The 472,500-nt window shown below is 39.5% G+C and overlaps 2 protein-coding genes across 7 annotated transcripts in view; one reads left to right on the top strand and one right to left on the bottom strand.

The window, feature by feature from the left end:
* The first annotated feature begins 21,710 nt into the window (after positions 1–21,710).
* Positions 21,711–313,919, top strand: NTNG1 (netrin G1). 6 transcript variants are annotated; one of them, XM_081949289.1, is made up of 8 exons: positions 21,711–22,282; positions 29,270–29,973; positions 146,356–146,993; positions 215,586–215,758; positions 221,110–221,136; positions 272,762–272,929; positions 281,221–281,358; positions 312,475–313,919. In XM_081949289.1, exons 2-8 carry the CDS (start codon positions 29,728–29,730, stop codon positions 312,708–312,710), a joined length of 1,626 nt encoding a protein of 541 aa, XP_081805415.1. In that variant the 5' UTR covers positions 21,711–22,282; positions 29,270–29,727; the 3' UTR covers positions 312,711–313,919. The 6 variants fall into 6 exon arrangements, with proteins under 6 accessions (XP_081805415.1, XP_081805417.1, XP_081805416.1 ...); XM_081949290.1 differs by lacking the exon at positions 272,762–272,929 and adding an exon at positions 254,670–254,735 and having other exon boundaries at positions 21,712–22,282; positions 312,475–313,918; XM_081949291.1 differs by lacking the exon at positions 281,221–281,358 and having other exon boundaries at positions 312,475–313,918.
* A 35,069-nt stretch (positions 313,920–348,988) lies between these two features.
* VAV3 (vav guanine nucleotide exchange factor 3) overlaps positions 348,989–472,500 on the bottom strand; it is a 207,487-nt gene continuing 83,975 nt past the window's right edge. Inside the window, exons 3-27 of the mRNA XM_081946409.1 lie at positions 471,179–471,237; positions 470,687–470,752; positions 469,290–469,398; positions 468,387–468,479; positions 465,716–465,784; positions 463,786–463,889; positions 459,368–459,467; positions 456,955–457,050; positions 454,711–454,779; positions 453,988–454,074; positions 446,620–446,705; positions 444,960–445,092; positions 444,373–444,482; positions 416,994–417,095; positions 415,524–415,621; positions 408,385–408,407; positions 402,906–402,951; positions 388,206–388,342; positions 383,184–383,249; positions 377,947–377,981; positions 375,816–375,932; positions 374,191–374,278; positions 364,497–364,626; positions 354,245–354,396; positions 348,989–352,040 (exon numbers count right to left, since the gene is read on the bottom strand). Of these exons, the coding sequence (XP_081802535.1) occupies positions 351,999–352,040; positions 354,245–354,396; positions 364,497–364,626; positions 374,191–374,278; positions 375,816–375,932; positions 377,947–377,981; positions 383,184–383,249; positions 388,206–388,342; positions 402,906–402,951; positions 408,385–408,407; positions 415,524–415,621; positions 416,994–417,095; positions 444,373–444,482; positions 444,960–445,092; positions 446,620–446,705; positions 453,988–454,074; positions 454,711–454,779; positions 456,955–457,050; positions 459,368–459,467; positions 463,786–463,889; positions 465,716–465,784; positions 468,387–468,479; positions 469,290–469,398; positions 470,687–470,752; positions 471,179–471,237 (2,217 nt within the window). The 3' untranslated portion in view covers positions 348,989–351,998. The remainder of the gene's footprint in view (positions 352,041–354,244; positions 354,397–364,496; positions 364,627–374,190; positions 374,279–375,815; positions 375,933–377,946; positions 377,982–383,183; positions 383,250–388,205; positions 388,343–402,905; positions 402,952–408,384; positions 408,408–415,523; positions 415,622–416,993; positions 417,096–444,372; positions 444,483–444,959; positions 445,093–446,619; positions 446,706–453,987; positions 454,075–454,710; positions 454,780–456,954; positions 457,051–459,367; positions 459,468–463,785; positions 463,890–465,715; positions 465,785–468,386; positions 468,480–469,289; positions 469,399–470,686; positions 470,753–471,178; positions 471,238–472,500) is intronic.

The raw sequence follows: 472,500 nt of genomic DNA, 5'->3' as shown, positions 1-472,500 counted from the left end.
TTTCTTTTTGGATTAGGTTAGTGATATTGTTTCTTTGGAATCCGTTGGATGTTAGTACGTTGGTGAGAGTGTGTAGTTCGGTTTTGAGGTGTTGTTTGTCAGCTAAGCGTTTTGTTCTGGAGATGAGTGTCTTGGCTACAGAGTTGATCTGTGCTGGGTGGTGGTGTGAGAGTGCGTGCAAATAGCGGTTTGTGTGTGTTTTCTTCTGGTAGATGGTGTGTCCTAGGGATCCATTGGATTTCTTATAGACTAAGACATACAGGAAGGGGAGTTGGTTATTGGCTTCTGTTTCCATGGTGAACTGTATTTTGGGGTGTAGGCTGTTGAGGTGTGTGAGGAAGTTGTCCAGTTTATCTTTCCCATGTGGCCAGATTATGAAGGTGTCGTCTACGTATCTGAGCCAGAGTTTGGGTTTGTGATCGGATTTTTCTAGAGCTTGGGTTTCAAAGTGTTCCATGAAGAAGTTAGCAATGACCGGTGAGAGGGGTGATCCCATGGGTGCTCCTTCTATTTGTTTGTATTTTTGTCCATTATAGATGAAGTATGTGTTGGATAGGCAGTGGTAGGTCAGATCTAGGATATGTTTGGGGGGGTTGTATTTGTTCATCTCCAGAACAAAACGCTTAGCTGACGAACAACACCTCAAAACCGAACTACACACTCTCACCAACGTACTAACATCCAACGGATTCCAAAGAAACAATATCACTAACCTAATCCAAAAAGAAAACCCCACTAAAACCCAAGACAGTGAACAAGAAAACGGCAAAGCCCTCCTCCCATACATAAAAGGCACCACAGACAGAATCAGCAAGATCCTCCACAAACACAACATCAAGACAGCATTCTACACAAACCGAAAAATATCCACCATCCTAAGAAACCCCAAAGACAAAATAGAGTTAGAAAATCAAGGAGTATATGAAATCCCATGCACCACCTGCCCCACCACATACATCGGACAAACCAACAGAAGAATAAAGGCACGCATTGAAGAACACAAAAACGCAGTCAGAAAGGAGGAACCAACTTCTTCCCTGGTCCAACACCTCAAAGCCACAGGACATGATATAGACTTTAAAAAGACCAGAACTATTGCCAAAATTGAACACTTTAACAACAGAATAATCAGAGAAGCTATTGAGATAGAAAAACGACCACACAGCATGAATAAACGAGATGATACCTCCCGCCTACCAGCCATTTGGAAACCCGCCCTCACTGACAAACGAGTCCCTAACACAAAGAATGATACCAGACCCACACTCATGAAAACCACACAGGATGTCACTATCACACATCCACGCAAAAAGCAAGCCCAAACCCACACCGATAATGACCACAAACCAGAAGCCCGACCACAAACCAGAAGCCAGACCACAGCTGCATTATTAGCCACTTTAAACCCCTCCAATCCATACATTAAGCAAACTGATGCCCACCACGGAGATGTGGTACGACCACAAACGCGAAGCCAAACAACAGTAAAGCAGCTCACCAGCTCAAATCCCTCTGCAACTCAGACTAACACAAGCACAACCAGGCCCCCACCCAAACAGAACACGCCCCCATCCAATCAGAGCACAGCCAAACTCCCATCCAATCAGAGCACAGCCAAGCCCCCTACCAATCAAAATACACCTCCAACCAATCAGAATGCAGCCAAGCTCCCACCCAATCAGCACAAACCCCCACTGGCAGTTAAAAGGAGGAACCGGCTGAGATCTCACATTGCTCCTGGAAGCACCAAGCCGGAAGCACCAAGCCGGAAGCACCAGCCTGAAGATGATGAATGAGACTTCATCGAAACGTCGTGAAGATACTTCCAATTCTACGCGGGAGAAAACCCGAACAACCAAAGACAGACAGACAGACAGACAGACAGACAGACAGACAGACAGACAGACAGACAGACAGACAGACAGACAGACAGACAGACAGACAGACAGACAGACAGACATACATATATATATATATATATATATATATATATATATATATATATATATATATAATCTTGCTGCCGTCGTTAGGTTCAAAATCAAATTAGTCTCTATAACAGTACAATCTGAAACTATACCTAACAGGAACAACTGGGGCATGAACTTCATCCTCTTTTTCAAAATATTTTGAATAGCCCACCATATTTTTATCCAAAATGCTTTAACTTTTTTACAAGTCCACCAAACATGGTAATACGTGGCACCAACACAGTCACATCTCCAAAATTTAGATTGTAGATTCGGATACATACAGGCTAGCCTTTTTGGATCTACATGCCATCTGTACAACATTGTAAAAATTCTCTCTCAAGTTCTGAGCTTGTGTAAATTTTACATTTCTTACCCAAATCTCTTCCCATGTTTCCATCATTATTGGTTCTTCAAAATTTTATGCCCATTTTATCATACCATCTTTAACTAATTCTGTTTCTGAGTCTATTTCTATCAATATATTATATAACCTCCTTCTCCCTCTTTCACACGCACAAACATGAGAGAGGGAGAGAGGGAGAGAGACAGAGACAGAAAGATAGAGAGACAGAGACAGAGACAGAGAGACAGACAGAGAGAGAGAAAGAGAGAGAGTGGGGGAGAATTATTCTTGAGGAAGTTTCAGCAAGGAAGCTTATATTCCTTAGTAATTTTCGTGGCTAAATGGTGGCTCTGAATCAATATTTAATTGTTCGTGTTCTAACATCCAACAGATGCGCAAAAGGAGAACAAGTGTGCAGATCTATCTAAACACCAAAATATGTAATTAATAAATTTCTCATTGCTTCTGTGACAGTAATTTAAAAAAAGTCACGGAGCAGCAAATGTTGTTATTGTTTTCTTATAAATGAATGAAACAGGCTAATTTTTGTGCGATACTTGTAATATCCTGTTTTTAAAGGATATGTTTTTAAAACAGCTCAAAATCTTCAAGTTAGAAAGAAGATTTCACAAGTTTAACCTGGATAATATTAAAGAAGATTGGATGAATTCATGGACTACTGTCTATCAAAAAGTTATATATGGGTGGTGTTCTGTCCCAAGCCTCTAATACAGTGGTTCTCAACCTTCCCAATGTCGTGACCCTTTAATACAGTTCCTCTTGTTGTGGTGACCCCCATCCATAGAGGAGCGGTGTCTCGGTTCCTAAGATCATTGAAAATGTGTGTTTTCCGATGGTCTTAGGCGACCCTTGTGAAAGAGTCATTCAACCCCCAAAGGGGTCCTGACCCACAAGTTGAGAATCACTGCTCTAATATATACTGATACAGACTTGGCTGTCTGCCACAACTAAGGAGGGAGATAAGGAACCCCTTGGCTAGAAGCCCAGAAAATTATCTCTATGAAAACAAGGCTTGAACTCACGAATTTTTCCCAATCTTTCACTACGCCTGGATTAGTAAACTGTTGTTTCCTGAAAAATTCCCCTCCCGTCGCCCCACCTATAAGCTCTCCGTGAGGGACAAGTCAGTAGCCACCTGTTTCCTATTTCCTTCTATGAGCCTTTTTCCAAAGCTGCTTCCTCCTCCTCTCAACCCTATACATACGTATGTCAGGGACAGCCTTCCTCTGTTCTTTCTCACTGCTCCCTGACTCAGACGCCACCTGGTGGCCAACAGGCCTCTTTAGTCCCTGCTCTGACTCCGAAAAACCCCCAGAGTCTTCCTCAGCCTCCAAAGCAGTCCCATAGTGTTCATCGCTGTCAGAGTCCAGCAACAGCTCAGCTCGCTGCTGTTGGGCCACAACAGGTGGTGGGTTTAAGAAAAGCACAGTGTTGGATGCAACATTGTAAATTGGCCTTTCTTTGTACATGCCTGTGATGTGCTGGGCATGCAAGGGAGCAGGCCTTCAAACCAGAGGTGAGTTTCATGGAAGTTTACCAATGGTTCAACACACGCGCGAACACTCGCTTTGTGAGTGCACGTGCCTTCCTTGCATGCACTTTGCTCGTTCAGGCGGCTTGCACGCATGTGCACAGCTTTGAAAACATGGCTAAATAGGATGGTATAGACCCTGGGTGGGTGAGTGGGCAGGTCGCCACTACCAGTTCACCTGAACTGGTCCGAACCGGCTGAATACCACCTCTGCTTCAAACAGTGTCCACCATCTTCTCTTCTCTTCTCTTCTTACTCATACAATAAGTCCACTGTGCTATGAAGGGATTGAAGACATAGAGTTACCATTGCAGTGGTGGGTTCCGGATATCCATTGCAACTGGTACAGTGCAACGGGTCCAGGCATCCATCACATGCACGGGCGCAGCACAAGCATGTGTACTTACCACCTGCGATGCTCCAGCTGCTCGGCGGAGCATCGCCCAGGGGCTCTACGCTCCGTGCACGTGCGCGGAAGTCCCGATTGGCTCAAATACCGGTAAGGAGGGCAGGTAGATGGGGGGGCGCTCCAGAGCACCTTACCGGGGCGTATCGATCGTATCCCACCACTGTACCACTGGGTTAATCTGCTGATAAATAACAATGGGGAAAGAGTGTAACTTATCTTGGAAAGCAATCCGGAAGTATCTGGTTGACTATCGCAAGAAACAAAATGACGGAATGAAATGGACATTGTCCAACTAAAGACATTCCGGAATGGAGAAGACAAGATAATGCCAATATTATCAAACATTATCTCCTATGTCAGGCAGCATTTTAAAAACACGATGAACTACCAGCATGCTGTAACTATTTTTCTTAAGAATGAGAAACAGCCTTTCGAGCCATTGCACCCATCATACAAAGAAAATTGTACAAGGAGATTGACTTAGGAGGAACAGGGAGGATTCTGGCAACCTTTTGTATAATTCTGGATTGCTGATAGTGATACCCAGTCCTTCAAGGGTACATTTTAAACAATTTTAAGGTTAGGCTGCAAAGAGCTGAATTATCTCTCTCCATGTTCTGCTGATAGATGTAGTTCCATCAGGGTAAAGACTTAATTGGATACACTCCATTATCAATTATTAAACCCCATTTTTATTTTTAGTATGTTCCAATTCAAATCTTGGAAAGGCTAAAATATTTGGAGTACTTATATTAGTTTCCTTGCAGATTGCAGCATGACTGTACTTCCTTTGTGATCTAAAGCTTGAAATGTACAGGACTGAAAAAGGCTAAATCTTTCAATCTCTACTTATATTAAATTCAAGGAGCATTTATTTAATATTGCTGTTTTTTATCCCATACTCCCCACCCCCCCCCCCAAGAAATAATCATTATCTAAACAACATAAGTTATTTCATAACTCCCTGGAAGCAAACCTTTCTATGTTGGGGTAGCCTCTGGATGTAATTTCAAACATAATTTTGAAAAAAGCAACAACCAAAAACTCCAAACAAAATTAGCCAAGATCAGCAAAATACTTGCAATAAACATTTCCTATAGCTAAATAATCTAGCTTTAATCTCTTCTGGGATGTACATTTCCATAGCCATAGGACCTTTTTAACTACAAATAAATTGAAAACATGGAAAACGAAAGCAAAAAATTTTTTTTTAAAAAAAGTAACATTTATTTTCTGTGGTATATTAAAAGCTGTACAAATATGCTCCTCTTCTAGTAGTGAGATGTTACAGACTAGCACTGATGATGTTGCCTAGTTTGGTAATGAAATGTCTTCAAGGAAACTACCAAATTCAGAGAGCATTAAATACCCCTCATTTCAATCCTGAGCTACAAATATTTTCCTTTATTGATATTCTTCTTCCTCCCTCCTCTAACTCCACATCTGTCTATTATTTGAACTGGTTCTGCTAAGCATTTGTTCTTGGTAACCTGCAGTGCACACTAGATCCAGGAATTCCTCTTCTCAGAGCGATTTCTGCCAGTCATTCTTTTTCTTATGGGATTCAGAAATAAGCTGCTGAAGGCAATAAAGGCACAGGTCTAGATCAATATACAAATAATCATCTATTGACCGGCCAGATTGGAAATGAGTGAGGCCAGAGGAATCGATAAGATATCCCATGGGGTACATTGTTCATGGGAACATGAGCAGTTACTGATGGAAATACTTCAAGAGTTGGGTGCAATTACTAATCATTAATCTTTCATGCCCTTTTTCTCATTACAGGTACACTAGAAATCTTTCTGCATAATTGTGTTTAATGAAACAAATGATACATATTAAGCAAAATTGTTACATATATATGTGTATGTAGATAGATAGATAGATAGATAGATAGACAGACAGACAGACAGACAGACAGACAGACAGACAGACAGACAGACAGACAGACAGACAGACAGAAGTGGATAGACAGAGATAGAGATAAAGATAGATATACTCAAATATTAGTTTGATGATTTTTAATTAAAACAATTAACTCACTCTATTTGAATTCATAAGATGTTCAAGCTGAGTTACTGCTGCAATAACCTGTTGAGCCCATACATTATTTTCTAACGCTATTATGTAGTATTCCATTCAAATGCTATTATGTAGATGAATAAATCTATGTTAATAAAAAAAACATTTCAGCTTGGAGAGAGGAGAAACAAATTCTAGCCCTTTTCATCTCTCCTTTCATTCTTCGGTCATCAAATTTTTAAAGACATAAATGAATACTATTAATTCAACAAATAGAAAGAGATAATTGAGGGGGAAACACTCAGCAGAAAATTGGGCATCTTAATTTTAAATGAGATCAGTTTACCCTTTTTTTAGTGCAATGAAGAACACAAAAGTGCCTCCCCCTCCAAGATTTATTTGGTCCTGACCCTGTGGACATTTCAGAAAGTTTTTTAAAAAGTGGTATTTCCCCAAGTGTAGAAGTCGGGAGACTTCTGGGTTCATAAGTTGCTGTTCTCAATTGCTATTATGTATATGTATGATGTATAATTGTATTATTGTTGATTATGTTTGCGTTCTCAACTTTACAGCAACTATCAAAAGCACTATCTCAAGATTGATAGTTAAAAATAAGTTTGGAATTCTGTGGTTGGTCACACAGTCAGCCACAAATTTAGACTAGATTTGGCATTTTTATCCACCTACTAGCTCATCACCTGGCATTGTCTGAGTATTTATTTATAAGGGGGAAATGTCAAGACCAAACATTAGAACATAATTTCTAATGTTGGATTTTCCCCCTTACCAGAGGAAGCCCCCTTGTAGAGTACTGTGAAGACGTTACCATGGCAACTCCACTGCGCTGTACAGTAGAAGCCATTTTACAGCAGTACAGTAGAATCCATTTTAAGGGACAATGGACTGTTTAAGGGACAATGGGCTGAACACACAAACCAATGGGTGTCTTATCTCCACAGTATTTTTTTCCAGAGCGTAAGTCATCTGTGTACCAAATCTGGTTGAAATTGCTCCAGACGTTCCATTCCAGAGTTATGCTGGAACACACACACACACACACAGAGAGAGAGAGAGAGAGAGAGGGAGGGAGGGAGGGAGGGAGGGAGAGAGAGAGAGAGAGAGAAAGAGAGAGAGAGAGAGGGAGGGAGAGAGATTGAATCATTTCCAAGGACATGGGTTAGGCAGATGCTGTTGTTTGATAGTGTTAAGGGTATTATCATAGGATGTAAACTGTTCCAAGTAATTGTCTTTTGTAATTGATGGATGATGATTTTGTTAATCCTGATGGTGTTCAAATACTGATACAGTTTTTCAGATTCCACCCAAGGCACCTGTTACTATTGGTACTCTCCTAACTTTCTTTTGCCACAGTCATTCTACTTCTATTTTCTTTTTTGAGACTCTAGAAAGAGTGCAGAGAAGAGCAACAAAGATGATTAGGGGACTGGAGGCTAAAACATATAAAGAACGGTAGCTGGAACTGGGTATGTCTAGTTTGATGAAAGAAAGACCAGGGGTGATATGATATCAGTGTTCCGATATCTCAGGGGTTGCCACAAAGAAGAGGGTGTCAAGCTATTTTCCAAAGCACCTGACGGTAGAACAAGAAGCCATCGGTGGAAACTAATCAAGGAGAGAAGCAACCTTAAACTAAGGATAAATTTCCTGACAGAACAATTAATCAGTGGAACAACTTGCCTCCAGAAGTTGTAAATGTTCAATTTGTCTGAAATGGTATAGGGTTACCTGCCTAAGCAGGGGGTTGGACTAGAAAACCTCCAAGGTCCCTTCCAACTTTGTTATTCTATTCTATTCTATTCTATTCTATTCTATTCTACTCTACTCTACTCTACTCTACTCTACTCTACTCTACTCTACTCTATTCTTTGTGAGTCTTTATATTTTTATCTTATTTATTTACTTATTTAAATTAATAAATACCAGGCAGACACCAGTAAAATATCAAAATATAAAACAGTATATAAAAATTAAAATATTAATTACAAGTTTAGAATTAAAAATTTTAAATATCAAAATTAAATCTGTGGAGATTTTTCTGTGGAGTCCTTGGTGCTATTGATGTTTTCTTCAAATGTTTTATTACATCTTGCGCTGTCAGTGTTGGTGGGGCATTGTTTTGTCCTTAGTAGTTCCTTGTTTAGGGTATTGTTCACTGCTTGATTGTTTGATTGGTGTTGTTCCTGGTTTTAATCCCTGCTTATCTGGGTATTGATTGTTGGCCAGAAGGTGTCCTGGACTTTTTGCTTCATTTCTAGCTTTTGTATTGATTTTTTTTTGAATAGTGTGTAAATGTTGTTTATCTCTGTGTGTCTGTTGATGGCTGTTTTTTTGAGTGCTAAGCTTCCAGGAATTTCCTAGTGTTCTTGGATTTAGCTTGCTCAAGGATGTTCAGTTTCCAGTTGAAATTATGGTTAAGTCTACTCGTGTGTTATGAGATCAATGAGTTTTCATTATGTCTTCTGTTTTGTCTGAAAGTCTTGTCCCAGCAGGTGCCAGCAATCAACTGACTTGGATGCACACATATATACTCTTGGGAAAATTGTTGCAGTAAAAGTAAAACTTTATACTGTATTCTTGGCAGACTAGATCTAGCCTCCTTTGATACTGCATTTCTGAAGAAATAAGTGTGTTCTTGCTCAAGTCAGCATGTCCTGATATATATAGCTGCCTTACTCAAAGAATGATCTAGTTATCATCACAATAAGCAGTGATATGCTTAATCATGGTTTGTTGAACACTGCACAATTGACAAGATTCACATGTCATATTGAGTCGGGAAAATCTTGCAACTCGTGGGTTTGTACAACTTGCTGAAGAAAGCCAAACAACATTTTAGTTTAATTTAATACTGTATGTAATATGCTTAATATGGTATTGTTATAAAATCATTTTGCTACAAAGGCTCTTTTTCACTATATTCCAATTATGCTTTTAATATATCTTTAGGAGACAAATAGGTTTTTAATATTGTGGATACTTTTGGGTGGCTTTACATTTAACTAATCTGGTAAACTACTTCCAAGATGTAATCATATTAATATATTATGCTACAAAACAACAAAGCAATTTGTAGTGCCTTAAAGAGCAACATATGTATTAAAAATCATAAGATTCCCTGCTATTCTTATAAAGTGGGAAAACTGAGAAAAGCGCAAATAAAATGCTGGATGAACGGGTCATTTTTTAAAAAAAATTCTTAATGGAATCTTATGCCAGGATACTGGCATATGCCAGGATACTGCATGATTTGCAGTTGGATGTGGCTTGCAAGTTAGCATCTGCATTAGAAACCCTCCTTTGCACAGACTAGTGCAGGTATACTTGGAAATACAGGTAGCCACTGTTCCCTCTAAGGTGCGCGGCTGCGTGGCCGCGCAGGTGGCAAGAAAACACTGTGCGGCAGTTTCCAACTGCCGCGCAGTGTTTTGTACTGTCATAGGCGCCGGAGGCTGGGGAGGTCCTTTGCAGACGGCTAGAACTGTCCACCCGCAAAGGACCTCCCGGGACTTGTTTTGGTGAGCGTGGAGCGACTGACGCTAGTTCAGCAAAGCAAGCCCGGGGAGGTCCTTTGTGGGCGGCCAATCCTAGCTGCTTGCGCATGGCGCTGCGGCTAAAAGAAACCCTCAAAGCCCCTGCCACTACCAGAATATCTGCTGCCGCCTCCTCCTCCTCTAACAGTACCACATTTGCTGCCCGACGCTGCGGCAGATTTGCTGACAGTGAGAAGTGAAGCCGCCAAAGCTCCCGCCGGCACCCCCGCCCATGGCAGCGGCGCCTCCCCCTCTGTTCGGAACACCTAAGCTGAGCCCCGCGTTACCCCTGCCCCTCCTCCTCTGCTGTGCTTTTGAGGAGCCATGAGGCCGCAGGAGCCAGTAGGAAGGTGGCGGAGGGGGCGGGAGCAGGGGGAAAAAGGCCTCATGGCTTCTCAAAAGCATGGCGGAGGAGGAGGGGGCAGCAGGGGTAACACGGTGCCCAGCTCAGGTGCTCCGAGTGGAGGGGGACGCACCGCCGCCGCTGCCACGGGCGGGGGCGCCAGCGGGAGCTTTGGCGGCTTCACTCCAAATGTGGTGGTGCTGTTGGAGGAGGAGGAGGAGGAAGAGGAGGCAGCTGTTATTCTGGTGGCAGCAGGAGCTCATCGGCATCTTCAGCAGCAGCCCTGCCCCCTGTGAAAAAAACCGAAGATGGAGCAGATCCACGCAGATGACGTCGCCGCAACATGACTGGAAGAGGAATTCTGGGAGTTGAAGTCCACAAGTCTTAAAGCTGTCAAGTTTGAAGACCCCTTGGGTTTTTTTTTTTCCTAAAGGGTTAGGGATGCAAGGATCTTGTAACTTGACAGCTTTAAGACTTGCGTGCTTCAAATGCCAGAGTTTCTGACCCAACATTTTGGTTGCTAAGCAGGAGCATTGTTAAGTGATACTATATAACACTTTTAATTAAGCGGGTACCTTGAATAAACATAACTTTGAGTTTCAAATAATACTGATTTTGTTGTTGTCTTAGGTGACACCTGTGAAAAAAATTCAGGTGCTGCTCAGGCATAAAAATGTGCCGCTCAAGCACTATACTTTTCTGCTCACACGGAAAAAAAATTAGAGGGAACATTGCAGGTAGCTCTCGACTCATGACCAAAATTGAGCCTAAAATTTCTGTTCCTAAGTGAGATATTTGTTAAGTGAGTTTTGTCCCATTTTACGACCTTTCTTGCCATAGTAGTTAAGTGAATCCCTGCAGGTTGTTAAGTGAAACCATTGACTTTGCTTGTCAGAAGAGACCCCTCAGGACACTGCAACGGATCATAAATACGAATCAGAGGCCAAGCATCTGAATTTTGATCACATGACCATGGGGGTGCCACAATGGTTGTAAGTGTGAAAAAATGGTCATATCTCACTTTTTTCAGGGCTGGGGTAACTTTGGATGGTGACTAAACAAACTGTTGTAAGTCGAGGACTACCTGTCCAAGTGGGCTTTTGCTTGTGCTTCTAACTAAATGAACCAAAGCTCACGGAATTCCCATTAGCAAAGACTGCAAACTAATGCTGGGAGCCAAGTCTAGACCTTCTGAATCTTTTTTAAAAAGTTTCAGCTGACAAAGCGGTGATGGACAGAAGAGCTCTATGTGCTCTTGGATGTATCTGGTGATCAGTGACGTGCGGTGAGGTTTATGGCTTGTGAGGCTGGTGACGTCATCAGAAAGGTGGGGAATGGGACCACGTGTGCAGGAGGCTGAGGCTGCTTCAGCCTCCCTCCTGCACACATGGTCCCATTCCCCGCCTAGGATTTTCTGGGTCCCGAAAATTAATCAAATCTGACCCCGCTTAGTTTTCTTGGAATCAGCCATGGCCTTCTAAACACTACGTTCAATATCGTATCACAAAATAATAATTGTAAAAAAAAATACATCTGCTTTTTCTCTGTGTCTCTTTCAGCAGCGCAATTCTTAACAAGGCGCCGGCCACGACTCGTTTTCCGAGCAAGCTGGCAGGGAAATGGTAGCTTCCGGTCCGAAAAGTCCGTCACACTTTCCGCTTTCGCTCACTGCGAGGAAGAGAGCCGTTCGTGCATGCACATTCACCCTGAAACCATGAGGTCCGGCGTCAGAACCCGACAGAAGGCGGGGAATGGGACCACGTGTGCAGGAGGGAGGCTGAGGCTAGAGGAGCCTCCTGCACCTCCCTCCTGCACATATGGTCTCATTCCCCAAGGCTCCTCAGAGCTTTTTCCCTTTTCCCTTTTTTTTTCTTTTCATGATGAGAGTGGTGAGGCTCTGCCTCCCCTGCCTCCCCTGACCACATGTCCCTGCTGGTGATGGGTGCTGCATATAATATATTGCTAATTGGGATTAAAAAGATTGAACGGTAAAGACAAATTTGCAATGTAAGAGGAGGAAATGCTAAAGAGAAATGTACAGTATTGAGGCAAATAAGGAATATAAGGAAAGGTAGAAAAACAGTTGTGTCGTGTATCTCTACAACTCCGAAAAAATGGAAAGGGTGTAATAAAATTGAATGAAGGTAATTTGAATAATACATGGAAAAACATTGCTGAATACATTCAGGAAAGTGAAGGCTTACGTTGATAAAAGAAAAAAAAACTAAAATACATGTTACAGTCTATGAATTAGTGTCGTCTAGGTTATGAGTAGAATATCCATAGATACTTACAGCTGGTAAATGGTGATAATAAAAGAAACAGATGAGTATGGGGACAAATTGTGCAACATTCTGGATAAATACAATTCCAGAGAAAATAATATCTAATAGTTGATATGAATAGTTGACTGGGAATGAGACAAGAAAATACAAAAAAGGGATCCATCATTTAGAGACCTAAAAATGAACAAAAATGGTGATTGCTGGGTGTGTATTTCCTTAGAGAAAAAGACAATTTCGATTACATTGTTTAAACATAATTTTAATTTATGCTTGATTGTTTTATTTATGTGTTAATGCACAGTGTGATGATTAGCATCTTAAAACATTATTTATTTGAATGTTTCTGATTAAATATTGAGACAATTCATGAAAAATGTAAGAATGAGGAAAGGTTATAAAGAGACCATTTTTGGAGGGAACAGAATAGATCTTGGGGGAAATGGACATGAAAGGATAGAAAAAATAAGAACAGAATGAAAATAATTTTTCAGAGTGCTGTTGTGGTTTTATATCAAAGAATGGAACAATTGTCCAAGAAGAAAAGATTGAAAAGAAAGCTGCAAATACTGTGAAAACATTGGGAAATTGTAAAGCTGCAGAGGCAGATCACATAACTCATGAACTATTAAAATATGGAAGTGGTTTGCTTATGGAAATGCTATAGAAATTATTTAACACATATCAAGACCGCATCGGTGTCTTATCATTGGAAGGAAGCCATTTTTGTTCCCCTCTACAGACAGAAGGATAACCAGAATAAAAGCAAAAAAATGTTACTGGGAAGGATATGGAAGAATTTTGATTGAAAGTATATTTTTGATTGAAAATATTAATTTGCAAATATTCACTTAGCCTTTCATTGCATCCTACGAGTGTATGGAAACTGATAGTGAGCAGAATTTGAGAATGACAATATAGCCTTGTGCTGGATAGAGAATGTGTGGTGTGGGTTTTTGTTGTTTTTTTGTTTGCTCTTCGGAGATCATTGAGAAATGTTTTGATGGTGTTTCTTAAGGAAATTGCAAGATAAAGTGAATAAGCTTCAAATATGGAGTATTTTGTGTGAATATGGAATTGAAGGTATTTATAAATGTATAAGAAATAACTTGCACTGGTATTAAAACCATGCTGCTTGGGGATATAAGTGCATGTACACTTTTGTATACAGATTGTGCTGGATTGTTAGCTGAAAAGCTGAACAATTTTCAAGAGACGTTGGGTTGCAAAGAAAGGCTAAAATTATGAACAAATTGCAAAAAAAAATATAACTCAACCATTAAATAACTTTGGATACTTTGGTAGAATGTTTAGTAAAAATGGGAACATGTGAATGCCAATAGAAGGGTAATAAGTAATATGTGGTCCGTTGCAAACAATGAATACTTGTTGAGCCAAACAAAAATACCCATGTACTAAACATGCTTCTTTTCTATATGGAAGTCAAAATTAGGTTTGTAAGAGAAACATATAAACTGAAGCCAGTGGGAGTGGGGTATGTATGTGAGGTATGAGAAAAGTATTATTATTATTATTATTATTATTATTATTATTATTATTATTATTATTATTATTATTATTATTATTATTTAGCGTTTATATACCGCCCCCTCTCCCGAAAGGGACTCGGGGCGGTGTACAGTCCGTATCAAAATACAACAGATTAAAACATAGAAATAACTACATAAATACATGTATGAGAGGAGGATAAAATATGCCAAACTGTACAGCTAAATAAATAAATCGATACAAAAGTTTAAAATATCAGGTTCAATTTAAAACACTATCCCTCTAAAAACCAGTAAGAATGTGTATGCCAGGAGGTAGACGTTATAAATTATGCCAAACCAGCCAGTCGGAACAGGTGTGTCTTCAGTTTCTGTCGGAAGGAGCGGAGGTCAGTAGTGGTTCTAATGTCGGGGGGGAGGTCATTCCAGAGGGTTGGGCCCATCACAGAGAAGGCCCTACTCCTCGGTGTCGCCCGTTGGCATTGCCTCGTGGACGGCACCAGGAGAAGGCCCTCTCTGTGAGAGCGGATTGGCCGCAGGGATGTATGTGGGAGGATGTGATCCCGCAGGTAACTAGGCCCTATGCCATGGAGCGCTTTAAAGATGGTGATCAGAACCTTGAAACGCACCCGAAAGACCAGTGCAGCTCGCGCAGGAGAGGTGTTACGTGGGAGTACCTAGTACTCCCCATGACTACCCGCGCGGCCGCGTTCTGGACTAGCTGCAGTCTTCGGGCGCGTCCCAAGGGAAGCCCCATGTAGAGAGCGTTACAGTAGTCCAGGCGAGACGTCACCAGTGCATGAGTGACTGTGCGTAGGGCATCACGGTCCAGAAGGGGGCGCAATTGCCGCACCAGGCGAACCTGGTGGAACGCCCCCCTTGCCACGGCTGCCACATGATCATCCATTGACAGCCGGGCATCTAGGAGGATGCCCAAATTGCGCGCCCGTTCCACAGGGGGCAATTGTTCGCCCCCTATGGCCAGTGATGGAATCAGCTGGCTGAACCGAGGTGCCGGTAGCCACAGCCACTCAGTCTTGGAGGGGTTGAGTTTGAGTCTGTTGTCCCCCATCCAGACCCCGATGGCTTCCAAACACCGGGACATCACTTCGACAGCCTCGTTGGGGTGGCTTGGGGTTGAGATGTACAACTGAGTATCATCAGCGTACAGATGGTACTCAACCCCAAAACCACGGATGATCTCACCCAGCGGCTTCACATATGCGTTGAACAAAAGGGGCGAGAGGACCGACCCCTGCGGCACCCCACAAGAGAGTGGCCTCGGGGTCGACCTCTGCCCCCCAGTCAACACATATTGCATCCGGCCGGAGAGGTAGGAGCCGAACCACCGTAAAACGGTGCCTCCGACTCCCATCCCCTCCAGCCGGCGCAGTAGGATACCATGGTCGATGGTATCAAAAGCCGCTGAGAGGTCTAATAGGACCAGGATAGAGGAGCAACCTCTATCTCTGGCCCTCCAGAGATCATCCACCAACGCGACCAAGGCTGTCTCGGTGCTGTGCCCGAGTAATACAACAGGGGTGTCAAACACAAGGCCCCTGGGCCAGATCTGCCCCGAGTGTGGTCAGATCTAGCCTGCGAGGCCATCCTGGAAAATGTAAGGGGCAGCCCATGTCACATTGGCCCCATCTACCCAACAGGAAGATGAAACATTGGGCCAGTGTGGCTTCAGCCCAGTCTACCCAGTTCAAAGAGGAAACATGCTAGCAGTTTGGGGAGTGGCATCAAGCTGGCCATGCCCACGCAGTTGGCCACACCCACTCGGCCCCCTGAAGTCAACCACAGCCCTGATGCAGCCCTCAATGAAATTGTGTTTGACACCCCTGTAATACAAGAATAAACGAATACATTGCCTTCAATATGCACAGAATGTAAGTAGTAGGCAATAAATATGCTGAAATGGTTGGCTCATATAGGCACAATGAATAACGATTGAACCATGAAACAAATTTATAAAGAAAAAATTTAGGAAGAAGAACCAAGAAAGCTGTGGTTGGATAGAATTAAAGAGATCCTTTAAAAGAGAAAGATGAGCAGTTTAATGAACAAAGGACAATATATAAAACTGTATGGACATGGTGGAAGACACAATGGTTTGCAAGTGTAGAAAGATTTGGAGATGTAGATATGTACCATGTTTCTGCAAAAATAAGACATGCCCCAATAATAAGCCCAATCAGGCTTTTCAGGGCATGTGCTAAAATTAGCCCCCACCCCACCCCCTGAAAATAAGACCCTCCCAACTACTTAAGCACATGCGCAACCGGTCCCCACCATTTCCACTGGTTGCTTTACATGCCAACAACTGAGGTGAAGAGGTGAGACCCGAGGGGGGAAGGGGGGACATGCCCCATGCACCACACATGCCCTTACTGTACCTACTGGTACAGCTGGCTGGGCAAAAAGAGCAGCAGGCCAACAACGAGTCTTGTAGCCCATTCCCTGCCATGCAAAAAGGGCCCACTGCAAAAAGAGCAGCAGGCCAGCAACAAGCCTTGTGCCCTGTTCCTTCCCACGCAAAAAGAACACCTTCCACCCTGCCCTAATGGTAATGGCAGCCTGGCTGTTTCCTTTTCCTGCCATCCCTTTAGCAAGGGATGCCAGTGGGGCGGTGGGAGAAGAAAGGCACACAACTTACCTTTCCAGCTCCATCATGTTCCTCGCCATTGTGTCCAGGGAAGCACCTGGTAAAAAAAACCTTCTCGCAAGTTCAAGAAGTTTGATTGAACTCGCAACGGTATTTTTTTTAACCAGGCGCTTCCCTGGACACAATGGCGAGGAACTCAACAGAGCTGGAAAGGTAAGATGCACACCTCGCTTCTCCCCCCACCCGCCACCCCTCGCTAAAGGGACAGCAGGGAAGGGAAGCAGCTAGGCTGCCTTTATCATTGGGGTGGGGTGGGAGGGGGTGGGCTGTGAGGCGTGCATCTTACCGGAGACTGGCAGCGCGTTCCTCGCCATTGTGCCCAGGGAAGCACCTGGTAAAAAAAAAACCTTCTCGTGATTTCAAGAAGTTTGAACTCGCGAGAAAGTTTTTTTTTACGTGTTTCCCTGGACACAATGGCAAGGAATGCAGCTGGAAAGGTAAGGTGTACCCCTCGCTTCTCACCCTTACATTTTTAATTTCTTGGGTATGCTATTTCTTGCTCCTTGTCTAAGTTGCACTGCTTATCCAAAATTGAATAGCACTATGGCATTGATGGGTATGTGTGTACTGTACATAAGAGTTTTAGTCTGAACAACCAATATCAAGAAAAGTTTTATTGGCTAGGAAGAACAGAAAAAAATATGTTCATTTTTAGTTTCGGGTAAGACCTGTAAAGCACATGATAATATAATGGAAACTGTAAACATAGCAAAGACAGGATTGTCAGGCAAGCAAGGAGCTAATAAAATAGTAATCAAATATATAATCTAAATTCAGCAAAACAAATAGCCAAGAAACATTTGTGCTACAGAACTATGGAAATTACCACTGCAACAGAAAATTGAGATTAACACAGCAGGATCCATATATAAAACCTGGCATATATTAAGAGTACGAAGCTGAGGAATTTATATTGATGGACAATTGCCAAACACATTAACAGAGCTGGTAAATTGGAAGTATCAATTTTTAAGACTGTCAAAGACAGACATCTATAATAAGTAAGGTAAGAGGAAGTCTGCCGTGTTACTCTACGGCAGGGGTGTCCAAACTTGGGAACTTTAAGACTTGTGGACTTCAACTCCCAGAATTCCCCAGCCAGCCATGCTGGCTGGGGAATTCTGGGAGTTGAAGTCCACAAGTCTTAAAGTTCCCAAGTTTGGATACCCCTGCTCTACGGTATTAAAAACAAGCGGGATAAAATTATTCATTGATACATAAGTACTGTACATGCTTATTTTCTCAAGACATCATGGAAGAAAATTCACATCTCCACCCCGGGAGACTTGACCAATGAGATTGAGAACCCAGACCTGTGATGGCGAATCTATGGCATGTGTGGCACAGGTGGCATGGAGAGCCCTCTTTGTGGGCATGCCAGCTGTCGCCCCAGCACAGCTTCATTGCGCATGCATGTGCGCCTCCTGCCAGCCAGCTGATGTTCAAATCTCTGCTGCTCATGCGCGGAGGCAGGGTTCATGCAAGGGACACGGGTGCATATGCAGGGGTGCTTGCATTGCATTTTGGGGGCTCATGTAGCACCCCCATGCCCCGTCTTGGCTTCCAGGTTGGTGCAAAGGCATTCTGCACCAACATGGAAGCCAAAGCAGGGTACGGGGGCACCGCCAAGGCCCCCCTTGCCCCGTTTTGTGCCTGGAAAGCGTCCTGCACCAACCTGGAAGCCAAAATTGGGTGAGGAGGGGTGGGGCACATATGCGGCATGTGACAACAAAAAGGTTAGCCATCACTGACCTAGACAAATAGAAGATACAAAAATATATCTAGGAAAGAGAAGAAGACAATGGCTAGCAGTAAAACGGATGGACTCAGTTCCAGGGGCAACTAAATGCACTGTTGAGAGATCTGAAAGACCTGGAGATAGATAGATAGATAGATAGATAGATAGATAGATAGATAGATAGATAGATAGATAGATAGATAGATAGATAGATAGATAGATAGATAGGAGAGGGAGAGGGAGAGAGAGAGAGCACCATGAAGAAAAAAAACTTGATGGCATATAATTAACAATCAGGAAAAAAATCCTTCTAGTAATCTTTTTTTTTAAAAAAAACCTCCCTGGTACTTTTTTCTCATCATAAACCTTTCTCCCTAATCCAGGAAGAGATCAATTATTTAAAATAAAATGCTGTCTGGAATTTGAACTGGTCAATTGTCTCTTCCATTTTTTTTTTCATTTTCAATTATAGAGTCCCAGTCTGAGATTCAAATAATCCATGGAGAACACCTGATTTTTGTGCATCCCAAAAACTGCCACCATTCTTGTTAGCATACCTATTTCGATCAGTATAGCTTTTGTGAAAAACAACACATTATTTCAATTGAGAAATTTGTTATTTATATTCATATATCTTATTAGCTGGTGATTTTACTTGCAGGGTGATAAGTACAACTAGAATTTGCCTCTCTGTCTCTCTCTCCCTCCCTCCCTCCCTCCCTCCCTCCCTCCGTATTTGGGAAGAGAACAGCACTAAGGAGAGGATTTTTCTGGATTTTTAAATGTTCAAATGAAATTTCATTCTGCCGTGTGGATTATTGTGAGATATCAATAATTTTGCTAACATGTGATAGTTGTAATATAGTGATTATATTCATGGTGTACTGAAATTAAAACGTCCTCCCTTCCTCTCTCCCTTCTTCGCACCTTGACTTTCTCCTTGCCTAAATTAGATAACAATTTACTCTCTTGAATAATTTTCTTTATGTCCCACTAAGTCTGGGAAAATACTTAGCAACTTGTCAGCTGGGCAATTGTGGGAGTCCAACCAAAGGTTATGAAGTCCAGCCAATGGTTAAGGAAGTCTGCCCCAACTCTTCCAGGAGCATCTGATTTTTCCACATGCTTAGTGCAATACTTGACATTTAAACTCAAGCACTATTAAAAATACATATGTAGTTCGGCTGTGAATATTGGTAAATGGCTACTTAAGATTCACAGCAGTAAAAAACAGCCTGGCTCCACTTCACTGACAATTCCATATTGTGTGGCCTCATCAAGTTCAGAACAAATTGTGACGTGTGCAGGGAAATAAAGCAAGAGCCATAAGAAGGCTGTAAGATTTGGATGTAGAAATCACTGAGAAATTGCTCTGAATTTAGGCCGGTTGAAGAGACCAAAATAAATAATAAATAAAGTTCAGATAACTGTATTTGTGATATTCTTCTGCCATAAAGGAAATTTTTATTTTGTTTGTGAACTGTAATTGGTTTGTAGTAATATTTTTTTTAAATGATCATTACATACATTACCTTATTTAATCTATATTTTATGGGATTATTTTGCAGTTTATTGTAGTATAATGTTTTTATAATTCCATTATCGTTAGTTGTGTTGAGCATCACCAAATGATATGCCAAAGTACACAAACCAGAAGCAATGAATTAGCTTCTAACCAGAATCAAACGTTTTTGTTGAGTTTGACTATAGGCTGAACATGAATATGTAAAATCAGTAGGATTTAAACACGCTTCACTTTATCTGAAATATACAGTTCAGTTTAATATCAATACTAAGGTTTGCTCACCGGATAGTAGTGCTACAGAAACAATAAGAGTTCATATCAAATTAATAAAACAAGTCCCAAAAATCTCAGAGAATTCATTTTATTAAATAAGTCTCTGAACTGGGGAACCTTTACAGATTCGTTGCTTTCCAGATTGATCAAGCTGTAACCAGCGAATTTCAGCTGCCCAACATTTTCACATGCCTTGAAAATATACAGTACGCACATTTCTACCCCGGAAAAATCATTGAGACTTTAAAAATGCTTAACTTTAAGAGTGTTGTGGAAAGATGATTTTGCTGGCTATTCATTCCACCAGATTAAAAGAAAAAGCGAAGCCTCGAGACTATATAAAGCAGGCTGTTGCCTAGGAAAACTCCTCATTCGATTTCAAACCAATCAGAAATGAATTAAGAAAAGTAATAAGCACATGTGACACGATCCGTAGTGAATGGTACACCAGGGGCTTAGACGTGAGAGCGGTGATCTACCCCTTTCCAGATCGCCGCTTCTTGCCTTCGTCTGGCTTTGGGCCGGGGTGGTGGTGGGGGGGGGGTGCGTGGGGAGGTTGTTGTAGCACGCACAGTACAACTCGCAGGCAACAGTGTCAAAAGATTTCAATTCGTTGGCCGAACGTTATAAAAAAAAGGGAAAGCAAAACTTTGACCGGTGTTTTAAAAATCGGTCTTTTCGTTGGCTATACAGAAGGTCCAAGAAAAAAGGAGGACTTTGTAGCTGGGTGACCTAAGAAGCTTTAGACAGGTTTCCTTTGCAGGACTGGAGGTCAAACGTAGGGGTTGCTAAGACGATCGCCTACACGGCCAAGCAGGCGATCGGAGACGGCTAAGTGGAGCGTCAGGAATGGGGATGGGAGGACGGAGCTACCTCGCGCAGGAGCCTCTCGGCTTTAGGACCGCTCGGAGCGCTCCCGCTCCTGAGGTAGTATAAGCTTTGCAATCTCTTCTACTCTACTGGCAGTTTGCAGAAGATCGCTTTTAAGTGAAACGGCAGGGCCGCCCCTCCCGCGCTTGCCTCTCTCTTTCTCTCCCTCCCTCCCTCCCCTCCCTCCCACCACTCCCCAATTAATTTCCTGTGCTTAAGTTTGCGAGCTCCTCTTAGCCACGGCGAGAGCGAGGGAGCGCGGCGAAGCTCCTGCCGCCGCGGTCTGTCGGGAAGATCGGCCACCCAGAAGAAGGGGAGGCTCGGCGCCGACGGGGTGCATGCCTCTTTCCTCCTCCTCCCCCCCACTGATGGGACTTTTCTAACCGGAGCTCCGCCACGTTCCCGGGAAGCCCCTTCGATCCTGCCCGGCAAACAAACAAACAACCCCCCCCCAAAAAAAACCATCAAAAAAGGAACTCCGCGGCTTCCAGGCTAACCGCGGGGATTTGGGTGCCTCCCGCGCTTCTTCCACCGTCGGCGATCGGAAATAAAATGAACGCTGGGGGGATCCCTCAGCCCCAGGAGCAGCAGCCGCGGGAGCAGCCGCGCCACCCGGAGCTGCTGCGGCAGGCAGGCAACCAGCGACCGCACCGCGCCTCCCCGTCAAAAGTTTGATGCCAAGAAGTGAACCGGGCACAAGGAAGGGCGAAGGCGGGGCTGGAGCGGGACGGCTAGTGGAGGCTACCTAGACCTCTTCTTTCCTTCCTCCCCCTCCCCCGGTCCTCATCTCTCCCCCCCCCTTGCGCCGCCCTAGTCTTCACTCTGGTCCGATCCCTGCCTTGTCCGCCGTTCGGGGAGGACTCCCGCCCCGTCGCCGGCCCAACCGGGCTGATCTCCAAAGGGGCAGCGCCAGAGGAGTGGCTAAATCCAGGGGGCGCGCGAAAGAAGCGCGGCTCGTCCGCTCGCCGGGTGGTTCCAGCTGGGCTTCGGGCTTTGCTTAGCCACTCGCCCGCGGAAGTCTCTTTCGCCTCGGGGCTGCAACTTTTGTTGCCTAAAAGCGGGTGCGACAAGAAGGAAAAGGGGCGGCAGAACCAGCCGCCTACATCGCCGTTGCTGGAGGGTAGGAAGCCGGATAAAAGCCAGCGCTGCCATCCAGGGTCCGGAGCAAAGGCGGCGGTTGGCTTCCGTGGCTTCGACAAAACGCAACGATCGGCCAGAGACGGTGAGTAAACCCAGCTGATTTCCCCCGGCTTTTCTCTCTCGGCCCTCCCTCCGGGTGCGTTAGCCGTGAGGTTCTTGAAAGGGGCGGACGGTAAACTTTCCGAGAGGGGCCTTCGCACCTGACACTCTTCCCAGATTCCAGGGATGGGATCGGAAGAGTTCGGAAGCTGCCCTGGGAAACTTGACTGCCTTACTAACGAAACTCCGCTGGAGCCCTTTTTGATCCCTGCCTAGGACAGGATGGAGTGAACCCGCCCCAGAGGGTTGGAAGGAAGGTGGATAAGGTGATCGGGCGGTGGCATTAAATGCAGGACTGGAGCTTCTGAGATCCGCTAAAAATTCAAATCGAGAAGAGCGAAAGAGAGTCTCCCGGCTTGGGTTAGCTTATACACTATATTCACACTATATTCATTCATTTATTCATCCATCCATCCACCCATCCTTTGGAATGTTGACTCCCTTCACAATTGATGCCCTGTATAGACTCCTTGCCTGTTATAGGGATCGCTCTTTTGCAAACAGAGTGATAGCACAATTAATGCAATTTTGTTGCATCTTTCTCCTCCTCCTCCTCCCCCTTCGCAATAACCAATTAAGAGATTTTAGAAGAGAAAGGGGAGATAAAACTTAGATACAAATAGAAACTGCGCCCTCTAGCGTTCATTTGGAAGTCTTCCACAGGGAAGGCACTCCGATTGGTACTTAGGCAAAAAAAAGGCGGAAGAAAAAAGCTGCCAGCGGGGATTTCAAAGCCTTTGTTCCTAGAAAGAGGCGTTTGGCCCTTTTTATATCCCAAATATGTGGAATGGTACACAACTGGCATCTTTCCCTTCCAAGCAATGAAGGTATAAGCTGGCTTACAGACAGTGCACCACCTTCATCTGTGGCCATGGATTCCTGAACTGTATAATCACTGCATTTAAAGAAGACTGAAGGCTCACTTTTATCAGGGATTTTTTTTAAAAAAAATGACAATTTTAAACTAAAAAAAGTTACAGAATATATGACAGGCAACAAGGAATGAAAAGAAGGCCTTTGAATAGAATGGCCGGTAGCTGAGATGATATTGAACAGAAGTATGTCATGCTTCTGAATCTGAATATTTTTTCCTGTTTTGGTGTCTGCAAATAAAGCCTTTTTTTCCTGAAAGAGCAAAGAAAAATAGGATACAAATACAGCAGCAAAATACTGGAGGAGATTGTGTTATCTCAGTCCTTAATTCAGATCTAAAATATCAATCTGATTTAATAAAGAGGAAATGTATCCAGCCCTTCAAAAACACCAGATGATGGAAAGGAGTATTCAACAGCTCTAATGCTTAACATTCGTGATGCTTAATGCAAGCAGTTGACAATTAAGAATTATATTAGCCTTTCTTTTTTCCTGGTATTTCTGTTTACCAAATACATTTCTTTCAAAAGCAGAATAAAATGTGGATATTATTAGCAGCAAATCTGTTCTTTTGACTTTGTCGAATGCAGTTGACTCAAAATGCTTTTTACTGTTCCACCAGAAATAAGTGTTATTTATATCATTGGAGAAATACTAAATATTTAATATTAATAAAGAAGAAAGATTAAACAAGCCCACAATGGAAGAAGAGTTTTAGGGCAACTTAAAAACTCCCTGCCTTAGAAAGTTGGCACAGTAAATGACACCATTTTGAAAGAGTTTGGGTCCTGCCTGAAAAATATGTCAGCAATAAACCCTTTGCAGTTTAATAGATGGACATTCATTCTGTGGCTGTGATCACAAGTAAATCATAACCAGAAATGCTGTTTCAAGACCGACATGCAGAATTTTTATTTGCAAAATAGGGACTTCTCAGCTCTTTGATACTCAATTCTTTGCATACCATTAACTGCTTAAAATTTGGCTGGAAAACACCCAAGAATGATACAGGAAGTTATCCAATACAGAAGGTTACCTACCCTGGCTGATTTACCATTGTGACATAAGAATGCTGGTGGACTTGTAATTGCAGGTGTTTTCCATCTGTATTTGAGGGGTAATTTCATTATATGTCATTGAAAATATGACATTTCTAAAGAAAGGACCTGTGGTTAAAAGAGGAGGGGTGATTTGTGAAGAGATAGGGGATACCACATTCCCTGTTCCTGAAACTTAACTAAGAATACTGCCTTGAAGTGAAAACCAGTGGATTCAGCCTTCGTTCTGCTTTTTGAATATTAGTGATGTGCCACAATTGGTAGCATTTTTGTGTGGTTTCCTTTCCTTGTAATGCTGCAGGCAACAGAAAGTTGGAATTGTCTGCCATGGGATAAGTATGACTCATAGTCCTACTTTTATGATAAATCTTCCTTGCCTTTCTTCTTCTCCCTTGCTACAAGTTAGAAGTGTAAAACCTCATGGACGTTCCCAAGGAGAAGATACTGTAGGTATATTTTCCATCAGTAAAATTTGTAAAAACAACTTGGTCTTACTAGATAATTGGAAGCCCATCCCCGCCACTTACCCGAATGGATCTGACATTATTTCAAGCCTGAGGGCATGAAACACATATTCATATTGCCCCGCATTCACTTGTTCAGCAAACTAATTTAGCATTTATGAAAAGCAGTAAGTTGGCTTTAAATGCAGAAATTATAAATGTATATATGCATGTGTGTGTGTATGTGTTATATATATGTGTGTGTGTGTGTGTGTGTGTCTCTGTGTGTGTGTGTGTATGTGTATATATATATATGTATGTATGTATGTATGTATGTATGTATGTATGTATGCATGCATGCATGCATGCATGCATCCATGCAAAGAGGAGTGTCTGTCAGTGTGGGACTATAGTTATGTTCTGGATTGTGTTTATAGCATTATTACTGTTGGTCTTCAGAATTCATAGAGATGGAACATAATCCTTAAATTATAATTGACTAATTGCTGTATGGATTCCTCAAATGTTATGTGTACGTGTGTGCTTTTATTAAAATAACTATTTTGCCTAAAGGAAAGGGCTACATTCAATTTGGTTCATGGATAATAATGTTAACAAAAGCTTCAAAGGATAAGCCTATTTAGTAACAGTAGGATAGATTTCCAAATAATACATATAAAACTGTTACTTGGGGCTTTACTTTATTTTTCGAATTCAGCTCCATGTATATATATATATAGAGAGAGACAGTCCTCACCGGGGAGTTCTATTGATTAACTACCCAATCAGCTTCTTAGTGCCAGTTTCTATTATGAGACAATGATCTTTGTGTGTCTGTGGGTGTGGATCTATGTGTGAGAGAGAAACACAGAGAGAAATATGCTATTTACAGGGACCAGATTACTACAAGATGCTTCATTTGTCAGCAGTTGCTAATCAGAATGGGAAGTTGGTTGTTTTTCACAGTTAATTGCGTCTGGGATATTGTTCGGGGGTATCAGCGGGTATCTGCAGATTTATGTAAACAAGGATTCGTGTGAGACTCCTCAGAATGCCCCTAAGGGGAAGCCAGGTTGTAGAAGCACTGGTAAGGGTTAAAAACTATTTAGGGGTGATGAGCTATTAGTAATAAAGGACACTCTAGGTCTCTGTATGTCAGAACTCCATTGAATATCGTTAGCATAATTCATTCCCCACCCTACCGCTGGATTGCAGTCACCTTTTCTTCAGTCTGAGAGGCGAGATTCTAGGGATCACTTTAGTTTCATACAGCAGATTGTGTGATCACATGGTAAGCAAAGGTTATAACGCTAGAGAGGGTTTAGCAAAATAGTCTTCTGTCAGTTTTTAACACTTGTTTTAGAACTGATCAGATATGAACAGAAGAAAAAGCCTGGAACAAAATCCTACTTTATTCTTCTTTATCACAACTTGAAAGTCTGATCTTAAGAAAGCTCAAGTAGACATCTCCATCTCTCAGTCATAACTATTTGGATGGCCTTGACATAAAATTCAGTTCCACAGAAATGTATTTAGGATGGAAGTGAAAATATTCAAGTTCATTTCTACATTAAAGTGATTATTCCATCGTGCTCCTATTTAATGAAGATCTGTATCTCGTGACTTACAGTCTACAAATGCAACATGAGGCGTATTCTGCTGTTATTAAAAATTCTCATGATCCTTAGCATATGATCTTTAAGCCAATATCTTTCCCTGTGTCAATGAGAGCTCATTAATTATGAGATACTGCCGACTGCTAAGCTATGCTGCGTTAGCTCTTGCCAAACCATGACATTTTTAATACATTAATAATATGTCTGAAATGTAATGGAAAACTATTAATCACACCCTGGACAGGTGCCAGAAATTTAAGCTGTAATTGGTTGTTTCTTGTCAAGCATGCCAGTTGCATGTTCTGATGCTTGAATCACCTGCATAAAGGTTTCAACTTTTCTCTTGTCATCTTGTTGAATGTGATCAGTTCTGTGTAATTACTACAATCATGACTTTTTACTTGCTTCAACAGTAATCCATTATCTAGGGGGGGGAGTATACTCTAGAGTCTAGAACATTTGCACCAATGTTGCATTTTAGTGCAAATCTTCTGCCATTTTGCTTGTTGCTTTCATCTATTTGCATCCTGATATGAGTCTTCAATTATTTTATTGTAGGTTGTTAAAATATATGCTGCTCAGAAGTAAAGGTGTATTGGAAAGAACTGGACTTAATACCACTATAAAATAGTACAGAAATATATAACTTCTCCGGACTTCATGAGATGCTTCTCCTTGGCAGTTTGTTATTGTACAAGACAAGGAACTATTTATTTCTATTTATAAACATTAACATTAATTTAAAATGCAGGCTTTCAGTCCAAGTAGTCATTTGAAATTCTGTTTCTGAATGATCAGATAGTCGCAGATGTAAGTTGCTGATCAGTAGGTAAGATTAAAAAAATGTAAAGAAGCAAACAAAGAAATATCTTGAAGCTGAAGGAAATGACATGGTTTTTAAAAATACCTTTGAGCTCTTTAAAATCCTAAGTTTGCTAACTTAGGTAGTAGAGTGTGGCATACTTCATTCCTGAAAAGAAGATAAACTTTCTAATAGAACACTGGTTTGTGAAATGAATAGGAAACTCCATGTGTCCATAAGGCAATTATTGTAATTTGCTATGGAAACATTATTCAGCCATCTGTTGGCATTGCATCAGAACTATAGCTAGTTTCAGATGCAAGATAATGTTATAGCTGAATAAAAGGAACCTCTTTACAGATTCGCTTTGCATGCCAGATTCTCTCTGCCTGAAAGTAGGCATTTTTGGCAAGAGCTATTATGCTGCACAGGTCATCAAAATGCTGTGTTCTTTTTATACATGTGATATCATAAGTCATTTTCTTAACTCATCAGATCATCGGATCCCAAATAGGAAAAAATATTGGTTTGGGGGAAAGAGCACAACTGCTTCCAGATGTTTTCTGCCATGTGTAGGAATTTAGTAAGAAATTAGTGTGATTCCTTAAAATGTTAGTTAGGAATATAATAATATGATTGCGCACTTACTGTACTTTTCAGTGATTGTGGGGAAAGGGCTTATTACAAATAATTATTAAGCTAATACCTAGTAAATGTTGCTTTATTTTTAATACGTTAAAGTGGTTAAAAAACCAGGATGCTGGTAAAAGTATCAACTTTTACCAAATGTTTTTGTTAGAATTTGTTCTAGATTGATATAATCAAAATCTGTATATTCCAGTGATCCGTTATTTCACAAATAGTTAAGACCTTTAATATGTTTGCCATAATTTAAGTGGCATAGTTTGTAACTCAAACAAATATGCACAAATGCATTGCATACGGAGGAGAGTGGGGGGAGACCCCTGTAGACAGTTCTTTTATCACAACTTAATTAAAATCTGGTTAGAGAGGAAAGTGTTGAGGTTGGATTGAGCCTGAGGGCTGTCAAGTAGCCATGCCTTGTGTTTAAATGTCTTGCAAAGTTGACAGAGGTCAGTGCGAGAATTTCTTTGATGTGCCTTTTCTATCACTTAAATTATCACCGAGCGGTTTATGTCCCGCTCCAGTGAACATAGAGGGTAGATTGAGAAGATTGCTTTCTCCTGTGGAAATTGACACATAAAGGGACTTTAAAATAACAACAACAGCCAGTCTATATAAGAAATTATTATTATCAGCTGCAAATGAGCCAACTGTTATTTTTCTCATTAAACACAATTAAACGAAAGCAGAGCTCTTCCAGTACTAATGAGGAAAAAAAAATCCAGAGAGACAGAAGTGGGCTCATCAGATCACTTATTAAGCTAACAAAAGCTGAGATGTGTAACAGATATTTTGAGCTCTCAGAGGTCTTCTTTTGAAGAGATGAAAAGCACGCAAGTTGTTGTCAGTCCTTTGTCATTGTAATAAAAGCTTTGACACCTTTGGTAGACTGGGGATTGTATCCCGATTTGGCTATGAAATGTGTGACTGGTTTGAGTGTCAGGTTTTGACAAGATGAAAATAATGTTCTTGAGGGGTGGGTAGGTAGGTGGGTAGGTAGGTAGATTGGTAGGTAGGTAGGTAGGTAGGTAGGTGGGTGGGTTGGGTGGGTAGGTAGGTAGGTAGGTAGGTAGATAGATGATAGATGGATGGATGGATGGATGGATGGATGGATGGAAGAAAGAAAGAAAGAAAGAAAAAGATAGATAGATAGATAGATAGATAGATAGATAGATGATAGATAGATAGATAAATAGATAGATAGATAGATAGATAGATAGATAGATAGATAGATAGACAGGCAGGCAGGCAGGCAGGCAGGCAGGCAGGCAGGCAGGCAGGCAGGCAGGCAGGCAGGCAGGCAGACAGACAGATAGATAGACAGATGAAAATGAGAGTGAAACCCAACATAATTTTGGTGATGAGTGATTTAGACATTTGGTTTGTTTTAGAAAAGTTCCTCCTGTAAAGGTTACCCTGGTTTTTTTTCCAATTTACCTTGTATTGAGGAAGGCCCTCAAAATGTCAACATTTCAAATATTTTCTATTGCATTGATCCTGGAACGGTAACTCTTACTTTTATTGTTTCTAAAGGGGTTCTGGTGCCAGAAGAAAAGAATGATTGATGGCAAACAGACTGTAAACACTTATCATTTTGGCTCCATCAGCTGATTCATCTGTTTTGCTGACTGTTCCTCATGAGCTGGAAAAAAGGAGGATCGCTCGGGATTATTGACGGTACAGCTGTGGCCTGGCAACACTGCTAAATTGTTACCTGGTTTTGGACATTATCTGCATAAGTGATTAAAAGTCCTGAAACTCCTGGAAATGTAGCAAGCATCCTTCACTTGGCTTTGAATGACGTATAATATGCTTGGCTTCCACCAAAGTTTCCAAAATTAAAAACACAGTTGTTGTAACTTAAGCTCTTCTCTCCTTTGGAACAAATTTTGCAATAACGTTGCCTCTCTCCGTGTATATTTATGTATAATAAAGACTGCACTTAGTTCCATATTGGTGATTGCTGTCAAGGCACTCGAAAGGATATAGAGATGTATTTGTCAAGATTCCTCTCTCTCCATGCCCTATGGGTTACTGTGTCTTCGGTAATGCAACATTATCCTTCAGTTTGGGGACATTACGATGTGTGCAAGACACATATTTATATGGATGAAGACAAGATTTGGGATTATACAGCCTGTCAGCCTGAAGCCATAGATATGATGAAACACGTAAAAGTAAACCTGGAGCCACCTAATATAACATGTGGAAACCCACCAGAGACCTTCTGCGGAATGGTAAGGCAAAAAGTATAAATCTTATCTTTAAGCATAGAGCACAGATCTCTCAGAGAAACAGAATAATGTCTGTCTGCTGCATCAAGACCAACATATTTAGTTTAGGACTGGCTGGCATTGTTTGTCATGGGACTGAGAGGAAGCATTAGAAGCTTTTAAAGCTGAAGAGTTAAGTAGTCCTTTTAGGTTTAGTTGAATGAAGGAAAGTGGTCCTTGAGCCAATGGTTTTCTTTTATGGCTTTTTTTTTTAGGCCTCAGAACCACAGACATCCCTTAAATGACTGCATATATTAATAAGAACCCCCACAAAGGTTATTATTAAATCTTTAACTTTCGACACATTGGAAAGGAAAAAAATATTAGTTGCCCCTGTAATAATGAACTGTATATAATTAATCAACTTAATTTTTTTCTTACATTTAACTTAAATCTGTTTAGTTTGTGTCATGACCTATATAATTTTTTAAAGTTTTGATTTGGCTCAAAAGGCATTGTTGTTAGATTGGATGATAAATTTGTTTTGGTTTTTTTCCCCAGCTTTTTAAAGATTAAGCCATAAATGATTTTTGGATTTCTGTACTGTGCCAGGTAATATTTTATATTACGACAATGGCTTCTGCAGGATTTGCGTGGCTCTTAGGAAAATAATCCAGCAACCTGTAGCTATAACAGTTGGGTTTTTCAGAGCTGATTAAAATGTACCATTTTTTTTCTTAAATATATAGTATTTGATTATGTGTTCCTGCTATTTTCTTTCTAACTGCAAAGTATGAAGTGTGCTTCTCTGACATGAGCTGAATATTGCACACTGAATGGAGGATGCCTCTCTAATTCAGGTGATCCTTCTGAAAGAATAAATAGGGGGGAAAGTGACAGATTCAGTCAAAAAGCCTGTGCACTGTCCAGTATTCATATCTTGTCAAACCAAGATTGACAACTCCAGCTGAAACCAGTCCTGGAGATTTTATTTCCTCACAAAAAGTAGGCAGGTGGCACTTTTTACATGTATGCGTGCCTTTTGGCATTTGTGTTTATATAACTTGTAGAAGCTATTCCAAGGACAAGACTAAGACAGTCTCTTCCACATTCCCCATCTGTCTCTCTTTAAAATGGATAGTGTTTAAAATTGGGTGACCCTCTATAGACTCTCGCACTCAAAGCAACCAATTCTTGCACACACAAACATACAAATTCACGCATACATTTCCATTCCCTCCTTTCTGCAGGAATAGAAGAAGAAAAAAATAAACTTCAGGATGCTGATTTTGTGAGAAGGAGAATTTGCACTGGGTAGGAAAGAAAAGAGAAATCCATGAACAAAAGAAGTGAATGGCAGAAGTAGCTAGACGGGGGGGAAATCTCATTTTGACATTATAAAAAGGGTAAACATTCAGTGGCAGCAGGGGTGAGCCTCATAGCTCCAAGTTACTCATTTTGGAACACAGTTTAGTAACTAAATCCGTAGTCTTTTGTACCTCCTGCCCATTCACGGTCTGTCAACAAGTTGCAACCAGCAATTCAGATGGTCCTTTAACATCTGTCATCTTGAAGCAGATAATAATTAATTTTATAAACTATTATATAAAGACTATGTTTGTATGCTTTGTAAACTACTTCAATATTAAACCCCGGTACGTCAAAATTTTAGGACAAAGGCAGAGGAAATGGACAGAATAGGGAATGGAATTGCAAAAGTTAATGCTGTAATGATTGATTACTCATAACATGTTGTACATCAATTTTGACTCAACCTATATTCGCTCTCGTATTCTGAGAGCAGAGTAGCACACTTCTGTCAGAAGCCTCGTTGAGATGAGTAAGATTTCCGCAAGAGTGATGCTAGACATGGCACTTAGTCATTTCATTTGGAATAGGCAGCCGAACATCCTTCTGGATTGTACTCATCTCTGACCCACTATATTTAAATTATGGCATACACTTATGACATGTGAAATAAGCTTTTCTGGAGAACTGTTGGAATGTGCATTTTTGTAGAAAGGCTAGTTCTTAAGTAGAACATAATGCTTTGCAGACCTCTAGGTTAAAAAGCTATCAGCCGGTGTCAATAATACTGGTCTATAAAAAATTACAGTCTGATTCAGTATAAGGAAACTTCATCCAAACTATTTGATCTTGTGGAAAGGAATGAGATCTATTTAATTTTGGACATGTGAACTTTTTAGGAATAATTTCATACCAATAATGAAAGATTGCAGGGAACTTTCACAAGATTTTTTTAAAAATAATACAAGGTATTCCAAATCACATAAATTAAACAATTTAGATATGATAGATTGCATTTTCTTTAAAATACTCCTGGAATCCTGATGCACCCTTCGTTAGAGTCTTTGGTACCTGTAGCTTCAAAAAGCAGAACTGTATTACTCCCAAGTTGCAATCTCAGCAGGAAGAATGAATTGGGGGGGTCATTAATATAACATGTATTGAGACGGGCATCTCTTTTGAGTCTTGAGTTGCCAATTAAAATTTTGAGTGCAGTGGCTCTAAAAAGTGTGAAATGTGTGAATGGTAATCTACATTTATGATCTTGGTATATTTCGTTATGCCTGTGACAAAGAGGTTAGGGAATTCATTCAGAGAATATTGCCTGGAAAGGCAAGTACTGTAGCAAGATCCCTACTGTGTTGTCTAGTCAGCTATATTATTTAAGGAGAGAGATTTTGTGCTCAAAGTTCTCCTGAGTTTTGTATGTATTTATAAACTAGGGTGATACATACCGGCAATTTCACTGTATGAGATCATTCTTAGCCCATGACTAGATATAACTAATACTTCTATCTGCCTTTCAGGAAAACAGAAAGAATCCTAAGTTCCTGCTGTTCAAGTGTGGGCTAGTTAGACTTAAACTTCTAGGGCAGCGATGGCGAACCTTTTTTGGCTCATGTGCCATAAGGGTGGGAGTGCAGGGGGGTTGTGCATGGGCATGCCACACTCATAATGCAATGTGCGACACCCCCCCCCCCAGTGTGCATGTGCGCATGAGAGATGCTCCCCCCCATTTTTTGCATGATTTTTTCGCCTTCCCCAAGCTTCAGAGGCTTTATAGGAGCCCGAGGAAGGCAAAAACAGCCTCCCCCCCTTCCCGGAGGCCCTCCGGAGGCTTCAGGGACCTTCAGGAGGCTTCCCTGAAGCCTCTGAAGGGCAAAAAATGACACTACGAGCAAACCGGAAGAGATTTCCTTTTTAGTCTTCCAATTTTGGTGTTGCATATATGAACATTTTTGGTATTTTCTTAGATACGTCTGTTAAGTCCTCGAAGCTACGATGCCATTGACTATCATTGTCAGCCCCTGATTGGTTGAGACGCGAGCAGCCAGCTGGCGGGAGAATGCAGCCATTCTATTGGTTCAGCGTCTGACAGCTCTGGTATAAAAAGGGTTGTCAGCTGTCAAATGCTGCTGTTTTTCGGTTCGAGGTTTGCCTTACATTTTGCCTTGTTAAACCGTTAATAAAGTTGTGTTAGCTTCAACCTACCTTGCCTCAGTTTCTGCCTGCCTCATTCTCCCTACAGAGAAAGGAAAGATAATATAGAGAAGAGGTTGGCAGAGATAAAAAATAAAGTGCTACTATCTGCAAACTTCCAATGCTAACCTGTAATTCACAAAAAAACAGATATAATATAGGAAACCTTGGCTAACATAAAGTAGAGCAGCAAGGCAATTTGCAATAGTTTCATTATCCCTTTTGTTCCTGAAAAGTTCATATGGACAACTTGAAGGCACCTGCAGATGGACATATATGATTGTATGACTCTCGGAGCAGAAGTGCTGAGGGTGGCAAGCCTTCAAGTACCACTGTGGATTTCACCGCCAATCAAAACTAAATTAAGAAACAAAGCTTATAAAAAAGAAAGTAAAAGTCTTCCCGCATGTAATTTTGGCACGGTGTTATGAGCTGAACCTCCAATGTTTTCCTTAGAGATTTTCAGCACCATTAATACTGTGTGGCTTTCATTACCAGTACATTTGCATTTGCTGAGAAAAAAATGACGAAGTAAAGGACTACCTAGTATCATGATGATGTTTACTGAAATAATTAAACTATCAGATACCTTCCAACAGACTAGCTTAGAAGGCAAAATGAAAATGGGGTTTTATTTGGAAATGCCTTAATAATACATGCATGCCTTCTGCAGAACAACGAATCGATACAGGGCTGTTGTGGCAATATCAAGAACAAATCTACTTTGAGAGGCTGCTAGCTGGTATTTTTTCCCAAAGAGGAAAATAACCAATTCAGATGCTGCGCCTCCCATTTTCTTTACAAAAGCTCTTCAAAGTGTGAGCTTTAACATCTCCCACGCTAGAAAAGTACTCCCCAAATAGATTTTTATGTTTTCATGAATGAAAGTCACACGACCTCTAAGTATTGTATCAGCGTTCTATTAATGGCTGACTTTTTTTTATGAGACACTTTTCCGATATTATTTATTTGTTGGGTTTACTTAACAAGTTTGTAGGGCCACCTATCTCAACCAAGCAAGAAAAGAAAGGACATCCATGGATAAAACAGCCAGATTAAAAAGCCAGAAGGAAACACAGATTTTTTAAAAAAAATTGAGGCTCCTTGTAAAACTGTAACACAACACAGAAAGGAGTTACATACTGGGCTGCCCTAGTGTGTTGGTTTGCTTTTTTTATATATATAGTCAAAAGTGATAGTAAAGTTTTAGTACCTTTTTAAAACTGGGCTTCGAGGATTATGAGCTGTATGTGTTTTCTGCCATGTTGTAAGGTGAATGATATATGAGTAAAACCAATTAAGTAACCTTTATTTTCTTTTTAGGTTGAAAAACTGGAGTAATCACATTTATACGCATGTGACAATTGAAAAAGTTTGCTGTCCCTTTCCAACGCTGCATGATTGACATTAATTTGGGGCCACATCAAAGCATTGTAGCATTTCCTCCATGTGACAAAAATCTGCTCACTTAGGATTTCCTAGCTTTACATGTGTAATAGTTATTTGCTTCATGCAGGCATGAATTAGCTACTGACTTTGATTGACATCTGCTGTAGTTAGAACTGAATGCCTATGCTTAGTATCAGACATACATATATTTATTGGATTTATACCCTGCTGCTTCTCCAGAATAAGCCAAACAATACATCCGTGAAGTCAGCTGAGCTGAAAGATAGTTGACTAACTGAACAGAATAGAATAACAGAGTTGGAAGGAATCTTGGAGGTCTTTTAATCCAACCCCCTGCCATTTTAGACAAATGGTTGTCCAGACCTTTCTTAAAAGCTCCCAGTGTTGGAGCACACCAGCTTCTGAAGGCAACCTGTTCCACTAGTTGATTGTTCTTCCTCTCAGGAAATTTCTCCTAGGTTGCTTCTCTCTTTGTTCTGTTTTCATACATTGCTTCTTGTCTTGCCTTCTGGTGCTTTGGAAAATAGTCAATAGAATGACCTCTTCTTCTTTGTGGCAGCCCTTCAAACATTGGAACACTTCTATCATATCACCCCTAGTTCTTCTTTTCACTCATTTCCTGCAACTGTTCTTCATGTGCTTTTGGCTTTGACTCCTTCATCACCTTTGTCGCTCTTCTCTGCACTCTTTCCAGAGTCTCAACTTCTTTTTTACATTGTGGTGATGAAAACTGGATGCAGTATTCCAAGTGTAGTCTTAGCGAGGCATTATAAAGTGGTAGTGTCGCTTCTCATGATCTTGATTCTATCCCTCTGAAAACTGGATGCAGTATTCCAAGTGTAGTCTTAGCGAGGCATTATAAAGTGGTAGTGTTGCTTCTCATGATCTTGATTCTATCCCTCTGTTAATGCAGTCTAGGATTGCCCAAAGTCAACCTGTCCATGAGTTTTCACGAGGGAGAGTGATTTAAATGAGTCTTAATACAACCATCCATGGCTAGAGATGTATATATGACCATGTTTGACTGTATGCATATGTAATATAGGCAGATGCTTATGCAGATGGCTACCATTCTCTTTTTGGCAAGTGTACTATTGCCCTTTCTATGAAATAGGTAAACAGGTTTTGTTCATCTTGTTATTTTAAATGCTTTTAACAATTATTTCAGTAGGTTTCACTATCTTATCTACCAGCATTGCATTGTGAACTATCTGAAATACATAGCAGGATGAAGAAGGCATGTAAATAATTTAAATAAAAACAAAAGAGAAGAAAGATACAGTATTATTGTAACATTTTATGGGGTAAGTGACATGTTATTGGATAGTTTTGATTCCCCACAACAAACCACAGGAACCTTGAAAGAGGAAAAAAACCTGTGCTGTTTGCTAAGCTAAAGGAAAATAGTATATTGAATTTTTTTAGGCTGAAGTCATAATTTTGCTGATCATTGCTTCCAAAGCAGATTAATTCCCAGCAAAGTAAAATCTGCTCCTTTCCAAATAAAAGTTGACCTGTACAGTATACGAGCTATACAGTACCATCTGCCTTCAGATTACTATATTTCAGTAACATTCTTTATATTTCTTTAACATTTAAATAATTTTTTCATGTGATGTGGGCCCCCATAGAGAATTTACTATGCTACGAGATGATGGAAAGGCAGAAATTGCACATACTGTGAACGTTCTACTTATCATACCAAAGTGTCATATGTGATGTCCTTGGGTAGATGGATAGGCATATGACACCTCTCTATGCAATTGTCAGTGATGTCCCACTGGGCTTATGAGTTGAGATATGGCAAGCTTCTGTGCTGCACTCCATGTTTTTTGCTTCTGCATTGTGGAGGATAAGTAAATAAGAGACAGGAATTTGTCCAATGAATGTACCAATGAAATATATCTAATTCTTTCATTGTTAAATGTGTGTTCTTTTGGTATACACAGAATATGTTTGTTAATAATACTCTATTCAGATTGGGGCTTTTATCTATTGTTTCAAGTGACATTTGGGGGTGGAATTTGCCAGGGGGAAAATACTTCTTTGACCCCTAAAGTGAACAAAAGTGAATAAAGAAGTGAAATTATCTCTTACTTATGAAAATTAAAGTTGTGCAATCCAGAAAAAAGCTAGATTCAGCTAGTTTTTATTAATGCACTAAAAAAGAACCTCTGTAAATTATTAAGATTATGTTCTCATGAATTTGGTGCTACAGGTACACACACTCACACAGACACAGACATAGATACACTCACCAGTGGTGGGTTGCAGGTGGTATGCCCTGGTATGGGCTTACCAGAGCATGCCCGGAGCACCAGATACTGTTCCGGTACGGTGCTCCAGAGGGCCCACCCACCCGCCTGAGCTCCTTACCAGTCTTTTAAGTCTTTGGCGCTTCCGCATATGTTCATGGTGCGTACAGCACCTGCGCGATGCTCCACTGAGCAGCTGGAGCGTTGCGGAGGCTCGCAGAGGTGCTAAGATGCATGCGCGCATACCGGTTGGAACAGGATCCGGAGCCCACCACTCACACACACAGAGAAACAAATTGGGACTCTCTTTTTAAAGAAAAATAATTAATCTTATAATTAAAGAGACATTTCTTCCCAGGTGATCTAAGAAAGCAAAATTTTACAAAGAAGTATGCTTCTGGATTTAAACAATGTTTTGCTGAGTCAAATCCTAGGGAAAATCTTATTTTAAGTAAAAGATCTGCTAAAGAAATCTGACACGCTGAATAGTCCTTCCTCTCGGCCATTCATTGATGTTTTCCCTGGCAGCTAACACCAGTTCCTTGACCTATGTTGAGTCACATATTGCAATTTAATTTGGCTTCTTGGAATCTGCTTCCGTTTTGGTGATCTATTATATAAACTGGTATATTGGCTATTTTTGACTTTCTGATCAACCACACCACAGTAAAATAATGACAGGAATTCGCTCATCTGGTTTTTGTGCTTCAGACACTCCATCAAGGAAGAATATCACAGAAGACCATTGTATGGTCTCCCTTGACAAATTTACTTTTTAGAACTAACTATTTCAGTCATGAATAGAAATCAACATCTGTGTGGTTTTGATACATCCTTGCTACAAATTCATGGAAACATGAGATTTTATTTTTTTTTCATTTCTTTTATTTTGTGGTAGACTTGGATTAGGAGATGGAGGTGCTTCTAAGATTCTAATAATTTCAATTGTTTGGCTTTGGGTGTTTCCAAGAATGGCTGCTTCTAACTGTAATTCTACAGACTTTGAGATTCTTAAAGAAAGTCTTGCTAAGGGTTTCTTCATACTTATTTATTTAGCAAATTTATGTGATCAGAGACATCACTTCATTGCCAGATAAGGACCAATATGGATAAGGGAATCTACTTATGTGGTTTTGTAGCTTTTTAATAGACCAAGCATGGGGTAAAAATCAGAGATGGTATTCAGCCAGTTCTGGCAGGTTCTAGAGAACCAGTAGTGGAAATTTTGAGTAGTTCGGAGAACCGGCAAATAGGCTGGCCTCGCCCCGAATGCCTCCCAGCTGATCTTCTTCTGTTGCCCTGAACAGGAGAACAGAGCTTTGAAGCAGGTTAGTGGGGTGGGGAGGGAATGGGGATTTTGCAGTATCCTTCCCCTGCCACGCTCACAAAGCCACGCCCACAGAACCGGTAGTAAAAAAAATTGAATCCCACCACTGGTAAAAATGTATTGCTTCCATGTTATTCGAACCATTGATTCATATTTCTCTATACTGCTTAAAATAAAACAGATTCTAGAAGATAATCCTTTTTTCTGTAAAGTTATCAGCTGAGTGACAGACATAATTTCCCAATCTTTACTCAATATTTTACTTTGAAAATTGACAGTAATCTGGAATACTTAATTTAATGGAAAGATGAAACAAAAAAGAGCTTGGGATATAAAAATGTTAGTCTCTTAAGAGCAAAAGGTTCAGCAATATCCTGAGGCTGAATATCCATAAACACATCGTTTCTTAAGGTTATATTTTTAGTCCATTTTTTTTTGCCTGTAGAATTTAATAAATCCACATGGGAACTGTCACTTGGCAGTGACATTGTCTTGATATTTAAATCCTGATACTGTGAGTGTAATTATAAAGAGTAGCCTTTGAATGAATTTTAATAACACGTATGCCCTATGAAGAGAGTACTTTTTTACGCTTTTCCGAGATTTATTAATCTCTTCCTTTTACTTATGGGCTCAGTTATTTTAAAGCTTTAGAGATCAGTCTGAAACCCAAATCTGTACATAGATAATTTAAGTCCTAACTATGGATTTCAGTATTGCAAAAGATAAGAAATGAAAGCCTCAGAAAAAAAAAGATAGATCAATTAAATCTCAGTAAAATTTCTGAAGGTTACATCTGAAATCCAATTATAGAAGTTTCCATGTGTATCACCCCAAAAGGTAAGATCATATATGCAGAAAAGATTAGATACTAATTTAAATCCTATTTTCTAATAGTTGAAAATATATGCAATGCAAAGTTGAAATTGTGGAATTATTGCACCCTAAGATTGATTTTGACCTTGTACATGTTTCATTACCCTCCTTGGTAATAAACAGTGAACTAATAGGAAGTGGGACTTGTGGGTTCTTTAAAAAGTCAGCAAAAGTAACTTAATGTACTTAATATAATGATGATGTGCCAAAGAAAGTGACAAACATCTATAAGATGAAAATCAAGTTTAGAGAACATCGAGAACAAACATTAGCCCTGCTTAGATGAGATCTATTAAAAGTAAATGCTTTGAAGGTTTGTTTTGTAACTTTAAGCCTAAAGATGATTTAATTTATGAATTATACATATGTATCTCTCCTGGTATTGAAAGCACCCTCATTTTGGTAATGGGATAAGACATAGTTATCATGATAAGTAGCCTTCCCACATTCTAGTATCACTTTCTGTAGCAACAGCAGACATGTGGCATTTACATTAGGACTCCTTGGTCAAATTCCTATATGTTTCCGCTTGTAATCTCGCTACAGCTCCTCAAAATGCCTGTGTTTTCCCCCTATTTTTTAAATCCATCTTTAGTTAACCCTGATTTAAGAAAAAAAAAAGTGCTGCAGATTTTAATTACACATTTGTTCCTTTATGCCAGGAGGCAGAAGGAAAGCCTTTTATAACTAGGTAGTTAAAAAGCCATTAAAAAAGGACTTTATGATGAGAAAAGCATCGTTGTGCAAGCATTTCCATAGTGCCTTCTAACATTTATATTTGTAATACGGTTGAAAGCTATCCTCTGAATTAATCAGTTTGATTCTTTTGATTCTTATCTCATCAGGAATCATTCATTTCACTGAACGTTAGGAACCATGCTGCTCATAGTTCATATTTACAGAAGATTGAAGTGACATGGAGCAGAGAGGAAGGAAAGAAGGAAGGGAGGGAGGGAGGGAGGAAGGAAGGAGTTGATGACAATTATCTAAACGTATTAATATAATTTTTAAACATTCAGGCACTGTTGGAAATGTAAAATAGACATAAAATTTTGGATAAGATTGATATGTATTATACATGCACACATAAAAGAAAAAAAACAACAACTTGCCATTATTGTTACAGGCTGCAAACAATGGGGTTGGAAATTTTGATAAATATTTCAATATTCATTATTTTGATAAATATTTCAATAGGTGTTGTTTATATTGGAATAGGGCAGTAATGGCTAATCTTTTTGCTGTTATGTGCCAAAAATGTGCACCCCTGCGCATGTGCACCGACCTCACTGCGTTCCCCCCTACGCATGTGTGCAACCCCCCCCCAGAGCCTGCACCCATAATGCAATGTACATGCAACATCCCTGGCACACCCCACCCCCTACATATGTGTGTGTGACCCCCCCCCACATGCCCTGGGCTCCCCTGCCTCCCTCCCAGCATGCGTGTGTGACTGCCACGCCCCGTTTTAGGCCTAGTAGACCTCCCTGCAGCCTCCTGGAAGCAAAAATGGGCTGCAGGGGCGCACTCCCTCTCATCCCCGCTTATGGGCCAGTGACCTCCCTGCACATGCACGCATGTTTCCCCCATGCGTTCCACCCCGTGTGTATGTGTGGCAGAGATCCAAAAATCAGCTGGGCAGTGGGAGGCGTACACACATGAGCAGCGGAGCTGAGCTGGGGTGACAGCTCATGTGCCCGCAGAGAGGGCTCTGCATGCCACCTGTGGCATGAGTGCCATAGTTCACAATCACGGGAATAGGGGATCCCCAGAAAATCCCAGGGGTATAGGGCTGACTGAAGACTTTGGGGGAAAGAAAACCTCAGAAAAAAAGTAGTAGCAAACCACTTCGGTTGCTGGGAAAATTCGAGGGATGTATCATGAATCGAGCTCAACCGATAAGAACCTTATCTTCTCCATAGTGAGGGGGGAGGAGTCTCCAGGATGGGTTGACCTTGTCCTCTCTTGATTGGACTGAGTCGGATAAGGTCTTTTAGCCACGCCTTGGTCACCAGGCTCCACCCAGTTATCGACTCAGTCTATCTATGGACGGCTGTGTTCATCATGAGATCCTGAAGAAACTTAAAGGAAATTTTAAATTGCTGCAAAAGCGATCGGAATTGCCTCCACGCTGCCTGATCAATGACCAGAGGCTGAGGAAACCCCCTGTCGGGGTAGAAAGCCCGTTCAGCAACTGCTAAGGCGGCACGCAGCCCAGATCACAGAGTGAGACCCAGGGTGCTAAGTGAGGACTCTCACCCAAAACAGGCAAGCGAGCTCCGCAGAGGCCACTTCAGCATGGGCAATGCCCAAGGAGGCTCTAAGGTCACCGGAGTGCTCCCCTCAGAGGTTGAGCGACGAACCACTGCGTTTTAAAATGCCCTGGAGTGCCTGCGCTGGAGCGATCACCAGAGAACAAGGTGAAAGCAGGAGAAGCTCAGAAAGAGCTGCAGGAGGCAGGGGGAGGCGAGAGAGAGACCCCCCCCCCCCCAGCGGCAGCAGAAGCCTCATGGCAGCCTACAAAGGCACAAGCCATTTCCATGTCCTCCAGCAAAGAGGAGCCTTTTGAATTTGGAGCTGGGGGCCATTTTGAAACCACGTGGTCCAAGATGGCAGCCCCCAGCAGCTCAGAGGAGGCCGGCAGGAGCCGAGCTCTCAGCCCTGCAGCAGCAACCACCGGAGGCACTGAGGAGCCTTTAAAAAGGTTAGAGACCATCGCAGAGGCATTAGCCAAGGGCGGGGGAGGCAAGCAAAGGCCAACAGGAGGATTATCTCCATCAAGGAGGCTAAAGAGGCAGGCGGTGGATCACCCCCCCCACCCGCCGCCGCCTGGAACCTGAGGAAAGGTTCCCAGGTTTATCTTCATCTGGCAGGGCTGCAGAAGGGGACCCCTCCCTCCAGGTGAGAATTCCCTTCGCCTTTGCCCTCCTGTGTTCTGGCTCCTTGCTATCATGATTATGCAAGCCCTGCCCAATCCTCTTCTGAGGGCCTGCCTAGCCAGAGAAGCCCAGACAGGGCAACGAGGCTCAGGCTCACATAATTGTGAGGCTTCCCTTAAGAAGGTCTTCCCTTTAAGGAAAAAAAACTTCCCCTTTAAGGAAGAGAAAAGAAAGGGAGGGGGGCAGAAGGCTCTCAGCAATTGGCTGTTAACAGCAGGAGGCCACAGGTGAGAGCCAGCTATTAGCAGCACAAGCCGTTTGTTTTTTGTTTCAAAGTCCTGAGGGCAGGGCTATTGTATTTGCCCCGCATTTGAAAAGAATGGGGAGGAGAAGCCCCACGTGGCCCAAGATGGCAACCCCCCCTTGGAGGACACAGGCAGGAATCAAGTCCTCCCTTCTAAAGCAGGCAGCCCCACTGGAGGGGCTGAAGAGTCTCCAAACTGGTATTATGTAATTTTGTAAGCAAAGATGCAAAATCTCTATTCAATACAATACAATAGTAGAGTTGGAAGGGAGGGACCTTGGAGGTCTTCTAGTCCAACCCCCTGCCAAGGCAGGAAACCCTATACAGTTTCAGACAAATGGCTATCCAACATCTTCTTAAAGACTTCCAGTGTTGGGGCATTCACAACTTCTGGAGGCAAGCTGTTCCACTGATTAATTGTTCTAACTGTCAGGAAGTTTCTCCTCAGTTCTAAGTTGCTTCTCTCCTTGATTAGTTTCCACCCATTGCTTCTTGTTCTACCCTCAGATGCCTTGGAGAATAGTTTGACTCCCTCTTTGTGGCAACCCCTGAGATATTGGAACAATGCTATCATGTCTCCCCTAGTCCTTCTTTCTCTTAAGCTAAACATACCCAGTTCCTGCAACCGTTCTTCATATGTTTTAGTCTCCATTCCCCTAATCATCTTTGTTGCTCTTCTCTGGACTCTTTCTAGAGTCTCCACATCTTTTCTACATCATGGTGACAAAAACTGAATGCAGTATTCCAAGTGTGGCCTTACCAAGGCATTATAAAGTGGTATTAACACTTCACGTGATCCTAATTCCATCCCTCTGTTTATACAGCCTAGAATTGTGTTGGCTTTTTTGGCAGCTGCTGCACACTGCTGGCTCATATTTAAATGGTTGTCCACGAGGACTCCAAGATCCCTTTCATAGTTACTACTGTTGAGCAAGGTACCACCTATACTGTACCTGTGCATTCTGTTTTTGTGGCCTAAATGTAGAACCTGACTCTTTTCCAGTGACTCTGGTGGGAGGGGCTACTTTGTTGTAGCCCCTCCCACCTTCGTCACTGAAAATCAGCGTTCAGGTAAGGACCAACGCTCATTCGTTAATTTTTTTACCTTTGGGGCAAGCCTTTCTTCATTGTGAACCTTAGCTTTCCTCACATCAACTTTACACACAGTCTAGTGGCTGACCAGCAAACTGTGTCTGCATCTACAAAGTTTTGCTATGCACTCTAGAGGCCAACAAGTGAATTGAACTCAAAGAATTCATAATACTTTAAAAAAAATCGAGCTAGTCCTAGTCATAGAATCATAGCACCCTTCTAGCCATGGCAGAAGGGTTAGACAGGCCAGTCCCCATGCCGGAAGCCACCACAAACTCAGAATGGAGGTCCGACTATGAGAAATCGCAGTAGCACCTCAGATAGCCTATGATCTTAGACAGCATTCGCTGAGGGCAGAACATATAGCAGGGGTGGAGAACATCAGAGCCGACTGGTTCAGCCGGACTGAGGTGGACAACTCAGAGTGGAAGCTGCAGCCAGCAATTGTCGAGGAGCTGGCAGAGTGCTTAGGACACCCGGAGGTCGACCTATTCACCACCCCTCTCAACGTCCAGCTCCCGAGGTTTTACTCCAGGTACCGGACATAGGGGGCAGAGGGGGTAGACGCTCTCTGATGCTTTTGGCCCTGGAGGCTCCTCTATGCCTATCCACCCTTACCCTGATCCCCAGGGTCATACAAGGAATCTTGCGGGAGTGGGCAGAGGTGGTGCTGATTGCCCCACACTGGCCCCGAAGGCCTTGGTTTGCCGATTTCCAATTCCTCTTGGTGGACAGGCCCTGGAGAACCTCCCAGGAGAGGATGTCCCTCAGTCAGGGGTCACTGGAACACCCGGACCCTCAGTGGCTCCAGCTAACCGTTTGGCGCTTGAGCAGAGCACCCTGAGGGAAGATCTTCCGGCAGGGTTATATAGACTATCCAGGCAGCTAGCAGACCCTCCACGGAGCACATTTACGGCTCTACATGGCAGGCCCTTTCAACATGGTGCATCTCTAGGGGCCGTGATCCGGTCCAGGCCACTGTTGCACAAGTTGTGGACTTCCTCCAGGTGGGGCTGGACAGAGAGTTGGCTCCCAACACATTTAGGAGACAGGTCTCGGCCATTTCATTGGTACTCCTGGGGGGTAGATCTCAGACACGGACTCACCATCCGATGGTAAGGCGGTTCCTCAAGGGGACCTCCAATCTTAAACTGCACACGGTGCACAGGTACCCTTCCTGGGACTTACACAGGGTGTTGGATGCTCTGATAGGCCCTCCGTTCGAACCATTACGTACTGTCTCTCTGAAGTTCCGGACACTTAAGATGGCCTTTTTGGTGGACATCACCTCCGCCTGGAGGATATCCGAACTGCAGGCTCTGTCTACCAGGGAAGATCTCTGCATGTTCCACCAGGACAGGGTAGTACCAGGTTGGACCTCTCCTTCATTCCCAAGGTGTGCTCTTGTTTTCATCGCTCGCAGGAGCTGATATTGCACATTTCTGCCTGGACCCTTCTCACCCATTAGAGAGGAAGTGGCACACCTTGGACGTGAGGAGGGCTCTGAGGATTTACCTCAGAAGAACCAGGCCGAACAGGAAGTCAGAGGTCCCTTTTGCTTCCTTCCAGCGGGGGTCCCTGGGGAACAAGGTGACCTCCACCACAATAGGCAGGTGGTTAAGAACTTGTATGGCTTCTGCCTATCAGGCACGGGGTTGGCAGACACCAAGTTCTATCACAGGGCGCTCTACACAGAGCGTGGCCACTTTGGCAGCCTGGGTCATGCAGGCCTCAGTATCTGAGATCTGTAGGGCAGCCACGGCGTACTCCCCCTCGCCATTCATGAGGCATTACAAGTTGGATTCCTTTGCTTCTGCGGAAGCCTCATTTGGACGTAGGGTGTTGCAGGCTGTTCACAAGGTGGGGGAGGTCTCACCAGGCATAGGTTTGGGCATATACTCAAATGTGTAACCCTCCCTAGGGACATGTAGGCTTTGGTACGTCCCATCCTGGAGATTCCTCCCCCTCACTATGGAGAAAGGGTGTTGGTACTTACCTGATACGCCTCTTCTCATAGTGGGGGAGGAGTATCCAGCCCCTCCCTGATATGGGTACGTTGCGAAATTGTTATGTCGTTTGTTGAACTGTAGATAAAGGTTTGAAACTAAAAGTTTAGAGTGGATGACACCGCGAGTCAGATAGAGTTCTTCGCCGATAACTGGGTGGAGCCTGGTGACCAAGGCGTGGCTAAAAGAGCTTATCTGACTCAGTCCAATCAACCCATCCTGGATACTTCTCCCCCACTATGAGAAGAGGCGTATCAGGTAAGTACCAACGCCCTTTCTTCAGTATTCCTGCCTGCTGAACGATGTCTCATCTGCACATTTCTGTGCAAAGAAATCATGCTACTCCAAATCAATTTTGCACCTTAGATACAATAACTGCAGTAAGCATAATGCACATACTGTCATCAAACCTACAGATGCTCCTAAGAAACAAAATGCTAATATCAGTTATTGTATGCATAGCTTTTAAGAATGACAGAAATAATTTATCACCACTATAACTTGAGACCCTGTGTGTACATCCTTGCCTTAATAGAATTTAGGCTACAACCTTTTACCTGTTTATCTGAGGACAATATCTATCAAATTTACTTCTGACTAGGATGCTACAGTATAATATCAATAGGAGGCAATTAAGAAAGAGAGGCAGTTTGTTGTAGTTGTTAAAGCATTAGGCTAGAAACTGGTAGTCTCTGAGTTTTAATCCTGCAACCAGCCTGGCGACCTTGGACCAGTCATTCCCACTAAACTCTCAGGAAACCTTGATGAGAAAACTGTAGGGACTCATCCAGGCAGTTGCCAGGAGCAGAAAAAAATATTGAATTAAAGGGATAGATAAGATAAGATAAGATAAGATAAGATAAGATAAGATAAGATAAGATATGCAAACAGGATGAGTAATGGAACTGCAATCTGTCAGGATTTTTCATTCCAACTATTCTCTGTTGATCTTGCTTTTTGATAGAAAATCCCCACAATTTGAAATACTATCTCTTAAGAGAAATAAGACAAGAGTCACTAGATGGCATAGCACTTTTAGGATTTAACATTTGGTTATTGAAAAGGGATATCAATTGGTTGAGTGTGGCAAATACTTTTGATATCATCAATAGATTTTAAACTGTATGTATTTATAAAACGATGGGGTTAATTGAAAAAAATACAAATTGTTATTCCATTGCATTGCATTTTTTTTTTTTTGCTCTTCCTTTAAAAATAATATAGTTCTTTTACTCTCAGCAGTCTTGTGAAATATGGCTGAGTGTATTTGACTAACTGAAGGGAAAGGTTTCCCTGTAATCTCCAGTCTCCTGGTCATAGACAGGCAACCTGATGCTCTCCGGATATTTTTAATCCCAATTCATGCAACCCTTTGGCAGCTGTTACCATAACTGGAACTGGTCATGTTTGGCCAACATGCCTATTCCTATTCTAATTAGTTGTCACTAACGAGCAGTGAGAGGGACGCGGGTGGCTCAGTGGCTAAGACACTGAGCTTGTTAATCAGAAAGGTCAGCAGTTCAGCAGTTTGAATCCCTATAACCGCATAATGGAGTGAGCTCCCATTACTTGTCCCAGCTTCTGCCAATCTAGCAGTTCGAAAGCATGTAAAAATGTTAGTAGAAAAATAGGGATCACCTTTGGTGGGAAGCAGAGGTGGGTTGCTCCTGGTTCGACCTGGATTGGGCAAACTGGTAGTAACGGTGGCGTGAAGCTCCGCCCACCTGCTCGGATGCTTCTGCGCATATGCAGAAGTGTCATGCGTGCATACGCGAGCAAGTGTGCCTGAACCAGTAGAAAAAAATGGCAACCTATCACTGGTGGGAAGGTAACAGTATTCTGTGTGCCTTCGGCATTTAGTCACGCTGGCCACATGACCACAGATATATCTTTGGACAGCACTGGCTCTTCGGCTTTGAAATGGAGTTTAGCACTGCCCCCTAGAGTTGGGAACGACTAGCACATATATGTGAGGGGAACCTTTACCTTTACCTAACGAGTAGTGATGATCGTTCTTGGAGATGCCTACAACTGTAACAGGCTGCCAGTGGAAATAAATTTTAATGGTTTTTGCCTTGCACTGGATGGCATGAATCGGGGGGTAATTTATCTATAAAATTTCATTCTTAGAATATATTAAAATTGAACCTGGTTTTCTTCAGTTCTTGTGCATCGCCTTGGGGATTTGGCTGATTTCCATAATCATATGTTTTTAATATATTTTCAGTGCCACAAAACTAGGAGGTGTAATATTATATATATTAAGGTAGATGCACCAGGCTGAAGAAGACTTTTCTATCCATTACAACAGTGTATCTAGCAGTCAGTATATTTTTTACTATTTAGCATAGTTTACTGATGCTTTTGCTAGATGTACAATTATGAAGCATTTATCATCATTACAAGTAGTGTAACTCTAGTAAAAATGCAGAATGTGACATCTAAAGCTTAGGATGTGACACTCAAAGCTTCTCTCTATTTGATAGTAAAGAGAGAACAGAGACAGGAAAGAGATGCTGATGAAGGACATAAAAAATGCATTGAGCAAAAACATATAAAATGTTGCAATGAGTTCTGTACTTCTACCTCCTTAAATCAGGAAAAATATTACATTTTCTCCCCTGATTTAAGCTTACCAAATTTAAACTGCCAGCTGTACTGTAAAAAAGAAATGAGTTTTGAGACTCTTTTTTTTCCAGCCATGATTTCTTTGTCAGCTTGGGATAAAAGTGTTTCTTTCTAGAGCTGCAAAGAGGACATCTGATAAAATCTCTTTAAGCCTGTTCTATATTCTGTTGCCTAGATAAACCTTTTCTTGTAAGTTTCTTTAGCCTACATACTGATCTGTCTCCAGCAATTTCTGGAAACTTGTACACAGGATAAAATTAAAGTAGCTCACAGATTGTATCAACGCTGATAAAAAGCTATTACAGGTAATCCTCAACTTACAACCATTCATTTAGTGTCCAAACTTACAACAGCAATGAAAAAAGTGACATGACAATTTTTCACACTTATAACCATTGCAGCATCTCGCTCCATCACAGAGTCAAAATTTGGATGCTTGGTTCATATTTATGATGGTTGATATTTATGACGGTTGCGCTGGGGTGAAACGATCACCTTTTGTGACCTTCTGACAAGCAAAGCCAATGAGGAATCCAAATTAATTTAAACTGTGGCAAGAAAGGCTGCAAACTCACCTAAGAACTGTCTTGCTTAACAACAAAAATCAATTGTGGTTCTAATTTGAAGACTACCTGCAGCTATATGTTGCAGGAAAAGTAGCTATATATTGGTGGAGGTGATATGACATTCTCAGCTGATTTTTTTTCATCTGATATGGAGATACTGATGTATTCTCTGGGGAAAAATAATATATTTAAGTCATTTATTTGTATATTGAGTTGTATGCCGCCCCGAGTCCCTTTGTGGAGAGGGTGCGGCCTATAAATTGAATAAATAAATAAATAAATAAATAAATAAATAAATAAATAAATAAATAAATAAATAAATAAATAAATAAATAAATTTCTTACTGCATATTATAGGATTGAAAAGAAGGTACATTTTTGGTTTAGGTAGCATTATTAATGAATGCCAGAAGTCAGGGGACAGGAGTAAGCAGCATTAAACACAGTGTATTGTCCTGCTGTTGAATTTATCTATCAGACAGCTTATAATTTCAGATATGATATGAGCGTCTGAACTGGAATTCAAAAGCTGGCTTGAAATTTAACTCTTACTGCTGTTCCCAGACTTCTATTTATTGCTTAAAATAACTAATGTGACCCAGTGGTGGGATTCAGCCAGTTCGCACCACCGGGAGAACCGGTTGTTAACTTTCTGAGCAGTTTGGTGAACTGATTGTCGGAAGAAATCATTAGGGCAGAGAACAGGTTGTTAAATTATTTGAACCCCACCACTGGTGTGATCCAATATAATGTTAGAATAGTTCTAACCAGAGACACCTGTTGGAATTCCCAGTTGCCACCACTACTCCTAAATATCACTCCAGATCAGAATTGAAAGCTATCCAAGTTAAAGCCTTATCAGACTGTGAAAGAAAGTAGTATTTGGCAGGATGGTGCTTGAGCCTTTGATCGCTTGAGGCTCAACCATCCCACCCTCATGTTTGGCTAGTAAATTAAAAAACCAAAAACAAGCCATGATGATAATCCCATGGCTTTCATTATAAGGTTGGAGGAATTTTCCCCAGTGTGTTGAACTACAATTCCCAGAATTCCTAGCCAGCACTAGGAATGTCCATTTCTGCATGCATTTTCTCTAGAAGGACACATTTAGAAACACCTTCTCATCAGGGGTGAAATTCAAATTTTTTTCCTACCAGCTCTATGGGCATGGCTTGGTGGTCATGTGACTGAGTGGGTGGGCGTGGCTAAGTCAATGTCACTTCTTTGCCCTAATGACCTACAAAAAGAAGAAATACCAATTATGCACAAAACAATAAAATATCATTTTTGAGTCTTATTGTTTTTATGTAAGTATTTGTGTACCTCTTTTATTGTTTTGTCTATAATAATTGGTATATCTTCTTTTTTAATTTCACCCCTAATCTATCTACTTGCTTTCCCCAACCTGGTGCTTTCTCGTTTGTTATTAAACTACATGTCCCAGCATCCTCATAACCTCGGGGTTAACGGGAGTTTCTGTGTGCCTAATAAAGTAGACAAGAGCTGATAGCTGGATAGAGTTTGTTTTCCTGTTTGATAAGACTCTTATCTGTGATTAATATGTATATGTATATATACATATACATATTATAGACATAGGGAAATTAGGGAATTGTGTCTTCAAGGGTAGACTATAGCCAAGTCAGCTCAAAATTGCCACCAATATTTTGCGTCTTTCCTTTAACCTGGCAACTTTAAGACTTGTGGACTTCAACTCCCAGAATTCCCAAGCCAGCATGGGAGAGGCCATGGGTGGGGCCAACCAGCGGCAATTTTTACTGGCTCTGTGAATTGATTCAAATTGTCCCTACCATCTCTCTCAAGCTGGGGCGAGGTGGTTGAATTTAACCCCTGGTTCTGATGCATGGAGCTGAGAAATGTCTCAGAATTGTTGGATAAGTATCAACCTGATGAATAGCTTTCCTAGTAATGAGGATAAGGCCAGTCTGGATCACAATTTGCAAACTTTGGAGTTTTCAAGCAACCTTACCTCTGCTATAAGAGAATGCTGTAGCATAGTGGAAGAGACAAACTCATAAATATGTTAGATGCACACTGTTAAAGACAGACAGGAACGCTTGGTGAGATTTTTCCACCGCCCTCCGTATCTCATATTTGGAACCCTATCACTAACTAATGACAGGGAAGAAAGAGAGGGAAAAAGAAAGGAAAGAGCTTCTTAACCACTTTATTAACCAGAAGATAGGGAAATAGCTAGCTTTTCATTTTAATAAGATGTCAGCTATCACCCTTGCTATCCTGTGCATCTTAATGCACTTGGCTGATTTGAGATTTAGGGCTTTGTCATTGCTCTGCAATGCATTTCTCTAATTTCTTTTGACACACGGTGTTTAAATCCCCAGAAGTATAAGAGGAGGTAGGAAAGATTCCTTCAGAGTGCCTTGCTGTGAGTGTGCTCATTTGCATTATTCATTGAGGGAGAGCATTGATTTGCATCTCGTTACGGCTGTCGGCGTTTTAAGGCAGAGACAGTTCTTGAGATTACTACATTTTTACGATATTAATATTGCTCATTAGGGATTAAGGTATTGCCTTGGCCCAAGTTTTGTCCTATATCACACCAGCTTCCTCGGGATGACATTCTTTATGTGAAGTGCAGTTCTCTACTCTTATATGCAAGCTATTTTTTAATTACTTGGGTTTGTAGATATTGTGCGCGTGTGTGTGATGGAAATATCACTCTGCTAGTTTGTGCCTCCAATTAAATGATAATTGCTGGTTGCTTGCTATTTTTATAAGGCAATACTTCAGATGCACATATCTCTCTAGTGGCAGTGTTTGCACACTGTTTAATAACAGCTTGAACACTTTCCGCTGCTTAAGGTTGTCTGGAATAAATGCCTGTTAAGGTTTGCATGTATTCAGTTCAATAGGACAGCTATTTGCAAAGATTGAGGATATAGATAAGGAATCATTCTCTCCTCCCTAACTCTTGTTAATGAACATATATTGTGCACCGCATATTCACTCCCAACTCTTCATTCAGAAAACAAGAGGGGTAGGTAGATGGGTGTCAGAATTATATGTGCCATGCTCTTTTTTTTAATTGCAAGTGGCTTTATTGAACTGTGCCATGGCTAGTTTATTTAAAGAAGCAAAATGACAGCTCTTGGCTTATCTGTAAGTGTGTGGGTTTTTCAGAAAATAAAATAAAAGGAGTCAGGACAAAATATTCAAGCTGAACTGGAAAGTATATTTAAATGCCACCTCACGCAACCTGCTAACACTCCCTTCCCCTCATTTTGCTTCCCTAGTTGTGTTTCAGCCCTGTGTGTGCATGTGTGCGCATGCATCTGCAAGAGAGGGAGAGGGAGACAGACAGACAGACACAGAGAGACAGAAAGACAGAGAGATGACAATGCTGAGTACTTAAAATGTCCCACTTCGAAAACAAGATAATTTTTCACTCTTACAGGACGTCCTTTAAACAGAGCCAAGCGGGGGGAGCTCCATTGGCAGTGCTTAGCTCTCCGGGACATATAAACAAGAATGGTGATCCTGGAAATACCAGGATCCCAAATATTTTAGAACGTTGAACACAGTTTCAGCTCAGATTTTTTATTCCCATGTCAAGACCTGTAAAACTGCTGTTACAGTCTAGCTATCATATTTCCCACTAGCTGCAGTGACCAAGCCACCTTCAAGGACAGTCCTATGTAGATTTGCCCAGAGTGACTGCACAGTTAAATATTTGTGTAAATCTCTGTACAGTATCTGCTATTTGAAGGAAGACCATTCAAAATACATAGGAATCATTTGAGATTGGGGGAGATTTCCCACACCTAAATGAAACAGTTTAATGTTTATTATTACTGTTAACCCAGTCATATCCTGCCTGAGCTATCCATCAGCAACATTTCCCACTCTTTATTTCTCATTCCCAGATTGGGACATCATGAATTCTAAAGCCTCAAATCTGGACCATTTATCCTTTTTCTGGCACATTTGAGTCCTGTCCTTTCTGCTAGAGATGTGCACAGATGGAGTAGGAGGTGAGGTTGGCAAAGATCTCCTTTTAGAGCTAGCACAACCTCTCACGAAAAAAACCGTCATTTCAAGGCTCAGTGGATACTGAAGTGTGTGTTAGTGTATCCTGATGCACACGTTGCAATGACACACAGGAAATGTGCTATTGTAATTGAAGAAATGAAAGTCAGTGTAACTTCAGTCCTCATAAAGGTTTTGTGCAGAGAAAATAAGTAGTTGCATTCACATCTGGCCAGAACACAAAAAAATGGGAAAAGCCCGTTCTTGAGAAATAGACATATAACAACTTGGGTGAAAGTCAAGAACAGTTCATTAAATAATTGGTCTGAGAAAATAAGATCAAACGCATTGATTACAGGTCACGTACAAATCTCTTCTCTTTCTCTGAAATTTTTGGAAGAAAACATATCATTGCTTTATGAGATCTGAATGCCAGAGCAAGATTAAGATGTATTGTATGGCTGTAGGATTCCTGATAATCCCATCTGATAGTTAATGAAGCAGGAATCTTTCTAAGAGTTTAACAAATCCCCATAATGTTCCTAATTAGTACAATACATTTTTATTTGGATATCGGATACCAGAATTTTGTGGATAGCTTCCACCCACATAAATCCATCAGTTGAGTGGTGGTTAAAAGTTCTTCATATGCCAAAGAAGGCCCATCGTTCTAGAAAAGTCTGACATGAATTTTAACTTAAAATCCTTCCTGGCTTGATCCACTTGAGTTAACATCCTGTGGCTAAGTGTTGCTTTTGGCATATTTCTCACACTGTGGGTCAGGTCACATTCCTCTTTGAGATCTTCACGGCTGTAGAAAACCTAAGGATAAGAAGAGAATCGTCTCTTTTGGACAGATGTGGCCTGATCTATCTAGGACAGCTGGCGATAGCCTCACAAGTACATCAGTAAAAACTAAATTATGAAAGATACCCTAAAAATAGTAGCTGCTTTTTCAGTAAGCTGCTATCAGCTGCCAAAGTCCACTCAAGTTAAAGAAAGTGGGGGAAAACCAGAAGTCCTCACCTTACGACCACAATTGAGCCCAAAATTTCTGTTGCTAAGTGAGGCAGTTAAGTGAATGTTTCACTTAAACTTTCCTTGCCACAGTTGCTAAGTGAATTCCTGCAGAGGTTAAGTTAGTAACATGGTTGTGAAGTGAACTTGGCTTCCCCATTGACTTTGCTTGTTAGAAGGTCATAAAGGGGGATCACATTGCAACCCTCCAAAATATGAGTCCGTTGCCAAGCATCTGAATTTTGATTGCATGACCATGGGGATGCTACGAAGGTTGTAAGTGTGAAAAATAGCCATGTCACTTTTTTCAGTGTCATTGAAACTTTGAACAGTAACTACATGAACTTTTATATGTCGAGGACTACCTGTACATAGAAATGTTGCTTTTCTAGACCAGATTTGGAATGGTCTGTGTACAAAATCGGGGTTTCAAAGTGACTTTTGTTGCTTTGTTATTATGGCAACTATGCTAAACTACAGGTTTCAAAAGATCCTTGCTATGGAGACTGATACTGTAGTAGTTCTACTCTCATCCTATTTGTCTGGAGTAAATAGACACACTTTGCAGATTTTCCATATGCATTGTTGGATGAAGGCTTCATTTCTCAGCCAAACTCCCACTGAAATGAGTGGCATCTTTGCCTCATTAAGAAGTTCAGAACCAAACCTGCAATATGTAAAATCCTAGGGCATGTTAATTTTGCATATCCCTTTTGAAAGGAAGAATTCAAAAAAAAAAAAAAAAAGGCATGTTGTAATTCTGCAGCCCTACCTCTTCGTTGTTCACTTCACATCCTTTGAAATGCCAACTTCTTTTTGACAAGACCAGTCACAATTATTCCTTCCATCCTGAACCACATGACTTCATGAAGGAAGCTACTTCTATCAAATGCTCTGCCACAAAAGTTTGCTTCTATTCCCTTGCAAATAAATTCTTTGGGGGGAAAAACATATTGGGATGACAGAGTATATCCAGAGCACGAATTGCCAAAATCAAAAGGACAAAATAAGCTAGGTTTGAACTTTAGATTGGTCTTCCAAACTAGATAGGCAAGCTTACTTGAATTTGGAAGGAGATGTTGACATTACCTCTTCCTTGTCTCTTCTGGTAGAATAAGCATATAGCTCAGGTATGAACCACACCTACAGCAATATTTGGACATATTCCAGTTCACTGGATGAAATTCATCCAGTTTTCAGATCAATTGAAGCTACTATTTCCATAATACTTAACAAGATTGGTTAAACTACAAGAATTTCCACTTTGCTTTCTGATATTGAGAGTTGAGATAATACATATGAATACACAATGCTTATTGAGTGTATATAGATACTATACTATACATAGATGATAACAAATATGGTACTGTAGTTAAAATATGAGACTACCATCCAAGTTCAAATGCACACTCATGAAGATTCACTTTCAGTTCAATCTGTGTTGTTGGGATAAGATAAATGCAAATTCTCATACAAGCCATTTTGTGTATCTAAAAAGTTGTGGGATATAAACAGTGGTATATTAACCACTAAGCAAACTAAGCACGTGCTTAGGACACCAGGCCCAAAGGGGGCACCACAAAGTTGAGGGGAAAAAACCCAATGAAGATTTGTACAGTATGTACAAAGGAGGGGTACACCAAGATTTGTCAGTGCTTAGGCACCAGTGAGCCTTAATCCATCACTGGATAATAATAATGCGGGGGTGGGGGGCAAAATTGTGCAAAAAAAGGCCAATTTTTCACTCATTTCTATTGATGGTTAATTTGTCTGAATGCCACACTTCCAAGAATTCCTTGGCATTTGGCTTGGTTTAATAAGCTAGTAATTTCTTAGTTGGACTATGGTTGAGTCTGTCTATGTGTTGTATGATTAAAGAGTGTAGAATTAATTTGAGGCCGATTTCCTCTTTTTCAACCAATTATCTTTTTGCCAGGAGAAATCAATGGCTAGTAAATGGGAAAACTCTTCCGAATTAGCATTTCACATGCATTCATTTTTGTACTGAGCAGGGTTAGGGTGATTAGAGATTAGAGATTCAGCTTATGCAACTTTAGACTGTGAATAAACTCAATAAATAAAGGATTCGAATATTGTGGAATGTCCAATAGGTTCAGGATCCAAAGGCCATATTTTATGGAGATGTGATGGATTATGCATGATGAAATAGAATTTGTTGTATGAGATGTAAAGGACTATTCTAGAAGTCAGCTGCTCTCATCACTCACATGTTGGGGGATGAAAGAGAGACTTGTAAGATTTATCCTTACTTGAATCATATACAACATCACCTGATCCCTCATCTCGAGTTATATTATCTAATCCCTACTTATTCAGGTGACTTTCCAATTTCATAAAACACGTAGATGTTTTATGTGTCTAGATGTGTCTTCCAGGTACCTCTGACTAACCTGGAAATGGATATATGAATAGCTTTATATACAATGGCTTTGTAACATTAAACATTTCTATCACTGTTAAAGGAGGGTCAGCTGGAAAGGAGGACAAAGCTGAGTATTCTGAATAATATAACACTGAACAGGGCAGTTGTTGAATGATTTCATTGGTTGTATTTATATATTGATGTTCTGCAAGCAGTATGAATAAATGGTTGGTTTTATGAAAAGTTGGGCTTAAGAACTAGTTTCTTTCGGGAAAGGACCCAATGAGCTAACTCAGTGATCGCTAACCTTTTCCGGACCAAGTGCCCGAAGCGCACACAGACAAAAACCCAAAATGCAATGTGTCCCCCATGCATGCTTCCCCCTGCGTGTGACCACTCCGCACATGCCATGCCCCCCAAGCATGTGCATGCGATCCCCATGCGTGTGCACCACCCCTCCGTGCATTTGCACGTGACCCCTGCACACGCCCCACCCACCATGCATGCACGACCCCCAGCATGTGCCTTGCCCCCATGCATGCACATGCTACCCCCTGCATGCCCCCTGTACAAGTGTAGCAGAGACCCGAAGGCCAGCTGGCTGGCAGGAAAAGCGCGCACATACACGTTAGAGCTGAACTGGGGTGGTGGCTCATGTGCCCTCAGAGAGGGTGCTGCGCACCACCTCTGGCATGTGTGCCATAGATTCGCCATCATGGGCCTAACCGGTGGCTCTGGGGATGTTAGGAGAGATGTTGCTGTTGCTGACTCCTAAAAGCATCTAAGTAAATACTGGAAGATTTTTAAGCCACTACCATTTGAAGTCTTTTCCTCAGCATTTTCATTTCATTTCATTAGATTTCTAGACCGCCCCCTCTCCCCGGAGGGACTCGGGGCGGTGTACAGGTATAAATTTAAAAAATCCATCCAGACAATAATATACATAATTAAAATTAAATTAAATAACCCCATACAATTTATAAAAATTAAAAACTAGCCCATAAAACCAATCATAAAATTTAAAAACCAAAACTGAGGTGGGAAGGCTGGAATTAGGCCAGGCCGGCTAGCTGGAACAGGTGTGTTTTTAGCTTCTTAGGGAAGGAGCGGAGGTCCGTGGTTGTTCTAATGTCAGGGGGAAGGTCATTCCAGAGGGTCGGGCCCATCACAGAGAAGGCTCTTCCCCTAGGCGTCGCCCGCTGGCACAGCCTAGTGGACGGCACCCGGAGGAGTCCCTCTCTGTGTGAGCGGATAGGCCGAAGGGATGTACTCTTAGGGATGCACTCTTAGAAGACAGGTTAAGAAAGGCGAGTTATGTTAAAGAGTTGTCAATTGGGAATTGAAATGGTTGCTTTGATGGCTATGTTATATTGCCCTGTGAATTTTGCAGAGATTTCTATATAGTTTGGTAACTCGATTGTCAAAACTTTTTTCCAGTCACTGGTATGAATTCTCTGTCCTCTAATCTTTGACTGAATGTTTAATATCATCACCACTTCTGCCGATATTTTAGAATGTGTCTGCAATTAACAGCTAACTTATTTCTCTTTAATTGTCTTCACCTGCAATTATGATACCTGGTCATAGTGGGACAGTATAAATTCAGTTGGCTTTATATCCATTTTTAGTGTTTTTTTAGATTTTTCTCCTTTGCCAAGGCAAATGGTTGCATTTTATTTATTGTTGATTTGTGTTTTATTGTCTTACTATCTAGTGACATGATCATCAAATGAAATGAATGGTCAGCTTGCAGCATGTATTTTATTCCAGCACATTTGTGAATAAACTCACTGTGATGTATATTATGAAATATGCCTTCTAAATATCCTAGAACAGAGTATATTGGAATATAATTTTTCAACTTCTGCATTATCAAGCTATCTCCCTCCTCAAAAAAAAAGAAGAAGAATGGATGACAAATAACTGATCATTCTGCAGAGTTGAAAACTTATCACCACTTACTGCTCTTGGCTCCTGTACTACCTAAGTAGACAAGAAAGCAATATTTATGACATATTTTATTCTAGGGGTTGTAGAAATAAACACCGATGCACTATCTTTCTTATTATTGAAAACACATTGGACAAAATGCATCATTTTTTCTGAACTGAGCTCAGGGATTTTTGCCTCTTAGTTTGATTTGAAATAATGACAACTGTAATGTTGCATGCCCCTCCCCTCCTATAACCTTCCAACACATTAATTAAACCAAGAGAGAAACTTCTTTTTCTGACTGTAGCCAGAAAATGTTGTTTCTCACTGCTGGAGAAATGCTTGAAGGTAACTTTCATTAGAATCCCATTTCTTCCGGCCATACAGGTGCAATGAATGAAATGGAATTAATTAAAACTGTGGACATGTTTATCCCCTACAGGTGCCATTAAAAGGTACTGGTGGAGATATTTTTCAAGTAATTAAACAGGCATTTTTCTGTTTCCTAATGAGTTATCGGTCTCCTCTTTTTTCATTGCATCAAGCAGGATTCATCATCCCTGTGTGATCAGGGCACAGGAGAGAGTGGAAACAGGAATGTGTGACTGGGACAGCTGATTTTGTTTTGATTCTTGCCTGTGTTGTAGGATATAGTAAGAGCTGGAAATTATGCTTTATGTAGTATTTACTACAGAGATGGTAACTTGAGACTCCAAGATCGGTGGAACTGTGTAACTTCTTCTTTTCCAGTCATTTAGAACATAGTTTCTGATAGTCTCAGCAAATCCTCCCTATTTTAAGATGGGAAACATCTAAAACCTATTGTGAACATATATACTATAAGTGACTTCCGGTTTGCTCGGAGGATCGTTTTAAGTGCTCTGAAGGCTTGAGGGACCTTCAGGATGCTTCCCTGAAGCCTCCGGAGCAGTCAAAACAACCCTCCAAGCAAACTGGAAGTCCACTCCCGAACTTCAGGTTTGCTCGTAGGGCCAGTTTTTTGCACTCCGAAGGCTTCACGGAAGCTCATGAAGCCCCCGGAGGGTCTATAGGGGGACGGGGGAGGCTCTTTTCACTCTCCCAGGCTCCTATAAAGGCTCTGGAGCCTGGAGAGGGCAAAAAATGGCTTTACAAAAGGGTGAACTCAGCTGGCCAGCGCGCACATGTGCGCTGGCCAGCTGACAGGGCAGAGCCTCACATGCTCTGACAAATGGCTCCGTGTGTCACCTCTGGCACGCGTGCCATAGGTTCGCCATCACTGATATATAGAATCGTGGTGGCGGAGTGGTTAGAGTGTAGTACTGCAGGCTACTTGTGCTGACTTCTAGCTGCCTGCAATTTGGCAGTTCGAATCCCACCAGGCTGAAGGTTGACTCAGTCTACCATCCTTCCGAGGTGGGTAAAATGAAGACCCAGATTGTGTGTGTGTAGGGGGGAGGGACAATATGCTGAGTCTGTAAACCAGTTAGAGAGGACTGTAAAGCGGTATATAAGTCTAAGTGCTATTGCTATAGGTAGTCCTCAACTTACCACCACAATTGAGCCCAAAATATATGTTACTAAGCAAGATGTTTGTTAAGTGAGTTTTGCCCCATTTTATGACCTTCCATGCCATAGTTGTTAAGTGAATCACTGCAGTTAAGTTAGTAACGTGGCTGTTAAGTGAATCTGACTTACCCATTGACGTTGCTTGTCGGAAGTAAAAGGGGATCGAGTAACCCCCCCCCCCACAAGACACTGCTATCGTCATAAATATGAGTCAGTTGCCAAGTGTCTGAATTTTGATTGCATGACCATGGGGATGCTGAAATGGTTGTAACACTGAAAAAAATGGTGTTAAGTCACTTTTTTTTGGTGTTGTTGTAACTTCAGTCACTAAATGATCTGTTGTAAGTCGAGGACTATCTGTATAAGGGATATCTGGTGGGGGAGGGTTTTCTCATGGTCCAGATGGCATCTGGATTCACGCCATTGAAATCCTACTCCCTTTTTTTACATTCATTACATCTCTAAAGAAGGGGCTGAGCTTTGATGATACAAGTGCTATTTTGAGTTTATTGACTGCTTCCCTCAAAATATAATTTTGAGAAAAATAAAAAAAATACATACTGAATCTAGATTTTTTTTTAAAAAAAAACCACCCTTGAACCTTAGAAAATCTTGCCCACTCATGTGAAACAGCACCATGCATTTTGCGTCATCATCCTGGACATTGCATTTTCCTTCTAACAAGAAACATTACATGCAGTTCCTGCTCCAGAAAATATGGCCAATTCTTGATTTAATGCCATAGATAAAAAACCTCACTGAAACATCTGTTACAGTCCCAGTTCCATATCTTAGGTAACATCAATGCTTGGCCAAATTGGGGCACTGATATTCACAGGAGCCCTTTATTCCTGTGAAAGAGTGATATTGTTGTTTCTTTTGCACCTTCTAGTCATTAATATTTATTAAGAGGGAAGGAGGACTAGGAGAGCGTTCCTATCTTCTGTGAGTAGATGTACCAGCTCTTTTAAAGAATTTTTTTTTCTTTTTACAGTCCAGTAATCCCTTAATTCAGCATAGAGTCAGGGCAACTAAATGCAGCTGGGCATTTACTGCCCGGATGCCCTTCTTGACACCTACATGAATTTTACAGCACATTTTCTCTTTGTGTCCTGAGAGGAATATCTGCTGCTATCTAAGGTTGAACTTTCAACCTTCTGAATGGGAGATCGGCATCTTCACCACTAGACCACCACAAAACTCTTTTAAAGAAGAATTGAATGATAAAAATAATGATCAAGAGGAAAGGGAGCTCAACTCCCTTCTGTCTTTTTAATTTTTTTGACTAGCTTGCAGGCAGTGTAACAGCTCTCCCATTCCTTCTTTTTCTTTTTTTTTTGAAACAAAGTTTTATTGGTTTTTTGGTGTTTTACAAAAGAAAAGGTATGGGGAAAGTTACAAATTGTGGCAGCCGCAAACTGCGGTAGGTATACCCCCCCTCCAGACTCATAGTGTACATTTGCATAGCATTCAAATATTACATAATAACATATAGTCAGTGTGGTAAATTCATTAATAATTTCAATCAATTTATGTCATGTGGATTTTCTTACTTATTTGTGTGATCTGAGCTTTCTTGATGTCGCCCCATCTCCCCCCGTTGGCAGTGCTCCGGCCCCTCCCGTGTCTTGTGCATCTACTGGGATGTCTTCTGGTTTTTCAAGGAGTAATTTATTTTTTTCCATAAAGGCCTGCACGTCCATGGGTGTATTAATTCTGACTCTTGTCTCCTCCCAGAATATTAACATACCTTCAGGCAGCAACCAACGAAACCACACCCCCTTCTGGTATAATTTATTCGCCAATTGCGAATAATATTTTCTTTTCTCCCTCACTTTCTTGCTCTCCCATTCCTTCTTGTTTCTTAACAAGCAGTTGTCTGTGTTCATTGTAAGAACTTCCCTCTTCCTTTCCCCCCCAATAAATGCTCAAGGGGGAACAACTGTTTGCTTAAAACAGAAGGAAGAGCACTTTCATAATAAGATGCAGGTATCAGAAGTCAAAAGGACCTGCCTTACCTTTTCCTACAATTATAGAATTTGCAAAGAATTCCTTCCCCCATTCAACAAGGATCTCTAAAGAGATGCTCTCTATCAAGGAGAGACTACCTAGACTTCCCAAAACCCCTAAGTAGCAGTAGGCAAGGCAGCTGGGGAAGCCTGCCCTTGCATCAAGAAAACAGATGAAATTGTTATCTCAGAAGAAAAGTACTTTTGCTTGGCTTGTCCTTATTTTTAGTAAAGCTGCAATACAATAACACACTCTCAGCAGCTGCTTGTGGGTCTTCCACATTGATTTTATTTCCATGTCAGGAAGAAGTGCCAAAGTGCAGATGTTATGCCAGTTAAGGAGAGTTCTGTAAAGATTTTCCATTTGACCATCTCTCTGTCCTTGGTTTGTTGTTTTGAAAAAGAAAAAATGAATCTTCTAACATTTTTTTTGAAAAATTCTGCTTAATTGTATCAGAGGATTTTATATATGAAGTAGTAGCTTGACCTTGAAAAACCCTGCATGGCTACCCCAAGAATTACTATGAAAATTGCTTGTTGCAGTCCAGCAAACTAATATTAGGCACCCCATTTCCATGGGTAGGAGCAGTGGTGGTATTCAGCCAGCTCTGACCAGTTCTGGTGAACCAGTAGCAGAAATTTTGAGTAGTTCAGAGAATGGTCAAATACTACTGGCCCTGCCCCCATCTATTTGCTGCCTCCTGAGTCCCAGCTAATCAGAGTCCCAGCTGATTGGCTGAGTCTTCTTCTGTTGCCTTGGACAGGAGAACAGAGCTGGAAAACAGGTTAGTGAGGTGAGGAGGGAATGGGGCTTTTACAGTATCCTTACCCTGGAGAGGGGTGGAGATGGAGATTTTACTGTATCCTTGCCCTGGAGTGGGGAGGGAAAGGGGATTTTACAGTATCCTTGCCCTGGAGTGGGGTGGAGATGGAGATTTTACTGTATCCTTGCCCTGGAGTGGGGAGGGAAAGGGGATTTTACAGTATCCTTGCCCTGGAGCGGGGAGGGAAAGGGGATTTTACAGTATCCTTGCCCTGGAGTGGGGAGGGAAAGGGGATTTTACAGTATCCTTCTGCTGCCATGCCCACAGACCGTAAATTTTTGAATCTCACCACCAGGTAGGAGGACACCCAAAGGGAAATGTATAAGAATTGAGATGGGCTTGCAAATTACGGGTTGTACATAACTATGTTAAATAATAGTGGAGTTAGAATGTAAAAGGTTTATATTTCCTTTAATGCCTGTGGTTATTAACAGAGACTTCAGTATGGGATGCAGGAAATATACTAATGAAATATTTATTGTAAAGCATCACAACAAACTGCTTTTCAAAAATAGACTGGACAACCATTTGACCAGAAGGGATCTTGGACTAGAAGGGATTTAGCCCTATGATTCTATGTTCTAAGTCAGCATGCTTGGAAGACATTATGACAAGTATGTGGCTTCAAAGAATCATAGGTCTGGTAAAGGGAAAGCCTATGGGGGAAAAGAAATCTAGAAGCATTTGGGAGGGAGGTTGATTAGGAGAAATTTATTTTTCTATTCGTTGTTCTTTTTTTTTTGTCGTCCTCAATTGAAAAATTAAATAAGACTCCTGGTTCTACAGAATTTGTGTAAATCTGTCCTGCTCTCTGAGTCTTTAAAACATATTCTACTTTGACGTTATTATTCTCAGTCATAAGCTACCCATTCCCTAAGGCTCCAAAATCAATCTTCTCAAACCTTGTATCATCCAGATCCCAGAAGACCTAGCTGGAAATCTTGAGAGTTCCTTTTACAAGGCTGAAGAGCACAATAGTTTGGAAATACTACTTTAGAGCATAGAACGCACTCAGATCTCATAGCACAGGACAAGGTGTGGGAGAAGAACAATCTGAACTGGAAGGGAGAGTTAAAGAGGTCATCACTTTAGAGTCACTGCATTGGCACAAGAGACTTATGTCCAGCCTCCTGTGAATTTTGTTGACCCCTATCTAATACCAGTTCAGCTTTAATCATTAGTTAACTAGATTCTTGCATATTATACTCTTCTGTGTTTTGAACTCAACAAATGTTCCTGGTTATTTATACCTGACCCAAGGTGATGGAGCCGTTTTCTTATTCAGGATCACTGAGCTTGCTAACCAAAAATCTAGTGGGAGAGAAATATAAATTAACCAGTCTTATATTTTGAAAGATATTTTAATATATTTTCAGTCAGTGCGATGTATTTCTTAATGAGGCTTACAACATTATTTTATCTGTTTGTAATTTCCTTGTTAGTTCCTTTGAGTGCTTTTTAAGTAGAAAGTGGCATAAATATTTTAAATAATACACTCTCATATGCATCGTAACAGAATATAGCTGTAGGGATATTATAACAAGAATGTGTACTTTACAAAAAACATGAATGAAGAATTTGAAACTATACCCATGTCTTTCATAATTTAGATTTGTTGCCAGACACCTTCAATATATTTGAGTTCTCTTGCTTTAGGATAGGATGTGAATGTGTTCCATTAACAGAGTTTTGTTCTGTTATACCTATCATCATCTTGCAGTGTTCTTTAGCAACAAGTGAAGAATTTTTGCTGAAAGCTATGCTTTATTTACGGATGAACAAATCAATCAATTTTGGGCTCACATGATTGTTTATTCATTTGTCCATTCTGTCCTCACTTTTTTTTTTTTTTTGCAATTTTTCAAAATCTGCCTAAAATGTATTTTAGTGAGCATTTTTAAAATATTTTCCTCTTGAAATACTGTATGTATGTTAAATACTGCTGGGGCAGGAGTTCCAGAACTTACTTCCGGGTCCACTGGTGGAACCTCTTCTAACCAATTCAGTAGATTTGATGAACCAGTTCTACCGAACCGGTGCTATCCGGTAGGAACCCACCTCTGGCTTGTAGGCAGTCTGGGCTTACACACAGCACCAGGTTTTTCTCCTGCAGTTTATACCTAACTTATAATGATGCCTGCAGGTAAGCAGACTTCCTGGGAAGGAGGCAGGGATGGGGTTATAAACTTTAATAATGCCTGAAAGGGGCTTATATCATCTGGGGATATATACTGCACATCTTTTTAAATCTGGTCCATTTAATTTTGCTTTTTTCTGTTTTTTAAGCTGCTGGAAAAGCCACATTCATTGTCATTTGCATTTTTTACAATTTTTGAAATGTTGTATGCAACATACTCTTTCAGTAATACCCTTGTCACTGGGAATTTCTTAGCAGAGAGTAATACATGTTGGTGGAACCCATTCTCTGATGTTTGATGGATCACATTGTTTCTATTCCTTTGAAATCTATAGCAATTTTCCTTTATATTCCTACCTACTGAGCTTTCTAAATCTGTACATCCTACTGGAAACAGAATTCTGGAGCAGATAGATTCCGAGTGAGCCAAAACAATCACTGCCTTTCTCTTTTAAGGAAGATACAGCTACTTTCTAATGACAATAATAGTAGGTATAAAAAAGGGAAGAGAAATAGCATTAAGGCATAATGGAGCATAACGTTACATATAGGCATAATGATTATTGAGATGGCCGCATAAAGTAGAGATGTACTTATAATCAGAATTAAACCAGAACGTGACAAATATAGGTTTGGCATTTCTTATAGTTTCTGCAAAAATAATATCCATTCCTCTGCTTTTCTGGTTTTATTGTTATCATTTTACATTTTTTTTAAAAAAAAAGTGCTTCCCCAGTATCCTGTTACTTAAAAGCAGCTTATAAAGAAGGGAATAAAATATGAATGTCAAGAAACATGTGAGCTTTATGGTTCAGGAAATAAGGATTACACCACATTACAGAATGAGAAAAACTCTCCTCCAAAATTTACTTGTCTGCCCCACTGCTGAATGAACATGAATGCACTATGTAAGAGTAGAAAATACCAGTAGACACAATCTTCATAAGATTGACTTGATTTCATTGAAGTCAAGAGGGTTTTTTTTTTAAATCAGAGATGGTATTCAGTCTGTTCTCTCCATTTCGGGCAAAATGGTAATGGTGGCTGTGGGAGGTTTTGCCCACCCACTCCGACGTAATGCGCAAGCATTATGTAGCTCACATTTGCGAACCAGTAGGGAAGATAAATTAATCCCATCACCGGTTTGTATGCTAAAGTACGTGTGTATAGTATGTGTGTGGGTCACCTTTTTCCTCACTAGAATCAGAGTGCTTCTCTGGGCCCATTGAACTGTCTGGCTATTCTTCAAACACAGTTAGAAGGTAATATTAAATGAGTGTTTTCCATCAATTATAAAGGCAGTGAGACCATTTCTAGTGATTTAGATAGACTCAGAATTTGAACCAACTTATTCTGTAAAAGGGACTGTCATAAGTCCATTTTCCTAGTTGACGGTGACTCATTTATAGAACGGGTTTTAAAACTATTTTAATTTTTTAAAAAAGAAATCTATTCAACATGGCAGGGTGGATTAGAGTGAGTTAATGAAGCAAAAGTGTTTTCTGTCTACTGTTCCTCCCTCCCTTTTAATGTCTATGCACTTGACTATGTACTTGTATCAATAAGTATTCCCCAAACATTCTTAATAGCATCCAAACTTTCTGAAGCATAAAGTGAGTTTTACCTGGTAATCTACATTGTAGATGAATGCAGCATAGAGAGTTTCATTAAGAGGTAGGGGAAACTTTCTGGGAAAATCAATTTTAACCGTTGATGTATGATGTTCTTTATTGGAAAAGAAAGTGCTTGCAGCATCTCAGAAAACATTCTGCACACACCTCAACCCTTTTAGCATACTTCCTGACAGGCCAAATCTAATACAAGCCCTTAAATTCATAAGTAGAAACCCTGACCTCATTGCATATTTAAACCAACAGCTCCAAGTGCCACTCAGTAAGCTACTGTACTTCACAATTTATCAGTGAGTACTTTGCTTCCGTACGAATTACTTTTTTGTTATAATGTAAAGCAGTCCTCATTTTTTTTAAATTCATGTATAAGTGACTATACTCACATAGAACTTGTGCATTCCCCCCTTGCCCCTCATTTCTTCTCCTTTTGTCATACTTTGTTTAGCAATGACCTTGTTACATTTCTTGCTCCCCAGAATTAGAATTGCTATGATTTATTTTGTAGTAGGTTTGCTAACAAAATAATAATAATAATGAAAACAACAATGCTTCCTTGTGCATAACTGTTTGCTTCTCCCGGAGTGAGGGGGATATTTACTCTTATCACACCAAAGTATTTGAACCAGCTCTTTCACTGCCTAACACAGGGTTGTTAAACTAGTGGCCTGCAGGCTGGATGCGTCACACAATGGCCACGCCCACCCCCAGTGTAGCAAAGGGGAAAAAAGTTGTGATACTTTACAGAATGACAACCTGTTGTCAAGTGGTGGGATTCAAATTTTTTTTACTACCGGTTCTGTGGGTGTGTCAGGGAAAGGATACTGTAAAATCAACATTCCTTCCCCACTCCATGGGAATGATACTGCAAAATCCCCATTCCCTCCCAATTAGCTGGGACTCGGGAGGCAGAGAATAGATGGGGCAGGGTCAGTCAGAAGTGATATTTACCTGTTCTTCAAACTACTCAAAATTTCTGCTACCAGTTCTCCAGAACTGGTCAGAACCTGCTGAATACCACCTCTGATGTTGCGAGTTTGACACTCCTAGCCCAGCATGAATCAAAACTAAAAGCAATATCTGTATCTTAAAGAATGCTGTTTGACAAAGCAACCTGCCTATTTACTCTGGACTATTCAAAACTACATTTGACAGGATGACTTGTCCTTGATCAAAGGAGACTTTGAAATTAGAGTACACAATTTTTGCAGAGCACTGAAACAAATGTCAAGCATTTGGGGGGGGGGTGTATATCCTGTGACTTCTAAGAGCTCTGATGCTTCTCTGAAATCCAAGATGGCAACCCCAGGAGAATGTCCCAGTCATTGATACAAATCATTATGTATATAGTAATTACCTTAAGCATAGATTAAAATAAAATAGGCCCTTTTCAAATGTTTTTCGTAAGTTATATGAGTAGAAAATAGTTCTATAATCATTGCTTTCTCCAACAATTCTGAATTGATACTGTTTAAAGTAGGGCTATCAAACTCACGGCCTGCAGCCCCCAGCCCGGATGTGTCAAGCACTGGCTATGCCCCCCCCCCACTGGCGGGTTTTCATTTTTTTTACTACCGGTTTGCTCGCATGCACGCACATATGCAGAAGCATCTGGGCAGGTGGGCAGAGCCTCCCACCGCCACCACTACCAGTTCGCCCGATCCGGGCTAAAACAGGAGCAACCCACCTCTGGCCCACCCCCAGTTTAGCAAGGGGGGGAGTCGCAATACGTCACATAACAGCAATGTGACGCCACGAGTTTGACACCCCTGGTTTAAAGAATATAGTCAATTTTATGTTAACAAGAGATCATCATCATCATCATCATCATCATCATCATACCTTAATACTAGGAAAAGTAAACATTCTTGGCTTTTCCATAACTTAGTATAATATATGCAATGATTAGTTTTTCCTCAAAACTTTCAGAAATCATGCTTTACCAAGAAGCTTTTGTTGAATTTTGAGAGCCACTGACTGGGATCCTGACCTGTATGTTTGACATCTTCACAATTTTTAAAGCCATCAGCATTTGGGTTGCGCACGATTGTAATAACCAACACTTCAAAAATCCAGTGATGTGTTTATGTTTGACCTGTTTGCAGCTTGACAATATTTAAATCAATAATAATGCTATTAGAAGGGGAAAATCAAATGCAAAATAATTCTCTAGGCTTTGTTTGTATAATGACACTTGCACTTTTGATGAATTGTTAATGTAAACATCTTTTTCCCTTGGTTCTGTTCAACTTTTTTTAAAAATTTAATATTTACAGACTCTGCTTGGATTGAACACGAGGGGAAGAAACTCATGTAGGCATTGTGGTTTGGGGAAAAAAAGGTGTTGTGTTTTCCACAAACACATCCCCTCTCTGCTGCTTATTAAAGCAGCCAGCAGTTTTCAGGTCTACCTGTACCTGTACAAAAAAAATGCTCCTGATTCAAGGAATGTGCTCCATAATATCAATGCAACTCTTGAAACACCAGCACTTTTTGTTCAAGCTCACATGAAAATCTGGGGGGGGGGGGGGGGGGAAACAGGTGACGACTAGATGAGATCAAAGTACTTCTGAATCATTTTTGAAAGGTTCATAATTTTAATGCTTTGTACTTTAGAAGTTTTCATTTCCATTTGTATGTCAACTACAGTTTTTCATGGCAACTGAGCCCTAATGTCTATGGTGAATATTAAGAAGCAGTGTGTCAGGCCTGAAAGCCATCTTTTGCATTGGGCCTTCAGACCCGCCAGAATTATTGCTATGGGAAAATGGGAGGGGGGATTATATAGAGTATAAAAGATATATATAGTCTAAATAACTATATATCTCCTTTCTCAAGAGTAAAGGAGATCTTCTCTGCACCAGTGGAGTGATATGACTGGGAGGCATCTCCAGTTTAGATGGTGCCGGATTGGACCATGTGATGGACGTGTGGGTGCGGGGCAGGGACTTGAACTTTCTTTTGGGTGGGAAAAACCTGGAAGCTTTCAGATTCGGGTTTTCCCAGATGTGCCAATGTGACATCTCTAATAATATGGAACTTTGAAGAAACTCAAGCCTCAGAGTCTTCTTTCATTGGGGGTGTTACTTGGAACCCTGACACCGTGTGTTAAACACAGAAACTTTGAACCATGGGTTGTTTCAATCTTGAGTGTCTCTGTACATGAATGACAAATGAGAACTAAACCAAGATTTACACACCTGCCTTGGTTTGTAATTTTAAAGATGAAATGTGAGGTAATTCTAGGAAATGTAATTTTATCTGGTTTATAGGAATCACTTGGGTTAAGTCTGATAAGACTATACCAGTAAAAAAACCAGTTACAGCAGACATATGATCAAAAAGGCCGTTGCTGGTGAAATTTAGCATACTGGTTTATTCACTCACTGGTTTATAGAAATACTGTAGTTAGATGTTCCTTCAATCATTCTACCATATTTTTAATCTATTTGTTAAACTTCTACGCTGCCCATCTCAACAAGGAAACTTTAGGCAGCTTAAAATCATTCAATAGAATACATTATAAAATATGAAAACAATACACAAAGACCATAAATTTAAAAATTGGTTAAAATTCAATTGACATAGATAGAGAAGATGGGAGCAAAGTGTGTAAGGAGAGGAGGTGAGATCTGTCTATTAACCACTTCCAGGATGCCACTTTCCCTTTGGGGCCACAGGCCAATTAGCAGAGCCAGCCTTCAAGCATTTTCAGAAGCCCAAAAGGGTGGGTGCAGATCTCACCTGGGGAGGGGACACCACAATGTTCCAGAGGGCAGATACCAGAAAACACACTTCTCCTAGACCCGTGATGGCAAACCTATGGCACACATGTTGCAAAAGTCCAGCTATGAGATGACCAGGTTGTGAATGACTGAGCACAGGACCTGACTAATCCAGAAAAGGGCTATTGGAGTTTAAAGCTACACAGAAGTTCTGGTGGTTTTTTGAATCCTTCAAAGTTCTGCTTATTCTGTCCCTTTTCAAAGTGGGGGATATTTCTAGCGCTCAAGCTTGCAAAAAAGTAGTTTTAACAAGAAAGAAAATGAGTTTTTACAAGCTGAAAGTTAAACGAAAATTGCAAAAAAAATGCAAATGGTTAATGCTTAAAAGAGTGTAAGTAGCTGAAGATCCCCAAGTGTTTTCTGGATTGCCATAACATATTGATTCCAAGCCTATTAGGAGGTAAATAGGTTCTGGCTTAGAAAGGCAATAAATGTTTGGCAAAAGTATGCTTTTGCTAGACTTGAAGTAAGAAAGACAGTTCTTAATTAAAGCAGACAGCCTTACCAATTCATATTTTATGCATTTGTGGAGCTTTAATACAGCCACAACTAAAAGGTTGGTTCAGGAGCTTTGAAACCTCTTGTAACCTTTTAACAGAGCACTTTTAACTTAATTGATGCGCTTAATGCTACTATGACGAGGCCTATCCAACATGCTAAAGATATTTCAAGTAAAGGCAAATGAAATATTTACTCCAGTTCTCTTCTATACTTGCATATTTTTTCATTTTTCCCCACAGAGGGCATAATAGAATAATTCCAAACATCTGTAGTTGGAGGAGAGTTTTATTGTTTTTAGTGGGATTTATCCTATTTACTCTAAGCTGCTGCAAGATCCATTCCAGAGTTATACAGTGAAGAGTTCATCCATATCTGGCTTGACAGGACCCAAAGGCAGCCCACTAACGATGTCACCCATCACTCAACCCATATCTAACCTGCTCTTAAGGCAACCCACAGGCTTTAGGTATTCCAGTGAGAAAATTGTGTTTTTCTCTCTTTCCCTGGCACAAAAGTTCCCAAGCAGATAATATAGGTTACAGGGAAGAGGAACTTTGGATAAAGTTCCTCTTCCCTGTAAAGCAATTAAAGCAATTCAATCATTAAGTGAAATGATTGCTAAGTGAAACTGGGTTTACCAACTTATTTCAGCTCTTCATTGAACACTGCCTGAACATGGTCAATTTGGCTGTGGTGTGGGAGAGGTTGGACACCTGGGTGGAGGCATTTGATATAAGTATAATGACCTTCTTTTTCCTTTTGATTCAAAAGAGCATTTGTGTGGTCCAAGCCTTGTCCCAATGTGCATCCTACATAGTGCTTGTTTGTGGCTTTTTTCCTGGGTCAACAGGGCTGTAATTTCAGCTAGGGAAATCACAAACGTCTTTTCTCACAGAGTCATATGGTGTATGGTCATATGGTATATGGAGCTGTATGGATAGCAACACAGTATGGCTAAGGTCCAGTTGTGTCTTACTCTCATATTATCAGGGCAATGCAGTTTATGCCGTTATGATTTCTTCCTGATTCTGAGAAAAACAAGGGGAGGCAGATGTGAGAATAAGCCTCAGAGTGGCTCCAAAGACGATCCTCAAATTACTATTTCAGAATGACTGACTGGAATATATTACTCAGATATTGTCTGATTTGTGTATTTCAGACCTTTCAAATCTCAGCTACAGCTCCTACCTAATCAGTCCTGAATGGCCTGAGGTCTGTTTGTCTGAAAGATAATTTTTCACACACAGGCTTCAGAAAGCCTTCACCATCTGAAATTCTGCAGGCATCTACTGGGAACAGGTGTATTCAAAGCACATCTGGATACTCACCCTGACGTTGTATTCCCAAAGCAAAATTTTAAAAAGTAGTCTGTTAGGAAAACATTTGGGATCTGCTGAAATTTAGTGTTCTTCTTCACTGTTCCATTTTGTTTTTGTCCTAAATGATATTTTGTCTTCTTTTGTTCTCCTTTCTGTTTCTCCAGCAGGTATGTATCCTGTTTTATTTACTTCTTTTTTTAATAAATTTAATTTTTTTAAATTTAAGTTTTTATTTTACTTTGCATGTTAGCCATTCATGAATGCATTTTAACTGAAATACAATAAAATCAAAATGAAGTCCATTGGGAGAAAAAGATTGTGTGTGTGTGTGTGTGTGTGTGTGTGTGTGTGTGTGTCTGATTTTTATTTTATTTTTTTAAATAATCATGGGAAAATCAAGCCAATAGTACTATTGGTAGAATCCTCCAGTTCAGCATCTGATATTTCCAGGTAAGGTAGCAAACCTTGGAAGAGCCACTGTCCCTAGTTAGGTTTAGGATCAGGCAGCTTAGATTATTGGCTGTAGGTCCAGATTTGGCATCCATGGGACTTATAAATTGTCTTATCACTAGCTACATACATACGTACGTACATACGTACATACATACATACATACATACATACATGTTCTGACCCCCCCCCCATGCCTGTGAATAAACCAGAACAAAGGCTTGGCTGTTTGCTACTGTTTAATTACTGAGATAACGAATCCTTTGACTGAGGGCCCAGACAACTCACGTTCAAAAGAGTAGCTCTGCAGCAACCAAGATAATTCAATGAAGCAACGCAGATAGTCCAAACGAACAGACACAGATAGAATACACAGATAGATTTTTTTTAAACTACTAATTCGAACGGTTGTTTCCTGCAAATACCCCCTCCCAACGCCTCACCTATAATCTCTCTTTGGAGGGGCCAATCCACAACCACCTCTGCTTAATCATCTCCTGTGAGTCTACCTACGGGGTTGCTGCTTCCATTTCTCAGCCCTTCTTCATCTAGCATCAGGGACAAACTGCCTTTGATCCTCCCCACTGCTCCATGCCTCAGGCGCCTCCTGGTGGCCAACCAGCCTCTCTGGTCCCTGCTCTGAGTCTGAACCCTGCACAGGGTCCTCCACATCGTCCAGGGCAGACTCATATGGTTCCTCGCTATCCGAGTCCATCAGCAGCTCAACCGGATCCTGCTGGGCCACAACACATACATACATAATGTCTCACTCAGCAACAGAGGTTTTAGGCTCAGTTGTAGTCGTACGTCAAGGACTATCTATACTGGCATTCTGAATTACACTGAAACTTTAAAATACGTTTGGCTGAACTCTGCCCAAATTCAAATAGAAAGTTATAACTCGCGTCCTTTACTTTGGGCTGGTTCAATTGATTTTAATAATTATTATGTGCGTTGTTTTAATATTTTGACTTTTAATTATGTTACTTTTCAAATGTTCATTATTGCACATCTTCTTAAGATGAGACGTATTAAGAAGTATTAAATACAAAATGCCTACCTTTTTATGCATCCATTTTGATTTGGTAGGACACATTTGAAATGGATTTATAAAAAGGGTTTCGTTAAAAACTTAAGTATATTCCAGACACAAAATTGCAAAAGAAAAAAAAAGGATTACTTGCCAAGAAAGAAATTCTTATTGCGAGAAATTACTTTGCATCGTATAAACTAGTTTTAATTTACTTGCAGTGGTTGCATCTCTTCTCATTTGCATTCCTGAAGGCGGAATTCCGACAGTAGGATTAATGGAGAAGTCTGCTTCCCTCAGACATTGTTGTCTAATGGATATTGTGTTTTAAGTGTCGCAAATTGTCCCACCACCCTGAAAACAGTCCTAGTCCTAAACTAAATTTAATCAATTTTGGTACTGGTAGTTCTTGACTTAACAAGCATTTCTAAATTTGACGTTACAATGGCCCTAAAAATGTGATTTATTGTAGCATCCCGAAATCATATGATCATCATTTGTGACTAGCTTCTGATAAGCAAAGTCAATGAGAAAACGAATTCACTTAATGACAGCATGATTCATTTAACAACTGCTGTGATTCACTTAGTAAAATGGTATGGTAAAATTGGGCATGACTCATTTAACAACTGCCTTGCTTAGCCACAGCAATTCTGGTCCCAAATGTAGCCGTAAATCAAGAATTACCTGCATCATCAGTGACCACTGTATTGTACCCATATGCTCTAGATTTGAAGTATTCAAACTTTTATTACAAATTTTGTATAAGTTTGACATGATTAATCTGAATGAAATTAATAGATAGTGTCATAGGGGGCATGACTGCTTAGAAGATATTTTTCAAACTGAAGGGTAGTTTTCAGAATGTTATGTAAAATTAGACAGTCTTTGATTCAATCGAAAAAAAATTCTCACTGTTTTAAGGTAGTAATATATAAACGAACAAGATCATTTAACATAAATTAGTTATTTTTGCTTTGTAAAGTTAATAGACATACAGAGACTTGATTATTTAGAAAAGTAAATTAATGGAAGGTTTCTAGTCAGCATATTTCTAGTTTATAAATGCTTAAGAATGGTTGAAAGGGAGAAGTCAAATTCCACAGCTTTTTGTATTTTTCTTTTTCCTTCTTTTCCTTTTTTAGTATCACAAATTTTCTACACTCGTTTTGTTTGTTTATTTGTTTTTATGAACCTGTATAAAATGTTTATCCATATTCATAAATATAGGCACAGAAACACTCATACCCACACAGAGAAAGGGAGAGTAATACTGGAACATGCTGGAGATTTTAATATCAAGTAATTTAGCTTAAGATAAAAACCCTTATTATAAAACCAATACCTTGGTGTACACACTTCTTTTATTTTCTCACTCATTCCTAATGTTCTATTTAATTTTGAAGAAAAGGTTAATTAATCATAATGGTTGTAATATTAATATCCAAAATTGTAATTAATGTTGAAAGACTATCCACTTATTCATTACTCTGAAGCATCAAAATAAAAGAATATCAGGTTAAGTATATTATGTAAATATTATACTGAAATAATACACTGTATTAAAATTGAAAAGATGGCATAATAGACGGCCTATATCAGGAGTGTCAAACTCAATTTCATTAAGGGCTGCATCAGGGTTCTGTTTGATATGGGGGGGAGGGGTTGGCAGTGGTGGCTGAGGGGCGTACCAGCTCAACATCACTTATGTGATCAAATGCCCCGTTTGCTAATACTTTGTTTTGCTAGCACTCTGCTAGCAAAAATGGAGCTCGTGAGGGCTGTGCATGGCCTTTCCGGGCTCCATTTTCACTGGCAGAAGGCTGCAGGAGGCCGTCACAGCTGAAAATGGAGCCCAGAAGGGGTGCTTGCGGCCCTCTCAAGCTTCGTTTTCACTGGCAGAGGCACCACGGGCCAGTCCATTGCTGTTTCCAGGGCGGCACCACGGACCAGATCTAAGCACCCTTGAGTTTGACACCCCTGGCCTATATGGTTAGAGTTAATAATGTTTTAATGGATTGAGATAGGTTTATATTAATAGCTTCTGGTTACATCTCCGGTTTTTTCCCATTTTACTCAATTAATTAGGTTGCAATTGTAAAATGTTATATTTTTGGTTGTAGTTTATCATTTCTTCTAATTGTTATACTTTACCAAAAAGTATTAAATTGTAAAAAATAAATAAGGAGGGTGACAATCAGAGATAGAGATATGTTGATAGGTTATGATACGATCCTTTCCAGAAGTCATCTGTTTTCTTCCAGAGTTGAAACAAACAATACAATTTGCTTCAAATACAATGGAGCATACCGTCTTTTTTTTTAAGTGTAGTGTAATTATTGAAAAACAAGCTTGCTTTAGGTGTCAGATATCTACGTAAGTTGATAGTTGATTATACAGGCTGCTCTCAGGGTATCAATGCTAAGGAAATGGAACTGTACATCGAGGACAGGAGTTCCTAACCCCCAAGCCATGGCCCACTATGGCCCATTGAAACTGGGCCTCAGAAGTGGTGGCTGAGTGCACATGTGTGCAGGTCCACTTGCACAAGCAGTGTACTTGCACGAACAATGTACACACAGGTCCATTTGTGCAAGTGGCAGACAAATGGAGCTGTGTGGATACATTCGCCGGCTGTTCACACATAACCATTCCCTCTCCCTCCCCACCTTGCTAGTCCAGAAAGCCGGAAAGATTGTGGATCTCTGATCTAGGACATGTCACTGCCAAGTTACAACTAAAGCCAAGGGAAGGGGTGAACAGAACCAGAAATGCATGCTGTGCAGGTATCACTCCCCCTGGACTCCATTTATATTATCACCTCAGATTTGCTAGCAGTTTCCGCAGAGGAGAATAGAATGACATTGAAAATAAAGGACAAAGAGGAATCAGTGTAGTACAGACATGGGGGCGATTTTATGATTGGCTTGAAAAAAGATACAAATAGAAAGGAACAAAACACAAAACAAATAACTCACACGACACATTATTAAATCAGGGGGAGGGGAAATAAGAAAGTATGAAAATGTAAAAATACAGGCAGAAAAATGATATGAATTGATAAATGTTAAATAGCCATTATAAGAATGTGTATTTAAGGATGAATTTGAAAGGGGAAAAAAAAATTTTTTAAAGGATTTGTTAGCAGTTTCCAGACAGATTGCAGTGTAGTCTTGCAAATATATATTATGTACCACAGAACCCTTCCCCATAATGCAGTTCTCTGATAAATTGGGGAGGGGGGTATTTATTACCCTACGGTAATATAAGCAGCCAATAAATTTTACAAATAAATGAAATAAATAAATATAAAGCAAGCCCAAAAGATATGTGGTTAAAAAGAAATTAAGGACCAGCAAGGCAAGCATAGAAAAAACTGTTAGAAAGGGAATAGCTAAGGAGTTACAGAAAGATATTGTGACTACTTGTCTGCATTTTCCCTGTGTTTGTTTTTGTAGTAGCAGGTAGAATAAAAACCAACAATCACTTAAGCTGAGTTTTCATTCCAAGCCAATATTCATAACAATCATTTTGAGTATTGGGGACTAAATAATGAGTGGATAGACCCTTAGATCATGGCAATGTTTGATGATGCCACAAAAGTTCAGTCTACATCTGGGGTGGGTTCCTGCCAGTTCTAACCTCTTCTATAGAAGAGGTTCCACAAATCTACCGTGTCATTTAGAACCGGTTCCAGCTCCCTCCCCCTGCCCGTCTGCACCACGCTTGCCCCGCCCACCGCTCACTGATTGGCTGGCTCACCAATCGCCCCACCCGCCTCTAAGAGTCCTATCTAAACCTTAAAGTCTTAAAGCTGTCAAGTTTGAACACCCCTGGGGTTTTTTCCTAAAGGGTTAGGGGTGCAAGGGTCTTGTAACTTGACAGCTTTAAGACTTGCACACTTCAATGCCAGAGTTCCTGGGCCAACATGACTGGAGGAGGAATTCTGGGAGTTGAAGTCCACAAGTCTGAAAGCTGTCAAGTTTGAACACCCCTGGTTTTTTTTTCCCTAAAGGGTTGGGGGTGCAAGGGTCTTATAACTTGACAGCTTTAAGACTTGCGTGCTTCAAATGCCAGAGTTTCTGAGCCAACATTTTGGTTACTAAGCAAGAGCATTGTTAAGTGAGTTTCACCACATTTTACAAGTTGGCCACACCTACCCAGTCACATGGCTGGCAAGCCCCTCCCACAAAGCAGGCCACACCTACAGAAGAGGTTCTAAAAAAATTGAAACCCACCACTGATCTACATCCAGAGGTGGGCCCTTTACTATATCATCTACCAATTGTCATATTTCCCAATACATTTCATCTCTAAGCAGCTGCTGTGGATGGTCCTGACTGATTTAATAGAGGAAGCAATTAAATCTGTTCACCTAGACAGAAATCTGTAGGTAGTTTGTCAGCTATAGAAGTAGAACTGTGCTTTGTAGCATAATTAATTTCTCAGTGCTCATTACAATTAGCTCCACATTTTGGAAAGCTAGCACTGTCTTGTTTGTTTTTTTCCCCTTACTGGGATACACCATTTTCTCGTTATTGTTTCACAGATCTATTTCTTCAGCTTTGCCCCTCAGTCTTGATCATGTTCAAAAAAGGTCAGTTCTCCAGTTCACTGAGTTGACCCAAATTGTGCTTTTAGCTGTTGCCCAAAAAGGCTGCCTGGAAGTGCACAGTAAGAAAAGAAAGCTACAAGGCAGATCCCCAAGTTCAGAAAAGAATGGACTTCATCCAGCATGTGAACTGAAAATTAAGCCTAGTGCCTATTTAATGCCCTGATAAATAACCAGTTCTTCCTTTAAATTCACAATTATGCCTACATCTTTGTATTTAGTATCTGACACCAACGGGCTGAAGTGCCACAAAGCGGGCTGAAGTGCCACAAAACAGAACAATCATCTACAAATATATTGTATGCTATGATCTCCTGTCCCGAATAATTTATAACTCTGATTGTCTTTTGCAAAATGTGGAAATGCTGGTAGTCCTCAACTTACAATAGTTCATTTAGTGACTGTGTTGAAGTTACAACGCCACTGAAAAAAGTAACTTATGACCATTTTTCACACTTATGACCATTGCAGCATCCTCATGGTCATGTGATTTACATTCAGATGCTTGACAACTGGCCCACATTTATGATGTCTACAGTAGCCTGGGTTTCACTTTTTGCAGCCTTATGGCAAGCAAAGTCAATGAGGAAACCAGATTCGCTTAACAGCCATGTTACTAATTTAACAACTGCAGTGATTCACTTAACAAATGGGGCAAGAAAAGTCATCCAATGGGGCAAAACGCACAACAAATTTCTCACTTAGCAACATCAACCTTGGGCTCAATCGTGCTCATCAGTTGAGGACTACCTGTAGGTGCCTGGGGAGTGCCTCAAAACAATCTCTTAATGAATGAAACAAACAAATTTATTGCCAGACTCACATATAAATGACTCTAGGTGGCCTACACATTACAAATCCACACCCTAAAAAGCCTTACCTCTCCCTCAAGCAGCAACACAATCAAATCAATCATTGATCGGTCCCATTTTCATTCATAGTCCCTGGGCCTGCTGATAAAACTGTATCTTTGGGGCCTTTCAGAAAAGCAACAAAGAGGGGCCCAACCATATCTTGGGAGTGGGTTCATGTACCATAGGGAAAGGACTACCACCCTTGTGGACCAACCAAATGCACACCCATAATCAATGGGAACTGCAACTTACTCTGCCTTACTGTCCTGATAGGCTGATTGAAAGTAATGGCGGAGAGGTAGTCCTTCAAATAGTCTGGCTGGTATGTTTTGCCCAGGAGTTTTTTTTTAACGAGTGTGAATATGAATTGTCCATTTCTTATCTCAATTGTGCAACCAAAATTTGGAGCATCTTGCTTAATAAACAGCATACAGTACCTGGGAATTGAGTTTAGAAAACCAACAACTAAAGCTGAAAGGGGCATTTTATACATACTTATAATTCTCCACAACTTTTAGGAATAGAAGCAAATTCAATGATGAAGCACATACTTCATATATGAAAGTCTTCATATGCCACTTAGGCTTATATACCGCTCCATAGTGCTTTGCAACACTCTCTAAGCGGTTTACAATGTATTCCCCTCAACAATCGTATTTTACCAACCTCAGAAGGCTGGAAGGTTGAGTCAACCTTGAGCTGGTCAGGATCAAACTCCTGGCAATGGGCAGAGTTAGACCACAATATGGCATTCTAACCACTACGCCACCATGCGTCACCGGTAAGGTAGCGAGGGATGAAAGTTGCACCATGTTAGGACATGGAGCCAGATATTCAGATGTAAAAAAAAAAAAAACTTAAGGCATGATGCAGAACAAAGAAGAATGATGTAATTGATGAGAAAACCCAAGAAAATTATCTTTTTGCCAACTTCCAGAAGAAATCAGGATATGCTCACATTGAATCATTTTTAAAACCATTTAGCAATTCAGGGTACTGGCTGGTTTAGTTCTTCATTCAAAGATCTGGATTAACCTTGCTAACTAATTTCACTAATATTTAGGGGTACGTGAACCTCATTGGAGGTGTCAATTCATAGACCAGTTCCATATGAGAAGAAAGATTAGGTTATTATTTATTTAATGAAAAATAAATCTTCCAAGGGAACTTTTGATAAACAATAAGGTGAGAAGATTTATGCCATGATACATCAGAAGATTTGTGCTATGATACATCAGATACATCAGGAAATCTCATATTACAAGAAAAAACTGAACAATAACCATATTTCATTATAATAGTTCCATTTGGCCAAAGGCCAAGTATATCTATACTGGTATACATGTATAAATTGGGGGGCAAGAAGAATTGAGTTTCCTCCCATTTTTAATTCAGAAAACAAGTTTTTGTATTCTAGCAACGGCTAATATGGGGTAGTCTACCACCTGTTTGGTGTTTTTTTTTTCCTCTTCCTATTCTGAGATATTGTGGGGCCTTTAATGCTGATTCAAGTCCTGGCTGGAGTAATCCTTTTGATTATGGATTGCAGGAAGTCTAAATGCAATTTCCTGCTCAGACATTCTAGCCAGCCATTCAAGCTACTACCTTCTTGAGCTGAAGTGCTTGGACCGATCTGCTCTTCCCGATGCCAGTGGAATTAAATTGGTTTAAATCAAAGCACTTAAGTTTAATTGGGGTGAGGATTTGGTTTGTGCATCTTGACAGCAACATATATATGTGACGAGAGTGGTGATGCTGCATTTTCTCAGCTTGCGATCAGTTTCAGTGGGAATGAAAGCTGGAATGGCTTTGAGGAATTGTTCTACTTTAGCCATGTGATCCCCCCCCCCCCCCGCTATTCATCTTCACTAATAAATAATTTATATCAGCAGAATGCAACAGGACTAGGGAAGAAAAGAGCACCAATGTCTTTCTGTATCCTTTCCCCTTTAGTTCAAGTTCAATGTTGACCTTTTAAGATTTTGGAACTTTACCTCCCCATTTCTATAAACTTCATTCTGAAGCTTTGATGGCTTTGTGTAGGATCTAAAGCTATCTACATCTTAGCTTCTGTTCTTTTTCATTTCTTTTGCTAATAGTAAAACTGTAGGAGTTTGATAAACTATTTCAGAGGCTCTTAGCATATACGTATTTTAAAAAGGAAAGAGAGAAATTGTAAAATAAAATGAATTTGAAACAAAACTGCCTGAACTGTCATAGTGGGTTGCTTTTTTAATAGCACAGCAGAAAACAGCTACTTCAGGACCAGAGTGGTAGTAGCATTGCTTTGAATGGGAACAAGAGTTCTTTAAGCTTCTTCCATTCTCCATTTCCCAGTCATTCACAAGTGCTGTTGGGTGCTTGGTTGGCAAGATTTCACTTTCATTGAAAAGTGGCTGAATACAGCTGGACATTCGCCAAGTGTTAATGGCTGAAAAAAAAATATACAGTCATCTTTAAATGAAGGCTTTCTTTTCACTCTCCATTGAGTGAAATGAACTGAGATATGATGGAATCTGAAGATCTTCTCTGAAAACTCTTTATATCCATCCCCCGGAGCCATCTGCTTACTTCATGATGACAGAGAAAATAAAAGGTAACAGGAGGACTTTAAGCCACGGTTGGAGGATCAACATAACCTTGATAGTCCTCGTTTATCAACTACAATTGGGATTGTCAGTTAGGTCATTAAATGAAGCCATTATATTTGGAGCTGTGGATGATTGGTGACATTATTGAAAGTATAAATGTACAATATGAATTAATGGGAATCCTTTGATTTAATCTTTGTTTTCCCTTCCTAGAGATAGGCGATATTATAATTCTATAAAGACTTATTGTTACCTAATAGATAATTATGGATTCAAGGAAATAAGGGCTGTCACAAATGAAAGAATATTAATGGTAATCTGAACACATAATGCTCAATGACAGTGAAATATTTAGTTATGTTTAATGGATAACCAGTGACTTTATCTTTAATTGTAAAAACTGATGCACAAAAACTTGTAATCAAACAACATGCTTGATGAAATCAAGGAAAGTTGTTTTTTCTACTTGCTTTTGTTCTGTATGTGTTGTTTTGTTTTTTTAAAGAAAAAAATAAATAAATAAATTTATTTTAAAAAATGAAGCCATCACTAAGTAAAATATCATGATTTTACTGTCTTACTTTAGCTTTCTTTTCCTTTACAGACCCTTAAAAATAAAAATGTGAGGACTGTTGCAAAGTTGCAACATTTTCATCAGGGTCGTAATGGCAAATGATTGCTAAATGAGGACTACCTGTACTTACATACTGACATATTTTCTTATACTTTTATTAGTGTATAAACAGATGCAGGAGCACATATACAATTTAACTTTATATGTGCATGTATATACGGTATGCTTGATGCAATGTTTAAGGACTGCACAGTCCCATCAAATGTTGTACATCTGAGAATATAAATAGTAGATCAAATAATGAAATGTCATGGAAGCAGTGGTAGAAAAAATCCATAACATATTAATACGAATTGTAATGCTCACAAAAATGTGTGTTCAGGCTTTAATTTTAGGCTAAGAAGGATATTTCAATTTATGGTTGTTTGTTCATTTTCAATATACATTGGTTCTGTGGCTCCCCTCAATTTGAGAAGTAGCTTCCTTTATTCAGAAATTTATTTTCTTATTTTGGTTTAAAAATCTACAACTTTGTTTCCGAAAAATTGGGCTTTTCAATAGCTTCACCTTACCTACACATTTAAATTGTATTAGATGATACATTTACTCTGACCAATAAATGCATTGTAGAAGTCTTACATGTACTATGATTTTTAAATGAACTATTGCTCTTTTCATCAAAAACCATGCTTTTCTCAGCATTACCTGAAATCCCTTTGGAATTGTTTATCTTCTTTCAAATATCACCTTCTAGGAGACTAAGGCAAGGCACACTGAAATTTTCACCTTGGAACATCAAAGTAACTATCTGAAACAAGCAAAACTCAGCTGAATCTGGACCTGAAGCTTGTGGCAGAGAAACTTAATTATTAGATAGCTGAATATTTTTGGGGGGGAGAGTGTGAATCGCATTGGGTTTTAATTTATATTAGGAATAAGGTCTCAATGTATAGAAGGTGCATAAAATGAAATTAAATTCTCTGTTGTTTTTTTCTGAGAAGTTTAAATAGCAAACTATAGAAGCTTAAAAGTGAACCACACATCTATGCATTTGGCCTTGATGTCAGAAGAACAGTTGTGCTTGCGTTTTCTTAATTGCAAGTATAAATTCTCTGTCTATCCAGAACCCCAAGAAAGTAGCATTGTATATCATGTTGAAACCAATTGCTTTATTCTAGCAAAGGTGGACGCAGCTCTTCTTCACATCTCCTGAATGAACACCCAGAAGTTGAAAAGAACACAGGTAGTCCTCAACTTACGATCACAGTTGAGCCCAGAATTGATGTTGCTAAGTGAGAAATGTGTTAAATGGTGTTTGTTCCATTTTACGACTTTTCTTGCCACATTTCTTAAGCGAATCACTGCAGTTGTTAAATGAATCACACGGTTGTTAAGTGAATCTAGTTTCCCCGTTGACTTTGCTTACCTGAAGGTCACCAAAGCTGATTGCTTAACCATGGGACTTTGCAACTGTCATAAATGTGAGTCAGTTGTCAAGCATCTGAATGTAAATCACTCTGGCCATGGGGATGCTGCAACGGTCGTAAGTGTGAAGAATGGTCATAACTCACTTTTTTCAGTGCCGTTGTAACTTCCAACAGTCACTAAACAAACTGTTGTAAGTCAAGGACCACCTGTAGTAGATGAATTCAGGGCAGAGGTGAGTTCGGACCAGTTTGATCGAGTAGGTAGTAACTCGGCTGGCCACGCCCCAGAACCAGTTCTATCGGCGGCACCATAAGTGCCACCATCTTGTTTTTGGCTTCTGCGCATGCGCAGAAACAGTTTTTTTACCTACTGTGCATGCACGTGCACAAAGCGTGCACGACCTGAAACACGTCCCTGAGCGAACTGGCTGTAGAAGAAGCCGGAACTGGCTGTAGAAGAAGCCGGAACCCACCCCTGATCCAGGGTGTGTGTTCCATTCTGTAATACGTTTGAAACTCTCATGTGTTTTGGTGAATGTCAGAAGAGGGCTGAACAATACACTTGTAATTAAAAGAAGAAAGTCTGTTAATCAGCCTATATTGAACCAGAAGCCATGACACTATCTTTCCCGGGCTATTGGTCTCATTTAACATTCACAAGCCATGTCATTTGGTGATGTCTATACTATTTTCCCTTCAAAGTATACCTGTCCTTTTTTTGTTCTACTTTGACACCGGCTCTATGCTTTGCTTCGCTCTGAACATGAAAGCATGAATGCCCTATGCTGTTTGAGTCATCTACTCCACCTGAAATTAGCATTCCCCTGTGTCAGCCAGCATGTTTTTGCAGAACGCAGCATCATAGTAATGTTGACAGGTTAAGAAGCAAAAAAAAAAAAAACCACCCAGCGTACCACCAACATGCCAACTGAGGCAGATGATATTCATTGTGATTCGTGTCAGGGCTTAGATTAATTATTATGTTTGTGTAGTGTGTTGGTTAAGTGGTTGCTTGATTGCTGCTCAGAAGATTGATTAGTTATTGCATTTACCTTGTGGCTTCTGTGAGAAAACCGCCACTTGCATTTTGTCCATTAAAGCTCAGCATTGGGAAGGGCAACACATTCATAGCTGCAATTACCGTACATCAATCCATCTTGTAAGTTGTGTGGTCTTTGGAGGTTTGGGGAACCGGAGAACCATCTGAAATCATTGGATACCATATTGATGACTTTTGTAATTCTCCTTGTTTAACGGTACACTATTTCATCCAATATAAAATCCTCGTTTTGTCATAACTTACTGTATTTTTCAGAGTATAAGACGCACCAAGATTTTGAAGAGGTAAATTTTAAAAAAATTAGACCCAAACCCTCTGCACTCCTCATTTTTTTGAAAAACGGGGCATGCAGAGAGTTTGAGAGGCCTGCAAAGTGTCCCCACAGGCTGGGGGGAAAACAAGCAAAAAATGGCCCATTTATTGCAAAAACTGGCTTGTTTTTTGCCAATTAAAGGGCATGCATAGCCTTTAGGGGGCTTGTAGAGTGCTCCTGCGGGCTGGGTGGGGGGCAGAAATGAGCAAAATATGGTCCATTTTTTGCCAATAAAAGGGCATGCATAGCCTTTAGGGGCCTTGTAGAGTGCTCCTGGGGGGTTGGGGGGGCAAAAATGAGCAAAAAAGGCCAATTTTTTGCTCGTTTTTGCCCTCCACAGCCCCCAGGAGCACTTTGCAGACCTCTTAAAGGCTATGCACACCCATTTTTGTGAAGGGGTGAGGTTTTGGGAGGCCAAAAATGCTGTTTTCAGTGTATAAGATGCACCCAGATTTTCACCCTCTTTTTTGGGGGGGAAGGTGCGTCTTATACTCTGAAAAATACAGTAAGTATTTTTCTATTCATTCTATGATTTGAATCTAGGATATATGATTTTTTGTAACATTGGCCAGTCTTTTATTGTAATAAACTTTAACTGATTTGTTAACAATCATGCATATCCTTCAGAACAGAGACGGAGTGATGAAAACGTGTATACAGATATTCTTTGACTTACAACAATTCATTTAGTGACCATTCAAAGTTATAGGAGCACTGGAAAGAGTTAAATGACCTTTTTTCACACTTATGACCCTTGCAGCATTTCCATGGTCGCATGGTCAAAATCAGGGGTGAAATGCTACTGGCTCAGGCCGATTCACCCAAAGGGGTAGTAAAAAAATACTAAAAAACAGTTTTTTAAAAAGTTCCGCCAATCGCGTGACACAGCTGATTATCGCACAGCTGATCGTCGGAACTTTTTAAAAAACTTTTTAAGCATCTTTTTACTACCGGTTTGGGTGAACCAGTATTAAAAAAATGCTGTAAAAAGTTTTCTAAAAGTTCTGACGATTAGCTGTGCGATTATCAGCTGTGCCATGCGATTTATATTCACTAGAAAGCAGGGTTTCCCCCCCTCCCTCCCTCCCTGATCTACTTACCTTTGCAGACTTAGAAAAGGCTTCTTAGCACCTGCAGTGTACCAGTAGCAGATTTCAGAGCATTTCACCCCTGGTCAAAATTCAGAACCATGGCAATTGAGTATTATTTATGATGGTTGCGGTTTCCCAGGGTCACGTGATCACTTTTGTCACCTTCTGACAAGCAAAATCAATGGGGAAGCCACGTTCACTTAACTACTGTGCTACTAACTTAATAACTGCAGTGATTCACTTAACAAATGTGGTAAGAAATATTGTAAAATGGGGGCAAGTGTCTTGCTTAGCAACATAAATTTTGGGCTCAATTGGGGTTGTAAGTCGAGGACTGCCTGTACTATTAATAATGAGATATGTTAGTTGTTTAATAATCTTTATTTATTTATTTTTTGCCTTCTTGGAATGTAAAAAAAGAATTATATTCCATTAAGGCAGGTAGCAGTGGCTTTTTCCACAACCACAAGTTAGGAATTGTGCTTGGTGTCCAACCTATTTAATCTTTCTCTCTTGAATTAGATTCTACAGTTCAAAATACGAGTGGCACCATCTCCATGCAATGCATTGTAAGAAGCCTTTCCTTGTGCCGTAATTTACACTGATAATTATGATGATATCAACTCACAATCGTACGATTCCTTTCAAAGAGCTTCCTTTACATAAGAACAATATATGTTTTAAGTAAACCCATAATAAATAAATAATTTTCATGGAGTCTCAATGTTTCTATCTTCAAATGTTGAATCTACGAGGTTACTGTATCACTGCATGCATCTATGGTGGTTTGTTTTGCTGCTTTAAGCAATACATACAGTATGTGCTGAATATATAATGTCGAATTTAGTGGATGAAATTCCCAGTGTCCTGACATTATTTTGTTATTTGCATAGTGTGATGCAAAGATGTCAATTTATGTTAATTCATATAAATTTCTGCCATAATGCAAATTATGCAAATTGATGCAACCAAAGTAATTTGCATGATTTGCATAATAAAATAATCACAGATTATTTACTTTCCAATTTAACAGACAGTGGGCAGTAATAGACACTCCTTCTTCTGAAATGAGGTTGAACGCTAACATTTTATTCCTGGTTAAATTTATGCTTGCCTTCATCCACAGCTAGGTGAACTAAATAAGATATGCCTTCCTCCTCACATAACATCCCCAAGCCTTAGATTTGTCTTCGCTCCCATTTTGGAAGGCAATTCACAGCTGAGCGGCTATTGCTGTATTTTTCTTCTTCTTTGTCTTGTCTTTTTCTTATGGCTCACAAGGTAAATTTGGAGAAAAATGAGAGTGCAGATAGTCCTGATTTATCAACCGCAACTGAGACAGGCAGTTGCCTTACTGGCATCATATGAACTTCCTGGTGGTTTCCCCAGTGACTTCACTTGTCAGAAGATGGCAATGAAAGTTCCAAAGGGCGATCACATGACTGTGGGACACGACAGCCATCATAAATGCAAACCAGTTTGCAAGAGCCTCAATTGTGATCATATGGAGATGCTGTGAGAGCAACTTCAAGGACCAATCACAAATTTCCTTTTTCAGCAGGTCATAACTTTGAATGATCCTTGCATTAAATGGTCAGTAAGCGAGGATTACTTGTATCATTATACTTTGTGCTAGGAGCAAAGGAGTGATCCGAAGTCCTAAGAGCTATCAGTTAATAATGTGGGGCAATGGATGATCGTTGAACTGCGTTTGACCTCATATCTTACTTAATTGAAAGGAGCTCATTCTTGACTTTATTACTCATTAGAATAGGAAAACTGTACAGCCCAGTCATCGATTTATGACCGCAAACGAGCCCAGAATTTATCTCACTACTTGAAAATTTTGTTAAGTGAGTTTTGTCCCACTTAATGACTTTTTTTGTTTAAATTTTGTTTTAGCCGGACATTAAGAGACTTGTACATAACTTCAAGTGCCTTCACTATTCCAATCAGTCATAGTCTAAAGACACAATATTAAAATTTTAAATTTCACATTTTTGGGGTGACTTTTTTGCTAATACATTTCTAGTTTTTTTTTTCTTTTTCTTTTAAATTGAAACAATAAAAGAAAAGCATCCGATCCCATCTTACTCCACTCTGCCCCTTGAGAAAAAGCTTGCTAGGGGAAAAAATCACTATTTTTGCTCCCAGACTTGATGGCATTTTTATAAATAATAGCAATAGCACTTAGACTTATATACTGCTTCACAGTGCTTTACAGCTCTCTCTAAGCGGTTTACAGAGTCAGCATATTGTCCCCCCACAATCTGGGTCCTCATTTTACCCACCTCAGAAGGATGGAAGGCTGAGTCAACCTTGAGCTGGTGAGATTCAAACTGCCAAATTGCAGGCAGACTGCAGTCAGCAGAAGTAGGCTGCAGTACTGCATTCTAACCACTGCACCACCAGTGCTCAAAGTAAATAAATAAAATGGATTTGAAGTCTGTGCCATTTGACAAAAAAGCATCCTGATTTTGAAGTCATTTTGTGCAACTCTTCATTGTTTTTTGAACAAGCTTATATATTTTAACCTGCAGACACTAAGCTGCAAACTTTTATAATGGTCTATGTGCACTCATCCATGTACATTAGCTATTTGTCATAGAAAGCAAACAAAAAGAACCTTCGTAACCATTCTTTGCTTTTTCTTGTCATCCAAAGAGCTTCGTGCCTCATGCTATTCTGCCATTAAAGGAGAACTGCAGTAGTTCAGGAGACCAACACTGTCCCAGCCTTTGGTAGGGTGAAAGAGCTCAAGAAGGCAAAATCTCAAGAAACTTGGCATTTGGTCAATTATATGACCATTGTGAGATAATGGAATGGAACAAAACAGAACAGAATAGAATAGAATGAGAATAATCATCTCTTCCTCGTTCTGATCCTTGTTCTATCCTGATGTTATTTTTCACAGACCTGCTATTTCCAAATCAAGCAGAAGCAAGCCCAATTTTATTGTTCGCTTGACAGTGTAATCTGGAAAGAGAAAAGAGAATACAAAACAGTTCTAACCACAAACCTTTGTTATTCCTGCTTTTGGCACTGTCAAATGACTTGTGGACTTCTGTCCTTTATTTATCCCTTTCAGCAAAGCTCCAAAGAATCACTTCATACCTTAGATATTTAAGGGTAAATTTAATGAATAATGGGATTATGCTGTTCCCCACACTTAGAGATTGCATACAATTTAGCTTTGTACTTTTACCCTTTCACTTCATACCTCTCATAGACATACAGAGAGAAAAGGAGACAGAGGGAGGGAGGGAGGGAGGGAGAGAGAGACTTTTATTTCAGTAGTGACCAATTTGAAGCATGGTATAAGTATATCCACTCTTCTATATGAACATGAGGCTACTGGAGTGTAACAGATTGGCAGTTTATCGGAACTACAAAAATATAAAGTATGCATTGTGACATTATGACATACATTTAATCATGTTTTCATCAGGACAGTTATAGCACAGGCCTACGATTTTGCATTATCATTGCATTATCGCACATAATGGCTTAGGAATCCCCTAAAATTAATGAAAACTGATATCCAGTGATATTTTAGAAGATTGGAGCATGAGATTGGAACTGTCTTACATTATCATGACATTTTATTTTTTTAGGATGGATTTCAGCTGCATTAGATAGCTCAGAGACCTGGGGAACCCCAAGCCCCTAAGGGCACTATAATACCAACTCTTAGAGTGGATAATAGAGATGTTTTTCTTCCAGATAGTCTTAAAACAGGAGGTTTGATGTTTTTGTAGTACATCAAGTGGCTCCTGAGGCTGTGATGGTATGTATTTTTGCCTTGACTGTATGTATATAAATGTTAAAATTGTTCTGTGCGCTACCAAAAAAGATTACTAAAGGCTACTCCAAATAAGGAGTTGAAGAAAAGGAAGGGAGGGAGGGAGGGATAAATATAGCAATAGCACTTAGACTTACATACCACTTCATAGTGCTTGACAGCACTCTTTGAGCAGTTTACAATGTCAGCATATTGCCCCCAACAATCTGAGTCATTTTTATCAACTTTGGAAGGATAGAAGGCTGAGTCAACTTTGAGTCTTGTCAGGATCAAATTCTTGGCAGTGAGCAGAGTTTGCCTGCAATACTGCATTCCAACCACTGCACCACCATGGCTTCTATATAATTAATTGTCTATGTCAATATACCGTATTTATTCGAGTATAACGCGCAAAATTTTGTACCAAAAAAAGGAATCAAAGTGTGGGTGCGCGTTATAAACGAGGGCTGGGGTTTTGAGGGCGCAGGCGAATTGTAAATTGTAAATTTCCGGACTGCAGCCTCGATCCCGGCCTCAGGCGGCGCTGCGCCATGCTCAATAGTCGCAACTCAGCTGCCTGCCGCCTTTCCCCTCCTTTGTCTCCCAGCTATTGCCGCCGCTGCTGCCGCCGTTCACAGGACCCACGAAGAGGGTGAGAGGCAGGTCCTGTGAACGGCGGCAGCAGCGGCGGCAATAGTCGCAACTCGGCGGCGGGCCGCCCCGGCTGGGAGACAAAGGAGGGGAAAGGCGGCAGGCAGCTGAGTTGCGACTATTGCCGCTGCTGCTGCCGCCGTTCACAGGACCCGCCTCTCACCCTCTTCCTCCAGTCGGCAGGAGGAAGAGGGTGAGAGGCGGGTCCTGTGAACGGGTCCTATTTCCCTTAAATGTGAACCATTTGGGGCAATTGCAACAGAATTTCTACTTATAGCATAAATGCACGCAGATATTTTACTGGGAGTAGCAGGTACAGTGATTCTTAGAACTTATGGTAAAAGATAATTTCCCCCCATTATACTGATGTCATATTTTCTCTTCTCCATGTGCCTCTGCTTCACTACATTGTCAGTGGGATTTTTTCCTTAATAACCTATTTCCTTAATAACCCATCTTCCTTCTAAGCTTTAAAAAGCTAGACATTTTCCAAATTTCTATTCTATACATGTATTCAATCAAAAATATTTCTTTTTGCATATGCAACAAAATCAAAAGAAAATCATTTTTTAAAAGATTCCGTGAGATATAGACAGCAAACAAAATGATATAATACATTTAGCATATAAACAAAATGTAATGAGAATTATACTAAAATAATAGTACTTGCATTGGTTCAGTAAAAGTTAATGAAATAGATAAATAGACCCTTACAATGCTTGGTGTGAAACAAAATTTTATACCGATTTTTAATCGAAAATTAGGGGGTGCGCGTTATACACGTGTGCGCGTTATACTCGAATAAATATGGTATATGTACTTGTGTTCATCTTAATTATCCTAGTGCCTGTTACATACTGTACATCATACATTTTTCATTCCTCAATAAAACATAGCTGATTGTTTATGGAGGTTTTTTTGTAAAAAAAATAATAATAGTAATTTTGCTTTGATGTGTCAAATCTTGCCAGCAATGGAGACCCCCATGGGACGTGCTCCTTAGTATGGACATGCTTCAACTGCCCAGATCAGATTGCTCATTTTCACCCAAAAGATGAAATTGCTCCCTAGAGGAAATCAATTCCTCTCCGTGACAGAGTATTGTTCCAGAAGAAGACAAGTCCCATCAGATGCAGATGCAGCCAACATTAAACCCTCATGTCTTTCTGTTAGTTGAATATACTACATAAGACAGCGGTATAATATTCCCCCCCCCCCCATTATATCTCATTCTTTAAAAGCAGGAGCTCAGGTAGCTTCAGTTACTTCATCCTGGAGAAGTGTTATAGTCATAACTGTCAGACTGTGGGTCTTGCTTAACTGGAAAGCCATAAATCATCTTTAGCAGCCTGATTTGCCTTCCATATTCTTTTACTTTTTTCCTATGCTGTTAGCTTTGGACATCGTGAAAAAAATCTCAAGCTAACATGCAAGAAAAAAAACCATAGGCTCCTCCAGGAAATCTTGTCACAACTGTCTGCATGCTAACTAATTATTCCTCTTGCTATCCTATGATGTGAAGGATTGTACTTCAACATCAGCAGGTTCACCATCCAAACTGCTAATGTGATTAGGAAAAAAAAGAGTGCTTTTTATTTGTGAATCATGTGTTCTACACCCCCAAATGTTTAATCTGTAACTGAAAGTACATGCATAAGTAATACATTATAATTGCAACTTCATTTTAGCAAAGAACATGCTCATATTCTTGTTCTTTTGCAAGAAATGCATACATTCCCTTCAATTTTACTCATTCACACACATGCACACATAATGCATAAAATATTCTCAGCACATTAATTACCCTTGTAATGCTTTCTTCTTCGTATTTGGCCCTGGTAATCACTCTTCACAGTTCATTTATTTCTTAATTCTCCTGCTTTCTTCATTCTTTGCACAAAGACCTGCACGCAACGTTTTGATGTACGCTTTAGGCAAGTTTTAAAGTTGTCTGGAAGGAATTGTGAGCTGTGTCAGACAATGTGTTGTTTAGACCTGGGAAATCAGTTATAGTTAAAACAAAGAGTTGTTGTCTCCTGATTCTGCCATAGGCTGTACATGTGTAGCAGCAAGAGGTATTTTTACTTACCTATATATTGTTCAATGGGAGATTACATATGGAAATGTGTAATCTTGTATTTTAAAAGCTAGGCATCTCTTCTGGGAGAACAACGGGGATAATTTTAGTCTCTCCTCACTTATTCTTCCCAAACCACAACCCATGAGGGGAGAGGCAAGGGGGGTTGATAAAGAGCTACACACTTGGACCAACATGCTTGTCCCCAGTGTATCACACCCCTGTAGAATCAATGTCACTGTTGTACATGTTGGAACATTTTCAGTCTTGATGGAAACATATTTGGCCTTCTGGGATTTGTTAAGGAGAGGCATGAGGTTTAGTACAAAGACTGCTAGAGCATAAGAATGAGGGATGAGGAAGGCGAATGTCAAACAGAACTGTCACCAAGACTTTAAATTTTAATCGGTTTCTTTCTGATGACTTGAGTTCTTCACACCCTCTTTTTCTTGCTTCATACCATTATCGGGTCTCTATTTCAGTCTTTAGTGATGCTGCTTACAATTATCACTGTTATGTGTCAAAGTGAGATCCCCCCCCTTTCTCTCTCCTCCACACAACAGCAACAATTGAGTTGAAAATACATCTAAGACACTGTAGCCTAACTTTTTAACCTGGTGCCCATCAGGCAAATCCTGGAGGATATTAGGTGATTAGCTTAAAGCACCACATAGAAAAGTTATTCTTACCAGTAAAGCATACTACATCTTCGATATCTCTGTTCAAAGCACAGACGATCTTATGAAGGAGATGTGATTTATTCAAAATTCCAACTCTTTCCTCAACAAATATTTGCATGGTTTGGCATCTTATTCAGGTTGTTGTTGTTGTTGTTAGTTGCAAAGTCATGTCCGACCCATCGCAACCCCATGGACAATGTTCCTCCAGGCCTACCTGTCCTCTACCATCCTCTGGAGTCCATTTAAGCTCATGCCTACTGCTTCGGTGACTCCATCCAGCCCTTCTTCTTTTGCCGTCAATCTTTCCCAGCATCAGGCTCTTCTCCAGTGAGTCCTTCCTTCTCATTAGGTGGCCAAAGTACTTGAGTTTCATCTTCAGGATCTGGCCTTCTAAAGAGCAATCAGGGATGATCTTCTCTAGGAATCTTGTTCAGGTATGTTTTTTTTTTAAAAAAAGGCTGTGGATTTCTATAACAACTGTGCAGATTTTCTTCAGGTAAAACAGGGTTTTTCAAACTCTGTTCTTTGGAATTCTGGGGTTCCATGAAAACTTGACAGTTTTGTCAGAGACCAAAGGCAAAATAAAAAGTTGACTCTAAGGCAGGCAGGGGCATCCATTGCAATTTTTTTAAAACCACAGCGAAAAGAGAGGGGCTTGTCAGCTGACATTGAGAATACCTATCTCCAGGGATGTTTGTGCTCATATGAACATCATTACCTGTGTGTCTGAGAAGCAGGCAGAATGGGTTTTGGGGTTTTTTTAACAAATAGGTTCCACGGCCTAAAAATAGTTTGAAAAAGCCTGAAGTTGGAAAGTTTTCTCCTGCTGTCTCCAAAATACATACTGTACATGCCTCCTTAGAGCAAGGCTAGGCAATTTTATGTCTATAGAAGCTTTGGATTTCAATAACCCATTGTTTGGGCCATTGAGTCTAATTAACATTAAAGGCAAAAAAATATGGAGATTACCACTTCACGTATCCTTGGAACATCCAAGGTTTAGAGTCAGATTAAGTTGCACTATAGAGAATGGGTCAAAGTTGATGTGAAGGAGTGAAGTTGGGTTTGCTGTCTGATTCTTTTGGAAAAGCAGCCAGACAGAAATGCTTCCCATTCCCACTTCCCTCATGCATTCATATAGATTCTCTCAGAAGCATCTCAGCCAGGGTTCCAGCTGCCTGTAATCACTGAGCCACACCCTGATGTTTTCAAGGATGTGCTGATGTCCAGAGGCAGCTATACTCCACCCTGGCCCTTAGTTCACAAATCAAATGCTAAGAGAGAGTAGAGAGCGGTATAGGAGGAAAGGAGATCACAATCAATATGCAGACAAGAAAGTGGAGCAACATCTGGAGATCAACAGCTTTTTAGCTTTTTTTAAATATTTTTTATTTTATTTTTAATTTTCAAAACAAACACAACACATCCTTCTTTGCATACTGTAGAAAGTGTATCAGTTGGTTACAAAAAGGCTTTCGTGCATCTCTTCCAGTCAACAAACATAATTCATTTTAACTCAAGTATTTTAACTCAGATATTTATACATGTTACCATCATCATACCTTCATTTTCATTTGACTATAATTGTTTAAACGTCCATCATAAAATATACCAAGATTTAATACATAACCACATACTGACATTTCATTTACTATTTCTAAAATCCTCCAATAACACTGAATCCATATGTCCTATTCCAACTAAACATCCATAATATTTAATAACAAAATTTTCTAATCCTCATTTCCAAATCACTGTTTACAATTTACATCCAGTTTCCTTATGTTGTACCCATACCTATATATACCTTGTTATCATTATCCCTCCTTTATTTAACTATATCCTGTATCATAACATTTTCCCCCTAATAATCAAGACTTAACTGAATCTAACTTAGTTCATTTTTATTAACCTTTATATATAATCCAAAAGAATTTCTAATCTTCCTTTCATGGGTACCATTCAATATTCATATCCAATTATTACTTACCATAACACTACACATTGTATACATTATTATCATTATCAATTATTTATTTAACTATATCTATTGTCACTAAATTTCACTAAGTTTAATTAGTTTTAAATTATACTCTTCCATCTATCAGTAGCAAAACAGTCTCATATCTTCTGCCATTTGTAGTGTCAGTCCTCTAATCATCTCCTTAATCAACTTTGTATGGACTCCTCTTAGCAACTCCTTGCTTATAAAGTCTCTCATGTAATTTCGATGCCCTTCTTCTGTTTCCTTAATCAGCTTATCTTTGATTGTCGGTAGTGTTATCAATGATATTGCTAATAAAATTTCTATCTTTAAATCCATAAATTCTTTTGTTTTTTCTTCTTCTGTATCTTGCCATCTGGAGTAGATTTCCCCTCCATTTAATTCTTCTTTCAGTATTCCACTCTTTCCATTTTCAAAGACAAACCAATCACCATAAATATCAGCAAATTTAATTTCTTTATATTCATTTTCCTGTTTGATTTTTAGGATTTTAACCACCACTTTTTCCACTTGATAAACATCTCCAACTTCTTCATCATATTTTACTGTTAGATGCTCTAAGTCTTCCAACTTCTTCTCTATCCTCTCATACGTGTTTGATAATTTCTGTATTTCTAAAAATATCTTTTGCAGACTTAAAGTTTCTTTCTGCTGTTGAAATTATCTCCAGCTACAAACACTGCTGCTCTAGCTTGGAAGGTTTTAACAAGATTAAGCATAGACTCACAATAACATTTTATTTTCACTTTTCTCTGGTTAAAGATATACTTCAAAGGGACATCTGTATGCTTTTCTTCTTATCACTCTCTATAAATAAGCAGTGAGACCTTGGAATGCCAAGCCAGGATAATCAGTGAGAAAAGTAAGAGTGTTTCATTTCCAATACACAAACCTCCAGCCTCCGAGTAGCAGTTTTACTGTTGCAATTTTCTTTGTTTCTCTTTGTATCTTTTTTGTATTTTGAGTTTAAAAAAAAGTCCGATTCTTGAATGAGTTAGAAAAAACACCCACAGTAATGAAAGAGGAGAATTTTAGTCCATATGTTACAAAGAATAATAAAAGGAAAAAAATAGAAGAAAACTTAATCCATTCATTTTAAAAGGCTTGCATAAATTCCATCCATGAAGATAGCATTTAAAAAGTAAGATAACCCACTGTCCAAAACCATTCCAAACTTAATTCCGCCACTTATTTCTTCTGTTCTCCAATTTAAATTAATTTTAAGTTTTTTTATAGGCAGTCTCTTTTAAAACGGTAAAAATTCCTCATCAGCTGGAAACACTTTCTCTTTCTGTATCCTTCTGTTTTGGAGCCACCCTGACTACATCAGCCTAATGGCTGGATTTTTTGTTGCCAGCTTGAAGAACTTGTCTTGGATCTATCAGGGACTTTGCGATGTATCTGAGATCAGCAAGATGTATTCTTCCTGTTCACCGTCTCTACAGGACGGTTTAGGTCCGATTGGACCACCCAGTGGCAAAAGTATCAGCTGTGGTCTCGGCGCATCGAGACCACACATACATATCATTGCAACGTTGGCTCCTCCCCCCCCCCCCAAGATCAATAGTTTTTTTCAGCAGGCTAATTAACTGGCAGCACCAGCTTCGGTGACCTGCATATCCTGGTGGTACTCCTGTTTGCAGCTTAGTGGGAGCTCAGTAGCAACAAAAAGAGGAATAACCACATTGAGATAGCACCTCATCCCACACAGTATTAAGTTTACTTTTTAGTCATTGCACCTTGTATAACAAAATTAAATGCCATCTTCAGTGTACATCATACATTTAAAAAAACTATTTAAAAAACACATATTCTACACAATTGAATTGAAACCCACTGATACTGCATTAATATTGCACTATACAATAGAATTCAACATAGTTACTGCTCTGGGATAGAAGCTGTTTTTCTGCCTATTTGTCTTTGTCTTTATTGTCCTGTACTGTCTGCCAGATGGTAATAGTTCAAAAAAAGGGTGCCAAGGATGAGATGGATCTTTAAGAATGTTTTGAACTTTCTTAAGGCAGCAGGAGCTATAAAGCTCTTCCAAGGGGGGGGGGGAAGGGAGACGGCAATGATGTTAACCCTCTGGAGTGCTGTCCTATTTGCCATTGTGCAACACAGATGCAGTAAGTTTTATCCCACTTTTGTTTGAACTAAGTATTTTAAAAATTGAGTATTAAAGGTATATTTACATAACAACATCCCCTTGCAAGTCTTAGAAAGGTAGAGTGCAATAGTTTATTGTTGGAGAAAGTGTTGCTGTAATAAAACATTGCAAATAGACTTGCTATGCTACAGTGTGTCCAGTCTTTGAAAAGCAAAGAACCCTGACATTTTGTTTAAAATGTAGCATTATAATTGCCTCCATATACATTGTAATTGCTTGGCCTATCAGCACCAATATCTATCACTCTCTGAAGTAGTAAACTATTTCCATGCTTATTACTTAGCCACATTATAAAATCACCAAAGAGAAGAACCTGGAAACATTTGAGAGCATATTTGAGAAAATACATAAGAGAAGAAACATTTACTTGATATATTTTAAAACCATCTCTTAGGAGATTTTGGCATAAAAATCTAAATATTGCAAAGTTAATTAAATATAATGTTAGTTTACTTTATTTATTTGTTTATTATTTATTTATTTATTTATTTATTTATTTATTTATTTATTTATTTATTTATTTATTTATTTATTAGCGTTTATATACTGCCCCCTCTCCCGAAAGGGACTCGGGGCGGTGTACAGTCCGTATCAAAATACAACAGATTAAAACATGGAAATAACTACATAAATACATGTATGAGAGGAGGATAAAATATGCCAAACTGTACAGCTAAATAAATAAATCGATACAAAAGTTTAAAATATCAGGTTAAATTTAAAACACTATCCCTCTAAAAACCAGTAAGAATGTGTATGCCAGGAGGTAGACGTTATAAATTATGCCAAACCAGCCAGTCGGAACAGGTGTGTCTTCAGTTTCTGTCGGAAGGAGCGGAGGTCAGAAGTGGTTCTAATGTCGGGGGGGAGGTCATTCCAGAGGGTTGGGCCCATCACAGAGAAGGCCCTACTCCTCGGTGTCGCCCGTTGGCATTGCCTCGTGGACGGCACCAGGAGAAGGCCCTCCCTGTGAGAGCATTGCACCTCATACAATGAAATTAAACGCCATATTCAGTGTACATTATATACTGAATAATGAGATATCACTATTGTTATTTGCAAAGAATAAACTGAAATAATCAGTTACTTCTTTATTAGTATCTTGTGAACATAGTCTATCCATAGAAGACATCATTTCTCACATTGTAGCTACTAGTTTCCGGTACCATTCTTCAAAAAAGAAATCTGGAAAATTTCCTGTGTTATAATGTTTAGTGCCATATTGTAAATCCCCTGTATTAATCAAAAAAACAAAGGCAGATTTACATATTTCCCCCTTTTCCTTTTCTGTCTGGAATCTTTAGTCCTCTGCCAAATTTCTGACTTTATAAAGTCTCAAGTCTCTATTATGACTTCAGATAGAAACAAAATGATTTCCAAAAAAGAGCTGTTTATTCTACACAAGTCTCAAGAATCTAAATTTGTTCGGATCTTTAATTCATTTATAGTTTTATAGAATCAAATACTTATTTTAGCTTTTTGCTTTTTATTTCCAATTCTTTAAATTCTTAAACGGATGGTTAACTTTTTTGTTTTGTTAAAGAATGAAAGTAAACTCACCAGGTGGTTTTTCAGATTCATAGTTCTCAAAATGTCTAATAGCCTTAAGGTAGTTAAATAGGCAATTTTTAAAAGTAATTATACAGTGAGGTTTAGCATACCCAATGTCCTTTAAAGGATCTCCTGCAGTTGTGAGCATGATGACTAAACTTTTCATTTTCTGGCACTCAAACCTGCAAGAGACCCCTGTCCTGTGGTCCAGGGGTGAAATGCTACTGGTTCAGACCAGTTCGCCCAAACCAGTAGTAAAAATGCTAAAAAATGCTACCAGTTCAGGCAAACCGGTATTTCTGACGATCAGCTGTGACATGCAATTTATATTAGCTAGAATAGTCAGATTTCCTGCTTTCTAGCTAATTTAAATTGTGTGGCACAGCGGCTCCCCACCCCCACCCCGTTCTACTTACCTTTGCAGGCATGCTCGGTAGCAGGCTCTGCTACCCGCCCGGACGTCATCACATCATATTTTTGACACTTTGTGCAAGCACAGAAAGTCCTGCATATGCACGTAGATGGCGGGTGCACTCACATTTGCAAACCAGTAGCGAAGGTAAGTTGATTTCACCCCTGCTGTGGTCTCCTCACGAGGAGCAGCGATCCAAAGCACCTGTGGCTAATCTCCCATTCGTATCCTTATTCAGAGAGATCCCATAGAACCATTCTGCTCATACGTCTTTGCCACAATCTACATCTTCACACTTTCAGAAATATACTTAGTCCCCCATGCCTCCCCTGATATAACATGATTGATGTAAATGAACTCAATTAGTTTATTTACCTTTATTTCGGTTATTATTTGCAGTTGGGCTAATCACTGTGGTTAAATATTATTGAGCTATAATAAATGTGTATATCAACTTCTATTACATATAATTAGGTATAATTAGATAGGGTATAAATAGCGGTGATTGCATGGAACAGGAATTCCAGGAGATGTAATTGGAGAATTAAACGGTGACATGATTGGAGGAAACGTCAGATCAGTTAGTATAAAATGTGAGAAAAGATTTCTGCACTTCCCTTTGTGTGGAAATGGAGAATTAGAGATAAATCTACGCATCTCAAGGTTTTTCAAGCCTATTCAAATCTAATATTAAACAGGCTTTGTGCAATATGAAAACATTTAGATTTTAACTACAATAATCCTAAAACAAAATAATTTAACCATGCTTCTTAAGAATTCTGGGAGTAACCCCAGGAAAGCGGCAGGTTTAAGAAGGCTGCACTAAGATATGCTTGAGTGTATATCTGAACTAGCCATTCTTTCCCATAAACAGGAAAAAGCCATTCTTTCCCATATACATGAAAAAGAAATGCAGCTTCTAATGTACTATAACCGTGATAGAGAACCTAAGGCACATGTGTCACAGGTGGCACACGGAGCCCTCTCTGCGGGCACACAAGCCGTTACCCAGCTCAGCTTTACCATGCATGCGTGCATGGCTACTACCAACCAGTTGATTTTCGGGTCTCTGCTATCTATGCAAAAGACATGTGCACATGCATGGGAGGATCATGTGCGAATGGGGGGGATCATGTGCGAAGGGGGGAGCGCAGTGTGTGTGTGCCATGCCCCCGTCCCCCATTTTTGGTTTGCTAGCCCAGAACGGGGCATGGGGGGGCCCGCATTCCCGGGGAGAGCACTGGGGGTTGTGCGCATGCTCAGGGGGAGCATAGGGTGTGTGCACACATACACTGGGGGTCGGGGTGCATTGCATTATGGATGTGGGCACATGCATACACGATTTCGGCAAGTGAGGAGCCATCACTGTACAATAAGGAGTCTTTGTTTAGCGATCACATCTTACAGTTGCAGTTATAACATTGATGAAAAAGCAACTTGTGGCCAATCCTCGCACTTATCACCTTCACAGCTCTGTAAAGCAAAGAAAAGCTGAAGTGAGATCACAAGCACTGTTGCAGTTTCACATAGAGACCATTTTGCTTACTGACCAAGTTGCTGGTCCCCAATCGTGAGCACTAAAAAGAGAACTAACTCTATTGTTGCTAGTGGCTTTTACTTTACAATTTTAAATTGTGATTTTTAAATTGCAATTTACAATTGTAAATTGAACCTCACCAGGGTACAGAGATTATATCCACCAGCACTAGAATGAGGACGTTTTCCATTATCAGTCCAGAAACCACGACCAGCAATTCAGGGAGGGATTATGCTGGATGGCTCGCACACTAGCAGAATCCTAAACTATTCTTTACAACTCAATATAACATATAGACACTCACACCCAAATATCTCAGCAGTAGATTACCCAATCATAGATAAGACATTTCTCATAATCAAGGCCCCTATCTCCCGAACCTTGGCATCGAGCCTGTTGAAGGAACTGATAGCCAGCTGGACAGATGTCACACAAGGCAACATCATCACCTTTACCTAGACATGTTTCGGTCATGAATTGACCAGCAGATTGGTGGATGAAGATGTTGACTAAAGAAGGAAAATTATATTTTGGCACATCGGTGTATAAAACCTCACTATAAAAATGCATATATCATCAATTCAATGTTTTCTGTAGAGACTTGCCCTTCACTCAAAATCCCCAAGAGCTCTGCACACACTTAGTTTCTGAACATATTCATGAAATTATTGCTTATGACCTAACAAGCCCTACATGGCATGAAGCCATGCTACCTTACAGAACCGGCTTCATCCAATCACATTGGCCTGCCCTACCTGGCTAGGCAGGGAAGGTATGATGCAGACCTTGTCAGTGAAAGAACTCTGATTGGCAGGATCTACGAAAAGAGCCTTCTCTGCAGCTGCCCCACCCTGTGGAATATTCCTTCCCCTTCCCCAAAGGTTAGTGGGCTCCCACCCTCCTGGCCTTCTGAAAAAGGGCCAAAATATGGCTCTGAGGTCTTGCATGTGGAGCCCAAATAAGCACATAGTCACGGGTTTGGTTGCTGCCATGATTTATGTCCATTTGCCATTCTCAACTAATTTTAATATGGTTTTGTTATTATTGGGGGGAGGGTGGCATGGTGGCTCAGCAGTTAAGATTCTGGGCTAGTTGGCTGGAAAAGTGGCAGTCCAGGTTTGAGACCCAAGCGCTATGGGAAGGATGAGCTCCTGTCCTCGACCCAGTTCCTGACTACCTAGCAATTTGAAAGCATGAAAATGCGAGTAGATTAATACAGTAGGTACTACTTTGGTGGGAAAGTAACAGCACTTTGTTTCCTGCTGGCCACATGACTGCAGGAATATCTTCCGAGATCACTGGCTCAATGCCTTGAAACAGAGTTGAGCACCAACCATATAGGAGTAAAATCCACAGGGACTGGAAAGCTATTTTACGTTGTCACTAAAAGAGTGAAATTCTGTGTGGTTATAGTAAGGAATTGGGGCAGGAATAAATAGGAAGAAGGGGTATCTGTCATAGAAAATGCTGTAAATATTATGAAGCAATAAGAGTGCTGGAAGGATTACAGGCAAAAGATTACAGGCAAAATGAACCTATGGCACTTTTGATGCTGTGATGTAGAATCTGGTTATCTGTAAAAAAAAAGGGGGGGGATCAGCTTGTCTCCAGGGTTTAAAAGGACTTTTTTTTTAAAAAAAGATTTTTACCCCACTTTTTTCACATATAGCAAAGATTAATATTAATAATATTATAATATATTAATACTCCTCCCTCCTTCTATTTTCCCCACAACAACCTTATAAGCTGAGCTGAGCTGAGAAACAGTGACTTGTTGAAAAACAGCCAGTTTTTCATGCCTAAAATGGAATTAGAATTCAGTCTCCTGGTTTCTAGGCCAACACTTTAAATACTTCACCAAACTGGATCTCTTTTTAAAGAATTATGCGTTTTGCAAGCATAGTTTAACATCTTACCATCACTGCTTCTATTCAATAGATGTTCCAAAGTCTTGTCTCCTTATCCCAACAAGTTTGCAGCTATGATTCAGAGGAAATTGAAACAAATACCAATAAATTGCTGGATTGTAATGTGCATAGTGACAGATAGGCTTTAATTTATACAGCGACACCCAGACATTTTGTCTCTCCTGTGACAGTATCTAAGGTGAACAGGTCGATATTATGAAAAGCTCCTACTTTTCAATTCCAAAGGTAGCTTTCATAGCACTGTGGATAAATTCTATGTTGCTGCAGTTAAAATCCATCATCAAATATTGCATCCCTGATCACTATGTCTTTACGTGGATCATTGATCATAATCATAAATAAAATAATAAAAAATATTGATTGAATAAGCACCGCAAGGCAGGCTTTCAAGAAACAGGAAGAGCTATACAGATCAAAAGAGGAAATACGACAGATGCTCAGTTGGCATTTTAACCCGCTGGTGTAGCTTGGTTCAAGACGGTATGGAGCTTGTCTGGGCTGTCAAATGATGATTAGGAAATAATTATTCAGTCAACTAATGATTAAATTAATTGGTTCAAAAGTGCCAAACTGTGCATTTGGATCTGACAAATGTTTTGCTTATGGTGCAGCAAAGCAGCACAGGATGACCTTGCTTGTAAATCAGGTGTGTAGCCAATACAGGCTCTGGGGCTGTTACATTTCTTGGAGCAATTGCCTGCTAGACAAGGTTGTGGTATGATGCCAACAAAATCACAGCATATAAACTATTCATCTGAAGCTTCTAGCAAGACTGTGTATAAACAAGATTCAACTGTCTCCTCCATTAAAATAACCCATCTCATTCTATATGCCTACTATGTCATCTAAAAGCTGTTATTCTTGTTTAATGTAGCTATATCGAATTCTATCTGAGGTTCTGGTTTGAACCAATGTTAACATTGTAAGATAGATTACTGCTGCTTTTGCCAGTGATTCTTTCTTCCTTATACCATGGGAATTTTTGAGTATAGGAACTCAATCTATCTCTAAATTATGTTAAAAATACGTTAGAACAGCAGCCTGCCAATTTTCAACTTTAAAAACATCTAGTTCACGCAGGATGTTAGTGAATATCATTAGTGGATACTCCTGTGACCAAGTGACATTTTTTTAGATGGAAAGTTTTGATCTATGTTGTCTTTCACCCTTGTGAGTTAAGCAGTGTATTATCTTCAGTGCTCTTATGGTTAAGACAAGCCAGCTGTTTCTCCTTCTGCTTTCATTTTTATGTCAGCCATAACAATGAAGGGACACTTGTTCCTCATATTGATTAGCACCTGGTTTATTTCTCTGGGACTGTTTGCATATTAAAAAGTTAGATTAAAAGATTAGGTTTCCGTGGCGATACTACATGCAGAATGACGTATTTCACTATGATAAACACCAAAAGGGTTAGAGATATGTGCCAGAATTTGAAACCAGTGTGTTGTACAAATGCAGAGATTCTTGATATTTATCTAAGATTCTACAATTCTTAGGTAATCTTCAACTTACGACCAGTGACACTTAGTGACGGTTTGAAGTTACAATCAATTCAAAAATGGGGATTTATAACCTGGATTGAAAGTTCCAATGGTTGGGCCTCCTTCCCAGTCATGTAACCAAAGTTTGGCCACTTGGCCACACTGCCACATTTAGGCTGTTTGCAGTTTCTCATGATCACACGACTGTATTTTGACAAAAAAAAATGGCACTTTAAGTTTAATCAAAACTGCTCCCATAGCAAATCATTCACTTAATGACTGTGGATTTGCTTATTGACCCTGGTGATTCACTTAAGGACTGCCCCCCCAAAATCATTAAGTTACAGATAGTCTTTGACATATGACCGACTTGTTTAACTATTATATAACTGTTATCGGCAGGCTCCAATTCAGTTGTACTGTATGTAAAGGATTTCTTGTAATTAATATTTGAATATACGAAATCATCCTCTTTTTTAATTGGAATGGGAAAAAAACCCTCATTTTCTGGATATATATATTTGGTTGGGGACTTCTGGGAGTTGAAGTCCACACATCTTAACGTTTGAGAAATAGGATCTATTGTTCTGACCCAAGTCATTTCAGACACTTTTGTCTAACCTATGTAGAACAGGCTACATCAAATTATATGAAGGTCACAAAAATACATGGATTTAATTTAGAGAATATTCACTAATATAGTGTCCGTAATTTAAAACTGATATAATATGCTGAGTCATTAATAATTGGCATATGTATGCATACAATATTTGCTGTGCATGCTTTAGAAATGATTCAGCAGAGATCCTTTGGAATGTAAAGAAGCAGAAATAGAGCTTTATAAAGGCTTGAGGGTGAGCCTGAAAGCTGTTGATTCTTTAATGAGGCAGCTCATTACAGTAGACACTACTTTAAGAGGTTAATTAAAGCAGCCATATCTTTTTGCAGGCTGACAGAGGTTCGGTGTGAATCAAAGTTTAATCAAATAACTTGTAGACAAGATGGGCAGCAGACAAATAAATAGCAATAGCATTTAGACTTATATACCCCTTCACAGTGAATTAAAGCCCTCTAAGTGGTTTTACAGAGTCAGCCTATTGTCCCCAACAATCTGAGTCCTCATTTACCAACCCTGGAAGGATGGAAGGCTTAGTCAACCTTGGTAAAGAAAGCACTCTGGTCAACATTGGGACATTTGTATTTTGAGATTTTTAATAGATGTATGATTGTATTTAGAGCCCTTCCCCCTGAATGAAATGGGTAATTTTGACACACCTCCTCCAGTCCCAGTCCCTTAGGAAGGAAAGATTCTCGACTCCATTTGGGTGAAGTGATAGGTTCTTTTACTAAAGGATGCTGACTGCAGGAAACTCAGGCTAGAACTAAATTTCCCATGTGAAAAAGTTTACAAAAACTCTCATGCCAGCCCTCCCCCCATGACTAGTTTGTCTTCAGCCAATGAAGAGCCATATAGTTGTTTGAGAATGCTGAGATGTTTGGGGCAGTCCACATTCCAACTTCGAGGTTCATGGCTTTGAGACCTGGCACAAACTGGTTCGGTGCTTCCCTGGTCTTCATCAAGCCATTAGCCTCCTCCCTATTTCTCTTTATATCCCTATACACATTTATTGCTCATTTGTTCTCCCCATGCCCTTTATTCCATAGCCTTTGACGGCAGGATGCCAGTGAGGCACCAAGCCAAAGATGGCAGACCTGATAGGTTTAGAAATACAAAATATAAACAAATAAACATTTCTATTTTAAAAATATCCATGTTCCTTGCCTTTCTGTTTATGAAGTTAGATGGACCTGTATCTGCCCAGCTACTGTTATCACAGTCATTTAATAAGGTATATTAATTTTTAAAGCCAGTGTGTCCGATTGGAAGTATTACATTTGAATAAGATTGTTCCCATAAACACAATCACAACAGTTTGCATGCTGATGAAAAAGATGTGAAGTCCATTTATACATTCAGATTTCACTGTCAAGGAATAACCTTCCCGAATTTGGCAAACTCCAAATTGTGATCTGCTGAAATCCATGCCAACTTGGCTCTCTAAGCGTTGTCTAAATCACCTTTTCTTCTGTTCAAAATAATTTCAGCTCTGGTCAGCCTTTTGCTCTGCTTACCCTCAAGGTGTGAAAGTAAGAAACATCCATCTCATGTACTAAGAGACTATTTACTTCGTGGCATATTCACTCTTATATTTTGCTTCTAGAGGAATTTGACCTGACATCTCATTCTTCATTGTGATTCATTAAAATAATATTTATTTTGGCTTCAAGGCAAAATCAAATGAAGGCAAAGTAATTTAATAGCCCAAGCGATCCCAAAACTATATGTTACAAATGTGACTTAGAGGTTACGTACACCAGTGTAACAATTCCTACAATTGGTATTCAGATAGTCATTCCGATCATCACTTGTCTTACTTTGCTACCACTTTTAGCTCCTGAATAAATCCAACAAACAGACATAAAGAAGACATTGGGATTAAAATTAATTTAACCCAGTGCTCTAGAACCAATTTTTTTTCTCACTCTACCTTCAGTTACTTTGGGTTTCTCTTTCTGAGTTCTACTATGCTGGCCTACTGTACTACGATGCAACAATACAATATCTTGGTCTGGTGTAACTCACTAGTGCAGGGGTGTCAAACTCAATTTCATTGAGGGGCGCATCAGGGTTATGTTTGACCTTGGGGGGGCTGGGGTAGGTGTGGCCACGGAGAGCATGGCACGCTCAACGTCACTCGTGTCGGGGTTGTCTGTGGTGGCCCAAACAATCTGCCAGCAAAAACGGGCTCCTGATCTGTTTTTGCCTGCTACAACCTCCTGCAACCCTCTGCCAATGAAAACGGAGCTCAGGAGGGCCGCCCGTGGCCCTCATGAGTTCCATTTTCACTGGCAGAGGCACCGCAGGCCAGTGCATCTCTGTTTCCAAGGTCAGATCTAAACACTCCCAGTGGTGGGTTTCAAAAATTTTTGGAACCTACTCTGTGGGTGTGGCCTGCTTTGTGGGAGTGGCTTGCCAGCCATGTGACCAGGTGGGAGTGGCTTGCCGGCCATGTGACCGGGTGGGAGTGGCTTGACAGTCATGTGACCAGGTGGGAGTGGCCAAGACGATGTTCCTCAATTCTATGCCCCAATGGATGATCTACAAAAAGAAGATATAAAAAAGGAAATGTATTATTTTGTGCACTTACTACTTAAATAAGATTAAAATAAGTACACAAAACAATAAACGAGCTACTTACAGAAGGTAAGTAGCTACTACTTACTACTTGTATTTCAAAGGGAATACAATACATATTTAATTTTACACATGTTAGCAGCTGCTGGAATTGTGTTTGCACAACAGTGGAAAAAACAAAGATATGAAAATGAATAAATATTAGAATGTGCAGGAATGAATAAATTGACAATTAAAATCAAGAAGGCTTCAAATACTTTTTCATGTGGGATTTGTTTTAGCAATTGCTAACTAACAGAAACAGCAATTAGAAATCTAAAAGTATAAAAGAAAACACCAATTATGTAAGGAAAGGTCACTAAAATGTATAAGAAATATTATTAGTATTTGATCATTATTAATGTGTAGATAACTGTGGGACATTACACACCCACACACACAAACTATGACAGTGCCAGGAAAACAACAAAATCAACAATGTCCCCCCAAAAGACTGCAGATGAAACCAGTTTTTTTCCCTAACCCTAAGGACAAGAAAGACAAAGCCACTGGAATAAAAACCATCAAGGCATTGTGGGAAGTTATAAAGGACAGTGCCAGGAAGCTCACAGAACCAGCAACCACCTCACAATTACCTAAACAACCAGGTATCACACAGAAACACACAAAATCTGGCAAAGCTGCCTTGCACCAACCTGGCCTGCCCATAGAAAAGAAGCCACTTTGAGACACATAATCCATGCACCAACCTGTACACTTAAAAGCAACATATTGCATCACAAATAAAACATTTGCAAAAAGGAATAACATTTCTTGTAATAAACATTCTATAAACAATAAATAAATAAAAATTCCCTAAAAATAATTAAAAAAAAAGATATTCTACACATAAATTAAAATAAAACCATTAAAATATTCTATACACAATAAATACAATTTGAGATTGTGGAGATGTAATTCTAAGGCTGGTCATTGTGGAAGGTCCTGATGAGGAGATCGTGATGACCACGAGGCAGGAGGCCTATAAATTTAATAAATGAAAAAATAAATGCCCTGTGGTCTCGAAGGCTTGCTTGCAAATATTTTATTGTCATTGGTGTGATATACCTAGCTGGGTCATGAAATGTCTGCAAGAAAACCACCAAGCTCAGGGAACACCAAGGACCCCACTGTCGTCTCCCTCCTCCCCACCACCTCTCTTCCTCCTTTCAATATATCCCACTCTTTCTAGCACTGATGATGCTACCTAGTTTGGTAATGAAATGTCTGTAAGAAAACCACCAAGCTCAGAAAGCAGCAAGGTTCCCACTTTCGCCTACCTCCTCTTTCTCCCTCTTTTTCTCCTTTTTGTCCTTTCTCCTCCTTCCCCACCCCCACTCCCTTCTAGCACTGATGTTACCTAGTTTGGTAATGAAACGTCTGTAAGAAAACCACCAAGCTCAGAAAGCAGCAAGGATCCCACTTTCCCCCGATGCAAAAAACGCCAAGGCCTTGCAAGGTCCCTGAACGTGGGCCAGCTACGCCGCATAAGCTCCCGCTGCCGTCCCCACCCCCGCGCTTTCTGGTGGCCATGCAGCCCTGCGCTATAAGCGAGCCCGGGATCCTTGCAAGGCCGCAAAAGGTCACCGGACTCACTTATGGTGCAAGGCCACGACAGCCCCCCCGTCCCATGCTTAGTTGCAGCTTACTTACCTCCTCAGAGTCGGCAGGCAGCAATAGAGGAAAAAAAGGTAAGTGGGTTTAGATAGGGTTCTTAGAGGCGGGTGGGGCAATTGGTGAGGTAGGCAATCAGTGAGCATTGGTCGGGGCTAGTGCAGACGGGCGGGGGGACAGAGCAATGGAGCGGTTTCTGGACAGGCAGGGGCGAGCGAGCGAGCAAGCAAGCGAACGAGTGACGGGGCGGGGCAGGAACTTACTTCCCGGTCCATTGACCAACCGGTTCGCCCGAACCGGTGCGGACCGGCAGAAACCCACCACTGAACACTCCGCAGGTCGGATCTGGCCCCCGGGCCTTGAGTTTGACACCCCTGCACTAGTGCAAAACCTGGAGGAGAAAAAGCTATTTTCAAAAGACCACTTCTTCCTAATACTATCATTCACATCCATATCATGCAATAGGAGAAGCTATTCTCTTTACCCAGTTTCTCCAGAGATGCAGTTGGTGGGACACGATACCTAGAGATAGTTTCTTGATTTCCTCCTTTTCAGTTTTAAGTGGTTTTATAAGGCACTGTGATTTCTGTGCTGTCTATTGTAACAATAACATAGTGTTTTGGTCTCAGTTATGCTATCCTACACATTATACTTGCTTTTTTTCATTTCATTTTTTCAAACCAATCTGAGTTGTTGTTGTTTTTAATATTCCTGCTGTCAAAAGTCTTATTCAGAGTCAAGCTTAAGGCCACAAAGTTGTCTGGGCAACAATACAGAAATGGTTTTCCATTGCCTTTGCTAAAATATTTTTTTGCTTTCTGGTTTAACCTATAGCTCTGAGAATTTTCTGGTGGTCTTGTATTCCAGAAGTAACTCTGATCTTACTTAGCTTTTTGAGATCAGTCCACAGCAGGAGACGTTGCCAGCCAACTATGCTTAGTCTAAAAAGTAGAAAACAATTATGCAAAGCCCTTTACAGAAGCAAATAAATAAATAAATAAAGTATGAAAGAAAACTATTCTGTGTGCAATTAACATGTTTAATTTACTATCCATGCATCTGTCCTTTGCAGATAAGTGGTTCTGTGAAGAACTGCAGGAATTACCAGCAATAAGCTATTCTTTTTAGATTTTGCAGCTAAGAGCTATAAGATGTATCTTCCTCATACTGTATACATCCTGTTTTTTCTTCAAGACATTCTTTAGGATTTTGGCCTTAAGTTTCATGGGGCTTCATCTTGCTCAAAATCAAGCAGTGTCTGGATACTGAGAACATGTCTACAGGAATCACTTCAATCCACTTCCCTAAAAAAACTCACAGAATGTGCCTTAGACCTTATAAACCAATATTAGCAAGAGGTCAACAATTGTCTAAGGCAGCCAGACTGAGTAGTGCTTTCTTCTGCAAAGGATGCACCATCATTTTCTCAAAGCCAGCAGTATCACCCCTCCTCTTAAGCTGGTACAACTCTTTAGATGAAACGAGGTAGGAGGAACCATCCCAGGGGACTAATCCTGCATGTGATATGACTTCTAAAAGAAGGCGCTATGGTAAATAAATAGAATATTTCATTTGACTCAAAGATGAGTCTATCCTGGAGATTTGAAAAATATGGATGAGACAATGACATTTTGGCATAGTTTGGGTAGAACTTTACTGATTCTTTCTCTGTTGCTTGCCACATTTTTAGTGAATTTTCCTTAGTTCTGACTTGGTAATGACCAGAGTGCTCATCTAACTTCATTTTAAAATAGAATAGAATAACAGAGTTGGAAGGGACCTTGGAAGTCTTCTAGTCCAACACCCTGCCTAGTCAGGAAACCCTACATCACTTCAGTCAAATGGTTATCCAACATCTTCTTAAAGACTTCCAGTGTTGGCGCATTCACAACTTCTGGAGCAAGTTGTTCCACTGATTAATTGTTCTAACTGTCAGGAAATTTCTCCTCAGTTGTAAGTGGCTTCTTCTTGATTTTATGGTACTATAGGTTTGACTTCTAGGGGGCTCCATCTGATGACTCCTCTAGGCACCATTTTGATAGTTTGAAAACTGTCTTGCGATGAAGAAGTAACTAAACTGACAGAAATTGATAAGTCACTCTTCTGCTTAATTTCTGTTTCTTAGGCCATATCATCCAATCACTTTTTCTTCCTTACACTTTTCAACATTGGCATTCCAGATCCAAATCACGTGCTTTGCATTACTGAAATGAACTTAACCATATCAATTTCTCTTCTTGTCTGCATTAAATGATGCAGCACAAAGTTGGATGGCTATCATATGAAAAGGTTGTATGCAAAGTCTAACTAATATTCTTCAATCACTGAATGTACTGTGCCCATTGTCATTGCTATAATCTTCCTGACTAGGGAAGTATTAAAGTTCATTATTTTTTGGGGGTGCTGAATACTTAACTGTATAATTGTCCAATTGTAATAACAGTATAATTGTCCAATTAAAAATATCCAACTCCAGCCTTTTTCAATTGCCTAAGATAACAATATGTTGTTGATTGGTTTCATGTTTTACCCATGTTAATCGCTCCCTTATGTTTATGTTTATACATTCTATGTCCTCACTTTATTTCTGTCTTTGCAGCTTTATGTTTTTTGAGTGGCAACATCACCAAGACTTTTATTGATTAATTATGTGTCATTAGGTCATTGTTGACATTTAGAGACCACATAGATTTTCTCCAAGATGATTCTTCCCTAACCTGGTCGTTGAGGGCTTCCGATAGCATATTCATTACCACTGTAACTGAGTCTATATCTACTTTGTTGCTGGTCATTCTCTTTTTCTCTTACCTTTCACATTTCCCTGGATTAGATCCTTTTCCAGGCATCCAGGTCTTTGCATAAAGTCACCAAAAGTAGAATAATTTGAGCCTGATCATTCTTGTCTTGAGTGATAAATCTCATTTGATTTGTTTGATGATCCATAATGTTTATTTAATTGGCTGTCTGTGATATTCTCAGAAATATTCTCTAACACCAAAATTCAAAAGTACCTGGGAGCACATTTGGTGAGCATAGAGAGCCCATTACCTATGGTACCACTGACTTTCTTTTTATTCTGCTTTCAGTCTACTCAGCTGCATGACCAATCCTCAAGACCCCATCCTAAAGGACTTCAAGCTTTCATTTTTCATCAGTCCTATACAAGCTCAAAGTTATTCTAGAGTTCTTGAAACTATGATATACTTTAGAACAGGACTGTCAAACTCAAGGCCTGGGAGCTGGAGCCGGCCCATGCGGTACTTGGATCTGGCCCATGGGGCCACTCTGGAGACAGCAAAGAACCAGCCAACTGTGCCTCTGCCAGCAAAAACAGAGCTCAGGAGTGCTCCGTTTTCAATGGTAGAAGGTTGCAGGAGGTCGTGCTAGCTGAAAACAGGGCTCACAAGGGCCATGCATTCCATCTGAGCTCTGTTTATGCTGGCAGAGGGTTGCAGGAGGCCATCCCAGCCAAAAACAGAGCCTGTTTTCACTGGCAGAGCACTTGGGCCACCACAGGTGCCCCTGACATGAGTGACATCAAGCTGGGAGCACCCACCCATGTTCCCCAAGGTCAAATGCAACCCTGATGCTGCCCTCAATGAAATTGAGTTTGATACCCCTGCTCTAGAATATGTGATTGAAGATACAGTATGAGAACCAAGTGCTGAATTCTGTGACAGTAAAGCAGATTTTTTTCCCCCATCTTGGAAGGAAAGCACTGTTTTTGCGTAACATTGGTAGTTATACTTGTGGAACATGAAAAATTGCCAAGAATAATACTTGTTAAAGATGTAATGTTGAATATAACAGAAATACAGATGTTTCATGGAGTATAGAATCAATAATACACTTTTATGACCTTCTGAGCAGCAAAGTCAATGGGACAGCCAGATTCACTTCACAAACATGTGATTAATTTAACAACTGCAATGATTCACTTAACAAATGTGGCCAGAAAATTTGTATAATGGGGCAAAACGTACTTAACAAATGTCTCACTTAGTAACATAAAGTTTGGGTTCAATTGTGATCAAGAGTTGAGGACTACCTGTAAAAAAAAACCTGCTTTGTTATTATTACTATTTTGATATCCCCCTAATCTATACCCTTATTTGATTAGAATTTACAGCTGAGAATAGATTAAAATTTTGAACTGGTATTCATCACTCAACTACAGAGAGAGGATGATCTAATTCAGTGATGGCGAACCTTTTTTGGCTCGCGTGCCACAAGTGGGGGGAGCGCAGGGGGGTCGAGTGCGGGCGTGCCGCACCCATAATGCAACACGTGACCCCCCAGTGCGCATGCGCGCACAATGCGCGACCCCCCCATTTTTACATGCTTTTTTTGCCCTCCCCAGGCTCCAGGGGCTTTATAGGAGCCTGGGGAGGGCGAAAGGAGCCTCCCCTGACCCCCCCGGAGGCCCTCCGGAGGCTTCAGGGACCGTCCGGAGGCTTCCCTGAAGCCTTCGGAGCGCTTAAAACCACCCTCCGAGCAAACTGGAAGTGACTTCCGGGTTGCTCGGAGGGTTGTTTTAAGCGCTCTGAAGGCGTCAGGGAAGCCTCCGGACGGTCCCTGAAGCCTTCGGAACGCTTAAAACGACCCTCCGAGCAACCCGGAAGTCACTTCCGGTTTGCTCGGAGAGTGGTTTTAAGCGTTCCGAAGGCTTCAGGGATGGTCCCTGAAGCCTCCGGGGGGGAGGCTCTTTTCGCCCTCCCCAGGCTCCTATAAAGCCCCTGGAGCCTGGGGAAGGCGAAAAATAGCTTTTGAAAAGGTAAACTCAGCTGGCCAGCAGGCGCATGCGCGCTGGCCAGCTGACAGGGCAGCGCCTCGCGTGCCCTGACAAATGGCTTCGCTTGCCACTTGTGGCACGCGTGCCATAGGTTCGCCATCACTGATCTAATTAGTTTAGTCACATTTGTCCTGGCTTTCTGTAAACTCCTGAAAATGGAGTTATTTTAGAAGGGCTGCCGTGAATGATAGGATGTGCTATTTTGTGGTTTTAATGATGTTAATGATTTTAAAACAGTATCAGTTTTAGTTCCTACCCTGGACATTTTATTAAATGCTTGTATTACTTTACTGTAAACTGAAGGTTTTATCATTGCGGTGAGTGTGAAAATAATAAATAATTAAATGAAATGTGCTTAAATGTTTATTTTTCAGTCTGGAAAACTTGGTATTTATTATCTTTGCAAATCTTTCCCAATAATAAAATGATGGTGGTAGTTGCAGTAAATTAATGTCTTATTATAAGCAGAAACACAATATTAACATTGTGTACCTCTCCTGTACAAATTATAAGATATACATTATCTCAATGGTTTATACTATTTTTTTTTTAGATTAGCCCAGTCATTGCTTCTTTATTTCAAGGCACTCTTGGAATGTTTACAAGATAGAAATAGCAGGAACGATCTATCCTTCTTCTCATCTTGCATTACAGTTAGAGTTATGAGAAATAGCAATTATTAAAGCAGAGAGACAGAAAGTTGCTGCCTCCAAGCCTGATTAGGGTCCATTAATTTTTCATTTATTTACAAGCTGCATGGACAGCCATCAAGAGTCTCTCTCAGATGCAGCATTCCTAGACATCAGTTACTGCAATTGTCATTCAAGAAGTGAGCGGAATACTTCATGGTATCTGCATGATATTGCTGTTCCATTTAGTACCCCAAGTTGCAAAGCAATTTAACAAGGGTATTTGGAGAGTTGGAACAAGGGGAAGGGCTTTTTCATATCACATTATTCTGGAAGATGGCCTCAAGACATTGCCAATGTAAAATAAGCCCCAGACGGACCCTCCCACTTGTAGAATTGGAACTTTTTCCCAGTTTGGCTTGCTCAGAATACTGTAGTGTCACTATAGAGTTGTGCAACAGGCACAATTTGTACTTCAAGGTTGTGTATAGCCTGCCAGGAGACAAGAGCTATATTTCTCTTCTCCACACACCCAGTTTCTTTGAATAACCAAGCAGCAACATCCCATAATAGCCAGCATTGATGTATCTTGTTCTGATCATTTCTGGATATATAAAATATCTGTCTGCCTGTCTCTCATGCCTCCTCACAGAGGACCCTACAAGAAGTGCTATATAACAACAACAACAAATAAGGGTTCTACAAGAGTAGAATAGAATAGAATAGAATAGAATAGAATAGAATAGAATAGAATAGAATAGAATAGAATTCTTCATTGGCCAAGTGTGATTGGACACACAAGGAATTTGTCTTTGATGAATATGCTCTCAGTGTACCTTAAAAATAACATTCATCAAGAATCATAAGATACAATACTTAGTGATAATCATAGGATGCTAATAAGCAATCAAATCATACTAGGAAACAATAAAGACAATATAAGTTGTAAAGATACAAGCAACACGGATATAGCCATAAGTGGGAAGAGGTGCTAGTAAGGATGAGAAAAATAATAGTAATACAGTCTTAGTAGATAATTTGACAGTGTTGTGGGAATTAGTTGTTTAGCAGAATGATGGCATTCGGGGGGAAACTGTCCTTGTGTCTAGCTGTTCTGATGTGCAGAGCCCTATAGCATTGTTTTGTTGAAGTTGAAACAATTTATGTCCAGGATGTGAGGGATATTTTCACAGCCCTCTTTTTGACTTGTGCAGTAGACAGATCCTCATTCTAACCAGTACACTGGTTAAAGATCCAAACTTATCAATCAAACTGTGGGAAGGTATCCCAGAAGACATTAATTGCAAGAAATAATAGTATTTTATTTCGACCACTTCTAAAATCTTTGTATATGCCTCTATTTTGCAGTGCAGGTAGTCCTCACTTACCGACCACAACTGGAACTGCAACTGTTGCTAAGCATCGTGGCTGTTAAGGGAAACATCATATGATCATACTGACTTACTGTGTCACTTTTGGGTGCAATTGTTAAGTGAATCATCCTGGATCACTAAGTGCAATGTCACATGGCCATGACTTGGTACTTCCTGCTGTGTGTTCTCCATGGACTTTGCTTGTTGGAAGATGGCTTTGAAGGTCTCAAATAGCACAGGATGTTGTGACTGTTGTGACATACTGGTTGCCAAGAGTCCAGATCCCATGATCATAGGAATGCTGCACCAGCAGCAATTTCAACATAGCAATGGGTCATAATCTCCTTTTTCAGTGCCATCTAAGTTCCAGTGCATGCTGAACATGTGGTCAATAATGACTATCCGTAAAGCCCCAAAGATTTAGTATGATGCCATGGTTAAATGGAAGGATGTGGTGGCTCAGTGGCTAAGATGTTGGGCTTGTTGATCAGAAAGGTCGGCAGTTCAGCAGTTTGAATCTCTAGCGCCACGTAATGGAGTGAGCTCCCGTTACTTGTCCCAGCTTCTGCCAACCTAGCAGTTTGAAAGCATGTAAAAATGCAAGTAGAAAAATAGGAACCATCTTTGGTGGGGAGATAACAGTGTTCTGTGTGCCTTCGGCATTTAGTCATGCCAGCCACATGACCATGGAGACATCTTTGGACAGCGCTGGCTCTTCGGCTTTGAAACGGAGATGAGCACTGCCCCCTAGAGTTGGGAACAACTAACACATATGTGCACAGGGAACCTTTACCTTTTTATGGTTAAATGATTGGACTAAGAGTGAACACATCCAGGTTCTAATTTATCTTCAACCACAGAAGCTCACTGAATAGTCCTGGGCTGGTCAGTTTCCCTCATCCCAATCTACTTCACAGATAGCTCTTGGGAATAGAAGGACACTCTCTATATCACATTGAATTCCTCTGCAGAAGTTGGGATAGGAATTTAAGCAATCAATAATACACAATTCAAATTCTTGGACAATTTGTGGCTCAACAAAATTTGCACATTTGTGGCATATGCTTTATCCTCTGATATCATGGCCCCTACCCCACAAGTAGATGACTATGTTTTTAAAGGAAACTTGGAATTCATTGTTTTTCTACAGCGATTGTTTCAATTCGAGGAACTCAAGGTTGCTTTGATTCTGTTGTTGACATGTTGATGAATTAATGAAGGTGAAAGATCCTGTTTACAAGATTGCAAAGTGGGTTTCTGATGTACTTATTTCCACTAGCTTTCCGGGTCGGTAATGACAGCAATTTTATGATGATTCTTAACTTTGTCAAATGCATTAATTCATAGGACCAAGAAAAATGTATATATTTATCATAATTGAGCCTGGAATTAAAGTCATACATTGTGCCGGTCATTAAGTCATCATGAGACTGAGCTGTTTTTATCATTTTTTTTGTGGGGCTCATTAAAATAAGCCATTGTCTACAAAGGGTTGTGGGGTTTTTTTGCTGGAAACGGGAAGTAAATGTCGGTTTCCAGTAAAATGAATTGTATATCGCAGTCTTAACCATAGAACACTGCAAATGGCTCTAAATCAGTGGTGGGTTGCAGGCGGTACGCCCCAGTATGGGTGTACCGGAGGCTGCCTGGAGCACCAGGTACCATTCCGTTCCGCGCTCCTTACCTGTCCTTTAAAGCCTTCGGTGCTTCCGCACATGCGCATGGCGCATACAGCACCTGTGCAATGCTCCGCCGAGCAGCTGGAATGTCGCGGAGGCTTGTGGAGGCATCGCTGAAAGGTAAGATGCATGCGCGTGCCGCATGGGTTCATGTGAAGGACGCCAGGGTCTGGAACCCAATGCTAAATGCAGACCAGATGCAAAGAACCCAAATTTTGATTATATTACTGGGGGGACAGTGATTGGAACTTTCAATCTGGGTCATAAGTACTTTTTGTGGGGCTGTCATAATTTCAAATGGTTGTTAAGCAACTGGTCATAAGTTGAGACTACCTGGTGAGAAAAGAACAGACACGTGAACAAAATGCCATTTCATTATTAATTCAGTAGCATGTTTGTGAATGAGATTACTTTTGCTAAGGATAGTCCAGTGCAATTACAGCTGGACCTGGGCAATACTCTTCTATTACGGCAATAATTAAAATGGCTTTTCTGTACTGCATTTTACAAATATCTGTATCTAAGCTGCAGAGGTGAAATCAACTCACCTTTGCTACCGGTTCGGTAGCAATGTGAGCGTGTGCGTGCATGTACAGGACCTTATGCGCATGAGCAGAGCGTCAAAATGGGATGAGCCTGCTACTGAGCGTGCCTGCAAAGGTAAGTACAACAGGGGGGATTTAAATTAGCTAGAAAGGAGGAAATTTGATGAGTCTAGCTAATATAAATCTGCGTCCCAACTGATCGTCAGAAATCCGGTTCGCCTGAACCAGTAGCATTTTTTTTTTACTACTGGTTTGGGCAAACTGGTAGCATTTCACCCCTGCTGAACTGCATGTGTGAGTTTCTGTGATTTATATCAGTTCTGGTTGGTGAAGAAAAGACTCTGCATCTCTCTTTCTCAGCATGTACCTATGTGTGCAACTATACCGTCCCAGAAAAAGAAAAAGTAAATTATCTTATTAGTAAATTAGATAATTATTAATCATTATTATAGATATTTGTTACTTTGTTTAATGCATTTTTGTAATTGATATTCAGTATCCCCGAGATTACGCAGAATAGATAGTGTATCTCATTTACCACATTACAAGCAAATGCCATTTTATACGCTGGTGAAAGACAGAAGTGAAACATAAATCCTATCAATTTCCCTAGATGAATTTAGACTTTTTTCATGAGGGATGTAGGCTTTTCTCAGTACATTAGACTGGTGTGTTGGGATGCAAATTCTTCCTGTATTTTACCACATTTATCACCAGCAGCACAATTGTATAATGATATAAACAGTTTCCTGATCCTGTATCTGTGATTCCACGCTCATTTTTTTAAAAAATGGAAAATGTTAATTATAACATAAATCCACAAATATGTATACACCGGTAGAACTCCGGAAAACAATTGATATATCATTGATACACTATAACAGTGGTTCCCAATCTTTTGGCCACCAGGGACCAGTTCCGTGGAGTGAGGTTTTTCCTCAAAGCAGAGGGGGCATGGTTTCGCACACTGCCTGAATTCTACAAATGAGACTTCATTTATTCTCATGGCCCAGTTTCTGGCATGCCGAGGACTGGTTCCAGTTCACAGACCAGGGATTGGGGACCCCTGCACTAGAACAAGTGAAGTATTGAATAATTAAGATATGCTTCTATCAAGTCAGCATCCTATGATGCCAGCATATATGAATAAAGAATGTATTACATGTAGTGCATAAATGTTTAATGTGTAATCATGTGTGGTTGATTTGACATATCTTGGGCATCACAAGTTATGTGTACTTGGAAAAGTAAAATTAGGGCAGTATGTGATCTTGCAAAATCCCCCCCCCCCAGGTACCTTAAAATGAGACACAGTTATTCTGTGTACAAAATAGAGTTTTAAAGTTACTGTATCCCTCTGTGTTTATTAGGTACAGATCCAACTAAGTTCAGTGATGGATTCTCCCAGAAAAGGAAACATCTATTTCTATCAATTTGAAAGAAAGTACAATTAAAATCAGTGAAGCTGAGTAAATATGCATAAGATGGCACTGTAACACATGGGGAAAACTCTGTTAAGATCTTCCTGTCTTGTATAAAAACAATGCACTTCTCATATTTATAATTCATTTAAATCTCTTAGAATGCAGAGCACATTTTTCAGTGCAAAACTGAAGTGAAGCCAAATTTAATATAGAAAAATTAGTGTAGTTCAGCCTTCCCTGACCTAGCTGTCCAGATGGGATAGACTGCAGTCCCATGATCTCCAATGTTTTTGTTATTGGAATAGTTAAGCAACAGACAATAAGCAAATTGCATGAAATAAATGCAGAGTTGTTTTACAGAAGTCAACTGAGTATTTCAGCCTTTTTTAAATTCAAAGCTGTTTCAAGGCTCTTTCAGAGACTATTGCTAAATGCAGCTGCATAAATTAAAGGGAATAGGAAACTCCCAAATGAAAATATTATTGAGGGTAACTAAACAAAATGGCAGAATACAAGAGTAATCCAGGAAAGAATACTAAATCTCAAATAAACAAAACCCACAAAATTCAAAAGGCATCGAGGCTGTACAGTATAAACAAAGCATAATTTGAATATGAAAAAAAAAATCTTAGAATGACTTGTGTTAATTTAATGTTAACTTAAAAGCAGGCAACTTTGTATTTTCAGTTTCTCTGGTATTATGGGTAAATGAGTCCTCTATATCTCATCATACTGGCTTTTGAATATTATGAAATATATTCAATACAGAAAGGTTCTTAGAAATTAGCATCATTTTTTTATCAAGTCGCCATAGCATGGAATTTACTAGCCAAAATTGGTGACAACACAAAGCAACTTTACTTTCACCAATACAGATGATACTGACACAACAGCTATGTAGGATATCAACTTGGAACTTAGTTCTACTCCGACAGAGATTCTGTTATAGGGAATTTATTTAACTTGGGAGATTGTTCTGTGGGTAACTTGGCCTGTTCTAAATTGGCTTTTTGCAGGCACACACACACCTTCTGTGAATGCGCCTGGTCTTACGTGCATGCACCTTGCTCACGTGCACCCCTTCCATGCATGCACCTGGCCTTCCATGCATGCGCTTTGCTCACGCATGTGCCTTCCATGCATGTCCCCGGTCTCAAAAACGTGCCTAAATAGGATGGCATAGAGCTGGGGCAGGTGCGCAGGCACACCAGCGATTTCCACTACTGGTTCGGGTGAACCAGTCTGAACTGGCTGAATACCACCTCTGATTCATTCCAATAATATTATACATTATATACCAAGAATCGCAATGTGCTTTACAGAAAACTGCTCTTGAAGACAATTTGGAAACCAGTTATGTCTACGGTCAAATTCTTATCTAAACCTGCTGGCTAGTGAATTCCAGGAGCTGGTATCCACTATAGCATAGTTACAAGGGCACTGAAAAAAAATGTGACTTACAACCAGTCCTTGTACTTACAACCATCACAGCATCCCATAATCACACAATAAAAATTCAAGTGCTGGGTGATGAGCTTGTATTTATAATGGTTGCAGCTTGTGGGGTCGGTCACGTGTTCACCCTTTGCAGCCTTCCCAGCTGGTGTCCGACAAGCAAAGTCAATTGTGAAGGTGGATTCGCTTAATGAGTGATTCACTTAATTAATTCACTTAATTATGGCAAAAAAGGTGCATAAAATTAGGGGTGATTCACGTAACAGTTGACTTGCTTAGCAATGAAATTCTGGTTTCAACTGTGATAATAAATTAAGGACTACCTGTAATCTTAAACTAGCTGAAGTTGTATAAGATGCAAAAAATCAGGACCATCAGTTAAATTCCAATTAAGCTGATTTATTGCTTACGCCTATACACAGGTACCTAGTGAACTAACAACACTAAACTGGTGCTAGATAAGAGTTAACAGAAATAAAGACAGATTGTACTTACACTATGGTACAGGTGTTAAACTCACGGCCCGCAGGCCAGATGCATCACACACTGCCCACGCCCACCCCTGGTTTAGTGAAGGGGGGGAAATTTGCGATGTGTCTTTTGACAACAACATGGCATCATGAGTTTGACACTCCTGACTTATGGAAAAGTAAACACTCTAGGCCAGTGGTTCCCAACCTGGGGCCCATGCCCCACAGGGGGGCAATCTGATTTTTAATGGGGGCAATTTGAACCTTGTTTAAACCAAGTTAATGAGCAGGAAGTTTAGGCTTCCTGCATGTGAATAGAGTTCACTTTTTGAGTAAAGTAAGAATTATATGTCACAGGGGGGACATCAGAGATGCTTAGGTGGGGCATCGCCAAAAAAAGAACCACTTCCCTAGGCTATGGGTGTCAAACTCGCAGCATCACGTTGCCGTCACATGATATTTTGTGACCTTTTACCCTTCATGGAGATGGGGTGGGCGTAGCCTTCATGTGATGCATCCCGCCCGTGGGCCACCAGTTTGACACCCCTGCTCCAGGCTGATTCCTCTCTTGACTCCCCCACCCAGGCTCTGCCATTCCTTCTCCTACAAATTGTGAAATATTGATCTTAGGTAGCAGAGAGCCACAGAAAGGAAATACATCTCACAAAGCCTGAAACAGCTACTCTATTAACACAGACCACTTAAGATGCTTGTTTTTAAAGCTTTCTAAATGTAAATACTTTACCATGCTAATTCCTACCACTAAACCTTTGCTTCCCAGCTTTTTGCTTTCCCAGATAAAATAGTTATTCTATCAGGTGCAGGTGCTTAATTTTCATTTGACCTTTTGTTAAATCCATCAGTATTCCTTAAAGAAAACCCCACTGTTTTTTTTTATAGTTGGGAGAAAACTTTTTATAGCTTTTAGTTGTTGTTGTTAAGAATAAAGATGAGCCAATTTCCATAGACCTACATCTGATTTCAAAATAATTTAAGTGGGCCAGCTTTCTTTTCTCAAGGCCTTCCTAGAGCTCAAACTACTGTTCCTTTCTTAAAACAGGCTTTTGTCAGCAAAATTCAAGCCTTGTGCCACATCTATTGCTTTTGACCTTCATTCCAGATATAGAAGAGGATTTTTTTTTAAAGAACTGCCACCATTGTGGTTCATTAATAAAAGATTTGCAAACTTTAAAAAAAAAAGAAATAAAGACTTCACTTCTGACACACTCATCAAAACATGATTTAGTTAGCTTAGGTAATAGAGAGCAACTGAATTTCTCTATCCCTTTTCAAGATCCTATTTATCATCTACTTTTTTTCCCTGATGCATATATGAACTGGCTAAGAATGTAGATTTTTATCCATTTTAAGAATGTCCTAGCTAAGTTTAAGAGAAAAATTCAGGAAAAAAGTGTCTCCACCAATATTAGTACACAGTATTTTTGGTTGATTGTTGATATCAACAAAATTCGTTGAATGCTAAATAAACATGAAATAAACTTTTTTATTTATTTTGGAACTTGCCATCATTTCTACCATAGACACTGGAGGACTTCAGGATCCTCCCTAATCAGGAAATCAGGAAAACTAGTACTGACCGTGTCAGTATTGTTTGGAATGGAGCTGAGCACAAGAGAGTCTTTAGAATAGAACAGAGCTGGAAGGGACTTTGGAGGTTTTCTAATTCAGCCACCTGCTCAAGGAGAACCTATACCAGCTCAATAAATTGTGTATACATTGATGGCATTTTTTAAAAAAAGGCTTAGTCTGTAAAATGTTTCAAAAACTAAAGACAGCATGGCATAAATGAGTGGGATAAATAAATCAGCCCACTTTGTGAAATAAGTGGGAAACAGAATTAACACACAGCCTTGACCTTTTAGTTGTTTGGATGCCTGGAGTTTCTTGCCATGAGCCTTTCTATCCTATTTTAAGAAGAAATTACAATTGGAGTATGGCTGGCTGGGGAATTCTGGGAATTGGAGTCCACACCCCTTAAAGTTGTCAAGGTTGAGAAACAGGCTCACCTTCAGCTTTATGATTTTTAATTTGTGTGTGTGTGTGTGTGCCATTCCAGTCAGTCTTGATTACTTTATGATTGGGTATATGTGGAATTGGGTGAGTTAATTTGGTGGCCATGGGATTTGGTAACAAAGTTGTGGGAAGGGAACCTTAATCCGGGTGCGGTCAAAAGGCTTTCGAGGAAGTTGCAATCACAAATTGGTTTAGCATTCTTGGACAGTTCAGCATTACAAACGTTAAGTCATTTGGGATCCTTCCATGTTGCACGCTGGTTTTTGTTCACAACGTCCTTCCAAGCGTTGATACGTTTTGAGGTTAATTTGCTACTGCCCGCCCGGCTCCCCGGTTAGATTTTTGCTGGGAGGGGGCGGGGGGGAAGCTCCTTGGCCTCTGTCTCTTTTTCTCCCTCCTCGCTTCTTGGGGCTCCACCAATGGGGGAGCAAGGCCTGCCCAGCGCCAGGCTTTGGGCTAACACAGAGGTCTGCAAAGGTGGCTGTTTTAAGACTGGTAGACTTCAATTCTCAGAATTCTGGGAGTTGAAGTCCACCAGTCTTAAGAGCCAATTTTGCAGATCCCTGGGCTAATATGATTGGTGCCCTTGGTGGACTTCAATTCTCAGAATTCTGGGAGTTGAAGTCCACAAGTCTTCAAGCTGTCAGGTTTGAAGACCCTGGGTTTTTTTTCCTAAAGGGTTGGGGGTGCGAGGGTCTTGCAACTTGACAGCTTTAAGACTTGCATGCTTCAATGCCAGAGTTCCTGAGCCAACATGACTGGAGGAGGAATTCTGGGAGTTGAAGTCCACAAGTCTTAAGGCTGTCAGGTTTGAAGACCCCTTGGGGTTTTTTTCCTAAAGGGTTAGGGATGCAAGGATCTTGTAACTTGACAGCTTTAAAACATGCGTGCTTCAAATGCCAGAGTTTATTGAAACTAAAAACAGTGTACCATCTTATGTATTTTCGGTTTTAAAAATGTGGCTCTCAAAATAAATTTCAATCGTGATTTTGGCAAGATTTGGCTCAGTTAAAAAAAAAGGTTGCCCACCACTGTACTATACTGTATCCTAATTAATCAGAAAAGAGCTTTTTTTTAAAAAAAAAAGTCTTTTTTTGTGATTTAACTTGTGGGTCTTTACTAATGTCATTGAGTCAAATGTTCATTTTATGAAATAATGTATAATACGGTTTTCTCAGTATTTAAAACAGTTTAAATCCTTCCTTAGTCATGATTTCTGAGCAGTAAGTAAAAGCCAGGCTGTAGTAATAGAGATATTTAAAGAAAGTGAATGGAACTAAGTAAACATTTCAATCAAGTCAAGTTAGGAAATTTGCTTCTCATGTCAGGAGGCAAAAATCAGTCTTTAAACAGGAATAATTATTAAATCACTATACAGATAATCCTCAACTTATGACCAGTTGCTTAGTGATAGATATAAGTTATAATAGATCTCCTTAGAGGTATTATGACCTCAATTTGAAGTTCCAATGGCCATCCCCATCCCCACCCAGAGTCATATAGTTACACTTCAGGCGCTAGGCAGCCTGCCCACACTTATGGATGTTGGGAAAGTCACATGACTGCATTTCATGATGGTTTTGACCAAAACTGGCATTTATTTCCAGTTTTCATCAAAACTGGCCCCTAGCAAACCATAGGTTCATTTACAACCAGGGTATTCATATAATGATCATTGCAAAGGTAGTAAAATTGGGTTGGTCACATAAGGTTGAGTTGGTCATGTGGGTGACCTGATATAAGACACAATTTAGTACCATAATGACAGCTTTCATTATATTTGTAACTTGACGACTGTCTGTAATTGCAGGATTGATGTAAAAAGTGTAGCCGAACATTCTAATACAGGTAGTCCTTGATTAGCAACTACAATTGAACCCAAAGTTTCTGTTGGTAAGTGAGACATTTCTTAAGTGAGTTTTGCCACATTTTACTCCCCCAACTTAATTATTAAGTTTGCAATTATTAAATTTGTAACACAGTTGTTAAATGACTCTGTCTTCTCCTTTGATTTGCTTGTCAGAAGGTTGCAAAAGGTGGTCATATGACCCCAGGACAATGCAAGTGTCATAAATATGAACCAGTTGCCAAACATCTGAATTTTAATTATGTGATTGTGGGAATGCTGCAATGGTTGTAAGTGTGAAAAACAGTCATAAGTCACTTTTCCCAGTGCCGTTATAACTTTGAACATTCACTAAACGAATGGTTGCATGTCAAAGACTACCTGTACAGCTAGCATGAATAATTTTCAACTGGAGTCCTTCATTGCCAGGAACCTTGGAAATTCTGCTCTGGATCTTCCCATTAAATAAGGGGAAATTAATAAGAATGAAGATGCTGAATTGAAGTGATGCAAACATCAGGTCCTAAACCCACTGCTGAACTAGAAGACAAGTTATGTCATCTGATACCCTGTCCTCAGCCTATTCATTCATCTTGCTTCCTTGCTGATCAGATGAAAAGAACTTAGAATAACAGAGTTGGAAGGGACTTTTGAGGTTTTCTAATCAAACCCCCTGCTTAGGCAGGAAGCCCTACACCACTTCAGACAAGTAGTTATCCAACATCTTAAAAACTTCCAGTGATGGAGCATCCACAACCTCTGGAGATTCCAGTTGTTCCACTGATTAATTGTTCTAACTATCAGGAAAGTTCTCCTTAGTTCTAGGTTGCTTGTCTCCTTGATTAGTTTTCACCCATTGCTTCTTGTCCTACCCTCGGGTGCTTTGGAGAATAACTTGACACCCTCTTCTTTGTGGCAACCCCTGAGATATTGGAACACTGTTAACATGTATCTCCCCTAGTCCTTCTTTTTTTTAAATTAGACATACCCTGTTCCTGCAACCGTTCTTCATATGTTTTAGTCTCCAGTCCCCTAGTCATCTTTGTTGCTCTTCTCTGCACTCTTTCTAGAGTCTCCACATCTTTTTTACATCAGTGGCAATCAAAACTGGATGCCGTATTCCAAGTGTGGTCTTACCAAAACATTATAAAGTGGTATTAACTTCAAGTAAAGGGAGGAAAGTTGAGGCATTGAGGAAAAGATGGTGAATGAAAGAAATAATTTCTGCCTCGTTTCCCTCTGTGCAAAATAGACAAGGGGCTTCTCTGGGTTTCAATACTGCTTACGTTTAATTTTAAGTCAACCCTAGTGAGAAGTATTGACCTAAAGACGAAGCTGAGCTGAAATAAGGAGTGTGTGTGTAATTTTAGAGATCGTTTCAGATCATTTTGTTTTTCTCAACACCTAGAAAATGGATCCTTGACAGAATTTTCTGCAAACCATTATCCATTCTTTTTTTGGGGTTGGCAACCTCCGTTCCCCTCTCTCTTCTTTCATATGCAGAACACAGGAACAGCCCTGGTTGTAGGGCCTGTAAATATTTCCAAATGAGCAACAAGCTACCAACGCAGTTCTCCTCTGGAGAAATCAATGAAATGGTCTTTCTGCTTCCTGTTTATATAAGCAGGAAACATCCCCAGAGGAGACTTGAAGAAATTTGGAATGCATTTGGATTATGGGGCAGCAATTACATGAAGCAATAAGACCAGAAGGCTGAAATGAGGATGCCAAAAAGAAAAGTAAGGGAAAAATAATAATCTTGGCAGAGATGATCTATTTCCACTCACCAATCACTACTGTTTGCTATATATCCGAGTTTAAGGAAGGTATACCTGTTTTGTGAGAAGATGAAGCTTCCTGGAAAGGCTGCTGCTGTTGTTTTTTCCTTTACAAGTCAACTACATCTTAGAAAACAAAAAAATCCCCGAAAATCCATTTGACTTGCTACTCAGGAAGCGGGTTGACAATCTGGGTGGCAGTTGCTGGGTACAAAAAGGATCTTTGCTAGAAGGATTGATTACATTTTTAATGCCTCTGTGTTAATCCCCCTTAATGTGTCTAATTCCTAAATGAATGCAATAATGGAACAGACATTTCTCAGCTTGCCAGAACAAAATGCTTTTTTCCTCTGCTAGTGATATCTAACAGGCTTGAGCGTGGAGCTAATTATTTTGACCAACAGGCAGCCTCAAGCAGATCGTAGCTGAAGATTTTCCACCTAGCAACTCTGAAACTGGATCAAATTGGGGGTGGGGGGGGAGGGAGGGAGAACCGTTTACTGCTCTTCAAAATAATATTCAAAAGATCTCTAAGTAACTGAAGAGAAAGCTTCAAAGTACTTTTGCCAACTATTAATCACGAAATTTGTGGAATTTTGTCCTGTCACCTGTTCTCTGCATTACCACATTCTAAAGAGTATGTGTGTTATTTCACAGCACCTCTGGGTGCGATTGGGGCTGCTATTAATTAGCACGTTGCCGCCAATAACATTATGATGTTATTATTTTTGCCTCATCACACTTGGAGAAGTCAGCAATTTAGTGAAACATTTTGGCAGACTGCAACAAAATTCTATTTTAATATGTGCACGCACAGAGAAGGTGAGGTCACCTACTTGCTCATACGCCCCCGTACAGTGTAGGGCTTTATGCTGGACAAGAAAAGAAGAAGCATGGACGCATTCACTGGAGGCACTGGAAAGAAAAAGCAAAAACATGTGATTTGTCGAACATTTTGTTGCAATTATTAATCAGCCTGGTGCCTTGTGGAGACATACTTCGGTTTACCCAAAAGACTGACATACAGACTTCAAAGAAACACATTTCTCTCTGGCTGTCCAAGGACGGACAGATAACATTCCTTTCCTGGCCGTAATGAAGGGGAGGTATTCATCTCTATCTCTGGCTTGTAACTACTTTTTATAATCACGTGTAGAGTGTTGCTATGTATGAAATCATAATTTTCCCTTTTGCTATTCCTTTGTTTGCTTTCTGTAACCACCCACTTTTGTAACCAATAAAAGGGACGTGTAGGCATAGATTTACGCGCTTCCATCCCGAGAACACTGTGCGTGTACTCATCATTCGGCTGGTTTCATGGAAGGCCCCCCAGTGAATCTTACACATTTAATGGGGTGTGTCTGAGAGACATATACCTGTTTGCCATCTGGAGGGGCTGAAGAAAGTGGTGTGTTTCCAACATGTCAGTCAACCATCATGTCATTTGGGGAATCCCAGAACCTGCCCTATGCTGACCTTCATACACTATATTGCCAAAAGTATTTGCTCACCCATCCAAATAATCAGAATCAGGTGTTCCAATCACTTCCATGGCCACAGGTGTATAAAATCAAGTACCTAGGCATGCAGAGTGTTTTTACAAACATTTGTGAAAGAATGGGTCTCTCTCAGGAGCTCAGTGAATTCCAGCGTGGAACTGTGATAGGATGCCACCTGTGCAACAAATCCAGTTGTGAAATTTCCTCGCTCCTAAATATTCCACAGTCAACTGTCAGCTGTATTATAAGAATGTGGAAGTGTTTAGGAATGACAGCAACTCAGCCATGAAGTGGTAGGCCACGTAAACTCGTCCAACATCAGTGTGTGACCTCACAAATGCGCTTCTGGAAGAATGGTCAAAAATTCCCATAAACACACTCCTAAACCTTGTGGACAGCCTTCCCAGAAGAATTGAGGATGTTATAGCTGCAAAGGGTGGACCGACGTCATATTGAACCCTATGGATTAGGAATGGGATGTCACTTACAGTAAGTCCATATGCGAGTAAAGGCTGGTGAGTGAATACTTTTGGCAATATAGAAGGACAGGATTAGATATCAGGTTATAAAATCAGAGGAGAGAAGGTTTTCCTTGAATTGTTTCTCAGAAATGAAGGCTTTTTCTTCACTTAATAGTGAGCTGTTGTAGGTTATGGATAAGCAATCTGACACCCTACAGGCATTGAACATCTAATCCTGTGATGGAGAACCTTTGGCCCTATCTGAGGGTATGCGAGCCATTGCCACAGCGCTGCGCATGCGTGTGCACCAGCCAGCTGGTTTAGGGGTCTCTGATGCACATGCACAGGGGGCACATGTGGTAGACAGGGGGCAGGGCACATGCATAGTGTTTGCACACACTTGCGTGGGGTTGCAGGGTACATGCATAAGGTCACATGCACATATGTGGGGTTTGTGCATGCATGCGCAGGGGAGATGCTTGCATGTGTGGGGCACAAATATGCATTACATTATGGGTGTGCGTGCACACATGCATGCTTTCAGCACTTGGTGCCGAAAAGATTAGCTCTCACTAATCTAATCCATAGCAAGGACAACCAGTGGCAAGAGACTGTAGGAAGCCAAGACATACTGGGGAACTAAAACATTCTACAATATAGAAAGTAAAGAGGATAGAAAGAAGAAAGTTCTGTTAGCAAAGAAACAAAAAGGGTAACTTCGCTTATGTCCAAACAATGAGAGTGAATTTAAAAAATGTCTTAGACATCTCCTTATTCACATGAATATAAAAGAGGGAGGAGGGGAAGCACAGTCCAACTTGCAAGGTTACATTACTAGAGCCAATCTAAATAAAAGTAGTTTTTAGTTTTCCATTGAATCGACTTCTACGCCTGGTCTGCCTCCTAGGGCTGACACAGCAACCGGCTTGTTCTCTAACTCTGGTTGAATCTTGCTTTCTTGGGTCATACAAAGGGTTAAACAAGCTATACAGTTTCATTTGTGTAACTTAAAAGGACTTACGTCAAAGAATTATTATTGTGGCCTATTCATTTTAATAGGATATAAATATAATCAACAGTTGGTTTTGTTCAGTCTTTGTGAACTATTTGGTTTAGTGTTGTATTTATTCTGCTTGTTTTGGTTCATTAGAATTTACGGATATCTCGAAAAGCCCATTTATTGTGTACTAGATTCCATTTCAGAAAAAGCGATTTTAAAATAAACTCAGAATGTGCATACATTTAGTCTGACTATAAGGGCATCTATATATCTGATCTACTTCTATGCTGCAAGTAAGTTATCAGCAATAGTTATAAAAGAAGAAACTAGAAGAGGACAAAGCAGTTAAATATGCTGAAAACACATTGTTTGGTAGCTATTCTCAGACTGTCCACTTGATTTCTGCCTCCCCCCCCCCAAGTCAGTGCGATTGTTTAACTGTGATGAATGTCAAAAATTTGGTAAAGGTGGACATTTGATATTTAGTAGCAGGGTTGGCTTTGATGCATTTGCATTGGTTGGAGGATAAGGGAATATGTGGTGAAGCACACTTGGTGACATAGAGTCTCTCCCTGACATACCGTATTTTTTGGAGTAAAAGACACACCTTTTCCCCCAAAAAAGAGGGTGAAAATTTGGGTGCATCTTTTACATCGAATGTAGCCCCACCCACCACCACCAGAGGCCAAAAACATGAGGCAGCCTGGAACAGCTGATTGGGGGTATTCCGACAGTCCAATCCACCCGCCAATCAGCTGTGCTGAATCAGACTACAGTAAGTGCTGAAGCTGGCCTGGCTGGTCAGAGTTTGCAGCAGCAATCACATTCAGAAAGCACACCCAAGTAACTGATTCAGGAGGATTCAAAATAATAATAAGATACAATGCAATACCAAAAGCAGGTTTTCCAAGGTAGCAGTAAATACAAGCAAAACACAAGCAGTTTCACTTTCAGTTCTCCACTAAGCCAGGCTCTGTCCTGCCTCCCTGTTGCTTACACAGCAAATTTCAGAGTCCAAAAAGCCCTCATTGGCTGACTTAGTTGCTATGCCTATTCATTGGCTGACCTTGTTTCCATATGTCAGCTGAATACCATGGATGCTGGTAGGCAGAGGCAAAAAATAATAATCTTCTTATTTTCCTCCCCAAAAACTAAGGTGCGTCTTGTACTCCGGAGTGTCTTATACTCTGAAAAATACAGTACTTGAATGTGACACCAGTTCATTGCATCACAAAGTTACAATGCATATTTTTCCTTTTTGGTGAGAACTGTTTAGGACTAAACATTAGTACAGGTAATCCTCAACATACAATCATTCGTTTAATAACCGTTCAAAGTTACAACGGCACTGAAAAAACCGACTTAAGACTGTTGCATCATCCCCATGGTCATGTGATCAAGAGTCAGTAACTAGTTTGTATTTATGACTGTTGCAATGTCCTGGATTGTCCCATATGGTCACCTTTTGAGACTTTCCGACAAGGAAAGTCGATGGGAAAGCCAGATTCATTTAATAGTCAGGTTAAGCTGCAGTGTTACTGCAGTGATTCACTTAACAATTGTAGCAAAAAAGGTCATAAAACAGGGCAAAACTCACTTAGGAACTGTCTCACTTAGCAACAGAAATCTTGGGCTCAATTGTGGTTGTATGTTGAGGACTACTGCATTATGCTGTTGACCATCTTTGGAAACACTGGTGAGTTGAACTCATGTTACCTAAAAGCTATTAAGAAGGAGAATGCTGACAAACATGTTATGCAATTACCGGAACAGTTTTCACAAACATGAAGCATATTATGTTAACTATTTCTCAGAAATATTTCCCTGCCCCCATTTTTCCCCCTTTCATAGCTCAGATCTTTAAGTTCTTATTCTTTCAAAAACTCAGAACATTTCTGTTATTAAGCAGGACTGGGATTTCTGCCTATTTTCTCTTGACTAGCATTACCATAAGCTCTCATTTTTCTTCCTCTCGGTAATCACCAGACCATTAACCTATAAAGCAGCATGATAAAACCAAGTTGAATGGCTTGACTTATTTCTCTGCTTTATCTGTAGTCATTCTTTGAAGTGATTTGCTTACATTCTAATTTCTGTAATGTTCTGTTAGTGAAATGACTGTGCAGAATGAATTCACATGAACGACGAGCCGTTTTTTTTTAGGTCAGTCATCTTCCATATATTACCAAAACTGGATGTTTAAATTATATTTTATGCATAAAGATAATTGGCTGTACTGTTAGGCATAATGAGATTGCAGCATTGCAGAATGCAACTTATGTTGGGGGGGGGGGAGAATCCAAGTTAGTTTTTTCATCCTTTTTTTCCCTTGGGTTGATGCTACCTTGCTACTCTTAGGTCAAGCAAGAATCATGTATTTGGTCGACCTCAGTTGTCTTCTTATTTTTTCTCCTGAATCATAGATGAGGCTGATTGGTTAACTAGGAAGACAAACCTGGAGGCATATTCCAGGTGACATGATGGGTGTGCATTCTGCTCACTTAATAGGCAATAATGTTGACACTGATGCTTTGTAACATTTATTTGAATGGACAGAAAGCAGGTGGGGCATTGTGAGCAGTGAGATAGAGAATGTCGGTGGTTTGCCTTTTGTTAGTCAGATCCCCAGATAGTGTTTTCTAATCACAGTTGATACATAATTCTACTATTTGGCTTTAGAACATGGGGACTCAGTCTTTATCTTTGATATCTTAAATTGTTTGGAGTTGTACAAGCACATACATAAACACAAACACAAACACGCAGCTGTTTCAAGATGAACCTAAAGAGACCATGTCTCTGTATCCAGAATGGACCTGAAACATGCCAAAACCTTCTGCTGGAGTTTCCTAACTACATTGGGCAAAGGCTGCAATGTCCATGCAAGCAAGGCCAAGTTTAGCACAGGGATCATCAGGCCATCCACTTGGGTAATTTCAAATCACTATGGAAGTTCCCAAATTGCTGTTGCTGCTGCTTACAGCAATCAGTAACAGAGAGCACATCTGAATCAGGTGCCAAAGACCTTAATCCCATAGCGACCCTTACATTTTGATTGCTTCTAAAGCAAGTCTGCTGTGGATTGTCCTCTAAATGGATTCTGTGTTATACCTATGCGGTTACAAGAGCTAGGATTCCTTAAAGTAGAAAGGGAAAGGTTATTACTGTTCTAAATTTTGTGGTGGGTCTTTTGCTATTACTGCACTATTAACTATCCAGGGAACATGTGTCTTGGTATATATGGAAACCTTTCCTGGTCATTGGGGAGCGAAGGAAATTATTTCAGCCTGCGCTTAATGCCGTTTCCACCATCCTGCCCTAACTATTTTCTCTGCCCATGCTCTTGATCTATGCTTTGCATGCTGATGCTCTTATTGACCCCCTTTTCACATATTTTTTTCTGAAAATTTCTCAGAGAAGGGTAGGCAGATTATTATATCCTACAATGAGATTCCTGGGACTTCAACTTATCTCTCCAGAGATCAAAAAGGTCAGCCAATTTCATCCCAATCAGATAGTGAATACTCTTTCTAGTTTCTGCCCGTGCCATTCTGTTGCTGCAGTGGAGGTAGCAGCATTTTTAGGAGACATAACAGCATGCAATCTAGATTGTCCATTTCAAAATCATATTGTTTTTTTAGCATGTGATTTTATCTGGATAGGCTTTTTAATGGGGGGAAAAAATCACAGCAACTCTACATTCAGGAGTGTGTTTGTTTACTGATTGTTGTTTATTGATTGTCTGTTGTTACTCCTGGTGTATCTGGGTGATTGCTGGCAAGGAGGTGTCCTTTTTGTTTCCTTGTTAGCTTTTTTATTGCCTCTTTTGAATGGTATGTAAACGTTGTCTATCTCTACGTGCCTGTTGATGACTGATTTGTGTGAATGCCTTCTAGGAATTCCCTAGCAGTTTGGATTTAGCATGCTCGCAGACTCGCATTTGAAACTATGGTTGGATCTTATCCATGTGTTGTGAAATTAAGAAGTTTTCATCATGTCTTCTCACTGCTAGTCTTCTGCTTCTCTTGCCTACATAGTGGCTGTTAACAATCCTTAAATTGAACATTGTAGATCAGTGGTTCTCAACCTTCCCAATGCCACGACCCTTTAATACAGTTCCTCATGTTGTGGTGACCCCCAACCATAAAATTGGTGTCTCGGTTCCTAAGGCCATCGAAAATATGTATGTCTTAGGCAATCCCTGTGAAAGGGTTGTTCAACCCCCAAAGGGGTCTCTACCCATAGGTTGAGAACCACTGTTGTAGATGATTCCTGTTTTTTCTTCTTGTGTGACTGGGTCTTCTTGTGTGGCTTTGCTTTACTTAAGATATTTGGAAAGCTATATTTAGGTGTGCTATGATATCTTCTATTGGTACTTTAGTTATTGTTAGTCTCTAAAAACATGACCACTGGAGGGACCTATGGGCATTGTAACTATCAGAAGGTCACCCAGAAGGTCACCAGCTTGACTACACAGACAATAGACTGCCTTAAAGTTGGTCTTTAAGTCTCATACTTCAAGTGCTGTATATCTCTTGTAAAATCAGTGAGAATTAAAACTTTGCCTTTAATGTGTCTTAGTTATTTAGTGCTTGTATACTTTTCTTTGTAATAATGAACCATATTTTTAAAATAGGGACAGAGAAGGACTTTATAACACAACAAAATTGTTAATTCCTAATAGCGTTTTTGTTACTAGTATAGCAGTTTCATTGAGAGACCTAGTGATATATTATGTTGAGGTCTTGGGTTAAGAATGTGGGGAAAAAACAGGTTCTACTTAATCTTCAGTGCTGAAAGCTTATAGGATAACTTTGGGCCAGTCATTCTTTCTCAACCCATCCTATCTCACAAAGTTGTTTTATAAGGGGAAGCAAAGGAGGTGGGAGCACTGCATATATCAACTTGCATTGCTGAAATAAAAATGTGAAAATAAATGAGAAACATTCTTTGTTTAATTGGATAGGTAGGCTCTCAATCAGGCACAATCATCAGTAGAGAAGGCAGGATTCACCAATATTTTTATAGTGTGTTTGAGTGTATATGTATATATACCTGTATATTAGGTTTGCAATGACTTGTTTAAGTGAGATGGGTAAAAGCCATTATTGGCAATGCAGGATTACTCACTAGAGGATGATTGGAAAGGTTTGAAACCCCAAGATAAGGAAGTGATAAGATATATGGTAGTAATTAGTGAGAAAGAGGAAGATTAATTGTACTACAATTTCTTCTCTCACTTAGATATAAAACGAACGCTCGCAGTAATTAAAGGAGCTTCTTGCCATACAGTTGAAGAAACTTCATTTAACTGCTCAATATACAACATTGTGACTCCCCAGGTCTGAAGAGCAGTTTTGGGAAATGCAGCATCTTCCAAAGATGTTGTCACAATCACTACCCTGAATTTGGGGACGTTTCCTGAAAAAGAATCCATCAGTGGGTTTCCCCCCCCCCCATTTATACTTTCATTTTATACTTATTTTTATAAATCAAAATACACCAAAACCACCCTTACAAATAATGTAAAGAGAAATGCAGTTAAGGAAAGGCAATGTGAAGAAAAGTAACAAAAAGAAAACAAATACAAATTGTAGAGAAAAAGTGGTAATAGAATGCATGTCTTGACAAATAAATAGAGAGTAGATTCACAATTCATAGAGTTGTAGTGTTGGATGGGATATTAAGGGTGATCTAGTCCAACCTGTAACCCACTGCAGGAATCCTCATGTCATCCCAAAAGCTGGGTGTCCATTTTCTCCCCTAAAATACGACATATTGGAAGACTGTACTATGTTTCTCCTTACACTGCTCTATAAGTGTACACTTACACTATACGGCTAAACATAGTAAGTTCCTTTAATCATTCTTCATAACACCATGTTTTGCAATTTTTCCACATTACGACAACAACAGACAAATGTTTCTTGATAGCTGAAATTTTTTGAAACATCCAAGTGAAAGGAACAGAGACGTCTGCTGAAACCAACCATTTGTCGAAACAATGAAACAAGTGTCACAGCAGCACAATACAAGCCCATATACACGTCCATCTTTCCTATTCACATAAAAATATTCTATTATCTAAATCAGGGGTGTCAAACTAACAGCCCACGGGCTGGATGCACCACACATTGGCCATGCCCACCCCCAGTTTAATGAAGGGGGGAAGTCGTGATATGTCATGTGACAACGATGTGACGACGTGAGTTTGACATCCCTGATCTAAATGTAGAAACTGTACCTTAATTCCTGGATCCCCAGCATGGTACTCTCATGTGGGGTGAGAGTTGGCCCCATGACCAGGTTATTTGTAGGACCAATTATCTCTATCTGCCCCATGCAGAAACAGGCCGAGGGTCTTGTTAGTTTTTAAAAATGGCATCTTTCTGGACCCAGAAAGTGTGTTCTTTTTGGTATAGTGCCTGCCCTTTGGAACAACATTTTCCCCATGTTTAAAATGCCCCAACTCTGCTAACTTTTCTCAAAGCCTTGAAAAACCTAGATCTGTTCCCAGACATGGGATTCAAGCTATTACTTATAACCCATTAAGTTGTTCATTTGTGGCAAATTGGTGTACCTCAGTTGCTATTTTATGTTGCCTGTATTTGCATTTTAAGGGTTGTTAGATGTGCAAAATTCCTAAGTTGAGAGACGTGGTCATATAAATAGAATTAACTAGCCAATAACCCAGCATTGTCTGGGTATTTATTCATTTATAGGGCAGGGGTGGGTTCCTGTACTGGTTGGTACAGTTCGCTTCGTGTGTGCATGCCCGTTGCGTGTTGCTTCTGCATGCACAGTTGACTGAAAAATGTTCTGCGCATGTGCAGAAACATGCCGGCAATGGCAGAAGAGACTGGGGAACTGGTTTGGGTGTGTGGCCAGCCTGGGTCGCTGCTAGTTCTGCGACCCAGGCCAGATCACCACTACCGGTTTTGGCTGAACTGGGCTGAACTGGGAGCAACCCACCTCTGTTATCGGGGCTTAATTTCTGGACCAAAGGTAATTTCTAATGTTGGATTTTCCCCCTTATCACAGCGAGCCCGCCTTATTGAATGCTGTGAAGCCGTTACCATGGCACTTCCACTGCGCTGTACAGTAGAAGCCATTTACGGCAGTATAGTAGAAGCTATTTAAAGGCACAACAGGTTGCATCTTAACAGAACACACACCCCTAGTGGTGTTAGGGGTGTCCCTCCCCCCCAGTATTTGTCTCCAGAGAGTAGGTCATTTGTGTACCAAGTTTGGTTGAAATTGTTTGAGGTGTTCCAGAGTTATGCTGGAACACACACACACACACACACACAGCCATTTATATATATATAGATAGATAGATAAAATAAAAATTAAATGAACTAATCATGCTGTGACTTTCCATAAGACTCTCTCCAAATTACAGATGTGTCCACTTGCCCAGTTACAGCATAAGGCAATAAAATCATGCATCTTCAAGTGCAGCAGTTAAGTAAATATATTGCCTTTAATTCTTATGGTGCAACATCTGTTATTTACAGAGACATTGTCAATGGCCTTTAGAGATTCTTTTAACAGCACAGGGCGAGGCATTGAAACCATGATTTCCTGCAAGGAATTCAAGTAATCTTGAACCTGGAAAGAAGGAAACATTTCCAACTTGGAGATTCCCCCACCCCCTTCATTTCAGGATGTTCTAGGGAGAACAGGTTTAAGTCCATCTTCAGACACATAATCTCATAGATGATTCTGGGCTCTCTGTCTAGCCAAATTCACAGGTTTGTTGTCGTGGGATGAAATGAGAATATATGCCTGGATGGAATGTTGTCATTCTCAAGCCATACCAGTTAGGGAAAAAGTTTCCACTTTTCTGTGTCTTGCATTTCCTACATGCTGGCCCACAATTGACTTGTACCTTAAGATGGAGCAAATTCATTTCCACCCAGATCTATCTGTAAGACTGTGGGGTTCTTTAAAGTGTCACAGAGTCTGTGCTGTGCATGCCACTAACAAGGTCGGGATTAAACTGCAGCCATGTGTCACAGTTTGAAATCCATTGGATTTGAGCTGCCAGAAGCAGCTGATCTGATTGATACACGGATGATTTAAGAGACATGATTTTGAGCCAACTGTAATGCTCATGGAACAGCATACTCAAGCTATACTCCCAGGCTCCAAATGAGATGGCCTTTTGCAGTGAAGGCAAAAGTGGCAGCAACTCAAGTTAATGTGGGAAAAGGTCAAGGGGAGAATAATTCACTTTCACCTTGCTGCAGAGGAAGAGCTGCAGTAAAAGCTGCCCATTTATTGGTGAGATTATATATAAACACGAAGTTCATATCTTCAGCTACCACCTCAGGCTGCCATCCAGGCTGAGCTGTTGTCATCACCTACCTAATCAAGTGGCGGATTACCTGGCCCTTGATAAATTGAAGAAGCAGCTACGGGATTGCAAGGAGGAGGGAGAGAGAAAGGGGTTGTGTTAAGTAGTTTGCTAGCCCGTAGCAGCTAATATGGAAGCAGATGTCCGGACCAAGTCCCTAAGCTTGTAGTATGCAGCACCACAAGATGGTTTGTAGAGAACAGCGTAAATATCTTTAAAGGAAGACATCCATAAAGATCCATAAAGGAATGATATATTAGAGGCCAAGGGACAAAGGAAAAAGGAGATGGTATAACTGGCATTGTTTTAGAAAGGAATTCCCACACCCTGTATGATAGGCTTCAACCCATTTGAGTTAAGGAACCACTTATATGAACTGTGCTGATAAGCAATATCCTTTCTGTGAAGGAACACAGCACACGTCTAAAGCCAAATCCAGAATTATTGCATTGTTGTTCATCTTTTGGGAGTTGATTATAGGCAGCTTGCTCAGGGTATATTAATTTTTCCTCTTAAAATCGTACTGAGTGGAACATCAGCATTTCCTAAGCACACAAGTGTGTAGAAAGGTTTTTGTCGAAGCAAGTGGCAAGGCTAAGACAATTCTTGTTCCAATAAATAAATCAGCCTTTTTGTTTTATTGGAAAAGTCCAGTCTGCTAAGGTAAAAATGACTGGGATAGTATAATATATAGTCATCGATATAATGCTGAGGGATAATGGGGAAAAATTGGATTCTGGACATAACTAGATTTGGTAGAAACACTATTATAATCCTGCCAAAATAAATTCCATTTCTGCTCCTGGAATCAGTAGAATTTATCAGTGCTTAAGCACAGCTGGACTGTGCCTTTGATTTCTTATTGTCAGAAATCTGAGAACAAAGTAAAATAGAATCTGAACCCAAGTAATTCGATTTCTATTCTGAGAATAACCAATTTTGCTATTTGTCATAAGAAAACCAGAAGTTGCCCTCTTCTAAGTCAATATTGATAGCAACTTTCTGTAGTTTCAAAACATATTTTTCTCAACTGTGCTTTGAGAAACCAAAGATTGAACCTATTATCTTCTGCATATGAAACATGTGCTTTAATGCTAAGCTGGGTGTTCCTCCCCTATGTTTCACCATCTTTAAAAAAAAATTATTATGCATAATGTTAGATCAGGTAATGGAAAGGCACACACAGGCTAACGGTAACAACAGCTCTTTATTAACCCAGCAACTATGTACAATCCAGCGAAGGTTGAGTCTGAAAGCAGCCCTTTTATAGGGAGCTGTCAGACCCTTTGACCAATGAGATTAAACCTCTGTTCCCGCCGAACAGAGGACCTTGGTGGAAACCATTATAGCTGATGCTAGTATCTAACACCCCTCCCCTCTTAGATGGAGTAATCCGACTGGTTACATAGTCACGCAGTTAGGCGGAATTTTTGGTAGCTCTGCCTGACCTGTTGGAGGGTGTTCTTTGAACAGGTCGGATGGACCTGTTTGCTCCACAGCTCCACTTGGTGGAAGCTCCTGGAACCTTTCACAAGCCGCGGCTGCAGCTTCTAGAGCCGGTTCGCTGGGAGCTCGCTGCAGGCCTGCAACACAACCAGATAAGTTCCCCGGTACCCTCGGGCTTGAGCTGCCTGTGGATGGAGTGAGTTCTTGCTCCATTTGGGTAGGGCTTTGGCTAACTCGTGCAGGAGCTACCTCTGGTTGTCTAAGAGTGGAGTTGGAGAGGCGGCCACGGAGTTGGTCAACGCGCCTTCTCCAATTCTGACTGTCCTCGAGTTCTACAAGATAAGAGCGAGGCCCGGTGATGCCTATCACTGTGGCAGGAATCCACAGAGTTCCCCCGGCATAGTTGTGGGCATAAACTGAATTCTGAATTTTGCTTGTGGAGTCAGGGGGTGATGCGGCAGAATAGTTTGGGTGTAGCTGGTTTAAGTGGGACCTTAGCTGGCAACCCATGAGAAGCTCGGAGGGGCTTCTCCCTGTAGTGGCACTGGGTGTGATGTGCTGAATTAGCAAATAGTGGTCAACCCATGTTTGCCAATCTCCCGGGCCCATCCTAGAGAGGGCCTCTTTTGCAGATCTCACCATTCTCTCCGCCTGACCATTGGAAGCTGGATGGAATGGCGTGACCAGGGCATGTCTGATTCCCTGTGCTGCTAAGAAGGTCTCGAATTGCATGGCCATGAATTGGGGCCCTTTGTCAGAGACCAGGACGTCTGGCAGGCTGTGCATGGAGAAAAGTCTCTGTAGTACCTTGATGACTGCTTCTGCTGTAGTGAATGGTCACCTCTAACCATTTTGAGTAGGCGTCCACAACTACGAAAAATGTCTGGCCATGAACTGGGCCAGCAAAGTCAATGGGCACCCTAGACCATGGTGCTTGAGGTCGCTCCCACTCCTTAGCGACCGGCTCTGGGGGAGCTGGTCTGGACTCCTAGCACCGTGTGCAGGTAGCCACCTATTCTTCAATCTCCCTGTCCATGTTAGGCCACCACACGTAACTCCTGGCCAAAGACTTCATCCTGACAATTCCAGGATGTCCTACATGTAAAGCCTCTAATACTGCAATGCACAGTTTTGGTGGAACAATGACCCGGTCCTCCCACAGCAAACAGCCATTAAAAACAGATAGTTCATCGCATTTACAATAGTACATTTTGAATTCAGACCCAACAGGCCCCTTGGGCCACCCCTCCACACCCAGTTCAAAATTTGTTTGATGGTGGAGTCTTTTGCAGAGTGGCGGGCAACGTCACTAGATTACACAGGACCAGTCTCTAAGAAGTCAATGAGCAGAGCTGGCATCTCGGGGGTTGGGTCAGCAAGAAGTTCTGGTAGTGGGCAGTGGCTCAAGGCGTCGGTATGCCCCAAAGTGGCACCTGGTCAGTGCACAAGACGGTAGGAGCAGGCAGCTGAGAAAATGGTACATCTGTTTTTCTGGAGTGATAATGACACAGGAGTAGGTCGGTCCCCAACCAGCAAGCCCAGGAACGGTTTATGGTCCGTAATTAGTTCAAAATCATGGCCGTATAGGTACTCATGGAACCTCTTTACTCCGACCACTGCAGCCAAAGCCTCACGGTCCAGTTGGCTATAGTTCCATTCAGCAGCGGGCAAGGTACTAGAGTAAAAAGTTATGGGAGCCTCGGTTCCATTGGCAGTGGCTGAGTACAGCTCCGACACCAAACGGGGAAATGTCGCAGGTCAGCACCAATGGCATGGTCTGGCTGTACTGCACAAGGAACGTGTCTGCTGAGAGAAGTCTTTTTACCATGGCAAATGCAGCAGCCTCGGCTCTGCCCCAGGACCACTTTTCATTCTTTGCCAGGAGACAATGTAAGGGCTCAGCAGTGGTGGCTTTCTGTCTAAGAAAATGCTGTAGAAATTAAGAAACCCAAGGAACGCCTGTAGCTCAGTTTGATTGCGAGGTGTAGGGGCGTCCTGGATTGCTTGAATTTTTTGGGTAATCGGATGAATCCCAGAGCCATTGATTAGGTACCCTAAGAATTCAACCCTTGGCATGTTAATTTGGCATTTTTATTTTTTGAGATGGAGGCCTTTGTCTCGGATTCTGGTCAAAACTGTTCGCAAACATTTAAAAAGTTGTGCCTCATTTGCAGCCGATATCAAGATGTCGTCGAAATAGGGGACGACTCCTGGAATCCCCTGCAAAAGCCGTTCCATGATGCTTTGGAACAGTTCTGGGGTGATACTAACACCAAATTGCAGGCGGTGACATTTGAATGCACCCCTGTGCATCACAATGGTTTGGCCTCTGCCATAGTGCCATCTATGGGCAATTGTTGGTATGCCTGTGCCATGTCCAATTTAGCGAATATTTTTCCGGGGCCTAGAAAATGTAGTAAATGCTGTACAATGGGTACAGGGTAAGCACTTTGTTGCAATGCTTTATGTGACCTTCAGCTTTTTTAGGCCGCCTGGTGCGGACTTGGCCGATTGAGGTATGGTAGGTGACTCTAGTGTCGCCCTCTGAGCGATGTGGTGGCTTCTGCCAGACCCCTTCGTTAGGCCTCTGCTGGCAATTTGGTATGCTTCTTGGCTGCCAGGTAGTAGCAGGGAGTTTGCTCTGGTACACCTTGGTGATGTTCCCCTTTCGCTCGCAGCGCTGGCAGGTAGCATCGCGGAAATGACAAGTCAATCTGGCATGGTCTCCTCTGCAGCTAGTGCAAGGTGGGAGACTCGGTTTGAATTTGCATGCCAGCTGGGTGAGGCTACTGCACATGCAGCAGCTGTCATCTTCTTCGCCTTCTGAGCTCTCAGCCTCTGCAGTCTTGTGATGAACGTGTGCGCTCTTCCATGCATCTTGTGGAATATTTTGGTGCTGCAGGGTTTCTGTTGACTTGATGGCCAATTCGAATGCTCTGGCTTCGTCCAAGGCAATTTGTAGAGTGAGGTTAGATTTGGCAAGTAACCTCCTCTGAAAATTAATGTCCCACACACCGCATATGATGCAGTCAAGAATAAGCTTGTCAAGGTCTCGGCACTCGCGGTACGCTGCGGCCTTTCGTAGCGCGCAATGTACTCATTGATTGATTCGCCCTTCTTCTGGTTGTGAATATTAAATTCGTGCTGATGGATGTGCTTAGATGGCTTGGGAGTGTAGTGTGTCCTCAGCATCTGCTGGAGCATGGACCAAGCAACCGACTGTAGCAGTGTTGGTTCTGATAGGCCTTTGGCAGTTTCGAACACTTCCTGTCCACAGTAACCAAGGAACATGTTCTTGCGGCCTTCAGAAAGGCCCATGAGGTCATTGGCTTTGAGGAAGCAGTCGAACCTCAGCATATACAAGTCCCAGTGCTCGGTGACTGTGTCATACAGAGTCAGTGGGGTGCGCATGGCCATCTTGTGTTCTGAGGGTGTTTTGAATTTACCACTCAAAAATGGCTGCTCGAAGCTGTGCTGAGCTCCAGGCTGGATGTACTTGCTGGATTGCTACGCTCTTTTTGGTTTGATTAGTTGCCTTCCAATCCCACCTTCGTCGCCAGTGTTAGATCGGGTAATGGAAAGGCACACAAGGCTAAAGGCAACAACAACTCTTTATTAAAGTACAACAAGTAAGAACAATCCAGCAAAGGTTGAGTCTGACAGCAGCCCTTTTATAGGGAGCTGACAGATCCTTAGACCAATAAGATTAAACCTCTGTTCCCGCCAGAACAGAGGACCTTGGTGGAAACCATTATAGCTGATGCTACTGTCTAACAAATAATTTGGATGTTATATTCATGCGTTGGACCAAAAGCTATCTAGGACACTGAGGTCCAGTTTTCATTTACTGAATGCTATGTAATTATCTTTGCAACTTTTGAGATTCCAGCAAACATTAACCATAATTTTCCAAGTGCATCTTGTTCCATGTATCTATAATTCTTTTTTCTCCTTGTTTACAAGCTGAAGATTATGTCCAATTCCACATTCTTTGCCTTCCTAGCTCTTAAAAAATGTTACCATACCCAACGATAGATATTTTTTACAAAAATCTATTTTAACAGATTTTTTCCATTTGCATGTTGCACATAGGCAATTTAGCTATCTTCGGATGGTCTAAATGTTTGAATAATGCTGGGGAACAACCAACATTTAAGAACAGCAGGTGTAGAAAAAGGTATTCCAGTGCAATCCAGTAGAGAAGGACAAGGGTGTAACATGAAATAATAAAAGTGGGGATGTACTGTCTCTAGAAAGCTGCCCTCGTTGTTCAGCCACCTCGAAAGTTACTTCTTCCACATTGCTCTGTGCATGGTGACTTTGCATAAATGACTTAAATAAAAGAAAACTGGATGCTTCTTGAGATTTGAGAAGTTTACTTTTATTTGTGATAATGCCAGATTGTTGTTGTTCTTTAAAATGCTGCTCTGATCTCTTTATTATTATTATTTTCCTTTTATAAAATGATGTGTTTGTAAAGCTTCTATTGAAATTAAGAAATGAAATCTGGCCTGCGGGAAGAGCTTCAAAATCCAGAATTACATCTCTGTGGTTCAGTGGTAGAACCCACTATTGGCATGAGAAAAGTCCCAGGGCGAAACACTGACAACTCAGAATAATTTCGTCTTTCTATTCTGTATAGCTAAAGGAAGACTCTGCACCAAGGGCGTCAAACTCAATTTGATTGAGGACTGCATCAGGCTAGTGTTTAATCTCGGAGGGCCGGAGAGGGCAAGGGAATGTCTGAGGGTGTGTGGTCATGGTGGGTGTGGCTGGAGTGGGAGTGGCCATGGCAGGCAGAGTGCTGCTGGAGGCCAGGGAGGCTAAAAACAGGCTGTGCAGGGGGCTCCCAGGTCCCCCCACTGGCCTCTTTGGGCTGGCAGAGGCACTGTGGGCCAGTCCTTTGATATTTGCAGGCCACCCCCGTGGTCCATGAGTTTGACACCCCTCCTCTGCACAGTTAAAGGATTTCAGGGAAATGCAAGGGAATCCAGTAAATTCATATAATTTGGTTTTCAAGAAGCATTTGCAAAGTTCACCCTCACCCATCCAAGACCGAGTGGCTATGGGTACCGGCACCTCGGTTCAGCCAGCTGACACCATCGCTGGCCATAGGGGGCGAACAACTGTCCCCTGTGGAGCGGGCGCGCAATTTGGGTGTCCTCCTTGATGCCCAGCTGTCACTGGAGGACCATGTGGCAGCCGTGGCAAGGGGGGCGTTCCACCAGGTTCGCCTGGTGCGCCAATTGTGCCCCCTACTGGACCGGAGTGCCCTGCGCACGGTCACTCATGCGCTGGTGACGTCTCGCCTGGACTACTGCAATGCCCTCTACATGGGGCTTCCCTTGGGACGCATCCGGAGACTGCAGCTAGTTCAGAATGCAACCGCGCGGGTTATCATGGGGAGTACACGTTACTCCCACGTAACACCACTCCTGCGCGAGCTGCACTGGCTACCTGTGGCCTTTCGGGTGCGTTTCAAGGTATTGATCACTATCTTTAAAGCGCTCCATGGCATAGGACCTAGATATCTGCAGGATCGCATCCTACCACACACGTCCCTGCGACCTATTCGCTCACACAGGGAGGGACTCCTCCTGGTGCCGTCTGCTAGGCAGTGTCAGCGGGCGACACCTAGGAGTAGGTCCTTCTCTGTGATGGGCCCAACCCTCTGGAATGACCTCCCCCCCGACATTTGAACCACCACCGACCTCCGTTCCTTCCGTCAAAAGTTAAAAACTCACCTATTTCAATCAGCTGGCCTGGCACTTTCTTAGTTTTACCTCCCGGGGATTTATTTTAATTGGGTTTGGGTTTTTAATTGGGGATGTTTTTAGGGTTTTAGAATATATTTATTTCTTGTACAGCCTATCTCCTCCATCCAAATGTATTTAATTGTTTTATGATTGTATTTTTATCTGCATTGACTGTACACCGCCCCGAGTCCCTTTTTGGGAGAGGGGGCGGTCTAGAAATCCAAGAAATAAATAAATAAATAAATAAATCCATTTTTTTTTAATTAATTTTATAGTGAAGGGTACTCCGTATATCAAAGAATGCCTTAAAATACTGAAATTGAGGTGGAAACTCTTTGACTTTCCAGATTTCACTGAATAGTTCCCAGTATTCTCAGCCACCAAGGCTACTGTGTGCTGGAAACTGTTCAATTTTCATTAACTGAAGAGCTATCTCTTTTCCAACCTGACTTAAACTACTGCTCCTTCCAGCATACAACATTTGCCAGTTCTTATTTGATAGGTTGAATAGCTAAGAGCTGTGGTACAGCATTGCAGGCTAATTCAGCCCACTGCCAGGTGTTCGATCCTGACTGGCTCAAGGTTGACTCAGCCTTCCATCCTTTCGAGATCAGTAAAATGTGGACCCAGATGGTTGGGGGCTGACTCTGTAAACTGCTTAGAGAGGGCTGTAAAGCACTGTGAAGTGGTATATAAGTCTATGGCTATTGATAATGGAAACCAGTTGCTCTACTCTCTCTTTTACCCTGGCGACCACACTTCTTACAGCTGTTTTTCCCCCCTTCTTTCCAGGGGAATCCCTACATGTGCAATGAGTGTGATGCAACCATTGATGAACTGGCACATCCACCAGAACTGATGTTTGATGCCGAAGGAAGGCATCCCTACACCTTTTGGCAATCGACCACATGGAAAGGTCACCCAAACCCTCTCGAAGTGAACATTACCCTGTTTTGGAACAAAACGGTCGAACTCACAGACAACATAGTCATCACTTTTGAATCCGGCCGTCCAGACCAAATGATCCTGGAGAAGTCCCTCGACTATGGTCGGACGTGGCAACCATACCAATATTATGCTACAGATTGTCTAAATGCTTTTGACATGGAACCAAAAACAGTGAGGGATTTATCTCAACAGACAGTCCTAGAAATCATTTGCACAGAAGAATATTCCACGGGGTACATGGCCAACAGTAAGATCCTCCACTTTGAGATTAAGGATAGATTTGCATTTTTTGCTGGGCCTCGGCTTCATAATATGGCTTCTCTCTATGGGCAGCTCGATACAACCAAGAACCTAAGAGATTTCTTTACTGTCACAGACTTGAGGATAAGACTGCTCAAGCCAGGAACTGGGGAATTATATGTGGATCCACAGCACTTGACACGCTACTTTTATGCAATATCCGACATCAAAGTAGTTGGAAGGTAAGAGAACATAAAGAAGTGTATGTGCGTTTTTTCTTCCAATCATATTAACTTCCTGTTTTGTTTCCTTTTCCCTTCCCTTTCTAAATGGAATTATTGAACTATTATGGTTTGAAATGTATACAACTTTTTGCCGATAGATAGATAGATAGATAGATAGATAGATAGATAGATAGATAGATAGATAGACAGACAGACAGACAGACAGACAGACAGACAGACAGACAGACAGACAGACAGACAGACAGACGGATGCTATAGATGCTATAGATGATATAGATATAAAAAAATCTATAAAGGTGGTCCTCGACTTACAACTACAATTGAGAGCAGAATTTCAGTTGTTAAGCGTATCACTTCCAATTTTATGACCTTTTTTGCCACGGTTGTTAAGCAAATCACTTGCCGTTATTAAGTTGATAACACAGTTGTTAAGCGAATCTTGCTTTCCCCGTTGTGCTTGTTGAAACCTGGCTGGCAAGGTCATAAACAGCGATCAGGTGACCGTGGGGATGCTGCAACCGTCGTAAATACACGTCGATTGCCAAGCACCCGAATTTTGATCACATGACTGTGGAGATGCTGCGACGGTTGTAAAAGCAAGTACTGGCTGTAAGTCACTTTTTCCAGTGCCATTGTAACTTCGAACAGTTGCTAAATGAATGGTTGTAAGTTGAGGACCACTTTTAATTTATTGATTTCTCAGTCTAATGATACCAAGTGGAACACCAGTTACGATTACTGTACATGAATGAACCTTAGGGCATTGTTTTTCTTTCTTAATGGCCATGTTTTCACAACAGCAATCTTTTGGGAGACATTTGACTTTCATACAGGACAATAATGGCCAAAGTTTTGCTTCCTTCCTTTTTTTCCCTCTTCTCACTTTCTATTCTTTCCCTCTTTCCTTTCTTTCTTCCTTTCTCACCAAACAGAACACATTTAAGGTCGCTCTTGTCAGAATTCTCAAATGATTGCCTGAAATAGGCATTTGAAGTCATGCCTAGGATGGGATGGAGTGATATTCTTTAAAGCTACCTGGTTGCCTTCCCATGATTTTCAGCATCAGACACGAGATGTGTGGGTTGATGATTGAGGGTTTAGCTTGGCCAGCTCCAATTGCCAAGTGGTTTAGAAGTATTTCTTTATCAAATTAAAAGTTTAAAGAAATAGGTTGTGTATACAAAGCATGCATTGGGGTTAACTCATCCAGTGCCATTTCTTGGCGTAAATTAAAATCAATATTTTTTTAGAGATATTTTTGGATATGGAAGATGTTTTAGGGCAGAGGTAAAGAAGTATCTGCAGGTTTGGCTGACTCCATTAGTCATAATTCTAGGGGGCAGTGCTTATCTCTGGTTCTAGACCATTGCGCCAGTGCCGTCCAAAGATGTTTTGCTTGATCATAACATCACACCACAGCACAGTGTGGAAAAAACATGGAACACTGTTACCTTCCCACTGAAGTGGCACCTATTTATCTACTCATAATTTACATGCTTTCAAACTGCTAGGTTGGCAGGATCTGAGGCAAGTGATAGGCACTCACTCCATCACCTGGTGCTAGGACTCAAACCACTGGCTCACAGACCTTCTCTAGCGGCCTCTTTTAAGCCACTGAGCCACTATGCCTCTGTATTAGACAGAAACAGAGGAGAGGTGCTACATTATCTAAGGAGAAGCAGTAGATATCACATCTAATGAAATAAATGGTAAAGAAAAAACGGTAAATGTCTTTTTAGTGAGGGAGATGCTTGTCTTGATGGAATCAGTCACAATGTTACTACCAGTATGAACCGTATGAAGTTGCCAGAGATTGAAGATTTGTGACAGGAATTAATGAAACGTATGTCTGGGACTGATGAAAACTTCTTGGTGGAGTCTTGTCTTTAACGAAGAGAATACCATTAAGAATGCAAGAGATGGTTTTAATTTTTGAAGAAAGCCTTTCATTGAGATTTGGGAGAGCTGTCATTCAAGAGGAACTGCTTGTGGGATCAAGCAGCTTTTCATTTTTTTTTCTGTGCCCAATCATCTATGCCTAATCTATTCTACCTCTGTGCCAATAGAATGGCTGCTAATTCCAGTGCTTGCTCCGTCAATGAGCACGTGGAAAAATTTATTAAAAAAATAAAAAAAACTGAAATATCATAAAGATAGCAGGCATGTTAGAACTGGGCAAGCAAATCCTATACTGTTTATAGCTGTGGTCCTCTTTGTCTCTGCCTTCCTAACTTGCCTTCCTCTTGATAATATTTAATTATCAACTTTCATTTTATGCATCTCTAGGTTGTGTCAGCAGTTCTAGGCCAGTAGAAATATTCCACAGGTTAGTATTTACCAATATTCTCCAATTTCTCAATTGGATGATTTTCAACAAAGGATTGCATTCCTAAAATAATGCAATAAAAATAATGCAATAAAATAAATAAAAGATCAAAAAAATAATCAGAAGTGAGATTGTTGCTTCTCAATAAGTAGTAATCAACGTATAACCGCAATAGGGACCAGAATTTCCTAAGCAAGACAGTTACTAAGTGAGTTGTGCCTTATTTTTTGCATGGCTGTTAAGCAAATCTCTGCATTTTAGTGGATCTCTGCAATTGTTAAGTTAATTGCATGGTCACTAAACAAATCCAACTTTCCCCATTGACTGTGCTTGTTGGAAGCCAGCTGGGAAGGTCACAGGTGGAGACCACATGACCACAGGACACAGCAACCATTGTAAATGCATGTCCCAAGTGCTCAAATTTTGATCAGATGAATGTGGGCATGCTGTGATGGTCATAAGTATGAGGACAGGTTATAAGTAACTCTTTTCAGGGTCATTGCAACTTTGAACAGTTGCTTGCAGTTGGCTGTAAGTCAAGAACTACCTGTAGAATATACGTGGGAGATATGCCCATGATTTCATAAGCACCGTTGCTTTTCTTTATATGAACTATGGCACTATGTTAACAGTGTTAACTTTTGAGAATTACTACCTAAGCCAGAGGTCAGGACCATACGGCCTGTATGTACCAAAGTATAAGTGATCTCACTTTAGTGCTTCCAAAGGACTCTAATAAAAATAAAATGTGGATTTTCCCACCTATATTCTTGTGAAATTTGGAAAGGTCAAAATGTCATTAGATTTTCATCAAAACCTTGTAAGATTTTTGACCATGTCAAAAATTATTTTCATTTTGTACAAGAGACCAACTGCAGTACCCATACGGACACTTTGATGCCTGGTCTTGATCATAGGTTGGAACTATTGGAATAACATATAACTAAGGCACAAGCACACAAAGCAACCCTATTCCAACATCTGCGTGTAGAACTGCGCATGAAAAGATAGGTTGCTTTTTATTATAAGTCATTTGTGAAAAAATGTAATTATGAAGCTTTGACAATTAAGTTTCGCTTCCCTGCTGCAGTGCATTGACCCAGACACATGCTATCATTTGAAAGCAAATTTGCTGTTTTATTAATCTAGTAAGCTTGTTACTTTCCTGATCACTGTTTTTTTCTTCTTCTAATGAACCAAATGATTCATACTTTAAGATTGCAGTAATTGCTGTAGCATCTGGAATTTTATGATACCAGTGGAAAATAAAAACTAAATGTAGTGATTTTTAAAGTTAAGCCCCTGTAGGGATTACCATAGTTCATTGAGATCTACTATATTTAGAAGCAATCTATATTTGTCTGTAAAAGTAGCTAGCTGGTTAATTTTTAGCTAAGAGGCTGATATATCTTCAGTATTGTCAATCCTTGTCCTGCTGCATTTAAAGTGGAAATGACTGTCACAAAGTTCAGTAAGCATAAAATTATATGAAAAGTGCATAGTAGTAAGTCATACTATGTAAGAATTATATATATAAGGTTAATTCATAACTGATCTAGACAATGCATCTATATACATACTTTGATCTTATCTATGCTATGCATGTGTTTGATCAGTGATGGCGAACCTATGGCATGCTTGTCACAGGTGGCACGCGGAGCCATTTGTCAGGGCATGCAAGACTCTGACCTGTCACCTGGCCAGCGCGCATGCATGTGCTGGCCAGCTGAGTTCACCCTTTTTTAAAGCCATTTTTCGCCCTCCCCGGGCTCCAGAGGCTTTATAGGAGCCTGGGGAGGGCGAAAAGAGCCTTCCCCACCCCGCCCCTCGGAGGCCCTCCGGAGGCTTCATGAGCCTCCAGAGTGCAAAAAAAAAGCCCTACGGGCAAAGTGGAAGTTCAGGAACGGACTTCCTGTTTGCTCGGAGGGTCGTTTTGACTGCTCCGGAGGCTTCAGGGAAGCCTCTTGAAGGTCCCTGAAGCCTTCAGAGCGCTTAAAACGACCCTCCGAGCAAACCGGGAGTCACTTCCGGTTTGCTCGGAGGGTCATTTTGACTGCTTCAGAGGCTTCAGGGAAGCCTATTGAAAGTCCCTGAAGCCTCTGGAGGGCTTCCGTGGGGCGTGGGAGGCTGTTTTCGCTCTCCCCATGCTCCTATAAAGCCTCTGGAGCCTGGGGAGGGCAAAAAAAGCATGCAAAAATGGGGGGGTCACGCCTGTACTGTGTGCATGCGTACTATGGGGTCGCGCATTGCATTATGGGTGCAACACGTCTGCACACGACCCCCCCTGCGCTCCCCCCACTTATGGCACGCGAGCCAAAAAAGGTTCGCCATCGCTGTGTTAGATCATGCATTCTTGTCTCAAAAACCATGCATGCAAGAATTTTCACAGACTTCCTTGCAAAACTTATTTTATCTTCAAAGAGTAGATTGTTTTGCAATCATTTGTAAACTTGAGGAAATCTTGAAGCATTTTTGATTGCTGAATATGTACAAGGAAAGAATTTTTGCTGAGCATATTAATATCCAAAAAATGTAGTCAGCAGTCAGTGGGACTTCTATAGGTGATTGGAGCCCAATCTTAATGTATGATCATAGTCTTATGGATCACATCTAAATACTGATGCTTTCTTGACAGATGAAACTACTATGGTATAAGCAGTCTAGTTCTAAAGTTTAGTGGTATCTATATCTATTACCAGGGGTGAAATTCAGCAAGTTCTGGAGAACCGGTAGCGGAAATTTTTAGTAGTTCAGACAACCGGCAAATATCACCTCTGGCTGGCCCAGAGTGGGGAGCACATAGGGATTTTGCAGTATCCTTCCCCTGGAGTGGGATGGGAATGGAGATTTTGCAGTATATGTGCCTGATTGGAGAAATCTATTTGTGGTCATAGAAACAACAATGTCCACTTTATCCTGAGGCTATATTGTGACATTTTTCCCTACCAGAAGTAGAAATAATTGCATTTTTCTCTAAGATTTTCATGATATTTTACAGTGAAATGGATGACATCTGATGTCAAGGTTTCTGGCACATGGAGCTATCCATTTCAACATAAGAAAAATGGAAGATTTTCTTCTCCTCGTGCTAAGAGAGAAAAAGCTATGTAACTTGTAGATGTTAATAGTACATTTGCACATGTTCTGTTCAGGTTTTTTTATCACATAGCGTATCAAGCATACAGCAGGAACATATTCTGATTTGAACCTATCAACACAGGCACTTAGTGCAAATGTGTTTTTAATGAGAAGAAATAATTCAGACTTGGAAAAAATAGCTGCGGTCCTAGTTAACATTCTTCCTGCCCTTTTTCTGGCAAGTATTAACAGTTATTAATTTGAAATGTCAAAACAGTAAAGTGCTCTTGGGTTCATAACTGTTCTTTAAATGCATAACTATTGTTTGACTAATAGTTATTTTGATTCCCTATTTGTACCTGTTGCATCAATATTGACCTATATCATATTTTATCATTCTCTTCCTGTCAAAGGCAAGCAGCTTATATATATTTTAAAGCAATATTTTGATGGAAAACTCTTCCCACCCAAAAGTTTTTTAGGTTTGGGAAAAGCAACTTAAATCTATAGCAGAGCTCAATGGTATTTCCCTAGCCCAGTGATTCTCAAGTTTTTCTTCACCCCCTTTAAATACCTTTTGTGGCCATGGACCATGACCATGGACCACGACCATAGATCACGAAGATTTAATTCAAGTTTAAATCATAGTATTTCTTCAAGCCTTCATGGACCCCCCCTGTAATGACATCATAGCCCCTTAGGAGTCTGTGAACCACAAGTAGAGAACCACTGCTCCCTAGTTCATTTATTTAGGTTAAAGCATTTGGTGTGACACAATCAATGCTCCATACAAGAGCACAAATTCGTAAGAAAAAGTCACATGGCAGAGGAAGCTCAATTACCCCAAACCTCAAAACCTTCAAAATGCAAGGGATTCAGCTTTTCATCTGAATTCTGAAGTGGCCATGTTCTGATAAAAGTTAATAGAGAAAAGGGAAACCAAGATAGGAAGAGAGAGAGAGAGGGAGAGGGAGAGAGAGAGAGAGAATTGCAGCATTTAAAAAATAATCAGCTCTCCAAAATAGAATTTACCAAAACTACCACCACAATCAACAACAAAAATGTTGCTCCACTCACTCTAAAAATTAGAGGGGATATCAGAGAGCTTTTATCCGATACCTGTTACACTAATACATATACTATAAAGGATTAGATACATCGTTATCTGCCAGGTAATCCTATGCTAACAGATTATATTTGTGACTTCCTTTTTGTTGTTGGTGGTGGTGGTCATCTTCTTACAAGTAGCTGGTACCGATAAAGCACCTCTTGTTAGCCCCCACTCCTTCATTTCAACTCCTGTATCCTTACCTGTCTCATTGATAAAATCTTAAGCAGGCTTTCAGTCCTGGATACTGTCCTTGTTATCTATATGATGGTGTGACATCTGGAAGAAGCCGATCAGAATGTTTAGCTTTTGCTTATATTATTGTTGTTGTCATTGTTGTTGTTGTTGTTGTTGTTATTATTATTATTATCATCATCATCATTATCATTACTTTTACTATTATTATTAGTTTTTCCCTTTCCTGCCAGTTCAAGTGCCAAAATTCAGAGGTTTAAAAGTGAGGATGAACTTTTTAAAAAATGATAATTCTAATATATCTCATATTCTTACTATCTGATTACAATTTTATACAAATACAAGGGGGGGAAACCAAGATGTTTTCCATTGCACTGGCCATACATTATAGAAAGTAGCTTATGCAGATATTCACTGAATGCACATATTTATTTATATGCAAAATTCCTCAGTTACCTTATAGTAAACTTTTTCAGAGTAATATTCAGTGTTAATATTTTATAATCCAGTGCATATAATGTAGAGAGAATTATACTCACAGGTGCTGTGGTTTATTTATTTAAAATATTTATATAGTTTCCCATCTTATACCAAACTCTAGGTGGCTCCCAATCAAGAATTTAAAAAAACATCAATAATAACATAAGATAAAAATCTTATTAAAAAACTGTTAAAATCATAAACATTGGAAAACCTGGCATTGTTAAGCTTCCCATATGCAGTTGGAATACCACCAAATGCATCCATTTTGATCTCCAAAATTATTTAGGGGAAAATAATTCAGGAGCTAGCCAGATGTTGTAAGATGAGCTGATCATCACTTTCCATTAATTTCTTAGGAGTGTAGCTACTTATAATGTAGCTATTTTGCCATTGTGGATCTTGCGTTACAATCTATTGTTGTTTGTAAAAAAAGATAGGGTTAGGGTTATACATAGTTAAGGATGCCAGTTTGACTTTTTTTAACACCCCCATACGCAAATGCCCTTAGGCCTAGGTCTGATTTGGAAACTAGATTAATTGAGGATGGAAGTCCGTTCTCTGAGCTTGTGGGTTGGTTTCTGAACATTTTTTTTACCAGGTTTGATAACATCACAAGAAGTATCACAAGACCCTGACCCAGTGGTGAAATTCAAAAAGTTTTACCGGTTCTGTGGGCATGGCTTGGTGGGCATGGCAGGGGAAGGATACTGCAAAATATCCATTCCATACAAATTTTTAAAATATGATTACTGGATTGCATACAGACTGTAATGTAGCATTATGTAATGAATGCATTGCTCAAGAAAATCAGGCCAATTTTCCAGGATTTTGTACTTTTTCACTTGGAACCTTGCAGATTGCTCTCTTTTGTCTCTTGGTATGTATGCAGGGACAGCTTGAGAACATAAACAGATATTTTATGATATTCAAGATCTTAAAGAGATTCAAAGTCAAACCAAGTAGTTAGCAATAACCATATTTAAGTGTACTGTATTAACTATGACTGAACTTGATATAGAGGTTTTCAGATCAACAATCAAATAACAATAACACGGACAGTTATGCCATCAAAGTGAAATTTCTCTGAAACGGTATAGGGTTTCCTGCCTAGGCAGGGGGTTGGACTAGAAGACCTCCAAGGTCCCTTCCAACTCTACTATTGTATTGTATTGTATTAAATCTTAAACAAAAACCACAAATTGCTGGATCCCAAATTTTATCTTATATCCCCCAAAAAAAGAATGCCAGTTGAATTAAATATAGTTATTAATATACATTAATAGGTAGTTAATGTCAGTGAGTGCTCAAAGTGTATAAAACTCCAATACTAATCAAGCAAAGCAGGAACAAAATAATTGTTAATTATGCTGTTTGCTCTCTGTGGCCTTTGACACAGAAGTAAGGGGGAAAGTATATGAAAGTTATCCCATAGAACTTACTAGCTAAAAACATCCTTTTCAATGCAATGAAAATAAGACTCATTATTCATTTAATATGCAATTTACTTTTGTCAATTAACTGTATTTTTCCACCATATTTGTCTAATTTACATTGCATTTCAGCTGGAAATGCTGCATTCTGATGATAAACACCTCATCTCTTCCATTGTTGTTTATTCAAGTTTCATTTGCTACCTTTTGTTGCATGCTTATTAAGATAATAAAAAAAGAGGAAACGTGGAGGTTAGCAGTTTCAGCAACTTCATTGTGTTACCTTTATTTGAGAAACCTAATAATCCTCATAAACTAATTCCGACTTATGAACAGCCTGCTTCACTAAATCAGGACTGTTTTCTCAAGTGAATAACAGAGTGCTAGTCCCTTAATTAAAGAGAGCCTCTCTTCATCTTGATCTTGTTTTAATTTACAGGGTACTACTACAATAATATCACTAATGGAAGGTACATTAAAGGGCATCAAGTAGCATTAACTGTATTAAATTATAGCACTTGTGTTAATTAACTTCTGGAGTAAGATGGTCGTAATGGCTAAAAAGGTCCACTAATGTATAAATAAAATCTGGCTGGGTGAGAATAGGAATGGAGGCAAGGGAAGGCTTCCGGCCCTCTTTTCATTATAAATCACAGATAGGAACTTTTTAAAAATAAATAAATAAATAAAGCTTAGCAATACAGATAAACATTCCATTATCTGTATTTTGCAGTCCTTGGTTATGTTGGATCAGTTTACCTAAGTTTACTTAAGTTTACTTAAAATACTTGGATGGAAAGTGTTAGATATCTACAATAGCCGCTATGGTTTCCACTAAGGTCCTCTTTTCCAGTGGGAACAGAGGTTTGATTCTATTGGTTGAGAGGTCTGACAGCTCCCTATAAAAGGGCTGCTGTCAGACCCAGACTTTGCTGGATTGTTCTCACTTGTTGCTGTTAATAAACAGCTGTTGTACTGTTAGCCTGTGTCTGCCTATCCATTGCCCGATCTAACACTGGCGACGAGGGTGGGATTGGAAGGCAACTAGGCGAACCAAAAAGAGCGCAGAAAATCCAGCAAGTATATCCAGCCCGGAGCTCAGCGCGGCGTCAAGCAGCCATTTTTGAGTGGCAAACTCGAATCACCCTCTATACGAAAAAATGGCTATGCACGCCCCACTGACTCCATTTGATCCAGTCACTGAGCACTGGGAGTTGTATATGCTCCGATTCGATTGTTTCCTAGAGGCAAACAACCTCACGGGCATACCAGACAGCTGAAAACAGAAGATGTTCCTTGTGTACTGTGGCCGGGAAGTGTTCGAAATAGCAAAGAATCTTTCAGAGCTGACACCACTGCAATCGGTTGCCCGGTCCGTACTCCAGCAAACGCTAAAAACTCATTATGAGCCGTAGCCATCCAAATGTGTTCGCCGGCATGAATTTAATATCAGAAACCAGAGAGAGGGCGAAATGATAAATGAGTATGTGGCGGCACTCTGTAAGGCTGCCGCATACTGTGAGTTCAGAGACCTGGACAACCTGATTCTGGACCGCATAATGTGCGTTGTATGGGACATTAGCTTACAGAGGAGATTGCTGACACGGTCAAACCTCAATCTACAAATCTCCCTGGATGAAGTCAGGGCATCAGAATCAGCCGTCAAATCAACCGAGGCATTGCAGCGCCAGAGTGCGACCCCAGAAGCATGAAAGAACACATGCGTTCATTGCAAGGCCGCAGAGCCCGAGAATTCTGAGGGGGAAGAAGATGACAGCTGCCGCATGCACAGTAGCCGTGCCCATCTGGTGCGCAAATTCAAGCAACATCTTCCGGCTTGTGCTAGCTGTGGTGGAGATCACGCCAGATCGGGTTGCCATTTCAGACACACGACCTGCCAGCGCTGCAGAAGGATGGGACACATCGCTAAAGTGTGCCAGAGTGAATTCCCTGAGACAGCCTGGCAGCCCAGGAATGCACCACACTGCCAGCTGAAGCCAAACCAAGGGTCCTGGCAGAAGCCCCCAAGACGTTCCGAAAGGGACAACAGAGTCAGCTATCACACATCGATCAGACAAATCCGCACCAGGCGGCCAAAAAAGCTGAGGGTCACTGTCCTCATAGAGGATTCTCCATGTGAAATGGAGATGGACACAGGGTCTTCTCTGACTATTATTCCTTGGTCGACCCTGAAGAAGGCTATCCCTAGCCTCACGAAGTGACACTTCCACACCCCTGACATCCGCCTAAGAGACTACCAGGGGAACCAAGTCCCATCGTAGGCCAAGGCTCGTTCCACATAAACTTCAAGCAGTTCAGCGGAAAACTCCCAGTGGCAGTGGTCAGCAGCAATCTGCAAAGCCTCCTAGGGCTAGATTGGCTCCAAGTCCTGGGCCTCGAGGTAACTGGTATCAACATTGTGATGAACGCTCCCACATCGCACGCTCCGAAGGAAAACGGCGCTGAGGCCATATTTAAGGAGTTCGAGGACGTTTTCGGCACCGGAAACCGATGAGTATGTGGAGACCCCAATATCATTCAATTTGGATCCCAACAAAGCCCCAATGAGGCTAAAACCCAGGAGAGTTCCTTTCACTCTCCGCCCTAAAATTGACAGGGAAATTGACATTTTTGTGGGCCAGGGAATACTAGAGCCGGTCGATCATGCACACTGGGAGACCCCTATAGTGACAACTGTCAAATCTGATGGGTCAGTCCACATCTGTGCAGACTACAAATGCACAATCAATAAAGCGCTACAACAAAGCGCCTACCCTGTATCCATTGTACAACATCTTCTCCATTCACTAGGTCCAGGAAAATTTTTCGCAAAATTGGACGTGGTGCAGGCATACCAACAATTGCCTGTAGATGGCGCTACGGCAGAGACCCAAACCATTGTGACACACGGGGGCATTCAAATGCCACCACCTGCAATTTGGCGTTAGTATTGCCCCTGGACTGTTCCAAAGCGTCATAGAACGGCTTTTGCAGGGGATTCCAGGACTCATTCCCTATTTTGACAACTTGGTATCGGCTGCAAATGAGGCGCAACTTTTGAAATGGGTACGAGCAGTTTTGGCCAGAATTAGAGAAAAAGGCCTCCGTCTTAAAAAAGAAAAATGTCAAATAAATGTGCCTAGGGTTGAGTTCCTAGGGTACCTCATCAACGGCTTTGGGATTCACACAATCTCACAAAAAAATCAAAGCCATTCAGGACGCCCCTACACCTCGCAATCAAACTGAGCTGCAGGCATTCCTCGGGCTCCTTAATTTTTACAGTGTCTTTCTAAAAGAAAAAGCCACCGTTGCTGAACCCCTACACCAGCTCCTGGCAAAAAACACAAAGGGGACCTGGGGAAAGGCGGAAGCTGCCGCATTTGCTGTGGTAAAAGACTCCTGTCGGCTGAGTCCTTCCTTATCCAGTACAGCCAGACCTTGCCGTTGGTGTTGACCTACGACACTTCACCATTCGGCATCGGTGCCGTCCTCAGCCACCGCATGTCCAATGGAACTGAAGCCCACATAGCATTTTATTCCAGGATCCTATGTGCCGCAGAATGGAACTACAGCCAGTTGGACCGTGAAGCTTTGGCTGCTGTGGCCGGAGTAAAAAGATTTCACGAATACCTCTATGGATGGGATTTTGAACTAATTACTGATCACAAACCGCTTTTGGGTTTGCTGGTTGGAGCTAGACCAACTCCTGTGTCACTATCACTGTGAATGACAAGATGGGCCATTTTCTTAGCTGCCTACTCCTACCGGCTTGTTCACCGACCTAGCTCCACTTTGGGGCATGCTGATGCGTTGAGTCGCTGCCCATTGCCAGAACTTCTTGCAGACCCTATCTCCGAGATTCCAGTCCTGCTTATTGACTGTTTAGAGACTGGTCCTGTCTCATCGAGTGATGTGGCCCACTACTCGCAAAAGACTCCACTGTAAAACAAATTATGAACTGGGTATGGAGGGGGTGGCCCAAGGGGCCTGTGGGGTCTGAGTTCAAAATGTATTTTTATAAGCGTGATGAATCGTCTGTTGTTAATGGCTGTTTGCTGTGGGGGGTCATTGTTCCACCCAAACTGTGCATTGCAGTATTAGAGGCTTTACATATAGGGCATCCTGGAATTGTCAGGATGAAGTCCCTTGCTAGGAGTTACGTGTGGTCGCCTAACAGGGACAGGGAGATCGAAGAATGGGTGTCTACCTGCACACCGTGCCAGGAGTCCAGACCAGCTCCCCCAGAGGCGCCCACTGAGGAGTGGGAGCAACCTCAATTACTGTGGTCTAGGGTACACATTGATTTTGCTGGCCCAGTTCATGGCTAGACATTCCTCATAGTTGTGGACGCCTACTCAAAATGGCTAGAGGTAGTCCTGATGACCTCCACTACGGCAGAAGCGGTCATTAAGGTATTACGGAGACTTTTCTCCACGCACGGCCTGCCCGATGTCTTGGTCTCTGGCAACGGGCCCCAATTCACGGCCATGCCATTCGAGACCTTCCTAGCAGCCCAGGGAATTTGGCATGCCTTAGTCGCACCATTCCATCGGCCTCCAATGGTCAGGTGGAGAGAATGGTGAGATCTGCAAAAGAGGCCCTCTCTCGGATGGGTCCGGGAGATTGGCAAACACGGGTTGACCATTACCTCCTAATTCAACACATCACACCCAGTGCCACCACTGGGAGAAGCCCCTCTGAGCTTCTCATGAGTCGCTGGCTACACCTGAATTATTCTGCCTCATTGCCCCTAGACACCACAAGCAAAATTCAGAATTTTAGCATAAGGGACTCAGTATATGCCCACAACTACGCTGGAGGAACTCTGTGGATTCTTGCCACAGTGATAGGCATTACCGGCCCTCGTTCTTACATTCTAGAACTCGAGGATGGTAGAAACTGGAGAAGGCACTAAGAAGTCAAATTAAATAAATAAATAATAAATAAATAAATAATATCAGCTCCTTTTCCTTTCTACTTATGGTGCAAGTCTCTTCTACTTTGTTTCTCATTTAGCCAGTCTAATGCTATACAGCATTAGACTGTATCGGCTTACGACCATAATTGAGCCCAAAATTTACATTGCTAAGTGAGACATTTGTTAAGTGAGGTTTGCTTCATTTTATGACCTTTTTTGCCACAGTTGTTAAGTGAATCACTGTAGTTGTTAAGTTAGTAGCATTGTTGTTAAGTGAATCTGGCTTCCCCTTTGACTTTGCTTGTCAGAAGGTCGCAAAAAGTGATCCTGTGATCCCAGGACACTGCCACCATCATACGTATGAGTCAGTTGCCAAGCGTTTTAATTTTGATCCCATGTCCATGGGGATGCTGCAACATTTGTGAAAAACGATCATAAGTCACTATTTTTCAATGCCATTGTAACTTTGAATGGTTGCTAAATGAACCTGTTGTAAATCAAGGACTACCTGTAGTCAAATCTTAAAGTAGGTATGAACAACCTAGGACTATCACCTGAGCCTTTACCCTGTCAGCAAAACGGAATCACTTTGTGAATCTCTTTTTTACCATCTAGTGGTTGTCCAGATTTTTACACTCCAGATATGAAAGCCATATGGAATGTAGTGAACCTTACATTTTTTAATTGTAATTGTCCCAGCTTCTTGATATTGTCTACTCTGGTTGACATTGATACAGGTTGAGTTCTAAAGCATATATGCGAACCCAGATTGTGTAGTCATGCCTTACATTGTAATTAATAGTAATGAATGTTTATGCATGGTTCGTGGATGTATTTACACATCTTTGCAGGCGGGTGAAAGATAAAAATACATTGAAAAATAGGACAGTCCCATGCTTGGCTAAGTCTTCTTGTAACTGAAATGCATATGAATTTAATACATTTTCTACTCCATTAAAGTAAAAAGTCAACAACAGCTATTTTCTATCACTGAATAAGAACGGTTAGAAAGAAATGCAGAAAAAATGCAGCAGTACTTGCTCATGCCCATATTTATCTTTTCTGTGAATTTACTTGGAAGAAGTCAGATATTTCAAATGTGAAATGATAAAACTTCCATTGCTGTCATGTCTCCTTCCTCCTTAGAGTTCAGAAGGCAGTCAAGCTGAAATCCAGGGACCGTTTTCCCAATTCTTCAATGCTGCTTTAGTCTAAAACCTAAAATATCTTCAATCCCTTTGCAATATCTAACGTTAAGCCTTTCATTTTATTTTTATACTCTTCTCTCAGCTGGAATCTCCAGTATTTGAACCCCAGGGTTTTCCAGCTGTGTCCCTGCAATAACAGCAGCTCCGGTTTTTGTCCCTCACATTATCGTTTTTAAATTTAATCTACCTCAAGGTTTGAATATGTTATCCTTGAGGGATGGAGAGTTCACCATGCTTTTCCCTTCAGTCAGCAGGCCTACAATTCTACCATAATTCTAAAAGCTCACTACTGAGATTTTCAGAAGTGGTTTCTTTCTTTTTGTGTGCATGTGAAAATTAGGATGTTGTCTGTCAAAAACATAAATATAGTTAAAGAATATTCTACCCATATATCTAATGTTATGGCGGGTGACTTGAAGGCTTTCCCTCTACTTTGTTAACCTTGTAGCTTTTTAACTTGGTTTTTTTTTTTTTAAATATATTTATAAATTTTAACCTTTTTTGAAACTCTGGGGTTTTTTTTTTTAATTGAATAACATTTAGTTTTTCAAAGAAGATTAAAATATTAAAAATACCAAAATATTTAAAAACTCATGTTTTAAACTGTGCTTTAGTCACGTTTTAATAGTATGTTGTTTGTGAACCATCAAGAGTCACTTAGTGAAATGGGTGTTATAGAAATTTGAGAAATAAACAAAAAACAAACAAATCCATTTCACATACTTTCCAGTATTTACAAAGTGTTCCATGTTAGGCTTAAGTAGGTTTTGCTAATTAGATTCAAAAGAGTGGCTGAATAGTAGTTGGCAAGATTGATCTTTTGTCCTATTTCATAAATTGGAACTATGAGGGTTGTGTCCCAGTCTCCTGGATATGAGTAGTATTATTTTCTATTGTTTTTTTTAATCATATAAGAATTTTGAAATTATATAAACAACAACAAAAAGAAATGAAAAGGAGAATAAACTCAAGAAGGAAGATAATGAGAAACTTAAGTGAGAACAGAAAAGGTAAATATATTTTCATGAGAGGTATCAAAGTAACTAAAATTGGTCTTGTTACTTGTAATGTATAGCTGTGAAGGTAGAAAATGGAGAAAGAATATGAGTACCTTTGAATTAAAGATGGGATATGATTAAGCGCACACTGTAGAAAGAACTAATGGGTCAAATGAAGAGTGACTGTTTTCTTGAAAAGATGATCAGCAAACAGAACCTCACATACTTGGGATGTGTGATGTGATTGGATTACAAACTAAAAAAAAAAGTCAATATTGAGTGAAATAGAAGGAAGAAACAATGGATATGACAAATGGACCAAAGAGATTACAGGTCTGTCTTTGGAAGTGCTACAAGATATCCCTGAAAATAGATGACATGTTGAACATAGGGTGATGAGAAGTCAAGAATTATTGCAAGGCAATAACAACTGTTATTGAACAGTACTGATTGGTATTATACAACTAAACTGATGCGACATAGAAGGGGTCAGGAAACTAATGGTGCAGACTTTTTAGTTCCACTGATGTCAGTTGAATAGAATTAGACATACATATTTAGAGGTTATTTTTAGGGGAAAAAAAGATTTTGGGAGTATAGTGATATCTGGTCTGGCATTCAGTTTTAATTGGAAGATATCCATATATTTAAAGTTATGATTTTTCAAAAGCTTTTTCATTTTCTGAATTTATTTTGTGTTTTTGAAACAAGCAAAATGTGAACAAATTACGATATTTATGTAGTGACTTACCAAGCAAATCTAAATTATATTAAAGTAACCAGAATATCTTTACAATCCCCAAGGCATGTCCCAACTTTTGAGCACCCCTAATGTTTGGAAATTGAAAGTTGAAAAATTTGACACGCCCTATGTGTGTAAACTTAACACGTTGTCAGTTCTCCTGACAAGCTTCCAAATGAACTGAAAAGTTAGTGCCACAATAATGTTAGTATTCTTAATAAAAACAAACATCATCCTGCAAAAATTGCTCCTGCGTGGATAGTAATGAAATCAGAGGTGTTTGAATAGTGCTTACTCAGAAGAAGTGCATCTTAAGTGGTAGCATAAGAGAGGTAGTTCCTGTAGCTCCATATACTGCTGAGTGTACTCCAAGTGAAGAAAATGTGTAGAACAATGACATTACTGTGTGTGATAGATAATAATATCCTTAACAGTTGCCATTTGATACCATTTGTGCTCAATCATAACTCACTGGAGAAGAGCCTGCCTATTGCTGGGAAACATTGAGGGCAAAAGAAGAAGGGGACGACAGAGAATGAGGCGGCTGGATGGAGTCACTGAAGCAATTGGCATGAGTTTAAATGGACTCCAGAGGATGGTAGGAAGGCCTGGAGGAACTTTGTCCATGGGGTCACGATGGGTCGGACATGACTTCGCAACCAACAACAACCATGGTCTATCATAACTCCACAGAAGACGCAGGGAGAAGCAGTCAGTTTTTATCAAGCAGGAATATACGTGAACTTCCTCTCTTCTGTCTTTTTGAACACACAATTGATTGGTAAATGATTCACAACCATTAGTTATATCCTGTCTATTCCAGATCAGGGTACAGCTTCCATCAATAAGGCTATATTCTCACCTAGTTAGGGTAGTATTTGCAACTCTGAAGTTCCAGCATGAGTAAACATGCTGATAATATTAAAAGCAATTCAGATTTACTCTTTACACACAACATGGTTTTATTTTAAGGTAGATCCTAGACTTCATTTTAGCAACCCATCTATTTCACGCTGTTTTGTGAAAATCAGATAATCAACACAATTCAAAATATTTTGCAGTAACACCCATAACTAGCCTAATCTTCTCCAATTCCTTAGGGATTCTGCCAGCATTTAGTATGACTGCCTCTAACAATTCTTCCAATTGAATTGCAAACTTCGTGGGGGAGGCACATTACAGGTTTGAAATATGATGTCGTGAATTAATTGACAGTTTTCATGTGATGGTAGATTTTTTTTTTAAAGTTAAAGAAAAAGAACATTAACACTTCAGGCTTTCCAAAGAAAACATTATGAATATAATGAACAAAATTGGTTGGCTTGCCTCTGTCCGAACTTGATTTCCCAGTTTTCTTAGATTACAGCTTGGATTATAAATCCTCTCTAAATGGGGATGAACTAATTATCTCTTTATTTTCCGCTGAAACTCTTCCATTCTTCTAATTTTCTATAATACTGGAGCTTTCATCCTCAGAGGCGGATGTTACTGTCCTCCTGTCCCTTACAAATTCTTCAGATCAAACATGTCCACTTCAAAAGGAGAATCTTGTTGCCTAATAGCCTGCTCATTTTCCCGATTACACATATATTTCTGCCTCTTTGTTATAGTTGTTGGATTTCTTTTAAATGGATTTTATCTATCTGAAAAAATTAATTGTGTAGATAATTTAAGGGCAGCTCAATGTATTCCTAAAAAGCAACACAACCTTACTACCAAACATACCTAGGTGTTTAATCCTCTGTAGTTTATCTTCTCTGCATTGCTTCCTTCTCACTGTGGCTAAGCTGCTGTAATAGCTCAAGCTTCTCTTTGAGCCTATAGAACAAACCTTGATCATAAACCTGTCCTATTTTATCCCCTAAGTCCCCAAGTGCTGTGGCAGCCAATTACATTAGAAGGATTAATTTTAAAAACAAAGCAAAGATGTCGTTTGTAAAAAAAAAAAAAAAGTCTAGCTTGAAAAATCATTAGCGAGGCTTTTGGCCAACTTTCGTACCATCAGATTAAGAGGAGGCCAATTTGGAACAAAAATACATTGTAGCTAGCCTTCATTTAGCAACTGCCTCGGACAGTGACCATTTTGGCTATGACATTAATGAAAATGAAAGCCTGTAACATGGACCTCCATTTACGAGCGGTGCAGGTCTGAAAAGCAAAGGAAAGCTAAAGTAACATCATAGGCAGGGTTACGGTTCCTCTTCGTGACCACTCTGCTTAACAACCGATTGCAGGTCTCAGTCGTGGTCCCTAAACAAGGAGTTTCAGAAGGAAGCATTGTAATACATCTTACAAATGCAGCATGTAAAACTATGCAACCCATCTCTACCCTCAATAATGTTTTTGGCTCTTTTTATACACTTTTCCTCTACCTTGGAAGATTCCTTTCAACCAAATCAAACCTAGTTGTATGGTTTGTTGGAGGATAAATTGGGATAATCTTTTTTTTAATTGCCTCCTGTGTCTTATAGGAAGGAGAGATATCAACTCTAGTAATATGGGGTATATGCAATACATGCATTGTCATTATTTGTATCCTAAAAAATAAAAGTGAAAACCAGTTCAAATAGCCAGGACAACAATACAGGCATCCAGTTAAAGTTGGTCATTGAACTCTTTATACCTCTATGCAGGCAATCTATTAAAAATAATGATGCCGTCAAAGCATTCTTGTAGACTGTGGGTTTGTCTGTTTTAACTGCATTGGCTTTATGCTTGATAACAAGCAAATCCCTCTTAATAAATATGCACTTTATTTATGAATATCAGAAGAGCTACCAAGACAAGGATACTTTTATTTGTATCAGAAAGCTGCTTTGAGGTTCTGATTTTGCTTCTAAAGGAACTGACTATTTTAACAGTTTATAAATTCAGGATAGGCAATTTGTTCTGGCTAATTTGAGTCTGGTCATTTGGGCAGCCAAGAAAACATATAAATAGGTCATTAAACAAATTGACCCATATTTGTTCACCTGAGGCACAAATGATCAGATTCAAATTATCCTACTTCAGATTCTTTGGGCAATCTAGGTTAGGGACAGATCATCATTTGATGATTCATTTGTTTACTTGTTTTGTCTGGCTGTGGTATTCTAAAGAGTCTTCTCCAACACCAAATTTCAAAAGCGTTAATACTATTTCCACCCTGCTGCTTCAAAGTCCAATTTTCACTTCCACAAAACGTCACGGAGAATACAATTGCTTGTACCAGTTTGACCTTTGTAGAAATAGACACATTGGTGTACCTGAATACCTTTTCCAAGACTTTTGTGGTTGCCTTACCATGTGCTAGTCTTCAGTTTATATATTTTTTTCTTTTATAGGCATCTTATAAATTAAGAAAAGCAGAATAGAAAAGTAAGGTAAAAACCACAATAATAAAAGAAACCAAATCAGATTGAAACACTCTCAACAATAAAAAAAATAGTATACATAGTAGATATTATTCAAGTGGTTATACATCTTTGGTTCTAGCATCAAAAACTCAATGGCATCAGGCAACTTGCTGTAGAGAATAATAATTACTCAGGTAGTCCTCCACTTACGGCCACAATTGCTATGTGAAATATTTGCTAAGTCATTTTTGCCCCATTCTACAATCTTTCTTGGTACAGTTGTTAAGTGAATCACTGCAGTTGTTAAGTTAATAACATGTTGTTAAGTGAATCTGGCTCCCCTATTGACTTTGCTTCTCAGAAGGTCACATAATGGGATCATGTGACCCAAGCATCACCTTCAGGTATCATAAATATTTCAGTTGTCAAATGTCTGAATTTTGCTCATGTGATCATGTGCACGAAAGTGTGAAAAACAGCACTAGATCATTTTCAGGTCTATTGTAACTGAATGGTCATTAAATGAACTGTTTTAAGTCGTGGATTACCTGTAGTAGTATTATTATTATTATTATTATTATTATTATTATTATTATTATTATTATTATTATTATTATTATTATTATTATTATTATTATTATTATTATTATTATTATTATTGAGGAAAGAGTCTTAAACTTCAGGAAGGAGGATTCAAGAGGGGGAAAGGATTATTTAGAAGCCAGAACCAAAGCAATGTAGAATTTTCAACATGAGCAATGGAAATGGTAATCACACCTAGAACTGAATCATCAATTCATTACAGTTTTAAAGTAATGATAAAATAGGTACTGTTCCAATAGGAACCATTTGATAACTATTTAAATTTGAGAGGCAAATCAGTCTTTTAAGGCAAAGCATTTCCAATGAAAAGATGAGAATGCAATGATACTCTAATCTAATATGTATTTATTCTTATATTTTTGCTTAAGAACCAAATGGTATCCCCTAACTTTAAAAAAATATGAAATTGAGTAGTATTATATGATTCTCTCCATCATGAGGAAATTAAATTTCATGATTAAATAGGAGAAAATGGAAGATTTTTTAAAATTATTAATAAATCTGGTTCTAGGAAAATTTGATAAGATTAAAATTTGATTAATGTAATACTTAAAGAGTCTTTTTAACAATTATAGCCCTCGTGGCCTCTTTTTCCCTACTAGCAAAAACACATTTATAATTTATCAAACAACTTTTGTTAGAAGTGTCATGTTCACTCATTCATAAGATTCAAATTGAACTTTACTTAAATTATCTCACTTATTACAAAAACATTCATCTTCCAAACAATACATTATTGGAATATTTCAAAAGTCATACGGAACAGGACAAGAAAAAAAAGGGCTGCTCACTTTATCATAGATGCATCCAATATAAAAGAATTTCGAATTACTTTTTAAGATAAGATTAAGTATTGTGAAACTACCAAGAAATAAGCACTAATAATAATGGGATTTTTGGGGAGGAGAGAAAATTGTGAAGAGATAAATATAGAAAGTGTGTATGTGTTAAGAGAGTGGGGAATCATATTAGAAAGCCACAAATAGTATAAAATCCAACTATATGATATTATTTCACCTGTGCGAGGTTAGTCTTTCTCCATTGTAAAAAGAAAAAAGCTCAGCCACAGTTATGTTCCGTGTTATTTGGTCAAACAGCTTATATTAGCTGCATGAGATCAACAAGAGAAAAAGGAGCATTTCCCCCCCTCCATTTCTATTCTTTTCTCACCATCAGTAGCTTAAAATGATTGTTGCCATTTGCAGACCTCTTGATTATTCTCTGTGACTTTGAAAAAGAACATTGTGGAACATCCTTTTTTAGGCTTTTATGCAATAAAAATTGAGGGAGGGAGGGAGGATATCATCCAGCAGCCAAAACTTTACAATACTTGTTTCCAGCGTGTATTCATGAGCAAATAGCAGCAGGAGCAAATGTTCTTTTTGAAATAGAGAAGATCCTAAATAAGAATACATGAATATTTGATTCAATGAAAGGAAATCCCTAAGTCCAACAGTTTTTCCTGCTGCTGTTACCATACTTAGTATACCATCAGGCGATGCTTCAACAGAGGACCAAGGAGAAGTCTTTTAAATGCATTTTATGATCTCTTATCATTTCATTGTTTTACGGTGGTTCTTCTCCATTTTCCATAGCTGGCTCTATCAGTGCTATGAGTGGCAGGGAGAGGTCAGGCCATAGCTCCTCCTTTGTAACATCTACATGAAATTATTGGGTGAGGTCACTCAATGGCACACGGTATGGTATCTTCAGTGTGCTGAAGGTACTCAGTTATAAATCTCTACCCCAGGACAGGCAAGTGATGTGACGGTGCTGACTGAGTGCCTGGAGGATAAAGATGGTCTGGATGGGGAGGAACCAACTTCAACTCAACCCTGGAAGAATGGAGAAACTTTGCAGTTTGGGTCCTCCACAGAGTCAGATATGTCATATTTGACTCTGGATGAGGTTGTACTTCTCTGAGTGGTGCACAATGTGGTATTCAGAGGAGGTATTCAGCAGGTTCTGACCAGTTCTGGAAAACTGATAGCGGAAATTTTGAGTAGTTTGGAAAACTGGTAAATACCACCTCTGATTGGCTCCACTCCCATCTCTTCTGTGCCTCCCGAGTCCCAGCTGGTTGGGAGGCAATGGGAATTTTGCAGTAACCTTCCCCTGGAGTGAGAAGGTAATGGAGATTTTACATATCCTTTCCATGCCATGCCCACCAAGCCATGCCATGCCCACCAAGCCATGCCCACAGAACCAATAGTAAAAAATATTGAATTCATCACTGGTGGGGTTCCTCTTGGACTGACAGCTTCTGCTGAAGGAGCAGTGGCGTGGCTAAGAGGGACTTTGCATAAATTTTTCTTGTATTTCAGTGTACTCTTTCCTAGATCATGAGGTCCAGCTCACAGTCATTCACGGCTTGTTCACTTCCTGTCTGGACTATTGCAATGTGTTCTACATAGGGATGCTCTTGAAGATCATCTGGAAGCCACAACTGGTCCAGAATGCAGTGGTGGACAAAGGTTTGGCTCTACATTGTACCCCTTGCATGAGCTGTATTCGTTCCCAGCTATTTTTAGCCTTCTACCAAGGCTAAAGGATACCAAGTTCTGGATTTTACCCAATATTAAGAGTAGAGTGATGGAATCCTATGGATGGTTGTTTCGGCATTTTAGAAGATAACTGAAACACCAGGGTTTTTGTAGTATATGGTTTTTGTTTTTATAGTTTTAAATTGGTGAGAGTTGTGCTCTAGAATGGTCAGCCATGCAATTTGGTAAAAAAAAAATAACACAAACTTTGCAACCAATGAACGATGCAAACCTAGAGCCATCAGCTTTCCAATTCTTTTAAAAGCTTTATGTGCTTAATGTGCACATGGATTTATAGGTACATGTAACCCCTTAGCTTGTTGGAAAATCATTCTCACAATAGGAAGTATGTAGTGTTCCTTGAAGAATTCAGTCCTGTGATTCTCAATATAAACCTGAAGAGCAAATAATGTTAAAACCAGAATGTTATTCATCAGTTTTTCACACATTTTCTGCATTCATTCTAACGTATCCCTCCTCAGTTTAAAAGCTACATCATTTAAAGAAACAGAAAAGAGCACACGTCTAGGAATAAAATGTAAATGATTACTTTGAAAGAAAATAGGTTGATAGCCCAAGACTTAATTATGTATTTAAATGTAGACATTGCACGTTTAAAAATATAAGTTAATACAGAAATAGGCTGAAATGGATATACATGATATGCAATCTAAACTGGGAAAGAAAAGTGATTTCTACCAATTTAGTAAATTTAAGGCTTTTACATTTAAAGCTAAAAGCAAAAGAGTAAAGGCTATCATTTTGTTTGTGTTGACTCTGTATGTGGGGAATGAGGACAAATGGAATTTATTGAATACATTTTTTTTGTTTTTCATGATAATACAGACTGACCTTCTTTGCCTTTTACAGATGAGCATAAAACCAACACTCAAGTTTTCACCCTGTCCACTTTTAATGTTGTAGTCTGTGCATACATTAGTAAAATAAATGGAATAAATAAGAGGAAAAAGTTCTTGCAAAATGAAATTCATATTTTAAAAAATTGCATAGAGGTCCATGCCATGTCTATATGTAAATGTGCATAATACCATATAGAATATGTAGATTCTCTTTTAAAAAAGATCACACTAATGTGAAAAACAGCAGTGAATGAACTTGTCCTTAAAAAATATGAACAGTAGAGAAAACAAAAGCAGAAAGGGTCCATCTGCTTGCTGTAACAAATAATTTCTACCTTTTTGTGTATTTTTGTCTATATTTTAATGAGAAGTGGAGATACAGTGAAGATAGAAATAATTGATGTTAATGTACAAAATGTCATAGATTCATTAGCACACAGATGTATAGTGAAATATTAATGTGATATCAGGGTTTTCAATTCAATTGTATAGAACGTGAAGTATGTTTGTTTTGTTTTGTTCTTATAGTTTTCTTATGTGTGGTGTACACTGAGGATGGCATTTAATTTCATTGTACGAGGTGCAATGACAATAAAGTAAACTTAACAAGGATATCTACTCTGGTGTGCACTTTTAAACTTGAGTAGTTCTTTGTCCATGATAGCTTTGATATGTTCAAGAATATGTGACACATAAATCATTACAAAATATGTTAAAGCAAATGGTTGCTAATAGAATCATCATCTGTTTGATCTTGGAAACTTGTGGGACAATCTAGAAAGCTTGTCATAAAACTTGGGAAGGTTTTTCAGCACCACAGAGAATAACTGTATTGCTATCTAAAGCATTGACAGTATAATACTATTTTTCTGTTGTCACTTGTATCATAATTTTTATTACAGCATGACCTAGACTTCAAGACCATTCTAAGTTAAACAATTTTCTCTCCCACATTTCATTCAAGATACATTCTTTGCTTGTCCATAAACAAGCTGGTCTATATTCTCTAGGCAGCTTTTAATCTGAAAACACAACACAGCTCACTTCTTTCCCTTTATAAGCTTACTCAAACCTATGGAAATAATAGTTGGCAATATTTTGCAAGGCATCAATGACATTTTCCTGCCCGATAATACATTACAGTAGGCTCCATCAGTGTGCACTTTCCAACTCATAATCTTTCCCTAAAGTATTACTCTTAAAGATCTCTCCTTTTCAAGGAAGGGGAAAATCAATTCTCTTGCCCCAGACATACATTAGTGGGTGCTGTTACATCTCTTCCTGATGAACATTGCTAGACAGACTCATGAGTGGCAAAGTAGTGCATTAAGAAATTGCTGGTAGGATATCTGGAGTTGAAGAATCGAGTTGCTTGAGCAAAATGCTATGATAACTAAGCAGTCATGGAAAAGTGTCTTCTTTTTTTCTTTAGATTATTTCAGGAAATGATGTATCATCAAGAAAATTTAGATTGTAACCACTACAAAGTCTCCTACTCAAGGGTGGCCCAGGGGATCAGTCTATTCCTTACTTTCTCTTTTTCATTTCTCACATGCCCTATATCTTTGCTCACATTAGGTTGCAGGCATTGCTTCTTCTTTAGTAAGTACCATGGTGGTGCAGTGGTTAGAATTCCATACTGCAGGCTACTTCTGCAGACTGCCAGCTGCCAGCAGTTCGGCAGTTCAATTCCCACCCGCTCAAGGTTGACTCAGCCTCAGGGTGGTTGATTTCATCCTTCCAAGGTCAGTAAAATGAGGATTGTTGGGGGCAATATGCGACTCTGTAAACCGCTTAGCGAGGGCTGTAAAGCACATTGTGAAGAGGTATATAAATCTAAGTGCTGTTGCTATTGCTACTTCTTCCACTGGGAAATGAAGTTGTTTAAAGAGGCAAGTCAATTGGATACCAGGGAACCTCAAACTAGGAACAAGAAACTGTGCTTGTTGAACTATTGTAGCTTGCACAGAAAAGATCTGTGGTTCTTCTCAGCCACACTGTTCTTTAGCAAGTTTTAGTGTAACTATCAGTTTAGTGAGCAGTGGGCTCCATCTGTTGTTACAATTTGCTGACTCAAGCCTGCATATGAGCATGCTGAGTTGTTTTTCTGCTTCATGGCTGTGCTTGACACTAGACTGTAAAGTAATCTCTTCATTCATGATTGAAAGGGTCCTTTTTAGTGTATTAAGTCTAGGGAGCAAGATTTTTCATAGCCTGGTTTTTCTGTTGAAAAGCTTAGGTAGAGAGAATCCAACTCTTCGTTTGAAATGTGGTTTTGGCCACAGTTTGTAAAAAGAAAATCCTATGTTTTTTCCGGATTCACATGTAGTCTCAGAAGAAGACATATTGAATTTAAGGAAGTGCCAACAGAGGGAATGTGCCTTTCTGTGCATGCTCTAGTTCACCTTTTCCCACTCAAAATCAAATAGCTGCATAGCTATAACTAGCTTTCTATACATATCTCAAAGTTATCTTTTGCAAATTCTAGCTCTGTTAATTGGAGTCAAGGAAACTCCTCCTTCTAGGTTACTCATCTTGCGGCATAGCAAAATAAATGTTATTTTTATATGTTTCTGTTTAATGTCAGTAAAGCTGAAGGTGAATTTGCAAGTTCAGTGCTTTAATGGAAGGTGTATCTGGATGTTTTAGGAATGCATTAAAAAAAATCTGATGTGTTAATGTGTATTTTTTCAAAGGCACAAATGCTTCAAAGAAACAACCGAGAAAATTATAAATGCATCAACCAAAAGAGAAAGGTTTTCCCCAAGAGAAATATATGAGATTTGATCCAGGCAGGATCCTAGACAGCTGCCAAGTGTGTAGCAAGGTGCAGAGACAGATGATAATATGAGAGGAATTTGTATGATGACTTTTGACAGGTGCATTGTTACCATTCTGCATCTAGGGTGAGATTGTCTATGGGGGGGATTTGCACATCTGTCATATTTATATTACTTTTAGCTTAAAGAAGCTCATCTATACAATTAAAAACTGCATATAAGTAAGGCAATCATGTAGGTAAAGCAAATCTTATAAATATTTATGAATTAACATCGTAAAAATGCACTAATAGTCATATAAATGTTTATGTGTGGCATGGAAACTTATTCTTGGGGAGCTAAACCCAGCAACAAAAAATGACTCTATTGTATAGCTTTGATGTATTGCAATTTTCAAATAATTGTGTATTAGGGCATTAATATCTGACTAGACAAAACATTAGGGCCTAGTTCATTTGCAGGAGAAAAATAATAAGTGCAGGATAATGATTTAATGTCAAGTCTTTGGTGCAGATGCAGGTCGAAGAACATCAGGAATAAGAGTTGAAGAGAGAAGTTGTATAGGAAGAAGCAAATTAGACATCTACCTATATTGTTGTTTTCCACTTTAAATGCTTCCTTTTTTTTGTTATTGTTGTTCAGTCACTATATTATGCCCAACTCTTCGCAATCCCGCAACATGGAACATAGCATGCCAAGCTTCCCTGTCATCCATTGATTCCTGGAATTTGCCCAAACTCATGTTCATTGTGTCAATGACACTATGTAATCATCTCATCCTCTGCTGGCTCCTTCTCCTTTTGCCTTCAGTCTTTTACAACATCTGGCTGTTTTACAATGAGTCTTCTCTTCTCATTTGGTGGCCAAAGTTTTAAGCTTCAGCATCACTATCTGTCCTCTCAGAACAATCAGGGTTGATTTCCTTTAGGATTGACCGACTTGATCTTCTTGCAGACTAAGTGGTGCTCAAGAGTCTTCTCCAACATCATAATTCAAAAGCATGAATTCTTTGGCGCTCAGTCTTCCTTATGGTCCATCCCTCACAGTCAACCATTACTTCGTTGTAAAAGTAAAAATCTGATTTCTCAGTTTGGCATATCTCAGGACATGTTCTACAGGCCCTCATTAAAGATGCTACTTAGGTATTAATCCTAGCAGAAACCAAATTTATATATTTATTGTATTTATATAGCCATCCATCTTCTCACCAACTCTGGATAGCACCCATTTTTAATTTTATGGGTTTATTTAAGAAATAATTTCAAGTAGCCATGTGACTTGTGTATGCTGCTCCACTTGCCTAAAATTAAAATCATTTTACTAAACGATCTAACAAGAGCTGCAGCAGTACTAATAGCGTAGTAGTACTAGTAGCAATAGTAATGAAATAGTGGAATAATTTTTTTTATTGTAGATACAAAAGTGGGAATTAAAATGATGCTATCATGCACTGCTGCTACAACATTTTGACAAACAGTAAGATAGAAAAAAAAGGGGGGGAATCATTGCTATCCCATATTGTTCTTTTCTGGTAATGTTTGTTCATTTAATCATTGATTATTTTCAATGACTTATTTATGCCATGTTTGTGGCACCATATTTTTCTTCATAATTGCGCTGCAGGAAGGGGCATGCAATGTGGCCCACGGGGTTTGTAGTTCTTCCACGATTCATGCTGTGCTGCTGCCTGTAATAAAATATTTTAGGGATACATTTGAACTAGATAACATTCTGTTGAAGCACAAATTAATTTCAGATGACACTGGAAGCAAAAACAAGCCTAAAAGGGGGTGGGGGTTAATAGTCAGTCTTTATAAATGTATGCAAATTAGAATAGACATATGATTGGATAGAGCAGCCAGGTGTTTCATTGGATGCAATGTTGTTCCCAATACTGGACTCTTGCTTGGTGTCGAAGCTGATAACTCACCGGACACAAGGTGTGATATAGAATCATACTTTTATTTTGGTACCAAGATATAAGGACCCCGGTTTGAAAAGCTAACCAAGGGCCAAGACTAGAATCTTACAGCAGTTTTTATAGTCAAGGGATGGTCGCGTTCAACCCTTTGCCCTTTACCTCATAATGCATGCATAACAAATAATATTGATTGGTTATTTGGATTTCACGTCACTTGTATCTTGCAAATCTACCTCTATGTGGGTTTGGGGGGTTTTCTTATAAGCGAGCTATTCTTGAACCTAACATCCTGGCTAGTGGTTTTAAGGTAATAACTTTTGTCTCGTTGTTAATGTGCAGCTCCCCCCCCTCCTTCCTATTGCAGAGCAGAATAAAAAAACAAACAGTTTTATCTGAGGCAATTCCCCCGCAACCCCCCCTCCCACTTCAGTGAGAGAGACAGGAAAGGAGCAAAGTTCTTAATTGTCAAGGCAAAGAAATAAAGACAATAGGTAAATGTTTTATCAGAATTCATATTCCTCACTCTCCATTCCATCCATACCTGGGTCCTATTGCCACATATGACCCTTCCTCTAATCCCCAGGGCATCATCTGGACATACATTCCATCATCTGATCCTTCAGTAACACATAATGTGAGTAACAAGGCCAGGAAAGTAATGAGGCAAGACTATAAATTCATAGAGGTAGTCTCAAATAGAATAGAATCACAGAGTTGGAAGGTACAACCCCCTGCCTAGGCAGGAAACCCTATACCGTTTCAGACAAATGGCTATCCAACATCTTCTTAAAGACTTCCAGTGTTGGAGCATTCACAACTTCTGGAGGCAGGTTCTTCCACTGATTAATTGTACTAACTGTCAGGAAATTTCTCCTTAGTTCTAAGTTGCTTCTCTCCTTGATAAAGTTTCCACCCATTGCTTCTTGTCCTACCCTCAGGTGCTTTGGAGAATAGCTTGATTCCCTCTTCTTTATGGCAGCTCGTGAGATATTAGAGACATGATAGCAGTGTTCCAATATCTCACGGGCTGCCACAAAGGAGTCAAGCTATTCTCCAAAGTACCTGAATATAAGTATTTTAGGAACATATTAATACTGTTAAGTTTTATTTTTTCAATCTTTCTATGGCATTACTTTCTTTTGCTTTCCCTGAGCTCTACTGCCTCACTGTACTTTTCCCTGCTTTTCCAGCTTAACAACCTTCTTTGGCCTTCCTTTGCAGTGGGGTAAGGTGCCCAATTCAACAGATCCTTTGCTTTGTGGAACATTTGGCCACATTTTAAGGTGGTGGCCCTATTGTAGGAGATATGTGGTTGTTGTACCTCTCCATTTGTGGTTTATATATTTTGTTTAATGATTTTTAATTTTTTTATAAGGGTTGTTTCTATTTTTATAACGATCATTTTTATATTGACTGTTTTTATACTCTGGTTTTTATTCAATTATCGTACATTGCCCAGAGTTACCTCTAGTGAGATGGGCAGCTGTATAAAATTGATAGATAAATAAATACACGGGTAAGGGGTTTTTGACTTGGTCTCCCCTCCCTTTTTTCACACTGGATGCTCTTGTGTTTGTCGTAACTACAAAGATCTGTTTACGTCCTGGAACATTGCAGACTCAGTGCCATCATAGTTGCAGCATCTCCTTCAAAAATTAAGGGCAGCAAACCACATAATTGTAAAATAAAAAATGCCTCTGAATATTTATAATTTTCCTGACATGTAAGCTAATAGTTCCCAGCATTTGGAATTTATCAAATATGAACTTCTTTTTATCTCAAGATGAAATCTAACAGGATTTTTCTGATGATTTTATGGTTTTAAGGGATTCCATATGGTATGAAATTGGAGTATAATTTAATGCCAGAGAACTAGTTAGCCATCTCACCATAACCCTTTTACCCATCCACCCCCCAAATATCTACAAGTAAGCAAACCATTGTGCTTTTTTGTTTTTTTGAATACCAGGTTAAACATCCCAAAACCATTTTTTTCCAAAATCAAGAATTCTTTTAAAAATAACTTTGCTAGTGGACCAGTTACTTAATAGACCTTTTTAGAGTCCAACTCTACTAACTTCCGTGGGCTTAGATCTGCTCTGTTTTGTTTTTCTTTCTTTCTTTTTCTGAGTTGAGTTCACCAAAAATGCTAACCGCAGCCCAGTTTTTCAGATGCAAATTTGTCTTAGCTATAACAGGCCTTCCTAATCCTTGGGTTGATAGGGTGATTCCATTTGTTTATTTATTTTTAGATTATCTGAGGCATTTCTTTGTAAGCAGCGGCAGCTTTTGCATTTTTCATAGCTGAGTGTGACAGAGATGGGAAACTTGAATGACATTTAAAAGGGGAGAAGGAGGGGGGAAGAAAACAGAATTTGTTTTAAAATAATAATAAAAAGACCCAAAACAAAAAAAAGGGTAGGCAAGCAAGGCAGAGCCAAAAGGTTTTCCCCTTAATATAAGCATTGTTTTCATCAGCAGTATTTCACAATCTGTTTTCCTTTATGACAGTCATAAATTATTTATAACAAGCAATCTATTCCTTAAAATGTTCAGTGGTGCATTGTTTGTTGCTGTTGGGGTAATCCTGAATGGAGAGGGGGGGATATTGATTTGAAGGATTTGAAATATAAATGAAGTTGTTTAGTCTTTTCTGGTGGATGCATTTTAAAGCAATTGGATCAAATTCAAGAGACCAATAAGATCCAGCCCTCCCCCCTCCCCCCAAAATAAAAGAAAATATTTGCGTTTCTAGTAGCAAACAACTAAGATTTTGACTTGCAAATTCAAGTCAGCTCATGTCTACCTATGAATTAATAAATATTGCTTGTATTTTTTTTAAATGGAGGAGAGTATACTCTTAGCTCTACTAACTTATTGGTTTTTATGTTACAGTAGTCCCATTCATTGTACTTAAGGTAATACTTACCTTCTACATTAAATATGAAACAGCGTATACAAGAGTCAGTGTGGTCTAGTGGTTAAGGCACCAGCCTAGAAACTGGGAGACTGGGAGTTCTAGTCCCACCTTAGCCATCAAAGCAAGCTGGGTGACCTCGAGCCAGTCACTCTCTCTCTCAGCCCAACTCACTTACAAGGTGGTTGTTGAGGAGAAAAATAGGAGGAATGTCTGTTGAATATATTTGCCACCTTGAATTATTTGTAAAAACAATAAAGGTGAAGTACAAATAAATAAAAAATAGCAAGCACAATAGCAAGATCCATCCAGTTATAACTGGGTGGTCAAATGGGTAAATTCAGAAATGTGTCCTCTGCATCAGATACCTTTTCTAGATGATGGTCGAGAGAACAAACCATATAAATTAATTCGGGAAAATGGGTTACCTTATGGTCTTTTTTTTTTTTTTGGCCATGGCGACCATAGGTGACATTCTTTCAAAGCATTTTTCATAGGTCAGTTCATTCTAACCTCCTCGTCCTGATTGCCTTCCCAATCAGAAGCTTATAACAAAATGTGAACAACTGCACTTGCAAGAGTCATTTTATTAGAGGCATCTACTTGCATATAATTTTGAGATAAGAGAAAGTCTGTTTGTTTTCCCATTTCATTTAAGATATTTTGTGACCTATGGAAATCAATGAAAAGGTCAACACTGCAAATATCAGTTTATAAAGAAAAACAATTGAAAATAAGTAGATGTATCTTCATAATTTAGAGTAACTTTGAACAACTTAAGGATAATTCACAAAGCTGAACCATATATGAATTTTTAGCAATTAATTAATCTTTTCTCTATTTTAATAATAAAAAATGAATGTCAGTTCTTACCAATAAGTGCTATGGGCAATTGATCCAAAGCTATTATCAAAATCATATACTGTAGGTCATATATCATGATCTTCTATTTTCTCATTAAAATTCTTAAAGGAGCCATTCCTTTTAGGCTGAGGCTGAATAGGCTCTGGGCTAGTGTGTCAAAGCTTAGAGGATACTGATTCTACCCATCTTTTCAAAGTATCCTAAAAATGCAAATCTTCATATCAGTAAGTAGTGGTCCCATTAGTCAGTGTGCCCTAAGGTCAGGGGTGGGTTCCTGCCAGTTCTAACCTCTTCTATAGAAGAGGTTCCATAAATCTACAGTGCCGTTTAGAACTGGTTCTAGCTCCCTCCTCCTGGCCATCCGCACATCATCAAGATGAAGAGCAAAAGGAGGAATTCTGGGAGTTGAAGTCTGCAAGTGTTAAAGCTGTCAAGTTTGAACACCCTTGGGTTTTTTTTTCTAAAGGGTTAAGGGTGCAAGGGTCTTGTAACTTGACAGCTTTAAGACTTGCATGCTTCAAATGCCAGAGTTTCTGAGCCAACATTTTGGTTGCTAAGCAAGAGCGTTGTTAAGTGAGTTTCACCACATTTTACAAGTTGGCCACGGCCACCCATGGCTGGCAAGCCACTCCCTCCCAGTCATATGGCCAGCAAGCCACTCCCACCCAGTCATATGGCCAGCAAGCCACTCCCACCCAGTCACATGGCCGGCAAGCCACTCCTACCTAGTCACATGGCCAGCAAACCACTCCCACAAAGCAGGCCACACCTACAGCAGAGGTTCTAAAAAATTCTGAAACCCACCACTGCCTAAGGGTATCATATAACCTTGAGTCATCATTGAAGCCACTACTCCAGACAATTCTGTCCAGAAGCAGGGAAGGTGATTCTAACAAAAGCAGCAAAATATTATAGATTTTTCTGTGCTTGATCCAGTGCATATTCTGGCTGATAATTGGGTGATGACACATTTTCAAGCTTTTGCCAAATGGCATAAGGTAGATTTCCCCCAAAAATACAATGTTATGTGCCCCTAGAACATCTATACATTCTCATGAGTCGTATCACTAGGACTTAGTTTTAATTTTTTCCTAAGTATTATAAAATATCAAAGTTATTGCATGGCAACATTTGAGGTTCTGATAAAAGCAGTATCGATTCTGAAGTTCCTACCATAACACATCAAAGAGGAGGTCAGGAATGTCAGGCATTTTTCCTGAAAGGTAGAAGGCTCAAGGCCTCTGATCTTCCTTTGTAGTGCAGAAGAGATGCTTAAGACACATGAATTTCTTTAGGCAATGTCCTGATTTGCATTATGAACAAAAACAATTTTTATATTTGTACTATTTGTTTGCCACCCTGAAATTTGATTTGATGATAAATGGTGATATAATGTTGAAGTTTTGTAAAAATAGGTAGTCCTCAATTTACAACAGTTCATGTGGTGACCATTCAAAGTTACAACGGCACTGAAAAAAGTGAGGTATGACCATTTTTCACAATTACAATCTTGGCCGCAACCCCATGATCATGTGATCCAAAATTCAAATGCTTGGCAACTGACTCATATTTATGACCATTGCTGCAGTGGTGGGTTTTAATTTATTTTGCTGCTAGTTCGCTCCTGTGCATGTGCAGAAGCATCCGGGAGGGTGGGCGGAGCCTCATGCCACCACCACTACCAGTTTGCAGAATCCGGGGTGAAGCAGCAGAAACCCACCTCTGCGGTGCTGTGTCCCAAGGTCATGTGATCCCCTTTTGTGAACTTCTGACAAAGTCAATGCGGAAGCCAGATTCACTTAACAACCAGGTTTTTAACTTAACGGCAATGATCCATTTAACAACCGAGGCAAGAAAGGTTATAAAATGGGGCAAAACTCACTTAACAAACGTCTCACTTAATAACAGAAATTTTGGTCTCAGTTGCGGTCATAGGTTGAGGACTAATTGTGTCTAAAAGCCAGTGTGGCTATTGCTTCTCTTCAGCTATGAATCTTTACAAATATGTTCTTTAATCTTGACTTGCACTCAGAAGTTTCTTGGCAAACAAGATCGTTTGAAAAATTTAAAGTCTGAAAATTTGCAAAGCGGTATTATGCAATTATGTATAATAGAAGATAGTCACCTGCCGTAATCCTTGGATTATCATGCTGAATGTTGCCTGAGGTAAACTTTGGAAGTGCAGAGAAGAAACATAGTTGTTAGCATAAGGATTTTTATTTGTACCGTGTTTCTCAGAAAATAAGACAGGGTCTTATTTTCTTTTGACTCCCAAAATAAGCACTTGGCCTTATCTTCGGGGAGGTCTTTTTAGTTTTGAGGTGCAGGAGGCGGCCAACATGGTCACCTCATGGCTGCTGCTGTCTTCAATATTTTCGGGGAGGGCTTATTTTTGGGGGAGGGCTTATTTTAACGCATGCGTTCATCCAGGGAGGGCTTATTTTCGGGGAGGGTGTATTTTCGGTGAAACAGGGTATCTTAGTTGAAACAGTTTTCAGATCAGTTTCTGAAAACTTTTATAAGCTGTCTCTGCACTGAGTTCTTTATACCTCTTAGAATATAGAAATATGATCATGATAATATGAAGCAGTAGAGTTTGAGTTTCCTGCAACAGTTATGTAAGAAGCCACTATTAAAGGACCATCATATTTGCTGAAATGTTTGTTTGGAATTCTGAAGACTTAAATTTTCACTTACCAGAAAGTTAGATAATTTGGTGTGCGTGTGAAAAAACCATATTATGTGTCAATAGGTCAGAAATAGAGATATTTGAAAAATACTCAAGTGTGCTAAACCTATTTATTGTGCTAAACCTATTTATTGTGCATAATTTTGTACTCTACTTGTGTTCTGGTTTTCATTTCAGTTTTGTGTAAGATTCCCTTATAGACTGAGTTAAATAAGAGAGTAAAATAGCATTGTAAATGCGATTGTATAAAACATTGTTAAAGGCAATATTGTTCAAGAAATTTGATCTTCTATATTGGTTACAAAACAATATGATTACTACGTTTTGAACTGATGTATAGATTTGAATGTAGAATGCATACGAGGCCAGGGTTTTTAAAGCGGCCAGCCATAATAAATTTAAATACTATAATCCATAACAGATCCATAAATGATACTAATAATCCATAACAGAACACAGATTTAAACAATTTAGTTTTTAAAAAACATTTTGATATCCATATTTCGGAGTCAGCTATGCAGTGAAATATGCATTAGATATGCATTTATAATTGTTTTACAAGGGCTTTTTTAAAGAATACTATTTAATGTGCAAAAAGGATGTAGTGGTTAAAAGATGAAAAATGAACATGGACCAGAACACAAATTACAGTAGTTTCATTGATTTCTAGCAATTATGACTCCTGACAATTCCCACAAGGCAATCTGACCTTGTTAGAAAGGTGTTATCAAAACCTCCAGATCAGCCAATCATTTTTAATATTGCTTCTCACAGTTGCCCGAACTTTTAACTATTACATGAATTCAGCTGAAACTCAAATATTAAATTCCACCTAATAAGTTACCTTGAGTTAAGAGGGGTGGCCAAATAAATAAATAAATACATACATACATACATACATACATACATACATACATACATACATACATACATACATACTTTCATTACTAGCTGTTAATCAAATTTTATTGTTAGTAACAATACTAACAATAAATATTTCTGTGTACCAATAAATATTTCTGTGTACCAATATACCTGGAAAAGATTTAGATTCATAATTAAAAGGATTTTTGAACTTCAACTTAAGCCATACTTGCTATTTTAAGTTTCAGCAATTTTTCCTTCTGGCTTCCATTTTTGGAAGCCGGTTGCAATATTTCTCACCAGTTGTTGGCAACATTAATTCTGTCCTTTTCTACCAGCACTGTCTACAATTTCTTGTCTGGTGCTATATTTCTCTCCACCTGTTAACATAAGACTAGTTGAAATTGGTAGGTTGAATATTTGGGGGGGGGGACTTGCTGTGAATCTAGCAAATTACCTTCGCAGGTTATTCTTTTTCTTCCCCTGCTTGTTTCAGCAGATGAAATATCTTTTAGTTTTCTTATCTCCCATTTTGCAAAGCATGACATTTTTGGGAGGGGATGGGGAGATTTTTTTGAAAATAGGTCACTAGTTCTTGCTGAGGTGGTTAAATGGTGTTCAGTTTTTATCCACTTTAGATTTCAGCTTAGGTGTGAAATGGCTGAATACTTCTTTTAAAATAAAAACTCTCCCATGTCAAAAAGAAGGATGTCAAGAGAGATGATTGTAACATGCAATAAAACTGACCATCAAATTAATTAGTGAACATGCAGCTTCTTTTCTTGGCTTTCCTAGTTCCCCAAAATACTATTGATACTATTACCATTAAAATATTAATCTGTTATTGGTCCACTGTCAGATATAGAATTTAATCCCTTCTTTATAGATAGGATGCATACTGCATAACATAGAAAGGGGGAAAGGCTGAGCTTTCCATAAGCATCAATGGATTTTCCACCCTTCCCCTCCCCCATCATTTCACATATGTGGATGGGGCAAGGAGACAGATGTTAATTTTGTTGTTTTGTTGTTTGACCTTTTCTCCTCTTCACAAAAAAACTTTTTTTATTATTATAGTTAACTTTGTTTGGAAGGAAGAAAATATTTGGTCCTGTAGGACTCTGCTCTGCCCAGACCAGGCATTATAGGACTTTTAAAGAATGTGAGTTGAAGGTGAGACATGCTTGCAATAGAGACCTTATCCTCTCTGTCTCTCGGCCTGCTCTACACCTCTGTTCCAATCCCAACCAGTTTCCATGTGTTGATCAAAAACTCTGAAAAAGAGCTCTGTTCACATTTGTGATTGGGATTAGAGCACTTGGGTTCAGAATGGGTTCAACTCACTGCAGCCAACTCGCCACAATCAACTCACCATGACCAACTCACCCTGGGACACCTGGACATGGCCAACTTGCCCTGGGATAACTCGCTGTGGGAAAAATTAACGATTCAATTTAATTATTTTAAACAATTTAAAAAATATTTTAATTTTTGTCATTCGCATTTAATTTCGTCCCTCCTTTGGCATCCTTTCTTTAACGATTTCATTCCATTATTTCTTCGATATTAGTGTAACTCTTATTCTGCGATGAGTTGTCCCATGGCAAGTTGCCTGTGGAGAGTTGGCCACAAGTTGGCTGCAGAGAGTTGACCAGTGGCAAGTTGGCCAGTGACAAATTATCATAGACTCCCCCCCCCCCCGGGTTAATTCTCAGTTACAGTTCAGTTTTAGCAGAAATACCAATGTTTTGATATAGGCTCTTATTTTTTGGATCCCAGAGTTTTGCCATCAACAAAACATAAAAGGCAGGCACTAATAAACAAACATTACAACAAACTTCAGTTGCTAATCAAGGGATCCTGTAAGATCCAATCTGGGTCAGTCACTGGGACCAAAGATTTTGTCTTGCAAGGTTTCAAACTCATGCTGGAGCCTATCCTCAACTACTCTCTAGCCCATCTTCTCTTCTCTCTAGCTAGAGAGAATTTCCCTGAAGATGGGCTTCAGCATGAGTCCAAAAGCTCAGAAGACAAAACCTCTGGTCCTAGTGACCGACCCAGATGGGATCTTACAACATTATCCTGGAACACATATATTCGCCTTCATTCACAAGGGATTCTTTGTAAAATCAGGACAAGCAATAATATTGGTTTTAATTATTTTGTTTTTTGAGTTTTGTTACTTTCATAGTGTTATGTATTATAGTTTTCCCTCTGGTCCATTCCGCTAGAGGGCGCTGTGCTCGTCGCTGATTGGTTACCTGTTTGACAGCCGGCATATATAAAGAGCTGCCAAACAGGGCTCAGCTGTTGCCAGTTAGCTGAGACGCGCGAATTGTGAAGTGCCGCGTTTGGCAACCTGTTATAATAAAAGCTGTTAACTGCTTGAAGTCCTGGCTCTCCTCCTGTTTGTCTACCCGCGTTCTCCCAGCTAGAACACATAGTTATTGCTTATTTTTAAGGCACGGTCCAAAAATTCAAATTTACAGTTTTTGAAACAGTGTGAAACTAAAAGGTGATTTTATTTTGATATTAGTACTTTGATATTGTTACAATACAGTTCTTCAATTAAAGATAACTATTGAATGTGTACATAGTAAAAATTCACCAGAAGTACTTATATTACAGAAAATATACAAAAAAGTTAAAGTGCTTATAAAATGTATTACATCTAGCTGCATTACATATTTAAAAATCATATATTGCATGATAGAGTAAACAAATGTATTTCAATATGGAAATTGGAAAAATAATAGGTTGATTCATCCATGTTTACTTTCAAAATGATATCATGCAAAATTAACATGATTTTATATTTGAAGGTACAAAGACGCAAACAAAAGTTAATAATTAAGCACCCGGGGTGGAGGGGAGTTCTTTATAATTGCCATGTGAATTACTTGAATTCTCTGCCTTCTCTGATCTCCTGTCATTTTGGAAGAATAAAAACCAAACCTCCCATGAAGAATAAATGTATATCTGAATGTAGATTGTAAGGATTGTGAGTTGGAATATGTATACTACAAGCAAAAACATGTATTCTAATACCGAAATCCAGCATTCAGCTTATCACTTCTGATATGAGAACCACTCATGCGGTGGAAGGGGGACTACTCTTCAGTGAGAATAAAGAATTTAATGTGTTTGAGGTTGTTTATAACTTTTAGAATCACTCCCAGGAGGTCTTAAACAAGAAGTTCTTTTGCCAGCTATTGAAAAGAAGCAAGCATGCAGCAAGGAGCATGGTTTCCTGCTGTGTACTTCTGTACCTTTCACTAAGTATGTGGTTGCATGGTGTGTACTGCCACAGTGGTACTGTTGTGTCAAACAATATTCTCTCAATGGTATCATATTTCTGGCTTGTAAATGGCATTGTTTAATTAGAAATCGTGGTTTGAAAAAGCTGTAGGAACAAGAGTACAGGATAAGCCAAAGTAAATCTGAATGAAGCAGTTTTTCAGGTTAAATGTAGCATGACTGTGAAGACTTCTTGAGAAAGTCATTTGCTGATGCCCCTGCCCCTAATTCTCTTATCTTTTTACCACAGCTTCCCTTATGTAAAAAATTTAATCTCTGCAATGAAGCCTGCCCCAATTGGGTTGTCTCCCTGTCTGATTTCCAATAAGTGTTGGTCGACCAAGGCTTTCCACACTAGAGTCACAGAATCTAAATTGATGAGGTTAGGACTACAAATATCTGGATAGACAGATGGCAATAAAAACCCATAGAAAGCTGCTATCATATAATAGTCATTTAGATTTGCTAGCCCTTCTGTAATGAACATGGGGAAAATCCATTTAAAAAGGTTCAGACTGAGAACGAAGAAAGGAAATATCACTGACAATCCAGAAAAGGGGGAAAATGTAAAAGAAACAATACGTACCAATTCGCAGGGCAGGAAAAAATGTCTGGACAAATCAAACACCAAGTGGTCAGTCAGCCACTTGGTATTTCTACTTCCTCTTCCAAGGTTGGCTAAATCTCCAGGGATGGGTGAAGTCTCAGTCAGCAGCACCTTGACTGAAATTTAGTGAATATTGACAGCAACCTAGGATCAGAAAAACTAGTTTCAGTGTTCAATCTTTTCATTTTGTGGATTAAAATCATGGTATTCATGACAGGTTCTGGAGAATCGGTAGCAGAAATTTTGAGTAGTTCGGAGAACCAGCAAATAGGCTGGCCCCGCCCCTGCAGCCTCCCAGCTGATTTTCTTTTGTTGCTCTGAACAGGAAAATGGAGCTGGAAAGCAGGTTAGTGAGGTGGGGAGGGAATGGGGATTTTGCAGTATCCTTCCCCTGCCATGCCCTCAAAGCCACGCCCACAGAACCGGCAGTAAAAAAAATTGAATCCCACCACTGATTAAAATGGGCTCTATGTGAATTTGTTCAGTAACTTGTGGGAAAAGCTGGGCTGATGGATCAACTGAAGTCCATCTTTCAAAAAGCAGTTCTTCATTCCATCTTTTTCTTTTTCCACACTTTTTTTGAAGCCCCTGTCCTTGTAATATGTAATAAATATTTAGAATTCTTAATTGGTGTTGCTTATTCTGGAAAAAGGGATGTAGCCTTTAGCTCAGGGGTGTCAAATTCAAGGCCCGCAGGGGTGCATAGATTTGGCCCATGGGGTCGCCATGAAAACAGCGAAGGACCGGCCTGCAGTGCCTCTGCCAGTAAAAACAGAGCTCAGGAGAGCCATGGCAGAGGGTTGCAGGAGTACATCATAGCCGAAAATGGAGCTCGGGAGCTGTTTTTGCTGGCAGAGCACTCGAGCCATCACTGGAGCCCCTGACACAAGTGATGTTGAGTTGGCCATGCCCACCCCAGCACCCCAAGGTCAAACACAACCCTGATATGGCCCTCAATGAAATTGAATCTGACGCCCCTGCTTTAACTTATCTTTCTATTTTCCACTGTTCTAAAAAAGAGTGTTGCCATGTAATCTCCTTCTTGGTAATCAAGTCACAAAGAAGCATAAAGGGGCTATTAGTAACATACTTAGTAATTGATGTTAATTTTCCAATTTGCAACTTTGAAATAAAATACACATACATAACACCTTTGGTTCAATGGACAGTAAAATGGTGAATCTATATATATTGAAATTCTAGTATATTTGGAAAATTAAATCATTAAGAAGTTATGGAATATAATGTCCAATAAAAGTATTCCCCTAACTAAATTGACATTATAGAAAAACCCAACTCTAAAAATAGAGAAAATTATGGTGATTTAAGAAAAAAATGGAGGGAAGAAGAGATACTGGCTTTGGATCAATTGATTGCTAATGATGATTAACATATGCTGTAGTAATAAATAAATATCATTTATCAGATGTAACCCAATGGCAATATTCAACAACAACGTATGTGAACAATATTCACAAACTGCAGCATTCTCATCTTCTGAGTTACTACCGTGTTTCTCCAAAAATAAGACAGGATCTTTTTTTTTTTTTTGACCCATGAAATAAGCACTTGGTCTTATTTTCGGGGAGATGGCCATTAGCGTAACAGAAGGGGTATGGTGGCTAGGGTTGTGGGAGTGGTCATTAGGTAAGGGCGTGTGGGGCATGTTCCCCCCTCCCTTTCCCCCCTTCGACCTCACCTCTTTACCTCGTGTTGTTTGCATGGCAAGCCAGAGGAAATGGCGGGGACCGGCTGCGTATGTGTTTAAATATTTTCGGAGAGCGCTAATTTTCAGGGGAGGGCTTATTTTAGTGCATGTGCTCAAAAGCCCGATTGGGCTTATTATCCGGGAAAGTCTTATTTTCAGGGAAACGGTAGAAAAACCTGTTAAATCCTTTGGAACTAAAAAAAAACTTTTGTAGGTATTTGTTATCAACAAATTAATTTGATATGCAGATGATAAGAAATGAATGGAATAAAGAATTAGAGCTCCCTTTGTTGCCTAGACAATGGAAGAGTGTTTTAATTTCTATAGCAAAAGTGTCAATGGACCTCAAATTATGACAACACAAAGTAATATTTAGAATTGTACAAAAAAAAGACTGCAAAAAACAACATTTTTTGGAGAAGTAATAAGGATAATGCTTCTTTAATACATATGTTTTTACAATGTCCTACGCTTCCTAGGTTTTGGAAGAAAGTATTTCATTATATAAATATAATTGTGGGACAAAAGCTAACATTTTCAGAGGATAATATTATTTTGTATTATATACCTAATACTTTAACAACCAGAGAACATAAATGGATTCTCTGTGCCTTATTATGGCCAATTATGTTGCAGCATTGGAAAGATAAATTTATGGCCCCTTTCACTGAATAAATTGAAGAACTGACTGCACTTGCTTCTTATGAACTAATTGCTTGTGTAGATTTAGACTTTAGATGGAGAAATATAATGAAATAAGTGACTTATTATTTCACAAAATACAGTAGGTTAAAAACATGATAATTATATAAACCCATTGATTTATCTATTGATTTATCTAATTGTGCATAAATTATATTCAATTATATTAATCTATATTACATCTAAGAACTGTGGTGGCACAGTGATTAGAATCCAGTACTGCAGGTTGATTCTGCTGAGTGACGACTGCCAGCAGTTCAATCCTGACCAGCTCAAGGTTGACTCAGCCCTCCATCCTTCCAAGGTTGGTAAAATGGGGACCCAGATTGTTGGGGGCAATATGCTGGCTCTGTAAGGCGCTTAGAGTGGGCTGTAAAGCACCTTGAAGTGGTATATAAGTCTAAGTGCTATTGCTATTGGAAACCTATACTGTGTGTGTGTGTGTGTGTGTGTGTGTGTGTATTGTGTCACAACTCCTGGTATGCCCAAATATGGGAGGGAGCATACTGCTTCCCTTTTTCTGTCTTTCGGCTCACCCTATGAGCCATCCAGGCAGAAAGCCATTATTTTTTAATGTTGCCTTTGTTACATTTGTGATTATATATATATATATATATATATATATATATATATATATATATATATATATATATATATATATATATATATATATATATATATATATATATATATATATATATATATATATATATATATATATATATATATATATATATATATATATGTTTTGTGTGTGTGTGTGTGTGTTGTATTTGTACTGATAAATAAATAAAGGGAGACTAGTATAGATCTATTTCGAGCTAATTAGCTCTCATCAGCTAGCCATACCCTTACTGGGATTTGAACCTGGGCTGTATTATATCTTAGGCAGGAGTCTTAGCCACTAAGCCACAGGCTCGCCTCCTTATCAGTTGAGCCAGGGAAATAGGTATGTATTTGTGTTACAACCCCTGGTATGCCTATATATATATATATATATATACACATACATACACACACACATACATACATACACACACACACATACATACATACATACATACATACACATGCATACACTTTAATAATAATGCCACTATTTTATTTATTTATTTATTTAGCATATGGCAAAAAATGTTAAAAAGCACATCACATTTACATTCTCAATGAGCAAATATGAAACTATTTAATCTACTTACAAATTCAAAGGTAGACTATTTCTATAGTCAATACATGATGCAGTTGCATGCAGCAAGTCTCTGGGGTTTCCCCGATATGCACTCAGAGGGCACTGTTCCACAATATGTCACAAGTTGTCACACTGTCTGCTTTGGAGCATCACAGCTACATTCTGAAGGGGGGAGCTTTGTCCATTTATGGAGGAAACTAGATATGTTGAGTCATAATCCTATTGAGGATTAACCTATTGATCATAATGCCACTAGATAACCATACAGAATTCTATAGTTGTATATATACAGAATTGTAACTATTTGCTGATAAAATGATATACTGTACTCTTTTTTGATGTCTTTTTCCATTTTTTTTTAAAGCACCTTCTATTTGCTCTTTATTTCCTTGACAATATATGTATTTCTATCATTCTACTGTGTGTTTTCTCCCACTTGTCATTATTTTAAAAAGCAATAAAGAATAAGGGGGAGATAACATTATTTCTATCTCTCTGCAAGAGCACCTGACTGTATTCCAAATATTTATTTCTTGTTCAGTTGTTATTCCGTGTATACAATTATAAATTCAGTATGTGAGTAGCAATGATACAGCCTATTGATTTCTCCCTATCTCTATCCTTCTGAAATAATCCCGCAAATTCCTGTGCCCTAATGTGTTCTTTTCCCAGCACATGTACAGTAGCTCTATTCAGTTATTCAAATAAGGCCTTACACATTTGCTAGTGCATGTGAAGGGGACTTCTCTGTAGTCACAATTGACTACTTGTGCATCTACACACTTTAGGAAAAGCAGCGTTCTACTTTGAAAACATGTCCTTCCAGTATGTAACAGGCAAGTTAACAATAGTCTCATTCCACTTATCTCTCAGACAATTTTAATAGGAAGAGGAATAAATTTCTAAATAGATTGATTTAGTTCTCTAAAACCAATCATTCATAAATCTTTCATTTATATAGACATAATTTGTTTCAGTTATCTGCCACGTTCCATCTGAACAGAAGCAGACACCAACCAGATAAATTTGTCTTAATAGCGAAATCAAAATAGAATTTATATATTCAAAGGAAATAAATTTATTTTTAAGTGGTACACAACAAAGAACAGTAGAGAGCATTTATTTTGCTTATATGATACTCTTCTAGAAGCAGTTGTTTATGTGAAACTATACTTGAAATCTTATTTACTTGTTAAATAAAGTTTTATGTAAACTTTACTCTTATGTAAAGAGTATTCAGTATATAAATTTTACTGCACAGTTCAACATTCTACATTTGCATTTGGCTTTAAAAAAAAGTTGTTCAAAATGTTTAGCCTGAATTTGATTTTGAAAAAGTCAAAATCTTAACCAGACAACAGTAGTTTAATTGCACACTGAAGCTTTTGTCTATGCTATGCTAATGTGGAGTCTTATTGGGACTCCACTTTAAGAATTAATGATAAAAAACCTCTGTAATTTCTTATTGTTTATATTCTCTCCCTGCCCTTTTCCAAGCTAGTGTGCTTTAACATCCTGTTGAGGCACTGACCAGGTCTAGTTTCCTAGGGATAAAACAGCTATTGATTTAAAGTTTCCTTTTCATTTGAGTTTTTCAGCAAAAGAGTTATTAGGTCAAATGCAATATGATGTGGAAATAGGGTAGCCATTTAAAGTATTAGCAAAGTTTTATTTCTTTCTTTCCTTCTTTCTTCCTTCCTTCCTTCCTCCCTCCCTCCCTCCCTTCTTCTTTCTTTCTTTCTTTCTTTCTTTCTTTCTTTCTTTCTTATTGTCCTTTAGAAAAGGGGGAAGGATTTAGATTTGCCAACGTAATATATTGTGTATCTCATTCAACTGTTCTTTAGAATTAGGATCAATAGTTTAAGTGATCCCAAACTCTGGTTACTACTTGAAAAGGTAAAATTCTTTTTGAGTTGAACTCAAGTTGTGTTGATTACCTGATTCATAGCTTTCTTGTTGACAATATAGAAATGATTTCTTACTGCCTTCTTCTGGGATGTCTCGTCAAATTCTGAGTCTGGCCTATGGACCTGATATTCCATGATAGTTTCCCATCAAAGCAGCCCTGATCTTCCTTCACTGGCATCCATAGTGAATCACAGTGATTCTAAAATGAAAAACGTACACAGTGATAACACAGCAAAGACTGTGTGGCCTTTTGCACCACATAGGATTGTTATTGTAGAGGCAGGAGACAGGAGAGAAATCAATCAGAATAGAGCTGGAAGGGACCTTGGAGGTATTCCAGTTCATGTCTACCCCCACCCCACTCAAGCAGGAGATCCTATATCATTACAGTCAAGTGGCTGTCCAGGTTTTTCTTTAAAACCTCCAGTAATGAAGCATCTACAACTTCTGAGGACAAGCTGTTCCACTGGTTAATTGTTCTCATTGCTTCTCTCCTTGATTAGTTTCCATCCATTGTTTCTTGTCTTGCATTCTGGTGCTTTGGAAAATAAGTTGACCCCCTCTTCTTTGTGGCAGTCACTCAAATACTGGAATAGTGCTACAATAGCATGTCACCCCTGGTCTTCTTTTTCTCTAGACTGGTTATAGCCAATTTCTGCAACTGTTCTTCATATGTTTTTCTCTATAGGGCTTTAGTCATCATAGTTAATAAACTGTCTTAGTTAAGCAAGAAATTTTGAATGGTGCATGACCCATAATTTTGTGCCCAAGAAGCATTGTGAGAAATGATTTCAAAAGTTACAAATAAGCTGTTTATTTATTTGAATTTATTAGTTATTTATTTAGAAAATACATATTACTTCCTACTCGTACGTGGTGACTCAAGGTGGCTTACAAGGACATAAAAACACAATATAAAAGAAATAAAAATAATAAAAAAGAAAAATAATAAAATAATAATCCCCCACCTGGGCGACAACACATATTCATACCAGCCATTTAATGGGCTCTGTCCCACGCTGGCACAACAACGTCTTCAGGGATTTGCAAAAGAGTGTTAAAGTGGAGGCCAATCTAATCTCCGGAGGGATGATGTTCCAGAGAGATGGAGCCACTATGGAGAAGGCTCTTCTTCTGGGTCCCACCAGGTGTATCTCTTTAGGGGATGGGACCCGCAACATTCTTTGCCTCCCCTTGAATGGAATTAGCCACACAATTCCAATGGATTCATGCAACTTGAAATGTCATAAAGATATTTATAATACTGTCAATGCTATTTATTGCTTTTATTTATCGAGAGATTTAGGATGCATAGAAATAAATGCAATTTTTGTTTACTTTGTGAAATAAATCTTTACTTGCTCATATAAACAGTCATGCGTACCTACCAACTCAAAAAGCCAGGGTAGAGCTAAATTGCAGGAGATTCTAGGTGAAAAATTCCAACAAACACATGGCCATGTTCTATGTGATAATTCCAAAATACAAAGGATTACTCAACCCTGGCTTTGCATGGTCAGTTTTTGTGCTCCCTGGCATTGTTTTCCCTTGTGTGTCATAGCCTTATTCAGTTTCACTCTGACTATCACATTGGTTTTAGCAGACATTTTGTGTTTGGTGAACCACTTTGTTGTGACTTCTTAGAAATTGCATAAGCCAGCATCTACTAAATGATCTTTACTTTTTTGAATGAGTCTCATATATGGAATCTTTCATATATGTTCCTCGGCATTTCAGGATATTTCTATTTACAAGAAACCTAAATAGATTGTCCAGCATAGGTAAACTGCTTTCCCAGACACAAAACCAGTATTTATAGATTTAAGAAGCTTATACATGTTATCCAACATTACAGCATTTTGTAAAATGAAGAATAACTGAACGAGGTCCATAATAAGCTAAAGTTACATTTTCTTTTAAAGGGACAGTTCTATAATTTTCAATTTCATGTTGATGTATTCATTGTTTAAGGTTTTCATTCATCCTCCCCAATTTCTTATGTTGGTCTAACATAGGATTTTACCCAGAGTACAAATATATATGTTCGTCTGATAGTTTATGTTAGGAAGAACTCTGAAACATCTGAGGATTGAATAAAACACACTCGAGAAATGAACGAAGATTACTTTCGCTTTTTTCTTTTCTTTTTCCTTTTTCTTTCTTTCCTCAAGCAAGAACAAATTCACCTCAAATTTTATTTCAGGCAACACCGTAAAAGTAATCAAATAGAAGATTTATTGGCTTTCCTCTTCCAATAAATTGCTTATTTTGACGACAGATCATCGTGATGTCTCCCACATATTCCAACTGTCCTAGTAAATTGTGACAGTCTAGATTTGCCAGAACTAGTTTCATATAAAACGAAACTTCCCACTTGCCTTGCAGCATGTTATTGTTTATACTCTTACAAAATGTCAGCATATACCCGCAGGACAGTTGTTTAAAGGTAGAGGTCTCCATGGCTAGGTTAGGCCAAAATAATAGGTTGGGAGACATGGAATAAAAATGGTGGATTTGTTGTAGATCAGCAATGTCTGGAAGGCATTCTTATCTCCATCCCTGAAGAACATCTTACTATCAGAGCAATTAGAAGTTTTAGGACTGCGGTTGTTTTTCCCATTTCCTGGAGTATTCTCTGTGGCTTACTCATAGCATGTCCTTCTTTCTTTGTTTGTGGGTAGGTGCGATCAGCTAAAAGGAGAACATATTTTTCTGCTCGCACTATACTTTAAAAAATAACAAATCCTTCTCTGTATCTCAGCATAAAATATAGCACAACTGGATTAGCCATTTGATATTAGAATCTGAATTTGTGCCAGTTCCATTGGCTGGGCCCTGGTGAGTTTTGTTGTTGGCTAAATTCACTAATCCATCAATTTCTTACCTTTTTTGGCTGGCTGTTTTTCAATTGCCTTGCATTAATGTATTGTATTGTGAGACACTCAGAGTTAATTGGAGATGGGAGGCAATGTAATTTGGCAATAATATACAGAGATCTGAAGACGTCTCTTAAGAGAGAAGTGTGTGGATTAGGAGGGGAAAGTGTTGTGTTGACTAATGTCACCCCCTTTCCTGTTCTCCTCCTCAAAGTTTGTCATTATCAATTATTCCCTCATGTAACCTCTGCTCTGCTCATTGGCACTTACAAGCAAGTGAACCAACTTGCTATTCGCAGTTACCTCAGTGATATTTTCAGCATTTTAAATGTCAGTTACACAGATGTAAATAGAAATTGCAAGAAGGTGGGAGAAAATGATCATACAGCTAGAGTTAATTCTGATGTGAAAGCTAAAAACCTTTGTCTTAAATACACAACACTTCCTATATCGTATGGCACTGTTTCAAAAGCATCCCCAACTGAGAGGCTTTAAAAATATCCTCCCCACCAAGAAATGCATAGAAAAGATGAGTGGACTAGTGAAGAAATGTTTCCTTCTCCTCAGCAACGCTAAGACCCAGCAAATTAAAAGTGCATATTTAGAGGAACTGTGTATTGATGTGTTCTCCACAATTTCAACTTTCCAGAGTGGAGAGATGGAAATAATCTGAGCTCTAAAAACTGACAGCACCAAAGCTTCTGGATACAAATAATACAATGAGCTGATGTTGCTTTTTCAGTCTCTAGCTTGACAAGGTGAATTGTGTGTGGGGGGGGGGGTTGTCTGCAAATTGTGCTTTGTCATCTGATTTATTAGCTGACAGTAAATCTCTTCACTTTCTCCCACTCCCCCACTCTTCCTTTAGAAAATTTTGAAACTAGATTGGTATTAAAAAAGCAGAGGAACCAGGCAATATACAAACTTAAAGATATACTCTTGCTTGCTGTTTTATTCTAACTGATCTGGTTTTTGTCTGGATTTTCCCTCACAGTTGTTAATGAGTGCACATGGCAAAAAGCCATCTGGCTGTGTTCTGTGTTGTATTTTTATTGCTTCTTCTACTGTGAGTTACTCAGGGTCAGATGGAGTAGATATGTTGAATTAAATAAACTTGAATTAAATTAAATAAATATAAAGAAGAAAGAGAGTCAGATGACCAAGATTGATTTTGCTTAGTGCACAGGTGAGAAACCAATGATTCATAGGTTGTTAGAATTCCTTAAACCATTATTTTAGTCATGCTCACTGGGAATCTATGGCACAATTAACTTTTGTTTTAAGGGTTATTTTAACACTTAACTCATCATGTTCTTTGGCACTAACTAGGCTCCATGGCTCCTCAGATTTCAGTTGATTTTCCTCTTAATTAAAAAAAGGAAGGAAACTGGCATGCTGTGAAGCAAAGCACTAGCTCCTAACCTCATCTCTTTCCAAGAATGCATCTGGGCCTGATTCTTAGAAAATCAGTTTGTGCATGACTATGTGCCAGGTCTTTGTCTGGAACTGTACCCAGTTACTCAGAAAAAAGGATCAGGGAAGTCAACTAAATAGGAAGCTTCTCCCTGGAAACCTAGTTATGATGGTGAGAAGCAACCTTATCTATTTGCTTCCCTATAAATAATTCTACCATGTTTCCCTGAAAATAAGACAGAATCTTATTTTCTTTTGACCCCCTAAAATAAGCACTTGGCCTTATTTTTGGAGAGGTCTTATTATTTGTGAGGTACAGAAGGCGGAAAACATAGTCACCTCATGGCTGCTGCTTGTTGCAATATTTTCGGGAGAGAGCTTATTTTAGGGCGTGCACTCAAAAGCCCTATTGGGCTTATTATCCAGAGAGATCTTTTTTAGGGGAAACAGGGAATTAACTAAATGACTAGATATGTCAACTGTTTTCTTAATGCTTATAACATGCCCTCAAAAATCCAGGTATGCCTTATGGCTTGAAAAGATTGGGGAACGTTGTTTTAATTTTCAATTCTTCAAGCAGACTTGATACATTCAAATAAACCTAGATAAAACGTTCCCCTTCTTTTTTTTCTTGTTTTAAGATACAGTTTAATTGTAGTCCTGTCCAGGAGTTGCATAATTTTTTTCATGTTAGAAGAGAGCAGAAAATTGTGCAATGCTACCATACGAGATCTGGAAATGGTGTTGCTCCATAAGGAATAGCCAATACATACAGAAGGATTGCCCATGCCAAATGTCTGTATTATTTTGTACCATAAAGTTTTTTAAAGAAAATGTATATGGTTGCCCAACTAATATTTGAGGGGGTGCCCTAAATAAGGGGTGGGTCAACCCATTTTCCAAGGCAAGACAGGAGACAGTGGATGGGAACTAATCAAGGAGAGAAACAATCTAGAACTAAGGAGAAATTTCCTGACAGTGAGAACAATTAACCAGTGGAACGACTTGCCTCCAGAAGTTGTGAATGCTCCAACAATGGGGGCTTTTAAGAAGAGATTGGACAGCCACTTGTCTGAAATGGGTCTCCCTGCTTGAGCACGGGGTTAGGCTAGAAGACCTCCAAGGTCCCCTATAACTCTGTTATTCTGTTACTGTTGTTTCTCTCAGTGACACTGGGTGGTAAAGAAAAAAAATAAATCAAGATGAGCTCTGTATTCTTTTCATTCTTCTTCTATTTCTCCTATCTCTGGCCTGCAGTGGAAAAAAATGAAAACAATTTCATCAAGCAACTACAACAGTATACTTCATCACAGAATACATTTTAATGTTTTTCATTTTGAATAGGTTGCATGTAATTAGACTATCTAAAGTAGAGGCTGCACCTAGCAGATTTCCACTGATCACAAGATCCTAGGGCTGGAAAGTTAAAATATACATGTGGGAAGGAAAACAAAATCAGTTTGCCAGATAGTCACCAGAATCTGATTTTAGCTTGAGAGAGTCTTCAACTTTTAATGCATTAGTTGTTTTTGATCTACTGTAAAATAGAATATTGTTTTCAGTGTAAGCTGATAGATATCTATAATTTTCTGATATCAATAATAACCATTTTAGATAAAGAATCCTGTATTCTTTGTGGTGATACCACAAAGTGTTCTTCAAAATCCCATCGTTGCACAAGTCTTGCTTATAATAATTGAGCTAAGCATCAATTCAGTTCTTGTATTCATTTATGCTTCATTCTTTCCAATACGCATGTATTTTGTTTCTTCAGAATGAATCACCTCATAATTATATACAGACAAATTAGGAGTTTAGGTCTGTCACATAAATGCACAAAAATATATAAAAATCCTATGATAGTTTTCCAGAAGGCAATGATCTTCCATACACAGCAGAAGGCAATGGTCTTCCATACACAGCAAAACTTATAATGGCAGTCCTTTCTTATATTTAAAAATGTGAAATTTGGCATATATTGCAATCACCAAAACTCTCAGTTCCTACGAAGAGATTTTTACTAGTATTTTCTGCCTTAAAACCACATAAGGAATCCTAGTGAATCCAAACTGTTTGCTGACTGTATTTTCCCCACCTCAACTGTATCAAGGCCAATTCAAGGACAAATCAGTAAGTCACCATGGAATTCTTAAAAGTTACTTTCTAGAAACATGGCAAACTAAATGAAGAAAACACTATGGCAGAAGACTGAGATTCATGACTTATGGAAGAAACAAGTATTGATAGCACAGTCCAACCTGCTTCTAAATAGAACTATTACTGTGCAATATACTGAATGCAATCTATAGAACTCATTACAAAAATTGCTTAGGATGTCAAGGCAACATTATCATCCATATTCGCCAGGCTGTATTTTATCTTTCTTTTGACCATTTTTTGCCATTTATAAGCATAATCTATTTTGACAGAGTCAACAGATTCCAACAGAAGCACACAACTGTGAAGGTGTGTATGTTTCATAGCAAGTTGTTCGCAGTATTTTTTTTAAATTCACACAACCAGCAGTGAAAACCAGAGCAAAGGCTAGTATATTATCTGTTTCTGTATGCTAAGTCCAAAGAGCATTTTATCTAAGGTCCTTTATGAAATTGTTGGCCTTAATTTTCAGCTTCCAAAAAATGTGATAAAGACAAAAAAGGAAAACAGTGTTGTGTCATATTAACACATTAAGCTACTTCCTGTCTTTACAATTATGTATGTAAAGGGACCCTTTCCACACCTTAGTGCCTTTAATGGAGAATTGCCACGTGCTAGGGAATGCGAGAAAGATCTTTTAATTAAAATGTATTTTAAAAACAATAAGTACAAGGACAAATGTGGACTTTACAAAAAATGATTTCAGGGAAAGTGACTAAATTTTACTGAAAAACAATATAATAAAATAATGACAGTGGAAAATAGCAGTAAAGGAAAAATTGCAGAAAATGCATTCAAGGAAGACACAACCATTAAAACAATAAACACTGTTCATCAAAGAGTGTTGATGGCATGAAAAACATTCAAAAACCAGTTAGTAGGTGAAGCACCAATCACGTGGAAAGGCAATGAATTGTTTTTCAGAGCTAATTGGGCAACATGTCCACTGCAGTTTTTTAGGGGAAAAAGAAAATGTTTTCTGTAAAAGGTCCCTTTCCTGTAGGAGGAAAGATCCTGACACACATGTTTCAATTTTGAAAATCAGGAATTTAATAACAAGAGGAAAACAGAAAAAAGAAGAAAAGAAGAAACCTTCCACCAACAGATATATAACAAGAGGGGAAAGATGAATAAAATCGGGTATACCTTTCTGTCTCATCATCCCATTTATTGAGGTCTAATGGTAGATTCACCTTCCAGATGTTCACAGTATTAACAGGTACTTGCCAGTACTTTGGAACTGGGTCAATTCTGTCGATTCCTTGTGGGGGTGATATCCAACTGGTTTAACAACTGGCTTGCTGAGCGCATGCTTCATATGCATGCCTGACGCATGTTGCGCATGTGTGCACAGTTTACAGAGAAATCACCTTCTGCATTACTGCTAGGGAAGAAAACAGCTGTGGTGCAGCAATCCACTCTGCCATGCCAATCAGCTAGGCTTCAGAAAAGGGAATATAGGTGAGTATAGCAGCTGGGCAGGCCCAGCTGAAAGTCGGAGCGAACCAGTTCACTCCCAGCTGATAGTCAGAGCTACCGGTTCACGAGAACCGGTAGAATTCAATCCCTGGTTCCTTGGCTTCCTAAAGCCACAGTTTTGAAACAGAACCTCAGGAGGGTGGATAATAATACATTGATAGTTTCTATTATCTGGATCTGTTCTATACTTTGAAACTCAACTCAGTATAAGTTACTTTAGGGACCTGGGAAAGCTGTTCTTTTGATATTTACAGGGGCAGTACTCAGAAGAAGCTAAGCTGAGTCTCTGAAAGGCCTACCAGCCTCCTTTGGACTGAAAGACAAGCTCAGTGTGTTAGATTTGGGCAACGAGAGAACAGACTCCGGACACGTAGTGACTTAACAGCTCTTTATTAGTAGTAGTAGTGATCCAGCTTGCTCTGTGGTCTGAGGGTTCCCCTTTTATAGGGATCGGGTACGCCTCTCGACCAATCAGAATGATACCTGGTTCCCGCCCTAGCGGCGGACCTGAGTGGAGACTTGCTGCGATATATGTTAATATCTAACACCCCTCCCTTCTTAGATGGAGTGTTCCTGTTAGTAACAAAGTATTTTAAGTATGTTGGTCTTTGTCTTACACGGGTGGATCGTCGTAGTTCGGGTTGAACTGGAGTGGTCTTGGGATCGGCTTGTTCTGCTCTCCCTCTTTCGCAGTTGTGGGTCTGAAGGCTTTCCTCGTTTGGGAGCTGTTCCGATTCGCCATCGACCGCTGGTTCTACCCTGGGTTCAAAGGTGTTGTGCTCTTCTGTGTTTGGGCTCTCGGGTTGCTGACTTTGCGCTGGAAAATAGTCCTCGTTTCCGGATCGTAGTTCTGAGTGTGCAAGGCGACCCCGGAGTTGATCGATGTGCCTTTTCCAGTTCCTTCCATCTTCTAGCTCCAGCAAATATGATCGTGGACCCGTGATACCAATTACCGTTGCTGGCATCCACAATGTTCCCCCTGCATAGTTGTGGGCGTATACCGAATCCCCTATGCTAAAACTCCGAATTCTGCTTGTAGAGTCTGGGGGCGATGTGGCAGAGTAATTTGGGTGAAGACGGTCCAGGTGAGACCGTAGACGGCGGCCCATGAGCAATTCAGCGGGGCTCCTACCCGTCGTTGCGCTGGGGGTAATGTGCTGAATTAAGAGATAATGATCAATGCGTGTTTGCCAATCACCTGGACCCATCCTAACGAGGGCCTCTTTTGCAGATCGCACCATTCTCTCCGCCTGTCCGTTCGATGCCGGATGGAATGGCGCGATGAGGGCATGCCGAATTCCCTGACTTGCTAAATATGTTTCAAATTGCATGGCCATGAATTGAGGCCTGTTATCGGAAACCAGGAGGTTGGGCAGGCCATGAGTGGCGAAAAGTCGCCGTAGTACCTTAATGACTGCCTCTGCCGTGATTGAAGTCATTAGGACTACTTCTAGCCATTTGGAGTATGCATCCACAACTATAAGAAATGTTTGTCCCTGGACTGGCCCTGCGAAATCAATGTGTATTCGCGACCAGGGTGCTTTCGGCTTCTCCCATTCCGTGGCGGTTGCTTCAGGGGGTGCTGGCCTAGACTCTTGGCACGGATTACAAGTGGCCACCCATTCCTCTATCTCTTTGTCCATATTTGGCCACCAAACGTAACTCCTTGCTAACGCCTTCATTCTAACGATTCCCGGATGCCCAACATGTAACGCTTCTAAAACATTTCTTCTCAAAGCATATGGAATAACAACTCGATCCCCCCACAACAAACAACCCTGTAACACTGATAGCTCATCACGTTTCGCCCAAAACAGTTTAAATTCCGGCCCCACGTTTCCCTTTGGCCACCCCCTCCAAACCCAAGTTTGAACTTGTTTTATTACATTGTCCCTAGAAGAGAATCTGGCAACATCGCAGGAAGAAATAGGTCCTGAGTCCAAACAGTCAATTAATAAAACCGGTACCTCGGGAGTGGGGTCTGGCAAAAGTTCTGGAAGTGGGCAACGGCTGAGTGCGTCTGCATGCCCTAGAGTGGAGCCCGGTCGATGTATCAGTTTGTAGGAATACGCTGCCAGGAAAACAGTCCACCTGGTCATGCGTGGAGATAGTGAAACTGGTGTGGGGCGGTTTCCCGCCAAAAGTCCCAACAGCGGTTTATGGTCCGTAATGAGTTCGAAATCGTGGCCGTAGAGGTATTCGTGAAAGCGTTTGACTCCAGCTACAGCGGCTAACGCTTCTCTGTCCATCTGGCTGTAGTTTCTCTCCGCTGATGAAAGAGTCCTTGAATAGAAGGCGATGGGTGCTTCGTTCCTGTTTGGCATGCGGTGGCTGAGAACTGCGCCGACGCCGAATGGTGATGCATCGCAGGTCAACACCAGTGGTAGCGTCTGGCTGTATTGCACTAGTAGCGAGAATTAAGGCGATCCAGGACGCCCCCACACCACGAAATCAGACCGAGTTGCAGGTGGTGAGCAGGCGCTTGACTGCGGCAAAAGCGGCTGCTTCGGAACGTCCCCATCTCCATGTTGCGTTCTTAGCGAGGAGTCGATGTAGTGGTTCAGCAACGGTCGCTTTCTGTCTCAGAAAAACGCTGTAGAAGTTAAGTAGTCCGAGGAAGGCCTGCAACTCGGTCTGATTTCGTGGTGTGGGGGCGTCCTGGATCGCCTTAATTTTCTTTGATGTAGGGTGTATGCCCAGACCATCGATCCTATATCCCAGGAATTCTACGCTAGGCACGTTAATTTGGCATTTCTCTTTTTTGAGGCGGAGACCCTTCTCTCTGATTCTGGCCAAAACAGTTCTGACTCTTTTTAATAGTTGCTCCTCGTTTGCAGCGGACACCAAAATGTTGTCAAAATATGGGACGACTCCTGGTATCCCTTGCAATAACCGTTCCATGACGCTCTGGAACAGACCGGGGGCAATACTCACACCGAATTGTAACTGGTTACATTTGAATGCGCCTCTGTGCGTCACTATAGTTTGGGCCTCCGCCGTGGCGCTATCCACAGGCAGCTGCTGATACGCTTGTGCCATGTCTAATTTTGCAAATATCTTTCCTGGCCCCAACGAGTGCAATAAGTGTTGGACTACTGGCACAGGATATGCGCTTTGTTGTAGCGCGACATTAATTGTGCATTTATAGTCCGCGCAGATGCGGACTGACCCGTCTGGTTTAACTGGGGTCACGATGGGGGTTTCCCAGCGTGCGTGATCCACCGGTTCAAGGATCCCTTGCTCTACTAGTTTGTCGATTTCTTTGTCTATTTTGGGGCGGAGCGCAAAAGGCACTCTTCTTGGTTTAAGTCAGTTTGACGCCACGTTTGGGTCTAGATTGAATGAAATAGGTTTACCCACATACTTACCAAGACCGGGGCTGAACACATCCTCGAACTCCTTAAAAATCTGTTCAGCGCTGCTGTTCTCCACGGCGTTGATTCCGGTGACTTCCAACCCCAGGGCTCCAAACCAATCCAATCCTAGAAGGTTCTGTAATGGCGCGCTGGCGACGGTTACTGGCAGCTGGGCTACGATGTCCTTGAACTGTATTCGGAACATGCCTTGGCCCAAGATGGGGACCCTGTTCCCCTGGTAGTCTCGTAGCAGGATGTCTGGTGTGCGTAGTTGGCTCTTTTTGAGGCTAGAGATAGCCTTTTTCATGGCGGACCATGAAATGATTGTTAGGGACGATCCTGTATCAACTTCCAGCTCGCAAGGAGAGTCCTCCAGGAGGACTGTGACTTTCAGCTTTTTAGGCCGCTTGGTGCGGACCTGACCTATCGTGGTGAGATAGGTTCGCAATTGCTCTCTCTGGGTCAACTCTATCTCAGCATCGGTATCCTGGGAATACTCTCGCTCAGCGTTCTGGTAATACGCTCGCTCAGCTATTTGTGTGTAATCTCTCTGGGAATATCCCCCTTCAGCTCTTTGTGAATACTCTCTCTGGGTAAACTCTCTTGGGGTTCTCTCTGGGCGCCCTTTTTGCTTTCGCCAAGCCCCTGGGTTGGGCTTCTGTTGGCGGTACATGGGAGGCTGCCGTTGTGAGGCAGGGACTTCGCTCCGGCACACTCTTGCGATATGCCCAAGTTTGTCGCAGTGCGAACAAACAACGTTCCTGAACCGACAGGTAGACCGGGGGTGGTTCCCTCCGCAGCTTGCGCAGGGTGGCAAGCGGAATCCGGGTTTACCCCCAGGTCTCATGTGACTGCTCCTCATCAGGTGACTGTCCTCTACTTCGGGATCCTCGAACTCTGGTTCAGTGTCCTCATAGTGAACTCTGGCGTGTCTGGATCCCGATTGGATCGCGCTGAACCCGAGTTGTATAGTTTCGGAAGATCTATCTGCTGACTCGGACGCCCTTGCTTCATTTAGCGCTATTTGTAGGGTTAAATTGGGATTTGCCAACAGCCATTTTTGTAGAGAAATGTCCTTTAACCCACAAACGAGTCTTGTCAGGATTTGTTCGTCCAGATCCCTGAACTCGCAGTGAGTCGCTGCTTTCCGTAGTGCTGCAACATATTGGTTGATTGATTCTCCCGCCTTCTGGTTCCTCGTGTTGAACTCTTGTCGGCAAACATGGCGGGAAGGTTTGGGTGCGTAGTGTGTTTGCAAAGTCTGTTGTAGCGCCGTCCATGATACCGCTTGAATTGGTGTTGGTTCGGAGAGGTCTCTGGCCGTCTCGAAAACCTCTCGCCCACAGTAGCTGAGGAAAATGTTTTTCTTACGGGAGTCTGTTATTCCCGTGTATTCGTTCGCTTCGAGAAAACACTCGAACCGGATCATGTAGGACTCCCAATGGTCGCTCATTGGGTCGAATGGAGCAGGAGGAGTGTGCATCGCCATCTTCTCTGCGTTGAATTTCCCGCGCTGCGATGTCGTGAGATGGCTGCCGGAATTTCTGCCGAATTCCTGGGCTGGATCGAATCCTGGGATTCTGGAGGTAGCTTCGTCCTATCTGTCTCTCGATCCCACCTTCGTCGCCAATGTTAGATTTGGGCAACGAGAGAACAGACCCCGGACACGTAGTGACTTAACAGCTCTTTATTAGTAGTAGTAGTGATCCAGCTTGCTCTGTGGTCTGAGGGTTCCCCTTTTATAGGGATCGGGTACGCCTCTCGACCAATCAGAATGATACCTGGTTCCCGCCCTAGCGGCGGACCTGAGTGGAGACTTGCTGCGATATATGTTAATATCTAACACCGTGGATCCAAACAAACTTCCTCCCTTGTCATGGTCTTATTGACCAGCCTGAAGTCCAGTCTGTTAAGAAACGTAGCCTCAGACAGCTCAAACAGATTCTCTAGGATAAGTAAAGTCTTTCAAGAGGAGAAATGCCTCACAGCTGGCTTTCCAGCTCTACGGTACAGTTTTTCCTTGAGTCTTTCTGCTAGAAAGGGAGTGAATTAAAAACAATTTATTTTCCCTCTCTCCGCTTGCTGGCCAAAACATTAGGGAAGCCGTTGTATTATGCTTGCCCAATTGTAATTTATAGAAGTTCCTGAATCATTCCCCTTGCCAAGAGCAAGTTCATAAAAGGCCTCCCAGGTCTGATTGTCTTTAAAATGTGCTATACCCTTTCTACTAAATCAAAAAGATCAGCACTGATGAAGTTTGTAATCCATTCAACCTTTCAACAGGATGCCTAATGCTTGCCCAATCTTCCCAGGACAGGTTTTATCTCTATCTCTTTACACAGCATTGGCATTAAAGCAAAGGTCAAAAAGGAGGATTTCTCATAAAGCTTGCCCTGTAGCTAACCTATTACCCCTCTATGTTATGAAAGCTTTTCTTTCTGTGTAATCCTAAAAAGGTGGGATTTCAGTCTCCTAAGACAAGTTGAAAGGGAGGGGTTTTGTTATCTAGTTGAGGATTGCATTCCATCTGAACTTGGGACCATTATTTGCTGAAAATGTGCTCTGTTACTAACTTATATCCTCAAAGTAAAGAATGTTCTCCTTGATATTGAGAGCTTAACACCAGTGGTGATATTTCAAAAATAGATAAATAGGAGTTCTGACAAATTATTTTGGTACATTCTAGCACCACATTCTAGCATAACATTGTTGCAAATCTCTGTGAAGGCCAGGTAAATCTGTTTCTAGGATTCTATCAAATAGACTTGATGAATTCTTTTTTAAAAAATTGCTCTTAAATCTCAATGGAATGAAAATAAATGAATGCTAATTTAAGAAATTGAAATCCAAGGGATTAAACTGGTCACTCCTAGAGGAGATCAACCCTGACTGTACTTTAGAAGGCCAGATCCTGAAGATGAAACTCAAATACTTTGGCCACCTAATGAGAAAGAAGGACTCACTGGAGAAGTGCCTAATGTTGGGAAAGATTGAGGGCAAAAGAAGAATGGGACAACAGAGAATGAGGTGGCTGGATGGAGTCACTGAAGCCAGAGGTGTGATCTTAAATGGACTCCAGAGGATGGTAGAGGGCAGAAGGGCCTGGAGGAATGTTGTCCATGGGTCACGATGGGTCAGACACGACTTCGTAACTAACAACAACAACAATTTAAGAAAAATGTTAGGGAACGTTAACAGCAGCAAGTTCTGGAACTCAGTAAAAGCAAGAATGTGAGATTGGAAATCTGATTGCTATTTTAGTGAATGCTGATTCAAAGTTCAGAGATAACATGAAGGTTGTTCTTTTCAACACTATACAAATGATCACTTCAGAAGATTGCATGTTTAAATGATCCTTCATTTAAACACATGGAAGACAGGAATGTAAAGGGAAAGACTTTGAATATGGTGTTCTCTCAAAATTCTAGTCTTACATCACCAGCACTTCTCAACAAAACAAATGATTTTATTGCTTGTAAGCTATTATAATTTAAATAAGATCAACTTCACATACCTTTTATATTTAGTTTGATTTTCCTGTTTATAGCCCAAATGAAATAAGATAAAATATAAATATATATAAATATATTTTGTATGTGTGTGTGCATGTGTGTATAATAATATAATACAATACAATACAATACAATATATAATAATATAATATATAATAATATCTATAGTCATGCTGGCCACTTGACCATGGAAGTGTCTTTGGACAACGTTGTCTCCCCTGACTAAGAAAAGGAGCTGAGCATTACCCTTTAGAGGCAGACATGATAGGGGACCATTTAATGTTAATACTTAAAGCAGAGTAAGCTCCAGCATCTAGCTAACATTAGCTAATTTCAAAAAATAAATAAGCAGTGTCAGATTAATTAGAACAAGAATGGAAATCACTAGAAAACTCCAGGACGATAGGCTAAACTGTTTCAGAATACAGTAGGGGCAAACCATGTTGTCCCATTATCACTAGATGAGCTCAACTCAAGGAAGTCTTTATTTTCTTTTTTCTTTTTTTAAAATATATTTTTATTATTTTTACATTTAAAACAATGCAATACCGCGGAGTCGAAGTGACCATACATTCACATTATATACAGCTAGTTTCAACCATTAACAATTAATCTACTTAATACATTGTCTATCCTTCTGTCCAATCACAATATATACATTTGTTCCAGTCTTGTCATCTTGTCTTATACCAATCATAAAATCTATTCCATACTTCAAAATATTCTGATTCCCCTTTATTTTTAAGTTCAAGAGTGAGCCTATCTGCTTCTGCACAGGCCAACACTTTTCTGATTATATCTAGCTCTGATGGTGTATTTTCTTTTTTCCAATATTGTGCATAGGTTATGCGCGCTGCAGTTAGTATATGTATAATTGGATAAAGTGTATCTTTCTTAAACCCCTCCGGTATTATGCCTAGGAGAAAAGTTTCTGGTTTAAACATAATTTGTTCTCCCACCATTTGTTCTAACCATGATTGAATCATTTTCCAATATTTTTTTGCCTCATTGCACGTCCACCACATATGATAGAAAGTGCCTGGTGTTTTTTTACACTTCCAACAGTTTGGGGCCAGATTTTTGAACATTTTGGAAAGCCGTGCTGGGGGGAGATGCCATCTGTAGAACATCTTATAAAGATTTTCTTTATACGCCGTAGCCAATGTTAGTTTCTGATTAAGTATCCAAAGTTTTTCCCACTTAGCCAATTCCACATTGTAACCGAAATTTTTCGCCCAGGCGACCATGGTTTCTTTGACATGTTCCTCCTCTAGCTTATATTCCAACAAGAATCTATACAGCACTTTGATCAGTCTGTTTTCTGTCTGTATCAAAAGTTTATCTAATATTGTGTAGTCTTTGGCAATACCTTCGTTCTTCCTATCCTGTGCATACCTTGATTGTATCTGTAAATAAGACCACCATTCTACTTGTACTGCTAGTGATGTCAATTCTGATCTAGTTTTGATCTCCCCCTGTCTGTTCAATAACTCTTTATATGTGACTATATTTTCCATATTGATTAAATTTGGGTGTATGTATGCTTCCATCGTAGATAGCCAAATAGGTATTTTGGTATAGTGGTCATGTTTAATTTTGTTCCATATTAGTAACAGAGATTGTCTGATGTAATGTCTACTAAAATATTTGTGTGCAGATCCTTTTTCATACCAGAGGGAGGCATGCCAGCCTGCTTGAAGGTCATGGCCTAAGGAAGTCTTTATTTTCAATGGTTGTTTTTTTTAAATTTACTCTGCAACAGAGATTTTGTTTTCTGTGTTAGCTGATGGTGGCAATCTGAAACTGGTTTACACCTGAAGTTCTGTTTTTATTGTGCACTAAGTGTATTATTGCATACAAGACTATTCAAATGTTCAAAGCCATAGCAATTCACACCTTTCCTTTTCTAAATTGATTCAGACCTAAGAAAATGTATGAATTACTTTGGATACATTCTTCTGAGGTTCATAACTACCATGCAGCAAAAATGAAGCAGCCTGATCCAGATGGGAGATATAAGGAGAAATTGGTGTCAAAATGATGCAGCAAATCTCCAGAAGCTTGGTTCTGAGCTGAGAGAGGAGATGACATTTGAGATCCAATTTAGGGAGCAAATGTATTCAGCTAGCATTGGCACTTAGTAAGTAGCAGCTTGTTCTTCCTAAAAGTTATTTATTTAACTAAACCAGCAGATGTATATGCTACTAAATCATAATTGACTCACTTTGATAAAATACAAAACACACTAAAATCTTTAGTAACAAAAAAAAAACCAAGTATAAAAAGATTTAAAATAATGCAGTTTGTAAAAAATACCTAGTGAAATTCTGCTTGAGATGGTACGCAGACATTCCACAACAAGTTTTGGTTTTTGCAACCTTCGGGAAAATAATTACAATTTTTAAAATAATTTTATTAAAAGTTTTAATTGTAAAAGATAATACAAACTAAAAAGAAAAAGATGCACAAAAGCAAAGAAGAAAGAAAAAGATTATAAAAAGCCCAAGGAAGCAACTTTCCACCCTCATTATGACAAGTATGAACCATTTCACTATCTTTTCACTTCGTCTTAATTAACAGATGTAAATATCTTCATCTCGTAACTCATCTCTCAACAACAGAAAAATCTAATAACTAAGGTCTTCTCCAATCCACGAGACAGCAAAAAGTCCAACAGATAATATCATTAATTAACATATATAAAACTCAACATTCCACACCTCAACTCGTAGCTGAAGCAAATCCACATTTAAAAGGCATGAAGTGCCCTATTAGCCTAGTCTAAAGAAAAGACTAAAGTCTAACATGACAAATAAATATAAAGAATATAAAGACATTTTATATAGTATCAGCTTAAAATACATAAAGTAACTCTAGGAGGAAATACCATGTTAACTATAAGCAATTTCAATACACAACTTTTTTTTCCATTCCAGATACAATGGCCAAGGAGCAACCTCTGACTTTCCTTGTGGGAAACCTTGGAAATAATGATTACATGGCTGGCTGGCTGTGGTGGTTCAACAACATAAAAGTGTTGAAGTGGCCACAATTTCAGTCCCACAGAAGTAATGTACTGAATTTTGGACACATTATTAAACTTTGCCCATATGCGATACATTATTTTTAAATTGTTGCCCTTTGATGCAGCTTTTCACCCACTTGAAGGTTACAAATAGATGAATGAAGAGCTTTAGTAGAATATAGATCACGGGTGTCAAACTTGATCATGTCACGTGATATCACATGATGTATGGGGACCTATTTTGTCATTGCGGAGCCATGATGCACCCAGCTCGCGCGTTGCCAGTTTGACACCCCTGATATAGATAAAGGAGTCCCCGGATCCTAATATCAACATTAGACTGAAATGTAACATGACAAATAGGGATAATTTCTCTTTTAGAGAGAACAAGTTCATAAAAATTCCTTGCTTTTAAGTAAAAGAACAGTTAGATACAAAACCATTTAAAGTACTGTCATATTAGAATACATAAAATAACTCTAGGGAAAAAGGCTTAAACATCATGTTTACTGTAAGCAATCTAATACATAATATTTTTCCATTCCAGATGTCAGCAAATCTAAAAAGAGCCACCCAAAATAACATGTCCTATTTTTAATCCGGATCCAATAAACCAAATTTGTGTTTCCAGTATTGCTCTTTAATCCATTCAGATGATTCTTGATCTTTGTTTAAATTTTTTTCACTATATTAAACAGCCTTTTTTTTTGTAAAGCAAAAAAAAAATCATTTGCTCTCTGAGATTGTCATTTTTATTTCCTTCTTAAATTTTAAAGCCATACGTGTGTGTGTGTGTGTGTGTGTGTGTGATGACAAATACATATTCAAATTCTTATTCATATTGTTCTCAGATGGACTTTTAACTTTTTCTGTAACATTTTCTAGAAACAGATTGCTCCCAAGAAGACACAATACAGCTTATACTATTGATTCAAAGCTATGTACTGCTAGGGATCAAGCAGGGATGGTAATGTAGTACTTGTCTGTAGTTCTTTATGTCTTGAGACTGATTCTAAGGTGTGGCTGCTTTAAGGTGTTTCAAACAGATATGATATTCATACTTAGAACATACAGTATGTTCTGAAGCATTTTTCAGTATGCTCTGAAGCATGCAGGTTGTAGGATTCAATCTGGGCCAGTCACCAGAGCTTTGGACTATTCTATGCATAGTATTTATGTGGTGCCTGGTTGTGAGTGGCTTTTTATTTGTTGATTAGCGTGCTGATGGTTGGCTATTAAGTCATTGGCTGTTGTTTCCCTGTGCTGCCAAGTCCTGGGCTCCTAAGTGCCTGATAAGGCAGTAGTAAATCAGCACTCCTGTTGACTGACAAGGGGCCGGTTTCCTAGGCTGCAATCATTTTCATGGCTATCTTTCTAGTTGCTCAGCCAACAATTTTAGCAGATGTATATCCTTGTTCATTGCAATGACCAATGAGTTTGGGTCTCCTCATCTGACCACTCTTATTCCTGCAAACTGTGTTCTTGCAATCTGGTAACCACTTCTTGCCTGTCCTACATAGCCACAGGGGAAATCCATGCTGGGGATCCAGTAGATTAAATTAGAAGTATCTCCCACCTCCAGGCGATCTTTGCAATGCATGACTTGTCTCTGGACAGTGTGAGATACCCAATTGCAGATCTCAAAAACTGTGTTCTACTGCTTCTGAAATGTTTTTGGTGTATGGCAACAAACTAAAAAATGGTGTTAGTGGCCTTGTGATAAACCATGGTTTCTTGGCTTCCATATTCCTGCCTGTTGATAAGTTCATCTAAAAATGGTAATTGCCTAGCCATTTTTTTTCCTCCATTTCAAATTAAATGTCTGGGAAGATCCAGTTCAGTATGATATGAAAGTCTTTCAATGAAACAATGAAATGAACAATGAAATAATCTTTCAGGTTGTTTCCACTACTTGGTCCTTTTCCTCCAAGAAACCTGAAGAAAATAAAACGTAAGGAAGTCTAGCACATTAATTGTTATTAAAATGTCGGCTATGTGCAACAATTTTAATTATAAGGTATTTGTTAATATCCCTACTATATTGAACTATTAGTGTTGTAACAACTATTCAGAAAATGACATTCTTTAAAATATGGAAGAAACATATATATTAGGTGCCTAGTTATTTAATCTAGAATTATTTAAAACTAACAAAAGTTTGCTTCATTCTGGAGGATATATATGCAAGTAGTTTGCTACTTGCTTCTGGCCAAATTTCTCTTAAATGAAAACAAAATTTGGCAGCCATTCATCGATAATAGTTTAATTAAAATTGTGCCCAGGTTTTCTGTTGCTTTTCTGTAATTACTAGTCACTCCATGGAATTAGTGTCAAATGCGCACAGAAAAATCTTTCTCAATACCTAATCTAAAATAATCAAAAGGATAACCAGCCAGGGATGCTAAATTCTTGAGCACCTCTTCAGCCTCTCTGTGAAACAAATTCTAAACCATTTGTGACATCTGCTGAAAAGAAATTGCAATGATTAAATGGGGCTTTCATGCTAAAAGCATATTTATTCTTTTTAGAGGATTTTAGCCATTTTAAGGTATTCGAGACATTTTCTGGTTTAATTCACATATATGAAATACACTTTGAATGGTAAGAGGAATCTCAAAAACTGGCCAGTAACTCAGATTAACAAGATTTTGTCTAAACTTTATATTGTCATAATTTTTTGAAATTGTTCCAAAACGATTTTTGAAATTGTCAGAATTACTTGAGTTCCCATTCCAATTATTTGTTTTACACTTTTGAAGGAGGTTGCCTTCAAGTCAGTATTGACTTCTAGTGACTGCAGTTTTCTTGGTAAGTGTTCCAAAGTTTTCAGTCTTTTAGAAGTTTTCCAAAAACTTCTGAGAGAGAATGGCTTCATGCTTAAATTGGGACTAGAACTCACCATCACTTGGCTTCTAGCCTAATGATTCCACTGAATTATTAGCTCATATTATACTAATACAAATCTTATTTTATTATAAGAACATTGAAAGAAAATAGCAACAAAAATGAGCTTACAACTCCTGAGATCTAACACGTAAGAATGAATAGGGTTAATGAGGGTTAATTAAGTCAAAGACCATTTTGTTGGGATTAACATTACATTATTTCAGAGTCATCATATAGTGGAATTCCATACTATCAAAGACAAGTTCTTATAAGATTTACTTACAGTGGGGAGACATGATAGCAGTGTTCCAATATCTCAGGGGTTGCCACAAAGAAGAGGGAGTCAAACTATTCTCCAAGGCACCTGAGGGTAGAACAAGAAGCAATGGGTGGAAACTAATCAAGGAGAGAAGCAACTTAGAACTGAGGAGATATTTCCTGACAGTTAGAACAATTAATCAGTGGAACCGCTTGCCTCCAGAAGTTGTGAATGCCCCAACACTGGAAGTCTTTAAGAAGATGTTGGAGAGCCATTTGTCTGAAACGGTAGAGGGTTTCCTGCCTAGGCAGGGGGTTGGACTAGAAGACCTCCAAGGTCCCTTCCAACTCTGCTATTGTATTGTATTGATGCTTTTCATTTTATCAGAACAATTCTCTGGTATCTGGGTTAGAAATCGGGGGAGAAGGTTTAAAAATTAAGGTAAGAGATTAAAATCATATTTTGGAGAATTACTATTTTAATTAGAATTTTGCAATACAATAAAAGTATAAACATAAAAAGAAAAATAAGAAAATGAAATAAGAAGGAGGTTATTAGACAGGTAGCTAAACTTTGAGGATACTGGTAAATTGTAACACAGCTCATATTCTCATCTCAGCACAGACTAATTGATCAGAATACAGCAGTGCCTCTTTGTCCCATGAAACATGATGGATTTTTGCCCCTCAGATTTAAACCAGTCAAATTAACTAAGAAGTTTCATGAACTTATTCATTTATTCATAACAAAACTAGGAATATTGTTTGGCCAGTCAAACTTATAACAGTTCTTTGTTCAGGTACTCTTTGTCTATCTTGCAATCTTGTCTTTGAATTTGACTGCCAGTTTGAGCTAGATTCTCTGGGTGTACTCCAGATTAACTTCTAAATTTAGAGCTATTCTGTGACAATGAGGATGGAATTAGTGTATTCTTCTCAATTTTGATCTGATTTCTTATTTGAAAAAAGTCCCGTTTCAAGAGCTCTCAGATAAGCGTTTTGTTTCAAGCATTCTTTTCTGAAGGGCTATAAAATAATCTTTATTTAAAGGCATCTTCTTTTTCAACAGCTTTTTAGTTATGATTCAATTTAAAGGCAGAAAATAATATGAAGAGAGATTAATTTCTCAACAGCAGGTTCTCTCTCTCTCTCTGTCTCTCTCTCTCTCTCCCCTCCCTCCCTCCCTCTCCCTCTCCCCCTCCCGATATCTAAGTGTAAACTCAGGTAATTCTGTGAATAACCTGTCACAGGTTATTCTGAAGAATTCTACAAAATATAATTTGGGAACTAATTATCAAGAAATATGCGTTGTTGTGCTGCCTTACTTCCACACACTACAGTAAATGGATTTTATTCAACACACACATATCCCTGCTGTTCCAAAACAGCTCATAAAATATACATTTCCAGCTTCTGTTTCGTGTAACAAAGTTTGGAATTTTGTTACACAAAACAGAAACACAGAATAAGGAACTAGACAAATTGTTTTAGCAACGCCAATCTCTTAGGGCAGGATTAAACAGGCATTGCTGGTGCGGCCCTTCACAGAGGACAAAGTTGGCTCCTTGTGAGTATTTTGGCCAACTGCCTCCTCTCTGCCTTGCACGTCCTTGGATGGGAAAGAGGCATTGGTTCCACCTCCTCATACTCGCTGGCCACTGGCAGCTGCTCATGTTCCTTGCCCAGAGTTTCTAAGCTAACCTGTTGCAGCTGCGACTTCCTTGGCTCAGGTTCAGCCTGTTGTCTGTCCAATCAACTCAGCTGTGGCTGCTCTGTTGGGCTAAGCTAAAGCCCTCCATTCCCTGATCCAAGACCCCATGCCACTCTGTGCTTGCTTCCCCTGAGGTGCCAGGATACGGCTCGTCCTCCTCTGAATTCACATCTGGAGAGGGGTCCAGAGGCAGATCCATGACAGTTGTTAGCCTCTACTCCTGAACACACACATAATACAATATATACAAAAATAAACTTCCAATTGCCAAGATTTACAACAAGACTAGAATTAAGTCAAATGTGCAGTTTTTAGAATGAGGTAGAATAATGTTGGGTTAAATATATGTAATTTTTTTTATTGGAGCACAAGACTTAGAGAATCATTTCCTAGTCCTTTTTCCTAAAGTTATTTCAATACACACAGTATAGATACATCTCTTACTGCATTTGTTCAAGTTATTTGAAATAGTTCTGGGTTGTTCGCTCTAACCAAAGTTAAATTTCAGCGTGAGAAATTTGTTTTTTATGATGTAGACTTTAGTTATTTGTATATTTGTTGCCAATCACTGAATTTCAGCCAGAACAACACTGACTGAAATTAAATTCAAAGTGTGCTAATGTCTTGCTTTTTCTTTTATCAGGTGCAAGTGTAATCTTCATGCCACTGGCTGCAAAGTTGAAAATAAAAAATTATTATGCGAGTGTGAACACAATACCACAGGCCCAGATTGTGGGAAATGTAAGAAGAATTATCAGGGACGTCCTTGGAGTCCAGGTTCCTATCTGCCCATTCCTAAGGGCACTGCAAATATCTGTGAGTATTGTGCACAACATTGCAACTGTAAAATTTTGGGGCTTTGGGTTAAAAAAAATCCTAGCAAAATTCAGAACCAAACTTAAAACATGTCTGAGATTCTATAGCTTATTGGAAAATTAAAATCTTTATGGTTTGCCCAGTGTTATGCATCTTTACTTATTTGGAATAAGTGCACTGGGCTATGTTCTTGGATAATGGTGCAAAAGAAATTGTCTGTTCAAATCAATCAATAAGGAAATTGTGACATATCTCTTCTGTTCTATCAAATTTGCAATGTACACAGACACACACACACACACACACACACACACATGTTCATACACCACAAACAAATACAGAGTTTAAATATAAGATATAGATTTTTCCTTATGAACATAGAACTGAGATAGTATTAAATGTCCAAAAATCTAATGAACTGAATTTTAAGTTGAATTTCTTCAGTCTTTGTCTAATTACTACTCAACATTGGCTCATACATGGTTGTCAAATTCTGATCTTTAAATAAAAGTGCAGAAATGGTTCAGTTTGATACTCAATACTTTGTTATGAGGTCAACGATCCAACCATTTTCTGTGATTTTGAAAGTGTGTAAGCCAATTATGCAAATGTTATGGCAGCTTCCCAATCTGACTAACAATTGTATTGCAAATGTCTCGTCATGTGGCTGTACTGTTCTTTACCAAATAATGTGTTACTGATTTTCACATGAATTTTATTTATAATGCATTAAATTGCTTGACTGAAGACTGATTGACTACACCTCTTTTTATGAGGTTAGATAGCCTGCATAGGTTACAAATTGTTTATTTTAAAAAAATGTTTTTAGATTAACTGTTATTATTCAAAGGTGAATGAGTCATGCATGAACCCAGCAGTTTTGTTAGTCTTAAGACTTTTTGTTGAATTGTGGCCAGCTTAAGATGTGTGTGAATTTCAGGCATTGTTTGTCATAGAAATGTGCTTTATTTTAATCTATGTGTCCATTGGTTCTTAAAAATCATGGTGTAATGTTCCTTATAATGGATCTGATGTCTTCTAAACGTCTTTATATTCATGTAATTACTATACACGATACACTTTGGTCCTCCTGCTTCCAAATATCAATCATTCTTGTAGGATTATTCAGTTTATGCAGTGCTGGGATTCAAATAATTTAACAAATGGTTCTCTGCCCTAATGACGAGCTGGGTAGGCGTGGCTCAGTGGTCATGTGACTGGGTGGGCGTGGCCAAGTCAACATCACTCACGTCAATGGGTGCTTCGCCTTAGCTGTTACAATGTAATAAGGGATAACTGGAGAGGCAGTTTCTGTAAGCAGGGCAATAAAGATTAGGCTAGAAACATCAGAATGTTTCCTTCCTGCCTTCCTTACAGGATTAGCCCTGTAATGTGGAAAAACCAAAATGAGATTTCTTCCAACAACCGGTTCTCCGAACTGCTTAGAAAGTTAATAACCAGTTCTCCCAAATAGGTGTGAACTGGCTGAATCCCACCACTACGTTTATGGGTATATTCAAAATTTTATTCTGAGGACCTAATAATTTTGATGAGAGGGATAAGAGATGGAGTACAATTATCTAAATCAGTGGGACTTAGTACACTTTTGACTCTAACACTACCTATACATTTCTCTCTGTGTGTTTAATAGGAATATTGAGAGTATAGATTGCAGACAAAATTGAGGGGAAAAGGCATTAAAGTACAATATCTGTCAACATCTTTGAATCCCTGGTAATTCCCTGAAGGCTCCGGATGGTGTGAAATGTACCTATGGGGAACCTGGAAGTTCGGGAATGGTGACTTCTTGTTTGTCCGTAGGGCCATTTTTTGCCCTCTGGAGCCTTCAGGGGCCTTCAGAAGGCTTCCCTGATGGCTTCAGAGGGCAAAAACCACATCTACAAGCAAACAGGAAGTGACTTCTGGATTCCCCATAGGGCCAGGTTTTGTCCCTGGAGCCTTCAGGGAAGCCTCCTGAAGGCCCTGGAAGGTGAAAACTGGCCCTACGGCAAAACTGGAAGTCCGTTTCTGAACTTCCGGTTTGCCCATAGGGCCAGTTTTTTGCACTCCAGAGGTTTCAAGGAAGCCTCCGGAGGGCAAAAAATGACCTCAAAAGAAGGCCCAAGTCAGCTGGCCAGCGCGGTCATGCGCACTGGCCATCTGACAGGGCAACACGTTGCGTGCCCTGACAAATGGCTCCGTGTGCCACCTGTGGCACGCATGCCATAGGTTCGCCTTCATGGGTCTAGAGTCATCCTCTGTAAGCTGGGCAACCATATAAATGTCTTGAATAAATAAATAAAATTTAAATATGTAAATTATGTATGTATTTATTTGTTATATATAGCTACCCATCTCACATATGTAACTTTAAGTAGCTTGCAATGAAATAAATAACATACCTACAATATAAAAATAAAACACATGGCAGCCAGGCATCATCCAACCAATTATCCACACAAGGAGATAAACTCTATACCATGTCCAGGGCCCTAGGCAAAGGCTGTAAACTAAGTTTTCAAGGCCTTATGGAGAGCCTGCAAAATCACGACCAATCTAATCCCCAGGATTAGATCTAATCTAATCTAATCTTCCAAAGAACAGGTGGTGCCATAGCAGAAAAAGCTCTCTTTCTAAGCCCTACCAGTCAACACTCCTTCACTGACTGCAAGCACAACATGATCTCCTGCTGAATTGGATAGGATGGATAGAGATAAATGGCATTTCATAAATATTTAATAACTCTGATTTGTGTACAGTTAAAATACACACATTGACAGTAATTATTCAGTTAATAATTACTTTGGAGGAAATGGATGGTTCTGTGATTTACATAGAGCTGAGGGTGGGACTCTTGCTAAATAATTCTGTAAACACTAAAAGTTTGCTAACATGGTCTATGGTCTCATAGCCCATCTGTATGAATTCACAGATGTCCACTCAGCTGCAATGACAGGAAGGACTAATTCTTAGTAAGCTTCAGGTTTATGACAAAAACAGCCATATGTTATATTCGGAACGTTATCTCACACTTCAAAGCAACAGCTGTGAGGAATCAAGCCTCACAAATGAATATTTCAGGAAAGGGAACCTTATCTAGCTTAATGTAAAATCATAGTCTAAGTAACAAACCATGATGAGAGCATGAAATTATAAAATTTCTAGCAAGCAAGATGAGAAAAAGTGAACCTTCAAAAAGAATGAGAACATATTTTATAAAGCATTAACTTCTACTGGAAAGGACACTTTAGACCACTGAATTAAAACTTAGAAGCTGTGTTCAAGCTACTCTCTTAAACATTTTGAAAAATTATGGGATTGTTTGTTCTCATAGAATTCTGAACTTCTCACGTTGAGTGAGTTATGGTGTAGAAAATTCAATTTATCTCCACTAATATCTGTGATACCTCCCAATTATTCATTTTAGTGAGGGGAATGTCTCTTTTGTTTTATTTTTTAGAGGTTCCACCCATCTTATCAAACCCAATTTATACATTACAAAAGTAACATCCATCTGTCCACCCCCAAAAGCAGATAACTGATTGGATTTTTCCTAAAGGAGACAGCAGGATTTCACAGGTTAGGAAGTTTGCATATGCTATCAAAATTTGATCGGAGTTAACATTCGAAATGAAATTTGAACAGAATTTCGGAATAGCAGCTTTATCTATATAGACAAGGATCCTTAGGCATTATGATGATAAGAGATAGAAACAGGGAGATCCAATTTATTTTCTATATCTTTGGCTGCAGTTAACTTAAATGGGTAAATGGTCAAACCTTGCTGAAAGTCATGTCCTTGTTCTCTTGTTCTGCTATTATTCTTAATCATTAATTAATCATTAATTTTAACCAATTTTCTTGTATCAACCAATTTTGTTGTATTTATTTACAGTGACAATAAAGATTATACTTATAATATTGAAGGAATTCACACAGTTTGTAGCTTCCATTACCATATATGTTTCAGAAAAGAAATTAACCCAATTTAACTAATTACCTCAATTGGAATTTGTTGTATTCTACATCTGCATCCAACATAATACATGGACAATGCTTTATTGGGTATCTATTGTAGCCTTTGAGCAATATCCTACTGTATATCTATTACCAGTGGTGGCATTCAAATAATTTAACAAAAGGTTCTCTGCCCTAATGACCAGCTGGATAGGCGTGGCTCAGTGGGCATGTGACTGGGTGGGTATGGCCAACTCAATGTCACTCACATCGATAGGCGCTTCGCCTTAGCTGTTACAATGCAATAAGGGTTAACCGGAGAGACAGTTTCTGTAAGCAGGGCAATAAAGATTAGGCTAGAAACAACACCAGAGTGTTTCCTTCCTGCCTTCCTTACAGGATTAGTCCTGTAAAGTGGAAAAAAACAAAATGAGATTTCTTCCAACAACCAGTTCTCCCGAATAGGTGCGAACTGGCTGAATCCCACCACTGCCTATTACTGAGTTACAGGACTACAAGAAAAAATTGGAGGGGTCCACAGCTAAATTATAGGTTATGGGGTGCATGAAAAATCCATAGTGATTGTAAATTTGCTCTTAAAGCACACTGAACATAATACTTAGATTGAAGCATAGGATTAGCTGTGCTTTTATTATTCTGTTCTGGTATTTAATGAACATTCTTTTGTCTTTGCAGATGGAATGATGAACCAATTGATCTTACATATTCAGACTGTCTTTCATAAATGTTATTCTCTGTGGCCTTGCAGGATTTAATTGGTTCCTTTTCTCTTTAGACTGGGCAAGAAACTACTGTACTCTAGTCCCATTCTTATGAGAAAATGCCACCTTGTCCTAAGAATGTATACAACGCACCAGGCATAATTCACTTTTGAACTATTTAGCTACTTCATAAAATTACTGCTAAATGTGTTACTCTTGTTCTCTTTTGTAACTTCTTAACAAAGATCCTTGAAGCCTCATTCACGCATTAGTATTCATTGGATACACAATGAGAGTGTGTAGTCCTCCTCCACTTGAGTCATGATGGCAATACCTTAATAAGGCAAAATATCTATGCACACAAGTGAATCTTTTTTTAAAAAGAGCCTACATGTGCACAAGTGTACATAGTATACATCTGCATATACCTCTGTATATAGTACTAATATCTGTATATATGATTGTGTAAAGTACAGGTGTATAGTGTATAGGTTTCACACAAGCCAGAGATTATTTAAAACGCTTGGCTTTGGCTAATTCTGTCCTTTATCAATAAGCATTGATACTTCTTCTTCATCTTGATATCAGTGCAGCCATGTAAAAACTCTACTGTAGTAGTGTCAACATGTTTCCATTCCTAATCAATCTTCTTCTTCTTCTTCTTTTTTCCAGGTATGCCCAGTATTTCCAGCATTGGTAGTAAGTAATAAAGAGCAGATGTAGGCCAGCTTGGCTTGTTGTCCAGACTCTGAAAATCTATTTTTCCAACATCTATTTCTGTTTTCTTTAATGCCTGTTTTGTGATAGCCAGAAAAATAGTATTATCTCCTTCCTTCAACATCTGCACATCATAAATATTTATGTTGAGAGGGACAAAAGCTTTATATGTCTCCTAGCACTGCATCTTGCAGCAAATGGATATTCCATGATTACCAAACAAAAGTGATGCAAAGCTAAAAGATACCAATCAAACTCAGCTAATATTTTTAAAAATAGGTATACAGAGTACCCTCTAATATGTGTGTGTGTGTTTTGTATTTGTGCTGATAAATAAATAAAGGGAGACTAGTATAGATCTATTTCAAGCTATTTAGCTCTTATCAGTTAGCCATACCCTTACTGGGATTTGAACCTGATGAGAGCTAAATAGCTTGAAATAGATCTATACTAGTCTCCCTTTATTTATTTATCAGCACAAATACAACACAAACATAGCAAAGGCAACATTAAAAATAAAAATATGGTTTTCTGCCTGGATGGTCTTCTGTAATGAGCCGAAGGACAGATAGGGGGAGTAGTGAGCTCCCTCCCATATTTGGGCATACCAGGGGTTGTAGCACAAATACATACATACGTACGTATGTACGTACGTACGTACGTACGTATGTATGTATGTATTCCAACAACTACAGAAAATAAGCTAGCTGCTTAAGATGGCTAAAACAGAACAGGGAGTTATAGGAACTTATAGGAAGTTACTGTATATTTAAATGATTTCTGTTTTATAATTTTTAAAATCATGATGCTTTAGTGCTAAAACTTCTAATGTAATAATTTATATATAATTTAATAATGCACATTTTCCTATAAATATTTAAGCCATTTAATTTGAATCATTTTTACCACCGTGGATTGCGACCAAAGAGTAGTCTCTTGTGTCAATGCAAACTGAGATTTTGGCATCTTTGCTGTTAATCTCACAAAATACTTACAAAGATTCTTATTTTTAATTTTATTTTTAAATGTGGAAATAAAGATTTATATTGTAATTTTAGGAATGCCATTTTAGTAAATTAAGGTCATTTCAGTTAATTTTAATAATATCCTTGGTTTTTTTTTATAAAATATTTAAATATAGTCTGTATTGTAAATATTTTTAATACTATATTTGACTAAGCCAAAAGTTGTTATTCCTAAATCAAGTAATAAAATAACCTTATAGTATTCTTAAGTTGCTAAAAGAAACTGGAGTCCACAGTAATTTGTTTGTCAAATATGCATTGTGACAATTTAAAATGCACCCTTAGATACTTTTGACTTCATAGCACAAGTAGAAAAGGGATGGAGTATGTGTTATTATATCCAGTTCATCATTTTCTTCCCTTGGACAACCATTCTTACAGATGATTGTGAAAAAATAACACGTAAAACTACTAGCAAAGTAAAGCATGTCCATCTTCTAATAATATTGTCATGTTCTACCAAATTTCCCATACATAAAACAATGTTTTAGTTATTCCTACCTGTTGTTTGATAACGCTTCCAATTTTTGCCCAAATATATTTAATTTTTATTTATTGTCAATGTTCTACTTTATCACCATCATTAATAAAAAGAGCCATGATGCCCCCAGTGGTTAGAATGCAGTACTGCAGGCTACTTCTGCTGATCACTGGCTGCCAGAAGTTTGGAAGTTTAGGTTTCACTGGCGCAAGGTTGACTCAGCCTTCCATCCTTCCAAGGAGGGTAAAATGAGGACCCAGATTGTTGGGGGCAATATGCTGACTCTGTAAAACCGCTTAGAGAGGGCTGTAAAAGCACTGTGAAGCAGTATATAAATCTAAGCCCTATTGCTATTGCTAATATAATGTACAAGTAGCAAAACGTCCTCTGTAATTAATAAAAATATAAAGAAAACTGTACCAGTTCAGGTTGAATTCATTGTAATGTCATTATTTTCTGTAACATTGCCCAAATAGCAAATTTTTGGTTTTTCAATTTGGAATATTGTGTGTTCATTATTTGATTAATGGATGAGAAATTATATATACTGTATGTATATATATATATATATATATATATATATATATATATATATATATATATATACACACACACACACACACACACACACATACACACACACATACACATACACATACGTATATACACACACACATACGTACATACACACACATACATATATACACACACATATATACAAATATATATACATACACATACATACACACACAAATAAATACACACATATATAAATATACATATATATATACACTTATATACACACATATATACATACACACACACACATATACATATATATATATACATACACATACATACACAGACACACACATATATACACACATATATACACATATATACACATATATATACATACACATACATATATATATCTATACACATACATATATATATCTATACACATACATATATATATCTATACACACACATATATATATATACGCACACATACACACACACACACACATATATATATATACACACACATATATACACACACATATATATATACATACACATACATACATACATACATACATACATACACACACACACATATATATACACACATATATACATATACACATATACACATACATACATACATACATACATACATACATACATACATACTAATCATCCTATATAAAGAATCTAAATATCTACTCAAATTTAGATAGGAACGGGAAGAAATTGAATATGAAATATACTGAACTTGTAAGGGGAAAATGCATTAAAACTGAATCTTACTAAATAAGATTTATTTATCCACCCAATAAATATTCTGAACCTAAATGTATCTGAAATATCCTAGTCAGCATAGCTGAACTTTGCCTGGAATGCCACCTTGAATGCATTGTGTACAAAAAGGATAAATGAATAACTAAATAAGAGCATTCTACATATATTGCTTTTCATCCCTCTGACTGACGTTATTTTTTGCTCACGTTTGGATTATTTACTTCTGGGAATAAATTAGCCACATTGTTTGATCTGGAAGGGTGGGGAAAATAGAAGAGAACTAAAGAAAGTCAGAAGGAAAATACTATTGTTCCTATATAAATAGACAAACAAAATTGTCTTAAGTAACAGAAATGGATATATGGTAAAATAGTTCTTGTGCATTTGACTGTTGTTACTGTCTTGCATGTATTTATGTAGTTGTAATGTCACCTTACACTCTCATGGAGCTTTTTTCACTGCATTTGCCATCTCTGAGCATCAGCAGGTTATGGCCTTAACAGAGAAGCTTAACAGCTTTAATCAGAGATGATCTGGAAGGATGCACTTTTGCCTTCTTTTAATTTTGGATGCTTTATACAAAAGAATGATCAGTATCTTTTGCTTTTGTTGAAGGATTTTTAAAGGGATTTTGAAGAGTATCTTCAAAAAGTCAACATCTTTTATGCATTAAAAGTAACTCTAGTTCATGTTTTAGAGTTACTGAAATATGGTTCAATACTCTCACAATTCACTCTATGGAAGAAAACAAAATTCCTTGCCACATTCTGATCTACTGTATTTCACAGTAATGAACACAGCCTTCTAAATAGATAGATGATAGACAGGCAGGCAGGCAGGCAGGTAGGCAGGCAGGCAGGCAGGCAGGCAGGCAGGGATGGGCCGGCGGGCAAACAGACAGACAGACAGACAGACGATGATAGATAGATAGATAGATAGATAGATAGATAGATAGATAGATGATAGATAGATAGATAGATAGATAGAGTGATAGATAGACAGATAGATAGATAGATAGATAGATAGATAGATAGATAGATAGATAGATAGATAGATAGATAGATAGATAGATGATAGATGTGGGTGGATAGCAGACAGACAGACATCAACTTATTTACATGATTTCAAGAAGCTTTTTTTTACCTATGCATAAACAGGATATGTGATCATGTTATACAGATTTTCATATTGTAGAGAAAAATGTTCTCAATATTGCCTGCTTTGGAGTACAGATCTCTTTATTTTGACTGTATCAGTTCGGTAGAGAAAGGAGAAAAAATGAAGATAAACAATTAAGAAAGAATTTTTTTAAATAGAAGCCTATGTTAAATTACTGAGATTCCAGTGATCAGAAAGAGGCTATCAAGGATGAATAATAAACACACACACACAAAAATGTGTATGTGTATGCATATATAATTTTACACACACGTGCATATACATATATATACATATATGCATGTGTGTGAAATTGCAGAAAATACAGAACTATAGAGATGCATATACTGTATGTGCACGTATCTGTATTTTCTCTCATCTCGGTGAAATTTGCAATTACATAGTATGTGAGGTTGCATGGTTAAAAATCTTGGATTAAAGTAGTAGATCATTCCTGTTTATGCACAGAATGGTCACTTTGACATCCTTTCTGATCATCTCCAGGATAATTACAACAGAGTTTTCCCCATTAAGGTTGTTTGTACCTTCAAGTGTCTTTCAGTTGAGTAATATGTACTTGGTAATTTCCTACATACTTGATTCCTATGCTGACCTTTTCAACACTTTTCAGCTCAGGCTGGGGAAGAACAAAAATTAAACAAAACTGGTGAGATGGTTAGCAATTAATGAGTCCCAAAACCAATTTTAGAACACTATTTTAGAACACTTTTTAAAATAAGTTTATTTCAACATAACACACAATACAACCAATACAATGATCATAGTATAGGCAAATATGTCAAAAATATTTTTCAGATTGAATATATGAAAATAAATCTTGCTCTTTTGTGCTTTCCTTAGACAAGTGTTAGGTAAAACTAACAATTTCAGAGGTTCAGGCTATCCTTCCTGTTACAAGAGACGTACAACTGTTCACCGGGCTACTGCAAATTGTTAAGTAGATTGTCATATTTTTAGTTTGTCTGAATATAAGAATTCTTTTTATCTAGACCAGGGTTAGAGTGTCACATTGTCGTCACATGACATATCGTGACTTTTTCTTCTTCACTTAAACTGGGTGGGGTGTGGCCAGCGCATGACGCATCCAGGCTACGGACCGTGAGTTTAACACCCCTGATCGAGACCGTAGTACCAGGAAAAGCAATATTTTAAGTGTCTTTTCCCATACTGCATAAAATATATGAGTGTATTAATGTTAGAGAACATTCAAATACAGTATATAACCCGCTCTATCTCAAATAGCAAAAGTGCTAAAGTACAAGTTCTGTTTTCATCATGTACCAACCCATTACACTTTCTTTGCAATAGGCTTATTAGTCTTAAAATCTTTATTTTATAAAGGGTGGCAAACAAAATCTTCCCTAACAGCTTGCAATGCACTCTGCCTTTCTTTCTTGTCCTCTGCCTTCCATCTCTATGTTGTCACTGCCTGTCACATCTGCATAGCTAAGGTTGTTATGTACCAGGTAGGTAAACTGTCACTCAACAAAGCTGGTTCCTAATCCGAATTTCTCTTCCTCTAGCCCAGATGAAAATAGTCTAGTTTGGAAGCCCTGCTCTAAATGAACTGATTCTTAACTAAATACTGCATCTAATCTTCCTTAAGCATACCATAATGTCACTAATTATGCTAAACAGGTAGTTAAAGAGAGCACAGATCGATAGAACATAAGATTGACATGACACACAAATAGTTTCACTGGGATGATTGCCACCTCTAAACCCTATTAGTAATAAAAGTGTTGTAATGTAGGGGAAAAATGAGGCATTAAAATACAAAACCAAAGTATGAAGCTATTACATTGTATTTATGTAGCTGTTTTGCTTTTAATTATTCAGTTCAGGTTGTAATTGTGCCTGATGCTTCCTCCCACTACTAAGGTACACCTGAATGGGTTTTTTTAATGAGTATATAATATATGGGAAATATTGGAGAGTTGGTTTATATAGCACAGACTGCGAGATAAAAAAGAGTATGGCAGAAATTCTTCAGACCAGAAATTTTTCAGCTCTGGTCAACAACTAAAAAGCTAGATGTGGCAAGGGAATTGAAATCTATTTTTTTGCCATTCTAATTAAACAAGATAGCAGAAGATGCAGTAGTGTTTAAGAGTACAAGGATGGCGTGGCAAGTAAAAAGACAGATTTTATATGCCATTTATAATGGAGAGTTGCCAATTTATTTTTAATATAACTGAATGCTCAAGTTCAGTGGAACATAGAAAACAAGTGGACAGAATTTTAAAAAAAAGACAAAAAGAGAATAGAGGTTCAGGATAGATTAGGGTGACCTTACTAACCTTTTGCTCATATATGTGGTTCCTACAAACTTAGTAAACCCTATCTATACATCCTTCATGCCATATTTAATTTAACTCTTATAAGCAGTATTATCTTCAAAAATAGGCTATTGTTTTTTCTATAAGACTAAGTTTTTCATTCTATAGCAAATATTTTTATAACACTAGATTCAGTATAAAAAGGCTTGACATTTGCATTTAATTATATACATTTTTATAATTATGCTAACCAAATACAAACTGAAACAGTGTTTCCATGGTTAATTCTCCCAGTTTATGATACCATTTCCTGATTTCTGTATCACAAAAAAACAAATATCCTTTTGTTGCATGACTGATTAGCAATTGCCAATCGTTATATCTCCTACTTAATATATCTAGGCTGCAAAACTCTGAGTGGCAGGTAGATAGCTACAGAGGCACAGGAAAAGTCTTTGCTGCCATCTAGTGGTTGTGTGGATTACTGTAGCTCAGCTATAACAACCTTATTCACAGTGAATCCCTACTATTTAAATGCAAGATAAAGAATAAAAAGCAGACAATTCTACAGAGCAATACATATACAGCAAATGGGTTTATGAGAAATTATCCTATCATAGTCACTAAGAAGTTGTACATTACTGAAATTCTGACTATTAATAAAAATTAGAAAATATGATAAAGTAAGAAATAATTGAATGAATGTGATGAACAGCAATTATTGTAACAAACTGTTGGTATCAGGATGGGGTGGTTGGTATTTGTAACCATTTGGAGAACTTAAGAAAATACATATTCCACAGAAAATGCAACTTGGCTCACCTATTTTTTTTCTGCTTAAATCCAAAGAGGGATAATTAATCGTGGCTGATGTATGATGAGAAGCCACATTTATCTTATTTAGGGCATATTTACAGTTATTATTGTACTGACATGCCAGAAGTTTTACAAGGCCACAGCAAAAGAGCCTCTTCTGCATCCCATTTAACCATAATGGTCTTCCCCTTGATCAAAATACACACTCAAAGTTGCCCACGTTTTTGGTATCTGGACATTATCTAGTATTAACATTACTTCAAAGCAATTCAAAACTGGGAACAGTTTCACAACACATTCATAATACAAGGCTTCAGCTGTTTCCTTATTGCCTTAGAGGAAACACATCACGAAAAAAAGGGATATGACAAAAATCATATTTCACATTTATTTATTAATAAATCTATAGTGTATGGCACCCATCTCACCTAGAGGTAACTCTAGATGGCTTACAACCAGATAAAAGGATATGATTTCCACGTTGGGGTACTGCTGTTTTCTTATTTTCCTGAAGGTTAAGGACAGATGGGAAATAGTTTCTGTTTTTTTAAAAATCTAAACCTGGGTTAGGCAGCCATTCAGACAAAGAGTGCTTTCTAATGGGATTGTGCAACATCAAGGGGTCTGTTCAAAGACAGAAAGGGCAATCAGCAAAGAGAAGGCCGAAGCAATTTCTGGAGGAAGCAAGATGTTACCAATAGTGCTAATTATATTTGATTTTACAAATCAAATTATATTGGTGTAATTTTATTTTAAAATTGGACACCAGTGAAATAAGCTTTAGGCTCTTATAGTAAAACATTAAAAAAAGACTATTCTTTTTGTTTCATTCTAAAGACGTCCCAGTAACTTAAATAATATTCAAATGATTCCCTTGAGGGTGTTGTTCCCTCTGAAATAAGGGTTGACATATGTTGTTGTTATGCTTTCAGAGACAGATTTGTTAGAAATCAGCAGCTGAGCTTTTGCACAACCTGGACATACACATTAACTTCTCGTAATGTCTGGGAAATTGTTGTGTTAAGTAGAGGAATTACTTCAATTGCCGAATGATCCTAACTTATAGTTCAGACCCATTTTTGATGCTATTCAGACCTCTGTCAGGATGTTTTTCCCTCTTGCAAATTGTTCTTCAGCATATGCCACAGAGTCCAGGTTTTCTTGGACTGTGTCATTTCAAATTACACATAGGACGATCAGATCTGAATGCCACTGCCAACGCTACATAAGTAGATAGCACTTCAGGGAAAATACTTGGCAAGACTGAACGCAAATGTGTGTGTGTGCGCACTCGCGCTCATGTTATAGCCAATCCTGCTCTTCTTACTGATTTTGCTACCCCATAATAATAGAAGATGGCTGTTCTGCTACCAATGTTGAAATAGGTACCCAAATAAAAGTTGTTGATCAATGCATCTCTAAATCAAAGTATTTATTTACATAATTGCAATGGCTTAATTCTGCATTTTAGATCAGGATGTTAAATATCCCAGTTCTTTAAGATGCTTAGGATACTGGAGATTTTTTGGGAGGGGGGGACACTGTAATCTTTATGTAGGGTGTTATAGCTTCAGGGATGTTGAAACCCCAAGCAGAATCCGCCCCTACCATTTCCTTTTGAAAATATGTTTTTATTGCTAAAACATAGCAGTGTTTCTATTACTAAAACACAGAGATGTTTCTTATTTACAATAAGCTGCTTTATCCCATGCCTGTAAATTACCTTAATCAGAACACTGTTCAGTTTCCCTCATTGGTCCAGCATTTATTTCTATACTATTTTACTATTCTTTCTTTCTTTGCTTTTCTTATGTTATAACTCTAAGTTAAAGTTTCTATATTCTGTCCTTATCCATCTATTTTCTAACTATAGCTCTCTTATTAGTCTTTCTTAGACTTTATTGACTTAAAATCTACAGTCCCAGTACATAAGCCTCTTTCCATTTTTCAACTCAATCTTGGGCCCAGACACCACTAGCACCTTCTGCCCTGCTTGTTTTTGTGGCTGAATATGATCTCTGCTGTCAACTGGCCTTGACCGTTGTGGTTTTGGGGCTGCTGCTTGTGTTGCTTGATGTTATTATTGGGCAGTGTCTTCTTGGCCCTAATGAGACTTGTTCTATTTCAGCCTATTTAGGCCAAGGACTATGATGATGAGATTCAGTGGCTCTCTGCTCAGATCTCTGTTTCCATCTTCTACTTGGACTTTGTACATCACACTTAGCTTCTTCTGTCTGGAACACTTTTGTCCCCAGTTTGACCTTCAACAACTTTTGCCCCCTGGATTTTGGTTCTCCCACCATTTTGATCCTCTGATGTGTGACATTAGCCACTGCTACTTCCAATTTCTTGCTGAGGGCTGCTCTGATTGGATAAATGGAGCTGTGGTGGTACAGTAGTTAGAATGCAGTACTGCAGGCTAATTCTGAGCACAGTCTGAGGTTCGATCCTGACCAGCTCAAGGCTGTCTCAGCCTTCCATACTTCGAAGAATGGTAAAATGAAGATGCAGATTGTTGGGAGCAATAGGTTGACATTGTAAACCTCTCAGAGAGTGCTCTAAAGCACTATGGAGTATATGCATGTTTTGGTGTATTCGGGTTTTTTCCCATGTAAGATTTAGAGTATCTTGGCGACGTTTTGACGAGATCCCACTCATTATCTTTAGGCTGGTGTCTTCGGTCTCGTGCCTGTGTGAGCAAAGCGGGATTGGAGCTGCCGTCCCTCTATATATACTGGTGGGAGTGTGTGGAGTGTTGGCTCTGTTGCTGCAAGCAGATTGGTTGGTTGTGCTGTGACATTTTGATTAGTTGATGCTGTTGATGTTTGCAGATTAGTCAGCTGTTTCGTAACATTGACTAATCTGCAAACATCAACAGCATCAACTAATCAAGATGTCACAACACAACCAACCAATCTGCTTGCAGCAACAGAGCCAGCACTCCATACATATCCACCAATATATATAGATGGATGGCAGCTCCCATCATGCTTTGCTCGCACAGGAAGACACTAACCTGAAGATGATGAGTGGGATCTCGTCGAAAAACTATTTGTTGCCTTGAATTACTTTACTTCTACTTGCATATGCTTGGGCTGTAGCAACAGTCATGTGAAAAACTAAGTACACTCATTGAAATGTTTGACAGATACTTATCTTCATTTCAACAATAGTGAGAGCTAAAAGGGAAAAAATATAGCAAATATATTCACCATTTATATTTTGTAGTGCATTGTCTAATTTAAATATAAATGCATATTTTTCATGAAGAAAAAATAGGTACACTCCTATATTCATCATTATTACAAATACTTATAATCAGAATCAGGTTCACCTTATCAAGTGCAAATGAAGACAACGTTATTAGTTTGGATCTTGAAGGAGAACCTGGTTTACTTAAACCACAGACACTCAGTTTGATTTGTTGTTTGCTGTTGGAGTGTTTGTTGTCACAATGCCTAAAATGAAAGAGACTCTCTGAGACCTTCAGAAGTAAAATTATGAATGCCTAAGAGTCTAGTAAGAGATTTAAAAAGATTACCAAACACTTGGACTTCCATTATTCCACTGCCCCCCAAAAATAATCTACAACTGAAGATTTCAAATAATTACCAATATGCCTTGGCCAATGGTCCCAGCACATTCAGCTCAAGCAAAGAATGCAAAGTGCTGAAAGTAGTCTTGAAGAAACTTAGCATTTTATTTTGTCACTTACATATAGCTCTCACCATTATTGATGTCACAGTACAAAAGTCTACCATTAGAAAGAACATTAGGAAAATAATAAGTTGGCTAATGTACACCTAGGCCAGTGATAGCTAACCTTTTTGTCATCACGTGCTGAAAGTGTGCCCCCATACGTGTAAGAGCACACACCCATGCGTGCCGACACCCATAATGTAATGCACGCAAGAAAACCCCCCATGTGCATGCATGTACAACCTACCCCCAAGATGTGCATGCAACCCACACACACACACCCATTATTGCCTTCCAGGTTGGTGCAGGAGGCCTTCCAGGCCCAAAGCGTGGCGAGGGGCCCCATGTGCTTTGGCTTTAAAAAGTATCTAAATGGGACGGCATAAAGCTGGGGCAGTGGCAGTGGGCGGGCCCACTCACCCGCGATCTCCACTACTGATTCAAGTGAACTGGTCCGAACCGATAGAATACCACCTCTGGCTTGGGGGCTGCTTTGCCACATCAGGGCACTCATCCCAGAATCTACTATGATTTCTTCATGGGTGATTGAGGATAATGTCTGTCAGAAGATTGCCTGCAACCTGACAATGATCCTAAACATTCCAACAAATCTACCAAGAAAGGTCTGCAGGGGGAAAAAAAAGAAACGGAGGGTTCCTGAACGGCCAAGTCAAAGCCTAGATGTACAGAAATCCCCTTAAGGTGCTATAGGCTGATTTGAAATGGCTTGGCATGCAAAAAAAAAACTTTCGGACCTCATACATCTGCAAAATATTCCTCCTATTTGATATTATTTCTAAGAAATTGAGGTTATTTCTGCCAAAGGGATGAATATCATGTATTAGAGCCAAGGATGTATTTATCTATCATATCTGTTAATTTTTTAGTTGCATAAATAATTTGCAAAGTCCATTTTTAATAGGGTTTTTTTTCTTCAGTTAAATTACTTCTATTTTTAAATACTGCTTGAATGAAAAAATACAGGTCCTCACTTAACAACTGCCATGTTTACCAATCATACTGTCAGGCTTTAAAAACCAAGACATGTAGAATATCTTCTGAGCAGTTTCCTTTATTGTTCCTTACCTATAGGCTGAAATCTTGCCAAACTAAAGCAAACTATTTACTTCATTAAAAAAATATATTCTGAGAATTGTTAAGGGGAAACTTCCATGATCCTCTACAACTGGACTTCGTTTTTTCTTGAAAACCTTTTGCTTTCCATCCAAGAGCTGTGGTGACATAATGGTCAGAATGCAGTATTGCAGACTAATTCTGCTGACTGTCTGCAGTTTGATCCTGATCATCTCAAGGTTGACTCAGCCTTTCATCCTTCTGAGATCGATAAAATGAGAACCCAGATTGTCGGAGACAAAATGCTGAAATAAGTATATAAATCTTATTTACCTTTTCTCCTGCCTCATTTTTCTCCTTTCTTCCTCCAGGCAGTAGGTCAGCATCTGCTAGGACTGCTGCTGTTGCTCCATCTTCCTCTTCCTCTGTCCTATTCTTCCTGCTTTCTCATTCTCTTCTTTCTGGCAAGATACAAAGCCTCCTCTGTCATGTTCTTCTTCCCAATGAATGACTCAGGGGTGAAATGCTACTGGTTCGGACCGGTTTGCCTGAACCTGAGGTAAAAATGCTACCGGTTCATCTGAACTAGTAGTAAAAAAAATGCTACCAGTTCGGGCGAACCGGTATTTCTGACAATCAGCTGTGATGTGTGATTTATATTAGCTAGAATCATCGGATTTTCTGTTTTCTAGCTAATTTAAATTGCACGTCATAGCTGATCATTGGAAATCGAAGGTCCTGGCGCATGTGCGGAGGTGGTGTGTGCGAGCTCACATTTGCAAACCGGTAGCGAAGGTAGGCTGATTTCACACCCCTTTCTGAGGCAGCCAAAGCCCTTTTAAAAGTCCAGCTCCTCATTTCCCAGAGGGCAAGGGCTTAACAGAGCCTAAGTGAAGGAAGGGAATGAAAGCTTTGGTTGCAATTTGTCCAGCTTCTCACACACCGAAGAAGTCAGAGGCAACAAACTCAAATGAAAAACTTTTCCATTTCCACGATACTGTTTCCTCCAGCATTTCATAATTGAAAACAGGAATATTCTTGTACACTTTTAGCACTCCGATCCTCACCCAGAGAACACACACATGTTCTGACACATTGCTGAACTCTTTGCATGCTTATCCTTTTCTTGTACTGCTTCCCAAGGACTGTTTCAATAGCTGGTATATCAGCAAGCTGATCATAATAGCTTCCTTTTAAGAAAAAAAAATGAACATAAGGTTATTTAATCCAATTTTTATTCTGGTAGCTGATCTGGTAATATTCATTACAAAGGGATTGCAACTCTAAAAGAGACATTTACCAATATTTACTACATTGAATTGCTTTAGACATTTAGCTGCCAATGCTCTAGATACATTGACCGATAGGGAATTCTTTGGATCACTCTAACAGACACGATTTTACAACTAGTAGCAGAGTTTTTAAAAGGGGCCTTGAATCAGGTTGCAGGTTATGATAAGAAAATAGTGGACCATTTGGTAATACTTTTCATTGTTTTTCCAACTGGGGCTATTTTCCAAAACCCTGTTTTCAACATGTTGATCATCCTTGCCGTATACTGTTGCTGCTGGGTTCATCTGTGGATATGGAAGTTAATCCAGCAGCAGCTTGAGCTGTTTTCTTATTTTTAACATGAACACTTCAGTTAAAAAATCATGAAGCCTGTTATAAAGTTACATATGCAACATAACAATTCACAAGCTAAGAGTTGGAGTCTTCACTTATAGATAAATAGAAATATATGTGTGGCTAGTATCTGTAGTAGTAGGATCTGTCCAGTGGTAGGTTTCAAAAGTTTTCACTACCGGTTCAGTGGGTGTGGCTAGGAGGGGGGCATGTGACTGAGTGGGCATGGCCAACTTGACGTCACTCACACCCATGCACACTCAGTCACATGACCCCACCACCACCAAGCCATGCCCACAGGAAAAGGTAGGAAAAATTTTGAAATATCTACCTATCTACCCCCACCCTACCTTCGTCAGTCGCCCCCGTTTTCCCTTCTTTAGTGGCCTTGCCCCACCCCATCCCCTGTCCCACCTGCCTCCCCCAAATTGTGCCCCAATGCGGGATGTGCATCTTATCAGAGTCTCACAGCTCCATCGCATCTCTCAGCCGTTATGTGCAGGGAAGAACCTTGCACAGTAAAGAAAAACTTCTTATGAGTGTGATAAGTTGTTAATTGCCTCGCACTCATGAGAATTTTTTCTTTATTGTGCAAGGTGGAGCGAGCTAGCAAAGAGATAGAGGAACTGTGGGATATTGACCCAGCTGACCAGGATGCATCATGCGGTCATGAAGTGGGGGTGAAGCTGGGGAAGCCCCTAGGATGCACCCCGCCACAGCACACCATCAGGTTTGTGTCCATTGTGATCTTCCCCTGTGGAATAGCAGCCCCAAGCCACGGGAGCCTCCCACATGTTGTACCCCCTTCCAGACTTCGTTCGTGCCTCCACACTGTTTTCAGGTGCCCAGCTTGCCAGGCTGCCACTACCCTTGTCCCCATCCCCGCTGCAGCTTCAACACTGACTGCTTCAGGAGACGCTAGCCTGGTGTGTCTGGGGGTCCAACCCAGCAAGTTTCGCAGCCACGTGGCTATGAAGCTTGCTGGGCCAAGCGGTCCCCTCCCCACCGGGCTAGCAAGTTGTTGCCATTGCTGCGGTGGGGACAGGGGCAACCGGCAAGCTGGGCACCCAAAAAAGGCAGAGGCACGGGAGAAGGCTGGGAGGGGGTGCAACATGCAGGGAGCTCCCTGCAGTTCCTCGGCTCGTCCAGGCTGTAGCTGAGCCTGCTGCCCTGAGCCAGTGGACCGAGGCACCAAAGGGCATGGCTGGGAATGTGCTAACCTTGCCCTTCCCGAGCACCGGACTGTGCCGTTGTTTGCCCCCGGCTGGCTCCCAAGCTAGGAGGCAGCAGCCGGTTCCCCCTGCCCTCCAGATCACCAACATGAGTATGGCTCTCCAGGAGCTGCAACGGTGGCTGCTTCATTCCAGCAGGGCAAGGTTCATAGCCACGTGGCTGCGAAGCTTGCCGGGCTGCCCCTGTCCTTGCCGCGGCTGCAATGGCAGCGGCTTCAGGAGATGCTGGCCAGTGGGGAGGGAAAGTGGGCTAGCATCAATGCTTACCTGTGTGTAGGCAAGAGGTGGCAGTTCTGTGGATGCATGTGGTGAAGGTGAGGCAGAGTGAACGTCCGAGCCAGTTTGGTGGTGTGGCCAGCCTGCCGTCCCTAGCAGTTCGGCAACTCAGGCCCAATTTCCACTACCGGTTAGCCCAAACTGGTCTGAACCAGTAGAACCCACCTCTGGATCTATCTATCTATGCTCAAAGCACTTCTTGGCAGAAATAGACTTGGGCATGCCTGCATTATCCAGTTGTATTGTAAGTTGTTGTGGCTCTTCTGGAGGACATGTCCTCAGCTGAGCAGAATGGAACTAGAGCAGAGTTCTCCAAACTTTCTGGCTTGGCAGACGGGCAGCAACCGTGGCGGCATCAGGATGGAGAGGAGATGGTTTCACGTGCATATCTGCACCGTTTTTACAAATGCAACTGCGGTCCCTCCATGACCATATTCTGAACAGGCTGAGGCCCAGCAGAGGCTTGGGAACTCCGGAATTAGAGGGGCTGCAGTCAGAGATATCCAGTAATAGCAGACGTACTAGAGAACTCACAGTCCTGAAATCAGTGATCCAGTCTGACAGCATCAACAAGTTGTCAGGCCTTCTCTTTCACAGCCCAGGACAGTTTCTCAGTCTCAGAAATTCAATTCCTCAGTCCTAGGCAAAGATGCTTAAACAAGATTAAGGGGCAGAAAGCTGAACTTCCTAATTGTAAGAGGCTAGTTAAAAGACATAGGAATGCTAATGGGATTAGCAAATGCACTAGACTATGGAACTCCTGTTGTGTGCCTGACTTGTTGGACCAAGAGTGCAGGTTATCCTCATAGTACTATGAAATAACTTTTTCCAAAGTTCCTTATTCTCTGTTAACTAGGAAACAGCTTAAACTCAGTTAATCTCTGGCTGCAATAGATTTAGAGCCTGCTAATTCCCATTCTAGCAGCCAGCCAAGCCAACACAGAAAAGAGGTCTTAAGGTTTTCTATATCTCTTTGCTGCCATCTAATGATGATTTGGTCAGCACATCTCCTTTTGCCACCTGTTTCTGCCAACCACTCTGTCCCCAGGCATTGTGCCACCAGAAGCAGATCCTATGAGATTCCTTTGTGAGTATCCACAACCCCAAAATAGACTAGATTCAGCTTTGTTTGTTAAAAGACTGAAGGCCTGGCCAGGAGGCAGCCATTACCTTTATTTGACTGCATAAATATCACTAGTCCTGAAAACATATTAACAACAGCTACTACAGGGATTCCTAACCTTTTTTTGCAATTGACTTCCTTGAAAGCTACTAACCCTTTCTCAGAAAAAAATATATTTAAATGCATAAAATAATATATAGAGAGATTGTACTACAAAATAAAGCAATTATGATCAAATGCTAGGCATTAAAATATCATTATTTTAATATCATTATTTAATATCATCATTAAAATAGGTAACAATTATGTCATTTACAACCATCCAATCTTGTTTAATGTTTACAAGCATTCAAAGCCCTGTTTTAATTTTCTCCCATACAAATTCACAGACCTTCTGAAATTATCCATAGACGTTCAGAATGCCTATATTCATTCTGTCTGCAACTCTAGACATCATGGCCATAACATCTAGTTTGATTTTACATCTTTATTTTTCCATGCACACTCAGGCTTTTAATGCCATCTACCTTATAAACAAGGGACACGGTGGCTCAATGACTAAGATGCTAAGCTTGTTGATCAGAAAAGTTGGCAGTTTGGCGATTCGAATCCCTAGCGCTGCATAACAAAGTGAGCTCCTGTTACTGGTGCCAGCTTCTGGCAACCTAGCAGTCTAAAAGCATGTAAAAAATGCAAGTAGAAAAATAGGAACCACCTTTGGTGGGAAGGTAACAGAGTTCCGTCCTCCTTCGGCCTTTAGTCATGCCGGCCACATAACCACGGAAACATCTTCGGACAGCACTGGCTCTTCAGCTTTGAAACTGAGATGAGCACGCCCCCTAGAGTCAGGAATGACTAACACATATGTGTACGGGGAACCGTTACCTTTACCTTACCTTATAAACAGTGCATAATTTTTAGTGACTTTTAGCTAGATAAGTGTTTCTTAACATCAGCCACTTTAAGATGCATGGGCTTTAGCGTCTGATTGAAGAATTCTGGGAGTCAAAGCCCATGCATCTTAACTGTGGCTGATGTAGAAAAATATTGGATTAGACCTTTGAGAATCTTAATTTCTATTCAATAAAATGTCTGCACGCACAGTTTCCATGCAACTGAAAAGCCCAGTTGTGTAAGATTCCTGAATCGAAGTCTTTGCGTGTAGACTCCCCTTTTTCACTCAAACCTTAGTTTCTTGAAGCCTCCTTAGTTTTGGAGTGACAGTCTTGTAAACAGATCCACAACTTCCCATTTTCTATTTCCCTGTGGAGAAACACTTTATGGGAGGAAAAAAACAATTGACTGCATTGGTAAGCCAATAACATTTGCTATAATGGGATGCAAACAATTCTCTGTTAGGAAGGTGGACGACAATCTCTTGGAACCATTTAATAAATGTTATGCTTTTCTTTTCTCTGCTACCTCAAGAAACCAGACCTGGAACAGCTGCAAGGAAAAGCCAGCTGTTGCCTAGCAACGCTGTCTTAATTTTCTTTCACTGGAAGAGGCCTAAGGGCAGCGGCAGCAGCAATTAGTGTGGCCAGATGCCAAGGAAGACAGGGCTTCCTCTGCCTCCGGTAATTGTCACAGGGAATTTCAGCAGGTGGAATTTGTTAGGCAGGAACAGAAGAAGAAAAAAAGCTACACCTGCTAGAAATCCCAGTGTGGAACCTAAAAGTTAAAGGTAAATTGAGCCCAATATTATCTGCCCCTCATCAGCCTAGCAACTGTTTAGATTCTGGGGTTTATAACCCATGGATTTCGGAGAGCCACCTACAATAACAAAACTGATTATTTCTTTACTTCTGGATGGCAGACCCATCTGCTAGAAATTTTCATGCTTATGGTCTTCAGCATTGGGGGAGCAGAACACGTTTCAATGTATGTATGACAGAATAGGTACTTTTGAATAGGTACACCTTTGAAAAAAAAAGAGGGACTTGAATAACACCAGGGGATCAAGTCAAATTCTCTTCATTTTGATCAGTGACCATATTATATACACAATAAAAATAGTGCAGCTGTAAATTTAAAAACATAAAATAAAAGAATCTCAGATTCTCCATAGTTTTCCATAGGGAAGCTTTCTTGAGCCCGTTGAATACAATTTGTTTCTAATCCTATAGGCTACCACACAAAACTTCTCCACTTTTTTTTTTCTTTCTTTCTTTCTTTCTTTCTTTCTTTCTTTCTTTCTTTCTTTCTTTCTTTCTTTCTTTCTTTCCTTTCTTTCTTTCTTTCTATCTGTCTGTCTATCTATCATCTATCTATCTATCTATCTATCATCTATCTATCTAAATTGAACATGCTGGTAAAAAACAACAGGGGGACAATGTAAGGGTATGTCCTTATGGAAGACATATTCTATTGCAGTGATGGCGAACCTAGCCATTTGTCAGGGCACGCGAGTACACCCTTTTTTAAAGCCATTTTTCGCCTTCCCCAGGCTCCATAGACTTTATAGGAGCTCGGGAAGAGTGAAAAGAGCCTCCCCCCCCCCGGAGGCCCTCCGGAGGCTTCATGAGCTTCCCTGAAGCCTCCGGAGCACAAAAAACCGGCCCAACGGGCAAACCGGAAGTTCGGGAATGGACTTCCAATTTGCTTGGCGGGTCATTTTGACTGCTCCGGAGGCTTCAGAGAAGCATCCTGAAGATCCCTGAAGCCTTCGGAGTGCTCAAAATGACCCTCCGAGCAAGTCACTTCTGGTTTGCTCGGAGGGTCATTTCGACTGCTCCGGAGGCTTCAGGGAAGTGTCCTGAAGGTCCCTCAAGCCTTCGGAGCGCTCAAAAAGGACCCTCTGAGCAAACCGGAAGTCACTTCTGGTTTGCTTGGAGGTTCGTTTTGACTGCTCCAGAGGCTTCAGGAAAGCGTCCTGAAGGTCCCTCAAGCCTTTGGAGCGTTCAAAACAACCCTCCGAGCAAACCAGAAGTCACTTCTGGTTTGCTCGGAGGTTCGTTTTGACTGCTCCAGAGGATTCAGGAAAGCGTCCTGAAGGTCCCTCAAGCCTTTGGAGCGTTCAAAACAACCCTCCGAGCAAACCAGAAGTCACTTCCGGTTGCTTGGAGGGTCATTTTGACTGCTCCAGAGGCTTCAGGAAAGCGTCCTGAAGGTCCCTCAAGCCTTCGGAGTGCTCAAAAAGGACCCTCTAAGCAAACCGGAAGTCACTTCTGGTTTGCTTGCAGGTTTGTTTTGACTGCTCCAGAGGCTTCAGGAAAGCGTCCTGAAGGTCCCTCAAGCCTTCGGAGTGCTCAAAATGACCCTCCGAGCAAGTCACTTCTGGTTTGCTCGGAGGTTCGTTTGGACTGCTCCGGAGGCTTCAGGGAAGCATCCTGAAGGTCCCTCAAGCCTTCGGAGCGCTCAAAAAGGACCCTCTGAGCAAACCGGAAGTCACTTCTGGTTTGCTCGGAGGTTCGTTTTGACTGCTCCAGAGGCTTCAGGAAAGCGTCCTGAAGGTCCCTCAAGCCTTCGGAGCGCTCAAAAAGGACCCTCTGAGCAAACTGGAAGTCACTTCTGGTTTGCTCGGAGGTTCGTTTTGACTGCTCCAGAGGCTTCAGGAAAGCGTCCTGAAGGTCCCTCAAGCCTTCGGAGCGCTCAAAAAGGACCCTCTGAGCAAACCGGAAGTCACTTCTGGTTTGCTCGGAGGTTCGTTTTGACTGCTCCAGAGGTTTGCTTGGAGGTTCGTTTTGACTGCTACGGAGGCTTCAGGAAAGCGTCCTGAAGGTCCCTCAAGCTTTCGGAGCACACAAAAAGGACCCTCTGAGCAAACCGGAAGTCACTTCTGGTTTGCTCGGAGGGTCGTTTCGACTGCTCCGGAGGCTTCAGGGAAGCATCCTGAAGGTCCCTCAAGCCTTCGGAGCGCTCAAAAAGGACCCTCTGAGCAAACCGGAAGTCACTTCTGGTTTGCTTGGAGGTTCGTTTTGACTGCTCAAGAGGCTTCAGGAAAGCGTCCTGAAGGTCCCTCAAGCCTTTGGAGCGTTCAAAACAACCCTCCGAGCAAACCAGAAGTCACTTCCGGTTGCTTGGAGGGTCATTTTGACTGCTCCAGAGGCTTCAGGAAAGCGTCCTGAAGGTCCCTCAAGCCTTCGGAGTGCTCAAAAAGGACCCTCTAAGCAAACCGGAAGTCACTTCTGGTTTGCTTGGAGGTTTGTTTTGACTGCTCCAGAGGCTTCAGGAAAGCGTCCTGAATGTCCCTCAAGCCTTCGGAGTGCTCAAAATGACCCTCCGAGCAAGTCACTTCTGGTTTGCTCGGAGGTTCGTTTCGACTGCTCCGGAGGCTTCAGGAAAGCGTCCTGAAGGTCCCTCAAGCCTTCGGAGCGCTCAAAAAGGACCCTCTGAGCAAACTGGAAGTCACTTCTGGTTTGCTCGGAGGTTCGTTTTGACTGCTCCAGAGGCTTCAGGAAAGCGTCCTGAAGGTCCCTCAAGCCTTCGGAGCGCTCAAAAAGGACCCTCTGAGCAAACCGGAAGTCACTTCTGGTTTGCTCGGAGGTTCGTTTTGACTGCTCCAGAGGTTTGCTTGGAGGTTCGTTTTGACTGCTACGGAGGCTTCAGGAAAGCGTCCTGAAGGTCCCTCAAGCTTTCGGAGCACACAAAAAGGACCCTCTGAGCAAACCGGAAGTCACTTCTGGTTTGCTCGGAGGGTCGTTTTGACTGCTCCAGAGGCTTCAGGAAAGCGTCCTGAAGGTCCCTCAAGCCTTCAGAGCGCTCAAAAAGGACCCTCTGAGCAAACCGGAAGTCACTTCTGGTTTGCTCGGAGGTTCATTTTGACTGCTCCAGAGGCTTCAGGAAAGCGTCCTGAAGGTCCCTCAAGCCTTCGGAGCGCTCAAAAAGGACCCTCTGAGCAAACCGGAAGTCACTTCTGGTTTGCTTGGAGGTTCGTTTTGACTGCTCCGGAGGCTTCAGGAAAGCGTCCTGAAGGTCCCTCAAGCCTTTGGAGCGTTCAAAACAACCCTCCGAGCAAACCAGAAGTCACTTCTGGTTTGCTCGGAGGTTCGTTTTGACTGCTCCAGAGGATTCAGGAAAGCCTCCTGAAGGTCCCTCAAGCCTTTGGAGCGTTCAAAACAACCCTCCGAGCAAACCAGAAGTCACTTCCGGTGGCTCGGAGGGTCATTTTGACTGCTCCAGAGGCTTCAGGAAAGCGTCCTGAAGGTCCCTCAAGCCTTCGGAGTGCTCAAAAAGGACCCTCTGAGCAAACCGGAAGTCACTTCTGGTTTGCTCGGAGGTTTGTTTTGACTGCTCCAGAGGCTTCAGGAAAGCGTCCTGAAGGTCCCTCAAGCCTTCGGAGTGCTCAAAATGACCCTCCGAGCAAGTCACTTCTGGTTTGCTCGGAGGGTCGTTTCGACTGCTCCGAGGCTTCAGGGAAGCATCCTGAAGGTCCCTCAAGCCTTCGGAGCACTCAAAAAGGACCCTCTGAGCAAACCGGAAGTCACTTCTGGTTTGCTTGGAGGTTCGTTTTGACTGCTCCGGAGGCTTCAGGAAAGCGTCCTGAAGGTCCCTCAAGCCTTTGGAGCGTTCAAAACAACCCTCCGAGCAAACCAGAAGTCACTTCTGGTTTGCTCGGAGGTTCGTTTTGACTGCTCCAGAGGATTCAGGAAAGCGTCCTGAAGGTCCCTCCAGCCTTTGGAGCGTTCAAAACAACCCTCCGAGCAAACCAGAAGTCACTTCCGGTTGCTCGGAGGGTCATTTTGACTGCTCCAGAGGCTTCAGGAAAGCGTCCTGAAGGTCCCTCAAGCCTTCGGAGTGCTCAAAAAGAACCCTCTGAGCAAACCGGAAGTCACTTCTGGTTTGCTCGGAGGTTTGTTTTGACTGCTCCAGAGGCTTCAGGAAAGCGTCCTGAAGGTCCCTCAAGCCTTCGAAGTGCTCAAAATGACCCTCCGAGCAAGTCACTTCTGGTTTGCTCGGAGGGTCGTTTCGACTGCTCCGGATGCTTCAGGAAAGCGTCCTGAAGGTCCCTCAAGCCTTCGGAGCGCTCAAAAAGGACCCTCTGAGCAAACCGGAAGTCACTTCTGGTTTGCTCGGAGGTTCATTTTGACTGCTCCAGAGGCTTCAGGAAAGCGTCCTGAAGGTCCCTCAAGCCTTCGGAGCGCTCAAAAAGGACCCTCTGAGCAAACTGGAAGTCACTTCTGGTTTGCTCGGAGGTTCGTTTTGACTGCTCCAGAGGATTCAGGAAAGCCTCCTGAAGGTCCCTCAAGCCTTTGGAGCGTTCAAAACAACCCTCCGAGCAAACCAGAAGTCACTTCCGGTGGCTCGGAGGGTCATTTTGACTGCTCCAGAGGCTTCAGGAAAGCGTCCTGAAGGTCCCTCAAGCCTTCGGAGTGCTCAAAAAGGACCCTCTGAGCAAACCGGAAGTCACTTCTGGTTTGCTCGGAGGTTTGTTTTGACTGCTCCAGAGGCTTCAGGAAAGCGTCCTGAAGGTCCCTCAAGCCTTCGGAGTGCTCAAAATGACCCTCCGAGCAAGTCACTTCTGGTTTGCTCGGAGGGTCGTTTCGACTGCTCCGAGGCTTCAGGGAAGCATCCTGAAGGTCCCTCAAGCCTTCGGAGCACTCAAAAAGGACCCTCTGAGCAAACCGGAAGTCACTTCTGGTTTGCTTGGAGGTTCGTTTTGACTGCTCCGGAGGCTTCAGGAAAGCGTCCTGAAGGTCCCTCAAGCCTTTGGAGCGTTCAAAACAACCCTCCGAGCAAACCAGAAGTCACTTCTGGTTTGCTCGGAGGTTCGTTTTGACTGCTCCAGAGGATTCAGGAAAGCGTCCTGAAGGTCCCTCCAGCCTTTGGAGCGTTCAAAACAACCCTCCGAGCAAACCAGAAGTCACTTCCGGTTGCTCGGAGGGTCATTTTGACTGCTCCAGAGGCTTCAGGAAAGCGTCCTGAAGGTCCCTCAAGCCTTCGGAGTGCTCAAAAAGAACCCTCTGAGCAAACCGGAAGTCACTTCTGGTTTGCTCGGAGGTTTGTTTTGACTGCTCCAGAGGCTTCAGGAAAGCGTCCTGAAGGTCCCTCAAGCCTTCGAAGTGCTCAAAATGACCCTCCGAGCAAGTCACTTCTGGTTTGCTCGGAGGGTCGTTTCGACTGCTCCGGATGCTTCAGGAAAGCGTCCTGAAGGTCCCTCAAGCCTTCGGAGCGCTCAAAAAGGACCCTCTGAGCAAACCGGAAGTCACTTCTGGTTTGCTCGGAGGTTCATTTTGACTGCTCCAGAGGCTTCAGGAAAGCGTCCTGAAGGTCCCTCAAGCCTTCGGAGCGCTCAAAAAGGACCCTCTGAGCAAACTGGAAGTCACTTCTGGTTTGCTCGGAGGTTCGTTTTGACTGCTCCAGAGGCTTCAGGAAAGCGTCCTGAAGGTCCCTCAAGCCTTCGGAGCGCTCAAAAAGGACCCTCTGAGCAAACCGGAAGTCACTTCTGGTTTGCTCGGAGGTTCGTTTTGACTGCTCCAGAGGTTTGCTTGGAGGTTCGTTTTGACTGCTCCGGAGGCTTCAGGAAAGCGTCCTGAAGGTCCCTCAAGCTTTCGGAGCACTCAAAAAGGACCCTCTGAGCAAACCGGAAGTCACTTCTGGTTTGCTCGGAGGGTCGTTTCGACTGCTCCGGAGGCTTCAGGGAAGCATCCTGAAGGTCCCTCAAGCCTTCGGAGCGCTCAAAAAGGACCCTCTGAGCAAACCGGAAGTCACTTCTGGTTTGTTTGGAGGTTCGTTTTGACTGCTCAAGAGGCTTCAGGAAAGCATCCTGAAGGTCCCTCAAGCCTTTGGAGCACTCAAAAAGGACCCTCTGATCAAACTGGAAGTCACTTCTGGTTTGCTCGGAGGTTCGTTTTGACTGCTCCAGAGGCTTCAGGAAAGCGTCCTGAAGGTCCCTCAAGCCTTCGGAGCCTTCGGAGCGCTCAAAAAGGACCCTCTGAGCAAACCGGAAGTCACTTCTGGTTTCCTCGGAGGTTCGTTTTGACTGCTCCAGAGGCTTCAGGAAAGTGTCCTGAAGGTCCCTCAAGCCTTCGGAGCGCTCAAAAACGACCCTCCGAGTAAACCAGATGTCACTTCCAGTTGCTCGGAGGGTCGTTTCGACTGCTCCGGAGGCTTCAGGGAAGCATCCTGAAGGTCCCTCAAGCCTTCGGAGCGCTCAAAAAGGACCCTCTGAGCAAACCGGAAGTCACTTCTGGTTTGTTTGGAGGTTCGTTTTGACTGCTCAAGAGGCTTCAGGAAAGTGTCCTGAAGGTCCCTCAAGCCTTTGGAGCACTCAAAAAGGACCCTCTGAGCAAACTGGAAGTCACTTCTGGTTTGCTCGGAGGTTCGTTTTGACTGCTCCAGAGGCTTCAGGAAAGCGTCCTGAAGGTCCCTCAAGCCTTCGGAGCCTTCGGAGCGCTCAAAAAGGACCCTCTGAGCAAACCGGAAGTCACTTCTGGTTTCCTCGGAGGTTCGTTTTGACTGCTCCAGAGGCTTCAGGAAAGTGTCCTGAAGGTCCCTCAAGCCTTCGGAGCGCTCAAAAACGACCCTCCGAGTAAACCAGATGTCACTTCCAGTTGCTCGGAGGGTCGTTTCGACTGCTCCGGAGGCTTCAGGGAAGCATCCTGAAGGTCCCTCAAGCCTTCGGAGCGCTCAAAAAGGACCCTCTGAGCAAACCGGAAGTCACTTCTGGTTTGTTTGGAGGTTCGTTTTGACTGCTCAAGAGGCTTCAGGAAAGTGTCCTGAAGGTCCCTCAAGCCTTTGGAGCACTCAAAAAGGACCCTCTGAGCAAACTGGAAGTCACTTCTGGTTTGCTCGGAGGTTCGTTTTGACTGCTCCAGAGGCTTCAGGAAAGCGTCCTGAAGGTCCCTCAAGCCTTCGGAGCCTTCGGAGCGCTCAAAAAGGACCCTCTGAGCAAACCGGAAGTCACTTCTGGTTTCCTCGGAGGTTCGTTTTGACTGCTCCAGAGGCTTCAGGAAAGTGTCCTGAAGGTCCCTCAAGCCTTCGGAGCGCTCAAAAACGACCCTCCGAGTAAACCAGATGTCACTTCCAGTTGCTCGGAGGGTCGTTTTGACTGCTCCGGAGGCTTCAGGGAAGCGTCCTGAAGGTCCCTCAAGCCTTCGGAGCCTTCAGAGCTCTCAAAAAGGACCCTCTGAGCAAACTGGAAGTCACTTCTGGTTTGCTCGGAGGTTCATTTTGACTGCTCCAGAGGCTTCAGGAAAGCGTCCTGAAGATCCCTCAAGCCTTCGGAGCGCTCAAAAACAACCCTCCGAGCAAACCAGATGTCACTTCCGGTTGCTCGGAGGGTCGTTTTGACTGCTCCGGAGGCTTCACGGAAGCATCCTGAAGGTCCCTCAAGCCTCCAGAGGGCTTCCTGGGGGGGGGGGGCAGGGGAGGCTCTTTTCGCCCTTCCCAGGCTCCTATAAATCCTCTGGAGCCTGGGGAGGGCAAAAAAAGCATGCAAAAATGGGGGGTCGCACCTGTAGTGCACGCATGCGCACTGGGGGCCTCGCACATTGCATTATGTGTGCGGCACACCCGCACACTACCCCCCTGCGTTCCCCCCACTTATGGCACGCGAGCCAAAAAAGGTTCACCATCGCTGTTCTATTGCTTCAACCTCCCCAGAGCACACAAAAAATTCTTCGCATAAGATTGCTTCCAACATTTTCTATTTAAAAACCCAATCTACTCAGAAAACTATCTGCTATGTTCAAATAAACTGATTATTATCATTATTTTTAATATAAAATGTCATATATAGATAACATAATATTTCATTGCGTACAGTTAGTCCTTGACTTACTATCTCAATGGAGCCCATTGCTAAATGAGATATTTGTTAAGTTAATTTTGCCCCATTTTACAACCTTCCCTAGCCACAGTTGTTAAGTGAATCCCTGCAGTTGTAAAGTTAGTAATAAGGTTATTAAGTGAATCTGGCTTTCCCACTGACTTTGCTTATTAGATGATGGTAAAGGGTGATCACATAACCCCAAGACATTGCGACCGTCATAAATACGAATCAGTTGTCAAGCATATACATTTTGATCACGTGACCATGGGGATGCTGCAAGGGCCATAAGTGTGAAAATATTCATAAATCACTTTTTTCAGTGCCTTTGTAACTTCGGTCACTAAATGAACTGTTGTAAGTTGAGGACTACTTGACATAGTACTGCTATGCCTTGTGGCTGTTGTTGAGTAATAATTTGCCAAGTATCATAGCACATACCCAGTAGGGAAAAATTGAGAGCTCATTGTTAAAGTATAACTACGGTTTATGTGGCATAGTCATTTACAGGAATAAAGGCCTGTTCTCAAAAACCCTGTCTCTGGATATAGCAGTGCTTATAGTACTAATCAGATCTGGCTCTGTTCTTTGCCTAGATAGGAAGCAGTGTGGAAATCCTATAAATAACATCCTGGAGAAAATGTGAAATGTAAATGTAATGAATACATTCTCTGTCCTTTCACATATTCACAGTGCCTAAACCAACTATATGTCCAATTCCTGTGCCTTTTAATGTTTTTCTTTTAAAAGCCTTTTGGAGATTATAGGCGGAATATTACAATTCTATAACTTTTCTTTATCTGTATCTCTGCGGTGATCTCAGCACTATTATGTTATTTTCCTGCTGTTCAGGAAAAGAAAGTTTCTAACAAATTGCAGTAAATGAATGTGTGGCTATTATATACCCCAGCTATTAAAGGATTCTGATTGAAGCGTGTTGAGAATGACTCATCTTTTCCAGGTACCTAAAGACTTCACAAGCAGCCTCCAAAAAAGTCTTTGGGTGACTCAGAAGTTTTTATCCCACCATTTAGGCATAGAATAAAATGACAAATGGGCAGAGATTGGGCGATGTTCATAGAATATCCAGCCAAGAATGTACAAATTACAAAGAGCATCCCTCAATATCTTGCATGACTGTTAACATTTTTTTTCACAGAAATATTGTATAATTGATACAAAGTGCAAAAAGAAGTTGTGTTCAGAGGAAAGAGTTTTCATCCATAGTTTAATGGGCTTTGGAGGGGGGGATCAGTATGGATTCAGTGAGATAGGTATTTGAGTAAGCCAGGGAAATTATTAGACAATGCAAATGTCAGATTTAATGAATCATACATACCCGTATGACTTTTACTCAGGTAAACAGGTACAGAACTTATCTGTTAAACATAAATTAATGCTGAACCCATTAGGTGTTATTTCCGAACAAAACCTGCATAGGATTGAGTTGCAGCATTGAAAATGCCAAAATTATATGTACAGTTTTGCAGGTATCCTTTGCAGATACAACCACAGTTATTGTGCATGAGAAATAATATAAGTCCTAAGGAGTCCTGCCATGTTGTTATCATGGATTTCCCTAACTCCTTTTTCTGTCTGTTTCTTCTTCAGGTGCACAGTAGATTTTAACATTATTATATCTTCTTTCTATCGCACTGCTTTTACTTACCAATCCTATCACATGATACAGTGTTATCCTCTTGCCTTCCACCTTCCATGTTTGCCTCTTGTTCTACCTGTCCACCATGATCTCCTACTCTCTCTAATCTCCTATCAGTTCCTCATCTAGAGATAAATGTTATTTCAGAATAGAGATCTCCACTTTCCATATTTGCTACCTACTGCAAAAGGCTGAACATTGTATTGGAGGCAATCTAAGACAGTGAGCAACTATTTTAGAGCTCAGCTTCAACTTAGCTTTCATTTCAAATGGCTAGTGTTCTCCAAGGAACATTCTAAGCTGTTATGATGGTCCTTTTAGACAGGAACCAAGTTAGCATTTAACCTCTATTCTGCATCTGATACTGCTATTATAAGGATTGGTTTAGTAGAGATGATATTTTGGAAGCCCATGGATCTTGGACAGCTTCCTTGCCAGCACAGGACCAGATGTTACCCTATTACAACAGCCTTTCTGAGACCACATTGTTATAATTAAATGACTGATTTAACATTTATTTTAGCTTCCTATTACATTGATGCAATCAGAATAGCTTCTAAAAATAAGACCCATTTATATATTTTGGATTTCATGATAAAAAGGAACCTCTTGAAATACTGGGCTGGTGATTTTGTTAAGAATTAATCCTCAATTTAATCCACTTAAAGGTTTCAGCCCTAGGCTACCAAGAGCAGGTGTTTTTGCATGACAGATTTGTAAATACAGCAGAATATGCAAAATATTCTTCACTTCTCCTGGGGCAGACATCTATAAAAGCCAAATTACACAAGTAGCTAAATTATTTGTTATAAAATACATGCAGATAGAAAAAAATTGCAAACAAAGAGGAAAAATAGTTTATTCTCTCCTCGACCAAACTGAATCAGGATTAGAATCATATACATAAACAATAGCCTTGATGTGGAGGGATCTTCAGTACCCCGTCTCCTGGTCTTGGACAGATGGATTCTTATTCATCAATAAATGAGAATATTTATAGCTCAGGGTTAAAATGAGGTGCTAGTAACACTGATGATATTGACAATGTCTGTAAGATAACCAAGCTCAGCACCAAGGACCCTTCATTCTTATTAATACAGTAATTATTTCCACCCAGTAAAGCACAGGCCAGTTATAAAAAAATAAAATAAAAATCATGTTAAATAAAAACATTGTAATAAAGTCAACAATTTGTAAAAACAATAAACGCTAAAATAAAAGCAAATTTATTATTTTATTGATCAGATTTATTCAGCCATCTATCTAATAGGATGACTCTAGGTTGCTCACTTACAGTCCATAAAAGACAAAGTTAAAAACAAAAGCACCTTCTGCCCGGGTGCCAGACCAATCATCCGTGCAGCTTAATCCCCATCTTACTTAGCCCAATGCTTCGGAAAAGAGCCAGGTCTTGATTCTAATGCACAGATTGGTTGACATTGAGGAGACTAATATTTTAAATATATAATGTTAAGGTTTTGCAAACTTATGACAACACATACATTGGTGCTAATAGTTCACTGACAACCTGGGCACACTTTCAGGACTGGTGTTACATTTTGCCACCTCGCCTAACAATTATGCAGGTACCAGCTGTACTAATGGCATATTTGTGGTCATTTGGGGAGGTAACCAGACAAATTACACTATAGCCATTGCATGCGTGCCGGAGGTGGCACATAGAGCCTCTCTGTGTGCATGGGTGCAGTCACCCGCTGCTCTTCTGGTTTCCAGCGCTGGCCAGCTGGTCTTCGTGGGTGCCAGAAAATGGCCAAAACCCAGGCCATTTTTGGCCCGAATAATGGCCTGAAAATGGCCCACAAAACAGCCAGAAAACGACCCAAAAAACAGCCTGGAAAACAACCTGAAAACCAGCAAAAAAAAAAAAAAAAGGCATGCGCACACAGGCCAGCTGGTCTTTGGGTTTCCTGTGCTCCAGCATGCACACATGCAGGTGTGTTCCAGTTAGGGCACTCCGTCTCGAAAATGTTCACCATCACTGCAGTATAGTATACAGTCCAGAGATTATTAGAGAATGTACACTGGTATGAAGCTACCCTAAACCCAGATAAGGTTTTAATCTAGCAGTCTAAGTTGGGCCTATGTCTTCCTTGCTACTGCAACCACCTGTTCTTGTAGGGACCTATTCCTTTGGAGAGAATGCTACCTTATTCCGCAATATTACCATGTTATTTTGTTTCCGTTTCAGATTCCTGTTCTTATCCAAGCCCACCACTTTTGTCAGGCAACATTCCCTGATTCAGGTAGAAACGAGAGCATAATCAGGGTTCTAATGACTTGATGTAGATATTGAATTGCAGGGAGGAAAGAATAGAATATTCTGGAACGTCACAAAACAAAAAAGCTCCCTGGAGCCGAACAGAAATCTCCCATTGCTGATTTCTGGTGATGGAGCTGCCAGTAAGAATGAAATTACATAAACTCTGTGCCTCCAAATCCCAAACCTCTGTTCTATTCCAGCAATATCCCTTGACTTGGATTGTTTGGGGAAGCAACATGCTAGCATTTTCCATGCCTCACCTCAAGAAAATCTGTTTCTGGATTATATCCAAACCTAAATTCAGACAATACTAGATCTAGATAATTAGTTCCTCCCAAGCTTGTAGATGGGCAGCCATTATCTTTTCAGGTTAAAAAAATAAGATCCTAATGTATATGTTAATTATGCATTTAGCCTGACTCTAAAATTTCCAGAAGAACTAAATTTGTTTTATCACAAGTCTAGCACACACCTAGTATGGTGGAAAGTGGGTCCTGTTGATTTAATCAGGGTCTACTAGCTCAACACAGTTCCCAGAACACACTTTCCTATCACAGATTAATGCTTACAAATCTTATACTTTAGAATTAAAGTGATGTAACTGTACTATTGCCACCAAATTCGTTAAGGGACATAATGGATTTATGGACTGTGAGATTGCATATGCATGTATATTAGTAATTCAGTTGCCTAGCTCATAAACATTACCTCTCTTTCTCCTATACATATACTATATTTTGCAACTAAATGGACATGTACTTACAGCAAAAACAAACAGAACACAGCCAATTACTTGACCCTCTGTAAAAAAAAAAGATTAATTAAAATGTGCGAATATTTTCATTTTAATCTCACAGTGACTACTGGAAGAAAATAGAGTTTTCCTCTGCTGAACTGAGCCAGATACTGTCTTGGAAACAAGACTTGCTTTGTTGAAATAAAGATGTTCTTACTTTAAAAGTATTTTTTTAAAAAACAATATTCCATAGCTACACACATGCTTAGAATGACTTCCTCTGACTACCGTAACTATTGGGTTAAAAAAAAATATGGAACTCCAGTGAAAAGATTATGTCTATGTAAGTCTTAATGTTAATCAGAGACCAGTCTTCTGTTGCATGCCATTCTCTGGGTCATTATTTAGCAGGGCAGTTAACCTGGGCATATTCTTGGTAGAATACAAAACCAATAGTGGCAAGCAACATGACAAAGGAAAAATAGGAACTGAAATAATTTCTTTCTTGGGAGATCTGTTGTTTGGAGAGATAGGAGTTTGCATAAACAGTGCCTAATTTAGCAACATATTATATAATGAATAAAGAAAATCTGAGCAGACTAGCTGTTTTTGCTAGACCTTAAATTATTAAACCTATCTGGAAGTGATGCAGAAAACGGTAATTTGTTCCTTTAAATGGGCAGAATAAAATGAATGACAGTTTAGAGTCAATAACAAAAATATGTAACGGAACTGCTCATTTACACAGCAGGAAAAGCATGCAATTAATTGAGGTCTCAAGTCATTCAATTAAATTACGTCATAGTGCTTTAGGTGAGAAACAGTGCATGAGATTAGAAAAAGCATTAATTTTTATCCATTTTTATGTGTTCATATAGCAGCAAATAAAACAAGAAAATCACAATTAATTAGGATTAAAAAGAAAAAAAATGTTCTAAAATGTCTAAAAAGGATTAACAGAGATAATACAGCATATTGTACTATAGAAGCTATAGAAGAAGAAGAATTAGCTGTAGTTAAAGAAGTAAAAATTGATATGATAATAGGAAATTGAGATAAAACAAGTCAGAATGACCAAGATATTTAGTAATACATTAAAAAAGCATATTAAATGGGAATACAAACAATTTCAACATCACAAAAGGTGTATATTTTGTTATAGAAAAGTGTTATATCCCATCCAAATTATTTTTAAAATAGCATGGATATTTCATATGAAAGCTCTCTTCCATTTTTTTTTCTTCTTGCCACACACATAATGGAAGATTCAATTGGGATACAAATAATTATTTTAGCTTTCTATGTATATTTTTAGTGTTTGTAAGAGAAGCAGAGAACTTGTTTCGAGAAAACAAATTGTTTGATGTAGTAGCACACTTATTTTATTTTTAAAAAAACTCTTAAAAAACATACTAAACAATTGACTCAGTGACTTAAGTGAATCTCTCACATTCTAAGATTCTGTATTATTCTTTGGCTTTTGTGAAAAAAACAGTAAAGTTTAATAGACTTATATTCAGACTTATATTCAGACTTATATTCACCCTATTCTTATTTTAAACTGTTCGTATAGGATTTTATTAGTGATATGTGTTTGAACCTTGTGTTTTGATATGGCCAAAAGGCTAATCCATTATTATTATTATTATTATTATTATTATTATTATTATTATTATTATTATTATTATTATTATTATTATTATTATTATTATTATTATTATTATTATTATTATTAAAGTTTAATAGTCTTATATTCAGAGTTTAAATAGAATTATGGATACCACAGGTTCTCCTCACAATAAGCAAGCTTATACAGAGAATACCATAGAAGTCTATGCAAGCAAACACGAATTCATTTTTTTTCATAACTGATTTCATTGGCTTTAGATGTAACATCAATGCATAAACTGAACATCAAAAATAATATGCTCCAAAGAAAACTTTCATTTCACATCTCATCCATGGTTCACTCATTCCACTGCTAATTTAAGTGTACATTACACTTAAAAGTATACTGTAGAGGTACAGTGTTAAAAAAAAAATCAAATTAGGAATAGGTCACAATGGAGAAAATCCATATATCTGGTCACTAGGCATCAAAAATAACTTGATAATCATCAATCAACACTGTGATGCACATGCATGAGTGAACTATTCTGTAGTTCAAGAAAATTTTCCAGATAAGTAACAATATGTAGTCAGATGAAACGAAGAAATTGAAACTTGACTACCTGTGAATCAGGTAGTGTGTCCAAGGAATGTGTGGTTAAATTCCATTTTGCATTTTAGGAATAGATGGAAAGAAGCATGGTAAGTCAGTTGGCATCCCAGCAAAGTTCAGTGGTACAAAATGCAATGTATTCTAAGAATTCAAATATAATTATTTCAATGTTGTTGCTGTTGTTGTTTTGGTACATAATTATCAGTGCTGTCAATATTGGCCCAAATAATTCTTTTTTATTTTTAGATTTAGGTTAGAATTTTTGCCTGCTCGATTTAAGTGCTAGTGAGGAATCTTAGTATGCAATTCCTGGATACACGAAGAATAATATTTTTGCCTAGAAGCAGGAAATTCCCCAAAGGGGAAAAAATCTAAACAAATAGTCAAACGAACAGCTGAAACACCCACTTACCACCCTTCTCCATTATGCTGCTAAAGAAGTAGACAAACTACCCTACTCTGTAGAAGCCACTGATTTAGAGACATCCAAATAATCAATATTCACTACATTAAATTGTACCTATTAAATTATAGAAGACAAAACATTATCATATGAATACACAAAATCTTTAAATGTACACTCAATGTTTTGGGAATCATCAATTGCTTCTGTTTGTTCAATGTGGCAGTGATGTATATTGTCCTAATGTTTCATTGACCAAGTCTAGTGGTAGATGTCTGTGCTTTGTGTTGTTCTCCATACCCATGTGCTTAGATACGAAGCTAAATTTTAAAAATCTTAACCGCATGTTGTAAATAACAAATCCTAATTTTTCCCCCCAATTATATGCAGCTCCTCCAAAGTATGATAAGATATGGCCGAATATATCTTCCCTTGGGGTTTCTAACCCAAATCAAGGTAGGAGTCTGTAAAATTCCTACTGGTCTATTATGACTTCAACTGCTTTTCATAGAATCAGCGACCTAGGAGGAGGGGGAAAATCCTCTCATGCGAATAAGAAGAAAATATACCATCCAAAACAAGCTGCTGAGGATTATTATGCTCATAAAAATGAATCATACATGAAAAAGGCTTTTTATAATGTGTACAGATCTTCCTCATGGAAGTTATAAGCACTATTATAGCTTTAATTGAATATGGGTCCCCTTAGAAGAGGGGAATTGTATAGATATCAGGGTTTGCATGAAAAATAAGTTTTGAGACTTCTTGAGTGCCAGAGATTATCTTTGTCTCCATCAGATCATTTTAATGTCTCTTGCTCTTCTGCTTTGTTTACTTAATTGAAATGAATGTTATTTCAGTTGATATTCGGAGCTGAGATTGCAGTGAGACCAACTTGTGGTAGTTACAGAAAAATCATATTCCCAGGAAATTTATTTGAACAATTTCAGCATTTTCAAAAAAAAAATGGGCTTTTCTCTTTCTTCCAAGTTTTTATTTTTCCTCCCCACAAGGCTAAGTCACATTGTAGGTTACTTCCTATGTATATGTGTTTGTATGAGCGTGCTTGCATACTGAAAGCATCACATTCCCACTCTTACAGTAATCGTTCTCTCCGGAATCCCTAGTGCATTGGTTCCACATCTGAATTCCAACAACATTCACACATAAAGAATTTATTGGCAGGTTGGTGGGATGATCATTTCAGGAGGAAAAATGATGTGGGTTTAAAAGAGAGGCTGGGGTGAGAGAAGAATAAAAGAGGTAGCAAGAAATGTTAGCATTTTAAAGTTGGGTTCTGTAGAGCTTTTGCCCAGAAAATGCATTTAGTCAGGTAGAATTCTGTTCAGTACTTCACATGAAATTATTTTGCTTCTTAAAACAAATGGTGTTGGTGTACAGCTTGCCATCGTTATACACAGGATGTTCCTTTTAAACTCTTAATGAATACAGATGGAGGAGGAAATGAGCATAAGAAGATCCAGGAAATAGCTTCTAAGCTAAACAAAATGTATTAGCAATTTGTTGGAGAGCTAGATTGGAAAAACTGTTGTCTTAGTCCTTGATCATAGGAAAGAAATTGAGACTGTCCTAGATACATAAATTACTCGCAGCTAGAATTGTTTTAATCATGGGTTCTATATTATATTTCACCGTTTCTTCCCATGCCTCTTGGAGAACTGCTGTCGGGTGTGTCCCAACTTGGTCATTTAGAAAGAAAGAGCCTTTGACTGCATTTGTAGTGAAAGGAATACTTTTACCAAAGTCAAATGGTTACAAGATAGAAAAAGGCAGATCTGAGGTTTTAGCATGAAAGCTGCCTACTTACTTTCCCATTTCCCAGGTTCCCACCTCCTAACTATCTCCCTTGTCTCCAATGGGATTCAAATAAATTGTTTTGGTAACAGCTTCGAGGTTTGGCTGCCTCGGTGATGGTCCACATTCCATACCCATAGTTGTGACCTGGGGGTTGGTCAGCCAGTATCTCTGGCAGGCACTTGAAATGGTTTTGTTTTCTTTGTCCTCCCTTCCTACTTGCTAGCTCCCTCCATCCCAGGATTCATGGCAATCTGGCATCAGAGAAGCATTTATGGGGCAAAGCAGGATGGCAGGACTGACAATTCCAGTGCCATACTGGATCGATTAGATCCAATCTACTTTGCTTCCATGTTATCTTGATCTGTTTTCTTTTTACCAGAACTACAAAAATCTACCAACCAAAGACTGGTGTTATAATGTTAAGTGGAGCCCACAAAAAATATTCCCAGTTATCACAAGCTTTCACCATTTCAGAGTATTTTTATTCCTGTGGTACTTAAATAATTAAAAATCAAACACATTTTTAATCTACTGCAAATTATTGAAATTAGCTATTTACACCCTAATTCTGCAATAACAAATCTTAGTCAAACCAGCAAAATTAGTATTGAATTCTAGATTGAATTATTTATTGTTCAATTTATGAAAGTTGGCCACTGGCGATAATGAGAGAAATAAGCCTTCGCAAAACACATGTGTTGTATCATAAATGATTGTAAAGAATCTCAAACTATTATTTGAAAGTACTATATAGCTCTTGAGCAATTAAGCTTGTTTTGTAGCAAAAGAACCCCGCTATCAGCCAAACAATTAAGTCATAGTGTTCAGGTTAAGTTGCAAAATGATAATTCAATAAATGTGTTGCTACTTGAAATGGATTACATTCTCTGTGAATGCTTACACAGGGTGATTGGTCACAGTTGTAATTACTGAAACAGGAGTTAGTGGTAGTTATAAGTTAAATAACTAGAGATAGATCAGGAGAAAATGGAATTTGGTTTAATTTTAAAGAACAAAACTTTAGTAAGAAAATCACACCTATGTCCAAAAGAATACATGGCAGTGATTTAAAAAATCGGGCGGGGGACGGGAGATACTGTGTGTCTGCAAATTTTGAAAAAGTTCTTCACATAACTATATAAGGAAAGGGACAAAACCAGCATGTTTCTCTCCCTTTTCATTGTGTGGATAACATTAATAAAGGTAGGAAACTGGGCTGCTTTCATGGTCTTTGGAATATAAACCAGTTGTCTTCTATCTTGACAAAATCTACTAGGCCTCTGGAGGAATGTTATGTTCATATTTGTGAGTAAGTACTGCTCTTCTTCTAATCTACCAGGTTTGTAGCAAAGCCGAACTCCAATTCATGCAGAGAATTAGACCCAATATCTATCTTTCAATATGAATTAAAATTGCACCTAGCATAAAAATACAATATATCTGTATTCAACACACACACACACACACACACACACACACACACACATTGTATAATATACAGTAACAGCATAAACAAAAGACCCAAACATGGGTGTATCAAATTAATCTTCCTATTTAAAAAATCAGTCAAAACATGATTTGCTCTAAGGCATAACCCTCCATATACCTGCTTTCAGTTATTCCAAATTTAGCCGTGCTTGCTGTTTTTTCTGTCTAAGTTGCAATCCCCATGGGAGGCAGAAATTCTTGCATTCATATATTAGCATTTCCTATTTTGTGACAAACATTGCATCCTATAAATATGGAAGAAGGGCAAAATACCCTACTTAAAAGGTACATATTAACGCAAGATTAGTAAGAGCTGGAACCATGTAGTGAGCAATGGAAAGAAAAATTCTTCAGCTGAATCTACTTAAAAATAAAACAGCAGATGTATCTTCTGCAGCATCTGTTAGATCTGGGCAACGAGAGACAGACTGCGGACACGACGTGACTTAACAGCTCTTTATTAGTAATAGTAGTGATCCAGCTTACTCTGTGGTCGGAGGGTTCCCCTTTTATAGGGATGAGGCACGCCCATTGACCAATCAGAGGAATACCTGTTTCCCGCTGTAGGAGCGGACCTGAGGGAAGACTTATCCCGATATATGCTAATATCTAACACCCCTCCCCTCCTAGATGGGACGTTGCGGTAGGTGACATAGTCCTTTAGGTAGGTGGGTGTTTGTCTTGCTCGGGAGGAACGTCGGAGTTCAGGTTGTGTTGAAGTACTTGCAGGATTGGTTTCCTGTTGGGTTGAAGTAGTTGCAGGATCGGGTGCTTTTTCTGTTTCTGGAGGTCTTGCGTTTTCGATGCTCTTTTCCCTGGTATCTTGTTCGGCTGCGATGACGGGGGTTTGCTCAGCGGCTGTGATGACGGGGGGTTGCTCAGCTGCGTGCGTGATGTCCTGTCCCCCGCTTAGCTCGCCGGTGTCGTCGTTTCCTGGGATGAAGTTTCCCTGCGGTTGTCTTTCTGTGGACAGGAAACTTTCGCCCTCATCCCTTAAGTTGGAGTGTGCTAGGCGACCTCGAAGCTGATCGATGTGCCTTCTCCAATTCCGCCCATCTTCAAGCTCTAACAAATACGATCGAGGGCCCATGATGCCAATGACCCTTGCCGGTATCCACAATGTCCCCCCTGTGTAATTTTGAGCATAAACAGTGTCTCCTTCTCTAAAAGATCTGACCTTACTTGTAGAGTCTGGGGGAGCCGAGGTAGAATAATTCGGGTGGAGCCTGTCCAGGTGAGATCGTAGGCGGCGACCCATTAGTAGTTCAGCGGGGCTTCTACCCGTCGTTGCGCTCGGGGTAATGTGTTGAATGAGGAGGTAATGGTCAATGCGTGTTTGCCAATCCCCCGGGCCCATCCTGGCGAGGGCCTCTTTCGCGAACCGCACCATTCTTTCTGCCTGACCATTGGACGCTGGATGGAATGGCGCGATGAGGGCGTGTCTGATTCCCAACCCTGCTAAAAATGTTTCGAACTGCATGGCCGTGAATTGGGGCCCGTTGTCCGATACTAACAGATCTGGTAGACCATGGGTGGCGAAAAGCCGCCTAAGAACCTTTATAACTGCCTCTGCCGTGGTTGATGTCATTAGGACTACATCCAACCATTTAGAATAAGCATCTACAACTATGAGGAAGGTTTGACCCTGGAATGGCCCTGCAAAATCAATATGAATGCGTGACCAGGGTGCCTTGGGTTTCTCCCATTCTGTGGCGGGCGCTTCCGGGGGTGCTGGTCTCGACTCCTGGCATGGATCGCAAGTGGCCACCCACTCCTCTATTTCTTTGTCCATATTGGGCCACCACACATAACTTCTCGCTAACGCTTTCATTCTCACGATCCCCGGATGCCCCATATGTAAAGCATTCAATACCTTTTTTCGTAGCGCAAAAGGAATAACAACTCGATCCCCCCACAACAAACATCCCTGTAACACGGAGAGTTCGTCCCGTTTAGACCAAAACATTTTGAATTCCGGGCCCACATTTCCCTTTGGCCACCCCCTCCATACCCAAGTTTGCACTTGTTTTATTAAATTGTCCTTCGAGGAGAACCTTGCAACGTCGTAAGAAGAAACCGGTCCCGAATCCAAACAGTCAATGAGCAATACCGGTACTTCTGGAGTGGGGTCTGGCAAAATGTCTGGTAATGGGCAACGGCTGAGCGCATCTGCGTGCCCTAGAGTGGAGCCCGGTCGATGAATTAACTTGTAAGAGTACGCAGCCAGGAAAACAGTCCACCTGGTCATACGTGGAGAAAGGGAGACCGGAGTGGGGCGATTTCCCGCCAAAAGTCCTAACAGCGGTTTGTGATCAGTAATGAGTTCAAAATCGCGGCCGTAGAGGTATTCATGGAAACGTTTCACACCTGCAACGGCAGCCAATGCTTCTCTGTCCATTTGGCTGTAGTTCCTTTCGGCCGATGAAAGAGTTCTGGAGTAGAAAGCAATGGGTGCTTCTTTCCCGTCGGGCATCCTGTGGCTGAGGACTGCTCCAACCCCGAACGGCGATGCGTCGCAGGTCAATACCAGCGGGAGGGTCTGACTGTATTGTACAAGTAGTGAGTCAGTGGTGAGCAGGCGCTTTACCCCGGCGAATGCTGCAGCTTCTGCTCGTCCCCATCTCCATGGTGCGTTCCTCTGGAGTAGACGGTGTAGTGGCTCAGCAACGGTCGCCTTCAAGACCGGAGCTGAACACATCCTCGAACTCCTTAAAGATCTTTTCAGCGCTGCTGTTTCTCACGGCGTTGATTCCGGTGACTTCTAATCCCAGGGCTTCAAACCAATCAAGCCCCAGGAGGTTCTGCAATGGCGCGCTGGAGATGGTCACGGGCAGCTGGGCTTCGATGTCCTTAAACTGGATGTGGAATGTGCCTTGGCCCACGATGGGGACTTGGTTCCCCTGGTAGTCTCGTAGCAGGACGTCAGGAGCGCGCAGTTGGCTCTTTCTGAGGCTGGGAATGGCCTGTTTCATGGATGCCCATGAAATGATCGTCAGGGTTGATCCTGTGTCAACCTCCAGCTCGCAGGGTGAGCCCTCCAAGAGGACTGTGACTTTCAGCCTTTTGGGCCGCTTAGGGCGGACCTGATGTATCGTGGTGAGATACGTTCGCAACTCCTCTCTCTGGGTCAACTCTATCTCATCGTCTATATCCTGAAAATACTCTCGTTGAGCGTCTTGGTAGAACGCTCTTTCGGCTCTCTGTGTGAATTCTCTCTGGGGATACGCTCGCTCACTTTCTTGTGAGTAATCTCTCTGGGAATACGCTCGTTCAGCTCTTTGGGGAGTTTCTCTCTGGGTAAACACTTGTGGATTTTTCTCTGGGCGCCCTTTTTGATTTCGCCAAGCCCCTGGGTTGGGCTTCTGTTGGCGGTACATGGGTGGCTGCCGTGAGGCAGGGACTCCGCTCCGGCACACTCGTGCGATGTGCCCAAGTTTGTTGCAGTGCGAACAAACAACGTTCCTGAACCTGCAAGTAGACCTGGGGTGATTCCCTCCGCAGCTTGCGCAGGGCGGCAAACGGGATCCGGGTTTCCCCCCAGGCCTCCAGTGACTGCTCTGCATTAGGTGACTGTCCTCGAACTCGGGATCCACGTAGTCGGGGCTTGCGTCTTCGTAGTGGACTCTGGTTTGTCTCGGTGCTGGCTGGGTTTCGTTGACCCTTCGTTGTATGGTCACTGCTGATTTCTCCGCTGATTCCGACGCTCTTGCTTTGTTCAATGCTGACTGTAGGGTTAGATTCGGGTTGGCTAACAGTTTCTTTTGCAACGAAATGTCTCTTACCCCACAGATGAATTGCTCTAAGATATGCTCTTCCAAATCCCTGTATTCACAGTGGGCTGCTATTCTTCGTAGAGCTGCAACAAATTGGTTAATGGATTCTCCCGCCTTTTGAGTCCTCATGTTGAACTCTTTGCGGCTGACATGGCGGGACGGTTTTGGCGCGTAATGTGTTTCCAAGGCTTGTTTCAGCGTCGCCCATGGTACTGCTTGTATTGGAGTAGGCGCGGTGAGGTCTCTGGCCGTATTGAAGACTTCCTTTCCGCAGTAGCCGAGGAAGATATTTTTCTTTCTTGCATCGGTGATCCCCGTGTACTCATTTGCTTCGAGGAAACACTCGAAGCGAATCATGAAGGCTTCCCATTCGTCGGTTGCTGGGTCGAAAGGAGCGGGGGGAGCATGCATCGCCATCTTCTCAGTTTGAATTTGCCGCGCTGCGGTGATCTGAGATGGCTGCCGGAATTTCTGCCGAATTCCTGGGCTGGATCAAATCCGGAGATTCTTGAAGTAGCGTTCTTCGTCCTATCTGTCTCTCAATCCCACCCTCGTCGCCAATGTTAGATCTGGGCAACGAGAGACAGACTGCGGACACGACGTGACTTAACAGCTCTTTATTAGTAATAGTAGTGATCCAGCTTACTCTGTGGTCGGAGGGTTCCCCTTTTATAGGGATGAGGCACGCCCATTGACCAATCAGAGGAATACCTGTTTCCCGCTGTAGGAGCGGACCTGAGGGAAGACTTATCCCGATATATGCTAATATCTAACAGCATCAAATACTTTTGACACAGCATTTGAGAAGAAAATAAAATATTGGTGACGATGGCGGGGAATGTTCAACTTGGTTTGCAATGCGCTCGCCACCGTTTTTATAGCAAAGCTGCCAATGCATGATGCAATGAGTTTTATTTTTCAGATGGCTTGTCATTGAGTTTGACACCGAATTTTCTTTTAAAAAACATTTTCTTTAATTTCCTTAACTTCATATAGTAAATGAAGAATTATTTTTCCAGAAAAGGGCTATTAAGTGCATCACAAGATACTTGATTCCATGTATAATTTTGAACAGGCCATAGAGAACTTGCAGTTCTGGGGCCTTGGGTAGATCTTGCCTTAATTTCATTTCAGAGCTCTGGCAAAAATCATCTGTCTTGTTGCTAGTAACCTAGATGGAGATGGGGGTGGGTGGGAGATCCACTTTAAGTCTTAGCATTATATTGGGAATTATACGCTATTTGCACAAATGACTTACAATCTATTTTTTTTAAAGTCTGCTGTAACATATCCAGTGAAATAAAAATATTATTTAAAAGGCAGCTTCCTCCTTAATAAATGTCTGAAATAGTACTTGGCAGCACACGAGTTTTCTGCTGATATTTCCCAGATACTCTGAGCAACATTCTTTTTTCTTTTCTTTTTGAGGCTACTAACAGTAACGTTGAACTTCTTGCTGGATCATGTGCATTTTGGATATTTCATGCAGTGATACGATTTCAATGTTTTATCAAAATAATGGAATCATATTGACATTTTGAAAGCACAGCACAGTTGCCTTGACAGCTTCCAGACAGCCTGCCCCAAATGAGCATCTGTCATTCATAGACTGGAAGTATTTCTGTTATTTTGCTTTTTTTTTTTTTAACCTCAGTATTTTATATTTATAAGCATGTCGGTAAAAGATTGCAGTTTTATAAAAGTTATGCTATTGTTGGCAATAAATCATTAGTTATTTGTTGGCATGAGAACTGCAGAGACACTTTCAGATTGATTGAGGGGAAAAAAATGACCTTAGATTTACCCTGGGGTTAGTTAATAAATCAGAATGGTTGTTACGGACCTGCAGCAAATTAGGTCAAATGCAAAATTCCTAAGCTGATAATGAAAATCGGATTTGTTTCTCCCTTTGTAATGCACAGGGAAAGAAAGTGAATGATGGAGATACTAGCGAGAGAAATGGTGTAAAGATGCTTCCCCCCCACTTACGTAATTGCAGCATAATTAGGAAGGAGAAACACAACTGCCGTGCAAAGTGAAACAATCTGGTCCGTAGCAGTTCAGACAGCTAGGAGGGAATGAAATCCTTTATCGCCCACTTTTCTCTGTGCAAAAATTGACAGAAAACAGTGCTTATATATGAGGGAAGGGGGAGCCTCCAGAAAAGAAGGTGTGTCTGACCGACTCACATAGGAAAAAAAATGTATAGTCCATGTAGCTTCTTTAAAAAGCACAGATTATCAATTCTACTTTCCAAACTTTATGTTAGAAAGCTAGAGATCCAGAGGTATTAACGTCTGGCGTTACTTGGAGAGCTAAATGGAACAAATCCAACGATTGCTCTCATTTTTCTAAAAAGACAAAGTGCTGACACTCCTAGAGAAAATGGCAAATATTTTTACCCCAATGAAATCCACATGAAGAAATCATGTGGAAATAAATGGAGAAAAGATCTGCCAGTTGGCATATTTCATCTATCTATCATCTATCTATCTATCTATCTATCTATCTATCTATCTATCTATCTATCTATCTATCTATCATCTACCGTCTGTCCGTCTGTCTGTCTGTCTGTCTGTCTGTCTGTCTGTCTGTCTGTCTATCTATCTATCTATCTATCTATCTATCTATCTATCTATCTATCTATCTATCTCATCTATATATCAGTGGTGGGATCCACTTACCTTCCCTACCGGTTCGCAAATATGAGCGTGTGCTTGCTTTGCTCACACGCACTGTGTCTGTGCATGCACAGTGCTTGCACATTATTCAGGGTGGGTAGGCGGAGCCTCCCGTAGCTACCGCTACCGGTTCACCCGAACCAGAGAGAACCAGTTGAATATATATCATCCTCTGCTATATATCATCTATCTACCTCTGCTATATATCACCTATCTACCAGTATTTGTCTGTCTGTCTGTCTGTCTGTCTGTCTGTCTGTCTGTCTGTCTGTCTATCTATCTATCTATCATCTATCTATCTATCTATCTATCTATCTATCTATCTATCTATCTATCTATCTACAGTATCTATCTATTTATTTAGTTTCCATCCTTCTTCAGAAAATTAGTTGCTATAACTGCAGACTTCCGGTTCCGGCGGCTACGGCAACGGGCAAGTCCTTTGCCCGCTCCCGCTCTCCCGGTGGGCTTCCCCCGCTTTTGGGGGGGCACAGGATGCCCCGGAGAGGCGTCCTGCCGAGGGAGCGGCTCGCGGAGGGCCCTGGCATCGGCGGCGGCTGGTGGGGGCTTCTCCGCTTTGCTCCAGGCACCGGGGAGAAGTCTTGGAGGGCGCGACTGCGTCTCGCTCCATGCCGATCGGACAACGCAAAATTGAAGGAAGCAGCGGCGGTATGGTGAGGTACTTCCTTTCTTCATTCCCTTTCTTTTGAACTGATGGACCTTTCAGCAACTTTTAAAGTTTAACTTTCGGATTCTCGTTGGAGGTGCGGCTAGAGGGAGGGGGATTTCCCCCCCCCCCTTGGACAAGCGGCTTGAGAAAATTTTGCTCTCGCCCCCAGGGGAAGGAGGAGGGGGGAGAGCCAACTAATGATGCCTCACCCCTGTAAAAGTGACTTTCATTGGATTTAGTCCCAGAAATTATGGATGACCTGAGAATTTTTCTGAACTTTTAAAACTTTGTTATGCCTCTGAGCCCAAAGCTGACAGGGCAAGATGGCACACTTCTGTTGTCTTTATGAACTATGAAACCTGACTCCACCTTTAAAACTCAGGCTTCCGGTCTTTGTCTCCGTGTCACCCAGAAGAGTCTCCTGTGGATTGCTATTTTCTGAACCCTCTGGAGAGAAAATCTTTCTCTATTGCTAGACTGATTAAAGAAACTCCCACCTGCTTGGATCTTCTGCCTCCTGGACTCATCTGCCTGCTCTACTTCTCCAGCTGTCCAGTCTCTACATTGACTGATCTCTCTGTTTTACAAACTATGTCTCCAAAAAGACCACCACCTGGAAAACCTGGCTTTGCTACCTCTGCACCGACATCTGCAACATCCAGTCCTGCCACACAGTCAAAGATTACAGAATTGATGCAACCTAAGAGTACAGAGATGGATTTGCAACAAATGCTTCAGCAACTCATACAAGGCCAGGAAGAAATTAAGAAACAATTAAAGGAAATGAAGGAAGAAATTAAGCAGAATCAAGTCCAAATTTATAAGAACTCACAGAGACTGGACCTTGTGGAGGGTGGGGTGGCGGAGGCGAGGGGGGGGTAGAGGCTCTGCAGAAGGGTAACAAAGAACTTGATATCCAACAAATGAAAACAGAGTTTGAGAGAATGTCCTTTTATCTTAGATTTCAAAATGTTATAGAAGCAGATGGGGAAAATATAAGGGACATTATGACTAATATTTTAGCTGAATACATACAAAAAGATAAACAACAGATGGAATGGGAGATAGACCTGGTCTATAGAGTGAATTCAGCATATGCAAGAACACACAATGTACCCAGGGAGGTCCATATTAAATTCCTTAGGAAAAGCACAAAAGACGTAATTCTGGGTGTACAAAGGGGGCAAGCATTGACATATCACGACAGGGAGATAACCATCTTGAAGCAGATCCCCAAAAAAATTAGGGAGAAAAGGAAAAATTATTCGCAATTGGCAAATAAATTATACCAGAAAGGGGTGTGGTTTAGATGGTTGATGCCTGAAGGGATGCTGATATTCTGGGAGGAGACAAGAATTAGAATCAATACACCCATAGAGGCTCAGGCCTTTATGGAAAAAAATAAAGCGAACCTAGAAAAAACAGAAGACTCTTCAATGGTCACACAGGACACGGGAGGGGCCGGAGCTCTGCCAGCGGGGGGAGAAGGGGCAACATCAAGAAAGCTCAGATCACAAAAATGAATAAGAAAATCACATTGTTATAAACAGACCGAAAGTAATAATGAAATTATATCTAGATTATATATCATAATATATAAGCTGATTGAATTTTTTTTTACTAGAATTAATATGCTGATTTTATATGATCATGTATTAATGTTTTATACTTAGATGTATCTTATGAGTTTGGAGGGAGGGGGCGTCTGCCACACTTGCAACTGCCAAAATTTGTATACCATTCCACCTACCCTTTTCCTTAAAAATGTTTTTAAAAACCAATAAAATTTTCTGAAAAAAAAAAAGAAAATTAGTTGCTATTTCTCCTTGAGTAAGTAGTGCATTATAAATACCTTTATTAGAATTAGAAGTTCAGATTCTGCTCAGATTTCCAACACCAAAATGCTTGAAGACAAAATACTTTGATCTAAATACTTTGCATCAAATATTTTCTTACAGTTCAGGAGATGGTATATAAGAATTCCTTGGAGAGGGCTGAGTAGTGCAGGAGTATCTCCTTAACTAATGAAGCCATAATACAGAAGTGTCTTGGATTTCAGTTTCTATAACTGAAAAACCCTGCATTGTTACATTTCCACGTTTTCTTTTCATTGTTTCCTGTTTTTAATCTAAAGAATTATTTTTTACTAGTTATGTTAGTACAGGTTTTGTTATAGAAATAGAAATGTTTTTACATTAATTCAATCACTTAAAAAGAAGACAGAACTGATGGCTTTTTTCCTGAAAACTAAAAGTATTTTTTTAATAGTTATAGATGTAATCTAAGTGGCTGGATTATGCTCAGCAATATTTTAATATTTTTTTTACAATTATATTTTCTCTGCCATTTTCCTACCCAATTTATTTATTATTCTTGTGATTCATTTACCTTTATTTGTGTCGTTCGATCTGATGGTCACTTTCATTAATGGCTCAGTTTTGTTATTTTAGAAAGGCTTAAAGCAATATCATGAAATTTATTACTACCTCATTTTCTTTTAAAGACTATATTTTAATTACCTCCTGATTTAAAATTACAGAACAGATTGTTGTTGGTTGGCAAAGCAATGGAAATGGTTTGCAATATGGCTTTAGAATGTGATCAACAGGATTGAGTGTGGGTTTAATGTGAATCATTCCAGAACAACAGAAAGTAGTTGCTTAGTAAGAAAATGTAGAAACTATGGGTGTGGGAGAAATTAGAATGAAATTGACTTCCAATATTTGATTTGAGTTTAAAAGTTCTGATGTCCCAGCTTTTTCAAGAAGCAACTGGACTTTCTTGTTTTTCCTTGAAGATGTTTCACTTCTCATCCAAGAAGCTTCTTCAGCTCTGACTGAATAGTGGGGAATGGAAGGATTTATATACTCCTTGCAGACAGCTGGACATTTGCATTCTTTTAGAGAGTCGTTGAGGCCAAAATCTTATGTGACTTTATTATTTAATTTGGAAGGTCTGTGGATATTGTGGGCATAGGGTTATAAATGCCCTGAAATATATCTTTAGTTGTTCTGTGGAAGTTCTGCAAGAACTTGTGTATCATAATAAAATCAAATAATTGCTCTTTCTTTTTCTGCTACATTTTAACGGAATGGCTTGAAATCATTGACTATTCATGCAGATCAGAAGCATATATAGTAATTGGCTTGTGGTCCATTTTGTGCATGTGCTTTATTTTCCTAAATTGGAATATTCCTATTTCCATTTGATCATAAATACAAATGCGTACAAGTCACTTCTCACATCTGGGTGAGGACTGAACACTCTGTGCATACCGCAGACCAGTTTATTGTCATACTACAGGTAGTTCTCGACTTATGTCCATAAATGAGTTCAAATTTGGGTTGCTAAGCAAGGAAGTTGTTAAGTGAGTTGTGTCCCAATTTTTGCCACAGTTGTTAAGCGAATCACTGCAGTTAATGAATCATGCGGTCAGTCGGCTTCTCCTGTTGACTTTGCTTGTCAGAAGCTGGCTACAAAGGTTAGAAATGGTGACCATATGACCTGGGGATAATGCAACTGTTATAAATGCATGCCTATTGCCAAGGGCACACATTTTGATCACATGACCAGGAGGATGCTACAATGCTTGTAAGTGTAAACATTGGTCATAAGTCACTTTTTTCAGTGCTGTTGCAACTTCAAATGGTCACTAAACATCACATTATTTTTTTTAAAAAAAATCCCAATGTCATATTATTTAACAGAATAACAGAATTGGAAGGGACCTTGAAAGTCTTCTAGTCCAACCCCCTGCTCAAGTAGGAGTTTCTATACTATTTCAGATAAATAGTTGTCCAACCTCTTCTTAAAACCTCTAGTGTTGTAGTATCCACAACTTCTGGTGGCAAGTTATTTCCCTGATTAATTGTGCTAACTGTCAGGAAATTTCTCCTTCGTTCTAGGCTGGTTCTCTGCTTGATGATTGTAAGTTTAAAAAAAAAAAACACCTATCCACATTTTCCTTACATTTGCAAAATATTACAGTGACTCCCATTTCTCCCCCCTCCCCAAAAAATGATTTAGACCAAGATTCCAAGATTTGAGTCTTGAAATCATTCAACACACATAAGGGAAAATGTTCCACACAGCAGCCACAACAATTGTTTATTCTCATATTGCCACCCATAGTTGGTTAGAATTTGCTATGAGAAAGGTGAGGAAGGGCTGACAGGATGATATAGGAACCATCTATTGGTGCTATTGTCTTAAAAGTAAGAGAGAAACAAATTCCACCAGTTTGTAGTGGGAAAAGCATCAGATAAGCACTGCTATCCTTCATATCTCCAGTGTTCTTGGCTTTGAATTTCAAAAGTTCATTGTACCAATTGCCAAGAGACACTGAAGATTATAATTTGCTATGCAGATTTACAAATTCAAAGGCAGTGGCACTTAATTGAGCTTTATATTTCATGGTCCCAGTGTTTTAAACTGAAATGATTAACCCTCTCCTCTAAATTTGTATACCAGTGGTCTGTCAACGAAAACTCTTCAGTCTCTTCCTGTATTATCTGTATTAGTTTAAAGGCATTAGAAATCGGCTGCCATTTCAGAAACAATTCATTGGGGGTCTGTTGTCATTAGAATGCAGATATGATTGATCAAATCCCTAGCTATAAAACAGAATGGGGAGCATGACTCTTTCTTAAAATGTTTCAATTAAGACATTAATGGTGGGAAATCGGCAGCTCCAGACTAATATTAAAGATATGGATGGCCTTGGGTGCCTTACTTCCCCATTTTATAAATATAACAACTTGCTGGTTAGAATGGATCATGTGGCCACCATGTGAATGGATCATTTTCGAGAGATTAAGGGAGGAGCATGCTAAGCTGCTGATGAATGCGTTGATATATTTGCTTCCATACAGATGATCTGTGACACATATTGCATACAAGAAATATGAAACGTATACATATGATAAATGAAATGTGCGAACATTTCATTCTCCATTGATAAATTACAGATAGAAATGGGTGACAAAAATCTGGGTCTCATCTAATTATTTAAATGTAAGTCAGTAATTCTGATTATCTCTGTAGACATATAGTTCAACAATATCCAGAAGATTAGAGAAGATACAATTAAAATTTACCTGGCAGAAGAGGTATTTCCTGTTAGTTTACAACATTTTGGCCTGGGCATTTGCAGTTGAGTAAACTGTCCAAATCCATGTAACTCTTTTTTCGGCCAAACGTTCTTGCGAAAGTATGAGAAATAGATCCTACTGATTTTGAATTATGAATTTCCTGGGCATCTGTGATCCAGCTCCTTTTCCTTCGTCTTCTATGAAATTAAAGATAAGGATCTGAGTACAATCCTGACAAAAAGTGATGACCATTGTTTTGAAAATCTGCTTTCTTATATCTTGTGTTCTCTTTGACATCAAAGAGAGCCATGTAAACTATGAAATGTGCAGCTGTCAGCAGTTCAAGGAAGACTAAACTAAGAAACCAATGCCACAACTCACAACTTCTTTTACTGAAACGACTCTATCTTCATGAGAATGAAGGAGGGTCTTGTCTGAGACATTTTTATTTCTGTTATCTTTTATCTGAATTTCGTTCTCTCTACCCACTATTTTTAACATGGATTTTTATATATTATGGCACAAAGGTATCAAAGCCATCCATGCATGGAAAATATTATTTTCTTTCCTTCTGTTTTATAAATTTCATATTCACAGGTATTGGGCCAAGATACGTTTTATTTTTTTAAAAAAAAACTGTTGGTGTGAACTGAGATTTGTCTTAACTGTGTAGTGTTCTCAATTCATGTTTACTTATGAAAGTTATATACAGCCCATCTCTTACCTGGCCTCCACGCACGTATTCTGATTTCTAGGAAATAAGTTGCTATGTATTTTATGTGGTGTGTCATGTTAATGTATTGCACTCCAATGAATTAGTTTATTTATTGGATTTTTAATTAGCCTATTAAGGGAAATAGTGGGTATGATGTTACAGGACAAACTTTACAGCTTCAGTAAAAGTGTAGACATTAAATTTTTTCAGTGGATGTAACTTTAATTCCATTCATTCTGATTCATTAAGGGAATTTTGGGGAGAACAGCCAGGATAAACATGTGATGAGAGGCATTGGACATGAAGGTGGAAATTAAAGTAATCATATCATATTAATCACATGTATATTTTTTCACTTTAAGCATTCTAGTATGTAACCTAAAATTATATAACATAGATAACCTTTAAAATAATGTTTTTAAAGGAAAAAACTGATAAAAGCACCCTTAGACCAAACCAACAAAATTAAAATTTAATATTTATTTGTTAGGTTTTTATTCTGCATCTCATTTAGGAGCTGAAGGTGACATGCATAACACTCTATTCTCCCTTTGATCCCCACAGTAACCCTGTAAATTAGTTTGGATTGAGAGCGTATGTGTGTCAACCCTTTAAGGTAATCCAGACAGGAAACCAAAACTATAAGTGTTAACACAACAGGTAGTCCTTGCTTAGCAACCACAATTCGGATCGACAGCTTGGTCAGCAAGCACCGCAGCCGCTAAGCAAAAAATCACGTGACGAGGAGGGGCTTATGATCTCCTTTCCCGTTTAGTCATTAAGGCAAACATCATCTGAGCATGGCTTCTGCATTTTACTTCTGCATTCTCTATTAATGTGCTTGTTGTGAGCCACTTGCAAATCTCCCTTGTAGGGCAAAGCACCCACGTAGTGAACATGGGATGCTGCAATGGTGTAAATTACAAAGCTACTTTTTTTAAAAAAAAATGTTGTAACTTTAAACAGTCACTAAACAAGGCAATCAGTAAGCAAGGGCTACCTGTACCTTTATTGTAAGGTTGGAATAACAGATTCTTGCAAGTCTGAAAGCATTTCTCTCCCCCCCCCCCCCCCGCAGCCTTTGCTAGAAAACTAAGAAGGGTAGAGAGTTCTTAAGAAATTCCCCCAAAGGCAGATTAGTACATAGTCAGTCAATCTGGATATTTTGGTCTTAAGCTCTAGTCATAGTTCACATAGCCATAAAATGTTCCTTCACAGAATGCTCTAATCCAAAAAAATCCCTTTGCAAAGACGGAGTGGTCTGTTTCAGTTCCATTCTATGATGAAACATTTTATACTTCCTTAGCTCATAGCCTTTTGAACTGAGCTCAGGAAAGAATCAGGGGCATTTAAGGACAGATACAATTTAAAAAACATATTTCTGGTCTTCCTTTGCAAGCGAGTGGCTGTATTTTGAACTGATATGCTTAAACAGTATTCAAAGGCAGATGCATTTCAACATAGAACCATAATTAATATTACACAGTACTAAATGATGTCATCAGGTCAAAAGCAAGGCCTAAACATACTTGGTGCTTTTGCTGGATACCCAATCATTGAAGGATGTCTGTGGAGATTCTCAGTCACCCAGGTCATGGCTGACCCAAAGGTGCTTTTACAAAAGGCAACTGGATTTTATTTCTTTTGCTTGAAGATGTTTCGCTTCTCATTCAAGAAGGTTCTTCAGATCTTCTGCAGAACGGAAAAAGCTTCTTGGACGAGAAACAAAATGTCTTCAAGCAAAACAAAGGAAGTCCAGTTGCCTTTTGAAAAAGCACCTTCAGTCCAACCTCTTTGAAGAGGAGCATGTTGCTACCTTCTGGAATACATTGCATTGCAGTTGTCATCAAAGCAATTAAAAGTAGCATGAGAAAATCCCAGACAAGTATCAACCTCTGGCAAAACTACCAGAGTTTGTGTTACCAGAACCTGCGCACCCAAAACTAGCAAAAGGCTTAAAACCATAAATGCTTTGGCTCCATTAGACTATGACGAGATGAAGCTATCCTCAATGCTGTGATATGGACATCTCATCATTCTCTCCTGCCTGAAGAGAGATGCCATCTTCATAGCCTCTCTCATTGTCCACGTATGCTACCATGATGTTCATGAATGTATTGTCCTGCTGCTCATTCATAACCTGCTCATGTGTCATAACTTTTTATTTTGAGAAAAGAAGAACATGTGAATTGCTGAGAGTCTACTACAGAATACCCTTTTGTATACATTTTTGTTCTTCCTTGCAAGACTGTGAATGCTTCGGCCACTCCAACCGGTGCAGTTACATCGATCTGCTCAGTACATTCATTTGTGTGAGCTGTAAACACAACACTAGAGGGTACCACTGTCAGTTGTGCAGGCTGGGCTACTACAGAAATGCTTCTGCAAAGCTGGACGATGAAAATGTATGCATAGGTCAGTTATGTTCTAATTCTGGCATTTTGTTCTCTGCCTGTTTTAGCCATATGGAATCCATTGGTACTTAAGTAAACTGTTTCCAATTTTTTAATTTTGCAAACTAAGCCAGAATAAGCTTTTTCAGTGAAGATCTGTGATTAATTATGTTTGATTTTAGAATTGAATCCATAGCTGGACTAAGTAAGAAGTTTATGTGGTTATGAATGGCCGTGATTAAATATTGTAAATATTTCTTCTTTTTGTTAAAAAAATATATATTTACTGGTAGTTCAACTATCCTATTTGGGTTTTTTTTTTTGAACACCAAAGCAAAGCTCAAATTAGTAGATTAGAACCTTCTATTTTGGTAATCTCTGGTGTTCTTAGGGTTTGACTCTGGGTATTAAATATATTTATATGATTCACACATTGCAGCACAGACATATAATTTAATCTTATATAATAACATGCATTTAATTACTGCAAATGGTAAGCAACGGGTCAGATAGCTTCATAGTAATGTGAAATAAATATAATGTAATATTAGGCTATATTGAAATAAAACCCATAATCAGAACTCAATAATCAAAACTCAATAATAAATTGTGTTCCCAAATAAGTCTTTCTCCCCAAAAATCATTAGCTATAAATGGAGGACAAAACATCTTCATTCACTGAGATATAAACAGAAGAAACTTTGAAAACCAAGTGAATAGGTAGAAGTAAAAATGGCTGCAGATTATACAGTATAGGTGTCTTAAAAGATTAGTCTAAAGATTAGGCATATTTTTTGAAGTGGAGCTGCCTACCTGCTGAATTTAACCTGTTTTGTAATCACTTTCCTCTTTTCAATAAATTCTTTCAATGTTTTATCTGCATCCAATTTCCTGCCACTTCCTTTCTTTCCATTCCTAATACAGCTTCTCCTTAGCTTTATGGCCTTGCTATTTATTTCTCCTAGGAACAGAACTACATATTTTTTTTCTATGTCTGCAATTTGTGTGGGAGAAAGAAGGTTGCTGTAATCAGATGGGGGAATCAATTAATTTTATAAATTGGGCTCCTTATTTTACAAGTAATACTCTTAATTAATGATCATTCATACTCTTTAGCTGGGGAGTATGACTTTTGGCAGATATACACATGTAGAAGTGTATCGTATGTGGGTGTCTTATAGGAGAGAGTAGATTTCCAAAACTGGTTTCAGCAGTGGTTGGCAATCATACAATGACAAATATAGAACTTATATTTTTGTGGTTATTTTCCTACATTTTATTCTGGATTAGGATCACCTTAAATTTAGGGTTGTCTTCCTTTTGAGCAAGTAAAGAGAATGCAAAATCTTTCTAGCAATAAGAAATAGCAAAACATAAAATCCATCTCCTTAAAAAAAAAACTAGTTAAAAAGATGGCCAAAAATCTTTCTTATGAAACATTCCCCATCACTGTTTTCCCCCACCATCACTAGGCAGATTTTTTATTAATTCAACTGTTACAGCATCTTGGTGCAGCCAAATGTAGACAGACACACAATGCAAAGAGGAATAACATCAAAAAAGAACCATTTCACATATGATGCATTTTTAAGTATCGAGATCACCTAATTATAGAAACAGAGTCTTCTACATGCAGACCATTTTAGGATAAGTAAAAACCCTTTCTCCTGTTCACCATCAGTTCATCAGGACTACCTGATTATTATTTCTACAAGTATATATGATGAACTTCATATCCAATGTACAATTCCTGTCCCAAAAGAGTTGTCTATGTAGAAATCCAACTTGGAATCTGTCGCATGTTGGATAGCTACCTGGTTTTTACAGCTGCAGAGTAAGGAAAGTTTTCTAAGCAATGTGATATAACTATTGGTGTTATTGCCACTATTACTGCTACTACCATCCTTATTATCATCTTTTTTCTACCTTCTGATCTTCTTAGATTACCATACCTTACTGGATCAGAAGGCCATCTGGACTGCCATCCTGCCATGAATTTAAATCAGTGATCATTATTAGTTATCTATTCCTACTTCTTGATATGAAAGGATTCTGTAGACCAGTGGTTCCCAACCTTTTTTTGGCCCATGTCCCACCTAAGCATCTGTAAAATCCTGATACCATCCCCTCCATGATTATATAATTCTTACTTTACACAAAAAGTGAACTCTACTCACAAAGAGGCCATTAACTTGGTTTAAATAAAATTCAAATTGCCCCCATTAAAAATCAAATTGCCCCATGTTGGGAACCACTGCTGTAGATCTATGTGGAATATAGTGCGTACTTCTTTGGAGCGTGAAATAAAATGCCATTAATTAAATGTAGTGTAATGGAAATCTTAACCATAAAGCATTTACACTTGAGCTACAGACCACCACTTATCTATAAACACTGGCTAGGAATCAATTATATATTTTCAAGTTAAACATTGACTCTTTTAAGGATACAGATTATTAAAAATATAGCATTCTGTTGATTTTAGACATCAAGGTTTCTTTTAAAAAAAGATCTCTTCAAGATATTCAATATGACTTTTCAACTGTGCAGCAGAAAATTTTATACAATATTCTTTATGAGTGTACTTTAATTACACCATTTCATGCTTGGATTATAATTGCACCTATCATTCCAATGCATTTTATTGCTTCTAACAAGGTTCATTATTGTAGCTATTTATAAAAAGGTATTTTCTACAAAAAACACACAGTAATCTGCATATTAAACATATTGATGAAAGGAATCAAGATGTAATACATTTTCAGATACTTACATAGAAAACAAGAAATGATACTGAATTGTGGGATGCTTTACCCACAATTTCCAAAATGAGGCTAAGTAATGTCTTTAAAAAGCATCTTGTTGAATTAATTGATTCTATACAAATATTAGGAAATATGACAACCTGGTCATTGGAATGCATATTCAAGCATAGTTCAAATAGAAGAGTCATCTACTTAATACTGACTAATACAAGTGGGGCTTATTGGCTATCTAACTCTTAGCAGGAAAAAAATGCACCTTCATCTAGCAATAGGAGAAAATAGTTAATTGTATTCAAGCTCAGTAATGTTGAATGTGAGGACACGCCTCACATTTAAGGTAATAGAAGATGCAATTGTGTCATAACTTGAAGCATTTTGATTTAGATCTAATCAAAACCATTCTATTTCTGATGATGTATTCTGACTTGTGCCTCCTTTCCCACATAGCTCATTTGCCTTCTCTATAGATCTGCTTATACCAAAAATAGAAGCTATTACAGATAGTCCTCAACTTACGATCACAATTGAGCCCAAAATGTCTGTTGCTAAGTGAGACATTTGTTAAGTGAATTTTGCCCATTTTACGATCTTTCTTGCCACAGTTGTTAAATCAGGGGTGTCCAAACTTGGGAACTTTAAGACTTGAGGACTTCAACTCCCAGAATTCCCCAGCCAGCCATGCTAACACCCCTGTGTTAAATGAATCACTGAAGTTGTTACGTTAGTGTTATGGTTGTTAAGTGAATCTGTCTTCCCCACTGACTTTGCTTGTAAGAAGATCACAAAAGGTGATCACATGACCCCATGACACTACCACCTTTATAAATATGAGTCAGTTGCCAAGCATTTAAATTTTGATCACGTCACTATGGGGATGCTGCAAGGGTCACATGAAAAAATGATCATGTCACTTTTTTAGCGCCATTGTAACTTTGAATGGTCACTAAATGAAGTGTTGTAAATCAAGCACTACCTGTAATAAACAGAGTCAGCAATCATGGCATTGATAATTCCCTTTAAGCCTTAGCATTTCTGAGTATATATCAAAGATTTGTGATGTTCTATCATGAAATCCCAAGATTCTTAATAGATAATAAATCCTGTTGAACTTGATTAAATTCATTTGTGAGTCAAGAGAATGCTGACTTTGCCTCAATCAGCACATGTCCTTCCTAAAGTAAACACTATCCAAGGCAATAAGCAACATTATACTTCAGTTTAGCAAATAAATAAAAGAAAAAAGAAATGTTCAGGAAAATAGTAACTATTCTCAGCAATTCCACTGATTGCATTTTTAGAACTAGTTTTCAAAATTACCTCAAAACCTTAATACAGCTATGCTTTAATGAAATTTAGGACCTTTGGGATACAGCGGTACTTAAATTATAATCTGTAATCCAATATTTGCAACATTCCTTTAGTAAGTTTCAGTGAAAATAGCCGTCATGTATTTAGTGGTGTCTGATCAAAAAACATCATAATGCATGTATGTGTCTACAAACATCTAAGCAAACAACTTTATTAAAAGCTGAAGAACCACTTGGAGTGCGTGAAAATATAAAATGTACATGGCCATATAAATAGTGAAATATTATTTAAATATACATTTTTATAATTTTATCATCCTTCACTATGATAGTTTTATTTGCACACATTCATTTTGTTCAGATTTCCAAGCAGATGGATTGCAACTTTAAATCCAGTTCCCGTGGTGTAGTTTCTATTGCCTAAGTCAGTGATGGCACGGGTGCCAAAGGTGGCACGCAGAGCCATTTGTCAGGGCACGCGAGGTGCTGCCCTGTCAGCTGGCCAGCGCGCATGCGCACGCTGGCCAGCTGGGCTCACCCTTTTTTAAAGCCATTTTTCACCCTCCCCAGGCTCCAGAGGCTTTATAGGAGCCTGGGGAGGGCAAAAGAGCCTCCCCCACCTCCCCGGAGCTTCCCTGACGCCTTTGGAGCGCTCAAAACGACCCTCTGAGCTCGGAGGATCGTTTTGAGCACTCTGAAGGCTTCAGGGACCATCCGGACGGTTCCTGAAACCTTTGGAGTGCTCAAAACGATCCTCCGAGTACGGAGGGTCATTTTGAGTGCTCCGGAGGCTTCAGGGACCGCCCAGAGGCTTCCCTGACGCCTCCAGAGGGTGTCCGGAGGAGCGGGGGAAGCTGCTTTCGCATTGTGCATGTCCAAAGCCATGAAAGAAGCATCAGTGCAGGTTTGTGTTTGCACAATTCCTAAAATCTGACTAAACTGGCTCTTAGAAAAAAAATTTAAAATGCTTTTGCTTGAAAAGCAAGTATTATCTTCAGCCATGGTTGAAAGAATAATTGTAGTATTATAAACAAAAATTTAAAAGAGAGAGCCACCCTAACATTAATGCTTGTTTTAAATTATTGGCTAGTTGCATCCTTTCTAGAAAAACCCAAGGGACAATCAGCATTCTTAGCATAATTATGTGGTTCAGCATTACTTCAACTGGAAAAGACCTGAGCAAAACCTTTCTTTTGCCTTTAGTTTTGTGCTTGGGAGTTCAGGTTATATAAAAATAACTACCCCATAATTGTAGTGTAGAGTGACAGATATCTAAACGAGCCTGTACTACCTTGTTATTCTGAATTTATAGTGACTCTCAAATCACATATTGTAAGTGTCATTCGTAATTCATAGAGTCTGAAAAGTTGCACAACATGTAATACTTGCTTTTTAGAATAAATTCTCCTTAAGCTTTTTCTATTTGCAGTTTAGAGTTATCACCTTTTAGCTTTCTTCTTTTTCCTTTTCTCCTCTTGCTGATTTGTAATCAAATTGCAGTAAATGAACAAATGGAACAATATTTTTTTAAAAAACAATAATAGTAATAATGCTTTTCACACAGCATGAATTCAAAGGAAATACGTACTTTGGGATCTTACTATTTAATAACTGTAGGCAAAGTTATTGTTACCCTGAAATATAAATTCTATCCACACAGGAGTATTTGCAATCAAAATCAAATTCTTAAAGAAAAAAATTCCAGAAAAACCAATAACAAGAGTTAAATGAAACAGGAAACTGATCTAGGGAAGATGCAATAAAAATAATTCTGTTGTTTCAAACTGCATTAAAACAGTACAGCAAGTTGATAAATGTTGCAGTTATTGACAATAGGGACTGGGAATTTACAGCCATAAATCAAATCTCATTTCTCATTATCAAACAGGAAAAGATATTTAGGCAAACTTTTGTTACATCCATTGGAATGACCAATAGCCTCCTAAAAGGCTACTTATGAAAGGGTCACTTTTAGCATTATTGCTAACTTCTTTTAAAAATATCTATGAGTGCCCCACATGGAATAATGTGTATAGTTCTAGTCACTATAGATAACTTACTATGGAATTGGAAATCTTTAGGAAGAAAGAAACCAGAATTATCAAGGAAAAGTTACAAGTGCCTGGACATTTTAATTTAAAGAACAGATAAAAGTGTAATATATAGGTAAACCTCATGATTGGTCACATAGCAACCATTTGAAGTTACAAAGGCCACACAAAGGGTATATATGACTCTGTTTCAAAGTTATGGCAACTGCAGACCCCATGGTCATTCATTCTTACAACTGACCACAGGATGCTGCAATCACACTCCTGTCCACTCTCTCCTCAAGTCTCCTGCTTCCCACCCCACCTCCAGCAACAATCATGTACTCTGCCCCTCAATGTCTCTGGGCCATTAGGCATCATCTCAGAAGCGAGTGCCATTTTCCGAGCACTCTAATCAGCCTCTAAAATTGACTTCCATCTCACTGGTGGCTTGCCTTACTATGGCAACCCTTAACCAGGGTTGATCTAACAGCAAACCTATGTTATTATGCTATTCCGGTGGGATTGTTCAGATATTTAGAGGTAAAAGGTGAACCAAATATGAGTATATATTTCTTAAACCTGAAATTAAAAGTGCTGCGACCGATGCAATATTTAATTAGAGAAGTGCTATTTTTAAAATATGTATAAGATCAAACATTGTCCACCTCAATGTGTTTATGTTTAATAACAGAAAAGCTAGACTTGAACTAAACTCCTGCTAACTAATCTTCTTAAACATTAATCTTAATCCTACTACTACTTATCTCAAATTTCCAAGGTAGGAAATGTTAATATATTAATAAGAATAATAACCTTGAATGAAGAATGCATTCTGTTGGACATGTGCTCCGTGTGAGTGAACAACATCCAGCAAAGACCATAATCAATTGGATACCACCAGAGATTCAGAGACAAAGAGGAAGGCCAAAGAATACCTGGTGCCAAACATTACAGGAAGACCTGAAAAACATCAATCTTAAATGGAAGGATGTGGAGACTGTAGCGGCAGACATAAATAAAGAAATGAATAAATCAATCCTTGGGAAGCACTCAAGAGGTGAATAAAAATTCCAAATCCAGTCTAAACATACGGCTCATTGTGGGACAAACCATAATAATAGTAATAGTAATAATAATAATAGTAATAATAATAATAATAATAATAATAATAATAATATTCGCCAAATCCGGCGAATCAACTGGCCGCTGTGATACAATCGTATAGTAGTAGTAGTAGTAGTAGTAGTAATAATAATAATAATAATAATAATAATAATAATAATAATAATAATAATAATATCATCCAAAATCCAGTGTCAATAATTTCTAAACACTAAAATGCTGTAAATAAATTCAATTAGTCCTTGTAGCTATAAAGAATGACTATTCTGGAAATGCTTAAAGTATCTTTTCATTACCTGCAGAAACTATTCAGTACTACAATATGTACAGAGGAGGAAACTTTACTTTCTCTATTTTAATCATTTAAAATGTACTTTACTTGATGATCTGTTGATGTTTCTTGAAATGCCAAGCTAAAACAAATCTTTAAAACATGAAGATCAAATTGGAAAGTTAATAATATTTGAAGACAGCAGTGACTTCATTCCTTGTTTTATTTCTACACCATCTTCTTATTCCATCATGAAAATCATTCATTAATTAACTCGCCAGCATTTACAGACAGGAATTCATATTTAATTTCAAAGTGCAACATGGAATTTATCATCAGGCTTCCCCCCACCCTCTCTCTTTCAATCTTAATCCCTTCACTTTTGTAGGAAAGAAGGAAGGGTTATGGTTTTGTAATGCTGTGATTGGTGGGATCCACCTTAAATTCATAATGTGGCTCATTTACGGATCTATATCCTTTAGTTAAAGGTGAATATTGCAAACTGATTAAGAAGAGACTTTCATGCATGCTTTTCCCCCCCTTTCCATCATCTTTAAATGGTCTTCTATAGCTGATGGACATCTATGGTCCTACAGCTATTGTTGAACTATATAATACTGACCATTATATTTCAGCATTGGCCATAACTGAGCATTAGCTATACTGGTTGAAGTTAATGAAACTCAGGATCAGCTAAAACACCTCAACCCTGCATTATATTTAGAAAGTGAATCTTGTTACCCATTTCAGTGATGCATTACTTATGACCACGTGCCCCTGGCACTGAGTTTATGTTTGTTATCTTGTTTCTGCAGAATGTAATTGTAACCGTTTGGGCTCAGTCCATGATCGCTGTAATGAAAAAGGAATTTGTGAGTGTAAGCAGGGAACAACAGGGCCTAAGTGTGATAAGTGTCTGCGGGGATATAACTGGCACAACCAGGGTTGTCAATGTAAGTAATTGCCCTACTTCTGCCCCCCCCCCTCATCCCTTGCTGCCTGTGCTTCCCTGTGCCAGCATGCTCAGCCCCCAAGGCCAGACTATTTTTTTAAAAAAGAGCGAGCTTTCCAAATGTATCCTGCCTGAATCTGAAGTCTAATGAGAGCATTCCAACAAAGGCAATAAATTGGCTATGCAATCCATTTGTTTCAATATGCTGTGCAAGTGCCCCTTTTCTTTCTTTCTGCTAATGCTTGGAGCACTGTTGAACTGGAAATAGCACGTGTTGGTGTCTTGCCAGCTCTAGTCAATGGAACTATGATGAGCTATACTTCTTGTGCCCTGCTTCCAAATGCATACCAGAAACATAAACACGATATACTAATATGCATGTGCAATTTCTCTTTTTGCATTTACCTTTTCCTAGATACTGGAAATTGGAAGTCATGAATTAATCTATTTCTCTCACTTAAGCCCTTAGTTTGGGTGTAGTTCTGTTTACTATCTGCTTCTCTTCCCCCCTATGAATCTGACAGTGTTCAAATTGCTTCAGGTAATATAGAGTTATTGCTTCCAAAAGTGCCTAATGAAACAAGGGGAACCCACGTTGATGTTGTCTTGTCCAACCTCCCAACCGTAGTTACTAAGTCTTCATCAGATTCAGGGCAAAGTTTGACTACAGTTTGAAAGCAATGTCTGAAGCAGGTTTTTGTAAAACTGCTCCAGGGCTTACTTAATTATATCGACCTGAAGCTGATTCTGGGAAATGCTAGGAAGGAAAAAGAGAAATTTTAGTGAAAAGAAGAATGGGAAGGGTAGAAAGGAATATGTAAGCTATTCCCAAGTTATAACTATGGTTAACTGTGTGGGAAGTAATAAAAATGCACTGTACAAATTTCGGATGACCATTCATGTGTTGATGCCAGTGTTTTTACATTACAACACAGTCAAGGGGGGGCACCACACACACACACACACACACACACACATCAGCAGGCTATTTGAGAAATAGAAGGAAAAATGGAGTTTCGGGTAGGTAAAATTCAACTGTATATCCAGTTAGAATACATCAATTCCATAAGTTCACAATGGAAGTTGTCTTGGCTAAATTACAAATAAACATTTTGTTAAGATAACATTAAGGTTGGCTCATCATAGTGAGTTATCAGAAAAACGTTGCAATTTGATGTGCTTTTTATCTGATGTTCTGCATGTTGTATGCTAATATATTTTCATTTCTATTTTACTTGTGCTCTTTCTTCATACTTAATGGCTACTCATTAGTTCTGTTGTGTAGTTATCATTTGAATCTTCCTCATCTTCTAGGAGATATTCAACTCTTTTCTTCATGTTCATCTCTTTGGATGCATCTTAGATCTGCAACAATGACTAAAGGCAGTTGCAATGCCAAATGTAGGACTGATGAGCAAGTCATCCTCCAAAAGAGGGTGCAGGCAAATTTAATCTGTCTTGAATGCAAAGGTTGCATAATGGTTGGAATCAGTAAGAAGAAGTAAGAGTTGATGTCATTTAAGACTAGGAATATATGATTTAAAGCAGGAAGTAACCAAATGAAAACTTAGCTCTACCATAATTCAATAGGTGATTTTAGATAAAAACTCAGACTCTTCCATTGACAGTTTCTAAAATAACAATAAGATATTATGCACAATTATTCATGAACAACTTTTGGGTAATCTTATAATGATTTGCTTGTGCAGAAATGTAAATCAATGAATGAATTCTTAGGAAAACAAGTATGATTTCTGAATTGATATGGATGCTTCTAAAACTACAGGTAATCCTTGATTTATGATCATTATTGGGATCAGAACTTCTTTGCTAAGTGAGGTGGTCATTAAATGAATCACAGTTTATGACCTCGTTTGTTGTGATCATTAAGCAAATCATCATAATTGTTAATCATAATCCAGCTTTCCCCATTGACTTTGCTTGTCAGAAGCCAGCTGGGTATGTTGCAAATGGTGATCATATAACCTTGGGATGCCACAACCATCCTAAATACATGTTGATTGCCAAGCACCTAAATTTTGATCACATGATAGGATCACTGCAACAGTCGTAAGTGCAAGTATCTGTCACTTCTAGGAATCCCATTGTAACTTTGAATAGTTGCTAAACAAATGATCATAAGTCAAGGCCTACCCCCCTATGTACTTCCCAGACTATTCTACTCTGAAAGCATCTGTTCTAGCATGCTGAGAGTTGATATGTCTTTTTGCACAGATGGAAATGTGTATTTTAATCTGGACCCCTGAAATGATTACCAATTTATTTAATAATATTTATTGTAAAGTATAAAGCTGTTTACTGCTGACTTTGAACTTTTTAACGTGAACAAAATTGCACTTGTATTCTCAATTGTTCAGGAAGGTTACTGCAAAATCCCCATTCCCTCCCGATCAGCTGGGACTCAGGAAGCAGAGAATAGATAGGAGCAGGGCCAGTCACAGGTGGTATTTATTGGTTCTCCAAACTACTCAAAATTTCCACTAACGGTTCTCTAGAACTGGTCAGAACCTGTTGAATGCCACCTCTGTAGTAGACACTGAAATAAATTATTTTAATATAATACATATTATAAACAGTGGCAGATAGCATCACAAGCACCAAAAAAAACTAGTTGGGTTGATATTTGGGTGTCTGCAGGTGTATAGAGTACTCCCATTCTTAAAACATGGAAATATCACATATTTGTTACTAAGCAGAGACTTTCTAATTCACAGATTAGTAAGCACGTCAAACAATGCAGCATCTGCAAGATATAGTCCTGTTTCCTAGTATCATATTACTTAGTCCTGGATTTATCTGGATAATAAACTCTTTTTCATGTTCAGCTTTATCTATTTCTGAGGGAAATTTATTATGCAATTGCAGAAATTATTAGACCAGCCCAGCAATAACATCTCTTTAATGTGAGATAAAGATTCCCAGAAGAAATCTTCCCTCAGGACTGAAAAGCAGACCCTTGATCCTGATCCCAGTGGTGGCCAAAGCGAAACCATTATTTATTTATTTAAAACATTAATCTAGCCACTCATCTTATAACCAGCCCTGGCCAATTTGCGATCCCAATCAATTATCCAGCATCAGTTAATGCAGTTGTTTAGGGGGGGGGGGTTGTAATAAAAAACACCAGCTCTTCTTGTAAAGAATGTGCATCCCAGAAGTGAGATATGGAACATTTATTTAAATGGCATTTGTTACTATTTGGAGTGATTTTCTTTGGAATTGTTGGTATGGAAAATTTTTGTATTTTGGTGCTTGTCTTTTTTAAAGGAGAAATTATTTTTGGTTTTCTTGCAAAAATCTTTATGTTTTGTTTGTTTACTGGGATCTTTTTATGCCTTCTAAATGGGGCTTTGCTTACAACTAAGAGTTGAGACAAGGAATCTTAAGGTTTATATGTGTTGATTACTGTTAATATTCTGGAGTTCAGTTTGGACTTTTTGCTGATAATTGGGCAAGGAGATGTTACTTACTTGATTTACCATTAGAATTGAGTTATGGGATGAGGAGTTTTATATTTGTTAATTAAGGGGAGGTGACATGATTATGAACTTGGCATGATGAGAAAATCCATTTCTTAAATGGGAGTTTACCTTTTTGCTTTCGTGCAGTTTTGTTTCTTTTGTATGATCTTTGCATTATCTTTTTTTAAAATCTTAATAGAATTATTATTAAAAGAAAAATGTTTTTCCCAACTTCAGATGCAAGATCTCCCAGAAGCTTATAAGACATTTCTACCAAAATATAACAATTTTAAAACTAAAGCAGTAATTTAGGAAACAACATGTACTACCTAGGCAAGCATATCATTTAGAAGCAAACGTCACCTGAGTTTTGCTTTATTTAGGGTAGAGAGTTATATCAAGAAAATGTATCTTTGCCATCATCATCATCATATTTCAGTAGAGAATCAATAAGTGTAGACAATAAATCTATACGTTTACAGGACAGAGGGGAACGTGGTTACATACCTTGACTCCTTAACAAAATCATTAATTCACTTGAACATTTTAGATTTAGATACTTTAAATGTCTTGGTTCTGTCTTCTGTCAAATGATCTTTCAGAGAAGACCCAGTTTTTGGGATGATTTTCCCAAGAAGCTCTTCAATTAGAATTGCTTCATATATGCTTGTCCACACAGTGGCATTATTTAGAAGCAGTCTAGATACTCTAAGCTCATGATCAGAACTATTCCATTACTACAGGGGAACTTGGCTGTGGGCCCCAATGACTTCCCCAGGCTTGTCGACCAATTTCTGTATGTATAAAAGTCTCCTGCTAAGGAACAAGTAGATGCTGCTGTGTTTCCAAATTAGGAAACCGGGATGGATCTGCTGTTGCAAGGAGAAGGCTTTCTGTCAGAGCACAAAACAACAACTTCAGAAACATGTAGTAATTCAAGAGTTATCTGGTGTGTTGCTGCATCACAAAAATGAAACCAAACATTGGTTTCTGTCTAGTTTGCTGCCTTGATAAATTGTACTATGTATTGTACTATGTATTGCACTGCCAGATTTCAGTTCAGTTTAGTTGACTAACATTTTTTTTCCACTTACACAAAATTGGCGAGGTGGCGCAGTGGTTAGAGTGCAGTACTGCAGGCTACTTCAGCTGACTGCTAGCTGCAGTTTGGCAGTTCAAATCTCACCAGCTCAAGGTTGATTCAGCCTTCCATCCTTCTGAGGTGGGTATAATGAGGACCCAGATTGTTGGGGGCAATATGCTGACTCTGTAAACCGCTTAGAGAGGGTTGTAAAAGCACTATGAAGCAATATATAAGACTACTGTAAGTGCTATTTCTATTATCTTGCTGATTCTTAGCTGTAATAATATTTTCCCCTTCTGACACCCTTAGTAAACAGCAGCTTCCCCGCCTTGGAAAGATTCAGATTTTTCTTTCTATTTTAATTTGATGTTAGTATTACTAATCACAAATGTATCTCCTTTGCTACACTTAGAGCGAGACTTCACACAGGCTATTAATTATTTCTCCAAAGTGACATTTCAAGGCAAATGAAGAACCAGAGAATGTTTTTCACTTGGTATTACAGATTGACAGTGAAAATCATCAGGCTTCATCCGCTTGAAAGCTTCATCTGGAGGGAATTTGTAGAAGATTTCAGATTAATTTGAAACTATTAACATAATACTATTAAAGGATTCCAGTTAGTAGCACTTAAAAACACCACAATTGTACATACTCTGCATTCACTTTTTAAGTGAAAATGGTATTTCATTTTTACTACACATTATGCGAAGGAATTAAGAGTTTGTTACGTTCCATTTAATTATAAGAGCAGAGTAATAGCTTCCCATATTAAAAACCCATATTAAAATCTGGAAAGCATGACCACTAACCTCTGAAGAGCACTCTGAAATCAGGAATAGTTGGACTCCTGAAACATTCCCACAAAATGCAATTTTAAATACAAATAGTCTTTGACTTACGACCATAATTGACCCCAAAATTTCTGTTCCTAAGTGAAAAATTTGTTAAGTGAGTTTTGCCTCATTTTACAACTTTTTTTGCCACATTTGTTTAGTGAATCACTGCAGTTGTCAAATTAGTAACCCCACTGTTAAGTGATTCTGGCTTCCACATTGACTTTGCTTACCAGAAGATCACAAAAGGTGACCACATGACCCTAGGATCCTGCAATCGTCATAAATATGAACCCCATGTCAAGCATCCAAATGTAAATCACGTGACCATGTGGGTTCCTGCTGCAATGGTCATAAGTGTGAAAAATGGTCATAGAAAGTCACTTTTTTCCAGTGCTGTTGCAACTTCCAACAGTCACTAAAAGAACTGTCAAGGATTTCCTGTAAATGTTTAATTGTTTAAAAAAAACCTTGTGCAGGTATGAGACCCAATCCCTACTTCTAGATAACTAAACTTTGCTCTCTTAAGATCGCATGACCTGACCTCAAGATCACCAAGTTGCAAAGTCATTAAAGCTCTTCCAACTTCATTGGAATCTGTATGTATATAACAGAGTACTTTGACATCCAAGAAAGCTCATTCTTGATAGGCCGAGGTTCACTAATACTTTTTTTCTCCAAGGTTATATCAAATGCTATTTGGTTCTAAATCAGTATTCCAAGCATTCTCAGGGAGTAAATTGTCTTCCCAAAGTTTCCTCATGAGCTCTCTATGACACATCTGTTCTGACCAAGGCTTCCCAAGAGCATGAAGCAAACTCCTGGTCCCGACAAAAAATGCTTTTATTAATTTACTGAATTCTATTCATTCAAATACAGCAAAGTCTTTCAAGGGAGGATTTACAGTTACAGACTTTATCTGGTGTAGAGAGCTGCCAGGCCGATATCTGCAAAACTTGGCAAGGGGTCTCGGAGAGTCATGAGCCAATTAAGCAAACTAATTGTCTCCTGCAAACTCCACTCTCCTTTTGCTCCTCTTTCATTTCCTCTGGGAGGAAGTCGTTCATTGTCCACTTGTGGCCTTACTCCCAAGTCAACCCCTGTTCTTTAGCTGTTCTCTTCATCTGACAACTTTGCACATGTGCACACTGGGAACAGGCTCCAGCTGTTCATCTGACTCACTGATATCTGACTCTGAAGGCAGCTGAAAACTGGCATATGGCTCTGGCCCTCTCTCTGCCTCCAACACAGAGCACTCATCAGAGCCTTCCCCAGATTCTAAGAGTGGCCTATGTTCCTCCCCAACCTCCTAATTGTCTGAATTTGTGACCAGCTCCACTGGCCACTGGCGGGCCACAACAACAACCTCTTATTCTCCTCTTACTTTGGTTTATTAGACCTTTGAATTCTAGCCTGGAACAGATGAAGGAGCTGTCTGTGATAGTGAGGGAAATTGTTGTAGGCACCTTCACAATGACCCCTGCCCCCCTTTTGTTTGCAGGTGTGACATATAGGTCCAGTTGAAAGTTTCTCCTAGTCCTGATCTTCATAGCTAGCTCTCCGATAGCTTTTAATATGTGAAGAAAAAATAAATTGTCAAGAGAAGTGCAAAGTCATGGCTGGCGGGAGTTGAGAAAATGCTCAAAAAAGGAAGAAGCTTAAAGAACAAAAGACTGTATACAAAGTGATGTACAAGTAGTCTTTGTTCACTTTTATGACATTCATGGGTCTGGAAAGCAAGGGAAAATTGAAGTAAGAATTTAAACATAGTTGCAGTTTTCACTTAGTGACCACTTTGCTTAACAATAAAATTGTGCTACCTAATGAGGATTATCTATATGAAAATGGTGGAAGAAAGGATGGGCTGTAAGGATAGAATTATGTGGAGAGATATGGTGAATACAATAATGTAAACTAAATATTCTTCCATCTTCTTCCTATCTTTTTGGGGGTTTTAGTTTTTTTTCCCTTTATACTGTACTGCTTATCCTTTTTCTGCATTTGGTTATCCTAAACCTGATGGATGTTCAGTGGAAATTCATCCCTGTAGTTATTAGTTCAGTTCTCTTATACATTTTGTTGGCCTCAAAAACTATAGACTGGTACTGTATGTAGTGTATATACATGGTGCAAATAAACATGAAGATGTTAATTATACACTGTTAAAATCTTTTTATGTACATGTTGAAAAGGAAATGGGGAGGAATAGAGAACTTTATAGGAAATAAACATAGTAAACATGATGGTTCATTAAAGTACCCAGCTCATTTGAATAATAATCCTTAAAACAATGTTACGAGTTTGTTTGATAGAAGTTATTTTCCAGTTGATCTCTTTGTAAATAATAGCAACCTTAATTTATTTGGCTAAGAATCAAATTAATGAAGCAGTTTTTATGATGTAGAAAATTGCATTTTTATTAGCCCATTGTAACCCAAGTCAACAGGAACATAACTACCCAAGATGTTGTTCTAAGATCTGGCAGCTGAATTATCTACTATGATTGTGCCTAAAAGTTCCACTTGAGAGTTGGTCAAGTGATATTACATTTTCAAATGAAGACAGACTTAATGGAAGTTATTATGTGATGGCCTAATGCAGTTTGACTACAGAATACGCCCCTTAGGCTGGTTCAATAAGTTGACTCTAGCATAGGAGGAATGCATGTCTGAGCCAGTGAAGCAGTACTATAGACCTTAAGTGAATTATAAAGACCAGTTTTCTACAATGTCATCTGTCAACTTTATTGCACTAAGTTCAATCATGATAGTATGCCATGAGTGAGGTAATGGCTTATACCATACTGAAATACAATAACCGAGATCATTGCAGTAAAGGCAGGGTGGTTTTTTTTAGATATATCCAGGCATAGATTAGGAATAAACATAGATTTATTTGTGTCCTTCTCATGTCCACTTTAGATGACACCATATTCTGCTGCAGGATAAGTCATTCTTCAACTCTCAGTAGGGTAATCTCAGTTTATTGAACTGAGGAATATACTTTCCTGCCTGAGACCTTGAAATACACTATCAGATTAGGCTAGATTTTGCTTATTTAAAAATATTTTTATACAGATTGGTGATGTGGGCACCTTGTGTCCTTGATACTATATCCCAATAACAAATACGTTGGGGTTTGAATCAGACATCTATAGTTTTTGAGGTGAGCTTGATCAACAGCCCAAGTTTCATACTAAGTACCCAACTCTTCCTTCAGATGTTAAAAGAAATAAGTATTGTGATTATCAAGAAAAATGGGCCATCCAGGCCTGATATTGAATTACTCATTTTTGCTTTATTGAAGTTATTTATTTTTGACTGCTGCTCTTCTGAACTTCTATGAAGCTTTGTGTTGTGCCATGTCTTGTTCTCTTCCCTCAGTATGTTGGGGAACAATCTTGGAGGTAAGCAAACTAATAATTGTGATAAGTCACCGTACTTGCATTTTCCGTGCAACATAGAGACCAGAGGTGGTATTCGGCTAGTTCTGACCTGTTCTGGTGAACCGGTAGTGGAAATTTTGAGTAGTTCAGAGAACTGACAAATACCACCTCTGGCTGACCTCACCTCCATCTATTCGCTGCCTCCTTAGTCCCAGATGATCAGCTGGGTCTTCTTTTGTTGCCCTGCACAGGAGAACGGAGCTGGAAAGCAGGTTGGTGGGGTGGAGTGGGAATGGAGATTTTGCAGTATCCTTCCCTGGTGTGGGGAGGGAATGGTGATTTTGCAGTATCCTTCCCCTGCCATGCCCACCAAGTCATGCCCACAGAACCAGTAGTAAAACATTTTGAATCTCACCACTGAGAGAGACAGTTTCTTTTCTTTAAATATTTTTTACCCTCAATGAGTCTTGAATACATATAAAATCACAAGTTAGAAGCCATTACATATATTAAGCCATTGTAAAGAATTAATAAACAAATTATGTTACCCTTTTGAAAGATTGCTGGACAATATACAACCATAGCATGCTCTTGTCATGAGGAATACAACTGCTTCTGCAATCTAGAAAATATAAGTGTGCAATTTTGAATTCATGCATAGCATAAGCTTCTAAATTATTGAAACCGTCTATCTCATGGAATGTTCAAATATTCAAGATTTACTATATAATATATATGTATACTTCTTTTCTGAACATTTCCCCCCCAATACTTTGTGCCAGTTTTGGGGGACTGCCGCATGAATGCACTCATAATTTTCTAATACTATTTTCTTCCAAGGTAGTTCTACATTAATGATTTCCAGAACTGTAAGTTTCACAGTAGCTATGCTGGGTATAAGTTTATAGGAATTATCTGGAGACTGAATACCACTATTTTAGAGTTTTGATAGACCTACACAAAACTGTATTCAGCATGAGAATGTTCACAAATATACAGTAAAATTGCACTATATGCAATGTTTTCTCCACTAAAAAAATACTTTGGTGACTCCCAAGGGTGATTAACATATTACAAAATAGATACTCAAAGGCACCTTTGTTTATCAACTTTATCAATGATACCTGGGAATAACTGGCAGTTTATAGCATTAGTGTAGTAAGAATTTCATGAAAAAAATAAACAAGAAGCCTCAGTTTTTTGGTTTGTAATATTTAAATAGGTAATACTTGATAACTTACTAATAAATATTTAAATGCAGGCTATAGCTGAATCAGCAACAGAATACACCTGTATCAGCAACAGCTTGGAATAAAAATGTAAAATGAGTTTACGAAGAAATAGAGTCTTCTTTTTTGCACATGAAATAAAACATACTGCTTGATAGCAATTGCCATTTTAATCTGTGTTTGACTGCAGATCAACTGTAGAGAAAGCTTATCATGTCATTAATGGAAATGAATTATTCATTGATCATTTGAGCACATGCAACCAGGCCCAAAGCTACTGTAGAATGACAGGTGAGAATGTTCTTTGAAAATCTTTCCCTGCCCACTGAAAACATTCTTTACCTATAAACTGAGCTTGAATTCATTAGTTCACTCATTAGCTTAGGACAGATGACAAAAATATAATGGCATGTATGAATCCAGAACCATGACTGGCAAATAAATTAATGTACAAGAATATTAAATAAAAGTAGGATGTTTAAATTAAATTATTATGAGAAAATTCAGCAGGAGAATTTTAAAGCGGCACAGGAGAGAGATAAAGGGGACTTTGATTTTCTTTCTCTGGAAAATATTTGATTTTTTTCTTTGAATTTGGCCATGCTTATTGTGATTCAGCAAAGCAAATGTTCTTTTAATATGGTATTTACATTTAATGCCAGTTTTTTTTAATCACTGTACTGCTTGATAAGGACTGGGGTAGGCAGAATGGTAAAAAAATAAAAATGAAATGAATTAGAGCAAGGATGACCATAGAGTCCTCTTTATGGCCACCCTTGGACTTCTGCTCCTCAATACTATTTAGAGTCTTGATGGGGAAGGAGTTAATAACAGCAAAATAAATCTTGCAAAAGAATTTTACGTTATTTGTCTTAAAGAAATAGAATCTCAAATGTGATTATTTCTTCCCTCAACCAAAACTGGAAGGAAGCAAATGCAAGAGTTGGACTAGTGAACAAATTCCCCATTTGTCCACCAAGGGTTGAAAATTCCAACTGCAACCCATTTGGAGATTTTGCATGGACACCCATCGATTTGATTCCATGCTTCAAAAAAGGCCAGGGCCAGAACATAAATTAATATTATTGTATTTTTCAGAGTATAAGACGCACCTTTTCCCCCCTAAAAGAGGGTGAAAATTTGGGTGCGTCGTACACACAGAATGTAGCCCCACCCACTCACCGGCCCCAACCCTTTGGCCTCTGCCTTCCAGCAATTTACCTCTTTGCAACAAATGGGACTTGCGGAGATATAGCAATCCCAGCAGCCTCGGGAGAAATTGAAAGTGAAACTTGCTGTTTGCTCCATGTGGCAAATTGCTGGGAGGCAGATTTTTTTTTTCTTGTACTAATCAGGCTGTTTTCTGCAAGGCGGTAAGTCAACAACTATAAATGCCTATAGAATGTTCAAATTATTAGACTTATTTTTAAAAAATAAGTTTAATTATTTATTTTTAATAAATAATATTATTATTCTAGACAACAAAATGAAGAAGCTTTTTAAAATAAATGCTTGATCTAAAGAGGCCCCATGCTATTGTTTTAAAAAGTGCTATACTTTTAAATAGCAGAGAATAACTATACTTCCAGAAAGCACATCAATTTTAACAGCATCTGTACAAGTATAGTCTGAAATATAACACTACAAACAGTGTATATTGTCTGTACTGTTTCTTACAAGGAGGCAAATTGCTGGGAGGCAGTTGTTTTCCTCCCCAAAATCTAGGTGTGCCTTATACTTCGGATCATCTTATACTCTGAAAAATACGGCAATTGAGTTTAATAACTGCTGATTGCGGTTATTTGACTGTAAAATGAAGCATCCTCCTTCTAAAATGAATGAAGTTCACATCTGCATCTCCACACACAAACCTTTCTCAGGCAGAAACAGAGGCATCTTCTCCTTTTCACACTGGAGAGCGAAGGGGAGTGTCAGAGTTTGTTGCAGCAATCACATCTAAAAACACACACACACAGGTAACTGATTCAGCAGGATTCATTAACTTCTCTTTGTATATAATATAACAACTGAAGTAAATATACAATACCAAAAGCAGGTTTTCCAGAGTGGTAGTAAATACAAAGAAACACAGGCAGAGAGAGAGAACGGTTCAGAGCAGCAGACTAGTTTAGAGCTCAGCACAGACTCAGAGCTTTAGCACAGAACAGTTGAACTAAGCCACGCCTAGGCTCCTTGCTGTCTCCTTGTTGCTCACACAGCAAATACTGTTTCAGTTTCCAAACACCCTCATTGGCTCACCCAGATGCCATGTCTCTTCATTGGCTGAGCTTGTTACCATGTCTCTGCTAAGTCATGAACGCTCATACACTGACAGGGAGGAAGAGGAGATGAAAGGGGGTTGGAGAAACTGAGATGGAGATAGGGAGAATGAAAAAACATGGCTGGAAGGGAAAGAAAGGATGACTGCTTGCATTGAAACAGGAAAGAGCAAGAAGCTGTTGTCTTTGTTGCTACTTCACTAAGAATGAAGAGACAAAAACTGTATGTCAAGGCCAGGGACCAAAGATGATGATCTCCATTGATGTACTCCAACCATATTTTTCTAATTCCTTCATTTCAATAAGGCAGACATATCTTCTTCCTTTAAAACATGTCTGTTTCTATTCTGAAACTATGAAATGTTCTCCCCTTTCATTCTTTCTCTCTTTCACAACATATATACTTCAAAGAAAATCATTGGAGAGAGTGGGGAAAAAATATCTTCTACTCAATTAAATATGATGTCTGAAATACACTTGTGCTTTCCCATAGCTCCTGTTGAAGAAAAACAAAATCATGCAAGGGAACACGGGCATGTTTAATTTGAATTTCTGGTAAAAGTAGTCCAAAGTGTAATATGTTAAGAGGTGCATTCAAAATAAACCATGCATCTTACATTTCAGCAATTGGAAACATTGAAGCTGAGGGAGAAATTAATGTGAAAGTTACTGTCAAGGCAACCTTAACACGGGTCTGTTTAGAAATCAGTGAATTGCAATCTGGATCTCTTTACTATCTTCTCTCAGGATTATTTCAATACCTAGAGGAATATTGTTGCCAAGATGCAAGAAAAAATAAGGTTGCAAACTTATTATCATTTTACATTTAAATCCTATGAGCTCCGTGTCTTATCACTCTATAAAAATATTGAAGATTTGGCTGCATGAATATAAAAACAGACTGGGTTTTTTTGAGCATCAGATGCTAACAGTTCCAGATATAAGTACAAACTAGCAATTTCGTCCTTCTACCCCCAGTTGGGATAACGAACACAGATCTCCAGTTGGTATCGCATTATCATATATACAAAATGATGCATAGATTTTGATATGAAGAGCAGGTTGAGAGCAGAAATACACACACTCCATTCTCATTAAAAGAAATCTGCCAGCAGGCGATGATTCAGCAGGGTGTTCTGTTAATTAGATGTTGCACTGTAGTAAGTTTGGCAGATAATCCAGTTTAGTATCTCAAAATGAACTTTTCTTTTACTCTTTAAAGATGCTTCTGCCAAAACTTTAGGTATGCAGAGGGGGGAGAGGTTTAAAAAGCTGGTCTCTGTTAAAAGAAGACAGTTTGACTGTGTTGTCTCTAAGAAATAAGATTGGATTTAAGAGAATAAGAGGGTTGTTTGAAAGATTGATAGGCAATTGATAGGCCCATTTCATTAAGTCCAACAAGCACACTTTTTATGTGGTTCACTCCATATGAGTTACATTGAATTCAGTGCAATTTATCTAGGAATAGACTATTGTCTAGGAGTAGAATCCAGGACCATTCTATTATTCGACTAAAACAGACTATCATCCATCCAACTGCAAACACTTTTATTATATACTTTTCCATCGTTTGACTTTTGGACCCAGAAAACTGCCAAGGTATTTTTTTCCCCAAATATCAAGCACGATAGCCAACTTTATAACTTTATAAAATCAAATTGCATCCTCTTAATATTCTTACTGAAGAGTTGACTTAGGAGTTGACATCTTATTCCTTACATGCTGTTGCACAGAATAACTCATATTGTGTTACACATACAGGTAATTACTGTATAGCAGAAGCTGAGTTGCAGGTTTATTTCTGACTTGGCTATTGCAACCATTCTTATCTTCCTTCTTGTATGCCCTTTCACCCTAAATGGAACCTACTAGATACATTGCATTTTTGCTGCCACTTGCTGGTCAATTGCATTTTTACTGACTAGGTAGCTCTAGCCCAGGGGTCAGCAACCTGCGCTCCAGAGCCACATGTGGCTCTTTCATCCCTCTGCTGCAGCTCCCTGTCACCAGTCGGCTCCACAATTGATAGAGCTTTTGGTTAGGACAGGTAGAAGAAAAAGAACACCACACTAGGAGGAAACACTATGATGGGAGAACCGGACTTCCAATCAGCTTCAGAATTGAATGGGGGGAGGCTTCCAGTTGTGGCTCTTTGAGTGTTTAAGATTGCCAACCACTGTCCTAGCCAAAGCAGCAATCCAGTAGGCCCTCCAAAAAAAAACCTCCAGATTTGTTTTGGGAAGACTGCTGCGATAATACAATTTCTCATAATAATCTCTGTGGATCTGTGGCATATATGTTACTAGATACTGCTACCAGCCTGGGAAAGACTACCTCCCTTCTCCTATAATGTGGTTTCTGTTTCATTCATCAATTAAAAAAGCAAAAAAAATATAGATGATTAGCCCAAATTAACAAATGGTATTCATTCTTCCATTAATATTAAATGTTATTTGGGATACAGCAACACATCATGGGACATTCATGTTGCCAATCCTAGATGGAATTCCTATTATATCTCTCATTTCAATCTATTAGCTATTCCTATGAGAAGTTTGATGTTGCAGGCTGTTAAAAGTGAAGCAAGTTTCCTCATAAATTTATTTAAGATTTTATGTTTATCAAATGATTACCATCGAATGGTTCAACTAATTCCACAAACCTAACAATTTATAGCCACAGCATAAATCTTTCCACCTCGTTGGGAAAGCCATTAAGGATGTATTTCATTATTTGTTATATTTTATTATTTATTGCTTTTAATTATTCAGTTTAGCTGTTTATTTGTTGATTCATCTATTACTTATATGTCTAATGTGACCACCTCTGATTTTTAGTTCAGTTTAAACCAAAAAAATGAAATGTCAAATGCTGGTGTTTTATCAGACTTAACCAAAAGTTTTGAAAGTATTTGCTTTAGACATTCACATATACCTTGGTACTCAACTGCTTTGAAACTCATTGAACTTGGTACTGTACACATATGACATGAAATTTTTGTCCTGGTATTCATAGTTCGTTTAGTACTAAATGCACAAGCTAGAACCTGTTGGTCTCAGCTGCCTTGTGACTCACTACATTATTCCTTATGGGGAAAAATTGTGTGGTACTCATCCTTTTAGATACTCATTGTGTCTCTCAGAACCAATTAATGATGAGTACCCGGGTGCCACTGTATACTAGAAGTACTAAAGAAACAGGTTTGGAGTTCTTCTGATGCTGTAATCGTCACATTCTGCAAAACAATAATTAAAGACATCTATAGAGAAAAGCTGATATTTTCGTTTATTTAAATGGGAGAGCTTGTCTGCTCAGTACACATTTGCTAGACTTCAAGATTTCCATGATTAAGTCCTTTCCTAAGCTGTGCAGGTCAGTGACACCATAATACATATTATCACAGTCATTGTTCAGCATCTTTAATAGGAATCACACGCAAGGAAGCACACATACTGACCCCAATGTATTTAGCAGCTTATTATAAATTATGTAAAGGGAAGCATATGTTAGTATCTATGGAAGTTCTTATTTTTATAGAAAGTGGAAACAAGTGGAAAACTTGAAACATTGTACAAGTAATACTTAACAGTTTATTTAGTGACCATTCAAAGTTGCAACAGCACCGAAAAAAGCGACTTATGACCATTTTTCACACTTACGAACCATTGCAGCAGTCACGTGATCAAAATCCACATGCTTGGCAACTGACTCATAACAGTTGCAGTGTCCTGGAGTCATGTGATCACTTTTTGCAACCTTCTGGCAAGCAAGGTCAACAGGGAAGCCAGATTCACTTAACAACTGCAGTGATTCACGTAACAACTGCGGCAAGAAAGTTGTAAGATGTGGCAAAACTCACTTAACGAATGTCTCTCTAAGCCACATAAATTGTGGGCTCAATTGTAGTTGTACAATCGAGGATTACCTGTATATTCCTTTATTCATTTGTAAAAGTTTATTTTATTTATTTATTTATGAAATTGGTATAGCTTCCCATCTCATCAAATGCAAATGCAGGTCCCAGCTGATGGTATCCTCACCATGCATTCTCTATCGGGTCTAATCGGGCGGGCCGAAATAACCGGGGAGGGGTAGTCCCTCCGATAGTCATGCCATGAGGGGCTTTAAAGGCTGAAACCAGCACTTTGAATTTGACCCATAAGCCAATGCAGTTTAGGGAGCATTAGGAACATACCTACTAGGAGAGGTGGTATTCAGCAAGTTCGGACCAGTAGCAGAAATCATGGGTGGGGCTGCCCCGACTCTATGCTGTCCTATTTAGCACGTTTTCGAAGCCAGGCACATACGCAGAAGTGGTATGTGTGCACCTGCGAAGCGAGCGTCCGTGCACGGGGCAAACCGGTGGTAACAAAATATAAAACCCATTGCTGCCTACCTGTCCTCACTGCATCATTCTGCAGCAGCTGAATTTTCTGGACATTTTTCAAGTGCGGTCCATGTTAATGTTAATTTACATGTTAATCTATGACATGAATTAAGAACTGTTGGACAGATCTGGGCCTTGAGAGCTCTCTTTCCATGGTTTAAATCTAAGCAGTTCAATAAAAGAATTTTAGAGTAGCACAATTATACTTCTACATTGCTCTATTACAAGTTCATTGCATTTAATTTCCCGTTTTTATACCAGCTCACACTATATATCTGTTCCTGTATTTGTTGTTTTCGTGCAAGAAAAGGCTATTTGATGTTTGATGTTACCAAATATTTTGGCATTCCATTTTCATCCAGTTTATCTGGAGAGTTCCAGATTACCTATCCTTGATTAGATCTTAGAGAGGACGTCATTCCTATTTATGATGCCATGAGTTCTAAGCCATGTATACCTTGAAGGAAAAAAACCATGTTTTGTTTTTTATTTTATTACTTTATTCATAATGTAATTTGTATTTTGTTTTTGTTTTTTAATTTCAAATCTATGTGCATATTAGTTATGTTGTTCTGGAAGCAAAACTAATATTGAAAATGATCAAACAAAAACCCAAAAATGTTGAGGTCACCCAATCAACAGAGAGAACAAGCATCATCTGATGCATGCTTAGACATACGCATGCATTTATTTTTCTATCTTTGGAAGTGGATTATACTATGTTCAGTTACGTTTTCCTTCTAAAATAAAAAGCAAACATGGACATCCTATTTAATTTAATTCAGTGGTGTTGAAAAAAATCCTACTCACAATACTGCAGTTGAAATTCTATTCACATTTCCTTTTTCACTTTTACATTGTTGTAAGCTACATTCTAGGCATTTAAAAAAAAAAGTAATTTCCAACTACGAATGGAATAGAATTTTGTCCAAAGTGTCAAAAACAAATCCAGAGGTGCTCACTTTTTCCGAATCAAAATCACAGCAACATGAAAAGATAGAATTAACTTGAAATCTCCTTTTCTGTATAACAATAGAGAAGTGGTAATTAAAATTCCATTTCACATGATTAAGACAGAAAACAATGTAAGGCATTTCTCATTGTGTGCAAGTAGAGGTCTAAAAAAGTATCCTTTTGCAACTCAGATGTGGAATAATTGTTTCCATAATTTTTTTTAGAATGTTGATACACAATTTTTTAGAGGAGACTCAAGTCGTTTGGTGGATCGATTGAATTGACTTATTAAAATAAGTAAAGCATAAGTATGTATATTTCAGCAGGTTTAAATTTCATTTAAGGTAGTATACAGTTTCCGAGAAATAGTATTAGATAGATGTATTCCTTTAACAAAGCCATAATTATTTTTCTAAAAAAGTGTAAAAAGATAAAGGTAAAGGTTCCCCTTGCACATGTGTGTTAGTCGCTCCTGACTCTAGGGGGCGGTGCTCATCTCCGTTTCAAAGCCGAAAAGCCAGCACTGTCTCGGTGGTCATGTGGCTGGCATGACTAAACACCGAAGGCACACAGAATGCTGTTACCTTCCCACCAAAGGTGGTTCCTATTTTTTACTTGCATTTTTTATGTGCTTTCGAACTGCTAGTTTGGCAGAAGCTAGGACAAGTAATGGGAGCTCACTCCATTACGTGGCGCTAGGGATTCAAACTGCTGACCTTTCTGATCGACAAGCTCAGCATCTTAGCCACTGAGCCACCGCATCCCTATATTTAAAAAGTGCACATCCCTAATTTAGTAGCAATAAGAAAACACATCTTGCTCTGCAGTAACCACTAGATCACTGTGCACTGTAGGATTCTTTGAATACTGCTCCAGGATTATTTATATTTTCCCTTACAAATCAGAAGAAGTTGTGTTGATCTAATCCACATTCCACTATCTCAGCACATATTGTTCATCTAGTACTCAAAGATCAAGCAATATCCAAATGATTGAAAGCAGGAATGGTATTAGGACTCAAAAGCAGAAGCCACTCAATCAGTAGGGAGAACCGGCATTGCCTGATACATGTTTAGTCACGCATGTACTGTTCTGTCTTTGGAACTGGATTCTCATGTTCCAGTGTTAATGAATAAGACCAGATTGCATGGCATACGGCTGCATCACATGTTCAGATATTATTGAAATACATCAGGCCTAGTTGAAATTCAAGCCAATAATAAGACTTTCAAAGTGTTATGTATCTCAGTCTACTGAGTTCATGCTAATGGGATAGTGCAATCGTCTTCCCTATTGAATTCTTGCATTGGGACTTAATTGAAGTTACTGAAGAGAGGGAGGGAGGGAGGGAGGGAGGGAGGGAGGGAGGGAGGGAGAGAGAGAGAGAGAGAGAGAGAGAGAGAGAGAGAGAGAGAGAGAGAGAGAGAGAGAGACTGTTATATAGGAGCCATGGTCGCGCAGTGGTTAGATTGTAGTATTGGAGGCAAAATCTAGGAAACAGCCTGTTTGATCCTGATGGAGCTCAAGCTTGACTCAATCTTTCATCTTTCCAAAGTCAGTAAAATGAGGACCCAAATTGTTGGGGGCAATAATTTGCCCAGAGAGTGCTATAAAGCACAATGTGGCAGCATATAAATCTAAATTTTATTTCTATTTCTATTGCTATTATTTAATCCTGCTCTTAAACCTAATGTCAGAAGCTACCCAAAGAGTTCTGAAATACTTCTGGAATGTTTCTATCCATAGCACTATACACAGAACTATTTCTATACACCGCTACTCATGAATACCTTTTGTTCCTTATATTATTTTGAAATTGTAAGCATTTTAAAGATTTTACTACACAGGAAAACATTTGCTCTTTATTATGGGCATCCTATTTAAACATTCTGATTTTCCCCTTCATTTTCATTTTCTTATCTGTAAACTAAACATGCCGAGCTGATTCTGCTTCTTATTACTAGCTTCATGTCTTTAAAATTGATTTTCACATTGACTGCTTTCTCTAGACTTCTCAACTTTGATTGTGTCCCTCGGGTTACTAAAGCATCCTTTGGACTTTAATAATGGACTGACTTACAGTCTAAGGCAATAATAAAGGTTTATGGCAAAGTTAAAGTTGAGAATTTTTTTCCTCATCCCTAATAATTTTCTCCCTGAAAGTGTTTGATCTAAATCAAATTTTACAAGCTCTTAACCATTTTCCCCCTGTAAAGACTCCATTCCCTCTGAAACAATAGTAATTCTTAAATAACTAATCCTGGATTTGTTTTCAATTTCCGCCATTTTAGATAGCAATTTCTTGTCATCCTCTAATCATTCTTGCCAGAACAATGTCTGGATAACACAGAAAATCATTCTTTTGTGCTATGTTGAAATCTATTTCTTTCTCCCTTACATTGTTTCAGTATATTGTGGGAGGTTTTTTGGTTTGCTTTGGTTCTTCCAATATCCATAGAAATGTGTGTTTTTGCAGTTACATATCACAGAAATTGTCTATATGTCATCGTAATTTTTATGGGGGCATAAGAATCGGCAGGGATGGTGGTAATTTTAATTTCCTTGTCCCCAAGTAGCATGAGATTTATGTATACCTCTTCCACTAACCAGGAAGAATTGTGTTTTCAAAGCTGCAGGTTAGATTCATTGCACAAAAAATATCTAAATAAGAAAATGGAAAGTCATTTAGAACTCCTGGGGTTATAACAACACAAAATCTATTGGATTTAAGAGGGATGATGAAGCCCTGTTCAGCCTGATCAGGAGTAACTTAATCAGAAAAAAATATATTACTTGATTTCTAAAAGCCAGATAAGTTTTAGAAAAAGTATTTATTTACTGGAGCACTAATATAGCTTCAAAGAAATACTTTCAGTATGATAAATGCTTTCAATGAACAATGATTTGAAAACAATCCACTGGATTTCGTAAATTCAGTTAAACAATTATTAATTGTTTCAAGCCACAGTACCGTGAAAATTTGTTCGGGGAATAACCTCCCTGAATTTATTAAAGTTTACTTTCTAAGTAGATCAAGGTAAAAGGAGCTTTTATTTTCAAGTTCACATTTATTTTGCAGGAATGAAGGAATGTTTTTCTGATTGTTTATTTTAAATATAATTTACTTGTTTGATCAACTGAATGATTGACAGTATTATTTATAAGTGCACTGCCATTGAATTACTCATGAATCTTCAGACTCGAATTATTATTATTATTATTATTATTATTATTATTATTATTATTATTATTATTATTATTATTATTATTAAAGAATTCTATGCTGATGTTTATTTAAAAGTTCACTGGTCTTAGTTCATTGTTTTCACTTTTTCAGCATGTAACTTGTATTACATTCTGTAAAATATCTTTTTATCAAGATACTCTATAAATAATTATTTGTTTTGAGAGTTATAAATTGCTTTTGTGGTTTACTAAAAGTGTAGAGTTAATCATATGTACATAACATTTCTATCTTTTACGACTTACTACAGTGTGAGAATAGAAACTTTTTCATTCAAATTTAATATAAAAGAGCTTTTATTCTATAATTTGATAAATTGATTTTGCACAGAACAAGAAGCTGACAAAACCTTTACAGAAATGTTAAGAAATATGAAAAGGTTGCAGTTAACAACATAATAGACTTACTAAAATTCCCATATAAATTGTATGACTCAATTGTAGAATTATTACAGAAAGATATTTGAAGGACGTTTTTATTCTGAGTTTCCTTTTGGTACTAAGAGCATTATTGTTCCTATATGTTAATTAATGTTAAAAGGGGTGGAAAACTAAAAAAAAAATCTGATGAAAGATGATGTGTTTAGGAACAAAATTAAAAGTCAAGGATACCAAAACAGCCATATAAGCCCTAGAAAAATATTGATAAGTAAATTCACCAGCATAATTTCCTTCTTTTTAAGATATAGGGCTATGATCCACCCAGTAATTTATTACTCTTTGGCCCCTGAGGTTTTCTTCCATGATAAGATCAAGAAATGGTCTCAGATTTAAATAACGTCTTCCTAGGATAATGAACAATTAAATCAGAGCTTACATTGGTTAAATTGCTTATTCCCCATTCTCTGTATTAGGACAAGTAATATTATACTGCCATGTTAATTATGAAATCAAGTAAGAAATGTTCCCTTATGGATTTGTTAAATGTTCTGATTCAAAGCATGTACCGTGTTTCCCCAAAAATACAACATGTCCTCATAATACAGCCATGCCACATTTTTCTGGGCAAAAATATAACCACCACCCCCGCATATAAGCCCCCTGGAAAAACCCCCACCTCCGGCCAGGCAGAGCGCCGCTCACCAACCTAGCAGTATCCCGAAGGTGCCAAGCCGCGGGAACCTGGGGTGAGGCAAAGGTGATCGCGTTGCTTGGCGCCTTCGGGATACCGCTAGGTTGGTGAGCAGCGCTGTGCCCAGCTAAAGGGGGGGTTGCTGGGTGGCTGCTTTCTTGCGAGCGGGCTCCCAAAGAGCCGGGCACAGCCTCATGGGCAAATGGCTGTGTTGCACTGTCGCAGCAGTGCAACCTAACAGCCATGAAGCAACCACGCTCACGAGCAGCAAACCCCCTTTGAAGCCGGGCACAGCACCATTCACAGACCTAGGGGTATTGCCAAGCGGCATGAGCGCCTGTTTGCTGCCGACCAGCTCCAGTGGCTTGGCACCTTCCAAATGCCAGTGAATGGCGCTCTGCATGGCTGGAGAGGGGGGTTGCGTGAGCGGCTGTTCCACTCTTGCTCACTCACCTCCCAGCCTCATGATGCATGGCCCAGCTCTCATTACGGAGCCAGGGCACCTCCGCCACCGCCGCCACCGCCATCCCAGCCTAGCTTTTTCTGTGGCTTCCAACCCAAATCTTTCGGCAGTGGCTGCTCTGGGCGCACGCTCTATGGTTGTACGCTCTGCAGGCAGCTAGCAGCTGGCCCTACTGAAACGATATTGGGTGCTCTGGGCAGGCTCCGGTATGCCCGTACCGGGGCGTACCACCTGCAACCCACCACTGTTTTGTATCCTTTTGTCATCCCTACAGTACAGTATATGTGGTACCTTGCTCAATAGTAGTAACTATGAGAGGGATCTTAGAGTCCTAGTGGAGAATCATTTAAATATGAGCCAGCTGCAGCTGTCAAAAAAGCCAACACAGTTCTAGGCTGCATAAACAGAGGGATAGATTCAAGATCACATGAAGTGTTAATAAATACCACTTTGTAATGCCTTGGTAAGACCACGCTTGAAATACTGCATCCAGCTTTTGTCGCCACAATGTAAAAAAGTTGTTGAACTCTAGAAAGCATGCAGAGAAGAGCGACAAAGATGATTAGGGGACTGAAGGCTAAAACATATAAAGAATGGTTGCTGGAACTGGGGATGTCTAATTTGATGAAAAGAAGGACTAGGGGAGACATGATAGCAGTGTTCCAATATCTCAGGGGTTGCCACAAAGAAGAGGGAGTCAAACTATTCTCCAAAGCACCTGAGGGTAGGACAAGAAGCAATGGGTGGAAACTAATCAAAGAGAGAAGCAACTTAGAACTAAGGAGAAATTTCCTGACAGTTAGAACAATTAATCAGTGGAACAACTTGCCTCCAGAAGTTGCAAATGCTCCAACACTGGAAGTTTTTAAGAAGAGCTTGGATAACCATTTGTCTGAAATGGTATAGGGTTTCCTGCCTAAGCCGCGTGTTGGACTAGAAGACCTCCAAGGCCCCTTCCAACTCTCTTACTCTATTCTATTCTTTTCTACTGAAGTCAATCTAGCAGTCAGTTTGCATCAGTACTATGATGTAGAGATTTATGGTGATTGATACATCAGTTTTAATGTGTTCCTTGTGTTCAAAATAATGTTCTTTGCATAAGCACAAAAAATCACTGGCGTACATCATTTTATAGATCTCTGGTATGTAATTTGAAGCAAAAATGGAGAATTCTGGCATGTTCCTTCAGTTGGTTCACCATTCCTATCAGTTCTCACTTCTCAAGATCTTGAAAAGAAGATGTTTTTACTCCAGCATATGCCTTTTTTCTGTCAATAATACAGTCATTAATTAGAAAATGAAAGGTATTCACAACTGCAGGTGGTGGTGATGATGATGATGATGATGATGATGATGATGATTTTAGCATCTATGAAGAGCTTGACCCACAGAAGTGTCCAGTACTTTATTATTGCTTAGTTGAAAAGAGCTGTAGATCATTCATTTTCTTGTTAGCACCCATTTGGGGAGTCAGAAAAACTCGAGAAATTTCTCATCATTTCTGCTTTGGATTCAAAGCCATCTGTAATGTCAAGAATATTTTAAACAGGTTAAGTATTGGGTTAGCCACAAAGCATAACTGAACAGTATAATAACAGACGAGTCTTTGGAAAGAGCTGCTACTCCATATTACAAATGCAATAAAGAAGGTCTCGCTGTTTTATTTGTCAGAAGGATGCGTAATGATTTGAGTCAATTTTGCATTTTGAAATCTAACCAGATCTGAACTTTCATCATACACTGAAATTATTGTCATGGGGTTACAAATTCCCCATAAACAGTGGAGTGCACCGTTCCTTTCAGGGATTTTGCATTAGCATTTATCACAGCAGACAGTCCTTGAATAGCAATTACCTGTTTTAAAAAAGCAAAGCAAAAAAAAATGCAACCATGAACAAACCTTTAACAGGACATATCAAAACATTTTGTCTATAAACACGATCTTTGGTTCAGGTTTCTTTCTAAAACAATTTGCAATCAGACATAGGCTGCAATTTTTTGGGAACACAGATATGCAATGGAGATATGGACTGAACTGGTCCAGCTCTAATTGATGGCCTTCTGGGATAATGTTAGTTATCATCTATCAGTATCATCTATTCTCACATATGCTCTACGAATAGAGCCTACACTGGCCCAGATCAGAGGGAAATAGTACACAAGATTTCTGTCTCAGTTTTGTTTTATCAATTCTAATCTATCTTAATCGAAGTAGCAGTTTGATCAATAGCAAGCTCTCACTTGTACGCAGATGGAAATCTGTAAAACTTCTGCTTAATGGAATTGTTAACGCGAGGTTTCTTGCATTGCCAAACTTATTATCTAGCTATGTCAAGGTAAGCTATCAAAAAGAAGGTGTTGGTTGGAAATAATAATCACTTCCAGCTGTGGCATTTAAATTCAAGATAGCTTTCTACTTCTTTTTAATTTCTTTTTAATTTTTTCAGGGGTTTTTTTTTAATGAGAAAATCTGTTTCTTTTAACCAAAATGATGTTTTTTTTCCATTAGCAATTGTGAGATTCTTCTCTTTTTTTTTAGTTGATGACTTTCATTCAAACATCAAAGGTAAAACCAGAATGAAAATATATTGTTTATATTTCCACATTGACATTTCCTTTTCAAAATAGTAGAACCTTTCATCCAAAATGTCAATAACTGATAAAAAGGCATAAAATGCATTAAGTTCATGCTAGGTGATAGGAAAGAAAAGTGTTTTCTTGCCTTTGTAGCTATGCAATCCCCTAGAGGTCTAGGGAGAAGTATATATTTCTAAGACATTGGTAAATTTTCAGACTGGGTAGAAATTTAAGAAACTGCATAGACCACTAGCATTTAATATTAATGTTTTTGTGAAAAAGTGGATATAATTAGCATCTATGTTTATGTTTTTCAGCTATAATGAAAAATAAAAATAGAAAGTTCCCTTAATACATCTCAGTAAAAACAAATCTACAGTTATCAGTGTGATGTAGATATGTTATCCTAAAAAACCACTGCAATTTGTACATTCCAACTTAAACTTAATTGCACATCATACACTGGATTAAGGTGCCATTGACACTTTTATGATGAGTTTTATATGGCAGTATCACAAAACATATTATTTTTCCCTTATTGAAGGTCAAATATATTGGCATGAATGATTAAGGCGGAGCTTAGATTATATTTTGATAAAATGCTACATTAATGTATGGTAGAGAATGCCTTTAAATCCACAGGCACAGAAGTCAAAAGATTTACAAATAAAAATAAGCTGAAACTAAATTATATATATATATAAAAACTGGCAAACGTGAAAATACCCCAATTTGCATTCAAGATCCAAAGATAAATAAGAACACATCAGGAGTTAAGAGAAGTATTTAATTAGCCATTGGTTTATCATTCATTCATTTATTATTTATTATTCATTTATTATTAATAACTAATATTAACAATACAGATGTGGTTGCTGTTTTCAAACCTGTTCTCTTCTCTTTAAGCTACATATTTTGGAAAACCTCTGAGGTTCAAGCCAAATGAAATGAACACTCAGCTGTAAATCAGACATCCAAAACATGAATCAGAATACTACAGCGCAGTCTTTCACAAACTTACTTAGGAGTTTATTATGAAGAATAATAATGATTAATCAGACTGCGGCTTTAAATGGAAATGGATGCTCAGTTATTAAGCCACAGAAGCATGTCTTCAAAATTACTTAATAGCTACTTGAAGAGAAGGATTTTCAGTACTTTCTGATATGTAGTTCTCATATCACAAGAAAAATAAAGTCAGACCAGAGCAGGCAATCTATTAATGTTGCAGTGCTAAGTGCAGTTATCTGAGTGTAAATATTATTGCATTCAATGCAGCTTTCTTCCAATATTAGTTGACACAGCACTGGGCGCCAATCATCAAATTATGAGTAATCGACTAATGCACATGTTTATGTGAAACAGACCTCCATTGGTGGTGGCGATTCACAAATAATTAATATCCATGCCTGATTTCTTATTATACATTTGTTTATTCTATCGCTTTTGCAATAATTTGTCAGGCTTGAAACCTCGTCAGATTTGTTTATGGCGTATTATACCCCTCAGTTGCTACTTGCAATGTAAATTTGCCCAATTAAGCACATTGTAGATGCTGCATTAAAATGCAGACATATGGCAGTCATCAGCCTTATTTTCTGAGCAAGCAGCATTTATTATAACTTAATATGCCGTTGTGACATTTGCAGATCCGAAATGCTAGATACATTTCAGTGTTGTGTCAGTGGGTCATAAAAAATACATTAGCACCACAAAAAGAATCACAAAGAAAGGTGATGAAGAAGGAACATGTTTCAGCGATGCCTGGTGGTTGCCCTCATTAATTACGGCGCGGCATACTGGAGAGGAAGTGGAAGAGCATCATTATTCAACTCATTTGCATGCAGAAAATTGTAGAAGTCAGTGCAACATCAGACACCAAGACTCTGCTTTTGAGGCAACTGCCAGCGCATTCAAGCACTGCTGTTGTGCGATCTCTTTTGCTTCCAATATGACTCAGGCTAAAGCTGTCAGCTCTTAAGGAATTTCCATTAAAAGTGGAAAGAGGACACTTCTTTAGGAATGTGGTGAAGAGCAGATTAGTAAGGAGTGGGAAAATGTGATCATCCCAGGTGTGTTGGACACTTTCTTCCAGAAAAAAAGGGCTTCAGAGCATCTGGAGGTAGCTTTAGCAGAATTGTACAAGTCAGTCTTTGACCAAAATAATGCATTTCTAGGGAAGACCTAGTCACCACAAACTTCAATGGAAAATTGGAAATAATAAAACTGAACAAGCTTCATCTTTGGCGTACTTTTTCAAGCCTCTGGAGCAGAGGTGGTATCCAGCCAGTTCTTTCTGGTTCAAACTAACCGCTAGCAGTGGCTGTGGGAGGCTCCATCCATCCGCCCCGATGTAATGTGTGATCACTGCGCATGTGCAGACGGAGCACATGAGAGCAAAGTGAACATGCAAGATAATGCGCTCACACTAGCAAACCGGTAGGGAAGGTAAGTGAATCCCACTGCCGGTCTGCAGCTTGGTGGAAACAAAACTATTTTCTGCCAAAGCCAATAATAACACTAAAGCAATTTGGGATTTTTTTTTCACTCCAGAATGGGGAAAAATGCAGACCATCAACTTTTCAAAGCTAGAAACTGTAATGCTGAGAATTGCACAGGAACCCACCTGCATTTATTTAAAATCCTTGTACATTGTTCAGACTATATTTCTACAAGCGCTCTTCTAAGCATTTGTGCTTCAAATGCTTTGTTCCACACAGAAACTGGTTTGATTTCACTGGAGGTGAGAATCCATATTTGCCGAGTCTTTTACTGTCTCAGACCCATTTTCTTGGGGCTTCACAGCTTCATTAATTCTCCTTGATGGCTTTTCATCAAGGTGGAAAGGGGGAAAAAACCTCAACTAACCTGTATTATTTCTGGCAACTTTTTGCTGCCCCTAGGTTTACAGTGTATTAAAGTAACAAGTGTTTTTGAAATAACATGGCAGATGGATCTGGATGCCACAGCCAACATTAATGGGTGGGGTCTAAATTAACAATATTAGGTCTCCATTCCCTGAAAAAAACTGTCCTTCAAATTATGTACAAACAAATGCTTATCACCTCCTAACAAAAATCCAATCTCTAATCAGAGAGAGGCGACTGTTTCCTCCTAAGATTGGACGTTTTTATCTTTTTTTTCCTTTTACTGAATTCCTATTTTATTCTGTTTATGTTTGATCTTAATTTGTAGTCTGTTTTACATTTTATTCAATTCTCTCCTTTCTCCAATTTTAAAGTCTTACCTTTAAAAAAAAAATATTGTTATACTATCTATGTTGTATTTGACCATGGTTTCTGAGATGTTAACTTCGCTGGTCATTGACTATGATTAAATGAGTTAGAATTTGATTTACAATTGAATCCATATTACATTTCATACTGCATTTCAAATAGTATTTAATTTAAAATTGGTATGTTTGCTATCTTACAGATAATTACCCTGAATATTTAGCAAGCCTGAAATATATTTATAAATAAAATCAAAAACGATGAGGATTTTGCATATTCCTATAATTCTGAATCATGACTAAGTTCTCTGATGTATCAGGGACATAGAATATACCAGGTTCTGTAATTCAAGAAAATAGTAATATATACCATGGCCCCTAAGCATCTTATTAGAAGTCTTCTTCAAATGAAATGTTGTCGTGTCTCCTACAACGAGAACCCAGTTCATTCAGCAATTGTTTTAAAATGTCCAACAATAGTTTTCTGCCATTTAGTCTCGGAATGGATTCAGACATCAAAAAACATGGCTACATTGGTAATCTAAGCAGCAGTTTTAGATAGATAGGATACCATGTTCCGTCGGTAAAGCATCGCCATGAGTGTACATTACAGCAGAGGATTCCACTAATGAATCTGGAGTTTTATCTTTAAGAATGTTTGGTAGTTTGTACATCATTTTTAAAATCATTCATCAGATTTTGTCTTTGGACAGAGGTCATCTAGGTAGAAGGTACAAGTAAAGACATATTAATATTGGAAAATTCTTTGCAATGTCTGTTATTGTTCTATTTTGCCCAATGCTAGCTCCTTCAAGAGATTGCAAAAACTTAGCCCAGGTTTTCCATGAGGGATTTGTAACTGGCGTTAGATCCACTCCTGGAAAAGAAAAGCCAGTCAGCACGGGGTTGCTTGTATAGTCTAATATATCAGTGTCGGGTATTTTTTAGGGTTATTTAAATATTGTTTTTTAACTACTTTGCTTCGATATGTACAGTTTTCTTATTGCCTCCTTTTTTGTGTTTGTATTTTCTATTTATTGATGTGTTTTTATCCGACTGTACACCGCCCCGAGTCCCTTTGGGGAGAGGGGGCGATATAAAAATCTAAATAAAAGTAAAGTAAGTAAGTCTTTAAAAAGATAGGTGAGGTGGGCAGAGGATGTATAAGGTGGGAATACAAGGAAGGAAGAATATTAAAATAGGTCAACCGAGTTCTGTATGAATGATAATTTCTATCTGTTACAAATAGTGGTTCATAAAAGTTTTGTGAGTCTGATTCGTCGTCTGCATTTGTAGATGTAGAAGTGATCTATGAAAAAAGCTTTGCTATCCCTTTCAATATTTGGTTGCACCAGTCTTCCTCGGGACACATGCTTTCTTTGCTGCACTTCATGCTTTTAGCTTATTTTTCCCACATGTAAAAACTTCTCAGTGTGACGGATTCATTTCTCATTTATTCTCAGCAGCAGGACGCTGCATTTTTATGTGCTTGGTTTCTGTGCTCCTTGCTGCAAATATTGGCTTTAATGGTGAATGTAATAATCATGGCATAGAGAGGCTTTGTTGCTTCTAACTACTTGACTCTGGCTAAAGAATCAGAAGCAGTACCTCCACAGGCACTCAAAGAGGTGCAAAATACTTTGATCCTGACCAAGTTAATCCTATAATGCATGAAAAAGATATTAATCCAAAAGGATTCAAGCACTGTTTGTATCAATAACCACAATACGGAAAACACAGACCTATGCGCTTGAACCCAAGATTACCTGATTGGGATTGTGTGTTTTTTAAAAAAATATTTTCTTGTGAAATTGATGGTATAATTTCTGAACATCCCAGATAGTTCTTAAAGTTTGCCAATATAATCAGAAATAGATTTAATACAACTTTCCAAAGCTGTAACACTTCAAAGGATAACTGCTAATGTTCCATAGCTGGAAAATTGGCAGGTCAGGGAGAAGGATAGATACAGTTCTATCTGACTTTCTACTTTTCATAAGTAATTTTTGACAAAAGGAAAATGCTGAGATTTGGAATTCACCAGCTGTGGCCTAAAGTAAAATGATCCCAGCAAGACTGATCTTATCCAAATGCTCAGCTTGGCTAAAGAATTAGATGTTCCAGTGTAGCCGTTTTCTACTACTCACAAGGGCCAAGTCCTTCCATCAAAACGATTTTCCATTTAGGAACCATCATGGCTTCCCTACATGTGTCTGACATCGTCAGTGTATCCAAGCAAGCAAACTGCCTTGTCCCATAATGACACCTGTGCCTTCAGTGGCACAGATTGGCTTGAGTAAGGCATTCAGACAACCTGCTTCCCAAAGTTGCCACAAAGCATCTCTCGTCAACTCATGAAAACCACCTTATCTTTTACAAGCCCTGTGTGGATGTTTTGAAAGCTCTTCCCATCTATTTCGGGTGCCAAAGTGGATGGCTGTATAGAAGCCAGAATGCTTTCAGAGCAACCGCCTGAGCCTTTAGAAACACATGGCTGCTTTAAATGGTTCGAAAGGAGATTTATTTTATTTATGACTCTACTTTTCATGGAAGTAGGTTATGATCTAAGGCACAACATATGATCTCACACATATCAAGATGCTGCAAGTCAACGTGCACAGTATTTAAATTGGTTATTAGGGAGGGGGGAAATCACAGGAGCACTTGTATCATCCTTGGTAGTAAGAATACAAAAGTAGAATTAATAGCTGCCATGTTAGGACCCTTAGTATATGTATTGATGATGGCCACAGTAATGGGAGAGCTAATGCTCCTCTTTCTTAAAATACCTTTTCAGGAAAACAGCCAGTGCTTTTCACATTGCCGTTGTGTTCCTTAACCAGTTGTCTTATGTTGATTATGTGTTTCTCTTTCCTTCCCACTCCAACTTGCAGCAAACGTATGCGACAATGAACTTCAAATTTGCCAGAATGGAGGGACGTGCCACAACAATATACGCTGCCAGTGCCCAGAAGGCTATACTGGTGTACTGTGTGAGAAGCGGAATTGTGATGTGGATCCAGATGGCTGCAGCGGAAGTTCAGGGCAACAGGCAATATCAATACAAACCCTGCTACTTCTACTATCACCAATTGCTCCATTGGGATTAAGTGGGCTTTTTATATTTTAAGCTACGCCGCTTGGGAGACATCGGCTTCAGACTGCTTTGAGAGAAAGGTGTCCAGAAAAGAAAGAAGAAGAAAAAACAGATGCAAATAAGAATTTTCGAAATAAGGGGGGAAATTATACAATTTTCACACATATATAGACTAAAGAAAAGGCCTGACTGAACTAAGCCATATGTACAACCCAACCAACCAAGACTGTTACTTCTTGGCTGACACTTAAGTGAGGCAGCTGCCAATACTATTACAACTACTCAACACAACGGCTGCAGGCACTTACACAGGTTCAAAAAAGGCTTGGGTAGCCACCCCCGGATGGAAATCCAAAACAGAAAAGACAAAAAAAAAAAAACCAACACAAAAAAACTTGCTCTTTCAAACTGGTGCGCCACCGTACCTCTTCCCAGTGTGTGGACCAACCAAATAGAAGCATTCTTTGCTGTCAGTGCATTGTGGGTATAAGGAAATCTGTTTCAAAGCTGCCATATTGGCTTGCTTCAACCCCTTAAATCCCCCTTTCCAACTGTGCTTTAGTGAACGTTGCTCTGTAACCTTTGTTGGTTGAACGATCTCTTTGTCTGATGTTAGTAATGCACATGTGTACCAGCCCCAACTCAATAAAACTCAAGCCGGTCATATCCTTGTATATCTTAGAAACACTGTGTCCTATCGACACAGGGCTCCCCTATTGTACAAGAGTGGCAGTAGGACAAAAAGAAAGTATATTTATCCTTTTGTAATCAAATGAAGTTATTTTTCTTGACTAACGTAAAGCGTAGATTTTTTGTATTCTTGCCAATTTGTGTTAACAATTGAGTAATGTACTTTAATCCTAATCAGATGAGCGGGGGGGAAGAGATGATTTTTAGTTCGTTCTTTTTTTTCCTTTCTTTTTAAATTTATTTAATTGTGCAGAGATTCCTCTGTATGGGCAACGTGCTGGCATCAAAGAATATCAGTTTACATATTATAGCAAGTGTAATAAGATACCACCAAAGGACATTCTAAATGTTTTCTTGTTGCTTTAACACTGGAAGATTTAAGAGAATAAAAATTCCTGCATAAACTATTTCCGGGGATTAGTACTGCAGTTTCTTGATATTATTTTACCAGGTAGAAGACAAAGAAGTTCCAGTCCAGACTTGTGCAAGCACAGCAAAAAGTTAAAACTCAGATCTTCATGCTGTCTACAGAGATTAATTAAGAGTGACAACAACATGAGATCAATTGTTGAGGTCACCATTCACTGGATAAACTCCAATCAATTCAAGTTACACTGCAGTCCTAACTGAAAAGTAAAACCCACAGCACTTCATAGGATGTTACAGTATTCTGAAAATTGCATTTTCAAAATATTTATTATTATAATTTCAATTTAACTCATCTATTCATTTTAAAGTCTGTGAGCAGAAGTCAAACACTGTGCAAGTAAGTTTCCATTTTCATAACAATACTTCTAGCTTCTTTCTGCAACTTCCCACATTTTCTAAAACTGCTACCTTTTTAGAGCAAAACACGAATCTCTTTTCATCAAGGCCAGGATTTAACACAGTATTATCATCACAGGTAATTCAGATGTTTTATGTTGAAGCTCTCCCTCAAAATTCCAAATTCAGCATCACCATTTAATGTCAAAATTCAGCTTTCTGTTATTGGTTAAGTGAATGAAATTATGATACCAGATATACTGTTTTTTAAGGGTTAACTAGAGCACCAAGAAGAATGTGATGGCTCAGTGGCTAAGACCCTGAGCTTATCAATCAGAAGGTCGGCAGTTCAGCGGTTTGAATCCCTAACGCTGTATAATGGAGTGAATTCCCTTTACTTGTCCTAGCTTCTGCCAACCTAGCAGTTCGAAAGCATGTAAAAATGCAAGTAGAAAAATAGGGACCACCTTTGGTGGGAAGGTAACTGTTCTGTGCACCATCAGCATTTAATCATGCCAGCCAATGACCATGGAGATGTCTTCGGACAGCGCTGGCTCTTTGGCTTTGAAACGGAGACGAGCACCAGCCCCTGGAGTCGGGAGCGACTTGCACATATGTGCGAGAGGAACCTTTACCTTTACCTTACAACTCCAAATGTTAACTGCAACTGTTTCAGGTATAAGAGCCTGTTAGTCTTTAGCCAAACTTTGCATCTCCAACTGAAATAACTTAGGATAATTGACACAACATAAATAATGTAAAAAAAAAACCACCTTCAAATAACATTTAAAAGAACTTAAAAGGCTTAACTATCCAAGATCATAAAAAGTGTTTGGCCTAATTTGGGGGAGGGGGAGGTTGACAGTACTGGAAATGTTTGCAAAAGATATTTCCAAAATGTGTAGGGTGCCACAACCCAGGAGGTTTTCTATTTGCCATTTTATTTGAAACAACAGACATTGAGTCCATGCAGAAGAATTAATTTGGGTGAATGGAAGTGGAAATAACTGTTTCTGTGGGTAAGAAATAATTATATGTTGATTACTGCTCAATCTTTTTTCGTCATATGGTCAAATATTGAAGGTATTTCTGCACAAAATTCTGATTTGATATCAATCAGGTTGGAAATTTGTTTCCAGCTTAGCCGTGGTGCAATTGAAGCCAAGCAAGCTTATATTTCTTTCTGCAGCACATTGATACATTTTCCTACAGGAAACCATTCTGGCCTCACTCCACTTGCTGACTATGGTTTCCTCTTTAAAGGTCCTTTAAATGGAATCCTGCCTGGACAGTGTGCATCTCTCCCTTAGTAGTCCAAGGTATAGAGCGGAAATAAAATTTATAAGACTAGCAGTTTCCCCCTGGAATTGCAGTTACCCTTCCTACAATGGGCCAGGCTCCTTGAGTTTTTAATTTCCCCCCCCCCTTTTGTGTGGAATTAGGGTAGAGAAAAGGAATTTTCTAACTATAGAACTATGGCTGGTCGTAGTGAGACAGTGATTGATCCATGGTCCTTGTGTTCCATGTTTCTGAGCTAATAGAAGTAAAAACTCAGATCATTCTCCAATTTCTTTCTAAGAATCAGCAACGGAAGTTATCAGTGACATCAGCTGGACAGTCAAAAGAGGCAATATGGCAGTTAGAGCATCGCCAGGTCAATCAAAGACTTTCCTCCTTTTATACATGCATCAATGTCACACACATTATAAAGGGCAGGACTTCAGTTGCAAGGCCATGATTGCTCTCTTCCCTTACCTGATCCATTGCTGCAGATTTCCTTGGAAATAATGTTGTAGATGCATACTGGTAATACCAGTAATTATGTTTTTACAAAGTTATTTCAAAGCTCTAGATCAGGGGTGTCAAAATCAAGGCCCACGGGCTGCACCCAGCCCACGAGGTGCTTAAACCTGGCCCATGGGGCCATCCTGGAAATAATGAAGGACTGGCTCCATGGTGCCCTTCCGAGCTCGGTGTTTGCTAGAGGGTTGTAGGAGGCCATTGCAGGTGAAAATGGAGCTCGGAAGGGCCACAGCCAGCCCTTCCAAGCTCCATTTTCACCTGCAGAGGGTTGCAGGAGCCATCACAACCAAAAATGGAGCTCGGGAGCCCAGTGGAAGAGTGCTCGGGGGCCACCATGGGTGCCCCCAACACAAGTGACATCCAGCTGGCCGCACCCACTCTGGCCATGCCCCCCAGCACCCCCAGGTCAAACACAACCCTGATGTGGCCCAACTCAATGAAATTGAGTTTGACACCTCTGCTCTAAAGAAAATACATTTTTTGCAGGTCATGATAATATTTGCTGTTAAAATTCCACCACGGACAATTTGTTTATTATATATATGCTGGAAATATATACATACTGTATGTATATAAAACAGATTCAGTTTAGAGTGAAAAAATGTTTGCTATGGTTATATTAATTCAGATCAAAAAAACTTTTGTAAGTATCTTATTGCTTATTCTTTTACACATGTGCTCAAATAATAGGATTTCAATAATAGGGAAGATTTGCTTCTGCTTTACCTAAGAAGAATGTGTTGTACCTAATGGTCTCAAATGTTGGATGCTTAGGCCACGTTCTCTGCGAATCCATGAAGAGTCTGTTTCCTCCCTCTGTCTTGAAGGTAAGAAATGAATTGTGGGATTGACGTGAGACAGAGAAGGCAAATTATACTAATTTGCTGCCAAAGCATCTCTTCAGGTATTGAGATCAACAATTGGTATGCTTTTGAGGGAAAACAGTAAAGAAAGTGCAAGATTTTTTTTTTAAATAGGTTCACGTGAACGGGTTTTATTGGGTGCCCTACAATAAGCACACTAAATCTCATTAAGTAATGTGAGAGTTTTGAGCTGAATCATATAAAAATAAATCTAAGCTGAATGCCATTGGAACATCTTCAAGGGTTTCTGCAGAGGAATAATTGAAATAATGGAAGAGAAACAATAGGCACCACTAGGATATCTTTGTGTCAATTACAGAAAACAGAATAACACAATTGGAAGGGACCTTGGAAATCTTCTAGTCCTCCTGCTTAGCAGGAGGGCCTCTACAATTCTGGACAAATGACTGTCCCATCTCGTCTTTAAAAATCTGTATTGGAGCCACCCACAAGATCTAGAGGCAAACTGTTCCAAAGATTAATTGTTCTGTCAGGAAATGTCTCCTTAATTCCAGGGTGGATCTCCCATTGATAATCTTCTATCCATTATGTTGTACCCTTAGGTCAGCGATGGCGAACCTTTTTTGGCTCGTGTGCCACAAGGGGGGGAGCGCGGGGGGGTCGTGTGCGGGCGTGCCGCACCCATGATGCAATGCCCCCCCCCAGTGTGTATGCATGCCCAACGTGCGACCCCCCCATTTTTACATACTTTTTTCGCCCTCCCCAGGCTCCAGAGGCTTTATAGGGAGGGCGAAAAGAGTCTTTCCCGCCCCCCCCCCCCCGAGAGGCCCTCCGGAGGCTTCAGGGACCGTCCGGAGGCTTCTCTGAAGCCTTCAGAACGCTTAAAACAACCCTCTGAGCAAACAGGAAGTGACTTCTGGTTTGCAAGGAGGGTTGTTTTAAGTGCTCCGAAGGCATCAGGGAAGCCTCCGGATGGTCCCTGAAGCCGTTGGAACGCTTAAAACCACCCTCTGAGCAAACCAGAAGTGACTTCCGGTTTGCTCGGAGGGTCATTTTAAGCGTTCCGAAGGCTTCAGGGAAGCCTCCAGACGGTCCCTGAAGTCTCCGGAGGGCCTCCGGGGGGCGGGGGAGGCTGTTTTCGCCCTCCCCAGGCTCCTATAAAGCCTCTGGAGCCTGGGGAGGGCAAAAATGGCTTTTAAAAAGGTGAATTCAGCTGGGCAGTGCGCGCATGCGCGCTGGCCAGCTGACAGGGCAGCGCCTTGCGTGCCCTGACAAATGGCTCCGCGTGCCACCTGTGGCACGCGTGCCATAGGTTCGCCATCACTGCCTTAGGTGCTTTGGAGAATATTGGAAGAAAGATATCATTCGTTCTGCTTCTGTTATAAAATAGATATAGATAAAATAGATATAAAAATGGTAGTCTGTACAAAATCAATCACATTCCCAAATCTCGGAAAGCTGAACCATTCCTAGGGGTATAGTGATAGAAAGGAAGAGAAATTAGCAAACTGATATTTAGAAACTTTGGTAGAGCTTTTGGGGAAATTCTGTAAAACCTTTGAAGAACGTGGCCCCACAAAACATGAACAACATTACCCTCAAGGGAGGTTTAAATGATGGCATTTCAAATTAAGGTTATTTGCTTTCATGTTTGTTATCTCAGTGAAAAATCATCCAAATACATTTCTGGAAATCTTAAGAGAGAGAGAAAATATTTTGAACTTTTGGGGGAAAATATCTAGAGATTCATTGTAGTAACCCAGCAATAGAGGTCTTGTGTTAACTGCCCATCTGAAATATTCCAATACTGTATATCCTAAACTTTAACCTACCTAACAAGGTGTACAAACAGTTCCTGCAACACATATGCACAAAAATAAAAAAATATTTCTTCAGGATTTCACTAACAGACCCTTATTTAGTATTTAAAAGAAGTGTCAAGCGATGGTGGTGGGAAGGGCTGTTCCAGCAAATAGAGCTTATTTTGAAGCCCAAGGTGTAATAAATTCTTGCTCCTGCCTTTATTAGCCCAATTATTTCGAGTGACAGCAAGAGGCAGAGCAACAGATAGAAGAAATTGAGGCAAAACCACCAACCAGACCATGGTTTCAAATGCAAGAATCCAGAGTTGGCAACAGAGGTGAATTTGCTGATGAGCAGATATTCTGTCAGACCCAGTGCAAATATTTTATCAATATAATTGCCTTGAGTGGAAAATAATTAGCACCAGCAAAGTCCGTGGAGAACCGCATATGTTATTCTTTCCCTCCCAGTCTCTGAAACAGCAGCTATAGTTTTGGAACTTCTGGGTAGGTTTTCCTTCTTTACTTAGGAGGATGAATGTTTTCCTGGCCAATTGTCTACAGGAGCAATCAGTAGGAAAAAAGGGTCTAAAAAGTCTATAGACTTTCCAGATTTGCTTCTCGATGAGTTTATAGAAAACGAAAAACAAAAACCCAACTGCAGCATTGAGTGAAACCTGTCAAGACCACTGAACTAATGCAGTTGATGGTCTGTTTTGTTATTCACACCCACAGCCTCTTAGGGTATACTGGAATAAGATAAGCAAAGATAAATTAAAACTTTGGCTGACTGCCAACACCATCCCACATGAAATTGTAGATTTACACCAGAAGTGTACTCATGATAATAGAAAAAAACGATATTGCAGCCTTACCGGGAAGTGCAAATTCAAATACAGCTGATTGGCACAAGGCACCAAGGATTACTTCTAATTAAAGTGGATTTCTAATATTAAAATGTGGAATTTAAGCTGCCTGGAAATGTATTAGAACAGATGAAAGAAAACACAGGGTAATTGTCATAAAAGCTGTACTTCAGCTAACGTCGTACATTTGAAGCTTTGCGTCTCGGGCAGTAGAGCACATGTTATTATATTGAGATTTGCCACCCAATCTAAATTACAATAACAGTAAGATGTCTTTACTATCTCTGCATATCTAAAATGACTCTGGACTTTATTTTCTTCTTCTCTTTACTATAGCCTTATTTCTCAACTTCGATAACTTTAAGATGTGTGGGCTTCGACTCCCAGAATTCCTCAGGCCATTCTGGGAATTGATGTCCACACATCTTAAAGTTTGCCAAGGTTGAGAAATACTGCTCTATCGTTTTTTCCTCCTCAAGAAAAGGTAAAGAGATGCCTTGCTGAGAGTTACACAGACACATCCTTGACGTTTTATTGGCACCTGCACAGAAAAACTGTTCTCCACTTTGTAGGGTTCTTTTTTTTAACCTCTAGTCTGGTTACAGCTCTAAAATTTCCAATTGATTTCCCATCCAACTACTAACCAGACCCAGCATTAGCTTCCAAAGTCCTCTGAATGCTACCCAATCTGACAACGGCCAACTCCAATTTCAACAATTGGGACGTGACCTGAAGGTCTGTATTTAAAAGGGGGAGTGAAAATCTCATTTGGCACACTGAAACCTTTTGACAGTCTCAAAGTACCTCTCTCGATACTGATCAACTTAGTTCTGTGACAGTGATTATTGGAAGTCCTGGAACAACCCGTCCATCAACCTTGCAATTACACAAAGAATTCCCTTTTAAAAATTCATACTGAAGTTGTGCTTATAATTGGAAATATGGAATTATATCCACGGTGTGTTCATAATTGACGGTTTGTAGTCTGGCACGATTGCCTTGTAATTCTGTCACTCTGCGAGGGTCACTCTGGAGTAGCTTTGAACTTTCTTTTTAAAAAAATAGTTTGAAAGCACATTGAAAGACACTTACTCCAACTCATTAGAAATAAAGAGATTATTACTGGGTCAGTGATCCAATCTCTGTATAAAAACATCTAGCTCAATTCAACAAAATTCAGCTTCAATACACAGGCTGTCTTTGACAGTTTACTGCACCGCTAGTTAAGATGCAGCAAATGGTGGATTATCTTGCCAATGAGAAAAGCATATGCCAAATGTGGGACAGGCCTGAGGAGGTGGCAAATTCTGACAGATAGCTGGAATGGTGGGATTAGCCATCTTTCAGAATCTGATTTTAGGGAGCATCTCTGTGAAGTCTTACTTGGAAGCCACTGGCCACTTCCTGGAAATGCAGCTTTTGATCCACTGAGGTAGGGTAACAGATAGTTTACTTGATCTCATGCAGCAGAAGGCAAGGCAGTGATTGTGGTTATACTTGAAACAGAAGTGTCCAATAGATTTCATGATAGCACAACAAGACCCACACAAGCACATAAAGTGAAAGCTACTGGCTGAAATAGGATCATGATGTGGAAGTGTCCTTCAAGTCCTTAATTAGCTTAAGTTAAAACTAATTTTGGGGGACTAATTTTTGCACAGCAAATTTAAGTTCATAGAGGATTCAATGTCTTTTTAAAATCAAACTGATGAATCTCCTATTTCTATTTTGGGGCTGGGGTGGTGCAGTGGTTAGAATGCTGTATTACAGGATGACTCTGCTGACTGACTGCAGTTCGATTCACACTGGCTCACACTTTCATCCTTCTGTGATCAGTAAAATGGGGATCCAGATTGTTGGGGGTAATATGATGACTTTGTAAACCAATTAGAGAGTACTGTGAAGCAGTATATAAGCAGTATATAAGTGCTATTGCTATTGTTATTACCAAACTGCATAAATGTTAACTATGATTATTGGCTTCTCTTTTTCTTCCTGGCCTTTTTCAACAAACACTTCCTTACTATAGAGAAAGATAATTTCTCATTAAAGTCTTCCCCAAATGCAAGGCTGCATAGTATTCTTGGCACAAGGTATATTACTGATCTGTGCAGAAAGATCCAACACACCTTCTTTTCTATTTTCCTAAAGCTGTGTTGAGGGGCTTCAAAAGACATTTAAAAAAAATCCAGCTAGAGAAACATGTGAGGTTCAGATTAACTGGTCCTTAACTTAATCAGCTAATGCAAACCTTTAAAAAAAAGTCTTCCAGGTTATGTTCCATATAAATGTAAAACAACAAAACAATTCAAGGCATCTTCTTAATCCTACCACAGGGAGAACATCCACCAATCTCAGTTGCGACCTTTGTCTGAATGTGAACTGGACTGGAAACATTTCAAGTGGTCACATATACCATGATTGGGTAAACGAAGCAATGTTACTGATTTCACATACATATTGTGTGATTAGTGCTCTGGAGGAAGTAAATATCAGAACTAGAATTCCACATATGCATTTCTGTAGGATAGTAGCAGAATGTATAAGTGTAAGAGGTAAGGTGTTCTGACTGAGGCTTCCCGAGAACATGAAGCAAACTCCTTGTCCCGACAAAAATCCCTTTTATTAATTTACTGTGAATTCTGCTCATTCACATCCAGCGAAGTCTTTCAAGGGAGGATTTACAGTCAAAAACCTTATCTGGCTTGGAGAGCTGACAGGCCAATATCTGCAAAACTTGGCAAGGAGTCTCGGAGAGTCATGAACCAATTAAGCAAATTAATTGTCTCCTGCAAACTCCAGTCGCATTTTGTTCCTCTTTTATTTCTTCTGAGAGGGGCCACTCATCATTCACCCGTGGCCTTACTCCCAAGTCAACCACTGTTCTTTAGCTGTTCCCTTTGTCTGGAAACTCTGCACATGTGCACACTGGGAACAGGCTTCAGCTGTTTGTCTGCCTCACTGATGTCTGGTTCTGAAGGCAGCTGATAGCTGGCATACTGCTCTGGCCCTGTCTCTGCCTCCGACACAGCCTTCAGAGCCTCATCAGAGTCTTCCCCAAAGTCCAGGACTGGCCCATGTTCCTTCCCAACCTCCTCACTGTCCATATCTGCTGCCAGCTCTGCTGGTCGGCCACAACACAAGGTTTCTATCTGAAACCATAAAAGACACAAGGATTTCTATAAACTGATATACAAAAGGTCTACTACTTTTTGGGCTTAATAATTTCTTGATTGGAACAATAAGAGGACTTTATATCTTTGCTTGTTGGCTCTGTCTTTCTCCCAAAACTTCTAGCTTCTGTCTCTTAGATGAAATCTCATAAGTGAAACACCTGAGCATTTAAACATGTATATGTAAACCTCTTTTAATTACCTTTTTGGAAGGGCCATCTTCTAATTCAAATTGTACATAACCAATGCTTCTTGGCAACTCTTTAAATTAGACCTTTAAATAAGCAAAGAATAGGGTTATTTTTAGTTTTATCTGATAGGAAATGAATAAGCTGGTTTATAATTAATGTTTTGATTCTATCTTTGCTTTGCCCTTTTATTTGGAGAAGGGGGAAAAACCTAGATGGCAAATTAACAAATGGAAAAATATGAGATTAAGTAATCCTTTTATTAACTGTTATAATTCTACTGAATAGACCATTATGCCATGATATGCAATTATAGAAATAATCAGATCTGCTGAAGAAAATTAGGGAGATCTCAAAAGTTCTTTTTTTTTAAAGGTCCTTGCTTATTTATTAATAACTATTCAGTGTGTGGTGGCCTAGTAATGAAGACACTCGCCTCACACTCAGAAGCTTGAAAGTTCAATCCTAGGTAGCAGATGTTTCTTTCTCGGTGTGCAAAGAAAAAATATTTGCTGCGAACTCCATGTGGCATCAGGAAGGGCATCTGGCCAGTAAATGCTCAGCTCCATCCAGTTCCCCTGACTCTACCCCAAATTAAGGGATTACAGAGTCATTAAAAAGGGAATTCGTGCAGTCATACAATACAAGACATGTACTACAAAAATAGGTTGCACTACTTCAAAAAAAATTATTTAATTTTGAATAGCCATTCTAACCTAATTTTCACAATTTCAAACAATCTGTTGGCATCTTTTCACTGTTCCACAATGTGCTTCTCAACCAAAAGAGGCATATACAGAATATTTTACTCTTGGCATGTTTGTACTTCCATAACTTTCATTAAACCAACCACCTTCAACTCATATAAGATATTATCCATCCAATTAACAAGTAGGCGTAACAAGGGGTGTTTATTCATTAGTGATTTCAAGGTTGCAAGTCATCAGCAATTTCCATTAGAACAATTCTGTTAGCTTGATTGCCTAGACCTGTTCCAAAATAACTTGCTGGAAGTTAATCTATAGACAAAATTTAAAGTCTGTTTTACAAACATCATCCAACAAAGTGTGAAAGTCAAAGGATCCCAAATCATCCCAGTAGAGAGGTGATTTTCATGAAGGTGATTCATAGCTATGATTTAGGATGCAAAGTTAATTAATGCAAAGCAGGGGGGTACATCTGGAGGACAATAATACCTTAATAGAAACAGGAATACAAAACTTTCAGAAATAAATTGAGCACTTGCAGCAATAATTGTGTCCTTCCTCAAATTTGCCAATACCATTATGTTTCTCTTCCATTTGACTTACACACACACACCGTGTTTCCCCGAAAATACAACATGTCCTCATAATACAGCCATGCCACATTTTTCTGGTGGGCAAAAATATAAGCCCCCCCCTGCATATAAGCCCCCTGGACAACCCCACACCTCTGGCAACTCACCAACCTAGCAGTATCCCGAAGGTGCCAAGCCACGGGAACCTGGGGAAGGCAAAGGTGATCATGTTGCTTGGCGCCTTCGGGATACCGCTAGGTTGGTGAGCAGTGCTGTGCCCAGCTGAAGAGTGGGGTTGCTGGATGGCTGCTCTCTTGCAAGAGGGCTCCTAAAGAGCCGAGCACTGTCTCATGGGTGAATGGCCGTGTTGCGCTGTCGCAGCAGTGCAACACAACAGCCATGAAGTGACCACGCTCACGAGCAGCCACCCGGCAAACCCCCTTTGCAGCCAGGCACCACGTCATTCACTGACCTAGGGGTATCACCAAGCCACATGAGCACCTGTTCGCCGCCGCCCGGCTCCCGCAGCTTGGCGCCTTCCAAATGCCAGTGAATGGCGCTCTGCATGGCTGGAGAGGGGGATTGCATGAGCGGCTGTTCCACTCTTGCTCACCCACCTCCCAATGCATGGCCCAGCTCTCATGAGGGAGCCAGGACACCGACACCGCCATCCCAGCCTGGTCTTTTTCCGTGGCTTCCAACCCTTTTGGCAGTGGCCACTCTGGGCACATACTCTATGGCTGTATGCTCTGCAGGCAACTGGCCCACAACCATAGAGTGTGTGCCCAGAGCGGCCACTGCCGAAAGACTCTGGTTGGAAGCCACGGAAAAAGCCAGACTGTGATGGCGGCGGCGGAGGTGCCCTGACTCCGTAATGAGAGGTGGGCCATGCATCGTGAGGCTGGGAGGCCAGTGAGCGAGAGCGGAACAGCCGCTTGTGCAACCCCCCTCTCCAGCCGTGCAGAGAGCCATTCACTGGCATTTGGAAGGCCCCAAGCCATGGGAGCTGGGTGGCGGCGAACAGGCACTCATGCAGCTTAGCGATACCCCTAGGTCAGTGAATGGTGCTGTGCCTGGCTGCAAAAGGGGTTTGCCGGGTGGCTGCTCATTAGCGTGGTCGCTTCATGGCTGTTGTGTGGCACTGCTGCGAAAGTGCAACACAGCCATTCACCCATGAGGCTGTGCCTGGCTCTTTGGGAGCCCGCTCACAAGAGAGCAGCCGCCTGGCAACCCCAAAACAATAAACCCTCCCCCCATAATAAAGCCCAAGCCACATTTTGTAGGTAAAAAGAAAATAAGAACCTGTCGTATTTTCGGGGAAACACGGTATATATATACATACATACATACATACATACATACATACATACATACATACATACATACATATAAATACATACATACATAAAGGCATGCACATCAGGGGTGGGTTCCGGCAGTCACTACTGCCGGTTTGCTCGTGGGCATGCTACGCATGCATGCACAGTGCAATAAAAATTGCAGAAGCAAAAAACAAGATGGCGGTGCCTATGGCGCGACCCAGATAACTGGTTCTGGGGCATGGCAAGCCTGGGTCGCTGCCAGTTCCAGCAACTCAGGCCGCCAAACCACTACTGGTTCGGCCGAATCAGTCCGAACCAGTAGGAACTCACCACTGATGCACAAACTTAGAGCCGAGAGAGTTCACCGTGCCACAGACATCCGGGTGTGAGTCCCTTGTCGTGAGATGGGGCCCAGGGAGGCAGTTGGGCCTGCTGATAGTATACCTGGCTCCTCGCTATATGTCAGCGGCCCTGCCTGAACTCCTCGAGCTGATCTCATCGGTGGCGGTTGAGACCCCCAAACTTTTAGTGATGGGGGATTTTAATCTGCCGTCGATGGGAGAAGCATCTGAGGGGGTTCGGGAGTTCATGGCTTCCATGACAGCCATGGACCTGACCCAGTTAATTCAGGGCCCTACTCACGAGGGAGGCCACACGCTGGACCTTGTCTTTGTCTCTGGCCAGTGGACGAGTGATCTGGGAATAGGGGATTTAGCCATTATTCCCCTGTCATGGTTGGATCACTCACTTCTCCGGCTTGACTTCCCTGGTGCTACCCCCCGCCGCGAGGAGGCGGAACCGGAAGGTATTAGATGGTTCCGCCCCAAGCGCCTGATGGAACCAGATAGGTTCCAGACGGAGCTTGGGCCACCTCCTGTGGACCTGACCCGCCCCCGAGTAGAGGACCTGGTGGACGCATGGAATAGTGCGACTACCGGGGCCCTAGACCGGGTGGCGCCTTTGCGGCCTCTCCTGCGGCGACGAACCACCCTGGCCCCTTGGTTTACTGAGGAGCTAAGGGTGATGAAACGCCACAAGAGACGCCTAGAGAGTCGTTGGAGATCCTCCCGTTCCGAATTTGACCGAGCACAGGCACGAGCCTATTTGAGGACGTACCTTGTGGCATTAAGAGCGGCCAAACGTCAACATTGCGCCGCTCTTATTGCGTCCGCAGATAACCGCCCTGCCGCCCTGTTTTGGGTGACTCGCTCCCTCTTGTTTGAGAGACCGCGGGAAGCCCCTTTACAGGGCAGAGCAGAGGAGTTTGGGAAATATCTACAGGACAAAGTCGCTCAAATCCGGATGGGATGGGCCCCTTTCAGTGGTCCAGTAGAGACGCCCGTGGCGAGTCTTGAGGGACCGCTTTGGGAGGAGTTTGACTCGGTTGCCATCGAGGATTTGGACAGGTTGCGTGGACGTCTGCGACCCACCACATGTTTATTGGACCCGTGTCCCTCCTGGCTTGTACTGGCATCCTGGGAGGTTACGCGCGACTGGCTCCTGGGCCTAGTGAACGCCTCGTTGGGTGAGGGGTCTCTACCGGCCGCCTTGAAAGAGGCGGTGGTGAGGCCCCTGCTCAAGAAGCCTTCCCTGGACCCAACGGACCTAGTCAATTATCGTCCAGTCTCCAACCTTCCTTTTTTAGCGAAGGTTGTAGAGAGTGTGGTGGCACAGCAGTTCCCACGTCACCTGGAGGAAAATGATTATCTAGACCCGCGCCAGTCCGGCTTCCGACCCGGGCACAGCACGGAGACGGCCTTGGTCGCATTGGTTGATGATCTCTGGAGGGCCAGAGATAGGGGTTGTTCCTCTATCCTGGTCCTATTAGATCTCTCGGCGGCGTTCGATACCATCCACCATGGTATCCTGTTGCACCGGCTAGAGGGGCTGGGAGTCAGGGGCACCGTTTTACGGTGGTTTGGCTCCTACCTCTCTGACCGGACGCAACGTGTGTTGGCAGGGGAGCAGAGTTCGACCCGGAGGTCACTCACATATGGAGTGCCACAGGGATCGGTGCTCTCGCCTCTCCTGTTCAACACATACATGAAACCGCTGGGCGAGATCATCCGTGGTTTTGGGGTGGGATATCATCTGTATGCTGATGATACTCAGCTATACATTTCCACCCCGAACCACCCCAATGAGGCTGTCGAAAGGATGTCCCGGTGTTTGGAGGCTGTACGGGTCTGGATGGATGGCAACCGACTAAAACTCAACCCTTCCAAGATGGAGTGGCTGTGGCTTCCGGCCCCCCGGTTCAACCAGGTGCTTCCATCTCTGGCCATTGGGGGCGTGCAACTAGCCCCCATGGAACAGGTGCGCAATTTGGGCGTCCTCCTAGATGCCCGGCTGTCCATGGATGACCATGTAACAGCCGTGGCAAGGGGGGCGTTCCATCAGATCCGCCTGATGCGCCAATTGCGCCCCTTATTGGACCGGGATGCCCTACGCACAGTCACCCATGCGCTAGTGACGTCTCGCCTGGACTACTGCAATGCTCTCTACATGGGGCTTCCCTTGAGATGCACTCGGAGACTACAGTTGGTCCAGAACGCGGCCGCGCGGGTGATTATGGGGAGGACTAGATACTCCCCTGTAACACCTCTCCTGCGCGAGCTGCACTGGCTTCCTGTGGTCTACCGAGTGCGTTTCAAGGTTTTGATTATGATCTTTAAAGCGCTTCATGGCACAGGACCTAGTTACATGCAGGATCGCATCCTGCCCCACACATCCCTACGACCAATTCGTTCACACAGAGAGGGACTTCTCCGGGTGCCGTCCGCCAAACAGTGTCGGGGGGCGACACCCAGGAGCAGAGCCTTCTCTGTGATGGGCCCAGCCCTGTGGAATGACCTCCCCCGTGACATCAGGATTACTTCCGATCTCCGCTCCTTCCGTGTACAGTTGAAGACCCACCTCTTTCAATTATCTGGCCTGGCTCAACCGTAATTTTTCTTACTCCTCCTGACTGTCTTTTTTAAATTTTAAATTTTAATTGTACATTGGGTTTTTACTATTGGGGTATGTTAATGGGGATTTTTAATTGTCTAAATGTTGTAATTTGTTACCTCCTCCGTGCATGTATGTCTTTGTATATATGTATGTTTATGTGTTTGTACACATGTGTTATGTTCTATATGTTCCATTGTACGCTGCCCCGAGTCCTGCCTGGAAAGGGAGCGGCTAATAAATTCAAATTATTAATTATTATTATTAAACACATACACAGAGAGAGAGAGAGAAATACACATGATGATAAAAATCAAGGAAAAATAATGCAATAATGTTACAATATCCATATTTGTATATTTTGCATAGGATGGACTAGTTTTGACTTTGGCAGCTGAAAATTACAGTATATTACCAATTTTTTGTAAAAAAAAAATCTATGTTCATTTCTTCCCAAAAAGCAGTTCTTGGTACAACCTAAGTCTTCTGTGTTCCATTTCAGGAGACTCTTCATCTCTCTAATTTTCTATAGACGTGACACCTCAGCTCATTATCTTTCAACATACTCTGGAGGTTATGGATCATGCCAGAATGTTGAATGTTTGGTTAGTTCAGTTTCATCCAGTATCAACCACAAACATGGGTCCTATTTTCGTTTGACCCTCGAAATAAGCACTTATTATAAGGTCTTATTATTTTTGAGGTGCAAGAGGCATGGTCACGTCATGGCTGCTGCTGTGTTGCAATATTTTCGGGGAGGGCTTAATTTCGGGAAAACAGGGTAATAAAATATCAATTACATTTATCTCATGTCTGGGAAAGCAATTGATATCAGATAGATGATAGATAGATAGATAGATAGATAGATAGATAGATAGATAGATAGATAGATAGATAGATAGATAGATAGATAATAGATGATAGATAGATAGATAGATAGATGATAGATAGATAGATAGATAGATAGATAGATAGATAGATAGATAGATAGATAGATAGAGACAGACAGACAAGACAGACTGACATGGACAGATAGATAGACACAGAAAGACAAATAGACAGGTGGACAGACAGATGGACATAGACAGATAGACATAGACAGATAGCTAGACGCAGACATTATATGTATGTATGTATTTATGTATGTATACACAGAGAGACAGACAGAGAGACAGACATAGACAGATAGCTAGACACAGACATTATATATATATATATATATATATATATATATATATATATATATATATATATATATATATATATATATATATATATATATATATATATATATATATATATATATATATATATATATATTTCATTCATATATTCGTAGATTTTCACGGGTGTAGGTATGCTGGTCTTGTTGTATTCGGGTCTTTTCCCGTGTAAGATTGAGATTGTCTTGGCAATGTTTCGGCGAGGCCCCACTCACCATCTTCAAGCACGAAGCCGAAAACACCAGCCTGAAGATGGCGAGTGGGACCTCGCCAAAACGTTGCCAAGACAATATCAATCTTACACGGGAAAAGACCCGAATACAACAAGACCTGCATATACATATATGTATATGCAACTGCTGGGACAAAAGCCTGATCCCCACATGCTTCCAACTAAAATGCCATTCAAAAACTTCAGCCACCGAAAGGATCCTGAAAAGAACTGAATTAGCCCTAATCAGAAACGAACTCCACAGGAAAAGATTCCTACTAAACCAAACCAACCGAGACCTACTCACTCTTCACCTCAAACTCAGCAACAAAATCCATCCAGCACTCTAGGACAAATCCAAACAACTAGCCCTCTGGAGAGCCGAAACAGAAACCTCCTATAAGACAGACACACACACCAACACAGACTAGAAAAACAACAGAAGCCCAACCCCCCTCCAGAGCAACTCATGAAACAAACAGTGCACAACATATCAGACAGAACCCTCACCACAGCTGAAACCAATGTCCTTTCCAGAGGATTCAACTTTGTAGTCGCCCCTAAACAGATCCCCACTGAAGACATTATATGTGGAGTTGAAGCTACCCTCACCAAAATCAACCCAGATGAAGCCAATAAAATGAGGCTTGAAGTCACCAACGTCCTCTGCTTCAGCAATCCACCCAGAAGCAACTTAAAAAAAGAACAAAAAGCACTCACCAACTTGAGGAAAGACAGCAACATAATCATTCTCCCAGCAGACAAAGGTAACATCACTGTGGTGATGAACACATCTGACTACCAAGCCAAACTATCCAACCTACTCCAAGACCCTGCTTACAAACCTGTAAACACAGACCCTACCACCTACCTGGAAAAAACCACCAAATCCAAAATAAAAGCCTCTCCCATCAGTGAAGAGATCCAGCAAACAATCATCCCCAGAGAGAAATCTTCCAGATGCCCCAAACTCTATGGCCTCCCCAAGCTACACAAAGAAGGAACACCACTCAGACCCATAGTCAGCTCCATAGGCTCACCTCTACAGAATCTTGCCAAATTCCTCGCCAAACAACTCCAACCCTACGCAGAATCCATCATCTCACACGTACAAAACTCACTCCACTTCATAGAAACAATAAAGAAACAAAACCTACAACCCAGCGACCTACTCGTGAGTTTCGATGTTATATCCCTCTTCACCCAAGTGCCTATAAAATAAGCCTTGACAGCTATTCATGAACAAATACAACCCCCCTAAACACATCCTGGACCTGACCAACCACTGCCTAACCAACACATACTTCATCCATAATGGACAAAGATAGAAACAGATAGAAGGAGCACCCATGGGATTACCCCTCTCACTCGTCATCACAAACTTATACATGGAACATTTTGAAACTAATGCCTTAGATAAATCTGAACACAAACCCAAACTCTGGCTTAGATATGTGGATGACACTTTCGTGATTTGGCACATGGGAAAGAAAAACTGGACAACTTCCTCACACATCTCAACAGCCTACACCCCAAAATACAATTCACCATGGAAATAGAAGCAAACAACCAACTTCCCTTTCTGGACGTCCTAATCTACAAAAAACCCAATGGCTCTCTAGGACACACCATCTAGCAGAAAAAAACACACCCCAACCGCTACTTAAACGCACAATCCCATCCCCACCCTGCACAGATCAACTCTGTAGCCAAGACTCTCATCTCCAGAACCAAATGCCTAGCTGACAAAGACCACCTGAAAACTGAATTACACACACTCACAAATGTATTAATCTCCAATGGATTCCAAAGAAAAACAATTACCAACCTAATCCAAAGGGAGACTCCCCCCAAAAACCAAGACACAGAACAGGACAACGGCATCACCCTCCTCCCTTACATCAAAGGCACCACAGATAAAATCAGCAAAATTCTCCACAAGCACAATATCAAGACAGCCTTCAACACTGACCAAAAAATAGCCAACATCTTAAGAAACCCCAAAGACAAGATCCAGCTAGAAAACCAAGGAGTCTATGAAATACTGTGCAAAATCTGCCCTGCTACATACATAAGACAAACAAACAGGAGAATAAATGCACGCATCACAGAACACAAGAAGGCAGTAAGAAAAAAAGAAAAAACTTCCTCCCTTTTCCAGCACCTTAAAGCTACAGGACATGAAATCAATTTTGAAGGAACCATGTTAATCTCCAAAACAGAACACCTCAACAAGAGAATAATTATGGAAGCTATCGAAATAGAGAAACACCCCCACAACATGAATAAACATGATGATACCTCCCGCCTACCAAACATCTAGAAACCAGCCCTAGTCAACAAACGAGCTGTTACAATACAAAACAACAATGCACACACAGCCAGCATCAATCAGCACCAATCTACCAATCATGATACAACTTCACAAGGAAACATTCCACTTACTGAAACAAAGCCAGCACTCCACATCTCCCCACCAAGTTTTATAGAAAGATGGCAGCTCCGACCACGCTTTAAGCCCAAAGCCCAGCCTGAAGATGGTGAGTGAGACCTCGCCGAAAAGTTGCCAAGACAATCTCAATCTTACATGGGAAAAGACCGAATACAATAAAACCATCATATATATATATATATATGTATGTATGTATGTATGTATGTATGTATGTATATGTATATGTATATGTATATATGTGTGTGTACATATATACACACACACACACACACATATACAGACACACACAAATACACACACACTTCAGATACAAAGTGCGCGATCACCGAACCAGTTGTTAAATCAGCAGGATCCCACCACTGACTACAGGTCCTGCTCTCTTTTTTTTAATCTAAAGATGAAAAATGCATTGATTCTCAGGCAACAATAACATTAATAGGAAAAAGCAGGAGGAAGTGAATTTAGATTCTGACACAAATCAATTATTTTTTATGTATCTAGACAAGGAATTTAACCCAAAAGTAATTGATCTTTTCTTTCCTTTTTGTTACATTTATTAATGCTGGCAGGACTTCTGCTGTTCTATCCATATGAAGGTTCTTGCACCTTGAGAATAAATTCCTTCTCCGCTGCCTGAGATTTTGACTTATTCAGGTCCTGATCTTCCCAGAAGCTTGTTGCAGAAGGTCTCTCCATTTTGAATGACCTCATAAATATATATTGAATTTTAACTTATAAAGGTAAAACCATTTTCCAGCCGTTTAGATGGTTTGAGGGCTGGTTAGGAGAAACGGTCCTAGAAGAACTTTTCTTTCAGGGAGCTAATTAGTTCATAAATCAACATGTCTAAGTAGGGTGCAGATTACCCTAAAACCAGGCCACGGTGAATTGCCATGGGTGTAGCTGCATTTAAAGATCTTTTTACCTCTCTTTAATGTGCCATTCCGCTCAGACTGTTCACTTTCTTCTAACAATTCAGTTAAGCACTTGTACTTACCAGGTTTGTATTCTGGCTCCTAAAATTTCAGCTCTCTGGAGGCTTCTGCTGTAGTAGCTCCTTTTCTTTACATCTAGCTCATTCCATCTCTAAATTTGTACACAAGCCTTGAAATAAATTTAAGACTTTATATCCAAAAGCACTGTTTCCAATGGAGAATTCAAAACTTTGCAAAGAACAGCAAGAAAATGGGTAAGACACTTTAATAGTCATGTACTATTGCTGGGGCAGATGACTTCCGCCCATACAAAAATTGCTGAACTGTTTCTATTAAGAATTCTATCAAACGTTCTGTCTCTTGCTTCGAAAGAGGTCAAAATAGAGATAACAAAAGGGCTTATTATGAAGGAAAAATTGGATGTCCACAGATACACTAGGTGTACCTGCTAATAGCTGTTAAAAACACTTCAATCCTGTTCTTCCTTGACATAAGCTGGCAGCTCTAAACTTGTTTTATCTACCATTTCTCCCTTTCTCAACCCAACCTTCAAATCTGCACCAACCAGTAGCCTTTTAAGGTACATTGTAATATTGTCCAATATTGACAATATCCACGTAGGGAGCTTTGAACTATAGCTAGGACAGTCCTTGAGAAATAAAACTCAGTTACTACTCATACAACAATCACTTTCAATTCAGAGAGTTTTAACTGATATGTATAAACCTCACTGAATCACAATATTCAAATAATGTCTTTGAGGGAATGGCAAAATTACCACCAATTCTGTTGAATTATCCTGGGGACATCTCTACTCATACTGACACTAAACAGCACCACTTTGATGGGAACAATATAAGAATAATCAGCCATGCTACTACCTGCCACTCTCGCAAGTTTATCAAAGCCTGGCACTCCACAAGCAGATGCATCGACCTACAACCAGCCTATGAACCCCTCAGAATTCAAATCAACCACACACCAACCCTCAGCCAATCCATGTAACAACCAGCACTTCATCTCCCAATGACCCTCACATGACATGACCGACCCATCACAAGACCCATCACAAGCCCTCACATGACATGACCCACACCTCACAAGACCCTAACTTGATGCGACCCACACCTGACCCATCACAAGGCCCTCATCTGATGTGACCTCCCTATCACAAGACGAGACCTACTGACCACACAAAGCCCTTATAAGCAGAAGAACACTGACCTCCCCTAAATTCCACTGAAGATGTTACCTGGATTGGTAATGAAACTTTTTGAAACCAACCCACAAGCTCGGAGCACAAACCTCTACCCTCATCACACTTAACTGCAATGAGCTTGAACTTCTATACAATGGAGTCTTCAGAACAAGGCATCGTGAAAAGAATGACCTGGTTACTTAGAAAAAACAGATAATTCTCACTTCTGTCCTTCAAGCCTTCCATTTTCCAGAGTTCCTCCATCTCAGTCCAACATAATAATTTCACCTCAGTTGCAGGTTCCATAGGATCTTTCCCTACTTGTTAAAATATATATGTATATATAGAACACATTAATATCCATCCTTCCCCTACATGGTTAATAGTCCCTTGGTGTCATTTAGAATGAGATGCCAGCAAGGTCTCTAGGATTACACTTCAACCTGCCTACTTGGTGGAATATTTGATATGAGAGATGCCTACGTCTTGTGTCTAGGATTTCACTAGAGAATAATCAAGAACATTAGTAATTAATATTCCCTCGCTCTTCCATTCCTGTATCACAGGATGGGAAGGCAGAGAGGAGAACGGGAGGTGTGCCAGACTGCAATTCAAAACTTCCCTGTTTTAAGGCATTGTCGCACTGGATGTGAGACAGTCCCAGCCACTTCTGCTCATCTTTTCATCCACGCTCATCTACCTTCCTCCTGAAGCAAACAGGACCCAGAAATGCTGCTCAGTAAGCAGGAGAGGTGGGCTGATCAAAGGAAACAGAGGGAGAAAAAAGTACCAGAGAGTAGAAATCACAGCCGCCTCATCTCCAAATTCCACTGCAGATTTAAAAATAGATTGTGACCTTGAAGGAAGGTGCCCACAGAACATTTTGCAGACAACATTTTGACAGCACTATGCAACACATTTGAAGAAAGTGTTAACATTTTTAAAGAAACCTCAACAATCAACCTCCCAGTTGATTGTTCAGTGGCACATTTCTTTTAGCAGGTTATCTGAAATCGTTGTTTCAAGCATACATTGTGGAAAGCATCACACAAGCAAATCTCAGATTGTCATGCAGAGGCGGAACTGTTTTCTTTATCAGCTCTGTAGGTCATAAGTCTACACAGACAATGTTTTCCCCACTCTCTTGTTCTGCTATTTCTTCTTTCCCACTCAATGTAAGGCATAGCTAGAGTCTGGTTTTCTTAACAGGTGGAATGCAGGGGCACACACAATATAACTCAGTAGCAGAACATGGCTTACATGGGTAAACTCCCATGCATGTCCAGAAAACAGGTTTGACAACAATTTTGGATTCCTTTCCAAAAATATGTTTCAGAGTGTATGGTGTAGGGGGGAAGTGAGGGATGAAACATAATGCCTGTCTTCAACTTTTTAGGACAGGGGTGTCAAATTCAAAGATCAGGGACCAGATCTGCCCCAAGGGGTGCTTAGATCTGGCCTGCAGGGCCACCCTGGAAATAGTGAAGGACCAGTCCGCAGTACCTCTTCCAGCAAAAAAGGAACTCCCGAGCTCTGTTTTCAATGGCAGAGGGTTGAAGGAGGCCGTTGCAGCCGAAAATGAAGTTCAGGAGCCTGTTTTCGCTGGCAGAGTACTCAGGCCACCACAGGCGCCACCTGACACAAGTGACACCATGCCTGCCCCTGGCCACACCAACCTAGGTCAAACACAACCCTGATGCTGCCCCTGTTTTAGGACATCAACACCTGTATGAGCCAGGAGAAAGACACAGCTGTTTTAAAAAGTTAGAAGCAATATCGATAGACCCAAATGTTCTGAACCACATTTTTTGAATGTCCAAAGTCCTACCAAGTAGAAATAGGAACATCCTAGATTCTGAAAGAATGCCATTGCTCTGGGTAGTTGAAGGGTGGAGAACCAAGGCCAACCAGAGGTTGCTCCCAGCATTCTTCAACATCAGTTCAGCTGCCTGGGATAGTTCAAGATTGTCAGCAGTAGCTGGAGAACCATGATTTCTTTCCTGCATAAATAGTAATTTATGGAGAAAGCTGTAGCCCAGCTATATGTAACTTACGAATCAGGAAGCAGAAGTTACCCAAACTTATTAGTGCCCTACAGAGTAAATGGACAGTAAACAGGGACAAAAGTAATTTATGAACAAAATAACTGTCAATCAACTGTCTCCAATAAGTTTATTTCTCCCAATAGCCATTCCTGTCTAACAATTAGGTTAGCTGGAATTCTTGTTTACTTTCTCTTATAGCCCAACTTTTAAAGGGGGAACACTATAGCAATCGCAGCCTACCTCTGAATTGGTTTGAAGCCACAAGGTGGGAAAATAGTGATTTAATGAAAGACAGAAATAACTCCAGCAGTGTATTCTCTTTCTCAATCTGTTTTTCCCCTCTTTCTTTTGTTTTGTTTTTGCAGGGCATTTGTTCTATTCATTGTGCATTACACAATTTCAATGTAAAAGTATCTTCTTTCAAGCACTCCCATTGCTACTGAGCTACCACTGACAAATGTCTTAATTTGGAAATCAAGGCAGTTTCAATCCAGGGAGAGAGCCAGGCTTTCCAAATGAAGTTGTTGCTTTCACCAACCCATTTCACAGTCAACTGCAGTTGTTGCTTCTCTTCCCATCCCTTCATGTAACCCATGTATGAACATGGCATACTTTCTCTGCAACCTTTCCCCCAATCCTACTGTGGGATTAGTTATCTAGTTTGAAATGATTGCAAGCCAATATGTATCAAAGATAACAATGATAATCTTTATTTTACTACTTTGCAAAGAGGGCGTATAGCAATAGCACTTAGACTTATATACCACTTTACAATGCTTTACAGCCCTCTCTAAGCGGTTTACAGAGTCAGCCTATTGCTCCCAACAATCTGGGTCCTCATTTTACCCACCTCAGGAGGATGGAAGGCTGAGTCAACCTTGAGCCTGGTGAGATTTGAACTGCCAAATTGCAGGCAGTCGGCAGTCAACGGAAGTAGCCTGCCGTACTGCACTCTAACCACTGCTCCACTGTGGCTCCGCACCATTGGTGGGATTCAAACTTTTTTACTACTGGTTCTATGGTCATGGCTTGGTGGGCATGGCATGGATTGGTGGGTGTGACATGGCTTGGTGGGCGTGGCAGGGAAAGGATACTGTAAAATCTCCATTCCCTCCCCACTTCATAGAAAGGTTACTGCAAAATCCCTATTTCCTCCCAATCAGCTGGGACTCGGGAGGCACAGAATAGATGGGGGTGGGGCCAGCCGGAGGTGATATTTACCAGTTCTCCGAACTACTCAAAATGTCTACTACCAGTTCTCCAGAACTGGTCAGAATCTGCTGAATACCACCTATGCTCCATGCCACCATGGCTGTATCATGTACTTGCAGGTACAGTGGACGCACCTTAAGCCATCAATATACTTTCTTTATATGGCCTATCACTGTTGCAGGTTTACCTTCCACCTTTTCCTCATTGGCTGAGTATTCAGGCCATCACAATCTATCCGAGGCACCTAAAATGAATACATTCTTCCCTACCCCTTATTTACAATTTATCTTTAGTAACTATTGGTTTCGGGGGTTGTCTCTAAGTCAACCACCATGCCAGCAAATTCTACCTAAAACCAGTTTTGAACATACCAGGGGCCTCTCATTCCTTTGTTCCTACATGCAGCTTTCGGCTTGAGCAACATTTATGAGATTAGATAATTACACAGCTTATTTTTTTTGAAAGATTAGTATGTCCTTTTACAATTTCTGTAAAAACAATAAACTCCTTTCTCCTTTCCCACACTAACAAACCGTTCTCTATTAATGTATGCTATTATTGTGCCTTATATTCAGCCAATAAGGCAGTGGGTTGGCTTACCTGCAAATGCCTGATAAGCTGTCAAGAGCAGATGTGGGAGAACGAAGCCTACATCCAATGAAGCTCTTGGCAGCAAGTCTCTTTCTTCGCCTTCAAACTGAAATCTAGTCTTCATTTTGAAGCAAGTAGCATCATTACATCTGAAGGCCGAGCTGAGTTAGCAAAAAAAAAAAAAAAAAGTGGAGCGCAAATCACAAGAGTAGCCATCATTGAATAATTACATCAGCAAGTCTCTCTGCATGTATGAATTTTTCAATATAGTGAAGCTATATAAGACAAACCAAAAATAGAACTTTTTTTAAAAAAAAGTAATTAGATTTCAAAAAATGGAAGAATATTTGTAGCGCGAAGTTGAACTGTGGGGGGACCTTAGCGCTCTCTGAACTTGGTGGTTTCCTTGCAGACATTTCATTACCAAATTATCAGCGCTCTGATTATAAGCACATTAATGATGTTACCCAGTTTGTCTGCAAAAAACCCACCAAGCTCATAGAGCAACAAGGATCCCACATTTCCAAAACGGATAAAGTACAAATTAACATAAAAGAAAAACAGAAGAGGGGATAAAAGGGAAAAATTAAAATGCGACCAAAAATACATAAAACAAATATATAAAAGAACTAGTCTCCAACTTTTTTCAGTAGAGAGACAATTATAAAATAAAGCAACCTCTCTCTAAGTTTAAATAAGTAATATCAGTACTTAAAAACATTTAAGATATTAATAACCAATATTTTAAAAAAACCAATATTAATATATTCTTAAATTTTAATCACCATATAAAAACCTGTTAACTATAGATAATAACTACATATTTAACAATCCATAATATTTATCTAGTCAAATCAAATCTAATCTTCCAATCCCAAAGACAAAGCTTCATTTTAATCCCTTTCCCATAGGCAATCTAGCAGTGGTCTACAAGGCACACACACACACACATACACACAAACACACACACACACAAATCAGATTGTTGCCTCTAATCAAAGCAGTCAATTTTACTATCCCTGCTAGTGCCATCAATTTCAAAATCCATTCTTCTAGTGTGGATACATGCTCCTTTTTCCTTCTGTAAACATATAACAGCCTTGCAGCTGATGTCGTATATACTATATAAAAACAGGTTTCCTTTGCACCTATTTATCTGCCATCTCTAAAAGAAAAGATTCAGCTTTCCATTTTCAAAATGTTCTGAGCTAAAATCCATATCTGATTCCAAAACTCATAGTCCTTTTATATTTTAAAAACTTTGGACTGACTTCTTGGAGGGCTTGTCCGAACATGAGTGTGTCCAAGAAAATAATACTTCATCTGGGATCTTCCAGCAAAGCAATTTGGGATGCACGCTAACAGAATTTTTGAAAATTGCCTCTGGACTTCCAGAAGGACCATCTCACTTTCAGTTATATTCTTTGTGAAGGAACTCCATGAAGGATTTGCACAGCCCTAATTCTTACTTCCTTTTGGCTCTTCCAAAAGGGTATTGCTCAAAGCTACTTACAAAATTGAAAAAAAAGAAAAAAAAGTATCAATCTCAAAGCAGTAGCAAAGAAATAAAACAAATCAACAGACTCCTTCCCATATATTGATTAATAGATCAAACAACAGCAGAATGAAATGTTTGCTTAGAACAGGGGTGTTAAAACACAAGGCCCGGGAGTCAGATCCAGCTGGCGATGTGGTTGGATCCAGCTGGCGATGTGGTAGGATGCAGCCTGCAGGGCTGTCCTGGAAAATGTAAGGGGCCAGCGCATGTCTCTTTGACCTAGTCTACCAATGTGAAGAGGAAACATCAGGTCAGTGTGGCTTCGGCCTGGTTTACCCAATGGAAAGAGAAAACATGCCAACCGTTTGTGGAGTGGCGTCAAGTTGGCCATGCCCACCCAGTTGGCCAAGACCCATGAGTGGTGTCAAGCTGGCCATGCCCATCCAGCCCCCTGAGGTTGAAATTGAGTTTGACACCCCTGGCTTAGAAGGATTTCTCTTTGCTTGTCAGAAGACTATATGACATGCCATGAATGAAGCTTCAGAGGTTGAACACATATTAAAAATTATTCCAGCAATGTTCTTAAAGATGTTTTTCAGCCATGGCATCTTTAAGAAGTGTAGATTTCAACTCCCAGAATTCCTCAGCCATCATGCTGGTTGGAGGATTCTGGGACTTGAAGTCCAGACATCTTAAAGTGGGCTTGGGTGGAGAAACACTGTCTTAAAAGATTAACAGATTCTGGAGAAGATAGTCTTTCAAATTTTATTAGGTTCGTGCATATTCTCCTTTGCTTTTTTCCATGGCAGGTATTCCCACATATATTCAGCAGGCATTAAAAGTGTAACAGCAAGAACAAAGAACAAAGAAAATGATGAAGAGAAAAGGGAAAACACTATAAGGAAAAAAGAATTTTTCTGCAATCTTCCTGTCCTATAAATCATAATGTCTTTGACTGAACTTCGCTGTCAGATAATTTATCAAGGAATGAAAAACAAAAACAAAAGCAAGGGGTGATCCTGTTAACAAAACCAATATTTTAAAAGCTCTCTCAAAGTACTTTATCAAACCTTTTCTATTCAGACCAAATTCGCCACATTTCAACCATTTAAATGAACTCAGTGTGAATGAAATGTATAGAAGAAATGATAAAACGTTTGAGTATGTAATCACTTTAGCTGAGCTGTACTACTTCAGATAGTATTGTCGTGGAGAGAAATGGAGAGAGAGAAAAAGATACTATTTTTTTTTCTGTCATGCATTTCTGGAGCAAAAAGCCACACTTTAGCAAACATGTTCTGATATACAAATACAAAAGATTTGATGAAAGGTAACAATAGCTAGGAATGAGGATATTAGCAATACTAGGTAAAGATAAATGTTCCCCCCGCACATATGTGCTAGTTGTTCCCGACTTTAGGGGGAGTACTCATCTCCATTTCAAAGCTGAAGAGCCAACACTGTCCGAAGATGTCTCCATGGTCATGTGGCCGGCATGACTCAATACCGAAGGCACACAAAATGCTGTTACCTTCCCATCAAAGGTGGTTCCTATTTTTCTACTTGCATTTTTACATGCTTTCGAACTGCTAGGTTGGCAGAAGCTGGGACAAGTAATGGGAGCTCACTCCGTTATGTGGCGCTAGGGATTCAAACCAACCTTTCTGATCGACAAGCTCAGCATCTATGTTTAGCTTAAGAGAAAGAAGGACTAGGGGAGACATGATAGCATTATTCCAATATCTCAGAGGTTGCCACAAAGAAGAGGGAGTCAAACTATTCTCCAAAGCACCTGAGGGTAGAACAAGAAGCAATGGGTGGAAACTAATCAAGGAGAGAAGCAACTTAGAAATGAGGAGAAATTTCCTGACAGTGAGAACAATTAATCAGTGGAACAGCTTGCCTCCAGAAGTTGTGAATGCCCCAACACTGGAAGTCTTTAAGAAGATGTTGGATAGCTATTTGTCTGAAACGGTATAGGGTTTCCTGCCTAGGCAGGGGGTTGGACTAGAAGACCTCCAAGGTCCCTTCCAACTCTACTATTGTATTGTATTGTATTATCTTAGCCACTGAGCCACCGCATCCCTTTTATTAGCAATATTAAGAAACTATAATATTTAATTCAAACATTGCAAGCATAGTCCTAACCAGTCTGACCAATCTACAGGTTAATCTCTCTTTGAAATGTGAGATGCACAGTACTCTGGTTCACATAATACATTAATCCCCAGTTAACGAAATTGTGGTTTACCAAATGAGCCCAATCTCTAGCTTTCCCGAAGTGAGAACTAACCAGCCTTATTTTAACCCAGTATGTTATGGGAACTGTGATTAGATCTCAAGGATCCAATTTCAGGTGTGCGTTTGCTGAGCTGAGTTCAGTAGACTACCAATTTCCATATAAGAGGTGGTCCAATCGAGCTATTGTGAAACAAATTTCAGGTTTTAGTTATACTGTACCTCATCTGGACTGTTACAATCCTTGTTCTGAAACTTCAGTTGTTACACAGAACACAATATGCTTAGATCAGAGTAAGATACACTAACTGCTACATTGCCTGTGTGTAGGACAGGAGCCGGCAGAGCTGGGGGTGGAGTTGAGCATATCATCAGTTTAGAATCTTTGCGTTCCCACAAATGTGCCAAGCCCAACCCCTCCTGAATTCCATTGATCCTTATTTGGACCAATTTAACATTGATGTTTAGTTGACCAGGTTCTTGTGTGTAGACTTCAATAAATCTTCTATGCTGCAACCTTACAAATGAGCCTGATTCTTTGCGCCTGACACTCTGAGAACCACTAGGAACTAAAGGGCTTAATCATTATCTAGAAGATGGTCTTCTCACAAAGGAAAAAGTGCAGGAGGTGAGATCTACAGATGCTATTTCTCATCTCCCAGGCTTTATCATTTTTCAAGAGATTAAAAAGCAGTTTATACTCAACTGGACCCAAACTTGATAGGCAAACTTTAAAAAAAAAATCACACATGAGGTAAGAGCTGGTTAGTTTTTCTCTACTTAAAAAAATCTATATTTTAATTTAATACAGCTTCAATTTTGATCCAACTCAGATAGCATAATTTTCCCTTTTCCTTTCTTTTTTTTTTTTTTTGTACTGTTAACTACATGGTTTATCTTTTTCCCTCTGAAAAGCAGCATAAACATTATGGCTGATTTTCTTGTGCTGCCTCAGCCGTTAAGTATTGACCAGGAAACAGTGACATCTTGTGGTTGTCAAAAATCATGAGCATCTATTAACTAAACATCTGTATGTTCTCTCAGATACAAGCGAGCATGCTAATGACTGCATTATCATTTAAACAAAATACAAAACAATCTGGGCAATGTTAGATGCAATTATTTCCCATAATTAGATCTGGTGCTGTTTCAGATGAGACAAGTTGAAGCATAATTGGAATGATTCAAATGCAGCTATCAGGAATGCTGTCCTATGGTTAACTAGTTTTTTGGAGGGGAGGGGGACAAGTTTTGGAGAATTTTAAGGGCTCGTTTGGAAAACAGCAGTTTCAGTGCAAAAAAGAGAGCATAAAATGTGATGTTAGGGTGGAAAAATAGAAAGAGGAATTCGGAACGCTTCTGCTTTTAATGTACTTCCAGAGTCCCAAAGGTGCTTTTTCAAGAAGCAACTGGACTTTCTGTCCAAAAAGTCCATTTGCCTCTTGAAAAAAGCACCTTTGGGACAACCATGACCTGGATGATTGACAATCTCCATAGGTATTCCAGAGCATAAAAAATTTCAACAGGTGGAGCTTGGTGTAGAGCAATGTTTTTCAACCTCAGTAACTTTAAGATGGTGGACTTCAACTCCTAGAATTCCTCAGCCAGCAAGCTTCCAGTCTTCTATGGATCCTGTTAAAAAAGCAATAAAGAAAATGATTGGATGTGGGCCCCAGTATCCACAAGAAACATAGTCCCACTCTCCAATGGATTGATTCCTGTGTAAAGAAGAGGAACACAATCCAGTACACGCTGCCAGTGTACTCAAACTAGAATAGAATAATCTAGAATAATCTAGAGACCAGCAAGACTTACTCTTGGTTAATTGGGTTAAGTCTTGTATAAGAATCCAACCTGAAATTCTTCCAGGGCTGCAGATTTTTCTGGACAATTCAAAAAGCAACCCAGAAGATAGCAAAGGTTTTCTTTCTGTAATTATGAAAACTCCACCTGGTTCCCAGAACTGATAGTTCAAGGGAGATTTTACAACTATCTGTCTGTCCGATTTATTGCCTGCCTTTGTTTACACATCCAATGGTGGTATTCAGTCGGTTCGGATCGGTTCAAGTGAACCGGTAGTAGTGACCTGCGGTGGGCCCGACCATGTGTGCGCCATGGCACTATGCCATCCTATTTAGCCACGTTTTGTAAGCTGCATGCCTATGTGCAAGCTGTGTGCAGAAGCTAAGTGCATGCGCGGAGGGCCATGCGCATGCGCATACATGCTCATATTTTCAGTGCACGGCAAACCAGTGATTAAAAGTCTGTGAAACCCACCTCTGTACACAACTCAACATGGCACACAGTGCATCATGTGCCCTTCCTCTGTTTTCCACAGTAACAAATACAAATGCAGCAGGAACCTTGATCACTATACTATTTCCAAGCAAGAGGTAGCTAATGTCACACAGATGTCATATTCAATATGTCCAGTAGCTCTACAGTTCTGTGGGGGACGGCCCACATCTTCACAGCATAGATAGAGCTAATTTATTGCACTGAAGATTCTACTTTTGGTGGCAGGTTTATTATAAATGGCAGGTGTACTAAGGAAATGGAACAGGAAAGCACTTGCCAGTTGCTGAATGTCAAAGCATTAAATAGCTCTGGAAAATATAATCAGGGCAAGGAGTTGAGAAACTCATCAGAAACCAGGGTAGAAATCTTCAGTCTAATCTCGGGGCATCCCCCATCCCATCGCAACCCTTAGAAACTGACATGATCATCCATATTTTTCTGTTCATTTCAGTAACCTTAATAAGGCCAAGACGCAAAACAATTACTTGAAGATGGAAGGCAAAGACTGAGTTCAGAGGAAGGAACGTGATCGCTGTAAAAACACTAAAGAGAACAATGGAAATTTGGACTACAATTAGTATATCTTTGCTATTTAAATGGCCAAACAGTAAGATGTGCCAAATCTTGACAGTTTGACAAAGATATATGTAGTCTTGCCAAGGCGATGCAGGCAAATGTCACTTACGTAGTTATTAAAAATTGCCCTTAGGCTAACATCGTATGTCTTTTTGACAAGATGAATGGTTCCTTTTTGACAATGAATAATTTTCATTTAAAGAAAGATTTTTTTAAAAAAAGAAGACATTTTCAATTAAAGAATACATGCATAAATGAGACTCAATACTATTAATTGTGCAAGTTATTCACACACTCAGGCACCTGAGTTATCTTTTCACAGCCTTTCCCAGGATCATTTTCAAAGCAGTTACTTCTGCTGTATTTTATTGCATTTATTGAACAATGTCTTATGCTCCAAAATGTTGTGATTAATATTGTCATGATAAATACAATCTTTTAGTTGATGCCTCTCAAAAACTCGTTACTCTTAATTGTTGCTCATACTTGTATCTTGGTCGTTCTTTTAAGATCAAGCAACCACAAGATCATTTTAACCTTATTAACATTTTCTTTAATGGACTCAACACATCAACCAATTACTTCATTGTTAACCTAGAACTGTTGAAGGATTTCTGTCTATGAAATCAGCTAAAGTTAATTTTAATTCCAAAAGGTAAACCCCTACCCCTGTAGATAAGCTCTACCACCTAGTCAGCATTGCCTCACCTGCTGTTCACAGAGAAGAAGCACAAAGAGAGAGGTTTAAACATTTATATCTTGGTAGCACCCTCTCTATGGCCTACAACCAACTCACCAGAGATTAAAATCCAGGAAAAGCTCCCTTAGCTCAACAGAAGACTTGGAAGAATTTGAAAGCAGATGGACCTATAAGTTACCAAGAACCAACTGGATGGAACCAATGGAAAAGCTGACACCTGGGTCTGGCAAAAATTGAGATGTATGGAAATCTTTGAATAGACTGTGCCTACAAGATCCAGGAACATGCTGAACAAATGGAGCTATCTGGTGACCTTGACTCTTTACGATTGTGATGACACACAGACAACACATATGTATACCTGTCCTTTTGTTCGCTGGCATCTTGCAGAGCTGGCAGCAGAGTCAGACAGTGAGGAGGTTGGGGAGGAACATGGGCCAGTCCTGGAGTCTGGGGAAGGCTTGGACAAGGGCTCTGGGTCGGAGTCAGAGAGGGGGCCAGGGCTATCTGGGAGTTATGTGCTGCCTCCAGAGTCGGACATCAGTGAGGCAGAGGAACAGGCTCCCCCTGTTCCCAGTGTGTGCGTGCACAGAGCTGCCAGAAGGCAAGAACAGTTAAGACAGAAGGGATGACTCAGGAGTAAGGCTTGGAGGTGATTGGCTCCTCCCATAGGACATAAAGTAGTAGTAAAGGACTACTACCTGGCCTTTGCAGGAACCAACTTGGTTCATGCTGATCAGTTTACCTTCTGAAGCTCAGTTTTGATTCTTTCCTTCGTGTGGCCTTGCCAAACTAATTGCCAATTAAGTCTTTGGCAGTGTTTCAAGGAAGATAAAGGTGGGTGCTTATCAGCCTTATCCAGAAGGACTTTGGCAGCCTACTGTAGGACTCTTTACAACTATCTGGGACTCATTACGGACTGTGAATGAACATAATTCACAGCCTTTGAAATAAAAAGAGGATTTTTGGGACTAAGCCAGCCAGAGGTGGGTTGCTCCTAGTTCAGCCCAGATCGGGTGAATTGGTAGTAGTGATGGCAGGAGGCTGTGACCGCCCACCCACCTGGATTCTTCAGCGCAGAAGCATCGTGAGTGCACGCTTGCACACATGAGCGAACCAGTAGTAAAAAACCGGAAACCTACCACTAGACTAAGCATGTGCTTTTTACTGTATCAGGAAGCCTAGGTCATAACACCTTTCTGTCCTGATCAGTGTACACTTGAGGACCTCATGGCAACTCAACAGAATGCAATTAATATTGCTAGTTTCTGGGCAAGATCTGTTTAACTTGTACATATTTTAATCTTGTCTCTTATATTTTATGATGTATAGTATGCCTTATTTGAATTGCGATGCTTCTGACATAAATAAACAAACATTCCAAAAGCTTTGTGACTGATAAAAGATTTCAACCAAGTCCAACACTGTTTTATGGTTCTGAATCCCACTGTGGTCCTATGCTCCATTATCATCTCAGGCAATGAAAGCCTAAGTGGGCATAGACGTCTGGTAGGAGTCACATTGATACTGCACACTTCATGATATTGTTATGCAAATCACTTGGAATATGAAACTTGCATCTGTTGCATCATTTCACTTGTCTTCCTATGTGTCAAGTCCCATGTACGTAATTGGCAAACCTCGGAAGCACCATACATACTCAGAAAGGCATCTTTAATGCTAAGCAAGAGTAAAACAACATCTCGAAAATGATAAGGCTTATAGCGAGTCAGTTATGGTCCCACATCTGGGCCGTGTTGGCTCTTCTCATATAAACAGACCACTTCCTCCACTGCATCTTCCCGCAGTCACTTCTTACAATTAGTCATAATATAGAATAGTAAGATATGTAGTTTGTATCCTTCTCTTTATAAGTTTCTGTTATTAAATACTCACAGAGCTTTCAACCCAAGGTGGAAAGCCAATTTTGTACCATGACACAAACTCTGCAATTTGCAGTGTTGTAGTCTTCACAACTATAAATATTCAATATTATTAACCCCTGCAGGATGTGCTGATATTCAGTGGCTTAGCTTACAAAGTAATGGAGATGGTTGTGTTAGTCGCAATAGCCACTGTCAAGTACAAGAGACGAACACCAGTGAAACTTTTGGCATCAAATTTTAAAAATACGTTTGTCCAAATGGACTTCTAGTTGCTCTAGCACAGTGATGGCGAACCTATGGCATGCGTGCCACAGGTGGCACGCAGAGCCATTTGTCAAGGCACACGAGGCGCTGCCCTGTCAGCTGGCCAGCACGCATGCGCGCACTGGCCAGTTGAGTTCACCTTTATAAAAGCCATTTTTCGCCCTCCCCAGGCTCCAGAGGCATTATAGGAGCCTGGGGAAGGCGAAGAGTCTCCCCCACCCTCCCAGAGGGCCTCCGGAGGCTTCAGGGACCGTCCGGAGGCTTCCCTGAAGCCTTTGGAATGCTTAAAACGACCCTCCAAGCAAACCAGAAGTGACTTCCTGTTTGCTCGGAGGGTCGTTTTAAGCGTTCTGAAGGCTTCAGGGACCATCCGGAGGCTTCCCTGATGCCTTCGGAGCGCTTAAAACGACTCTCCAAGCAAACTGGAAGTCACTTCCGGTTTGCTCGGAGGGTCGTTTTAAGCGTTCCGAAGGCTTCAGGGAAGCCTCCGGACGGTCCCTCAAGCCTCCGGAGGGCCTCCGGGGGAGCGGGGAAAGGCTGTTTTCGCCCTCCCCAGGCTCCTATGAAGCCTCTGGAGCCTGGGGAAGGCGAAAAAAGCATGTAAAAATGGGGGGGCACGCGTTGTGCACGCATGCGCACTGGGGGGGTTGCACATTGCATTATGGGTGTGGCACGCCTGCACACGACCCCCCTGCGCTCCCCCCACTTGTGGCACGTGAGCCAAAAAAGGTTCGCCATCGCTGCTCTAGCACATCTATTCTTATTGAATTATTATCAATTTAAAATATCACCATCAAAACCACCAGAGTGCTCAAGATTATCTGTGGTGACAGGGACACAAAAGGAAATATTACAAAATTCAGGAACTCGTTCATAGAATAATAAGACATTTAGTAATTTGACCATGTAGAGTAGACCATCCTTGTGTCAAAAGAATGGTGTTGTACATGGATGGACAGAAAAGCACTAGAAAATAAGATTATTTTCTTCGGAATCTTCCAGATGTTGCAAATATCTGGGCAAAAGATAAATAAGGAACAGAAGAAGAGGAAACTGATTCTGTTTATCTAAAACCTATATTTAGTTTTCTGTCCCAAATGAAGGGAATCCAACCTTATAGTCAAGGCGAAAGGATAGGAACTTAAAAGTGATTATTTTAGTTCAGTTTTGATGGAAAAGGCACAACCTCAAATATAAAATACTGCAGCTTTATAATGCAAAATACACTGTTAGAAATGTGCAGGAAACTGTTAGAAGGGAAAACTAATCTTTAAAAAAGAAAAGAGAGACAAATCTTTACAAATTACCTGTCTTACACTGTGAGTCATTAAACAAGTAATTAACCAGTTTATTAATATATTCACATATTTACATAACATTACAAATTAAAGTACTGCCCCAGCTCACTGCATGAGAGCAGGGTCTGACACAGGGAAAATAAATAGGCATTGCAGGGAAATAAAGAAGCAGCAAGGCTCCAGCCTACTAAATCTTTGGTATTTGAAATATAGCAACGATGCAGCATTTCACTTACTCAACACAGGGCATTTAATGAAGACAAGAAAGAGCAGTGTCCTGACCTAAAACTTTTGTGAACTTATGGAGCTCAACGCCTGGTTTCTCCAGTCCCTTCCCTGAAAATGAGAAGGTTAATGTATGCAAAGGGATTCACAACCGATCAGCCAGGCCCAACCCTGCAATCTGTCTCGAAATAATTCAAGCAGCAGAAGACAAGCCACCCAACCCCATCCCTGGGTCGTTGCACAAAGAAGAAAGAAAAGCTGAAGAAATGGGTAATTGTGACACCAAGGGACAAGCAAGTGAGGTTAAATTGCTGCCTGGCCTTTTTCTGCCAAAGAAAAGTCTCGCCAGATTTACGGTGAATACCAAGTGGCATCTGTGTGTGTGTGTTTACAGAGGTGAATGCAGAAGCTTTGTGAGAAAGTATAATGGAATAAATTGCTTAGATATGGCTCCAGGAATTCAAGTTTCACCCGAGTTGCAAAATATTACCAAACACCAACTTTGTAGCTTTTAACCTATCCTTCAAAATGTTTTAGTCAAATAATCCATTTCTCCAATTTTTTTACATTAAGTTGATTCTTCCTTGCAAGACATATAAGCAATGATGAAATATCATGATGCGTTTCAGTTTGCAAACTAAAGACAAAACTTTTCTCCATTAAAAAGAGGCAAATCTCCTGATACAGTTTCACTTACTTAAGGATCAGGCCACTAGACAAAAAAGTACCAAGGACATATATTCCTAACTAACATTTCAGCACAGGACATTTTATTACGTACAATTCTGGAACCAGATATAAAGGTTATCATTGGTTCCAACAAAATAATGTCTCCAATAAATAATTTTGAACTTCTCAAGACCAAGCGCTTTATCTGTTAGTATAAAATTAGGAACATAAAAGTCCAGAGACGTTGAGACCATTTCTAACCTGTGCATCTTCCTCTTCCCCTTTATCAGTATTAATTTATCATTGTTTGATGGTGGACTTGGATTAGTTTATAAGTGCTACATGTCTTTGCAGCTGTTCAATAAGCAATAGGTAACCTTTCCATCAGAAGCAAGCATGAAGGAAGGATCAAACCTGTGTAATTATCTGATTATTTAAACACTCCATACAAGCATAATGGAACATTTTTTTTTTACAATTTATGTATAATTAAATAACTGGTTCATTTAACATTAAGACAAACCTTAGGGTCTGGGAAAGTCAGCCAGAGACTGTTGATTATATCTGATCCAAAATCAATTAAAAGTTTCTTTTCTGAATCAATCGAAGATAAAGGTTTCTTGATTTGCATTTCTGATTGATGTTCTACCCAATTGGGCTACCTTTTATAAAGGACACACCAACTTCAGATGGGGTTTTCCTGGAAAATTTGAAGATCACCTATGTAGGAATTTGAGTCTTTACAAATTCCAAAGTCTCTGTATGAACTGCACCCAGTATTTTGTGGACTTTTATTAGCTGCTTGGGTATTTTTTGCTTAAGATATTAAGCTACTACTGCTCAACCTATTTTAAGGTGTGTGTGTGTGTGTGTGTGTGTGTGTGTTTCAGAACTATGGGCTGGAACATAAAACACAACCCTTTAAGACTTTGTTTTTGAAAACTATAGAAACCTTCTTAATTTATCCCCAAAGCTTAAAACAATGGAAATATCAGATGAAATATTATTTGTGGCAACGGCTTTCAACTTAACCAAACTTTGAAACCCAACGAAAGGGAGAAAAGGGTTACATCTTTATGAAATCATTCAACTCAACTTCAGAATGGAGCACAGGACACAGTATTATTCACCTGAATTACTTATTTTCTATGTAATACAATCATCTCAAGGACCCATAATGCCTTTAGCAAGACTATTGATCCTGTTGATTGACAATCATAGATACCCTGAACATTAGTAGAATGTTCAATAATGGTCAAGAGATACAATCAAACCGTTCCCGAAACTTTCTCTATAAAATTGTAGAAATTCTCTTAAATATACAGATTTTAGCATATCACATGGGCTCGTGTATTAAAACGTAAAGTTTTGTATGGAATACCCTATATTAGGCAGCTTTTTCTATTAATTCCTTTTTCAAATATAATCGTATAAGTCACAACCCTTTTTAAAAAAAACTTGGTTCCATAAAATATTGTAATAAAAGACTCCAATAAGCCAGTTAAAACATTTAAACATTACATTTGCTTGTATTCTTTCTTCCCCCATCCCCATTCCACTAAATGGCATGCAAATCATATTGTGTGTATTGAGAGATTGCAGAACTGGTGAAGTGTGTGGTTATTGGCAAAGTTAATTAGTGCTGTAAGATATTTCAGGAGAAATAATATTGACCACATGATTTCCGGAACGCTCAAACATTTCCCTCTGGAAGAAGCCGTAAGTGATAACTGTCATCAGAGATTTCACTTAACAGAACGGTAGAGCTCATACACTGCTAGCCATACTTAGCATTCACTGTAGATGGAATGAAATGAAGTGTTTTTTTAAAAGAAGTCTGTTTTGAAATGATTTTCTTTCTTTCTTTTTTTTCTTCCCAGGAAGGTGAGGTTTAGAGTTTGGGACTGGTCCCCAGTGGTGGGAGGCTGTGAAGCAGCTTCTTTGCACCTCTCTGAGTGAGATATTCAAGCTGTCAGCACAAACGTCTTCAGGAATTCCAGCGTTGGGGTCTAGAAAGTTTCAACAGACTGAAGAGCTGTGTTTCAAATACTTAGCAGGATGAATAAGACTCTGCAGACACTTCAATGGTGCTTTCATAGTCCCTGAAATTTATGATCGAAAGTACCCACTGGATCTGTCAGTCATTCGTCCTCTTCTACATAGGTCGATGGAAACCAGCCCACCTAAATGAGAAAAGAAACTTGGTTATCCCTATTGAACTTTGTTCCACTCAAGATAATTTTGTGCATGACCCTCCTTTCAAATAGAAAACGATTTAGAAGAAGATAAAAACTGCAATAAATTAATTGTTGTGGGAGAACATGACTCTTCGGAGAAATATACACTTAATCATCAATAGGCCTGACGGAAATTCAGATGTTCTTCTCGGACGATACGCTTGCAACATTTTCAGAATGGAGATGGAAATGTATAGAACTAAATGGTGTTCCATTCTCACCTCACAATCAGAGGCAGATGTAGGGTCTCTTGCTTGGGCAGGGGGATGACCTGCAAGGTCCCTTCCAACTCTGTTAATCTGTTTTTACCTGTTAACATACTTTTTGGCACTGGGATGGGGTGGCTCAATGACCAAGACGCTGAGCTTGTCAATCAGAAAGGTCGGCAGTTTGGTGGTTCGAATCCCTAGCGCCACATAATGGAGTGAGCTCCCGTTACTTGTCCCAGCTTCTGCCAACCTAGCAGTTCGAAAGCACGTAAGGATGAAAGTAGAAAAATAGGAACCACCTTTGGTGGGAAGGTAACAGCATCCCGTGTGCCTTCAGCATTTAATCATGCCGGCCATATGACTACAGAGACGTCTTCAGATAGTGCTGGCTCTTTGTCTTTGAAATGGAAATGAGCACTGCCCCCTAGAGTCGGGAACGACTAGCATATATGTACGAGGGGAACCTTTACCTTTATTCTTTTTGGCAATATGAAAGCACAGCTGCCAGCCAACATTTGTGGCCATTGTGTTCCTTTCTCCTGTTGGCTAAATGGGGAGCAAGCATCTGATGAAGTGAGAGGTATCTCACAAAAACTTATGGTTTTTAATAATATTTGTTAACTGGAAAATGTGCTTCCAGTCTCCTTTTGATTTTGATTTTCTACCTAACAACAAAAGAATTCCTCTTGCTCCAATCCACTTTCCTATAGGATAGGAGAAGTAATCAATCCCTTAATGGAGCAATAGCTGAAATCTATGCTTTCTTTCTCTTAAAGAAACATGTGCAGTGCATGAGTCAGAGCTTCCCACTTCACATTCACTGTTGCTAGAAAGAAAGATATGGTGCATCCTTTCCTCATCTAGCTTTTTGTACATTTCTGGAATTGAGGACAGATGCTGGACTGTTGCATCACATCACTAGGATAAACTCCTCCACTTCTTTAGCTTCCACATTAGGAGGAAAGATTTTTGCTTATCACTTTGATGGCTGACAGATTTAGCAAAAAGTCTGTCATTTGAGATAACCCCTTTGTGAACTAATCTTTCTTCACATGTCTTTATTTGGAAGATAAGAACATTGTATCCAAGAATCTGGTTCAGACATTCAAATTATTCCAGACCTTCCACAGAAGTTCTGATTCATTTCTTTTGAAAGGCAAAGGGAAAATATTCTTACGCTATCCTTTTGTTAATTTAAGCACATCATTTATGGTTTGAGGACATGAAACGCCTCTGAATTCAACCGGGTACATTCAAGAACAGCCTCGCCCATGACTGAAAAGTTTTCAATCAGTCTGTGCTACTTGTTCTAACATATGCCAGAAAAACATGGGCACTAACCTCACAATTGGTACAAACGGCATGAGTGGCACAAAGAGCCATGGAAAGATTCATGCTCAGCATCACAAGACAAGAGAGAAAAACCTGCATATGGATTAGGGAACAACCAAAAGTGTACAATATCATCAAAAGAAGAAAAGAAAAGAATTTAAATGGAAAAGGGCTGGTCACGTAGCAAGAAGAACTTATGGCAGGTGGGCCAAGGTAGTCACAGAATGGATCCCACTTGATAAAAAGCATCCACAAAAGAAACCTAAAACAAGATGAAGTGATGACATCAGTGACTATTGAAGGCCCATGGCAAACGAAAGCTCAAGTCCATATTGGTTGGCAACATGCGGAAGAGGCGTTCATCCCGCAGTGGATGGACAATGGCTAAAATGATGATGATGTTGATGTTGATGATGATGATGACGATGATGATATTGTAGACACAAACAACTAGACTACTGTAGTTTATAGTTAATCTAAATTTTAGAAAAACAGCAAGAATATTTCACATTTTCATGGGAAATTGCTAAACATTCCATTCCAATATACTTCATACCATATACATTACAGTCAAATTAAGAATCAGGAGAAAAATAGAGAAAGGCTTACTCTTCCATTGACTTCACCTCTCCACCAGCCATTGGCGCTAATTTTTGTGTAAATTTTGACCACATCTCCTTTGAGCAGGGATAATTCACGCATGTCTCTTGCACAGAAATCATAGCGGGCGATGGCTATCCCGAGGACTTTGGGACTCAGCACTGGGGGAAACACAGGGAGGTGACATTATTTGAAGTTTCACAACTGCACAACAACTGAGTAACATTAGCAACTCTTTTTGTATGCCAGTCTAGTACAAGTGCAAGCAGAAATGGAGAAATGTGTGGTATTATGGTATAGCATGAATGAAATTCATTCCATATAATCAATTTTTTTTTCTTATTGCTTGCCGGTTGGATTTATTTAGGAAAAAAAATGCATATTCCTAAGATTATTTGCTGAAATGTCTAAAGACCATAGACCTATTCTTTGCACTTAAGGGATTTTGCTTCTTCTCCCTCAGTTCAAAGTTGTTTCTCTAAATCAGCTACTTCTTGATATCAATGAATCATCCAAAGTTGTAGGAAAAACCAATATAAACAGTATCTTCTTCTTCTCGTTTTTTGATTCAAAGATACTGATAAATGTGCCTCCTTGAACTTTGACCATTTTACTGAAATTAATGAGGCATATTTCTAAGGGCAAGATATTCTCCAATAATTCCTAAATAAAGTATATTTCTGGACTAAGAACACTTTTTTTCAGGATATAAATGTAAAACTCTGGAGTCTCAATGTGACTAAGAAGCACATAGAAAAACTACAGAATTTACTGAGGTCAACACCAAGCCATTACAGTTTTGGTTCAGCCCCAACGCTCAGTTCTTTCCAAATAAGAGGACAGCCTCCCCTTCAATTATCTCCAACTACCTATTCCTCCCCATTACTGCCCTTTCGGTTACTCAGTATCCTGCCTTGCTAGCAGTCCCAAAACCACATGGCTCTGGGCTACTTTGTACACTGTGGCTCTGAACTTCTTGGCACACTGCAACAAGCCCAAGCTGAAGCTGCAGACATACTAGGAAGCTTTGAAAACCCTGGCCTGGCACATAGAAAGCGCAGTGCAAAGCCACTGCTGCCCTGAGAAGGCTCAGCACAGCAGTGTGGTACAAAGTTGCAGCTACCCTAAAGAGCCCCAGCCCAGCCTAGCAGCGGGGTACAAAGTCACAGTTGCCCAGAGAAGCCCCAGCTACCCCACTCCATCCCAGCAGCATGGCACACAGCCACCTGAGAAAGCCCCAACACAACTCAGCAGTGTGACGCAAAGCCACAGCCACCCTGGGAAGCTGCTGCCACCCCAACCACATTTGCCCTTGCCACCTGGTCCTTTATCAACCCTAGCTGATCTTCACCATATTTTGTTCCCTCTGTTGCAAAGGCATGTCCACTCTAGACCTTTGCAAAACAGTTGCAGGCCACATGAGGTCATCTTCACCAGATGTTACGAGGAAGCATTTGTGGAAATTAGGGAAGAAAGCCTCATTGCAGGTAGAGTTGGGCTGCCAAATTTTGATCATGTGACTGCCGGGGCACTACAGCAGTGTAACGTCAGGGATTGATTGTTAAGTTCCTCCATTCAGTGCCACTGTAACTTCAAACAGTTACTGAATGAATGGTCATTAAGCAAGGACCAACTGCAAGATACTGCTATTAAGAGAAGGTGCATGAAGTATATTCAAGAGACCAGGCCAAAACTCTTCCCAAAGAGAAATGGCTAGAGAAAAAATCTAAAGGCACAAAGCATCATCTCCCTTAGTATCAATGATGATCAAATTGTGCATATATGCCATTGTGAAATTGCAAAAAAGAAATGTGGCAGGAGCTTTGGAAAGTACATTAGGGAGCAAATCTCAACAATAAACTCTACCAGATGAAGCTGATGAAAGGCCATCAGATGGACGGCTATATGACTCATCTAAACTTTGAGATGGGCAGCAAATAAATTTGATAAACAAACAAACAAATAAACTATAGTGGATGCACTATAGAAATGGTTAAAGTCCTGCAAGTTTTAGAGATAAAATCACTTGCATACTACAATTTGCAAAATGGCAAATAGAGAACAAGTCTATGCATGCAAGAAGAGAGGGGGGGAGAGAAAGAGGGAGGGAGAGGGAGGGAGAGGGAGAGAAAGAGGGAAGGAGAGGGAGGGAGAGGGAGGGAGGGAGGGAAGGAGAGAGAGAGGGGGGGAGGGAGAGGGAGAGGGAGAGATGGATGGACGCATCAAAACAAAAGTCACTGAACAATGGAATATGGATCAAAGGTATGTCGATTGATTTTAAGGTACAGGATACAAATTTTGGATGGGAGCTACCATGTTCCTAAAGTTAGGAATACAAAGCAAGCACATGTTGAATCCAAATCCTTTCATTGTAGCAAAAATGCAACTGTGGAAATGACTATACTTCAACGATATTAAATTCTACCTCCCGCTTTCATACAAAGCATTAACAATCAGCAATGCTTTTTTCTACATTCAAAACTGAGGGTTTGTAACAATGGCAGCTATTATTTAAAAAAGTCACTATTTACAACCACAAATTGCTGCACATGCTTTTGTGTCATGTGGACTCATATGGTACAAAAAGCCAGCCTTTCCATAACAGTAACAGTAACAGATACTGCACTTAGGGGAAAAAATCTATGCAAACATCAGTGACCAAAATTGAAATGCCTAAAACGAATTCTGCTTTTTTTGGGGGGGGGGGGGTTCACTATGGAATCTATTGCATAATCCTTCAAAGTAGTTGATATTACAAATATGCTCAAAAACTCTACAAAAAAAATTTTAGGAAATAGAATGGAGGCTAATGATAGGATCCAATGTTTTATATTAACTTACATTATCATGCATACTGTTCACTATTGGCTAAGCACATTAATTAAACTAACACTTGCATAAAAGTTGTTCTTTCACTATGTCGCAATTGTCATATTATGAGAAATATATTAACAATGACAGGAGAAAAGCAAGAAGACAAAGAAACGCCACAAGAATTCACACAGGGAAAGCAAGAAAAACATTATATAGCGATTGCTTAAATCGGGCAAGACATTGTCACTAATGCTCCAAAATGAACAAGATTTGATTTGGCCTGATCTAATCTAATTTAATCCAATCCAATCTATCAAACATTCTGTTTTCCGTAGCAGCCAGAAAAATGCATTCTGGAAGGCCAATGACAGGAGTCCAAAGATTGTGCTCAGAATCTGTCCTTTGAGATACCACTGGTTTTACTGTATATGTAAAACTTCCATTTAGCCTTAATTGTCCACAATCTTTCCAAATTCATTTAATTCCCATATAAACAGCTATTGGTCTGAGTACATCACAAAAATGAATATACCTCTCTCTTTAAGGAGACCTCTGGCACATAGTGAAACTATCTATATCTGAGGCTGAATTTATACGCATAGAAACATATATATAACTACTGCCCATGATGTTTTACCACTAAAGGTAAAGGTTCCCCTCGCACATAAGTGCTAGTCATTCCCGACTCTAGGGGGCGGTGCTCATCTCTGTTTCAAAGCCGAAGAACCAGTGCTGTCCAAAGACGTCTCCGTGGTCATGTGGCCGGCATGACTAAACGCTGAAGGCACACGGAACGCTGTTACCTTCCCACCAAAGGTGGTTCCTATTTTTCTACTTGCATTTTTACATGCTTTCAAACTGCTAGGTTGGCATTTGAACTAGGGTGAACTAGCTAGGTTGGCAGGTTCGTATAGAAACATCTGGAGCTATATAACTACTGCCCATCATGTTTTGCCACTGCTAGGACTCAAATAAACATTCCATAGGGAGGAATGGAGGAATACATCAAAGGCCTCTTCGTCCACCCCAGAATTGTTTCTATCTGTCTTCAGAAGTTAATCTTCTCACTAAAGGAATATCAAAGGAGGTTTTAAAAAAAAGAAAAAAACTGAGTCAACAAATTAAGTTCCCATTCCCAAAGCAGACAGTTGAACATCTGGCCAATGCATTCTAGTAGTTAGCACTGTGAGTTAGTAGCATCTTCACATCTTGTGCCAGAAAGCTTAACAAAGAGTTGTATAAAAAGTGATTGCATAAAAGATGTTACCTAGTCTGGTTAATAAAACATCTGGGAGCTAAAGAGTCAAGCTTGGAGAACAGCCCCCTGCCAAAACTACAATCCTGAACTATGACTATTCTCAATAATTTCTAAAAGTTATTTTCCCTGATCTGCGTGAATGGGAACACTCGCCCTCCTTACTGTCCTTTCTATTAACTTTGAACATGTCCAGATGTGGCTTTAGACAGAGGTGGGATTCAGCCAGTTCTCACCTGTTCAGGAGAACCAGGTGTTAACTTTCTAAGCAGTTTGGAGAACCAGTTGTTGGAAGAAATCTTATTTTGTTTTTTCCCACTTTACAGGGCTAATCCTGTAAGGCAGGCAGGAAGGAAACATTCTGGTATTGTTTCTAGCCTAATCTTTATTTGCCCTGCTTACAGAAACTGCCTCTCCGGTTAACCCTCATTGCATTGTAACAGCTAAGGCGAAGCGCCCATCGACCTGAGCGACATTGCATCGGCCACACCCACAGTCACATGACCACCAAGCCACATCTACCCAGTTTGTCATTAGGGTAGAGAACCATTTGTTAAATTATTTGAATCCCATCACTGGCTTTAGATCCAGATGGGAAGCAAGCAAGTTGCAGTTATCATCAATTAATCCAGTCTATTGTAAGATTCTTTCCATCATATTTGGCCTTAGCTTCCTCTGGTTACAAAGAAGAGGATTTGTGCAAACAGGGAACTTCACAAGCAGGTCTAGTCTTTTCTATCATGTCCTAATTTATACAGCCTCCATCTTCAGTCCTACACATCATAACGCTGGGATTCAGAACTGAGTAAATGATTCATCTACCTAAATATAATGCCAGAGATTTCACACTTCTAATTGTTGTAAACAAAAAATTCCTATCCCTTTAAGGCACAAATGTCTTTTGGTGGGTGACACAATGAGAAGCGACTAAAGGAAACACAAATGCATAGAAGATGGATAAAATTAACTTGCAGACAATGCGCATGCAAAACTGCCGTATATTGAAAGCTATCTTCCTTCTTGTACTTTATCCGAAAATGCTTTGGAAAAATGGCTTTTAGGGATGGGACGAATATTTAAGGGCGCCGAAAATAGAGTAGAACCATTTAAGAATATCAATAGCTATACATAATGTCATCATTTTGTTTACATTACTTTTGACTGGCCACATGGGCACCTTCTCCAATATTCTGAAAACGTAACATTCCAGAATCAGGTTTTTGGCATTCCCTGCATAGCTGGCAGTACATTTAGATGACCTTCTTGAATGTCAAAGGGCAAAATCACATGACAGCCCCAAATCATTCACTTTTTCACGTGCTTTAAACATTCTCCGGCTAGGTCAAAGCAGCTGAGAGTAAATCACTTCCAAGGGGCTAGGATAATATATTTGTAAGCTGCAGTTGTGTTTTAAGTCAAATTATGTTCCAAGGTTGGCAAATGAATCCGTCCCTTCCCTAGGCTTGCACTGCACACAGAAACTGAAATACTGAACTTGTAAAACAAGCAAGCAGAGAATAAATAGAAAGCAGTAAAGCAGTACCTGACCAGAAAGGAGTGGAGGAAGGGGGAACAAAGCTGCAGTCTGGCAGAGTTACAAAAGAAAACCCACAGAACAAAGAAGGGTCTTAGAAAAAGAAAAGAAGAAAAAAAGAGAGAAGCAAAATGACATTGAATGGTTGGTTTTAAAAAAAGTATTCAGATATTTTTTATGACTTGAATCTGTTTTAAGAAGAAACAAAAACATTTCTTGGCTGCTTTGCAGCTATTTTTTAAAAAAATCTTACCTGCTTAAGGGCATAGTTTACTCCTTTGCTTTGGCCATTTCATTCCCCCACTCCCTCCTGCAACTTACTAGGAACACTCATTTTGCAAAAAAAAAGATGACTTTCCACGGATAAGGATGAAATTCATTTTTACGCACATGCTTATGCCACCCTGTATGTTGGAGTGGCAATTGTTTTAGCAAGCAACTGTAGCTTGGTAGCCCTATGTTAGATTAAATCTTCCAATCTCCAGTCAAGCCATGAACTTCCCTGGGTAACTCTGGATTATCCATAGCAAGCTGGGGGGATAACAATGGATTTGCAGAAGACATATGCATGTCATCTTGAATTCATTTCATTTTAAGGAAGTGGGGCATTGATTGGCTTTATTTTGTTTCCATACCCCAGAAAGAGTTGCAAAGATAAAAGATGAATGAATGGGTATTTTCAATAATAGTCTTCGTGGCATGCCAGCAAAATGCAGGGGCTTTCAGCTGCTTTTAAGCTCCCAAAACTTTTAGAAATAGATATGGAATCTTCCCTAGCATTAGATTTAGTATCATAAGGAGCAACAATTCTGAGTTTGAAAAATGTTGTGTGATGTACAAATGCATCTCCTGAATCACTCTGATTTTTTTAACAGTTGCAAAACAGGGCCCTTATAAGAAGAGCAACCTGCAAAGCCTTTTCAAAGATCTTAAATATTATTAACTAGTTGGTGTATTTTAATACAATACACAGAAGAGATGAACAAGTATTAACCTTGTTGTGATAAAGGTAGGGCGCTTCTGACAATCATTTTCTAATTCATCCAAGCTGGAAAATCACCGGTGTCCATTTCTGAACAAGCATGGATATACTAAACCACACTTTTGAAGTTGACTATGGTTAACAATGAAAATGGTAGCTGGGAGGTTGAAGCTACACTTAGTCAAAATAACCAGACTGGAATAAATGAGATTTAAGAAGTGCTGTTCATTTCAATGGCTAACCAAAGTACAAACTCAAGTTGATGGGTTTAATTGATGAATCAGGATATTATAGTTACTGTATTTTTCAGAATATAAAACGCTGCAGAGTATAAGACTGCACCTTAGTTTTGGGGGAGGAAAATAAGAAGAAAAAAATTCTGCCTCTGCCTACCAGCATCCATGGTATTCAGCTGGCTAGCTTCCTGACTTGGAACACATGTTAACAAGGTCAGCCAATGAATAGGCATAGCAACTAAGTCAGCCAACGAGGGTTATTTGGACTCTGAAACAGTATTTGCCATGTCAGCCACAAGGAGACAGGAAGAAGCCTGGCTTAGGTGAGAACTGAAAGTGAAAATGCTTGTGTTTTGCTTGTATTTACTGCTACCTTGGAAAACCTACTTTTGGTATTGTATTGTATATTATTATTATTTTGAATCCTGCTGAATCAGTTACTTGTGTGTGATTTCGGAATGTGATTGCTGCTGCAAACTCTGACCAGCCAAGTTAGCTTCAGCACTTACTGCAGCCTGATTCAGCACAGCTGATTGGCGGGTAGATCGGACTGCTGGAATACCCCCAATTAGCTGTTCCAGGCTGCAGGGATTGCTACAGATCATTGCTGCCTCCATGCCTCGTGTTTTTGGCCTCTTGTGGGGGTGGGTAGGGCTACATTCAATGTATAAGACACACCCAAATTTTCACCCTCTTTTGGGGGGTGTGTGTGAATGGTGTGTCTTATACTCTGAAAAATATGGTAATTCCTGATCTGATTGGGAAGGGAAGAGTACTGAAACTGATCACGTAGGCAAGAGATTTATTAATACCTCAGCTTATTAAGCAGCTCTACACATAGCCAATAATTACCACATTCAAATCTTATATTGCTATTGGGGTAGAACTACAACACCTTTCTGCTGCTTCTGGCTTAGCCGAAAGCAGATTGCCTATCTCTTCCCCAGATTAACAAGCAGTAAGGAAGAGAGAAACTCAACACAAGTCTTCAATGAGTAACAATTCACTGCTTTCAATACAGAAGCCATCCCCACAGAGTTATGGCACACAAACAAAATTTTTCTCTTTTTATCATACTATTAAGCTTTCTCAATCATAGAATGTAACAAAACACCCAGAAGGGATTATTCTCTTCTGCCAGTAACACATTTTTTTTCTTTTAATGTGTTGAAAAGAATTTTTAACAATACAATACTGTTAAAAATGAAAAGACAGAATAGCTTGTGAGCTAGGGAACAAGTCTTTCGAAAGCCACTGAAAATGCCGGAAAAGAATACAAATCAGTTATTAATTAGCTTATCATATTAGTTCTCCATATTATGAAAACTTACAGCTGGAAATTAGTGCTAAGAAATTATAATTAGCTGGAAATTAGTGCTTAGAGATCACTTCACATATGATCTTCTATTGTTGAGATGACTTGATGCTAGTTCAAGCTCATTGATTTGTCAATTCTTGTGAAACAATCACAAATAATTGTGCTGTGGCTTTTGTGTTTATAATTCTCACACCGCTCCAGTCTCTGTCCTCTTATTGTTCTTGCAATAATACTACTCTTATTGTTCTTTTATATATAAAACTGTAAAGAAAGGACAAACTGAAAGAAAGCATTACAACTTCCATAATTATACCCATGCTCTTTGTAAAAAAATATTACTCTAAAGGTATGTAGTTGATCATATGTGTCCCTCCTCACTCTGCAGCCAAGTGTTCCATGGATGAATTTTTCTGATTTTCCTTATTCCTCCACAATCCTCTCCCAAATATGTGACACATTCTCTTTCCTACCAATGCTATTGGCTGGTGGTTTGGATTTTTTTCTGTTGATTTATACGGGATGAAGACTGCTTTATAATTGTTCTATAGATACTAATCATACCGTTTCCCTATTTATTAGCTGTATAAAGAACTGGCTCTGGAGGACAGGCCCCGTTCAAAATACTTAAATGTCACAGCTTCAACTTTCCTGCTCCTAAACAGTTCAAAACATCTTCCTGGGCACTCAGAAAGGCTCTGAAATTATCCATCTGCTTCTCAGTAATTTAGCAGTGTATTAAAAGGGCATACGTGTATCTACATGATTTTCAATCTTCTGCCATTATTTTTAGAAATTTCTATTGCTCATAAAATCTAAACTACCCAATTCCAGCACTGTGAAATTTGGCAGCAATCACAGTGGCTACAGAATCAAATGAAGCTAATAAACAGATGCCCAGATCCTCTCAGCAACTTCAAACCAGTTCTCAGTACTAGTATTCATGTTGTTTTACCAAATATTAAGGACAGCATAGACCACCTCTGTTAAACACAACGCTATGGGTAGTCCTCAACTTACAACAGTTCATTCAGTGACCATTCAAAGTTACAACAGCACTGAAGGAAGTGACTTATGACTATTTTTCAGAGTTACGACCTTCACAGCATCCCCACAATCATGTGATCAAAATTCAGATGCTTGGCAACTGGTTCATATTTATGACTGTTGCAGCGTCCCAGAGGGCATGTGATCACTTTTTTTAGACCTCCTGACAAGCAAAGTGAATGGGATAGCCAGATTCACTTAACAACCGGGTTAGTATTGCATATTTGCCAGGGTTAACTTTTTTCCCCCTTTGAATCAATTTTTAATATAAATGGAGCAGCCTATATTAGCCACAGGTTTATACATTTTCATTAAGCTATTAGCATGTAAGGAACTAAAAAAATGATTAGAAGTAAGCTTTGGTTAACCAATTTTGTTGTATGCATGATGTACAATGAGAAAAAAAGCTATACTAGTAACATCAAATGCAGTGATTCATTTAACAACTGTGGCCGTAAAATGGGGCAAAACTTAACAAAATGTTTCATTTAACAACAGAAATCTTGTGCTCAATTGTGGTCATAAGCCAAGGACTACCCCTACTGTTTTTGTAATAAATCATAAACACATATAGATGGAAATATATTTGCCTCTGTCCAACCCCAATTTGATTACTCTAAAGTAAGTCTTATTTAGGAACACCAGCAAGCAGAATTGTAGAAGAAATCATTCTGACCTTAAGCTTCTTTAGAAAAACTCTGCATTATAAGATGGTGGTTTTAAACAACAAGAATAATTCATTTAAATGTCAAATGCCAAATTTGAATTACATGTTTACTAATTCATGTAGCCAAAAGCAGCTTAGCCAATGCAAAATGCCTGTTTACAAATCAATTGCTCACTTACATTTTTAATAGATGTTTGAGCAGCATTTTGATTTAAGGAGAGGCAGTCAGGAAGTCTAACTGGACCTGTTCATAAACCTGTCAGCAGATGCTGATTCTGCTTAGCTGCAGAAAAGTCTCGCTAAATGCATTATCATATTAATAGGTTATATGTCAAAAATGCAAAATGGAAGATGCTTTCAACTGAAATTCATTTCTGCATAATGAAAACAACAACAAATGGCAATGCTTACAATTGCTACTTGCTCTGTGGCTCCTCTGATCCTGTGTATTTTCACATTCCTTGTACGGGTACTGAAGGGTCGTATCCAAACTTCGGAAGCCTTCTTTGAGAGACTGGTGTTTGTAATATTCCACAAGTTCCTTTCAGAATACAAATATTTAGACAGGCATTAATAATTATTTCTCTAGAATTTTTATTGCACAGATATCTGGCAATGTTTGCAATCAACATCAAAAGACATCGTCCATCATGAAGCAGGGATTAACTTCAGGAAGTGTATAATTTGATGGAAAGAACAGCCCCCAAAATTAAGCAAACGAATTCCACAAAATGTCCCATCTCTATTATGAGACTGCAAGTGTGAGTGGGCCATTTTGAGCATTTTGGAAATGGTCCTACTTCAGATTAACGTGTTGAAGTTCAGAATTTCACAGGTTCAGGCTTGAGGTGCTTCTGTTATGCTCAGAATCTCCCCACTCTGCTTTGAAAAGGGTATTTGGCAAAAAAATTCATACTCTAAATCCATGATGGCGAACCTATGGCACATGTGCCACTGGTGGCACACAGAGCCCTCGCTGAGGACACACAAGCCATTGCTCCAGCTCAGTTTTGCAGTGCATGCGCGCACGCCTCCGGCCACCCAGCTGATTTTCGGGTCTCTTCTGCACATGTGCAGAGGGTGGGTCACACATGTGTGGGTTGTGTGCATTTATGTGGGGTCATGCTCGCATGTGCAGGAAGGTGGGGAGCATGCAAGGGGTCCCACATGCATGCACAGGGGTGGGGCACATGGGGGACACGCACATTGCATTATGGGTGTGCCCACGCACGCTTTCAGCACTCGGCACCAAAAAGGTTAGCCATCACTGCTCTAAATGTTTTGAACATATCCCTAGTGAGTTTTGATTCAGGCATGAAAGGTGCTATTTGTTCATACCTGTAGAAATGAACCTTTATTCATGCAAGGCTGGCCCAACCCTGATCAGATACCATATGAATTAAACAAGTATCAACAAGTATCAGCTTTAAACACTTTTAACATTGAAAATACTGCCCATAAATGTAATTAAATTTTGAATGGATCAAAATGGAATTGCACTTCCTCTGTCTGATTTTCTACATGCATGGAAGTATACACTTGTGTGAATTAATGACATCCTTCATTCATGTGGGCCATAGTCCCAACCTAAATTTATTACAATATATAATGCTTACATTAATTAGTGTTTGGATTTTCTTATTGTTATCATGGTTATTCCTTATAACACCTATATAACAATAGCAATAGCACTTAGACTTATATACCGCTTCACAGTACTTTATAGCCCTCTCTAAGTGGTTTACAGAATCAGCATATTTCCCCCAACAACTTGGGTCCTCATTTTACTGACCTTGGAAGGATGGAAGGCTCAGTCAACCTTGAGCCTGGTGTGATTTGAACTGCCAAATTGCAGGCAGCCGGCAGCCAGCAAAAGTAGCCTGCAGTACTGCATTCTAACCACTGCACCACTGTGGTTCAATAAAGGCAATCTGATCCAACCTTGGGTCATGAAGTATTTTTCCCATATATGTTTACTAATTGGTTTGTTCCAGAAAGAAAATCACTCTGAATTGAATTGCCAAAAAAAATCCTACCTGGGAACAGAGCTAAAAACACAAATAACTATGTTGAAGCTCCTATTTGACCAGAATAATATTCACTGAAAATTTATCCAGGACGTACAGGGTCAAATGTCCTTTTCCACATATATCCAACAACTCAAAATGTGAAATTAGATTTTCTGATTTAACAATGCATGAGCCAAATGCAGGACTCAAAGGAGATGTATGTTAATATTTAGCATTTATCTTCTTTTAGCTACATGGCAAAGGTACCTAAGCAATCCTATTACTTCTTTTAATTATTATTTAAGCTGATCTGAATACACCATATATGGATCATAACTAGTTATCTACAACTTTCATACTTCATTAATGTGAAAATGTATATTTGATTATCCTAGAATTAATGAATGAGTGAGTGAGTGAGTGAGTGAGTGAGTGAGTGAATGAATGAATGAATGAATGAATGAATGAATGAATGAATGAATGAATTACAGACAATGACAGATCCACCGATGTATATCACTGGAGTTGTACAAATCATTCCAAAAAGATATTTCACAACCCATATTCACAAACAATCCTTTTTGTTCAAATTACTAAAGTTGATGCACACTTCCAGGACTCACATAGCTGCTTTAAAAGCCATTTCTGGCTTTCTCATAAGCATATATGCATAACCACTTTGAAAGTAGCAATAGCATTTAGCGTTTACAATACTCTCTGGGCAGTGTACAATCCTCACCTTCAGAAATCTGGGCTCTCATTTTATCAACCTTGGAAAGATAGAAGGTTTAGTCAACCTTGAGCCTCGTCAGGATCAAACTCCAGGCTGTGGGCAGAGTTTGTCTGCAATACTGTACTTTAACCACTGTGCCAAGTAGGGGTTTCACTGATGACAGCTTTTGAAGCAGAGTGTGCTCATTGGGTTAAAGTAATTTAGTTTTTTTTATTTAAAAAAAATATGCCTTTAAACTCTTCTTTGTGGACACTTTCAATGTACTGTATATTTACCTGCAGACCAATTTATGACGATGACAACAACAACAACAACAATAATAATGTTCATGGCTTGCATAGACTATAAGAAAGCATTTGATTCAGTTCCCCATAGTTGGATCAAGAAATGCCTGAAAATCTTTGGCATTAGCAGCAACATACAAAAATTCATGGAAACTTCAATGAACCTCTGGAAAACGAAGCTTATGGCTAATGGAGAAGAACTGGGTGAAGTTGAAATTAAACGAGGTATTTTTCAGGGTGATTCCCTTTCACCCCTACTTTTTATACTCTCAATGCTACCACTGACAATCATTTTGAAGGTGAACTGTGGATACGAACTTGCAAAAAAAGGACTGAAAATTTCACACTTGGTGTACATGGATGATTTGAAGCTGTTTGGTAAAACAAAAGCTGAACTGAATGTATTAATTGAAAGCACAAAAGAATTTAGCCAAGACATTGGTATGCAGTTTGGAATTGACAAATGTGCAACAATGGCAACCAAGGCAGGCAAGGTCCTAGAAGATGATGGAATACAACTTGAGAATGAAGAAATGATAAAGGCAGTAAAACCAGAAGACGGCTACAAGTACTTGGGGATTTTAGAGGCCTCTGACTTAATGCATAATAAAGTCAAGGAATTAACCTCAGCCAAGTACATTCAACGAATTCGCAAGATATTAAAGTCCAAACTGAGTGGAGGAAACATCATAAAAGCCATAAACACCTGGGCTATACCTGTAATTCGATACTCTGCAGGAATAATTGACTGGACCCAGATGAAGTTGGACAATTTGGACAGAAAAACAAGGAAGCTTATGGCTACCTCTCCGACCGGAAGCAATGTGTGTTGACAGGGGGACAGAGGTCGTCCCTGAGGCCACTCACTTGTGGGGTGCCACAGGGGTCGGTCCTCTCGCCTCTCCTGTTCAACGCATATGTGAAGCCGCTGGGTGAGATCATCCGTGGTTTTGGGGTTGAGTACCATCTCTACGCTGATGATACTCAGCTGTATATTTCAACCCCAAACCACCCCAACGAGGCTGTCGAAGTGATGTCCCGGTGTTTGGAGGCCGTCGGGGTCTGGATGGGGGACAACAGACTCAAACTCAACCCCTCCAAGACCGAGTGGCTGTGGTTGCCGGCACCACGGTTCAGCCAGCTGACTCCATCGCTGGCCATAGGGGGCGAACAGTTGTCCCCTGTGGAGCGGGCGCGCAATTTGGGTGTCCTCCTTGATGCCCGGCTGTCAATGGAGGACCATGTGGCAGCCGTGGCAAGGGGGGCATTCCACCAGGTTCGCCTGGTGCGCCAATTGCGCCCCCTACTGGACCGGAGTGCCTTGCGCACGGTCACTCATGCGCTGGTGACGTCTCGCCTGGACTACTGCAACGCCCTCTACATGGGGCTTCCCTTGGGACGCGTCCGGAGACTGCAGCTAGTTCAGAACGCAGCCGCGCGGGTTATTATGGGAAGTACCCGTTACTCCCACGTAACACCTCTCCTGCGCGAGCTGCACTGGCTACCTGTAGCCTTTCGGGTGCGTTTCAAGGTATTGATCACCATCTTTAAAGCGCTCCATGGCGGAGGACCTAGTTATCTGCAGGATCGCATCCTACCACACACGTCCCTGCGACCTATCCGCTCACACAGGGAGGGCCTTCTCCTGGTGCCGTCCGCTAGGCAATGCCAGCGGGCGACACCTAGGAGTAGATCCTTCTCTGTGATGGGCCCAACCCTCTGGAATGACCTCCCCCCCGACATTAGAACCACTACTGACCTCCGCTCCTTCCGACAGAAACTGAAGACACACCTGTTCCGACTGGCTGGTTTGGCATAATTTACAACGTCTACCCCCCCCGGCATATACTTTTTACTGGCTTTTAGAGGGATAGTGTATAAATTGTATGATATTTTAAATTTTATATTGTTTATTTATTAGCTGTACAGTTTTGGTCTATTTTATCCTCCTCCTATGCATACATGTATTTTATTTGGTGTTTTTTAATACGGACTGTACACCGCCCCGAGTCCCTTTCGGGAGAGGGGGCGGTATATAAGTGCTAATAATAATAAAATAAAATAAATAAATAAATGAATCATGCTTTGCACCCTAAAAGTGATGTTGACCGATTGTATCTACCAAGAGCAGAGGGTGGTCGAGGACTCCTACAAGTAAAGCAGACTGTGGAAGAAAGACACAGCTTGAATGATTACATCCAGAAAAGTAAAGAACCAATGATTAAGGAAGTAAATAAAAGAGGCCTTTTGAAGACAACTAAGTTAAAAGCTGAATATAAGAAAGAATTACTTGAGAATTGAGCTGAAAATTGGAAAAGCAAAGCTATGCATGGCCAATACTTGAAAATTATTGAAGGCAAAGCTGACCAAAAACTAACTTGAAACTGGTTAAGATCAGGAGTACTGAAAAAAGAAACAGAAGGCTTTATTTTGGCAGCTCAAGAACAAGCCTTAGCCACAAACTACATGAAGGCAAAAATTCAACATGTTACCACCAACAGCAAATGTCACCTCTGTAATGAGAAAGATGAGACAGTCGACCACTTGATCAGCGGGTGCAGCAAAATTTCACAAACTGACTACCTACAACACCATGACTGCGTTGCTAAGATTATTCACTGGAAATTGTGCCAAAAGTTTGGATTTGAGTACAGCAAAAACCACTGGGACCATCAGGTTGAGAAGGTTTTAGAGAATGAGAAAGGCAAAATCTTGTGGGACTTCAGAATCCAGACTGACAGGCACTTGGCCTACAACACACCTGACATAACAATAATTGAAAAGAAAAAATATGGTTTATTGACATTGCAATACCTGGTGATGCACAAATTGAAGATAAACAGCAAGAAAAAAATCACAAAATACCGGGACTTGCAAATTGAGGTTGAGCGACTGTGGAAAAAGAAAACATGTTTTGTCCCAATTATAATTGGAGCCCTTGGAGCAATACCTAAAGGGCTACCTTGCTATTTGAAAATTCTAAATTTACCTGACTTGAACATTCTGACTCTACAAAAAACCACCCTACTTGGAACAACTTATAACCTCCAATGTTACCTTAACAGTTCCTAGGTCCTTGGTTAGGACTCGAGCTGTTAGGCTAAAAACCAGCCCCAAAGGCTGTGAATCTCACCAAAGATTAACCACATAATCATCATCATCATCATCATCTCAACTAATATAGCTCATTTCTCTTAAAAGGACAATCAAACTATTATAAACTATTGTGGTAGAAAATATTACTAGAAATATGTATTTTGAGAAGAAGTATGCTTTAATCAGGGATCTCCAACCTTGGCAACTATAAGCCCGGAGGACTTCAACTCCCAGAATTCCCTAGTTGGCTGGGGAATTCTGGGAGTTGAAGTCCTCCAGGCTTTAAATCAATGGCTGATAGAATGAAAGTGTGAATAAGAAGCAGTAACTTCCAACAGATTGAAACATGTCATTTAGGTTCTTGTTCCTCGCCTATTCTTGATTTTTTTTTAACAAACCTGCAGATTGCACAACCAGTACCTTAAAAAGTGGGAAAGAACTTTGAGAAGACAGATGCTTACCAGCAACTTTCAAAAACATTCAAAACGGACCTGACAAGCTTACTTCTAATCATTTTTAGTTCCTTACATGCTAATAGCTTAATGAAAATGTATAAACCTGTGGCTAATATAGACCTCTCCATTTATATTAAAAATTGATTCAAAGGAGAAAAAAAGTTATCCCTGGCAAATACGCAAGTGATTAATTGTCATGGCTGCATCAAAGCCAAACATTTAGATTTCATGAATTTCAAGTGGCAGACATTCAAGCACATGGTCCTTGGGATCAATGGGTTTCAATATATTAGGTTTGGCTTGGTGGCATTTATTGGTTCTAGTTTTGAAGTGCTGGTCTTCTATTACATGTGAATACATGAAATATATAGCTCTCAAAGGCATGATAAATCTCCTGCTATTGCTGATCCCATCTCTATGTGGAAAGGTCACAGCCCTTTCCTAACATAATGTTTATGTTCATGTTTTCCCTTTATTGCTATATGTGCAACAGTATATTTCTTACTGTAAGGTATATTTTCTGCAATCAGCCGGAAAAATACTGGGAAATTAAATGGTGCAAAAGCTCAGATTGATACAATTTCTTGATAGACAAAGCAATAGCAGTGTTTGAAACCTGTTTTCTGATACAGTAACCTGAGAGTAAATTTCAGTGATAAAAGAAACGAGTTTTCCTTGTCAAAGGAGTGCATGTCTCATAGAACAGTATACGCAAATAATGGTCTTGCAAATATTTCTTGATGGATATGTCAGATGTCTCTGAACCAGCCACTATTGCTTCTCCCTGTTTGTTTGCTTTTAAATAGCAGAAATCCTTAGCTGAAAGATTGCAGCTACACCACAGCTATCAGATTATGGCATGCTCCTGGCATTGTCCTAGTAAACAGTAGCTGCGGTTTGCCAAGTCAATGGCCTGTGAGAAGACATTCTTTGTACTTCATCAGATGGCACAAGTATCAAGATCGTGAAGCTTTTAAAAATATATACAATGTACTTTCAAGAGTTACATCTCTATCAGAACGTGCACAGAGAGTCTAATGTCTTATCTGAATTATAATGCACATGGCTCAAGGCTTCAGCGCACAAAAGAAAATTTGATCCAGATGTCTTCTCTCTGAAACAGATGGGTTTGTTATAGTTTACTGGAACTACATAATAATCATAATCCTAAATTACCTTTTGAAAGTATTTGACTCCGTGCCTCAGTATAAAACTTCAAACCTGCAAAATACTGAGATTTTTCCTCAGCTATGAAGCTTACTAAAGGGAATCAATGCCTCTTGGCCTAACCTAGCTTGCAGGATTGCCATAAAGGAAAAAATAAAATAAAATAAATTATCTTGGAAGATGGAAGGTAATAAAAATCTAACAAAATAGACTGATATAAATATTGTGGCAATATTCAAACAGCGGTTTTGCATTCTGGGAAGGCCTCATTTTCTGGTGGAACCAGATGTGTTCCTCAGACTTCTGACGGCTGTGTCTGATGTTGCAGATCTGTGTGTTGGGATTCCCCCCCCCCCCCCCGATTTAGTAAAAATTAAAATAATTGGAAGTTATATAGTGTACAAATTAATTAAATAAGCGACTAGAAATATGTAAAAAGACTATGCTTACTCAAAACAGTAGCCTACCCACAGGATTTAGAAAAGTTATATACTGGGCTTATTTTAATTCTTCTTCACTTCAATGGCCCTTTACATTTTGTATATACGTGGAAATAAATTCCATTGATCTCTAGCAAGACTTTTTCCGAGTAAGCATGTACAGGTCAGATTGTAAAACATATTTAGCATTTGCTTAGTCTTTCTGCAACGATAATGCAAGTCTTGCACTTTTTAAACTATGAATTATTTTACAAATAACTGTACAAATGCTAACTCTTACTCTTCTAACATTCTAATTCATTTGGAATCAATAGAACTTGGTACAATGAAATTAACTCAGAATAAATGATTGTATAAATGACAATAGGGGAATACCAACACTATAGCTGAAGGATCTAATAATAATGCAAGACATATATTTCACAAAACCTCTGAAATTATTTAAGTAGAGCATGTTTCTGGTACAGCTGTTCCTTCCCCCACTCCCCAAACTCCAAATGATAATTATCTAAAGAAATCTATACTGACCAACACAGAGATTAAGAAATACGGAAAAATATCAAAGCAAAAGCAACTCATTTATTTTGCTGTTTCAAACCACAGCAACCTCTTTTCAAAGTGAAAATATAAGATAATGTATTAGAACTGCTACTCATCACCAATTCATTCAATATAGTTATGCTAATCGGTCATGTTTAAGTTCTAAAGCTATAATCAATTGGGTAGGCCAAGTTGAGACTAAATCAGTTGACATAAAAATATTATTAACGAAACATTGTATAATTAGACCATTCTTGAATGATATTTCAAAAAGTTACTGCTAATCTTCCAATAAACCAAAAGCATACAGGATTCACACTTCCTATTCTTGAGTTTCTATTTCAAATACTACTAAATAAAAATAAAATGGGAATAATGTATTTCCTTCTTAGCATGGAAGTTATCACGATCTTCATTACTTCAAAACCACAAGCAAATATACAGTATCTCTAGCAGAATGTTCTGTCTTACAATTTTAATATAAATAAGCCAAATGAATAGGAATCTGTTTAAAACATGCTAAGTCATGATCTTTTACACTTTCAAACACTAATGAAATTGTCCTTTTCATATGTATGGCTGCTCAGAGTTTTGTTGTCGTTGTTTTCGACAACTTTACAGATGTTGGGAGATAGATTCATTTATTAATCACCTATTTCCAATGACAGTGAGTGCAATTGTTGTTAATATGTGTTAAAAACTAATTAGTTCACTGAAAGCCTCAACTCTCAGAGCATTTGCCATGAATAATAATAAGAACTATTTAGTTTTATTTGCCTTTTCTTTCTTTCTTTCTTTTTTGACAAATCTATCAAACTAGATATCAATAGCAAAAGCACTTATACCAGAGGTGGGTTCCTACCGGTTTGGATCGGTTCAGCCAATTGGGTAGTAATGTGGCCAGACACGCACCCAAACTGGTTCTATCCAGTAAGCTTTTTTTTTTTTTTTACTTCTGGGCATGCACGCATAGCGCGCATCAAGCGTGTGAGCACCTGAAGAATGTCCCTGAGCGAATCGGCAATAAAAGAAGCTGGAACGCACCCTTGGCTTATACCACATATATCACTTCAATGTTTTACAACTGTCTCTAAGCGGTTTACAGAGTCAGCCTATTGCCCCCAACAATCTGGGTTCTCATTTTACCAACTTTGGAAGGATGGACGATGGAGTCAACCTTCAGTCAGTCAGTACTGAGGGGATCGAACTCCTGGCAATGTGAGCAGAGTTAGCCTGCAATACTGCACTCTAACCACTGCACCAGCACAGGTCTTATAGTAGTAACATTACACTATATATGTCAACATAAAACATTTAATAAGATAATGATCAAATAAAGTATTTTTGGAAACAGGAAAACAAAATAAAAACTTATACTTACCATTAAACTTCTAAATTTCCTATTTTCTGCAATGTGAAAAAAGCTTTCTCTTGTGAAAATCTTGATGTGCTTCACTTCATTATTGTACCTATGGGCAATGAATAACTTATGAATATAAATGTGTTTTCAATCTGGAAAAATCAATAATTACTTGACAGCATGCCCAAACTCTCCATGAATAAATTCTTAAGACAAAACACATATCCATGCCAATACACTGCTGACACCTAATTAACAAAAGACATTTATTAGGGTCCAGTTTAACACACCCGCCTACATTCAGATTTAAGAAAAAGCCTCCCAGCAATATCTAATTATTGGATCCCACCAAGTTGATTGCATTCAAATTCATATTGACAAAGATAGCAACAGCTTTTCAAAAAATTATTATTCCTTCGGTATGATATCCTTTTTCCCACTCGATTCAAGAGAAAAATTCTGTTTGGCTTCAGTTGATAGCTTGATCAATTCTGAAAAATTTCTAGTTAAAATGCAAATAGGCCTTTAAATCACTCTTTACTAGCTATCATAAAATCTTTGTGTTCCAAGTCACAGAACCATTACTGCGCCATCCCAACTGAAAAGTTTACTTGCAGAAGGTAATAAAAACTGGATCCTAAAAAAAGAGAACAAAGCTGATTCCATGCAAGACAAAGTTGTCTTTGCTTAGAATGCTATGCATTAGAGGATTCCTGGACTAGGACTCCCTAACCCCTAATCCCTAACCCCCAAACATGGCCACTGAAAGGTTTTGTCATGGTTCTGAGTAATGAACCCAATTGAACCAGAACTCTGAGGCTTCAGTCAGGCTCAAAAAACGTTTTATTGAATACATATTGGCATGTAGAAAGGTGAAGCTAGCTCTAAATAATTCCTGCATTTTAGGGTAGTTAAAAGAATAGAAACTTTCCAACCCCCCTCAGGGATCCTAGATCACATTAACCTATCAGTCCAGTAGCAGCTTCCCCCTCTGTCTCAGCTGATTGTCGTTGCCATGATCTTGGTTCCCACACTGAATCTGGTCGATGTTAGCAGGTTAAAGCACTACCGTCAGAATACCGTCTGACTCCCCACTTCCCCTCAGTGGCAACTGAGAAACAAAATGGCTTCAGCTGAAGTCGTTTCAAAAATTGACAAGTTTGGTGACTTTGCTCTTCCTTAAGCATCATTGTAAGATTCTAGAGAGCCAGTTTGGTATGGGGGTTAAGGCATTGGGGCTTAAAAAAATATATTCTGGTCCTGCACAGAAACACAGGCACAGAAACCAACTGGGTGACTATGGTCAGGTGACTTTCTCATAGCTGTAGGAAGAAGCAAAAATGCTACCTTCCAAAAATGCTATCAAGAAAATTTCAGTTTGCTCCATGTAGCTGCCAGGAGTCAAGGCTTCGTTGAAGGGGAGGTAGAGCAGCAACAACTTCAGAATAACTGAATAGTAGAATAATAATGGTTAGGGATAATTTTCAAAGAGGTTCAACAGGGCAGGCAAGCCAAAACTACTTTTCAAACCCATCAAGGTTTTTATAATATTTTTAAACAAATGAATGTAACTAGCGTAACCTTATTTTAAAAAAAATCCATATTCAATTGCATGAACAATATAAAGAAACACATAATTCACTTACTTAATGCTAATGGCATATTCTCCTGATTCTTTAGTCCTGTACCGCACTAAGTAAGTGCTGTTTACCCGATTAATAAGTTCTGCTTCTGCTTGTAATCTTTCCATTTTTCCGGCGTACCTGAAACAAAGTGAATTTTATTTTACTTTATTTTTTGTATTTTATTTTGCTGCTCCAAACTCAAACATAATCATCCGATTAGGCCAAGATTGGTGGCAAGAATCATATGCAATAATCATGGGCGGATATGCCCATAACAGGATGGGTATTACATAAGCAAAAATAATTGTCTATCTCCCATTCTGCTGACTATGGCATTCTCAGCAGTACAGTCATCATCACTAACTATACTTCTTGACCCGCAGATACATCCAACCAATTGCAAAATAGAGAAGTTCTGTGAGAGTCACAGAAGATAATCCGGGCATGGAACTCTTCTTCTTTTTTACCAGTTTGAAGACACTGGTACTTGGTTTCCATGATTAGAACAGTGCTCTGATATATGTACAATTCAGTGACGTGCGGTGAGGTTTATGGCTGGTGAGGCTGGTGACGTCATCAGGAAGGCGGGGAATGGGACCATGGCACACGTGATCCCATTCCCCGTCATCCGGGAGCGCCGCAACATTTCTGCCTCCGCAGCTCGCGGGCACGGACGGACAGAGGTAGCCAGAGTGACGCAGAGGCGGTCCGGGTGGACGAAAGAGTGAGCGAGCGAGCGATGGAGGATCAGGCAGCCTGATCCTTGGTCGCTCGCCTGCCGGACTGCCTCGGCGCCACTCTGGCTACCTCCGTCCGTCCGCGCCCGCAAGCTGCGGAGGCAGAAGTGTTGTTGGTGCTCCCAGATGACGAAGCCACGAAAGCGACTGGGGAACCCAGTCGTTTTCGTGGCTTCGTCATCCGGGAGCGCCAACAACATTTCTGCCTCCGCAGCTCCCAGGCGCGGCCGGACGGATGTATATAATATATTTTTATAAAAAAAAACCTAGTGTACCTTAAACTCATCAAGCCATATCACTGTGACTTAAGAGAAAAATAAAAGATGATAACTGATTAATGGCTTGTGAGGTTCTTATTGAATCTTCTTCCTATCAGTCTCCTATGAGAAAAATGAATACTTTTCTAGTTTTATCTTTTTAATCAGTGTACCAAAATCAGTGACACCAATGTATCAGAATTATCTCTCCCTCAAAAATTTAATTTATTTATTAAATTAAATTAATTCAATTCAATTTAAGTCTTTGGGAGCATAATGAACCCTGCATCTGGAAAGCACAGGAGATGTCAACAGAGCTTGAGAAAATACTACATTATCTGTTGGCATCAGGAGTGGGTAGTAGGCACTACTACCAATTTGCTTGGGCACGTTGCATGCATGCGCTTGCTTGATGCATGCTGCACGCACATGCGCAGTGAAATAAAAATTTTCTGCACACGTGCAGAAGCGAAAAACAAGATTTGAGGGCGAAAAACCAGTTCGGGGACATGGCAGGCCTGGGTCACTGCTGGTTCCAGCCACCCAGGCCGCCAAATCACTAACAGCTCCACCGAACCGGTAGGAACCCACCACTGGTTGGTATGCATCGTATAGTATCCATATTGTATTCTCATCAGCCATATTGAAGCTCTCAAAAAAAATCACATAATTCATGGAGATATCCAGGAACAAATTTCCTAGGAAAATAATGCAAATTGTATGTATAGGTCCAATTGTACGTTATTGTTTCTTGCTCTCATCAATTAGAAACTGGTATCAAGAATATCTCTATGAAAGGCCTCTTCCAGAGAATGGCTGGATTTGAATTTGGGAGGATAGAGAACCTGACTGGGTGAAAACTTATTCAAATGCAAAGTTGGTAGGCTTTGAAGGAGTAGCCAGAGCTTCTTATATTATAACATTTCCCAGAGATACAAAATTGGTTGCAAGCCAGGTTTATCCATGCAAAAATACAGTTATGCAGTATATACACTCAATTATTTTTGCTTATATTACAACAAGATGCATTCCATAGAAGATCAGAAAGGTTAAGCCACAACAAATTAGATTTTTATTAATATCATTTTTCTCTCAAGCTATTTAATTGAATTCCCAACTATGCCCAAAATAAAAACATAACAATTTATAGCTACCTACCATGGCTGAGAAGAATAGTCTACTGGCTTAGGGACCTAAAATAAGATAAACAGATTAAAACAAAATACAATTAAATGTAATAAAATGAATTGCAAAAAAAAATCAATGAAATAAAATACCATCAAATATGTAAAAGAATAAATGTACATCTCAATGATTTTTATCCGTTTTCAGAAAATGATTAAATTAGTTACTTTGCGTTATGGGCTGTTGGTCTGAGCTCCAAACATGGCAGCCAATCAAAGAGTCCGAACTCAGATCATGACTCACAAGTAGCAGAACAAACAACATCTCCACTAATTTTCATCACATAAAAATATATTTTTATCTGACAGATCTGACGGATGATCACAATTCAAAGTGCACTGATGATGTCTCCTTGAATGGTGATGAAACGTTTGCAACCAAATTGCCAAGCTCAGAGTTCAGACAGCTCAACTATCAATCCAAGCTACTTATATTCAAATACATATCAACTTTGCATTATTTATGGCACCGTTGTTCAATATTTTAGTTTATACAATCAAGTTTTTAAATATTATGCTTATGTGACATGATGCTATCCTAGTTATATCAGTTAATATAAAGATTTATTACATGAGTTTTCTTACTTAAATTTGGTAATTAAATTCGCCATCAAATGCCCATATACTAGAATTTGTACCAAAGTAAATTAAGCATCCAAGCAAAAGAACAAGATTTTATAACAAAGTTAAGTTGACCCACCAAATATTGGATCACCTGTCTACTGTTTTCTGTTCAGATATACTGAGTTTTCATTCTACAGTGTTACAGACAGAATCAAGCAAAGCAGGAATAATCAAAAATATATTTTCCACATATCCAGAGAACAAAAGGGCAAGAAAAATACGGTTGCTGTTTTCAAAAGCAGTCATGTACGTAATGCCTTATTCTCAGTCTAAATATGTACTCTATGTGCATAAAAAGTTCATCAACTAGATTTTACATTTCAAAGAGATGAACTAAAAAAGTACAACCCACTTCAAATTAAGCACACTTGAACTCTATCAAGCTAGTTATTAAACAATTACATTGTGTATTATTATTTCATTGAACGAATCAATATTTTATTAGTACTTTAATTATCCTCTTTATTTTCAAAGATTTATCTTTTTATGTAACATCATTGCATTTTTCTAGACATAATAAAATATTAATTGCAATTTTTCCAGGGATTTTAGTTCTATACATTAGGATGGTAATTTTACTACTCTATTATTCCAGACAATAATTTAACTACCTTATATTAAATTGTGTAATGTCTTACTATGTTTTTAAAATTCTTAAATGGAAACTTACAATTTTACTTGTATTGTTATAGAATTGCACACGTTGTTTTATTGTAGTCGATTTCTATGCCATATGAATAGTCAAATGTGACTATTTTTTCCTCAAAAATTGTTTTGCTGCTCAGTAGCCAAAATGAAATGCCTGACTGATAAAACTTCTATCTTTCCTAATTCACTGGTGCATGGAAAACAGAACTCTATCAGATACAGGTAGTTGTGAACTTACAACCATTCATTTAGTGACTGTTCCAAGTTACAACAGCGCGGAAAACAGTGACTTATGACCATTTTTCACATGACTGTTGCAGCATCTTCAGAATCACTGATCAAAATCGGATGTTTGGCAACTGATTTATATGTATGGTGGTTACAGTGTCCTGGGATCATGTGATCACCTTTTGCGACCTTCTGACAACCAAAGCTAATGGGGAAGCCAGATTCACATAAGAATCATGTTACTAACTTAACAACTCCAGTGACTCAATAACAACTGTGGTACGAAAGGTCGTAAAATGGGGCAAAACTAACTTAACAATGTCTCACTTTAGCAACATAAATTTTGGGCTCAATTGTGGTCATAAGTCAAGGACTACCTGTAATGCCTTCTGGACATAACCATTATTTGACTGGAAAAAAAAATCCTGTGGGTAATGGTAAACTTACATCATAGCTATACCCAAATTTATATGTGCCAACCTCATCATATTGATTTCAGGTAGCACCCTTGAGCCCTAAAATGTCCCACTTCCCTAGCTCTGCACTGCTAGTTTTAACTGGGTAAATTTAACAGGAAACATCTTATTATTGCAGTTATTTATTGCTATCTATATAATACAAATATTCATATTTTCAGTCTCAGGCAATTCTTTTTCCTGCTAGGAGAGAAGATTTAATGTCTCTATCAGCTAGCTCTATTTCCAGAGCATATTTTTAGCCTTTTTCCCTTTCCTATTACAACTTGCTCATACCTAAAGTTGTTCAAAATGTTTTAAACTGAATTTTAACTGAATTTCCACCTTCCAAGCAGGGGAGGGAAAATGTTCCAATTGTGAAAGCAGCTGTTCTGAGCCCTGAACCTTGAAACAAGAATTTCACAGCTCAAGACAGCCATTTTGAACTTGAGACACTTCTCTAAGTACTTAGAATAATCCGATTCACACTTGAAAGACAAGTTTTGCACTCAAAATGGGGTGTTTCAAATTCAAAACTCTTTGCACATCCTTAACCGGTAAGCAAGTCATTCAACAACTGCAAAACCTACATAGAAGTATATAATCAGTGCGGATAAAATCAACTCTGCCTCACATGGGACAGCTACAGCATGCTGCAGATGTGCTCAATTTCATAACGGTAATCTTAGTATCTCTGGGTTTCAGCCAATGCTGAAAAGAAATAAATTCCAAGCAGGAAAGTGAGTGCATTAAAAGAAACTACAGGCAACCCCACTGAAAAGTTTTGGAACCTGTAACTAGCTCATTGAAAATAGCAGGAGATCTGTAGGGTCAGTTCCCATAATAGAATTGAAAAAAAGAAAATATACACAAATAGGGCTTCCAACAGGGCTGCATAATCATCAGATGACAGCAAAGAGCTAATATTTTCTGCATTATTCTTTCTGCAACTTGGCAGTTAGTTGCCCACCAAGAACGGTGATCCCTATATCTGAGAAGCTACTGCCTCCAGACATGGTGTGGGAGTTACATATGTTCAAGAAGCCTTTGTGAATGGCTCCTGAGAAGTGCTTCGATGGGGCTAAGCATTTGAACAGGATACAAGGCCAACCTCTAAGGCTTTTTGGGAACGGAACAGAATCAGCTGTTGTAGAATGACAGGTGTTGGAACTGAAAAGAAAGAATCTTCACTTCCATCTTCCACAATTCTTTTCCATCTTGCTCTCCACCACACAGGCCCCATCAGGCACCAATTGTTATGGCTACAACTCATAATCCCAATTGATTTTATTCCTGCCCTTCCCTTGTTAAGGATTAGGGAAGATATAGTGTAACATATATAGAGAGAGAACAAGGCGGTTCAAAAATGTGAAAAAAATGAATAAAGTAATAAATAAAAAAATATTTTGATCAGGCCACAGCACAAGCTGCTGAACTACAGCACATGAAATCATTTTTAACTCAGGATTCGTCTACCAACAAAAGCCTTGTGTGAAAATGAACAATAACAGACTCCATATGCTTATTAACAACAATAAAAAACAGAATAAAAGCTAGTAAATATGAGCCATTTTCATGAAAATGTCTTATTGCCACATATTTCAAACCACTGACAGAAAAATGCCTATCAGTATTATCTCAGAACGCACCATGCTGTAGATATTCTAGGCTCTCGTCCATTTTTCATTTAATATTTATTGTTTGTGCCTTCTGATGTATGTATTTTGTGCTCTTTCTGAGCACTTCTCTATGGATTAGATATAAGCGTTCTTACTTAATAATAATAGTGAAAGTCATGGTGCCTTGAAGATTTGATGGATGTTTCAGAATCTTCCAAATGTTATCATTTGTCAAAATGGACTTCACTTGTAAGAGAACGGTGGTAAAACATCAATTTATCTTTTTAGTAACCCCATGCTTCTAATATACCAGGAACTGATATTTATTCATACTTGGATTCTTGCAAGTTTTACAACTAAATTTTTCCCTTGCAAAAATAATTTCACTAGTTTATATATAATGTCTCTGTACCTCGATGTATAATTACACCTGAATTAAATATGGAGTTATTTAATTTAGACAGCATTAATTTTAGTTGCTCTATGTTGCAGCAGGATTGTGCAATGGGGAATAGTGAATCGTTTGTGGTGAGTGAAAAAAGGAGAATGTTAGGAAGAAAAAATTGGTAGGGGTAGCTATGAAAATAATGTCTAAATAAGGATGACAGAGAGATTTCAGTGAGTTGGAAAGCATGGAGACAATCAAGGGATAAGAGACTAAATGGAAGAAAGGAAGACCTAGCTGGACATTAGGAGATTTGATTCCAGTCTGAAAAAAAAAATCTATCTGAGATGCACCATAATGCTTAGTGACAGAGACACTGGCAGGGGTTGAGTCATATGTTTGATACCCCTGTGAAAATTGCAGGAGAAGGATGGAGAAATGTAATGATCACCACTGGATGTGACCAGATAGGATGGTACAAGACTAGAAAACAGCTAGAGTTGCATTCCTCCCAGCTCTACTGTCGCCAGTGAGAGAGTAATTGGTTGTCAAGCACCAAGATCACAATTACGGGAGTGTTGTTACAACTGGAACTTTAAAGACCAGTTGTAAGTACCAAGCATTCAACACCTTCACAACCTACAATCACTGAATGAGTGGTTGGTAAATGAGGACTCTGCCTCTCTGTCTCTCTGTCTCTCTCTCTCCATGCATGTGTGTATTCTTCCATTCAAGTATGTCCAATCCTTGAATATTGTCTGCACAAGTCACTGCATTTTTTCTTGTTAAGGTTTTCATAAGTACTTTTCCACTGCCTTCTTCCTAGGCCTGAGAGAAAGTGACTGGCCCAAAGTCACCCAGTTAGCTTTGTGCCTATGGCAGGACTAGAGCTCCCAATTTCCTGGTTTCTAACCTGATGCCACTATACCAAACTCTGTGTGTGTGTGTGTGTGTGTGTGTGTTTGAAAATTGAACAGTTTTGTTAGTTAAATCCTCACCAGTTAAACCAATTTTTAAGCTGATTTCCTTCAAGCTTTTACTTTGAAAACTAGTAACCAACAACACAAAATTGTCTTTTTAAATAAAATTAAGACTGCTTTCAATCTCCCCCAACACCACCACACACAGTATATGTTATTGCATCATGAAAAATTAATTTTTAAAAAAACTTAGTAAGAAGCAGGCAAATTAGCTGTAGATCTTTTTGTAAAAGCAATCATTCTGACAAACATAATTATATAGTGCTACTTACACATGGGCAAGGTTTTACTGCATCACTTGGAAAGAAACCAAGCTCCTGGGTCATTAAATTTCTACCCTACAGAGAGACAACAGAAAAAATAAATATATACAAATGCCATCTATATTCAGAGCAATTTAAACTTGCACATTATGATTTGCCAAATGAATAATTCATTCATGTTCAATACCTGCTTAGAATGAGTAGAATGACTAATAGCTAATATAGAAACTCTGAAGGTTGAGGTTTTCTTACTGTAGGGATAAAATTATAAAATTTACATTGGTTTGACATCTACTTTGGGTCTATTTTTGAATAATCCCTGTTAGGGATGAATAAATCAGTTTATGTCCAATCCATGCCACCTGGATAGATGTCCACCTGTAGCTCTCAAATGAGACTTTTGCTCCTTAATGTTCTAACACTATACAAGGTCGCCCAGTGGTGGGATTCAAAAATTTTTACTACTGGTTCTGTGGGCATGGCTTGGTGGGCGTGGCATGGGAAGGATACTGTAAAATCTCCATTCCCTCCCCATTCCAGGGGAAGGTTACTACAAAATCCCCATTCCCTCCCGATCATCTGGGACTCAGGAAGCAGAGAATAGATGGGGGCGGGGACAGTCAGAGGTGGTATTTACCAGTTCTCCAAACTACTCAAAATTTCTGCTACTGGTTATCCAGAACTGATCAGAACCTGCTGAATACCACCAGACCCAGTGAAAAAAGCATGGCAGATATGGAAATCCTACAAGCAATATCAACAAGCTTAGAAGATCCTTGAACAAGGAAAGATACTGCAACCCTGTTGTGTTCCTGGATGTCTTGGGCTTTTAAAGATTAACAGCCCATTTGTAACAATGATTGCATTGGCTTCTCTTGTATCATTAGTGACTGGATCAATTTCAGAATGTGATGCCAGAGGATGCTGATAGATTACTTGGAGTGATAAATTTCATCATTAGTCCTCTTGATTTTTACTCAATCTGGGTCACAACTTTCAGCTGGGAGATAATTAAAGGTAACTTAGTTTAAAAAGTAACAATCCTCCCTCGGGAAAACAAAACATGTCCCCTATTTAAAAGAGGAGATTATAGGATGTCTGCTTTAGATTCTCTAGAAATGGACAATTGCTGTATAGGCCAATTTCCATCCGTCTGCAATTGCACAAAGAAATTAACCCAGTGATAGTTTTCATTACAAGAATTCTTTGCTTCCTTTCTTCCAAGCTGTCTTATACATAAACTACAGGGTTGAAATAATCTGGACAATCACTCTTTAGAGGTGAAGCAAAAGAGTACAATTCTGTTACCGTAATTCTTCATATCTTCTCAGTGGCTTTTTATACTGGATTGATTGCCTGGAAATCGTGAAACAGGAAGCACATTTTTTGAGGATGCTTTCCTGTCTCTCAAGCACAGTTTAGATATTGCTTAAGAAAAATTGTTCCTTGAAGCAAAAGATAGTATCTCTCTCAAGTTTTCCATTGAAGCAATATCCAGGAGTCTGTCTAATAAGTTATGGTAATATGTCAACTGCATATCTTCCTGAAATAAAATGAGCTCAAAATCATGGCACATCATACTAGGAATGTCCAGATGGACTATTAAATGGGTGTCAAACTCGACTGCGTCATGGGCTGGATTGTGACATATCGCAACATTTTTTGCCTTTGCAGACATGGAGTGGCCTGCAAGTGACATATCCGGCCCGCGAGCCATCAGTTTGACAGATCTAGACTACTACAATGTGCTCTTTGTATTCTGCTATTCCAGAAGCTTCAATTGGTTCAGTACTCTGATGGACTGCACTATATCTCAGCAAAGAACAGTACATTGGATTCCATTTTGTCTCTGGGCTGTGGTGGAATGTAGTCTGAATTTTCAGGAGGAGGGGCTTTATTCCAGAGAATGAAAAGACAGCAAGGTTTAGATAGTTTGATTGAGAGGGAGAGGAACTAGACAGTTCCTCCCTAAAAGTTCTCAGAGTATATCTTGAATGAAGCGAGCAATGTGCTTTAGTTTGACAAGATTTCTGTCTACAGATGAAAAACAATAAAGAAAACTGCTTGGAAGAAACTCAAGTGTTTCTTTCCTGGTTAAGGGAGTCTAACATGGATAGAATCAGTGATGGGATTCATTTTTTTTTACTACCGGTTCTGTGGGTGTGGCTTGATGGGCATGGTGTGGCATGGCTTGGTGGGCATGGCAGGGGAAGGATACTGTAAAATCTCCATTCCCACCCCACTCCATGGAAAGGTTACTGCAAAATATTCAGCAAGTCCTGACCAGTTCTGGAGAACCAGTAGTGGAAATTTTGACTAGTTCAGAGAACCAGTAAATACCACCTCTGACTGGCCCCGCCCCCTTCTATTCTCTGCCTCCTGAGTCCCAGCTGATCGGGAGGAAATGGGGATTTTGCAGTAACCTTCCTATGGAATGGGGTGGGAATGGAGATTTTACAGTATCCTTCCCCTGCCATGCCCACCAAGCCATGCCCACCAAGCCATGCCACACCATGCCCTTCAAGCCACACCCACAGAACCAGTAGTAAAAAAAAACTGAATCTCATCACTGGGTACAATCTACAGTGTTGCTTACTGAATTAACCAGAAGAGATAACTCTGAATTTCAGATGACTTCACGTCCCCTCCCTCAAATGAAATTAGACAGAAAAATATTACAAACAGACCAAATCCTGCAGAATTTTCCTTCTCAATAAAGGAAAGCATGCAGCACATAAAAATAAGAAGTCACACGCCAGAAAAGTACATTGAAAAGTCCTCCACTACACAGAACTGCCTGCAGATTGCATTATCAGGACAAGATCCAAAATAGGTAGTGTCAAAGACACCCAAGTCCTAAGCCATGTTTTGCTTTATAAATGATAACTAGGACTTTGCACTCAAAAATTGACCAGTATCTAATCTAGATCATGCATTAATGATGTCAAAAAGCAATAACAAGTCTGTCCAGTAAGCACATTAGTAGCTACCTTTTGCAAAAAGTCATCTTTAAGAACAATTAATGTGACTAATCCATAAAGGAGGTGAAAAGAGCATGAATGACTGAATTTGACAGCCCAGCCAAAGCCGAACAAAGGTCATTCTGAGTATGACATTGCAAGAGCTATGAACCCAGAAGCAGCTCCAGGCCTGCTCTTTCAGTGTGAACACAACCCCACCCAGACACAAAGTTGGAATAATCCCAAAATTAGTAAGTGTCTGAGTTAAGCGCCACTCCATCTTGCAGGGGGGGGGGGGTTTATTTTGAGATTCTTCTTTCCCATCTAAGCTCTGACAGCTTCCAGACATCAGGGCAGGACTTTTATCACATGCTCCATATAATTGAGTACTATCAGCAAAAGAGATACCTCATTTCACAACAATTTGCTCAACTGACAGAAAAAAGAAGACGTTCAGGATTTCATACAGGCTCACTGCCCTATTCTTCTTCCCCAAAATAACAGAGTGGACTCATGCCCTTAGAAAGATGCGGAACCGTCATAACACCATGTCCCAACTCTCACAGGCAATCCACAAGGATCCAGTTCCTCCATGAATGTTTCCCACAAGATTGCTGTTAATTACCCAGCACTCATATGAACTATGTGTGCCGCTATATGTAAAAATAGCATGCTTGTGTCAATTAAGACCAGCTCAGATCTATCCTCCATTATATCATGTCTTGGTTTTACTTGGTGGTTATTGATTAGACCAATACTGTATATTTTAAATAAGCAGAAACATTATTTTGAAAGTTGATTATATTAAAAAAAAAAGGGGGGGGAAATGTAGACGTCTGTGCTTTAAACTGAATTTTGAGATAACTTTCAGAACAATTAAAATAATGGGCCTTTGAAGTAGTGTCTGACTTTTATCACAGATGCATGTTGTTGTTTTTTCTTTTGAACTTATACAAAATTCTTTTCTTTTTTTCTTTTGAACTTAGATAAATTCCCGAGATGCCAAGCTGTTTGGCATAAATTTTGATGCAATTCTAATTTTGCAGGTTCTCTTTAATATTGCATAATAGTCTATATACTGCCTTTTTAATGCAGATGGGGAACTTCAGAAAACCACAAATATTGTTTATAATAGTAACTTCTACAATCAGAAAATAAATAAGAATTGCATGAGTAATGGAAAGTATTTACAGCACTGTATGTAAATCTGGATCCAACTCTTTGCTTCTGCTCTTCCTTGTTGTTTTTCTACTCTCCAATACAAATTTATTACTTTGTCAAAATCTATTGCATTTAGTGAAATTTAACACCGAAATAAACTTATTTAGAATTGTTAATTAAGTCAATTTAGTATCATTTTCATTAATCAAGAGGAGCATACTATACAAACTTGAAAGCAGTAGATTTACATCTAATTCAGTGGTGGGATTCAAAATTTTTTACTACCGGTTCTGTGGGCATGGCTTGGTGGACGTGGCATGGCTTGATGGCGTGGGTTGGTGGGCATGGCAAAAGAAGGTTACTGTAAAATCTCCATTCCCTCCTGATCATCTGGGACTCGGGAGGCAGAGAATAAATGGGGGCGGGGCCAATCAGAGGTTGTATTTACCGGTTCTCCGAACTACTCAAAATTTCCACTACTGATTCTCCAGAACTGGTCAGAACCTGCTGAATACCACCTCTGGTCTAATTCAATATTTTGGTTAAATGTAGAGAATAAAAAGCAAAACCTAAGAGTGGCACAAGTAAAGATCATTACAGGTAGTCCTTGACTTATGATTACAACTGAACTGGAATGTCAGTCGCTGAATGAAGTGATCATTACGTGAGATGTCATGTGACTACTTTGCTCAACCACTGAAATCCTGGCACTCCCACTTGCAGTTGTTAAGTAAGAATCACAGGTCATTAAGTGAACGGAGTCCCAGGTAAAGAGTGTGGGGGTGCTTCGGGGCGTGGGTGTCGGGTGTTCCTGGGATGTCTCACACAGACTGCATGCATACATGAAGAATAAAGCAACTAGAAAGCACCAGATAAAGAAAGCAAATTGAGTAATAAAATGGAATTGTACCTGCCAAAATAAGCTGTGTGCATCTCCTTTGATGAGTTCAATGATGTCTCCAATCTGGATGAATAATGGAGGACCATCCGGTGGAACTGGCTGGGGAGTCCCGGTATAGTTTCTAATCACTTGCATTTTTGGTAAACCTTTTGAGAAAGCAAGAAAAATGAGCAATCTGCATGTGATAAAAAAAAATTAAAGCACTGTATTATCTCATATAAACTCCCTCTTTTCTATCACTGATATTGCTTCCTGAATGGAAGGACCTTTTTTTTTTTTTTTGAAACTTATGCTTTCCCTTCTCTCACTCAATTGCATACTTTCACTCAACAGCATACAAATGAAAATTGAAAGCAACTTCTGGAATAGAAAAAGAGGGTTCAGCTCATAAATATTCAAGGGAAAAATTAATAAAAGTTTAAATACAGGTGGTCTTCAGCTTATGACAATTGAGCCCAAAATTTCTGCTGCTAAGCAAAACAGTTGTTAAGTGAACCTTGCCCCATTTTAGGACCTTTCTTGATACAGCTGTTAAGTGAATCATTTCAGTAAGATGGTTATTAAATGAATCTGGCTTCCCCACTGACTTTCCTTGCCTTAAGGTCACAAAAAGGGGTCACATGAGCCCGAGACACTGCAGCCATCCTAAATATGAACCAGTTACCAAGCATCTGAATTTTGATCATGTGGCCATGCAGAATGCTGCGATGGTCGTGTGAAAAATGGTCATAGGTCACTTTTTCCAGTGTTGTTGTACCTTCAAATGGTCACTAAATGAACTGTTGTAAGTCGAAGACTACCCGTAACTTTTCTTCCACCAGAGACTCAGATACAGTGAAGTCAAAGATGTCTAAAAAGTCTAGGACAAGCTTGATTTCATTGAGGGCTGCATCAGGACTGTATTTGACCTCAGGGAGCCAGGGTGGGTATGGCCAGCTCAACATGTCGGAGGACACTTGTGGTGACTCTGCCAGTCGGCTCCTGGGCTTTGTTTTCGACTACGACGGCATTCTACAACTCTTTGTCTGTGAAACGGAGCTCAGGAGGGTCCTTGTGAGCTCTTTTTTTGGCTGCAACAGTTTCCTGCAACCCTCTGCCAGTGAAAACAGAGCTCGGGAAGGTCATCCACAGCCCTCCCGAGCTCAGTTTTTGCTGGTATAGTCACTGCGGGCCGGTCCTTTGCTGTTTCCAGGTGGCCCCACTGGCCAAATCTAAACACTCCCTGCCCCCTGGTCTAGTATGTGTTTTCATACAAGCACCTTCTGCACTTCTTTGACTTGCTTAAAGGAAACATTTTTCTTTAGGCTGTTGCCTAGTTCATAAAACAGCAGCCAATATAGTTTTAAATGGAAAGGAATCAATCTTTTGTCAACAGTTCACTGTGTTCTTGAGAAGGCAGTCAAATCAAATCTTTATGATGATCAAAGACCAGAGTAAGCAGGGCAGGGCACAATCAGTTAAAAAGCATAGAAAATCAAGAGACTCTAAAAATAATAATAGTAATACAAACCTAAAAGATACAAAACAGAAAGTATATATAAAAACAACAGTTAAAAAGAAGTGGGGGTAGAAGAATTAGATGCACATTAGCATGAAGGTTAGTACGTGGCAGACCAAATCTATCACACTATAGAACACTGATGAGCTCATTAAGACTAGTTTATGGCACAGATCATCATCCGACAGACATTAAGCATTGCTGCACAGAACCTGGCAACATGGTACCGGTATGTTATAGCCAAATTAGTGTCTGAAAGCAGCAAGGAGGTAGAGAATTGTCCTCCGTGCCCTGAATCTTTATGCAATAATGGTGAGAGGAGGCTAATACAAATGTCTCTGCAGTGTAGACACTGGTGAAGCACTTGCACTGTTATTTCTATGTGAATAGAGTCACGGGACACTGGCTATCCAGGTAGGGGAATCTTCCTGTATTGGCCTTCAACAACAGAGGAGGCACAGGTAATCATTTTCAGCAATGTAACTGCTCATCCCTTTTGAGATTGGGTACATTTGTGGCTTTATAAAAGCTGTACCTCAAAATTATCTAATTGTAGGGCAAAAAGGGGAGAAATAATAATGCTTTTGGATCCTGATATGAGAAAACACATTAGTTTTACATCTCACATCTCAAAAAAAAAAACCAACTACATTTAGTCACAAACTAGGCCATGTTTCTGATACAATTGCTTGAAAAGAAAAAGGCAGTTTTTCCTAGGTATTGTTGGATTTTCACAGTAACTGCTTTCGTTGTACATTATGAACAATTCTGAGGGTCAAAAGCATCTATGATGTCCATCGCACTACCTGAAAAATAAGTATGTTAGAGTGGTGTCACCTGAGTTGCTGGGGTGTTTTTTTTTTAAATATAAAAAGTTGTGCTTTTAGATGTTGTTTGACTTACCAACTGATCAGAAAATAAGTAATTCTTTTGACCTTTGGGCCAACTACTTGAATTATTCTGTGTGTTTATCTAAAATCTAAAATCTGGGCTACTTTCCAGATGCTTATTTATTAACTGGACTCCCCCCCCCCTACATCTAGCAGAGGTATTTTCATTTTTCAGGCATGCTTGAGCTGCTTGGTTCATCAAGTCTCAGCAAGCTGTTTCAAGGTGTTCCTCTATTGGAATAACATATGTAAGTTCTTCTGTCATATGCAGCTGTCTGCTCAGCTACCTTAAATAAAAAGAAACAATGCCTCTTTCTGAGAAAGAATGTTCAACAGTTCAACCCAGGTATGCAAGGGGGATGATGTCCCAGATGGTGGACACCTTAGCAGATGGTGGACACCTTAGCAGAAAAGGATATCCTTCTGGGTCCTGACAGAAAATACACTACCCAAAGCATGCCTTTCCTGCTAGATCTCATGGGATGGTAGTCACCTCATGGGACAGATATTCCCCTAAGTAACTCATCTCCAAGCCATAAAGATCTTGGAAGGTAATATGTGGGGCCCAAAGAAATTGCTCTAAATCAATATGATCCTATGATAGAGTTGTTTTGGGGCCTACAAAGTTAGGTAGCAGTAAAGTCAGAGATGTCATCCATTCACTATGGTTTCAGGGGCCTTTTGATTACAAGTTTTAAGTAAGGAAAACTTGTTTTCAGTGTTTGTTCTTATACATGTGTCTTTTTTCCTGTGTTCCCATGTTCCTTTTATACATATTTGAAAATGTATATAAAACTTCCATGCAAGAAATCTACCTCTGCAAATCTTTTTTTTAAGATCTCTTTTGAACTTGACAATCAAGATGTTATATTCATTTAAACACTTTTGTCAAGTGTAGCATATACCCATTTAGACCAGCAATGTAGCTAAAGACTAATTAAAAAGGCGTTTAAATACTGAATTATTTATCATTAATTTGCAGAATATGGATTAAAAAAATAATGGAACCATGGGTAGAAGCAGGAGGAAGTGACATGGCTAAGAAATAAGACTTCCACAAGATAACCAAAATCCCAATTCAAAAATCTGGTTCAATCAAACCTCACTCATTGTGGGGGAGTAATACTTTTTGCAGGTGCATCTATGACACAGCAATACTTAAGAGATAATCTTTTATCATCAACACTGATGCATTCTAGCTTATTACTATTATATAGATAACATGGAATCCAAGAGCAAATGTTTATTAATGTGCACTTCAGCATTACTGAAAATGGTTGGAGCCATTTTTTATCTTAAATCTAAAGAGCTGAAGCTTGAACTTTAGAAATCAGACTGAATGAATCATACAATTAGTGTCTAAGGCGCTTTAACTTTTCATTTAGCAGCTTTACAACTTTTAACAATTTGCTTAAAACTAGAGATACTGCTAAAGTTAGGCAACATTATAAATACTCTTATTAGTCCTGGTCATTCCAAGGACTATGCAGTGAAAAATATAATGTACATGGAACAGGAAGAAAACTCTAATATTTGCTAAGAAATGGAGCTGAATAATATGTTTGCATTCCATAATTCTGTACCAAGTCTAGTTTTCTTGATGACATGATAGATTCCTGTATTTTCAGAGATTTTTTATAATCGTTGCACTCTGCCCAGAGTCATTTGTTTTGAGAGACAGACGGCTATATAAATTGGAAAATTAATTTGAAAAAAACAATAACATACTACCAAATGTGAGAAAGCCTGCAAACCTCTAATTTATTTTTTGTAGTAATGTTTTTTTATTTATTTGTACAATTTATTAGTTGTATCACCCTAAAGTTGGCTGAATTGTGGCCATTTTCTTTTTTGTAGTTTCTAGGGAGGTTTGTTTTCTCACGGCTTCAAAGCAAAGGGGCCTGGGAGGGGGGTGTAGTGATTAGTTGGGGTGTTGTAGCCTAAATAAAATTCTTTCCCCTGGGAAACAAGGATGTTTGTGCAGGTGTCTGCAAGGTGGAGACTAAAGTCATCTAGCAACTGGGTTGTATGCTGATTGGATCATGTGACTGAGACTCTGGGGAGAACATGCCATCAATAACATGCCAATTTGATACCGTGTTTTCCCAAAAATAAGACAGGGTCTTATTTTCTTCTGACCCCCAAAATATGGCCTCGGCCTTATTATTGGGGGGAAGCTTATTGTTTTGTGGTTGCTGGGCAGCTGCTCTCTTGTAAGCGGGCTCCCGAAGAGCCGGGCAAAGCCTCAGGGGCGAACGGCTGTGTTGCAATGTTACCATGAGGTAATCATGCTCATGAGCAGCCCCCCAGCAACCCCCCTCTTCAGCTGGGCAGAGTGCCACTCACCAACCTAGTGGTATCCCGAAGGCGCCAAGCCATGGGAGCCAGGGTGGGGGAACAGGCGCTTGTGTTGCTTGGTGCCTTTGGGATACCGCTGGGTCGGTGACTGGCGCTCTGCCCGGCTGGAGAGGGGGGTTGCGCGAGTGCCTGTTCCACCCCCCGCTCATGCACTTCACAGCCTCATCACGACCTGGGCCAGCTCTCCCTGAAGGGCCAAGGCACTGGTGCCATCCCAGCACTGAGGATGGCTTCTTCTGGAGCTTCTAAACCCCAGAACAACTAGCACATATGTGCGAGGGGAACCTTTACCTTTATCTTTAAGCAAATCTCTTAAAAATGGAATGTAAGTAATAACCCTCTACCTACCGCCATTGGCAGGTCTTTAATAAAGTTCTCCTAGACTGTGAAAAATACATTATCATTTAACCCATTATAGCTTGTAGATTTGACCAACAGTTAGACAAAAAGATAAAGTTAAATTAAGCATAATCACATAGATGTCAAAAGCAAATTAGATTCCACCTTCCTTGCTGTAAAACAGTCTGGTAATACCTATAGCCTTAGAAGCTGGCATTCTGATCATAAGGCATCTATTTTCACAGAAATGGAAAGAAAACAAGACCAAATCATTTTTATAGAGCAATGCTATTTTTTAAATATGCTTTAAATCACACCTCTTATTCAATTTGCAATGTTTTCTAGCTATTTTTGTTTCTGTTGCTGGTGTTAATAAAACTGTTAAAGAAGAAAATTTGCTTTCTTGTGCCTTATCAGCTCCTGTCATCTGCATTTAAAGGGAATAATCCCTTGAAAAATCTCTGGAGGATTTTCCTTAATAGATTTGCCCAGAAGAAATGAAACTGCTGCTGGTTATGCAAACAGGATGGAGAGCCCGCATGGCTGTTCATCTCGAATATGAGGGCCCCACTGAATTTCAAACAGATTGGATATTCCTGGAAAATGGAGTAGTTTATCATAACTGATTGCACGGAACAAGACCACTGCTGACAGTCGCTCTCAATATCAGGATCATGGAACTTTGCCAGTACTGAAAATTGAGCAGAAGCTCCTGATGTGCATTTCAAGTAGAGCAATCAAAAATCCTATTGACTTCAATGGAACCTACACTGCCTTCGGCACTGCATTCCTGCATTTTCCCATTTCTTTTCTAAGAACTCCCCTGTTAATACCAATTGTGGTTGGAGTCCTTGGAGCAATACCCAAGGGAGACCCTTGATATTTGGAAATTTTGAATTTATTGAACCGGAACACCCTAATTTTACAAAATAATAATAATACCCGGTTTGGAACTACTTAGTTCCAATTCCTTAGACACTCTCTTCATACTTCTTAGGTCCTTGGTTAGGACTTAAATGATTAAATTTTCACAAGTCTTTGATTGTGAATCTAATTGTACACATATTACACATTGTAATAAGGACATTAATAAACCAGCAAGCAAAGCAAATAACAAGATCTGGGAATGGTTAAGCGAGAGGTAGAGCGGCTAATTCTGGTTGCACAAGACAAAGTCTTAAGAACAAATACACACAAAACTAGAATTAAGAACTAGAAACAGACAGGAAATGTTGTCTGAAAGATGCTGACGAAACACCTAGTCAGCTGCTGCAAGAAGATTGCACAGACTACAAGCAGCGGCATGACAAAATAGAAGCAACAGTGCAATAGAATATCTATAAGAAGCTTCATTTGCCTGTGAGCAACAACTGATAGGACCACAAAATAGATAAAGTAAGAGAAAATGAAAAAGCTAAGGTGCTCAGGGAACTTCAGAATTCAAACAAGTACCTCTTGACAAATACTTGAACACCATTGGTATTGACAAAATCACCATCAGTCAATCGCAAAAACCTTGGAATACTTCACATCCCGTGGCAATACCTTTTTAACACCATCAAACAATATCCACCTATCCCAGGAAAGGACTTGATGGGTCTACAAAAATCCTGTCTAAACATCTGCTGTCTGTGCAACCAACCATAATAATTGATAAAGTTTTAGTTTTCATTTGTATTTGACATACAATCATAAACGAAATCTATTTATCAACAATACATTTCAGGCCTCAGTCTGTCCTATGAATTATAATGGATACAGAATTTTCTATATAATTTATATTTGTTGCTTTTTTATAAAACTGCACACAAAGTGATTCACATAACAGAAGCCATACAAAACCAAATTTAATATAAAGTAAAAAAAATAAAGGTTAAGTCCCTGACAATATAAAACTATAGGAGTATTACAAAATACATTACGTTGGATCTAAATCTTTTACAGATTATAAACAATACTAGGGCTTCAAACTCAAGGCTGAACCTTCTCAACCCTCAAGCATTATTAAGTGCAGGTCACGGAGGAAAATGTTCTATCAGTCTACATTCAAAGTTATTGCAGAAATTGAATTCCATCCACTACTAACCAAGGAAAGCTGGCTTAAGTATTGCTCTGTTTCAGAAAGCTATGACCTACGAAGATAATCATGTATATCATCAAAAGCCACACTTTTTTATTTTTTTCCAGCTTAATTCAAATAAAATTAAATAATAGCCTCAACTTCCATGAAAGTAGGGAATATACTACTCTATTCATACTGTTAAGCAACCACCACCTATGAAAAGTAGTGTGAATGGGCCAATATTTTTAACGTTTCTGGAGAAATACCTATTAAATGCAATGTCCTAAGTTGAAAGTTAATCAAACAAGTATAATTGAAATATAATTACATCACACAAGTAGAAGTTGTACAAAGTACACATGGAAGTGATAGCAATTATCTTTCACTGTTTTAGTCAGCACTATAATATCTTCAAGTCCCCACTTTTTTCCTATGTGAATTACAAGTGGGATTATCAAGCTTTTTTTTCCACATTAGCATCCTATTTGAATAGCCCAGACAAATATCAATGCTATATAATAAACACAGAGAGAGAGAGAGAGAGAGAGAAAATCAATAGAGCCATTCTAAATACTGAAAACAGTTTCAAAGGCCAAGTTGAATAGATATGTTTGACTCTGTGATCAAGAAGGTCAACTTCACAGACAGAGAGACTGCCCCTCAGACAGCCAGGCTGAAGACCTTTCTTAATAATTACCGTGTTTCCCCCAAAATAAGACAGGGTCTTTTTTCTTTTGACCCCCGAAATAAGCACTTGGCCTTATTTTTGGGGATATCTTATTATTTTTGAGATGTAGGAGGCAGCAAGCGTAGTCACCTCATGGCTGCTGTTGGGTTGCAGTATTTTCGGAGAGGGCTTATTTTCGGAGAGGGCTTATTTTCGGGGAGGGCTTATTTTCAGGGAAACAGGATAAATAGGCTTACAACAAGCACTAATGAGAAAGCAAAGAGTGAGGCTTGAGAGAATGAAGCAGCCTACCCAAATGAAAACCTTCCCAAAGAGTTATTTTCCACACAGATTCTGCAGATTCGCCCTTACTGATATAAAATTTTTAAGGTTACATTTGTAAACTGACCCAGAAAAATAAGAGATATTATTTAGCCTTATATATTCTAAAACTTCTTTAAGTTTTGGACACAGATGTAACTGCTAAATTATTAATGAATTCAATAAATGAGCTAAATTTTAGAGGAAGATTCCTTCTTTTATTTAAATTAAAATTTAGTAAATCCTCATCAAAACATCATGATTTTTTGCTGATTTGTATCTTAATTAAGGTTCTGAATCTATTAATTAACAATTGCCACACTTTTGTATGAAAAGAAATTGAGACATCTTACACGTGAGCAATTTTTATATGTCAGAACTGAATGTGCCATTTTTAGATTTCAAAATGAGATTTAAAATGGAATTAAAATAAAGAAAGTTTATCTCTTCGGCTCCTATGAAATGTAGAAGGTCAAACCGAATTTAGCTTAAGATATCTGCAGTTGATTTTTAAAACATTCTGTTGTTTAAGACAGAGCCCAGATCTTAAGGTCAGCATTTCATAAAGATTTGTACAAGTTAGATATCCATTTCCACTGTATTCTCTTCTCCACCTCTCAAGTACTGATTAAAAAAGATTCCATCACCCTGTTCGTCTCAAAGACAGCTCAGGATCTTTTGAAGTTTAAGATGTATGGGGAGTGGGGTTATGAAAAACTATCTGTGACATTCTTCATCATAGAAACAGCAAAAAGAACAAACCATCATATTAAAGGGTTATCTAATCTTATATTTACAGAGTGTCCGACTGTTTTCAGAAAGAGATATACTACTAGAAAAACTGTAAATTATTTTGAGAAGGTCAGAGCAATGTTAAGAGAGCAGAAAGCACTAACTGTTGTTTTAAGATGACTCAGAAGGACTTTTGCTAGCCTTGAACCTCAGGCCATCAACCTATATGTCAAAAAGTTCTATTAACAGGGATTTATAGAAAGCCATACCAGAATGCAAGCCTCTTAGACCAAAGCCAACCTACGCTACAAGATTCATCCACATCTAAACAAGAAGAGGATTTGCACAACTGTTCCTTCTTTCACTTTCCTTCTATTAAGGAAACTGGGTCAAGTGTTGTTTGCTCTCAGTTTCAAATCAAATTATAGGGAGGGATGCGTTCCCATGACTTTGATAACAGTGGATATGACACTCCTACAACTTGCATAATATGTGCTGTGCTGATAGTTTTGAACATGCAAACTGATAAAAGTTTAAGATAGCCCTCCTATAATTCTGGAACTGAGGATTTTTGAAACATATTGATCTTTCTACCATCTCATCTGTACCCTGTTTCCCTGAAAATAAGACCTCTCCGGATAATAAGCCCAATTGGGCTTTTGAGCGCAGGCATTAAAATAAGCCCCGAAAATAAGCCCTTTCCAAAAATATTGCAACACAGCAGCAGCCTGTTGAGGTGACAACCCTCTCCATCTCCTGCACCTCAAAAATAATAAGATCTTACTGAAAATAAGGCCAAGTGCTTATTTCAGGCTCAAAAGAAAATAAGACCCTGTCTTATTTTCGGGGAAATGCAGTACTACTGAACTAAAACTGGGGGGGGAAACCTGAAGGCAAAACATCTAGTAATAAATAGCTTTTCCAAAAGTTACTAGCAGGGATAAGGCATGCTGGCTCTTGTCTTCAACTAAAAGTTAATGTATTTGTTTGGGCAGCAACTCTGAAGCTGGCATAAAGACTGTAGTTCATGTGACACTTACAAGCATTAAACAAGTACTTTGATGGAAAATCAGCACATCAGATGAGAAAACAACAGAGCTCATTAACAGCTGCTGAGTCATCTAAGCATCCAGCTGCAATCACTGGGCACACAAAGTATAACTTCTAACCTAAAGGCTCAATCTAATGATGGGAGGTAATCTGGATCTGATTTGGTTCAGCACTTCTTGTAACTTTCATAAAACAAAAAAAATGTAATGGAGACACTGAAAGATTAAAACCAAGAACCATGCCAACTATAATAACATATTTTGGAATAAAAACATGTTAACATCATGAATAATTATTGGCATGGATCTGTGTGGCCAAAATTCCATTGTACCAACAGCACAAATTCAGTAAACAAATTTTAGACATCAGAGAATCAAGTAAAACATAATTTAGGCTAATGATAACATTTTCAAACTATATAGAACTTGATTAAAGAATAGCGTGCTTAGAACAGGGAAATAAAGAGTAACTAGATATTTTGGATGCAATAGAATCAAGTAATGTGGAGACAAAAATCCCAAGAACCAAATAGATTAATTTGATTAAAAGCAATCTGATTTCTGTCCAATTCCAACAGTAGATAGAGAATCCATCTAGAACAGAGCTGTCAAACTCGCAGCCTGCGAACCTGATGGATCACATGCTGGCCATGCCAATGCCCAGTTTAGCGAAGCACGGTAAAGTCCAGATACGACGCGTGATGCTGCCGTGACGTGAGTTTGGCACCCCTGATCTAGAAAAAGCAACACCAAAATGTGATCTATTGCATCATCCAATAACATTTTGGTGATATGCTAAATTAGCTCTGTTCTCATAATTTTGGATTCTGGAGAACAGTTGTGTTTTGTTGATTTTAATTTGCGCAACCAACTTGAACCAGTACTGTGCTCCTAAAAACGTAATGTTTTTAGTTATATGCAAAGAGATGGAAAATCAGACCAATGATTCCAATTATTCTATCCACAGAAGATTCATCCTCCCTGGCATAAAAGTTTGAAATGGCACTGGAAACTTATATTTTCCAGAATGCCATTTCATTCATTGATTTATAGCAAAATATTAGGGCTCTCTGGAGAGAAAAAAAGAGTATAAAAAAACAATGAAGAATCCTTATTTCTTCCAAAATATTCCATATTTGAAATTTAAAAAAAGAGGTGGGGGACTGCTCCCATGCAAACAAGCCCAAAATGGTAGGAATATAATATCAATCTCTTTTTCTTGCAGATAGAAGAAATTTTTCCCAAGTAATTGATTCTAGACCAAAACCTTGTTTTGAAATTAAATGCAAATATTCTCAGGTTGCTACACTTAGAAGCATTTAACAACTCATAACTTGTCTTGGAGTGAAACCCCTTATAATTAAATTGTGAAAAAGAATTTATAAAATGGAGCTAAGGGGAAAAAAACCCAACCTGCATAATTACTGTAAAGCACTTTTTCCCCCTTTTAATAGAATTAAAGAAGAAAAAATATTGCATTCTTTTATTTATTCAGCCCAGGCTTCCCCAATCTGATAGGTATAGTACAAAAGGTTGATGGGAAATATGATCCAAATATCTGAAAAATATTTCTGTTTGAGGAATGCTGATTTAGATGAAAGGCAAGAAGTGCATGTTACTCAACCAAGTTCAGCACTACTTTTTAGAAAGGTATGAAACTAGAATCCCTGACATAACAGACATTACCATCAATAGAAGAGATTGTTTGTAGCTCAGGGTTGAATTGTGGAGCCATTGGTCTCTCTAATGTTGGTTATTTACTTGCAGGGATTTCATTACCAAACTAGTTAACTTTTTAAGTGCTAGAAGGGAGTGGGATGTGCTCTCTATTTATGTTTATATATGGATACATATGGACAGATATAACCATAGTTTCAATTTGGAAATTGTGAGTGTCCTAGACCAAGCTAAGTCCAAAAAATGCTGGAAGCTTGGCACTCAGACAAATTAACCATCAACAGGCACACAGAGGTAAACAATATTTATATATCATTCAAAAGAGACACTTAAAACTCTAAAATGGAAACAAAATGACCAGAACACCTCCTCCCCAGAAATCAACAATGATCTAAACTGAGATTATCATCATGATCAATACCAATCAAGCAGTAAACAATATGCAAATCAAGGAATTACTGTGAGAGTAGGCCTAAACTGCCATACCTAAAGATGAAGCAAGCACATAAGCAGGGTGGACAAAAGTCAGGAAAAGCTCTGTCAGGGAAAGTAGTTAAGAAGGGAAAAAGTTGTTAAGGAAAAAAAGAAAAAAATGACACCTGAATTGGAAGTTGGGCCTGAGCAGATGGGAAGCCCTTCCCCAAGTCCAAACAACCAGAACAAAACAAGGAATTTGGATATAAAAGGGGTCTTGAAGCCCACCCACTCTTTGAGTCATCTTTGCCTGGCAGCCTAATTGAGGACATAAGTGTGTGTGTGTGTGTGTGTGTGTGTGTGTGTGTGTGTACCAGAGGTAGGTTCCTACCAGTTTGACTGAAGCGGTAGTGGTTTGCCAGCCTGGATCACCGGAACTGGCAGCGACCCAGGCCTGCCATGCCTCTGAACTGGTTCCCCAGTCGGCGCAGCATGTTTTTTTTTTCATTTTTTAATGTTCTGTGCATGCACAGACCTATTTATGGGCAACCGTGCATGCACGTGGAGCGTGTGTCTGGCAAAATTGCACGCGTACCAAACCAGCAATAATGCCGGCAGCAACCCACCCCTGGCATGTACGTGTACACAAAACCACAGAGAGCATCAAGGACTCCACATTTCTATCAGTAATGAGTAGAAGAAAGACAGCATCCATCACCAGACACCAATTCCAATTCTTCCCATACTGCTTTGCCAAAAAAAAAAAAAAAAATTCAGGTAACCTGATGGTGTTTTTTTTAACTACAATTCCATTCATTGGGCCTACCTACTGGGGCTGATGGGAATGAAAACCAACACATCTGAAAGCACCAAGATACCCAACAGCTGCAACTACAAAATGTGGACAACCATTTGGACCAAATTCATGGCAATTTTGATTTTTGGAGTTGTTGTTCCTCATATCAAAAGTAAAACATCTGTAAAAACCCAACCATGTCTAAAACCATTCTGATCTTGGTCTTCTCTGTATGGGATCAGTTATGTACTAAAAGATGTAGGATTATTGTTTCGATCCCTCTACATTTTCTGTCTTTTAATCATTTTATCCACGCCTTCCTTAAAGATGATTTCAGAAGAACCAGAATGCCAATATTTAAGATGTGGATATTAGACTCTGTTGTGCTTATTTATGCTTTGCAAATATACAATAGTTATCTTTTCAGAGGCTATTTTTGGGATATTTTACCTGATTCTGTATTTATATTGGTTTGTTACTCTTTGATTTTATTATAGTTTGCTGTATTTACACTATGGGACAATTTGATTGAAAAATAAGCTATAAATTTATTAAATGAAACAAATAAAATAAAATATTTCTCATGAGACATAAAATCAGTGTGTATAAACACACTCCTGGTAACTGCATTCAAAATAGCTGTTTATAAGCTATAAGGAATTATTGAGTATTAAGCAACTATCTTCAGCCTACAGGGTAAAACAGCAATAACTAAGAACACACATCAGTTTGTAAGATTAACTCCAAGGTTAAAACTAGCTTCTCAATTTAAAGTGGGGGGAGTTAACCAATAGCCCAGAGCTCTAGGAATATAAACCTGGTTTAAGAGCACATTTTTTAAAAGAAAAACAAAGCAACAAGATGTATCTGGAGTTTAATTAGGCATATGACTGAACCACTGAAAACAGGAGTATAATTAGAAGCCTTGCAGCTTATTTGAATCTAAACTATAGAATTCAGCAAGATTAAAAAGTATCAGTCAAAACAAAAGGTGTTCTAACTGCTGAAATGCCTGGAATGTCAAAAATTTATACTGCTGCCGCATAGCAGTTGTAATAATACTAAACTGATCAATCAAACTCTCATTGCAGAATTAGGGAACCATATTCATGACTGGATGGGGCAATCTGAACCTCTCAATTTAACAAGTTGCAAGGATAAAATTGGAAATACTGCCCCAAGTCCCTGCAGGATGTAAGTGGCACGGAAGAAGAAGAAAAATCATTGTACTAGCTGTAGGTTATTAGATATAGGCTGATAAGAATCCCAGTTTTATCTAAATAACCTCTACTCTAAATCAAGGCTGGGCAATAACATTCAGCACTTTGTTTTTCACTGCATAGGGATGCAGAGGACATGGCTGGTGAATCTTTCGTAGATTTGGCAGGAACAATCTAGTTTGGTGAGGTTTATGGGGCAAACCCAATAAATCGCATATATCATAAAATGATTTGATTTTGGCCCAGAGGCAAACATCTTCCAGTTTAAAGGGGAAGGAGAGATTTGCGTAGGGGTGAATTATTACTTTCTGTTACTGCTTATTGCATCTTTTCTGGCTCTTTAAAAAGATCAGAAACCTTTAAAATATCTTATTGTGACTATCAGAGAGTTACATGAAGCCTGTTCCTCCAGGCAAATAAAAGCATTACTATAACACTATATAAAAGAAATATTAAAATGTAACCAAACACTATTTTGTTATCTTACCAGGTCTGGAACATGCATGAGATTAGAACTGATAGCAAACTACATCTCTGCAGTCTGCTTATGAAAACATGTACAATAAGTCCTTGAGTCGGAAGGAAGTCAAAAAACAGGGCAATAATATGGCAAATCAATTCCAGTCTCCTCGGCTTTTATTAGCAAATTTTAAAAAATGTATCAGGAAAAGAAAACTCAAACAAACCTGAGTCCATATGCCTGGAACTTTTTCGAAGTCCATTCAGTCGTTTCTGTGTAATTAAAGACACGCCAGTTAGAGATTACTTTCTAAAATAGAAATAGTTCCTCTTTTCATGTAAATTCTATTCAATTAGAGCACCATTAATTCACATTGGTGTTTCCACCCCCAAATCTTCTAGTCTTATTCTGACCTGAGATTATCTTCAATTCTGCTGACCAAAAAATGCTAAGAACATGACCAGAACTCAACAAGTCAATTCATGTAACTTCAGCTAACAAAAAAGAACATGTAAATATATATGTATAGTTGAATCAGTACATATCTCCTTATTTACTTCATTCCATAAAATAAAGGAACTAAAAAAGAATTGCTAATGCTCTCCACCTTCTTATTTTCAGTTCATGGTGTTTCGGCCCGCAGAGGCAGCACTGATTCTTTCCTGCTACAAGTGGTACAGTTCATCTCACCAATACAAATGCAGGAAGCTGTAGGAGGCTGTGAAGAACAGCCAAGTGGAGTGAAATGAAGCAATGCAGCCATTTGCTTCACTCTTAGCTGCAAAAGGACATGATGTTTCATGAAACAGTTTCAGGTGTGCTCTGTTTTCTTCTTTGTTGAAGTGAAACACGCCCTTGAAGGCCTGTACATTCCTAATGTTTCATGCATACAGTTGTTTATAAGAACTTCTCGATCGCTGCAACATGACCTTTCTTGGCTGCAAAGCTGCCATTTCTCCTGCATTTAAAACTTCTTGCAAACTCTGGAATTGAAATGATACTGTTTGAACAGTTTGCAACTGAGCACATAACCCTGGATTGAATGTTGGGGAAGTGCCTGGAAAAGAGACATATATTCTTAAAAAATCCTCTAGAGAAGCACTGCGAGAGGAACACTGAAGCGCACGTTCTCAGATCCCCCCCCGAAAAAGCCACTCAATGAACTTTAAACCCAATCAGTTCAGTTTCTGAACTGATGCAATGCCCTTTCAAAGAAATGCCTTCAGACACGAATATTGTCCATTTTATTTTTAACATTTCACTAATCAAAGCTTAATATTAAAAGTTGCTGCATCAACTTCTGACTGACTGATAGGAAAGGTATGCCTGGAACAGAATTCAAAAACACTCTTGCATCACCCCTACCATATTAGGATCCATAGTGTAAGAGCTTTGCTGCCCCATTCAAACCATCCATTTCTGCCATTGTTTATTAGCCTCCTCCATAGGGGTCTATGGCAATCTGCCACGGCCAACTTGCCACAGGCAACTAGCCGTGAGACAGCTTGCCGTCAGGACAACTCGCCACGGTCAATTTGCTATGGGACAACTTGCTATGGGACAAGAGTTACACTAATATTAAAGAAATGGTGGAATAGAATAATTAAAGAAAGGATGCCAAAGGAGGGACAAAATGAAATGTGAATGAAAAACATATATATGAAACCGCTGGGTGAGATCATCCGTGGTTTTGGGGTACGGTATCATCAATATGCTGATGATACCCAACTTTTCATCTGTACCCCAAACCACCCAAACGATGCCCTCGACGTGATGTCCCGATGCCTGGAGGCTGTGCGGATCTGGATGGGGAGGAACAGGCTCAAGCTCAATCCCTCCAAGACTGAGTGGCTGTGGTTTCCGTCATCCCGATTTGTGCATCTTGTCCCATCTTTGATGATAGGGGGAGAAATTTTAGCCCCCTCAGAGAGGGCCCGCAATCTGGGAGTCCTCCTGGATAAGCGGCTGTTTAGAAGAACACCTGACAGCCGTGACCAGGGGGGCCTTTTACCAGGTTTGCCTGGTACGTCAGTTGCGCCCCTTCCTGGATCGGGATGCTCTGTGCACAGTCACTCATGCCCTCGTCCTTTCTCGCCTGGACTACTGCAACGCTCTCTACATGAGGCTGCCCTTGAAGAGCACCTGGAGGCTTCAGCTGGTCCAGAATGCAGCCGCGCGGGTTATCATGGGGGTACCTAGGTACTCCCATGTTACACCCCTTTTAGGCAGCCTGCACTGGTTGCCGGTTGTTTTCCGGGTGCGATTCAAGGTATTAATTATGACCTTTAAAGCGCTCCATGGCTTAGGCCCACGGTATCTGTGAGACCACCTACTGCCACCAGTAGCCTCCCACCGTCCAGTACGATCCCACAAAGTTGGCCTCCTCAGAGTGCTGTCGGCCAGACAGTGTCGGCTGGTGACCCCCAGGGAGAGAGCCTTCTCTGTGGGAGCGCCTTCCCTCTGGAATGAGCTGCCCCCGGAGCTTCGCATAATCCCTGACCTCCGGTCCTTCCGACGCGCCCTAAAAAGTTGGCTTTTCCAGCAAGCTGGCCTGGCCTGTTAATTTTATCTAATTTTTTAAATGTTATTGTCATATTAATTGGGTTTGTTTTTTTGGATATTTATCTAATTTCCTTTTAACTTTTGTGATATTTGTTTTTTAATGTTGTACGCCGCCCTGAGTCCTTTGGGAGAAGGGCGGCATATAAATCCAATAAAACAAACAATAAAACAAACAAAAAATAAAATAACATATTTTTTATTTTAAATAATTAAATTGAATTGTTAGATTGTCTGGCAGCAAGTTGGCCATGGCAAGTTGTTCCACAGTGAGTTGACCAAGGTGAGTTGACCCCAGTGTGTTGAGTGTGGCGAGTTGAGCGTGGTGAGTTGGCCTCAGCAAGTTGTCCAATTCCGTCTCCACAGTGCTACCTGAAGCAATATAACTTAATTGTACCGTGCAAGAGTGCAAGCTTTATCATACAAAGCCACACAAAAATACCATTTTTCTAAAATGTATATGTATGTTATTATAGTTAATGTTTGAATGTGTGTAAAACTTTTGAACAGCAATTACGAAGTTCACTTTCTATCAAGAATATGTTTTCACCATAAAAGAGGATTTAGCATATTAAAAGGTCACTGCAGTAATGAGTACGCAGTAATGATGTACTGTAGTTGGAAGGAACATATGAAAAATGTTCAGTGTTATGGGGAAGAACAGACACAATGAGGAAGTGGCAATATCTTGCCCAGGGTAATATTTAGAGAAGAAGAAACAATATTAAAAAACAGGATATCTATATATTGATAGTGTTTTAATGGATAAATGAAAAATAGAGGAAGTATCAATTATTCTATGTAGGAAACTTTCTGGCATGACTATGATCCTTCCAAAATGTGTTTTATTTCCTAAAACACACACAGCTTCCTCTTAAAAGCAGAGATTCAAAGCTATCATTTTCATTTACAGAAACATTCTATCTAACTACATAAAAGAACAGAGCACTTTTGAAAAATGCAGTTATAATAAAGGTAATTTATCTTTTATTTTTAAAGAAATCTATGACAGCCAAAATTGGGGACTCTTATTATTTGCATAGTACGTAAGGCAAGTTACTGAGAAGACACAGTATTAGAAAAATCTTTCATCATCTACATATTAAGATTGGATGGAAGAAAAAAATCAAAGCTGCACACTTCCCAGATCACTTCAAGTATTGAACAAAACTAATTTCTACTACTGGGTAGTCATATGAACTGCATTTCATTTCATTTCTAAGAATACATGTAATTCAAATTCAATTAAAACTAAAGTGTTGGCTTTTTTTTTAGTGACTCAAGTATGACTGGGCATAAAAAAATCATTCAGGAACTTCATGGACCTGATGTCACTCAATTCAGTTGTCTTAGAGCAAGATTTAAAAAAAGAAATATCCTGAATATTTTAATTTCCTTCGTTTTTTTAGCTCATTCTTAAAATTGATCCACAAACTTTTCAGTTAAAAATAAAGACAGTTAAAGTTTAGACCCATTTAAAAAAAAGACTTTCTCTAAAACATAATTAACTGTGTGCTATCCTAGAACTTGTCGTACATGTATTTGGGATGCTGGGACATTTCAACAAAAAGAAAAATGAACAGCCTTAATTTACTTGCCAAATGCTTGAAATGTCATAAAGAAAATAATTTCAAGCATATACTACAAATATATTGTAGTCAATTTCTCCCTGCCAACAATGACTTTTAAATTTGACATTATATATTTTCCCAAGAAATACAGTGTAGTCTACCTTAGACTGAGATGGTTTACTAAGCAATTATTACTTCTAATAGGAATCAGTACATTATAATTTAGGCCCATGAATATCATCATTTCCTGAAATTCACTTTGCAATTGTAATACTGAATGGGTAGTTGGCAAACCATATGCTCTAGTGCCAAATATACACAGGCTGTCCTACCCTTTATAATTGGTGAATGATTAATTTGCTACACCCTCAAAGCTTTCCCATTTCTGATCATTCCCATTCCAGAATATGCTACCTGTACAGCAATTTTATCATTAGTGCAATTGCAGCTGTGCTGAACTTGTCCATCAGTCGTTTCCTCTGATGAATAACATGGCTTCACAGAGAATGTTATACAAAGCAAACACAAATTATTTCCCCCAAAGAGAGGGAGAAAATACTGTTCTATGAATAAGTTTAATTTGCTCTCAAATTAATGGTCAATCTTTAATAGTTGCCACTTAGGCAAAAACTGTTTGCTAGAGATCCGTATTTTGAAACCAAGACTTAACATTCCAAAGTTCTTTCCACAAGTGAATGAAGTACACTTCAGAAATTATACTTAGCACTTAATAAAAGCAAGATTTTTTTTAAAAAAAAAGAATGAACGGTTAAGTAAGCTAGTCCCACTTGTCTTTTCATTGTTCCCAATTAATTTCAGATTCTTATATTTTAGAGCTCTATTCAGAAGGAAACTACACAATTAACACACTGTAGTCCCCACACACTGTAACAATAACTACCCTAGCTTCTTTTTATAAACCCCCCAAATGATCCATTGTCCTGAAATTAACTTCCCATAGAACAAATCTCACTTACCATGATCATTCAAAGTGTTTACATTTGCTAAGCAATTCTTAGACAGCTTTATAAAATCAGCATTTTGCTGTTCAGTTTATTGCTCACCAACTGAGAATGGCAGAGGCTTGTACTCATTCATTAAATTCTATGTAAATATATCTTGGAAATTTGGAACCACGTAACTCTCCTGCTGCATCATGGACTAGTCCTTACTTGTGAATTGACTTTGTTTTTTCGTGCTATGTGTTTTCGGTTAATCTCCGGCACTTGAAGAAAAGTATGCAAATCCTGCCATACTTGTTAAAGCATGGTCCAAAATGGATGAAGAACACGCAGGATTTCAACCACAGAGTTATGTATTTAACTACTACACTCCCTGAAATCAGTAGAATTTAACAATCCTTCATTTTCAGCATTTCGATTCTTGTTTCTCTTTTTAATCTAGGATTATGCAAGGAGTGCAAACACCAAGTTTCTTCAGAAATCATCATACAGACATTTTAAAAAAACCTCTTACCTTCCGTCAGAGCTAAAAGACAGGTGTGAAAAAGGGGGCATTTTGATCATATCCACAACAAATACTACATGAAATCTAAAAAGAAAAAGGCACACTTACCTCCTGTTTCAGAGTTCCATGTTCTGAAACAAATGTAAAAATTGGCATGGTCAGTGACAGAATGCTCACACTGTACCACAGTATTCCCTACTCAGAAATACAGTGAGAGTACACAGAAGGACTTTGTTTTGTTAGCTGATAACCTGTTTTATGCTCCAACAACCTTGAGGCTCAGCTAGTTATTTTGCAACTGTGTTTACTTTTATTGGCTCAAGTCAGGCAGCACTGAACAGCTATAAAAAATGCTGGGTTTATGCTTAACTCCATGACACATAGCTTTTTGAACCAATAGATTGCCTAAAATCTCTGAAACACTCTATAAAGTCTGCAGAAACTTACAGTGGTGAAGATTTTCCAGTTTTAAAAGTGTAGTTATTTGAATCCAGACTTTAGCATAGAGCAACTGCAGTTTCTTCTCCCCAAAAAACTATATCCAGAATATATTATTATATGTCTAGTATTATTATTACATTGCATTGATTTCTCATTCGGATGTAAGACTTGTATGGCGTTTTTTTTTAATACACAATGTGCATATATTTTGTGCACATTTCTCTGATAGACAAAACATACCAAATCCAAGTCCATCTTAAGCCAAATATAGAAAGAGCTTTGGACTGATCCACACATATATGACAATCAATTAAGACAGTTGATTCAGTAGGTGATTGGCACATGTGAATGAGACATTACAAAACTTATCCTATAAACAGAATGTTCATATTTCTCCTTTTAACTTCAAAAATAGTAATCTAGATCCAAAAACCAGCTGGATGAGCTTTGAATATTCAAGAACAGCCATTTTCATTTATCAAATTATAACTGTCCTCTAAAGGAATCCTGATTTGATATGGGGAAAGAAAGGTTTAAGTTATTGCCGAGATCCTCCAGTGGTAATTCTGATCCAGAAAGGCATTTTTATATCCTAGCCGCTATTTGTTTTAATCTGAGCCAGTTCATTACATTCATTTTGAATCAATGAATGATAAGAAATCATGTGATAGATATATATGCATGAACTAGTCACTGCAGATAGCTATGTGGATAAATAGATAATCAAAAGGAAGCTACTGGAATTAAAATATTGCATATTTTTCTATAAAAAAGAAAACAGAACAGGCAGTGTTCTGCATCATATATTCTGAAATGCAATATTAAAAATGTAAAGGAACCACAACATAAACTTTAAAGTTCATATTTGTGAATATTTCTTACAAAATCAAAATGAAAACATAATTAATATTACAAAATAAAAATAATCAAGCTCTTAAAAGATCATGAAGTGGTGTCTAGCTCTCTCCTTTTTTAAAGAAAACATTAGCCCTATACTATGGTAAAACTGGTTTACTTCACAAGAAGTTATATACCTTAAGAATAAGGGAAAAAACAAGAGAGAACTGAATTATATATGCATCATAAAATGGCTTATGAGCAACAAACTTCAAACTAGAACATTTTAATATGTACTCAAAGTAACACGCAATTTAAGACATGAGTGGACATGCCCTCTATTCTATTTGAATAGCTTCTCATGACATGAAATATGATTCTCCTAATTTGACAAGAGAGATGTTGTAATGCACAAGCTAGGATTGTTTAATTTTAGGCAGTTATCCAGGAATTTCTTCTCTCCATTGCACAACTGAAAAACCGGACCCCAAATAAACTATTATGCAAAATGGTTTTAAGAACCTACAAATCTTGTTGGTGCATCTCACCACTGATGTGTGAAAAATTGGTCTTATGTCTACAAGAAGATCATAATAAGAGAATTTCATGTGATAAATTCACTACAGTATCTTCTTATAAACACAATTCAATGAAAAAAAATATATGCATCTAAAGCATTAATATAAACATGCAGCCTAACATGCAGCAGATCTACAGAAACTATTGTACTCAGATTGGGCATGGACCACTCCACAAACACTTGAAATGTTTGATGTCAAGAGTTTGAAATGCAGTAGGGCCTCTAGTAAGGACTTATGGCAGACTATAGTCCCTGAAGCAAACGGGATGGCATTAAAAGGCAGAGATCAGCAGTCAGATAGTAAATTCTAGTCAGCACAATCTTTCCAGATAAAGGTGAGGTTGTGGGATCGCCCATTTGCACTCCAGGCAGCTGTTCCTCATGAGCAGATTGTAGGAACTGTCAGCATAAGCTGATGAGTTGAGTGTCTAGGAGTCAAAAGATTTCAATCAAGCTCCCAGCCATAATGCAAACTATATGAACACAAGGTTCACACAAACCTCACTTTCTTAAAAACTTTTGGATGTAGTTAATTTATAGTTAAAGAGAACTCTTCTGATTAGACAGATAGGAGAATCAAATCTGGAGAGTCAACAGACTTGCATGTTTTTTTTAAGTGGGCTTTTCCCATGCTGCTGAGAATCAAACTGATTTTCAATAAATGGCTGCTACCATGGTATATTCATTTGCAGATCCATATGGTTGATTGCATCTTAAAAAGACTGGCAAAATTGAGTACACATAATATGCATAAGTAGATGGAAAAACTAGAACAAGTGGATGAATTTATGTACTTTGTTTTACTAAAGACAGGGAAATAGAGGGAGGAAGGTGAATTCATACAAATGCTGACATTGGGAAGTTTGTACAGGTAGTCTTTGACTTAAAGAAATCACTTAGCAACCATTCAAAGTTACAATGGACTACCTTGAGACTACTAATGACCCAGATTCAAATTTCAAATAGTTTGGGGGGGAGAGCATGGCCACCTGACTGAATTTAACAACTGTAGCATTCACAGAAAAGGACATGAAACAGAGTTGGTCACCTGACTGACTTGTTTTAGGACTGTTACAGCTGTGATGGACAGGCTCCATTACAATAATAAGTTGAGAACTATCTGTAGTCTCTTGTGAGAAATGAATGTTCATCCAAAAAGTCAAAATGGCTTTTAATGCTTTTGCTCCTTTTCAATATCAAGAATTGAGAATTGGGGCACATCAGGAGAAATATAAAAATAAACTCAATGCTGTAGAAATAGGAAACTAAAGTGCATGTGCTAAAACAAAACAATATAGGATCAAGAAGAAAGGATGCAAAATGAATGAGGTTGCCATTATGTTGAGGGCGAGACACTGAGTGAGTATCTTGTTTTGGTCTCACAAAGTTAAAGAGTAAGGATGGAATACTCGAAGACTGAGAAATTTGTGATCAAATGGAGTTCTTGAGATCCTGAAAAACAGATTTTTTAAAAGCAAAAAGATACAGAATTTTCATAGGGACACAGTGGAAACAAAGATAGTTTTCAAGATAGGCAGAGGTGGAATAGTAATGGCAACGTTGAAGAAGATGTTGGATAACCATTTGCCTGAAATGGTATAGGGCAGAGATGGCGAACCTTTTTTGGCTTGCATGCCATAAGTGGGGGGGGAGTGCAGGGGGGTAGTGTGCAGGCGTGCCACCACCACCCCAGTGCGCATGCACGCACTGCAGGCACTTCCCCCATTTTTGCATGCTTTTTTTGCCCTCCCCAGGCTCCAGAGGCTCTTGCCTGGGGAGGGCAAAAACAGCCTCCCCCGCCCCCCCAGAAGCCCTCCGGAGGCTTCAGGGTTGTTTTGAGTGCTCCGAAGGCTTGAGGGACCTTCAGGACGCTTCTCTGAAGCCTCCAGAGCAGTCAGAATGACCCTCAGAGCAAACCGGACGTCTGTTCCTGAACGTCCAGTTTGCCCGTAGGGCTGGTTTTTTGTGCTCCGGAGGCTTCAGGGAAGCTCATGAAGCCTCCGGAGGGCCTCCAGGGGTGTGTGGGGGGGTGCTCTTTTCCCCCTCCCCAAGCTCCTATAAAGGCTTTGGAGCCTGGGGAGGGCGAAAAATGGCTTTAAAAAAGGGCAAGCTCAGCTGCAGGCCCCTCAGGTGGCACGCGTGTCATAGGTTCGCCATCACTGGTATAGAATATTTCTTTCTAGGCAGGGGGTTGGACTAGAAGAACTCCAAGGTCCCTTTCAACTCTGTTATTCTATTCTATTCTATTCTAAGATGTGTGGACTTCAACTCCCAGAATTCCCCAGCTAATTCTGGGAGTTGAAGTCCACACATCTGAAAGTTGCTAAGTTTGAGAAGCATGGGTGTGAAAGGATAGAGCAAATAGAGTTTGTGTAAATTAGATTTAATTAAATTGCCTTTTCTTTTATTTTCTTACCTCACACTTTGAATTTAACTTGCTTACCACCTTCTTATTTCATGTTTGCACTTTGCATATTGTTGTTTACTCTAAAAAGAAATGGTATTCTGGATATGTTCCTTTTTATTTTAATTTTTTTTCTTTGTTTGGTACCCATAGTATTTTTCAAAATTGTATTTTTAGGCCTTGTTCCACATGAAAAAGCTCCTGACTTCTGCTTTAAAAATATACCTAAATATGTAAAACCTAAACGCAATATATGTGCACTTACAAGAGATTATGAGAAGCTACATCTGTCTGCTGGAAAAAATCAAATTTACCTTTGCATAATACCCTAAAAATCAAGAGCTGAGTGTTTTTCAATTTTTTTGTTAAGTATTCTATGAAAACAAGACAAAGGGATTGGTATAACATTTTCCACTGGACCCGCTAGTTTCTATTTTTTTTAGCACAATTACTATTCCGTTTCCAATTAAATTAACTGCAGTTTACTATTGATCTAATATAGTAAGGACTTTACAAGATTAAATTTTAACAAGGTAGAATTTAGGCAATCAGGTCTAAGCTATGCTCAGTGAAGGTGTCCAGGTGTTGCCATTCACTTTAATTCCATTAACTTAAAAAAATATTCACAGTCACACCCTATACAGTCTTCAGACCTGCTGACTTCTGTGCTTATATAAATGTTTTTCTGGAAGGAAACCAGAGTCTATCTTGCTAAAACAGAACACAGGTGTGATTAAACAGTGATAATTGAGATTTTTTTTAAACTTCCCTTTTGCAGGCAGTTATGTCATTTATATTTATAAAATAATAATCACTGTTAGGAGGTCAAGTTACTTTTTTCAGGAGGGACCAATAAGCAGACAATCAAAACAGAAATATATTCGTCCTTTAGATAATAGTAAATCTTTTCTAGATTATTAGTAGACTTTTTCACCATCTAAAGGTTTGGCAGTGAAACATAAATCACAGCAAGCTTGCAACTTCCTTCCATATCAATTACTAGAATAACAGAATTGGAAAGGACATTGAAGATCTTCCAGTCCAACTCCTGCACAAACAGGAGACTCTACACCATTCTTGACAAATGGCTGTCCAATCTCTCCTTTAAAATCTCCAGTGCTGGAGCACCTACAACTGATATTGAAGGGAGGACAGCTGACTCTAGCACTCTCTAGATGTGTGGACTTCCAACTCGCAGAATTCTCAGCAATGGCCATGCTGGCTAGCAAACTCTGGATCATGCACTCAACTCATCTAGAGAGCATTACTCTGTTTGGAAAAAGGTAGTGCAGAGAATGGGGGGGGGGGGGTTCCTGTCTGTTTTGATAGCTATAGCATTTCACTGAGTTATATTTTGAGCATTAACCAATTATTTTAAAATAATGACATGAAAGTATCTGGCTGCTTGCTAAATTCTCTGCAAGACAGCAATACATGTCTGGAAAACAAATCAGTATTCTTTACCAATTTACCAAACAGGATGATCAGCTATGGAAACATGACATAGTTTCCTTTTCTCAAAGCAGAAAGCAGACAGGAATAAAACCTGTCATTTTGGGAGAGATTTTGCGCACTCCTAATTCTTATCCTTTCTTATCTTACACAACATTAAAATGTACAGTCCTGTGATTTGCCTCACCAATTGGTCACAAAAGTTTGCAGATTTTCTCTCAAGTCCTATCATGGGTGAAATAATTAAATGCTTTCTATTCAACTGCCAGAGGCAAAGATCACATGCAGACAACTTCATGGATTAATGAATAAATTATCATATTACAACTTCAAAGATGCAGGATGTTCTTCTCCAATTTATTTAAAACTTCTGACCTGATTTTCTAAATTTAGAAAATTGCCCTATTTAAATGATCAAATTATGAACAGAAGACAGGTTGATCTATTCTGTAAACCTGCTGGAAGGGCTTTGTGAAAAATGTAAGTTGCCATGTTTGGCTTCAGTAATCTGGCTAAAAAAAAGTTTACCCAAAATTCCAAATGGCCTCCACGTAAGGTTGTAAACAGTGGAATATCTAAACCAGCATTTATGTTCCTTTAACAGTCAAACAGATGCTTTTGAGAAGATTAAATAAAAGCATAAAGAATATAATTGCTTTCTGCCTCTTTCACTGCCATGCCTAGAATCTACTATCAAGTGTTTTGGGAGTAGTTGACCATTTTTTTTTTAATTTGTATCCTGCCTTTATTATTTTTACAAATAACTCAAAGAGGTGGACATACCCAACACACCTTCCTCTTCTAACTTCCCCATAACAACAAACTTGTGAGGTGGGTTGAGCTAACAGTGTATGACAGATTAGGTGAAAGTCACCTAGTTGACTTTCATGTGTAAGGTGGGACCAGAACTCATGGTCTCCTATCTATGGAGATTCTCAGTCATCCAGGTCATAGTTGTCCCAAAAGTGCTTTTTAAGAGACAACTAACTGGTCTGAGCTGAAGAAGCTTCTTGGATGAGACGTGAAACATCTTCAAAGAAAAACTAGAAAGTTCAGCTGCCTCTTGAAAAATTATGGTCTAGCCTGGAACCTTAACCACTAGACCAAATTGCCTCCATAATTATTATAAGCTATAATTAACGGTTGCCTTCTCCAATTTATAAATTCCTCCAAGTAAACTTCTGAATATTCACAGTGACCACTCTCAACAGTGATCCTCTCCAAAATTTCTTCAGTGGGAGATCAGAAAGGGGGAGCTGTAATTTGAGAAGTATGGGAAGTTCTATCAGATAGCTAGATCTAATTATATGATTCCTGGAAGCTCCTTACGGTATTCCAGTGGCTCTTATAGCTCTTTTGCTAAACAGTAAATTGCAAAAGGTACTGATTCCCAAAAAGCAATTATAGCAGTATTTATAAATATATTAACACAAAAATACAATGAACACAACTTAAGGGAAATTAAGTCTTAATTAAACCTGGCAAATTTATGACCTAATTAAATTAGAATTCCAAACAATGCAGATGACTTACCAACTAAATTAACTCTGCAGTTGTCGAGTCTTCCCAAACATTCTTTGTGGACTCCAGCCCCACACTTCGAACACAAATAGCCTTGATAAAACGTTCCCCTGAAATATAAAATAGTATGGAAATCAGAAGACATTTGGTATAATATAACAAACATTCAAGTATGAAGCAGTTCAATATGTGTGGCAAGAATGCATTTATATATACTTCCAGATGCTTATATAGTAATAAATCCCTGAATGTCAATAACCAGCAATGTGGGTTTTTTTGTTTGTTTGTTTGTTTTTGGAAATCTAATGGACACTGGTTGCTTAAGCACCTATATTTTGGGAAGGTCAACAATCCACTATAGTGTGATCATTCCAAACTTTTTTTCTACTCAGTATATGTGGTTTTAGTGTTGATCAAATCCTGGACTTGCTATTGAGACAAAGCTCTGAGATGTTGGGAGTGGCAACCTCAGACTCTTGATGATATCTGTTAATTTTAATGCCGAGAGAGAGAGATGTGTAATCACAATAAATGTGATGAGTATGCAGAGGCTGCTCAGGTGACACATCACTCAGTGAAGTTGATTGCTGCTATATATTCAGAGCTCATGATTGCACTGGTGTCTTCACACATTATGGCATAACACAACTGTATATGTATGTTTATAATATTATATGTTGCTTCATATTTAAAAACTGTGGGGTCATATGCACACCATAGATATTGTTTTTGTAGGAATTTATATTTTACAGGGTATATTTTGTAGGAAAATATAAGATATTTTTCAAACAATCTAATCAAAATAGACAAGGATGTACTACTATTTTTCTTCCAGTCAAATGAAATCATGCTTATGGTAATTACACCCACGTACTATTTTAATATTTTGTTTAGCCTACTTTCTTATAGTATAGTCCCAGATTTGTAAAGGCATATTTCTCTCAAGTAAGAATACAATGCTGAGTATTCGTTTTTAATCAGTACTGTATTTTTAACACACATTATTCAGCTATTGGAATCTTTCTGGACTCAGATAAGGAATGTCATACAGTATATGAATAATAACCTGTAGCATTTGTATTTTTTTTTTTAAAAAAACCTCTTTTTCTCCTTAGCTTTCAATGACCTTAGTGGAAAATAATTCTTAAGGTCAATTTGAAAAGCAGCATTTATGAGTTTAAAAGCAATGAACTTAGAAAGCAATACAACAGCCACTAGTAGAAAATACACTTTACAAAAAAATGAAACTTCACCTATTTTGCATATAAGTACCACTCAAAAAGAGGGAAATGTTATGTTTATTATTTGAACATATTACTTAAGTTCATGCTAATGCTGAATTATACAACTATCTATGGAATTTAAGTCTTGCTAGCTTTAAAAGAGAGGTAGAATCCACCAGATAATTTGATGAGTTTATTGAATCCCATTGTTTTTCTCAAGTGTAATATAATTTTTAGGCTTCAGCTGTTTGACACTTACCTCAAAAGCATCTGGCAGACTTTGCAGGATGTTACACGAGTGAAGGTATACATTTTAAAGTCATGTGTACTTGTTTCTCCAAACTGGGGCCTTATGTTTGACCTAGAATGTAAAATAGATTCTTTAATATTCATAAATATTAATAGAGCAATAATTCCATTTTCAAACCTAGAAAAAACTGCAGATAATGTTTAAATATGCATTTTAATAAGTTGTTGGGTGTATTTGGTTGAAGACCCATTTCTGAGATCTTTCTTCTCTCCTACAGAAGGAGAGCAGTGGTGGGATTCAGCAAGTTTGCACCTATTTGGGAGAAACAGTTGTTAACTTTCTAAGCAGTTCAGAAAACTAGTTGTTGGAAGAAATCTTATTTTGTTTTGTTTTTTTCACTTTACAGGGTTACTCCTGTGAGGAAGGCAAGAAGGAAATTTTCTGGTGTTGTTTCTAGCCTAATCTTTATTGTCCTGCTTACAGGACAATGCCTTTCCGGTTAACCCTTATTACATTGTAATAGCTAAGACGAAATTCCCATTGATGTGATGTTGAGTTGACCACGCCCACAGTCACATGACCACTGAGCCACGCCTACCCAGCTGGTCATTAGGGCAGAGAACCGGTTATTAAATTATTTGAATCCCACCACTGGCTCGGAGCCACCACCACCCCTGCTTGCCCACCAGCCGAAGCCTCCTGGGAGGTTTTGGCTGACGGGTGCGCGGCGGGAGGTCCAAGCTTTTTGCCTCCAGGCAGAGCTGATTCTGCGCCTTCTACATTTTCTCCGGCAGAGTCACGCACCCACCCGCCTGCCTGTCTTATTTTACACAAGTTGGCCGAAGCGGCTTCTCTCTCCTCCTCGTCCTGCCAGCCGAAGGAAAAGCCCCGGGGAGACGGGCTCTGCGCGCTGCTCTGCCGGACTGCTGCAGCCGATCCTTCTTCTTTGGGGGTCAGCGGAGGATCGGCAGCCTGGCAGAGCAGCGCGCGGAGCCCGTCTCCCCGGGGCTTTTCCTTCGGCTGGCAGGACGAGGAGGAGAGAGAAGCCGCTTCGGCCAACTTGTGTAAGATAAGACAGGCAGGCGGGTGGGTGCGTGACTCTGCTGGAGAAAACGTAGAAGGCGCGGTCACGCACCCACCCGCCTGCCTGTCTTATCTTACACAAGTTGGCCGAAGCGGCTTCTCTCTCCTCCTCCTGCCAGCCGAAGGAAAAGCCCTGGGGAGACGGGCTCCGCGCGCTGCTCTGCCGGGCTGCCGATCCTCCGCTGACCCCTAAAGAAGAAGGATCGGCTGCGGGAGTCCGGCAGAGCAGCGCGCGGAGCCCGTCTCCCTGGGGCTTTTCCTTCGGCTGGCAGGAGGAGAAGAGAGAAGCCACTTCGGCCACTCTCTTCCAGACGCCCAGCTGGGACCGAAAAGGCACCCTTTTGGCCAAGAAGGGATCAGCTTGGATGTGTAACCGTGGGGTCTTTTCAAGTGCGTAAGCTGAGCAGAAGGAACATCCGTTCCTCAAACCCGGACAGCGCTACTCCCACCTCCCCATTGTCCGAGTTGCAGCGAATGAAGTGCAACGGGCGGCAGGGAAAACGAGGCTTCTTTGCCAGCCTCCCAGCTGGCAAAACAGAAATTTTCGCCAACTGGAAGGTATGTGTGTGAGAGGGGGGGAGTGAGAAAGAAGGAGTAAGAGAGAAAGGAAGGAAGGGAGAGAGAGAGAGACAAAGATAGAAAGAGAAAGAAAAGAACGTTGGAGAGAGAGACACAAGAAGGATGGAGGGAAGGAAGGGAGGTAGGGAGGAAATAAGTGGGGGAGAGAGACAAGAAAGAAAGAAGGAAGGAAGGAAGGAAGAAAGAGGAATAGAAAGGAAGGAAAGAAAGAAAGAGGGAGAGAGGGGCACAAGAGGGATTGAAGAAAGAAAGTGGGGGAGAGAGACACAAGAAAGAAAGAAGAAGGAAGGAAGAAAGGAAGAGAAAGGAAGGAAAGAAAGAAAGAGGGAGAGAGAGACACAAGAAAGGAAGGAAGGAAAGAAAGGAAGGAAGGAAGGAAAGAAAGAGGGAGAGAGAGACACAAGAAAGAAAGGAAGAAGGAAGGAAGGAAGGAAGAAAAAGAAAGAAAGAAAAAGGAAAATAACTTATGATCACAATTGAGCCCAAAATTTTGGTTGCTAAGCAAGAGCATTGTTAAATGAGTTTCACCACATTTACAAGTTGGTCACTCCCACCCGGTCACATGACCACTAAGCCACGCCCACAAAATAGGCCACACCTACGGAGTAGGTTCTAAAAAAATTTGAAACCCACCACTGCTCCAGAGGCTTTCTAGGAGCCTGGGGATGGTGAAAAACAGCCCAACATGCAAACCGGAAGTTCGGGAACAGACTTCTGGGTTGCCCATTAGGCCATTTTTCTCCCTCCGGAAGGCGAAAAACAGCCCAACGCGCAAATTGGAAGTCCGTTCTTGAACTTCCAGTTTGCCTCCACAGGGCGAAAAATGGCTGAAAATCACGGCCGAAAATCAGCTGACAGGGCAACGTCTCGCATGCCCTCAGAAATGGCTCCACATGCCACCTTTAGCACGCATGCCATAGGTTCACCATCATGGATATATAGGATCAAACCTCCACCGTACCTAAATGTCTAGAGATGTAAAAATATGCCATGACTTCAATAGTCGTCTTCATATTGTTTACCATCATGTGACCTCCATATAGAATTCTGTTGTCTATAATACACCTAAATGGTTTTGTTGTTTATATATTTCTCTAAAACATCCCACATTATCAGAGGCATACCTGATTTGTGCCTATTTTTATTGCTCCTTGTTCTCTTTAACTGCAGAAATCCAAGATTGCATTTCAAATATTTATTGGTTAAGAAGGGGGACCATGACAGTAATACAGAATAGAATTCTATCGGTTGTTATCATTTGCCACTGTATAGATTTTCCAGCAAAAGCTATATTTGCTCAAATTGTCATCCACCAACAGACCTGCCTAAATAAGCAATTTAAAATGAGCACATTGGTTGCTAATGGAACACATTATCCTTATGTGTGTGGCCTCTATGCGCAATTTTTTTATAATGCCAACATTGATTTCTGGTCACAGTAAAATGTAGGTTGTGTTACAATGTGGAACATTTATAATTTTCTATTTTGCCTTTTCACATTAATAAGTGAGCAGAAATATTAAGAAAGTGCAAAGCTGCTGAGTAGCAGGCAGCGAATTATTTTTATCTCAAACTCTTACACGTAGGTTCTGCATTTTATGATAATAAGAAAGGCAAGAAGAGATTCTATTATGTTTATTATTTCTATCTACTCTTTTGACCACATTTGAAAAGCATCAGATTTGAGAAGTGGGCTGCAATGCAATCCTGGGCTGCATAAATAGGCGGATGGAATCAAGATTACGTGAAGTTTTAATACCGCTTTACAAAGCCTTAGTACGATCACACATGGAATACTGCATCCAGTTCCGATCACCACAATACAAAAAAGATGTTGAGACTCTGGAAAGAGTGCAGAGAAGAGCAACAAAAATTATAAGGGGGCCGAAGGCTAATACATATGAAGAACGTTTACAGGAATTGGATATGTGTAGTCTAATGAAAAGAAGGACATGCGGAACATGATACCACTGTTCCAATATCAGAGGGGCTCCTACAAAGATGAGAGGGTCAAGTTATTTTCCAACGTACCAATAGGCAAGCCAAGAAACAATGGTTGGAAGCTAACCAAGGAGAGAAGCAACCTAGAACTAAGGAGAAATTTCCTAATGGTGAGAAAAATTAATAGAATAACTTGCCTTCAGAAGTTGTGGGTGCTCCATCACTGAAGGCTTTCAAAAGGAGACTGGACAGCCATTTGTCCGAAATGATATATGGTCTCCTGCTCGAACAGGGGGTTGGACTAGAAGACCTCCAAGCTCTCTTCCAACCCTATTATTTTGCTATTCTATTCTATGATCATGGCATAATGGATTAAAGATAGCACAGTGGGTTGATAATCAGCAGTGGTTTTGCTGGATACATGATCAGCAGCAACCAAATATTTGCTTTCATGGAGCAGAGCAGAAATCACACTCTTTATTCTACTGCTGTTATGTACATAAAAGGGTTACTGCATAAAAAACCAAAGGCCACTCCCTTTGGAACTGCTCATGCTAATTACCCACAGTATTGTTGCCAATGGCTCTGGAAAGTTAGCATTTTTAATTGACCGTATGTACAATAGGTTATTGTTATTAAGTATGCTTCCCTTTCACTTCTTGTCTGTTGTCTGTCTCTCCCCCCCCCCCGCCCCTTCCCTCCTTCCTATCCTGATTCTGCCTATTTTTTGTTTTGTTTTGTTTGTTTTGTAAGTTAACTCATTTTATATCTGCTGCCTTTAAAAAAAAAAGCTAAATTTTTGCTAACTGAAAGTTAGCGCTTTTGAACTAAGAAGTATGTCTGCTTTCCAGCAATTTCTTTGTCCTCAGTAAAGAAATGTTAGTACTTATTTTACTTTTCGCTTTTTAATATCACCCACCAGCCAACCGCTGTGCCAGTGTTTCTCAACCTCTGCAACTTTAAAATAAGTGGACTTCAACTCCCAGAATTCTCCAACCATCTTAAAGTGGTCAAGGTTGGGAAACATTGCTTTAGGCCAGTGATGGCTAATCTTTTTCTAAAGGTGTGTTAAAACTGTGTGTGCGTGAGCTGCGCATGCACGAGTGACCCCCTCCGCAAGCAACCATCGTGTGGGGAGGATTTTCGCCCTCACCAGGCTCTGGAGGCTTTTCTGAAGCCTGGGGAGGGCAAAAACAGCATCCCCTGGCACTCCGCAGGATCTCTGGGGGCCAGGGAAGGCTGATTTCACCCTCCCTAAGCTTCAGGAAAGGCTCCAGAACCTGGAGAGGGTGAAAAACAGGCCCAATGGGCCAACTGGAAATTCAGAAACGGGGGAGGGTGAAAACAGCCTCCCCAGGCCCTCTGGAAGGCCAAAAATCAGATGGCTAGTACACACATGCACACCAGAGCTCAGGGCTGCCGGGCCGGCAAATATGGCTCCATGTGCCACCTATGGCACATGTGCCATTGGTTTGCCATCACGGCTCTAGCCACAGTCCTTGCTTAATAATATTTCATACAAGGCACTTCTTTATTGCAAATGCTTCCACTTCCATTCATCTGTAGCTGAAAAATCTCAATTTGAGAAAATGACAAGAATGCCTACAAGTTCATCCACTTTAACCAACACCCTTCCACTGATTTCTTTCCCAAATAACTTCTGGGTAGGACTGTTAGAAATATTCCGTAATCAACACAGTTCTATTCCCTGGATCAATATTTAATTTTCTATTTCTGTCTTCTCCTTTTTGTGTCCAATTAAAATTGGTAAATGCCAGGTTGAAGAGCGGTGCCATAATAATGCCAAAGCAGAAATAAAGCTGCCTCTTAGTTTCAGAGTCCATCTCCATACATTCCCTACCTGGCGTCCCAAGCTAAGCATTTGTGTGGGAAATGGCATGAATGTCTTCAGACAAACTGCAGTTACCTTAGGTGGATGTCAGCTTCCTCACGTGGAGAGTAAGCCATCATGACACACACATACTTTCTCAAGATATATTTCTTCTTGTATTCACAACCCTCCTGCAAGTTAGCATAAACTGGGAGAGAGTGACTGTCAAAGCTTTTAAGTTTATTATTATATTTCCCCTCTCTTCAAATGGTGCTTGTCTGTGTGTGTGAGACGGGAGTGGGGGAGAGGGAAAATGAGAGAATGAATCTTAAATAATAGTTCCTTTTGGGTTAATATGGAATTTTAGCCAGATCACATAGTTTAATGATCTATTGTTCTCAAAAGGAATCCTTGTTAGCAAAGCTGGCTTCCATATAATTTCTTCCTTTTGAGCAGTTTTTTTCTTAAAGTGTGGTGTGAGGAGCCCTACAAGTCTCCCAAGACCCTCTCACAGGCTCAAAATCAAAATTATTTGACAGATATTAAAGACGTTTGCAAAACTGTTTTAAAATGTAATTCTTCTCATTAAAAATACAGGGTTTTTCATGAGAAATATTTTTGTTAATCTCTACTATCTAATGTGATATTGGTGTTTTGACATGATTCAATAAATATTATACAAATGTAAAAAAGCAAAGGTTTCCCCTCTCCAGTCAAGTCTGACTCTAGGGGGCAGTGCTCATCTACGTTTCTTAACCAAGGGAGTCAGCGTTGCCCAATGATACTTCCCATGATCATGTGGCCAGCATGACTGTATGCCAAGGCGCACAGATCACTATTATCTCCCAACCCAAGTGGTACCTATTTATCTACTCACATTTGCATGCTTTAAAACTGTTAAGTAAGCAGAAGCTGGAGGAAGTAGCAGAAATTCACCCATCACACTGTACTTGGATGCTGAATCCAGGCTTTTGACTTTCCAGCTGACAAGTTATATCTTTAACTACTGAGCCATCATATCCCACCTCCACAGATGTATAAATTTTAATTTTAATACAATATGTTTATATTATTATTGTTGTTGTTGTTTTATTGTTGTTGTTATTTGTATTGTTGTTGTTGTTATAATTATTATAATTATCATCATCATCATCATCATCATCATCTTGGGATTCCATAATTTTTAAAAGTGGAAATGGGTGAACAAAATGTTTAAGAAAGATTCCTATTATTCAATATTTTTTTCAGGAATGCAGTAAATACTGTTACATTTTATATTGCTATCCTGTGAGCACCAGAAATGGACTCTAAATATGTCAAAAGAAAAAGTAGTAATGCTAAGTAGATAACAAAATGTACAAGTCCTGTTTTGATATAAAGGAAAGAAGGTGAATTATCATGACAATATAATGTGGCATAAACCATGGCTTTAAAAACTCTTTTCCTCATTTCAATACTTGACCAGACATTATGCACTGTGTCACAGGGGTTTATACAGTAAAATTATATGTCACTTCTTATAAAACTGAAATAATGTGATACGAAACACAAGAGCAGGATGTGGCAAATCATAAATATATTCTCATATTTCCTATGGAGAAGGAAATGTATTATTTCAATGGTTCCTTTTTCATAAACAATTAACATGATAACATTATGTTTATAGTTTGTAAGTCAACATTTTTAATATTTAAGCCATTTTTTCTTGGAATGCAAATGAGCTTGCACTCCAAGAAGGAATTAGAAAATAAAAGAACTGATAAAAACTAGTTAGAAATATATATTTATCACTTGGTAATTTAGGATTACACATATATACTATTCAGTGTTTGCAGAATAGAATAGAATAGAATAGAATTCTTTATTGACCAAGTGTGATTAGACACACAAAGAATTTGTCTTTCTGTCATTGATATCCAATCATTTTACATGGGATATAATGTGATAGATAAATTAGATCAGATTGACCACAATCTCTTCTGTAACATTTAATTAAATGCTTCTTTATCTAAAACAGTGGTTCCCAAACTTTTTCAGTCCACCGCCCCCTTGGTGCTACAAACTGATCCTCAGTGCCCCTCACTCAGTGGTGGAATTCTTTTTTTTTACTACTGGTTCTGTGGGCATGGCTTGGTGGGTGTGGCTGGGGGGGGGGGTCATGTGACTGGGCGGTTTGCAAGACGGAAGGAAGATAGTAACAGTAAAATTCAAACTGCAACAATTGCACATTTATTCAAAATCCAATTTAAAAACCTTTTTAGTTAATGTTAATTCAACAAAATTGTTGAACATGATCCAGTGATACCAGGTTTTCAAAGTCTGATAGTCATTTATCAAGAACCTTTGTAACTAGTAACTTCGTAAACTCAGTAAAATTTAGTAACTACTTCACTGTTCAGTACATTCTTAATGTGATGGATGGGCTTGATGAAGTGATACCAGTTTCCCAATATCTGGTTTTAAGTCACTTAGCAAGAGTCTTAAATCACCACATTCAGTAATCTGGAGTTGATTTCTTTGCTTGGAGAGAAGTTGGATGACCACACTGAAGCCACGTTCCACCAAATATGATGTTGGAAATGCAACAAGGAGCTTCTTAACCACTGTCCATAGTGCAGGATAGCGATCAGAAATTTCTTTCTGTAACCAAAACTCTTGATACGATTTCTTAAACTTTGGCTTCAGCTCAATGTCATTTTGCAGCTCTATAAGTTGTTCCTCCACTACCCCATCTTCCTCAGTATCTGAAAATGGATTTATCACCCAATCTGGAATTTCCATCAAAGGAGATCCTGATATCACTCAGACATCTAAGTCTTAGAATGTCAGAGAAACAACTTTAGCTGGATAGTCACATCCCTGCAATAACATCATTGTAATTTTCAGTTTCATTAATTTCCACAATATTAACACTAGCTTTGCTACTAACCCCTTCCAAACCATCTGCATAGTCTTTATGATTTGGTGGTCTAAATATCAAAAACGGTTGACTCACATCACTCATCTAAGCAAAACTGAAGTACACATACAAAGGCATACAATATAATCATATCTCCTTCAGATTGCCAATTATTTTGCACGACACAAACATTCTGCCTTTAAATGCTTACATGGTTTCAATGGCTAAACTTCTGCTTGCTGAACCAATTATTCAAAACCAGTAATTCCGCAAGGAGAGAGGATGGGGATATTTCAAAAACTAAACACATATCCTAAAAGAAAATCCACCTGCGACCAGCATTGAGTGGAGCTTTTATAAACGTTTACAATAAATGAGCTTGAAGGGACCTTGGAGGTCTTCTGGTCCAACCCCCTGCTCAAGCAGGAGAACCTATACCAGAGGTCTTCAAACTTAGCAACTTGGACTTCAACTCCCAGAATTCTCCAGACAGCTATGGACTTCAACTCTCAGCTATGCTGGCTGGAGAATTGTGGGAGTTGAAGTCCACAAGCCTTAAAGTTGCCAAGTTTGGGGACTGCTGACCTACACTATAGTAGTATATACATATAGTATACTATACCTCTATCAAAGAAAGCTCCCGTGAGTTTAACAACACCCATATTTCCAAGGCTAGAAACGGAAGATTGCAATGCAAGCTCCCTCCTGCTGGTAATCCAAACCTCCCTAACCCAAATCCACACCACCAAAAGGGAGCGACCGCACTTCTGCTCATCACCCCCTCCCCCCAGTTAGTTTTACCCAGCAGCGTCTCCATGCAAAGGAAGAGGATGGCACGAAATATGTGGCCGTTTTTTAAACCAGCGGCAAAGAGCTCTCTCACAAGCTCAACTAGAATTTAATTGGTGGGGTTTTCTGTCTGAAGCCGAAGAAGTTCCTGAAGGCCTGTGATAGCGAAAAGGGAGGAAGGGGGCGACATGCTCAAGTGAGGTGTGTCAGTGGATGACAACCCCCCCATCCGAAAATAAGACCTGGTGCTTTTTTTGGTTGCAAAAAAATTATAAGGCAGGGTCTTATTTTGGGGAAAACACAAAACACGGGTACCTAGATTTTTCTTATGTTTTATTTATAGATAGATAGATGATAGATGATAGATAGATAGATAGATAGATAGATGATAGATAGATAGATAGATAGATAGATAGATAGATAGATAGATAGATAGATAGATAGATATATCAACAAATGTACAATAAAATTACTCTTTCATATTTTTAGATTCCTAAATGAATTGCTGAAGTGGGAAAAAAATCAATTCTGGACACTTCCTACCTGGTATAAAGGCTCACTTGAATCTCACAGCTATTGAATAAATTATGTACATATTTTATCACTTCTCCTATTATACTATCTATATTTGTACCCTTATGGTTTTTCAGTATTTTTTGAATTTATTACTTTCTTTATATCATTTTGTCTTGTGCTATATATTCATGATATTATTTTAAATTCCTCCATTAAATTTTCACCATCATTTTGGGATCTCTGAAATAAAATATACTTTTCCAGCATTCTCTCATTTCAGTTTTATCCCAAATTACTCTTATTTTTAATTGCATTTACTCTGTTGGAGGCCTCTGATCTAGCCCTCTTTATTACTTCTAAGATTATTTTTTTGTTTTCAACCAAATTGCTCTGCATTTTCTCTGCATTCATAACTGTCTTTCCTCTCTGATTATATTCTTTCCAATTATTTTTCTCTCGCTATATCCATTATACAATATATTTCTCTCATCATGTTTGCAACAATCATTTTTTTGCATTTTTTTTTCTTATCCACAGCCTTTCAGTGCATTTAGATTTTCTTTCAGCTTAACTCCATACTGTCCAAAGGCATTTTACAACATATTTATTTTTGTTCTTTTCAAGCAGATTCCACATCCTTTTATTTACATCCACTTTTCAATCATTTTACTTGGAAGATCAGTCTGTCTTGTTATGTTCATATAGGACTTGTACTTTCTCTTCCTGGATAATTCTACTTCCATTCTCTTTAATATCATTCTTTTGTTTTAATTCCATGTCCATTTTCCCCAAAATCCATTCTTGAAGCCATCCCAAAATGGGACTTTTCCACATTCCCAACATCTTATTGTTATAACCTATATTAATTTTCTCAATCTTTTATTATAAGCAATCAAATCAGTTGGATGTTTGGATTCCTATATTTCTATAGGAATATATGAATAAAATTATAAACTCACCAACACTGTGAATTCTTACTTTCATATATATTTGCATAGACAATTTAAATGACATCAGTTCATTATTTCTGATGTACATTTTTGATTTTCATTCCAAATCTATATCTATGTCTTTATTTTTTTTCAAATTTTCAGGGAGGAAACCATGGAGATGACCTTGGAAAAGCATCAGAAACTATTAACAAAAAGAGTATATAAGTATGTTTTGAGCCCAGGATGAAAGGAAAGAGTTAGAAAGAGTCTGTCTCTTTTCTGATTCTCTGGGATTTAAGAGACAAGGTTGGAAAAGAAAAATGCAGTAACACTTGTAAAATTCTGTTACTGTAGCCTTTGTCAATAACTATAATTCTAATCACTTTATGGAATCTATTTCTTGCTCTCAATTCCACATGATAAAATTAGATAACTTCCATTCAAATTTCTAACATTCTTCCAATGTATCTAAGTTTTACAGAATGAAAATGCATTCATTTTTCTTTTGTTATTTTAGGCATGTTACTTTTTAAATCCACTTAGACTCCAAGCTGACATTTCCACGGTCTTCACAGAAACTGACTTCTACTACCCACTGTAATTGCCATCAATTAACACATTCACATACTACTTTTTAATAAGCTAGTGAATGTGTAAACTGGGTTACTTCTTACTGTGTTTCCCCGAAAATACAACCTGTCCCGAAACTAAAGCCTTGCCACATTTTTTGCGTGGGCAAAAATATAAGCCCATCCCTGAAAATAAACCCCCTGGATAACCCCCCACCTCCGGCCAGGCAGAGCACCGCTCACTGACCTAGCGTTATCCCGAAAGCGCCAAGTTGCAGGAGCCGGGGGGAGCGCTCACGTTGCTTGCTGCCTTTGGGATACTGCTAGGTTGGGGAGTGGTGTTCTGCCTGGCCGGAGGGGAGAGTTGCCGGGCAGCTGCTCCTTTGTGAACTGGCTCCCGAAGAGCCGGGCACAGCCTCAGGGGCGAAGCAGCCATGAGGTAACCATGCTCACAAGCAGCCACCCGGCAAATCCCCTCTCCAGCCGGGCAGAGCACCATGCACTGACCTAGGGGGTATCCCTAAGGTGCCAAGCCATGTGGCGCTCTGCCCACCCCCCAGCTCCCGCGGCTTGGCACATTCGGGATACCCCCTGGGTCAGTGCATGGAGCTCTGCCCGGCTGGAGAGGGGGTGGTGTGAGCACCTGTTCTGCCCGCAGCCTCACCAAGCCCTTGCGCAGGTCTCCCAGGGCACCGCCACTGGCTACCACCGCCACCCCGCTCCGAGCATAACTTCCAAACTCCAAAACTCGGGGCCGAGTCTTCCAGCATCGGTAGCTCTAGGAGTGCTCTCTGTGGTGGGCTGGCTGCTGGAAGACTCTCTGTCCGGAAGACACTCTGTCCGGCAGCCGGCCCACCATAGAGCAGCCGATGCTGGGAGACTCGGCCCCGAGTTTTGTAGTTTAGAAGTTATGCTCAGAGTGGGGCGGCGGCGGATGGCAGCGGACAGCTGTGGACAGCGGCGGTGCCCTGGGAGAGCTGCGCAAGGGCTTGGTAAGGCTGCAGGTGGAACAGGTGCTCACGCAGCTCCCCTCTCCAACCGGACACAGCTCCATGCACTGACCTAGGGGGTATCCTGAATGTGCCAAGCCGCGGGAACTGGGGGGCGGGCAGAGTGCCACATGGCTTGGCACCTTAGGGATATCCCCTAGGTCAGTGCATGGTGCTCTGCCCTGCTGGAGAGGGGATTTGCCTGGCGGCTGCTCGTGAGCATGTTTACCTCATGGCTGCTTCGCCCCTGAGGCTGTGCCCGGCTCTTCGGGAGCCAGTTCAAAAGGGAGCAGCCGCCAAGCAGCCCCAAAACAATAAGCCCTCCCTGATAATAAGCCCAAGGCCATATTTCATGGGGCAAAAGAAAATAAGCCCCTGTCGTATTTTCGGGGAAATATTAGTTAGTAGTTATTCCCTTGCTGTAGGCAGAATTTCCTGCTAATAGTAAGAATAATGGTAATACGTTTTGATATACTTTGATCAATATATCTCAACCAAAGCCTACTTTTATGCAAACATGCTTGGATAAAGAGTAACTTTGTGTGAAATGCATAGCCATCTAAAGTTTACACATTTAAATACATGTCCATATTATTCTATGTTTTCTAATCTAGAATTATCTTCCAAGCCAAAATACTATTGGAGGTGGCTACTAGATTGGTGGCAGACTCTGCCTCCTCTCCCTTCTTGTTCTCTGCTCTCCACCCAGCCATCTTTTTGGTTATCATGATGATGAAAGATTCTCGTTGTGTTCCTTTGTCTGTTTATTTTAATGTTCTATTATTTTACTTCTGTTCTGTTCACACGCCTTTCATTTTACTTCCTTTCTATTGTAAGTTAAGCCTCATGGCAAGATAAGTAGCAAATAAAATTTAATAATAATAATAATAAAACCAATAGTAAGAGGGGCCTTGGGTGCAATCCCAAAACAACTTTACTCAAAACAGCTTCCATCTTGCGATGATATCTGTGACACTATCAAACATCCAGATCTGTCTACCTCAGGTCCTTAGAAACAAAAATGCCAAACCCAGTCTGAACACCTGGCTGACTGTGCAACGAACCATAATAATAATAATAATAATCCGCCTCCCACCAACTAGGAGAGATATGCCTTATGCTGGCATACAATCAAAATTCAGATATTCAAAATATGCACTATACCGGCTCGCTGCATTTTGAAAATATTCTTCCTCATGGACAATTGCATAACATTGTCTCCTCAACCATACGGATATGAACAAAACATAACCCTCTGAGATACAATATACTGACATTTTTCTTTCATTTTTTTTGGTACCAGAACTTACCAATCAGAGGCAACTAAGTGGGTTGGAATAAAGTTCAATAGTTCCTCAATATAATATAGGGACAGGATAGGACAGAAGCTTCTTCTTCTGCTGCTTCTAAATATCCTGGCCTGGGAGAGATCCTGTCAGTCAGTCATGCTATCTTCATTATATTGCTGTCTGACAGCATTCAGAATGAACTGTTTGCCTTTGGGTAGTGCAGGAGACTGGATTTTATCTGTCCTGCATAAATGCTGCTTATCTGCCCTGAACCCTGGGGATAGTGCAAGCAGTAAATCAATAAATATGTAAATGAATATAATTGGATAGGGAAAGGGAAATAATACTCCAACAGAGAAGGAAATCAACAGGATGAGCTGACGTCTTAACACCAAAACCTGAGCTAATGTAAGAGCTTAGGACTAGATTAAGTTGAAAAATGGAGAAAGACATTTTAAATTCCTTGGCACCTACAAAAAAAAATTTGACTGGCATTTTTGTGCAATCAGAAAATCTGTGTCTTTGCCCACTCTGATTAATTCTTCATATTCGGAGCACAGCCCCTTGACACCTCTGGAGAACATGGTTTAACTTGCCATCCCATTTAAGCTTCCACTACACTGTAGCAATTACAAAAAGGCTGCATTAGAAAGCCACTATATTTTTTATTATAATATTCCCCATCATGCAGAATTCTGATATGCATCATCTTAATGTGTTTTTGTTTGCTAGCCAGTCAAAGGAGAAAATATTAGAAAAGGATTGCGCAGTACAACAGAATGGGTCTTAATTCTTTGGAGGAAGAATGACATTAAAATCTTTTCTCTCTCATAAAGGTCCAGATCCTAAAAGTAAAATAATAAATTAAATGTTCACATCCTTTCTGATACACATTTTCTTGCTATGCTAGTTTTTCTATTTTAAAAAATGCTAAACAAAAAATGGAAATATGTCTTTCAACTTAAGCATTTATGCTATATGAATGCCTTTAGCTCTAATACTAACAAAAGTCTAAATACAAAGACTTTTATATAATATGCAATCCTAAGCCACCAGTTATGTATAAATAATTATGGGTCTGATTTCTTAAGCATAAAAACTAACAGGGTCTATTAAAGACTGTTATTGGAATGGTAGACTGAAGTCAAAAGTTTCATAACAGAAATCAAAGCAAAGACAAATTTGAAAAATTTCATCATTAAGTTTTCTCGCAGCTTTCTCCATCCCCCAAATCCAGTTCTTGAACTTATTTAACATCATCCCTAAGTGCCATGCATTTGCCATTTAATAATTTTAAGGACACCTACCCATTCATTTTCCCTTCTAGGATGGCCAGACTTCATTGTTCTTCATATAAGTTTTATAAACTACATCCATACAATTTTGGGACCTATAAACAAATTCCCTGTCTTCTTCCTAGTTCTTTGTAATTTCACTTGTTGCATGAAAGTGATGAGGTGGGGGGTTTCTACAGAGATTTTCTGTATGTGATGTGGTCCCCATAATTGTCCTGATGAGGCTCATTCAGAGATTTACTGTACATTTCCTATAAAACGGACTCTACCCTATTTCCAGAAGAGGTAATTGGTTAAGACTACATTTAAAGGCATTTAAATACATATACATATATATATTTATATATCCACAAATTGTCTATCCTAAATAAATAAATTCCTTTGCTTACTCTGACAAATCTACAGGTCCAGCACAACCCATCACATATGACCTCTTTTCCTCTAAACTATGCTCCTCCAGCTACTATTCAATACTGGCCAAACTTCAGCAATTAAAAGCAATGCTTACTTTCACCTTCCCATGTCAAGGCCATAGTAGAGTTATTGCTTAAACTCATTACAAACACTTCAATTACATCTTGAGGAACTGCTTTCCCAAGGCACTTAATTAATAACTTTCCTCCTCCTACTTATATGCTGAGGAATTTCAACCTATTACACTGCCAGGAATTAAAATAATATATATTTACAGAGATAAAATACTTTAAATGTTCAATAATAAAGTACATAAATGTGAGAATTTTACTATATGTATTTTTAAATAAAGGTAGCTAAACTCGAAACCAAATGGAATACTAGCCTAAAAAGATGTAAGTTAAGCAAGGTCTAGATATAAACTGCAGCTCATCTAAGAAAATTAATTGTCTTTCACCAAACATCTAATCAATCTGGATATGGCTGTGTAAGACCCTCCACTTAGGAATTTCTGAACCTGCAGTTAGTTAGTTTTTTAAATAATAAAATGTAATGGACAACAGTCCAGATTTTCTCATGTGCTCAGATTCCAGTTTCCAGAATCCTTTGTCACTTTGATTGATGGAGAAGCTATTACGGAGGAAATTTAAGAAATTCACATTTCCTTCTCCATACATTTTGGTCCAAAATGAATAGGGAATACTAGGACATACTGCCATAGTATGAAAATAATGTGGTTTTATTCTTTCAGAAATAAATTACTGTACACCTTCATGTCCTCTTAATTAACTAACTAAAGACTTTATTAATTTTACAGAATTAAGGATGCCAGATATAGGAGTGGCATGGAGCTCTCGCCTCACAATCAGGAGGTTGTGAGTTTGAACCTAGATAGTGGCAGCGGTATTTCTCTGTTAGAGCACAAGGAGAAAATATCGGCTGTGAGCTCTGTGTAAGCATCAGGAAAAACACCTGGCCAGTCAACACACAGTTCCATTCAATCGCCCTGAATACACCCAGATGCAAGGAATTGTTAAAAGACAAGAAAAAGATGCCAGATACACTGTATTGCCAAAAGTATTCGCTCACAACTGATTCTGATTATGTGAATGGGTGAGCGAATACTTTTGGCAATATAGTGTATATCCCCTAAATCAGTGGTTCTCAACCTGTGGGTCGGGACCCCTTTGGGGGTCGAACGACCCTTTCACAGGGGTCACCTATGACCATCGGAAAACACATATTTTCGATGGTGTTAGGACCCGGGACACCAATTTTATGGTTGGGGGTCACCACAACATGTGGAACTGTATTAAAGGGTCGTGGCATTGGGAAGGTTGAGAACGACTGCCCTAAATGTATATGAGCATTTCAATCACTAAACTGACCCCACCTACCAATTTGGGCCTGAATTAATTATTAAAATTTACAAACCATTTCTTAGCTTGACTAATTTATTTTTTATTAAAATGCCTTCATTTGTTCAAACCTTATTCTGGATAGAAACACTGCATGCTTATTCCTTTCTCCTTAAGAGTAAAGGGTGGATGAATGTGCATTTGACATATGTCCACATGCACTTTAAAAAGCAATTAAACAAACTTTCTCTAAATGTTTTATTTTTCTAGGTGTCGTGAAAATGAAGGGCATGGTAATAGTTTGTAGGTGGGCTCAAATAAATACTACACACACACACACACACGGGCAATACTCTTATCATCATTTCAAATAATTGATTGAAGTTAGCAAATAATCTTTTAGCCTATAGGCCATATTACTCTGTTACCTCTACATTTCAGTTAGATGTTAGTGGAATTAAAATTGAAATTTGTTTTTCAGTTCATAGATCTCTTGAAAATTATTTGCAGACTTCTGCTCTAAAGGAATCAGTGCAAAAATAGTAGCCACATCAAGGAATACGTATATATGATTGACACACACACCCCAAAACCCCTATAAAGTCAGGCAGCAATGAGAAATTTGGCCAAATATTATAAAGCAAGTGTAACATGAGAAGGTTTTAACGTTGAAGCTTATCAGCTCTCTGATTAATTTTGCTTTAATTAAGGCCTTACAGACACAGCTCTGTACATAATGAAGTTATCTACAGAACAGAAATATTCCGCACAGATCTTTAATATAAAGGTATTTGAATCTGTGAATAATCAAGAAAAAGGATTGTTTTTAAAGCCTAGCAGCCTTCTGGTTTCCCAAGAAAACCACATGACTGTAGTGAATTTTAAAAGAGGTTTTAAAATAGGTCAAGTGTCTGCCAGGTGCTACCGCCAGCAGAGACAAGAGACGTATTCTTAAGACAGTCAAGAATGTAAGTAAGGACTGTGACGTGATGCTATTATACCTCTTGGCACAAATGATCTGTCCCAAAAAGATGTACTTTCTGTGCAGAATGATTTCCAGAGCTTGCGGTATGAACTTAGTAGTATAGGTCAGTGACGTGCAGTGAGGTTTATGACTGGTGAGGCACTGACACAGTGCTGAGTTTCAAATATTTTTAGACTTGTGGACTTCAACTCCCAGAATTCCACAGCCAGGCGTGCTCAGTTCCAATTTAAAGCAACAGCATTTGTTTTTCTCCTTTGCTCCTTCTTTCTTTTTCTTTTTCTTCTCCTTCCCCTCCTTCCTCCCTCTCTCCCTTCCTCCCCCTCTCTCAAACACACACACACACACACACAGAAGTTGGATTGGACTATCTCTCCTACCCCTTCCCTCTCTCACTCACTCTCAAACAAACCCCCACACACACAAACATTGGATTGGATATCTTTTCCAGTGGCTTGAAAGCAGCTCCTCTGCCATCCCCCCCATTCCCCTGCTGCCTTTCCCAAACACCTCCACCATTGTAAATGCAGCCTGCTGTCTGGGTGGAAAATGCCTGGAACACAATAAAGCCCACCCACCACCTCCTGCTGGCAGGCTGGGGTGAGAGGAGAGGCAGAGAAGCCAAAGGGGAGCTGAGCCTTCCAAAAGAAAGAGGCTGGGGGGAAGTGTGTGTACTACAGCATGGCTCTTTGCCTGGCTTCCTGCCTCCTCCTGTGGTCTCCTCAGTGCTAGTTTGTGCTCTCCCTCCCCAAGTGTAGTTTGATTGCAGGTGGAGCCACGTTGCCTTTTCAAACTTGTAATCAGTGAAGCTGGGCTAGATTTTTATATAGTTTTATCCAGCTGTGTGTGTGAGAGAGAAAAATGAATGGGGGCCTGGGGAGGAAGTCACTACACTTGGGGAGGGAGAGCACCAGTGAGGTTAAGCAGAGTCATCCACGGTGAGGCAGCAACTAGCTCAGCTTTTTCCTTTTACTTTTTTTTTTCATGATGAGAGTGGTGAGGCTGTGCCTCACTTGCCTCACCTGACTGCACGTCACTGGTATAGGTTGTAGGCTTAACTTTTCAGAGGTTTTACCAGTATATAAGGAACAAAAAGGGAAGGGCCAGCGTGTAGCAGAGTTTAATGTGTGGCTAAAGAAGTGGTGTAAAAGGGAAGACTTTGGTTTTATTAGTCATGATGTCTGCAGCTGGTCCAATGAAAAACTGTACAAAAGAGATGGTTTGCACCCATCCAAGAAAGGCATTAAATTCACAGTTTTTCTGGATAAACATTTAAACTGAACAGTGGGGACAGAGAATTAATTGATGCAGAACATTTCTGTCCCCAGCAATCTAAAATTCATAGGGTTATCAGTGCATGTAACACAGATGTTTGTGCGGGTAAGATTATCACTCCTGCTATCAAGCAAAACCAAGCATTTAATAGTGAGTGCCATACCATGTGCATGAATCATACAAGTGGCAAGAAAATAGGGGCAGTCAGGCATAACACAGGTTATGTAGACAGTAAACACAGGGTCAATCAAAATGGACTCAGATGTCTATACACCAATGCACAGAATATGAGGAATAAACAGGGCGAATTAGAAATTCAAGTAAAAGAGGGCAGAAACGATATTGTTGCCATTACAGAAACTTGGTGGGATGAAACCGACTAATGGAACATACAACTAGAAGGATTTAAATTATTTAAAAGAAATAGACCAAATAAAAGAGGAGCTGGAGTTGCACTATATATAAGAAATAACTACATCTCTACAGAAATAGAGCACAACAATGATGAGAACTATCTTGAATGCATTTGGGTCAATATTACAGGTTGGGGGGTGGGGGGAATGACATTGCCATAGGTCTATACTACAGGCCACCCAATCAAGCAGAGGAAGTAGATGAACTTTTTGCTAGTCAGCTAACTAAGGTATGTAGGAAGCACACCACAATAGTAGTGAGGGATTTTAACTACCCTGACAGCAACTGGGAAACAAACTCTGCACCAAGTGGAAGATCCAACAGGTTCCTAACAAACCTAGCAGACAACTTTGTTTCCCAAAAAGTAGAGAAGGGAACAAGGGGATTAGCCATATTGGACTTAATTCTCACTAACAGAGAGGAAATGATAAAAGGTGTTGAATCCACAGAAACCCCGGGGGCAAGTGACCATGCAATATTGGAATTCAACATTATGCAAACACAAGTAGTAGAACAAAATCAAACTAGAGTCTTGTATTTTAAGAGAGCTAATTTCAATAAACTTAGAGAGAGCTTGGGAAAAATTCCATGGATGAGAATCGTCAAGGGGAAAACAAATCAAGAAGCTTGGGAAATTTTGAAAAATGAGATTACAAAAGCCCAGTCTAGCACAATACCAATGAAGAAGAAAAATAACAGCTCCCAAAAGAAACCAGCATGGCTGCATAAAGAACTCTCTGACAAATTGAAAGACAAAAAAGATAAGTATAAAGTGGAAAGAGGGGGACATAACTAAGGCAGAATATCAGCAAATAGCCCGAGCCTGTAAAGATGAAGTGAGGAAAGCTAAGGCTCACAATGAAGAAAGGCTTGCCACAAAAGTAAAAAATAACAAAAAAAAGCTTCTTTCAACATGTTAAAAGCTAGAAAAGAGTTAAGGAAACAATTGGTCCATTGCTGGGAGAAAGTGGCAAGAAGGTGACAAGCAACAGGGAGAAAGCAGAACTATTTAACTCATGTTTTGCATCTGTCTTTACACCAAGGGATAAAAGGGTCCAACCTATCAAAAACAGCAGCACAAAAATCAGATTAGGAACACAAGTTGAAATAGGGAAGAAAATGGTAAGTGAGCACCTGTCTACCCTAGACGAGTTCAAATCACCAGGACCAGATGGATTACACCCCAGGGTTCTGAAGGAACTGGCAGACGAGATCTCAGAACCACTGAACTATAACTTTCAGAGATCCTGGAGCATCAGGGAACTGCCAGAGGACTGGAAAAGAGCTGATGTGGTTCCCATCTTCAAAAAAGGGAAAAAATTAGATCCAGGAAACTACAGACCTATCAGCCTGACCTCAATACCAAGAAAGATTCTGGAAAAGATTATCAAGCAACGAATTAGCGAACACTTAGAAGCAAACAAAGTAATAGCCAAAAGCCAACATGGGTTTGTCAAAAACAGATCACGCCAGACTAATCTTATTGCATTCTTTGACAATGTGACAAAATTAGTGGACCAGAGGAATGCTGTCGATATAGTTTACTTGGACTTCAGTAAGGCATTTGATAAGGTAGACCATAACCTACTAGATAAAGTAGAAGAATGTGGGTTAGACAGCATCACCCCCAGATGGATTCATAACTGGCTGACCAACCACACTCAACGTGTAGTACTCAATGGAACTGCATCTACATGGAGGGAAGTATGCAGCGGACTACCCCAAGGCTCTGTTTTAGGCCCAGTACTCTTCAACATCTTCATCAATGTTTTGGATGAGGGAATAAATGGGGAACTCATCAAATTTGCAGATGACACCAAGCTGGCAAGAATAGCCAACACTCCAGAAATTAGGCTAAAGATACAGAAGGATCTTGACAAACTTGAACATTGGGCACTATCTAATAAAATGAAATTCAATGGTGAAAAGAGTAAGGTTCTACATTTAGACAAGAAAAACGAAATGCACAAGTACAGTATAGGTGGTACCTTGCTCAATAGTAGTAACTGTGAGAGGGATCTTGGAGTCACAACCATTTAAATATGAGCCAGCAGTGTGCAGCAGCTGCCAAAAAGCCAACACAGTTCTAGGCTGCATAAACAGAGGGATAGAATCAAGATCACGTGAAGTGTTAATACCACTTTATAATGCCTTGGTAAGGCACGCTTGGAATACTGCATTCAGTTTTGGTCGCCACGATGTAGAAAAGATGTGGAGACCCTAGAAAGAATGCAGAGAAGAGCAACAAAGATGATTAGAGGACTGGAGACTAAAACATATGAAAAAAGGTTGCAGGAACTGGGTATGTCTAGTTTAATAGAAAGAAGGACAAGGGGAGACATGATAGCAGTGTTCCAATATCTCAGGGGTTGCCACAAAGAAGAGGGAGAAAAGCTATTCTCCAAAGCACCTGAGGGTAGAACAAGAAGCAATGGGTCGAAACTAATCAAGGAGAGAAGCAACTTAGAACTGAGGAGAAATTTCCTGACAGTTAGAATGGTTAATCAGTGGAACAGCTTGCCTCCAGAAGTTGTGAATGCCCCAACACTGGAAGTCTTTAAGAAGATGTTGGCTAACCATTTGTCTGAAACGGTATAGGGTTTCCTGCCTAGGCAGGGGGTTGGACTAGAAGACCTCCAAGGTCCCTTCCAACTCTGCTATTGTATTGTATTGAATAGTATTTTCCTGATCATTATCTGCACATATAATAAATCAATGCTTGGGTTACAGAAGAAATAATGAAAATTAACCTCTCAACAATTTCAAAAAACAAATTATTTCCTTTGCTTTTTATTTCAGACTTTGTAGCAATAGCTCAGAAATATTTTTGGAGAACAGTGTATAATGAATGAATCAATCAATCAAATCTCCATTATGTTAATACTTGTATATCTCAGATTTGTCACATCAAAGAGCATCTAAGAAAAAGGCTTATTGCCTAATTAAATTAACTGTATCACAAGTAAAGTATGTTTTTGATCAAGAGAACAGAATTTACTTCTAAGACTTTGCTAAGACTATTTCATAGCTATCCTTTCAGAGATTAAAGAATTTAATCTTACTAGCTTTCTGGATCTGTAGTGTATTGTTTCAGTCAAGAAAATGACTAGGCCTTGACCTCATCTTTCCTATGGAAAAGAAGGTTCGCAATGATGCATTGATGTAACTAGATAGCAACCATAATAAGAAAGAGTTATGAAGGCACAATTTTCATTCATACCATCCACCACAAACTATATCAAAGTTGTTTTCGACTGATTGTTAAATAATTGTGTTTTTATCCCACTTTAGGAAACAAAGGCTTTGCAAGTTGTAGTACAGTTTTGGACTGTGTAAAAGTATGCTTATGTACATACGGTTCTCCACAAATCTTAAAAAGAATAATTAAAAGATGAAAAAGAAAAGGAGGCATTAGATAAAATATTGAAGTTACCAAAGAAATGCAGTTTTATTAGACAATTGGCTGCATCATTGGTTGTAGTGGTTTTATGATCTACTAGGAAGTAGATGTTCTGGTGTTGACCTCTTCCTTGGAGTTCTTTGCAAGTTTGTGTAATCAATTTTGTTCCAAGCTAATCAATAAAACTTTTAGCTTAGCAGGATATTAAAATCTTTTAGAAAACAAACATGGTGACCAAATTAACATGCGAGTGCTAGCATGCCTGGATCAACCGGGATTAAATAGAGATTAATTTCAGGCCTTGGTGACATGATTATCATAGGACTGCTAACCAAAACTGACTCTAGGAGATTAAAAGATAAACAGCAAGAAGACAGCAGTTTCCTCTGGTTAACAGATGGTCATCAGCGCAGAATGTCTGGATATTATAAGCTTTAAGAGTACCTGAACAGAGAATTGTTCATGTTCATAATGCTTAAGTCAAATCACAGGATCTATCTTCCAAATACTGAAATTGTGGGCGCTTCTGCACCACTATTTCCATCCAATTCTTCGAAAACAATTTGAAACTGACCTGTCTTTTTCTATGTTGTGAACTTCAAAAGGATGAGCTCTGCATCAATCCTTCTACTTATCAAGTAGGTAAGTGTGAAGAATGATATTCAATTAAAGCCCTGTTCACCACATCTATATCATATGCCTTTATCTATTTACTTCCCTCCCAAAAGCACTTTTTCCCTTCTATTCAACCATGTCTAATTCTTGGAGACTTCCTGGAAGTTTTCTTGGCAAGGTTTTTTCAGAAGTGGTATGCCACTGCCTCCTTTCTAGGGCTGAGAGAACATGGCTGGCCCAAGTTACCCAATAGCTTTGTGCCGAAATCAGGGCTAGAACTCACAGTCCCACACTGAACATCTTTAAATTTAATAAATCAGTGTTTGGTATGTCAGAAATCAAATATTCCCACATGCTATGTATAAAGTATTTCTCAGATAGTGTCTGAAGATTTCTTAGGATCAACATATCAGTCAACAAAAACATAGTGGGTGTAAGATCAGAGATGCAATAAGCATCCACTTCTGCTGGAAAATAAGTAATTTTTCTACCCTTAAGCACGTTACTCAATTTGACATTAGCAAATCAAAATATGGATGCTAAAATAAAGGTTCTAATTACACCCGACAACTCTGAAAGTCAATCTTCGGAAGGCCAAGAGATACATAGAGATACAGCATGTGGGAAAATCAATCCCAATCTGACTATTTGGAGTTTGGTATCAGCTTTTCCAACTAGTAAATGTATTAGTCAGATAAGCTGCTACTTAAATTAATGGAAAAATCATTTTTTCAGGAGACCGTTTGCAGGAGTTTGGAAAAAGTTCAACTTTTCCACTTGCTTTCCATTTCAAATATTCCTGATTTGGAAAGAATGTGACCAGTGTTCCTTTTCCTTTTAAGGGAAAGGGAAATCATAAAAGAATATAGAAAAGTGCTTATTGTATGGATAGAAAACGGGACATCTTTAATTTAAGCATTCTGAAAGTGAGTGTTAAATTTCAAAAAATAAAGAAGGCAAGTATGATTGCAACGAGCATGATACATAAAAGGTATTTCTATTTAAGGGTGTATTAACCAGCTTTAGTTTCTGAACAAAGATATAGCTCAGGAAGTCAAAATTGATTACTACATAATTTGTAAAGTAACCCTTAGTTATCCTACAAATTGAGCTATAAATTGCTCTAGGCTTATATGTCTCCATGTCCTTAATGCTAGTTATGAAGTAGTGTCCCATCATCGGTTTGGCGAAGACATCCATTGGCTGACACTACTAATCTGACATTTAGTTTTGAATCCAAAACATAGAAGACAAGCACATTAAGCTACTAAGCCAGCAGATTCCTTGGTCCCCTTCAGTTATGATAATCAACAACTATAAATCAACTCTACTGAAGGATGGTTATGAGTGTTGTTCCTTGTGGCTGATGCCCAACCCAACAATTACCTAAGTACAGTTTATGTGCAGGAAAGCAGAAAACTAGAAGGCTTTAAAAGCATTAACGTTATCATCAAAACAGCAGCAGTTGCTAAGTAAGTTACTCAAAGCATCTATTGTTCATTCTCTCTAATGTATACAATGCATTTGCTGGGTCATTTGAGCTGCATGAGGTATAAAGCTCCTAGTGGAAATAATCAAATTCTCACCGTCTCCTTTTAGAACACACAATAAAGTGCTACCTCTTGTGCAATCAAAAACAACATTTTTTCCATTATATCACAAGCAAAATTGGGAGACACCAACAGTGGTTAGGAGACTACACAAGAAACAGAAAGGTAAAGAAACTCATAGCATGAATCGTCTATCTGGCATAACCATTGATAAGCAAGTAGAAGACATTTTAAAAAAAATTCAGTGCTTTTTTTTTTTGCAGAAAATTCTCCCTTCCACATTGCTAATAATGCATATCTTATGTAAACTAATAATTAACATATGATCATTAAAATGTTTAAAATACTGCATTAAAATACTTAAACTAAAATTAGCCTATGTAAATTACGATATGCAATGTCGCATAGGGAATTTTTCCAGAAAGTTTTCCAGTTCAAAATAGATCACAGTGCTATAAGGTTGCTATTCAATAGGAAGATTCAGTTTGAATGTGATTCAGCTGAATATCCAAATGTATTTAGTTGCTTCTGCTTTTTCTGAATTGATTCAGAAATTTCAACAATTTTGTGGACCAGAGGAAAAAGATATTTGAAACCAAATCTGTCCACTAGATCCATGATATTTAAGCTGTATCCCCAAGAACCCTAGAGGCTGAATGTGTGAGTGAAGTGTATTATTACATACAACATTAAGTATAACATTTTGTTCAAATAAAATAAATTACATAAAGCTTATTTATTAAAGGGTTCCACATCAATTGTTCACATTGAGAAGGGTTCCTTGGGTATTACAACCAATTGTACTACAATTGGTTCTGAAGTTACACTGATAGTTGGGATCAGGACTGCCATCATTAAGTGGCATGCTCATAAAATGTGAAATCATGTGATTGTATTACTTAGCGACGGAAATCCAGGCAATCCTGGTTGTCATGATAACCTCAATGTTAAGCAGGACTCAACTAACATGTAACAATAGGAACAGCAATGAAAAATCAAATTAACCAGTACAAGACCAATGGGACCAATGGTATATTACACCACGGCTGATTGTTAACACAGATCATTCATTAACTAAACATTGTTAGCTGGGTTTTGTTTTGCTTTTTGTTTTTCATATTTGGTAGCTCACAATTCTGGAAAATGATTTGCAACAGAATGAAAGAAATTCTAAAGGTTAATTCTCTTTCCAGCGTGTAATTTTCCTATTAATGATTATTAAAACTCAGATTTCCTCAAGGTATAACAAACTGGCTTTGCATATCATTATACCTGCTTGGATAGTCTGTGTTTCCCATTAAGGAATTAAATTATAGGAATATGCCTCAATTCAAAAATAATCTTGAGTTTGAAAAATAATCCCAATACAAAATTTAATTCAACATGAAGCTATGAAAATTCAGTAAGTGATGTGAGAAAGTTTTGATGGCATAAACGACCTGTAAAATATATCTGTCAAGTTCTTTGGATGAAATAAGGAAAAAAAGAGATGAAATTAAATGGAATGGAGGGAATAGTATTATAAAAATAAGCAAGCAGAAGAAAACATATGCCGGTCACTTCCCAAAACAATCATTATATCTCTACTATTAGTTTATATGGTGAAGAAACAGAACATTTATGTGAAAGGTGGAAATAGAAATGCTTTAGTTAATTTGATCCCAAATTAGGATTAATTCTTCAGTTTCAGAGAAACAGGCTGACATTTATTTCAAATAAATAAATTTAAAAGTTGCCTTTTAATGCATCTCATTCTACATGAGATATCATTAAATGCTTAAAAGGCATGTATAGAATTGCTTTAAAAAGTTTCTGATGAATAAGTATTTATTACTTTAGTCTCTTTGCAGTGTTAAACAGTTACAGGTATTATATAGGTAAAACAGGTCAGTGTAAATTTTTTCTATATGCGACGTAACAGTTTAAGTGGTGATAAACCTCCCTGAGCTACCCAGCTCAGTGTTTACCTGAAGTCATTCCACCTATTTGGAGTTATTTATTTATTTATTTGATGTTTAATTAAGATCTTCATAAACCATAGAAATGGCATGCAGAATTGGGGGACGGGTATTATTTTTGAGTTAGGAAAATTACAAAAACAGATACTGTACAAAAACACCACAGCTTCAATAGGCAGCTCTCAACTGTTTATATTTCTTTGAAAGGATTCTGTGGTACACGCACGCTTGTGCTATTATGTTAAGGGGAGGGAGAGGAATCAAATTCTTGAAGTCAAATTTAATAAACCAGGAAATCTGATCCAAATACCACATAATAAATTAGTTAGAAGCCACTAGGAAAAGAGCCAACATCCCCATCTCCCTTAGTAATACATTTTAGTTTACCAAGGCAATGATAGCAAAATCAGCTACAATTATGTTAAATATTTATTGCTAAATCCATTAATATTTTCCCTAAAGCGCTATGGTACTGTATAACTTTCATAGGGAAGTGAAGCACGCTGAAAATATAGCTTAGAGTGCCCTCTACCTTTCACTGTGAAAATGTTTTGGCCCTTTACATTTCATCTCTAAAGCTTTTTACTCATATGTTTAGAAATTTTGCATGTGCCAGAAACTGCTTCAAATCTTAAATCCCTACTAGAATACTGATCACTGAATGCCAATCGATCTGTACAATTACTTCGGAATATATTACGGTTACTCACAGGGCCATTTCAAACTGCTCAAGCCATTTCTTCTTCAAATCTTTGGTTTTGCAGTACAGTTCTAAGCCGTTTTGTCCTTGTGTGTGGATGAGGTAGAAGCCATACGACCACTGTTTAAACAAGAAGCAAATTCAGGAATTAACTTTTAAGAACAGAGAGGCAACCAAGTTGGAAAATGCCTGGAGGACACACATTTCTAATTTCGCAAAGTTCCAGGGAAATGTAATAACAATAATTGTAACAACATTCCAGAACAACTTTTGAGCTTCCTGGAATCTTAATACATTTTTTAATTCCATTGTAAATATTAAACAGATAAACCAAAGCTGTAGAATGCACCACTACACCACTCTGAATATTATAATACTTCCCCATATTAAAATGTTCTTGGGGGGGGGGGGGAAAGAATAACAACAAATCAAGAAGATAAACATTTTTTCCTTAATTCCCAGTTTTCTACACAGAGGCTGTAGATAAATAAATATAGAAAAGGGGCTTATAGAAATTTTAAATAGTTCATGTAATTAGGAATTTTAGTATTTTAGAGCAGAACATGTCAAGGATCCAGGCCTATTCTATATGTTTACCTTTTTACTCTCCTTGTCAGTGGTAGGGTTATTGCTTATTTTGTATTCCTGAAGATCAATTATATCCTTCATTTCATAATTATCACCCCTCCGTTTGCATACTATTACGGCCAAGTCAAATAAAAAGATATGCCTGGAGGAGAAATGAAAGTATAAGAAGTTGTAAGAATTCAAACTTGTGGTTAAAAATGCTATATGAGAAATATTTGAGTAGAGTTTATCTGGATTAATTTTTAATAAACATTTCAATGTCACATCTGATTGTTAAGCTTAAATTTTCTCTCCAATTTAAATATGTATTTTGAACTGCAATTTTAGATTTGTATACACAGTTCCATGCAGCATACATATAAATTTCATTCTATTCTACAACATTTAAATTCCTATCGAGAGATGGAGAAATAGGTTGGACACTGATTTTATGTAATTTCAATTTAATTAATTTGATTTAGATGCTGCAGAACTCCAACCACCTCATACAATGTAAAAAAAAAAAAGACAAAGCAAAATAATTGAAAACAAAGCCAACCAACCAAATAAATTAAAAAAGCAGATAAGATGTTTAACTGAAAGCACACCAACACTATCAGTTTCTATTGGCTGGGATGATATGGGAATCAGACAGTTCTCCAAATGACCAGCTTCTATGCTATGTAGGGCTTTATGTTTTATTTGTTTTATTTATATAATATCCAATTTTCATCAAACAGTATGCATTCTAGGTACAATTATGCTTAAATAATCATATTATATACCTTTGTTGTAATTCCTTACAATCATATTAATAATATAACATAATATAATAACATTAATATTTAACATTTGACATCATCTTCTTTAACAACTCTCCTCTTTACCATTTCTTCCAATTGTATCTCCTCCTTTCTAACTTCTATTATCTAACCATTGATAGAATATGTCCCATATCTTCTTTATCCTTAATAGCAAGTGTCAATCTATCCATTTCTGTGCAGTCCAATAATTTCCAACACCCACCCACCTCACTTTCTGCTTGTGAACTGCCTGAGATTTACAACGTCTTGCCAGTTTCCACACTGACTTTGGCTGTTGAAAGCCAGCAGGAAGTTGCAAGACAGTGCTCACTTAACAACCCAAATCTTTACTTAATAATGACAATGGGAATTGCAAAGTTTGCTATTGCTAAGCAAGATGTCAGCCTTTATGACTGCATTGCCTGGAGATGGAAATTCTAGTCTCAACTGCCATTATAACTCAAGGACTACCCGTATATAAGGTAGAATGTCTTTGCTTCCCTTTTTCTTGCTTATTTATCATTTTATTTTTATGGATTGCTGAAGTTAATTTTATTATTGTGTAGTTTGATATTTTGCTTATATTATAAAATATATATTTTTAAAGCACTTAATCTTGAATGCTCAATAGACACTGACAATAGACCAAAGAATTGTCTTTATCACCCAATCTATCTACCAGTGCATGTCCCAAAATTATTTTTCCTAGCTGAAAAGAAATATAATGCTATGAGACATTTACTTCCATCTCATGATCAGATAACTGAATTCATTGGCATTACAGTTGCACAGCTAGTGAACCGCAGGCATTGTGCCATTTCAGAAGTATTGATCTAGGATCATTGCAAAATAATAAAATCCTCAAAACAAACTGAAGCTCCTCTCACCTATCCTGTCTTGCTCGTTTGTCCAGGGTCGTTATCTTTATTTCACCATCACCTTGTGGTCTTCCATAGAGTAAAAGGGATTGGTTCTGAAAAAAGCAAAAATTACATTAATTGCTTAAAAGACATCCAACAATTTTATTGGAGGAAGATGCTGCATTCAACATTCTGAAAAATGGTTGGATGTTAAGGCAGATGGCAAATAAAAATGCAAAATTGGCAGCACGGCCCAGAGCATCTCTGACCTACTCTACAAGGGGTATGCAAAACATTTCAATCACAAAGCATTTACTTCAAGTAGTTCCAGTTCAACATTAGCCATCTGAAACATTTTAGTTCTCCATCTGCTCAGAACATTGCAATTGGATCTTTGTGGCGAGTGTTGCAATTAGCTTTTTCTTAATTTTTCTAGCCTGCAGGGAGTGATCCTAAACCTACTGCTATTGGCTTAGACAACGTGGGGTGACCTGGATGGGTGGCAATCGTGTGTTGGGAAATAGGCACATGACTCATAGATCCAAAATGCTTCTGCTGTTGCTGAAGAAGACTACAGACCAGGGAGTCTGCTACTGCCAGTGCCTGTAACTCTAAATGCTATTGCCACACCTTCAGCTGGAAATCCGGAAATTGAACAGACTGTTTCTGAGGCAAACGGCAAGCTGTCCTAGTCTGATAGGATTTTTATTTTTGTGTCTTGGTTTTAGCTCTTCAGACTTAACCTGGAGTAATAGGCACTAGTTAGAGGGAGCGAGAAATGAAAAACTCCTCCTTGCTTGCCATTTCATTTCCACTCACTTTATGTACTTATTTTGAAATATTTAGAGCCCACACATTCTCCAGCCTGTAAAAGCAACATTATACAATAAAAAACAAATAAAATAACAAATGGGGTAATGAAAACTATGCAATAAAAACATAGTTGCCCTGATAGAGAGGCACTTAAAAGACAAAAGAGTTTTTGGCCATTGATGCGAAGATCTCCATATAGTTATAAAAAGTGGGGGATGGAGGGGAGGTCTCCAAAGACAAAAGCTTTGCTACCAGGAGAAAAATTATAGCCAAGAGGCCACAACAGAGAAGGGCTGGGCATATAACATCTCACTCAGCTATGTTTACTCTGTAATTTTATTTTAACGTGTAATGTATCCTGGAAGAAATCCTCCTTCAATAATCAGGCCTTGTATATGGAGACATTTTTCTAGAAGTTGCATTTTCCAGTTAACAAGCCAGGCCACCATTCTTGTGCATTAGTTATACAGTAACTTTTGAGTTATCTTCTAGGGCAGTTACCAACTGGTGGTCCGTGGACCGCTGGTGGTCCGTGAGAAAATTTTGGTGGTATCCACAAAAGTATCCAGAAAAATTATTTGCATTTTAAATTGCACTAAATCAGGGGTCTCAAACTACAGCTCCTGGACCAGATATGTGCAATGAATGCTTGTGTTGCTACAGAGAGTCTCCCCCTTCGGGGTCTTTTGTGCGGGTTGGAGGGGGCAGAAATTCCGACTTGGTTCCCCCTCCTGGTGCGGGGCTTTGGGCGAAGGCTGGAAGAGCTGGAGGGCCTTGTTCCAGTGAGACTGCACCATGGCCTGGAACTGGCTTACCATCTCAGCCCGCTGAGCCTCCAGGCACTGGTACCTGGCCTTGCACTCCCACAGGCCTTCCCTCTGCTTGGAAAGCTTATGCTCAAAGTCCTCGGTGAGGTGCTTCTGCTGAGCCTCCTTTTCGATCAGATCCAATTTGAACTGAGCCAGCTTTTTTGCCAACTCTTTCTTGTGGTGGCTGCTTAGCTCCAACAACTGCTTCCTATTGGGGCCCTAAGGAGCCAGGCGGGCAGACGAGTAGTGGCTGGGATGGGAGGGGCGAGTAGAGGCCTGCAAGACGCCCCTTGATGTGAGTGACATCAAGTTGGCCACACCCACCCTGTCACATGACCACCTAGCCACGCTCACCCAACCAATCATTAGGCAGATCATATTAGTTGGATTTAAAATTATGAATTTAGTGGTCCTTGAGGCCCAAAAGGTTGGGGACCCCTTTTCTAGGCCAATATTTCTTAAGCATGGCAGCGTAGACAATTCTGGGAGTTGAAGTCCCAACATCTTCAGATTGCCAAGGTTGAGAAACAGTGTTCTCTTGCTTGTGTATGCCCTATTTCTTTTTTTAAAATTAGTTTATAGTATGAAATACAAAAGCAAATAGTAGGTCACAGAAGGGAGGGGAAGGAGAAGAGAGAAGTATGGAAGAGAGGGGGAAAGAAAAAAAGGCATTGATTTCCTACTCCCTCTGTTGCTCTAGAATAAGGCATTAACATCAAATATCAACTTTTTACTTTTCTATAATAGTGGTGTATGCCCTCTTGACTTAAAAATAGACATAGCCCAAGTAGAAAAAGAAGAATTTTTATTGCTAGAAGTCATAGGATCTGATTGGTCAATTACTTTCTTTTTTAACTGATGCATTGCTAAGTTGAAATTTGCATGGGAAAGCAGTTTATGTACAACATTTCCTTCATTAACAGATGTTGCTCTTGCGGGTGAACATGTGAAAACCGCAAGTACAATGTTGGTTTGGGTAGCATTGTTGAGCTTTTTCAGGGTACTCTTAAGCATACTTCTAGGCCTTGTTGATAGTCCAGAATGTTTTTTTTACCAAGATTGACATCACCCAAGATGGCTTGATTAGCTTTTGCTCTCCCTTTGTTTCCTGTGCTTTAAAAAGGCCCTGCTTAACTTTTCCTAACTCATCTCTGCCTCTGTGCTTCAGAGCTTTTCAGAATGCATTTAAATGCCATGAAGTCAGCTGAAGCAGTACTACATTCTTATAATTACCAGCAAGCTCTTGTAATATTCATGTAAGAATTCTTAGAAGCAACAGGTGGCAGCATTTAAAAATATGTTTACAAGTGATTTAAGAACAAAACAAGTCTGATAGGAATGGGGGCTCAGTCAGTAAATTAAATTGTCTCTGCTGCTTTTAGCTGGCTGATGTCTGATGACTAACTACTAAAACCCAGCCAAGGAAAATTGATGAGGAAGTTTATCGCATTCAGGGTAATATGTTTGCTAAACATTCCCGAGAGTTTATTTGAAGAAATTGAAAAGACTACTGCTTTTTTTTTTTTTGAGAACCCTAGACAGATTTTCATGTAACAGATTCTGTAATTATGTTAACTATCAAATATTAAGCAACAGATTCTCACCCTCAAAACCATGTTTTCCTTTAAAAAAAGTTTTTTTAAAAAATCCTATAACAGCATTTTAAAATATTGCCAAATTTTCTAAGGCAGTTGCTAGAATGGACAGTCATCCCAGCTTTTTTGTGACTCTCAGGAGACAAAATATGACAGCAGGGGGCTTGTTTCACCTTTCCTGTGATTCTTACAGTCACAACCCTCAACCCATTTCAGGTTTTGTCTTGTCAAACACAGCAGACCCCAAATGCTTCATGGCGTTGTTATATCCTGAGCTGGAAGCAAAATACATTTTCCATTACATGCACATTCTTACACCCATCCCCAAAAGAACTAGCATCAGGGGTGAAATGCTACCGGTTCAGAGCGGTTCGCGTGAACCAGTAGTAAAAATGCTACTGGTTCGCCTGAACCGGTAGTAAAATAAATGAAACTTTTCAGATGAACTAGTTTTTCCAATTATTAGCTGTGATGCACAAATTTATATTAGCTAGAAAGCAGGATTTCCCGCTTTCTAGATAATACAAATCACACAGCACAGCGGATTCCCCCCTCTTGCTGTTCGCTTACCTTACCTTTTTGATGCTCTGCACATGCGCGGGGGGTACTTTTTAGCTCACATTGCTACCAAACTGATAGCAAAGGTAAGTGGATTTCACCCCTGACTATCATGTATGTGTATGAAGGCATCGGATTTAATCCTCTATGCTCAGTTTCTCATACCACCACTTCTGTTCAATACTGCCTTACATTTCTTTGGGTAAGAAAAATTAGTAGAGTTGTCAGAGATCTAACCTTCCTTCAGCCTGTGACAAAAAAAGAAGAGCTGTAAGAAATAAGTCATCCTTCACCCTCTCGATGCTCTCTAGGTTTTATGCTACAGAGCTCAAAAGGAACTGAAGAATAATCTGAGTTCAGTTTTTATGCCAGAAACCAGGCTCTGCTTAAGGAGTTCTGTATTGTCTGCCATAAAAATGCTGCTGTTTGAAATAAAGATTTAATTAACTGAACTATACTTTAGTGGTTGACAGAAATAATTAAATAAATATTTATTTTCATAGATTTTCACGGGTGTAGGTATGCTGGTCCTGTTGTATTTGGGTCTTTTCCTGTGTAAGATTGAGATTGTCTTGGCAATGTTTCGGCAAGGTCTCACTCGCCATCCTCAGGCTGGTGTTTTCAGCTTAAAGTGTGATCAAAACTGCTGTCTTTCTATAAATCTTGGTGGGGTGTGTGTGGAGTGCTGGCATTGTTTCAGTAAGTGGATTGATTGGATGTGTGGCTGTATCATGATTGGTAGATTGGTGCTGATTGGTGTTGGCTGTGTGTCCATTGTTGTTTTGTGTTGTAACGGCCTGGGTGGTGGGTGGGGCTCATTTGTTGATGAGGGCTGGTTTCCAGATGTCTGGTAGGCGGGAGGTATCATCACGTTTATTCATGTTGTGAGGGTGTTTCTCTTTTTTGATAGCTTCCATAATTATTCTCTTGTTGAAGTGTTCAGTTTTGGAGATTAACCTGGTTCCTTCAAAATTAATTTCATGTCCTGTAGCTTTAAGATGCTGGAAAAGGGAGGAAGTTTTTTCTTACTGCGTTCTTGTGTTCTGTGATGCGTGCATTTATTCTCATGTTCATTTGTCCTATGTATGTTGTAGGGCAGACTTTGCATGGTATTTCGTAGACTCCTTAGTTTTCTAACTGGATTTTGTCTTTGGGGTTTCTTAAGATGTTGGCTATTTTTTGGTCAGCGTTGAAGGCTGTCTTGATATTGTGTTTGTGGAGAATTTTGCTGATTTTATCTGTGGTGTCTTTGATGTAAGGGAGTAGGGCGATGCCCTTGTCCTGTTCTGTGTCTCGGTTTGGGGGGAGTCTCCCTTTGGATTAGGTTGGTAATTGTTTTTCTTTGGAATCCGTTGGAGATTAATATGTTTGTGAGAGTGTGTAATTCAGTTTTCAGGTGGTCTTTGTCGGCTAGGCGTTTGGTTCTGGAGATGAGGGTCTTGGCTACAGAGTTGATCTGTGCAGGGTGGTGATGGGATTGTGCGTTTAAGTAGCGGTTGGTGTGGGGGGTTTTCCGGTAGATGGTGTGTTCTAGGGAGTCATTGGGTTTTTTGTAGATTAGGACATCCAGAAAGGGAAGTTGGTTGTTTGCTTCTATTTCCATAGTGAATTGTATTTTGGGGTGTAGGCTGTTGAGATGTGTGAGGAAGTTGTCTAGTTTTTCTTTCCCGTATGGCCAAATCATGAAAGTGTCATCCACATATCTAAGCCAGAGTTTGGGATTGTGTTCAGATTTATCTAAGGCGTTAGTTTCAAAATGTTCCATGTATAAGTTTGTGATGACAAGTGAGAGGGGTAATCCCATGGGTGCTCCTTCTATCTGTTTCTATCTTTGTCCATTATGGATGAAGTATGTGTTGGTTAGGCAGTGGTTGGTCAGGTCCAGGATGTGTTTAGGGGGGTTGTGTTTGCTCTGGATAGCTTTCAAGGCTTCTTTTATAGGCACTTGGGTGAAGAGGGATATGACATTGAAGCTCACGAGTAGGTCGCTGGGTTGTAGGTTTTGTTTCTTTATTGTTTCTATGAAGTGGAGTGAGTTTTGTACGTGTGAGGTGATGGATTCTGCGTAGGTTTGGAGTTGTTTGGCGAGGAATTTGGCAAGATTCTGTAGAGGTGAGCCTATGGAGCTGACTATGGGTCTGAGTGGTGTACCTTCTTTGTGTCTTTTGGGGAAGCCATAGAGCCGTGATGGCGAACCTATGGCACGCGTGCCACAAGTGGCACGTGGAGCCATTTGTCAGGGCACGCGAGACGCTGCCCTGTCAGCTGGCCAGCGTGCATGCGCGCGCTGGCCAGCTGAGTTCACCTTTTTAAAAGCTATTTTTCGCCTTCCCCAGGCTCCAGAGGCTTTATAGGAGCCTGGGGAGGGCGAAAAGAGCCTCCCCCACCCCGCCCCCCCAGAGGCTTCAGGGACCATCCCTGAAGCCTTCGGAACGCTTAAAACCACCCTCCGAGCAAACCGGAAGTGACTTCCGGGTTGCTCGGAGGGTCGTTTTAAGCGCTCCGAAGGCTTCAGGGACCGTCCGAGGCTTCCTTGAAGCCTTCGGAACGCTTAAAACCACCCTCTAAGCAAACCAGAAGTTACTTCCGGGTTGCTCGGAGGGTGGTTTTAAGCGTTTCGAAGGCTTCAGGGACCGTCCGAGGCTTCCCTGATGCCTTTGGAGCACTTAAAACGACCCTCCGAGCAACCCGGAAGTCACTTCCGGGTTGCTCGGAGGGTGGTTTTAAGTGTTCTGAAGGCTTCAGGGAAGCCTTCGGACAGTCCCTGAAGCCTCCAGAGGGCCTCCGGGGGGTCGGGGGAGGCTCTTTTCGCCCTCCCCAGGCTCCTATAAAGCCCCTGGAGCCTGGGGAGGGCAAAAAAAATGTAAAAATGGGGGGGTCGCACGTTGTGCGCACATGCACACTGGGGGGGTCACGCGTTGCATTATGGGTGCAGCACGCCCGCACTCGACCCCCCTGCGCTCCCCCCACTTGTGGCACGCGAGCCAAAAAAGGTTCGCCATCACTGCCATAGAGTTTGGGACATCTGGAAGATTTCTCTCTGGGGATGATTCTTTTCTGGATCTCTTCACTGATGGGAGAGGCTTTTAGTTTTATTTTATTGTATATTTTATATATATATATATATTATCCAAAATAAAAGCCTCAGCACCAATCTACCAATCATGAAACAACTACACAGCCAATCAATCCACTTACTGAAACAAAGCCAGCACTCCATACACCCCCACCAAGATTTATAGAAAGACAGCAGCTCCGACCACGCTTTACTCACACAAGCACGAAGCCGAAAACACCAGCCTGAAGATGGCGAGTGAGACCTCGCCGAAACGTTGCCAAGAGAATCTCAATCTTATATGGGAAAAGACCCAAATACAACAAGACCAGCATACCTACACCCGTGAAAATCTACGAAAACAAATACACACACACAGACACACACACACACACAGTTTTTTACCTGCAATTGATACTACCTCTGAACACGCTTGCCCATGCTCCACACTGACTTTAATCATAACCTTGCCAGAATTCTCACTGCTTCTAGGTCCATCAATGACAATTTTACAAAGGGAAAAAGACACCTAAAAGTAAGAAAGCAGCATCTTATAAAGTCCTACCAAATTTTCTATTGATGATTGAAATTGCTTGATTTCACGGAGGGTTTCATTATCTCGCTTCACTTCATTTACATATTGTGCCAAGTCCTAAAACATAGAAAAGGAAAAGAAATTTGATGTGTAATAAAGATTGATTAAATTTTTACAGTTGATTAAGGGTTGAAAGCCACTCGTGTCCAATTTTCAACATTATGGTTATGATTTTTTTTTTAATGAATGTTCCCCTAATATACAAATTTTTGCATAGACTAAATACAACATCACTTTAACCCCTATTATCAACTTCACAACCTTGGGAGGGAGAAATGGGATCACAACTGCTGGCCCAAGTCCTGAAATCTTTTAACACCATTGTAAAAGACACAGTTTGTGCTCAATGTTCACAAAGTCTAAGCTCATTTTGCACTGAAAAGACTACCTGATAACATGAAACAAAATGGGCAGTGTGGCAAAGTATAGTCTGTATGCATGTGGTGTGCAACAACATTATAGAACCTTTTCTATTCGAAAGCCAGAGTGAAAATAGCTTGACAAATAATAAATTAAACATGGATTCTTGAATTGTGCAATGAGCTCGTTTGCTTTCATTTATAAGCATGTTATGCCAGTGTGCTGCAAGATAGAAACCAAGCAAGTTTCAAAATGTTTAATTTTCAATTTCTTTCTAGAAATAACTCTTTTCATTTTATATTAGAGAGGGTGTACTCAATCAATCACACTTACCTTCATTGCGTCAAGGGCCAACTTTAGATTTGCCTTCTCGGTTATGTCATTAGTGTGCTTTACCAGCTCCTGTATTACAGAATGCCAGAGTTATTATCAACCCATTATAATGGAGAGAAACTCAGAAAATTATGGATGTGCTATAATCAATGTAGCTCAATCTAAAGCACTGATTATATTGTCATTACTCAAAGTTATTCCAAAGGTGTTTTTTTTTTCCTCAGCTCACCAATAAACCTAGAGATTTTTAAACAGACTTTTAGCCAATGTTATATTTCAGGTTTTACTTTTCGGTTTCAGCTTTTCTGTGTTAGCCCAGCAAATATTTCAAGACATTAGTTAAATTTCCTAGAAATGTGTCCATGTCCCCAGATTAACATGATCATTTTTTTCTAATTCATCTTTTATTTAGATGCACATACCCTTTTCTTTGTAAAAAACCTAATCTCAATGCCCAACCCCAACTTAAAAAAGTGTAGAAGTTTTATATTTGCACAAATCTACACTTAAAGCTCAATAGAGATACGTATATGGATTGTGACTAGTAAATATGAAATATCTTATAATGCTATAAGCTTTCAATGATGTACTGGAATATATTAGTCATATTAACATTCAAATTTATTCTTTATCTGCTCAGGTTTCAGTATCTGCCTCTTATTTTCTTATTTGTGTTACTTATTCTATATATTCTTTCACAATGCATAAAACAGATTTTTTTTTTGAAAAAAAGTAGTAACATTTCTGAAAGCTTTACCAACTGCAAAAATCAGCAGCATGATACAGTATTGAATTTTATTCAAACAAACATTTTAAAATAAAAGCTCCATTACGTTTGTTAAAATCATACCAGAACTTTCTGCAAAGAGTAATGTGTCAATTACAAATGCAATTAAAATGCGTAAAATGCATGGAACCTTGGTATATTGCATGTAACAAGTCATTACAGGAACAAAATACTGCTTCTTGCATAGATAGAAGCTCTTTTTAAAATGACATTTTAAAAGTATGAGCAGTGCAGACAATCTAATGCAATAGTGTAGTTGTCTACGGCTGTACTAATGAGTCCCTCAGCAAACCTATCAAATGATATTTAGAAGATTCTCAAGTTCCATTATAGTACTAACTGCACAGAGCCATACACTCTGGGAGTTGTAATGGGAAGCATTCTAAATAAAAACAGCATTATTATAATCCAGCACAGAAGTACCTAGAACTGACCGCTTCTTGTTCAGCCTTGATTATGTACAGCAAAACACACACACACCACAATTCACTTATTATCTAAGATTAGTATATGGCATTGATTTATACTATTAAAAAAGATAGGTAGACAGACAGGCAGACAGATAACCATTCAGCTATTGTGAAATCAACTGCATTCCAAAAGGTTTGGGCTGGTAGAGAACCTTCCTAGACAAAGGATTTTCCTTCCTGTATATTGTGTATGTGAGGTGTAGCCTCTCACATTTACTGTACTATGAGAATCCACAATCTCACTAAATTGATTTAGACATTATACTCTTCGTAGCAGATCCCTAGGGCAACTTTTGCAATACCTACCAGGTGGACAGCTGTACAATTTAATACAACTCTCCGCATGGGTCAGAGCCATTACGGGTTTGTTATGCTCTTGCTGATGAAATATTATACTGATACATATCCTGGCTGACAAAAAAAAAAACCCAACAATATAATACTACTGACCTGCTCACTGCATCATATTATATTAGGTTCTTCAACCTTATAGATGTTGCATTACAATTCCCAACTGGAATGCACCAACGTGGGTTAGACCATACTAAACAATACAATGGCGGAGACTAGACTCTAGCAAGCTACCGTAGCATCAGTTTTGAGTGGTAGCTTTGCTTTAAATGGGATAACAAGTTGTTGCTGTTGTGAGAATCATGAGTTCCTCCCCAAAGAAAGTGAGTGCAATGTTTCTAAAAGAATACTATATTTAAAAAAAGAAGTAGCTTAAAATTGACAGTGTGTTTTAAAATAAAGGAACCAAAGACCAGGTTAGTGATAGTACTTGTGAAGAAAAATCTATCACTGACATCCACCTGATGGCATATAATCAATAATCAATCAGTCTGTGTCTGGTGACACTTACAGCTGAAATTCTTCAATGTGTATTCTCAATAGTCCAAATTCACAGTACAACAGCAAATGTTCTAAATAATTGCACAGAGATAGAACTAGCAAAATACAATCTCAATCATTTAAAAAATTAAATACCTGAAGTAGCAGATGATACTTCAGAACTCGTTGCATTGGAACTACTAGGAGATCCCGTAGAGTAAATTTCCCATTATTAGCTCTTTTGGAACATTCCTAATTAAAGAATAACCAAAAATTGAATAAATAAAGTTTCTCAGGATGACTCATAATAAAAATAGCAATGTTATCTTTGAGAAGAGATTTGTTTCTCAAACTGCACCAACTATTCAATTTTATTGAATTTTGATTAAGTCTGAATACTAGGGTCCTTAGATTTAGTCTTCTTTCTTACTCAGCCCACTGTAATTCAAAGATCAAACACAATTCAGAAATGATTGAGCAGGTCTGCGTTAGGATAAATCATTGGGTTATGATCAGTGGTGGGATTCAAATAATTTATCAACTGGTTTGCCAAGGGTCAGGTTGGCTGTCGTGGGAGGCATGGCCCAACCCCATCCTCCAGCTCCACTGTACATGTGGGACAAGCCTCCCACAATAGCCAACCTGACCTTGGTCAAACTGGTTGTTAAATTACACACACACACACATGCTATCAAAGTGGATCCTGGGCACTGCCCTGCAATGAAAATGTGGGAAACGGAGTGGCCGGCAGAAGGAAAGGAGGAGGAGCAGGAAGAAGAAAGAAGGAAAGCAGCCTTCTCCTCCCCTCACACCAGCCACACCATTCCCCGTTTCTCCTTTGCAGCGATCCACTTTGATAGCGGGGGAATGGTATAATAACAGGTTTGTCTGAACCGGTGCAAACCATCTGAATCCCACTACTGGTTATGATCTGGTCAGGATTACCAGAAGCAAGTGAGGATGACTAAAATTTTAATTTCAGCCTTTCCCCCTTCAAATCTTCCAACCCATCGATAGGGATTTAAGAAAAAATAACAATCCACATCTAATTGTAATTTATAAATATTTAATTTCCCTCTCTCATTCTATAGATAGTGGCACTGCCCTATATTAGGATTACCTGCATTTCCTCTATAATAGGAACAGAAAACACTTTTTCAGGCCAAGGACTGCTCTTGTTTTATTTGCCTTATTGAAACAACAATATAAGCTACCAACCTCAATAGTATGTAAGGGTTTAAATAAAGTCATACGGTTTACACAGATGGGACTACAATATAAACTTTGACGACACTATAAAAAATTTTGGCTGGCAATTCAGCTCATAAATAGAACAATTCAAGAATATTTGACTAGATTACTCAGGAGTCCTTTTCTGTTGGGGTAGGATATCAAGGGATGACATCCAAAAAAGTAAGTGGAGCCAGGACAGAATAGTAAATGGAGCCAGGGTAAAGTTAATTTAATGTCCATATAAATATAATTAAATTTAAACCTAATTAAGTAGTCAACATGATTACTCCCCATGTATTTAATAAGTTTCCTCTACTATGATATTAAGAATTGCAGTTCAGCAGTAACTTTCAGAACCACTCTGGAGGGCTCAAGTAGCCCTGGGTGGACACCCTTAGTAATTAAACCTTGTATGGAAAGCGCTACTATTTATTTTTGTAAACAAATTCACAGACAATTTTAACTCTTGGTCTGCACATTAAGGAGAACGAAGTGACATTGCAAGTGTAGTAGAAAAGAATATACTTCTTCAGTACAGAAGTGTGGACTATTTTCCCTCAAATCTGCCTTGCAAAGTGCTCTTTCCTATAACAAAGAATGAAGTGCACTTGGCCATTCAACCCAATCCCCTTTAGTGACAAAACATGTTATCTACAGGGGAGGGGCTTCATATTCCATTTGCATTTGGAAATGGTTCCATCCATTCTATCTCAGCTTTAACCATCTCACCACCTAAGCTACCCTAATCTGCATAACATTTACACAGATCATAATTTCCAATTTCATTGTAGAAATAAAATTAGCAGACACAGGTTGGAATACCTATGTAGTACACAATACATAAAAGGGGCTAATAGTAGATCCCACCTTTCCCCCTGCACATCCTGTTCTCCCCTTCCATCTTTTAATTTTATATTCTTATTGTTGATAGAGAGATAGGGACAGAGATAGGGATAGAGGAGGGAGGGATGGAGATAGGTAGGTAGGTAGGTAGGTAGGTAGGTAGGTAGGTAGGTAGGTAGGTACGTAGGTAAGATAGATAGATAGATAGATAGATAGATAGATAGATAGATAGATAGATAGATAGATAGATAGATAATAGATAGATAGATAGATGATAGATAAATAGATAGATAGATAGATAGATAGATAGATAGATAGATAGATAGATGATAGATAGATGATAGATAGATAGATAGATAGATAGATAGATAGATAGATAGATAGGATAGATAAGATAGATATAATGGATGAATGGATGATAGTTTGATTATAAGTGTTGATTCAAATCAAAATATTTTTATTTGTAAATAAATCAATAAAATGTCCCAGACACCTCCAATTTCAGCTTAACATCTTCCTTTGTCTTGGAAATAATATCCAAACAGGAAATAGCCGTCTCTACTTGACTGCAATACTGCCCATAAATCACCAATCTAGAACAATACAAAAAAAAGAGATAAATAAATTCACTTGTATATTATTAATATTCATTTACATATTATTACATTCAACAGGTTTATTTTAATTTCATCCCTAACTACAGTTTGCAGATAGTCTTTGTGTTACAACCACAGATGGAACCATAATTTCCATTGCTAAACAAGGTAATTGTTAAGTGAGTCATCCTGGCTCATTTTACAATCTTTTTGCCATGATTGTTAAGCACTGCATCTCTGTGAATCATGGGGAGACATGATAGCATTGTTCCAATATCTCAGGGGTTGCCACAAAGAAGAGGGAGTCAAGCAATTGCTCAAAGCACCTGAGGGTAGAACAAGAAGCAATGGGTGGAAACTAATCAAGGAGAGAAGCAACTTAGAACTGAGGAGAAATTTCCTGACAGTTAGAACAATTAATCAGTGGAACAGCTTGCCTCCAGAAGTTGTGAATGCTCCAACACTAGAAGTCTTTAAGAAGATGTTGGATAGCCATTTGTCTGAAACGGTATAGGGCAGGGGTGGCGAACACGCGGCTCGTGAGCCGCATGCGGCTCCCGGCCAAAATAAATGAGGCTCTTTGCCTCTTATCATTATTTTGTATACTGTGGCTCAGATCGCGCGCTCCCTTTCGGAAGCTGGGGAGGTCCTTTGCAGGCAGCTAGAACGGGCCGCCTGCAAAGGACTTCCCCAGACTTGCTTTGAGGAGCACGGGGCGACTGAGGCTAGTTGTGAAGCCCCAAAGCCCCCACCGCCACCAGAAGAACTGCTGCCACCTCCTCCTCCTCCTCCTCCTCCTCCTCTAACAGGCAGCACTGCCGGATTTGCCGCCCGGCGCTGCGGCTGAGATGAAGCCGCCAAAGCTCCAGCCGGCATCTCCGCGCGTGGCAGCGGCGCCTCCCCTCCGCTCGGAGCAGCTGAGCTCAGTCAGCGCTGGGTTACCCCTGCCCCCTCCTCCTCCTCCGCCGTGCTTTTGAGGAGCCATGAGGCTGCAGGAGCCAGTAGGAAGGGGGGGGGAGCAGGGGGAAAAAAGCCTCATGGCTCCTCAAAAGCAGGGAGGAGGGGGAGGGGGCAGAGGTAACCCAGCGCTGAGCTCAGGAGCAAATCTGGTGATTCTGTTGGAGGAGGAGGAGGAGGAGGAGGAGGTAGCAGCAGTTATTCTGGTGGCAACTCGTACTCGTCGGCATCTTCAGCAGAAGCCCTGCCCACAATGAAGAAAGCAAAGATGGAGCAGATCCACGCAGATGACGTCGCTGCAACATGACTGGAGGAGGAATTCTGGGAGTTGAAGTCCACAAGTGTTAAAGCTGTCAGGTTTGAAGACCCCTGGGGGTTTTTTTCCCTAAAGGGTTAGGGGTGCAAGGGTCTTGTAACTTGACAGCTTTAAGAGTTGCGTGCTTCAAATGCCAGAGTTTCTGAGCCAACATTTTGGTTGCTAAGCAGGAGCGTTGTTAAGTGATACTGATATTATATAACACTTTGAATTAAGCGGGTACCTTGAAGAAACATAACTTTGAGTTTCAAATAATACTGATTTCGTTGTTGTCTTAGGTGACATCTGTGAAAAAAATTCGGGTGCTCAGGCATGAAAATGTGCCGCTCAAACACTATACTTTTCTGCTCACATCGGAAAAAAATTAGAGGGAACATTGCTTCCGGGTCTGTTTTGGCAGGTCACTGCGTGGTGTGGCTCTCTGACTCTCACAGTTTAAAATTTTGGCTCTTTTTGTCGAACTTGTTCGCCACCCCTGGTATAGGGTTTCCTGCCTAGGCAGGGGGTTGGACTAGAACAGTGGTGGGCAACCTTTTTTTTCAACTGAGCCAAATCTCGCCAAAACCACGATTGAAATTTATTTTGAGAGCCACACTTTTAAAACCGAAAATACATAGGATGGTACACTGTTTTTAGTTTCAATAAACTCTGGCATTTGAAGCACACAAGTCTTAAAGCTGTCAAGTTACAAGATCCTTGCATCCCTAACCCTTTAGGGAAAAAACCCCAAGGGGTCTTCAAACCTGACAGCTTGAAGACTTGTGGACTTCAACTCCCAGAATTCCTCCTCCAGTCATGTTGGCTCAGAAACTCTGGCATTGAAGCATGCAAGTCTTAAAGCTGTCAAGTTGCAAGACCCTTGCACCCCTAACCCTTTAGAAAAAAAAAACCCAGGGTCTTCAAACCTGACAGCTTGAAGACTTGTGGACTTCAACTCCCAGAATTCTGAGAATTGAAGTCCACCAAGGGCATCAATCATATTAGCCCAGGCAGGGATCTGCAAAATTGGCTGTTAAGACTGATGGACTTCAACTCCCAGAATTCTGAGAATTGAAGTTCACCAGTCTTAAAACAGCCACCTTTGCAGACCTCTGTGTTAGCCCAAAGCCTGGCGCTGGGCGGGCCTTGCTCCCCCATTGGTGGAGCCCCAAGAAGCGAGGAGGGAGAAAAAGAGACGGAGGCAAGGAGCTTCTCCCCCCCCCCCCCGCAAAAATCTTATCAGGGAGCCGGCGGGCAGTAGCAAATTAGCTGATCGCGCGGCGTGATCGGCTAATTTGCTACTGCCCACCTGGCTCCCCGGTTAGATTTTTGCTGGGAGGAGGCGGGGGGGAAGCTCCTTAGCCTCCGTTTCTTTTTCTGCCTCCTCACTTCTCATCCCCGCCCGACTTCAGGATCCTCCCTAATCATTGTGGGTTGAAAAGAAAAAAGGGAAAGGGGCGCTTGTTTTGAAGTGTCCGAGAGGAGGGAGGGGAGCAGGCACCCAGCACACAGAAGAGCCACATTAAAGTGTGTAAAGAGCCGCATGTGGCTCGCGAGCCGCGGCTTGCCGACCACTGGACTAGAAGACCTCCAAGGTCCCTTCCAACTCTGCTATTGTATTGTATTGTATTGTATTGTATTGTATTGTATTGTATTGTATTGTATGTCATTAGGCAAATCTGATTTCCGCCACTGACTTTGCTTGTCATCAGGTGGCTGGGGAGGTCGCAAATGGTGATCACATGATCCTGGGATGCTGCAATCATAACAAACACATGCTGGTTGCCAAGCACATGAATTTTGATCACGTGACTGTGGGGAATGCTGCAATAGTCATAAGTGTAAGGACCAGTTATCAGTTTTTTTATTGCTAGTGTAACTGTGAAACTTTTTAAAATAAAAAAGTAGCAGGCGCTACCTGTAAATTCTTTAGTGCATGTGGTTTCATCTCAGCAACTATTATAATCAAAACAATATTTAAAAATCTCAGTCTCAAAAGTAAATGTTATGACTTTAATCTGGCTGAAAATACAACTATAAACTTTCACAGAACAATTTTAGTATTTACTATTAAGGTAGTCTTCAATCAAGCAGTCATTAAGCCCACCTGATCACTTTGCTTAGTGAACACAATCCCTGCTCTTCCTGTTGTGGTCAACCATGTGAGTCACTAAGCAAAGCAGGGGGTTGCCTCAGGGGCTGGGGCAGTCCTTAAGAGATCTGATGTAGGCCCTGGCCTGCACTGGACATCTCCTTTGACCAAAATAGGTGGATGGAGGCTGCTGCAGCATCCTTTGATCAGTCATAAGGGTAGGAGAATGACCAAGCATCTGAATTTTGTTCACATGGGAGCAGGGGTGCTGCGGTGGCAGTAACTTTGGGTACAAGTCATAAGGTCCCTTCATTCAGTGATGTTGTAATTTCAAACAGTTGAATAAGCAGTCATAAATCGAGGACTACTTGGAATACAACCCTCAGAAAACTCAATGCAGAAGGGAAGGAATCACATAATTGCAATTAGTGATTGCATCAATTGTGTCCTGGCTATAGAAAGTGTTAAATTGTCCCATATATTCCCCACCCCGAAGTAATAACATGAAGGAATGGATATGGTGAAGTTTCTGTGGCCAATTCCAACCTTAATTCTCTTCCAGTACCTCTAGAAATCAGAAAATGTGAGATAGATAGATAGATAGATAGATAGATAGATAGATAGATAGACAGACAGACAGACAGACAGACAGACAGACAGACAGACACACACACACACACACACACACACACACACCAAAGAAGGTTAATATCCAAGAAAACCATAACAAAATATACAAAAGGAAAAAGGGGTGGCTATAGCACACTTTCTATGAAATTTAATTTTTTTTAATGCACTGAAATCATGTATTATAGATTAATACTAAATATAAAAACTGTTCATCTTTTAACACAAAACTTTTATTTAAACTACATTAAATGCAGCTAGGAACTTATCATGGATAAATTAATACCAACAGCTCAAGTTCACATTTTAAATATATACATTTTATATATATAAAGGACTATTACCTTTCCTTGTAGCTAATAAAAATTTTATACAAATTCTGGTCACTTTTGCTTATAATGGATTCATGAATATCTTGTGTTAAAGTTCTGTGTATTTTCACCAAATCCTGAAACAAAAAAATAAACCTTTTATAAGAATCTTCAGTGCTATCATACCAGCTTTTCATTGTAAATTTATTATTTTTATACAATGAAATATAATGATTAGACTATTTCACACTAGAAACTAGAAAGTATTATCATTGTGGTTATTAAAATGAACATTTATTTACCTTAAATTTACTGGTATGTATTTGTTATATAACCATTAAGAAATTATAAATTTAAAAGTATATTGAGTTCACTGTCACAATTTTTAAGTCAACTGAGCACATTCAACCTTATTCATAGTTAATCTATCTTAGATTAAGGATAGGATAACTTCACTCTATCTTCTATTGTTAAGGCATTAATTCTCAGTCTCTTTCTTCCCAGACCCATGGTTGCATAGGAAGACTTGATCAAAATAAACTCAGAAAATATCTAAATTCCATTTTAGATTCCTGGCTGCAATCAGGTTTAATGTCCAAATATAGAGACATGGAGGAAGTTTCATTTACCTTTGTAAATTTAATACTAATGTCTTGCTCCTCAAATGCTAAATAAACTGTACATTTCTTACTATTAACTAAAGCTCTAGTCCACAAAACTGAGTCATAAATTCAAAGGCTTGTTTGTTCCTGTTTTTCCACTTCAAGCAAAATAAATGTGCATATTGCCTAGAACTTTCTTTTGCTACAAGACAAAAATTGCCTGCAAGGATGTGAATGTGTAAATGCTCAACGCAACACCTATCAGAAGCCTCCTGAGGAAAGCTGTTGAAATTTTCCTGGCAGGAGACACAATTTTGAGACAAAACCTTTCGCCAACAGACAAGGAATCTATTGATTGCTGACTAGCAGCTTCTAACACAGAGAATGGAGAAGCCTCTAGTATTTCCCTTGACATCATCACCACTTTCTCAGTGGTGTTTTTTGGCAATTTGACTTTGTTTTTTGTTTTATAAGGCAGAATAAACTACCCAACCAGTGTATGAGAGGATAAATTCTAAACATAATGGAAAAGAGAATGATGGAATAATGAATCCCTTCGCCCACCTATTATAAACCCTCTACGTAAAAAGAAACAAACTTGGCTGAAAAATGGATTTTAAGTACAATTAATTAACTCATCCATTCAAATCCATCAGTTAATTTAGACAATTAGGAATAGTTATTAATTTGCTTAGTTATTTATTATTGTATTTTTTCATGGCAAAGAGTTGGCTCTCATCTTCTAGCTTAAAAAATGAAACTCATTCACAGATTAGGGGAAAAGATAAATATCATCCCTCCTCTACCCCACCAAGGGTTGTGAGGTGACATTTTAAAGTAACATTCTAGTGGACAAGTAAACATATCAGTAAACCATATGCTAGCCTTGTCCTTAATTCTGTTCTTTTATCTTGGACTAGGTTAAGCCAACAATGGCTCACCAATGGAGTCTCCCAATTCTATATTTTCCTGGGCAATGACAACAAAGCACCCTGAGCTGAGTGGTTGTTTCCTGGGCAAAAGAAAACTTAACACTTTTGTTGCTGTTATTCCCTTTGAAAAATGTGTCCATTTCTTCCAAACCTCTCTGTAGGAAGCCTTAATCTTCTCCTGGTAAACTCTTCCTCCTTAAGGAAGTGGGCTAGACAAAGTAAGTAAGTGGGTATGTGAGCAGGCAGGAGTAAAACCGATAGATGAGCTACAATTTCCATTCCATTGATAGCTCATCTATCATTTCAACTCTTAAGTCTCAAAGGATCCTTTCTGTACATCCTATTTGTCTTCATCCTACCTAAATTCTCCAGCAATGCCTTGTAGAAAGTCTTCACATGGATATCACAACTTCTGGAAATATTACTTACAGGAATGTTGATGAATACTGTTTCAAATTCTGATGGCGTCAGAAATCTTTTCAATGGCACCATAAAAAACTGTAAAGAGAAAAACACAGGCACACAACTAATATTATACATTTTGCCCAATGGAACTTCTTTTAGGGGTGCTTGATGTCCATGTCTTGTTTTAAATATATACGTCTTAGAACACCTTATCATTTGATCAAATTCCCAACCTTGCACATTAAGTGTTAATTGATAAAAACCAGCATTTACCAAACTTCTGATAAATGAAAATGATTTTTCTCTGATTAATTCCTATGGACAAAAGGTATAGCCACTGTATTTTTGCAGTAAGACTAAATGATCCAGTCCTGCCAAAAGTTAGCAGTAATAATCTAAATAAAATTACATTGCCCCAGGTTTTATAATGGATATTTAAGGAGGTTATAAGTTATTTCTCCACTGGGTCATTGTTTATGTATGCAGTTTAGCAATAAAAGGGAATATTTGGAGCAAAGTTCATCTTGGTAGGAAACTCTTTTGTCATTTTTTGAAAACTGCATTATTGACTTTTGTCTTGGGTGTTTTCCTCAGAGAAAATATCACTGTGCATGAAAATTCCCTTTTATCTCAATCAGGGTTTCTCAATCTCAGAACTTTGAAGAATTCTACGAGTTGAAGTCCATATAATTTAAAGTTCCCGAGGTTGAGAAACACTGATCTAAATCATTTAATAACTTGAAACTCATTCCACATCAGAATATTCCTGACAAATGGTAGAATCAGTACTGTAATTTCCATTGAGAGCTTACAAGGGAGTCAGGAAGAAGGTGGATTTTTCAATCTTACATTTAATTATTTCTCAAGCCATAAAGTTATGAAATTGATTATTGAGTGTGTGTGTGTGTGTGTGTGTGTGTATTTGTTTTCGTAGATTTTCATGGGTGTAGGTATGCTGGTCTTGTTGTATTCGGGTCTTTTCCCGTGTAAGATTGAGATTGTCTTGGCAACGTTTCGGCGAGGCCCCACTCACCATCTTCAGGCTGGCATATATATATATATTTATATGCATGCATATGCTCTTAAGATGAAAAACTGATCCATTATTTAACGTTAATGTATCCAATAGTCAAATTTAGAAAGTTGTGGTAGATTAGGGATCTCGAAATGCTTCAACACTGAAACAGTTCATTCAATTATCTGACGAGTTTAACAAACTTTTTCACATGTGGTTTGATCCTTCCAAATTCAGTTGTCACTGATTGCAATGAAAAATTGACTGAAAGATAGTTTTAAAAATGTCTTTAAAAAATTAATTGATATGATGTACTCACTGATAGAAATACTGCAGAGATTATCAGATGTTCTGTAATAGTAATTAAGCGATCCAGAGTTTTACTTAAATAGAGAAAACCTCTGTACTCTCTGTTGAGAAGTGGGTGGGGATGGGTGGGTGTTTTTCCATTGAAATATCTACAAGTTGTAGATATTTCAATGGAAGACAACAGAACATATTCCTATTGTTTCCCACAACTCTTCATTTTTAAGGAAATAGATAAATAACACACACCCATACATATAATATATAGCCAATTTGATCTGTTTATGGCACCATGTTAGAAACAAGGTGTCAAGATTGAACTGCTTTGCTTCTTTCAAACCTTACTGCTTTTCAACTTGCCAATGAACTTGGGAGAAGGGAGGGGGGAAATTGAATGCTGAGAATGTGTGCGTGGACCATGAAAGCGTGACAACCATTAAGGTCACCACTGCAGATGCTTGAGAAAGAGATGGGGTGTTCCCATAACTCTGTGATCCAGAGTTTTTCTTAAATAGAGAAAACCTCTGTACCCTCTGCTGAGAAGTGAGTGGGGGTGGTTGTTGGTTTTTTTTTTTGTTTTGTTTTGTTTTTGATAAAAAAAGCATGCTTCATAATTGGACAATGTGATCATCCAGGGGGTGAGGAGAAAGGTAAACTATTGTTTAACTAAGCAACCATTTGCATGGGGAAACCCAGAGTTGGTTTCGATTCTTCAGTACCAAAATGGTGTGTCCAATAAAGTTTTACTTTTGGGAATTCAAAGCTCCTGAGAGTGTTTCTTTATTTTGGGTTCACTAGTCGGACGGTTGACACAAGGAGACTGTTGAGTTGTATTTCTGCCTTGGGTATGCAAGTTGACTGGGTGACTTGGGGCAGTCACTCTCTCTCAGTCCACAGGATTGTTGTTATTGGGAGTATAGGAGGAGGAAGAAGTATTGTATATTTTCACCACCTTCAGTTATTTATAAAAATAATAAAGACAGGATTTTTAAAAATCCAAATAAATCTAATATTTTCTTACTTTAAAACAACTGAGGAACTTGGATTATGTCAGGTATTAATATAAATAAATTTACCAAATTTTATGCGCTTGCGTATCTTTGTGGCCCAGTGGTGAAAAAAAGAGGGATTGGTAACTGGTCTCAAATTCCCTCTGATCAACAGTGCTGTCTTTTAGAACGAAGCAAACTCAGAACACTTTGAAAAAACATTTCAAATGAAGCTGTTTTATTTCAAGGTCAAAACTAAACATGTTTTCTATTTTGTGCACACCTCTACTATGTATACATCCTTGCCTGAAACTTCTCTGCTCTCCTAGCTCCCCTGGCAATAAGTGGGAAATGACTTCCTGATTGTTTTATCACATCACTTTACCTTTTCGATTGATTCCAGTGTTTCGGTGTATTTCTCTTCAGTCTGTTTTATTTCCGAAAGACAGCAAGTTCTTATGTCATTCTCAGGACATTTCTGCCAAGTCAATAAGAGTTTACTTGAATATGAGCACACTTCTGGGTATTTTTCAGCCGGACCATATTTCTCTACCAACTGTCAGTGATACTCAGCATCCTAATCTATCTTGTTGTAGATCTGAACTCAGTGACATGCTGTCTACAGGCACATCTGCCTTGCCCCATATCTTGCCAATTTAAAGAATAATCGGAACAGAATCTCTCCCAGGATTTCTGGAAACACAGTAAATGGCTTCTGGCTCCCACCGTATCCTGCGTGGACCCTTTGATTTGTGAGAAAAGGCTGTGGCAACGGATGTAAACCCAGCCTTCACTGGTCAGGGCATCAATCAATTAAAGAAATGGTAGAAGGAAGAGAGAAAGGACCACAACTTCCAACGGTGGGAGTTTGGGAAAAGATGCTGAGGGAAATCATGAGAAGCAGCAGAGCAAATGCAGGCAAAAGAACTGACATAGTTTCATGTTTTAAAACTTCTTCAATGAGAACAGGAGATTTTTAAAATGCTGTTATATATTAGTATGTTTATTATCAGGCAATTTAAAATCACACTCACTTAATTGACTAAGTAATGGAGCAGAATGATGACAGACGAAAATATTTATGTGGAAAAAAAAGAATTTACCAGGTAGATGACAGTGGAAGATTTTTAGGGAGGAAATTGGAGCCAATTTACCAATGGCTTTAATGTGATTAATTGGCACTTAATACTCCATCAGAAATCCATGGGACTGAAATGGGTTTAATTATGGCCTAAATATATTACTGCACTATTTTTTTGTGCCCAGTTGAATCTTTTTTATAACTCACAAGCTGATGTGCTGCTTCAGCTTTCATTAAGTCTTCATACACTTCACCTCCTTCATCTTCCCCATAAACGCAATCATAAAGGTCTTCATCTTCATTTACTCTTGTTTCACTAGAATACAATGTGAAAGGAGGAAATTCAGAGCACATAATAGGACTTATTTAAAAAATCTAGACAAGTATCACAAAATAATGTATAGGTTCCCTCTGATCTCCTGTCCATTTTGAGCACTGCTAGGAGGCAGACTTAGAAACAAGTGGTGGGATTCAATTTTTTTTACTTCTGTTCCTGTGGGCGTGTTTTGATGGGTGTGGCATGATGGTGGGTGTGGCTTGATGAGTGTGGCAGGGGAAGGATACTGTAAAGTCTCCATTCCCACCCCACTCCTGGGGAAAGGATACTGCAAAATCCCCATTTCCTCCCGATCAGCTGGAACTTGGGAGGCAGAGAATAAATGGGGGTATGGCCAGTCAGAGGTGGTATTTAGTGGTTTTCTGAACTACTCAAAATTTCCGCTATCAATTCTCCAGAACTGGTCAAACCTGCTGAATACCACCTCTGTTAGAAGCAGTTGGCTTAGCTTTAGGTTGCTTAGATCACCTGAACACTGAACTATGATAAACCTTAACTGTGGCCAGTGAATACAAGAAATCTATGTAATCGTAATTACTATCAATACATTGCCCCTAAGTTCAAAGAAGACAACAAGTTAGGATGTAACTTTTTTTTAATTTCTTCTCTCATCAGTAGCACAAATGTTCTATAAGCTTACAGGTAGACTTCACATAACAATAGTAAATGAACTAGAATTTCCTGAATTGCAATCATCTGACCTCAGAGGTGGTACCATGGCTAGACGTTCAAGGACCAGTCCTAGGTGCCACTTGTTCAGAACCATCACATGGTCACTGAAGAAGCAGTTGTTATATTTAAGATTACCTCTATCTATTTTGCATTATTTTCTATTAAAAATCAATAACAAATGTTGATTGTTACCTAATTTATGCCAGTGGTACTAATTCATGAGGCCGTGGATATCATAAAGATCAAATTTGGAAGTAGAATACCTCGATTTTGAGGGTATGATGGAAGATTAAGCTTAACTAAGGTTTAAAACACTTATTTTTGTCCTTTTTTAAAAATAGAGGATGGATGCCAAGATCCCTATTAATTATCTTAAAAGGCTATTAGAGACCTCTGGAATGACAAATTTGAAAAGTCTTCTTCGGATAAGTTTATCTTCAAGTCTGAATAAAATAAAAATTAATTACAAACTTAATAACTGAAAGAATTTAAAGTAAACCGCAAAATGCTAAATGAAATATTGTTCTCCATAGGATCAGCATAACGTCAACACCCAACAAATTAGAACCCAAAATGAATACACAATATGACCTACTCTATTAAATCTGGAAGGCCTTTGTATATGTCTTCATCATTAACACTCTCTTCGGTGGGAAAGGACCTATAGGGACAAAAAACAAAGAAACAAAAGTTAAAAATTCATAAAGAACAATCTGATTTAATCATATTATTGTTCTTTTCTGTGCTTTTTTTTTTTTTTTTGCTGCTTTTGTGAATCAGCCAGAGTTATCATAGATAAGAGGGGGGAACTATATAACTCCTTTACTTGAAAAAATGGATGAATAAATAAATAATCATACAAATGACTTTATTGGCATGCCTGAGCAAGTATTTCATTTTTCATTTCATCTGTATATTGTATATTAATGTAACTAATTTCAATCAGATCATTTGGTTCTAAAATGTAACTTTAAAAGAAGTGGGATTACTTTGAAACAAAATGATTTGCAATTCATTTCCTAAGCAAACATTTGTATTATAGACAAAAACCAATGTTTTTTTTGAAAAATTTCCAACTATATTGTACCTTATTCCAGTGCCTAAAGCAATAGGGGTGCGAGAAAGTTTGGATAAAGTTTCTATAACCTGCAAAAGGGATGGAAAACACTGATTTAGTCACAAGAAAAAAAATATTTCAAGCATCATTTAAATAGCATACATTAGCTCAGCTACAAAGAAAAGGCATATGCCATTTCTACTTAAAATATTTTTAGATGTAATACTGATTTCAAATGAACCTGGCACAAACACGCTTGAAATGAAATTGTACTATACTTTGCCTATGGTTAAAATGAAATTGTAATACTCATAAATAATTTGGATCACTTTTATGAATATGAATAAAATGAATTACTAGTTTAGTTAATATTTGATAACCACATCATCATCATTTAATCTTAAATTTGATAATTAAATTAACTTTGAAATTTAGTTAATGTTGGATCATTTGATAATAATAATAAAGTAAAATATTTTACTTTCATATTTACCATAATGCTCTGAAAGTGACCAAAATGCACATGCAGTTATAATAATTGATTTGAGAATATACCAGACTTAATTGAATGGAATATAACAGATATACCCTATACAAGTAGTCTTCGACTTACAACAGTTAACTTAGTGACTGTTAAACAATTACAAAGGTGCTGAAAAAAGTGAGTTATGGCCGTTTTTCACACTGATGGCCACTGCAATGGACACTTGATCAAAATTCAGATGCTTGGCCACTGACTCATATTTATGACTGTTGCAGTGTCCCAGGGTCATGTGATCTTTTGCGACCTTCTGACAAACAAAGTCAGTAGGGATACCAGATTCACTAAATAACTGTGTTACTAATTTAAGAATTTAACAAATGTCTCCCTTAGCAACAGAAATTTGGGCTCAATTGTGGTTGTAGATCAAGGATTATCTGTAATTACATCAAAGGAGGGTGACATCCATGGACACTAATGTCTTAAATGCCTCCCTTTGATATTCATCCAGTTCTTTTTAATTAAAAAAAAACCCTAACAATGCTCATGTTTATTCATGTATTATTGTTGCTTAAAAATAATAAAATAATCAAACATTACTTAAATTAATATTAAATAGGAAACAGCATATTGAAAACCAGCTTTCTATTATGCAATGATAGAGAAAATCCTGGCCACCCACTCTGGTAGGTCTAATGACTAATCATTCATGTTAGTGAAGAAATACTAAAGTACTTATAGTCAGAGCAGCTGTTAATTTGACGCAAATGACTTCTCTCTGAATTATCATTCAACAGGCAGATAGTTCATTCAATATGCAGATTTCTAGTAGAGAAGGAATCAGCATCAAAAACATCCTTAATGCTGCTGC

This window comes from Natrix helvetica (assembly GCF_964273705.1).
Source record: "Natrix helvetica genome assembly, chromosome: 3".
Taxonomy (NCBI): Eukaryota; Metazoa; Chordata; class Lepidosauria; order Squamata; family Natricidae; genus Natrix; species Natrix helvetica.
The sequence above is the reverse complement of the archived record's forward strand: the minus strand, read 5'-3'. Positions and strand labels throughout refer to the sequence as shown.

Excerpts from the sequence above, each read along its gene's own strand:
- NTNG1 (XM_081949289.1), top strand. The coding sequence starts at position 29,728 with ATGTATTTGTCAAGATTCCTCTCTCTCCATGCCCTATGGGTTACTGTG. Across the intron at positions 215,759-221,109 it reads TAAGGGCACTGCAAATATCT|GTATGCCCAGTATTTCCAGC; the intron begins GTGAGTATTGTG and ends TCTTTTTTCCAG. Across the intron at positions 272,930-281,220 it reads CGATGAAAATGTATGCATAG|AATGTAATTGTAACCGTTTG; the intron begins GTCAGTTATGTT and ends TTGTTTCTGCAG.